The sequence below is a fragment of the Psittacula echo genome (genome assembly GCF_963264785.1).
Source record: "Psittacula echo genome assembly, chromosome: 1".
Taxonomy (NCBI): Eukaryota; Metazoa; Chordata; class Aves; order Psittaciformes; family Psittacidae; genus Psittacula; species Psittacula echo.
The window spans coordinates 66,991,869-67,560,699 of NC_137735.1; the positions used below are offsets into that span (position 1 = coordinate 66,991,869).

Consider the following 568,831-nt stretch of genomic DNA (forward strand, 5'->3'; position numbering starts at 1 on the left):
ATCAGTAGGAAACACCTTTTGCAGCCCTGGGATTTTCAAAGTGCAGCAGAGAACAAGCAGGTCCCACTGGAGCCATACAATTTTTTTTTTCTTTAAATTATTATTAGGTCCTTTATTATGTTAAAGCTTGATCTGTCCTCTACACCTTGGCCTTTATAGCAGGTTTGTTACTTAAAGCAAAGCAAAACTGAAACAGCTCAGGTCAAGAATATTTCTTCAGTTAGCCTGAATAGGTCTTGGATGAAGAGAAGGTTCCCACGATTTCATTCTCACAGGCAGTATCAAGTTTGATCCTGAGACCACATAAAGGCAGCTGTTCCTAATGCCAGAGGGAGGTTGTGGGCAGCCAACTAGAAAAGACTCAACTTCAAACTACACACTCTAAGGGCAACCCAAACCTTTCCCTTCCCTCTCACACAGTTCACCACCCAGGAGTAATTTATCCATTATTAACTGGCCTGTTAATTGTTTGAGTTTCCTAGGTATTCTTGTAGTCAGGAAAAAAAACCAATCAAACTAAAAAATCTCCTTTCAAACTTGTAGTCTGGAACCTTGAGGAAAAACACACAAGAACTGAAAACAGCCTTGAAGAAGCTTGTCTTTATTTACAGGAGGCCTGAACGTTTCTGTGCTGTAACTTCCATTTCACTGGTAACTGCTGCATTTTTACCAATGATGATGTTCTTTATTAATTCAACAAAGTGAAGGTCAAAAATGATGAAGATTTAAGTAACACCAATTGAGAAGACAACTCAAGTGAAACATTGCCTTATCACTGCAACTGGTATACACATGAAACTCAGCTGCTGCCCGACACTCGGTTCTCCATATCTAGTTGGCCCATTAGGAGCTCTCTGCTCCAATTTGTTTTCCATGTTTTTGTGCGAGATCCTTCAAGCTGATATTTACAATTTACAATCCCCATAACAACCCCACCACAGTTATATTTTACTAGAACATCTATCTTTCAACTCAAGCAAAAAAACCCCAAAACTTAGATACTTTCAGACATCTTCAGAGGCATTAAAAAATATATATATATTTTGACTTCTTTATGCAGCCCACCATGTGTATAGTGAACCACTCATTTATCCCATCCATTTTTAAAAACTAAGATGAAAGACTACTAAACATTTAAGCCATTTTACAACAAGATTTAAGAACAGGCACACTGCAAGAAAATATTTAAACTGTTCAGTTGAACACTAACTTAGTTTACTAACACTTCAGTTAGTAGAACACTAAGATACAACAAGAAAATGAAATGGCTTTCTTTTAAGGAGTTGACAACAAAATATTGTAATTCTTTAGAGAACACTTGGAAAAGGGCAAGTCATTTGAAAAATGGTACTAATCTCTAAAGACAAGTACTAACACATTCCTGCATTTGGTAATGGACATGCCCTCCCCTCAAAACTGGAATGGCTTTGCACCTCTGCAAACCAGTTAAGGCTGACACCTCTTGTCATCTAATGCATGCTGCAGGAAAACAAGTGGTGAAACAGTTCATAGCCCTTGTATCAAATTTTGTAAGAACTCAGAATAAATACAGATCCACAACACAGGCATGCAGCATTAAGTAATGACAACATTCTATATTCACCGAGTACAAGAAACCACTATTATAAACAGGTCAATTTTGACACCTGTTCCCATCATGGTAAAACTCTTTTCAAAACTATAACCAAGAGAAGTGGTCTCTAAAGTGAATTGCCTGCACCCCAGTGGATGTGCAAGTCAATCCATCTGCGTGCAAGAAGAAAGTGTATCTTACACCACTAATAAACAAATTTGTAAGTAATTTAAAAATAGTGGTTATTTCATCTTTATTTCATACTTTTTCTACTCTTGTGTATGGACATAACATATTAGGACAGTAATACAATGTATTATAAATGAATAAATATACATATATTGGCTGCACACTTCAAGATTTTACTGATGGGGTGTGCAATCAAGAAAAGTTTGGGGGCCACTGGCCTTGAGAATGCTGTATGATACTACAGCTGCTAAACCAATCACAATTGCTAACACCATCCTGTTGCTGAACTTAACTTTTTTACTGTCAATCTGAAACACTCAGCAGCACATTTCATGTTTTCAATATACCTATGAAGATTTTTTTCTATTCAAGTATGCTGATACAACAGAAATTTTAGAAAGATGAGGCCTGGACAACAAAGCCTTGTTGACAGAGTATCCTTTGGTCGAGTTCCACTGAAGTTACAACTTTTTATCAGATACATATGAAATTATCATTAAAACATACAAAACTTCTAGATAGATTAGAGCTACCCTTTCCTTTTTGCAGTTTGGTAGTCTTGCTTTAGTCCTGCACCAGCACTTCTTCTTCACTACCCCCCACCCCACACACCATCCCCATGTGAAATCATGCAACATCTCTTGCTGCTCGCCACCTGGTCTCTGCCAGTGCTGCAAGGGGTCCTTGAGCTACACACTCTGGGCCTCGGGATGTTGCTGGGGGTTTGGGGACAGTGCCTCACTTGAGCTAGCACCTCAACACTTCAGACTCCTCGTGGTCCTTGCTGCAGACGCAAACGCTGAGGAGACACCACAAGGTGGCTGCTGCCCCTGGCCACCCAGAGATGCAGATGAAGGTGAAGGTCTCAAATGGCCACCAGCAGTATCCCAGCATTGCAGTGCATGTGGTAGCATGCTGTTTACCAAGGCTGCAATGAAGGTTGTACATTTTCACATGCCTATTAAAGCACTTTTACGACTGATTCCTAAAAATATTGCCTGCACTGGAAAAAACAAGCAACAAGAAATGCATATCCTGAATCTACATACCTTCCTAGAATCCAGCAGACTTAGAAAAAAATACTTCTGTTTTAAATAAGCAAGCAGCATATCATATTGAAAACCATCCATCTCTGCTTCAGTTTGGCTAGTTGTGTTTACACTTGACCTGACACCTGTGTGATTTAAGAGCACGTTATTCATAGCTACGTATTCAGATTAAGGTAGACCTATGAAGACTGGTTGTAGGGAACATGAAAGTTTTTAATATTATGTAATCTGATCTCTTGTTTAGATCATAGATCATTTGCTCACACATTGAAAACGTCCAATAGTTTACATCTGATTACAGCCTAAGGATACCAAGTGCTACAACCCATTGTGTAGGCTGTTAACCAGGTAATTGCCTGTGTTAGGAATGGGACACATTTCCTTGGATCACAAGTCTTTCTAGCTTTCACTTTCTATCATTTCATATTTTTAAGCCTTGCTCCTCTAAATCAGAGACCAACACCACCCAAAACTTAGCAGTCAATCTTTGCTGTCATATTTAGCATTCCCTTCATTTACACTTTAATCTTGGAGCCTTAAAAAGAAAACCAGCAATGTGGCATGATGGGAGGCCCAAAAGAAAACTCTAGGAAAAGACCTCTGGTTTATCAAGTCTAGTTGCCTATTATTCAGACACCACTTTGCATTTAATTTCTTTCATAGATATACTTGGCTCTTCCTTCAAAGCAGGTCTCTGCCTGGAAGGCTGTTCCAGAATTAGTTCTAGTAATTAGGAATTTGGTTTCTAATCTAAATCTTATTTACAGAAAGTTATACCCACTTGCTTTTGTTCTAACACTCCTTTAGCCCGGAGTACTTCTGCCCTTCCCCTTGACATTCATATAGAAAAAAACGTAATATTCTCACTCCATAAACAACCATACTACAGATTATTCTTTAAAAAAAAAGAAAAGAAGCTTACCCATTAAAACTTCCAGAGCATACAGCGGATAAAATATTAAACTTTCCAGAGTAAGGAACAATGTGGAGGGGGAAAGAATGGAAAAGGGGCTAGCCAGGTGGTGTGAATTGTTCAGTCATCCAAAGAAGCCTTTTCTCTCCTCATCCTGGGTAACTGAGCTCGTAGATACTGTAATCACTTGTTACAGGGGAGAAATTAACAGCAGTCCACTGTAATGTTCCACGTGAAAAAAAACTGTGCAAAATGAACTGTATCAAAGAAAGTTAATACCACTCCACTGACCATTAAAACAAAAGCCAAAACGCAATCTGTCGTGTTAAAAGGAAATCAAATTTTAAAAAGACACATGCTGGGGAGGGACTATTCATCAGGGACTGTAGTGACAGGACAAGGGGTAACGGGTTCAAACTGAAACAGGGGAATTTAGATTGGATATAAGGAAGAAATTCTTTACTGAGAGGGTGGTGAAGCACTGGAAAGGGTTGCCCAGGGAGGTTGTGAATGCTCCATCCTTGGCGGTGTTCAAGGCCAGGTTGGATGAGGCCTTGGGTGGCATGGTTTAGTGTGAGGTGTCCCCGCCCATGGCAAGGGGGTTGGAACTAGATGATCTTAAGGTCCTTTCCAACCCTAACTATTCTATGATTCTATATCATCCTTGAATTCGGTACAACAGCACATCCTTCATGAAAGGAAACAAGAAAAAGGCCTAAGCTTCAGAAACAATATTATGTATTTTGTTATCTTTCTACCTATTCAACTTAGATAGAAAACAGAGAATGGAGCCCAAAAGGTCAATAAACAAATCATCCAGCATTCAATCGCAGGCAACAAAAATCAAAGTACCATATGTACACTGATCTCATATTACGTCCAGAAGATATGAGCATGCAACATCATTACTATAAACCATGGAAAAAGGTGTACATTTTAGAGCAGGAAACTTCTCCACTTGCATTAATTTTATTGAAACCTTCCAAGTTAGGTCTGAATCAGCCTACAATAGTTGTCAGGTCATCAAGCAGACTTGTCAATGGGTATTCTGAATTTTAAAGTCTATTTGTAAACCTCAAAGTAACGGCATCAACAGAAGTCAACAAAGAGAAAGGAAGAAGTTACTTTCAGTTTCAGACGTACAATCACTTTATACCTAAGGAGATCCAACTCTATTGGCATTACTCTCATAAAATTTCCATATTTAACACTTCATTTAGAACAGGCAAACAAGGGTGTAGAAAACCTTCTATGATCTCATGAATTAAATACAGTACAATAGGTATACAAAACTCATACTGCACATTATTTTTAGATAGGCTACATAATTTGTATTTTTTACTGTGAGAACATAAAACCAAAGCTGAACTTCACCAAATTATGATTTCATATAGAGTAAAAGCATTTGCCCCTGCTTCTCCTTACTAGTGTTTCAAAATGAACAGTAAATTAATAGACAAAATACTCCCATTGTAATGCAAACAGTAGACAGCTTTTTAGTGTGTCCTCATAACCTGGGAGAGAAAAGCCAAATTAACCTGTTATACAAAACATTCTGAAACCAGAGCTAACTGGCAGAGAAGCCTGAAAGGAAATAAAAAACCCTGCTAGATTGATAATTACAGAATTTCAAAGCAAAGTGAGTCTTCAAGAAAACCTCATCCAAGCACAACAAAATGAGAATGTTCCTCACACTAGTCTCATAACATTCAACATTTCCACAGCTGAATCCCCAGGTTCAGAGACCTACAACTGAGATAGCAATGAAAAGCGTAGGTCAAAGCCAAGGTACTGCAGTCAAAACAAAGCTTGGAAACTTGGAAAAATGAATTTGAGCTGCTCTAGCTTTCTTGAGCAGTAATATCTGAACCTATAGCAGAGCAAATAGCATAGTTTTAGTGTTAATATAAAAATAGCTTGCAAGCTAAGTTATCTTTCAGACTAACCCCATATATTTAATACGAGCAAGGTTAATTTTCTACTTATTTGATGCTTTTAAAAGGCATTTTCTAAGAAATTTATTTTGTACAGTTAAGCTAACATCTGCCAGGTTTGCATGCTTTTTAAGGATGCCCTTTGTCACCTAGTAGAATATAAAAACACAGTAAAATTGCAGGATTTTGTAAAAATAAAGAAATTTACACTTCACTGTAAGATTATTCAAGTTAAGAATTAATCACCAGATTCAACAGTGTAACTCCTTCTATTACTCTCATTGCACATCAAAACTTAGAGTTGCTATTTCTGCCAAGACTTCAGAAAGTAGATCCTCAACCTCTGCTGGCCCAACAAGCAAGCCAACACTGCTCCATGGACAACATCATTTTTGTCTTCTGTAGACAGTTAAAACCTGAACCCACCAGAAATTTCTCACTACAAGCAAAATCAGAAAGGAAAACTTCAGAGAACTCAGAGGCAGAGATCCTCAGCAAGGATCAATACAGGTAGCTTCTCTGTGATTTCACAAACATAGCTCAGAATTTATGACCACCTTTTTCTTGGCAAGGCAGGCCACTAAAGTTGTGGATCACTAGGTATGTATTTTTTGAAATAAAAAAAAATAAGAGACAACATACTCCATTTCCAACTACCAGATTTGTACTGCTAGAAACATAAGAGCTACTATAAGCGTACTGATTTCTAATACTGACAAAACCCCCCAAAAAAGCCAACTAACTCATTTTTCCCCTTTTCTGCAGCCTCAGAAAGTTTAAGTTACAGTACTGCAAGGCACATACAGAATCTCTTCCTTTCCAATACACAGCAGATATATCCCCTGAAATAATTTTAAAATCCTCAAAACAATTAGAAATGCTACAAAGTTAACAATTTCTATTTAAAAACATTGTTCCTACAGAACATGCACTTTTTTGGAAAACAACTTAGCAAATATTTATAAATTATTTTTTCTTCTTGACATTTACACTGGAAATATATTGAATAATTTTCGACCTGAAAAGTACTGCATTATGTCACATGTAAGTTATTGCCTTCATTATAAATTGCATCATCTCTGGAAATCCATAAAGATACTGGATTTGAAAATAAGGTGGAGGTGATAGACTATGTATGCAGTTTAGCCCATCTGAAAGGATTTCCGCATAAAGCAATCCCATCAGAGAAAAAGACGAACGTTCTTCATTCAGGGGATGAGGAAAACAGAAACTGATGGAAGTGCAAGCATTCAGTTCAATGCAGTATCATTAGCAACTACTTAAAAATCTCAATTTTCTGTCTTTAGGGCAAGTGTATCTTTCTATAAAAGGAACTGAATTTTAAAGAGGTAGTTTTTTCCATTATGCACTTATTTATTTCAGATAGAACATAACCAAAAAGCCCCCAACATTTGCTTTTGAAACACAGATCAAGTCTCAGTACAATATCCGCCAAAGTTCACTATTTCAGTTGTCCTCAGCAGTACAGAGCTGCTTCGGAACCAGTGTATTCCAGGGCGTCTTCATAGTCAAAAGACTAATCTACCAACAGTACTGAACCCACCCCCTCCTCCTCCACCTGTAGGTCCACAGCTTCCTGGGGGGTCATTGTCATCAAATCCATTGGGTCGGAAAGAGCATGAGGCTGAGGCAGCTTGAAGTGCCTGTGTTCTAGCACTAAGCTCTTGCTCCTGAAATGAAAGAATAAAAGGAGAATTTAAAAAAACCCAACAACCTCAAGTCCTGGAAGCAGCTTATTTCTAGTAAATTTCAAAACAGTTTTTTGAAACATCACTAACTTCTGGACTCCTAAGTCTGAATGGCTTTTTTGAACATCAGGTTGAACATCCTCAGCCAATCCAAGATGGGCAATTTTGTTGAAAACAGTATACGTGCATCATAATTAAAGCCATTTAAGTTTATGCTACAATTGTATTTTTTAGCAACATGGAATGTTACTAAAGAATTAAGACTGATGACCAAAAGCTAACAAAACAGCAGGTTCTGATACATGTTTTACATGAATTTTCATCCTATCAATTTTAAGATGCCCTCGTCCTTGGTTGCCAAATAGAAAGGTAAGACAGTTAAGTGTTAATTATCTAAAAGATTTCTTTTCATTCCATTCAATCAACTGCACAGACTAACAACATGCTCAGAAAAAGGCAAGAAGATGGAAAGCTATTTAGTTTCCATTCAATGCAGTCTTTTAACTTTCAAGTGTTATTGCTATGCTAACTCTTATTTAACATTAGTAATTCTAAGGAACTCTCATAAAAACCAGGGTCAGCTGCTGGAAAAAGAACCTGCACAAACAGCAGGACCAAGAAATCAATAGCAAAGTACCTGCACAAACAGCAGGACCAAGAAAAGGCTCCTGGCAGCTGTTTTTTCAGCTGAATGTGCCTGTGGCTTCTTAAACGTCTAAGATGGGGATGAGCACAGGCTTTTCCCTCATTAGAGAGATCATATACTACTTTGTCTTTGGCCAACCAGCTTCATAAACCTTGCAGCAATTTCTTAAGTATCCCTTTCTCAAATTGGTCAAGAGATTCAAAAACTGAAGGCAGGTGTTGGGCTCTGGAATACTGACAAGAAAAAACACAGCAGACCTATACAAGCTTTGTTTCTTTAGGAAACAAAATGGAAGCATTCATGTGCTAAGACTCAGTAGCAACAGCCTCCTTCACATGACACTTCATCACTACATACCTCCCTAAAGGCAAAGGGAGGAAATTTTAACAGGGTTTTAGTAATTACACGGGTCACCTTGAATTGTTCCTTTTCTTCTCCACCTCCTGGTGAAAGCAAGGAACAGAGCCAAGAACCTGGAAGACTGTTTGTATTATACTACCATGAAAGCACTAAACTTAGCCTTGTCCATGTACTTTCACAGGTGCTAAAAATAGTACCTGTGGGTTTAAATTACTCTGCTCTCTTAGAAAAACAGCCTAAGTTTGAAACTATTTTACACTACTAATGACTGAAAGGCATACTGGTTTCCAAAATTACGTAACAAGATATTTGGAGGACACTGTCTACACTGATATGCTGGCCATATTCCTGAAAGACTATCTTATGCTATCTCCAGCAGTATGTGGATTCTTACATATCTACTAACTGTAAGACATCAAAAACTTAAGTAAATTTACTAGGATTAACAAGGGAAGAACTCGCTTGTAATACCAGAGATCAACAGGAAGTGTTGATTAAAATGTCAGGCCTTGTATAAATAGCCTGTTCCATTAAAAATCTACAAGGCAAAACTGCTTAATATAGAACAGAATTTCTTCTCAAAACCAAATAGTGGGAGACTAGCTATGCTGTCCCTGGGCTGGTTCGGCTTTTTTGGTGTTTCTGAAAAGTGGTTAGATGCAGCACAGTACCAAACCAAAAATGGAGTTTTCCTTACTCTCTCCTCCTCCTTAATCCCTCCCCTCCACTTTCACCCCTCCAGATAATTATTTTTGGGCAACTTTATACCTTAAATCCCAGTAGCTGAGTTTTACCTAACAAACACTACTACAGATGTATATAAGCATCAATGACTGGTTTGCCATTATGCTATTAAATAAAGGTCTTAAATTTGTAAACAAAAAAGACCACTAGATTCTTACAGCTAAGGTTTGTTTGTTTGGGTTGGTTTTGTTGGGGTTTTTTTGCCAGATTTAGCTAGAAACATGACAGAATTTGCCTTACCACTGTTACTGAACAGCATGAGGTTCTGGTATAGCTATGCAGCCAAACTACTTTATGTATGTCTTTATTTCATACCTTTGAAAATACTGGTAACAACCATACGATTGTTTCACTGTCACTAGGCTTCCTTGCAGAGGGGACAAGGCAAGAAAGAAGCACTACTACAAACAGCAATAGCACAGTGCCTTGCACATGACTTACATGCAAGGGATGACTCATTTCTGGAGACATGCACCACATTCAGTATAGAGTGTAAATGAGCTGCAAGCTCAGCTTTTGTCAATCGCCTAGAAATACTGTTCAGAAGCAGACATAATGCACTGAGAAAATAAACCTCAGTCCTGATCTTAGCTTTGTTCTACCATGTGCAAAACATTTTCTCTACTGGATGGAGGGTATCTATATATGCACACCGACAAAAGAAATATGGAGCAGTGATCAAATTATCAATTACTAATATTAATACTCTGTCAAGAAACTTTAAAACCCATACACTATTCGCATCTTCAATGCTAAAGCTAAAATTATTTAGCTGTTTAAGAGGTTTCATGCTTTATTCCTGTTCAGGAGTTTGTGCTAAATGAGCACATTTCTTTCTTCTCTCAAGGCACATACTGAATTAATATCAACCTATATTAAATTTTTCTAGTATAGCATCCAGCACTAGCATTTTTTCCAAGAAATATCCTTATTTCTTAAAAACAATTATGAATGTCTTCAAAATGACTGTATTTTTCCCAACATACACTAAATTAGGCAAGTAAAACTCAATAGTCAATACAGTTCTCTGGACTGAGAATAACACAGAACATCAGAGCATCCCTCCCCACCTCCCCACTTTCCACTTGCTCCCAGAGTGGGATTTTTAATTTGTTTTAACTGGAGCGGGAGCTACCCATATTGCAGGTTTTGTCACTTAAAATAAAAATATTTTATTTTACCATGTGGCAAACTGGTATACAGTAGTAAAACAAAAGCAATAAGCTAGAGATTTTTGAAAGGTTTCTTTGAAAAAGTAAAGGGTTTCTCAGGACAGAAAAGTACACGCTTAACTGGTTTAGAACTCTTCAGGACAATGAAGTGCAACTTCTCAAAAATACAATCACAATACTAGTGTTAATTTGAGAAAAATAACTAAGCACTTCTAATCAGCCTCATTTAAAGTGAAAAAAATAACAGGGTCTCAACAACTCTGAGATTAGTAGAGCACTACAAAGAAAGCCAATACTGAAGTATTCAAAATGGAAAGATGGGTAAAAGATCATAAATTTTTTTTTAAAAATCCCCCAAATAAACCCCAAACAAGCACATACACTTGGGTTTGGTGGTTTTTTGGTTTGTTTGTTTGTTTTCCATTTTGAGACTTCTTTTTTTTTTTTTAATTGCAAAGTAAAGGTTTTCAAGAGACTACTAACTTTCATGCTTTATAAAACTTCAGCTATGTGTTGAGTAGAGAAAGCTTTGGTCTGGAAGATTATCAAAAAGCAGTTTTTATGTATATGTACCAAATGACTTGAACTTCTATAAAATCATATTAATTTTTCACTGATTCTGGACATACTGCAAAGTATGCCCAAAATCTTAATTAACTTCATATTCCAGAAACCTCATCAAAATGGTCTCGAAAATGTTAATTCAGAGAAATCTATTTATAAATAACTTCATTATTTAACAAATTAATTTCTCGATATCTTGACAGTGTTGCTTGTTCCTAAAGCATCATTCAAATCTGAAGAGATGGCTAAAGCATTTCTTCCTATTTGAAAATAGCCTCCGTTAGACATACTCAGGTATGTCTAACCTATCCTGCTGATATCAGTGAAATATGTCACTACAGACACTGGATTCAACTAGTAAATACACAAAAAAAGAATAGTTACTAGGATTTATATTCCATCTGGATGACACTGTTCCACCTTTAAATGCTTGGCTTTATATAAAAAAGGTTAAGTATCACTGTAGTAGTTGTACTACTTTTCTTGAGGCTGTGTTCTTAAAAAGTTTTTTTCTCCCCCCCGATTACTCAATTACCTAGATACTGTCACAACCATACTCAAAAAAATAATCTGGCTTTGAGATTAAAATTTCAATTAAAGCATATATGTATCAATGGAAGTCACAGCAATTCTGACTGAAAGCATGACATTATTTTGGAGGCAAGTGCATAGGCAAACACTCTTCTTGCTTTCCCAGGCACCTCTGTACAACAAGCATGAGGCTCTGGCTGTGGAAGGTCAGTCAATGGATGAGTCCATCTACACCAGAGATGGTCAGAAAAGCTTATGCCCCATATCACAAGCACCTCCATGAGGAAGAAAAATTAAAGTTGTAGGCAACTGCCTTCTGATGGGAACAGAGAGCTCAGTATGCTAGACAGACTCTCCTCCTAGGGAAGCCTGCTGCCGCCCTGGGTCCCATGTTAAGGACATCACTAGGAAACTTCCTACCCTGGTATAGCCCTCAGACCGTTAGCCATTACTGCTCTTCCATGTGGGTAGCAATGAAGCTGTAACATGTGGTCCAAAGAGACTTCAAGGCCTTCAGACAGTTGCTAAGGGAATCTGGAACACAGGTTATTTTTCACTCTCCTCTTCCATCTGTTGGCACCAATATTAAAAGGAACAGATGGACCCTGTCACAATAGGACACAGGGTAATGGTTTTGCACTTAAAGAGGTAAATCTAGACTAGATAGAAAGGAAGAAATTTTTACAGCAAGGGAGGTGAAACACTGGAACAGATTGCCCATATTGGTGATAGATGCCCCATCCCTGGAAACATTCAAAAGCAGGATGGATGGGCTCTGAGCAACCTGATCTAGGTGACACATGCCTTCTCACTACAGTGGAGTTAGACTAAATGATTTTTCAAGGTCCCCTCCAACCAAACTATTCTATGATTCTACGATCTACAACTGCTGCTTAAAGAAGCCATGTTTGTGGTACACCGTATTCAAGAAGGGGTGGCATATAAACAAAGATGGTTAGGACACAAACACTTTAACCACAGTCTGAGAACAGCAGCAGAGCTGCAATTTAAACTCTCAGTTCTCTTGTTTATGTTTCTAAATACCTGCAGCTATTAACAGATTTTCCATAGCAAGATATAGCTGTTTTCAATTTGAATTTACCTAGTTTTTCTAATTTGAGCAGGATTAGAACTCTTACAGGAACAGCTTTTCTCAGCAAAAAGCACACAGTAAAACACACTTTTACTGTTAAACCATCCAAACATACTAATGATGCTCCAAGCAAACCAAGTACAATAGATTACAAGAGCAGCTAAGGTAAAGCCAATGAAAATTAGAACCATTTGAAGTCTCTCCTGCATAGAATGACAAGTACTTGAACAACCCATGAGAGCACCTCCACTAAAAATTTAAACTGAAATGAGTTTAAGTCACGTTCCTTGATGCTTCCCATCTAATAATGGTGACCACTCTACTGTGAAACCTGGCTAGCTGTATCAAGACGGAAGCAAGGTTGGTGGTTCATGTTAATATACCAGAATATTTAAAAGCTGACCTTTTGTTTAGGCTGTGTCTTGTGAGTTTTAAGGAAACTACTCTTCATACACAATTTCCACCTTACCTGCAAGTACAGTTTGTTATCTTTCGTAATTGCATCCATGAGGTCCTTCTGTAGGGGCGGGTCTCCATTTACCCAGAGTCCATTTGCTGAACTGGCGTTGAAGCCACAGGTGCTGTTCTGTTTTTTGTAAAACAGAACATAAGCGGTGTCCTTTGGAAATCTGCTGGTAATTTTCTGGACTGACTGAAATGAGGTAAATGTCACTCTGCTATCATTAAACAGAAACCATTCTCTTGGCATCTCCATGTCCAGCTCGTTTTCTACAACAGTACAAGGACTCTCCTCTGTCAACAACTTATCCTGAGGAGAAACTAAAGAAAGAGCTGTAGACTGGTGGCAGAGTGCTGAAGGCCCTGACCCAGTAACATTTCTAGCATACGAATAATAATGTCCACTTTCAGAGGATACACCAGAATGTATCACCACAGAGCTTAACATGTAGGGCACCAATTGAGGGCAGGTCACCTCATCAGCACCTGAGGGCTTCAGTTTTTTCGCAAGATTTTCTCCAATATCAGAAATCTCAACACCAGCAGACCAACTTCCCGGATCTACAGCTAGACAGGATGTTGTTCTTTTGACTGGTAGTTCCAAAACAAGTGGCAGAGAAACATTGTCCAAGATTTTGCGCCTTATATGACACTTTGGATCATATGAAAATCTCAAGAGAGTGAGAATGAGGTATTCAGGTTCCTCGATGATTTGCATAGTTTTCTCAGCATTCTGCAGAGAGGCACACTTTTCACAATAATACTTATTGTCTCCACTGAGGATCTCAGGTGCCAGAAAATAATTCAGTAAGTCTGTAACTGACAGGGTGTTTTTACCTACTAGCCTCTGAGACATATCCCTATTACCTTGAACTTTGTCGAGCTCAGCATTTGTGGTATTCTCAGAGTTTGGCTCGGCAGAAAAATCTTTTACGGGTCCTTCATTCACTATTGCATCACATCCATCATTTACTTCCAAATTACTGAGAGGTGTTTCTCCAGCAGGACTATTTGCTAAAGTGTCAGTCTGCACCATGCAATCATCTTTCACTTCAGAACTTTCCATACATTTTGGGCCAACGTTCTCCAAGGAAGTTGGAGGACAGAAAGCCAGAGAGAGATCTGTGAAAGCTTCTTCCTTTTGAGACATACTTTTGCAGTTCAAACAGCATATAGTAGTCCTCAGCTTTCCTCCAAACATCTTCTCTATCAGAGTTCTTTCTTCACTTTCTGTACAAGGTGCAAATACTTGTGCTTTATGGTCAGCTTCTTGTGTCTGGGACTCTTCATTCATTATATTTTCAGAAGCCTTTAGTGAAGACAGTGCTTTCAAAGTTCTCTCTTCTTCATGCAGCCTGAAGACAAAGAAAAATAAATCCAAGTAGCTGTGCTGTTTTCCAAACAAATACTGCTGCACCATTTCAGACCTTTTTTCCAGTTATGGTAAAAAATATATACTGCGAAGTGGCTAGGAGTGTCTTACATTTAAGAAGTTGTTATAAGCAACCTGAACCATACAGGTCAGTACTACCCAAAACAGTACAAGATAAGCACAAATGCATTTAATTTGGGCTTCATTACATGTAACAGAACACAATGGATACACTGAGAACTAGCAAGTATTAAACAAAAACCCAAACACTTCACAAGCAACGTTTTTATTTACCATTACATTATCTTAATAAATCAGTTCTCCAGTTGACTGGTTCTGTATGTCAGACTTTATAAGAGAACAAGCAGCTATTTATCTAGTGCCAGACTATTTCCAAAGAAAAGGTCAGGATTTTCTAGCCAAGAAAGTTAAGAAACTACTGCAAGAAAAAACAAACCAAAAAAGAAACCCAAGATAGGGGAGCAAGGGGGGAGAGAAGCAAATATTTATTTTGTTTTTTAGCCACGTATCAGCCAAAACAAAAGAGGGCTACTAATAAAATTAGGTATTTTTATCCATGCCACAGTTAATTTGCTTGTTTATTAAACTGGTTATAAATGCATGTACATCTCTTCATTACGTATCTGACCTGTATGAAATACAGCTGTCTCTTCCAATATGAAATTCCAAATACACGATTACACTGCTTTCAGCAGCCACATTAACTTTACAACAGGACCATGATATTAACATAACATCCAAGTTTAGATTTCTAAGAATGGAACATTACTACCACTATAATCTGCTTTAAATGATGTGGGTACAAGATGTTATTCATACTTTACCCCAGATTAAACCCATGAAAAACATTTCAGACCACACAGAAAACCAGAGGGCCAAAATTCTCCATCCCCACTTAGGCAGTGGAACTGTTACATGACTGCTCCCCAGAGTTCAATATTATGTGGTAGGACTGTAGATTCTTTCCCATCAATGGCACAATAACTGTACCTGTCTAGCAGGAATCTGAGATATTCTGAGCAATCTTGCTGGGATCGAGGGGTAAACCATGGTGGTCTGGAAGCCTCAAAGAAAATTCTAGGAGCATATGCCTCCCTCTGTTGGCATAAGAGAGGAACAGACAAGGTTACACAAGAACTATTTAAAATATTGACAGTATTACTTTGATACCGATTAGTGAACTTCAGAGTACATTGCTCTAGAGGAATCATATGAAACATAGTACATGAACATTTAAACCACTAGGTTTAAATAGGAAGAGACACCCTTTAATTTTGTAGTAATCACTTCTAGTGATTACTACATTTGTGAGGGACTATAGTTTAATCACTATTACTACATTAGTGATTACTACAATCTAGTGATTACATTTGGAGGGACTCATTCCCCTACAAATATATCATATTTGTATTTCCAATATAGTCAAGAGGACTCCCATGGCATCATGTTTGTTCCTAAATTTTGGTATACAGATCTAGTCTTAAACCTACAAGCAGTGGATCCTGCAGGCAAATATTAAATGTGTAGCGAGTGTAAACCAGATGTTAAGTGTAATAGCAATTACTGTCCTTGCTCACAAGCTTAAAAAAAAAAAAAAGTCTTCTTTCTTCAAAACATCACCAGTAGTTCGTAAGTACCAATTCAAGGTGATCTAGCCTCATCTGCTTCACAACAAGTTTATTGTTTAGTCAGAGAGCACAAAGTGTCTTATGACTTCCTAGCACTAGCAAAATATTCTGAACTTTAGAATGAGCTTTAGTTCACTTTAGAATTTGAACTGCACTAAAATTTGTTCTAAAAATCACTGCAGAAAGTCACAATTTATCCTAGAAAGTTGCATGAAGTCAGCTTGTACATCAAGTCGGTTCTTACTTGGATTTTTTCATTTGGCTTCTCAAAGAAAGCCTGTTACTGCCCACTTATAAAAATGACACAATACCGAGATGTTTCACTTATGAAATACAGATTTCTCAAAAGCCCATCCACACCACCTGAACATTTGGAGGGACTCATTCCCCTACAAATATATTTGTCTTTTCAATATAGTCAAGAGGACTCCCATAGCATTCATGTTTGTTCCTAAATTTTGGTACACAGATCTGGGCTTAAAAAACAGCAGATGAAGTGAACTGACATACCTGGGTATGGGCCAAAAATGCAAAAAGATGCTGTAATTTTCTCATTAGTGAATTACACCCATTTAGATTCAGAGATAAAACATGTCTTCTGAAACTGAAAAAGAGAGACATGAGTTTCCTTGGTAGATTTCTAATAACAATGCAGTTACCATTACAGCTCAGATTATTATTTCATTTTGGGAAAAAAGCAAACATGTAACACTTTAATAACTGGATGCAAAACTACTGTACCATAGGAACTAACACTGCAAAAACCCCATTTCTTTAAACATTTAAATGTGTAAGAGTAGGCTGTAGACAGACGGGGTTTTTTTTCCCTCAACAGCTTCCAGTTTATAAGAAAAGCATCACCATAAACTTCAACAGTACTCAAGGGAGCAGAGACAGTGAGGAAAAAGGGACTTGACACTGGATAGAACGATCAGGATTTTTAATGGCTAAAATTGCAGTTTCACAGAGCTGGACTTTAGCAAAGCAATCAGTAACTGAGCGCAAAGAAACCCACTCAGTTATACCAAGCTGAGACACCCCAGGATATGTGTAAATCAAGACTGCCACAACTGTGGTAGTTAATCTGCAATTAAATGAGTTGCTGAAAGGAACTGTTAAAAAAGACTTACTCTGTAGCCATAAAAAGTGCCTGAATAACACTGTTCATGTAGCAAGTATTTCCTAGATTAATTAGGCCTGTCTTCCCAGTTTCGGATTTTCCAGAAAGTCTAGATAAACAAGATGGCAAAGAACTGGATTGTGAAGTCCAGGCACTCTGATTGAGAATCAACTTAATCTTTTCTTCAGTGGGTTTGGGCATATCCTACAAGAGAAACATTTAACACACTTAACACACAAAAAGCTGTTTGTTTTTACAATAGGTCCTGTGATTCAGCAGTCTATCTTAACTTGCTTCCATTGCTTCACATGCTCATTCAGGGTCTTGCTATCCCCAGTAGTGTAGTAGATGCATCCCCTCTCTTCCCCACCACCTCCACAGCCATCTTAATCAAAGCTGTCTTGCTTTACTCAACTCTCAAATTGCAGGAATAAGGGGCTAGTTGTTACCTGCTAGTTTGACCTGCATATTCACAGAACCCTTGAATTACACACTTTAATAGACCCCTAAAGTAGTCTCTGTTCTGCTTGAAGTATGTTCCTGCTGTCAAATCAAAACATAAGAATAAAAGAATAAAGTCCAGAACACTTGGAATTGACTTGATAGGGGCTTTTTAAGCATCAAAATATTTAACTGCAATCCTATTGCTATAAAAATCAGGCAGCAATACCAGAGTTGTTTTTTTGTTTGGTTGGGGTTTGGGTTTTTTTTTTTGTATTTTTCTCATTTTTATTTGTATGTTTTATTTTTTATCTTTAGTGCATTATGAACTTAAATATTTATCTAAAAAAGCACCAAATTTTGCTTTGAAACATCACAGACAATCTCCCTTTACCCAGAGGCATGCAATACCAACAGCAGTATTAAGACGTAGTACTTAGCAATGGTGTTTTAGGCTAGCCAAAAATTAACACTATGCCAAGTACTTCTCAGAACCTACTTCTCTTCAGTCCTATCAGTGCTCTGAATTTATATTTGAAGAGTTAGAGTTTCTAGCTTGGGGTGAAACAAATCCCTAGAGTAAGCCTCACAAAACCATATTAATAGCTACATGAGGCTTAAAAAATTAGGCTGTACTTTTAACAAACAATCTCATTTTAGGTTTTTTTAAAAGATGCCATAATTGTATGATGGACAGTCAGAACAACTTTTCTAACATATTCCCAATACAGGTAGAATTGACCTTAGATTAGGTGGTTGGCTCTTCTCTCCTAATGGAAGTTCTAAAGAATTTAGATCTAAGGAAGTAGAGCTTTCATATTTGGAAAAGCAGACAAAACACATTCCAGCCTCTTAATATACCTTAATAGCTTCCAGAATAGGTTCATAGAGCTCTGGAAATCCTGAATAATGATACATCATACAGTGTATCAACTCCGTCAACTGCATCAAAAAGGCTGTACTGGAAGGTAAGCCATCTCTTTTGAAGGAGTGAACCAAACTGACCACGTGTGGGACAATCTGAATGGGAAAAACCACCAAGAAATGGTGTTAATTATTTTTTTTTTTAACCCCTACAGATAGCTTTACTGTTTTATACATGCCAAACGACAGGAGACCTTTTGTTCTTAAAAAAAGAAATGGTTGAGAAACAATGACTTAAAAAACATACATTATTCTTTATTTATGACAATTTTCAAATATCAGCATTCATTATTCAATGCTCTCTCTAGTTCACATAAAGTTTTATAACCTTATAAATTTCAACAATGCATGTTAAAATCTGAAACGGTCAAGTATCCGAAGTACTCATCTTCAAAAGGATATTGACAGCAAATGTTTTGCTTTTGTGCCACCACTAACAGTGCAATATCCTGTTCTAATTTCACAGATAATGGTTTTTAAAAACAAACCTTTCAGTTTAACAGCATCTAACGCCTCGATCTGAAACCAATTAATACAGTCACGCTACTTGAGCTTACAAGACAGAAGCTGGGTCACAGCTCCACCTAGTGAGGGATCTAGGCTCAGTTTACTCTGAGGATTAATTCAGATTCATTAGTTATTTCAAATTGTGTATAAATCAGAAATATTTACTCCATCTCCTTCCCCTTCTTCTGTGCAGCTTTGTACTTTTAAATGCATGAGACACTTCTTTGTGTTATGCTTAAAATATCATATAGGAGAAGTTATTTCAATGCAGTCCCAAGGAATAGGGACTTTTTACCATGAACCAAAGTATTTTAGACAACTGTGGCAGTTTCAAGTGATCAAAATGGGTTAACTTTGAAAGAAGTAGACAGAATAATTTCCCATCACAAATTAGCTTACAAATTGTCTGGCAGTAAAGACATGAAATACAGAACATGAATTGTAAAAACATAATTTTAGGAAAGCATACCAACTACAAGACTCTAAAAGACCAAAGTAAAAGAGGCCACATGCAAAACAGTCATTTGACACTTTTTCAAATATCAGTTGTTCTCTAAGTATAAGGAATATTTCTACACCTCAGAGAAACAAATCCTACTCCTCTACTCCTTTGGTAAGCAAGATATCCACTATTTAAAAAAACGCACCAAAATTAAGTGTTTGCTGTATTACAGCATCAATAGTGAAAGCTGCAATTAAAAAAAATGTTGCTCTTTCACTTTATGAATGTGAGTACACAGCAATGAGAAAGTAACTTTTGAGCTCCAAGAATGAGATTTGTGTAAAGCAGGTCTGAGATACAATAATTTGGCACAAACAGGGAGAAGAATGGAGAAAGTACAGGTTCCCAGCTCTCTCAAATTGAAAGCCAAGATCTTACCTACAGCATGCTGCATAATACTGAACATGACACTTCAAATACATAAATATCACTTCTGGCTTGAAGCTGAATTAACATTCTATACATCAGTAGATTTTAGAATTCCATAGTACACATCATGATAAGTTCTACATCATAAATGCATGACAGAGTGTTTTTCCTCTATAAAAAAAACAAGTCATTTATGCTAACAACATTCAAGCATAGGGAAGAGGAATGTTAATTGTGATGCAATGCAAAGTAAATTAATTTATATTTATTAAATGTGTATTTAATAATTTTTTATAATAAATGGTCTGAATGTAAAAGTGAACAAGTAGTTTAAGTGCAGGAAAATATTATTGGATACTAAATGACAGGAGTAGCTCAAAAAATGACATTAAAGAAAACGGTCACAAAGATCGGAAAACAGATAGTTATGCAGTACTGCATGCAGCCTATGGTAGAAATTTTTGTTGTTAAAGCCAACACCTATTTCTAGAATAAGTCTTCCTCACATTTTACATTTTTCTCATGAATGTTTTTTCTCTAAGGAACAAAGAAAAGCAAAACAGTGGATGTGTAAAATATTTATGTTTTGAGCATATTCAAGGCTACTTGGCTCTTTCCTTTACAACTTAAATTCCTATGCTAGGCCAAGGTTACAGCAATGGAGGGGAGAAAAACTTCAGATTTCTATAATGAAAAGCAGCGTAACAGGTGTAAGGCAATTACTCTGACACTAATCATAAGGTTGTGATCCCTTCAGGCCTAAGAGCCTTGATGACAGCTTGGAGAAACAGTGTGCTAGGCTGTTACTACAGTTAAATCTGAAAGACTAACATTTTACTTAAACATTAAGTTAAACACCAAGTATGAGAATAGGGAATAAACAACACATCTTGCTGTACTAATACAGTCATCGTCATACCCTATTATCACTTCAACTGGTGAACTGTGTTTTGATGAGTGGTCATTAAAAACGGTATCTGTCAGTTTGCCCATACATACACTGAAACATAGCATAGCTTTCTTGAAGTAAAGTACTTCTTGGCGTCAGGCACCTGTCCAGGATGACCAGGTTATATACAGCAGATAATTGGTTATCTGTTTTCCCCAAAGAGTTGTGCTTGAAACTCTACTTGCTACCCAACTTTATCAGTAGACTTCACACCACGTAAATGGATTTCCAGAAGTATACGGTCAAAGATAAGAATGCTGCACCCAGATACTACTGCCAGAAGAACACACATACCAGGAAGAACAATGCTCATTTCCAGTTACAGATCAAGTGGCTGAACCTGGAAGTTAAAAAACCTAGTAGTGGTCTGTGAAACACAGAAATACTATTCTACAACCTTGAAACAGAGGAAATCCAAGCACACCAATTCTGTTACTGTGGACACCTGCTTTAGAAATTGTATGAGAATGACATTTCAAATAATTGAAAACCATTTATTTACTAACTTACCAAATGAAAAGCCTCTGGAGAATGCTGAAAACTAAGTAACATATGGGAAAGGACAGCAAGAGCACCAGGCCTCACTAGAGGAAACCAAAGTCGATTAAATACCTAATAAAAACCAAAACAAAAACAAAACATGTACTTATTTCAGCAAGTATAGAAAATTAAATTTCAGTAAAAATGTAAACAGATCTCCAAATTCACAATAATTTGGAACAGTCAGAATCACGGCATGCAACTGAAAGCTATAGATAAATTTACAGTCTCTTTGCAGTGTAAGACAGTATCTACTGCAATACAAAAGATGCTACTCAATTGCAAGGCTGTTACAAATTCCTTTCTCTCTCCTTTATTTTTGAATGTTCTTGTCCAACATACCAACTCAATCTTAAGCAGAGTGACATCAATGAGAATTGTAAATTTCTGGACTGCAGCGAGTCCTTTTAGCAGTGCAATCACCCATGTTTCCACATGTTGAGCCAGAGGCCAGGACAACCAGTCAATCATTCTGAAAGATTAAAGAAAAATAACAAAATAACACATAAAAGCCAATATGTTACTATTTTTAATCTCAACAAAGTTTTTATCTCTTACCCAGAAAGTTACACATTTAGAGACTCAGAAGTAATGGAAGAATGATTTTGATTATAATTTATTAATTTTGATTATATCTGAAGTAATCTATAACAAATACTGATCTATTTAATACATTAAAGGTAAATACACCCTCCCCCTAAAAATACAGAAGCATATAAAATTAAGTATGATGCCTATTATTGTTACTTGTTTTTTAACAATATGAACCCTGATTTTACAGACATTAAGCTACCATTTTTACTTCGAGGCAAAAACTTAGTAGTGAAGGTGAAAAAGTGAACCTCCCCTCCTATACCTTTTACCCCAAATTAGATCCAATCTATTAAGTTTAAATCTTAAAACGAAGTTTTTTCAGCTTTGAACTACATTCCTGGAAGCCAACTCAAATACTCTGTTAAAAAGATAAAATCTCTTAATTTTAACTACATTGCCGCAGGTGTTACAAGGATCTTATAATAACCCTCAGCAGCCTGTGGTCTATATGTGCCCTGAAAGAAAGAATTTCGCTACAGCAAAGGAAAAAGGACTTCCTTGCAGAAAGCTCTTATGTTAATCAGACAAGGCCCTGAGCAATGTCTGACTTTCAAACTGGCCCTGCAATGAGCAGGACTGAGCCAGATGACTTCCAAAAGCTTCACTCAATCTATAGAAACCGGAAGTTAGAAGTATATTTCTTAACATATTTTCTGAAAAAGCTCCTCAAAGATACATTATTTTAAGGGGCTAAATTCTAGCACATAACCAAGCAGTTACAGTCTAGTAAACAGCCACTATCACTAATAGGCATAGTTAGTGATTATTACTCTGAAGCGAAACTATCAGCCCTTATGTTCTTCCCAGAAATTAAAAGAGCTCCAAACAGACTGAAATGAGGGTTTCAATCCTCAGATTCCAAACTAAACAACAGTCTTTAGCAACACCAGACATGCATTCCAAGCATGCTGTATTACTATAAACAACTTAAATTCCCAGTTTACAATTTGGATCTCAAAAATATATAGCACACATTCTAAAATTTATGTATCTCAGAATTATGTACTATCTGCACATATAGCATTCAAAGCTCTCTCTAAAATAAGGAGTCTTTAGGACAGCCAGCACAGATCTTACCCAGTTTATCTCGTATTACTAGGAAAAAAAACCAAAACAAAACCTAGAACTTGGCAGAAAACATAGCAAGATCATAATCATTCTCCTGAATTTCCACAAGGCTCTCATTTCCTCAACATGTTAAATTCACACATGTTTATTCTGAGCACCCTTTCCATATACTTTCTGAAATGGGGACCAAAAAACCAGGCAAAAATTGCTTTTGCCTGCAAAGAATTAACCGAAAACCAGGCCCCAACCCTTATAGTCCTATTGTCTTCACCTCCCAACAATTTGCAGGCTTGATACTTTTTAACAGCGGCACTAACACCTGCACATAAATTTGGTTTTCTTAATTAACTTTCTATACAAATGAAGAGTACTCTGTAGAGCCCTACATCAGAACCACTGTTATAAACCATCTGATCACCACCTCTATACTCCAGCACTTTCAATCACGCTGTCTCACAAACACCAAATGAAAAAGGATGCTTTTTAGCAGAAGCTAGGGCTTCATTGAATGAAGCTAAGCTCCATTCCTTTGCTCTGGTTACATGACGGGCAATCCTGTGTCATCTCTAGTCAGTATAATTAACTACTAAACTATTCAACCTTGTTATTAATAGGACAATGGCTATACTTTCAGTATGATTAACCTTGTGAAGAGAAGTGTAACTTCTTGTGTAACTGATACAAACAGAATTCCCATCCTTAAAATCTGATTCTGCTCTTAAAAGCAAAATCAATGCTCTTTAGAGCAGAAACAAAAGGCAAAAGAAACAGAAGTGAATCTGCAAACATGCTTCACACTCTCCTAAAGAGCATCAAATCTGAAATCTAATAAGTGAAGATTAGATGCTTTGCTTACTAAATCCTCTCTGCATTGCATTTACTTGGCTCCTACCCTGTTGCAATCAATGACTGCATTTTTAATGCAAAGGCAGATCTTAATATGGAACATGATGATCATAAATAAAACCACAAGGGATCTTTTTTGTGTTTACCAGATTAAGAGAACCTTAAAGGCCTCAAGGGGACCTTTTGCTGCATATCATCCTAAATTGAGCAGGTCTGCTATCCACGTATGTGCCTAACAAGGATATTTCCAATATCTCTTGATATTAAAAGTAAGTATCTCTGCAACTTCAGACAGTAGCTTCTTTCACAATAATATCGTTTTAGCCACATCAAAGAATTTGGCAGCTCAGGTGCAAATTCCTCAGATTAGAAAAAGAACAAAACAATAACAGAAGATCCCCGGACTACCTGGCACACACCCACTCCCCACCTCTCCCCCCAGCATAGCATTTTTACAGTATTTTACATTTTTACCAAAAGGGCAAAGGGCCTGGTCACGTCAGGAGTTTTTCTTAGGAACATTTTCAGTTTCTCAAAGACACTTGGTTTAAAGTGAAAACAACATATTAACTATAAGCAGTCAACTTCCTCCAAAACCTTTGAAGTAGACTTCTGATGCAGTCATATATCCCAGAAAAGATTCAACAACTTTTTGCTTTTCCTCACTGATGCTTCAGATAAGGTTTCATGAGACAGCTGAGCCAATTAAGAGCAGCTCAGTGATGCCAAAAAGCAAGAACTTTTTCTTATACAAACCTGTGCCTAATGTAACCCTCAACTGAACAGATTCAATTTATTAGTCTTCTAATTACAGATTATTTACTAACCTATGTTTTACTTTAGACAGACTCTGCAGTGTCATGGAAGCAAGCAGTAAGAGCTCTAATTTACAGTCACCAAAGGTCTTTTTACTCTCATCAGGAGACCTTCTTGTGCCCAGAGTTCTGCATCTTCTGGGAACAATGCAAGCAAGCCTTACGACAACACTGTCATTTGGTGCTCCGGACTTTCCAACTGGATTATCTTCTTTACAATTACTCCTCTAAGACAAAGGAGAGTAATTTCTGCAGAGGGTTGCTAGAGGTACACAACATAAAGAGTACCTACAAAAATAACAAGAGGTACCAGAAAAGTTCCATGGAACAGAAGTAGAGGCTCTTAAAATCAAGTATTACTTCAAAGAATGAATAAGGCAAGTAAGATTTCACTGTTCTTTCAAAAACAAGAGAAAAAAACCACCACAGGACTAATATTCAGAAAGATCACTTATTTGATAATAACAGCTCCTATTATACCCAAAGCTCAGCACTGCATTACTTCCCTAAGCAGAGGCATACAGAGAAGCCATTCTAAAGCTACCATTATACAATCACATTATGTTGAAATGGATAATACCACATAAATGTTAAAATTGCACTAACATGAAAACTAATCACCAGCACACTACTGGCAGATTATTAGCATGTACAAATCCTTCTGAACTTCACAGCTTTGCATTTCAGGCTGGGTACACAGCTTTGTTAAAATCTGTTCAGTTGAGCAGCTTCTTTTCAAAGCCCTAAATGATATGTCTTATTACCACATATTACAGTATTAATGATGCTGCTTCTCATTGATGATGTTTTCAATTGTAAGTAAATTTTCAGTGTGAAAACTCCTCAGTATTTGACCAAGATACAAATACTTGGTATTTCACCAAGTCTTACATTACATAAATGTGTATTACACTAATTCAAATGGATGTAGTTAACAAATAATTTTAGTTGACTTGTTATTTTTAAACAATACAAATTTCTAATAGATTCCTGTTTAATTGCTTCACTCATTTTTGTACTCTTCAGTGTTCAATAACAGCTTCTTCCATAGGCTTTTAAATAAATAATTCAAAGACCTTCAAGGTCTTCATTTTCTCCCATTGTTATTCTTCTGCATCACTAGTATTCACATATCTGAAGATACTAACCAAGACTGCAACTTGAATCACAGCCTGTTAACAGTGCTACTAATCTCAGTGTTTAGTCATGTTTAGATTAGTAACAAGAAGCATAATATGCAATTGGTTTTACATTATTCCTATTCTTTTATTCATAGAACATCCACAAAAACTGTGGAGGCTTGAATGAAGATGGAAGTAAGACTGTTCCCTGTGAATCCTACTAAAAAGTAATGGAAATATGTAAACCAGAAAAAAAATCCTCAAAAATAAGAAGTAAAACTCCTTTCTGTCACCTCTCTTCAGAAGAGAGAGGATGGGTGAGAATCATGTGAGAGCATCACTGCTTCTAGAAAAAGCATAAAAGTTGATCTTCTGAAAACAAGGCTTTATTCCTCACATTGACTGTAAACCCTGTCAAGTTTCCTATTTATCCATCTCCCATAAGGTAGGGGATCTAAACATAAGGTGACATCTAAAAGGAACAGAGCTGGCTTCCTCTTTGTTTCTATATAGCCCACTTCTTTATCCGCCCTAGCATAACACAAGAAAGAAGCCACATTAGCAATGAAGCAACAAACTTAAACGGAAAACATACCAGTAACATTCATAACATCATAAATATACATTACCTTAAAATGCTAAACAGCATAACTTTGAATATAATTTTTATTTTTTAACTTTTTTTTTTCTGGAACCTAAGTGACAACTTCAACAAAGGCAAGAATAAGGAAAAAAGAGACTTTTCTTCCCTTTACAATGAAATACAGTACCTGCACAGAGCTTGAGTCATACTTGCATCTTTCACATTTGGATCTGTAGTAAGGCTCCTAATGAGTACAGTAATCATCTGTAATGGTATGTGCTGCACAAGACTTGCCAGTGCAACAGAAGGTTCAAATGAAGTATCTGTAATAGGTGAACAATGTAAGAAACTACAAAAAAAAAAAAAAAAACAAAAAAAAACTCACAGAAAAAATATGCTTTATCTTCCACCCTACAACTTCACTATAGTTGTAAAGCTTTGAGTGGATTCTATTATCACAAACTAAAACAAAATTTAAGAATTTCAACGGATTAAGGACAATGAACAGAGCAAACAAACTCCTTTTGTTTTTATGCATGCAAGAAAGTGAGTCTGCCAACTTCCTCGTTCACCTCAACAGAGCTGAGAAATAGGTTTGTTTTTTTTCTGTAAAAGGAAGTACCATACAATTGTTTATCATTCTTGATGTTAAGCCTAGGGATCCAATACACCTGATATTTCCCATATACTATCTCAGCAACTGCTTGCTAACCATACCAGTTATGGAGAAATACAGTATCAGGATGTGAAGTTTCCCAGATGCCTCAACAGCAAAGGTACTTGTCAGTGTGAGCTTACACAGCACTTCACAGATTTTTGAGGTTAGAAAGGACCTACTTACAACCACACCTACATTACGAAGGCAGTGAATCCTTCCCACACTACCCAATTTCTATATATTTCTTAACACACCCCAGTTCCATAGACTACACAGTCCCAAGACACAAGGTATCTTTCGGGACGGAGCAAGGAGAAAGAGTAGCTTCTGACACTGAGAGTTTCAGTTTTTCCTAACAGGACACCTCAAACACCGTTCCTGCGTATCACTTACAGTACTGCAACAAGAGATGGGCTTGGGTTTTTGTTTATATAGTAACAAAACCATGCTACTCTGCAGCTAAATAAATCACCATCTCCCCTCTAGCTTTTCTTGTGGGGGGCTTTACTTCTCTCACGGGAAAAAGTTGCACTTTACTACCTAGGCAAGGAAGCAATAGGTCCTAGGCGATGTCTGCAAAGCTACCCGATTCTAGCGGTTGAGCTCTTCCCTCTGGCAAACCTGCAGCTCTCCTCAAGCGCCCACGTTACTCTGCGCCCCTCCCGCCCCCTTTATCTCCCCCCGGGCCACATCAGGCGGCGCTCACCGGCGGCGGAAATGATGGCGAAGAGCTCCTGCAGGGAGGGCAGCAGCGTGTCGGGCTCGGCCTTCCAGACACTGCGCAGGAGACCGCTGACCTGTGTCACCTGCGAGACGTAGAGGCGCAGCTCGGCCTCCCGGGTGCCTTGGCTCTGGAAGTGGGCGATACTGCGCACCAGTTGCTGGCAGAAGGCGAGCGAAAGCTTCCTGCCGCGGGGCAGGCACTGCGGAAAGTCGCCCAGCAGCTGGCAGAGGCGGGCGCAGAGCGGAGGCGCCGGCCGCTCGCACACCAGGCGCAGCGCCTCCACTTGCAGCAGCTCGAAGAGCTCCAGCACCGAGGGGCAACTCATGATGAGGCGCAGCCCCGCCTGGATGTAGTCAAGGATGGCGGGGTCGCGGTTGCTCAGCTCGCCGTAGCCCCGCTGCAGGAGGCTGAGGACGAGCCCGCGGTTGAAGAACGCCTCAAACTCGTCGCGGTGGTAGCGGCCATAGGCCTCCAGCACCTGCCGCCCCACCTGCCGCTGGAAGTGGTCGGGGCCCTGCAGCACCAGCCGGGTGCTGAGGGCGAACATAGCGCGGCACTGCGCCTGGCTCAGCGGCGTCTCTGCCGACTCCACCACCCGCCGAACAATCACCCGCTTCAGCGGCAGCGGGTGAGACGAGCTCACCAGCCCCTCCAGGATCTTGTCCATGGCGGGTGCTCCGCGCACATCGGCCGAGCGGCGGCGGCGGCGGGCCGGCCCAGGCCTCAACGAAGGCCGCCGCCGCCGCCTCCCCGCGGCCCTTCCTCCGCCCCGCCGAGCTATGCCGCCCGGGCGGCGGCGGCCGCCACTCCCGCGACCTTTTCTTGCCCCGTCTCGCCGGCCCCTCACCCGGGCAGCGGTGGCGGCAGCCCCAGCCCCGCTCCCCCGCCCCCGGCTGAGGCAGCGCCGCGGCCCCGACGGCGACCGCTCGAAGCTCCCCCGCTGACCCGGAAGCGGAGCAGTACAAACAGGAAGCCGGCCTACCGGCCCGAGCGTGCACTGTGCACGCGTCAACCGGCCACGGCACGCCCGCCTCCTTGCTGGGGCGCCGGCCAATGGGGAGTGAGGATGGCGCTATGCGGGTATGGCGGGTGGTCAGCAGAGGTGAGGGGATGGTGAATCCTGCGGGCGTGGAGAGTTTCTACGAACAGTCTACCGCCAATGTATGCAGTTCGGCTTGTAGTTTTTCTCCCGTTTTGTCGCAGTTGTGGCGCTACCCCTCATATGCAGGCATGTCCTGCCTTCAGTTGGCACGCAGAGGTCCTTTTCTCCTGTGGCTGGCGTTGGTTGCTTTATCTATCACACATTCTTGCCTGTAAGTCTACTTGTAACCAGCAACACTTACTTAGAGAAGCCTTTGCTCTTTAACAGCTGTGAGAATGTTCCCGTCTTTATTTAAGGAACATTGCCTGCTTATCCCCTGTTTTGCTCTAGATAGCTTTAATTTCCAATAGTCAAATTGTATTAGTATACCATGCTTTTTCATACCAGAATTTATTTCTAGTGATAGGGAGTTATGCAGTTTCCAAGGACCGAGAACTAGGTAACAAGAAAGGTCACAAAATTGGCAGTATGCAAGCCAGAAACCAAACTCCACTTCCACAGACAAATAAAATCCTTCAGGCCAGGTCATCGGTCCCATAAGCTGGGTGTGCTGGCAAAGCTCTCCCTGTGGTGCTCTTGTTTCTCAATACAAACAACTTCATAGTATGTGGTTGACTAATACCTGTAATTCAGCATGAGGAATTTATGGGAAATGAACATAATTAATCCTTGGTAATATTTGATGTGTAACAGGTGCAGCAGAAGCAAATGTGAAAGAGCTGGAATGGTCACCTGAAAAGCTGGAGATGTACAGATGGCTTGCTGGCACGTGAAGAGGCAGGAAATGCAGAAAGCATGCGTAGCTCTAGATTAGCAACTTCACGGCTCCTGTGACCTGGGAGATCAAAGGTTTGAGCAGGTTTTCAGTGCTTTGTCCTTCCTTTACCTAGCATTACAGGTGGGAGGGGAGGCAGTGCCAGCTGCTTGGGATGAGAGAACAGTCTTCCTAGCAGTCAGTGGATATTCTGTCTAGCAGCTTGGTCACAGCTATCCTGCATAGATAAGGCAATTTCTCAAAAAAGGGAGCAAAAAGGCCTGAAAATCTACAGTCCTGGGAAAACCTAAAATTAATATTTGAAGCTCTATAGTTGGGGGGAGGGTTAGCGACCTCTAGCATAAGAATTTGGAAATAATATTCTTGTTTGCATCCACATGACCAAGTATGCAAACTCCGTATTTAATGAGCTTATGTCAAGTAATAGAACTAGCAATGAAAACCGACTGGTTAAGAGTTATGGTGATTGGCTGAGTCACTGTGTATGCTTGTGACCTCAGAGCTAAGAATAACCTGAACTGTGGGGATGATCCTAGTTACAGCCTTACTATTAGATATGCAATTATCAATATATACTTATGTGCTAAATTCTGGAACACAGACTGTTCCCATTTTCAGTGAAATCTAATTCCTATATACAGATATATTACTAAGCTGTGACAAAATGAAAAATAAGTGAATTCTTCAGAGAATAAAATATAAAATATTTTCTATGAAACAGTAAGGGAAAAACCCCAGTTGTGTTTCATCAAAAACAAAGATTATTGGCAAATCTGAACAATAATTACTCTTCCTGTGAAACAGCATAAATAGCAGCAGAAGGTTAACCATGGTGGCATCTCCTTAATGACTCAGAAATCTTGAAGACAGTAAGGCAGAAAGGAAACTTTTCACTAAGAATGCTGGATTAAAGAGATCCAGTCAGCCTACATACATTTTATACTTCGTGACTGAGATAACTGCTTTCTAGCAGAACATTTTTTAGGTAAGGGGACCATCCTGCAGGCCCATCCTAAGGGCTGGTGAGGCTCTAGATCAACATCTGCTCATTCCTTATGCCATCCACATGAGCAAGTCTAACATGCTGGACTTCCTGCTGATGTACAGAGATTGCATTGCATGTACAGTGCATGTACAGTGAACTCAGTCTCCCTGAGAGGTAGGATCCCCATGTATCGGTGGTAGGTTCAGGGCATCTGACATTGAGCGTCATGTGGCTTGGCTGTGTGGTTGGATGACTGCTAAATGTAGTGCAAGTCGGGCAACAGGAGCCCAGGGGACATGGCAAGCAGGCCTCTGTTTTCAGTCACAGTTTGCTGTTAGATCAGGTTCAGTGTACCATGAAACTGCTCTGTGAGTCAGGAGCTTCTGAGCGCTAATCATGGCTCTGGTATCCACTCCATCGGTGGCTGCAAGCAGCTTGCTTAACTACAGGGTCAGTATCTGTCACGTATAAATAGTAGTAGCTAGGTACTTGAGAGCACTTCAAAGTTTGATTAGATAATGTTTACCAAGTATTAATTTAATTTTCAAAGTGTTGTTTAAAAATGCTTGAATGTTGAGTCATCATGTTCTAGTTGTACGCTGCCACATGTCCCAAAGGTTTATTCATCCAATAAACAACAAGACACTGGTTTATTCATCAAAAGGCAAAATAGCACAGCATGTGGTCCCAGTGAAACCTGAGATACAATTATTTATATTCACGATGCAGTTATCACGATGCAACTATTTATTTTTGAAGAAAGAAGCCTTGATTTGAAAGAGCTGTTTCGTCTCCTGTGGATACAATCTTTCATCACAGTATCACAGTATCACAGTATGTTAGAGATTGGAAGGGACCTCAAAAGATCATCTAGTCCAATCCCCCTGCCAGAGCAGGAACACCTAGATAAGGTTACACAGGAATGTGTCCAGGCGGGTTTTGAATGTCTCCAGAGAAGGAGACTCCACAACCTCCCTGGGCAGCCTGTTCCAGTGTTCTGTCACCCTCACTGAGAAGAAGTTTCTTCTCAAGTTTAAGTGGAACCTCTTGTGTTCCAGTTTATACCCATTACCCCTTGTCTTATCATTGTTTGCCATTGAGAAGAGCCTGGCTCCATCCTCATGACACTCCCCCTTTATATATTTATATACACTAATAAGGTCCCCCCGCAGTCTCCTCTTCTCCAAACTATAGAGACCCAGCTTCCTCAGCCTTTCCTCATAAGGGAGATTCTCCACTCCCTTAATCATCTTAGTTGCCCTGCGCTGGACTCTCTCCAGCAGGTCCCTGTCCTTCTTGAACTGAGGGGCCCAGAACTGGACACAATATTCCAGATGCGGTCTCACCAGGGCAGAGTAGAGGGGAAGGAGGACCTCTCTCGACCTACTGACCACCCCCCTTCTAATACACCCCAGGATGCCATTGGCCTTCTTGGCCACAAGGGCACAGTGTTGGCTCATGGTCATCCTGCCATCCACTAGGACCCCCAGGTCCCTCTCCCCTACACTACTCTCTAACAGGTCGTTCCCCAACCTATATTGGAACCTGGGGTTGTTCCTGCCCAGATGCAGGACTCTACACTTTCCCTTGTTATATTTCATCAAGTTTCTCCCTGCCCAACTCTCCAGCCTGTCCAGGTCTCGCTGGATGGCAGCACAGCCTTCTGGTGTGTCAGCCACTCCTCCCAGCTTAGTGTCATCAGCAAACTTGCTGACAGTACACTCAATTCCCTCATCTAAATCATTGATGAATATATTAAATAATACTGGTCCCAATACTGACCCTTGAGGCACTCCACTAGATACAGGCCTCCAACTGGACTCCGCCCCATAGACTACAACTCTCTGGCTTCTGTCCTTCAGACAGTTCGCAGTCCACCTCACTACCTGATCATTCAGACCACACTTCCTCAATTTAGCTATGAGGATGCTGTGGGAGACTGTGTCAAATGCTTTGCTGAAGTCAAGGTAGACCACGTCCACCGCTCTGCCATCATCCATCCACAATGTTATTTCCTCATAAAAGGCTATGAGGTTGGTCAAGCATGACTTCCCCTTGGTAAAGCCATGTTGACTGCCCCTCATAACCCTCTTATCTTTGACATGCCTTAAGATGGCATCAAGGATAAGGTGTTCCATCACTTTCCCAGGGATGGAGGTGAGGCTGACCGGTCTATAGTTACCCGGGTCCTCCTTCTTGCCCTTTTTGAAGACTGGAGTGACATTTGCTTTCCTCCAGTCCTCAGGCACCTCTCCCGTTTCCCAAGACTTGGTAAAGATGATGGAGAGTGGTCTAGCAATGACTTCCGCCAGTTCCCTCAGCACCCGCGGGTGCATCCCATCTGGACCCATGGATTTATGGATGTCCAGATTGCTCAACTGGTCCCTAACCCATTCCTCATGGACTAAGGCAAACTGCTCCAGTGACCTGACTTCATCTGAGGTCTCAGGAGTACAGGGCTCTTCAGGACTGCCACCGGCAGAGTAGACTGAGACAATTTTGTTTTTGCATATGTAAGATATATATATTTGTGGTTTCAAGGAGCAACATCTGCCTGAATGTGACTTCATTTCTAATTCTGTATTGGTTTTCCTCTGTTGTAACAGGAAGATACTGCAGAGATTGCATTCAGTATTGAAAAGACCTGTGTAGTAATTGCTGTGAAAACGAGGAGCATCTGTAGCTTTAGCCAAACAGCTATTAACTGAGATTAGGGGCAGTGGTGGCGGGAGATCTATGTACTCGTTAGTATTTGTGTGGCAATAATACGTCAGGGTATTAGGTTGAGACACTAAAAAGTTTAAGGAGGTTTGGGCCTCTCTTGGTATTAAAGCACATACAGTGTGGACTGTGGGGCCAGAAAGTTCATATTTTAAAAGACAGACTTATCCATGTGAGATAAATTGATAGACCCACATCTGCCACTGGAAATTTCCAGGAATAAGAAGTGTCTTTGTAGTTCAGCATGGCTCAGATTTCTTTTGGCTGAAATACTGTCTTTAGACTCAAGCTAGGTACATCTGCCTTCTTTACTAAGTACTCAGTAATTCTTTACTAAGTCTCAGTAAGGGGCTCAGCTGGTCTACTATGGCTAGTGTATTTTGTGTTTCATCCTTTTACTCAAAAGGATAACTGGCCAATCTTTGTGCATTATCTTTCTCTCAGATCTCTATTACATGAATAAACAAAATTGCTTGTTACCCAATATACCATTTTCACTGCTGCCTATCTCATTACACGCCTTAATGGAAGTGAATGTACTAGCCATAGTGGAACAATGGTGGTTAGACTGGTATTTGGACAATTGGAAACTTAGCTGTGCATTACACTGTCCTTGATTGTTTTTCACTTACGTCTTTGTGAAATTTAGAACTACATCAGTGAAGTTCCTACAGAGATCAGGAAGGCTTAAGGTACCTTGACATTCACAGCAACTACCCAGAGGCTATGTATATGCCAACAACTTACATTTCACTGGCAAGCTGTGCATAACTTTTCAAAGCCCTGACAGTCTAAAAAGCAAATTTTCAGGGGCTCCATATCTCTTCCTTCTCTTGCACTGCACAAAATGTTCACAGTAAATGTCCCAGATTTCAAAGTCAACATAAACCACATTATGTTTAGGATGCATAAGGCTAGATATTTAAATATGGAGAATCAAACTAAGTTATGCCAAAACCCCTTGAATTTGTGCAATTCTTTATCTGTTTTGCTTGTGCAAGTGCGTATTTTGCATGCATACATTTGCAATACAAATGCAGCTTGAGTGTGTTCGTATGAAAATGTGGCATTATGTAGGAATTTATATGCAATGATACATACTATTTTCAGGAAAAAAATCTGTAATGGTGATTGTCTCTTTCAAGTATAGACTGCTTTTAAAACGAGAAAAGCTGTACCTATATGAAGAGCTTCCTTTGATAAATGATACATTTGATTAAATTTAGATACCTGCTGAGGAAATAGTCTGTTTATAGAAATAGAGTTATGCATCTGCCCAACTACCTGACAGAAAGTGATAAAAGTAGATTGCCTGCAAGGTCATCTGTAACTCAGAATTAGATAGAATATGGACTGTGGAAGTCAGCTGTAAGGCTGTCACAGAGAACAATGCGTACTTCACTGAATCTGCCCCAAAAGATGTGTCAAATATCACACCCTTCTCTAGAAAGAAAAGATTCAGTAGGTGAAGAAAATATTAAGCATTGTACTTCACTGTATATTAGGCACATCTGACTTAACAGGTTTTTCACTATGTGATGTTTCTGAAATTTTGGTGAAATGTTTGCAAGTTGAACATGCATCCAAATAGATACATATTCTAATTTGTAAAATTATGACAGTACATTTGGAAAAGTAGCAGGGTTAGCTTAAGTTAGACTGCTGTTTCTTTTATAAGTTTTTAATGAGATGCTAGGCAGAACCAGTACTGAAATCCTTACAGGCATTGACTGACACTTACAATGCCTGCTGCTTAATGAAGAAGTAAATTGTATCATAAATCTCCTATTTTTATTGCCATTTCTTCATATGAGGAGTGCAAATCATCTTGCAACCTTACAGGTTTCTGCTGCCTCCCTCTTCATATTATATCCATGTGTATTGTAAAGGATACTGTAGAATGTAATTTGTCCAAGGCCAAATATCAAAGAAGTTCATGCTATCAGATCTTTTGGATATATACTTTATGGATGACATTTGAAGGAATAACTGAGGACCAAATGAGCATTACCATTGAAAGAAAAATCAAAAAATACGTGGAGAATACGGAGGGGAAAAAAAAATGTGGCATGTTGAGTTTCACAGAACAAAAAGGTTGTCTCTCAAAGATATGACCATGACTTCATTGGTGTGTGTACCTTAAAAGAGGTGCTTCAGCTTATTAGAGCCTGGGGATTTGCCAGTATTGAAAGAATTATACATCCTGTAAGGTATTAAGCATGTCTCTATAGTTTTTCTAGTTGTTCTCTTACATTTACAAGTTTTTTCACTAACGCAGCGTTTTGGCTTGTATGAAATCCTTTGCTGTGAGCTAAAAAATAAAATGTTCCAGTATATGACTGATAATGTGGCACAAAAGAAGCCTTGGTTTTTTGAGTTAACTGCTGTAATGCTCAACTGGTCATCATTGCCTGAGACTTTGCGGCTCAACTGAAATACTCCTGCATACTCCTCCTAAGGGAAGTAATCCACTGTGCCTTGTATCTTGGTTTGTGTCTTGTTTTGCCTTGTGTTTGCTACAGCATGTAAAATCTATGAACCATTTTTAAACTCTGATGTCTTAGTGTTTTTCTTTTCTTAGGTTTTAGTTTTGTTTGTTTATTTTTTTCGGGGGGAGGGAGGTGTGTGTGCAGTGGTGTTTTATAGCATAGATAGAGTCTTAAATTTTCTCTTACTTCTGTAGCGCTCTCATTACCTGCTCAGACTTCATATATTTCATGAACTATATGACTGGCTTTGTTTTGATTATTTTGCCAAAGTTTAAGCATTGGTTTCCCAGGATCTGTGAATTTTGTCCTAGGTCATAACTGTAATTCTTCTTTCTCCACTTAAGCCATCAAAAATCCAAAGATGGGTTTGTCAATTATAAATCAGTCACAAACTTCGCTTAGCATTTCATTTTTGGACTCGGTATAAAAACGTACTGCTGGGACCCCAAGGCAAAGTTCAGATGTCTATGGTTTCACCATTATCTCCTTTCTTACTCTTGATTCTTTCCTGGCAGCTAGTTGCTTACAGTTGTGAAACAAGTCATTGCTTATTTATGTTACTTCTTAAAAGAGTGGCCATGCTCCTAAGTCCTAACTCAGTATTTCCTTGGTTATGCTTCTAGTACTCTGAATTATTCAGTAAACACTCTATGTCAAAAATGTCTGACAGAGGGCCCTTTCATCCTCAGTCATTATTCTGACTGCATGTAACCTACATTGCATTGTGAAGATACCCAGTTTAGGTTCAACTTTAGCAGGTGTGTCTGCACCCTGCCTCAAATAATAAGCAATGCAACCTTCCAATTCATAGGGGCACAGCTGCTGCTTCTGGCACTGGAGGTGACTGCCACTTGTTTAAGTATCTCTGTTATATGCTTTAATGCTTTGTGGGGTTGATTGGTTCTTCATTACCCAAAGAAAGTCGGCTTCATCACGTCAAATTGGCTTTCAAAGCATACCTGGAGTGTTAAAGCATTACATCTCTGAAATTTCTACCTCCTATCAAAACCAAGTGAAATCAGCCATTTTATTCTAATGCTTATGATGAGCAAGAGGAAGACAGACACATAAATGTGAGTCCATACACCTTTTTTCGTTGCAACACTAAGAAAAGGTATCTGACTTGACTTCAAGGAATCCTGAAACACCCAGGAATGAAGTACTGTGGAACAAGGAACGCAGTAGCTTTGGACAGTATCAAGGGACAGTAACTAAAATGTATTTTATGCAAGCATGTTTAATGAAACAGAAGTCAGATGCAGACCCACCAGGACAGATCCTCCAGAATCAGGGATAGCATAAGAAATAAGGGGAGACCTTATAGCAGCCTTCCATTACATAAAAGGGGCCTTTAAGAAATCTGGAGAGGGACTTTTTACAAGGGCATATAGTGATGGGACAATGGGGAATGGTTTTAAACTGACAGAGGGGAGATTTAGTTTAGATATTAGGAAGAAGTTCTTCCCTGTGAGGGTGGTGAGGTGCTGGCACAGGTTGCCTGGAGAAGGCAACCCAGCACAGGCTGCCCCATCCCTGGCAGTGTTCAAGGCCAGGTTGGATGGGGCTTTGGGCAACTTTGTCTAGAGGAAGCTGTCCCTGCCCATGCCAGGGGATTCGGAACTGGATGATCTTTAAGGTCCCTTACAACCCAAACCATTCCATGATATGATTCCATGAATGCATTATGTTAGTCTTTTACAGATCCTCAGAGATTTCACACTTAAGTGAGCAGATCGCAAGGAGTAATATAGCCCTAAGACAGTGTAGTCACATTGGTAATCAGAATCTGCAATTAGTTTCTATCTTCTGCCAGAAATGTCAGTGCAGTTTAATGATATTTTGGAAGAGTTTGCTCAGTTACTATTTCGTTGACCTATTAGATTGTGGAGTTTGGGGTTTTTTCTTTTTTGAATTCAGCTCCAATATTTGAATCCCTGGAAGAGTTCTTAGCGTCAAAGTAATATATCTAATTCAGATTATTTTGGTTTAGAATCTGTGATAATATTCCAAAATAAGCCTGTTTATCTATATTTTGACACTTTTTGTGGCGTTGCATATACTAATTCTAATGCATAACAACAAAAGGAATTGTAGCAATTTTTTTATTTGAATAGCTGAATTCTCTAGTGTAAATTTGGATCACTAAGGAAATTTTGGGTAGCTCAGGCTTACTTAAGGTCCATGAAGAAAAGAATTGTGTGGTATAGAAAAACAACTCAGGGTCAGATGTGTATTCTGAAATGTGAAATTTTATAAACACATTTTTATTTGGATTCCATTTTAAATTTCAGCACAGATGGAGCCTGTGATAATTCAATAGTGGTGGTATTTTGTCTTAAACCAGAATCTGACATGTTCTTCACTTTACAGTAGCTGCTGAGGAGAGCTTAGGTTAATGTGTAAAATAATTGGTTCTCTGAACAGTTGGGCAGTGTCTCAATCAGTTCCCGTTTCAGTATCAGATTTCTTGTAATCAGAGGGAAGCGTAGTCTTTTTCTGATGCTCTGTATGCACTGAAATCAGTTGGAAAGAAAGTGTTTGGAACAGTGCAGCATAGAAGCAAATGTTCGATTTTATAAATAACATATGATTAGACAAATACACTAAGCTTGTAGAGCTTATTTATGTTGAATCATGTGTCAGGGTGTACTGTGGACTTTTCTGCCCTTATTTCAGTGATCTCATTCTTCTGGGAAAGGACCTATTTAAAGTAAAACTTCATTTCACACAAGGCATAAATACTCGTAGAAAAAGAGTTATTTTTCTTTACTGAAGGCAAAATTATCTACTATTTATTATCTACAATATGAAAAAAAAAAGAAAATGCATTACTCATGGCCCAAAACATTTAAAAAACATGAGGCACATCCAGCCCCATCTTTTTGAAAATCATACAGTATATACTGACAGCTTGACACAGAACTTACCCAAATAAGAAGGTGGATACTTTTTTCCCTGTAGTTGTTACATGTTCTTCAGTATCTTAATTTTCCTAGAATGATTTAAAGGCAATGAATCACAGAAGGTATAGTGTCATAAACTACTGTAGGAAATTTTGGATAACAGAGAGGAAAATTATTTCTTTATTAAGTGGCTATAAATTGCTTTTGGCTTGTTAATGCTTTTTAGCTTAATATAAATCAGACACCTAAGATATACATGGAGTGTTCTTTCTGACAAAAAGAATTGCCATTTCAGTTTTTCAACAAAGATCTGGCTTAGGTCTGTCCCCTGGGGAGGGCTCGAAGGTACTTGGTACTCTTGTCATCCCCTTAGGCTGGTCACCTTCCAGTCTGGCCACTCACCAGTCAGAAGAACTTCAGTTTGACATAAGGATTTTTGTCTCATGTTGTTTCTTGCACTGCATCTTATAATTGTAAGAGTAACAGCTTCCTAGCTCCTGCTCACTTGCGGAGTTTGCTTCAAGTATTCACCTGCTGTGCATCTATTTTGCACGTGTGCATGTATTTATGCTAATGCTGGAGAAGCATCTTCCTCTCAGAGTAGGTCAAGGCTTGGAAAACCTCTGCCTCTGAGGACGATGTCTGATTGCACAGAGCACTCAAATTCTTGTTTCCTATCAGTATTAAGACAGGTCCCTTTCAAAACTGAACCATGACCAATGAACATCCTCATGCCCTGCAACCCATCATGGTAAGAGGATGGTTTAGGCAGCTGACATACTTGTGTTCAAGCAGTGCTGTCAAACCATCCATCCTGGCCTGAATGTGCTCTCTTGGGTACTTGTGAGTCCTGCTTTCTACCAATACTCCACAAATACCAATGCTTTTGAAGCTGAAGGTCTTTAATACTTGGTCATTTAAAGTTTGTCATTCCTACTGTCTCTAGAGCCCTTGCAAAAGATTGTGGTCTACACTTGCTTGTGAAATAGACATGTCTGATAGAAGGTCTAAATGTTTCACCAAAGGCCACAAAATTATTTTACAGTACCTGGAACTCTAAGGGAGTTATGCTTGACGTAAGCTGGTGAAGCAATTTGATTTTGTTTATATTATAATTTATCTATGTTTTAAAAGCGGATCAGGAGGACAAGAAATGACACCCTGTGCTTTCAAAGTGCTTTATGAATATCAGCCTTACTAAAAGCCAATAGGATGCATGTTCTAAAATGACTTAGGTGCTTTTGAAAATCGTCCTCTGTAAACACCTAACATTTTTCCTGATGAAGCTCCATCTCACATACCCTCATAAATACCTGCAGAACCACCTCATTCTCTTTTCATGACTCTGCCAAACTCTGTCGTGATGTGATACGTACAGAAGAGCTCCAGTTTGCTTTCTGTGATCATTCTTTTTTTTACTGGCCTTGATTGTCTTCTTATTACCTCCATGCTCCATCTATTTGTTATCTCTTCTCTCTTGGCTCATGTTTGCATTGGCAGTGTTCAAGAACTGTATGATTCTTTCCATTTTGTGCTTTTACAGCATGTGCTAGGGCATGGCTTGCTTCACAGTGAACGTTTCCAGCGATGACAAAATAACAATGCACTAACTTTGCACAGCGGGGAAAAAGTAAGTGATATTGCATGAACATAGGTTCGTCTGGCAATGTGTAAGTAGGGAACCCCACCCACAGAAGGACTTGCCACTGCAATGCTAAGAAGAGCTTCAGAATGGGGTGGAGATTACGAAAGTCTTATTCATAGTTTTGCTTTAGTGTGCAGGCTCATCTGACAGTAAGATTGCAGAGGACATGCCATGAGAAGATGTTTCATTACAGTGGAATTATGTAGCATTGGAAATAAGTATAAATAGGGGTGTCTAAATAAAAAGAGTTGGGATTCATCTGGAAAGAATGAAGTGGAACTGATTTTTGCTTCATTTGGATAGTTAAAATAGGAAAAAGATAACCATTATAGTGACAGTGACACACTTGCTAGCACAATAGAAATAATCAGGATTCCAGTTTAATGAGATGTTATAGAACGTGAGAATATTTTGAAGTGCTAATGAAAAAGAAGTGTTATGAGTGGTAGAAAATGGTAATTGGTAGATAGTAACGCATTTAAGGAATACTGACAGTTTCACATGAAAAAGCATTGTAAGAATGTTGATTAGCTTAACTGGGACAGGAAAGAATTACAGAAAGAAGGGATTCAGAAGAAGAGCAGCCTTACTCCTGTCCTTGGAAAGCATTGCTTAGTATTAATTAAACAGAAACAGGATTAAACTTAGGTCGTGTGTAATAGTACAGCTCCTTTTATGTGAGTATTAATTCATTTCATGTCCATGTAGTCAACAAAATATCTTCTGAATGGCATTGATCAACACAAGTGAGTGATAGATGAGCGTAATATCACAAAACATTTGGAATAATTACTAATTGTAGATCACTTTACATTGTACCTAAGAGATTGCATGGATAAAGTGTTCGTATCCCTGCTGTTGGTTTACATTGTCCTCTCTGCATGCTAGGTGATGTGGGGCAGGAGCTCAGGGAATGTACATTCAATTCTCATTTTGTGTAGCCACTAGCATAATATTTAAGCCTCTTTTTCACATGAAACTCAGAATTATGTAATATTATGTTTCTGGCATGGCTTTGTGCATCATATTTATCTCGATAATGAGACAGTCCTACCGGCATGAGCTTTCAGTAACTAACACAACTGGATCCTATTCTGGGCTGATTGAGTGTGACCTGGGTTTCAAAGTGCCAGTTACAACCTGCCCTCTGCTCTGAGTGGCTGCTGTGCCTTTCCCAGTGTCAGCAGGATTAAATTAATGTGTTTAGTAAGTGAGCTCTGCAATCCCAGTTCCGGATCTGGAGCAATAGCAATAACCTGCTTTCTCAATAGGCCCCCCGAAAAGCGTACCAATAACCATGAGATCATCTTTACCTTTTGGGGAAGACAGTAAGAATCCAGCCATCCTGGCTTTGGATGCAAAAAGGGGAAATGACAAGTGACATTTTGTTTGTTTTTTACTAGACCTTATTTATTATACCGAGGATACTTTTAAGGAATACATATAATATTAAATTTTATTTATTCAGAACCATCTAATGCCATTGTCCAAATAGCTTAGCTTGCTTGTCAGTAACATAATTAATCTCATAACACTGAAATAAATTAGCAGATTCATCCTAATCATTATTCTCTGATTTTTCAGCTGCAGTTAGACCACATTTAATGGTAACACAATGTAAAATTGGACATGCTGGGAATATATAACGTATTTCTGAAGGGTATGATGATAATCAGATTTGTCTAGACATGTAAAACACATTTTTGGTGCTGTGAATTGTTCCATTTAATTTCATGAGTCTTTGAGACTCATGATAATTTAACCGAGATGTAGTGTGGGAATTAGAAATTGTAATATTCACAAAGTTTTTAGTAGAAAAGCCACTGCCATCTTGAAATAATAAGGCCACATCACCGTGTGCTGTAAATAGTATTAGTGTGTTATTTCCAGTATTTAATGTATTCACTAAGCTTTTTACTTAATGCAGGCACTTGTCTGTCTGAGGAGGAATAAATTTAGACATGAACCAATATAGTGTATCAACTTGTTACTAAGTGGCATTCTTTTCTCTCCTGATAGCCATGCAGCTGTGAGCTTTTTCAGTTCATTACATTTCTCTTGTTCCGATGCAGCACATTCCGGCTGCAGCGGGTATTGGCACTTACACACAATCCCTCTTCCAATGTGGTTGGGGAGTAGCGGAGCAGGTCAGGATATCTGTGATTTTGCATCATAGGTCTGCTCAGTAGGAAAATAATGTTGGCAAGAACAGCACTGGTAAGCTGGTCACATGTTTCAAAGTTGCAAAATGAGAAGTACCACAATGCTAGTTTTTAAGCTGGTCAGTGGTGATGCAGGTCCTGTGGTCAGATGTCTGCCTGTTGCCGCCGCTTCAAAGACATGGAAAACCTGCTGGTTTTCATAGCTGACTCTTCAGTTCCCCTTGCTTTCCCCCAAAGTCTGCTGTACAAGCAGCTGGCAGAAACAGGCCTCTGCAGATGAATGTGTTCGTCTGAAGCACTGATGACATTTAATTTGTCAGTTTGAATTTGAAGTGAAGATTCTCCACACCTCATTTCTCCAAGTGGAAAGAGAAGTTTGCCTTTCTGTCTTTCTTCTCCCTACCCTTCCAGTCCCTTACGCCCCCTGCAGACTGTCCATAGACACTATAACAAAACGTGCGTGGGCACGGGAGACCTGGGTGTGCTCTGAGCACAGCCGCGTGAAGCTGAGGGCAGCCTGTTTCCACTGTCCTGTCTCCATCATCATTTTGCCTATTTCCACCGTCAGCCTCCACAGGAGCAGTGGCCAACTGGGAAAGATGGGCTGTTTCATGGAAAGGACAGCCGCTGTCACAGCAATGCACCTGGGCTGGTCTCTCTCACAGTTGCTCTGCTCTTGGCTGGGGTGGCGAGACAGGCCCCGGCTGCCAGATCCTGCCCTGATGGACCCTGTGTGGGTAGCCCTGACTGCCCGCAGCTGCCATTCGTAAAGGAGCAGCTAGCTCTTGCTGCACTCAAAAAAGAGCCACCACCTGGAGAATAAAGGCTTGGGAATCATGGTGACATTTAAAAAAAAAGTAAATCAATCACTGAAAGATACGCTCCTTTTTTTTTTTTTTTTTTTTCTTCTCCCAGCAGAAAATTACAACCACCTGCTTATTCACCTTGGCTGTATTAATGTAACTGCTTTTTGCTGCTAATAATAATTACAGGGAAAGATTACATAAAGAAAATAAAATTTGTCTTCCTTTTGAAAGTGTGGCTTGCAAAGTTTTGGGGTGTGTGAAATCCAGTTCTACCTGGGAGCTGTCTCACATCCCTGTGTAAAATAAGTCCATCATGGAAATGGAATTAAAAGTCAGGAGCAAAAGGAGTGACCTAGAATCCATAAGGGATACAACACAGGAATTGACTTAGGAAAGCTCCAAGTAGTCCAATCTGCTGGGAGTGACCATAGGAAAGGATTTCCAGTAGGCTCATCTGCTTGGCAGGGCTATCACCAGGAGACCTCTGCAGGGATCTAAATGCCAACCTGTCAAGCCAGAGTGCATGAGCAGGAAAGGCTGGAAGGCAGGAGGTGAAGAGGTTCCAGCTGTCTTTCCCCAGTTAAAAAGTAAACTGTACAAAGGGAGTGGTTAATTTATTCTAGAAAGGTAAAATATCTCCATAGGAAAAGAAGGAGAGAATCTTTTAGGCAAGACTGGAATGGTTGTTTCTCAAAGAAAGATGAAAATCCTAAAAGATGGTGGAAAACAATCTGAGCTTCTGACGGTCTGGGCTTGAGCACTTGCAGTGCATTGTGGGATAAATGAGTCTCAGACTCTATGGACAATCTCCAAGTACTGAAAGACAGTTTGTTCTCTGCAAGGATGGAGAAGAGAGGGAGTGTTCCCTCTGCATCTGGGGTTTCTCAGCGTAGGGTCTAGCTGTACCTCTGCTCGACAAAGATGGCAGAAGACCTGGCATAGCCAAAGCTAAGGCACACAACCTGTCTTCCCCTTCTGCCCCTGTGTGCATGCATAGGTGTCAAGGTCATTGTGTTGGGTGAAAAAAAGCCTAACTAGAAACTTGCACTTGTCAACTGTCTTCCTTTAGCAGTACCTTGGTTTGTTCACCTGCCTGACTGCTTGCTTGTGGGATGCTGCTAAAAATGGTAGTCCCGTCTCTTCTGATGAATATTTCAGCACAGAAGGTTTGAAGATCCAGGCGTTTTTATTGTGAAGTTAGCAGCTGCCAGCTTGAATGTACAGTGCCAAAATAGCAGTTCCCCATATCAGACACCATATGTGAGCCTTATTCTAAGAGTGAGGTTAGAGGAGAGTGCAAATAGTTTTCCCTCAGTTGACAGGAAAACTTAGGAGCTTGAGGTAGCTCTCCAGGGAACTGACCATTATTCCATGGGGAATACTGGTAGACCTCAGCATTATTGTCAAAATCACTTTAAGTTGTTGCTACTCTCATGAGATAAGTCTGAAATGTCAACTTAGCAGACCACTGAAAAAGTTTTCCTTGTTTCTGTAGGAGGTCCTGAGCTAAAGTATTCTTCATACTTGCTGGAAGCAGAATCACCTCTGCAGTATAAAAAGAAATTAGACTCCTTTTCTTTCAATTATATTGTTATAACACCTTACTCTGGTGTTCATATGGAAATATATTAGTAATGGAGAGTACAATTATAAAATCTCTTGAGTTGGTGCATGAATAAAGCTGTCAAACAAGACAAAGTGCTAATAAAATCTTAAACAACTTGGGGAATATTACCATAACACCATTGAATGAAGAGTAAGTCATACATAACAAAAATACAGTAATGCAATAAAAACAATATAACTAGAGTTAAGTGTGACTTAATTAAAGCCCTTTCCCGTGATGTCATTTGATTATGCTGTCATTCCACTAGGGGTCAAATTCATCCCTGGAGTGACTTCAAGAAAGCACTAACAGGTGGATTTTTGCCTTTGATTAGGGCTACTCAGAAGTTTACATCACACTGCTGAAGAAGAAGTTCTGAGCACCCTTTTTTGTCAGTTGTGTAAACTTGAGCTGGAATTTTTCAGTTTTCTTAACACTATGCTCCTGCCTATGCCTGCTCCTTCTGCTCCTGTCCTTGAGTGTCTTGTAGTGATACCAGCACTCCTACAGAAACAGTTCACTTAAATCCTGGCAGTAGAGGCCTCCTAGTACCTGGGGTATACCCACATCAGCATGTGGGGCTGTACCACACAACAGGAGCTCATTTAGATATGCTGAGTACATCCACATCAGCACAAGCATTATGTTAGTACAGATAATTTGAAGAAAATCTCCTGCCAGTTGTCCCTGCACAGTGTGCATGGGCCCATGGCACCAAAAGCAGTCCTGTGGGACCTTTGCAGGGTCAGGACCATTCCACTGGCAGAGCAGAGCATTACATTAACGAGCTACTAGTGCTAAAGACTGCTTGCTGAGATAAAACTGATAGGAGGTTGATCAGAAATGAATAAGCCGTTCTTTATTTAACTACAGCTTTTGTCTGCTACTAATCAGCTTGCCAACTATTTCATAACTATGAAACTGAGCATTTTCAGTGCTGCCCCAGGGTGTATAAGCTACAGTCAGGGGTCTGCACGTGCAGATTACTTTTTTAGTAGATGTGTTTTCTGCCTTCTCACCAAAATAAACAAAACATCACTTGCACTCATTGAATTCATTTTATGATTGTTTTAATTATTTGGTGATTTGTTTTGTATGACTGCAGGTGTTTGAATGCAATTGCTGTCTGAGTTCATTAGTCAAACAACGAGTAGGCTACCTGGAGCTATCTCCTCTAGCTTGTAAGTGGCTTTCTAGCATTAAAACTTTATTTCTATTAGTTTTATTAGTCCCTTTCACAATTTCCAGTTCTGTTAGGCCATGCTGAAGTCTTTTTTTTGTTTTAAATATGAGTGTATCTTCAGCTCCACAGAAATTGCCTTATGGTGTTAAGACTTGGTTTTATCACATTAATAGCTCTCTAAAGGCATAGTGCCCCATGCAGCAAGCAGTGGGACTTACGCAGTATATCCTGTAATCTCTCTTGGTTTTGTTCTGATCACACAGCACAACATGTAAAAACATACCATTTCATTTGTCTCCTTTATTGCATATATGTACTGAACAGATGGATGTTTCAGTGATTCTTCCACTATAACTGCAAAATCCTTTCCCTGTTCACTTTGCTGGATGATTGCTCCGTTTAGCACATTCTTGAACTCGATTCTTCACTTCCAGGCTAATTATTTTACAAGGTGCAATAGCTAATCTAAGCCATTATGTCAGACTGTCAATACCTAGAACCCATCTTTTTTTTCGCCCACAGAAACAGCAAACCAAACATTCTGTGGGGAAAAACAAAAAACAAACCAACAAACAAAAAAAAAGAAACAAAAACAAAGGAAAAAAAAAACCACACCAAAAACAAGCCGCCAACCCCCCAAAAAGCATGTAGAAGCCAACTCTGATGTTGACACAGATCAGAGATCAGTGGAGTAGCACACTGTGTGTTCCACGTCTTTCTGAGTTTTCCTCCTCTTTCACATAATTATCTAGGAGCTTCTTTGCCACGGTAATACCTGAGAAGGTCTATACTTACCCATTTTTAGCTATAATCTCAGTTAAATGAAATACTGCTTCAGCAATGTTTTCTTTTAAAAATAGCCATTCCCTTTTGCCTGCCATTCCATATTCTCCCTTGGGCTATATGAGCTTTATGCAGAAAATAATTTAGCATCTTTCAAACAGTGATTTTTATCCTCATTTTCTGATAGAGGCATTAACTTCTTTCCAGGGACTAAAGACCGATTAAGATATCCTTATCTTCTCTTTGCTAAAACATTCAGACTAGATGATGTAGATCTCAGTATTATCAATGAAAACATGTTTGTTTCCCTGCCAACCAGACAGTTGTCTAAAGTAACAAAAGTGGTTTTGTGTTGTACCCATTTTTTGCCTAAGTCACTGTTAAAGGGAACCGAAAGAGTATGTAGACTCAAGGAAGGCACAAATTGCCACAAGGGAAATTCCAGATAGACTCTAGGAAAAACAAAGGAGGTTAGACAATAATTGAATCAGGCTGCCTGGGAAGGTTTTGGAATCTCCATTCTTAGACCAGTTCCATCACTGGACTGGTAACTTGGTCTTGTTTTGAAGCTGGATCTGACTTTGAAGTTAGTGATGCTTAGTGCAGTGGACCAAATGACCTCCAGAGGTCCCTTCTAACCTACATCATTCTAATCCTGTGGTTATAGAACATCTGATGAGTTGAGATGAGAAAGCAAAAAATGGGAGGGTAAAGGGGAAAAGGCAGTGCTAGTTTTGCTGCCCTCTGTAATCATTTTGCTTATGTTTTTGTTCTGTCTTGGAGTATTACAGAAAGTTTAAGAAAATGATGCTATGTCCAGATGACTAAGATGATTACAGTAGTACAACGGCAGCATGTTAAAAAAAAAAAGTTTTTATTTAAGTATTTGCTCTTCTTAGCATGCATTTGCTTGAATCTTGTTGAATTTAGCACCATCTGTAGCAAAAAAAAAAAAAAAATCTTGAGATATAGCAGGAATATACATAAAGATAGACCATTCAGAGTCTATCTTCCACAGAGAGGTATCTTTAAAACTGCATCAAATGTCCTAATTACAATACCTGCTTTTGGCATGGTTGAATCTTTTCTGTGAAAGCAAAACTGGATGGGATTTTCAGTATCATTGGTAGCCGGCTTATCCCTGATGACTTATATCCATTCCTATTGATTTTTACATCTATCCATCAATCAGTTGTTTTATAACTGGATCTGCAAATACTTTCTGGCTTGATACTCTGCATTTGGGGATGGAATAGTAGTTTCACTGGAAAGTTGCAGCCCAGAGCAGAAGAGAAAGTCAGAAAGTACTGTGGTGATTATGTGGATTCCTCATGTTTGATTGTCTTGTGTGCTTGTAAGTCTTTAAAAACACTGCTTAAAATCCTCGGGCAAGGACGGTAGGATGGTGGTCAGTGATCTAAAAATAGCAATGAGAACATGCTTAGATTTAGCAGTGACACTGGTGATTCATGATTTATCTGATTCTTCCACTTCAAAAAATATTTTCTTGCATTTCTGCATGGCATCATCTTACATCTTCTCTCCAAGATCTGCTGCATTAAAAATCAGTAGAGCATAAAGTTGCTTCATTTTCCACATAATAGGAATCCAGGTTTTTCTGGATTTCATATTTTTTTGGGGGTCTCTGAGATCTCTGGCTTAGATTGCACATTTGTTATATTTCATTTTCTTTTCTATGATATGCTGAACTAATGGAGGCTATGTGAAAAGACCTGTAGTAGTAAAAAATTCTTTAAGCTCCAATCAGTATTTTTCCTCAGAAATGCTGTACAAATATAATAGCACATTAACAGCTTTTTGCATACACACAAAGAGTATAATCGTCATTTGGTGATCAGTGTAGGAAAACTTGCTGAAGTGACATTTCAGTCTAAATTTATGATTTATTAAAACATTTGAAATGCTTTGCTAAATCACTTTGCTCTTTCCTTTCCCTTGTGCTTTCGCTATCTTATTCATGTATAATTCCTTTCTTCCTTATATGAAAACTCTCTATGCCATACAAACTGTGAAAGCATTGCCGTTAATGCGGTTACTACTTCTCTGATCCTGAATGAGGGATAAAGGCATTGAAAGCAATGGGAAATGACTACTGAGAAATAATTTTAATGTACTTAATTGAACACAGCTAGAGAACAGTTACTAAAATGAAACTCCAGTGTATTATTTCCAGCAGATACTTATGTTTATGGTTTGGTGTCAATGTTTATGCCTCAGTGGTTAAACCAGGAAATACCATCGTCTCTGCAGAGACAGTGAAACTGTCTTTTCATTCTCCATGGTGATGCCCTGTTTCCATTACCAGCAGAAGAGCTTCTGAGAGGAATGCGTATGCTCATTGTGATCACTCTGCTGTTATCTTCCTGTGGGATGTAAAGAATGCTCCAGAGCAGTCCTTGCCAGCCAGTACTTCTGGCTGAACTGGGTTGGACTGGACACATGCTCAAGGAAAGACCCTGCGTGTCATGCAAGAACATTTATTTCCCTGATTTTAAGCAGGAATTGAGGCTCCATTTTTGTTTGAGTAAGGGTATTGATGGCCAACTCATGGCAACTCACAAAGAAGTCAAGAGCTGTTCTAATTATTATTATGAGTGCGCCCTCAGCAAGTTTGCCGATGACACCAAGCTGTGTGGTTCAGTTGATAACGCTGGAGGGAAGGGATGCCATCCGAAGGGACCTTGACACGCTTGTGAGGTGGGCTGATGCCAACCTTATGAAGTTTAACCATGACAAGTGCAAGGTCCTACACCTGGGTCAGAGCAATTCCAGGCACAGCTAGAGGTTGAGCAGAGAAGAGATTCAGAGCAGCCCTGCAGAGAAGGACTTTGGGGTGTTGGTCGATGAGAAAATGAACATGAGCCAGCTTCAGTGTGCGCTCGCAGCCCAGAAAGCCAACCGTATCCTGGGCTGCATCAAGAGGAGCGTGACCAGCAGGTCGAAGGAGGTGATCCTGCCCCTCTGCTCTGCTCTCGTGAGACCTCACTTGGAGTCTTGTGTGCAGTTCTGGTGTCCTCAACATGAAAAGGACATGGAACTGTTGGAACAAGTCCAGAGGAGGGCCACGAGGATGATGAGGGGACTGGAGCACCTCCCGTATGGAGACAGGCTGAGAAAGTTGGGGCTGTTCAGCCTGGAGAAGAGAAGGCTGCGTGGAGACCTCATAGCAGCCTTCCAGTATCTGAAGGGGGGCCTACAAGGACGCTGGGGATGGACTCTTCATCAGGGACTGTAGTGACAGGACAAGGGGTAACGGGTTCAAACTTAAACAGGAGAAGTTTAGATTGGATATAAGGAGGAAGTTCTTTACTGTTAGGGTGGTGAGGCACTGGAATGGGTTGCCCAAGGAAGTTGTAAATGTTCCATCCTTGGCGGTGTTCAAGGCCAGGTTGGATGAGGCCTTGGGTGGCATGGTTTAATGTGAGGTGTCCCTGCACATGGCAGGGGGGTTGGAAACAGATGATTTTGAGGTCCTTTCCAACCCTAACTATTCTATGATTCTATGTTTTCAAAGTTGCATGGTTGGCTTCTGATTGTCGTTAAGACCAGATATTGAGATTTGTGGTCAACACTTAACCCTGATTTTAGATGTAATGGCAAATATTTTCTCTCACCTGACTAGCCAAGTGACAGGCAAATAAAAGGATTAGAGCCTAGGGGTGGGAAGATTGACTGTAGCCCTGTAACTCCTGTAACTTCTTTCAGTTTTCTGCAGTATTTAGTTAAGAGAATTTTGGAGGCTAAGAAGCTGTTAAATGAGGAGCTGCAATGCTACTTCAGAGATCCCTATTGCTGAAGTGGCCTCCTTACTCCCTTGCTGCTGAGGATCAGTTTGGGAAGGCCCTGCAGTCCTCTACTGTAATTATTAGCTTATTCAGTGAATTTCTTACATAGTTTTTTTACAAACTACTAAAATGCAGACTCATATAGCCCTGGAGCCCTAGTTCCCATCTTTGCATTTACAGGAGCGCCTGTGTTTAATTAACAGCTGCGGCTGGTACACAAAACAATAATACAGTAAATAAGCAAACTTTTATCCTGCGTCTGTGCGGAGAAGTAGCTTTTATACCTCATTAGCAAAGTCTCAACTGCATATATCTCTGCTTGATAACAAATGACAGCCAGACATGTAAAGTTTCTAAGAAGTGACACCCGTGCACTACTGAGCAGCCTAGGCTGCCACGGGCAGGAACCAGGAGCACAGGGCTCCCAGCACCTTACAGGCGCTGGTCTTTAGGAATTATTTAGTTTAACAATGTATCAGATTTCTGTCCTTGAGTTAGAGAGTATGTGCTCTTACCTGTTACAGCTCCCGAGTCTGACATGAAGAAAACTTGCTTTTTATCACTAAAATTCAGCAGATGTGATTCTGATCACACTTCAGGAGTGAATTTGCTCCTGAAGTAGGAACTATTTTTGTGGTTTTCAAAGAACCAAGCTAGAAATTATGTAACATTGGCAAAGCAGACATATTTTTATGGTGGGAAAAAGCTCATGTTTCTATGCTTCTTGGTGATAACAACCCAAAGATACTGGTTTTGTATATTTGATATAAAAAATGAATTTGTGTAAGCATATCCCTGCAAGTCAGTGCTGAATAAAATCCAAAGGGAATGTGCACATTTTTATAAATAAATGGATCAGTTGGCATTTTATCTCCCTTTAAAAGGAAATCAGATCAAACACTGCTGTCATCTGTTTGTAAGAGTGCAAATGACCTATTATTTGAATCTCCATAGGAAAATGTACAGTGCACCTGTTTCTCCCAGTTCAGTCAGCTTTCCATGAAATGTAGCTTGGCCTTCAAAGCCCATATACCGGTCATAGTGCATAAGAAGAAGATAACCTAGCTAAAGTTACATAATCCTGTTCAAAGGGTATGTAATTTGTGTGGCAGGAGAGAAGGTGAGGTAGAGGAGGAGAAGTATTTTTAATTGATAAACTAACAAATCTGGTACAAATCTTTTTGAGACAATAAGCTAGATTCCTATGGAAATCAGCTGGAGATGGAGATGCACATGTTTCAGAAACTCTTGCAGATAACTGCCATGTTGAACCTGTCTTGAGGACCTCCTTTATGCTACAGAGGACCTGGGTGCTGATGTATTTAACTTTCAGTCTGATTTGTACTAACTTGGGCCCTGAGGTGTTGCTTCATGACAATGAGGTTCCCAAGAAACAGAACACAAGGTATGAATGGAAACTTATACAGAAAGAAAATTATTTTCTTTTTTTAACATAGCTTTCTGGGTTTGTCTGGTTTCCCTACATCAAAAGCCTCCAAAGCTATTACTACCTGGCCCATTGCAAGGTTGTGGACTGAGACAAGGAGTACTTTTAGTTTGTTTGGAGTAAACATGAGGCAATTTGATAAGTAATAATCCTGGAGCTTGATAATGAATAATCCTTGATAATTGATAATCCTGTGGCAGTTTGATATTACCACATGTTGATAGAGTGCTCAGTGGCGAATGACGTACAGATGGAACAAATCATCTGTGATGCATTTTTTTATCACCACATTCATTTTTGTGTGATGTGGTTAGGTTTCAGTATATGAAGGCTCATTTTTACAACCTTTTGGGTTTTTTTTAATTTTGTGCCAAGTTATTTTTTCCTTCTCTATCATGATTAGACATTGTGTTAGTATCATATAAACACTATAAGCGATAGTAATTTGGATGATTTTATTACAAATGTTACCGTGTAGTTTCCTTTGTTCCTTCTATTTGTATGTCTGATGAAAGTCTATAGTGGAAGAGTGATTTGCTAAATGTGTCTAAGGATTATATGATGCTTATTAATCAATGTCCCATGTTGCTATTTTACCAGCAAAATGTGAAGTACAGAAATTCAGTATAGGAAATATAATGAAATTTCCTTAAATCATATGGAACGTAGCTCTACTAATCATAATAGATGATAGAATAAATGGATGAAATAAACTGAGTTTATATGCCAGCAGGCACAAGTCAGTTAATCAAGAAAGTACATGTAACATATTTCTGTTTCTGCTATCCAAAAAGAAAACCCAGATAGAAAAAGAAAACCCAGATAGAAAAAAAAAACCCAAACCCAACCAAAACATATGTAGTAAGAAAATGCTTCTTTTTATAGACATTTTATTTCCCCTTTCACAAATCTCTGTAATCCTTTTCAATGGTGTGTGTAGGTGTTTACAAATACTCTGAAGGAGCACCTCCTGGAAGAGCTTCTGGCAGTTGGGAATTGGCTTCAGTGCACGCAGCAATGTTATCAGTGCTGTAGGTTTAACCACAGCACTTCATGCTTTCAGAGAGCAATATTCAAACAACTTGTCAGGATAAACTTTGTATTATGCATTAGCTGTTAGGAAAGCCGGTACTGGAGTGAGAATGCAGTCTCCATACAAATACCACTTTCTCCCTTTCCTAGCCTTCTCAGAAGGGTGGAAACAGAAATATTTGCAGTTTTCCCCAAAGATTTCAAGCGACTGCAGCAAATCCTCATTTTTCTTCTTATCCTTCTTACATTTTTTAGGGTAGTGAAGACGAGGACTCTAAAAATTAAAATTTTATGAGGTAGTGTAAACATTCAAAGTATTAAGGGATCAAATTTATTTTTGGACTCTAACAGTAGTTCTTTGTCCATGACCCATACAGTCCAGCTTATCTGCAGTTGCCTACAGTCACCTTTTCCTGCTTCCGGTTCAGACAACTAAAACCCTGCTGAGTACTGGCAACCCTCCCTCACATAACCAGCTGCTGCTGCGGTCACCACTTTTATGTGACAACTGTAGGATTACAGCACAGGAGATACAGATGTGTGCCTACGGCCCTATCTTTTTGAGTTGTACAATGAGATAAAGTTGTCAGTGTTCACTTAGGAAATGTTGATGGATACATATAATCCTTGTGAATATAAAGAATATCTCTGAAGACACAACTCAGGTGTGACTCATGAATATAGTGACCTCCTGAGGAGGTGGGAAGGTAGCTTCAGATGGTACTAGCTGTCCCTTTCGTTGTAACTGGCACCCTCTACTATGTTAAAGGAAAGGCTGGAATAGGTATGCGTAATGGCCGTAATGTGGGAGAGTGGAGAAAGAAACACTTTGCAGATTCCATACAGGACCCAGAATGACATCATTTTTTGTTCTGCAGACACTTTAAGTACAGCATGGAGATGTTGTGAGAGAGACTTTGCTTGCAGGCTGCTGAGGCAGAATTGCTGGATTGAGGGCTGGTAATGGGAGAAATAGCTGGAATAATATGAAACCCTAAAGTGTAGTAACAGGGTGTATTTCCTAATGTAAAAATTTTATGATGGCTGTTTCTCGGAGCAGGATGAAATCCCAGCTGAATTGCAATTGGCATTTTGTTATACCAGCTCATCCTGAACTTCTCATAAACTAAGACAGGGTTGTTTTGGTTGAGGGTGAACAGTCCCCCGAAGGAAAGAATGGCACTAACGCACTTCTAGCTCTAAATCAGAGACAATTGCCTGTTGTCCTTCTCTAAGTGGAATTTTATTCTAATAGCATTCAATCCTTCTGACTTCCAATTTTTTCCCTCCAGATAATTTTAAAGAAGCACATGTACTCAAAGCTAATAAAAAATTTTATTGAAACAGTTTTTATAAAGAAGCACATTTCTATCTTGTAGTTCTTCTCCCCTCCCCATTATATCTTTTACTTTGAAGAAACTTTCTTTTAAAGAGAGGAGAAATCTTTTGGAAAACATTTAAATGTCTTGTCAAACAGCTGCAGAATGAAGTGCCTTGGGTTTTACTCGTATTTAAAATGTCTTTGCATAAATTAATGTAATGGAAACATTTATAATTTATGTACATGTTTTGATTGTGAACTTGTGTTACAAAAATTATGATTAATTGAAAAAATTGCAATGACCTGCCTTTTTCTTCCAGCTTGGAATTTAAATATTTTGTTTTCCAGTCACCACTATGTACTCTTACTTTAGGAAGAGGAAATATGGAAATGGGAAGGCATGACTGCTGAACTGTCTGGGATACCTCTTTAAATTTATTTCTTTTCCCATAGTTTCCGTCACTTGTGATTACGTTTGAGTTTGTTGTGCTTTAGAGCAAAGGCCATACTTGATCATGGCAGCTCACTACATTACACCAACAGCAGCAAAATGTTGACTATCACAAAATCAGACCAAATCCCATAGTACTTACCCCTGTGTTTTTGTCTGTCTGCTGCTCTGTGCACTCCCACCAGCCTGGCCCTTGGAGATAATTATAGTTTTGCAGTCCTTCCACATTCAGACTGAGTCAGTTGCAGCCGCCCCAGTGGGTTTACCACTGGGAGTTTTCTGGGGGGCTCTGCGCTCTCTCATGCAAACAAGCACACAGCAAAAGTTTGTGCGTGACCTAGAAAAACTACCTCAAAGCTGCGCAGGCAAATACGTAAAGCAGAAGCTGGAGCTGAGACTAATGAATCTGGTGCGGTGACTCCAAACGTCAATTAGCTGGGAATAAATTTTAATCCCTGCTTGAGCCAGGCAGGATTTAATTTGGTATCAAGAGGTGACAGGCTGTATCGTTCATTTGGCACACTTTGTGTTCTGGGAAGAGGCTTATTATATTAAGTCCTAATCTTTTTTGGATTTTGCGCAGACCCAGTCAACCTTGTTTCTGGGAATACAAGTGAATCTGCCTAGGACAAAAGGTGCTCAGTGTTATTTCTTCTTTTTTGTTGGGTGCCACCCATGGCAGTAGCATCCATCTGCACCCTAGTTTGTGTACGGATTTGAAGTAGTCAGCCTTCCACCACTGGAGTGCATGCTGCAGTCTGAGAAGCACAGTCTCAGCAAAACATGGAGGCTGCCACAGCTTGTCCTTAAAGGACTGGATGCTGCCAGTTAAAGCAACAAATATACACCAATAAAAGGCATATTAACGCAAATTTTAACTTAAGTCATATGTTAATTCAATATCTATATAGAAGCAAATTATTCTAGAAGCATCTGATTTGACTTCTCCTCGGTCTGTGCAAGAGCCCTTACTGGCCTGTCAGTCCTGGTTTCAGTGCTGTCCAAATCACTTTTAGACTCTCTTTTTCTGCAGAACTGGGGAATAATAGTTACTGTGCAATTGAATGTAATGTCTTGGGTTGTGAAGGGCAGAAAAATATTAACCACAGTTGGCAGAACAGCTGGGACTTGCACAATTAGCCTCTGGTCACATAGATAAAACTCTTTCCCTCCAAGCTGTAAGACATTTTGAGGGGCATTAGTTCCTCATTCACATTTTGCTTTGCAAAAATTGTGTGAAAGTTGCAAGATTATATATAGTGACAAAACAGCCTATAGCAGTGATCAGAATTACGTTACCTGTGATTAATAAAAAATGACAACACTGCCTGAATGTGGCCTATTTCAGCATGAGGAATCCAGAAGTTGCAAACACAAAGTCTAATCTCCATTCCTCTGATATTTAGGGTGAAGGAGTCATCACTTTAGCTAATGTAAGAACAGGCTACTTGGAGAACTAGCGTACAAGCTACACATTAATCTTCTGCTGTACTTTAGCCACTAGATGTTTGAAATGCTGTAAAATCCAACAGTTCATGGCCTCACTGCATAGCTGTGTAAGACAGCGGTGGGGAAAATCCCTAGCACTTCAGACTGCAGAGGCAACAGGCGCACCATCTACAGTCCCCTCAGGGTACCTGTGCTAGGCTGCTCACACTTGACAAAATCTCTGTAAAATAACAAATAGGATTTGTTTCAAGACTTTGTGGGAGATGTTTTCTTTTCCTCTGATTATTGTCAAACCTATCAGGGCCAGAGGAGCCAGCTGTGAATACAATCTGTGGGGTATGGGCCCAAACTAAGTGACCTGGAGAAGCTTTCCCATTAGCACCTGCATGCAGAGAGAGTTATAGGAGATGGACCAGGGTAAAAGTAAAGTCCTGCGTGTGTGGCTCTGGACGGTTTCTGGGGTGTACTGTAGTCTGCAGATCATATGGGATGATCTGGATGATCTTCTGGAAGTTGGAGTAATTGATAATTTGCCCTCATTTATACGAGGTTTAATTTTTAACCTCCAAAATGGCCTATGCTCTGTAGGGCAAAAAATAAAAGCAAGTATTAGCCATGCAAATTCCTGTATTGTTTTGTTTTTCTGTTTTTATCCTCTCCAACAAGTACAGCATGGCATCATGTATCTTAGTTGGCTTCTTTTGAAATCAGGCACCTTCAGCAACTCGGTGCCCCTTTCTCACAGCACTGAGGAAGTGATTCATTACTGACTGGGAGAGAGGACACTGTGCAATGGGTATCTGTTGTGACTTGATTTTTCTGTGATGGTTTATTTGCCTTTTTTCTAAATAAGAAACATTCCTGTGGAGTGGGAGTGGTGTCAGTTTTGTGATCAGATGCAGCCTGCAGCAAAATAAACATGGAAATGGTAAGAAAGACCTTATGTTTACTCTCTGAAGCTGTTAGTTCAGTGTAAGATAAAGGTCATTCTGGAGAAACACGTCAAGATTTCTAGTGAGGGTGGCAGACATCTAACATAACCAGAGAACCAGGAGGTTTAAAAAGGAGTTAAAACTACAACAGGAAAAAAAATTCTGCAAGTATTTTTAGAAATCTGAGAGTTTGATATTTGAATGTAAGGACAATCAGACTGCCCATCTGAACTGGGCAGTACACACGCTGCAGAGAGCTTAGAGTGTAAAACGATCTCTCCTGTTACTGTTTAGAAATGGAGCAGTATGAACCCAGCCTTCTCCCCTCCCTTGTGTTTTGCAACCTCCTTGGTAAAGTGAGATGATACTTAGCAGACACTTATATACTAGATTACAAAAAAAAAAAAAAAAAAGCATATAGCTGAAAGAACAAGCCTTAACAGATACAAGTGATAATACCAATTTCTGAATCACTTCCTGAAACCTCATTTTGCTTTGAGGTGTCTCATTCCTACTGAAATTGGAAGAACTCGAATGAAAGTTATTATGGAGGTCACTGTAATCAGGAAGTGTAAATTTAAAAAGAGCCCTTTAAACATTGAAAGGAGAGTGTAAAAAGTGCTTTTCATCACATATCCTCCCAACCCTCTGCATTGCCCAATTCAGAATGACGTGCATTTTCTTCTTTGGTAGTCAAGGGTTTAGAGTTTGTGTACTAACTGGTACACACAGTATGAGGGCAAGCGAAGCTCTGATTCTGAAGCTGTTGGCTTCTTATCTGGTAGGCAGATATGCAGGATCAAAAATCCTCTGGGTTTGGAGCACTAAATAGATGAGAACTGGAGATATAGTATCATTTTCTTCTACTTGACAGAAGATTTGGTAAAAAGTTGCCCTTGGTCATCAGCCTAAATCAAATCAGTAGTTCAAGAGTCTCTTTTTTTGTTCTAATCATATCAAAAGAGCACCACCGTGACTATTGCTAGTTGCTACTCTTTCTCACTATGCAAAGGTAAAACGTAAAATGACAAAGCAAGGTGCCTTTCTGGGGGGCAGTGGCTTGGCTGGGAACATTGGCTGAACTGTGACTGATGTTTACTTCTTTTTTAAATGCAGAAGTAAGCATGATCTGCCTCACTAGCTGGTGTGGAGGCCTTCCACATGCAAAGTGGATAAAGAACATGTAAGAATTTGGCTTGGCACTTCCAGAGGATGCCTCTGATATTTGAAACTGGATAATGCAGTTCAGAAAGGGTGTTTACAAGCTGATCATGATACAGCTCTCATCAGCTTGGGTCAGGCTTGCATTGCCCACCTTGTAGCTGTTCATTTATTTATAATGTGACAACTTTGAAAAGCCTATAATGGTATGGTAGTATTTCTGAATGAGCAGATAATGGCAAATTTAACTATTGTCTTTATATTTGAGATGAGCTCCTAAAATCAAACTTGCTTTTAGGGTCTGCTAGAAAAACACAGGCTTGTGTCAGGCAGTCATTTCCCAATGCAATGGGCACTTTGCACCCTGGCTGCTGGAGTTTACCCTTCTTTCCCCAGCAGGAAACTAAACTATTTCAAATGTTGGTAAAAAATTTCTTCTGGAAGAGCCAAAGCAACTGAGCTTCCCCAGCAAGCTGCTAGGTCAACTTTGGAAGCTCTCTCCTCCATTGGTACCTCCTATTGCTCTCGGGTGCCAGGGCTTTTGCACCTATGCCTCTTCACAACTCACTGGTTCCAACTGATCCTGCCAATGTTTTGAGGGTGGTGCTACTTAACTTTTAAATTAGGAGGGGGGAGAGAGGTGAAAAGGGTGAAAAGGCAATCAGTTTAAGATTGCTTTCTTGAAATGAAGCTGTAAAAGTATTACATTTGCATGCCAGATCCCACATCTGGGCACAAGTGGTTCCAAGAGCTTTTTGTCTGTACAGGAGGTGACTTCTCCGTGGCTTAGGACAGGTAATGTGGCTTCACTACCACTTCTAGGACTCTAGGAGTGTGGCTGGGTGCAGGATGGAACAGCTAAGACTGTCAGGGCATGCCTGTCCTTGTCCTGGTGATGCTCTTACTTGCAACTTGATGCTGGGACAGTCTTAAGATAGCTCTAAAAGATGGCTGACAAATGTGTGACATTTCTGGCCTAAGAAGAAACAATAGAACATTAGAAAGCTACATATGCAGGCACTGAAAATGTGGACCATGGTGCCTGAATGTGTCATTAGGCAAATAGTATCAGCATGTATGATTTCCATGCTTTTTTTCCGTTTCAGATTGATAAGCATTGTATTCAGTTATTCACCAAGGTTAATAAAAGGTGCTGGTAGCAGGGTTCAAGACCCAATTCGTGTATTCACAGAAGATATTCAGCAGAGGTAGTGACAACGTTCACTTCTCCTTGATAGTTCTTTCATAAGTGCCTTAATGCTCAGTCACCATCTCTGAGATGTTAAAGGGCAGTTCAGTCATGATGTTTATTGAATCTTTCTACTTAAATTGCCTACAGGGAAGGCAACTAATTCTGGCTTCCTGGGATGCAAGCAGGAGGGACTGTTTTTTAAGCACCTTTTTTTCCCCTCCAAAAATTCTATGATTTATAGAAATGTTTTTCATTTTACTGAAAACTTTCTCTACTACACTGATTTCCTTTTTATGCTGAAGCATAGATTGTCATGACCAAATACTCTTTACTGTTTTACAGAGGTGTTTTTATTAGGAATAGCTCCTAAGTGGGCCATGAGACTATCTCCCTGGCACAGAGACAAGAAATGCTTGCTTCCAACCTTGCACCCAGCATCCTCAATCGCATAATGATGGAGAGTAGAGCTCCATCCCTCCAACATGCTGACTCGTGTACCTCTGCTCAGCACATAAGTCAGGGGCATTTACGTCCTCCGTGAAGCACAAAAATACCTTTTTTTATAGCTCAAAGGCAACAATATTTCTCCTCCTGCAACTGGTCATGCACCTAGAACATAATCACATTCTTAGCAGTTAATTTTAGGAAGGAGAATAAATACTGGGCTGTCAAGATTATCTGTATATTTAGCATCTTGATATACTTAGGTATGTTCTTAATTGTTCATTCTTTGACAATGGCAGATAAATGCCTTTTTTTTTTTCTTTGTGAAGTAACAAGACTTTCATTTGAACAGCTTATTGCTCTTAAGAAAGTGACTGTAGAGAAAAATCACTCAGAATTCACAGAATCATAGAATGGTTTAGGTTAGAAGGGACCTTAAAAATCATGCAGTGCCAAACCCCCTGCCATGGGCAGGGACACCTTCCACCAGACCAGGTTTGTCAAAGCCCCGTCCAACCTGCCTTGAACGCTGCCAGGGATGGGGCAGCCACAGCTTCTCTGGGCAACCTGTGCCAGATCACAGAAGGCTAGCCTGTTTCTGGCTGGATTCCACTTTCTGTGGTGGGCTTATATGTTTTGCACAGTTAATCTGGGGCCAAGCAACCATTAAGCACAAGGGATCTTCTTTATAGTAATTAATTACTGCAATAGCCTTGTGCAGAGCACAGTGTAGCAGGAGATATATACCAAGCAGCAGGTTCCTATCCCACAAACTGTAGGATTTTAGAGAACACAAAAAGAATAAAAATAGATAAGAACACAGAATATTGAGTGCTTGTATTAAATGAAATCTTATGTGGGATCAGCAATAGTTCAGCTGCAATAGTTCAATACAGATTTGACTCCCCCTCAGTGCTGAACCCTGAGCCAGCCTAACCAAAAGGAAGCGCGTTACCACGGTGAATATGAGGCGGCAACCACCTTTCCACTGAGGGAAATTTCAGGAAACCCAGCAAATCAAAGAGAGCACTGAGGCAGCAGTTCTGGGAGTGTGGTCACCTTCTCCACAAGGAACTCTGTGTTGTCTCATAGACCATCCATCTAGCCTGGACCTGCCATGTTAATGTGGATCTGTGGCTTCCAGGATGGAGCTGGGCTGCACTCCATCAGCTGGAAATAAGGGCAGTCGTCCTGGGATTGGCCTAAATATGTGTAGGAAAACTTATCCCAGATCCTCCTTATTCTGTTAGAGAGCTCCACTAGGGCTCTCAATAAGGAAATGGTCTCTCACCCCCACCCAAACACCACACAGAACACCTGAAACCATAGACTGTCCCATTTTATGGCTACCTGCTGCTCACAGTCTTTCCTTCATGTTTCTTGCTCTGATCATCAGGCAGGATCCCATCCAGCTTGTCTCCCTGAAGTCCCTCTAGCATTGCTGCAAGAATTGCCTGGAGGGCCAGGCTTACTCTCTGTAGGAAGAGGGATGTAAGGCAGACCACTAGACCACTCTTCACCTAGAGCTATCTTTAAACATCCAGTGCTCAGCCTGTTATTCCGAATGAACCTTTTCCTTCTTTTTATCTACATTGTAGTATAACATGGATTATAAAAAAAAAAAAAAAAAAAGCTTTCTTTTGCTGCTTTGTGGCAATTTAATCTCCTCTTACATATTTCTAACACCAGTAGTTCCTGATCAAGGAGTTGAAACCTTGTGTTTTGTTTTCAGTATTCTGTGAGCAAAGGAGTAAGTATGACTGGTATTGAAATAGAGAGGAATCTGCTCTCTAAGACCGAAATAGTTTATCATCCTCTGCCCTTCTCAGCATGTCCTCATCTTTTATCAGTTTCTCTATTAAGGGCTGCTGTGCATAACTGGTTTGATGTTTACAGGCAGAAATGTAACTGTAAGGATGGTTAAGGGGTTCTGGTCCTATATATGTTTTTGACCTATATTTACTACTGCCTCATATTTCTTTTCTTACCTATCTAATTGCCATTCCCAGTTTACATTGTCATTAGTTCCCCATGCCATTTAACTGATGCTGTTATGAACTCATCACAGCAGTGATTTAGAAGCTCTCCTACCTACCAGAAGTTTTGTGGATGAAGTCAGAGATTTGTCCCCATCTGCAAGGCTTGGGGATTGCGCTGTTCTCAGTTCCATGACAGAAGTAGGTTTTGACAAGCATGCAAAATGGAAGTGCTCCAGAAACTGCTGGAAAAAACAACAGTTAGCCTTTAAAAAACTAGGGGAATTATATTTTTGGTGCTCGTCAGAAGACCTTATAAGAGGAGAGCTGAGTGAGTTTCGACCTCTGACTTGTCAGGTTTTGTCCTTCAGTTAAGACCTCCACAGAAGGGCATTTTTCCAGAGCAAGCTCGCTGATAGGAAGAAAAAAAGAAATTGCAGCATAAAGGAAAAAGAAAGGCTTAAAAGGTAAACAACTAAATGGAGAAAAAAATCATCTTTTCCCTCTGAACCTTCCACCAAATCCTTTGATCTGTTCTTGGAGTTGTGATCTCTGCTGAGGAAGATGAAACAATATCCCTTACAAATGTTTGCAGAAGTGTCTGTGGTTTGGTTTGTTAATACCAGACAGCCAGATTCATTATCTGGTTTTGCTCCATCAAAATACTAGACCTGGAGAAAAGGGGAAAGACTAGCAGTCATTATGCTAATAAAGCTTGATTAGTGTGTGAAACCAAAGCTTAAAATCAAGTGCATCCTGTCATTTTGGCCCAGCTACCATAAAAAATCCTATTCTTGCTCTATGGAATGATGCTAAAAAATACTGTCAATTGCTTAGATTTCAGCTCAGGATTATGTTTTCATTCCTATTTGTGTGATAGCTGTTAAACAATGTTATGAGATTTTACAAGGACCAAATCCTCCACACGAGTAGCCCCACTGAGCTGGATTTCAGCTCAGTAACACACGGGTAAATGCAGATTAGCTCCTTCAAAGGCAATGGAATAAGTCCAGATTATGGTGGTGTAACCAGGTCACTAACATTATTATGACTATTTTCGGGGGTGGGAGAGGAAAGGGGGAAGGGTGGGAGACAAGTTTAGACATTTGCCTAAACTCTCCTGAGAAAGTCTGAAAGAAAATGTGTTCAGGTTATCAGATGTGACGGTTCAGGAGGAATTAAAAAGTGATTGTGAAGGTTTTGAACCAACAGTCAATGAATCAAAATTTCCAGACACCCCAACAGGGCGTTTGGTGAAGAGTGAAGCGTCTCAGTACCATACGTAGGTCTGTTGTCAGAACAGTAATAGCGTAATTGCACAGGAAAACAGGGTGACTGCTGTGAGCAAATGCACAAATTGTGTAAGAGAAACAGTATCCTTCATAGGTGGGAAATGCTGACTTTAAAGTACTGGTTTTTTACTCTGCATTTTAAGTTAGCTTGCAACCAGTCTAGCATTTAGATCACAATACACTTGCCTGAGAAACCACTGCCTGGGAAGATAGCCAAGAGCTAAGAAAATTAGTGAAGGGAGAAAACAGGTTCTGTAAATATTGAGCTTCAGAGAAGGTATGCTCTAGCCTGATATTTTTACAGTTTTCTTGGGACTGATATTCATATCCTTAAAGCAGTACACTTTTATGCCAACACCAGTTATTTCTTTTTGATGAGAAGTGAAAGGGTTTGCATCTCTGGTTCCTTTCACTTTTTTTTCCTCCTGTGCTCACTTCTCTCCTCATCCCAGTAACAGGTTATACCAACTTTTTTACAGCAGCCAGACTACTGAATTCAAGTTTAAAGTGACACTATTTACACAGTGTTGCATAAATAGTCCTTCTATTTTGTCACTGCCTGCAACTTGAAAAAGGAAATGTAGATTGGGTGGTCTGCAGTATTGTTTATTACTAAGCTGTTCTCTAATTGTGGAGAAAACTGTATGGTTAGCTGTGCAATAAACAGAACTGTAGTCCACTAAATACCATCGAATTAAAACATTCTTGAAGGTTTTAGTTCAGCACCCTATTAGACTGCCAAGATGAACAGTTGTACACATGTTTTAAATAACAACACATGCCGTTACAAGAGTAGAGCTTGGGCAGAGAAAATTCCCTTCAACTATATTGCGTAAAAATGACTCAGAAGGGTGTAGTGTCTTGTGAAGATGCAGCACTCTATTTCATGGAGCTTACATGGATGGCTGCAGAAGAATTCCATTTTGGATAGCAAGCATGTTTTTAGGAAGGAAGTTATAGGATAAAGTTTAGGGCTGCTAAGTAAAAATGTTTGCATTGTTTGGTGTCCTTTAATAAAATAGTGGAAATAAACTGGAATAACATGGCTGATCTAATTTGAACTTACTGCCCAGAGATATTCATAGACCTTTCCTGTAATGTAAATCAAATCAGGCTATAAATCAAGGAGTACAAAAGGTGCATAAAAGGAGTCTAGGTGTCACATTAGTGATTTGTGAAGTGTGTGAGCTCAAAGTTGCTTCTTAAAGAGAAATATCTGAAATAGTACCTCAACTGAATTAACTGAAAGTCTTTCTAAATCTGTGTAGCATTAAATTTGTTTTTACTTTCCCAAATTGTGGGGCTTATGCACTAAATTTGAGCACATCCCAAAAGCTGAGCCAGTGAAATATTCCTAGGGTATTAGGAAATGGAGATCATTTACAGCTAAAGGAAGGCGTGTACAAAATGCCTGAGACTTCGGAATGTAAAAGGAAGGGGATAACTCTTGCGAACTTACCAGAACTGGTAAGTTACTCTACCACTGGACCTGAAAGATTGTGCTAGCATGACCAGAGTAAAGGTTTTGGAAACTGAAAATAATTAAATCTACTTCTTCATGGGTCTCAAAAAGTTGAACACATTAGATGCCTAGACACAGCAGAGAGTTGTCTTTTCTTACATGATAAATTGCTTTGCAGCAGAAAACCTCACACAATGTTATTTCATACTCCTGTTTCTATAAAATATGTGACTGGTTTTATGACCATTTTACTTTAGTGCTTTCATACAGATTCTTGTAAGACATTTTCAGCATTATTTTTACCAGTAGGGCAATAAAAAAATAATAAGAGTTATATGGTTGCTGAAATGATTTATATGTTATTATATTATATATTTTACCACTCAAAATCATTATTTATTTATTACCTTAGATAGAAGGCAGATGAAACAATAAATAGAAACAAAAAATTGAATGGCTTTATCACTTTTCAAAAAGCCCTGTACATGAAAATGATCAATCAAGGACACTTATAGAAACACAGTATAATTATTGTAAAGAAATAATTACAAGAATTATTATAATTATTATATTTTTATATGATTACCAACAACAATGACATAAGAAAATGAATACAGACAACTCAGAAGCAAGTTTTTTTTCTCTAACTGGCAGTGTTCAAGGCCAGGTTGGACGGGATTTTGAGCACCCTGGTCTAGTGCAAGGTGTCCCTGCCTGTGGCAAAGGGATTGGAACTAGATGAGCTTTAAGATCCCTTCCAGTTCAAACCATTCTATGATTCTGTGGTCATTTTTAATGTCCACAGAATGTAGGACTAAGTATAAAGTATAAAACTGAAGCATAAAACTGAAGCAGTTCTGCTCATAGACAATGACAGTGAAGTTCTCCTGATGTGCAGCACAGCCCCATCCCACTTTTCCGTGCTTTCAGTACAGCTATAATGCTTTAGGTAAGCTACAGTACCTTTATGCCTACTGTAGGCTACCTGTGGTGAGGTTCTATACAAGTTGATGCATTTTTCAGTGTCTGGCCTTCGCAGGAGCCCAAAGGGGATGGAGCAGGCCGGAATCTGGATTGTAATTTCAGACACTTCAATAAGAAAGAGATGCATAAAATTCCTGCTACAATATATAGCGGGGATCCCAGATTTGATTGGCCAGATATTTTGATAGCTGTGACAGATTACAATTAAAACCTGGTTCTTTTACATAGGAACAACCTCAGGAGCCAGAGACAAGGAATGAGCTTTGCCTGTGTGTGAACCCTTGCTGTGTGGTTAGGCAGGCGCCTTTCCCAGGGCTTCTCTGCTGCTTGCAGTGGATTCTGACACCCTGCGCTGACTACACACTTCCAAGGAACCACCTGGTTTTGCAAGTACTGTTAGAAACAAAGCCCTGTACTGACCTCGCACTTAAGGTTTTCTTCTGATTGGTTTTCATATGCACCAAACTAATGGGGAGAAAACCCCAAGGCTGGAGGATGTAGGCTGGCTAGGTATGTCCAGTGGTGTTATTTTAGTGAACACGGTTGTGGAGATGAAGCCTCTGTACTCAGCCTCTCCCCTGACCTAAGCAATCTCTGTGGCCAGCAACGTTAGATCTGCCCATGATACAAATACGTTTAGGTTGTAGCACAGTGTCTGCAACTAAGAAGTGTCACTATGAAAGGTGTATTCCATTGCATTATAAAAACTATAATTTTCATCCTTCTTTCCTATACCGCACAGTAAAAGCCAACTACCATGAATTTGTAACAGAATTCAAAAACTTCTTGCTAACCAGAATCCTGGCTTACTGTGTAGGAATGAGAGCAGAGAGGAGTTGCAAACCACTGTTTTCACTTTTTTGTCCAACTCACCATGCATATTCAACATGTTATCAGTCACATTTGACATGACAATCTTCTTCAAATAAGTCTTTCTTTCCTACAAAGGAAGGGTTTGGATATCATCAGACATTTGTTTTTTTCTGTCCTTCACAGAAGACATTTAAGAGTTCACAGATTCAAGTAATGTCATAAGAGTCTACAGGAAGAGCCTAGCAGATATTAAGATGTGTGCCCTTTTGCCTTCAGCCACTTTTCTTACATTAAATTGAAAACTGGATTGTTATTGTGTGGTCTTGTAATTTAATATTTTACAATATGCTGTGCATTTTCCAGTCTCTGTAATATTCGTTGTACCTTGCAGAGCCCAGAAAATTATCTGTTTCATACTCAGGTAATCACTTTTGTGGTAGAGGTGGATCTAAATAAAGACTTCTATCTGAATCACACACAATTATACTTTCTTCTTCTTGCATACTGGTCAAATTTGATTGCATTTAAACTTAGTTGCTAATGACTGTTGTCAGAATGGGCAAAACAAACGCTATGGCTCCTGACTTGCTAGAAAACAGCATTCAGCCCAGTTGTGCTGCACTGGCTGGAGGAACTGTGCTCTCTTACAGTAGTTGAACTCCAGTGAGGGGAAAGCCACTTGCCATAGAGAAGTATAGAAACCCGCCTGCAAGGTGGTCATCATCACTTGTTGGTCCTTTGCACCTGAAAAGCTCAAGCCTGAAAGTATATTTATTTTCTTATAATCTGAGCCCAGTGCAAGAAAAGCATCCGATTGTTAGGCAAGTATGCCAGCTGTGCAGGTGTCTGGCACTAACATACGTGTCAGAACATGTTAAACAGTTTGCTTGCTTAACACATAAAGAAAATCCCCTAAGGAAAGCATCTTAGTTTTTCCCTGTCATTTAAATTACCATTGAGCTCAGTCCTATCATCTTTTCTTTCCTTGCTGAGGAGAAACTCATGTTTAATTCCCACATAACTTGATGGGCATTTGATCTGTTTAATCAATCTGAGTAACAAAGGCAGGATTTGGTCCAGTGACTTTAAAGTACTCCTATAATCTGTAACCAATTGTGGAAACCAATTCCATGTAGATCTCAGAATAGACCAACAAGTATGGTATTTTTTTTTTCTCAGCTTTTGAATACCAGTGGGTTTTCTTTCTTCACGAAAGTAAGGGTTAGAGCATCTGAAGTAAAGTTCTGCAAAGAAGCAGAGCTGTTCTTCATAGCTCCAGTACAACTATTGCATTAGCAAACTTTCCAATTAACCTATGATCTACAGCTTTATGATGCAGTGATCACTCAAAGATGTTGCAACTATCCCAGAGGAATCTAAAGTGTCTGAAGTGCTAGATACATTTATCACAGATCCTACTTTCTACCATGCCAGATACCATCGTAAGTTCATTCTCCATCTTCATTAATGGCTGGTTTAACTAAAATGCATACTCAGGCTGAGTGGTCTCTAGAAAATCTGACAATAAATGAAGACAGCCTCTAGGATGTGGGGTGCAAATGCACACTTCGTAGCCTTTAGTTTAGAAATAGCTCAGGCACAAATCAATATACAAGCAAGGCAGAGAGTTGGTGCCAGACAAGATGAATAATCTCCTGTTCACCTGCCTGCCCCTCAAACTCAAAATCACTTGGCTGCCAATCTTGCATCTGTTTTTAAAAGATTTTGATGCATCATTAGGCAATCCTCGTGTGTGAGCTACCAGCTTTAGTCAGCCTTTCTTTGAAGAAAAACAGGCTGCTGATCTCCACTTAAGCATTTTTGTACTCCAGAAACTGCAGCAAACATGGGTAACCCCCATATTTGTATCTCAAATCCTAGGTTGCTTTTAAAGGAAGCACATAATGAATGATGTACAGTACAAGAAAATGGGATGTTCCTGTTTGGCGCTGTTGGGCCAGGGAGGGAGCAGAAGCAGCCCACTGTAGCTGTTTTCTATCTGGCAGTGCTGTTGATGGCCAGCAGCGTGATGGCCGAGTACCCACCAGTGCCTCAGATGGAGCTGAAGCAGCATTGTGTGCTCAGGGATGAGCACATGCATCACTGCTGTGCATCTCAGCTCATTCTCCATCCACCAAATGATGGCAGGGACAGGTTTATTCTCAAAAGCAAACAATTCAGCTTCTCAGTTTTAGCTGAGAAGCAACCTAATGCCCTCGAGTGAAACAAATGAAACGCTTCTAGGTTGGGTAGTCTCTGACACTGGATAGCAGACAAGCAGTAATATACATCCTAAATAAAGAAACATGCTGGGGTTTGTTTTTGTGGGGTTTTGGTTGGTTGGTTGGTTGGTTTTTTCTAAAATTCTTACTATTTTAACAGTATATCAATCTGGAATGTTCTGCTCTTAAAGTTTTTTTTAATACTTACCTCTGTCTAAAACATCTGAATAAAACCAGAAACAGTCAAAAAATTCAGGATCAAATTACTATTTTTGGTTTTTTTGGTGGTCATGAAGCAGGCACTATCAGCCATCACTGTGTCAAAACCTCCTCTTTCTCTAATATTTGATAGTCAGTTCTTAAAACACCTCATTTGCTCAGAAAAATTCTTCCAGTATTTAAAATGTAACACTGTAAAGGTACCAGTTCACAAAGATAAAAGCCATCTTAACTGGAAATTGCCTTTTGTATTAATGTTTTCTTTTTATTAGGGATCGGATTATATCAGCTTCTTAATAAGAAATTTAATACTATTCTCAGACCAGTAAGTTACATACTGAGTAACATTTATAAAAAAAATAATTTTACTTGGTTCCATTTTTGAAATTAAATTCTACTGTTCTCAAGTACAAGGCACGTACTTTTTTATAAGTCTAGCCTTATGCAGTGTTTCTGGATTTAAGAACCAAGAAACTGCAGAATACTATGAGCCCAGTTATCCCTGATGCAATTCAACTGGAGTAATGAGAATTGCATTGGAGATGAATTTGAAGCTGGTTTTGATACCCCATATTTGTGCACCAAAAGGTAACCTATCTGGATATTTTTAAATTATTGAAGTTACTACAGAACATCTGCTAAAGATTATATATGTATTTTTTGTTATTATATAATTTTTACAAATATTACAAATACTGTTGCTTTCTTATTAAAACATACAGCATGCAAGGAAGTCATATCGTATCCTCTGGGAGTCTGCATTGGATGAATTTTGGACTTCAAAAAAACAGTTTAGTTGAGGGATTCCACAATGCTAAAGGCATGAGCTTTGATGACTTTAAGCTAAAATAGCAACATGGTGATGCATTCTTAATTCTCACCAAAAAGACCAGCAAAGTTAAATCACTTTTTGCCTTCTTGAAATTCAGCATCTTTTTGTCAAAGAAGTTACCAGGAGAAACTGAGCAAGTGCCTTGGAATAAACTGAATAGTTTAAAGTCCATCAGGTTTTCTCAAGACAAAATCACTTTCTTATTTCAGTGTAGAGTTTAAGAGCAGCTGAGAGGTAAAAATTTTGAGTTCAATGTCAAAGCTGATATTACAGAGAACAGAGGTACTTCTGTTAAAGAGCGAAAAGAAATTAGTTTGCCTTTTCTGTTTTAAATAGGATGACATAGCAGAAACTGCTATAAGGTAAAAGTGAGGTGAACATGGACATCTTAGGGCTATGGACAAGGTACTGAGACCATTGTAGTTCTGATTAGCATCTGTTCCATTAATTCTCATCTAAGAATTTGTCATTTAGTTTTAAAGCAACACCTCTTCTGGCTAAATGCCTAGATCTACAAACAGGACAAAGCTCACAAGGAAGCTAATAGATTACATAAATGCAGAGTATACTTGTAGAGTACAGCTGTCCTGTATTAATTTCACTGTTCTTGACTGATAAGCCCTGTGCTCCTCTTTGCAAGTCCCCGTGGGGCACGGAGGGAGGAGAGAAGGTAGGATCCAAGGTGAGACAACGACTTTTCTAAGAGCCGAAACTATTGGAGTCTGGTTTTCAATCATACTTGGTGGATTTTAGCATAGATTTTAGAAGGTGTAAATTTAATTGAATGTTTTCCTGCTTGTAGTGTTGCTCAAAAGTGTCTCTGCCTCTGTCCCCCAACATAGATTCTCCAGTGTCTAATGTGTGAGCACACGTTGGTGCCTTTCCCTCAGTCCAGGCTCTATGTGGAGTTTCCTCTCTATGTAATTGTCTATATTAACAGAACTTATAGAAACCAAATTATTTTGAGATTCCTCATTTGTATTAGATTAAGTGTGGCCAGGATATGAAAATGCTATTGAAGGAATGGAAATACACCCACAAGTACATACACACAGCTTGAACCTGAAAGGCCAGTTTCCACGTAAGCCAATCTAACATGCAAAAAATGTAAATAAATGATAAGTTTCAACTTATGGGTTGGGTACAAGGAAGCAAGAAAAAGTAATGTCCACAGTTCATGCACCATAGCATGTCTGCACAGACTAAAGCCAAAACCTGGTATGTGTTTGTGATACAAACTTCAGGTGCAAGACTCCGACACATTATGCACATTGAGAAATCGCAGTTGCAGAGGCCTAGTTAATGTATAAAAGTTAGAACAGTTCTTCCCTTTGGTTCAGGTGCTTAAATGTCATTCCCCAAAACCCTGAATGCAGCAAGGGATCTAGAGCTTAACGGAACCAGGGCACAACAAAGAGGAATCAGGATGTGACTGGGGCATGGGCAACCATGGGAGGCACATCCCAGTCCTCAAGTTAGACACAGTTTAGCAGCAGATTTTCCCTGTAAAAATGGAACAATCACTAAAGGAACAACATATATCACAGTAGGGTATGAAACCTGTTGCACGGGGTTTTTTTGTATAATGTAAAATGAAAGTTGCCTGCGTATTGTAAGTTGAACTTTAGCTACTGTTAGCTTATTGAAAATTCTCTTTGTCCTAGTTTTAAAAGAGCCCTTCAACTTCTTTTTATATATTTTAAAGCAATACTGTTTTTTGGAGCTGGTTATTTTATAGTCTGAGTTAATGATGATTCATTCAGTTTGCATGTCTAGAGCATTTTATGCTGAAATTATCACCAAGGTAATTAAATGTTTGTTATCAGGCAATAATAAAACATAATAACCTCTAGCAATTAGGTAGGCCTTAGAACATAAGGTTGTGATCAGCTACAAAAAGAAAAGGTTGGATTCAAAGAGTTACAGATTTTCTTGAAATACATTCCTGCCTCTGTGCCCTATTTTAATAATTACTTTTTGGCTAAAACTTATTTTTCATTACAGCAATATTGTCCATATGTTTAGGTTGAGTTCCTTTAGTATAAATTTAATATCTTATTTAATATTCCAGCTTTTACTATATTTTGATTGTTTTACTGTATATTGTATTGAATGTTTTAGAGAGATTTCTGTGACTGTTATGATAGATCTGCTTTGAAAGATTAATCATTCTTTTATGATTCTGAAGAAAGCATAATGCTACATGTTTATGCTTTGCTAAATAATTCTATTGATTTAAATAGTGAATTTTCTTAACAAACAGTATATGCAATATATACAAATAATTTCAAAGCATTATATTTATACAAAATTTAATTCTAAATATTTGTGTTAACTATATACATGATACAGAGTTATACATGCTATGTGTAATATATACTATATACAGTAAATAGTATTCTATAGCATACTATAACATACTGAGGGATCTATGTTTTATATATAATATGCTCTTAAACATATATGGCTTCTGTGTATATATATACACTATATATCTAAATATACAGTTAAAGTTTAGTATATATTTTTGTATGTTTATTGATTTGAATTGGAATAGAATTTTTCTTGTTAAAGAAGGCATAGGATCCAAGCATGTTTTGTTAGATGCTCCTAATTTTTAGTAAAAATGCGGTAAATTTAGTAAAATGGAAAAATTGAAAGCATGTTGGAAAACAGTAATATATTTCCTTCAGAGCAACCAGGTGGCGTGTAGTGATAGGACAAGGGGGGATGGCTTTAAACTGAAAAACCGTAAATTTAGATTAGATATTAGGAAAAATTCTTTACTCTGAGGGTGGCGAGACACTGGAACAGGTTACCCAGAGAAGTTATGGCTGCCCCATCCCTGGAAGTGTTCAAGGCCAGGTTGAGCAGGGCTTGGAGCAGCCTGGGAGAAGGGCAGCTCTGGAGGCTGGGAAGGTACTGAGTTCGCATGCCTTGCTTAGCTCCCTCAGGATGCCAGCAGCAAATGAAGAGGTACTTTAGACTAATCTAGACTACTGGGTTTTTTCCCCCTCAAAATGTGTGTTTTCTCCCAGTCAGCAGTGCTACCTGCACGAGGGCCCTAGCTGCAGGAGACCGCCTCTCACACTGCCCTGCCTGCAGCATACTCTGGCAGCAAGGCTCTGCTTCTGCCTTTGCCTCTGCCCCTGCCTGTGCAGATGGACTGCTCCATTCTAGCAGACACTGTTCCTGGGGCCTGTGGCACTGCAGTGCAATTGCTGGTGGATCTAGGAGAAACCCCCCTTGACAGCCCATCTCAAGCATAAACTGCAACAACTATTACTCTTCAAAGTCAGCATGACTCCTATAATTTATTCATCCCAAAATGTATTCATCCATCTATTATTTATTTGCATTTGTTTTACTACTATCATTACAATTTCATAAACAGCGGCATAGAGAGATGTTAAAGGCAGAGGTAGCTGCTGGACAAAGGCCCTGGGCTTGCTTCTCCTTTCTGCTGGCTGCCTCCAAGTTTCGTGTAAAGGCGTAGCACAGAACAAGCAAAAATCCTCTATTCCTCTAATCCTTCACTAGGTTGGTGGAAATCTTTTGTTTCACCTAAATTCCTCTCTGCAGTCATCTATATTCTGTTAATGTGATGAGGACACTGGAAGGTACTGAAGTGGTGAGGAATGCTGTCATGTGAAAAAGCTGAGAGGAAAGTAAGGGTGAATGGGAAAGGAGTGTCAATGCCATGGGTTCACTGTCTCCCCTCCTCGGTGTGTGCTGGGGTACAGGTTTCTGTGAGCAGGAGAAATGAACTGATTTAAGGTATACTTACACAATGAATAGATTTAGATTTAGTATTTCCAGAAGTAATCTGGTGTGGGGATTACAAGGGAAATGGGAGATTGTGTTGAAAGGAGTAGGAAGCAACTCCTGTACAGAGCATCACTTCTCCAGTATCCTTCCTTAACAGGCTCGACTAACTGGGCTGTGGAGAGACTTCAGAGTGATCCATTTCCCGTGGCTTGGCCGTGACAGCTGACTGTCCCTACGTGCTCCTCACTAATCAGCTGCAAGGTAATAAGTGTTGACTTAATCTGCCTTCTTGATTACAGTGTGGAAAGAGGAGTTCAAACATCAGGCATGTTAAGGCACAAGATTGAAGGCCACTGGGTTTCCCATTAGGGAACTCGAGCCATTCTGCAGCACAGGGCTTTTTGCAATGTGTTATTGACTTTATAAAAGCTGTAGCAGCTTTGTTCTGAGTACTGCCCTCTAGACCTCCTTCTTTCAAACAATATACAGCTCTATTGTAAATCAATGTCCAAAACCATTGCAGCAAAACTACTTTAATCAGGAGGGACCATTTTGTTGAAAAGGGACGTTTCTTTAAAAGGAAAAAAAGGTATAAAGAATATCCTAAGGAATCATTTTGAGCCTTTTCAATCAGTCAGATAATTCACTTCATAGTACAGAAACACAGATTTGTTATTCAATTTTTCAATAGAAAAAAATAAGGAGAAGAAAAAGATTGCTACTTTACTCCTATATGGAAGGAAAAATTAATTGCCATGGAATTAGATCGTGGCATATGAAGCTTTTATGTAAATCAGGAGGTTAAGAGGTTAAGAAGTAAAAAAGCCTGTAGCCCTGTGAAACATGAAAAGTGGACTGTTTCAGATTATGTGTGTTCTGGATTTTTAAAAGGACAGTTTATCTATAGCTTTGTTTTAAACAGTGGGGAATTGTGAAATACATGAATCCAGCAAAATGAAATCAAGGTCTTCAAGATTAAAATTTAATCAGGGAAAAAAAAGCTCTAAATAATATATGGAAATGTCATGGATATTTGAACATTTTGCTGCATGATATAAGGTACATAGGGTTGTTTCTTACAACACAAGAAGGTTAGGTTCTCTTTCATTTTTTTCCTGAGCATAAGCACAGGTGAGAAGAACAGATGTGTGATGGAGGAGCAGAAGTTAGCATCTCCTGTTCTCTCCAGTGACTGTAGAAAGTGTGTTCTGCTGATTGCTCTTGATAGGCATGAATGAACAGACAGGCTCTAGGTTCTGCAGACCTGGGGCATGGTCTGTGTATTTAAATGTGTAAACCACCAAGAAAGGAAGTTTTAAGACCCTATTCTCTTACTTTGACATCCTTACTATTAGGAAAGATATTTCTTAGAAGATTTTAAGTAGTCCCTGGCTAGGTCCGGCTACAATAATCAGCTTATTTTCTTGATATTTTCAAAAAAAATACTAATAGTCTCTTAAGCTGAAGTAAAAGTTATGGCCATGGATGTACCAAGATGTACTGTGACAAGACTAGTAAGTAGCAAGTTTCCTTGTTTGTGTACTTGGAGGATGCAGAGGAAATGTACACATTTTCCATTTGGTTTAGAAATGCTATCCCAAAATAATGTTGTCTCTTTTGTTATTATGCATTTATTGGAACTGTATGGTATTTCTTAAGCACCTGCATCACATAATTCTGCTTCAAAACAGAGTAAATTTGGGTCAGTTTCACTCCCATGTACATCATAACACCGAATGTAGAGTGACTTAAAATATTTATGGTATTGCGCTGTATGATATCTTAATGCAAGCCTTGCACTTACGTTTGATTTAGCTGTTATCTTTCCCTTAGGGAAATCTCTTTTGCCCAAGAATGCACATTCTCAGTAACAAATAGGATCACAAAATCTCAAAAAAATTGAACAGTAGTAATATTTTTAGAAGGAGGAAATATCTGTCAGGTTGCTATGATCAAGAATATCGACTTTTTTGCACCCAATTAAAACTGTTATTAAGCACATGGACTCAAAACTTTTAAGGGAAAAATGAACAGGATATTTATTACATAGTGTGATCCACTGTTCAAACCTTCTATAAATTGAAGGTGTATGATGTACATCTCATACAATAACTCAAGGCACCTGATCCCCTGTGGTTTAGATCCCTGTTTGAAGTTCTCTGATCAGATCCTGTGTGGAAAAACTCAAGCAGTTAAGGGAGCATGGGCCATTTAATAATTCTTCACTAACCTCAGAAGGTAAATGGCAGTTTCAGTGATCTAGGAAAAATAAACAAAAAATAAACTCTAGGGAAATAAGTGTTTCTAACAGACGTGCAGTTAAAAATGAGGGGAGCTTTGTCCAAAATTGAAGTTCAACAGAAACTCCAAGCCACGTGACTTGAAAGCAATTCAAAGGTGTAAGAATAATCCTTTGATCAAGGCACTGACTTGAGAGTAAGCACAGGTTCATGTCTTAGTTCCACTGCTGACTTCCTGCATGACATGTGCTGTCTCTGTGCTGTGCTTTGTTTTCTGTGTACTGACACTGACAGCATCTAAACTGCATGCCATTGGGGTAGGGCTATCTTTGTCTTCTGCAGAGAAGTGCCTAGTTCAGTGAAGGCTCAACCCTGTAGCATTGTGGCCCCATGGTAATGCTGCACAGGTTGGTAGAAGCACATCCCAAGAAGAACAGTTCTGAATTCAGCATGTCTTTGCAATGCTGAGCTATGGTTTCGCTGCACAAAGCTGCTTAGAAGTTTTTCAAAGATTTTTCCACTGGAAAGAGCTTACTGAAGTGAATTGAAACATTTTGGGAGAGTGTATCAACCTCAACATGTGCTTTAAGGTGCATTATGAAAACATTTTGCTGTACAAGGGACAAAAGGGTTTCCTTCAAATTTACCACTTCCTCTTTTACAAACTTAAAAAGAAGTTTGATCCTTATCAGCTCAAAGTATTTTATAATATGTTGGCTCATGAAAAATAGGGAGATTTTTGTCATCCTGCCTGGATTTGTAATTAAAACAAGTGTAAAAAATCTTTGCATTTCCTCTCCAACATATGTCCTACTTTTCAACCCATGTTACTGCATAGTGTCCACTGAGATCACCATTTTAATAAAAATGCCTTCAAAGCATTAATTCCACTGTTATTAATTCGAAAAACCTCTCAGAAGTTCAGTATTCATAAAAGAAAAATCTTATTTGGCTCACCAATATATAAATGTAATCCTTCTAATACGGCAGCACAGAATAGTAAGGAGCCAAAAGCTACACATCTAATTACTCGGCATCACTGGCTCAGGAGTCATAAAAACCTTGACTCTGAATAAACAACCCAGATTTCTATTATTAAAGTGTAACAATTCTTGTAGCAAACAAACCCTGTATCTTCTTATGATAAAGAAATGCATCCTTATGAAAAGATTAAACCATCTGATTATGTAACAGCATATTTGTGTCCTAAAAATGTCCAACCAGAACCAGTCCTGCTATCATTAATCTTTACACTGAATTCTAATCGGCGCATGGTAATGAGAAAAGGAGAAGAGAGCTGTCCCTCAATGAGACAGGGCTTGCTGATGTTCCTCCAGGGAAAGGAAATTTCAGAAATCTTATGCCCAGCTCCACTGTCTGTCTGAGAAAAACATGTGTAGAGCAGTGCTATCAAAAATGCCCATCAGCTGGCTCATTTCAGTAGACTCAGCAGACTTGGCTCTTTAGAGGGAATAGAGCTAGGCCCCTGACAAGAGCTCTCTGAAGTCCTTCCCTCCTCTGCTCTCTATGGACCAAATCACCCCTTCCTATGGCAGAATGAAAAAAAAAAGAAACTATTACAGGAAGAAAATCTGTAGATCACTCATTTGCACTGTTTTTTGTTGTTTTCCAAATTGTAGCATGCAGGAAAGGACCTGGACTTGTTAACACAATGGCTGAAGTTGTGTTTTCACTCAAAACCAGTGGTGGAGGCTGGGGAGCAGCATGACATCCCAGGCTAAAAGGGGAGCATGTTGAAGGCTTTGCATCACCTTGGGGATCCTTGTTCATAGCTAGCCTTGGAGCCCTGTAAGAGATGGGGTTTCTAGCCTCCAAGGGGCACCACAGGATAGGTAAATGGCATTTGATCTTACTAGCTTTTCTGGCCCTCTCTGTTTCTAGGCAGCTTCCTTTTTCCAAAAGCGTTACTGGACTTTTACAAAGCCTACCATTGATCAATGGGAAGACACTTGTGGGAATAGCTTGCCTTGAAGTGATGCATAGAGTAATAGCTTTCCATGCCCACACACTGTTATTCACATTCATTTGAGAGGCGAAAGCAGATTCTGTGTAAATCCTTACATTTCTCTCATGTGAATTCCAAAGAATACCATTTAACTATTTTTCAGGGAGAAAGCTGATTTCCTAATTATGGAGATATCTGTCACTGAGAAATTAAAAAGAAAGGAAATGAACCTACTAAAAAGCAGAACAGTCATTTCCAGGTTCTATTTAGATTGGGAATTTACAAGCATCGGGTCCATGCAGGCACAGAAGAAATACTGGTTGTAAGACAAACACAGTTGTGTTCCAGCACCCTGGAATAAGAAGACTGTAGACATCAGATCAGAGGCTTGCAGCATGTGCTGATTAAAGTAGATAAGAGAACAGTGAAATAGCTAGAGATGTGGCAGGGCTAGATTTCAAATGAATGAGGCTATGCATCAGGACTACAGGAGATAAAACATCAGGACTGAATAAGTTAATTCATCTTAAATTAAGGCTTGATTGAATGAATCCACTAATAGTTGCACAAAGCAATAAAAATATAATCTGGGAGGAAAACATATGAAGATCACTCAGCCTTTGTGATAATATTGTAAACTTTTACGATAACAATATGAGGCAAGAATTAATTTGGTCCTTGTCATATCAAATCAAGGGGCTAAGATCACCTTTACTTCAATGGTGCTGAATTCAGCCCAACGTGAACAACAGACAACTTCTATAACAGGATATTCAAAGAGCCCTAATCCTGTAGGCATGTCTGAATAACCTACCATTACAGCAGAGGAGACTTACAAAAAGAAATAGGCAATAAAATACTAATAATTCAAATACAGACATTATATTGTATTCATAATGGGAAAAATTAAATCCTTCCAGATTAAATTTGAGGAACTAGTGGCTAGTGAGGAACTTTAAGAGAAATAGTGGAGAAATATAGTACTCTGGTGAGGAGTTGAATCCTTTTAAGTAGAAGCCATGTCTCACAAGCTTCTTGGAGTTGTCTAAGTATTAAGTTTAGGGTGGTTGAGTTGATATAATCCACCTGGATTTCCAGTAGATGTTGAGTTAGGTATGAAATCTCTTAATGAAACCTCGCAACAGTGGCATAAGGGGAAAGATTGCATGGATAAAAATGTTGTTAAATGACCATTATCAGAGGATAATAGTAAGTGAGTATTTTGGCAGTGGAGAGACCTGGTGGAGAGTTCTGCAGCATCAATGCCAGCATCTAGGTTATGCAATATATTTATAAATAATCTGGGAAAGATGATGAGCAGTGAGATGAAAAACTGTGCTGATAACACTAACTGATGCAAGACAGTAAAAAAGTCCAGTTAAGAAATATTGGCAAAAGATTCCATGATCTTAATAATAACACAGTCGAAACTGAAATTTAATGTAACTCAACTGTGAAAGGGAAAAAAAACGTTAAGTTTACATGAACTCTGCATTTACTGGTGACAGTAGAGAATGAGAGACTGGATTTGTAAAAGACAGTTTTATGAAAATTTCTGGTTAATGCCCAACTGCAGTAAATAAAAAAGTTAATCTAGCATTAGAAACTGTGAGGAAAAGAACAGAGAACACAACAGAGAACCACTGCTCACCTTTGAATACCACACGCTGTTCTGGGCCCTGCATTCCAAAGGATGTAGGAGAACTGGAAAGGTTCAGAAAATGGCAACAGGCACATCAAAGCTATTGGAGCAATTCCAGTTGAAGGCAGGATTAAATAGATGTGAATCCTTCAGACTGGAAAAAGAGATGCCTGAGGGATGTAAACCAATGAGTGACATGACAGAGTGGATAGTGATTGACTGTTCAGTTGCTTCCGCTACGAGAACAAAAAGACATCAAATACAACCAACAGAAGACAAATTCAAAATAAAGGAGATGGTTTCCATGCAATTGATAGTAGACCTGAGGAACTTTTTGCCACAGGATGTTGTGGATGGTTTAGTGGCATTTGGGTGAAGACGGCATGAACTTATGTAAAGGAAATCTGTGGAGGGATGCTCAGTGCCCTGAAACCAAGTCTGGTTCAGGAATCCCCTGAGCTGCAAAAGGTTCAAGTGTGGGAAAGACGCAGGAGAGGACCACTTACGTTAATCCTGTTCCTCAGGCATCTGCATTCGACACTTGGTGGAAACAAAATAGTAGGTTAACTGGATCTTTTGTCCAAGCCCGCATGGTTTGCTTATGTTTTTCTATAACATTATATCAGTAACATGGCAAGGCAATTTCTAGTTGCAGGCCATGCTATGTTTGAAGGTTCAGAGCAAACCTACACTGAAAACAATATCAATCTCAAAGTCTTTGTGAAGCTCCTCTGTCTAAAATACATATCCAGAGCAGTTCACAGAGAAATCTTAGTCTAGCAAACAAAGCAAATAAACTCTGGCATCTCATCTTGTGCCCTGGAGAGTTATCTGACAGATGGATATTGAATTAAAATGCTTAGCTGAAATTTGCTGAACATACAAAGTTTCTGCATACTTTGACCCTATATGAGTGTAATAGATAATACTGTAGAGACCATGCTGGAATTTGTAAATCCTCCTATGTCTGTGGCAACAGGACTGAATATCCCAAGTTTAGATTTGTAGCAATACCAGGCATGCAATAAAATTGTAACACTTAACATTTAGGTCTGGATTGTTGGTTACTCTGAAGCTGCTTTATACAGCACTGGCAATGTAACGGGGTAGTTAAAGTGAGTGCAAGCTACCCTTTTACATCCATTAAACTCTCTTTTATGCTGCCAGAGCAACGAAAAATGGTCTTGGAATAGTGAGCAGCAGGCTGCTCCAGTTTAAATCTGCCATTGTTTGAGAGAGGTACTCCCTGCCTGTTTCATTTCAGGCAGGAAAAAAGTACAAGGGAATTGGCAGGAGAATAAACTTGTCACTGATGTGGCCCATAAAAACATGCTGCACAGCTATTTCCTTGATTTTAGGTGACAAAGAAGAGCAAGTTGAAACAATTGACACAGAAAAATGTTCTTTAGATTTGAGCTGTTTCAACAATAATTTATTGTCCATCAGACTCACAAAGCTTAACTAATGCTTTGTGAACTATATCAACTACCATACCCTTTTTCGTCAAATATCTTTTCCAGTTCATTAGTCTGTAACTAAAACATCTCTTGGGTAACCTACCAATTCTAGAAGCCCTAATAAACTGACTAACCAGTAATCTCTTCCCCCTGCCATGCCACTTTCACTTCTGTAATTCAAGAGGGTTATTCCTGACAGTATGATTTTTCTATAAAAAGAGTTAATCCCCACCAACTCTGTATTTGACCTCACCCTTCCTGATATAAATTTTAAAATTAATGTGTTACTATATGTATCAGCTGAATTCTTCATTTAAAGTCAGGGCTCCCCTTTTAATGACTCCACCAAGCCAGCATCATAGAGGTAACCACTAGAGTTCCTTTTTACAGGTTTTTGGCTGGTTTTAATTTTTAGATATATGTTGTTGAAAGATACCCGTTAGCTGAGAACTATACAACATCTTTTATGCAATGACATAGGTGTGCAGTACCATTTTTGTGGGCTTGTGGGAAAACAAATAACAAGTACTAACCTGTAACTGCAGTAGACCATCAACATAAAAATCAAGCCTTGTGTTAGCTCCTCTTCATCCTATCATGGTGTTCAACAATAGGCAAAGCTTTTAGCCTGCAGGGACTAAGGGGGAAGTAATTCTAATGTATAAGACATGGGCACTTTCATTATCATTAGGAAGCATGCTGGATTATTCATGAAAGTCCCACTCACAGAGATAAGCAGGCATTTGCCATTTATTCCTTAGTGTAATTTCACTCAACATATCACTTTTTATGTTAACCTCGTGGAAGGTATTTTGATCTTAATTGGGTTTTTTATTAACACATTACTAAAACTCTGTATCCATTTGTAACTTCCCATCTAGCATCGGGTTGCAGAGCCATCCATCAGGGACAATATATATACTTATGTTACGGGAAACTCTGCAAGATTACCTAAACAAGGAGTCTGGATTTAGCTGGAAGTGTGTTGGAAGGACAGGCTTTGTGGGGCCACTCCACTTCAGCAGAGGATAGGCAGACTGTGACACCCTGCTTGTGAGCATTACTCCAGACAAAAGAGTGTTTTATAGGAAAAGAAGGGTTACTGTCAGATGCAGTTCCTTTCCAGGCTCCTTTTTCCGCACCACTTCTCTCCTTTCTTCTTTGGGACTCCTTGGGAAATCAAAATGCAAAGCTGTGTCCTGCGTGTGGTCATTGCTTCTCTGTACTGTGCCACTGATTCCCTGCACATCCAGGGGAGGATGTGCAAGGTGAGGCACTACATCAGCATGGCAAAGGATGGCAAAGGATAGCCTGCTTCTGCTACAATTTCATCTCCAAAGGTTGAACAAACCGGTCTTTTATGGGATTTTGACTAGGCATGGTCAAGTTACAGAATCATAGAGCCATAGAATGTTTTGGGTTGGAAGGAACTTAAATCTCATCTAGTTCAAACTCCCCTGCCATGAGCAGGGACACTTTCCACTAGACCAGCCTCGTCCAACCTGGCCTTGAACAATTCCAGGGAAGGCGCAGCCACAATTTCTCTGGGAAATCTGTTCCAGCATCTCACCACCCTCACAGTAAAGAACTTCCTTGTATCTAGCATAACATACTGGTATGTTTTTAGCTGAAGAGCAAACAAATGGATTATTTCATAGCAAACTTACCTTGTTTATTTGGATGGGACCAGGAAGGAACAGAGATGTTAGAGAAAAATGATTTGCCTAGTTTTTATGTTAAAGAGACAAAAACATATTTGCATATGGCTACCTCTTCAAATGATGGTCAGCGAGGTAGTGGTAAAATGAATTGTTGCCTATACTTGAAATCTGTTTTTTTGTGGTAAGGCCCGCAGAACTGGGTAATTTACTCTAATTTCTAATTGCCAAATTACAGTAAGGTTCTCTCTGTTGACTTGCATTTTTCCTGAACTATACAACTCCATGCAGTTATATGTCTGGTTTTTTTCATATTCATAATATGTAACAGTAGCTCAAATCAAACAAAATGCACTAAAGTGTCCACTGTTTAAGTGATAATAATCAACCAAAAATGGTCTGTTTAGCGCTGATCTGCTTAGTGCCTTTAATTGGGTATATTCTTCAAGATTGTTAGCCGTATATTTATTTCAGTTTTATTTCTTAATTACATAAAAGTAACTTCATTTCTAAAGAAATTAAATAGAATTCCCTTAGAAATTGCTCTAACAAAACATTTATTCCTACTAAAAAGTTATCTCTATGTGATTTTTGACTTCTATTATACAACACAATTCTCTGTTAAACTGTACAGTATGCATAAAAGTAATACCCCAGGGAAGTTTTTAAAAGTTTATTATTCAGTGGACCTTTTCCATAAAATGCTTTGGTTTGTACACACTTCCTCTCACCTCTCCTCTTCTTGATTGTTCTGCCTACTCCAGTATCTCTTCACCATTCTAATAAATGACAGCCATGTCAAAAAGCCAGATAAATCAATGAAATCATCGATTTAGAGCAGAATGAAAAATGGTGCTGTAGAAATACGCCTAAACAAGAGGCAGTGAAGGTTTGACTCAGTTATTGTGAAGAGAAGAGCAGCTTTTTGGAGGTAGATCTTCATCTGTTAACCAGAATGATCTCTGTATAATGGCCTTATTTTCCTAAGTTCCTATTCCTCCTGGTGTTGGCTCCTATGCTGAAACTGTTATTGTGGCAATAACAGACATTTATGCTGTTTACGTTATCATCCTAATGTGTGACATGATTAGCTCGCTTACAACATGACAATATTACAATATTGTTTATGGCAACTACTGTCTGGGAAAGCGTAGAGAAGGGAGGGACACACCACACTGCATTACAGCTCACACTGGAGCTGAACAAGCTGCTGTGTTCCTCCTTCATGGGGAACAAAGATCAGTTCCTTCCTATCTCAGCTTGCATCTCTCTGAGCTTCTTTTTGGATTTTGTTTAAAGATCCAGCGAGAAGAAAATAAGAACAGGTCAAGTGGCCTACATAATCATTGCATTTAATCTTAACATGGTAAATTTTGCATGCTTGAATGTGAAGCAATAAGTATACCCAGGCTGAACATTTTGATAGAACCACATTACACAGTGATACAATGAAACCAGGGCAGGTTCCATGTTATTTCAGGTTTTTGAAAGGAGTTACAGACATTTCTTGCAGCCGTCATGCTATCATTTTATATGGGCCAAAATTGGGCCATAAGCAAAGGTAGCATTTCTGCTCAGTTATGGGTATTTTAAATCCCTGCCAGTATTTCGGAATATCCACAAATATAATTAAATACATATTTCAGTCCAGCCACCAGGTGCAGGAGATGACATTTGGGGTTTGGCTTTGGTTTTTTTTTTTTTCTAAATCCACCATCCTCATTTAAAAAAAAAAAAAAAAAGTAAAAGAAGAATTGTCTTTCTTTACAAACCGGTCTTGCTTTGACACTGCATATCAGAGATTTCAGACTATTACTTGGCCGCAGATGGTTTGTTTTTCTTTCATTTTTAGGCGTTTTGCTTGATCAGTAAATAAAGGAACTTCAGAAATGTTCTTTTTTTCTTGAAATGTACTCATACAGATTTGATTGCCTGCATGTAGCGCACCACAGAATGCAACAGATATTTTTCATCTGCATACTACCTGATCTCACAGACTGGAAAATTGCGCAAACAAAATGTCAGGTGAGAAAAATGCTAGATTCCATGTACCCAATCAGCCAATACAGGTTTATTTTAAAGAAACATTTTGGCATATTTCCTGACATTTTAACCGTTATATTATTACACTGTTCCCTTTGTTAAGAACGCTGTAGAGGCATGTGGATTTAGACTTGTTTACCACTCTTCTATACACAATTTCTTCTGGAAATCCTAAAGTAAGGGGAATAAATGCCTCACTGCTGATCAGAGTAGATTACATCTGTGCTGAAATGCATAAACTTGGTATCTAAATCAACACTACTCCATTTTGATAGTATTTAGTTTTATGATAGCTCTTTGTTTTCTCTTTTCTAACAAATATATTTACAGAAATAGTACTCGGAGATTTAAAGCATCCCATTACATTTTACATGAAGTACAGTAACTATCACAGCACAGTAACTATCAGCTTATAGTCTGAGGGAGAAATTCCTTGATAAAACCATGGTCATTGTTTTAATCTTCCATCTCCTTTATTTATAACAAGTTTTGTCACAAGAAAAACATCATGCACCAGAATACATCTGGCAAGAAAGTGAAGATGCTGTTGCCAGTAGCTGTTGAGGTAATAAATGTCATGCTAAATGAAGGACTGCAACACCTTGAAAAGCATCAGATTTTATTGTGCTTCTCAGTCCTTGCTCTGATTTTGGCTGGGTTATCTCTGCAGTCGTATCACTTTCCCATATTTTGAGATGATTGTCTTAATGTCAGTTATACAAAGAAAAGTTTCAATGTACAAGAAAAGTAAGCATCTGAACAGTGAATGGCAAGAAGCCTTGACATGCTTCTATCTTCCGTCACAAAATCTGTTGTCATACTTCAGCTCCTCTTGCTTTCCAAGATTTAATATGAAAATGAGTATGAAATCAATTTCTGCAGGTGTAATCAAGAGAGATGGCATTCAGCAGTTTCTTTAGAAAGTAAAGTGCTAGTGGAAGCACTCGATAAGACTCAAGCTCTTGCAGACTCATTACTAATAGCAATTTCACAGGCTTCCTAGTCTACACTGCCATCCTATTCTCCCCTCTAATTGTGAAATGCTTGTTCATTCTCCATGTTTTAACCCCTGCCCTCATTAAGGAGAGGAAGATGAATTGCTAACTTAGAAGTAGTGCTGTCATATTAACATTACCCAGTAGATATGTTTCCCCTCTAGCCAGTTTCACGTGTGGGCTAATTTTGTTCTTCAAGCCACAAGGGACATATGTTCACCCTGTCTTTTGGAGGCAAGTTGGAGCTCATTCTTCACGTCCTCTGAGCAGGGCACAGGTGAACCAGCTCTGACTTGAGGACTCTGTTTAATCTATAGCCATTATTTCTTACATCCAATAAATGCTTGGGAAAAACTCCTCTGTGGGGATTATTTCCACCTGAAGGAGAATTTGTCTTAAAAAATGTTATATACAAACCCAGAATTCCATAGTTCACACACAATTTTATTTACCATTGTTTCTTCCCCAATTTTTTTTTTCTTTTCTTCGTTTAAAGTAAATTGCAAACAACCTCCTCATGCAGACCACTATTTGCACACAAAAGACAGGAAAAATAAAACATATGTATTTTCTGGAATGAGATTTTCAAGAAGTCCTAAAGAAAATCAGTATTTGCCCCAGTATACATTGCAATAGGAATACAACATTTCTACAAGAACTTGAATTTCTTCCCACAGAAGAAGGCAAAGCTTGCTGGACAGTGACCCTGCGGAAGCCAGCATTTGCTTCTCCTCATCTCACTTTGTGTTCTCCACAAAATGTTTTGAGGTTGATTTGAAGGATTATTGTCTCTCCACAAAACAGCCCTTATGCCATGTACAGCACAGGCTTTTCTCCTCCCTTGTCCCCAACATCCTAGCAACATCAAACCCTCTAATGGCGGCTGCTCATACGAGCTCTGAGTAACACTAGAGAAAAGACAAGGTAGCCACAACACCTGTCATTACACAGTCTGAGGGTGGAGAAGCCATGCAGTGTGGCCGCAGCATTTGCCTCTGACTTGCTGTACACCTCCATCCTTCCCTTTCAGCTCATTTCTCACTCCCTCCCCAACCCACAGCACAGAATTAAGCTACTTGGGTCACGTTTCCTGAGGTTCTGCTGTTTGATTTCAACAAGAAACATTAAAGGTGCAAGATAAATACTACCTATGATTGGTTGGCAGGCAGTTACATGTTCATCTCTTACAGAGTAGCTGAATCCTGTTCTTGGATGCTGCAGCTTCAGAACAGTTCAGCTGGATCCAAAAGAATTTATTTGCATGTGTTGCAGGGGAAAAAAAGTGAACAGACTCTGACCCAATGTGTGAAATACAGATAACTTAATACTTCTGTAAGAAGCTGTATTTTCTATTTCTTTTCTTGCTTGACTTACAAGCAATGTATGTGTACACCAGTTTATCTCACTTTGTCCCTAAAAATAACAGAGGGGAAGTGGTTACGGGGTTTACATATTAGCACCATCTACACTTGTTAAAATATTTTTCCAGGAGCATGTATGTTTATAACTCTACAGTTAATTTCTACTTAGCAACTAACGTTAGTTAACTAATGAAAGAGACAAAAAATATAAAGGATGAATGGAAACATTATATTGGAATGGATTTATACTTTGAATGTGAAAGTAAGTTTCCTTTTAATAAGTAGTCTTTACAAAAATAGTGGTGGTCACATAGATTAATTAACCTTGAAATAGCTGAAATAGTATTTACTCTTGATACATTTATCTATAGGCAGTTAACCAAGCAAATTAACACTCTGGAGTTACTGTTACATACCTACCAAATATATATTTTTTTGAGGACAAACAAGAAAATGTGTTTCTCTCTTACAAGATGTGCTGTATCTCGATAGCTATCTGCTCTATGTGGTTCTGCTCCAGAACACAGAAACCTTTATTTTTTGTGATAGCAGCAAGATATTAGAACATTTGCAGACAAATACATAAAGCATAGAGCTAAATATTCTTACTGTTGAGCTGCAGAAAGAGGTCCTAAAGCTTCATGATCTTAAGGTCTCTTCCAACCCTAACCATTCTATGATTTTGTGATTCATGAGAGTAAATTCAGTGGAATATTTGCATGCATCAAGATGACCTAGATAAAAGTCAGGAAGGAGCAGGGGACAGTTCTTGAAACTAATCTACTGCTAAACACAGAAGCTGAGAGTTGTTAATTCTTGATAAAAACGGACTTGACTTCTCATATGACCTGACACATGACTTAAATTATTTTAAATATGTTCCTCTTAAAATGAATAATAATACTTTGCTCTCCTGTACAGTCTGTTGGTGGAGGATTTTAAATTGTGCTTAATGCCTCAATTAATTAAAGTTCTAGACATGGAGATTGAAGCAGGCAATAGTCTGAGAAAGACTCAAAGAAAATATGGTTCCTTCCTAAACTTTCCGAGCCTTTTTAGGCCAACGATTTCATATGATTTTACTTTGTTCCAAGCTCTTTGAGGTAATCTACTGCCCTTAGACACACAAAGGGTTTCCCATGATGTTTCCCAAAATTAATTCATTTTTCTTGGTCAAAACAAGGTTTTATACCCTGAATGGTACACAAGTGCTGAAAGGCCAGCTATAGCTAGGGTCCAAAGCTAACAGTACCTGGTGAAATCTCTGAGGAAGATTATAGCTATTTTACAAGTGGGTCAGATCCACACAAATTTAGCAAAACTCTCAAAACTATGTAACAGGTCAGTGACAAAGCTGGAACTAAATCTGACCGTCCTCACTATCAATCACCTTGTATTAATTATTTCCATTTATTTCATTTAATTTATAATGCAAGGCAGATACTTTTTCTGAACACAACGGAAGAAACAGACCTTGGCCAGCAGAATGTACAGCCAACTTGAAGCAGTGAACATCATTAGCTCTTAGCTAGTCAATTCATGTTACATGCAAGTTTCTACAGGACAGACAGGGTCAAAATCCAAAATATATCAAAGATCAGCAGATGAAAAGTGAGGGACATAATCAGCTAGAAATATATCAAGCTCTCCAAAATATTCTTTGTATTACTGTTTTAAATTGCAGTACAGGGAAAAGAATACACCATTAAGTGGTGATGATTTTAGATTAAGCATTTAGTTTAAGACAGGCTACAATATCATACACAGACAAGAGACTGCTATTTTTGAATGGCATCAAATTGTGAATTGAAGCACAGTGGGTAGGAAAATGCTGCAAAGGATTTTGAAAATGATTGCTCATCTGTGTAGTAAAATATATCCTTTTTAAAGTCCTGCTGTGACCAGTATAAAATGATCAGGGGTGAGAGCCTGCATGGGGTCTGCCGTTGTGTAGGAAACAGAAGGAAAATCATTGTCCAGCAAAGGCCTGGGTACATTACAGGTAAATGAATAAGCCCAGACTGATAGAAAGTTATCCTACAAGTAAAACTTCTCTGAAATCAAGGCAGCTGTGTTTTAAAGCATTAGCTGATTAGAACAGGACTAGCAAATTTCCAGGCAAGGGGTGTCAGAACTGTATTTTTCTGTCTTAAATTAGAGGAGAAGTGTGACAGCAGGAGCTCAGCAGAAGCTCAGCAAGAGCAAGAAGAGTTTTCCCCTTCAAGAGGTAACATGTTGCTAATTAGCTGACTGGTAACATCTTACTTCTGTGGCAGGTAGACGGCAGCTCCCTGCCTCTGGTATTCATATGGTGCTGGAAGCCAGCCACTCCTTCAGATGTCTCCCCTGAGATGCTATACCTGCAATGGCCCACTATGTGCTATTCAAACCTGCTCACTTGCTGCCTTGAGCACTGGCAGTATCTTGTGTGTCCTTGATTTTGCCAGTTGGTATTTAATATGGTTAATCTACTTTTGTCGTTTATGACATTCCCTTTGAAGCATGTATGGTCTTGCAGAAAGCACTCCCTCAGTTATCAGCTCCACCTGTCACACAGGCCTGGACTCCCATCCAGTGAAGAGGGAATGTCAAGTAAATGGAATGAAATGCAACTTCTCAAGATTATGTTTCTATTTGCATTCATACCTTACTCCTGAAGGTTCTTTCCAAGCTCTAGAAACCTACTTTTATATGGAAGAGAGTACTTTTTTCTTTACTTTCCAAGTGTTAAGTTTTCATGCAAGTGTGGTATCTTGTTGAGCTACTCTTGCTATGAATTTGCAGACTATGCATTAGAGGATATATGTATGCAGCTGTAAAAGGAAATAGATTTTAAATGAGAATGGAATCACATAATCATTTTATGAAGATACCAATGATAAGGTATCCTATCATCTTGCTACTTCAATCTGGCAGGCACTTGTGAATTTTCAGTTTTTTAGATGTTGCTCGTTTTCAACCAGCTGCACACAAATGGAGCTAAAATCTATTTCAAAGGATAGTGTGAACTACTGTGTGAAATGCTCCACCAGAAGCACTGAAAAGCTGTAAGGGCTTGGTTTTCTGTTGCATCAAACCTTTTAATTTTCACCATGCAAAGTAAAAAACAAATAAATGCTATCATAATTTGAGAGAAAGTTATCTTCAATAAAATACTACACAAGTAATTACACCAGTGGAGGGCAATGCAAATATGAATGCAGCTGCTCTCTGCCAATTTGCCCCTTTGGAAAATGAGAGAATTGGGAACAGCTGGCCATTGCCAGGCGTACTCTTTTTGTAGGCATTTTTGGCCCAGAGGACAGATTTCTCTCTGAATGGTGAGACAAAGGGAATATGGGATTAAATTTAGGACAAACACAGATTTTCCTGAGTTTTTGGCAGAGTTTTAAAGGGAGAAGATAATTAATATTCTTTTTGTAAAATGGGAATGGTTATAGTTCTAATTTCTGAGAATGAAACCAGAAGTCTGAACTCTAATTTGTAGGGGTGGTTTTGGTGGAATGAAAAGTGCCATGAAACTTCACTTAAAGCCATAGGAGTGGGGTTGGGGTTTGGCTTTGGGAGCTAAGGAGGAAGTTGAGAAATTTTCTTGATATTTTATTTTTTTTTCCTCTGGTGGACATCAGCACAATGCTTTGTACAAACCTTCCTTGAAATTCAGCCTGCGTTAGGAACATGAAGAAAGCAATGGCAAAATCTTGTCAGCACGTAGAGAATCATGTATTGCTTCAATTTCAGCTTGTCTGATGACTTTATTGTTTCAGACAGTAAACTAACTGCTGGCTTGGCCTTTCACCTTCTGTCCCACACAAGTATTGCTGAAAGATATTGAAGCATTTTTGCCTTCTGAGATGAAATAGAGCAGTGTGATTTTTTGGCAGAGGTTAAGCATCCAACATCCAGTAACAGGGCACTTGGCCTGAAAGATGGCATACAATACTAGTAGACCTAATAAAAACTATGGCTTCTGTCCCATAAGTAGGTAGTAAAAAGGCCCCTAAAGTCTACAGAGTTTGTACTAATGGAACTGGACTAATAATTTAATCCCTGATCTTGATTCTTTAAAGCCTTGCTTACTGCATAGTCATTTATGTTAGTGCAAAATGACGACAAAATGAAACTAAACCTCCTTTTTTTTTTTGTTTTTGTTTCATTTTTCTTTTGACTGCAGCCCCCACAGTCTTTAATACAAGATCTGCATGTGTCTGTCTTGCCTGGCAAATATGAATCAGCTTAGACCTGGGCAAACAACTGCATTATTGTCAAAGTGGCCAGAACACATGATGCAGTGGATAAGCTTTAAAAGAGGCTACCTGACACAGAGGCTGTTACAATAAAGTCATTCCGGTACCATGCTTTGAACAGTAGAGTAGAATTACGTTATTCAGCATTGTGTGTCATGTAAATATGATATTTCCAAGGTTATATTAGTGATAAAATCATGTTTGAGGCCTTTGGAACTCTGTTTGTTGTTCCTCGGTTTTGATACAAAATTTTGCACAGCAATAAATAACAAAAAAAGAGAACAGTAATAGTGTAATAGTGCTTTGTCTGAGATTTCTAAGACTGACTTCTTCCTGACAGTGGGGCAAGAAGTGAAATTACTGTTCAGGTTGGCTTTGATGATAAATATTTGCATGATATATCTAATATACAGAAAAACAATTGCATTGGGTCAGTTTGTTACCATCATTCCCTAGTCATACAACAAACATAATAAATATTGCTAAAGTGTAAAGGAAGCAAATCTGTCTCTCAGCAGGAGGTGTGATAGACTCAGCACAGGACTTAATTTTGGTTTGTTTTTTTTTTTATGATCTGCACTACCACTTCATCTCATTTAGTACACAGTATGACACTATCTCTGAAGTGATTTTCTCCAGTGGTTCTGTATTGTTTTCCTTCACTGTCTTTTGATGGAAGGTGTGTGATCATTTGAGATAACTGAGGAAGTGTTTTCCCTTGACATTGCTTTCTTTGGTATTTGATAGTATGATTTTTATCTCAATTTTAGTTTCACCTCCTCTATATTAGCTATACAACTCTTCTTCTGAAAGTTGTTTTATGTTACCAGCGGAGCTACTTGTACAATTGATTACCCACACAGAACAACCTGAAAAGACCTTATTTTTTTTCAGTAATGCATGGTTTTCATTCCCTTGCAGAACCAAGTTCACCATCTTCTTGCTTCTTTAGCAATAATTCTGTAGCTGCATTGTACTATGTATATTGGGTATAAATCATGATTAGATTAGCAGGGTAACTTTTTGCACACGTTCATCATCTGTGTAAGTAACAAAGCGTGAGGCACCAAAAGCCAAACTGTAGTTCACGGTCAGCGATTCTGTTTGTTAAGAGCCTGACATAGTTCACAGATTTCATTTTGTGTAGTAATCTACAGTGACACTGGTACGCAGCAAGCTGTACCACTCAAGTTCAGTCCTACTTTGCTTAGATGTATTTTTGCTGATTTTCATTTGGTGCTTTAGGTTTTGGTTCAGTGCCAGAAGCGTCCTTTGGTTTCAGGCAAGGTTGCTGGTTCCACGATGAGGAGGACAGTAGCTTTAAGAGATGGGAGCCATCAGACACTGATATGGGAATGGTTTATGCTTTCATTAGGATTTAATATTTGATTGCCTAGTACTTTGCAGTTAAAAAGTATGTAGAAAATCAGTATTCTTTGCTGTATTGTGGTTAACATGTAGAAGCAATGCAATTATGCTATGCAGTCATTCATACTAGCTGTCCAGAGAAAAGCAGCCTTGGATTTTTACTCTAGCTTTGCCTTCAAAGATGTTCAGTGCTCAGGAATATGGAATGCTTTAGATCCTCTTCAGTCCTCCTTGGATACTGAGACTAAATTTAACTCCTCTGGCTGATACAGCCCTGCTTCCTAACAAGGTTAGCATGACAGACCCATATTGCATTTGGTGTACATTAACTTCTCTCTCTTGGTAAACTGTTACACAGAACACTGATTGAAGATAACACAAAAACAGCTACTTGAAAACAAACTGTTTCTATCCATCAAAATATACTCTGAACAAAGGCCTATAGCAATAAAATTTGCATTTCCTCTGCTTAGACCTTTGCCTTTCCTTGAAGTTTAGTGAATTCTTGTCAATCCTGTTAGTTCCTCCTGTGCAATGGGAGACTTCAATAGCTTGCTAGAGCTTCTCCAGCAGATACGGTTTACTCCAGCTGCTGATAGGCCATTAAATCCTACCTTTTTTCTCATCCTGAAGTTCTTTAATGATTTGGTGATCTCTTTGATCCCAGGCCTTCGTCTGGAAACAGTAAACCTTGCTAGCCAGATCCAGTCTGGCTAGCAGAGCAAGGATATTCTCCAGTAGCTCCATGTACTGTTCCCTTGGAAAGTCTTAAGTCTGTCTCAGATCAATTTCTTGTTTGCTCTTTCCCTCACTTACTTTCTTTGTGAATAAGAGATTCTTGATTTGACTCAGTGAAACAGAATCATATCAGACCAGAAAGCTTAGTTATACCTAATATTTATAAGGTGGAATATAGGAGATCATACATATAGGAGTTGTGGAGATAGCTGAAAGGAAGATTTTGAAGAAAGAAGCACATTGATTTGGAAAATATCAAGAAATACCATTAAGTAAGTAACAGGAAAAAAAATCCCCAGTAGGTCCTTCATTTAAATTTTTCTCCTGCTGGTACAGTTATCTGCTAAAGACTGAGCTTCAGATGCTACTTTCTATATACCAGGATGATATGAATAATCCAGTCAAGTACTTTGTCAGGTTGGTGTCTCTTCTTCTAATGGCTCAAGTCTGCATTGCTTTTTTGAGAATGCTTTTATAGCTTGTCTTAAGCTTTCTGATACATTTATTATGAAGCACAGGTATATGTAGGCTAAAATTTTCAAGCTTGAGTGGATGTAGTTAGACACCCTAAATCCACATCTAGGCACTTACGGAAATGTGATTTTCAGAGGTAGGGAGCATTGAAACACATTTGAAATCATTTTGAGCTCAGTACTTTTGAACATCAGAAGACATTTTTCCTGCTTAAGTGTAATTTCAAGCTCTGAAAATTTTGACTGTATGATGAAAGAGAGGTTTAGGCTATATATCCATTTCAAAACATTTCAGAGGGGATAAAACTCTGATTATCTCCCCCCCTTCCCCCCCCGATATTGACACATGGCAGGTTTCTGAACAGGCACTGTCCACTAACATCTTGCATCTTAACATCAGAGTAATCTAAAAATCAGCCTTTTTCCTTCTTGGGCTCTGCAGTATGACTAGCTGTACAACAAGGCTTGCCCAAGAAATATTGTACTTCAAGCCTGTACTTTTGATAACTGCTCCTTGCATGTTCAGTGCTTTGTGTATTTAAGGTTTCATTACTGAAATAAATAAGCAGGCATTCTCATTGCAATTCCTTCCAAATCTAACAGGACAGCAATTTGGCAGACTTTGTCCTCAGTTCTGAACACATCTAAGAGATGTAGATTGCTTTCATTTGAAAAGTAACCACAGACTTACTCAGTACTCAGTTCTTAAGGGAGCACAGAGAAAGAAGCAGCCTATGCTACTGAATTATGTGTAGTTAAGTTTTCAAGTTCCCTGCTCACGAGCCAGATTTTCATCAGTGGTGCTCTGAGCCTGCTGGTACTGATTCCTGTGCTGGCAGGATCTTTTCTGCTGTGGTATACTGTGGAACATTAAAAACTGAAAAAGAAGGAAGATTATGAAGAAACTCCTGTTGTGAGAAGCAAAGTATTGTTTGTGGGAGATATTTAAAAGACTAATCTCTGAATTTAAAAGGCATTCACTTTGTTACAATGGTTTGTTCAGTATAAGTCTAAAACTGCAAACATTAATGCCTGAGTAGCTTTACATAATTTTTTTTTTTTTTTTTTTTATCATCAAGCTAGGTTTTTGTGTATTACTTCTTATGTTTCAGTGTTTGGACACAGCCAAATTTCTCTCTCTTGTGCATCCTCAGAGTTTTCCTCTAAATTTTTATGTAGCTTGTAATGCAAGTATTTGGTTAGCTCCCCTCTGCTCACAACTTTTTCTCTCTGTATAACTTCAAGCTCTTGAAACTAAGTCAGTCTTGCTTTGCACAGACCATTGTCAGCTTTTGTCCTGGTACTGTGTAGATGACTGCAGCTACTACAATGTAGAAAACCCTAAAATCCAGCTCTGTAACAAATGATATTTAGTAAGTTAAGGTAGCTATCTAATCTGCATTAACTTCAGTTGGTTTGTGTATGATGGCGTAGGAGTTATTTATGCAGCTCAAATCCCAGACTGTGTCCTGCTATAATGTACAAGTAGTCTCAATAGGATTAATTGAAGTTTGAAATACCAGAATTCATCCAACTACATGAAAAAAAAAAAAAAAAGAAAAAGAGAAAAAAGGATTATATAGAGATTATTATCAAGTGAGTAAGATGCTTTAGAAATTACTTTTCTTAATTCCTCTGCTGCCTTACACACCAAACCAGTTTTCAGATGACAGCCCATGTGACATGTACTAGCTGAGCTTTGTGCAAGCCAAAGAGGTCAGCTTGGCCATCACAGCCACCTGAGGGGGCTTTTCGTGAGGAATCACAGAATAGTTTGGGTTGGAAGGGACCTTCATTATCGGACTGACCACGCAAAGCCCAGCATCGCCTAGATGCAGTCATTTATTCTGGAGGAGCAACGCACAAAAAGTGCCCCCCTCACCTTGCCTCAAGGGCGGCCATTGGTGCCCCTACAAAGCTGGAACGAGGGGGCTGTGGCTCCCTGCGGACCAAGGGCCGGGTTTACGGAGCCATTAGAGGTTTGTGGATCGGCCGCGCCGGTCGGAGGCTGGGTAAAGCCCTCCCACCTCCAACGCTGGCAGGAAGGGGGTTTCCTCACCGCCCACTCCTAAACTTTTGAAGCTCACAGGAAGCCAGCCCGGCGGCTCTCAGAAGCCATTCGCTTGCCCCCTAGGAAGCCCATAGCTGCAGCTCTAAGCCGGGGAACAACCAACGTCTTCCCCTGGTTCCGTACTGTGTTCACCTCTGTGACCGTGCCTTCGGGAGCACCTCCAGCCCTGGGAGGAGGTACCGGTGAGGAGCTCGTTAGTTCGGTAGAGCGCTGGCCCCGGTTCACCGAAAGGGACCCCCGCCTAGTACAGCCGTCCCCTCGGGCCGGCGGGCTCCCGCTACAGCCTCTCGGCCCCTGGCGCACGATCAGGCGGCCGCGGCGGCCGGGCTCCCTCTGGGCGGCAGGAGGTGAATGGCAAGCGGCGGCTTCTCCCTCCCACACCCCAGTGTCGGTCTCGCCTCCTCCAGCAGCAGCAGTAGCGGGTCACCTCTGCGCAGCTGAGCCGAGCCGCGCCGCCTGCCTGCCGGCCGCAGGGCTTAGAGGGAGGCCGAGCCGGCTGCCGGCTCCTTTCTCCGCTGCGGGCTCAGGGGCGCTACCTGCGGGACCGCCGCCGGGCTGCAGGGACACTGGGAGGAGACTCGCCCGAGGGCGGCGCCGGGAGCAGGAGCGCCTGTGCCCGCGGCGAGCGGCAGCCGCCACTCGCCCTCCCTGAGGCGGCAGGGAGCGGGGTGAGCAGGCTCGGCGGTGGCTGCCGGGGCGCTCAGCCCTTCCTCTTCTTTCGCCGTTGCGCTGCTGGAGGCTCCGGACTATAAATAGCAGGCTCGGCAGACACCTGGAGGCAGACGCACGCACCGGAGGAAAGTCGGTGCCGGTCGCCCCGCCGGACGGGCGCACAGTCGCCAGCAGGTAACTGGCGCTCAGAGTAGGCGGGATGCGGGGCTCGTTCTACCAGCGAGGGGTTTGTTTCCTCGTTTCCCCGCTGGCTCCGGCGCGTCCGGAGAGATTAAAAGCCGGGGATCCGTTCCGCTGAAGTCCCTCCCTTGTACTCCCTTACCAAGTTTCTTAAGGTTGTAGCCTGCGAGGTGTGCTCAGCCCTTGGCAGAAGGCGAAGGCGCTGTCGTCCAGGGCTGCAGCCCTGCGAGCGTCGACCCGGCCGGGGGCGCACTGACAGCGGCTGCCGCTCTGCTGTCTCCTGGGGCGGGCCCCGCGCCCCCTCACGGCTGGGGTTGAGGGGAGGGAGGCGGCCCGGCCGCACCGAGGACCCCCGCACAGCCTGCCGTCGCTCTGCGGGTATCACCGCGGGCGCAAGGGAACGGCACTGACGGGGTAACTTCCAGTTCGGCCCCGCGGGGCACGTCTCCTACTTTCTCTTGTTGGCGGCGTCGTTGCCTGCTGGGGAGCCTCAGTGCCGCCTTGACCGCGGCGCCTGTCCGCCCCCTGCGGCCATGCCCCCTCTGAAGGGGCGTTGTGGGGGGCTTGAAGACCCTATTTGGCACAGCTTTCTGTCACGTTTGAAAGTTGGAGGTGCTTGGCTGATGACGAGGGTAGCAGGCTCTGTAGGTGCCGCTGAGGGGTTAATTTGATGGAGTAATAGAGCTATAGGATCCCCGTATTGCAAATAATAGCGTCTGCTGAAATGTGATAATAACCACAAGGAAGGTATTACATATAAATAAGTTGAGTAGAGTTGTAACTTGGAATTGTATCAGCCTGAGAAAGGGGGAAGGGGTGATACTTAATTTCTGAACTGTGATGAAGAGGAGCTCTATTTTCTTTTCCTCAAAACGACATACAGATTTTGGAAGCACAGATAGCAGAGCTGGTGCTATCTGCTTGCCTCGTCTCCGAAGCTAGCCCAGTGTCTTATTTGAAATAGAAATAATAGGATGAAGTCTCTGTGGAACAATGTTTTCATCAGATGTGGAATTATGTTTCCATTTCTCTTCCTTGCCAGAAATAAATTTACTTGTTTATTTAGCCATTAATGATGTGTTAAAATAGAGATACTAAAATCAGGCTATATATATGTCATTTAAAACTGGCTTTGAATCTCAACAACAAGACTAATTTTCAGTCTTCACTGGTTTACAGGCACTCTCTATTTATATTTAAAACATATCTACATAGCAAGAATGATGGGGATAAATGTCTGTTTCTCAGTCTGTATCAAAGCAAGAATTTATGTAGATAAGTAGCTACTAATGAAACTTCTTATATTTGCATAGGTATTTATTTACAAGTGTGATAGCAGTCTTTAAAAGGCAGTGTTCCAGTAATTTGATATTTTTTAATGTTGTTTTTATTTTGCTTGATTAAATTTGAATTGGCTTTAAAGCCCTGTGGTATCTTAGTTTTCTTGTCCTGTGAACCTGTATATTGGATGAGGTTTGTGCATGTAAGTCCTCATTACTGTAACTATCCATGCAGGACTGAGCAGTGTTTACTTCACACATTCTGATAATTCCACTAAAATTAAGGTGCAAGTCACAAGATTGATACGAGCAGAAATTAGTCCTGTGAGATCTTTACATCCCTGATGACATTAGTGGGAACATGTGGCAGTGTTACTTATCAGAGCCCTATTTTTGCTTTTTTCCCCTCTGCTTTTTGACAGTTTTTATAGTGCTTAAAATAAAATTAAATCTTTCTTTAAAACAAAGCTTTTCTTTTACTGGCTCTCTTGGACTACTAAAAGTTTCGAGTTCCAGTTCTCCGTGGGCTTCTCAAACCTCGCTAGTGCTGCTGATCTCTCATTTGCTCTGGTTTCTCTGGAGGGACTTAACTGTGGGACTGCCTTAGTTCTTTCTGATCAAAGAATTCTGTCTTCCTCAGGCTAGGGTATATCAGTTTGAGCAGGTATATCCACATGCCTCCTACAGATCCTCCTTTATGACTGTTTCCTTATCTTCTGATCTGACCTGAAGATTTTGCAACATTAGGTAAAGGTTTTGTGAATCAAAATGCATGATTTATGCTGTGCTTAGTACCTGGATGCTTACTGTACTGCAAGAAGACAAAAAATCAAAACCAACCCCCCAAAAAAGCAGGGATAGAAGGTCTGCCTGGAGCACCGAAGTTGGCTGTGGAGCATACTGCTGCTAGTTGACAGTCAAGAGTGGAGGTTGCGAGATAGTCTGCAGATGAAGTAATTGTTCAAATAGGCCTAGGCCTAAATTCACTATGAATTTTGAAGAAAAGTAGTTAGATCGATATGTCTGCTGAATTGTTTAGCTTGTTGCAGATATGACTTCGGCAGTGAAATATGAAAACAATACATTTTGGATTTATGAAACGGATTAGCAGGAGAAGGTAAGATAGTTTGCTAAGAGAGACAAACTAAAAGGTGGACAATTACTCTCAACACTAATGTTTCTTTAAAATTTCTGGTAACTTGAACTAGCATTCTTAACCACTTCAGCAGTTGGCTCTGTTTCTCTCCCCAGTTTATATTTTCATAACCTTTCCTGTATGTCAAATGCGCTGACTGACAGAAAGTTTTTAGAAAGGGCTAGTTTTGTTTAGCTTAGTAAGTTTTGTATTACATTAGTATTTTATTGTAACCATTGATGAACGGTGAATGGTATTTATCACACTTTTGAGTAAGATTTCCTTCTTCTAAAGTAATCTGGACTGATGTAAATAAAATTCTTTGAAATACTTTTCCTTGGTTTTTTAGAATAACTTGCAAATCTAACTTCACGTGTCAAAACTTGGCATGGATGGAAGGCTGAAATGTCATTTAGTGAGAGGTGACAGTCCTGGCCTCACCAACACTTTGGTCTCGCCTACTATTCACCCTGGGTTTAGGAGCCCTCCCCACGCTACCTGATTTCTCCTATGGATCAGTCAGTCTTGCTACAATTTTGTCCCAGATTCTCCATCTCCTTTAAGAGCAATAGTTGATTTTACTCTTGCAGTCCTTAAGGGGTTTTTTTTTGTTTGTTTGTTTGCTTGTTTGTTTGGTTTGTGTTTTTTTTTTTGGTTTTTTTTTTTTTTTTTTAGGAATGCCTAATTCTCCCTTAACTCTGCCAGATAAGGGTCTGGTCAGTTATCCACATAGCAGAGCTGGGTGAGATGGTTGAACTGTTACAGAAAACCTGAGACAAACCTTGAAAGGCCATCTGAATTGCACAAGGTTTGAGTAGCGTGCTGGACTTCAGCTCATAGATGTCTTCACAATGATAAAGAATTTTAATTAAAAAGACAGAATCTTGATACAAAATCCACACTGGCAATTTTAAAATGGAGTTGAGGTTTGTGAATTTCAGTTTCCTGCTGTTTGGAAGACTATGTTAGCTGCTTGCCAGCTGAATACTAAGAAGAGAGAAAACCTATAGGCTAGTGATGGAGGGATTCTTTAGTTTATTTTCCCCATGAACTGAAAAGATAAAGTTAATTTGTCCAGGTCAGTAACAGATCATTTCAGAGAAGAGGGTTTTTTTTCTCATTTTTTCTCATTTCTTCTGTCAGAATCTCAAACAGCAAATCCGATTTCTATAATGCTTTCTGCTATGAAAATTGCTGTTAGGAGACAGGATATGTTGTCTGTCTTCCAAGTCTTGTGTCCCTTTTTGGCAAGGTATACTGAAAAGTGGAGTGGGTATCTTGCACTATACATGGTACATATATTAATTTGTCTTTTAAGAGGGAGTGAACAGAATAAATTGCATGTGCTTACTCTGGCTTTTACAAGTTTACAATGATACAGTTTGCTTATATGTTTCAGAAATGGGTTTTAAATAGTTTGATGTGCCTTTAGTGGGACTATTTAAGAACGTAGGATTACTTCTGCTTCTAAGGTGCTTTAGGTCCAACTTCTATAGAACTTAACGCCCTCTGAATCCAGAAGAGATTGGGCAAGACAGTTCTTCTGTTTATAGTAGTTTCAACTCTGTAGCTGCACAGGAGGTTTAATATTGCTTTCCATAGGTTAGGATGCTAATAGGCTTTTTTGCCTCAGCCTGACAAGCTCAGCCTCTTCTAGTTTGACAGTGAATTTGCCCCATAGGTTCCTTGACATTGTTTTTAATGTTGAAGAAGGCTATATTTAATGAAAACACAGAAGACAACGCAAGCTAAAGGTGCTTACCTGACATAATACAGTGTCAAAGTTGTTCAATGTGATGCTGTTGATCAAGTTAATTTCTTTGGCAGACTGAGTTTGTGCTCTGTTACTCTGTGCAGAAAATCAAATCACAGAATCACAGAATCATTGAATATTAGGAATTGGAAGGGACCTCAAAAGATCATCTAGTCCAATCCCCCTGCCGCAGCAGGAACACCTAGATGAGGTTACACAGGAAGGCGACCAGGCGGGTTTTGAATGTCTCCAGAGAATCCATTTGTGTGGTTTTGCTGGATGCTTTTTATTTTGTTGTGTATTCTGTTTCTATGAAATTTCACCCTATGATGTGACCTCAGTGAGAATTTACCTGAAGTACAGTAGTATAGACAAGCTGGGCTAAGTCTGTCTGGGGATCGTTTTCCCTTAAATTTACCAGGTATGTATAGCTAAACCAGTTTCATTTGTATCGGTTTCTTTAATTCTGTTAGCTGTACACTTGTCAATAGGAGTTTCTTGCTTGCTGTGAAAACACTAATTTGGAAAATAGAGTGAAATTCCTTAATAGGCACTGAAAAGACTCAGTTTTTTATTGTAGTTGTAAGAGGTAGATGTGTAATAGACAATTAAGAGGGAGAGTGTCTTGTGGGAAATAAGCTTTTATTGTATTTTGACAGCTTTTCATGTACTATCAGGTTTTTTTGTATTGTTTACTTAGAAACTATGATCTTAGTATATTATAGCAATGCAATCTTACTAAGATGCAGTGAACCTAGGGTGCATATTTCTGTTACAAACGTGACTCAAACCCATGAAAATGGGTGGAAAAGTCTAGGCACTAAATGTGACTTGGTATTTTGTGTATTTACTGCTGTGAGAATGGAGCATTAGGCAGAACACATCAATGCTTTGGTATCGTACAGTTTCTGTTAACAGCACTAACATTGCTGCTCTGCTTGGATTTTGCTTACTTTGTGCATCTGTAAGTGGCTAAAAAACTCAGGTGTCAGTAGAAAGGACTTTTATATATTATTTTCTCTGCTATAATGACATAATTCTGGAATAGTTCCCTTTCATGGGTTATTGCAGTTTATATTGTAAATGAGAACAGTATTTGACGTTCAGAATAACGTCAGTCCACTATTTTTATAGTTTTAAAATGTACTTTCAATTGATGAGATCTTTATATTGTCAAATTAATAATTTAAAAGTTGGAGTGTGCATTAAAAGTGCCTTTTTGCTTTAGCCAAGTAAGTGTGTGGGTTGGGTAGTTAATTTATGATTTTTTTCCCCTTCAGGAGGCAGCTATAGAGCTACACTATATCTCAAGTTTCTGTTACTGTCTGTTATGACACACGATTCACGCAGCTTTTTGTAGAACAGCCACATGACATAGCCTCTCTGTTAGCTGGAAGTGGTAAAGATGGCAATGTTGCCTCTGTGGGGCAAGCTGATCAAAAAGCAAACTTTCCTGCTGTCCTGCACAACAGCTCTTTCCAGAGGAGCAGCATGATCAGGCGGTGATCCAGTGATTAAACTAGGAATAAAGATTGAGGATATAAGTGATGAAGAAACACCTGATTAAAAAAATTAACATATTGAAATAAGCATTCTCAGTTTAGACCTGCTGTTGAGAAATACTCTTTAAGTTGATCTGTAGTTTCTATACAAGCACAGATGATTAAGATGCATTAATTAAGTTTTCACTCAGTGAATGTACATTAAACAGTTTCCCAAATGAATCATATTTGCTCATTGTTTAGCCACCGAGTTAAAAATATAGATATTCTTAATTGTATCTCTAGGAATTTTTTTCAGCTTTTGGTTATCTGTCAATGTCAGATAGCTTTAGGTTTGAGTATTTTGTTTCAACTGGCTAATGTAGCCTTTTCCTTCTAGGAACTGACAGTTTCCAAGTAAAATAAATGAAAGCAGTGGCTGCTATTTTTGTAGAAGGTTTTATGGTTTTGAATACCTGAGGTGCTGATAGTTGGAAGCTTAGAATGTATGAGTACAGCCTACACTAGATGGCACTGCAAAATATGGAGAAGCCTTGAGACATTTGGAATTCTTAACAAACCCGGTAGAAGCTGCCACACTTAGAGCTTAGTTCATAGATGAGCATATATTTACGGCTTGTACTCCTGTTAAATATCAGGTCACTTATTTTTCATGGTGTAATTTCGTCTTGAATTTACCTTGTTTGGGCAGTTACTGCAAGATAGCTGGCATAGACTGTAAGTTCAGTCTACAGTTTATTCTTGGTTAGCTGGCTTGTGTTTGTAGTTAGTTATTGGTTAGGAAAACCACAGGTATTTTTGAAAATGTTATTTGAGATGGATGTTTTAAAACTGTAAGATAAAAGCTATCAACTGATAAAACAACGATGGATGAGACTTCGTTTTAATGTTTTACAGTTGTATTATGGCAAGTCATCATTTACCTAGGATGATCTGGTACGTATATGTCAGTATTTTTAAAACAAATTAAACTGTACAAAATCTCTGGGGCAAATTACTGACATCAAATTCCATGTACTGTTACAGTTTATTATCTTTCCTTTACAGAAAGTGCTTGTGTGTGTGAAGTGATATATATATAATAGCAATTGCTGTGATGTTAGTCTTTTAAAGAATGGTACCATGTATAAGCCTCAAAAAGACCAAATGCATCTTAATGTTATTCAAGCATTGCAATGGGGCTTCCTTCGCAATGGGAATTAAGAGAGTTGTTTGTGAGCAAAGTACATCCCTTGTTAGTAAACCTTGGAGTGCTTTGCAAGTTTTCTTTCAGCAGTGTCTGATTATACAAAATTCTTGATCAAGGTGGCAAAAATAACATTTACAAGAAACCTTTAAATCATTTTCTGTACCATGAATATGTGCTAGCCTAGAGGTAGACTACCCTACTAAAGCAGAAAAAGCAAGAGGGATTAGAGAACCCAGCCTATAAAGGTTGTGTGCATAGTTGTTGTACTGCTTTGTTATATATCTGCAAGTGAAATTAGAAAGCAGTTTGATGTAACACCGTGAAAACTTTATGTTTTTATAAATTGGATTTTCTTCCTCTGACAAAATAAAAAGCCTGGTCAGAATAGCTTCTTTGGAATGGAGTACTGGAAAAAGCAAAACTGTCCACATCCCGGAATTATTAAATATACTCAGGCTGTCAAAATATACATGTAAATATATGTAGTACTTTGCACTGAAATTGATGAGTAATCAATCTGGTGGTAAATTAGGAAGGTTGTGCATGCTTAAGATGTAAGTCATGACATGCTGAATATTTTTGAGGAAAGAATATTGTACAAAATCACAACCTCTGATAATGACTCCTTGTAAGTAGAAGATAGAATTGCTTTTCTGCTACTACTATAATGCTTTTCACAGAAGCAAATGTTAGGTACCATTAATACTTGTAATATCAGTATTTTTAAGATAATGTGAAAGATATACCAGCAGAAAGTGTAACTGTTCCAGTAAACCTGTGCTTGGAGAGATACTATATGTGTGCATATGGGTCTTTGAGGTGCACAGCAAGTTGTGTCCCTCTACATTTATATTGTCTTTTGAAAATACACCTTCAACTTGTATTGTTTATAGATTTCAGCAAAGAAAACCCTGTGTAAATTCTCCTTGGCAACTTAGAATCTTAGTCTCTGCTTGAACTCCAAGTGTAAATTGAGATAACCACATACTTGTTCAGATCTTTTTGGTTTGGTATTCACAGATAATTTTCTTATTTGTATGTTTTGTTTTGATTAGTGTTCTTAACTGAATGGCAAACTGTGGTAACCTTGCACAAAACCGCCCTCCAAACAGGTTAAACACCAGTTTATTAAAAAAATATTTGTGGATGCCTAAATTAATATGAATAGGAGTTGTCCTATAATTTGTAGCTGAAGACTGATCTAATGGTGTGTAGGAATCTGACAGAGCTGATCGCTGACAAAAGCGAACTGAGAAGTCGCTGGCTGACTCACAGGGTGAAAGGAATACAAGATTAACTGGCAGTCTATTTTGGACCTGTATGAAAAGTATTCCAGAAATAAACTGTCTGATCTGGTGTCCAATGCTCTCACCTCCAACCATGATCATGGGGAAACTGAAATGCTTTTGTCCAGTTTGGGATTGTGTTTTATCAAGGCTGAGGAGGCTTGATCTGTGCAGGTGGGATGGTATCAAGTCCTATTTTCTCCCCCTCCCTGGAGGTTGATCACCCAGTTTCCTGATATTTTTGTTCTGGTATTTGGCTATCATTTGAGGTCTATCAGCTTGTTCTCTAAAACTTTACTCTTGAGAATGGGTCTCATGGTTGTCTAAGTGTTCAGGATGCTACTGAGTATGTCATGCCTATGGCATGGTGTGTGATCAAAAATCCATCAGGCTACCAAAGTAACCCTCCAAACTTCCTGTTCTTGGTAGTATGACATTGCAAGAAGGGTTAGAAACTTTTGTTCATTTTACTTTTTCGGGCGTGTAGGAGAAAATTCTTCTATTTCTGTTACCATGAGCGGTCCAGTTGCAGGTACAGCTTTTTTGGCTATTATGTGGGCAGGGATGCAAGCTAGAGGAACTATTTGGGAATAAGGTGATGAGTCCCAGAAAAATCAAAGCAAACAGAGTCTCTGGAGCTCCTGGGAACAAGTCATTTCTGAGCAGAGCAGTGGGGACAATGGGAAGCTAACCTATTTGGAGTAGTCCATTTATTTTTCCAGTACAGGCAAACCTTGCAGTCTTCTTCCAGGTGGTAGCATTTGTTGGCTCTCCTATTTCAATAAATCTATATTCTACTTAAGAAAAATGCTACAACTGTTTCCATGTTGCTATGAGAAGATACATTTATAATAATTATTTAAAATACCTAATTCGGCACTTGCTCAACTTGTTGAACAGCTTGCTAATGACGTGTCCTAGAGTTATCTATGAATATTTATTAAGATTTATAGCAACACAAGAATAAAGAAGAACTGTACTCTTTTTTGAAAGAAAAATTATGTTTCTTGTTTTCAGTGCACTGAAACTACCTTAACAATCAATGTTGGCATGTTACAATGGAATGACATGCTTGGGCATTTAGCCTGAAGCAGTGATCTGAGGGTTGTGGCTACCTCTTTTGGTAAATACAAAAATAATGAATAGCTTTGTCCTCATGAACTGTTCCAGCTGGGAAAAACTAAACCAAAACAGAGCAGGGAACCTCAGGGGAGTTATATAAATGTCAGGGCTATTAGAAATTTTCTACTAGATGGGAAATGAAGGGATGTGCCATGAACAGTCCCAGTGTTGCAGCTTTCCTGAATCTTTAACAATGAAGTTAAATCTTTGTGTGCTTGGCCACTTTCCATCTTACTGCAAAGGTTGGTTTGTTCTTGTTTGTGTTTAGAGAACTGTGTGTTTGAGGAGATGATGTGCTGGCTGCCTCCTTAAATGTTTTTGCATGTGAGACTGACTCTCTTTGTGGGGCAGGAGTGCATCAGGGTGCATTTGGGTCATGGAGAGCACCAGAATTTTCAGTGTCTTTAATTTGGATTTGTGAGCATCTTGAAACATTCCTGGGTCTGTTTTACTGTTTGTATTGGCTGGGATAATGTGCCCTGTTCTTTGTCTTTTGTATTGTTCATACAACACAAAGAACAGAAATCAGACTTTCCAATCTATTTCCTGTTTTCCTCCTTCTTTTGCCCACCTGGCACGATGTCCTGGTTAGGCAAGGTCTCTAATCCTTTCTTTCTAGACCCCTTATGGTAAGCTTCACATCTGGACACCCTATGGTAAGTTTTTAACATCCAAAGGGACCTTCTTATACTTGAGATAAGTGATCCAAATGTAAACCTCATGGACTTCAAAAACACGAAGTTGAAGGTCCTGCACCTGAGTCAAGGCAGTCACCAATATCAGTACAGACTGTAGGGTCAGCTGAATGAGAGCAGTCCTGATGAGGAAACTTGGAGATACTGGTGGATGAAATATTAGAAATGAGCTGGGAATGTGCACGTGCAGCCCAGGAAGCAGATTGTACTCTGGTTCACATCAAAAGAAGCATGGCTAGTGGGTCAAGGGAGGTGATTCTTTCCCTCTACTAAGCTCCTGTGAGACCCCACCTGTGGTGCTGAATCCAGCTCTGGAGTCCTTAGTACAGGAAATACATGGATCTGTTAGAGTGCATTCAGAAGAGTACCACAAATATTATCAAAGGGCTGGAGCTTCTCCTTTAAAGAAAGAGTGAGAGAGCTGGGGTTGTTCAGCTTGGAGAAAGCTCCAGGGAGACCTTACTGAGGCCTTTTACTACTTATAAGGAGGCTTATTACAAAGGAGAGGAACTTTTTACCAAGATATGTAGTGACAGGGCATAGTGGCTTTAAACAGAAAGACAGTAGATTCAGATTGGACATAAGGAAGTAATTATTTAAAATGAGGGTGGTGAGGCAGGCGAACAGGTTGCCCAAAGAAGTCATGTGACTGCCCTATTCCTGGCAGCGTTCAAGACCAGGTTGGATGGGGCTTTGAGCAACCTGGTCTAGTGGGAGGTGTCCCTCTCCATGGCGGGGGGTTGAACTAGATGATCTTTAAGGTCCCTCCAAACCCATTTAGTAGGTTGGTGAGTAGGATTTGCCTTTTAAACTGTCCTGTAGTGTTAGTCTTGATGGTTATTTAGGAGATAAAAAGCTTTGTGTTTGTTTTAATTTGTTCATAATAATGAGTTTATTTGTTCCAATTCTTGATGAAGATGTAATTTAAGTTCTCTATGTAGAACTACTGTTGGTCAAGCAGACCTTGTACTGAAGTAAATTCTGTTCTTACATACTGTTCAGCGGTCAGGTGTGATTTGTTTTTTTTCTTTTTTTTTTGTTTGTTTTGTTTTTGTTTTTTTGTTTTTTAAGAGGTGCATATAGATATTTTTTGGAATTTAATGAGAAGTGTTTGGTACACCTGTGTTTGTTAGTGAAGAAAACTTGTAAAGTCTCTGTATGCAATTTCGGTGATTGCCCTTTCTTCATACATGGTTATCTTTCAGCTTGTTCTATTTCTGCCAAATATTGGTGTTTCCATTCTAGCCCAGTGAAGGGTATTCACAGACCTAGTTCTTATCATACCTAGACTCTTAACAGAAACAGACAGTGTAAACCAGGACCTTGTGTTGAGGTGGGAGATGCATGTAACTTGCCATGCTCTTCTCGGTTGAATTTCCTGCATCTGACAGATGATGCAACCAAGCAAGTAAATCAAATTCACATCTTGTAGTATATGTAGGTAGCAGGTGGCTGTGTAGGTAGGTCATGGACTACAGTGGCTCAGGTAACTGAAAATAACGAAAATAATTTATACGGTGTTTAAAATAAACACTGCCTTAGTCCATCAACTTACAAGTCATCGTATGTGAAGAAGGGAACACAAAGTGTAAGTAAATTCAAAGGATTGAACAGAGAAAGACAGATAGATAATTCTTTTTGTTTGCTATGCCACATACACACACAGAAAAAGCAATGCCTTTAAAGAATTACCAGGCAAGGAGGAGATAATTAAACCATCAAACAAAGGGAATTTCACGGCCATTGTGGGTAAACAACTCTGGCTGCTTCAGGCAAGGGACCAACTTAATTAAAAAAAGAAAAAAAATCAAATCTAATTTAGTTAACCCATTTATCAAAGACATATGTTGGAAAACCATTAGTCTTTCTATAGACATTAACACTTTGCCTGTAAGTGCAACACTTTAGAAAGGGAACTTTCTGAACTTTGGAATGTGCAAACAGCCTGGTGTCCTGTTTTGTTGTCTCTTATTTTATTTTTTTCTTATCCTAACTACCTGATATTTCATTCCTTTTTCTTTTTTTTTTTTTTTTTTTTTTTTTTTTTTTTTTTTTCCATTTTCATTAAAGAAGATCTGAAAGAGAGTAGGTTTAGATTGGACACTGAAAAGAAGCTATTCACTATGAGGATGGTGAGACATTCGAACAGGTTGCCCAGAGCAACTGTGGCTGTCCCATCCCTGCCAGTGTTCGAGGCTGGGTTGGACAGGGCTTTAAGGAACCTGGTCTAGTGGAAGGTGTCCCTGCCTGTGTATCTTGATGATGTATCCTTATGTATCTTGATGATACATACCTAACTAAATTTTTTTCACTTCTACCAATGAGTCTGCTTGGGCTTTTTCATAGGGAAGCATGTTTTTTATCTCATTCATGTATAATGGTAGTTTTAATGAGAGATTCACTGTTAGAAAATATGCTTAGGTATTTAAAAACTAAAGAAAAAAAAAACACCAAACAGCAAAACTTTTTTATTAATTTCTTTAGTAACAGCAGCCAGCGGAGATATTTTAATCTATTAACTGGTCTAGGAAAGAATGAATAGTAAGCAAGCCAACATACAGTCTGTAGATTAATTTAAAAACCAGAAGTGTTGGTCCATAGTAAAGATGTAAACAACATTACAGTTGACAGATGAAAGGCAGTTAGGCACTTGAGAATCACAAAGTTAACTTATATTAGCAAACCAGAGAGCAACTTCCAAATCATACAGAAATGCATTGTTGTTCAAGAAGCATTATGTAAGCTGCAGTGCTGTGTGGGAGTAGGGAATGGATTTGGGCAACTGTAAATTCACCAATTTTGAAGCTTGAAGAAGCTGTGTTTTGTTTTACGTGTGATTTGGAATGAGTGGCTTTTCAATATAGGACAATGTAAGAAGGAAAAGAGCAATTATTTTTTTGAAGGGAGAAAATGCAAAGAGTTTTTTTTAATCTGCAACAGAAAAATATGAGAATATCTTTCACCATATTTCCCCTTTGTTACTCTGTTGAGAGAGATTTGTGCTCCCAAAGAGGAAAGTGTTGCAAAATCAGCATGAATCCATTTTCTTTTCCCACTAACTCCTGTGGTATCTGGTCTCCTCAAAACTCCACCAGGAGTAGGAGCTTTGATTAGTAGATAAGTTAACCTGGACAGCATTGATAGGATTTTTATTCCACAATTTATCCATGGATTTAACATGGGGATTTGGAATGGCATGTTAAATACCTGTCATTCCTGTCCTTACCAGTCTGTATGTCATAACCAGATAAAATAATATTGTATATGGTTGGGGTAATAGTATCAAGCCAGACATCCTCCTCCTGTAATTTACTATGCAAAATAAGTAAGGTTGAGGGATAAGAAGTGAGTGGATGAGAGCATCAACTGGGAAATTACTACTCATGTTTTTTAAGGGCAGAGAAAATGATCAGGGAGAAGAAGCAGGTGAGATCTTAAAGCTCTGTATACAGAATATAGTATCACTAGGTATGATTCTAGGTCCAGGAGTTTAACATTTTCAAAATATTCAAAGAAATGAATATATAAATTATTAAAAGTAGTGTTTTGGTCTGGCCAATTTTCCCTTGTTTCTGAGATTGAGCAGTACATCATCTGTGCAATCAAGCAAGTGCTATTTGCACTAAGTTATACAGCAGATAGTGGTGTGGATGCTGTCTTGGCCTGCAAGCTGTGTCTTATCTGTTGTAGCACCACTGTAGCTGCAGCATTACAAGGTGATCATACTCATTAGCACATGGAAAGTATATGGAAATGGTAGTGACTGGATTGCCCAGGGAAGCACTCAATTGCTCAAGTAAAGACAAGTGTTTATGTGAAGCTTGAGACTGGACTGTAACTTGAGCTGCCATATCTAAAACTTTGAAATCACTATTAACCTAAACATTCAGAATGAATCAATGTAATACTTTCAGCCTTCAGTTTGAAATAACATTTTTACTTGTACTTGGTTTTCTAAATCTTTACAGAATATGTGATGTGGTATTTGCAAATAGCAGCATTACTTCATAAATTTCTGGCATTCTCACTGGTCTATGTAGATGCATTAGTCACCGACTGTTTTACTGTAGTTGAGGAAAAAGCAGGAAGCAAGTGCTTAAGTGTAGATTAACATATATAGAGCTCAGTGCCAGAAGGGCAGCAAGAAAGAAAACATAGGCATGCCAGAGGTAGCTGTGAAACGAAATGAAAGAAATCAGCGTTCTCTTAAGAAGCTTCTGCTGTGGTGCTTACACTAGATGTATGTAACAGTATGTATCAGGTTTTCCTGTTGTGTCTAGTTGTGCTGCTACCTTGTGCTTGTCTGATAGAATTTGGAGATGTTTTGAGTTGGAGCTTTCGCATGTGTATCTCTTCATGCAGTGATTCTTGATAACAGATGCTAGATTCAACTTCATATTATTGCAGGGCATAGTTATCTAACACATTTTTGCAAGTAGTTTTCCAATCTTACTTTTAATTGTGGATTTAATATTTAAAATGTGAGGATTCTTAATGTTAAGAGTAATATTAAGGAACATTAATATTTAATTCGATGTCATAAGACGTAGCTTAAAGTCCTTTTGGCAGACGAGATAGGTAAGATATCTCTTATAGTTCTGTTGGAATTTTGGTGCTTATTAATCATTCTTTGCTTAAGGGATGAGGCATAAAATCTTCCTTTGTATGTGTCTGCCGGAAGTTGGATTACTTTGGAACTAAATAAACATCAAGCTGGGCGGAATTTAGATTAAGATCCATATTTGTAGATTTTTAAATTATCATAATCCTGAAAAACAAAGCTGGAAGTTCTCGTCTGTGTCCGCACTACAGTTAACTCTGGGTTGGCACAGATGGCACATACTTCTGTGCTGCTCTGTCTTTGGCACTTGATATTTTTCAGCTCTATTTTTCATTTGCAGAAGTGTGTAAGTAAAAGTAAGATGCAGTGGAAAAGTTGTCTCCTTAGATGTATGACTGCAAGGATTTCACTCAGCAGGGCAGTTTGCTGGTCACAGTTGATGACTTAACTGGAACAGAAGATTCAGATCAGACCAAGAAATCAACCTCAGTTAAAGTCTTCAGTTTTAAAACTGCATCCTTATTAAAACCGGAACACATTAGTGGGTTTATTAAAAGTCTTGCTGTGAGTTTTGTTTTGAATATCTTTTCTGAATAATTTTTTGCAAGATTTTTTCTGGTTTCCTTGTGCCTCCACCATTTCCCCTCCCTGAGGTACAGGGGCACTTTTGTTTGTGTTTTTGGCTGCTCACTAGCCCAGTTTCCTGTTCTTTGGCTTAGTTGTAATGCAATATAAGTAAGAATTATTTAATAATCTGGTTAGAACTATGTATTGCCATATACTGAAACTACACGTTCAAGGTTTCTTCTCGTTTGTGTCTTTATAATTGATAGTTTTCTGCCTTAGTCTAAAATGTAATTTTATTCTTCACATTGAATGCAGGAGATATAATTATTTTCAACACAAAAGCATTGAGTTTCTGGCTGGAAAATATTTTTCTTTAGTGAAATACATGAAACTGTTTAAAGGTACATCCTTGTAGAGAATTTCTGCCTGTATATGGAAAAAAATAACCACATTTATGTGGGAAAGATTTGGGAATAGAGCGTTTTTTCTAGAGAAAGTTTATGTTGGAAGTGATGGAAATCTAGCTTTGTGGGAAGAAAGACTAGGTAGTTTGTGTAATGAGAGCAAAGGATAATTGAAGTGAGAGGTAGGTATGAAGGATCAGGATGAGAATATTTTAGTAAGAGTCAAAAGAATGAGCACGGATAGCCTGGAAAGCTGGAGGTGAAGTGATGGTCCTTTTGTTTGTTTTGCTGTCTTCATTGTTTTCTTCCTCAGTTTTTGAGGCTGTTTTCCTGACAAATTCTATTAATTCAGTGATGAGGAAAAGAAGCTGAAAGATTGTGTGTGTGGTTTTAGACTAAGGAAATCAAATGGAAAAGTAACTAAGTTGTCTCATTATATGTCTTGTCTCCTGGTTTTGGTGGTGATAGCAGTGCAGCTGCAAAGAAGTTGATTGCACAAACCTCTGGGCAGTTAGCAAAACTCTTAGACCAGAAAAATGAGAAATGACAGAAATCCTGGAAGAACAAGGGAAAAGATGACATTTTTGTATTTCTCCTAGTTTCTGCCTGTTTTTCATTATAAAACTTAAGTGCAGCTTACTTCAGGGCATGACAGATAGCTGTTGCCTTTTTCTTTTTCTTTGGAAAAGCCCAAACAAAACCCCTCTCATTTGCATGTTGAACACAGTCCTTTGTTTTCAAACGACATTCTTATGCCTGTTTTAGGTATAACATTCAAATATAAAATTAAAGGTTTTAAAAATTTAATATAGTTTACCAATAAAATGCAATTTATTTTGGATAGTGTAGAAATAAATTGCCTCGTGCCTATCAAAAACCTTGTGCAAGCCATAATCAAAATGCTAATTAAAAAAAAATAAATCTAGTCACCCTTTTCAATTTGAAGAGAATGGAGAGTGATTGTAATTTTCTGATCTGCCATAGGAATAAGTCATCTTAATTAAGCAATCTTAATCTGTAAAAATGAGACTGATTTCTTATCCTACTGGAGCAGAATGACTGGTTGCAAACTCCTTGGATAGTAGTAAAATTCAGTTAGATGGAGAAAAACCTTTATTCTATGGACAGATTAAAATTTGGTCACCAGAGAGTATCAGAAGACTTGGAAATGTATGTTATAGATAGACATTAAATGAGAGATAATCTAGTGGTAGTCACTAGTACTGTCTTAGCTAAAGTCAGTATCTTCTTAAATGAAGGTTGGTTGCTGTGTTTTCTCCCACTCCAGGTGGACTGTAGGGGAAGGTGGATTGTACTGGATCTACTTAGTCTGGGTCCAGTAGCCCAGTGCTGTGAGAAGGTCATAACAGGTTCTTCTTTGTAAGTTTCTCTTTTTTTGTCAGTTCTTGCAACTGACAGGAAAAGACAGACAGAAGAGCATGCAAATCCTTGCCAGGTAGTATTGAGTTCCCCTTTATGAAATGAAACAGTGATAGGAGTATTCTGTCATTGTTTGATACAGGACAGCAATATATTTATTGTACCGGATGACCTGAACCAGATGACCTGAATGCAGTAACTGAAATACCTAATATGGTAACACAAACAACAATAAAAAATAAATTAATACCAAGTGCAGTGCTGAGTTGGAATCTGTGTGTATCTGTCAGTAACTCCTGGTGAACTGATACTCTTCATTCCTTACAGCATAATTTAGCAGATCCAAGAAAGGAAGGGGGCAGAACTAGTACCGCACAGTTGAGTCCCCTGATGACATAAAAAGAGGCAAATTATACTTCCCTGGGCCAATACGCCAAGGCTCTAACCTTACTGTTGTATTTTTTTAACCACTTCTTACTGTGGTTTTCTTCCTTTAGTTTTAATATGCAAATTACCAGTCAAATCTATTGATTGTTTCATCTGCATCCATATAAATTAAATAAAATGGGAGAGAAAGCAGCTGTCAGTGAGAGCTGTGCTCATTTAATGACTGTAAAATTTGACCTCAAGCTAGGCCTCCTTTTATTTCCTTTGTTATGGATAAGGGATTTGATGGAAGCATTTTGGTACGATAGCATTTCAAAATTTTGACATGCATTTAAATAGACATCGACTATGTACTTGAATCTCTACTTAGCCTTTAACTTAACCTGAAGACCTATAAATTCAAACAAAATAGATGAACAAAGCATTCAGTAAAATGTCTTGAGTGATGCCTGCCAAGTAAGAAAACCAGCAAACTGCCAGACAATATCAGACCTAAAGGAGACACCCTTGGCTCTTGCTGTTATGGCAGAGTTGTAGTAAGATATGGTTACTGCAAAGTAGGTATTAGGAGCTAAACTACCCTTTCTCTACTTTTGTGTTTTAAATGCTCTGGTTTAGAGTAATAGATGTCGTAAATGCTGCTGATATATCTTAAGATGTATTAAACGTCCTAGAACAATGTCCTTCACCTGTGATACATGGCAGCCGGTGACACCGCTGTCTTCTGTGACAAGTCAGTGCAGTACTGCTGGAGGCAGAGCAGTGCTACTGAGAAACCTGAGATATGCTTTGTCTTCGGGGCTTCTTTTCTGTTAACTAGATAGATGCCCCCGCACTGACGATCATCTCCAGAGTGCAAGATCTGAAGTACAGTGCTGGATTTTGGGACAGCGGAAGATTAATCTGTTACTTTTCTCTCTTCAGGATCAGTTGGGATTGTTCTAATTTATGTCAGTTTTGAGCTGTTGCCTTACAGTATCTGTGCTGTTCAGATTAGTCCAAGCATAAGGTGCTCTGGGTAAATTGCTTTTCTCATGCTCAGATTGGCTTCCAGCACCTCTCTCCCTGGGGTGAAGGCGGATTTAAGACCACTTTGTGACTGAGGAGATGAGGGTTTAGTTTACTACCAGCCACATTATGGCTTCTTTTAAGGATTAGCCCAGAGTAGAGAAGTGAAATACTTAATTTAGATGCTACTCCCCTTCTTTCCTCTTCTTTTTGAAATGGTTTCAAACTCTGTGCAGCCAGATACTTGAAATATATATACATTGGTATGTCAGGCTTTCTTTTGCTGGATTTTTATTTGTTTATTTATCTTTACCATGTAGTGGTGAAATGCAGCAGGCATTTAACAGAATGAAATAGCCACTGTTAAGGACAAAGGGAAAAACAGTATCTCTTTGCAACTGCATAGGAAATCCTAGGTATGTTTCTTAGAGTTAGTCAGACTTTGACCAGGATGGCATAATTAATGGCCTTCATGAAAGGCAGGTCTTCATCGCTTAGATTCTTAATACCAGCTGTATGTGTATGTTCATCCCACTGTCAGAGAGTGCTGTGGCACTATGAAGGTATCACTTTTTTACCTTTTTATTTGAGGTGTAGGTACCCGGAAGTCTTTTATGCCTTGGTACCGTGATGAGTCCATGACCGATCTTGGACTACTTTCATTCTGTGTATGTATTTTTGATCTCCTTACTTACTGGGGAGTCAATACACTCCCCAGATGTTGCTGCAGTGGTGGAAGAATATTTAACTCACAATTTTAAATTATTTTTTCAAATATAAGTGAAATCATAGCTCACCTCAGCATAATATTCTGTTGAGAATGTGAATTTAACTAGACAATGTTCTCAAAGCTAAACTTCCACTTTTTCTTTAGATGGAAACTTTTAATAATATTTGACTGAGTCTCCACAGGTATGGGTTTTTTTTTTTTTGTGTTCTCTATCAATAAGACTTGGATATAAGCTTTTTTTTTTTTTTTTTTTTTTTTTTTTTTTTTTTTTTTTCCTGAAGAAAATTTCAGCAAGTTGATCAGTTGCTGCTTTCTGCTCCATTACCTATTCAGCTCAGCTTGATTTGTGTTGGTGGGAGTGGTAGAATGTAAGGAGCAGAAAAATAAATTGCTGGTTCTGCATGTCTCCTGACCAGAAGCGTTACTTACTTAGCTATTCCATTCTTCTTATCCTTCCAGTCAGGGCAGTCTGTACAGAAATGAATTTCTTCATCAAAGTGAGAGAACATACCACTTATAGTGCCACTTTCATCCTGGAAATAGAAAATTACTTTTCCTCTGGAAGGCACGAGTATTCAGACACATCTAATGTCTTTGCAACTCTTTAAGAAAATGAATAAATCAACCTGTCAGGCCTATAATCTCTGTCCAAGAACTCGGTGATTCCTCCAAGGCTCAATGTGCAGAACTAGAATCTTGTGCCTGTGGAATGACAGTCTTGTGAGTAAGCAGAGGTCACTGTTTCACAACTCGTGAAGCGTGTCATCAACTTTTTTAATATGTCTGAAACATTTGCTCCACAAATATACCATGCGTTGGCTGATTGAATGCCAAGACTGAGCGAGGATTGAGGTTTTTTTCTTTCTTTTCCTAGTTAACCAAAATGTGTATGGTAGAGAACTATGGTACAAGAGAAACAGAAGTGGATTGAAGTTGTACAGTCATTGATCAAGTGACCAGTCACTGAAAAGCCAAAGCATTTGCAGGATCACAGCACTAACATACATACATCTGTGATTTTCAGGACCTGCTTTGTCTACCAAGGTTTTGAGTAACATAGAGCCACCTTGTAAAGACCTCTGCTGAGGAATGATTTTATTGCAAACAGAATTACACCAGTCTATAGTTAGCCATGTCTAGTCTGTAATCAGACTCAGTGGGGCAGATTATGTGCTCTCATAAAGGGAACATGAGTGGAGAAGACTGGCAGGAGAAAACAACATAGATACTGTAGCAGCTGGCCTTAGATAATCAGTACTCCAGGTGGGCAGAGAGATATCTGAATTTTTGTTTGTTTGTTTCTGAATTCTTTTCTTAAATTTTAGGCCAAGAAATAAAACTGTGCCATCCTTTAGGTGCAGCGCTGAGTCCTTTCAGATATTACGAAATTGTTTATTTGCATTTATCTGCTTGTTTTTTTATTTTCTTAATGGTGGTTATCAGATATGCTATAACATCAGGAGTGGCCTTGCAAGTTTTGAAAACCGTAACCTTGAGGGGTTGTGATTCATCCATGTTTAAAAGGAACATTCAGGCATTAAAATGAAGTTTTATTACTGAACATCCTGAGATCCCTGGACCCTAGCTTAGTACAGGGGAATGGGATATAAGAGGAGAAAGCAGATGATGAGCTCTGTTGTTTCTTGGTGAAGAGGCTGGGGAAGTAGTGCTGGACAGCAGAAGCAAATGATGTTCTGGCTCTTCAACTGTCACTGGTCTCAGCCAGGTGAGTTAGTTTGTGTTGATACCAGCGCTCATTTGTTTTGAAGAGCAGATGCTGAGGATCAGCATATCTTTATTTTTGTTCCTTTTGCTGTGGGGGTGGTGTTTTCTGCAAGTAGGGAGGAGTGGCAAGGAGGAGTGCTACAATTTAATGCTGTTACCGCTAAAGTCAACAGAGTATGAGAGGGAGAGAGTAACTTTTGTAGAAGATAAAAAGTTGCAAGGAAGAGGGAAAAAAGCAAAAGCGAGCAATGCTAGTTTCTTGAAGCCAGTGTCTTGACACACTAAGTTCAGGTAAGGTAGTTGTGTGTAATAGTTTTTACTTTAAAAGTAATTCTTGATTATTATCTATTGAGTCACAACAGTGTTCTTTTTGTTTCTATGCTCAGTCTGGTCCTGGCTCATAAAGAGAGAGCTTTGAGAGTTACCTAGAAGCTACTTGGATTAATCAGCATTGGAATATAGGCTTTGTATTATATAGCAGCCCAAAGAGAGCTGTGGCAAATATGTGCTGTCTGCATCAGTGTGGTCTCCAATTGCATGAAAAAATCTGCTGACTAAATTGAAGCTAGCTCTAAAAAGATTGTTAATAGTGTTAATTCCTCATCAATACAAATCCTTTGAAAATAACTGTGGGTGTCCATTGCAGCATCATGTTAGATGCATTTCTGGTCACACAGTGTCTGCTGGCTTTGTGCTGCCCCCTTGCTTTCCCGTGCTTCTCCCATGCTTCCTCTGGTCCCCGTTATTCTACACAAAATAAAGCCCAGCAACAGTAAATCCCACAATATGCAGATTTTGGTCCTATCTGCAGAGATCTGCTGTGAACGAAATATAAAGCTGTCTATGCCTTACTTATTGATGAGTCCTGTAAGTTAGAAAGTATGGATTTGTACTTCATTTGTAAATAACCCCACACTATGCTTGTTTTTATTTTTCTAGGAGCTCTTTGGTTTGTGTCCCTGTGAGAACACCGAATTAATACCTTTCCTTATCCTTTTATTTTGGGGCTTGCTTGTGTTTTTCTTCTCTTCTTCAATAGCAGAACTTGATGCCTTAGTATTTTCTGTCCTCTGAGGACATACCATTCTCTTATTCTGTATAGGCCGTGGTAGAAGTTTAAAGGTTTTACCAGTAATCCTCATTAGTTTCCATTTAAAGATACACATCTAGACTCCAGACTTTCTTCATTGGACACAGGGGCCATTTGCAATTGAATAGGTTGTTCACTGTGTTTTAAACTTTATAAAATTCACAATAAGTGGTTGTACATTGGTACAAGTTGGTTCCTATTGTGTTTGGACAAAAAAAATACAGATGCAATCAGTCATACTGAGAGTTACCTGCTGTCTAATCCCAGGGTAAATCCAGAATGATTTTTGAGTCATTCATCTAATACTACCCAGAAGTCCTATCAGTGAGTTGGTCTCTTAATCCCAGATGGATTAATTTAGGTATAATGTGTGCTAATATATCCTGCTAATCCTTTATATGATCAATCCTACTTTAGGGTTTTCAGTAAATAATTTTTTTTTCTTTAACCCCATCAATTCATGCATGCAGTTTATTTACTGGCTATCGTTTAACTGTCTTGTATCTGCATCAATGAATTGCATCTGAGTACATAACAGTTCTGGATAAAGAACTGGTAGCAGTTTGAGCATAATGTTTGGGAGAAACTTTCATCATTTTATGTTTTTTGGGAAATACAGGTTGATAAATTTGCCTTCAAAGGAATCCTGAAATTGCAACTAGATTAGGAATTGATAATAAAGAAGAGATAGTCAGTAGTCAAAGACAGGCCATAAGTTTGTTCATCTGTGTATTATAAATATAGCCAGTTGCTGGAAAAATATTTTGGAAACCAAATGTAAATTAGTCACAGTAGAATTATTTTAGTTTTAAAAGTCTAGTATGCATCAAAGCAGCTTTTCTTGTTTTACTAGACTTGTCTAATTATATACTATAGGCAAGTTATTCAGACTTTGTCCAGGTGAAATACCTGTGACTTATATTGTTCCTGAAATTAAATACCTGCTTGTAAAGTGAGGCTGAGTAAACAAGAAATAGGGTTAGGTTAATGTTTGCAGTAGGGCCAGACTTGCTTGAAGGAGTGAGTTGATGGCTGTGAATGCCCTGAGAGAATTTGTGTGGTGCACTTTCAGCAGATGTGGTAGAAGCTTTGTTCCCTCTTGTGTTTGTGCAAGTGTGTTTACACAGTTACTGCATTTCTGTATTGCTGTGTGAAGTTGCATTTAAAATTTCTGAAAAGGACTGGCTTTTCTTTTTCTTTTTGTAAAATGGGTGAGATTCTGTTCTATGAATAGATGAATAGCTCTTAGATGACATGAACTGGAGATAATGGTCGTTGTCATCTTTAGTACTTCGAAAGATGCAATTGTAACTTTGGTTTTAGGGATTTAAGCTGCTGTGATATAGTCTGGAGCCCAAGAGCACGCTCTGTATTTTAAATAACCTGGCTCAAAGCTTTTTGGTAAAGGTATCTGCATATAATTAGCTTTTCTAAAGAAATATGGGGCTTAACTCAAATGTCCATAAACTTTGGATTGAGTACCAATATACTTTTGGTATTGAATCCATGTAGTGTTTTGCTAGTGTTAGTGTTTGCATCTCCTCTGTATAGGAAACCAGTGGTTGGTAAAAACAAACTTGTACTGTTACGATTATGTGCAACCTCTTGTTTACTTGCCCTCCTCCATAAATCAAACAGTAGTAGAAAGAAGAAAATGATACCAGCTACTGCTCTGTTCGTTCTTTCATGGTGATTCCAGGTGCAGTTTTTCTTTAAAAGCCGTAAGCTGTTATTACCAACCATGTTACTGAGATTGAGAGGGGCATGCAAAATGAGGAAAAATATTCATATTTACTTCAAGTATGTGTGAATAACATCTGTTCTTCCTAATAATGACACGAAGACCAAGTGTCTTCAGAAAATACATGCCAAAAATGTTTGCTGTGCTTTTCATAAGAGAAAGTACTATCATTTCATAAATAGGCCCAATAAAATTAGTGTTCCATCATAACTTTATGAACTTAAGCAAAGCATCTTGTAAATAATATAATCTCAAAGAATTTTAAGTGTTTTAAATGGACTAGTTAGAAACCCATCTTAAGGATCTACAACAGAATTGTTATATTAGCTCTTCCTGTTCTGTGCCATGAGAAACTGTAACTTGTTGTCTTTTCTGCTTATATTCTGCGCATTTTTAAATTTTGCATTCTCTTTTAGTAAGTGGAGCTTGTCTTTCTATCAGTATCTCCTAGTGACAGAGATAGTGTTTTCTATTGTTTTTTTACCTGAATTGCTTCCGACTTCATTTTACATGTGGGGAGTGTGGAGGGACAGATTTATGACTGCTGCTTTCATGCGCTGTTATGGTTTTCTTTATTGTTGCTTAAGAAAAGTGACAAGCCACTGTTTGAGATTTGGAGCTTTCTTATTATGTTAGTACCGTTGCAGTTCTAAGTTTTGTTGTGAATATAGAACTAAGGTATTTCATACATTTTTTGTGTATGGAAAGACATTCATAAGCCCATTTCAGTTTGAATGTTTTCTAACTTCAGTTTCTAGTAGGGTACTGGGATTTTTGATACTAGAGGAGTATGTTTAGCTTTTAGAAAGAGGGAATATTTGGAAATAAACCTACCCTGTATTTTCCTGTGAGATTGCCTTTCCCCCCACCTCCTTATTAATGGTTAGAAAACGAGTCACTAGAAGCTCCAGGCAACCCATGGCAGTGAAGGTAATAGCCTATTTTACTTGAGGGCAGGGTGGAAGGAAGACCTGGTCCTACAGAAAGGATTTGGAAATTTTAACCATTAAAAATGCACCTACTGAAAGAAGAGTCTTAAAAGATGAACTGAAACTATAATTCCCAGAGAAACAGCTTGCTGACACTGAGAATTTGTGCTGTTGCTGAAGAACTTCAAACTGAGAAATGTGATAATCTGCATGATGCCTATTATTTTTTTTTTTTTTCCTTTAAAGTATATATGAAAAGAGGTAGGAAACCTAGGGTAGCACAACAGAAAAAGTGATGTAACTGTACAAAGCAGTGGATAGTTAAAGTGTAATAAATATTTCTGAGAATAGCTAGTGGTTATGGCTGTGCCAGCTTTGAATGAAGCTAAGATTTTCTTAGGTGAAGTACAGACAAAGCTGAAACACTTCTGTGCAACTGCCAGGAACTTGGGGTATAAAAAAATTGGAACTGCAGCATGTTAAGTTGGATATCACAACTATCAGATAGTAGCATAGGAGTCATGACAGAGCATGCATATTGAAGGATGCAATGTTTTCAAGAAAGCTAGAAACAGAGGTTATTGAAAAGCATTATAATACATGATATTTTGCTGTAATAATTTAGAGACAATATAAGTGAAAGAGAACCTGATGTCAGTTTAGTGAAAGGTGATAAGAGACTGCTGTGGCATTGGTAGATTCCTGTATTAGATGCAGTGCTGGATCTGGAAACAGGTAATGGTGATGGAGTAAAAATTAAAATTACTAGACACACGGTGAAGAGAGTACCTTCATGCATATCAACTGGAGAACAAGTATCTATGATAATGGTAGGTAGGGCCAGGATATTGTGGTTGAGACTTCAACCAATTTTTAAATTTGAAAATAAATCATGGGGGCAAGAACAAGTGGGGCTGGTTTAGAATACTATAGTTTTAACTCAGACTTTTTGTATCTTGGGTATGTGTTTTCAGTCCTATATATTTTCTTCAGAAGTGGGTTCAGGGGAGGATTGCGAGGACTGGAAAGCATTCCCTACAGGGGAATGATTAAAAAAAAACAAACCCAAAGCTTGGTTTGCTTTGGCACTTCCAGTAAGGGAAAGAAGAGAATTTAAATGTAACTTAAAGGTCAGTGTTGGCATAATAATGTGGATAATTTGGACATTAAGACGTGTAGGCTGAAAATTACTGAAGGTTCTTGCCGTTAAACCAGTCAGGTGCTGGAACAACATTCCTTTGGGGATATTGAGACAATGCTATCTAGCTGCTTTTGGGTTTGAGCTCAATAATATATATTATGAAAAGGATTTTAATCTGATGCTGTATGTAATAGTAGATAACTCAGAGGTCTTTTTCTGTATGTTTTTTAATGGGATTGGACTAATCCTGTGTGTCCAGTGTGTGCTTTTTGGGTTCCACTGCCTGACTGGTGTCTTTAAGTAGGTAACCAGTAGGTGACTGGTTGTAATTGGTTTGTCTCTGTATCTTATCTATGTAAGCTTTACAAGGAGTAACTTTTTGTTACAGTTTCTTCTGAGGATTAAATCCAATTAAGTTGAAATGCCACTGTGACACTTACAAAAAGAGTTGTCCTAAGCCTTTCATTTCCATGTCAAGAGAAATGTTTTATAGGACCTCAGGCCTTTAAAACAGATGATGTTATAACTGACAAGTTTCTGACCCTTGGTAATTTTTTGTGCTTGAAAAGTAATCATAGGAACAGTCTTTCATTCTTGCACATTTCAAAAGCAGCAGCACCAAAAAAACCCAGGCAATAATAACAATACCCCTCCTTCACCTGCTACCCCTCTAGCCTTCACACCTCTTCCATTCACCTGCAGAAAGAGTCTGATGTGACTGGTCTTGACACTTGTGCTAATGGCAAGGGAGTTGCTTATGCATCTCCTTATGCAGAAATTTTAGGTTAATGTTATACTATTTTGCTGAAGCAGAATAAAAGTTGAATCTTTGTATTTTGGTAGAGCAGGAGAAGCTATTTGACATATCCATAGACTAATTAAATTTAGCAAAGTGTTTTTTTGGGGGGAAGAAAATAAACAGTAAATGGCTTAATAAAGGAGTCTTGTGGGTCAGTGTTACTGCTTGGAGTGGAGAGGAATAACATTTTAAAACCAAAGAGAAATGATGGGCAGAAGCTGAAACTTTGGTCATATTTACCTGGAATGTACAAAGAAAATGCCAATTTAGTGGCATTCCAAACAAAATGCAGAATTTCAGTCTTCCTTTCTTCTTTGTAAATTTTATTTTAAAAAACTGTTTGCTGGGAAGGGAAGGAGACAGTTAAGTCTGAGAAGCAACCACAGAATCTTGGCACTGTGCTTGTCCTCCAACTAACATACTCCTAATTGTCTGAATGCCTTGAGGAAATTAAGGAAGAAACCAGTTTTCAAGTCATTTATGGATATGGGTTTTTTTTTGCCTTCCTTGTAAGGTGAATTGGTGTGTGTGTGTTGGGACCACAACAGCCTATGCTGGGTAAATTGAGTGGAACGCTTTTGTAAAATACTGTTCGTGTGCGTGCACGTGTGTGTGTACTTGCAGTCTGCAGTTTTTAAGATGTTCTCAGGATAAGGCAAACAGCTATTTACCAGCAGAATTGAAGTTTCTTGAACCTCTTTGTCTAACTCCCGCACAAGTTGCTTTTCTGCCTTGAATCAAGGTGAACAAAATAGTTTAGACTAATGTCTGAAAATTCAAGAACAAGAGGAAAAAAATCCCAAAGCCATTGATACTCTACTTGAAATAACAGTTTTAAGGCTGTTATGCGTCAATTGCAGAACATATTCCTCCCCACCAGCTGCAAGAAGAGCTGTTGGTTCACAGAGCAGCCACCTTTCCTGGGTTTGTTCAAGAGCTGGAAGAAGCTGTGGTAGGGTCATAAAACTGACACCTTGCAGACATGGACCCTGAGATTGGAACATGTTCCCTTCTTTACCTCTCTGTTACCCTTCTAGATCACCCAGTAGCTTCTGCACAGGGTGCTCTTTTTGCAGTCCTTCACATATCCTTCTTCCTGTTCCTGCCAACTCTACTCTTCCCAGGCTAGACGTGCTTATTATTGCAGCTCTAAAAATCAATCCTGATACTTTTCTTATCACCTTTAAAATGCATTAGCATATATTTAGTCCTTTCTTTCTCTGTCCCCAAAAGTTCCTTCTTTTCGTGGTATCCTAGTCCAGTTGTTACTCTCCAGTGGCTCTTTCCACAAAGTCTGCAGTCTTGAAGTAGACTTTGAGAAGCATGTCCCTGAACTGCCTTTCTAAGAAAAATGCTTTTGCCTCACATTCTAGAGAAATGTGTTGTAAGTTATCTAATATTCCTGATTATTTCATGCAAAAGGGAGCATTCATTCCAAAATACGTAAATCTTAAGAGATTCATACCTCTTAATGTATGCAAATGGAATTAAGATCAAAATAACTGCAAATCTGCGGTGCTGAAATGGAACTGTAAAGCAGTGTTGCAGTAAGGAGGAGGAGAAAGGTAGCTCATTAGGGTGATATTAAAGTTTATTTTTGCACTGAAATAATTGAACCGTTATGTAGTCACTCTGTTTGTATGGGTGTATTTTTCTCCAGTACCTGTGATGTTCTGACTGTGTGTCACTAGTACACATTGGTAACTGCTCCAGTGCTGTCTGGGGTTTTCACGTGGAAGGCATCTTCCTCAGAGTGTGCTTACTGTGTGAAGCCCTTCTCCACAGACTGTGAGACTTTACTGCTGCATCACTGCCTGCTGCAAACACGTGTCAAAAGCTTACTAGTACCCAGATTGGTGAGAGAAGCTTACTCGGAGCTCTGGCCAGGCTCTAGGTATTCTGCTTTGCCTCTGTGACAAGATGACAGGGAAGCAAATAATGCAAGTGTGACCAAGGAACAGCCTGTTTATAACCACTGAAGCAGAGCTTTGCAAGCTGAACCCCAGAGGGATATTCTTTCTTTTTTTAGCCTTTTTAGAGTTGTTTTTTTTTTTTTTTTTTTTTTTTTTTTGTGCTTTGGGTTTGTTGGTCCCCTTCTAAGTTCTGTTTCGCTGCTTCAGGCTGTTTTCCCTGTTTATTCTTGCTCAGAGAATCTTTTAGAACCTGAGAACCTTTCAAAGTGTGTAAATCTGATTAAAATGTAAGTGAAAATCCTTCAGTTAGATGTTAGGCAGCTTTTCCAGGCTGGACAATCAGGTGTGATTTTACTAGGGATGGAAAAGAGGCTGTTAGCAACCATTCACTGAGGCAAGCTCAGTTTCTGTGCCAAGGAGCTTTCCTTGTACTGCTGTGCACCTTCAGTTTTTGTCACAGGAACACTCAAACCTCGACTGCCTCTGGTAAAAATCATAGTTATGTTTCATGTTTAATACAAACCCATGCACTTAATTCAGACATACCTGTTTTGTAATAATTGTATCTTAACACAGAAGTCGTAGGCTCTTTACCCAAATAATTCTTTACTGAAGGAGTGTGAGTATCTTATGAAACCAACTCCTGAATTTTGTATTTTGTGTGTAACTGTGACAGCCTTATTTTCTTTACTGCTGTCAACTTTTTATTGTTGCATGTGGTGTTTAATCTGAAAAACATGTAATTTTGGTGGATTTTATGTAGCTGGGCTATTTGTCAGTTCCAGCTTCTTCAGACTAAGGTTGTTAAAAAGAATATTTGCCCATGATCCCTTGTAGCTGAAAAGAGTAGGGTGTCATTTATTATAGAGTAGATAATTGTATGCAGAAATCCAGTTAAATATATGCCTCTATTGCCCAATTAATAACTTGTGAAATAAGATTTATTTTCTAGGAATTTTTTTTTTTTTAATTTACTCTGTCTTTCCATCTAGTGAAAAGTTGGATATTAGTGAAAATAGGTAGTGTAATGATGGATATTCAAGAATAGGAAATTTAACTTAAGTGTTAAACTTCCCGAATTGCCTGTCTGCATGGGAAGGCATTAGTAGATTTTGAATTTCCACACATGGTGACTGTGTCACTGGTTGTAATAGCAAGGAACTATGCAGCCAAAAAAACAGCAGTCACATGGTCACTGTGGAATAAGCCAAGGAAGAAGCCATTTGCAATTTGTACTTGCAAATACACAGGTTGAGTAGTCCTAATCTAAACTGAAATAGGTATGTGAAGAGAGCTTGATTGTCTTCTGTATAATCCTTTGGCCTTGGATTCAAGTTGCTGTTCTAAAGTATGACTTTGCAATTTCTTCTATTCTTTTTTCACTTTGGGTGAATTTAGGGAGATACCATCATCTACTTGGTTTAAAGAAACTGTGAAGCTTGTAAGTCTTTCTGGGGTGTCTTATTCTTTATTTAAAAATATATAAACTTTATTCCTATCTGCTAATTGAGGATATGTCATTGATCTTGACTTGTTACTGTTGTAGTTGCCAGGTCAGTATAAAGCAGTTATGTACTTTAGTGGTTTTCACATTCCATGAGTTTTGTTGCATTTCTTCCCCCTGTAATTTTGTTTTGCATCTCTCTCTGCATATTCCCTTCCCCAGATAACATAATAGCTTCTGCTGAACTGAGACTTCCACTGCATATAGAAATTGAATCATTATAAATGGGACACAGTTAAAGCAATTTATTGCTCTTTCTTAATAGAATAGCACTAAGTCACAATTTCCTAGATTTATTTGTTCACCAATTACATTTTTAACAGTGGTAGTGGCTTTTTAATTAAAATTGTAGGTAATCAGATATTTGTGAACATTCAGGAGCAGTATATTTAAGTAGAGAATGTACTTCTTATAAAGATTCTCCCCTCCTCTCCCTGGTATTTTGCTTGACTTCTAATTATCCAAATTAATTGACATCATAAAATATTAACTCCTTTGCTTTTCCACTCTTTCCTTTTGTCAGTTTGAGGGAAGCCTGCTAATCTCTTTCCCTTGAAAAGTGCAGGGGCAGGAGAACTCATGGTCTCTCCCGAAACTGTGAGATAGCAAAATTGAAGCCTCTGCTGTACCTTCACAGGTGCGTTAAAGAGTTTCTGTAAGGAAAAACACTTCTGTTATTTTCTTGAATACTGTGTGAGGAACAAACAGCCAAAGCAGAATTGATACTGTAAGGAAAAGTGGGAGGGGGTCCTTCCTGTTAATACCAAAATAAAAAGTGATGAATTCCAGAGCTGTCTGAAATTTAGTGGAAGAATTTTTTTCCAAGTACTTAAGATTAGAAATACAGGGTTGTATTTTACTATGTGGCTGGTTTGACTCAGTTTTCTAGGAAAGTCTTTTTAGAGCTCAAATGAACCCCAATTCTCTCAAATATGCTGTTAAAATCTCTTTAACATTTGTAGTTCAGATAAACCCCAGGTATCATACATTTGGGGAATGGGGAGTAGAAGAGAGAAAATCTCATCACTGTGTTTTCTCAGCAATGTGGTAACCTTTCTGTCAGCATAGATGCCAAGACTGTTGAAGTTGTTTGGTTCTAGGACATGATGCAAAGCAAAAAAGTTTAAGGAATGTAGTCCCCAAACAGTTTTGTAAGCTTTTTAAGATTAAAAAAATGAAGAAAATCTTGTATCTTAGGCTACAAGCTGCTGTCTCAGTGCAGTAATTTGTCTGTTACAGTAAAAATGACCAGTAAAATTTGTGTCATAGTTATGTTGTACTTTGTTTGCCTCTATCTTTTGCATCTTTTATAGATATTGGAAGAGAGAGGAAATAAGTCTTCTAGAGGCAAAAGTTCCAGTTATTGCCGCTCAGATACTGTATCTTGCAGAGTGGAGCATGCTACCATTTTTAATATTGTGCAGTATTTTTTTGAAATGGGTTACTGCGTCCTCCCCTCATCACTTACTTTATGGGATCAGTGGCTGCAGCACACTACCTCCTCCAGACTAGTTTGCCTGGTGTTGTGTGTATAGGAGCTCCAAGTGAATAGAGTTATACTGAGGTTTATTTTGAGGTTTTGTTTCGTTTAAAGGGCAGGTTACAAAAGGTTGGGGTGTTCACATTCTTGGAGCCTAGAGAAAGGAATCTACTGTGTAAATAAATTTGTAACTAGTCACTGAAATGCTATTATTTAGCTGGAGACCACCTGCTCTGAAACCACAGTGTCATAATAGTGTCTGAGCTCACTGACAGAGTAATTTGTGTGTAGCTGATGTCTTTGAAGCATTAATGATGCAGTTGCCTTTGAATAGGCTTTTGGAAGACTGACTTAATCTTCTGGTGTTTGTTTTCTGGTGTTGGTTTTGAAGTGGATAAGTTTGATAAATCCATGTTTCTAGCTGTCCCAAGGGAAAGTTGTAGCCAGTGTGGTTATGCTGTTCAGCAGTGGAAGGCAGGCAGTGTGGCAGGGCAGCAGTCACCTGGACACACGTGGGAGACAAGAATTTAAGACAATATTCCTTAAAAGTGTAGTAGGAGATTTGAGAAAACTCACAGATTAATTTGGATTTGCCAGGAAGCTTGATGAGCAAGGACTGTCTGAAGTCCTTCATACGTGAATTTTGTCTAAGGCTGCAGCTATACCATCATACTAAGCTGACACATCTGTGGTCATCTGCAGAAAGATTATCTGTGAATGCAAACTCTTATCCTCTGTTTTGGGCTTGCACTGGCATTTTTGAGGCCAGGTAGCCAGTTTGATCAGGGAACAGCTTGATGAGATTGGTATTGATCAAGGTAAGTTCCCTAAGGTGATGTGTGTGGCTGCATCAGCACAGGTGCTGCCATGAGGAAGAAGGGCTCCCTTTCCCCAGGAGCCTGTGTCAGGCCAGAGGCTGCTCAAGCAGAGCCTGAGGGAAGTTGCAGTTTGAACACTTTAAGTCATGGTAAGGTGGCCGTGCTGGTGACAGCAACAGCGTGATTCTTGTTCAGTTCTCTGCCTTGGGTGGTACAGGCTGTTTGGCCATGAACCACATGGGGCAACTCATGCAACTGAAAAATTATTTTCACAGAGCTGGTTTATGGTTGGATCAGTATCCATTGCTAGAAGTATATTGTTCAGTAGGTGTGCCAGGTTATACCTGTTTGCAGTAAGTGTTTGTATTATCCTTCTTGGGGGATGCAAAATGCAAGAATATCTATATCTATATATTTTTTTTTTTTTTCCTGAAAGGTCACATCTGAGCTCTGGGGAACTGCATGAATCATTTAGGAATGTGCTTGACTGTTAAGTCTGTCAGAGGAAGGGAAGACAAAGCTGTTCTGTGTAGTTGCTTTCTTTTTTTTTACCTGAAGGGAATACCTTCTGGCAAAGCCAGCGTTTAATTTTTCATCATTTGCCTCCAAATCAATAGTTCACCTCTCACAGCTTTATTTTGTTTTTCTTTTTTTCCTTTGAGTAGATACTTTACTTTTAAAGTCATGTTAGTTTTAAGACTTTAAAAGGGCCTTGCAGACAGTAGTAATACTGATACAAGGGTGCTGGTTGGTTTAGTTTATGTAGCGCTGTATGATGCCATTGCAAAGTCGTACCTCCCTTGGGAGAAAGCTGGCTGTGGTTTGGGAGAGTCTTCTTGGCTGGAGCTCCTATGTTTTTTTTTAGGGCACTGTGAGGTTAGGGTGATGGATCTGAGGATAAAGGCATAAAAGTTGTTAAAATATAGTATGTGTGTATTTCAGCATAAAATAGAACTGGTATGACCACTGGTACTATCGAGAAAAACAGGTAACTATTTAAGGTTTCTGCTACTTTCCCTCTACACACACAAAATTCAAAATAGTTTTTCTATGTTACTCTTCTTTTGTGCAAACTAGGAAAGCTCAAAAAAGTGTGTTCTAGGATGTGACATGTCTCAGTAACTTGCTGAATATTTCGGGCCTGTCATTCTTTTAATTCTAATTTTTCTTTTGGAAGGTCATAGTGGTTGATAAATGGTGGGAAGCAACATTTGAACTAGGTTAAAATTACAGTCTTTTCAAGTAGATTACAACAGTACTGTCAGCCTAACAAAGTATAAGGCAAAATGACAAACAATATATGATCAGCCTAGCTTCAGTCTAGCTATTGGGAAATAGATAGCCAGAAGATAAAATGAAGAGATCAGAAAGATAGAAATAAACTGTTGGTTTTTTTTTTTTCCATCAGCTCAGTTGACTACATGCCAGCTGATAGGCATCTTCCTACAGAAAGAAATAACTTTGTATTGCAAACAGATATGCAAATAGATAATTTAGCATTTAGTGATAGTTGATATATAGATCTTACCTATCTTCCCTCAGTGAGAGGAAAAAATTACTAAAAGGAAGGTTGTGTTTAAAGACAAATGTTTCCCTACTCTTTTATCCCTCTGTATGAAGGTTGATTCCTGCAGATCCCCTGAAATCTTCTTTGGAATACAGTCTTCAAATTTATGTAAGCTAGGACAGTTTTCTTACCTAATCAGCTGATCACCTGTTAATGATTTTAAAGGTAAAACTTAGATACTATTTAGATTTTCAAACTCCTCATTTGGATATATGGATATATCTGCGTATTTGGAACTCCTGTCATATATTCTTTTTGCTGACACTGCATTGTATTCTTCTGTCTTGGAATGAGGGAGTAAAACCTAGTGTTTTGTTTGAATGTGCAGGGATCAGTGGTAGAATGGAGAATTTTAGGTGTGTGTGTGGGGGACATAATGTGTCCTATTTATATTTTATGGCCTAATAATTATGGGTGAAATAAAAAGAATATATTAAGCAATACCTTTTTGCTTAAAAAGAATACCATTATTGAAGACAAAACTGTGGACTAATTTTGCAGCTTTTCTTTTGAATGCTGTTTCCTGCACTGTGAGTGTTCCAAAGATTAAAGAAGCTCTTAATGCAAAATGATGTGAACTAAAAATATTGTACCTTTTCAAAGGAAGAGAAGAGGAATTCAGAATGAATTTGGCAGGGTCTCTGAGGACTTGCAAACTGAGTTCTAGTGTTTTTCTTTTTGAAATTGCTGAAATCAAGCAGCTGATTTTATTGGCTTTGTTCAGGAGGCTTAGGAGATTGCATCATTAGAAAGCTTGTGTTTTAACACTTTACCAAAATATCTAGCCTCAAATGCAGCACTAATGAAAGCTGCAAGGTATTATATGCTAAGTTCTTTAATTTTGAACTGCATTTAAGAAAACTTGGAACCTAAAATATAGTGTTGAAGGTGCTTCAGGGTAGGGTGTGCAGCCATGAAAGTGTTTACTCTGTTTTGCATTGGCGCAGTGAAACTCTTGCATTTAGTACTTTGCGCAGCTGCTGCTTGGTGGTTATCAGAAACCAATAAAATGTATCTTAGTAGCTGTCCTGCAGGGTGCAGGAGCTGCAAATTGCTTCAATATGTAGCTTCTTTCCTGCTGGTCTCATGTGTTGAAGTCAATTTTGTACAGGTTTTGCATGGTAAAACTTCCCTGTAATTTAATATTACTTGAACATGCTGACAGTTTTGATTGACTTCTAGCACTTATGTATAGCATAAGAGGTGGTCTGACATATCTTCAAGTGATCAAAAATATCCATATTTCTCATTACGATAATCAAAAATAGGCAACTATATGGCAGGTACCCAATAGTTACAATATGTCTCAGCTCTTCTGTGTCATGTTAATCAAATAGTTATGATTGTTCCACGTCCAGAGAAAGTGATCATCAAAAGTATAATGGCAAATACGAGGGGACAGGGGACATCTAACAGACTTAATAAATTTTGTGGTCCATGAGCTGTCAGAACTTCATCTGTTCTAAAATTGCTTCCAAGGACATAGACTCCTCCACCTCTTTCTCTCCTGGCTGCTTGCAAAGTAATTGACTGGTCTGGTTTCCTCATGAATTATGATTGTGGTGATTGTGTGGGGAGAAATATTGAGAGAGACTTTAGATGCAGCATGACTCTCTGTAACCACAAGTATTAAATAATGCCAGTCTCTTGAACCACCAGTGTTAAATAACTGAAGATAATATCTTTCCTATCGAAGATCATGCTCGGAAAGAGATTAGCTAGCAGAAACATTCAAAGGCACTATGTAACTAAATAGTTTCCCCAACTGACAGCTTTATTCCAAAATAGAAGTAGATTATTGAGCTAAACGGTCTTGCTGCTCCTTCAAGGAGACCCAGTGCTACAGCTGAACACAGACACTTCTATCAGTTTTTTACCTTTTAATTTTATTGTTGTGTCAGCTCTGGCTGTGATCACCTTTGGATAGTCATTAAGCTTCTAAGTTAAATGCAAGTTTGAATCCCACAATCTCTTAGGCCTTTTAGGTTTGAATAATATTCAGACATTGTCAGCTTAGTTTAGCTTCTCTGGCAAATTTCCAGGGAACAGGCACCTTGATTATTAGCACTGTGGATCTGTGCTGGCCAAGCTGCCTTGCATTTAAAGTGTGAGACAGGCATGTATATGTACCAAAGCATGCTGTCTCAGGGGTTTTAATTGCTATGTACCACTCTTGCTGTCCCACATGATTTGCATGTTATGGTTCGTATGCAAAGCAAGTGATGCCCAGGTGTGATTAAAGGAATTTCTAGACCATTACCACTTTACAGATAGATATGTGCAATCAATAGAACATCTCTTGGGGCCGGGGGAGAGGGAAATAACAAAATCAATATGCACATCACTTCCTGGTGTTTCTTTATTCCTTTTCATGAGGTTTCCAGAAAACCACAATGTTCTGTTCACCTGGTTCTGTTTTTCCCTTTGCTGGAAAACAAAAGCTTCCTTAAATAGCAGTTTATAACTTGTCCTCTGGTCTTCTGTGTTTTGCAATTCTATGTAAATTACAGAAGTCCATGCATTACACTAATTACTGCATTTAAGCATAATTAGAGTTTAGCCAGTAACCTTCATTTCTTTGATAGCATAGGCTTTGTACACTTGCTGATATTTTTTAATGACTTTTCGACCTGGGACCAGACTCATAGTGTCTGACTTCTCCATGCTACTCAGAAAGTACCAATTTAAAGGATCTGTATGTAGCTGAAGATGCTGTTTAGTGTAGATTTATAAGTGGCTTGCACAATAGACTGGAACTGAGTAGTTCACAAACCAGTAACTAAGTAGGTTGCAGTTGGATTTCTAGAACTGCATTCTCTAAAACAAGAAGGCTACCAATAAGCTATGGGAAAGGTGTGCAAGATATCTGCCTGAGAGAGGACCAAAACCCCTGATGACAAAACAGTGCACACCTGGAGATCACAAAAATTATTTACCTTGCCAGATTTAGGTCTGGTGTTTTTAAAAACAAGTGGGTCTATTGCAAACAGTGTGCTTTGTTGTTAAAAATATAGTCTGTGGCTGTAAACCAAAACCAACAATTAATTCAACTGAGCCTGCAAAGGCTAGCAGGAACGTACTCATTGCCAGTCCCCAAGTCTCTGTATGCCCTTGTAAGCCTTCTGCAAGGGTCATGGTGGCTGGGTTTTATGTATCATGTGGCCAAGCTAGCAGCTTCCCCTGCCCCCAATGGATTTGATCTTCAATGCTGGATATGTTTGTAGTATTAGATTACAGTATATGATAAATATACTTTTTGTAAGTGCTATGTGACTCATCTTTTCATAGTTGTAGTCCATCAATTCACCAAACATAGCCATCTGTACCTGCATGGAATCTCTGTTGGAGTCAGTAGCTCATTTTTGGCACAGCAGCACCCTTGTATGTTGTAAATTCGTGGCCTGGTTCTGTGATGACCATGATGTTATAAGGTTGTAATTTCAACAAGATTATGAAATAGAGCCAAAGGCATGAAGATGGGCTTAAAAAAAGAAGTGTTAACTGCTGATGCTGAAGGGAAAACAAAAAAGAACGTGTATGTATGGGAGTGAATGAAAAAGGAAGCTGCAACCTTCTACTGCTTAGATATGTGCTAGGCATGCTTGCTCCTATTCTGTTTCTGGCTTGCAAAGGTATTTGATAATGAAAGGGAAAAGAGCTTTAGCTTTATGGCAGTTCTCCATAGAATTGTAGAACCTTTGTAGGAGGGAAAAAAAAGACTTAGAGACTTGTCTTCTGAATGTCACATTTATGGCTTGGCTGTATTAATAGTTGAGTTTTGGTCTGCTTTTGCCATTGTAATGCTGTTGGAATTGGCTGTGGTTTGGCTATTAGAAACTAAAGGAGACGGCAGCAGTCATTTATTGAGGCATAAACTTGAACAAAAGAAGTGAATGTAAAGGGGAAAAGTAGGAATGGCAGGGTCCACAGAAAGATACAGAGAGTTGGGCGGCGAGAAACTTGATGAAATTCAACAAGGGCAAATGTAGAGTCTTGCATCTGGGGAGGAACGAGGACAACCCCATGTACCAGTACAGGTTGGGGGTTGACCTGCTGGAAAGTAGTGAAGGGGAAAGGGACCTGGGGTTCCTGGTGGATAGGAGGATGGCCATGAGCCAGCAATGTGCCCTTGTGGCCAAGAAGGCCAATGGCATCCTAGGGTGCATTAGCAAGGGTGTGGTTAGTAGGTCAAGAGAGGTTCTCCTCCCCCTCTACTCTGCCTTGGTGAGGCCCCATCTGGAATATTGTGTCCAGTTCTGGGCCCCTCAGTTCAAGAAGGACAGGGAATTGCTTGAAAGAGTCCAGCGCAGGGCAACTAAGATGGTTAAGGGAGTGGAACATCTCCCTTATGAGGAGAGGCTGAGGGAGCTGGGTCTCTTTAGCTTGGAGAAGAGGAGACTGAGGGGTGACCTCATCAATGTTTACAAATATGTAACGGGTGAGTGTCAGGATGATGGAGCTAGGCTTTTCTCAGTGATGTCCAGTGATAGGACAAGGGGTAATGGGTGTAAACTGGAGCATAACAGGTTCCATGTGAACATCAGGAAAAACCTCTTTACTGTGAGAGTGACAGAGCACTGGAACAGGTTGCCCAGGGGGGTTGTGGAGTCTCCTACGTTGGAGATATTCAAGGCCCGGCTGGACAAGTTCCTGTGTGATGTACTCTAGGTTACCCTGCTCTTGCAGGGGGGTTGGACTAGATGAGCTTTTGAGGTCCCTTCCAACCCTTGGGATTCTGTGATTCTGTGAAAAGATGTAACTTGTCCTTTAGTTCAACAATTGAGGAACTTGATCAGGAATTAAGAGTTGTAGTTCTCCATCAGATGGTGTCAGTGCTGTCCTCTAAAGAGCAAAGGCTTCTGATTTAGAGACCGAAACTGGCTTGTGAAACCCATGGGCTGTGCATTGGGTGCATTTTTAAAGTGTGTAAGAGTATTAAGAACCCTCTGGAAAAAAAAAAAAGAAAATGAAGAGGATTGAATATTAAGAGCATAGAATATTTTGGGGGTTAAAAGGCAAATCTATTTAGAACTACTTTTCTGGCCTTATTTTGCCTTCTTTGCAGCATTGTAACATGGTGCTGTTAACTCTAATTTGGACATAAACATATGTTTCCTGCCTTCCACTGGTCAAAACTACAGCTACAGAACCTAATATTACATTAATTTCAGATAAACCAAGGAGGAGCTATGAAAGAAAAAAAAAAGATCTCTCATGTATATGTCCAGTATAATTTTTTCACTAGGTTCAGTAGATGTAGTTCTAATAACCGAAAACTGTTGGTTTTGTGTTTTGAGGGTTGTTTTTTTTTTTTTTTTCTTGTTTTGTTTTGGTTTTGATTGGGGGGTGAGGAACAAGAACTCATTTCCTGAAAATACAGACGAAAGTGTTCCAAAAGAATTGAAAACTGTTAGAATATACCATAAACCAGTGGGAAGCACTTGGTGTCCCAATCAGTGTCAGTATAACAAAGTATGAATACTAGAGTATATGGTGAACTTTTATAGGTAATACTTCATATTTTTTTACAGTTATTGTCCCTGTGAAGGAGATGGAAGTACAAGGCAATCTTGCCTTCTACCACTGCCCCTTGAATACCTGTTTGAGCTTTCTAGTTATTTATATGCCTATAGCCAAAATGTATTTTTAACGGTATTGATAAACTCTGGAAATGCAGGGTAAAATTATAGCTTCTGCATGAGGCTATAGAGACAGTGGAAAGCAAAACATACGTTTTTGTTTCTTAAAAAGTATGTGGGGAGATGTCGTCACCCATATAACCTCGCTGGTTTTCCCTGTTACTTGCACTACTCCCATACTATGAAAGAAAGTATGATGTTTGGAGTACACAGGAGTGGAAAGCACAACAAAAAACGCCATCTCTTGCTTTTTGTTTTTGATATTTCTGTTGACCTTCATATCTGCGGCTTAGGTTTTCCTCAGCTTCAACAAACTAAGTAGCATCATTGTCTTCCTCCATTCTTACTCATCTTCATCCTCTTCCCTGGCAGCCCCATGAGATTCAATGCTAAAGATCTGGCTTTGCTGGCCAGGCAACCATCAGGTTGTTTTGACAAGGAAGGAAAACTGAAGATTTGCAAAGTGGCCAGGGATGGAAAATTAATAGGTAAAAATGACTTGCACTGAAAACTACCTGTGGTAGATGCGCATGTTTTTTGCAGTTGTCAGCTTGCAGTTTCACTAATCACATGCACCTTGGAGTTTTCAGTTTTCTTTATTACTGATGCTTGAGTGGTGCTAAATACCTTCTAAATAAAGAAGTTTAAAGCCAGCTCTTTAGTTTGCTCAAGTTTTCAAGCTTCCTTTGTCATGTCCCTGAGAAACAGTACTTGGTCCTTACATTATTATTATTATTTTAATTATTTTTTCCTGTAAGAAAGATTGGTTTTTACTACTCGTGATTGCTTGTCACTAGTGATTAGTCACTGTATTTTCAGATACCCAGTTCCTCAGGAGCTGCCCCTCCCATACTCAAAACCTGTGTTCTTTTATCAGTATAGATTTTCCATGGCTCACTTCCTACCTCCTTTGCAGGTTTCTTCAGGCTTTTATGATAATGTTTTAAATGTCTTTCAATTTCCAGTAAGCTTGAATAAATGTCTGTTCCCTCAGTAGCTGTTAAGAAATAGCTCCTGTTTAGCTGTAAAATCAATTCTTATACAATAATTTCAGCAACAGCAAACGTTTTATTTTCACTTGTCCCAGTTGATCTTCATTGTATTACATTTATGCTTATTTTATGAGGGGGAAAAAAACCCCAAACAAACCCAAACCAGCACAGCCTCAATTATGATGAGTGGGTGAGAAAACTTTGTGCCACATTTTCAGAATATTTTATTTATTTTCTAATGGCAAATAGACAGTTTCTTGTGGAGGATACAGCAAACTTCTTGGAGAGTAGAATCATGGAATCATAGAATGGTTAGGGTTGGAAAGGACCTTAAGATCATCTAGTTCCAACTCCCCTGCCATGGTCAGGGACACCTCACACTAAACAATGCCACCCAAGGCCTCATCCAACCTGGCCTTGAACACCGCCAAGGACGGAGCATTCACAACCTCCCTGGGCAACCCATTCCAGTGCCTCACCACCCTTACAGTAAAGAATTTCTTCCTTATATCCAATCTAAACTTCCCCTGTTTAAGTTTTAACCCATTGCCCCTTGTCCTGTCACTACAGTCCCTGATGAACAGTCCCTCCCCAGCATCCTTGTAGGCCCCCTTCAGATACTGGAAGGCTGCTATGAGGTCTCCACACAGCCTTCTCTTCTCCAGGCTGAACAGTCCCAACTTTCTCTGCCTATCCTCATATGGGAGGTGCACCACTCCCCTGATCATCCTTGTGGCATACTAATGAGCTTTTCTTTTTTGGCTGCTTTGAGGTTCCTCAAGAGGATTCTCTCCCCATGTTCTTGTTGTAGGCAACATGTCCAGTGAACGTATGATGTTTATGAGGATGTTTTTAAATTTTCTTCCCTTATGAATACTGATATTGCCACAAAAAACCTTAGATTGACAAGAGACAGACCAAACATTCATCTAGCCCACTATCATGGGCTGTCTGTGCCATGGTCAGTGGTGGTAGAATCTAGGAAAGTGTTTAAAAAACTATGCATGTGTAGGATGTTCCTTTTGCCCTGTAAATCCTTCTGGCTTTCAGCAATCAGATTATGAGTCCTTGAGTCACTTCTCTTGAGGCGTTTTGGTCACTGTATGTACTATCCACTGATAGACTTATCATCGTTAGTCTGACTAATCTTTGGACTTGCTTATTTTTCACACTTACGAGGTAGTGACTTTCACAATCCTATATAAAAATAACTTTTATTAGAAAAAGCAGCAGTGTGAATATAACAAGATTCCTTCCTTTTGGTCCCCACAGGGTTCTGGAGGGTGGAATTTAGTCTTAGCAGGGTCCTGTACTTCTACTCTAAAGCAGCATCCTTGGCTCTGATAACTGTGTTTAGATTTTTGGTTGGTGGATATGCATCTATATTATTTTCTGTGTTGTTCTTGCACTCTAATAGGTCTGGAAATACCTAGGAAGTTCAATTCTTTTTCTAAAAACCCAACCCTGCTCATAACTGAAACTAGTTATTTTATGTCCCATGCCTGGGAGTATAAACCTTCCACTATCCTGTGGGGGAAAAACTATTCTGATTTTTTTAAATGTTGCCTATTGAAATTATCAAGAGGAAGGAAAAAGAATCTTATTTATTTATTGTAACAAGGCATCCCCCTGGTCCATGTTATGTCTCTAGATGTCTCTAGCAATGGCCAGCTTTGAGGGAAGTACAAGAGTTCCACAGAGGTAGCTGTGGAATAACATGACCTTAGGGTACAGCTGTTCTTCCTGCTCCCTAGCAGTTCAAGACTGGCTCCTGTCTGGACACATGGGGTTTCACATGCCATCTCAAAAAGAAAGAGGAATATATCTTATGTAAGACTGTTCCCTCGTATGTGAAGAAGTGACATAGGGTTTGTCTGAAGTACTCACATTTTGTGAGATCTATATAGCAGGTACATGTGTCTTATCTGTATCTACAGATGTATATACAAGTGCTTTTTTAAGAAGAAAAATTATGCAATTTTAAAAGTGGAAAGTTCAGGAAGAGTAACTTTTGAGCCCTTTTGGATCCACTCACCAACTCTAAAGTTCTGAAGCATTCCCTGTTTTTAAAAGCTTAAGTGCCTGCATGTGTATAAACACAAATATGTTGTTGTTCCCATTGGTTAAGCACTTTTTAAAAGTGTAGTAAGAGCAATAAGAAAATGACTAAGTATTTAGGTTTCATTTGCTTATTTCTAGCAATTATAAATTCAGATTAGTGTGGTGTAATCTAAGTGGGAGAGTAAATGTTTTTGTGTCTTAACAAGGATTATATTTCATCTCTTGAAATGATTGAAGAAAAAGCTGTTCCATGCCAAAGTGGCTGTTTCTGCTCTGATGTGAGGAAAAGGGAGGAAAACAGAGGAAACATTGTTGAGTGTATGCCGCAGTCACCAATTCTCTTGGCTGCAGAGCAGAAGAAACCTTCTGGGAAGTTGCTTGGCATTTAACAGCATGTTGTACATAGGCAGCTGCTGAGTGAAGCTGGCTTTTTTGGTTGTTAATGATTCTTTTTTTTCCTGACCTTTATAACTAATGCATCTTCTTTAAGAAGCATTTAATGTGTGAAGACAAAAGGTTGTTTTTCTTAATCTCTTACTTCTTTGCATGCAGAACCGAGAGAGAGATGGTGCCGACTGAAAGGAAATCTGCTTTTTCTAATGAAAAATAAGGTAATTCATTTTCCTATTGCTTTTTTTTGATGTGTTAGTCTAATTAGTGAAAACTTGAGTGATCTTTTTTCATGATAGCTCTTGGCATTGTGTTTTTAGGGATGAAAAAAAATCACTCTTAGAGTAGTGGAGATGAAGAAAACCCCACCCCATTGTTTTCCTTCCACAACACTCAGTATTTTTCATGATATCAACATGCCTAGCTGAATCTATGGCCAGGTTCTGCTTATAACAAATCCAGGTCTAAATCTAGAATTACTTCACCAAATCCACTGGAATAATGAAAGCAAAATCTCACAGCTGTATGAGGTAATGTGTTAATGTTCAAGATGCAATTTCTGACCCCTACTACAATTTTTTAGTGTGGTTTTGTAACTGCGTTTATCAAGAGTACTTTTATTTTTCCTTCCTTTATTGTAAAGAGTAATTATGTGCTTAAAATGAAGTGCCTATTAAAATAGGGTCTGACCGTGGCACACAGTGGGGTCTTGCAGGAGCTGCTGGGTGCCCTCATTTGCCATTGGCTTTACTAGGAGTCTAGGCCACTCATCCTCTGGAAGGAACAAGCACTGAGTGTAGAATTGTTTTTTTTCTTGCCCTTTCTGTCTGATATTATGAACACTGCTTCTGTAGTTGCCTGAAAATAGCACTGGATTGTAGTGAATTAGGGAATAGTATGAAGATTGAGATACTTACCTGTTAACTGTGTTTTATAATTGGCTTCTAGGGTATTTTTATATTCTGTGGTCTAGCAGTTGAATGGAAACGATAGTACTGCTTGACAGATTGCATATTCTGTTTGAAAGATTTTTGTCAATAGGATATAGTGGCTTATTTTAATATAGTTATGAATGTGCACATACAGTATATTTTTAAAGCAGTATTTGTTATTTGTTCAGGAGCATGGGGTAGATTTCTGTATGTATGCAAACAAATGAGATTGTGTGATGTAAATGTTTCTCTGGCCTGAGTTCCATACGGCTACGTTACCCTGGGTGGTAGAAGGACCAAGAAGCTTTACATAGGTGAAAGCAAGTTTATGGTCACCCCTTTGTCCCACCCTCAGAAGTTATCATTCTGCTGTATGACTTGCAAAGACTATTTTTAGTAAAAGGCTTTAAGTTTCAAACTACTTTCTTCTACTTTGTATTCCTCCAAGCCTCCTATTTTCATAGGAGCCTCTGGCATTTTGTAAAACAGTTTCAGGAAATATTTTGACCAACTTTGCGGCTGTGAAGAGTAGGAGAATTTTGCTGAAATCAAATATAGCTATCAGTTTGGCTGTGGAAATTCAGAGAATTAATGTTACTGTACTAGAGGGTTTAGTGTGGATTGGTACTTGGGTTCATATGGTGTGTGGTGTGTGTATATGTATATATTTTAATGTGTAGATGATGTGCAGATGGATGGAAGATGAGGCAGTCTCAGTTGGACCATCAAATCAACCAACCAACTGGTAAATAAATGGGAATTCCCCTTGAAATGCTGTGGTTTGACTGAACCAGTTAAGTAGGTGAGTGATTTTTATCTCTATGTGTAGGTCAGTTTTATAAAACTACATCTCATTCTTTTTTCCTTGTGTAAAGAAGTTTTCAAAATTTGCTGTAGTTACATAAGGATCCAGGATATGTGACAAATCTTAGTTTATCAATAAAACTAGTGGCCTGATTAATGTCAAAGTGCTTCCAAAGGGGATTTTTATCAGGTACTTTCCTTAATTAGGGAGATCAGAATAAGAGAAAAACTTGGAAATTCAAGTTGGACAAATTCAGATGATCACAGGATGATTAGTCACCGAAACCCAAGTGTGATGAGATACAGCGGGTTCTCAGTTTTAAAATGCCACAGCTTAGTAAGCTCAGTACAGAGATCACTGAGTGATTAAAGGGCAGCATCTTACAATATATCGAACTAGATGATGTAGTACTTCCTAGTCAGCTTATAGCCTAGGAATTTGTAAAATGGTCGTTTTCAGAGGCTTCATCTTGTTGGGTACTGTAAAGGGTAGCTGCTTTGACAGAGACCGATCTCCCCTGAATCTCAAATCCCTGTTTGAGAGGGTGCAATTTGTAGGCATACTAAGTAAATAAAACCAAAGCAACTTGTGTGCTGTGATGACAGAAGGGAGTGTACTGTGTATTTTCCTTTTTTGCTCCCTTTTTCCACCCCCATATCTCATTCTGGAAATGAACAGGGATCCCATTTGAAGCAGATCCCATTTGAAGCAGATAAGAAATCATAGTTTGAATTCTGGGAGTGTAGTTTGCAGGATAATAATAACCAAAAATGATCTTATCATAGAAGTTATTAAGCATCTTAATAAGCATAGTTGCCAATTTTCTGCTTTTAATATCCTACTGAAACCTTTGATAATTCACGTAATATAGATGTGAAAGATGTTCCCAGAGCAGCACTGATGAAGCCATGTTCCTATTTTTGTTGCTGGAACCTGACTTGGGTATGGCTTGATGCGGAAGAAAAGTAACTCTGTTGTTTTAGAAGCTCATCTGAATGCTGAGTAGTTAACTCCAGAAGTCACTGTTGTGAAATGAAGACTGATTTGCTGCTATTCCTTAATTGCTTTCGGAGGTACGTGCATGTCTGCGTATACAAATGCTTATAGTTTAATGACAGATTGTCATTCTAGTTCAAATGTACATAAATTATACTACTTGTATAGAAGAAAATTCTTCCCTATGAAGTTGCAAAGGATGTTTCCCGACTCATTTGTGCTGTAAATCTTTAGTGTGGTGATATGTTTTCAGTGTAAGAAAAAAGTGTGGTTTATTTCTCCACTTTATCATATTGGATGCAGCAGAATAACCTATTAGGCATCTTAAGGGCATTCATTTTCCTTGGTTTAGCAGTGGAATTGGTTATTTTGGACTTTGAGTGGGCTAGGTGGTAGACCTGCTAGTAGACCCGAGGCATAATCTGGCATCTGCTGGTGTTGGTGACACTTTTTCCTTTGGAGACTTCAGTGTGGTATGGGTAGGTGGGTTGGTGGTGTTTTGGTGTTTCTTTTTTTTTTGGTTTTTTTTTTTTTTTTTGTGTTTTTTTTTTTGTTTTTTGTTTTTTTGTGTTTTTTTTTTTTTTTTGTTTTTTTTTTTTTTGTTTTTTTTTTTTTTTTTTTGTTTTTTTTTCCTGTCCTCTCCCCTTTCTTTCCTCCCCCCCAGTTGGCTCCCTACCACATGGTAGGCACTGGTTGTAGGTGGCAAAGTTATGCGAGTGAGGGATCTGCAGGAGTGGTCTTTCTTTGTGAGGAAAAAGTCAGGGGTTCATCAGCAAAGCAAGTGGTGCTTCTGGGAAAATGTATTTAAGAAAGGGCAAAATGCTGCACAGCAGTGAGGAAGTGTGAGAAGCAGCCCTGCAAACACACAGAAGGTCAGAGAAGGAGCAGAGGAAGGATCTGCTCCAAGTATGGGAGGAGATATTCCCCTAAAGTCTATGGAGGAGACTATCCCAGAGTACGTGGATATATACTGAGTAATCTAGAGCCCATAGGTAGCCCATGCTGGAGAAGGTCCTTCTGGAAGGAACTGCAGAAACTATGCTGGAGCAAATGTTCAGTGTTTGCAGCCCATGGGAAGGACCCCATGCTGGAGTAGGGGAAAAGTGTGAGGAGGAAGGAGTGGCAGAGAGGAACCATTATTGACTGGCTGCAACTCCATTCTTCATCTCCACTCGAGGGGTGGGGAGGAGGTAGAGAATGGAGTGAAGTTGAGCCTTGGGAAGAAGGAGGTGGGGGAAGAAGCTGCTTTAGTCCTTGTCTTTGCTTCTCACCATGCAGGTCTATTTTATTTGGCAGTAAACTAGATCAGTTTTCCCTGGGTTAAGTCTGTTTAGTGTGTGATGGTAACTGGTAAGTGGTTTTTCCATCTTCATCTTCACACATGAGCTTTTAAATTTCATTTTCTCCACCAATCCTGTGGGGGGTGTGTGACAGACAGCAGCTGGGTGAGTGGCTGACAGCTTGCTGTCAGCCAACCACAGATACTATCCTTTATGGCAAGTGTATGTTAATTCCTTCCTGTGTGAAGTCCCAAACCCTTGAGTTTGTGTGTAGGCTTTCTGTTCGCTTCTGGGGAGGTGTCAGATGTGTGCACTTGTGTCTATTGAAACAGTCAATATATTATATGCTTTTGAAGGCAGTAGTTTTGCAGCTGTGCTCCCTAAAGCCATAGTTTGCAGTGTTGACTAGGCTTGGGAGCCTCATGTGTGACAGGGCTTCTAGAGAAAAGTTTAACATTGTGCTAATCTTGAAGCAATTTTTATGGATCCTAGTCCAAAATATTTAAAAATGATATTATTAATGTTTGCAAAACAGTTAGTATTTGGAATTAGGGAACTAGAAAGTGCCGTGTGCCTCACTGAAAGTATGTGGGTTATTTACTTACTTAGATTCTATCCAGTTCCAGCATGGAGGCTCTTTCTTCCGGAACTCATGTAGGGGGAAACTGGGACAAAGATTGTCAGGCAACAGTTGCTTATGCATATAATAAGTATTATAAACTTACGTGCCTTTTTTCATTGGCATGGAAGGGGACTTTTGATTAGAAGTGTCAGATCTCTTTGGGGATTGCAGTATTGTTTACTGGTTTTGTTTTTAATTACAGATGAGAATTTACAGCAATGGTTTTCTCTCTTTTTTTTTTTTTTTAATACTAAATATCATGCTGTGTCATTTCCTTGTTTTCTGGTTTAGGTCCTTCAGAATAATTTCCTGCCTTTTTTATTTTTAATCACCACCCCACCCGCACCCCCACCACACCCCCCAACCAGTAGGCAGATTACTTTAACTTTTTTCAGTCTCTCTTAATCTTCATGCCAATTCTGGGCTGGATTTCTCTCTCCACAGCCCCACCTGTGGCTAAAACCCCCTATTGTTTGCTATATATATGTGAAATTGGAGTGTTTTTACTGAAGTAAAGAAAGAAGCTACCTAACCCGTCTATGGTTAATTTTCCCATATACTAATATTCCCAAATGGTGATGCTGATACTTAGCCAGTTTTCTAAATTACTTTGTAATCTACAGTTAAAAAATACACTAAAAACTACAATTATGTTTTTGCATCTTGGTAATAGTTCCAGAGGGCCCATTATGTTTTATTCAATAAACATTTTGACATTCCTACTAATTTTTGAATATATATTTAGGAATTTATTTAAAAATAGATTTTTTTATCAATAGTCTGTAGTGGATTCTCTAGGAGAGTCATTAGTGTCTACTATATAAATCTTTCTTAATTTGTGGCTTAATGATCCTTGGGGGGGTAACAATTCCAATCTGTTAGGGCAATTTGTCCATGCACTGGCTCAATAAACCCACATTGCTTTTGTGTGCGAAAGGTTGCCTTTTAAGACTTCCATGATATATTGATTTTTTAAAATAATCATGTAGAAGAAAAGAAGTTTAGTTAAATGATGGCCATATTTAAAATAAAGGCTGTTATGGGTGCTGAAAGTACCTTAAATTAGCAGTCATATTTCAGACTTAAAATGATAAAGCTGTCCTTTTTTCTTTAATCACAGAACCATAGAATGGTTTGGGCTGGAAGGGACCTTAAAATCATCTAACTCCAATCCCTCTGCCTTGGGCAGGGACACCTTCCACTAGACCAGGTTGCTCAAAGCTCTGTCCATCCTGGCCTTGAACACTGCCAGAGATGGGGCAGCCACAGCTTCTCTGGGCAACCTGTGCCAGTGCCTCACCACCCTTACAGGGAAGAACTTCTTCCTAATATCTAATCTAAATCTCCCCCCTGTGAGTTTAAAGGCATTCCTCATTGTCTAAATCTCAGTAGTGTTGTGGTAGCAAACTTGTATGACGTGTTCATACTGTAATGGATCTATATGCTAGTTTCCTAACCCACTGAAACTAAGGGATTTATATTGAAGAAATGACAGACCTAGCTACACAGGTGTAAATTGAAGTGCTACAATACACCTGCTGACAGAGAGAATTAAGTGAAAGTTCGAGAATATTTTGAGACTTCTCTTGTAATGATTTATCTTTCCTTAAACCAAATGCATTATTGGGCTTAAGATTTTGTAGATGAGATTATGAGCAAATCTAAATGGTTGTGCTGTCAATAATTGGAAGCTTTCTTGCAGTATTTGTGGAAACTTAACATAAATTATGTTCTTGTAGCATTTATCACAAGTGTAATGTATTGGTAACAGTTGGGAAAAAAGCCTCAAAGTAAGATTTCAGATTGACTCATAAATCAATAATAAGAACCATGTGCAAGGTAGAAACAATAGAAAAATTACTTCTGATGTAAATTACACTGTAATGCAGCTGTGAAAATGTTACTCAGGTTTTCATGGTGTAGTTGTGTGTAAGTTATGCCATAAAAATGTGAGGCTATCAATGAATCTGCTCTGCAGTCAGGCAGGTATGCACAATGTATTTTCAGCATTTCAGCATAGCTGTATAGCTCTGATGTCTTTTAAATATTCTTACAGAATGAGAATACTTTATATTGGAGCTGTGAGGTCTTTTCTGGTCTGGATTATGGGGTTTTCTCTCTGTGTGCGGTTTAGCGGTCTGTAAGTCAGTGATCTCTCCAGGGCATCTTGAAATAAAAATGTCTCTTCTGGCTAAGGATGTACTTTTTATAAACCATTTTTCAGCAGTGATTTCAGTTTTCTAGAGCATGCTCTGTATCAGTGTGTTTAAGGTCTCAGCAGCCAGAGTAAGTGTTGCTGTGCTGTATAGCGTTGCTTTGGGATTGAATGTCACTGCTGATGTGGTGTTTTTTTTGCTAAATGCTACTTGTTTGATATTGGTTATGACCATGTTTTGCAGTGTCTGTAAGCTGGTAAGCAGGTAAGTGAATCTGTGTCTGTAATATAATATCTTTTCAGAAAGTTTCAGTGAAATATGTTGTTGCTGTGTTGGTAAGATTTTGATTTACACTAGGAAGTGTGCTAAATAGAGACAGAAGCAGAAAATGGCAGAACTGTGGCATAGACAGATCTGGAAGCCGTATCAACTCTTACATGGCTCAGAAGTCTTAGTGTGTTTCTGAAGATTCTCAGTCCAAACCTTGCATGTACTTTTTCCTCCACTTAACTGAGATGTGTACTGTTGGAATGATGATTTTATCTGTATAGAACAGTGTGCACATGTGCATATATATAAGTTTAAATATCAGGCAGTATTGAATTTAGTTAAGAACTCAAATGAATTTGTGTTGAGAGAAGGGATGTTGCCGTGTGGGCTTTTTAACCTTCCTCAGTAAAGTATTGCATCCTGTTGCTGTAGTAATGTGTTTTAAGTCAGTGAAATGTCTTCTATGTGTTTTAAGTCCCTTTCTTAGACTGGGCCTATCTTTAAATAACCAGTTGTGTTGCCCCTTATGTTATACTGTAAAGGTATTTTAGAATTTTTTTTTTTTAATGTCTCAATTTAAATAATAGATTTTCTTTTTTTTCCCAGGATTTCTTGATCTTTTTAGCCATATTGAATTGGAAAAATGCTATGCAGAGAGCTCTATGTTAGTTGGATGCTGTAAACTCTAGCCTTAAAACCCCACTAAGTATGATACATAATACCAATGTAGCGTTAGGGGGGAGGAAACAGCTGACTTCATGCTGCCAGTGAAGAGATCATGTGGGGACCATGAAGTTGTCTGCTATAGTTGGGGCAGAACAGTAAGTAGACAAGCATAACCCTCACTTTTCTTAGTAGCTCTTCCTCCAAAGCAACTGTAGTGCTGATCCAGACTCATATATTTTAGTTCTGCAGACCACTGCAAGCTCTGAGTGCCATGTTTCCTTGTGATAGCAAGGGCATGGTGAGCTTTGTTACTGAGAGTCTGTGTAAGTACCAGTAAGGTGTGTATGCTGACTGTTGCTGCAGTCTGCCTTCCAACAGTACTTGAAAATGGAATTTATAGCCATCAAGTAAGGAGAAACATTTTTTGCTCCTATTTTTACTATGAATTGAATGACTTTATATCTGTCTCTTTTCTTCCATCCTAACAGGATCCTGGCAAGCCATACTGCCTTTATGCCATCTTTGATTCTCTTACTTACCTTGCAGCTGCTACTTCCTGCCTCCAGATGTTACTGACTTATTCCAGATAGTGAAGCTCTCCCTTTCCTTCTTCTGCTGTCAGAGGCAGACCTTTCTTAAAACCAATGCTTGCTTTGATAATTCCCTTCTGTCTCCTGGTTTTCTTCTGCCTGCTTTAATCTCTTGCTTAACTTGTTCCATAATGTCTTCCTTTCCTTTAGCTTTTTAATGGCATAAATATGCTTTAATCCTTACTTTTTTTTTTGTGCTACCTGTCCTTTACCTACCTGCTTCCCCAGCTGTGCTCATTACTCTTTCATATCTGAAGTCTATGACTGCTTTGTTTACAGTGTTACCCATGACATTTCCATCCCACTCTCTTTCCCAGTCCTGTTGCTGTCCCTCACAGTCTTCAGAACAGTCTTATACTAATCTCCTTTGAATAACCTCTTCCAAATGAGAACTAAGAAGCGTCTCTCTCGTTCATGCAATTGTCTGCCACTTTGAATGATAGCTCACTGACTCCATTTTCTCCTGGTCATTTGCAGCTTCTTCGATTTTATGCTTTTTGGAGATTCATGATATGCTCTACCTAGAGTTGAAGCACATATGGGAAAAACTGACTTAAAACTGCGTATTCTTCTGTATTAAATTGCATCTGCATCTGCCTGAATACCTGTTTCTCCAAACTCCACTTTCATCTTGCCTTTCAGAGAGAGATCTCTTCCTGTGCATTTAGCCATGAATTCAATTTCAGCGGGAATCCAACAGCTGCTTAATCTTTCCTGTCAAGTTCTTCCCCCCCATTGCTTTGATGGCTGAAGCAAACATCACTTCTCTTCCTGCTACTCATACCATTTTTAGCCACTGCTTTCAAAAGGAACGTGTTTCTGAGTATTCGTGTTCTGGCTATGTCTGTGTTTTTGCAGATTCTTTTCTAGATGGTCCACTCTTTCTATCTCTGTATCACCTAAAACTCTAGACTGGGATAATCTTATTTTGTGTTTTCATTTACTGAAATACCTCTTTCATGATCTTGGTAAAGAGGAGGTTTAGTTATATCCATTAGAGCTGTTGAAAAATAAATTCCCTAGGTTGTTTTTTTTTATTTGTTTGTTTGTTTGTTTTTTTCCTGACCATTGCTCTTTCCTTTGCACCTGACTCTTGCGTTTTTTCTTTTGTAACCTCTTTATTTTCACTATGAAATTTTTCTCCAGCCTCCAGTATCCTACCTGATCTACATTTAAAGTCCTTCTGACTTTGAGTGGTGTCTAGCACACAGTGCCTGCTTTCATAGATCTGTGAAACCAACAAGAAAGTACTAAAACAAGATATTTAGTAAGAAATGTAATCTTTCTCTAAGCTTTGTCTTTATAAATCTTCTTTTCTATGATGCTTACAAGCTCATAATGATAATGCCATTTATTAATCACTGTTTCTCATATAGGCTGACATGGACTTGCATGTCTGTGGAATATAAACTCTCTGGCTTTTCTTGTGGTTTGACATATATGTTTTCTTTCTCTGTAGAGTGGATAATATCATTAGGTCCTGTGGCCCTTGATCTGTATTTGTAAAGGCTCCAGTGATATATATATATATATAAACATTTAATCTGAGCAAATCCCTAAATTTGTGTTATCTGATAGAATTAGCTATTTTTTTTATAGTTGTTTGTGCTCTCTGCTATTCCTGCAGCAATTAGTATGTTACAATTGAGTAATATATGGAATTGTATATGTTACAATTACTTATTGGCAGTAATCGAGTACCAATCTTATTTAGAATAGATAATTGCATAGATAACTCTTTAGCAAAAGATTATAGAGCATCCCTGTGTGGTTTCTGTCTTGGTTTACTGGCTTTCGCTGTATTTGGTGCTTCAGTGAACCCTGTGGTGGTTCTTTGAAAGTGCAGGGTCTGACAGATGTTTCTGTTGAGCAGCTTCACGCATGGCTGCAGAGAGAGTCCTGGGGCTGAGCAGACATTCGCTATTTGAGATGAGTTTCCAACATCCCAACTCCATTAGGTTCCATAGCTATTTTGGGAGACCTGGGTGACAATTTTTGCCATGTAAACTATGTTTTTTAGAGATAACTTTTATAGCCATGTGTTTTTAGTGAGAGAAGACTCAATAGCTATGTTGGAAACAAGAAAGGCTTTGAAACTCTGTGTGTACATGCTGGGCAGACAATGTGTGGCAGTCGTAGCTGGGTAGACTGCAACTGAAATACTTCAGTTTTCTCATAGAATATTAGCTCCTAACACATGAAAGAAACCTAGGAATGGAGGAAAGCTAATAATACCAGTGGAATAACATGCTATGGTAAGAGGCAACTCCTGCTGCAATCTGTGAATCTCTGCTAAAGGATTGTTTTGAAGTTGGTATCAACTGTAGCTGGAAGAGCTGCTTGGCCTGTGAAACTGTTTGACAATGCATTCCAGTGAAGAGCCCCTTAGGAAGATAAAACTGTATCAAACCAAGCACAGAACTGGCACTTTCAATTATGTTAATCTGAACTGGGATATTACTTCTAAGAGAAAATGCTGTGAAAGTTAAAGATTTATCTTTGAAGTAGTATTCCCACATTTCTTTATTGCTGAGTGACTAGTAGTCACAGGAATATGCCCCCTTCTTTATTTAAGAAACAAAACCTCACTCCCCAAACCAATGGTTTGCATCACTTTTTTCTGTGTAAGACAGTAAACCAGTTTGTCAGGATACTGTTGCTAAACTCTTCCTTCACAGTAAGGGGTCTGAGCCCACAATGAAGCGTTATTCATGCTTCGTTACCGTGTTAGATAATGTAGCCTGGCTGCCAGTTTGTGCATGCTGGGCTTTTCTATGGAATCGGTTTGTCTCAGTTTAGAATATAACCTCTGTTTGTTTTATGTTTTGTTTATAATGGAAGTTGTCAGTAGATGGCAGCAGCAATCTCTTCAGATAATAGTTTTAGGTTACCAGCCAAATGAACATCTTAGGCTAATGTTAACTAATCCTAAGAAAGAAACATGCTACTGAAGTAGTTCGCCAAGGGCAAAACTGGCTTTTATTTATAGCTGAAAGCAGGGTTTTGAAGCCAGAGGCTGCTGATTAACCTCGGTTTAGACTTTTATGAGCTAGATGAAGAGAGGAGAAAGGAAGCAGGAGTATATGCACAGCTAGAGTCGTCTTGCAGCTGCAAAATGATTGATGCCAGCCAGCCCAAGGAGTTTGTGGGTAGAGCCCTTGTACCATCAAAGATGATCTTCTGGCTAGTCTGTGCTTGCCCAACCATATAGTCATTAGTAAAGGTTGTACTTAGCAGATGGGAGTAGAGGAGCTGTGCGTATATATACACATACATCAGGGTGCTGCTTTTTAAATTGTGTCCCAGGTGATCCTGGCTCGCCTTTTTATTTTATTTGTTTTCTCTCATTAGTGCTTGCTACATCAGTGGCTCTCAAGTTTTGAGAGCAGCATGGTCTATGCTGCCCCTTTAGGAAGTGAAGTATAAAGTTTTGTTTTGTTCTGCTCATGTCCTTTCTTTTCTGCCTTTTTGAGAGGGGTTCACCTAGGAAGGATGTCCTATGGCTCCTGGAAAGTGATTTAGGGAAGGGCTGGTTTACTCCTCTTGAGAGCCTAACTGTAACCCAGCTGCCATGACTTGGTTGTGGTAGGGATGAGGGGTGACTGCTATGTGTCATCTTGGTATCAGCATGGAGATGAGTGCGGTGAGGACAAGGTCCTGATTGTACTGGGACCTGAAGATGTTTTAGGACAGTGGTGTGAAGGGGAGGGAATGAGGAGGCCAGCTAGGTAGTGTTGGAGGGTAGCCTTGCTTCCACAGGCTCCTGACTGGGCCAAGAAGAATAATGGTGGTTTCCATATCCGTCTTCACTCTGAGATTTAATGAGACTTTCTTTTTCCCTGAATAAGTTAAGTGCCCCCAATTTATAAGAGAGGCTCTAGCCTCTGGCCTTTGATTTGTCAGCAGCTACTGACTGTTAAGGTCAAAAGAGTACCTTCTCCTTCAGTATCTTCACTAAGCAATATTTACTGTTCCCTTTCTTTTTCTGAGCAGCTCTCAGAATTGAGCTGAATTCTCCCCAGTGCCACCAGAACATATTTGCTGAGTGGTGATAGCTAATTTTAAGTTCAGTGTTATAAAAGTAAATGTGTTTTGGCAAATGTATACAGTTTGCATGTATCAGCTTTGATTTTTTTTATTTTTATATATGTGGTTTTTGTGGGTTTTTTTTTTTTGGTCTTTTTTGTTTTGTTTTGTTTTGGTTTTTTTAATATTTTGACTTGCTTGGTGAGAATACTGAGAGCCTGTAGCTTTGCTCTCAGTTTTAGGTTTGAGTCTCTTTTGTTGGCATTAGAAAATGTTACCGCCTCATTGTACGCATCCTTGTTCCTGGGCATCTGTTAATGCCAGACATCTGCCTTTTATGACTTTGCAGTGTAATTTTTACAAGAAATTGGTGAAGGACCTTGAAAAACTTTCTTTTCAAAAGTTCATGTGTGCTGCACCAATGCTTCTAATAACTCTAATAGGCTTATGACATACACCTTTTATACAAAACCTGCTAACTCTTTATCTTTCTGTTTCTCTGGTTTTATTCAGTATTATAATTTCTACATGTTTGATCAGTACAGCATAGTTCTTCGATAGAAAAATTTGAAATATACTACTATGTACCTGGCAATACTAATCACAGGCAAGGACTGGGCAGGATTATTAATCTAACTTTTAGGGGTAAAGTTTTTAGGGGTAAGTAAACACTCTATCATTAACTGAAGATGTTAAATTAATCAAGAACTTGCACTTGATGATATGTAGGGCTTTATTGTAGCTACCTAATACAAGTTCAGAAGATGCAAATTGTGTGGAAAACAATCTGTAGCTGAAGTCGAACATTTTCTTTCATAGAAAGAAGGAAACAATGGCAGATCCAATACATTAAATAGTATTGCTGGGTTTGGGAGAGTTTGGTGGTGTGGTTTTTTGGGTCTGGGTTTTTTTTCCTCTTACTTCATTTATTTTATTTTTTTTTTTTTTTCTTGGGTGGAATTTTTATTGAGAATTAACTCCTCGGTGTGGTTTAGGTTGTTTGTGTGGTTTTGGTTTTGTTCGTTTTGGGTTTTTTTGAGTTCTTTTTTAGTGGTTTTTGTTTTTTTTTTTTTTGTGATATGTTTTTATTTTGTGTGGCTTTGGGTTTGTTTCTTTTAATCACATGCATCTGGCCTTTAGTTTTTTCTAGGTTTACTCAAGTTCTTACACTTCTGCTCCTCTTGACTATTTGAAAAGTCTGCCTGATATTGAATGTATCTGTAGACTTTTGCCATTGACCTTTCCTTTAGAGCAATATTTATAAAGAATAGAACAGATGTGGAAAGCAAAAGTTTGTGAAACCAAAATGGATATCTATGTGCTGTTTCAGAAGGGTATAAAGCTTTCCTAATATAAGAACACTCTAAAGTATTCCCATGAGAGGATAAGCCTCAGCATTACCAGTGATGTCTCCTTTTTCTCACAGCCTAACATGCTAATGCTAATGGATCAACTTTTTAAAGGATGACAATTAATTCTATTTCTGTTAAGTGCATTGCAGATACTACTGCAGCATGATACCCAAGTGACAAGCTGCTACCAGGTTCAGGTGGTTTGATTTCATTGGGCTAGGGATTTTGTGATGCAGCACTACTTTCCTGAGTAGATTTACGAGTGATTTTGAAGAATCTGCAGCTGTTCACTCAGTCTCTTTTTTTTCAAGAGTTACTTTGATGGTGGCTTGTTGATCTGCTACAAAGTTGAGACAGAAGGTAAAATAAGTAAATCATCTGTTCCTTTAAAAAAAGCCTGTACAAAAATCCCCCTTCTCCAAAAATAGTCAGGACACCACCACCATTTCAAAATTAGTAGGTGGAATTGCTTTTAGCTGACACAGTCTTTGATTTTATGGGTATCTCCTAGAGACATAGGAAGGTTAAATAAACAGACTTAAACTCTAATGGGACATTCTGAGGATTAATGTCAATGTAGTCCAAGCACATAATGAAATTCATTGAGGCCGATGTGTTTGCATTTTGGAACAGATTTTAGAGAAATAAATACACTGTACCGTCAGCTTTTACTGCAGAGATTTTCTGTGTTTGAGGAGCAAGGCTTCTTTTATCAGTGGTCTGATAAGTAATCAGTGTTACTTGGTCTGGGTTTTATCAAGGCTTTGGTACGTTACACTCTGCTTAACATTATTTTAATAGCCATGGTATGGACATACACAGAGGCAAAGTCTTCTAAGTGATCCTGCACATCTCACTGAACGCTTTAAAGACCCATCTTACTTTTTAAAAAATGGTTTTAAGGTATTGGTGCTTGCTGTGTTTTGTCTTGGAATCTTTCCTTTTGTGGTCTCCAGTGATCACAGTGTGATTGTGTTAAAAGGATCTGAGACTTTTTCTGGTGCTGGTTGGAACAAGCTGTGCTGCGCTTCTTTCTCACAGCTTCAGTTAACTTGCATGGGGGAAAAAAAATAAACCAACTCCATTCTGTCCATTATAATATTAATGTTTTGAAGTAATTTTAAGATTGTGCTGAGAAACTAGGGCACAAACAGAATTCCTGTGGCAAAAAAAATAATTAACATTTGAACAGTCACTATTAAAACTTAGGTTTTTATCTAGCCTATTCAAAAAGATGTGAAGGAAAAAGACTATGGTTTTTATGTGTGTTAACACTAGAAACTTTAAAGAGTTATTTGAAATGCTAATTAATATAGAGTGGAGAGAATTGCAGGTGGGAAGTGATAAATTGAGAGTTGTGCCAGGGATGGTTTAGATGAGAATGAGAATGAATTTCTTCATCAAAAGGGCTGCCCAGGGAAGTGGCTCAGTCCCCATCCCTGGAAGTATTTAAAAGATGGGTAGCTATGGTGCTTGGGGACATGGCTTAGTGTTGGACTTGGCAGTGCTGGGTTAACAGTTGAGCTTGAGGAACTTAAAGGTCTTTTCCAACCTAAGCAAATTTGTGTGTCAACAAAAGCCTGAAAAACTGTTGCTCTGTCCATGCTGCAATTGAAAGGGACGTGTTTAACTTTTACGAGTGTAAGTGTTGCTAACTGGCTTGTCATGGTGACAGCATAACTGTAGTAGGCTGGTCTTGGCTTACATGATGTTCACCCAGGATCCTGGGAAAGCTAGTGGACTCTTGTGGAAAGCCAGCTGGGCTCTCCACCTGGAGACTGCTGCATAGATGTGTCCTGTGTGGCACTGTGAGTTAATGCTGTTATATTACATGAGTAAAGAATGCTCAGGGGATCAGTTATCACCCTGCCCCAGTATTGGGAGGGTGGCTACAAAGAAGATGGAGGCTCTCTTTACAAGGAGTCACATAGAAAAGATGAGGGGTAATGGGCACAAGTTACCCCTGGAGTCATTCTGGTTGGACTCCTAGAGGAAAATTTTTCACAGTGAGAACAAACAGCCACTGGAATAACCTCCCCAGGGAAGTGGCGGGTTCCCTAGCATTGGACATTTTTAATATTCAGCTGGACAGGGTTCTGGGCCATCTTGTCTAGACTGTGCTTTTGCCAAGAGAGGCTGGACCAGATGATCCTTGGGGTCCCTTCCAACCTGGTATTCTGTAATTATAGAAAAGGCACTGTGGGCTCAGTCACAGGCTATTAATAGTAATCAGAGGGTTTAAATACTGCTGAAGTTTGACCTTTGTAAGGAAGCTTGATAGCCTCTGCTAGAAAACTTAAGCAGTCTGTAGCCTGGAGAGAAGCAATTTTTAAAATTTATTTTGCTTTTATTTGACGTGTTGCTTAGTTCTGAAGTAAAAATGGTTTTTGTTAAAGTGTTCTCTCCAGAGAAAGAAGGATTATTGTTAGGAAAGGCAATACAAATAAAAATATTAAGTTTTATCTGGCAGATTTTAAACCAGGAAGAAAATACAGTTTATCCCCTTATCTCATCTTCCTAATAAAGCTTTGCTAACTTTCCCTTCTCCCTCCCCCAAAAAAGAAGTGGATATAGGATTTTGATATATGTAATCCTAATGCTATTAAAATTGATGATCTTGACATGACAGGAAATAACCAAATAGTGTCACAGGTGCAGAAATGCAAGATGTGGAAGGAAATACAGAATTTCTCTTGCTTCCATGTTATGGACCATATGAAGACCTAGTCCTCTACCCTCTCTACACTAACATGAGTTAGGCCAGTACAGCTTTCTACCACTTCAGGAACCTCTGAAGCTGAGAGAGGTGAAAATAATGTGAGCAGGCTTCTGCCTCTGTCAATCTGCAGAGATGCAGGGCTTTGCTGGTGTGTGTGTGGGGTGTGGTGTTGGGGTTTGCTTTTGTATTTATTTATTTACTATTTTATTGTTCATGGGTACAAGCAGTAGAGCAAAAGTCTTCATGCATAGTTGTTCTCTAAGTTGTTAGCTGTCTGTCTTAGCAGATTCCCTTAAAGGCCTAGACTTCCATGGCTGCAGCCAGACCTCATGGATTTATGTGGCAGTCTTTGATCCAGTCTGGCAAATGCAATTCATATTGCTGTTTCCTGATGTAACAGACTTTCCTTTTGAGTTTCAGCCTGATGCTCATTCACACTTTGCACACTCATGAGCTGCTTCACTCTAACTACTTCAACCTACAATTAAAGTTGAGCTACTACTTTTCCTTTGTGTTTTCTTTTTTCCTTTTTTTTTTTTTTTAATTTTTATATTCTTCCAATTATTTTTTTGGCAAAATATTCAGATAAATATGCTACTGTTACCAGAGCTAATAGTCTATTTTCTAGAATAAAAGAATAAAGATTTTCAGTCCTAATAGAGAAAAATTGGAGGGGGGGAATCATTGAGACATTATTTGTGCATACTTATCAAAAAATGCATGACTGATTTGGGTATTCCAAAAACTTTAACAAAAACTGTTAATTAGCCAACAGTGCCAGACATGATCCAATGAAACATCAAAAATCTTAATCTGAATTTGGATTAAAATATGTGTTTCTTGAAGATAGACACAAAAGCTTTGTATTTCACCTGAAAAAAATTTCTTGACCTGATGATACAGATTGCTGCCAACCTGTTTGCTTGCTCTAGACTATTGCACACATCGATACAATGTTAAGCTTCAGAAAGATTGCGTATGCAATCTGAAAGATGCGTAGAGCTAGTTTTCCCACAACTGTTTTACACAGCCTGGCTGCATTTGATCCATGGAGTTGAGTAAAGCTTTCTGGATACAGCAGTGAGTACCCAAACTGTGTGTTTATCCTGTAGAGTTACATCTAAATTGTACCTGTTCCCATTTTGATCTGCTGGTGTATTGTATTTCTTTCCTTATTGATAGCTTTAGTCTTAACATTTTTGCATTACATGGGGTTTCATGCTTGTCTTTTAAGTAAAAATATTGCCTGAAATGTTCTGAATTTCTCTGTAGGGAAACTGTTGGGAAGAACAGTTGTCTCTGCCTTGTGGAAGAATAGGTCACATTCTCCTGTGCCTGCCCACCTCCTGCCCCTGATAAAATTGCTCGCAAAAATGCTAGCAATTGCTAGGGTGAATTTTCATACCTTATGAAATAAATGTGTCCTTGTTTATTCAGCGGTGTTTTATCTTGGTGTTCAGCCAGGTTGAATCAACATAGAAGGACATCTTAAGCTTAAAGTGGCATGAGACCAGGAACAGGAGTGTCATGGGTAGGAATGCGCTATTTGCCTTTTATTTTCTATTTTTTTTTATTCATAGAGACTGATTTTTCAGTGTCTCTGCACCCCACACCCCAATCCATAGCAGATGCAAATATCCTTTGTCTGATTCTGTGAACCATCTATGCTTTTAACCTCTACATCACTATTTTTGCGTTTGAAAGTTTAGTTCGGAGAGAAATACTTTCAGTTTCTTTCTGCTTGGAGCTGAAAATAAGTTGTGTATCGTCTGACCTGTTAACGCTAACAACTTTGTCACCTTCCAAAACTCAAAAAAATCTGGAAATATTCTTCAGAGTGGTTTCCTTCCTTAGCTGTCCCTTAAATAATAGGAAATCCAAATCTTCTTTGCATACATGCAGTCTGAGTGTTTTCAGCCCCATTCTGTGGTATTCTGCACATGCTTTTCTGTTGAATGGAGGAATATTCTTCTAATTGTTTTTCAAAAGAGATTTTAAGTACATGTTTAAAATTATACAAAGATAAATTGAGTATGAGGTAAAACTATAATTAATTTGCTATTTAATTTTTTAATTGCTTGCTCTTTTTTGATTGTATGCCTTATTCCCCACCTTCCTTTTAGGAGGTTTTTATTTTTGAGTGTGAAGCTCAAAGTTGAGAGAATCTTTATAGTAATCATTTCACTGCTTGCTTGTATTCCTAAACCATTCTTCTCTGCTGACTGTGTAGAAAAACAACCTGAAAGGAGGAAGGGCTTGCCTCCTATGAAGAAAGCAGTGTGATTTGTGTTAAACATCACAGGGTAAGATAAGTTATCAATGGAAATGAGCTTATGTTTCCCTAATCAGAATTTCTAGAATACATGAATTGTGCTTCCATGATGATTTCTGGTCTTCATCTCTTCCTGCTTATCATGAATCAGGATTGTGTTGGTGATCCTCCTGTAATGGAGACACATAAAACAATAAACCCATTGCTTCCCTGCCTCATGGAAAAGGTCACTCAAGACCAAGGTGGTTTGGCACTGAATTTTGCATTTTATCCTTTAAGGTTATTATTCCTACCTGTGCCCTTCCTGCTTCCTATCAGCAAGGAGTTCCCATCCTTGAAAGAACGTTATAGGGGTTTTTTCTGCTGGTGCTAGACACTGTGTAAATTGTGACTGCTGTCTTCTAGGACAGTCCTGAAGATGTACACTGAAACCTGCCAGCCACATCAAAATACTCTTTTGGTGGAATGACGGAATCTTACTGATGACAGCTTAAGATCTTAAAATTTGACTTTCTACACCTCTTCCCATTTTCATGGGAAAGCTAAAGTATTGCCATCCACTTCTAAAACATATTAAAACTTTGCCTATTTAAGGATAGGAGCCTATTCTGTTCGAGTTGGTGGAGATTTTGAGAGCTGTGTAGCTGAAAATAAAAAAAAAAAAACCACCAAGGAAGGCTGGCATTGAGTCTTGTGTGTGATCTTTGTTTATTCCTTAAAGTTTTCCCCAAGGGGACTCTCTAAATGTTTTTTGTTTTTCTGAGAAGCAGGTTATATTTCTTTCTCCATAGAATAACTGGTGAAATATGCAACACTGAAAAGCCTCCTCAATGAAGCATTGTTCTGAAACATTGCTGGCTGCTTCTCCTTTCTTTCCAGTCATGCAGGAGTTCCAAAACTGTAAATATTCAAGTGTTCTAATTGTACAAGACTATATATTTTCCAATCCAAAGTGAATAGAAGACTCTTGAAGGAGGCCAGCTCTTGCCTATTAATTAATATTGTTCTGGCTTGTAAAGTAGAGAAATGGAATTTCTGAAACTGCAGCTTTCTTTTTGATGTGTTGCTGGCTGTTATGGCTTTCAGAATTATGAAAGACACTTAAGTATGAATTGGAGGATAATGTCAAGGGAAAAAAATGATACTTTTTTGGCTGTGTTGTAAAACAAATTAAACTTCAGAAATGTTCAGAGACAGGTGTTCCCATTTTGATTCATTCCCTTGCATTAACATATGCTCAGCATTTTGTGGTGATGATCTTTACCATTTCAAATTAAAAAAAAAAGACTGAAATTAGAGAGGCAAAGATTTTTATTTTCTTTTCCTTCTCCCATACTGAAGTAGGAACATTTTCCAGTCCAATAAGTAAGGAAACATTTACAAATGGGGAAGAAGTAGAATTTTAGAGTGAGCTGCTCTGTAAAACTGGAGTAAACAGAATATTTTTAATTAACTGGTAACAGAAAGAAACAATTGGATAGTTTTTTGCTGGTGGTGTGGTTTTTTTTTTTTTTTTTTTTTTTTTTTAAACCTCCTTGAGATATTCAGGGGTGTGTATTTAGGTGGTGTTTATGTGGGGAGGGGAGGTGGTGATGTATGTATTTTGTTTTTTGCTGGGCAGCTCTGTCCACACTACTGCCTGTTTTTTGGATTGTGAGATCTGAAGGCCATAGATGTATTTCTAGCCTTAGGCCACATCACCTTTCAGTAGCCATGGAATCCAGGGACTCTAGCTAGAACTTGAAAGACTGTTTCCATGAGGTATTTTGTTTTTCCCAGATCAGCAGGTTGTAGCAAAGCCTTAATTCTGGTTACCTCTGCTGAAGTGTAGCTCAACACATGTGTAGTCCTAGAAAGAGACTAAAGTAAATTGTTCTCTAACAATTTCCAGCTGTAAAAAGTGAGCAGTGTGATGGCCATTTCACTGTGTATTTGTGTGCAAACATGCACTAGGAACTGGAAGGAAGGTTGAGACTGTTCTCTCATTTCCCCTCATTCACACTAGATATTATTCACACTATGCCAGTCTAAATGGAATATAGCTTGTCAAGTACTAGCTAGTCATGTGAATTAAATTCCTTATCTTAAATTAAACAATTATGGTAAAAAATGGTTTAGTGTGAGGTGTCCCTGCCCATGGCAGGGGAGTTGGAACTAGATGATCTTAAGGTCCTTTCCAAGCCTAACTCTTCTATGATTCTGTGATAATTATCTTGAGTCTCCTATGGTAGGACTTCAGTTTATGCTCCAAAACAGACACTTCAGTAAAATTACTTAAACTCCTTTGGGTTCTTAACAAAGGAAGACAATGATGTTCCTCAAATTCAATAATCAATTTGAGATTTTATTGCTCTATTGGGCAGGATGCCTCTAAAAGCTGGCTGAGAACAGTATTTGGAAACTTCCCCATAGCTAGTAAAATCCTTAGATACTGAGACTATGTGGAGTCTGATTCGGAAGTCTGTAGCTTTAAAGAAGAGAAATTTTTTTGCAGTAACTGAGCATTCTTTCAAAAAGTAGCCTTTGGTAAACTTCACAGGAGGTTTTATTTTTTTATTTTTTTTTTTACTGAAACAATGAGTGTATTTTTGGAAAGACACAATGCTGACTGTTTTGATAGGCTGTATTATGCAAAAGGGTATATTATATTCTAATTAAAAGTTAATATAGGTTAAGCAAACTTTGAATTTTCCAAGTTTAGTTCTGTTTAACTTTGGTTAAGAAAATATTTGCATTTAAGCAAAGCTCTCCAGAGGCATATTTTTGGCATCTTTATCTTTCTGTCAGTGTCAATATACTTTTTTACTTTGAAAATTTTAAAAGGAATAGTGTGTGTTAATGTCACTCTTTCAAATTACAGAGCTGAATGATAACCAGCTTCAGCAAATGTAGCCCCTGAACTTTATTATGTACTTTATTTGGAATAGTGCATGGTGCCAAAAATACCATTCCTTCATATTGTTACAGGTGACCGTATCACATGCTTCAGACTATCTTGTCTTTTTTGTCCTTTTTGGTGACATCAAATTTTGTGGTTGAGATGTATATTAATATGCATTTATGTTTGCTTGCAGTCTTACTTAAGATGAAAGTTTTGTAATACAGTTCACCTTACTTGATTAGTTAACATTCTATATCAAAGAAAATCTATCTACTTTTATTTAATAACTTGATGTCAGCAATAGGTCGGCTTACACCTTGAGTGTTATTTTATATTTGTATACTAGTAACAGAGGTTACAATAACTGAGAGGCAGACAAGGTATAGGGCTTTCCAAACTATTCCCATGTGGTTTGAGCAACCTGGTCTAGTGGAGGGTGTCCTTCCCCATGGCATGGGGGTTGGAATCAGACAAGCTGTAAGGTTCTATGCAACCCAAACTATTCTGAGTCTTTTTGACTGTGATTACTGTGGCCTTGAGGTTTCTAGGGTTATGCCCTGAAGAGAAAGATAAAATTCAATATGCATCACAGTGAGTGTATCCAGGATAAATGAGAAAGATAGCTAATCAAGCTAAGAAGAAGATGATTATTGAAATTATTAAAAATGCCTTTTTGTGTCTTTGGCTAGGAATTTGGTATCTCTGGATAGTTCAGGAACATCACAGGGGACTATTTATAAATTCTCAGGACAAGCTTTTAGGGGAAAACTTATAAGTAAGAACACTGGAAATCCTGCTTTACAATCTTATTAGCTTGAAAGAAATCTTCACTGCAATGTACGAATGGCAGGGTAGAGTATCTATCATCTTTGAGGAAAAGAAGCAAATGTAAAATAGAACAGAGCTACCTTAAGATTGCATAATTGTGATGTTGACAATACTAATGTAAGTAGTATTTCACATGCTTGTTTCTGCACAGACTTTGGGTGTGGGTTAACGAAGGATTACTGAAGGATTACTCCAATGCAGGAATGTAGTACTGTTCTGTAGTAGGTCCTGTTTTGTGCTTTGCAGACCTCAGGAAGGTATTAACTTGACTGAGCCTTTTCAGGTCTTTAAATCCTCTTGTTCTCTTTGTTCTTCCTTGTTACAAATAATACAGCCGAGTCTATTAGTATTTCTACTTTGCTGTTGCGACTTACTAAAAGCCAAACAACAGAGAAAGTTTGTTTTCCAGGAACTGAATGCTGATGTACATCCCGCTTCCATACGTTTCATAGAATGATATAGAGATGATATCTGTCATAGTAGAAGCAGTTCATGAAAAAGTGATCCTTCAGTGGCTGAGATAACCAAATGGGAGATGAATACCCTGTCAAATCATGCTCCAACAATCATGAATATTGGATACCTCAGAAAATATGTTGTGTTATAAGTAAAAACATGAATGGAATAGTGCTGATTAATGTAAAATGTAGGGTAAGAGGATCAGTAAGGTTCAGCGAAGAAAGACACATAGAGAAACAGCAACTTTTAAAAGTGATGAATACGGAAGAAAATATATCCTTTTTACAGATTCTTTTCTTGCTGAGTTAGAATTTGAATATATATGGAATTATTCTTAAAGGGTGTTTTTTTTCAGAATGTACTTTGTGGTGCTTTTCCCTCAGTGGTAGTTGGGCAGCCTGCTGTTTTTTGTAATAGCATTGCCCTCTGCATACTGACTTCTTAGTAAAAGTGAGAGTAGGAGTAGAAATTTTGCTCTTGAGGAACTGCAGAAATTGTACTTGAGGTGTGTCTGATTTGGTGAATAGGTTGTACTCTCTGTACCAGGTTTATCCTGCTGTCCAGTGTTTGATGATCAGACCTTTTAGAGCAATGATTACTGTAATTAGTTCATTTTAGCATTCATTTAGGTCTCTCTTAAAATAAACAAACCACCAAAACCACCAACCAACCAACCAAAACCCTCCCCCCCTCGAACTCCAACCAAACAAAAACCCCACATCACAACAAGCCTTCTCCCCCTAGAAACAAAAAAAAAATTCCCAACAACCCAAACCCTATACTTTGGAATTCAGTTTCTTCCTGATCCTTGTAAGAGCTGAAAATGCAGTTTGCTGTATGTGGGCTTGCGTTCATTAAATGGATTGAGAGGAAGAGATGCTCCTGCAGTGTCACAGTTCCAGATTTCTGTGTCGAAGACACTAAGCATGAAGAGCTTGTAAGGGAATGTGGTAATTCCCTTAAAGTTCAATGTGGTAAGCACCTGGCTGTATACTTGGTCTGAAAGGTTTTGTACCAAGGTGGGCATTGGTCTCTTTTCTTGAGTAACAAACAATAGGACAAGAGCAAATGGCCTTAGGTTGCAGCAGGGGAGGTTTAGGTTGGCTATTGGGAAAAAATTCTTCACTGAAAGAGTTATCAAACATCGGAAGAGGTTGCCCAGAGAAGAGGTGAGTCACTATCCCTAGAGTTGTTTAGAAGATGTGGCGCTTAGCGATATGGTGGACATGTTTCAGTGGTGGGCTTGGCAGTGCTAGGCTAATGGTTGGACTTGATCTTAAAGGTCTTCTCCAACCTAAACAGTTCTATAATTGTATACATAAAATGTTGGACTGATAGTCCTTTTTTTCAGATGTCAGGTCGCTTGTTTCCTGGGAGCTTCAAACTGGATTTCTCTGGTATATAGGATGTTTAGCGCCTTCTTTAAGCTTCATTCCGGTCAAATTGTTGCAGGGATATTATCTGTTTCAGCTGTTCTCTTAATCTAGTTGTCTTATGTGGGACTTGATGTGGTTTCTTTTAGTCTAGTCAGGTCTTTTCGTTTCTTCCATCTTCCTTCTTTTCATCTCTCTGTTAGCTTTGTCTCCTGTTTCTTGAGGGAGAGATGTTTTCTTTCTTCCAGTTTTGTGTGAAATCCACAGTTGATTTCCCCCTATAGCTCTCTTTGTTCTCCTATTTTGTCCATTTTCTCCATTTTCATCCCAAAATCCTTTTTCTGCATTAGCTATCTTCTTTTCTCATTTTGTACTGGCTTTTTTTTCTTATTTTCATGCAATCCATGTTTCAGAAACTACATAATTTCAGTGTTACTAGGCATATCAATATTACGTTGCAATTTTTAAGAAGCCATTAAACTTGACAAATTTTGTGACTCTTACTATTATATGTTATAATAATTATCCCTACCTATTAATCAAGACAGAAAGACTAGTAAGTGATAAAATGAACTAAGTCTTTGCCACATTATTGAAGTAAATTAGTATTTACTTTATGTAAGGAATATTTTAAGTATGTTAGAAAGGATGTTGTAAGGATGGAAAACATTAAAATGGTTCAGCTAACAAACTGTGACTGCTTTTTTGCTTCTACTCAAGAGTCTATGTATTCAAGAGGTTGAACGACTTTAACACCTTCTCATCATTCACCATGCAATAAGAAATACTGTGCCTCCTAAATCAAATTTTAACAATCTGCTCCCAGTTTAACACCCATTTAACCTTTTGAGCCTAATTATTTCTCAGTAAAGCAGCTAAATCTTAGCCTATCTTATAAAGTCATCCAATCGTCACCTGCAAGTACAGTATTTGTTAATATTTGGAATTGAAGACACATTGGGCTACAGCTGCAAGACTACTGCAGTTTTTCTTGCTGATAAAAGAAGGCAGATTTGTTGCCTGTAATTCTGTGTGCATTGACAGTGACCTTGCTGCTAGAACCTGCTGAGACATGTGTTGACTTAAATACAACAAGCTCTCAAGTTTCTGTTAGTTTAAATACTGGGTATGGAATTAAATATGTAGTTCTTAATAACTGAAAAGCTGATGGGCCTCAAATTTAGTGGACTTCTAATTTTCAATAAAGGAAACTTGTTCAAAAATTTAAAGCTGTTGCTGTTTGAAAACAAATTACAGCACTGTGTTAAAATTCTGCTTACATTATCCACAAAATCCAGGGTTTTCTGTAGTATAAATGTAAGTGCATTATGCTTGGCCTCTGTGCTGATTTGTTTTACTTCTATGAAGGCTGGGTGAAAGTCATGGAAGAGGGCTATAGTTATGCTTTGTTTATAACCAGAAGGCAAATACTGCAGAGAGAAATATTCTTCTCTCTCCCCTGGCTCCCTGAATGAAAAACTTGAGGATATATGTAGTATCAGGCTTGCTTATCTTACTCAGTCCTATAATGTAAAGTTTGGGAGGCATATTATCCAAAAGGTCTTTTGGACCAAGACTAAGCCAAGCAAGCAGTGCAGGAGGGGTATTGTCTGGTTTTTGCTGTCTGGGAGAAAGACAAATATTTGCTTTGAGGTCATCGCTGGAGTTGGATGGTGCTCTGGTTGCCTGAGTTTTCACTAGAGTTGGACAGGGCTGCATGTGTAGAGGGCAAATGGGAGGCCTCTGTTGCACCAGCCCTCCTTGAGCATCTTTGGAAGCCTATGGAATAGCAGTCTCTTGGTTACTGAATGCTCCGTGTTGACCTGCTTTTCAAAGATGACACTGAGGCTAACTTGTGCTTCTCTCCAAGGCTTATGCCTTGGCTGAAACATGAGGTTTTTTAGTCTTGATCGGTTCTCCTTCAGTACCCTTTAAAAGAAATGCAGTAAATAATCTTTTTCTTTTCAGCTGCGTATTAGGAATATCATGATACAAATCAGCTGTCACGTAAATACCTGTCAAAATAATAAATTGGTCACAAAGCCCCTCTAACTGGTCACAAAAACATTAATTGGAGTCAGAGATTGATGTGTTTTAGGAAGAGGCAGAGAGTATGTAGCCATGGATGGCTAGGAAGGTAACAGGCTGCAACTTCCTAGATGTCGCAGAGAGGCTGCCTGCTCTAGTGAGTCCCACGGACTATTACCCACTTCTAGTGATCCATGTGGGTGCTAGTGATGTTGATAGCAGTAGCCTGGAGAACATAAAGAAGGACTACAGAGCCCTGGGAGAGGTGGTTAGGGGCTCTGGAGCTCAGATTGTCTTTTCATCAATTCTCCAGGATACAGGGGGGGACCTTAAAAAAGCTAGGAGGATTGGCCAGGTTAATAAATGGTTAGAAGGGTGGTATCATAGTCAAGAGTTTGGGTGTCTTGAACATGGGTCCCAAGTTAGTAGGCCAGGTCTACTGGGGGCTGGTGGAGCTGGTCTGACAAAGAAGAGGAAGAGCGGTTTTGGTAGGAGGCTTGCCAGGCTGGTCAAGGTTTCTTTAAACTAGATGTGTTGGGGGAGGGGGGCATTGTTCCATCCCAACACACCCAGTCAGTTGCCAGCACCTATAATAAATGCTCGGAGCGATGCAGAGATATTCTGGCCGCTCCAGCCAATGAGCCAGCTTCATTTGGAGAAGAATACAAATGCCCGTAGCATGGAGAACAAACAAGAGGAATTACAGATGTGTGCATGACTACGGGAGTATGATACAGTAGGCATCACAGAAACATGGTGGGATGTCTCCTACGACTGGAGTGTTGGAATGGAAGGTTACAGGCTCTTTAGAAAAGACAGGCCTGGCAGGCGGGGAGGGGGAGTTGCTATTTATGTTAGGGATAGGCTGGAGAGTATGCAACTCTTTCTTGGGGGCAGGTGAGCAGTCAAAAGAGAGTTTGTGGATCAGGGTTAAAGGGAGAACAGCGATGGGGGACATTACTGTGGGGATCTGTTACAGACTGCCTGATCAGGAGGAATCTGTGGATGAAGTGCTCTATAGACAGATAGGAACAGCCTCACGCTCACAGGCCGCTGTTCTCATGGGGGACTTCAACCACCCTGACATCTGTTGGAGTGAAGGTACGGTCCGGCACAAGCAATCCAGGAGGTTCCTCGATTGTGTGGAAGACAACTTCCTTCTGCAAGTAATAGAGGAGCCGACAAAAAGAGGTGCCATGCTTGACCTCGTGCTCACCAACAGGGAAGGACTGGTTGGAAATGTGATGCTCCAGGGCAGCCTTGGATGCAGCGATCATGAGATGGTCGAAGTCGAGATCCTCAGGACAGTGAGAAGAGTGTGCAGCAAGCTCACTGCCCTGGACTTCAAGAGAGCAGACTTTGGCCTCTTCAGGAACCTGCTTAGTAAGGTTCCATGGGATACAGCCCTAGAGGGCAGGGGGGCCCAAGACTGTTGGTTGTTATTTAAGGATCACCTGCTACAAGCTCAGGAGTGTTGCATCCCAACTAGAAGGAAGTGCAGCAGGAGGGCCAGGAGACCTTGGATGGATAAGGAGCTGCTCAGGAAAATTCAAAGGAAAAAAGGGGCTTATAGAAGGTGGAAGCAAGGACAGGCAGCCCGGGAAGAATACAGGGATGCTGTCCGGGAAGCTAGGGACCAGGTTAGGAAAGCCAAGGCCCAGTTAGAATTGAACTTGGCTGGGGATGTTAAGGATAGCAGGAAGGGATTCTATAGGTACATAGCGAGTAAAAGACAGACTAGGGACAACGTAGGCCCCCTCCGGAAGCTATCGGGAGAACTGGCTACCCAGGATTTGGAGAAGGCTGAGGTTCTTGATGCCGCCTTTGCCTTGGTCTTCACTGGCAAAGGCTCTGACCACACCATCCAAGTCCTGGAAGGCGGACGCAGGGACTGTAAGAATGAAGACTTTGGGCCCACTGTAGGAGAGGATCTGGTTCGAGACCATCTTAAAACCTAAATGTACACAAGTCCATTGGACCTGACAACATCCATCCGCGAGTCCTGAAGGAGCTGGCGAATGAAGTTGCTAAGCCACTGTCCATCATATTTGAAAAATCATGGCAGTCAGGTGAAGTTCCCAACGACTGGAAAACGGGAAATATAAGCCCCATTTTCAAGAAGGGGAAAATGGATGACCTGGGGAATTACAGACCAGTCAGTCTCACCTCTGTGCCTGGCAAACTCTTGGAGCAGATTCTCCTGGAAGGCATGCTAAGGCACATGAAAAACAAGGAGGTGGTTGGTGAGAGCCAGCATGGCTTCACTAAGGGGAAATCCCGCCTGACCAATTTGGTGGCCTTCTATGATGGGGCTATGAAACTGATGGACAGGGGCAGAGCAGTTGACGTCATTTACCTGGACTTGTGCAAAGCGTTCGACACTGTCCCACACAACATCCTTGTCTCTAAATTGGAGAGACATCAATTTGATGGGTGGACCACTCGGTGGATAAAGAACTGGCTGGATGGCCACACACAAAGGGTTGTGGTCAATGGCTCGATGTCCAGCTGGAGACCAGTAACACTAGAGTGGTGTCCCTCAGGGATCAGTGTTGGGAGCGGTCTTGTTCAACATCTTTGTCGGTGACATGGACAGTGGGATTGGGTGCGCCCTCAGCAAGTTTGCCGATGACACCAAGCTGTGTGGTTCAGTTGATACGCTGGAGGGAAGGGATGCCATCCAGAGGGACCTCAACACGCTTGTGAGGTGGGCTGATACCAACCTTATGAAGTTTAACCATGACAAGTGCAAGGTCCTACACCTGGGTGGGAGCAATCTCAGGCACAGCTACAGGTTGGGCAGAGAAGAGATTCAGAGCAGCCCTGCAGAGAAGGACTTGGGGGTGTTGGTTGATGAGAAAATGAGCATGAGCCGGCTTCAGTGTGCGCTCGCAGCCCAGAAAGCCAACTGTATCCTGGGCTGCATCCAAAGGAGCGTGACCAGCAGGTGGAAGGAGGTGATCCTGCCCCTCTCCTCTGCTCTTGTGAGACCTCACTTGGAGTATTGTGTGCAGTTCTGGTGTCCTCAACATGAAAAGGACATGGAACTGTTGGAACAAGTCCAGAGGAGGGCCACGAGGATGATCAGGGGACTGGAGCACCTCCCATATGAAGACAGGCTGAGAAAGTTGGGGCTGTTCAGGCTGGAGAAGAGAAGGCTGCGTGGAGACCTGATAGCAGCCTTCCAGTATCTGAAGGGGGGCCTACAAGGATGCTGGGGATGGACTATTCATCAGGGACTGTAGTGACAGGACAAGGGATAACGGGTTAAAACTTGAACAGGGGAAGTTTAGACTGGATATAAGGAAGAAATTCTTTACTGTGGGGGTGGTGAGGCACTGGAATGGGTTGCCCAGGGAGGTTGTGAGTGCTCCATCCTTGGCGGTGTTCAAGGCCAGGTTGGATGAGGCCTTGGGTGGCATGGTTTAATGTGAGGTGTCCCTGCCCATGGCAGGAGGATTGGAACTAGATGATCTTAAGGTCCTTTCCAACCCTAACTATTCTATGATTCTATGATTCCACAATGAGCTATCTGTTGCAGGAGAAACTCCAGGAAAAACAATATCCCCCATCAATTCTGATACTAGGAATTATGTACAAAATTAATGAATGAAGAAATGCTGCTTTATGTCTGTTACGCAGCTTTCCCTTCTGTTTGTGAGTGGGGTTTTTGTTTTATTTTTATTTTGTAAAAGCCCCTTTGTGTGTTGTCTTTGATCCATCTAGGATGGAAGCATTACTTGTTTGCAGCATGGAAAATTTGGCAACTGCTTTCAGTAATTATTTTGTAGCTTTAGGTCTCTTCAGCTCTACTTATTTTTGATTTTTTTGTCTAATTTGATGTACAAAGTAATTTGGGAATCCTCCGTGGGAAGCCAAATTCATCCCCTGATCTCACCATGGATAATTAGATGCTTGCAATATGTAACTTCATTACTGATAGCTAGAACAAGCTTTAGTCATTATTATGCAGTTTATAAATATATAGATGTAAAGCAATAGAAAGATGGAAGGAAAACCCAATAAACAAAACATACTGTTGTTTGTGAACACAGGGAAAACTCCTTACTTGAAGAGTTGGAATGGAAAGTTCCGTCTACTTAGTGTATTCAAAATAATAGTGGAAGATTAAAGCAGAAGGTTGAGTCCTAGATTGCCAGCAGTGTTTTGTATAGTTGATGTTTTGAACAGCAGGTTTGGCACAAGTACCTTGATATGACAGGTGGGGTTTTTCTTGAAGGTCAGCTGCCATACCACGTAAAAAAGAGTTTCTCTGTCAGGGGTCACTTTTGCTAGTGATTTTTAATGAATGGATTTATTGATATTGCTATGGATTAAAAAAAAAATCTAATATGTTGAGCTTTACTGGGTTTGGATTTATTATTTTGTAGTAGTAAAATCATGCCCTCTGTCTTGTTTTAAGCATCAGTATCCAAAAGGCTTAAATGCACAAAAAGTGCCAGGGGACAAAAAGGCAGTTGACCCTTGACTGGTTTTAAATTAGTTCAGTTTGATTTCAGCCAGCCAGATAGGCATCTGTTGCCACATGAGGCTCTGGCATAATAGGCAAAGGCTACTGATGTTATAACTGTAATATGTAAAGTCTTCACAGACTGGCAGGAAAGTATATCAGCTTTCTCTCTCACTCACTTTGGTTCCTATTCTGTTGGCAAGTTCCCCAGCTCTCCTCTTTGAAATTTGTCATTTATACCTTTTTATTTTGGGCAGCTGTGCAAAATAGAAGAAAAAAAAAAAAAAAGAATTAATCTGGTGGTGATGGGGATAGGTGAGGTTGATAACATGTTTTCTTTGAGGACTTTTTGAGCTGATAGTCTCAAGCTTTGGTTTTGTGTAGGACAGAGATGGGAAGGAAGATAGCTTTTATGTTATCATTTGTAACATTCCTAGTATTGTGAGCAATTCAGAGTTAACATTACAGTTTCCACAGTCTCTATTCTGTGGCGTTGTACCGTTTAATATATAGTCCCAAAGAGTTATTCTACATATACCTTGTCTTTAGACAAGTTCCCCTCTGCTCTGTTTCACAGAGCTCTATGTCTGCAAGGTAGCAGAATGTAGAAACTGAAAATGTGGAAAATCTCTAGGTATCTAATTAAGCTATGTCTTACATCTTTATCTCATGCTTCTTAGTATAAATAAATGATTATAAGTTTAATCTTCATATTACCATGGTTTTAGAAGTGAAAAAAATGTGTTAAATGTCCTAAAAACCTAAAAAAAAAAAAAAAAAAAATAAAAAAAATTGGAAATTCTTCTCACATCTCAGTCATTTTATTCTGAGAAATCTTTGTTTTAAGTTGAAACAGTTGATGATTTGGGTATAAACTACCCTGGATGAGGTTTGTCTGTTCTGCTGCAAGTAGATTTGTGCTCTGAGCAGCATGCTGATTACATTAGAGACAGAATCATTCCCTTTGCTCCAAGTGATTTGAGATTATTTTCTCTAGATCAGCCAGTCCAGGAGGTTCTGTAAGCATGCAGCAGCTTGCTTTTCCTTTATGTGCTAAATGGTTGCCTGAAAAAATAAATGTGGGATCTCAAGATGTGCATTTTCAAGTTAGATATTTGAATTTATGTACGCATACATGCATATGCATGTATGTGTATACCAATAAGGCCATGATACAATGGAAGCAGTGATAAACACTTGCGAAGGCATCACAAACCATGATTTTGAACTTCTAGAGTTATTGTTACAGGTGAACAATATATGGTACACAATGTGTAGCACCAAGTTGTTTCTATTCTTCTCTTTATGTATGTGAGAAATGCCGCAGGGTTCCCCATTGACTGTTTTCTGCCTGAGTGACAGAACTGGGATCCAGCCATGTAAGCTTGAGGGGATGGTTGAAAAGCACGCTATCCCCACACGTATCTTATCCTACACCAGCCAGTATTTTACTGTTTTTCAGACCATGTTAAAAGAAGTAATTTACTGGATTTTCTTTACTGCAAGTTCATAAATGGCTTAAGATAATCAGATAAAGGTCAAGAGTGTTGACATGTGCTACAAGCTGTGAGCGTTTTTACACTCCAGTATGAATTTTTTAGTGTTTATTTTGTTTACACATCCCTCAAGGTGCTGTGCAGTTCAGTTAAGAGTCACTAGGTTTCAGAGTGCTGTGAAATCAGGGATTCTATGTTCTGCTGAGACTTTTGAAATGGTGATGGCAAGTGCTGCTTAGAGACAGGGTGGGTTTTTTTTGATATTATTTGTAACTGATGGAAGACAGAGTAGTGATAATTTTTGTTGTTGTTGTTTAACGCATTTTTACCTTGCCCTCATAATGCACCCTCATAATTTACTGGCAAAGTTAATGGCTTTAACCCTATTACTCACCCTGTTTCTTTTTCCTTCTTAGTACTGGCAGTTAACCACATTATCAAGTTTATGCTGCCAAGTGTACATTTTAGCATCAATATTTCCCCCTGTAAACTATCTGAAGCATTTAACCAAAATATCCAAGTGCTTTGGGTTGTGCTGAGTGCCAAAAGTGTATGCTGTTAATTGTTCATTTCTTGAAATAATGTGCAGTTCTTTTTGTGCTTTGCCTTCTGATAGCAGACACTTGGGTTCTAGCTGTATCATAACAGCAGTGTTGCCCTTGCACGAGAGAACATTCTTCTGGATATAAAGAAGTTCACTTGTCCTAAAAAAGCCTTTCCTCCTGCAGCTAGTTGAGGTGATACACTGGGGAGTGAGAGTGATTTGTGTGAAGGGTAGGGCTTTGCTTGACAATCTCTCCCACCAACCCTCTGTCCCATTTTATATTGCAGTATTTAATGTTCTGGGGAGCTGAGTAGCTCAAATATGATGCTACCAGCTCTCTGCTATACAGACCTGATCAGGCCTATACAATCCTGATACACAGGAAAGTATAGTTTGCCTGGCATTCCTCTGCACCTTTCTGCCCAAATACTTCTCATGCTATACTAGCATTATACCAAAGTACATTCTGTGACTTCAGTGAAGCTGATGAGTTTCACTTTAAAATGCACATGTGATGATGGGATGCTATATTTTTCGGATATATCCTCTGTCTTACAGCGGAATAGGTGGACGGAAGACAAGAGTGTGTGTTGAGTGAAGAATCAGCTTGTTGGGAGGGCTGTGAGGAGGATTGAGGAGAGGTGCTTAAGGGTATATGTACATGTATGTTTCCTGTAATATTCACTGGATTGTAAAATGGAAAAGTATTAGCCAAGAATTTTGTAGTAGCTAGGTTATTTTGAAACCTGGTGAATTTTACCTTCAGAGATATTTTTTTTTTCTCCTTTTTAAAAAAATGTACTCTTCTTTTTCTTCTTCTGGAGACAATCTGTTTTGGAATTAAAGGAGGATTCTAAAAGTGACCAGATGGCAATGGGAAAAATATCTGAGTAGCAATTTCCCAGGCACAGATTAGGTATCCCAGTCTGTCCCTGGGAGAAATATTCTCTAAACTTTCAGATAAGACTGTAATATTGAAAGACAGTCTACTTTCAAGGTCTCAATATGCAAGCAGGCTTGTTATCTTCAGGATACTTTAAAAGGTATTGAATAATAATATCTGTGGGTTTTGCATTTGAAGAATGGATGGATGCATTAAAAAAAGAAATTGAGAGCAGTTCCAGTAGTTACAGATTTGGCTAGGGTGCAATAAGATACTTTTTGTAATGATATAATAGAAATAATATAGCTAGTGTTAGGAATCAGTTTTCCATGTGATTTGGCTGTCTGAATTCATAAGGATATTGCTGTGCTAATAGACCTACACCATTGTGAAGAAAGATGGTTTCTAATGGCCTTGACAATAGCTGAGAAATCACCCCTGGAAATTTGCGTATACAAATCAAAGAATACACTGGCACATAGAAACAGATTGCTGATCGGAGGGCCATTTCTTTCAGATTTAATAATAAACTCACACAAGCTGGTGCAGTGACCAAATGGGTGCCTCAATGTAATAGCAGTCTTTCCTTCCTTCCCCCTGTGCTCTTCCTGTGGCACTTGGCTGAGCTGAACCTCTTGTCTTCCTTTTATGGGTAAATAAAACTAATAATTCTAAATATAATGAAAATGTGCAGTAGCCCTAGCTTTTGTGATAAGTTCCAACCAAGTCACCAGTATATGCAATAATTATGAATGCTTTTACTGTCTATTATGTACTTGATGTTTTTAATTAAGTCCTAACCCCCCCTTAATATCCCTTTCTTCTATTCCTATGATTAAGCCTTAGCTGAAGTAAGAGGATAAATAATTTGAGTAGAATGAAAGCTGTATTCTAGTAGAAAAAACTGCTGTGTTTTAGAAATGACTTGCCCCATGCTATAATGAAATGCACTTTGTTCCCAGTTCAAGCCATAGAAGAGTATAGGGATTTCTCCTTTGCTTTAAGATAGTAAAACCTATTGTTTTATCTTAAATCGCATCACAAGGTTTGCTTTCAAGGGCAGTCTGCTGATCTGCCTTGCATTTGACAATCCTGCATTCATTGACAGAGAACTTTCTAAAATCAAAAACTAACTATTATATATTATCCCCCACCACCACCCCATTTTAAGTGAAAACATAGTATATGAGGCTGTGGGCTTTGGCTAAGACTTTGTCCAAACTGAAAGAGTAGGGAAACAGCAGATCTGGAGCTAGATTCACATACCAATTTCATTACCCTGGTGGTTTTGTTCGTGCAACTGCAATTGTTGCTTGTTAGGTGAGGAACTTGGAGTTTCTTGTAATTTGTGTGAGTAATTCGCCCAAGACTGCAAACTGTTTAGGATATCTTTAAATAGCATATATTCATGGTGTTTTCTTGTAGAATCATTATCAAGATTCGTATGGTACTTATTTTATGGATACTTAACCATTTAGGATAAGGTTGGTCTTGGAACTAGCAAATGGAAACCTTAATTTAATCGAAGCAATTAATTCGGAATTCACGTTTATATCTAAGAGAAACATTTTGAAGAAAAGGGGTAATATTCTTATTTCAGCATATGCAGAATTGGTACCTCATGAGCAAATGCTGTCTTCAGAAGAGGCAGGGGTGGCATGGCTGGAAGACAACCAGTTTCAGGCAAGTAGATGGAAGTGGCTTTTTTATTTTTATTTTTTATTTTACTCCTGTGTAGGGAAGGGCAATTTAATAGGTGGTTTTATTGCTTTCAGCAGCACTGGGCCTTTAAGGGGAGTCCAAGAGAAATAAATGAGTTTTAGTTCATTTTATATAACTTTTGTGAATTTAAAAATACCTTTTCACTGCATGGAGTCCCACAGTAGTGTTTTCCCTTCTTGTCTTTGGTAGTCTTCCAAAATGGGTACCATTGCAATAAGTCTGTTGTAATTTTTATGACCTGGGTCAGAGAGAGAATTGTTCTCAACTGTCTTATGAATAATTGTGAATTGCATTGATTTTTCTTTCAGAAATGATGAATTTCTCACAGTTTACCTGTGTACTTCCATTTTAAAGAAAAGATTCCCTTGTGTATGAAATACTCTATTTCTTTCTACCTCTCTTAATGAAATAAAGTAACTCCAGAATAAAGAAGCTTTAATAGCTTCCTTATTTTTAAAGATTCTCATATATTTATCTATCATGGTGGTAAGTGGTGAGACTGTCCTCTTATCTTCGGTTAGATGTCACTTCATGTACATACCCTACTGATAGTCTTGGACTGAAAAGAACAGACTAGCTGCTGCTTTCATTATTGTTCTTCACAACCCGCTATTTAACATCAAGAGAAACAGAAGCAGAGGATTTCTAACTCGCATTGTATTTGAGCCCTGAAAAATAGTTTGATATACTGAAGTGTCTTGCAAGGCTTGATTGGAAGAAACTGTATTTAATTTAGGTTTTAACTTTTTGATGTGCATCTGAGTTAGAGACTCGAAACAGTTTTTAGTCTTGAACAGTATGATATGTATGCAGCTTGCTACTGAGACCAGAAACCATTGAGAATCTTCTGATCATGCTCAGGGAGTCTCTAGTATGATTTGAACACCAGAAGTGTATTAGATTGTTTTGATAGACTGTGAGGGGTTTATTATTTTGATTTATATTATTTAGATTTAAATCAGTGTAGCACACCATAATTTTAAAGTCTGTGTGTAGAGCTGCTTACTGAAAGTTAGCCTGTTTTCAGTCTCTTCTGGCTAAATAATTATCAAGTAGCGTGATGTATAAGTGTTGCTTTTGGGACTCTACATGTGACTGCCTGTGATCTAAGCAGTATGTACCTGATGACAGACACAGTTTTTTGCTATTTCAGCTTTTCTGTAATGTAGTTTTGTGCAGCACTTAAATTGTGGTGGAAATGAAATAACAGAAATTAGAATTGCAATGCAGAAGAGAGCAAAACAAAGTATTTATAATGTCAACTTTCCTGTTATTAAGAAACTATTAAACAAATAACCCTAAAATCTCTCCAAAACACATGCCAGATGACGAAGAGTGTTATTAAAGAATGTTTTTGTATTCTATGGAGTGGTATTATATTATGATTGTGTTATTCCCCAGATCTAAGTTGCAAAATAGAGGACTAGAAAGAAGAGGTTCAGCTGTCTGAGAGCTTTAAAGGACAGACAGGCAGTTACTGCTTTTGAGAAATTTCTTTCATTAAACAAAGAAGGAATATAATATTCCAAATGAGATTAGAAATTTAAATTATTTAATCATGGAATAATGCCAGACTGCTCATAGCTTTTTTTGTATCATTGAGTGGTTTTAAGGACTTTACTGGTTGAGTGCATTTCAGATTAACTACAGCAAAACTGCTATTTTGTTTTCCCCTGTGGCTCTAATTTTGAAGACCAACATCTTCAGTCAGGAGAGTCTTAAAAACCCTGAGAAAGGTTTCTGTTGGCAGAGGTAACTGTTGATTTAGCCCCTCTCTGTGTCTGTCTGCTCCATTTTGAGTAAATCACCTGGGTTCAGACTGCTGGGATTCACAAATATGATGAAGTACAGATTTCAAGGAATCTGCAGAACAAAATGTGGTGGAGGAAAAAAGCTCAACTGCTGCCACATAAATATGCAAAGTTTGAATTATGGGGCATACTAGAAATGTTCCTGAATCCATGCCCTGCCAACAGTATAGGCATAACTAGTACAATAATTTTCTTTGACTTTTCAGAGATGGTAAGTTAATGAGAAGCAGAAGCTTGTGGAGAAGTTGTGGCCCTTGATTTAGATAAGATCACCTTCCACTTTCGCACTTTCCTTTGTCACCAGGCAATTCTTAAGGTCAGACTTCACAGGAGCTAATCGAGTGTGAGATTAAATCATTAGAAGCAGTGGATGAGACTGTGAGAGAAATGAGTCTTTTCTGTTTCTGTGTAACCTCAAGTTCACTGTGAAATGGTACACAAAGACCTTGCTGATTCAAAGAGGCGATACTGGTCAATGACCTGTTCATTTGGCAGTAACTCTGGTGTTCTGCTTGTCTGCCCTCAACTTCCATGGAGGCAGAAGCTGAACAACGTGCAAGTGAGTTCCATGATGGCCTTTAAATGCAGTATATGTAGTATCAATGCACACCTTCGAAACTGTTTTTGTGAAACTGTTGATTCTGTTTTGATTGCAGATTCTTCTGCACTGTTGGCAACATCCCACATTCAAGAAGTATTTCGTTTCAACTGTATCTGTTTTAAAATCTTTAACTGGAAAAACTCACTTTTTGTAGTATTTATTTGCTTAGGTATTAAAATTGAAATTCTTAACCTACAAGAGTTTTTAATTTTGCTAGTAACCTTTCTTGATAGGTTGTGGTGTTTTTGTTGACCATGACATGAATGATTAGGGTAAAACAGCCATAGAATTTGCAGTTATGTGAATTAAGAGCTCCTGTAATGAGGTGATTAAAGTCGTCATTGCCTGCCTGTAATAGGGTTGGCCAGCTGTTTAGCAGCTAAATTAAACCATTGTTTAAAGTTTCTAAAATACTGTTCTATATGTGGATGAGAGAGATCCTTTAAAACAAAGAGAAATTATCCAGAAAGACAAAAAGAGTAGATCAGAGCTGTGTTAGTTTTGTTTCTTATTAAAAAAAAAAAGATATTTAGATAGTGATGGTATGTATGTAGGGTATTCTCTAGCAAAACTGAGCAAAGAGGTTCCCAACTTCAAATGAAAATACTGCCTATTAGAAAGCAGGATTATTTTCTTCCTCCCCACCCCCCTGTTTGTAAGGTGTGGCATGAATTTGTGTCAAAACCAGTGAAATCCTGTATGCTTCAATTTTTTCAACATGTTTGCCTATATTTTTGTAATTTGGAGAACTGGTTCAGTCTACTGTTATACCCTTTAGGTTAAGAGTATGGAAACACCACAAATTTGCATGCAGCTTGGGGAACTGCATGTCATCATTGTTTTTAAAATGGCAAATTTGCACTAGGTTCATCCCCGGCAGTGTTCAAGGCCAGGTTGAATGAGGCTTTGACCAACTTGGTCTAGTGGAAGGTGTCCGTGCCCATGGCAGGGGGTTGAAAGTGGATGTTCTTAAGGTCCTTTCTGATTCAAGCCATTTTATGATAGAGATACTTCTTGGTCACTCCTATTCTGGGGAAGGGTTTAAAGCTAAAATGGATTCTTGGAATTTACAGATGTTTTGAATCAGTTTACGTTAGCAATTACACTCCATGCTTAATCTGAGGCACTACGATTTTCATCTGTGAAGTGTGTGACCCGCTGTGGCTGGTCATACTGATGACATAATAGTGGTTTGCAAAGGTTTTGATGGTACTGCTTTTAGTGTTACGGAAGAAGGATGACAGGCTGGAATTCTTTGTGTGGACGCTTAAGTTCTTTACTACCTGCTGTTTGACTTCATTGAGGCCTACAAAGTATCTTCTCTTTATTGCTGCTGTTTGCTTGGAGGACATGGAAGTATTGCAAGGAATTAGTATCTCTATTTTCTACTTGCTTGCTGCTCTGTGTTACTGTATTTTTGTTGTTGGCTGTGGAAATTGAGAATAGACCCTTGTGTGCATCCAGAAGTGGACACAGTGGCAGTGTGGAGACTGAAAACTGCATGCTGAGGTAGGGTTGCTCAAATTCTTATTAGTATTTAAACTTAGACTTTTGAACTGCAAACTTTCTCTTAAGGCAGGTCAATAAGATAGCCTTTTAGATTTGGCTACATTTTTTTTAATGAGACTTGAGGGTTTCAGCTCCACTGTAAGACTTCCACTAAACCACCCCTACCGGAAAATCGTGTATTAGTGGAAATCTGGTCTTGAAACATGACGGTAGTGACTTAGTAAAAATTTCTTTACAAAAAACCAGCCAACCAGCACCTCCTATCCCCCCCAACAAAATATCTACCCTGAAGCCTGTTGGTTGCTTCGGATTTTTCTGTTCAACCAGTGGAAGCAGCTATCTTTGTTATCATATCAACTTGTACTGTGCTGTATTGCCACGTTTCTGAAATGTTCTATTTAGGTTTGTAGTCATAGCCAAAGGGAGCCTAAATTATGTAAATCTTGTCAGAACCACTGTTCAAATCTCTAGAGGCATTACTGCTTGGTTCCTGTCCATAAATGGAATTTAAAATGCAGGGCTTTCTGAAGAACAGAGAGACTGACTGCATAAGAGCAGTTTCTTTTTCTTTTTTTTTCAGTTTTTCTTCTAAATAGACTTAGCTAACAGAGACAGAAATCTTGTTATGCCATGTCTTAATTCATGTTTTTGATGCTTCTGTGAAAACTCTTCCTGTTTTAATGTTAGAGATTTATTTGACGGAGGAAAATGAAGGTGTTTTTTAATGGTGATTTTTAATGTCTTTGTGTGTAAATTGGTTTGGGTGAAGCTAGACATTGCAACCTGCTCCAGGAAAAGGCAGCAGAAGGTACTTGGGCCTGCTTTGCACAGGCTGCTCATAACTATAGAGGGACTGAAACGGGATACTGTACTTGGAAAATGCAAAACAACAAGATGGACTTCATTTGATTCTGATATTTTCAAGTTTTGTGGATTCAAATTCATTTCCTCAGCATTGCATATCTGGAAAGGTGGAAGCTGGTGTCTTGCTAGATGGGGTGACAGTCACCCTGTAATAAGGGATATGCATTATAGGCAACTTATTGGGGCAGTTTATTTTCATAGGTGGTGTACATAGCCTTCAAAAAGTTTGCTAGCTTATTTTCAGCATTAAGCGACTTTCACATCAGTCTAGTAGAAATCTTTGTTGGCGAAAAGGGGCTCTGTTAATAGCTATGCTTTTATATCCACTGAAGTTATTAAAGGAAGAAATTGTTTTATATGTTGTAAAGGGTAGAATAGCTAACAGTGTTATAAGATTATTTTGTCTTCCTGCCTCCATCCTAGAAGAACTTTTACAACAAAATAGCAGCCTGTGTTGTGACAGTGATTCTACTGAATGTACAGACTGCAACTTGATCCAAAATTTGAACTCTGAAATTGAATTAAGTCTTAGTGTAATTCCTGAGTCACTGTGGAATTGAAAGGGATATATGAGACACACAGGTGTTTGTATACTATATACCAGTCTCTTGTGTCAAAAGTGAATATGAATTCTCATCAGCTGAAAAATCTGGCTAGATTGAGGAACAAACCATAGTATTTCTCAGTATATCTTAAGGTTCTGTGCAACTTAATGCACCCTCTTTACATTTTATTTTTTTAAAGGTTTTCAAAGCTTGATGTCAGTGTAAAATTTAGCCTAGTAGGCAATGTTTACCATTTCATCATTGGGTTTATAAGCAGCATAACTGTATAAATACAGCTTTTAATGCGCAAGAGAAATCATTTATATTCTCAGGCAAATGTAAGCAAATGTAGTCTAAACCCATGTTTGGGAACAAGTCATTACAGAAGTGTTGAAACTGATTTTCTTCTTTTTATTTCTTTTTTTTCTTGTCTCTCTGAATGCAGTCTTCATGAAAGAGATGGAAAATTAAGGTTTGATTTCTTATTTTTGTTAGCAGCAGTAGAGTTGTATGGGAGTCCAGCTAATGCATATGAGTAGAGAAGCAGGCATGCAGATTTTCCAGAGTTGGAGGCATCTGGGAAGACTTGAAATAACCATTTTGAACTTTCTCTTTTTAAGCTTGTTTCTCAAAGTGGCTTTGAAGGTTCTTAATGAGTATCACTTCAATCTAGTAAAATCAAAACCTGGGGCCAGGGGAGAGATGATGCCATCCTAAGTAAAGATATCAAGATGGCTCATTTATCTGCAAGTCACACCTTTTTGCATTCATAGTTTTCAAAGTTTTTCTGCTCTAAGTGATTCCTTCTGTTGCAAGGTTGGCTCTTGTATTATAATGTGACAGCAGTGGCATGGCACCAGGAATTTGAAGCTTTTTGGAACCATACAGTGAACCGTACCTGCTTCTGGAACAACTCACCAGTCAGTACTTTGCATGCAGAAATCTTTTTTTTCAATGAGAGAGAATTACCAATCTTAGGTCTTCTGGTTAAAAATGTTCTTTTCCTTTTAGTTTCTTGTTCTTAATCTTTGGATTCTTTTGTACGTGTGCCAAGCATGTTTTGGCACAAATGCGTTACCTTTCATTGGATTTTCTTCTTTTCACAGTGTAATGCTGTATATTTCAATATATGAAAATGACTATTTTCCACTTTGAAGGGGAGAGGGGGGAGCCCCACTCACCCAGAAGTTAGGGTTGATTTTCCGATTACATCTTTGGAAAAGAGAAGGAAGTTTGCTTAGTGTGGCAATGAATATTTAATGATGCTGTAATCAAAGTGGAGGCTCAGGTAGTCCAATGTCCCTAAATTTTGCATACTTTTCTCCCTTAATTTTTTTTCAAGATAAAAAGAGTATCTTTAAAGAGTAATTTAAAATCTATGATATAAGATGGTGAATATATTCTTAATATAACCTAAAAGACTGAAAGAGGATGGAAAAAATTAGGTAAAAAAATAGCTCAAGGACATTTTAGATGTAACTCTCAGGTAGTTTCTGTACAGTTTCTATTATAATACAATGTAGAATACTTGAATATAACATTTTGTGTTCCTAAGGTAAATATCTGGTCATAAAGTTCAAACACTTCAGAAGGATTATAACTTCTCTTTGAAATTGTTTGAATTTGGCTTTTCTGCCTGATTATTCTCTTATGAGTCACTGGATAATCAGCTACAGTTCATTCATCGATGTTCTATTTTCTTCTCCTTTATTGTCTTATTGAAGGTCATGATGATTTTCAAAGTAATTCCCATCTCAGTGCTGAAGGGCTGATGATCTTTTAAGAGAAAGCATGTATCTCTTGAAGGAAAGAATGTTATATTTTGGACCAGGAGTAGAGGGAAATAAAGTGGAAAGATCCTGTTTCATAGGAGAAGGAGAGCAGTAAAATGAATAAAATGGAACATTTTATGAATGGTTGAAAATGATTTCTCCAGGGCAGAGAACCATTTTAAGGGGAATGAAAGGAAACTTGTACTGTTGTTACAGCCCCAAAGAGTGCTAAATGTCCCACTTACCTATTACACAAATCATTCAACTTCCATAATAGCACAGTGCATTTAATACTTTAATTTGAATTTCTGTCATTAGTCATAATCTTTAAGCAATAGTTCTTACCAAGTATATTCTTATTTTGGACTCTTTTCCCACAGGTGTGTTTCCCTACATGTGTTCAAGCTGGATTTAATTTTATTTCTGGCCCATGCACTTTTTGCTTTAATTTCCATTAAACCTTGGTTCTCAGTCTCTTGTTTCCATTGGCGGTAGTGCTCCCACTAGTATTCTCTATTAGCTTTCCTATGGGTATGAATGAAATAAATATTTCTGTAAGGTCTGTCAAAGTTTCTTTGCTTCAAAGCTGAAAACTTTGCAAGTCCCAAGGTAAACTAATCTGCAAAGGCGAGATTTTTTTAACCTGAAATGATAAAGAAATGTACAAGTCAGGTGTTGACAATGGAGGAAAGTAAAGGAAGGATGAGGAAGGACACAGTAAAATTGATGAAATGTAATGTCACTGTTAATATTGTCAACACTTAAGTTACAGTGTTTTGGTTTTTTTTTTTTAAGGGTATTATTTTGGGGAACCAGCATGGCAGAAGTGGCCATTTGTATGTGAACACACAATGTATCATCTTTACAGTATTTTGCATGTTATCTTTTCCAGGTTTTTCACTAAATGGTGCCAGCGCAATATTAACAGCTTCTAGGCTAAATTTTCATATATAAACAGTAGTCCTTTCCTTAGCAAATATTTATGACCCAGCACTGCATGCATAATAGAGAATTTAGGCAACGCTTCACAAAGCAGCTTTAACGCTAACATAGAATTGGATTGCCTGGTTTCCTGCCCTCCATAGAAGGGAATAATATTCCTGTCTCAGTGCAGTAGGAGCAATAGCAGCAGGGTCCCACTGAGGAGCAAGACTCAGCAGAGCCTCTTCTGTAACCTAGGTATCAGGTTGAAGTTGCTTCTCTTAGCAATAGGATTCATGATGGAAAATCCCCAAATAATGATGGTAATGAAATTCCCAAATTTCTCTGGGTTGCGGAACTAGAGAAGGTGTCATCTCCCTGGAGTATGTTCATGATAGCGGATAAACCTTAATTGCTTTAGTGGTGTGCAATGGTAACATTGCTAAACTGTGTGGGAAGCTTGGTAGCCAGTTTCACAGCAGGCTAAGTGGCAGAATTAGGTCAAGTTTTCAGTGTTTGACTCTTCAGGGACTTCATATATGTGGTGTCCAAAAGCTATTTGGTATGTTTTCACAGCCAGTTTGTTTTAGGATTAACTTCTTAATTTTGAATTGCACAACTTGACCATGTTCATTCTTTCTTCAGAATTTCATGTTCATCTGAAAACCTTATGCTTCCTGGAAGATAGGGGCCAGATTGGCTGGTTTTGCGTGTTTTCCACAGGATTATACGATATACTTTAGAGAAGCCTCTCAGTTGATACTGTACTGAGCACAAAAGTATCTGACTGAGTTGTTAAGCTGGGAAAGTGGGAAACATGGGATATTTATTGACAAAAGTAGGTCATACTTTCTTATTTTCAGCATTACCATCAGCTTCCATATGCTTCATGTTGGCTGACGTCACACTGAAACTGGGAATTCTCTCTCTTTTTATTGAACTCGTGGGCAATTTTTTTTTGCTAATTCACAAGGGTATCAATTTCAGTCATGTTAAAGACTGAGATCAATTACAAGAAAGAAAAGCCACAGTTTTTTGCTCTTATTTTCTCCTGTTTGCTTATCACAAGTAAGGTGAACCTTCATGCGCATGCTTCTCATTCAGAACTAAAGCGTCCTTAGTTTTGCAATTTCCTGCCTGAGAATGAGAATATCCACAGTGGAGCTGAAGTAAATTTATGAACTAATGAGACACCTGCAGTTCATTCAGATTTGCTTCCCTGAGAGCTTGTTGTGAGCTACTATTGGCTAGTAATGTTCAAATATTCCGTATTTTGGAGTACTCTCTTTACAGCTGGGCTCCACGATTTTTTTGAAGTGCACAATATTTGCAAAAATGAATCCAGTTCTCAGCCTAGACCTCAATAGGTTACATGGAACCCATAATGGCTGATTAAAGATATAAGAGACTTCCTCCTTTCATGTGAAAAGGACAGCCCAGTTTGGGGAAAGATTAGGTCTGGTTGCTTAGGGCTGAAGAGCAGTTGTAGCAGGAAACTAAACCCAGTTTGTTCTTCTTTTGAAAGCACCAGCTGGATTTTAAAAATAAATCTTGCTTTTTAAATTCTAGGAAGAGATCCTGGTTTTGCTAAATGTACCTTTTCGCTGTGAGCTTGAGTTGTACATGGAAATTTTCCCTCATTTGTGAAACTATCAAAATAATAATTAAAAAGAAAAAAAGAACCAGATCTATGTTTCCCTGGAGTTGTTGGGCTCTTTATTTGGTGGCCTTCTATGAAGGGGCTACGAAACTGATGGACAGGGGTAGAGCAGTTGACATTATCTACCTGGACTTGTGCAAAGTGTTTGACACTGTCCCACACAACATCCTTGTCTCTAAATTGGAGAGACACCAGTTTGATGGGTGGACCACTCGGTGGATAAAGAACTGGCTGGATGGCTGCACACAAAGAGTTGTGGTCAATGGCTCAATGTCCGGCTGGAGACCAGTAACGAGTGGTGTCCCTCAGGGATCGGTGTTGGGAGCGGTCTTGTTCAACATCTTTGTCGGTGGCATGGACAGTGGGATTGAGTGCGCCCTCAGCAAGTTTGCCGATGACACCAAGCTGTGTGGTTCGGTTGATAGGCTGGAGGGAAAGGATGCCATCCAGAGGGACCTTGACACGCTTGTGAGGTGGGCTGATACCAACCTTATGTAGTTTAACCATGCCAAGTGCAGGGTCCTACACCTGGGTGGGAGCAATCTCAGGCACAGCTACAGGTTGGGCAGAGAAGAGATTCAGAGCAGCCCTGCAGAGAAGGACTTGGGGGTGTTGGTCGATGAGAAAATGAACATGAGCCAGCTTCAGTGTGCGCTCACAGCCCAGAAAGCCAACTGTATCCTGGGCTGCATCAAGTGAAGTGTGACCAGCAGGTGGAAGGAGGTGATCCTGCCCCTCTACTCTGCTCTCGTGAGACCTCACTTGGAGTCTTGTGTGCAGTTCTGGTGTCCTCAACATCAAAAGGACATGGAACTGTTGGAACAAGTCCAGAGGAGGGCCACGAGGATGATGAGGGGACTGGAGCACCTCCCGTATGGAGACAGGCTGAGAAAGTTGGGGCTGTTCAGGCTGGAGAAGAGAAGGCTGCGTGGAGACCTCATAGCAGCCTTCCAGTATCTGAAGGGGGGCCTACAAGGATGCTGGGGATGGACTATACATTAGGGACTGTAGTGACAGGACAAGGGGTAATGGGTTCAAACTTAAACAGGGGAAGTTTAGATTGGATATAAGTGACGAGGCACTGGAATGGGTTGCCCAAGGAAGTTGTGAATGCTCCATCCCTGGTGGTGTTCAAGGCCAGGTTGGACGAAGCCTTGGGTGGCATGGTTTAATGGGAGCTGTCCCTGCCCATGGCAGGGAGGCTGGAACTATATGATCTGGGGTCCTTTCCAACCCAAACTATTCTATGATTCTATGATTATTTGTGTGTACAGTGTAGGCCTTTCTGAAGTGTATAACTTAGACTGAGTGACTTCATTGTGAATTGCTGTTTTTTCCTTTTTTCAGCACATTTAAAAAGGAAGTTGACAGCTGTAGGGTTTGTGTTGGCCTTTGTCTCCAAATCTGGAAATGTGTGATATGATTCAGTATCTTTGTGTTACACATCATCAAGTGAAGCGAGTATTATCTTTACTTCAAAAAGTTCACAATAGGTATGTGGCAACACATATATGTTACATATATGTATATATATGTATATATATGTGTATATATATATATATATACACACATATATGGTACCACTTAAAATAGCAACCAAATGTATGGCCAAGTAGCGGTGGAATAGGGGAAAGTAATTAGTCATCACTATTCATCACATGGTAGGACATATAGAGAAATCGATGGGAGGGCAAACCACTCCAGTGATAGGAGTGATAGGAGCTGATAGGAATGCAACAGCAGACAAAGCAGGTTTAACTGTTGTACCCTTTTTATTCAGAATAGTTATTTCATGTTATTTCTGTGGCTTTTTTTAATGACTAATCTGACAATTTAGTAAATAGGTTTGAACATAAAATTTTAAGTTCATACATAGAAAGTGTATCAAACAGATTGATACACTGTTTAACCTCAATTCATGAAGTACTGGGAAGCAGCTTGTCAGACTCTGTGGTGTTAGTTGTTGGATTTTTTGTTTGTTTGTTTGTTTTTATTTAGTTTATTTGGGGGTTGTTTTTCGAGGAAGTTACAGTTTATTCAATAAAACTGCCTGCGTAATGTTTGGTGGTTTGTACGTGGCTCCTTTTTTGGTCTGAGAAAATGTAGGGCAGTCTTCAAGAATAGAGTGAAAAAACCACAAATACCCAAAATAAACGAACACAAAACTCCCCAGAAAACCTCAAAGAAAAAGAGATGAAGTAAGTCAAAGCCATGAAAAAACCCCACAGACCAACCCTAAACAAAACAAACCACACTCTCCCACCCCAACCAAACACCCCAAGGGATTTGAACATAACTAGGCTTAAAGTATATGAATGACACCTCTAAAAGTCAGTATCAGTTGAGTGATCATAGAATGGAGATTTTGCTAATGGGAGTCTGCTGGCTTCAGCAAGAATGAGGCTTAATAGTAGTCAGTTATTCTTGAAGAGTCCTTTGCTGCCTGCTTGAATGGATTTGAATTTGTGAATTATAAACCTTGGTAAGGGAGGATGTTCCCAGATGGAGTGCCTGATCTCAGCTTCTCAAATAACAGATCCTGCCCCTGTGGTTTTCAAGTTCCTAAGTGTTTCAAAGGCATCCTCTAGATTTTAATCTATCTTTTCTTGGTCTAAGTCTCTCCAAAAGGAGAGCTGCTGACTTTGTCTTCAGGCCTGTAGTGGAATATCACCTGGATCTCTTCAGAGCAGTAGCAGCAATTCTGGTCTGTGATTTTGAACAAGCAAGAAGGACTTTTCTTTTGGCTCCTCTCATCCTTTGATAACAGTAAAAGTGCTTAATGCTGTAGATAAAGCTTTCTTAGGTAGAGGGGGAGGCAGGTATTAGTCTAGATGGAAAAATTGTTGAGTTTTTAGGGATACTAAAAGAATGTAGATCTGTAATCTCTCTGAGCTAATTGGGAGAAAAACTGGTAATATAGAAAGTCTGTACAACTGAAACCTTAGTAGTCTCCAAATTAATGACCTTATGCAAGCTGATTTATAAAGGACATAAGGTGCTTGATGAGCTTGAAACTCATTGGTATTATTTAATTACAGCATTATAGCAGTGAGCCCATTAGGTGAGAGATACCACATAAAAAAGAACTTTGCTTAAATTATTTGGAGAACTCTCTCTGTATTTTCAGATAGAGCTGGGTTCTGCTGTCCTCACAGCTGAATATGTGGCTGTCATTTTACATCCAGTGAAAAGCTGTTTGAATAAGGTCTGAAACATCATTATCGCAGTTGCTGTACTGAAACACTGCTGTCACTAGCTACTCTTCTAATTTAGGCTGTGATGATTATATTGCTTGTAGCGATTATTGCTGGCCCAAGCTGTCAAGTATTTAAGGAGAAAACCTTTAGGTATTGTGAAAATTTGCCAGCATCTCTAACTGATTTTCTAGTTAAGTGGGGCCTTGTTGCTATAGTTCACTCAAAGCATCTTCTTAACACCTTCTTAGACTCTGGAAAAGGTGTTCATAATCTCAGTAGCTGTTCTTATGAAATAATAGGATAATCTGAGTTATATTGATGTGGGCAAAGATTCTGGTTTCTGTTTGCTTTGATTCTGCTATGTTAAGCTACCTCTTTTTTGGACATCATCATTTGCAGGGGCACAGTTCCAGAAGGCAACCTGTAAACTGAAATGAGGTTATAGTTATCATTGTACTTTGGGACTGAGTTTGGATTTGAATGCTCTCTATTGATTACACCATTCAAAGTGTTGTGGGTCTTATCATTTGAAGACACTGGTTTTATTCTGCCATGTAAAGATTAAATGAAATAAAATGTGTTATGTTGTTTTTTCTATAAAAATTAAGGAACTTTGTTTCAAATCGTTTACCGCTGCAAGTGGCATTTAAATACTCCCTGGGATTTAGTCCTACTACTAAGAATGCCCTGTGATCTTTATCTTTAATCATAGATGTCTTTTTTCATGTCTCAATCAAAGTCTTACCACTGCAACGTAGTGGAACCATACAATTGTCACGTTTAGCATTGGCATGTGTGTTCTCTTAAAGTTAATTGTTGTTTTATGCAAATGTTTTGGCAATTTGTAATGTCAGTATGGTGATTATTTCCTGAAGAAAAACAGGTGAAGCCAAAAGCAGATTGTAAGCTCACATTGCTATGCACCGAAATGAAACCGTATATCTGTTCAGCTAGCAGTGAGGCAGATGTTCTTTGGATTTACAATGACATCTTGCAGCCATCAGGATTAAGAAGTATTTTTTTCTGCAGGGCTTCAAATGTCACTGGAGCAGCTGTGACTGCATTGTGTATTCAGCAACTGATGGCAGCTGTGGTGGAATAGAGGTAGTGGGTTTTCCAGCCAGGAGTACGAGGTGGTGGTCAAGTGTTTATGACTCTTACTGGGCTTCTGCTTTGTTTGTGTCTCTCATTTAATTGTTTTAAAAATTTTGTTTGCCCAGGAAAGTCCTCTCAAACTACTTCAAGAGTGTTAGTTAATGGATGATGGTCTTTTATTTTGATCTTTATTGAACTTGAAATGCACAGCTGTAGTACCTGTTGAAAAGACATTTTACTGGAATGCCAAATTGAAATTTTAATGGGAAAGCAGCCAGGAAATTAAGAAGTAAAGTTCTGGTATGGATTGAATTGAGAATCCTGTATGCTTTGTGCCTGTGTAGTGCTTTTCCTTAAGGAATCCACTTGTTTATTCTCTGCTAAAAAATCTCCCTTTTAAATAAAGAAATTTCTAAAAGGTGTGAGAAAATCATTAACATTTGAAGAGAGAATAAGGGTAATTTTAAAATTTTTTTGAACCTTATAGTAGGCTTGAAATAATACTGGTTTGAGTTATCATCATCACCTCATTTTAACTAGTGGTTTAAATCTGTGGCTGAAGCTCTGCAGTGTAGGTGAGCAGACCAATAAAGTGTTGCTGTTGAAGGCAAGTAATCACACTCCTTGGATTCTCCCTTGGTCCCAGTGGTACAGTTCTGTGTTTTTCCTGATGGTTCTTGTATTGTTTCAGTTCATTTAACTAGCAGAAGAATATTTTCATTTATATCTGGTTGGGTTAGTCCTGTTCAGGCTAAGATTGATGCTGCGTATGGAGAACCTCATGAAAGAAATTCCATAAAAATCACAAGGAGTGAGTGGCAGTGAATTTGACTTAAATTTCTCGGATTTTGTGGCAGGCTGCTCCAAATCCCTCATTCCAGATAAACCTCTGGCTTCCCTAGTTCAAGAGCCTCTAGGTTATGCCAGGGCCTTTTAGATGTCTAACAGTGAGAGCTTTGAAGAAATGAACTGTGAAAATAGGTCATGTAATAGCAAAAAAAAGATTTCACAGTGAACAAACTTGTTTATGGTGGTGTTAATCACAATTTGACTGTGTGTTTTCTGTATTTGGGGGGGAAGGAGGGGGGATTTGGATGAGTGTGGCATAGCATGGTAGATATCAGCCCACTTCCTCTGTACCCAGTTTTTTGTAGTTCAGAGGGCTCCTGTGACAACCAAACCCATTTCTTCATTTAATGGTCTGTGTTGCATGTTGGAAGAAATTACGACCTTTAGTTAAAAAAAAAAAAAAAAAAATTCCTTGTGAAATATTTTTCATGGAGAATAATGCAGTAGAAAGCAGCAAAATGAGCTGCTTAGCTGCAGCAAAATTGTGGACGAGTCCCAGAAAAGCTGTCACCCGTACCAACTTATCTTGTGCATATGGGAAGACTGAGTGCAGGGGTTGGGAGGCCCGTCTCTGTATGATGAGGCTACGTTCCTTATCTGCACAATTCAGGGATCAGGAGCTCAGATATGTACTTGCTGCTAAGTCTGAAGTCAGGCTGCTGGAGCGAACAGTCTAGCATGAGCTTTTATGGAAGAGCTGCCAAATTGGCAGTAGTTTAGGCTGGGCTGGGCAGTGCCCAAGTTGAACCTCCAAATCCCTGTGGACTGTTGCTCTTAGGTATGCATTCAACTGTTTCTGCACAACATCTCCTACAGGTTGAGTGTTATGTTGACGTTTACAGCCTTTCTTCCTATTGCAGCCCATTTGACCAACATAAAGGAGCAGAAGTAGGAACAAGAGACTTTACCCTAGAAATGTTTGTCTGTCACCATGCTGTACTGAAATGTAGCGTTGCTGAATTCTTACTCATACTTACTGAAGACCAGAGTGAGCTTATTTGCTGATCTTATATGTGAGAATATTTTTTTTCCATGAAAAAGAATGTTTAGGGATTTGTGTTTAATGAGCCCAGATCTGGGTCAAAATTAACACCTAGAATGGAGGGAGCCTAGAGGCTTAAACAGGAGTTTGTACCCAGTGATGCAGAAGCAGATTGATCTCAGTACTACAGAACTTTATTACAGTTGCCAAGTTATATCAGGTTGTTAAACTCAGACTGAAAATACCAAATGGGGCCTTTTACTTATCTTTTCACATTTTTGGCATGATAGGTCTTTGATAATTGCTTAACAGCAGCAAATCTATCATGCATCTTTGATTCAGATGCTTTTATTCCTGTTGGTATATGAAACTTACAGAAGGTGACAATATATAACTGACAGTCTGTTTTCTTGCCACCTCCTTGTGCTATAGTGTTAGCTATAATTAATAATTTTTCAGAATAACACTTTTTATGGCGTTTGCAAACTAGCAAATCTGTTTTGGTTATTATAGCCATGACAGTGATAATTTAAGTAATTTAAGATTAAGTCTTGTGTTTTGGGCACAGCTTGTTTTAGTTTATGTACTGAAGAAAAGTGATTTCACAATGCAGTTACTCTGTAAAACAGACCATCTTTTTCCTGGCAAAATGAAAACATTATAGTATATCCATGTATCAAGTAGTTTACAGCCAATTATGTCAAAGTGTGAGGCTTATGTAGGTCAGCATAGCCTTAGTTAAGGCTGAAGTCCTCGTATACCCAAAGACTTAGTGATGAATGACCTCTTGAAGTTTAAATAGCCTTGGCACCACTCTTGGGAGGGTTTATCAGCAGTGGCATTCATGCAGAGCTGAGGGAGCAGCTGGAAGGAGCCCAGCACAGCTGCCTGCAGTTGCTTGGGTGTGAGAGTCTGTCTTCAGTTGTGGTGCAAAGTTCTGACTCTGTACTGGCAACCTGGGAAGCTTAAAATAGGTAGGCTATTTCAATCAGGGAGAATTGCAGGTGTTTAGTGCTGGCTTGTAATTGTAATAGAAAACAGAAAGACATAGACCGCCTGTTACATTGAGCTCTCCGCAATGCTACTGTGCTGCTCTGGAGCTTTATAAGAAAGAAGACCCCAACTCAGGAAAGTACTAGAGCCCTCGTCTGCAATTAAGTGAGTGGCTCCATGTACGTTTTCCTCAGAAATGGTGCTGCTAGTACAAATTTCTGCCCTTTGCTGATGTTCACTCCCTCAATAGTTGTGCTGATGGTGCTGGTTGTAGGGCTACCCTGTACTTACTGTAAATCTGATTAGCTGCAAATTTACTGTGAGGTGCTGGAGGGAGTTTGTTACTTCTCACGTATCATAGAACCGTAGGATGGTTTGGGTTGGAAGGGACCTTAAAGATCATATGGTTCCAATCTCCCTGCCATGGGCAGGGACACCTTCCACTAGACCACATTGCTCAAAGCCCTGTCCAGCCTGACCTTGAGCACTGCCAGGAATGGGGCAGCTACGGTTTCTCTGGGACAACGTGTGCCAGAGCCTTACCATCCTCACAGTAAAGAACTACTTAATATCTAATCTATATCTCCCCTATTTCAGTTTAAAGCCATTCCCCTTTGTTCTATACCTACATGCCCTTGAAAAAAACTTTATTACCAACTCACCTCTGCCTGTGCTTTAGCACTGCTGCTCAGGCACTGCTGTTTGAGGTGGGGCTTTCTGCTGAGTGAAGGGTGTGCATCATGTGGTCAGTGGTGTTTAGCAGGATGGCTCTGCTGTTAGTTCTGCTGTACTCGCAGGAGTGGACACAGGGTTTTTCCCCATGGTGGTGTTAAGTGCTTATGATGCTTTTGCACTGTACTGTAAAGTTGCTGTGGCTTTGGCAGTTACTCCTGCAATTTATCTTCTTGTCACCTGTCATGAGAGATTCTTCAACTATGTCCAAGAAGTCTGTTGCCTGCGTTATTCATCAGTTTAAAACATAAGTCTCTCAAAGCAGCTCAGAGGTAAAACACCTGGCTCCAGCCTTCACTCTATTATACTTGCATAAGAGAGATTTTCATTTTAAATGTAAAATGAGGGTGGGTATGTTTTCATGATGAACTTGTTATAGAAATGGCATTTCACAACATCTACTGTATTTTGAGTTATGAAGCTAACTCTTCAAGTAATTCTGATGCCTTCACAAGTGGCAAGAGGCTAAGATTTACATTCTGTGTTAACCACTTTACATTGAGGCCATATGGGGTAGGCAGTTACAGAACAGTTACCTATGGATAATAAACAGATGCGAAATGAAATATTGTACAAATGGATGTGTGGGATTTGGGGGTGTTTTTCCAGCTTGATGCATTGGAAGTTTCTCAGGCTGAAATGAAAGTAGCTAGACTGAGTAGCAGCAGTTGCTGGGGAAGATGTGAAGTACTAGGCTTTCTGCTGCTTTCCTGTACTGCAAGTGAGCCTGCGTTTGGTAGTGGCCCAGAGAGAGGAGGATGCCACAATCTCTCTGCTTGTGAGAAGCGTTGTGAAAAACTGTCATACAGCAAACTCATTGTCTCTTGAAGACCTCTTCCTGTGACCTTTGTCATAAATCATAGAATGGTTTCAGTTGGAAGGGACCTCAAAGACTATCTAATTCCAACCCCCTGCCAAGGGCAGGGGCACCTTCCACTAGACCAGGTTGCTCAGAGCTTCATCCGGCCTGGCTAGATGGTCATCTACTTCAGCAGAGCATAGGAACTGATATTGTGACAGGAGTTGTTAAAGTCTGGGAGATTTCTTGGTCCGTCCCCTGTGCTTTATGTACCCCTGGATCATTATGCCTTTGTGTTACAATCCAGTCCCTAGTGTAAAGTGGGAAAGAAGAGGAAAAAAAGCAAACCAAACAAACCACAAACCCTTCCATATTTCTGTCTACTACAGTGTGCTTGCTGGGAAAACTAATTTAGTTATAATTACGGTATAATTTCAGTATATTCCCTCACTAATACAGTGTGCTTCTCAGAAGATGAAATGCAAACAGGAAATTAAATAGAACAAGACAGCTGAACCTTGAATATAGCCTTTATGTCTTCATAACCTACTATGCTCTTGCATAAACATCGCTTGATGTTAGTGATTTGTGTTTGCAGAAATACCTACCTGTAAATTTTTTTAGGCCTTTCTGGCAACCTTGACTTAAAGTGTGAGATAGATACTTGGTCAGTGTGAGTCTGTATGGATGGAGGATCCTGTCAGGCAAAGAGGCTTGTTAACTCATTGCCATTCTGGATTCAAGTTGGCCTTTATACCCTTGGCTCTTGACACAGTTTAACTGTTTAAGGTTTAAAGACATGATGGATGCTAGTGTGTGAAGATGAATAAACCACGTGAAACACTTTTGCGTGGTGCTACGTTGTGATAGCAAACCCAAAATTTCAAAAAATTGAGTATTCTGTTTTAGGCATTCCCTTTTAAAAACAAACAAGCCAAACCTAAAATACTTACACAATAATGATGTAGACTCCAACTATAGTATGGAGTTTATATTCCAGATAATAGATATTCAAAAATTGATGCAAGAAGCTTCAAATTGACAGAAGAAACATAATAATTGGGGATTAATTTATTTGGGATACTAATTATTATGGCATAGCCAGGAAGTACTATCAAAACAGGTTTTTAATGTTGTGTGTTCAAGAAAATTATTGGTTTTGAAAGCCCAATAAAGAAAAGCCAGTTCATTATGTTAATATGACTATTGAAAAGTTTATATGCGTTTTTTAGTTGTGGACTATGAAAAATGTCTTAATGGGAAAAGTCCTTCTGTAACGTTACTTTTATTCTTCTGCTGTGTTTTTTGTTGGGTGGCTGTGCTCTGAGGGAAGAGCTCAACCACTGTGATGATCACAAAGTAACTGCACTGACTTTGAGTATAAAAGCATTGCAATTTCTCCTAAAAGCAAATTTCCAGTTTTAGGCACTATGATTAAAACCATATGATTCTGGTGGTTTTCCCAGTTCTTTTTCAATGTTGGGATACCAGCACTGTTCTTATTCACAAAAGAGCGTGAAAGAGTCGGCCTTGAAAGTCTGGATTTATTTTTGTGTGTGTGTAAACTTATGGATATGGTACTGCTGCTTAATATTCCTAGCCACTTGCTTGGATTAAACTAGATGAGTTTAAGAAAGTGCTCAGTGTGTGTAAATTTAGAATCAGCAAAAGAGGTTAAATGCTCACTGTAGTTCTCCTCTTTAATACATTGCATTGGATAAGGCGTTCTTGAAAGCTGACTCATTTTTACTTGCGGACTTCTTGCTTGTGTGAGAAACTTATCTCAAGAGATATTCTGTGGTAAAGAATTAACAAAGACCAATAGTGCACATCCCTGGCAGTACTGAGGAAGATTAGGTGGAATGAGCCTAATTTAATTCTTTCTTTTTTTTTTTTTTTTCCCCTTGGAAATTACTGCAGTTATATTGGGTCCTTAGAACACAGTAATTATAGCTACAAGCTTAAAAATGCTTAAAGTCCTAAATTTGGTTTCTCTTCTTTACTGTATTGATATGAAACAAAAAAGCCCTTCAGAAGTGCTTCATTGTCTCTGGAAATAACATTTGGAGCCAGAACTTTTAAGTGATCTTTTGTATAATTTATTTCTGCATATGATATTCTTTTATTACTCTTAAGGTACATATTTAGTAGTGATTAGTTTGGATTGTAAAGAGCAGAACAGGTAAAACATCTTGTTCCTATGTTGCTTAATGTTTTTCCATCTTTATTATTTTTTCGAAAGTACACAGACTAATGTGGTTAATGGTGAACAGGCATGTGGAGACACCCCTTCCCTCTCTCCCCCCCTGACTACAAGTACTGTCAGCCACAGCACCAATGCTCAGTTTTGAAATACTTTACTAAGCTTTGTCCTTACTGCTTTTATGTCCATTCCTTCATCTCCTCCTTGTATCTTGATGAACATCTATACCCAGGATCATTGTCTATGGTTCTTCTATGCAGAGGTAGTTAAAACTTGGTTTGGTTGCATGGTTATATTGGCTCATCTTTCTGTAACACTGGTACATTTATTATACAACATTGATCAGCTTTATCCACCCTTTTGCTCCAAACTCTGGAAAGATGCAAGAGCAGAGGGGCCAGATCCATGGCCTGTGAAGACTTATGGAAACCAGACTCCAGAGCTAATGTGCGCATTGGGGAAAGAGAGAGCTGGTGGCTGCAGGCTTCCCCAAAATGAGATTTTGAAAGAGATCTGTTGGGGTTCCAGTTAAGGGAGAAAATATGCTTATTTTTTTCTTAAAAATTCCAGAAGACAAGGGAATAGTTTGTATTCCCACTCTTTGAAGAGTTCCAGGAAGGAATATCAAACCACAGTTGATAATCTATTCCTGTGATCCCTTGACAATACAGACATGAGAGCATTTCCTTCTTTATGATGTGATTCTATGATTCATCTCTGGGTCTTGGTTGGTGGGAATTTAGTGGTGTTTGCCAAAGAGAACTGCAAGTGCCTGTGAAGCAGTGTTGCTGTGCCCGCCATACTATTTTACCAGGCTGTTTGCCAGCTCATAATGTCCTGAAGTATATCTGGGATGGACACAAAATATTTTCATTAATTGTGTATATTACCTTTGAGATGTTCAGCTGGTAAATTTTCCTCATTCTTTATCAAATGTGATTACAGCATCGTAGCATGATAAACATACATCTTCTGTACTGCTTTGAAACTCACTGTTAGCTGCTTTGACATATAAATTAGTAGTAATATGATGAACAATACTGGGTACTGAAGTCAATGTTGTAAGTAGTTTCACAAGGTTTCTATGCAACCGAGTATAAACATTGTACTAATTCTTTAATGTGCTGTTATTTAATTATACCCTAGATTGTTGGTTGCCCTTTATGCTACGTCGTTTTGATCAGTTTCCTGGGGAATATCTAATACTTAATGTTTAGGGCAAAGCAGTTACAGTGAGATGGTACAGGAAGCAATAAATGGCTTTGAGGGTATTTAAATGATGAAGTAGTGATGAGGCTGCTAAATTAGAGAACTGTCTGTAAAAGTTCTTTTTGGGAAACATTTTTCTGTTTTGCTGTCAATGGAAAATTAAACTAGTAAGTGGAAACATGAGAAGTAGCATTAAACTTACTTCACGCTGAGAACATTTAACTTTGCTGTTCACTAAGTGTTTCTGCTTTGCATGTGAACTGCTCGTGAAAGTCTGTCTTGGAGGATTTGGCAGCATGGCAATTAAATCATTTTAAAACCACAAAGTGTCAAATGTGTAATGCTATGTGTTAGTGTTGTACAGGCATCTACTTGCAAGTGAATGGACATAGTTCCTTGTGTTTGCACACAAGTGAAAGCTACCCATAGATTGGAAACAGCTTTTTGAAATGGGATTATTACTTATTTTGGTGTCTGTAAGGAAAAGAGTGTTTTATATGGCATTTTGGGAGGGTCTGTGACTTTTTTTGTGAGGGCGTACTCTGGCTAAAATTGCATTTATAATGTAGATTGGAAAGTTGTTTTTTTATTTACTCTGTGAGATCAGTGCTGAAACTATGACATTAGAGATTGTTTTTTCTCCCTTTGTGAGACCCGTAATTACAGCTTCAAGTCAGAATGTGAAGCCCAGATGAAGGTTAAACTTGCCTCTGAAAAGTGTTTCTAGGCTGTTATGTTGCAATAAACATTGACATTTCGAGAACATTGTACAGCTTCATCATCTTTAATCCAGGGCTTTCAGCTGCACCTTTTTTTAATAACAGGCATGAATGTATTTTAATTTTTTTCTGAAAATACTTTGGGGAAAGTTAATTACTGTTATCTGCAATTGAGTATTTGAAATGATTGTTTCAGAAACTCAAAGCTGTCTTTTTATGACCAAAGGAGGATGAAAATGCAGAAGAATAAGATAAAGGCTGTTATATCCTATGCTTGCTCAGAGAGCATGCAGTGAAATCGTTGTTGGTTGCCGGTGAGTTTTTAGAATATCTTATGTAAAGACCTATAAACATCAACTTAAAAAGTGAATGCTGCAATGTCAAACTGTTTCTTCTTCCCACAAAACAAATGTGTTCATGATTAGTGTTAAACTCACTTGTGGTGAGATAAGTTTAACCTAAGTCTGCATAGTGAGTCGTAAAATTTACAATGGATGTTTGCTCATATATAGTTTTGTAAGCAACCTGTGGCTTCTTTCTTAGGCTGTTCAAATGTGCAGACTCTTTTGAGATTGTGTATCAGTGCATTGCATATAAAACTAAGTTTTCCTTGAGGAGTATCTGCTGTTAAGTCTGCCATAATTGGTCTCTCCAAATGAGGTTGAACAGCATTACTTAGCAAATGTGTCCCAGGTTTAAAACTTACCACAAATTTGGATAAGATTCTTGCAGTAGTTTCATGTGAGTCTTATAGCCAAGCTCAGATTTTCAGAGGTAGAAATTAAAGAAATTCCTCTAGTTTCTTTGTAGGAACTCTTTAGTTATCTATATTGCCCTTTTTTGTGCACTAAATGCATCTGTGCCGTATGCTTTCTGCATATTTACACGTGTTTTCAAACACCGTTTTACTGGGCATTTTATTTTTGTTTGCTGTAGTTGTCTTGGAGGTTCAGCAGAGCAGAAGAATGGCTTTTGCAGAAGGTTATTTAAAATAAAATTAAAGTAATGACAGAAAAAATTGCGGCAATTGTAACAAAATGTGGAAGTGGACATATTGGCAAATTTTATATGTCGGAGGAATCAATACAAATGCACTAAACACAATTACCCATTGGTTCAGAAAAGTCCATGACCAAGACTAGTAGACTCCTGGAGGTGTTTTGGAGAAGCATGATGATGTGTTAGCCCTGTTCTTAACAAATTCCCTCTTTATTTGCCTCTGTTCACTATCATAACTGCACACAACGCTGTGTGGGCTTTTGGGCAGATGCAACAATTATTGTGTCATTTATTTGGTTTAGCACTTTTCATTTTCTGAGTTCTGTTGTGAGGTAAATGGTTCTTTTACCATGAAAGTAATCAGGTTAGGAAATTGACGGTTTGAATTTTTGTAAGATGCTGGCATAACTGGGATGATAAGCAGTATGGTTCCCCTGGAAGATAGCTAAGATAGACAAGAATAGAAATATTTTTCTGTTTTCTTTACTTGGCAGTGTTTTTGGTTTGATGTTTACAAAATTAGAAGCAAATAGAGACAATTATCTTGGTGATGGTGAAAAGTGACGTTAATTTTCTAATTAGTAGCCAAAGATAGCCTTGGGAAATAGCCTTGCTTTTTTCTCAACTCCATATGGTGGAAGTTAAAGAAAACAGGTGTTTGGGTTTATTAAATGTGACTTTCTAAAAAAATCCATGTCTTTTGAGTCTATGTATTAACTTCTACCTCAGTGACTCCTTTCCATGTTTCTTCTCCTGCATACTGTTGCTGGGGAAGATTTTCCACCTCTATCAACTACTTTTAAGAACGTTCAGTAAAAGTGGCCTTTAAACGGGCTTTGTTTTCACCTGTGTGCAGGATGGACTATTCTAAGTTGTCTTAACATTTGAAGTACAAATAACCAGGTCCTTTGTCTGACATCCACAGTGTGTTTACAAATATCAACATGTATCTTTTTTGTTTTTCTTCTCTGTGAAGTGTTTTTAAGATTTTCACTAATAGCCTTTTGGGGAATCTTCTGGGCATATGAAATGATACTTCCATTTCAGAATACTAGCCTGGAAATAAATTGATATGCTTCCAGCTGAAGGTGTGGACAACTCTGAGTTGAACTAGTTGATCTATTAGATTTGCTGGAAAATCTCTTCTTTTACTGTTAATATATATTATATATTATGTATTAGATATTGTATATTATATATTATACATAGTATAATATATAATATAAATATATATAATATATACTATAATATATATACTATAATATGTAATATATTTTATATATATGTGTATATATGTATATATACACATATATATACTTTCACTTTCACAAGGTGTCCTGTGAGGTTTTTTATTTGTTGTTTTGGGCTTTGGTGGGCATGGGGTTTTATTCCCCCTTTTTTTCTTAAATCCTGTTTTTTGGGTTTTTTTTTGTAGGAGCCAAGATGTTGGTTTAGGAAATGCAGTAGGTCTTTGCAACTTGAAACTTAAAATTTGTTGTGTCACTATCAATGTACCACTAAATAACTTTGTGCGGGAACTGCTTCACAGCTTTGTAATGAAGTCTTTTTTATTTTTCATAACACCACAAATTCAAGTGGGTCTGTGGAAGTAAAAGCACAAATTGTTTTTAGCTGTCTTTTCCAGGTGAGTATAAACCCCTCAATTACTTGAATTAGTAAATAGTTTTGAACAAAGCCTCCATGTTTAAAGTGGAATGCTTTAAAGAAGGTGGAAGTTGTAGTCTAGTTTTTTAAGATTATGAATGCCTGTGTTTTGAATCAGTGGTTGAATATTTTTATTCTGATTCCACAGAGGATATTTGTTTTAAGGCATGCCAGAGCTTGTCACTTACCGTTAATTCTAACAATCAGTGTTATGCTTGTTCTTTATAGCCAGCACATGGTACCGTAGAAACTAGTTTCTGCACAATATTGAGGCACTTAAAACATACTGAAATAATATTTATGTATAAATAAATATTTAGGGCCTGTTGATGCTGTAATCAGCAGGCAATTTCTGGATAATGGCATTTGGGTAAACTAACCTTATAATGCCTTTATTTGGTTTTGTTTCTGATTTGGATATAGAACATGACACTTAAATATTGGAGAATCTGGAAGACTAGTAGTAGTTACTGCGGGTGGACTTTTTTGTTCTTCATGCTCTTGTCTTCAAATAGTGATTGCATAGCTGGAGTCCACAGTCCTGGGACAGGGCTGCATTTTGTGATTTTCTTCTTAAATATACCTTGATTTTTGTAAAGGGTAGAAAGAAAAGAAATTGAATTTTTTGCAGAGAGAATGTGGAAAGGTCAAAGTACTGGTAAAATTTTCCTGTAATGTATTTAATCATCATAATTTAAATAAGGTTAAAACTGCAGTGATCCTCTCTGACCAAGTATCTTTGAAAAGTTTATTTGCACTGCACATCAAGTCACTAAATTTTGTTTGAATTTAAAGGTACTATTGCATGCCCACTCAAACAAGTAGGCACCCTTTTTGCTCACACTTATTTATTGATCTTTCTTTCCTAACTGTTAAAAATACCTTTCCTAAAATTTCTTTCTGTGGGCTTATGACTCCCACTTCCTTTTTGGGCGTGTTGCTCTGAACAGCAGTGGTTGTGGTGTATCTATGGTGATGTGACAGCATAATCAAGATTGTTAGTTGGAGGCTATGGAATTTATTAGACCAAGTGACAGATGAGAAGTGGAAGCTTTTGACTACAAATGCCTTTGATGAGGTTTGAAATCAAAATACCAACATTCAAAGCTAAATAATGTTGCTCAGTGTTCAATTAAATATAGATCAATTTTGCCATCTCAGAAAGGAAAGGGAGTTCCTAGGAGGGGAGGCAGGAGAAGAGCAGATAGGGTGTTCTTGGTAGAGGGAGGAGATGAGAAAGCATTCGTCTCCTGAGTGGAAGAGACAGTCACTTTATAGCTGGTGGAATATGAGGAGTTGGCTCTGGAGGGAGAAATCTTATTGAGCCCATATTTTTATTTTATGACCAATTGGATACATTTGGTATCTAGCAGAGTTACACATTTTGGCTCTTATGTCGGTCTAGTTGCCTGTAAAATTTCCTTCTCCATGCCAAAGCTCATAGTTGAAAAGAGGTGTGTAGCTTCCCCTTGAGGATGGCCTGAGAGATTTAAGCAACTGTTTTATGAGAACTGCCCTGCTGATGTCTGGCTGGTTTGGTCCTGAATCAATTGTCTGCACGAACATATTTTTATTCTTTTAAAAAACGCTTCTTCATATTTACTTTTTGTTTTTATAAATATCCTAATATAGGAATGCACGATGTTCTAGTAAACAAGAAACACTTTTGAGAAGAGGCATTTGGTTTTTCAAAATCTGTATTCAGAATTTGCTTATTACATATAAAGTGTGATGGACTTAATATTTGTGACATTTCCTGTGGTATTTAACTGACTAAAAATTATTCTTGCTGCTTACAGTGTTTGTCTTCTAATTCCCAAGCATCTAACTGCTACAATTTATCACATGAATAGTTTACTAGGTCCTGCTTAGTGAGAGAGCTCCTGAGATGTAATGCTGAAGATCAGAAAGTCAGTACCATGTCTGAAATAATGGTGTTAATCAGTAGGTAAGGGAGCTGTTTTTCTTTTTAAAACTAAAATTTATGAAGTTTAATAAGTCTCTCCCATTCACAGAGTATGATAGAAGCTTTCTAAACTGTGAGCTTATAACCTAGATGGTTTTCCTTAGGGTGCCCACACATGAATTGCTTACTCTGCCTTTTATGTTCAGTGACTTACTGGTTATAAGGGAATATAAGAAGAAAAGTTTCTCTGGGAGGTAAAAAAACCCACCTCTCATCTTTCTTTCCATGGCTGTAACAAAACTAGGTTTCTGTACGGTCTTTTTTGTTGTTGTTTTGTTTGTCCTCAAACATAAAATATGACAGATATGCATGCAGAGTATCAAGGGCTTAATTCTGTTGCTCTTGCAAAGAACACAGACATGTCCGGTCTTGGCATGAATGCCAGGACAGGTTAAAGGCAGAGCTGTGCTCTGACGTACGTTGTTACTCACCTTTGAGCTTGGGAGTGATCTGGAGTGCTGGCATTCCTTTAGCTGCAAAAAAAGGGAGGAGAGGACAAACAAATTTTGGAGGAGTAAGGAAGTTAAAATGAACATGTTTACAAAAGAATTAAAAGGCTTATTTTGATTCGGTTCTCTCTTTAGAAGTTGGAACTTATTGACATTGGGAAAGGGCTACCTGGAGGCAATGTACAGGTCTGCTAGAAAATTTTTTGGTGCTCTTAGGGACTATAAATAATCACACAACACCCATCTCTTAGCACACTGAGTGTCGAGCATCTTGAAAAATATTTTGTTTGCTTCTTTCAAAAGCATTTTGCAGAAGATTAAAGCTTTGGGGTAGGGAGGAATCAAAGCTTGCTTTCAAATAAAAGTGAGCAGCATTATTGGAAGTCCAAGGAATCAGAAGAGCAGGAGTTATATTTACAATACACATATTGGATGTATTAGCACTTAGAGTGTATAATTGGAAATATTCACAATACTTAAAAATTGGAATGGAAACACTGCAAAAATGAAGTTTTGAGGAAAGTTGATAGCATATAGTGAATTTTGGATTTTTTTTTTTTTTTTTTTTATTTTGAGAAAACCTTCAGCTGAAAACACAAGATATACATTGAAAAGAGAGGTCCTGTGAAGAAAGGTGTTTTGTTAAGAAAGTCCATCCTCAGGCTGTCTCTTTGGGGTTGGGTCGATCACGAAACTAGGTCTTGAAGAAAGCATGGTTCTCTGCCAAGGTAATTTGCACAACATTACTTATTGGAGGCCAAGCAATGGAATGCAGTTTGGTCTTGTTTTTCTCTGCATTTGAAATATTTTTTTTTAAATACTGTGTTTGTCACTTATGATGACCCTGTTTTAAATGTGTTTGAATAACTGCATATGCAGTCTGTGCATCATTTAAATCAATGAATGGTCAATATGATCCCTGAGAACATCTTTTGCTGCCAAGAAAAGCAAAAATATTATATGAACAACTCTATTTGTTTTCTTAATAGGCACTTAGATCATTCATTTGCCTTTCCATCTGTTTGGTTGGTTTTTTTTTTCTTATACAAATAATGCAGATCACTACATTGTAATAGGGAGGAGAAGTCTAGTTTGGATATCTAGTTGAATAAAGTATAAGGTCTAGGAACTACAACTGCTTGGCCAGTTCTTACAGTGAAGTGCATCAGCAGGGATATGTGTTGAGTCACATGTGCATAAATGGTGAGAAGGAGGTAAGCAATGAGGTGAGGAAGTCTGATGCTAACTCACTGAGTAGTTAAGATCAGGGGTTCAAGTATCCTCTGGCTTTTCAGCATGCAGTGTCAGAAACACAAAGACCTGATGCTGCCCTAATTTAACTGGAACTGCTAGGGAGTCAAGAAAATTGTGGCTGCAAGCATACCAGCATGCACTTCTCTCCCTCCTCTCCTCTGACTGATGACCTCTTTGATGACTCTTCCACGCTTGTCATATTTTGGGAATGGCAAACAGCAACAGTTTCTGCTTGTTAGGAGTACTTTTTAAGACTAAAAAAAAAAGTAGCTAAACTAATTTCAGCATGGATTTACTAGCATGGGACTCAGTGCCACCCAGAAAATGTTTCTCACCACTTTTATTGCAGGGGCTGTGCAGCCTATGTTCAGACCCTGTGTCAGGGAACCATTGTGCCTAGTTTTCTACTGAGCTCCTGAGTTTTGTGTTTTGCTTTTTTTTTTTTTTACTTGCATAACTGAAATGTACTCATGATGCTGGTTCCACTGTTACAAGCAAAGACTTTGTACTGCCTATTGGTCCCATTCCAGTAGTTCACTGGTGCCCTTATTCTAGGAATCCTCCGTGACATTTGTTCTTCTCATTGCCAAGGGGAATATTATAGCAGCACAGTGCAATAATTGTCATCATACCCTGGCTCTTCAAACCTTTGGCAATCAGAGCTAATAAAATCTTGCTTGGCAAGTCCTGCTTCATTAACCTGATCTTCTATGACAAGGGGGTCCACTGAGTGGTTGCAGGAAAGACTGTGGATGCTGTCTACTTAGCCTTTGGTAAAGCCTTTGACACTATTTCCCACATTGCTGGAGAAATTGGCTGTTTGTGGCTTAGATGGGCATACATTTCACTGGATAAAAACCTGGATTTTTTGTATTTAAAAGCCATGTAGATGTGGCATTTAGAGACGTGGTTCAGTGGTGGACTTGGGAGTGCTGGGTTAACAGTTGGGCTTCATGATCTAAAAGGTCTTTTCCAATCTAAATGATTCTGTAAGCTGTCATATCTAATTTTAACATGCAGGTAACATTTAATTCTTATTTTCAGTTATTTTTAAAGTTAGAAGGTGCTATATTGGGAACTGTGCCAGATATTAACAGCATGGTTTTTATATCAGAGCCAAAAAGTGTAGAATACAGGGAGATTGTTTTTTCAAAAAAACCCCATATTATGGGAGGTATGTGGTGGAGTGATCCAGCACGGGAGTCTTGCACCAAAATATAACTTTAAAACACTTCACTAATTTGTATTTGAACTGAAGACAGTAAACTTTTTAGGTAGATAGGGAAATCTGAGATTGTTTCAACCTGTGTGTAGAATGTAGAAAGTATCTAATTTTCATTTTTCAATTATGCTCATGTATAATAAACTGAGTGTGGGGTGCATATTAAGAAAGTGTGTATTTGTAGATCATTATTATATACTCCTGATGCATTTTTTTAAACTGAAAAGAAAATTACTGTTGGTTAAATATTCATATTTGCTAAAGGTAGTAGTCTATTAAAAGTCCTTTTCTGTACTGTAGGGCTTGTTCAGCGATGTAAGTCAACATTTTCCAGAGTGAATACAGATTATTGGTATTATATTGTCAGCTTGAAGTTGGGATCTGGTAGCATTGCCTGATGGATTAATCACAGTGGGGAGAGCATTTTTTGAAAAAGATGATTTGACTATCTTTCAGAGAGCTGCCAGTTTGTAAAGATTGTTGCAATGAACTACCAGGTTACAGCATGTCTGGAGTAATCAAAGCACCTCATCAGATGCCCGGGAAGCATATTTTTCCTTATTGTGCAGTTTGGGTCTTAGGGTTTGCATTACTGAACAGATACGGGGTTGGAATATTAATATAGAAGAAGAATATATAATATTAAGGGAGACTTCACTATGAAGGTGATGAGACAGTGGCACAGGTTGCCCAGGGAAGCTGTGGCTGCCCATCGCTGGCAATGTTCAAGGCCAGGTTGGATGTGTCTTTGAGCAACCTGGTCTAGTGGAAGATGTCCCTGGCCATGGCAGGGAGGTTGGAACTGCATGAATACTGCTTGCCAACACTTAAAGGGGCGGTTTTAGTTCTGCAAATTATATGCTTGTATATGTCATGTAGTTATTTGTTAATACCTCAAAATTAGAACAGTGTATTTTGCTTTATTTGGCAATGGGCATAGTGCTGTAGATATACATTGAAATAAATTTAAGACTTGGCTTTTCTATTTGTGAATGAAATTACCCTGACAATTCATGTTTCTTTTTTCTTGTTCATATATATATAAAAGCTGTGCTTTAACTGCATGATGATGAATCTTATCTGTGCTAACACTGAAATAGCAAATGTAGGTGGTAATGTTTATAGCATAGTCAAAAGCAAGACCTGAGCACACGCATACATTATTGAGCTAGTATCAATCTGACTAGCTCATTTTTCAGTACCAGTGAGGTTGTAAAAACTCAGGATCACAGGCAAGTTGTACAGCTTGTGCTATTTTTAATGCCGTTAGGACTTTGTTTCTATTGGTGTCAGAGCAAGGTAGGTTAACACTAGACTATTGTTAATACCATTATTGCTATGTGTTGCAGACCTCTGGTCACACTGTAGGTGTGCCAAGAGACAGTGGTCATATCACATCTATTCCTAATCTTATAATCACAGAATGGTTTGGGCTGGAAGGAACATTGCAGTTCCAACCTCCTTACCATGGGCAAGGACATCCTCCAGTAGACCAGGTTGCTCAAAGCCCCATCCAACCTAGCCTTGAACACTGCAAGGGATGGGCAGCCACAACTTCCCTGAGCAACCTGTGCCAGTGTCTCACCACCCTCATAGTGAAGAACTTCTTAATATCTAATCTAAATCTCTCCTCTGACAGTTTAAAGCCATTCCCCCTTGTCCTACTCCTACCTGCCCTTGTAAAAAGCCTCTCTCTAGATTTCTTGTAGGCTCTTTTGGTACTGGAAGCTGCCCTATGTCTTCCCAGAGCCATCTCTTCTCTAAACTGAACAAGACCAACTTTCTCAGCCCCTCTCTGTAGGAGAGGTGCTCCAGCCCTCTGACCATCTTTGTGGCCACCTCTGGAGTTGCTCCAACAGATTTACCTCCCTCTTACATTGGAGGTCCCAGATATGAATACAGTTTTCTAGCTATCCTCCAGGAAAGACAGCCTTCAGCAGGAATATGAGGATGCTGAGATTTTCTGAGCCGGGTTTACACAATCAGGGTGTAGATACATGGTGGAAGTAGGGGAGAGTCCCTAATTAGGAGCAGGCACTTAACTTTACTTTCCACTCTTGCAAGTAGGCTCTTAGCATGTGTATCACTGAAAGCAGCCTTGTAGGTGCCCAGATACCTGGTCTTTCAGGTTTCCTCTGTCACGAACTTTTCCTCTGAGGCTTCCAGTGAAAGGCATTAGATACATCTTTTATTAAGTGGTGGACAGTGATGACTTTGCAGTTTGAGGGAGACATGATATGGGCTCAAAATAATTTGATAAACTTCACCTGCTGCTACCAGTCCCTTCAGGCAAACTCCTCTATTGCAAGTACTTTAATAGCATGCAGGAAATGAATTCTCATCACTGACATCTTGAAAATATTTTTTTTTTATTCCCTAGCATAGCCTTTTTTGTACTTCTGTGCGACTATAATTTTGTCCATTTTAGTTATGTTTTGTTACCTTTCCGTAACATTTGTCTTTAACTTGCTTTAATTATAGGAATATGCTTAGATGCACCAGAAAATAATTGATATGAATGATAAATGGGTAGGTATATGTAGCATCCCTACTCTGTCAGACTTTTGAATTTAATTGTTTCCAGTTTGCAAAAATAAGCTTTTAAAAAAATGAACTGTGAAATTCACGCACACACCCCCCTGCCCTGTTTAACTCTGGAGGCTTTTTGTAATGTCTTATTAGAAGAGGTTTTACTTTCTGTAGTGTTTGGTTTTTCTACAATGCTAAAGCTTCACTTTTCTACTTACTGTTTTAACACAGAGGAATTGCTTGGAATGTCTCTTCCAATTTTAGCTGTCAGTTCAGTTCCTGACTTGATATAGATAACAGTAGATTATTTTTTTTTCCTCCCTCCTTACAACAACCACCCTCCTATTGTAAAACCCTTTTATAATGACATACTTCCTCCCCTCCCAGTGATACATCAAGTCAGATCTACAGGAATGCAAAAATAGCTCAGATATGACACTGACAGTTTTAAGAGTTTCTCAGTGCTTTAATTTTTTCAAAAGCTTTTTTTTTTTCTTTCCCCCTGCCCAATCCAAGCAAAAATAGCAGGCTTGAGTCTGCAACAGCATAGTTGTTATTACGTAGTCCACTTACATTGTAGGTTGCAAATTTTGTGCAGTTAGAAACAGCTAAAAAAAAGTGCCAATATAATTTCAAATACTGTGTGCTTCCCTCTCTACTGTAGAATGTGTTTGCAGGTTTTACGGTTTCTAACTGCAAAAATGTTGCACTTTACTCTGTCAGAAAATGTCTCCATACAATGTATACTTTTTCTGACTCAGGAATCTGGAGCTAGGTACTTGAATGATGATTGCCAGTTTAATATCATTAAGCTTCCTTGATGTTCAAAGGAGCTGTGTACAGTTCTGTAGGTATGAATATACAGTTAGCAGACATCTGCTCATGTGATCTGGTATAACTGTCTCTGATTTCAGTTTTGTGCATGGACTCCACAGAAACAGGGATGTCTTCACTACTCTGATTTGAAACTCATGACAGTTACAACAGACAGTAGTGGCTTTAGTTGTAGAGCAGTACTTTGGATTTACAACAGCAAAACTTGGCCAGTGATTTGGCAAAGTGAATTGAAAGGGTTTTTGCTGATTCTAGGTGTTGGGCACTTTTCTACTTCAGCAGTTTGCTATGATGTTTAAGTTAAATTTAGGAATCATTTAATTTTCTCCTCAAATCAGTGTTTTAACACAGTTTCATGATCTGGGCAGTGGTGGTGTGCCTGTAGACTTTGTCAGTATTTTAAGAAAGATGTAATAGTTCAGGGCCTAGTTGCTTTTTGGCATTTGGGTTGATCCAGTAAGTTTTTTATGACAATTATCCAAAATTACCAGTGGTAGGAAGCAAACCCCAATATATTAGATAATAACACATTACTACAGAGCTGATTTTAATCCTATTTGCTCTGCATAAAGACCAGTTTGTTAGAAGTTACCCTTTTATTTAAAATTGGACCTGAGGGGGAGGGAAGCTAGTCCAAAGAAAGTCATATCATGCACTTAGAGAGAAATTTTGGATCTCCTTAGATACTGAAAAACAAAGCTGATCTCTCAGATATGCATAATGGTTCCCTTGATTACAATTTTGTCATTTCATTTGTAAATGCATTTTGTGTTATTTTTTTTTGTTTGACAGAGCACAGCTCATCTAAATGATTAGAAGTCTGCAGTAATAGTATTCAGAAGGTATTTTTCTTCTGTTTTGTGTCATGATGCAGGAGATGTTTTCCAGCAATATATACTTTCTTTTCTGGCAGCCTTATGCTCTTTCATCTTTTGTTTCCCTTCTTGTTCCCTACTGCCTACAGGAAGAGTAAATGCATCAGATGCTCTGATCACTGTACTTGATTGTGTACCTTGGAAAAGCAGTCAGATTAATTTGAAGATGTAGCATTGTTTCATTCCCACTTCCACTGATGTAGGGAGTTGAGTAATTTGTCTCTAAAGAGGTTCTTGGGCTGTAGCATCTGCTTTCTTAAAATGCAGAAAGCTCCAAATACCCCTGAACTGTCTCATTTATGTTTGTAGTTACTCTTGTATGTCAACTGCACTGAGACAAACCTTAGTCGTACAAATTCTTGTTAATGATTTGATAGTTATCTTTTGCTAACCACTTGCCAATTTGTTTGTATTGTACATATCCCTTTCATATACAAATCCAAACATAAAGCCTTTAAATTTTGGCAGCTCTAACAAGCTCCATGGAAGCTGTGATTCTTCATTCTGGCCTTTCTGAATACCTGACTTGTCTGAAAGACATGAAACAGATAGTTGCTTCTCTTTACATACTGACAGGCTTCCACTTATTTTAGATATGTATTTTGGAGGAAATCCAGGTCTATGGAGTTGTTACATTTGTCAGTTTCATCTCTGGGGCATGAATGTCAGCAGAGGAACCATTTCTGTAGTGAAAAAGGAAAAAGCTGTTAGGTTTGATTGTCTATTTTTTGGACAGAGTGTATAGGAGTCTCATGTACTCACAGCCGAGTGTTAAATCATCTCTGATCTTTGTTAATTTCTGAAATAAACCCCTGGGTTTGGACATATCTTTTCTGAAAGATTGCCAGCTTTTGAAGGAATCGTGCTGCATTACCCACTTTTCAAGTCTGGGAGACTATTGATGTCGATACTTTCCTTCAAAATCTGAAAAATTCAAAGTGTTTCAGTAGTATTGCAGTGAAAGAACTTTTCCAAATTAGTCTGATATTTGTTTTTGAACTATTATTGTCTATTTTCCCAAGGTGACTTGATCTGTTGCCCTTAAAGACTTTTTGTATTTTACTTTACCATATAGAACCTCAAAGAATGTCTCGCTCAACAGCACCCGAGAATTGCCTCTGAGTTACCACCTATGCTCGACTCGCTAGATTCTACAAATTAAGAATTCCCAACATAGCGCTTGTATTTCTCCCTTAACATACTGCACTGTTTCACTGCTTTCTCTCTTTTAAAATTTTATTAACCAATCAATTAGCTGGGTTTCAGTCTACAGGACAATGCATCCCTTTTAGACCAACCCAGCCTGAATAATATTTCAAACAAGTGGTTGCTGGATAAGTCTGATTGCTTTTTCTGCGTCTATTTCTCTTTCGACCTCTGGCATATTTCAGTATAACATCATGTGCTTTTTCCTTGGACCTCTGTTTTATTTTAACCTTTGTGACCTTCGGATGTTGATTTGTGCTTTGATAACTGGGTTTGGAGTGTTCATTTAATAAGTGGTAAAAGGTGGCAGGGAGGGATAGACTTTCTCAGGGAAATCATTACTCATCAGTCTTACTGTGGTCTTATTGTCTTACTGTATTAAATTTTCACTTTTTTCTTATGAAAGATGATAGTATTACTAAGTAAAGGGTCTTTTTGTGAGAAAATGCAGAATCAAGCCATCCATTTCAAAACGAATATGAACCTCTTGGCAGAATCTGATTCTGGCAGAACAAATAATGCAGTGTAAATGTGGAGAAAGAGGTAGACAAGAAAACCTGTGTATATTAAGCACATGTTATAAATATGAACTGTTTTATGAAGTCATTCGTTAAATGTCACATGTGGAACTAAAGTTCAGGCTTTTGGTAAAATTGGTCTACAGTATGAAAAAGTTTTCATCTTTAGGATCACTTGAATAAAAAAGTACCTGAGGAAGGAATGTTAAAATAAGAATTTACATTTTTCTCTGCAGAATCTCACTGAAGTAGAGAATGAGCTTTGCAGCATTTGTGTTGTGAACCTGCAATGAGGGAGTGTATGGGTACATGTTCTAAGGGTTATTTGTTACCAGATGTTAGGGATAAAAAATGGATAATAAAAGTTTTAAGGTAAAAAGGATTAATTCTGAGGGAGTGATTGATTGCTTCACTCTTGTGAAAAATGAGTCATACTAAACTAGAAGAGCCTGCATCTTCTCTGCAGAGCACTCAAAAAGTGATAGTGGTGATTTGTATCATATTGCACTCTGCAATAGGTCCCCATATCACTTAATGTCATTTGAATTGCATAGCTAGAGACAACATTCAAAGTTTCAAGTGATGATAAAGAAATCCCTTTTAAATAAAAATTGAAGAGAAATGCCTGCTGTAAGACTGTTATTTTGTTTCCTTGAAAGTATCCTACTCTTCTAATGGAACCTGACATTTGATTCAGTCTTACTGGTAAATATGGAAGTTGGAATGAGCTAGACTTGCCTAATTTGTTTAGGAATGAGGTGGCACCTAAACTTTTGAATACATGCAATAGGAGAAAAAAGCTAACTACTGAGTTCCTTTTTTCTTAGTTTCTGGCATGGTCTTTTCTAACAGTTTATTCCCATTATAGCTCATAGAGCTGAAGTAGAATGGCACAGATCAGTAATTAAAGAACGCCTGTATCCATCTGCCTGGTGACTTTTATGCTTTGTTGTCTTTATATATCTACATGTTGCATTGGCTGTAAACAGCTAAACAGAAGGACTTCCCAGTCAGGTTCCAAATCCTAACATTGTGTCATATTTTATGTCTCAGAGTTCTGAAGCCTCTGAAGTGGTAATCCTGGAGCGCTGCTGGATTGTGGAGTTCAGGAGTAAAACAGATGTTTCAATAGTTCTCAGTAAGTAAGACATAGCTCAATATGTTCAGTGTCAATTTTTACTGACAATAAAAATAACAAACTCAACTACTGAAACTTGCTAAAAATTTAGCTAAAATACATTCTCTTGTCTGTTAAATGCCCATGTCTAAACACTGCTTCTCTCTGAATTTATGCCTAAAAAGAAAATCTTAAAAGCTATTGTTTTACTTTTTCTAAGATCAGGAGAAAGACATGTATCATAATCTTCATCTGACAATAAATAGACATTTGAGGTTCAGTTTTGTTAGATATTATGTACAATATGGGTTTTATATTAATGCATAGCCAATTCATCTTATTCCTGAATGATTAATCTTTGCCAACCTCACCATTAAAGGGGGGGATTTCCTATTTTTGTCTCCTCCTATCAACTCTTCATTAATAAAAGTGTTAAAAACACTATAAAAATAGTTATTTTGTAGAATTTGGAATAATTATATAAGTGCAAGGATTGATTTTGTTTGGAGAAAGGCTGACATAATTTTCTCTGCAGGAATAAATCTCCAGTTGCCATTGTGGTAGAAATTTTTCATGATGTGGATTCTTTCTGATACCACTGCAGAGATTTGAAGTCCTTAGATCTATATGATATTTTCTATTAGCTGTAATGGCCTAAGAGCAGTTTTGGTAAAAGTAGCAGGCTCGTAGAGCAGGCTGGTAAAAGTAGCTACAGGGGAAAAGAGGTTATGTTGCATTCATAGGATGATGACCAGCTTTGCATTTAGTAGAAGTTCCTGCTTTCTTTATAGTCAGCAAAGCATCCAGTCCACTTCAATGGAAATGTTACATTAATTATGATAACTTTTGTCCTCACATGATGAAGTGATTCATATTCTCACAGAACAGTTTGGGTTGGAAGGGATCTTAAAGATCATCTAGCTCTGAGCCTCCTGCCATGGGCAGGGACACCTTCTACCAGACCAATTTGTTCAAAGGCCCGTCTAACCTGGCCTTAGGTTTTGGTCACGTTTGAGAAGGCAACATTGTGGGGTTTATCCTTTTCTGGGGAGTAGCTCAAATCCTGCATATTTAATAGTGGAATTAAGTCTCTTGTCTCTTCCTCATGTTGAGGCACTGCATCAAAAAAGACTTCTTTCTGGATTTGGAAGCATTGCTTTGCCTAATTATATCAGCTGAATGATTACCATTGACTCTCAAATTGAGACATTTTAAATTGTACCCTTATTGAGTCCAGTTCATTGATTGGAATGAAGATGGTGATACAGTTTGAGTATAAATACCGTCATGGCAGTTCTGTTCTGGCACTTCTTTTACAATGCTTGAACATAACGCTGCTAAACAACCAAGAATACAGTTGTGATTGCTGACAGGACTCTCAATTAGCTCTGAAGCCTGCAAACAGGGCAGTTTCTGTGGCAGTGAGACTGGCAGGGTTTAAGTCTAAAAGCTGGGAAAGTAGACAACAATGAATACTGAGTAAGCACTTCAAGCTGCCTGTGGAGAAAGACTGTGAATATGTGTGGAGGAAGAAATACGCTTGCATAGTTATGAAGAGAAATCGCTAGCTGAGAGGCAGACTTTTCAAAACAAAGTTTTTTAAGGTCAGTAGTGTAGTTAGAAGTAAGGGTGGCATTCTGACCAGCCCCTAAAAACATATTAAAGGATAAATGAAGAAGCAGTGCAGAGAACTCCAGGTATGCAGAGCCAGCAAATGAGGATGAATGCCTGGGGTGCAGCTGAAGAAATACAGCAGAAGATAGAGAAGAGACGGACAGGTATATGAGAAATGGATTTCAAACTTGGCAATTTTCCTGTGCCGGAGAACAAGGGCAACAGCCTGGCTGCTGCTGCTTTGTTGGATGGGAAAAGAAAAGGAAGCCAGACTATTATGAGGTATTAGAACAAAACTGAAGACAAATGAAAATGATATATTGTGTACTGAGTGATGATAAAATACCAAAAGAAGTGTAATAATCTGTGTACCGTAGGTGAGAACAAAATTCAGAAGACAAAATGGGGGAGAAAAGCAAAACTCAGGAACTAAGAAGAGATCTTTGTCAGTGGGGTCTTTGATAATGAAAAACTAGCTGTATTGTCACACAAATATAACCCTTAGCCATTGGGAGCCAGAAAAACTTTAAAATATCTGTCTGAGACTTTTAAAGGATTTGGGTGAAAGCAGGAATAGGACATACCTGCTCATAATGTCAAATTCATTGTGGAACAGATGGAAGAGAGCTGTGCAGGAAAACAGAAGCAGCTCCATGGAAGGAAGCAGAGTTGATCTTCGAGGTTTAATTTGGGGTATGGCTGGGAAGGGACTTGCAGGCTTAGAGATGAAGGTAATTAGCTGGTGGGTCAACTTGGTACCATGAGGGGATGGTTAGAGTGAGATTTTGGCCAATTGTCTCCATATTTCTCTGGGTGATGGGCTGAATCCCAGGGGACATGAGGAAGAGTGAGAAATTGAGAGTAATTTGGATATCTAGGAAGAGAATGTAATATAGGGCAGTGGAGTTAACATTAAAGGAAAAATAAGGACACTTTTATGCAGCATATAGTGATACTGTGGAGGTGATCATTGCCTCAAGGTGGTGTGGGCACTGAAACATAATGGGAGTACAGAAAAGTTTAGGCAGTTGCAGCAGATAATCCTCCCAGTGCTTCAAGTGTAGTGCTCCCAAAGAAGTCTAGCTCAAAAGGTTTCTAAGCAGAACATGAAAGAAAATAGGAGGACTTGTTAGGTGACTTGTTCTGTATGTGGCTGGTTTCTTGCATGCCCTTCCAGAAACTAGTTGCTATTAGCAGAACAGTGTGAGTAGGATCTGATTGATTGAATGTGACAGTTCATACGTATGTGATTCATTCCTGGAATCCTGGAAGGTGTGATAAGGAAAGCATTTCAACCCTTTTGTCCAAAAAGGTCTTAAAACTGGAAACTGCTGCTGTGCATTAAGATGTTTGAGCAGTGCACTGTTAACTGCCTTCCCTTGGATTCTTCTCAGGAATAACCACCATTTTCATGCCATCAAAAGGCAATGGGTGACAGTAAAGTGACTCTCTTCCAAGAGGTACAGAGTTTACCAACCTGACACCCTCTCTAGAGAAGTGTGCTGCTCACTGGGGTCACGTATCAGGGATGTCACTGAGAGACCACCAAGCCTCATACAGTCCACTTACTGTTATCCACTGCTTTTGTTATAATGTGGTCACCAGTGATACAGCCAGGAGCAGTCTGAGGGACCTTGACAGGCTTGAGAGATGGGCCATGAACCTTATGAAGTTCAAAAAGGCCAAGTGCAAGGTCATGCATCTGGGTCAGGGCAATCCCAGGCACAAATACAGGCTGGGCAGAGACTGGATTGAGAGCAGCCCTGAGGAGAAGGACTTGGGGGTGTTGGTTTACAAGAAACTCAACATCAGCCAGCAATGTATGTTTTCAGGTCAGAAAGCCAACTGTATGCTGGGCTGCATCAAAAGAAGCATGACCAGCAGGTTGAGCGGGGAGAATCACCTCCCCACTTCCACCTGGAGTGCTGCATTTGTTCTGAGTCTCCCAACATAAGGACATGGTCTTGTTGGAGTGAGACCAGAGGAGGGCCACAAAGATGCTCAGGGGGCTGGAGCACCTCTGTTATGAAGACAGGCTGAGAGACCTGGGCTTGTTCAGCCTGGAGAAGACAAGGCTCTGGGGAGACCTTAAAGCAGCTTCCAGTGCCTAAAGGAAGCCTAAAGAAATCTGGCGAGTGACTTCCTACATGTGCATGTAGGGATAGGACAAAGGGAGGATGGCTTTAAACTGGCAGAGGGGAGATTTAGGTTAGATATCAGGAAGTTCTTCACTGTGAGGGTGGTGAGACACTGTCACAGATTGCCCAGAGAAGCTGTGGCTGCCCCATCCGTGGCAGTGTTCAAGGCCAGGTTGGACAGGGCTTTGAGCAACCTGGTCTAGTGGAAGGTGCCCCTGCCTATGACAGGGGGTTGGAACTGCATGATCTTTATATGGTCCCTTCCAAACCACTCCGTGATTCTGTGATCTAAGCTTGCACAATGCAGGCAGGCATCATAGCCTCCCCAGGCACAGAAATACATAACTATTTAGAGCACAGCTGTGTCTCTGCTGGACCTTGGGAACCCTGTTATTGGCGGTGACACTGCTGAGTGTATGTGGCCAGGTGCTGGCAAGGAGGGGTTCTGGAAGGCAGTCTCCCTGAGGAGTGGCAGGGGCTACCCTGTGCCGGACTCAGCGGTTCCATCTGGCTTCAGGTACCCCCCCGCTCAGGGCTCTGCCCCTCAGCCTTGCGGGTGCCTCAGGAAAAACGTGTTTTGGAGGGTGAGATACTGCCCAGCTGTGAGGAGGGAGGGGAAAAAGTGTGAGAAACAGCCCTGTGAGCGCCAGAGTGAGAGCACATGGAGGGCAGGAGGCTCTCTAGGCCAAGCAGAGATTCCCCTGCAGCTCCCTGGGGGACCGAAGTGGAGGAGGTATTTCCCTGCAGCCATGGGTGAAGTGTGAGGGGGAAGGAACGGCAGAGGAGCACTTATGGGCTGATCATAACCACCCAAGCCCTCCAACTTCCACGTCAAAGGTAGAGGAGTGAAAAAGGGAGTGAAGTTGAGCCTGGGAAAATGGGGGAGAGTGGAGGAGGGGAAAGGTCTTTCTCCATAGTCAGCACTCTTAATTTGCAGTATATTACATTATTTTCCCGATGAGTCTGTTTTGCCTATGGTGATAATTAGTAAGTGGTCCCCCTGTCTTTAACCTGACCCATGACCTGATGGGTTTTTTTGTCCCCCAGTGCTGCTGAGGAGAGGGGGTGAGTGAGGGCCTGGGCAGGTGGCTGACAGCAGGCCTAGGTCAACACAACACTGTTAATCTGTGTCAGGGGGTTTTCTTCTAAGTGTTTCATCGACTTCCAGATGTGTCACTGTTTGAGCAGCAGATGCAAACAGATAAGCAATCAGGAACCAAAAACTTGTGTTAATGTTGGTAGTTCTTGGTTACTGTTGTGATTCTCTGGAACAGGACAATTAGAGCTGTGTGGCTAGGTGTTTGAACTGGTCCCAAGAGCAACCTGAATTTGACCACTCTGTTGTATATAGCTTCATGTGGGTGAGAGCAAAGAACTGTCTGCCTCCTTCCCTCCATGTCATGTACAACACAAAATTGGGAATGAATCAAAGGGACTTGGGCACAATGAAATTCAATCAGATGAGAGGCAGTGTTCAAGGACTGCCTTGTCCTGACCTGTGTGTCTCTTCTGCTTTTCAGGATAAGAGATTTCTTTAAAGTTATTTTAATTACATTACTGTGTGTGATCCCTTAGTGAGAACTATGGAGAGATAAGAGCTCTGATAGCCAGGTAGGGCTGGTGATGTGCGAGGAGGAAGAGAGGGAACAGGAAGAAGACAACTTTTGATGAAAGGTCATAGTCATCTAAAACGCATTGCACTGTGCATCAAGGTTGGGGGGGCGGAAGGCCTGCATATAGGAATACCCTTAAGATGGCAAGCATTCCCTTTTGCCATGTGTAGTATGCAAGCCACTTAACCCTGGAGCTTTTTGTTTCCTTCGGTAGTAGTGGCTTGGAAAGGCAGGTCAGTATCACTCCATTTTAGCTATAGAGTAAGTGAGGCATATGCTAAGGTTACTCTTGCAGACCCAGACACAGAATCAAGATCTGTGAATCCTGCTTTTTTTAAGGTAGACTGATGGTCCAGCCAGTGATGCGATCTGCTTCCTCTCAGCAAAAGCAGTCTACTGTTTTGCAAAGGCCTCAGTTAGTATGTAAAGTGAGCGCTGTGGTACTTCTGCTCAGTGATCTTGAGATACCATTGTGGTATTTAAATATTTGTGTGGTCTGCCTTGCTTCTAGCATAGGTGTGGTAGTTACTTAATGAAAGGGAAGAAGCAATGTGGCATGTGTGAAAGCCTGCAGGTATTAAAAGAAACAAAGTTTTGTACTGCAGTAGTCATCCTGGGATATCACACTATATTAATTTCAAATACCTCAGGCTTCTGTGAGGACTTATATAAGTTACCATTGCAATCTCTATTTAACTTTATTCCAGCGTTGCAAAATATAAAAAACAACACTGAAGATAAAATTTTTAATTAAATTTTTTATCTTTGATTGAAAATTTAACTTCCAAAGCAAGATTAACTTGGCACCATGAGTAAACCACAGGATGATTTCGTCACTACTAATTTGAACATGAAATAAATCAGCATATAGAATTCAGTCAACTTTGTGAATTAAAAGCCTCTGATGTCTGTATTAGAAATATCCTGCGGATATAATTTACGTATCAAAGCTTCCATTCTACTTTTGTTACAGCATATTGTGATTAGCTGTGATGGTGCTTTATATTTTTGAATGGCAGTGGCTCATTGATATTCTCAACCATTTTCCACTGCTGAGATAACACCTGAGAATTATTTTTTGCTCATGTGTGTCAAGAGAGGCAACCTTTAACCTTTTTGAACTCTCTTACTTTGCATGTTTGCATAGGAGGAAAAAATGGGGATCCTATAGAAAAAAGAGAAGCTGTCGTCGTGGATATTGACCGTGTGCTTTGTACTTGTTTTTATTTAAATCTTTCCAGTAATTTCTTTTAAAGCAAGATGCTGGAAGGGCCACTAAGCACCTGCAAAAGAGGCATCTCCAGTTCAAGAAAGTTAGCTTTCTGTAATGTCAATGTAAGTGATGTCTCCGTTTCTGCCCACGTTGTGTGTTGAGGGATGTTAAGGCGTAGAATCACAGAATGGTTTGGATTGGAAGGAATCTTAAAGCTCATCCAGTTCCAACCCCCCTGCCACAGGCAGAGACACCTGCCCACTAGACCAGGTTGCTCAGAGCCCTGTCCAACCTGGTCTTGAACACTGCCAAGGATGGTGCAGCCACACCTTTAGTTATTGGAAGGAGGGAGGGTTTTGGTATTGGAAGTTGAGGGTTGGAACACAGTTTTACACTGTGGAAGTTGGACAGTTTCTAGACTACAAAACTTTGCTTTAAAATGTGTGCATAGCAACACCAGTGGCCAAGTGGCTGTGAGCTGCATAGAATCATAGAATAGTTAAGGTTGGAAAGGAGCTTAAGATCATCTAGTTCCAACCCCCCTGCCATGGGCAGAGACACCTCACACTAAACCATGTCACCCAAGGCTCTGTCCAACCTGGCCTTGAACACCACCAGGGATGGGGCATTCTCAACTTCCTTGGGCAACCCATTCCAGTGCCTCACCACCCTTACAGTAAAGAACTTCTTCCTTATATCCAATCTAAACTTCCCCTGTTTAAGTTTGAACCCGTTACCTGTTGTCCTGTCGCTACAGTCCCTAATGAATAGTCCCTCCCCAGCATCCCTATAGCCTCCCTTCAGATACTGGAAGGCACCTGTTGTAGAGCAAACACAGAATGCTCTGCTACAGAATTTGTTCCCACAAATGTCATCAATGATCCCTCAGTGTTAGCTTGCTTTCGCAGCTTTATCCAAGTGTCAATTGTGTTATCCAAGTGTCAGTGCTAACATTTAGAGACCATTTCATGTATTAAAGTTAGTAATATTTGGCCTTTTCTCTCCCCTCCTCCTCTCTTGTGGCTAGTAGCTGTGACCATTAATTTATTTTCAGCCAGACAGATCAAAACTGAACTAACAGTTTAGAGAAATGAGAAGAAATATTTTATAGCTGGCAATTTGTTGTAATTGCAGAGTAGTGTTTAATGGCAAATATAAATGCATCTGACTTTACACATTTTTAGATTTGCTCTTATATTAATGTAAATAGTATAGTACAATACTCTTGCTTTTGAGCACTCTTCTAGCTTCCAGGAAACAAATGGGAGACCTTGGGAAAAGCTGAGGACAAAGCTTTGTAAAATGTTGATTTAGATAGATAATGAATTCAGTTAGATATATACAAATCTATTGTTGGGACAGACACTTTCAGGTAACTACTGGTTACATCAGTGTCCCAGTGTTTGGCCTCAGAATCTTTCCCTTTATTTCTGTTTTTCAAGTTTATGCAAGCTATTAAAAGGTCTTAAGTTGCTTCTTGTAGCTATGTAGACCACCTTCGGTTCAAGAAGAAAAAGAGGTGAAGATAGAATTACATACCATTTTCCATTGAATTTAGGGTTAGTAAGTTGAATGTTTGTTTTGCGATGAAAGCCATTCTGTTTAATAGCGTGTATGTCTTCCGTGGGTTTATGCCATCGAACTTGGATACCCACTAGCAATGTCCAGCAGTAAGATGAAAATTACTGTTCTACTATTGCAGATTCCCAAATAGATAGAAAATTTTCTTAGTGTTTTATATTCCTAAGATCTTACATGTCATCTTAATCAGAAATTATAACAATAAAACTACGAATGTATACCAGATAAAGAACTGGCCTTGTTGAAATCAGTAGTAAATATTCTGAAAAGGTCAGGTTTTTTTTCCAGAACTAACTCATGGTAATTCACGTTGCAATGATAGCATAACAAAGGATGCTCATGTATGGTAACTACTTAATTGTAAAGCATAAAGTGCTTTTGTCCATCCATGAAATACTCCTGCTTTTAGGATGCAATACAAATATAATTATGCTGATATGTCTACCACTGTTCAAGGCCTTCATTACATTTGTGGGTTGTTCATTTCAGACTCATTTCAGCTAGGTTTTTTTCTGAGCTTGTTAGGGTTTGTTTTATGCAGCTGATTTAAAATAACAGTCCCCATAGTCTGTGAGAGAAAAGAGCTGATGATCTTTATGATATAAATAAACCTGTTGCTTCTTTATTGCAACAGACATGTTTGCCAGTGTGCATTTGGACATTGCTTGTGTGTGTTCCAGTATGTGAACTTGTTGTCCGTAAATATTACATGCATTGAAACACTGTGGGAAATACGTAACTTGCCAACTACTGGATCTGCAGAATAAAACTTTCTACACTTGCAGTGATGAATATTTTCAGGTCCTTTAATCTGCTTTTCAGAATTTAACTTAGCTGTCAGAGTACTCCAAAGATCTAAATATAGCAGACTGTAGTGTTTTTAAGTGACAGTTTAGAATGAATTTCCAGATAGCAAAACTTGCACCTGTTAGATCAGAATACAGTGAATTATGCCCACTCTTACTGCATTTCTGTATCCATTTCTGGTTCCATGCATATTAAGGGTGATTCAGTATGCTTTTTGTGCTTGGCAGTCTGATTTCCACAGCTAAGAAGTAAATATAAATAGTGTGATTTCAATTGCAAAACACTGATTTCCTCCCAAAGCAGATGTTTTTTATCTAGCTAGTGGTAGGATATTTCAAGACAAGATCACTGTTCTTGTTTGCATTTAAAAATAAAGAGCAGAAAGAAAGGAACACCTTGGTATACTTGTATTTTGAATGCTAAATGTTGGCTTGTTTCTCTGCAGTTTTTCCTTAGCTAAGGTATCTTGGATTTTCAGACTGCTTTTATTAAAGTTGTTCTTTTAAAGGCTGAATGGTGTAAGCAGGTGCTTTGCATGACTAGGAGTTTTTGAATTTTTTGAGTAGAATCACTGCTGATTAATTTTGGTCTTGATGCTGGTTAACTACCTGCATCTTTTTTCCTGTCCTTTTTCCACTGGCAACTTCAAAATATTATGAAATAAAAACGAACTTCTGAATCACTGAGGTCAGTGACAGAAGAAAGTAGACCACTGTGCTGTTGCAGATCTTACCAGAGCGTCAGAAAAGTTATCACCTCTTCTAACTTCCAGTCTTTTTGAAGGTTGCTGCCCTTATGGTTCAATGCAGTAGCAGAGCTTACAGTTGAAACTTCCATGTCTCTAAATCCATTTTTGACAAACAGTAAAACGCAGCTTCAGTTTGATCATTCAAGTAGGTATTTTGTGTGTAAACAAGGATCTGATGAACATACGCAGCTCTCTCAGGTTTTGAATATTATTGTCTCAAGAACTGAATACCTTGTTTTATGACTGAGGGCTGAGGCAAGAGTTTGAATCGTTACTAGCACTTCTTAAATTGCCTGTGAATCCAGAAAGACGTTTCCCTGCTTCCTGCTCTTCTTTCCAGTCTTTCCTCATGGATTCTGTAGTCTGACTGGTATGTGAAATCTTACCCAGCATTTTCAGCAGCAGCTGCAGTCACACAGATTTCCTTAGATACACTTCCAGACAAAAAAACTTGTCTTACCTCTACAGGCATTTTTGCTGGTACAGTTTGAGAGGCTTCCAGACTTGAGGTTTTTGTCTTTTGTTCCCCCCACAACAATAAAAGCAGAGTTAATTATAAGTGGCAGATGCTCAGTTTATGAAGTGCAAATGGGTTTAGATTAGCATGTGGGTAAGTGCCCAAGGTGAGATACTCAAGCTAGTAAAAGGAGATTTAAGCTTACTTTGTGCTGAAAAAACTTTTCTGTATTGTTTGGATTTTCAGGCTAAGTATGAAAACATTTAAGTGTTCTGTTTCATCCAGTAATGTGACCTATGGCTTATTTGGGTCAAAATGATTCTGATGTCCAAACAAATACTTCATTCGTGATTAATAGAGTCGCACAGGTGTTTTATAGAGTTTTATGTTTCTAAATCACTTGATAACTTGTTTTAAAGAAGCACTGATTTTTTATTTTTTTGTTTCTCAGTTTATTCTTCTCAATGCTTGTTGCACTAAATGTCACATTGAATTTGTGCCTCTGTGAAGCCATCTACACTGCAGAATTTGAAATGCCTAAGAGGTGTTTTTTCTTCTTGTTCTAATCTTAATCAAATGACTGACCCTTGCTACTTACCTGGATTCCTTGGGAGCTTCTGCTTTTTCCTCCTCCTTTTTCATTTTCTTCTTAGAAAATTTAATCGTTAAACAATTAGATGTCAGGCAGAACAGCAAACAACATGTGGATATTAATGAGGTCAAAAGCTCCCACATACAACCTGTTGAGTCTTCACAGAGGAACTGCTAGGCTGTGGAATCTGTGCTAAGAAAGCATTTTGTATTTCAGTTTGACTCCGCCACCTAGTTTAGCAATATATTAATTGCTTTTGGAACCACTCTGGGGATAGACTCAGTACAGCACTAAGTACAAAAGAACCGGGAGTTTGATTCAAGAGGTGACTGGGGTGTGTGCTTCTGTGACCATGAAAAGAAATGTGTGTGTGATGCTTTTAATTGTGTGGCATCAATATTTTCATGATCCTAAAAACTGTGTTTATGTTTTCTGAGTGCAGAGTTTCAGAGCGGAGAACCAGATCTTTACCTTGAAGCTGCGTCAAAGCCAGATTGTGAATCCTGGGCTGTGGCACTGGGAGAGGCAAACTCAGAAGGTTTGCAGAATAAAATTCAACAGCTCCGGAGATTGATCATGGAAATCAAAGAGGAGAGATCATCAGATGAAGCACGACAGTTTGTCCCCCCATCCCAAGTAGACAGTCTAGGAGAGCCACAGTTTACAAGTAAGTGCATAATACTCATTTTATTGAGTATTATTGAGTGGTACAATAAAAATGGCTTGCTGTCTGTATCAGTACAAGTAGATTCACAAACAGGGTGCATAATACTGTCTTAACTTGTTGCTTGACAAAGTGCAGTTGTAGAGGCAGTAAACTGATGAAAATTATCTTTAAATGTCATTACCTGATGTATTTTTATGTATACAGATAAACTTCAGGGAACAAATGTGTGATCACTGTGTTTCTGACTTTCTCTCCCTAATCTGTTTTCTTCATAAGACTTAGACATTATTTAGTTAGAAATAATCTTTTCCTCTTTTGTGTCCTATATGAACATATGGGCTACTGTTTAAAATGTAGCCTGATAACTTTGATAAATGTGTATAAAGCTTTAGTGATACTTGAATTAGTATTACAGATTTGTTCTTTGTGATACAAAAGCATGCTGGGGATTTGAAAGCATGTAGCTATATATTGAGTCATCTTTGGTGCTCTGGATTTATGATATCATGTAGTGCTCTGGGCACTATATTTCAGTGGGCACTATATTGCCCAGCTATTTAATCAAGTCTGTATCCAGCATATTGATAAAGGTGTTCCAAACCAATATGCTGATGCTGCTAGTAGCAGAATTCAACTCAGAAATTTGGTATAATTTTATTAAAAAAATAAGATTAAATAAAGTGAAATCATGTTATCTCTTATTGATCAAGGCCTTTTTAAGCTCTGCAGCTGTAATTTTTCTTGCCCAGACCTGAATGATTAGCTATAGTAATAAGAAGAATGTGGGTTGGGTTTTTTTGTGGATTGTTTTTTAATTTTTAATTTTTTGGTTTTTTTAAGAAAAATCTTGCTTTCCAGTTCATATACTTGGTCCTTCCCATCTGACCAGTTTCTTCAGTAATGGCAAATACTCGATAATGCTCACTGGAGACAACATGTAAATGTCAACAAGAGAGTTCAATTTCTACAAAGTTCATTGATACCATAGTTGTGATGCAATTACTTCCTGCAGTGGGTGAACAACTGTGTTTTTTTAATTATCCTTCCTACATTTCTCTTGTTGCAGCTCTGTGGTTCACTCCTTTATTCCAGTGCAGTAAGAAAATATTGGCCTTTGCACTAAAATATGCACTAGAATGTAATTTTGCAGTGAAGGGAATTGAAATGTTCTTATTGCCCTCGGTATATGAGAAGAGGAATTAATGTGCTGTTTTCCAAAACCAAAAAGAAGTTGGTTTTGTTGCTTTACAACATATATGTAGCTGTTTTATTCTACTGTATTAACCTGATTTACATACTTCCACAGAATGTTTTTGGTCTGTTTTTAATGGGATGACATCACTACTTAAGAATGAGTAATCAGATTTAATATTTTTTCATCAGGTATATTGTTAGTTGTTATGATAGAAAATCTTACAAGTGCCCAACTAGTCAAGTACAACTATAAAAGTCAGATCTTTTTCCTTTTTTTTTTCTTCTTGGTTTTCTTTCCCAGCAACAGAAAGTTTCTATTGAAAAGAGAAATGTCTTCTTCAAAAACATAATTTTTTTTTTCAGCAAATATTTCATGCACAGGTCTCTTTCACTCTAAGTTGGGAACATGAAGTGTTATTCTTACGGCAATGGCAGATAGTTAGAGAATGAATTAGGCGTGTGAAAGTTTGACTATGTATTAAGAAGCTGAACATTGAAGTCTAATTATTTCTAATATATATATTATTTTTTTTTCCTGAAAGGTATTCAGAGAATTGCAAATGAGCCAAAGCTGGAGTTCAGTCTTGGTAAGGTAACAATTTGTCTTCTTGGAATTGCAATGGCCTGTGTGCATGAAGAGTTTATATTTAGCTGATACCCTAAAGCTGTCCCCTTTGGGGCAGATGTACTTCTGTCTGATACAATAATTTTTAGATTATCTTAACTCTATCTTGGTAGATTTACCTGTATGCCTTTTAAAAACTGACAGTTACAGCATTACAAAAGCTTCATTGAGTAGTGTTTTTTCCTGTAGGGACTGTTTCTGCTGAAATGGTTAAATGTTGGCGTGGAGAAAGGCCTAGCTCTGTGTTGGGGAATTACTGTGCTATAATAATTGTTAAAAGTTATTTTAACTTTTCACCACGCTGTAGGTGATGTGACTGTAGTATTTGACATAGCTAGTAATCGCTATACTCGAGGGAGAATAAACTCCCAGAATGATTGTGGTGTGGCATAGGAGAGCAGAAGAAGGTGCTACAAGCAGTGACTGCGAATTAGATGAGCTGTACATCAGGAGAACTTGCTTTCAGTGATAAATGTACCCCAGCAGGCACAAGTGTAAAACCAATGTAAAGCCATTTTCAGACTTGTTTGGACTCATGCTGCGCAGAGCTCTGTTCACTCATGGTGGCAGTATTTGTGTATTGCATTTGGTTGTTTCTATTAGGAATTTATGTTCTGTGGTTTGTTCTGCAGCATTATTGATTGAGTCATTGCAGCCCTGTGAGTGATCTTATACATTGACTTCTGCTGCTGCTTGGTAATAAATAAGAGTAACAGTGTAAATCTCTTGGTTTTGACTGATATTCCTGGCTAATGTCTTAAGTGAGGGATATTTGGCAGTGTAGGGAACTATGTAAAGCTGATTCTTGGTGTCTTGGTCCTAAAATAGTACTATATATTTAAGCGTAGCACATTTACATTGGAGGAATCCACTTTCAGTGGCTGCATGGTCCATGGAAGACTTCAATTTTATTCTAATAGTTATAACTCTTCCTGGAGTGTCAACATATCCATGCCAACTTTCCTAGCTCCAGCCACCCCACTTACCACCGCTGCACTACTTATATGTTTAAATGTACAGGTATGCAGCGAGCACCTCTTTCTGATAAGTGAGACAGGAACAGTTTAGCTGTGAAGTATGCATGTGCTGTTTGGCCCAACCAGCTAGTTAAAATACCTCTTGCAAGGGCAGCCAGTCAAGATGTCTTTTCTGCTGTTCACCTGGTTATTGACAGAGCTGGAAGGGACTCTCACTCTGACAGTCTGGTCTCTGCATCTGGGAAACATGACCTGCCTTGCTGTGCCAGCCTAGCTGCCCGTTGGCAGGATCTTGCCTTTTGAAGGCTTGGTTTTTGTCAAATTAAAGACTTAATATTAGCTTTAGCTAATCAAGCACTTGAAGATCTCTCTGTGAAGCAAACCAAAGCATGGTAAGCTGGGATGAGAGACACATTTGCTTCAAGCAAGCACATTGCTGCAATGTTTGCTTAACTTGGGTAACTAAATCTTGGGGCTCTGTAGAGATGTTTCAACTTGATTAGGCTGGTCTTTAGCATTTAGAATTTGGAAGGCAAATCTAACAGTTGCTAACCTATAATACTGGTTTCTAGTCCTGAAGGAGTGGCTTATATCTATAATTTTGTTCATATGCTTTTATATGAACAATGCTAAGTAGCATACGATATATGTATGTAAATAGACATTTGCTTGTACCAGTTAATATATACATTTTTTAGCTGTATTAAAAAATTGACAGTTATAATATAATTGTAGTTTGTAACTCTTCTGGAACACTCTGGAAAGTGTTCTCTTTATAAAATGCCCAAAATATTGTCTTCCTTTTATTTTAAAGGTTAGTAAAGTGTTTTGGGTGTTTTGGTGATTGTTTTTGTTTTGTGTGGTGGTGGTTTGGTTTGGTTTTAGTTTCTTGAGGTTAAAGCAAATGATAAAAATCTTCTGAATTACGACTTACCAATGCAATATACTCAGCACTTTTGGGATTGTACCTGATCTTGTAACGTTCCTTATTCTGTAGTCAGATCTTGCTTTAGACTAAGATTTTTGATTTTTACATTCCTGAGGACTCTGGAAATATGGCTGGGTTTTGAGCCTTAAAACTGTTGGGAAGTTTTCCTTTTCAAACTTCATCTTGTTTGGCTTTTGAAGTCATTCTGTTCTGCATGCTGTTTTATGAAGCACTAGGAGGTAGCATGTGTCAGTCTGTGCAGAGTTCTGCGTAGAGAGAAGGAATAGAACGAAAGGAATAAAGGCAGATCCTGGGCCTAAATAAAGACCTAATCTAACAAACAGTGAAGCTGGTAAGAATTTTTCCCATGACTTTGGAGTGCACAAAGTCACTTCTTTTATAGATGTTTATTTTGGAGTTACTGTTCTTAGTTGCTTCTTTAAAACATCCCAGCCCTTGAGTCCCAGATCTAACTATATACAGTTGTAGGTTCCTGATTTTGCATTGATTTCAGTGTAGCTACTTTATCAGAACTTAGCTGAAGCATTATGTAATAAGTTATGGGAAATAAATTGTATTCTGCATGTTGGTAAACACTATTGTGAAATCTTTAAGAGCTTCCACCTCTAAAGGTAGTTGCATTTACTTGATGGGGAACTGACAAAGCAGCACAAGAAAACTCAATAACAAAAAAAAAAAAAGAAGGAGCAGGGCAGAATGCACAGTTGATTGTCAAAGTGCTCAAACATGAAATCAATAATGAACATGATGTTAATATGGAGAAATACATTTGAAAAATGGTCTAAAAGAAAAGTTTGTTACTACCAATGACCAGACAAATTCATTTTGACCCATTACAGTGTGTTTGAATTTGTCTAATTGACTAGAATTGTGGAGAGCAAAGGATATTGCAGTTGTGGCTGTAAGTATAATAATCTAGAGAACTGTAGAGAAAGGAATGTCTCTGCATATGTTATAAGCATATTCAGGTACTAACTTTAATGAAAGCACCTGTCTACCATCTCCAAAAGCTGTCAGTTTCTTGGGGAGTATGTTAGGGCTGTGAAGTCTGATGGACTGACCTAATGTTGCACAGCCTGTAGGTACTTTTCAAGGTACAGAATAATGTAACCCATGGTTACATCATTTTACAAAATCTCATTAAACAGTGCACAACTCACAGAAAACTGCAACAAGTAGCTGAATGAATTAAAAATTATAGTTTTGGAGATATTTATTTTTTCATTTTACTGAATAGTGGATTTGACAAGAGCTGTCTAACTGTAAATGCAGAAGTATTTATTCTTTACGGTCTTATTTTCCGAGAATAATGTTGTGATGGCATCTTTTGAAAAAGGTCTTGAAGCAGATTTACCTCTGTACAGTGAACCTAAATGGTGTATGGATGTTGCTCAAATACCATGACTAAATGATTTTTCCAATTCTGAAACATAATCTGCAGCTTTTTCAGCAGCAGTTGTTCCTAGAAGAGTGATAAGCAGAAGTACTTTTTTTTTTTCTTTTCTTTTTTCCCTTTGTTCGTACCATAAGCCTGGAGTCAGAGTCCTGATCCTAGCAGAATTTTCCTTTCTAACTAGGTTGTCATATTATGAGTTGGTGAACAATAAATACTTCGTTCTGTTAGCCAATTAAAAAAAATTCATTACGTTTTTTGTTAGATTTAAAAAGTGATTGTTTCTCCATGAATTGAACTGAAAGTGATACTTTATGCTGAGGGTATATCCCTCAAAAAAAAAGTCAAATGTTGACCATGTTAGGAACAGTATTGGCAAAAATATGAACATGAAGGGTGGGTTTGTGCTTTACTAAAATGTTATTTTTCTGTTTACATTTCATAGTTTTTTGTTGACACAGTTTACCAAATTTCACATGAATTTGCTCTAGCCCTACACAAATTTCATCTTCCACCAAAACAGCTAGTCAGGTTTTCTTCCTAGTTTTACTAATGTTAAATTTTACTGATGGAACTACCCTTACTTGCCTGTATTTGAACTATCAGGAGAAAGTGGATGACAGCCTTGTAAATTCAAATGTGTATAGATCAGGGCTGTTACTAAGGGAGATTTTAAATCTCATAGAATAAAGATTCTCACAGCAACACTCACGTTTTGATATAAATGCTTATCTAGAGGTAAATTTTGAATAGCTATTGCTAATCTCTTTAGCAAGGGGTTTGTAGATACCTGAATTTGAAAAGCTATTTAACAGTTGAAAGGATTTTATTGGAATTTAACCATTCTGAGAGACAGGATTTTATCATCTTAGTTCTTGAGTGATGCAGCAGATAATAGGATTAAATTCTGTCAGAAATGTACAAATTCTGGAATCTTGTCAGAGTTAGCAAAGTGCTATATTTACAAGGCCAGGGAGGAAGGAACGTAAAACTAGGAAGGACCTTCCTTTTTAACATCATAAATAAAACTGGTAGGCTTCTTAGTAAATCAATTTCTTCTTGATATTGAAAATAGTACTTCTGTCTACTTCACATTTTTCTCATAGGCTGCATAAGTATTGTCTTGTGTGCAAAATTCCTTCTTTTCAGAATTTCAAAGGGATAAAGTTGTGTCTATGATAAAAATTATGATGTTTTCTGTGAGGTTGGCTGCTAGATGAGTGCCACATTGAGGCTGGGTACTGGGAGCAGATGAATTATAACAGCTCAGTTTTAGTGTAGTTCATCTACCTCATTCCTTACCAGTAAGGGTACTTGTGCTGCTTTGCCTGAACTAATTCTAGTTTCTGAGGTAGAATGCTCAAAGCAATCAGAAACCTCTAATATAACTTATAAGGTTTATTGAAAGTTACTTATGAAAAGGGTTCCTGAATTAGTTAAGAATTTGTAGATGTAGGAGGAGTTTTAATGTGATTCTGTGAAAATTGAGCTATCTTAATAACTTTTCTCACATAGATTAAAACAAACAAACAACTCAGTATGGACCATAATTTGTCCTTTAGTATTTTTCCAAGTGTAATGCTTGGCTTGTAAAGTATTGGGTGTTCTGGTGGATGTGACAAGACCTTTAAAGTCTTCTGATGAAACTGAAAATGTGTGTTTCCAGGGTATTTTTAAGGTCGTTCATAGGAATATAAGATTAAGATCATTAAGTTAGTGAGAAGTTATTTTGGACACATGCTGCTGCTCTTTCTTCTTCACCATTTTTCTCTTCCTACTTTTCTCCAAAATTACACCTCCTACCGTGCATACTTTCTCCTATTTGTCTTGACAACATACATACTCTTTCCAGTTCAGTTTTTGAAGCTCCTTCTCTCTAATGAGTCTCTTCAGATTCCCTGCATGCCTCCCACGTAGATCTCTTAGACTTCATACTATGAGACTTGATTTGGGGGTGTGTGTGTGTGTATGTGCACGCATGCGTGTAGCCTATTACACATTCAGTCTTTAGGATGCAGGAGTGAGAGAACAGAGCAAGTGGCAGAGCTGTGTGAGAGCCCAGTGGCTGAGCTGGGAAGGGAGAACAGTGCGTTACGTAGCAGTTCTCTGCTATGGAAAGAGTTTTTATGGGCTTCCTAGGTGGACTGGCATTGAGCCCACTCTCCTGTTGCATGACCAACACATCTACGCTTTTATGTGACCTGATGGCTTTGCGCTTACCTGATACATAATGAGTACATGAGTGATTCCCCTGCAGTTCCAGGAAACTGGTCTGAATGAAAAGGACTAGTTACTTAGAGTCGTTTCTGTTGCAGATGTTTATGCACAGAGAGCAACAAGCCAAATAAGGATGAGTTATTCCTTTGTTCATATAAAAAGCTCTGTAAGACTTCCTTACCTACAACAGAGAATTGGATGGCAGTCCTGGCACTGCTGCCTTCTTACAACCTTTCTCTACCTCTTACCTCCCAGGAAGCTGACATTTTAACTGTTCAGGATGTAATTGATTTTTTTTCCTTCTTTCTTTCTTTCTTTCTCTTTCTTTCTTTCTTTCTTTCTTTCTTTCTTTCTTTCTTTCTTTCTTTCTTTCTTTCTTTCTTTCTTTCTTTCTTTCTTTCTCTCTTTCTTTCTTTCTCTCCTTCTTTCTCTCTTTCTTTTCTTTTCTTTCTCTCTTTCTTTTCTTTTCTTTCTCTCTTTCTTTTCTTGTCTTTTCTTTTCTTTTCTTTTCTTTTCTTTTCTTTTCTTTTCTTTTCTTTTCTTTTCTTTTCTTTTCTTTTCTTTTCTTTTCTTTTTCTTTTTAAATTCCTTCACCATGGTGTTGTCAGGGTGGCTTAGAAGGCATGTAGTGGCTGCTGATGCTTTTCAGCAATAAATTTTAGTCTACTCCATAGCTGCAATACTAGAAATAAACTACTTTTTCATAAATCTTTTAAAACTACAATGCTTCTCCTAGTGGAAGGGCTTTTTCTTTTTTTCTATCAAACTGCAATGTCTGATAGCATTAACATTTTAAGCTTTATTTCTACTTAAAAAAGAAATTGTGTATGCCACTGAGACATTTTTAGTATTCCTTGTTTTATGCTTCAGTGGCTGAAATCGTAGTTTTTTATGCTGCTGTCTGATGTCCCTTAGAGTCCTGGGATTTCTTCCAGGAAGGTATGACAAATAGCTTGTATTTTGGAATTACTGGACAGTTAGTTGGGATGCCAAAAGTAACACTTATGATTCAGGGACTGGAGATTAGTAAGGAACTGGAGCATCCTTCTTATGGGGAGAGGCTTGCACTGCTCAGCCTGGAGAAGAGAAGGCTCATGAGGGATCTTATCCTTGTGTCTAAATACCTGGTATGAGAAGATTGAGTGCAAGGGAGCCAGGCTCTTCTCAGTTATGCCTGGTGAAAAAGCAGGAGACTGTGGACTGAAGCTAAACCCACATGAAATTCAATCAGAACACAATTCCCCCATACACAGACATTTTTACTTTGAGGGTGGTAAACACTGACACAGATGACGTAGGGAAGTTGGGAAGTCTCCATCCTTGCAGATGGTCAAAACTCAACTGGACGTAGTCCTGGCAACCTGCTGTAGCTGATGCTGATTTGGAAAGAGGGTTGGACTAATTGAAGCTCATTCTCAGTGAAGCTCTTTGAGCTTCAAGGTAAGACTGATCCTGCAATCTATGTGGCAGGGATTTGTCATGTAACTTGCCAATAGGATTTTCTTAGTGATGGGCTTGCAATGGGCTCTTGTCTCAGTCTGTACCGTATGTTGATAATAAGATGTCTGTTGCCTCGATCTAGAATTTTTTTAGGATCTCTAAATCACTCATAACAGTCTAATTTAAACGTAATTTAAAATTGTTGCTATCCTTGTTGACTCAAGCAGTTTTAGGGAACTTCCATTCTTGCACTGTTACTAAATCCTTTAGGGTGTGTTTAGTGTGCCTCACATAAGGGTATGACAGCAGCCTGAATTGCCTTGCTTTTGGGGCAGAGAATGTGTTAGGACTGGAAGGAGTAAAGTAAATGTGGAATTAAAATTTTGTGAATACTCTTGGCCTGGGATAATATGTTATTGGTGCTAATTTTTATGTTTTAGGGCCTTTTTTTGTACATCTGCATGCATAGTTTAGTTTATTTTTTCTGTATATTCTCACAGGGAAGACTTACTAGTGGGAATGCTTGCAAAGTGCAAGCTTGAAATAGAATGTTTACTGAATATGTATTTACAGCAGTAGAGTTGGCCAGGAATTAAATTGAAATGGACACTTGTACTCTGAGTTGAAACTCTTCCCCCTTTCTCTGTGAGTAAAGGAATTTGGGTCAAAGACAAAATAAGCTGAGGATGACTGTTGAGTGATCTGCCCTTTTTTCCAGTGGGGTGGACCTGAATTCTGGAGTGACCATGAACAGTGACCTGAATTCAGTGACAAGTGAATGTAAAATAATGTATGTAAAATGTAGAAATCACCTTTCAAATTACCTTTTGTCCCCTCTACATCTTCTTCCAGTACAATTTCCTTTTTTAAATCAAGGTGGGACAGATTCAAGAGGAAGACCTGAGTGTGTGTTCATATGCTGTCTGTTGTGTAGTAACTGGTAACTTTGTGGTGTGTGGCTGCTATGTTAGAGGTGAGCAGAATGAAGAACCTCTGTGGATCTGCCCTGTGTCTGACCTCTTTCTGGTCAGGTATTCTACTGAGTTAAAATGGGCACTGGCCCCATTTCTTCTTCAGCTGTCCCACTGGGTCTGTGTGAAGGAAATCAGCAGTGATGTTTTTGCAGAGTGTGGATTAGCAACTGTGCCCTGCCACTGCCTGCCAGCCTGATACTGTCAAGATAGGTGTGTGGTTTGCAAATCCTGACAGGGACAGAGATAGGCTCAGCATTGTTAAGGCAAAGGCAAGTGGGACATGCCCAGAAGCCAACCTGCAGGGATGTAGAGACCTCTTATAGTTGAAAGCTTAAATATCTGGAGACTTTAAACACCTTCAAAGCTACATAGCAGGTGTGCAGAGCCTTAGAGCAGTCTGTTTAAAACCCAGTTGTGGACATCTCTGTCTTTTTGTGTCTTTACGCTTGACTTTTTGCTGTCACTTTTTGCAGTTGGTCTTTTCTCACCTTTAGCCAAGTCTGTAAAATGCTTCATGAAGAATTGTTGGGAGAACTCTGCATCTCTTTCCTTATGTGTCGTTCTCCTTGAAGACAGTCACCTGACAATCACAAAAGAGTAGAGATCACTTGAGTGCCAAAAAGCAAATCGATTATTTACAGATTCTGTTAGGCCAATAATATTTTAACTGAAACATTTTTAAGTAATTCAAAGCATGATAGCGCTTGACTTTTTTGACTCTAATGGTGCAGCACAGCATTAACTGAACATTTGTCTTTGAAATGGCAGTTGTTAAATACATCTCTAACTATGCCTATAGAAATAATTGAAGTAAGACTTTCATGTTATAAAACATTTCCCAATGGACTTATTTTTTTTCACTCCTCATATGTAGAAACGAAAGTTCCAGAAGAAGCAAAACAACTAATTAACAGAAGTTTGAAGTCATCCCTCTCTTCTGAACACATTAGTAATAGATGCACTTATTTGGGGCAGTTTTGAAATGCATGTCCTGTGGGGAGATTTGACTTGAAACTGAGGTTCTTCTGCAGGTCCTGAAAAAAATGGAATTCTCTTAAATGCAGCACCACAAAATGCCACATGATGTTGGGTGCAGCATGACAAGCAGACTGACCTGAGATGCTTTGAAGGGCTTTGCTGAAAACAAACAAAATACCTAAAGAATGCTTTTCTTCATTGTTTTACCCCCATCTCATGTGGATAATAAAGTTTCTAGTACACTTACGGACACTTCAATTGTTGTGATAAACTGGATTTTTAGTCTGTTTTTTCGTGTTATGTGGAATATGAAACTGAAACGAAACAAATTGAATTAAAAAAATACCTGACTTATTCAGAACAAGTAAAAGGTGACACTTTAATCTGCAATCCTGTTGCATTTAAGATTGATTTCTGAGAGATTGAATGAGTACAGAATTTCATTATGAGTTAAGAAGAATTTAGTCCTGACATTCTTTGAAGACCAGAATTCTTTTAACCCAAAATGCTGAGGATTGTTGGCTGCAGGATTTTAAATGAACTGCTTTAGAAACTAAAATGGGCTAGCACCGTTTTCAACTTTGAGATCTGAACATGCTCTCATTGAGATGAAGAGCAGCAATACCTAGGTCATTCTGGATTTAAGTCTCAGATCTGCCACGGGGGGTCTCTGCAGAGACACAGGAAGGTCTTCCCCCCCCACCTTTTAATTGTTAAATAATATTCTTTGTACAAAGGAGTTGAAATAATTTACAATTATTTCTCTGCGAAGAAGAGAAAATTATATCTTTACATGTGTCAACTCATCAAAACCAAGGCAGTTTCACCCTAGTATTGTAACGTGTAAATAGCAGATTTTCACCTTTGAAGAAACTCCTGCTAGAAATGACAGTCTATTTATAGTATCAACATCCAAATTTCTGGTTTAGCATGCAGCACGTTGGGCCCTACTGCTCTATAGAAATAGTTAATATCTCCTCCTTTTAAATCTGTCTCAAAATAAAAGCTTGCAGACCTTTTGTAAATCTGTGAGTTAAAAATTTAGAGTAATAATTATGAGCCAGTATCTTTGAGGAGATGAACTCGGTGTTGATTTTGAAGAAACTGGCAATGCAAATGGATAGAGTGCTTTAAAAATGGTACTTTAAGATGACATCTGAGTGTGTCACAACAGCTACAGTCAGTATGGTCTTTGTCACCCTATACTTTTTTAAAGGCTGTTTGTGTCTATCAATAGAGTTCTCACGATTGAGATGTAAATTTGGAAGAGTTTAGGAATAAACATTTTGTTTTCAGAATATGTGAGTAAACAAATCCAAAATGCTCATGGGAGATGAATTCTTGCCCTTTGACACAACCCTTGATCTGTGAGCTTTTATTATTTCTGGACTCTTGTGAGACCTCACTTGGAGTATTGTGTACAGTTCTGGTGTCCTCAACATAAAAAGGACATGGAACTGTTGGAACAAGTCCAGAGGAGGGCCACGAGGATGATCGGGGACTGGAGCACCTCCCGTATGAAGATAGGCTGAGAAAGTTGGGGCTGTTCAGGCTGGAGAAGAGAAGGCTGCGTGGAGACCTCATAGCAGCCTTCCAGTATCTGAAGGGGGGCTATAGGGATGCTGGGGCTATTCATTAGGGACTTTAGTGACAGGACAAGGGGTAATGGGTTCAAATTTAAACAGGGGAAGTTTAGATTGGATATAAGGAAGGAGTTCTTTACTGTAAGGGTAGTGAGGCACTGGAATGGATTGCCCATGGAGGTTGTGAATGCTCCATCCCTCGTGGTGTTCAAGGCCAGGTTGGATGAGGCCTTGGGTGGCATGGTTTAGTGTGAGGTGTCCCTGCGCATGGCAGGGAGGTTGGAACTAAATGATCTTAAGGTCCTTTCTAACCCTAACTATTCTATGATTCTATGACTCTGTCATTAACGTGAAAAGACACAAGTATGTGTTTTCGGTTTGTTTTGGGTTTGATTTTGTTTTTTAATTCCTTAAAAAGGGGTTATACTTTGCTATTTCATGCCAGTTCCATGCTATTAAAATCATCTTAATTTATTTGTCAAAATGGCTATTTCAAAATTCCCTGAGGAGTAAAGCATTGTCTCTTACTTGGATCTCTAGTTTAGGTATTAATCCAGAGTTGCCACCTTTTCAGACAAGTCTTACTGATATTAGAACATCTTATCCTTTTAACTACAGCTTGCATGCAGATTACTTAGCATTTATCATGCATTTCCTGCCTAGGAAATTTAATCATTATGGGGCTTAAAGTGATTGTTCTGGGTTGCAGAAATCTATTTTCTCCTTTGATTAAAAGTGTCTCTTGCTTTTCTTTGCCTTGACTTTGAAGTACATTTTAGTCTGGTTTACTTTTAGACATGTCAAAGAGCGTGGGTTTTGTTTTGCTGAAAAATGACCTGTGGCATATTGGAGTGACTAATGCTTTACTTTCCATTTTCTGGGAGGACCCTCTTTTTTAGACAGAGACTCACTATTTCAACATTTGACTGGCACCTATGCAACGAGAACCAAGTGTGGATCAAGCTATCATTTAGCATCCCAGTGGGGGGTATAATAAAAAACCCCAGTAGAATCATACAGCTCAATAATACCCTGACTACTTTTTTTAAAGGTTATGTTCTGGCTCATTTGAGCACTACAGATGGAGGGTATTACAATGCTCAAACCTTTCTGCTGTGCTCCCATGGGGGTTGGATTTTTAGGAATCTTTGTGAAGTTGATCCAAACTACACTGCTTCCTCTCCCTTCACAGAGGCTCCATCCCTGGCATATGTAAAGGAAAGAACACAACTCTTCTCAGACAAATGTTCTGTTAGACAGTGGAGCAATAGTTTGGCTTCCAAGTCTTAACTATCGTCAGTCTTTTGTGAGTTGCAGTCCTTACTGCATCTTGTCCTGGCACCTTCATTGTGATTGCCTTTACTATGTAACATTTTCACTCAAAGAAGAAATTAATAGTTCTGTTCACTAGCGGTGTCTCATGGGCAACAGGGCTATGGCCACATAGTTGATTAGCTTATAATTAATTACAGCTGGCTTCAAAGAAGTTTATGTGAAAAGGACATCCTCATCACAGCCTCTAAAACCGCACTATTGTTTAGATGTGCTCGGGTCAGTGTTAACAGCAGCTAGCTTAGGTTGTAATAGCTGTGGGACCCTGAAGGCCTGTCCAGGCTGCATGACATGCTGAAGAAGCAGGGAGGAACACTGTCTGCTGAGGTCTCGATTCCTGTAGCTGGACTTCTACCCAGAAGCCAGAGTAGCTCACTCAAAGCAGCTGTACTGCAGTGAAGAAGCACCCTGAAAGATTTAAGGTTGTTTAGAGTTTTTTCCGAAGCTTGTTGTCTGCTGTAGTTCTTGGACTCTGTGTTGCTTGACTCCCTTCCTTTACTTTTCAAGGGAAGCTTCTTTCCTTGCCAAGCGTGAAAGTATGTTGTAAGGATTTATATGATGACTTGGATTTGGAGTAAGACTAAGCAACAGCTGAATTTTCTTTACATATTAGAGGAAAAGACTGTCTCAACAGTATTGTAAAGTCATACTGCACTCTGAGGGTCAAAACCCTGTAATGCGTCACTTGACAACTGGCATAGCACTATATAAATGCTTATGTCAAAGGAAGCAATGTATGCTGTTAGAAAAAAACGTGGCAGATGGAAAACTTTGAGAGAGACTTGGCACTTCTGTTTCTTTTCATCCTCTTGTTGTATTGCTGATATATTTTTGAACATTTATTATATTTCTGAAGAGAAGGACAAAGGAATCAGCAGAATGTATTGTATTTATAGAATATAGAGAAATTGATACAGGTTCTGGATGTTTGTTATGAGCTTACAATATAAAGAAACTTAAAGCTAAAAGAAAATAAGAAGTCTGTATACCATTTGCTGTTCTTCTGATTCCTTGGTTGGTACTTAAACTTGTAACCACTCAATTTTGGGGATCATGAGAAATCTCAGAAAAATTGCAGCAAGTTTTCTTCTTTATTTGATACTTGATATGATAATACTGGGAGAAGGCGAAGGGGGAGATAGTGTTTCACTCTGTTTCCAGGAGGTTTAAATGCTTGTGGTATTCTAAAATACCAACAATACCAAAGTAAATTATAGCCTTGGAATAGCAGTATCAAAAATAATTTTGATATGAATATATTTTGGAGTGTAGTAATATATAGCAAGTTTTTGTAAGACTAAGCAAATTTTTTCCTCTATTTTCCTTCTTATTTCTCTCAGCAGAGAACTGAAATCACCTTCAGGTTCAAGCATAACTACCATTTCTGCTTATGGCCCTGCCTGTTACAGTTTTGGACAGAAGGTAGCGATGACAATTGAGAATCTAAAGCAACAGCAAGAGCCTCTGCTTTGCAGTCGCTAGACTGCTGTAGCATCTCAGTGTTCCTTGTGCTGTTAGAGGCACAGTATGCTCAGTAAGGAAACACAGTCTTTTTCTGGAAGAATTACAAAGAATACACAGAGACACATTTTCAGATACAGTTTCAAAAATTAAAGGAGCTTAAAAATATTGATCAAGAGCAGTTTTTCCATAACTTAAGAAACCAGCTGTTCTAAGTAAAGCTATGAATTCACTTCTGTGACCTTGTTGCTATTGTATAGCTTAAGTCTGGAGCACAGGGGTGGCGGAAGTCAGTTATATGCAGTTGTAAATAAAGCTGGAGGAGCATGATGGTTCGAAGTGAATGTGCTCAGTCTGTCATTAGCAATGGATTAAGGCACTACCAAAATGCAAATAACACTGAATGGATGGTTAACACATGTAGCCATGCATTCAATTCTGCAGTGGAAATATGATGCCCATGAGCTGTTCGATGATCCAGTCAGCCTCTTTCCTGAGTCTCTTCATCTATCATACTTAAACTCTTAAGCAACTGGGACTGTCCAGGCTGAATAGCAAAACTGCAGTATGAAATAGGCCTGTTCTAACTTGTCAAAAGAATTGAGACCCACATGCAGGATATGGCTATTATTGCTGCTGGTAATGGCAATGAAAAGTTAGTCTAAGCCTTTGCGTTTATTTTACCTTCTTGGAGAAAGCAGAAGGATGCAGTTAGGAAGTGCATCTTAATGCACTTAATGCATACTTAATGCTCTAGTACAGTATGAAGCTTTCAGTAAAATAGAAAAGACACAAACCCTAAAATTTCTTTAGTACTGCAAAAGCCAGGGTGGGCAGAACTTACTCTGAAATAGATCACTTCTGATTTTCACAGTGGTAATTCCAACCAGATTTATAGCTTCATATGCAAATAGGAAGATGAGTGCAGCTGCTGTCTCAACTCCTGGCCATGATCGCTTATCCCACCCTCCATCAGCATATTGCATTTTCCTCCAGCAGCACTCGTGTATCTTATTTCAATGACTCCTAAATGATTGTGTACTTTTAGCTGCAAATTAAGTGGGTGACAGTTGATGTTTTTCTAGACAGCATATTGAGGTATCACTTACAGTGAGTATTGCTAATATTTGATGGTGTTTGTGGTTTTTTTCACCCCAGATCTGTATTTGTAGAGATTTCTTAGAGATACCTTTCTTTATGCTTTACCTGATGAGACTTCCTTGTCATCTCTTTCTCCTTGGACTGTTGATAGAAATCTTCTTGCTGCTGTTAATTACAGGCATGCCCCAAAGGATACTAATTGTGTTATGTATGTGCATTTCCTTGAGCTATTAACTAGGTTACTTTAGCAACCAGCTGTACATTCCAGAGAACAGATATGTATTTTATCTTTATACAAGTCTCATCTCCAGAGACAGAAACAGTCTTCTTGAACATTTTCTTAGGTAAAAGTCAGTGGTTCTCTGCTGATTTGTATGTGATCCAAATACAGTCTTCTGTTCCGTAGAGATTCCTTTTGTTGCATAGTTTACCGGAGTCTGAGCATCTGTTTTAGTCACTACTGTTAAAGAGTGTCCCTCCTAATACACAGCTTTTTCATGGCTATGTAACTGTGACTTCATTTTGCAATAACATGGATATTATAATTTCTGTGGCTGCATCCTTTGATATTTAGTATAGTACAGTAAATTTTACTGAGGGTCCACATTGCAAATTGTTGTTGGAGTAGCTTCTCTGTTATTTTGGTCCCTAGGTAGAAGTGCTCTTGAGCAACCAGCAAACTGAAGCATTCCTCGGAAATGTGAATGGGACAGCCAATTAGGAATATTTATAATAAACTAATTAATAATATTTATTGTGGAGCACTATCTGGAGGGGTGCTGATTAACATCTTTCTGTGTTAATACCAGTCCCCAGATGTTTCTCTCATTTGCTTTCAGGCATGTTTTGCCATGCAGAGAACACATCTTTGTCCTGTTCTTATCCCTCTTGCAGCTGTATTTACATTCCTACTTCAAAAGTATGTCCAAAGCTTTTCCTCTCTGTTCTGAAGTTGGATTATTCCTAAGCCTTTATATGTGGCTTACTGAAGGTATTCTTTTCAGCAAGCGTGGTTAGTGCTGTGTGTTCGCAGCAGAGGCAGAAGCAGTGGTGATGTGCCCTTCCTTCTCATATGCCTCCCCATCCTCTTCAACAACCCCCAGGGTGGAGGAAAGAAATCTGTGTACTGTTTAGCGTTCTGCATGTAGCACAGGTCTGAATGTAGTGTTCTCTTATTTAATGTGTCCTTTTGCTCACTAAGGAATAGCTGCACCTCAGTTAATTAGTCTACCAAGACAGACTGTACATTATTATTTATAAACTAAGTTGCTTTGGGATAATAACACTGCTGCAATACCAATGAAATGAAAAAAACCCCAACTTTTGAACATTATGTTCACATATATGTGTCTGTGAGACACACAGGCTTCTCCCATGACTCTTGTCCTCAGATGCTACTAATTTTCTGTTCTGTTTTGACAGCATACAAAATAGTGTGCCCTGGAGACAGCAGGGCTGTGGTGCTTAATTTGTGTCCCTTGCTAGCCCCTTGGAGTAAGTTTTGGTTTGGAAAATGGAGACAGATGAAGCTGTGGGAAATTGTGTTTTTGTCTCCAATTAGAGGAAAAGCTACCTTTCAAGTTGTCAAGTAGGCTAATACACACATTGTGTGAATAAGTAGTCTGGGAAGACGTTCTCCAGTGTGCTGTACTTTCCCCCACTAACAAAAATAAACACTGCCATTTCAATGTCATTTACCAGTTTTTTGGCTAGTCTTGGCTTCCTTCCCAAACAGCTTTGTGAACTCTGAGCTGAGGGTGTCTTTCAGTCCCTCTGCATATGTCTGTTTGCTCCATCTACTGGACCTTTTTAAGTTCTGGGAGATGCTGCATCTCCCCCTTTCTCTACCAGATTCATTTCTTTTGGCTCCAGTGGGCTTAGTGCTTGGAGTGGTGCTGAATGCCTGGTCAGAATTGTTATAGTTCCAGGGAAGGTGGATGATGAATTTTCAGACTATTTCTATTTTGTTTTGCTTTCCCCCTTTTCATTTTCATATGCTCACAGGGATTTTTCAGTCTTTTTCTCTGTGCTGTGTTCCTGTATGGAGGTAGTGTTTTCAGAAAATTCTTCCAGATCAATGAGTCAGTCACTGAAACTGTGAAGCAAGATTCTGCTCTGTTTACATTATAGCCCAGTTTTGAGGTAACAGTAACTAGTCTTTCTCCTCTGTTGTCTTTACATGAGCACACACGCTCACAGAAGGATGAAGAGCACAGCCAGCACGTCAGTGCAGCGTAGAAGCTAGTGAAATATTGAATGTGACAGGACTCGAGAGTCAAACAGCTACTTGTGCAGTTTGCATTTGCAGCACACATAGTTTGTGTGCTTCGTAATGGTACTGGAATGTAGAGGTCAGTGTATAGGCATGACTGTTAGAGAAGGAGCACTCGTTTACTGGGATTCATGTAAGAATAGTATTATAGATTTAATAGTAGAACAACAACAGTAATGGACATAATATTCTCTTAGCTTTTATTCTTTAGAAAAATAAGTGTTGAAGGATGATTGATAAAATGTTATCTGTTTTAAGGCATTTAAAATGTTTAGACAGTTTTATATATAGACCACAGAATTTTGCAAAATACATAAGTATTTGTAAATATATTCTAGAGCAATTCTTTTTCCTTGCAGCCTTTCATTTTGCTCTGCACATAGTGATTACTTTGCTGTCTTGTCTTCTTTTTCTTTGCTTAATATGTAGAGGAGTTTTCTTCCTGTCATCTTAGCTTCTTTCTTTGTTGATGTAAAAGCATAAAATATTCCTAATACAGTTCTTCCTTAGACATTCATTGTACGCTGATAGGTTTAAGAGAGATGGGATCAGCAGGAGAATGGATGACTCAAGCTTCTACACTGAGTCAACAGTCACAATGAGTAGATTCATATACTTTTGGCATGTAGGTACAAGCTGTCACTTCATTTCACTGAGTTTTGTTGAGGAATTTTTTCAGAATTAATTCAAGCATAGTAAAGTATTAGTGTGACCTATTATAAGGTCTGCTTGGCTGTAGGTTATGATGGAAAATGCATTGGTACTGTTACCTGCTTTTGCTGTGCTATATTTGCAGTTAAGAAAACAGCCTCAGCAAGCCTTTAATGTTTGTATTTTCAAGTTTCTTTTTGAATAGTATGTCAATAATGCCCAGTGGATGTGTTTAAATATATAACATGTAGCTGGTATTCCATTTCCACAGCCATGTAATGTTTCACTTTTTCCAAAGTGTGTTGGCTATTTTTTGAGAAGACCTAAGAGATTCAGAGATACTGCCAGTAAAATAGTTCAAAGGGCAGTAATGCCATGTGGGGCTGTGGAACTTGCCAGGCTATAAACAGGATATAAAAAACCTTCTTGTTTCTTTGCCATCAGCTTAAAAGTCGTCCTTATGTTGTGTTAAATAGTTCAGTTGGGCTGTTTTTAAGGGAAGTGATGCACTGTGCTCAAACTGGCAGGTTCTGTGTCACACTGAATCATTTCTCTGCCAGCAACAACCTTACCGAATATCCTCTCTAACTGAAGAAATAGTTGTGAACAGCAGTAGCACAATGTCACAATAGAGACAAAGTAGGTGGAGGTTTTGCTTAATTTCATTTATCTTTCTCCCCTGGGATTTTCTGAAGAGTTCTGGTACTTTGTGCTGATACTCCCCATTGGAGAGACACAAGTGAATTATCTTCAGGTCAGCTTTACTCAATGAAATGCTGGATTGTGTTACTAAACTGCCTTCTTGCAGGAAAATGATCTAATGACTGGATTGTCCTGCTATCATAGAAATTAGTTGTCTCCTATGCTTAAATATCACCAACGTGGTAACCACTTAGTGCAGGTCTTCTTCCTATTGTTAAAGGTTTGTCAATAGGATAAAAGCCTATGCTATTGGAGTTAGTCACACCTAGTTTATGTATTTAAGACATCCTACAAGTAAATCAAATTATTATTTATGGGGCACTTATCTCCAACATGCACCAGTACCTTTTACAAGAGTTCATCTGCAGAGTTCCTGCCAGAGTCACTGGTGGAGTTTTTGGGAGATTTATTTTCATTTTTCTTAAGTTTCCTGTCTCTGTTTTTCCCTTCTTTTCTCCCTTCTTTCCTTTTTGTCTTATCCCTCTTGTACCACCAAATTATGATAGGGTCAGTTTGAGACTGTGTATCAAGAGATTACATTGGAAGTTTGGGCTAAGGCAAAAACTTCAAAATGCTCAGTGAAGATTAGATTTAATTGCTTCCTTGTTCCCTTTTAACTGTTTTGAAAGGAGTGGTAAAACCTTCAGCCAGTTTTCCTTTTATTTCCTCAAGCAGCAGGTCCTAACCCCTCACCCCCCCCAAAAAAAAAAAAGTATAAACCAAGCTGAGTTGGCCTTTTGTATGTACCAGAGCTTGCCTTGCCTTGGCTTCTCATCAGGCCAGGTTTGCTTGCTGTGAGGATAATCACTCGCCTTTCAAAACATTAAAGGTCAGCTGCACTTGAGGAAGCCCCTGGTTGGCAGTGACTCCTAGAAAATTTCACAGCATTTTCTTGACAATTAGCCTCTCCAATCCCATAGGCTTTTCTTTTCTTCCCTCTGGATTCTAAGATCCCAGTGGAGTGTGATGCTCTGCAGAAAGCACTGGGTAGGTGCTATCACAGTATTCACTGTTGCGTGTCCTCTGCTGAAGAATGTAAGGTGAATGGGTTTTGCTTTTGAGCCAATGCATGCCTCATTAGTCTACATCCCTTCTGCAGAACAGCTAGTGGTGCACTTGTTTCTTTTCTCCTTTTCTATTTCTTTGGTGCTTGCATCCTTTTGGTTAGAAGGGATGAGATGTATTAGTCTAAAGAGTGAACTCAGTCACCTGCATGAGTGAGCCCAGGTAACAGCAAATTATAAAACAGGAGCTGAATTTCTCTATACTTGTTAGCTAGAATAAGTTTTAATAATGATGTGACATAGCCAGAATACGATTATTCTAATTTATATGCCAGACAAAAGAATTGGTTGTTTTGCTGTCTGCTTTCAGTTATGTAGATTTTTTTACTCAGTGATTAATTCTACTAAATATTCCTAATGTAGTATCAGACTGTATAAACTAACCTTATCATTGAGAGCATTTAACTGGTTTAGAATGTGTTTAAAATGGTCGTATACTGTGAAAATTGTCAGACAAGAGATGATCAAATTAGGCTGCTAAGGGAGATTTCATGGCAAATGGAATAAGTGCTTATGTAAAATTACCTGCTGTTGCAGTGTGTGTAAGTGTGTGCGTATGCGCACGCACATTCGTATACTGGAGCTGATGAGCCTCTGGCACAGAGCTTTGCAGAAGCTGCAAGTATTTTTAGTGGAAACGAAATCTCAGTTCAGTGCTGCAGCATGTGACTTCCTATTTCTGTAAGTTACTTCCAAGGGACTTCCTCTGTTAAATCGGCTTGTCTCTAGAGATCTGATCTGAAGCCGACGCTTAGTCTGCTTTGTCCTCTGCCTGTGACAGCTTTTTCCCAGAGTTTTCTTTTGAGAATTTCTTTTTTATTTTGTACTGTCTCCAGCATGCAAGGATCTAGTGGCTGCTACCCGTGATCGGAAGCTGAATACGTTCATACAAGTCTCAGTGGTACATCCAGCAGAGCACATTTTGACGAGGTATTCAAGCACTGAAATCGTGGAGGTGAGAGTCTTTCTTAATTCAATTAACATGTTGATTAATAAATCGCTCGTTTCTTCCTTAGAAAGAGAATGAGAAATAAAACAAGTTAGTGCATAGTCTTAGGTAAGACAAGCACACTCTGGCAGTTAGTTAAGCATACCTAAGAGTGTTCTGTATTTCTTGGCATTTAACCAGGATAAACAGTAAGAAATGAACTTGGCTTTTCATTAGAGCTCTGTTGTTCCAAGTAGAGATATAGAGAATACTCCGGTTCTCCAGACATAAGTCTAGAATGAAACAGGGAATAGTTGCTCTCATGAAAGAACAAGGCAGTGCAAAGTAAAACTATATTAAGAGTGCAGTGAGTTGGTAAAGTATTTTTAATTTACAGAAGAACATAGGTGTGTTGTATGGTCTGTTATCCTGTTTCTTGTTCTATTTTTTTCCATTGGAAAGTTGATGTTTTGCAATTTCTAGAAGTAGCCTAATATTTTTCAATTAGGGAAAAGAGTGTATGTATGTAATGTCTGTGACTTGATACAAAATAATTAGTGTCTTGCATCACATATTATATCTTCGCTTTGCCGTATAAGCGTAAGTGTCAAAACCAACAAAAATGGTTCACAGAGAAAATGAAGTGTGAGCAAGCAATGTAGGTGTAACTTGTTTAGCTTACTGGAGAGACTCATTAAGAAGAGGGAAGTCTTATTATAAACACACACAGGATTTTGCCAAAGGCTTCTTTTAACTATTAAATACAGTAGAAATATTTCATGAGCTCCTCGTGTGATCAGTTTCAACCAGCTACTAATTAAATTGTTATAGTTTCAGCCATCAACCATCCTGAAACTGCTTAATTCAGGTATCTTGTGTCTGATCAGGATGTTTCATTGCAGACTGTCTGCAATGATGTTCTTCAGAAGATAGAATGGATGTATATTTTCTTAATAGAAGTTGATGCATTTCCTAACACAATGTCCTAGATCTGAATAAATCCCTGAATTTGTTGTGTCAAGGCTCTTAGCTTCACAGTCAGGCTTTGGGGGAAGGGGAAGAAAGGGGCACAGAAAAGCTATTTTCTACAAAAATTTAAGGATACTAGCCTGGTAATCTTTGGAAATTAACTATTATTAAACATTAAGAAATGATACGCACCATTTTATATGTTTCATTTAATTGTCTGTATGCTTAAAGCTGTGATATAGTTACCTCTTTGTAGAGCTTTTTAGATATAATCATGTTACAAAACACAGAAATGTTACCTTGCTCCACTACTGCCTAAGAGGGATAGTGTAATCCCCTCCCCGCAAAGCAGTATGCTTAACGTAATACAGGGAGTCCCCGTAGCATTTCTGTAGACACTGTGATTTAATGAAGATCTCTTTTTTTGTTTGTGTGTAAGTTTTATTTTTAGGTTATTTAAATTAATATGAAACTGTGGTACTTTCAGAGAGTATTGTGAGAGAAAGAAAGGGATGGTTTATTGCATGTTGTATTCCAGATATTGATACCTGCTGGCTGAGTTGTTTAAAGGCATGTTGTTAGTCTCTGTTTCAGCAGCACTTAACATCTTTTCCAGTTAAAAAACTTTCCAGAAAGTTATTTGAAAGTTTCCTGACTAAGTTTTAAAGTTCTCCAGTTTTCTTACAGGTTGGATAATACTTAGCTGTTCAGATCTCTCTGCTATAGAAGCAAAGTTCTTTGAAAGAGCCCACAGTTTCTGTACATCTGCACTGATACACTACACATTGCACAGCTGTTACCTTACTGAATGTTTACTCATGTTACACAGGGTACAAAAGATCCACTGTTTTTAACTGGTGTGACATTCCCACCGGAATACCCTATCTATGAGGAGACTAAAATAAAATTAACAGTCTATGATGTCAAAGATAAATCTCAAGACACGGTAAGTGCTTTGCTTCATTTCTTGCATAAATCATACTGAGGATTCCATGTTGTTCTTTGGCTTTCTTTAGCAAGTTTGAAAATTGCAGAAATAGGTTTATCTGAATTGGTTTTGCTCTTCTTTTATACTTAAAATAGACTTTATTTTTTGTTGTTATGTTAGAGAGTAGAAAATGAGAGCCAGGCTTATGATGGACCCTTTGCTGCTGTTTAATTGGTTGCATAAATCGGCACAGGAATTCCTGGCAAATGAAAGATTACTCTTCTGTGCTTTTTGATGGCAGAGAACATATGCAATAGAGTGAGATAACACCACTGTGAATAATTTTTCAGAAAATGTTTCTGATAATATATATACCCACACCAGAATGATAGTATAGCCTGTAACCTGGTGTTTGAGAGAGATAATCATACTTTATTTTGATCTCTTGCATGATGGTACCTGCAGGTCTGCAGTGGCTGCTGCTATTACTGGTTTGTAAGAGTCCAAGGTCTTGTTAAAGGCAAATCATTCTGAGTTCCAATATTGCATATTTTTGGTTTCACTGTCAGCTTTTTATGCTGAGAAACAGTTACTCTCTTGAGATGATATATGGAGGTCAACAGGACTGTTTGAGTGATGTAACTGCTAAATATAGGCCTTGAGTGCCGTCTCATGTGCTCCAGGTGATCTAAGACAGCCTTATAGAGCTAGAAGATATCATAGGACCTATGGGAAATGTGTGGTTTTCTTCTGTGGCAGTTGGAGTCTAGCTGATAGTTTTCTCTTGGGCATCAAAAATGGCCCTTGATACCCGTATTTAATTAGCTGAACTGCCCTTTACATGTCTGTAATTGGCCCCCAATATGAGTAAAGACTGTGCAAACTCATGTCATGACTGTATACACGTTCATTATCCATAAGAAGGAAATTAAAGGCATAGCTTACAACTTGAGAATGTCTTTGCTTGCAAAAGTAAAGTTATATGTTTAGAGGACTTCTAATGTTTTTTATATAGAAAATAGTTGATATATTTGTTTAAATTTTGGACCCTTGTGAGCAAACAGGTTGGATCGGTCTCCTTACTGGGATTTTTTTTTTTTTGAATGGGAATATGTGAAATATTTTAGATGTAGAATCTTTATTTCTTTCAGTTTAGAGATTAAGTTATATTTTCTGTTTAAGAATAACCAGAGAAGAGGCATATATGCACATTTTCACAGTGTTTATGTTTTAATTTTCAGTTATGGTTTAAGACTACAGGGGCTTAAAATAGGATCTGCTGTTTATTCAGTAGAATTGTCACCCATGGACAGATAGGGGAATTGAGCGAAGGGAGTTTGACTTTGTCCCTTCCCTTGCAGTTTCTATTGTGACTGACAGATGGTAGAAAATAATATCCCATCTGTAAGCAAAAAAAGTGGACTTGATTCAGTTATCCTTGTACTACTACTCTTCTAGCGGCAGACCTCTGTATATTGCTTTTTACACAAGGCAAGATCTAGCCTAGAGAATTAATATAATTTGATAAGTTTTTGAAAACTTTTAAGAACTATTTATAACTGTTCCTTAAAATTATAATACAGGAGTGAAGTCTCTCCCAGAGAATGCTATTAACATAGCTTGTAAGTCACAGGAGAGAATATATTTTTCTTTTTTTCATACCATTTATGTAGTTGCTATGTAAAACATTCCAGATCTATAGCTTATAATACTTTTTTATAAGGAAAGATGTTAATACTTAGCCATCTTACAACTGGATGTAGGTAAGAAAAATTTAAATAAGCTATAGGATTTAAATCAAGGTAGACTGCAGCATGTGTGAATGATCCTGGGCCACCCAGACTGTGACTTCATTTGTGCCAATATTTGGATTTCTGTTTTCATCCTAGAATATTAGTAATGATCTAACTAATAACTTAACTTTCCTATAATTGGAAGCCATTGCATTTTTCTATTAATTCAAGTGACTTTTTTGAGTCTGGAGGTGTATATAGATTTGGAAAAGTCAGGTTTAAATCTGCTACAGCTTGATACCATTGCCAGCATAGCTGCAGCTGCGCAGACCTTAATGGTTGCTTCACGACCCAAGAAATGGGATGTGTCCCTTTGGCAGTAAGCCTGTTCCAAGTGCTGTGGCTTCAGAGTTCTGATGATCCATGCTACAGTAAAGCTGGCTTTCTTGTTTCTCAAAAATTGCTGCCACAGCTTATGGCCACAACGTGTAGCCCCACCATTTCTTAGCCAGGTAATCCACTTGGGGGTGGAGGGGAATCCAAGACTGCTAGGTCACTTTGCTCTTCTAGGCCATGCTTCCATACTGGTTACGAGCTCATACAAATGAGCATCTATGGCAGAATAAACCTGGAATCTGACAACTGCGAAATATTTTCAAAAATTGGGCAACAAGCTAGAGTAGTAGGAATTTCCACAAAGAGCTGTACTAAACCTGGTTAGTTCAGTTAACCAGTTCAAAGTAGTTAATATCCTTCATCACAAATATATGCTTATTCTTTTCTTGTTTCCTTGTGTAATTAAAATGAAACTAAAGGAATTGAATTGCATGCATTAAACTCAGCAGGATTTTACTACCACTAATAGAAGACTATAGAGAAGGCAGGGGAAAGGGTAGTGGGTGCATCACAGGGTAAAGTGATTTCTTGGTTTTTAGGTAACCTGCCTCTGTCCGTATGAAAGAATTAGGTCTTATTTTCAAACCCATTGGATTTTTACTGTAATACAGAAAGAATTAAATACTGCTCAGTTTGTGCACACATAACGCTAAAGGGAAAGTGGATACTCCCTAGTGAGAAACAACCAGATTTTTGTTTTGGCATTGCTGCCATGCAGTGTAAATAGAAACTTTTAATAAAGACTATGCTATTCCTACTTTACTTTTATGTATTTGGAATAAAGAAGCTAATAGAGTGTGTTAAGAAGTGTAATTCAAATACATCCAGTAGAGCCATACATACAAAGCAATGGGTAATGCCATGTTCTGAAAAATGTGCAGTGACATCTGTTTCTACATCACAACGATTTTCTTTCCATATTGCCTTGAGCAAGTTTATGTTATACCAGCTTGAGCTGCACTGTCTTGAAGACTTTGGATAGCTGAGTTTTGTTGTAGTGATGGGGCTACACCTGTTAAGTCATTGTTCAAGAAAATTGGAATTAGAGGCTCATACGCTGTTAAAATATTACCTCTGTACCGCTTTTGCACAGACATGCTGTTCTTGTCTTTCGTATAAGCATGCAAGTTTGGTCTAGCAAGTTTTAAAGCTGAAGCCAGATTCGTTCTCTTTGAAAATACCGCTTAGCACAAGTCAGGTGGCACTGCCACGTGACGGACTCACAGGAAATACAAAATAGATGAATTTGTGTTATATTAAGAGGAGGGAGTGCTTAGTGACTAATTTGGGAGGGGGCAGTCTTTCTGTTCTGTGTTTAGAACATGTATACTTGTGTCCTGCAGCAAGAATTCTGAACTTCATTTGTTGAGCAGTGTGGCTATATTTACTGTACTGTAACATTTAGCTCTGGTGAGACTTTTGTTTGTTTGTTTTCCAAGATTGGTTCTTCTGTTGCCTCATTTATATCTGAAATTCTCATTACACTGACTTTTCTATCTGTAAAGTGGGTTTGAAAAATGTTTGTGTCTTGTGTGGTGGGATTATGTGTATTTTAATGCAACAAGATCTTGTAAAAGCTGTCCTTGTTGGCAACTTTCTGTGTCTGGTCTCTGCATCACTCCTTCACAGTTTCCCCTTATTTTCAAGAGGAGAGGGAGACTTCATATCCTAACTAAGGTTACTGATTTAATGGATGTCTTTGCTGTTTACCTTAAAGACCAACAGGTAGATATAATCTCCTTTGGATGGATATAAGTACTGGAATTCACATTTACATATAAACAGCCACTCCAGTGCAATCTCCTGAGAGCAAGGAGAAATGGGATGTATAAAATTCAGTCGAAATATTTACACATTCTACAGTCTGGTCATGCATTTATTATTTCCCAAATTTTCTCTTAATCGCTGAGAATAAAATCAGATTAATTTGGTAATTTTAAGAGTAGGAGGGATAAAAGTGAAGTTTCGGATGTGGAAACATATGTTATAAAGTGAAAATTTAGATTATTTAGGCTTCAAATTGCATGTCTTTTAACTGAAGAGATTTGAATCTTCTATTGAACTTTCTTACTATGAATGAAAATTTGCAAAAGGTTTTTCTTTGTGTGCTTCTCTGTATTGCAAGTATCCTTGTTAAAATGGAATCACACTGGAGTGAGTGGAAAATGAAGACTGCCTGTCATTAAAAAATGTGTTGTGAGTCTGGTTGTGAAGACAAATCTGAAGTGACAGCATTCCACGTTCCCTCGTGGGCATCGATCTATATCACAAAACCACCACACACTTTTTAGTGTGGTTTGTCATCTCCGCTGAAGAGGCCTCATGGCTTGAATATTAGGAACGCTGCAGAGCAGATTGTGAAATGCATTAGCAGAGATAAATGTGAAAGCTTGTCCATCATCTACCTGCACTCTGCCTGTACTGGAGTGCTCTCAGTTCCTCCCTCTTGTGAATGCTAAAACTACTCCAGCTGTTTTTCTTTAAAACTTAAAGTGGTGTTGGAAGTGCTTGACTTTGTTTAAAGAAAAACCACTAAATTCTTCTTTTTCTCAGTTCTGGTCACTGTCATCTCTGCAGGATTTTTAGGAAAATATGGCCTTAAATTAGAAACTCTTAATATCTCATTCTTCTTAATAGAGCAGTACTGTATAGTACCATGGTCCTATCAACAGAAATACGTGCAGTAAAGCTTCAGATGTTCATATGTCTCTTCAACATCATGTAAATTTTTTATTTTATTTATTTTTTTTTTCACAAATACATACTTGCTGATAGATGTAGTTTTCCTTTTGCATCAAACTATAGATTCTTACTAAATGCTAATGTTAGAGATACTGGGAGGGAGAGAGATCTTTTTATTCTTCTGGGCACATGCATGTGGAATCCACCTGAAGTAGTATTTGTCAGTCTTTCTCAGAATTTTTTAAAAGTCTGGATACATAAAGGGAAATTCAAACTGCTAACTTTCCTTTGGGTTTATATTGAAATAAAATCTTTCTTTGAAGTAGCTGAGGGTACAAATCAGATTTTGTATATCTTAGTGTATCTGTAAGAGAACTGGGGATAAGCATCAAGACCAGGAAAGTTACAGGTATAGACTTAAAGTCCATTTGTAGCCTTACTGCTTTTTGTGCTTAGCCCTTGAAAATTCAATGGGAGGATTTGACTTTCCAAAATTCTTCTCTCTTTGAACGCATTCTACTTTTCATCCTACTCTTTCTCATACCCTCTTATTATTTTTTTCCTATTTAAGGCAAACTCCTCCCTATTGCTGTATCTTCAGGGAAAGTTGTAATCGACTATTTGTAACTTTTCCATTTTCTTTTCCTTTTCTACCTGCTCTATCAATCAAGTGTTACTGCGGCCTCACATGAGGCAAAGGCTTGCTCTGAGAACTAACATTTTGGAAAACTGTTGTAAAACTACATAGTGATGAGACTAATTAATTGTATTCTGTAACAATGTGAAGGGTTGCCTTGGAAATTGCTTAGAAATAAAAGAGCCAAATAGTAAAAGATAACGTTTTCCTGTAGGTTTTTGTTTAACCAGCTAAGGATTTCAGTAACATAGGTGTGATTGTTCTAATCTCTGTAGCACTGTCCAGAAAGCTTACAAATGTGTCATTTTTCCATGAGTACTTGTGTATGCATATTCATAGATATCCTTCATTGCTCCATCCCTCACTCAACTGGCATGGAGCACATAGGAATAGTCAAACAAATCCAAGGTGATTATTGCACCGCCCTATCATTTCTAATGATGATTTTTAGGCTTCAAGGGTCACGTGCCTGCTATAGAAGGCTGGAATATTTTCCTCTGAAATATGCGCAAAGCAGTGAATAGAGGAAGAAGAGCATGGTGTTCATTTAGTAAGTGTGGATCAAGCTGGCTGTGAAAACATGACCTCAGGTTGGAGAACATGCTTTTTTCCTTTCAAACGGTTGATATGCTTTCCTTCGTAGTGCCTTTGACCTGGCATTCCTTGGAGGAGACACTGGAGGAGCAGCTACTCGGGAGGGGTGGCTAGTGCTCTTGTCAAGCAGGGTGCTGCAGCCCTCATGGGCAGCCCGGGCACTGCAAGCATGAAGGATTTCCTTGTACGAAAGGCAGCAACATGAGAATGTTTGAATGACTCAAAGGATAATGTCTGTCCTCACTGGTGATTTCCCTTTCTTAGCAGGTGAATGATCAGCTTTCCCAGCTCAGGGGACTGGGTACCTGGAGAATGACTGGCCTTACTATGAAAGACTAAGGCAGAGAAGGCATTAAGTAGGCTCAGCCTTTTCGTCGTCCTTTGTGTAACTCTGTTTGCAGTAAAGGATGGGGATTCTCTTTGTCCCTCCTTTTTTTGCTACTGTATTTATAGAACCATTTATATTTGTTGTTTGCAGTGGTAGCCAGATTAATTTCTCGTTGGGTTTTGGCCCTTCTAATTTTTTCCCTTCACAACCTCACAACATCCTTGTAGTCCTCCTGAGTTGCCCACCCCTTTTGCTGAAGTTCGTAAGGTCTATTTATTCCGGAGTTCCAGCTGCAGCTGTCTGTTCAGCCATGCCAGTCCTCTTTCTGGTGGCTCATCTTTTGGCACATGGGGACAGCCTGCTCCTGCATGTTTAAGATTTCCTTCTCTAAGAATTTCCAGCTTTCCTAGACTCTCCTTCCAATGGATTCTGTCAACCAGTCTCCTAAAAAGGCTGACGTCTGCCCTCCAAAAGACTAAGGTAGCAGTTCTGCTGAGCCCCTTATATTTACTTCTTCAAGAATCAAAAACTCTATAATTTCATTATTATTGTGCTCAAGATGGCATCCAACTGTCACATCACCCACAAGTCCTTCTCTGTTCACAAACAGGTCCAGTGGGCACCTTCCCTAGTTGGCTCGCTCACCAGCTGAGTCAGGAAGGTCTCCAGGAACCTTTGAGACTGCTGGCTCTCTGCTATGTTGTGTTTCCAGCAGTCATCTGGTAAGTTGAAGTCCCCCACAACAATGCAGGCTAGCAACTATGAGACTTCTCTCAGCTGCTTACAGAACATTTCACCTGCCTCTTCTTCCTGGTTGAGTGGTCTGTAACAAACTCCCACCACTATAACCTGTTTTGTTGGTCTTTACCCTGATTCTTACCCATAGACACTCAAGCCTGTCATTGCCATCTACAGATTAATCTCTAGATAATCAAGACAGTCCCTAACATTCAGGGCTACCCCACCACCTTTCTTTCGTTGCCTCTCCCTTTGAAGAGTCTAGAGCCATCCATTGCAGCACTCCGGTTGTCACAGTCATCCCACTGTGTTTCTGTGATGGCAACTATGTCGTAGTTTTCCCACCGCAAAATGGCTTCCAGCTCTTCCTGTTTGTTGCCCATGCTGCATGCATTGGTGTCAATGCGCTTCAGCTGGGCTATTGAACCCCACCTTTTTTGGGGTAGAAGCCCTAATTCCTATGTGACCATTCTCTAGTGCTTCACTGGTTTCTAACACATCAATAGCCCTTGCGTCTTTGCTGCCACATAGATCTCCGTCCCCTACCTCCACTGAGATGGCAGACCTAAGGACATTGCTAGCACACCATCCTTCTAACACTGGGCCTCCAGGCTTATGTCAGGTAAGCCTGGTTTTACCCCCTTTCCCCTTCAAATCTAATTTAAAGCTTTTTCAATGAGCCCCACTAACTCCTGTGCAAAAGCAAATTTTGCTAGCTACCTCCTCCGTCTCTCCTCAGAGAAAGACACTTACCAATATTGATGTAAAAAAGTAAAAGGTTCAGCATATTTAAAATCTAGTCCTTCAATGGCAAAAATATGTCAAAAATGTGATACCTAATATATTTAGATGCAATAAGGATTGAAAGGATGAAAAGAAATATATATGGAGCAGAAGTAAATCTACTTTTGCTGTTGTGTTATGAAAGCAGGCACTTAAAACCAGTTTGGAAACAGATTTTTCTTTTCAAGTTTTTGTGTTATGTTCTGGGAAAACGGAACAAATTCAGTTTATTAAAACAGATTTTTCTCCATTACCATGTGTCTCACAAGAGTGTTCTTTACAGTTATGGATATATTTGCACCAGGAAATGTTTGCGTTTGAAATTTTGTACTTTCAAATTAAAGCTGAGGAAATAATTCTATTTAAAAAAGAATTGCATGTGTTGGGCTTAATGTGAGACTATCTTCTTGAGCAAGTTTTTGTTAGAAGAGCATAATAAATTGCTCTGAGTAAACTAGTTAAATGGTTTGAATTATGCTGTACTTTAAATATTTGATGAATAAACATGCAAGGTTTATGTAATCATTTAGGAATTCCAGTGTTGTTAGAAATGCATGTATCATTGAATTTTACAGTAATCAAAGCCTCTTTATGCAATCATTATGCAGTGTACTATAGAAGCAAATTCCCATGTGGCTGAAATTCTCCATGCTTGCCTTTTTTCATGCCAGAAATGGGGATTTTGTTTTGATCTGTTCTTTGTTTTGTCCTCTTCACCATGGATTGCATGATCATAAAAGGAAGGGAAAAAAGTCCAGCTTTCTAACATGCAGTTTTTTAATAAACCATTTGCAGTTTGTGCAATGTTGACTGGAATACTAGGAGAACAAAGGACAAATATAGTCAGTAGCATGGTCAAAGCGTAGTGCATTTGCTGTTCTGAAAATCTCTACAGCATAAATGTGAATGAACATTACAAACATCAACAGTTGAACTCAGGGTTTCAGTGCACACAGTATCAACTCCTTTGTAGTGTTACAGCACTTTGTGGTATATGAGATTTCCTTTCACTGAGAAGTAAGCTGCCTTCCCTCACCTTGAATTTATTACTCATTGATGAGGTCATGGATCTTTGTCAAGCAGTTGCTGGCACAGTAACATCAGGCAGGATTATGTTTAGTATGTTTGGTGTGTTTTCCCAGCATTCTGGGGTTTTGAGAATTTGGTGGATTTTTTCTTTCTTTTTCTTTTTTCCCCTCTGGAGTTCTTTTCATCACAGCTATGATATTTTTAAAGCAAGAATAGTTGAAGTTTTTTATAGTACCATGCAGCTGTTGATGCTTATTCTTGCAGTCTTATTATCCTTATATCCTTTGTTATATATGCAGTATCACTAATGTGAAATGAAAAAGCTGCAAGTCACAATTATCCAAACAATTTTAGAAAGGTTTCATTTTTCCCTTTTTTAATTTTTTTTTTAATTTTTTAAATTCTTTTTTAATTTTATTTCAATTTGGAGTACGGAACACTGTGTCTATTTTGCTTATACCTCCTTCCCCTATCTTTGTTGTTCTTACCCAGTTTTCTCTGCCAGCTTCAGCATGTATCAGTAAGGCACAGTATTTAAAACAACCATTGTAACGGTTTGTATGTAATGGTTCATAGAGCTTTTGAGGTAACTTTGTTCAGAACAAAGCCAGAGATACCAATTTGCAAAGACTGTTCTATCACTTTTGCCTGTAAATATTACACCTGAGTCATATTCAAGTGAAATTGAGGCTTTCACTAGAAATAAATTTAAAAAAATTATTTTGTCTACAAGTTGATAAGCAAGTTTGTTGTCGTGCACACCAAGGAGTAGTACATTTGTACCAATCCTAGAGTATGTATTCTTATGGGATTAGAAGAAAACTTTTTAACTATGTACAATTATTTCTGGTGGAGGCTGAAGTGTTCTTGCTTTGTGTGTCTCATGGTCAGTTATTGTTGCCTACATTGCTTAGGTTTTTGGTTCTATAGAAGACTATGGGCATTTGTCACTGTGTTATTGTTAGGCAAAACAAAGAAATCACTGGATCTCTATGGAGCAGAAGTAAGAGTGGAGGATACCACCTTCCCTCTTTTGCATCTGCTAGCACAAAATTAGGCAGGTGTGTTACTGCCTATCACATTTATGTCTGTACTACTTCCACCAAAATCTGGGAGCAGGACCAGAGGCAGCATTGGATTACAGTTTTATGTTCCCTTCTCTAGGAGTTTTACTGGGAGTGTCAGAAGCAGTCAAAAGCTCTAAACTTTTTTTTCTAGATGCATTGAGTGATAAAAGCTAATTCCTTTGATTGCAACAGCATGTGCAGCATGAGCTGCTGTATAGATCTGTTCTGTCATAAAATGCAGATTTGTAAGTTTGGTTTTGGAGAAGACTATTTCTCTGGTGAGATTACTTCAGACAGGATGTGTTCTTCCTGACAAAATCTGTGTTGTGGGGGACAAATGTGATTTATTTCCTGTAGAAAGCAGCAGGCAGTCCATCTTTGAGATACTTGCAAGGCTTGGATCTTGACACACAGCTGCCTTAGTAAAATCAAGCATGGAGATCCTTGATTTGTTATAGCTATAGATCCTCACTGCCTCTGTTCCTGGGGAATAACTTGGCAGCTCTTCAAAAAGAAGTAATTGCAAGGCTCATGCTCAAGAAATTATCTCTCAGTATGGAAGCTCTGGACAGTTACTGCCCAATTATTGCTACCCTGTTCTGAAATAACATCACCCCTGTAACAAGAAAGTTTCTCAATAATTAACTATGCCCAAATGGCTTTCAGGCTTGGGTATGACAGAAAAATGACTGTCCTTGCAGTATAAATTAAAATGTAGATACGTATACCCTGTTCCATTTAGAGGCTTCGTGAAAGACTGTTTCCATGTATGTACAACACTGTGCGAGACTTGTGTCCAGAGATTCATTGTCTGTTAAGACATCCTTGGCCTTATCAGTTACCAGTCCTCTCCTAGAAACCAGGAGGAGAGATGTGGTGAGTGTCCGGCCAACATTCCAATACAAAGTGCATACTGGGAGGCTAGGAAGAATCTCAGAGTCTCAGTTCTAGATGTGTTCTAGAGGACCAGTCTAACAGTGCATAGCAGGGTGGTCCCATCATTGCTATTGTAGATGACACACCATGCTGAAGTAGTTTGTTTGGCTGTTTTCTGTTTCATGACTGCTGAAATTTGATTTTGGCATGCGAGTGGGAGATGGGAAGTAGCTGGTCAAGCAAAAAGATTGCTAGAGATGTGACAGGCAGAAAGTGTCAGGGGGAAAGGAGACTCATGTGCAGGGGCAGAGAGATTGAATTATAAAGGTGGCCAAACTTTGATATGCTAAGAACTTAAATAGCCCACCCATTTCTATCTCAGGCTTGCATACTGTTAGAGCTGGATGTGTGTGTTTGTGTACAGGTAGAGCTGGATCTCTGGAGTGGGTTTCAAGTCCCAGTTCCTTTGGCATTACTGTTAGAAAGAGTAATGACATGTTAGGCTATGGAAGGAGTTGCTGGAGAAATAGCTATCAGTACTGTGAAGCCTCAAGATAGTAGGTCTTTGAGTTTGTATACAAACAAATTCTGAATACAGAATTCACTAAAATAAGAATAACACAAAGACTACAAAATTGTGTGATGAAAATAGAAAGCTTAGGTAAAATGAAGACTATGCTTCTCTACAATTGCTTTGCTAATCCGGAGTCCATGTGGTTACACTATACCTGCACATTCCTGTTTTCTGTACCTAAGGCTTTTAGGTTAGGTGGTGGTGTTAGTGTCAGTTGCTTCTGCAGTCACTAATATGCTAATATTGAATATAATAAGTTGTAGTGGTTTTTTGTGTGTGTGATATTGAGTATGAAAATTAGAGAAGGGGGAACAAATTCAGTTTCAGCCTCTATAAACATGGAACTTAGAGCATTAGTAGCTAAAACAACTGGAAGTAAAATGCATGTTTTATTTTCCTTGAAAAATGCAGCCAGTGTGTGCTGGTATTACTAGCAAGTGCAATATGGTGAGTTATGGAAGTCTATTTCTTACTATCTTAAAAAAAAATGTCCTATTCAGGGAATATGGAATTGTGTGTAGTTTGCTTACCTACACCAAAATAGTAATTTCAAGTAACTTCATTTTAATTGTGATTTCTCATTCATGTGATTTATTCATGGTTCATTCAGATTTAGTGCTACAAACTATGAGATAAAGCTTATCATACTTTAGTAAAGCCACTTAATTTTTCAATGAAACATTTAAGTTGCCTTTTTCAAAGAGGGAAATGTTTTAATTGTGATTGAATTAGTATAATAATTGTACATTATTATTAGCACTTATTTTAAGCAGATAAACACTTTCTCCCAAATTAGCCAATGCTGATGCTGTAAAAAGACCTGTAACAACACCTCACCAAAAAATACAGTGGGTTTGGGGGACATTTGGTTTTGCCTCCAATTTCTGAAGTTATTTTATTTTCTTGTCTTCCATGAAATGAATCCTGCTTTAAGTGGTGGTGTTGGTCAAAGGAGCCTTGAAATGTTGGGGGAAAGAGGGCCAAGAATGTTTCATCTTGTATGATTTATTTCTCTTGAAGTGGTTTTGGTTTGGTTAGGGGATGCTTTTGGGGGGAAAGGGTTTGTTTCTAGCAAGATCCTTGGCCTGATGGTACTTTAAACTTGTCAGCTCTAGCTGACTGGGTGAGTCAATATTTCCACATGGCATAATTTCTGGAGCCTGGACTGGCAGGAAGTCTGAGGGCGGGGTGCTGCTTGCAGCCCAGAATATAGGTTAGTATCTGAGCAATAATAACATTTCCAAGAGAGAAGGCTGAAATTCTGAAGGGTGCATTTATTTACATGAAGTTTTTTTAAATTCATTTTTAGAGGAGGGGTTCAGTTGTTCCTTTTTAATCTCTTCCTCCTTTCCCAGTTTTCAAATCACTGAGAAGATCGCATTTAAGTAGTTTATTTTATAAGCTGGGTGAAAAGATTGGAGTTTGTCCCACATGGTCTAAAAGAGCAGTGTGTGCTGTCTAGTGCTCTGACTTTTCTTCCATATGGTGTTTCTAGAGTCAATAATAACAAAATCCTAAGCAAGATGAAAATGGTCTGTATCAAAATGCAGAATACGTTGAAGGTCAGTGTCCTATGTAAACAGAACAGTTCCTATGTATACTGGAAGAACATGTGTATGTGTATTTACATTCACACAGTGTGTTAGAAAAGGTTCTACTTTTTGAGGTATGGTTTCTTCAGGATGTTAGAAGAAAAGAGCTGAAATAGCAGGTGTCTTTATTTATTTATTTATTTATTAGTGCTTTTTCCTATTTCTAAATCTATATGGCACTTGTAACCACTAATGAAGTTAACTGTGTCTCTCCTTAACCTTTCCTTTTTAGAGAGGAAAATTGAAGAAGCAGGGCTTTTATTGTTACATTGTTAGCTTCATATCCAGAATGGGATTTTTACCAGTTCTGTTAATCAGTCCTTTCCTCTAATGTCTGTATCTGAACGTGGAGGTAACGTGTGACCACAGTATTTCTCTGGTGGCATTAGTTCAAATACAGAGTTGTTTGCAGTGCGTACTGCATCTCCTCTCGGGTTTTATGAAAATGTTACTATATTCAGAATATTTTGGTACTGAATATTAACTTGCAGCAATTTATTCACTGAAAAATATTTGTGCAAGGAAGGACAGTGGTGGCCCTGTTAGTCTGAAGAAATCTGCATGTATATCATCCCATTTTTATAACAAAAGCCTCATGGCAGCAGATAATTATTTTTAATGTTGGTTATCTAATTGAATATGGCACCATTGCAAAGTTTTGCAAAGTGTGCGGTCTCTATGCATGCCTTTTGATGGCAAGTTTTCTGTCCTCACGTTTGCATAAATCTTTATATATAATGTGTAGGCTGAAGAGTGTGAAATGTCTTTGGAGTGAGCTGGAGGATGCTGAACCTGTGAGCTGCATGGCCCTTCAGCTCCTGCCCACATTGCTTCTAACAATCTAACAGCTCTACCTCAGGCTCAAAGTGTCTGTGCCACACAGAAATTACCCAGTGGGGAAGTATCTGGATAAAAGGCCACAGTGCTTTTCCTTTTGTGCTTGATCTGTTTGGACAGCTTCAGAGTTCAGGCAAGCCTGTCTATAGTATGGGGTTAGTGTGTTTACCCTGTGGAAAGCAGTTGAGTATGTCAGTTTCTGTCAATGAGACCTAGCTGCATGTTATTTGTAGGGAACTCTCAGGAATATTTTGCAAACTATGCTGCCAGACCTCCGACAGAAAGTGTGTCTGCACGGCAGTATTGCGACAAGGAATTGGACCCTCTTATCACGTGCAAATGTAGTTTCTGTAGAGGAAGAGAAAGAGATACTCTTAATTTAAAGTTAAATGTACTCACCTCTGGAGTTAACAACTGTTCAACTAAGAGATGGCAATGCTATGCACTGCTTGAAGATAAAAGCTGAAGTCATACCTTGCTAAAGTCATACCTTACTGAAAGTATTAGGAGGTGTTTGACAGGCAGCTGTAGCTATTTGAATCAAGAACATGGATGAACATAGGTAACCAGACTTCTGTTTCAGGAGTAAATCCTCATCATGAGCAAGGATGTATTAAAGTTAAGATACTTCCTGAATGAGCGAAGACATTATGTTTAACTGGATACTCCAGGCAGTCTTAAAGATAATATTAATTGTAGCAGGTTTTATGATGGAAAATGACGTTTGCAGTATGTCAGTGCAATCTGCATTTCCTCCCCCAGAGCTGTTAGTGTCGCAGAATGGACTCAGTCGGAGATCGATGTGATGAGACAAAAGCCATTTATTATAGAAAACTAACTCTTTATATACTATTTCTTAAAGTTGTTTGCACTAACTTGGCCCATTGTGATTGGATACATATCTTTAAGGCCCTTAACAACTAACATATAATTGGTTAAGCACAGGTGTGAGAACCTGACCTTCAAAGTTTTCCAACAGTCCTCAATTTAGCAACTCAGTGAATTCCAGCTCCTTCTTATCTTGCTGGGATGCTCACTCGCAGTGCCTCACTCCCATCCTCCTTCACCTTTTGTTGTCCCTTAGTGCATGTCGAACTCCACGTAGGCACTTGCTGATCTGGGTACATGGCCATTTTTTGCCAGAAAGTCATCCACATGTTAGTATTTTTAATGCATTTGAATTGAGCTCTGGATGTAATTTAGCTCTGAAAATTTCTTCTTAATGAAAACTTTCTGTACTGTAAATGTACAGAAAAGTCTCAAGAAATCATATATGAATCTAGTATTTTCAGAACAGTCTTACTTGGAATGGAAAAGGAATTTGTTGAAGAAAAGTAAAGAGAAAAAGCAAGGATAGATGCCTCACTGATCTTCATGGAACTTGTTGAATTTCCTGTGAACTTTTGATATGCTCATGTCACAACTTACTGTTGGAGTTCCTATCGTTCAGTTCAGAAACTTGAAGATGTGTTTCAGTAGTGAGTCAAATGTGATTTGCCATGGACTCCCCAGCACTTTTTGTTGTTGTAGGGTCCCATTTGACTAGAGCAGCTTCCACTGGGGCAGCCAGCATGGCAGTAACCTAGCGGTGCAGAGCTAGCAGCTCTAACTAGCAAAGGCTTGACAGAGATGCTAAAACCTTCACAAAAGGACTTTAGTCAGCTTTATTTGGTCTGCTGGCAAATGTCTAGACTTCTGAAAAGTGACAGTGAGGCTTGTGACAGCCTCAGTTTCATGGTCCTTCCTCATTAGGCTGTCTTTTAAAGCACAAGACACATCTCTCTTAAACAAAAGATTTGGCATGGATTTCATTGAATATTTTTTGTTCAGTTGGCAGCTACAAAAACGGAGTTGATTCTTATTATATAAGAATTTTTGTTCACCTTGGGGTTCATGTAATTTGTGGCAGGCTCTCTTTCATGTCACTTTTATCAGTTACTTTTTGTGTTTTAACATAGATGCTCCACTCCAGTGCAAACAAAAAGCAAGAAAAAAGCCAGTTTTCCAGATATTGTCTTAACAGATAAAGGATGCAACTAACTCATGCCACAGTAGTCATTGAGGAAATTATAGCTTATCCACTGGACTGGAAAAAACAACCTGGAAGGTCTGGAATGGTACTGGATTGTTTAAGGTGCTTTTTAGGAATCAAACGTGAGGTCTTGACTGTTTTCTCTTCTTTCCCACCTGCCTTCCCTCACATCAATTTTCACTGTAGCTGGAGATTATGCTAAGGCTTATGGGTTGAATTTAGAAAGATATTCAGACTGGAGATATTTACACACCTAAAGATGCCAGTGGGCTGCTGTATGGATGCATTCTAATGAAGTTAAACATCCAATTTTCCATTTTTTAGCTACTTGAGGTACTTTTAGTCAACCTATACCTACTTAGATGCCTTTAAAGCTGCCTAAAGAAGTTGGCCACCACCATTTTCAGACTCTACATACTTTTGAAAAATGTGACTCTAATTTTGCCAGATTGGTGTCCACTATATCATCTCTTTTACGGATGTCCATGTGCCAACACGAAAGCGATATGCTCCGTAAACTTTCAAGATGGAGGTCAAGTACCCTTTCAGGAGTTAATCGACCAGTAGTCTGGATGGAATACATTCCTGGCCATCAGATCATACCTCAGACTGGCTTCTAACAGTCTGTAATAGGAAAATTGATTACAGCTCTCCTGTAATCAGATGAGGGGTGGGAGGTATATTGGCCTACACAGTGATAGTAGAGACTTTGGGCAATCTGGAGGAGAATAGTGTGTCAGCTTCTAGTCCTTGCCTTGGTGGTTATTTTACAAAATCAAGATGAAGAAATTCACTTATATATGGCTGATAGGACCTGAAAGAAGGGGGAGAAACTCAGGTTTTAATGCAGTTTTACTAGGTAAAAGTAAGTGAGATGAAGACTGAGGATTAAAGCTTCGGTAGGAGTACCTTTGGAATAAAGAATCTGGAAACCCATGCCTGGGAGGTTTATAGACAATCAACATGTCATCACGATAAAGTATTTTCAGGAAAGAGTTGCCATAACCATAATGAAGTAGTAATTCAGCAGAACAGACTCTTTCCATTGAAACATTTTGGACTGAATTCCAAAATATTACTAATGTGATTTGCAGCTTCCCTCACATTTCTGTTGGGAAACTGTGTAGCTATCACTGTGTTTAGTCTGTCATTTTGTTTGCTGTTCTTTGAACTTGAACGTGCAGGTTGTTACTATAACATAATTTTGTCTTACATGCCTGGAGGGAAGTATATTGTGGAATTTGGTTAGAATTTCACAATTAGGAATTATGTAATGTCTTCTATATTTTGTAAATGGAATGTTCAGTTCAGAAACATGGTGGGTGTCGTGGTTTAAGCCCAGGCCGTAAATTAGAACCACGCAGTCTACTTCCCCCCCACCTTTCTTCCCTCCGCTTCTGGAGGGACGGGGAGGAGAATCAAAAGAATGCAGCTCCCACGGGTTGAGATAAGAACAGTTTAATAACTAAGGTATAACACAAACCACTACTGCTACCACTAATAGTAATAATGATAAAGGAAATAACAAGCAAGAGAATACAACCGCTCACCAACCGGTACCTCACCCCCACCCTGCCATGATCCAGCCCTTCCGGGGACTCTCAGTTCTACATCCTGGGCATGACGTGCTATGGTATGGAATACCTCTTTGGCTAGTTTGGGTCAGGTGTCCTGTCCCTGCTTCCTCCCGGCTTCTCCTCCTCCCTGGCAGAGCATGAGACTCACAAAGTCCTTGCTCAGGGTAAACATTCTGACCAGCAACTGAAAACATCAGCTTTATCAGTATTATTCCCAGGCCAAAAGTCAAAACACAGCACTGCACCAGTAGAAAAAATGACTGCTACTGCTAAACCAGGACAGTGGGTTTTTTTAATGTGTAAAATTTGTATTTTGTTTTGTTTTCTAGAGGGGATGAAGATTGATGTTGGTTAGTTCAGTGAGTTAAAGCCATCTAAAAATTGAATTGACCATTCAGAACAGTGAGAACAGGTGCACTGAATCTGAATGACTTGAATCTCAGAGAAAGAATGAAGATTTTTGTTTTGAAAGAGGTAAAGTAATAGTAAGTATGTGACAAAGGGGGATTCTAATAAATAAAAGGGTTAAGAGACAATTAGTAAATTTGGATTCAGCCTGTGCCCTTGTTTTTTAATTAACAGTTACTTTTTTGAACTGAGATATAAATAATATCTTCATTACTCTTGTTCTTAGAGTCACAGGGAAGCCTGTGAAGGCTGTTATCCTTTGCTTCTATATGTTTGTTACATAGAACTACTGGAAAGGAAATTAAGTGTTTAATATAGCAGTGAGAATACTCTGATAAAAGTTCAGCTCTGTCAGCATGTCCTTTATAAATTCATGGTCTCTGAGTTTTGGTGGGTATGAAAACTGGCTTCAGGCTAAATTTATGAAGATTTAAGGCTAAACTCTTTAAAGTATAAGGGGATTTTGATGCAGGAATATCTCTTATTGTGGCGGTGTGAATATATGTCATAAGGAATATTTCTTAAAATGAATTTTAAAATAGGTAGTAACTTTTGATTCTTGGGGGGGCTTGGTTTGAGTGTTTTGGGATTTTTGTTGTTGTGTGGTTTTTTGGGGGTGTGGTTTTTTGTTTGTTTTTCTTTCCATTTAAAGTAATTTGAATATATTATGAGTAATCTGATAAGAAGTGTGTGGAATAAAATACTGATCTGTGCTCATACTGATATATGTAATTAGCACAACAATAACTGTTATAAGCAGGAAAATGCTCATACTTATTCAAGCACCTCAGAACCAGACAGGAATTCAGATTTGTCTGAATTTGTCATGCTGCATATTGGATGTGCGTAGGCTAAGTGGTTAAAGATGATTCAGACTTCAGAGCAGGATATCTCTTCTCTGGTCTAGAATAACAGTCATAGCCTGCAGGGCAATACAGGCATAACTGCAGCCAAGCAGTGCCCAAAAGAATTCAAGAGGAGTAAAGCTCAAAAGCAATTTACAATGTTTCAATTACATTCAAAAATATGGTCTTTTGGAGGAGCGGTATAACTTTAATTTGTTTTATCAGCATATGCTAAGAATGTCTCTTGTGTCAAATGTCAGTGAGAACATGAAATTGGAAGGTCCATTGCCCTTCTCTGATTTCCAGCAGCCCCAGTTTTGAAGTCTGGAGAGTACTGCCTTAGTTTAAATAGATCTCTGTCCTTTGATGTCAATGGGCAGTTGCATTCATTTAAAATAATCGTATCTCCTTTCAGCTCTTGTTTTGTGATGATAAAAAAATTAATAAATTGACCTATTTTATTACCTAAAAGTGGTTCACCATTCTTACCAGCATTCTTAATCCTGTTTCTTGAATATGAATGTCAAGTGTATACAGTATTGCTGATAAATTGGAAATACCTTTCCTGACGTGTCTGAAAAGGAATTTGCTTTTTTCAAAGTTGTTGATTTCTCATACTCAGCCTGCCAATGAATGGTATGCTGAAGTCTTTTTGTGCTGTTTCCTGAACTGGCATGCCTCTAGCTTGTAGAGGAAGTGCTAGTTCTTACTAATTGAATGCATCACCTTGTACTTGATACAGTTACGTGTCTATTACTCAGGTCTCCCGTGTGTAATTCTTTCTGTATCCCTTTGTGGTTTTACTTGTTACAGATTCTGCCTTTTAAATTTTATTATAAAGCTTCTGCAATTTTTGCTGTAGTGTTCAGTGAAAATCCGAAATAAAATTAGCCCTGCCACTGAGTCTCAAGGAACTCTTATTACTGTTTCAACTCTGCCATTTCCTGATTAGTCAGTCTGTTATTCTCTCTAATTTCTTTCTAACCGACTAATAAATTTTGAAAAGCCACTGTATCAACTGCTTTATTGAAGTCCAGAAGATAAAAGCTACTGCATTTCCTTTGTCTAGACAATCAGTTATCTTACTGAAGGAAAATAAGAAATCAATCTGCTTGATTTAATTGGTTTAATGAACATGTGTATTTTCCTAATAAGAATATACATATGTATGCATAAATATTGTGGCAACCAGCAGTAATACAGTCACCAGTCAGGGGGGATGCAAAATCATGACTAAATCTTAAATTACTGGGAATCACAGTATCCCAAGGGTTGGAAGGGACCGATCCAGAATAACTTGAAGTTTTTAGTAACGTGCCAACTAGACTATGCACTATCCTTGTCAGCCTACTGATGATGTTAAAGTCTAACTATGAAGAGCATGAAACACTGTGAGCTAATGGAACCTGAGGAAACTGCATTAACAACGGTCTGAATCATAACTGATTCTGGGGTGGTGGGTGGTTTGGTTTTTTGCTTCTTTTCTCCTATAACATATTTGAGAGGCTTGACATCTGTGTGATCTTTCTGAGCTCTGTAAGTTATGTTTTTAATCTTAAGAGTCTAACATGGAGGGTTAGGATCTGGTTTCATTTTATTAATTGGTGGTTTATATTTCCAAATACTTTCCAGGTTAAACATGTCATTCATTCCTTTCACATTGGGCTACATAGTTACATTTCCCTTTAGTGCCTACCACAGTTTATTTGCAGTGTTTCTGACAGCAACTTCAAATTTGTTTGAATCTCAGTCTGTTGGTGTGTTCCAAATGGCAGCAGGAGGTTCTAGGTTGCTTACAGTGATCAAAAACCCTGAAGTGGTTTTACATGCTTCACATATCAGTGTTGTTCAGTCTTTAGATTTTTCCCCTTCTCAGTTTTATGATTCCTTAGGGAGCTTTAGTTTTAACACTGAGCTAGAGTAACATATCAGAAAGTAATGCAGATATCTTTAAGGCACACAGTTGCATTTGTTTTGCTGGAAGTCTATTCAAGTAGATAGAGAATCTCCTTTGGACAGTCCTAACTTTAAGTTTTCTTCATGAAATAATGAATAATTATAATGAATAATGAAACTATTGTGATAGAACAGTGTTTCAAATGTACATAAGCAAAATTCACTCATGAGCATTTTAAACTTGGTCAACAACAAACTTTTCAAAAAATTTTTAGATAAACTTAGGAAACACCTAAATTTCTGCAGAAGAAACCTGATTTCATGGGATCTTGGTTCGTTGATTAGTTTTCTCTTGTTTAACAAGTAATTGCTTTTCTATGGAGAAAATAACGGTTTCAAGCTTATGTAATGCATTTCTCCTTGGCAGTTTTGAGTTCTTAAAGATTATTCTCTTGTATTTAAAGGAAAGAATGGGTCAATCTTGCTCAGAGGTAAATCCATCCGTTAAGAAAACAGAGTCCTGAATTGTTGTCATGGGTCCTCAGAATATGTTCTCCCCTTTGCCTGCTTAGTGAAAGAACCTTTTTCATGTAAGAAACAGCACTGAAGTATCAAAACTCTTAAAATGAGGTTGAAAATATAATACTACAAAAATTACTATTTGGTTCCTTTTTCATACCAGATTCTCTTTTACAGGCCCAAAGCTTCTGCTTTTGCAGTGGTGTTACTTCAGTGGCCTGGATTTGCCTCTAATTCACATTAACAAAGCTAGGAGGGGCCCTTAATTGTTTTAAGCAGTATCTATTTTACAAAAAGCGTGACTGGAAAAGCATTTTGTATTTGGAAAATACCTGTGAAACTTTTCATTACACTTATTGACTCTTCCCCTGTGAAGAATAATTTTTGTTCAGACTGTACTTTCCTGACTAAATTGCTGCCATTTAGCATTAATCTGAATCCAATTTCCCATGAGATATCTTCGAGAAAGGGCTGTTCTGATTAAGTATATTATATTTAATTAAAGTGATACTATAATTTCATTCTTTTTGTTGTGGTCTAAAAATTCTGAAGTTTCAATGGTAGTTTCTTGTCTTCTTTTATGCTTTTTTTCTTGCTTTACTGGCTTTGAAGAAAATAGCCATTAGTGGCTTACATGTTGTTAGGGCAGAAATTATGCTGGTATATTGGCGTTCCTAGAATGGAAACCATTGCAGAAACCACATGTGCTACCTTAGCAGTGAAGTAACTGCAGCTGTACTGTTTGTTTCAATGACAGTGCATTGTTTGGTGTTTGGTATTGAGTTTAGGGAAGTGGGAGGTAGAAGTGAAATTGAGAGTTAAAATGCTCAATTTGGTGTGGATATGCCAAAAAAGAGGCATTTTCAAAAAAAGCCTCATGAAGTACAAGGAATTAAGACATTTTATTTTACTTATGAGTGTTGACATTGTATTTCCTGCTTGTTTTACTGGAGAACAGAAATGACATATGCAGCTAGTGCAGAAACTTTCATTGGCACCACTAGGCATGGGACACAGCATTCAAATCCCCAGATTTTGAACTGTGAGTGAAAAATAGTAGTTCTGTCTTCCTTGATAACATTTCCATTGTACAGCCTGAATGAAACAGGTATTAAAAAGTGATGTACAAATATAACAATTTCTTTTACTTAGTCTAACTTTAGTGGTTTTGTTTTCCAAAATAATTTTATATTTGTCATTAAAAAGACTAGATTACTGGTGTGGTAGTAATACGAGTCAAGTGTATTTACACACTGGCTTTAGTGTTAACTAGATCTGAGGTTATAAAAGAAGGGTGGTTAAGCAACCATGGCCCTTCAAATAGTTTCATATGTATTGTTTTCTGTCCTAAGGCAGCACCTGAATTCTTCTTCAGAACCTGAAGATGCTCATATCTGAGAGGCCCATTGTGTTTTGCTGGTTGTGTTTCTAAGTGCTCTGAGGAGATAAATCTCTTGGATAGCATGCTGGATAAGAGAAAGTATGGGAGTTACACATCACATGTCTCTGAATAGCCTGCCTTTTAATGTAGCTCTGCCCAGCTGAGTTGTGTGGCTGAGACTTGTGTTATTTTGGGATGGTTTCAATTAGGTCTTGGGCTTTGAAGAGGTATTAAAACAGCATAGTGGTTGGAATACAGAAATATATTCATTAGGGAGATACCCCTAACTGTGAACAGAGGAAGGAAGCAGAGTAATCCAGTGGTATGTGGAACAGGAGACAAGAACCTATGTTCCTAATTTTATCCCAGGCTTACTAGATTATCACAGGCAAGTCACAAATATTATATTTCTATGCTGAGGATTTGATTTTTATGGGATTACTCCCAGTGCATGAGATCAAATATGTGTACATTGGTAGGATCAGAGTGTTAGGTAACCAGTCTTAGTGTCTGAAGATGCAAAGCATGAAAATAGTGGATAGGTAAATAGGAGCTTCTGCCTCAGTAAAATGGGGGAAATGTGTAGGTGTTATACAGAGAAATGCATGGGATGTTCTAGAGTTAACTTTCTATTTTAACATAATGCACTGTAAAAAATCATAGAGTAATAAAATAGCTTAGGTTGGAAAGGACATTAAAGCTCATTTAGTTCTAACGCCCTTCCACTGGTAGGGACACCTTCCATTAGACCAGGTAGCTCAAAGCCTCATCCAACCTGGCCTTGAGTGTTGCCATGGATGGGGCAGCCACAACTGCTCTAGGCAACCTGTGCCAGTGTCTCACCACCCTCATGGTACAGAAGAGCCTTCTCTTCTCCAGGCTGAACCACCCCAGCTCTCTCAGCCTGTGTTCTTAGGGTAGGTGCTCCAGCTCTCTGATCATCTTGGTGGCCTCCTCTGGACATACTCCAACAGGCCCATGTCCTTTCATCCATTTGTGTGCCCTTTTTCATTTTCTAACAATACTTGGTTGCAAGTAAGCTCTCTTGCTAACAAAATTCTGTCATTTTTGTTGTCATTAATAATTTTAAACAAAGGAATGCTGAGAAGCTTCAAGCAGTTTGGAGTCTTTAATACGCTACTCCTTGCCTTGTTTAGATGTTGCTACATACAGTTGTTGCATGAAGTCTGGGATGTTTCAAAAGTTTCATCTTGATTCCTTTGCTCTTGGTTAAAGGATTTCCCTGCTTTTAGGTGATGCTGGAAGCTACTTTGACATTAAGATCCACATTTTATCTGAGGGGGGAATACTAAGCATTTCATCTTTCTTCCCCAGGATACAGTGGGCTACGAGTGGCTTTAGAATTGAGTTTTCATCCTGATGCAGGCTTTTTCACCTCTTCCTAGATGCAATATGTGTACTACTACTGAAAGGCCGCTTTCTGGCTGCATTGACCAGCAGGGAGTTTTGAAATGCTAGTGTTCCTTGTGAAAGTATCAGTCACAGAGATAAGTAGTTTTAGTTTCCTGTAGCTACATTCCCTGTAAGCAATTTGTTGTATTTCTGACAGTCTTCAGGTGTGTGGAAAATAGGAAGTTACTGCTTTTCCCCTACCCTTTCTCTATATGCACACTGCTGACCAGGATGGAGCAAGAGTGCTATAATTTAAAACAGTTTCTCAGCAGCTAAACCAAATAGCAGGACTGTAACATGCTTCTTTTTCTTCCTCAAAGGTAATAAAAGCAGTAGAAGCTGAATTTTTCTTTTAATGGTTTTGTGGCTAGAGTTCATCTGTCTACCTGAAATGAATGGGGATCTGTCGCAAAGAATTGGTACCTGAGGTGTAGCTGCTGGGTTTATTAACCCTTTGCTGCAGGAGGGGACATATTGGGGTGGGAGTTCTACAAAGTATTACTGTGGCTGATGAGAAGGTATGTGATTTGAAGTGATATTTCATTTAGTTACCTAATTGAGCCATCTTTTATTTCAATGTTACTCTGTATAACTTTCACTGAAATATTTTGTGTAGTCCTACTTTGTTTCCGATTAGCCATGGGGTTTCACTTAAATTATTTACTGCAGCTTGTTTTCACTCTTTTTTGACTGTGAAAAAAGGGTGAAAAATGTTGCTTATTTTAATATGCAAACATGTGGAGATTATTCCTCCCCCTCCTTTTTTAAGAAGTGTCAGACTCTCCTGATCCATTGTACAGGACTTCCTGTAATTTGCAGGAGCACAAAGCCGTTTGTGAGAATTTTTTTTTTTCACACATGGAGAGAACAGATTTTTATTCTGTGTAAGTAAAAAAGCAGGAAAGTCAGGGCTAGATTACAAAACAATCACAACTCAGACTGGTGTGTGTGTTTTCATGGCAAATGACATAGTGTAAGTACAGTAATTAAGTATTTGTACAACAAAGGATTTCTATGGAACCCATTATAAATGCTTGGCATATAAACACCCAGGAATATGTTTGGCCACAGGCTGTGGTGAGTATTAAAAGAAAGCTGAAAGACATATTTGTGAACTTCCATCATTTTGAATTTGAAACTCTACAGATCCAGTTTGCAAAGGCTTTAACAGAAAAAGGCTGTGAATGTGGACATTTAGGAAAGTGTAGAGGACTTTTCTTTGTGACATGAACTTCATGAGCACAAACTGGCTGCTGCAAGTCAAGCAGAGAGCCTATTTCAGTTTCTGATTACTGAAAAAAAAATTGCAGAAAATGAGTAGAGCTCTTTTCTGAGAAAGGGGTTCAGTGTAACCATGCTGACTCCTAGTGTCTTAAGAGCAAGTATATGTGTTATATTGGCCCTGTGCCATAGGACAACCTTTAGCTGTGCCCTGCATGCAAGAGCAATTATGTTGTCAGATGATTCATGGGTTGCTAGCGGAGTGGGATTTATAAAGAATGTGTTGGGACTGCTTGTTATCGGTGGAGGATGTGGGAAATTTAGGGGAGATAAAAGTGAGAGGAAAAAATACCGCTGTTGATACAATTGAACTGCGTAACTGGAAGAAGCTTTTGTTGTTGCTCTTTGGGAAGCAAAGTGAGCCTTTGCTCAGGAAGCATGGTTTTGTTAAATGATACTCATTAGGTACTGGCACTTATCTTTACAGAGAAATGTTTTCAAGGCAAAATGATGGTCAGTCTGCAGCTTTTCTTTCTTGGAAAGAATAGTTTACTGAGATGGACCTGTATTTAGGTGAAATGAAACAAGAATAGTAGCTCTGCTCTCGAGAGGTCTTTAGCACATCTGTAACACAAATGTAACGCATCTGTAACACAGAAGGTTAACTAGAGGTTAAAAACATGAATTATTTTTTGTCATTGTAAAGATCAGGTTTTAGCAGGAAAAAAATAATCTGCCAGACTTGACTTTTTGAACTGTTTTTTTCTGAAATTTATTGTATTTGGTCGTTGATGATAGCTCCAGTAGTGGCAGGAGATCTCTTAAATGTAGGCACTTGTCAAGTGAAGTGCACAATTACAGAGAAGGATTAGTAGGAGGCCTTTGGCCACAGAACTAATGATGCTAATGGTGATGCTGATGCTTCCAGCTCCTGCTTCTTAACATTTTCCTTGGAAGGACCAAGTTCTGAATATAAATTCTGGAGTATTAGTATTTTTAAGTAGGAACTGAAGTCAGAAGTGAAATAGGCAAACTGGTACACCGAAAAGTAGTCCTGATGCATGTCCTTCGGCAGCAGTGCATCTTTTCCAAAGGCTTCTACTTTTATGTTCATAAATAAAATTATGAAATGGTAAATGGTATTATTTTTTTTTATGAAAGGGTTTCTTTACATATGTTTCCTTTTTATGCCTATAATATAAAGTAGGGTAATACACTTTATGTTCGCTCTACACATCAGTTGTAAAACTTAATAATATATTATATGAAAAGAAAACTTCTGTAGCAAACTTCCTTCAGTGTTAAATTCTTGGTGGTGAAGAGTGGAAGTCTGGCATTCCAACTCAAAAACCTTTCTCTTTGGGGGAGTTCATAAATCCTGGAAAGTTATCTTCCTGGTATGTGATCCATACTAGTACTGTCAAGACTGAGATGTAAATATTAACTTTCCTCTGCAGGGGCTTGCAGCTTTCTGTGTTTATCTCATTGTTGAGGGAAGGAGAATCATTCATACTCTCTTATAAGAGAAAAAGACCCCAGGAAGCAGATACACTGCAGTTTGCATATGAGTTTTGAAGAAAAGCAGGGTCTGTTTTTTTTCCGAGTATCATGGAATCTGAATTGATACTCTCTGACAGAGGCTGAAAACACCATTGTTCTGTCTTCTCATGAGCAATGGTGAGAAGATATTACGTGAGATGCCATTTCAGGAACTGCATGTTTCACTGTGGCAGCCCTTCCTGCACACAGTTGTCATGGGAAGAAATTGGTATGTACTAAGACCAAAGATGCTTTGTAGGAGAAGAAATTAACAGCTGTATTAAGTTGTGATGGTATAAACAAAAATTAGCACGACAGAAATGAAAGGACATTGAGAGCATCTGGGACTTTCTCTATGAACTCCAATAGCCCTGGCCCTCACTTCTATAGGGCAAAGGAATTTAATTTTAAATAGATGTTAAATGGCTTTCTAGAGATGGATGTAGATCAGAAAAGAATTTCCATGAGGTCACAGATAAGAGGCTTCTAGATTTTAAGTACTTGTTATTTTGCATGGTGAGTGGGCTTCCCTCTCCCTGCAGAGGTCTGGAATTCTGTCACTTTTGTGTTTGTGAAACACCGTGTGAATTTCATTCAGGGGTTTTGGTTTGTTCTCTTGTATACAAGGAAGAAGGCAAGTACCGTTAACTCAGAGCAATCTTGAGGGTTTTTTTTTTATTTTTGGGGACCTTCATATGCCCTTAAACTGTTCCTCTCAAGGTACACGCAATTGCAAATTGCTCACAGATTTGTGGAGCAATGATGGTGTAGAGAGTGAAACATAATTCACTGCCTTTCTGTACCATGATCTTTGTGTAGGAGGATGAGCATTTTAAGCTGCAGTGTTTAAATCCGACCTGTCATACACATTTCATTAATGCAAATATTATCTTGAGCTGAAGCCTCATATGCAATTTGAATCAATGCTAGGCTTTCCTTGTAAAAGAATACTCAGCTATTATTTTTAAATGTGGCCTTTCAAATAAGTCCAAGTATGTTTTAGTTTTCACAAGGAATGAACTGAAGTTCATTAATGTTGAGTTTATTTCACTCTCATCTTTTTAAAAACAAGAGATGCAGAATTTAATAAAGTGATCACTGCTCTGTGATGATGCTTATGTTAGCAATTTTGGAGCTCAGGTTCTTGCAACAGTATTAGATTAGGTATTATTTCAAGATCTCTTAGTGCTTAAAACTGAGCAGAGTGACTTCATGAAGTTACAGAATGCGATAGAAAAAAATCAACTTCTTTTAGATTGTGTCTTGAAGGCGTATAAGTAGCCAATTTGTATACTTTTATAATTTTATGTAAAACATATATTTTATATATTTTTATTTTGCTGAGGGCTTATTTAGTTAAAGTATTAACCCGTTAGATTTTTAAAATATTTTCCATATAATAAAGTTTTGTTAGTCAAATACTGAAAAGCATTTTGACCCCTTTTATTCTTTCTTTTGAGATATTAAGTATGTATAAATGAGGGAATAAATCAAGGCATGCTTTATGGGACATTTTAAGATCAGGGAAAATTTCAGTCTTCATTTCGAGCAGTCTAATGATACTAGCACTGTGAAAAATAATCGCCAAGTTGGGAAATATATGTGAGAAAGTTTAATAACCTGTTGTGTTGACAGTTTCAAATCAGATTTATAAAATGTCTCCTCCCCCCCTTAAATAATACACTCTTTCCACTATATCATGTATATTCTCATGAGGTATCATCTATCATTAAGCAAGTTTTTTCTTTAAAATTAATCAATTGACTGTAAAACTGAAAATTTCCTTTTTAGTTACTTTTAACTTCTCCTTTGCTTTCATTTGGGATATCAATGGTATTAGGCAGCTGCTGAAATGCCTGAAAATAGAATGCTTTCCTGAATCAAGACCTTTATCTCTTCTTCTCCTTATCCCATTTCTCATGTTCCTCCATGTGAATTTGGAATACAAATAGCTTTTTGTAACCTGTTTCTCTGGTAATTTTACCTATCTCATATCCAGACTTCTTTGTGGTCTTCAGTTTAAAAATTATTTTGGAAATTGTTGGGAAAAAGCCACTGACCAATACAATATTTAATGCAGCCCATAATGCAATGCAATTAACTGTTTGTTCTTGCATCAAATTAGTAATTTAAAATGATCTGACATGAGAGCAATAAATAAAATGGAGTGTTATTAAAAAATACGATATCACTTGGTGAGACTGACTAAGTTTGTAATATCCAAATAAGTTTGTCCCATCCGTACATATACATTTCAAGTAGCTGATGCTAGAAAAGCAGGTATGACACACAAGTCTTATAACTACTCTAACATGACTGATACTGGATTTAGTTTTCTATGTATCCACTTGCTTGTAAGCTATGTTATCCTCTTCGTATTTGTTCCAGTCATAGGTGGAATAAATTACTGATGTTAAGCAAGAGTTCATCCCAATACCGTCAGTATTCATTGCCCTCGTTACATTCTCATGTTCTTTTTTTGTCATTTGTAACTGTGGCTGTTATTGCTCTGGATAAGCATCTTGGCTGCTCACCTGCAGAAAGGTGAAGAAATGAAAGTCATAAATGGGAAGAGGAGGGTGTTTGTTGGTGGTTTTGGCATCTGGGGTTTTATTTTTGGTGTTTGCTTCTAGATGAATTTCTACAATTCAGTTGCTGGATGTGGCTTTTTTAACGCTGAAAATTGCATGAGTTTTATTAGAAAACTAGGCAAGTGAGCCTTGATATTCATGCTAGATTAGTTCATGTCTTGAGGTGTGTAGTGGGTTGACCATGGCTGGACACCCGGTGCCCACCAAGCCACTCTGTCACTCCTCTCCTCAGCAGGGTGGGAGGCAGGGAGTGGGAAATAAGATGGAAAAAAAGCCTCTTGGGTCAAGATAAAGGCGGTTTAATAAAGCAAAAGCAAATGTCATTTGCAGAAGCAAAGGAAAACAAAGATTTTATTCTCTATTTCCCATCAGCAGGCAATGTCCAGCCACTTCCTGGGAAGCAAGACTTCAGTGCACGTAGTGGTTGCTCCAGAAGACAAACATCATAAATAATGAATGCACCCTCTTTCTCCTCCTTTCTTCTAGCTTTCATTGCTGAGCAGATGTCATGTGGTCTGAATATCCCTTTGGTCATTTTGGGTCAGCTGCCCTGGCTGTGTCCTTTCCCATGGTCTTGGCCACCTCCAGTCTGTGAGTGAGAGGGGATGCTGGAGAAGCAGCCATGATGCCAGGACACTAGTGTGTTATCAACACTTTTCTATTTAGCAGTACAAAGTACAGCACTACGAGTGCTTCTATCAGGAAAATTGACTCCATCTCGGACAGACCCAATCCAAAATGCATGCTAGAATTAGTTAGATAAAGATGTATGCATTTTATCCAGTGGTGTCTTGACTTTCTTCTGATTTCTGTTTAAAGGACCCATTTGCAAGATGAGTTCGGGCAGCTGCTATATTAATCACTTTGGAGGTAGAGAGTCTGCAACTTACAGAGAATTTATTGTATGAGTTGAAAGATTCTCTATGAGTACAGCATTATTTCACATATAAGCTGTTCTTTGTTGCATATATCTTTTTCAATTTTAGATATGATATGTGGAAGAGGGAAGCCTCTAAACATTAATTTTCTAGAACTACCACCATCCTGTCAGCATATAGGATGCTGTGCAATTATCAGAGCACTGTATCATAACCTATCCTCAAGCTGAAGAGATTACCATATTTTTACATGTATAACTACCATTCATATAATACATCTGGTATTAAAATGCTTTTCTTTTATAAATAATTGTTCCTTCTGTCAGGGGGAAGGAGTGAGGAGAAATTGTAGGCTATACAATTGTACTAGCTTAAAATGAAAACAACCACTTTGCTAAAGCCTGTATTTGCTAAGCTTTTCTGTATTATTTGTTGTATTACTTGTGCTTGAGTTAAATTGGTGCTGTTCCTGTGAAGCTGATGAATTAAAATAATTTTGATATGTAAGGCTACTAACACAGTTTTGGAAGCATAGCCTATGTGATGCTTATTAAGTAGATAGAGTCTCCTGCTTGTTTTCAAAAGTGCTTCTCAAGATGTTGCAGTGTCTGTAGTTAGCCATTAAAAATTATACAAAGTTACGTTATCTATGGCAAGATCTTTTGATTTATTTAGACAGAAATCAAATCTTTGTCATCTAATCTACATGGCATAAAATCATTCCTGCTAAAATGTGCATGTGCTTTTTTTATCCCCTACTTTTGTAGGGCAGACTTTTTAGTGAATTTCTAATACTAATTTTGATCTCTCTGAGAACTATTAATGATTTAAAATACAGGTATCTTACATGAGCTACTTTCTCTAAACCTGGACCAAAGTTAGATAGAATCTCATACACCTCCTCAAGCCAACTTAACTTTCAATGGTTTTTGGAAGACAACTAGCTCAAGGCGTTTACTGACAGAGTAATTTTTAAAATGAGTTGCTGTTTGGTGGCATTGAAATGCATGCCTGTGTAAAATTTCCACTTCCCGTTCATGATGCCAATTTGAGTATATCCTGAGATATGACACTGACTGTAAATCTCTGCACCCTATGGTATTTCATGTCATTTGGTGAGGAGGTAAAGGGTGAGGCAGCAAGTGCTGTCATCTTAGCAGAGCTCTCTTGGAAGCAACAAAGGATGCAATAGTGAAAAATTATACTGCATGTCAGAAGCGAAAGAGCAGCATGTAAAATATGAAAGGGAGGAGAGCCGTCATTAGCATTTGTGCTATAGCTTTCCTGTCTCCTGGTTGAGGCAGCTTCATTTAATAAGCTGTAGTGTTGTGGCTGACATCTGGATATCTCACAGAAAATGTCTGGTGGATGAGAATGGAGTGGGTGGCATTTTGTTAGACAAGCAGGTATGTTGGAGGAAACAAGTTTTGAGGAGCACAAGCTTTTTTGAGTTCCTGAAAGTGACTTCATATGCAAAAAACAAAGTTCTCCATTTCTTTCCATCTCATATCAGCTTGTCTAATAACAGCTATCTTCTTTCACAGAAACCATTATTTTGCTGAATTTCTGAATAAGAATTTTCAAGTTGAAAGCAAGAAAGAATGTATAAATGATTTCTAGAAATAGAAACATGATCAAATTTCAGACTTAAACATCTTTGCTAAGAATACTGTTCCTAATATCTTCTGTTTATTTGCTGACAAAGCATGTTTGAAACAATCCTGGAAAATTGCCACTTTTCAGTTTCAGAAAAAGTAAATCTTCTTTCTTTTCTTTTAGTAGTGAAAATATTCAAATCTATTTGGTGTTTACTCTGAGTGTTAGGATCTTTTTTGTGTCATCACTATGTAAATTGTGAAAGAAACAAACAATTAATTTAATGTATTTACCTAGTGTCTTTATTCACACTTTGTGGTTCATAAAAGTCAGAATTTAATTACTTACCATGGGCAGCCATGACTATCAGCTTTCCTGACCCTACTTAGCAGTCTGAAAATAGGCTGCTCATAGCTTACTTGCTTCTAACTGTGCAACGCCTTGATTGTGCTTATAGAAAAGGATTATGTCTTGCAGATTGCAGTTATGCTTAAAAGAAAAAAGATGATAATGCAGTGTGGGAAAAAAAGGATTTATCTGACTATGGCAGTCAAGCGCTGTGACGTGTACTCAGATGAGGAAAACAAGTCTTTCTGTAAAATGGTTTTGAGATCAAAATCATGTGCATTTTATGCAGAAGTGACTAATTTCACTGATAAAACAATTAAATGCTTTTAACATTAAGTTGTCTCTCTTACAGCTTTGCATTGAGAGGTAAAGGAACTGTGTGAAGTCTGCTTTTTGCCTTGCCTTGTAGATACAAAGTTATATTTAGGTTGCTGCAGAGTAAATAGGCCCACGGTGATAACTGTGTCCAGTGACACCTACTTCTTGCCTTTAAAGCAGAAACTAATTTAGATTGTGAGAGAGGTGAGATATCTATCTTGAAATCGCTTCTGAAGTCAGAAGTGAATTTCTTTAATAAATAAATATCCAACCCCCCTCTCAGTTCCAATCTCAGAAGAGAGAGAGAGGTTGTGCGGAGGTCAGAACACTATAAAGATTGTTTGTTTAAAGATGGCTGAGCAGTAGGTTATTTGTTGGAGTATTTATGCACTTAAGAACTTGATTCCAGTTATGCAGGTTTAATTGGTGTAGTTCAATAATGAAATTCTTTCTCAAACTGAAAAAAAAAAAAAATCAACCCCAAACCCAAACAAAATACAAAAAAATATTTTTTTCATTGTAGATATTTTGGAAATGTTTATATTTGGATAGTTGGGAATGTTTGGATTGTTGGGAATGTTTATTTTCCCAGGGACTTTCGGAGGTTCCTGTGAGAAAATTCCTTGCACCTCTCAAGTCTGGATTGCTAACAATGCGGATGAAGTATGTGGGAACTCTGGGCACAATAGTCATTCTCATGACAGTACTGCAGTTCTACGAGTTGAGAGGGCCATTGTCTACTGAAGTACAGCTATAAGTTTGCTAAACTGGCCTTTCGTTAGTAGATAGATCCTGTCTACTAAGGCAAAGAAAATAGAGCTCGTAACAAGTCCTCCAAAATTATAGGTACTCTCTCTCATTGCCTAACCTATATTTATGCCTTCTACCATAGTATATCTGATGAGCAGTTTTACCCAGATATCCCCAAAGCAGAAGCGAATTACTGTTAGGTAATATTGCCACCAGCCCTTAGCCTCCACTATTTTTTAAACATTATCACAAACTGTCGTAACAATAGAAAAATCCTTATTAATAACTCTTATTTTCCTTGCTTTTCTGGAAATATATGTGAGACTCCTTCAAGCTTCCGCTTAAAGAAAAATTTGGTGTGTGAAGAAATCTGATCTCCTAAGGAAAAAGGGGTTGCCAGCTGAGCGAATTCTTTACTCATGGAACTTCTTCAAGGAACTCAGTCTGGAATAATAGAAATGGGATGAAAAAACAGTAGTCTCCAAGTACATATATATATATGTATATACACACACAAGACAAGGCAAAAATATATCTTTTCTACTAACGTGAACTTTTTGGTTGAACTGAGGCTTCATGCCTTGGAAACAAATTATGTGAAGGACAACACAGGTAAGTGAGTTGATCAAAGTGGGACTGAGTGGTGGATGTAATGCAGCAGAGAGAGGCAAGCATGATTCCTGGATGAATCCAGGGAATTACGTTCAATACACCCGAGTTAGGCCTTTTCTAGAAAGCTGTCAGTAATGTGATCATTCACATTCAAGAAAGGTGAATTAGGGCTGGAACAGATCAGCTAGTCTGAGGAATTAAGAGCCTGTTGTATGACAGTGTATTGGAAAAGCTTGGCTAATTATCCTAACAAAATGAAGTATGAGAGAGCATATGATTCCTTTCTTATGAATACGTCAGGAGACCAGGATGAGGAACAGAAAATAATTACTTAGCTAAAAGACCATGTTGGCAGAAGAGCAAATGAGTATAAACTCTCCATGAATAATGCTGGGCTGCAAATTAGAAAATTACTGTGAACTATTATAGCAATCATTTTTTGGAATGGCCTTCCAGTCACAAGGGTGGGAGAAAAAATAATTTCAAGGTGTAGTTCAAAAATGTTTGAAGGGGGTTTTATTATGTGGTGTCTGAGACAGTAAAATATTGGAGCAAATGATGTAGAGGTTCTTAGAGCCCTGTGTTGCTAATATTTCTTTTTATTAAAATATCAGGCTGTTGATCACTTTTCCAACTTTTATGACTGTTTTTGAAGGGAGTAGGATTAGTCAGAAAATATGCACTCTACTTCTTCTACTTCTACTTCTACTGCTTCTCTCAACAACTTTTATGGGTGTCCGGAGTACTGGTGGATGGGTGCTTCATGTAAACATGGCACAGACTTTAGGGAAATGATGTTACTAATTTTAAGTCTTCACATGGATGGATGGATGGATCATCCCTGGCAGTGTTCAAGGCCAGGTTGGACAGGGCTTGGAGCAACCTGGTCTAGTGGAAGGTGTCCCTGCCCGTGGCAAGGGGGATGGAACTGGATGATCCTCAAGGTTCCTTCCAACCCAAACCATTCTATGGTTCTATGACAAAAGTTCTTTCTGGTGGTGCTACTGCTGCAGCTGCATGTAGCAGTAACTTCAGGAAAAATCCAGTGCTGGAATTCCCGAGAGACAGCCAGTAGGAAATGAAAAAGGTTGAGACTGGCTGAGCAGAATCGCTCTAAAATCTTCACTGTAAAATTTAAAATCTTGTGTTAAAAATTTGCATTACAATGGAAGAGGGAGAGGATAAAATCTTTAACTTTCTTCCTGGATAATCTCATGACAATTTGCTGCTTCTTTGGGGGCTGATAGTTTGTCAGTTCTGTACCTCATGTAAAAACAGCTCATTCAAATTACCTCAAGGTAATCTGGGACCTTAAGGGCCCCAACAGGCAATGCATTCAGGTATAGGCAGAGGGGTAATACCAACTTCTATGGCAAATTTAGGTGAAGGTGTGTACTGGAGACATTAGTGCCCCAGCTGCTGAGCAATTTAAATTTTGAGTTCTCATTTTGAGCTGCTCTCATGAGTCAGTAGACTGATGGAGATTTTGTATAGTGTTGAAAAGCCTGGATTTGGTTAAGGCAGCAAGATTCTTTTCTGTATTTGATATGTAAATAAGCTTCTGCCATTTGAGTAAATGCTGCAATCTGTTGAGGAACTGGGAGTGTTGGAAATACCTATACTAAATGCAAATATAAACTTTGCTTCTTTTAAGTAACTGGCTCATCAGTGTAAATGGTGTCATGTTTAATTTATAGTAAGAGTTCTGAAGAAGTTACTAAGATTTTTATGGCAATAGATACAAATTATGAAATGCAGATTCTAGCATACTCAAAAATAGCCTGTTTATTCAATAAAGAAGAAAATGGGATTTTCATTTGATTTTGTCAACATAGTCATACTCATAGAGCAATTTTTATTCAAGTTTTGGTGTGGAAGATTGTGTTCTGGTAATTTTGTAATGCCATTGAGCTCATCATCTGATCAGTCCAGCAATATTTGCCTTGATTTATGTTGTGTGTCATATACTGAAGTGAGACTGTGTTGACTGGCTGCTTATCAGACAACTGGATGTGCTTTTCACCACTCTTGGCTTGTAGCCTCTGAAATCTCTCCTCCAGTATGTGGTTAGAGTACAAGTTCTTTCCTTGGCTTCTCTAGCATGGGTTTTTGGCACAGGTTCTCTGATACTTATATGGAAATGAGATGTGTTTTTTAAATTTTCCCTCCCCCTATCCAGCTGCCTCAGGCCGTGTGAGCAGTGCTGAATACTTTCAGTCTCAGAAGGCATTTTTCCTTGAAATTCCAGCTTAAACACTTGGATTATAGTCTGCTGCTTCAGGGGAGCAAGATGCTCATATGGACAGACAGAGAAGTTGCCAGATCGGTCATGTTTTGCGCAAGCAATATGCATAGCTAGATGGGGTGGGGGAGTAAGATGGTGGTGGTGAGAAAAAGTGTGAGAGAAAAGCCTCTCTATATATTTCTACATCCTATTTTCTTGATCATTCCGGAATGAGTATTCTTTGGGATGTAGGTTGCCAGAACGTCTGGGGTTCCCTGGCTGCCGTTAACAGCTGCTTTTTTTGAATTGTGGAGTCTGTCTCAGTGATCTTTGGATAGTGGAATTTTAGTAACTGGCCTGAGGTATTCAGATTTGAGCAAGTAACAACTCCCCATTGGCTGGCCCATATAAATGAATAGCCAAAAAAGCTTAGGAGTGCTCCGTCATTAGCTTGCTGACAGAAGCTAGAATTTGTCTTCTGTAACTTTTATTTCACAGTGAAAGTGAGCAGGGAAGAGCAGGCATCGCAGGCACTTTGGAGGGGATTTTTACTCTTCAGGTTTTGTGGATTGTTCCCAGTATGCAACAGATTTTGAAGGGGTGATTCCCAGAAATTATGGTGGGGGCAAGGGGAAGAGCAACCAGCCTACTGGCTGTCTTTAATGACTACAGTTTTCAAACATGATGTAGTATTATATAAAAATGATATCTGAGAAAATGTCTAGAATATTCAGTATGTATAATAAGACTACAGAAGGCTTCTTCACATGGTTGGGCTTTGTTCAGAAAAACTGAGAGATGGAGGAAAGATCCTGTTTTTCATTATTCTGCTACCAGTAGTTGTTATAATGATTGCAAATGATGCGTGCTGTGTGCTGTGTCCTATTCTAAGTTGCATCTGAGAATGGATGGTGTTTTGGACCCCTGCAGTGCTTGAACCATCACTTGTAGGTGTTTCTTCCTGCATGCAAACTGTGTGTGCTGAAACCACAATGCAAAGGTCATCTTTTGCTAGCAGCAGTTCACGGTGGGGGTGACAATGATCTCATGGTACAGAACAAGACTGCTTTGCAGGAGAGGTCTACATTAAATCTTAGCTGAGAGTTAACTGGGTACAGCAATACACAGCAATTTCTTCTCCCTGTAAAGTGGTGTACTGCAGCAACTGATACTGGCAGAGTATCTGTACCCTAAGTTTCAATAAAGAGCAAATTACTAGCAGCAGAAGAGCATCTATTTTTAATGACACTACGACTGAAATGTTAATTATGTCTAATTTATAAAGACCATTTTTCTTTGCCACTTTTAATCTCTCACATAACCTTACAGTTGACAGATCTTTCTCAGTGGAAAAAAGAAAAGCTCTTTCTAATAGGTTATAAACATTGAATCTAGTGCTCATGCTGTGTACTACATTAACAAGGTAAATAAACAGTTTCTTCCTTCTCTTTTTTCATTGTATACACTGAAAATATAATAAAGATTTATATGGAAAGATTTATATGGATAGATTTGACAGCTTCTTCATGTTTACGTTGACTCTAAGAGATAAATTAAACTTAGGGGTTTACCTTCAAGGATTAGTTATTTCTCATATGAATAGCTGTGGAAGAGAATAGACCTACATACAGAGAGGTTGTTATAACTGTGTTTCAAATGTGTGATTTTCAGTTTTGTGTGTTTCAGTTTTGGAGCATACTGAGGAAAGAAGCTGTGTACGTGATCCTAGTGCTTTGCAGGGGAAGAACGTTAACAGGAGCTGCCTTTTTTCCTCCTAGCACATCTTCAGTACAGTCAGCTCATATTTGTGTTTGGTAATTTGCAGACCAGGTGTCAGCAGCATAAGTGGTCAGCCAGGCTGACTCAGGCCCTGTACCTGAACCATAACCTCCTCCTGGAGTATGAGATGCAGTGGGCCCTTGTACAGTTACCGTCAGTATCATTCTGCGTAAGAGGCATGGTGCAAGGTAGTACTGCTCTGCTGTGAGTGGCAACTATGCTGAGTTAATAAGCCTTGCTGCTTCTGATCTGACTCTGAGCATATGCAAAGCACTCACAATGTATGGATTTTTCTGTCCCTTGATCTCTTTCAGCATCCATTTGGATGTTGGAAAGTGGCATGTTCTCTGTGATGCACTCAATACAGTGAGTTCCTGAGGTTTTGGAGGCAACTCTGATCACATGCCCAAGCTGTAAAAATAAACAAAATTGTATTTGTAATCAAATACTCAAGGCTTTTGTGTTTTTCTGCTTCTTATTCAAACACCTATTTATGCACCTACGTAAGCTGTTAAATTCTGTTCACCTCAGCCTTTGCCCAGGGGGATCTTGTAATGCTTATCTTGTACCATGTGTTGGTACTCTTCTCTAGAAAGTCTGCAAAGGTGCAGCCTACACAGAGAAGATAAAGATACTCAGTTGCAGAGAATTTGGAAAGAAAAGCAATTTATGATGATTCTTAGAGACTGAGAAGTTCGTATTTTCTATCATGCTCATATTATGCCTATATTATTTCTTGAAAAGTGTGCCTGGAGGTAGTAAATAGTCTCAGTGCTGCACAAATGAATTATTCTGACTCCACACACTGCATGAGAGTCAAGATCTAACATTGCCTATAAAAAGTATCCAACCGTATGCAGATATGCCTGCCCTTCTATTTGACCCTTTCAGATAAATAAACAGTTGAAAATGTCAGTTGGTATACAGCAGATAATAAGGGCATGCATATAGTAGAGAAAGTCCCAGTTTCTTTACTATAGATAGTAGGGAAAATAGATACAATATTTTATCACTTTTTATTTTATATTTTTGAATATAAATATATAATGTTTATTATATTATATACTATATGATAAAACATATGTATTATACTACTGGAAAAGCATAGCAGTGAAGTTTATATAGCTTAGGTTCCTTTTACTTGTTTTCATTTTTAATGTAATTTCAACATTTGTTACTGTCTCTGCATAGCAACTTTCCATTGGAACTGTAAACCCTGCAATACCAGATGCATGTCTATTGTGAAAAAAAATTCTTTTTTGTTTTATATGGACTCTGATAAATAATTATGCACTAAAGGTTGGAAAATTACTGTATAGGCTTTGTCCTCCAGCCAATAAGCAGGTATCCAGCAAAGTATTGATTGAAGTGTTTTACTTTGCTGACTACGCTATGCTGATTGAACTATTTAGCAAATTGTTAATCTATGTAATGAAAATAAATAGCTGGTAAATGTGTACAGTGGCTCATCACTATCTTCTTTTAAAAATTAATTTGCTGCATGTACAGGAATGGGATCTATCCTATAAAAGCTGATCTGTATTGTTACAGAACCTAGTAACAATTTCAGCATTTTCAGCTCATCCAGCACATATATGTGGAGCTACAACTTCAGTGATGAAAAACTTACAAGACAAGTGGTTACTCCCTGACTCTGATGGTTGGTGCTGTATGGTTGGCAGGCAGTGTTGGTGAAGCTGGGGACTGACTGTCCATGGCAGCGGTCATGGTCAGTGGAGTTGTGGTGGCTGTGTTAGCAGAGTTCAGTGTTCACTTTCTGTGCAAAAGGACTTTTGGGGAAAGAAAGATGCAGATGGTCACTGTCCCAGATCATCTCCAGGTAACATAAAAGTAAAATTGTCTGCATGTGTTCTTTTACCACTGCCAGCTGTATACTGATGAGGTGATATTGTCAATGCCTTCATGGAAGGTGCTATATTGAAACAGTATAAGTCAATTTTTCAGTGACTATTTTCAGTGGTCTCTCATCCTACGCTTTGTCTGAAATGGTGTGTATATAGTTATAGTGAGATGCTGGTCTCATGTAACAGCAGTGACAGAATAGTGCATTTGAGCAGCCAACAGCAATAGGTACTGGGAAGTCACTGGAAACTGCTGGTGATTTGATGAGGTAAATCTAGAGTAACTGAGAAAAGGATCTAGCATTATTTGTTTGAAAACTTAAGTGCCCTGTGAACATGGCCTTTGATCACAAACTGAAATGCAAAGGCTTTAATTAAGGGCAGGCACAACAGTTTCGAAAATGGTAATGATTCAGTCTTCTGAACTCCGACAGTGTGTGTGGATGCGGCTCAAACTGCTATGAGTGACCGAAAGAAATGTTCTTTTTAATCATATTAAGCTGCCTTATACTAAAGGACAGTTAATTAAAGCTGAATTTAACATTTATGCCTGGAGAAATTTGACACTTGGATATCTCTGTGATAAATGCACTATAAAGGATAAGAATAGCTACTCAGTGCATATTGTTCTATATGAGATTTAAAAAAAATAAAATATATCATGAGTACCCACTCTAGTGTTCTTACTGGTTTGCAAGCTGTGGTGCATACAAGATGGCTGTATTATTTTACAAACTAAATCATTGGAATGAATATTTGTCATGAACATTTTGCATTTGACCTAGTTTACAAGCAGTTTTTCTTGCTTACTTCTTTTGTCTCTTCATACATCTCCTGTCTGGAAGATAAGGCTGCAATGTGTGTTATTCCAGGGATGTTCAGCCTTACACCAAACTAAAACTCACCCTTTGGAGGTTTGCTTTTTTGCACAGGAAAACCTAGAGCAAATAATGACAAAACTCGAATTCTAACGGAATAATGGATGCTTGAGATTAAAATCTGCGTTTGTATTTATTTTTTGTAGTTGTTTTAGAATACTGTTAGGTCCATTAGGGAAAAGTTGGTTTATGACAATGTTTTAAAAAGTACAGTAGTTTGTTTAATCAGGCAATGTACTGGGAGAATATTTGCTTTTATAAATCCTTTGTATTTCTTTTTTTTTTTTAATTTGTGCATTGGGGTTAGAGTCGAGTTCTGTCTTAGATTTTATATTTTGTTGCAAACTGTCTGACTGTGTTTGTAATGTTGCTGGCCTGGGTCTATGTGGACATCTCATAATAGGATTCTGATAACTGCAGTATTCTGAGAGTGTAAGTATGTTTGGGAACTCAGCCAATAGATAACATGAAAGGGACTAGACAATAGCTCCTACGTATATATTTGCATACACATATATGACTTTTTAATTCATATTGTTAAAGTGTTTCAAAAGAATAATAAATATTTGTGTACACTTGGATCAAAAAATCCAGTTTCCTTTCAAAACAAATATATTTCAGAGAGGAGGGAAAAACAGCCTAATGCCAGTCCCACCAAAAGTGGTGACTACATACATTTGGCTGTATAATTACTGATTGTAAAGTGGTTTAAACTAACTGAAAACAAACAAAAGAACCATGGAGCTGCACTGAAAAGTATTTTAGAACTCAAACTTGAAGTTTATGAATACTTCTTCTATTCCTTTTGTTGTGACACTAATGAAATTGAGTTTGGAACTGCAAACAAGCAACAAAAATTTTTTTCCTTATTTAACTCCATTTGGAATAATGAAAATTTTGTTATATGGAAGGCTTATGCTGTAGGTTTGTCAGGTGCTGACATCCTTTTCCTCTTCTCTGCTGGGCCATAAAAACGGAAGTAAGTTCTCCTGAACTGAGACTTCATCCAGCAAAAGAAAGGAATATTCTGTGATTCTAAGTGTATGTTTGGAGTCCATTAGTTTCTATAAGCATAAAAGATACTTAGTCTTCCTTGTGCTTTAAAGCACACCTTAGTTTCATGCAAAACCAATTACATGTTTGAAAATACTTGGTAGGCCGCTTCTTCTAAATATAAATATAAATAATATATAAATATAAAATATATAAATATAAATCAGTGGGGAAGAGAAAGTTTCATTCTTAAATTATTTGTTATGTTTCTCGAATAAATATCCATAGTAATTAGAAAATGGAAATGCGTCACTTCCATGTTGGGCCAGATGTTGTTTGTTTGAGGCTCAGCTTTTTACTGGTGTAGAATCTTATGGCTTGTCATTGACACCTGTCCTTCTTTTAGGAAACAGATCTATAAGTTATCTTCCCAGCCTCTGAAAGGGTGAAACAAGTACTGCCAACATGGAAATATCAGTAATTTTATTTTAGTCTGTGACTTGAAGTATTTGCAGGTAAATTTTTGATACAAATTTGGTGTTGAAAATTTTGTACTAGTATGCTATAGAAAGCCAAATGCCTGAGTGATACTAATGTTGGAATTAGATGATTGTAAGGTTCTTTCCAACCCTAACTATTCTATGATTCTATTAGTGGAAAAAATCTAAATTTAAAATTACATCAAAATGAGCAATCCCACAGATTTCTAAAATATGCTGGCCCTTATTACATTAATTATAGCATTTCTTTACTATCTTTATGCTTTTGTGGAAAAATAGTTCTCTCTGTACAGAATCAAGGCATAAAAGCTAAGTCAGAAAAGCTATGGTTCTACTTTGTTGTGTTTCTGTGGTAGATTTTTGTTGGCCTTTTCTAACATAGTGTATTTAGGATAACAAACAGGCAGGTAAAATTACCTTTGTTTTAAAGGAAGGTTTTCTCTTTCTACGGTAAGTTGCAGCTAGAATAAAAGAACTAAGAGATGCATTTGAGGGCATGGGACAAAAGTTAGTCTTCTGCTTACAGTTTTGCAAAATGAGCTTGAGTTTTACTTTGAAATTGAGCCAAAAATTGTTCCTTGGGGGGCCTTGCTGTAAATGGATATCTGTTATGTAGGCTAGGTAATCGAACAGATGTGAATGCTCAGTACATGCCTCCCTTGTGAGTTGCTGAAGCTGGCATCCTTTTACCAGCAGGCAAATTCAATGGGCTGTTTTGGCTCAGGCAGACCATGTCAGAAGGTGTGTTACAGAAGCTCTCTTACACTTATTCTGTCTGAGTTTTACTGTTTAATTGGTTCTCTGTTCTTAACCAACATTCAACAATAAAAAAATACAGACACTAAATTTGCCCCCCTATATTACTATATGTTGTCCCATACGTTTTCTTGTGGAATGAAAGTAGTTGTGTACAAAAGCAGCTCCACCCTGCAGCAAATGCAGGGACAGCTGGAGGTCCCTGTTGTCCCTGCATTCCTTCTATGGATATCTACAAATATCTGTCACTTCAAAGATGCTCAGAAATTGGAAGGAGACAGGGCCATACGTTGTGTGAGACTGGGGATCAGGATGTCTTTGGCTGATCAGCCTGCAAAGGCAAGTGCTTATTTGGAGAGAATACTTTTTAATATACTGTGTTCTTTCATTTGTGGTTGAAAATTTTGGTTCCAGGTAACAACTTTAGATGAAGAATTCTGGCATTCAGGTTAGAGGCAATGAGTCTAATTTTATGAAAGGAACAACTGAGCACAGTTTTTCTCCTTTAGAGAGTCAGGAAAGTTCAGATTGATAAATGTTTAGTGGTAAGAGACTTTCCTCGTAGGAACCAGAAGTTATTGTGTTTTTAAATTATGAATTATTTTTTATTAAATTATACATACATATATTCCTCCCTTTAAATTTATCTCCATAATGTAGAAAGTATGAGGAAAAAAAATGCATTGTTTGTTTTCTTCTTCCTTTCTCAGGTCCGCACTAGTGTCCTACCTGATCACAAGGAGCCGAGAGCAGATACTGGAGTAAGCAATTTTAATTTTTTTTTTTCAGTAATTGATTTTATTTTTCAGCTCATCAACAGGCAGAGACACCCAATGAAGAGAAATGGTGTTCTGTCTAACTGCTAAACAGGAGCTGACAAGCTTTTTTGCTAGCAGAAGTTGGGTTAAATGAATAAAAAAATCAAGGCACCAGCAATGGTGTCAGTGTCTGCTGAAATCCCATTCACATTGTTCTTGAAAATCCTTTTCAACTGAAATTATCTTGAGGCAAGTACAACAATCTAGACTTCCTGCTAGTGCCATACAAGCAATCTGGATGACATCAAGAGCCTTGGAATCATGTTGCCTAAATGAGCCTGACCTGTTGACTTTCTGTTTTTTATATGCAGAGTATAAAAAGTTCTGCTGTAGGAGTTGCCTTTGAGTCCGTCTTAAGAAATTACACTAGTGACATATGGAGGACTTATTTTGCTGTGTAGATCTGTGAAAATTTTGGCAAAGGTATTGGAATGTCATTTCTGGGTCTGAGAAACCTCCCAGATAATACAGATACCTCATGGGACGAGGAAATGTTGGTCCTGTAAGAGCTGAATAGAAGAACAAATGTCTGGTGCAGGTATCAGACTTACATCTGCAAACAGTTAAACCAACTGGATTTTGAAACTTTTAGCCTAAGGTGATTTTCCTGCATTACCATGGCCTCCTTGGCACAGTTTCCAGGACTTCAGCTAGTGTTTGAAAAACCTGTAGCTTGGCAGCAAGTTCAATCTGAGTGAAATAATCGATGTGTTTCAACTTTTCATATAGCTATTATGGAGACTTTTCTCTTTGGCTAGCTGAGATTATTCATCAAACTGTGCAAGGCACATATCTTAACATTTTTAATCATAAGTACTCAACTAGCAAAATTACAGAGGAACATTACTCTATAATTAACATTACAGCAGCAGTTCTGTCTAAAGCCTGCCTTTAAAGCCTCTCCAAGTCACGTGTGCAAAGTTAGACTGGTTTGTAGGCTGCCAGTTCAGACCCCAGGGTAGAATACTGGTATCTAAATCAGTGTGGAAAAGTATTCTCCAGCATTGTTTGAAATTAGACCCCTTGAACATTAGCATAACTCTCTTCATGGGATCATTCACAGTTTTATTTAATTTTGCAAATAGCTCCTAATTGTCAGGCAAAGAAAACCTAATTCTAAATAAGCATAAAAATAAAAACCAGACAAATGAGTAGAATTTTTTTAAGCCCATAAAATTATTCACCTTTAATTTCATGACCCTGGAGAACTAGATAATGATGCTGAGAGCTGGTTACTGGATACAATGACCAAAGCTCCTAGATTGTGTAAGAGAGCAATATAATTGTTTCTTAGCCCTGGTCATATGTGAGCTCTGACTTAGGGTTCTTAAATGGGTTTATAGTTCCATTGTGCTGCAGAAAGAACACCTAAGTGACCCAACTTTTATCAGTTTCATTCCAAATATTCTCCTCCCTCTTTTCAAATGGTAAGGTTGAAAATATAAACACTTATATGCCATAAAATACCAGACTAGAGGCTGCCATATAGATGTTCTGCTGCAGAACATGTTCTTATTATACTAAGGATATGTATCTTCCTACTCTTGTAAAGAGATAACTATTTGTGCTCTACCATGCCACCACAGAGTTTTAGTGAAGAAACACTTCATTGACTGATCTAAAAGAAGACATAACTATCTGTGTATTCACTCTAGGTGTGTCACACCTGGACATACTTCTTGTAAAAGTACATTTTATTTTGGGAGGGAAAACTAACCATCAACTTTGCTTGTATGGCTGTGTTATTTTTTTCTTCCTTACTTCCAGTTCAGCACTTCCCAAATCTGCTGTTTTCCTAGCCTTCCCTAAACTCTCAGCTTGCATCTTTTTTCCTTTGCTACTTAACTGCCAACCAAAGCACAGGAAATCTAAGCCTGTGTCATGGATAGGAATGGGGCTTAAGTGATGACTTAGTTACCCACTTGGAGACCAGTGTCAGTGCTTACCTAAACTGAGAATTTTGCTTTGAACTGGATGTTTTACATGCAAGAAAACCTATCTTAAGGAAGGGCTTTATTGTTAGCCTTCAAACACTCAATATCCAGCTGGTGTTCCTGAAAGAAATCAGGCTGCAGGTTTTTTTACCAGAGGAAGTTACACTTCTCTGTAGCAACAAATTCTCTATTTCCTTAAAGGGGAAAGTTACTATCTACATGCAGTGTATGTCAACTCAGAGCAACTTGATTTTCTTTAATTTGTATATCCAAGAGCATGTATAATTTAGCTTGGAATTTTACTTTGCATTCCAACAGTAAAGTAAAATTAGTGTAATGCAATGAAAAGAAACTGTGCTTCTTACTATATTCTTGCAAAAATTCAGCATAGTCTTAAAATCTCATTATAATTTATTCAGAGCAAGTGATGTTGAGTCGTATATTTGAAAGATAAATGGATAGAAGATGGCTGTAGACTGTTATTTTCTTTCCCATTGTTTCTGGGGCAAAGTTGGCCAAATGAGATTTTTGCAGTTCTTAGATCGTAGTGCCTCAGGTTTGAAGAAAAACTATAGCAAACCCAGCTTTGATAAAATACTGAAAACGTAAAATTTCTTGTAATCTAAAAATTACAATTATAGAAAGAAGATGATGCAAAATGCAAGTGTGCTTGTGCTGAAGGGAAGTTCTCCTATGGCTGTACATTTTACAACCTGTTGTTTTGTCAGGTTGTCAGACTGTACTTAATAAAAGAGAGAGAGGTTCTTGCCTGTAAAATCAAAGTTTAACAGTTTACTGATAATCATGCTACAGGTGCATAAAAGTATTTCTACTGGATAGTGTGTCAAATTGACTATATTGGAATATAATATTTTCTAGGGAGCAAAGAAAGATTTTGAAGTGTAACACCAAAAAAAAAAAGTAGTAATTAAAACTTCAAAAATTAATGGAGACATTACCTTTTCTTTCTGCTTTGTTTTCTTAGCGAAGCTTCCTGGGCTGTACAACTTTTAGAGTAGCAGACTTGGTAAAGTCAAAGGAGCAACAGTTGACCCTTACTCTCAGGTAAGTGTTTTCCTCTGTTATAAACTATATTGAATTAATAACCTATGGGATTTCGCATCCAAAGAGCCATGAATCTAGTGAAGGGTCTAGAGGGCAAGTTCTGTGAGGAGCAGCTGAGGGAACTGGGGTTGTTAAGCCTGGAGAAAAGGAAGCTGAGGAGAGAGCTTATCACTCTCTGCAACTACCTGAAAGGAGTTTGTACTGAGGTGAGAGTTGGTCTCTTTTTCCAGGTAACAAGTGGTAGGACAAGATGGCCTCAAGTTGTGCCAGGGGAGGTTTAGGTTGGCTATTAGGAAAAAATTATTCACCAAAATGGTATTAAGTATTGGAACAGGCTGCCCAGGGAAGTGGTGGTATCATAATTTCAGGTGGTATTTAAAAGACCTGATCTAGATGTGGCAGTTAGGGACATGGTTTAGTAGTGGATTTAGCAGTGTTAGGTTTATGGTTGGACTCTATGATTTCAAAAGTCTTTTCCAACCTAAATAATTCTGTAATTGCTGCTTGACTATGAAACGCTGTATTACTTCAGGTATATTAGATGTCAACTTGAAATGATTCTATTTCTACCATTCACAAAGTCAAAATGAAATGATTCTTTAAGCTGGGGCTTGCTTTGTGTCAGATTACAAAAGGTTAGCAATTTTTTATCTATGGAAGAATTGCAGGGAATTTGAAGTAGGGGATGTTCTTTCAAAGTTTCCTTTAGAAAGGAGCAGAAAATTCTAAATATCATTTGATGTGTGTGATTTAAAGATTTAACACTGTACAGTTTTCTGGTTTGGTTGCTAAACATATTTAAAGATGGTGGACCCAATGACTCAAGGCTTCTCTTATGTGAAATTGATTGTCATCTTTTTAACTATTGTTACATGCAGCCAAGCTCAAATGGCAGTATGGGGGTTATATGCAACTGCAATGAGTGGCACAGTGTACAATGCTGCAGGAGAGTCAGGGCCCATAATTAAAAATTAGGGCTGGACTGAACAGATGGTTCTGGTTGTAATCTCCTAAACCGTTGTTACATGCAGCCAAACTCAGATGGCAGTGTGAGAGGCACAGCATACAATCATACAATGCTGCAGGAGAGTCAGAGCCCATATTCAAAACTGGGCTGAACAGATCGTTCTGAAAGCTGTGCAGTGAGGAAAAAACGTTTTCACCCCTGATACTGACTTGCATGGCCTCAGGTGTATGAAGATATGAATCTTTTTGAAGGTTATAGGACACATTTTTGGCACTGATTTTCTGAATTAATTCTTTGGACTTTATATGGTGCTGGGATTCTGTTGAGTTGATTTTTGCAAGAACAGTGGAAACTTATTTGCGATTACTGGGTGTGTACAGGTACGCATCACAGAGTAAGTACCTAAACTCATGATGCTTCTACATAGCCACATTTTTGGGAGGAAGGAAGCTGTGACTAGGAAAACTGAGATACTGGTATATGTTCTGCCTAGGACACTGTACATAACCGCTGTAGAAAAGTTGTGTTACATTTTTTATCCCTTCACATGAAGTCAGGCTTGATTTGGATGGAGGCCCAAATTGCAAACCATTTCAGTGATGTTGTGGTATTGTCACTATGTTGAGGGCACTGTATGTTTTTTAAACAGAAACTTCCTGAAGTATTTTGGGTTTATTACCACACCTGCTTTCCTATTATAACTGACTACTCCCAATGAAATTGTATGGCTAGATAAACAAATACCAATTTACTGTTTGTAAGTCTTTTGTTACAGAATTTCGAGTTGTCTCAAGTTCTCTGGGACAAACTTTGCCTCTCCGATTGACATATTGAAAACTTGATCTGAAAGAATGCTTCTGACAGGTGCCATAATAATTGACAGAATGTAAAGTGTCAGGAAAGTTTCAGAGTATTTTGTATCTAGCCCATCTAATTTGTAAAGAAAAAGTTCAGATAGATATCTAATAATCTACAGGTGACAGATTGCCAGGTTAGTTTTAACTGGAGCTCTAAGCCTTTTCAGATTTGCTTTTATTTACTATTTTTAGTCTTGTATGTCTTCTTTATGCAGCTAACATTAAAAGACAAATATTATCATAGAATCCTGGAATGGTTTGGGTTGGAACTTGCTTTCCTTTGATTGCCCTATTATATTAGCTCCCCTCAGGAGGATAAGGGAGCCTTATCAGAGCATGCAGTTCTATTTAATTCTTGTTGATATACTTTGGATGGGAGTTTACCAGAGACTGCCTGGGACTGAGATACTATTTTGCTAGATGTGAAGTAAAGATTTAAGTATCCGGAAATAGCTCTTTGGTGTGCCCTGTAAATATTGGTGCAATTATAGTATCTGGTGACTTTTTCCAGGGTGTTGTGGGTTTTTTTTCCCCATTTATTATGTCATGCCGTTGTCTGTTATGAGATACACAACAATATAAAAGTGTTTTTAAAGAAATATTCTTGTATTTTTTCTCAGTTATTTTGTGGAGGGCTGGCTTACATCTACAATTCCTTACTTTTCCTCACCAGTGTACATTCATAGTGATTAAGGAATCAAGTTACAAAATCACCAGAAAAGAATTTATTGTGATTGTCCTTTCTTCCCTATGAAGGTGCTCTAAGCTAAGTCTGAGTGTTTATTGTAGATTTGTGCACCCATGTCTATCTAAACATCAGAACTAGAACAGGTAAATTTATAAAATTGCTTTAATGCTGATGATGTACGCAACTGATGTTGGCAGAAGAAATTTAGTTAGTAGAGACTTGGGATTGTGGTTTTCAATATAAAATTTATAAAAACAGATATGCTTTCTAGGGAACAAAAAGTTAATTTTGTATGGTAATGCAACGCCACTTGCTTCCAGCCTTCTCACAGGGCTGTGATGTACAGGATAAAATGGGCCATTGAATAAAACAGAAGCCAAAGCCCCAGTCAGTAACAGAATATTTCTTAATAGTGACTATATGTTGCAGTGTATTCAATTTAAAAAAAACCCAAACAAAACACACATCCTTTTTTTCTTTGTAAATGAGTTAGATAATGATTGCTATTTTAGTAACTAATAATAGTTTTTAAAATAAATTTTAATATTTTTTTTCATGTTCAGTTTAGAGGATCTTTTTGCCATGCCTGTCTTTTAAGAACAGCACAATGTGGTTTTTTGGTTGGTTGAGGTTTTCTATAAAGGGCTAGCAATTAGTATTTCCATTAGCTGCTTCCCCTGTGGTGGTAGTTTGCCTGTTTCCAAGAAGGTCATCTTTAACTGGGTGATTTTGGTATGATTTCCAGTAAGTTACATGTAAGAAGCAGCAGAAGAAAAAGATAAAAGTGCTCTTTTGCTCTCTCTGTAAAAATAAGGTCCATCTGTTTGAGATGCTCCTCTTAGTAGACAGTACAAAATTGTAAGTAGGGTACTTCAAGATGAAACTAGGGTAATATCAGTGCTGCTTGCATCCTTTGGCCCCTGTAAACAAGAACACTGTAGTTATGGAACTAACCATACAAAAACAAGAACTAGGATGCAGTACATGAATAATACAGATCACCTGAGAGAACATGCCTGTGAATGTCTGTCAGTCATGTAGTGAACAGACTTTCTTTAAACATGTGACTGTACTTGACCTCTTGGACCATATCTTTTCGTCTATCAATCTGATTTTTTTAGCTGCCTTATTTTCATTTATCTTGGGCAGGACTGAACCTCTTTAAATAAAGGAGATTAAAATTAACCATAGTTATTTTTGGAAAGTTCAAAAAAAAGAACTCCAAGACTCCGTTAAAGAAAGTCCCTCCAACTTCCCTCCCTCCTAGCACTGTCCTGCAAGCATCTTGTAGTTCAGTAGGCCAGAAGACATGTAACTGCGCTTTAGTAGTAGTTACATTCATAATGTTTAACTAACTAAAGACAATTTGAAAGCAGCACACTAATTCTTGTAGTCGTTTATGTACATACAAATTCATTAGCAAATGATGACTATAAAATACTATGTATTTAGCTGCTTTTCCCCATTAAAATTCAGTCCAAGTCTGCCTACAACTATTTTTACTTGATCTCCATCCTGAAATTGTATCTTGGCTGCTTCATGTCATGTCATCCACCACAGGAAGCAGGTGAACAATGGCTTGGCATTATAAGCCAGGCAAATCGTCCATTCAGTTGAGGTGAAACTTGTTTTGACATGAAGCTTAATCAAGAGTACATTAGATCATGAAAACTGAGACGGAATTGAACAGTGAAAAACTTTATTTACCTTAGAATGTGATGTTAGTCTATTCTAATGGCATTTATTGTGTATTATGCTTTGAAGAAAGGGACTGCCTGCTAGATGGCAAGTCGTGCAGTTTGCGTTTCAGGAGGCAGTCACTCACTTTGTCATATATAATTGACATAGCTGTGCAAATACACTGTCTGCTTCTTTTTCCTTGTATTCTTGAGCTTTTGTTTTGCTTTTGTTTTTTGTTTTATTTTTTGGAAGAAAAGTATGGCCATGGGAACCAATTAGCAGGCCTAAATTTGCATATTCACTGTGCAACAATGAGGCTTGATGTGCACAGCATTGGAGGCAAATGGCTGCTGTTCTCAGTCCTTCCGGCTCCTTTGCTTTTCTACCGCTAGCTTGTTACCTTCTTTTTTCTGGATGCTTGGGTCAACCTTTTGTTGCTAGAAGTATTCAGGTGAGCATGTATTCCTGCTGCTTGTGATGGTGCTGACTAGCTCCTTACCTTGCCTTTGAGGGAACTGATACTGACCTGGTGATTCTTGAGGACTTAGCGTGGTAGGGAAATCCATGTGTATAATAAACTACAAGTTCATATTAGAAGCATTAGTAAGTAATTGTAGTTTTAAGCCTGAGCAGATTTCATGATGGCTTCAAAAGTCTGTAGTTTGGCTCAGTGAGTAGAACATAGAACAGCAGCGTTGCTTTTAACGCTGATAGAAGTTTGTGGGGTTTTTTGGGTTTTGGGGTTTTTTTTAAGTTCAAAACAAACTGCTTCACTTGGAATCGCCTCCACAGGGTTCAGCAGAAGATAGGTCCTTAGTGACTTCAGCTTAGTGAGTGCGAACTATCACAGGCTTATGGCTGTGGTAGGTGCAGTGAGCACTGCAGTATGCACTCATGTTACGCTGCATGGTTAGGGATAGACTGAAACATTGCTAGCTTTGCTACCAAAGCCTCCATCCTGTGACACTGGATTCTAAGATCTGGTTTAGAAATCATGCTTCTACCACTTGATCTCCTTTTCATTGGTCATATTCCAAATGCAGATGCTCTGCAGGCCATTGGTGCTCCTTCTCCAAAGCTTCTAAAAATAATCAGCAATTTTCCAACTCCATAAACGAGAGTTTGAGCCATATATGGGCCTCTTTTTTTTTTTTTTTTTTTTTTTTATTGCTATATTCCTCATCCTCACTGTCCCTCTGTAGTTTTATGAAGATATAATCCTTTGTTTTCTAGGTCTACCGTATCTCTTGTTACATGACCATGAGCCATTTGATGCAGGGACAGTCTTCACTGCACTGCGAGAGTAGAGAGTGCACTTTTTGCTTTTATTAAACTGCACTAAATAAGCTGATTCTACCCTATGCATTATGAAGTAGTCTAAAACTAATTAATTATTCTCCTTATGCTCTGTTGAGCATCAGTGTGTATGCGTGAGATTGTCTTTTCCTGTCTGTCCAGGCAAATGGCATGAAGCGTATACATATATGTATATGTATGTGTGCAATACTGTTTCTGTTAGTGCAAAGAAAAGTAATGAAGATTTTTATCTGTATATAATCACTAGACTTCACTTGTTTTTCCCAGTGCATCACTTCTGTTTTTCGCTTTTAATTTTCTTTCAAGCTGAATTTTACTGTCCTGATGTTGCTTGAAAGTTTTAAATGTGTCAGTTGTTTGCAGACTCATGCACCAGTGGTATTTTACATTCACAGTGTCTGACACAGCTAATGACACTTTCTCTTTGGGCATTTATAGAGCTCTTTGTTGATTTGCATGCCTGTAGCATAGGGTGTTTGGGTTTTGGTTTGTTTTTTGTTTGTTTTTTTTTTTTGTTTGTTTGTTTGTTTTTTGTTGTTTCTTGTTTTTGTTTTGTTTTAATTGTGTTTTCTTAGTTCCATGTGGAAAGAGAAGAGAAATGGAGGAAGTAGTATAACTGCAATGCAGTGTCCCACCGTTTAGTTTTATTCTGTTGCATGACCACCTCTTGCAGATACTGCATGTTTCAAATTGTAATATTAGATATATATTAGACCAGAACAGGAGTGATTTTGAAAAGAAATCAAGCGTGTGTAGAGTAAGCTTTCAAATCTATACTGCTAGTTGTGCAGGCAGGCAGTGTGCTACCCGCTGCCGTACTGAGGCCAAACCTCTAATAACAGCAGTGAAGGGGAATATTTAGTGTTCTAAAGGAAGGGAGACAAGGACTGTGAAAACACAATTGGCTTTTTTTTTATTTTTTAATTTTGTTTTACTTGAGCAACATGCCTTTTTGGCTTGTAGCAGTTCATTTGCAAATTAAGCTCCATTTTTTCAGCATCTCTTTATACTCTTTATTTCCTCTGATGTAGTTTTAAGTCAGATCTGTTTTATGTAGGTCAGTCTCAGACTTGCAGTCACTTTAGCCTTAGAAAAATGTCTTTCCTAAAAAAGGATGGGCAAGATTGTACTTCTGAAAGTCAAATGAATGCAACATTTTCCTTTCAGACTAGAATAACAGCGAAGTGCTATTACATATTTATGTCAGCCTGGTAATGAGGTCGTCCACTTGTATGCTTTAGTTGGGACACATTAAGCTGTTGGAAAATTTTCAGTCTCACAGCCACACATTTTACTCTGATTTTTAAGGGCATAGGTGATTCGATAACATCTGTTGTATTCTCTTTCTCCTTGGAAATGCTGTAGTCCATTTGTTGAGTTAGCCTAGTTTGCATGCTGGTTTGACACGGGAAGGAGAAAACAAATGAAATCAAACTACTAAGCTGTAGCAACTCAGGGGAATGTTCTTCATTCAGAAGGCAGTTAAGTTCTTCTCATGCATTTCAAAATTATTGCACATTTTTGCTCATAAAACCCCTTTGGACATTGAACCCTTCTTATTTCTTTTGTGTGCTTTGTTAATTAACATAGGCTTCTTTGGTTGCGAGGCTATCTGGAATTGGTTCATTTTTTATTGTTACTTTATTGTCAGTAATGAATTTGGCTTAGAGAAAATGAAGTAGTGACACATGTAAAATATGAAGAATTATGTCTATTTTGCAAGGTTTTATATAAGAACAAATTTAATTTGTGTAGTTACAAGATGAATGTGTTTTAATGAGTCACATATTAAAGAATAATGGTTTGTAACTGAAATAATTATTTAAATTTGAAGCTTGAGGTTAGCTGTATTTTGAGACTTCACTGTAAAAAAATGAAAGTTTTGATTTAGCATGATAAATAAATATCCATGCCTGAAAAGTCTGACGTATGTGCTTGAGTCAGTGTGAAGATTTGGCATGCTCTGACTTAATTAAGGCTGCATGCAGAAATACAGGTGATGTCAAATTGTGCAAGGAAAATGCAGAGACAGGGTGCTTCTACCTGAGACATGAGCAGGCACTCTGGGACAGACTGTGCATGGCAAAGTCCAAGGCCCGCCCTGCCTGAGAGCGGGAGACAATGTGTGTCGGTGCAGTGCTGCTCAGGGGTTCTCAGCGCTTCCAAGGCAGTGAGAATTATCTCGTGGAGCTGTACAGCTGTGATGCCTCTGCATGGTGTTGTTCCATGCAGCAGGCCAGGCCTTGGATTGCAGTCTTTCTCCTGGTTGGTGAAATGAGGAGAAGGCTGTTTGGTTTGGTTTTTATTTTTTTCTTTCCTATACTAATACAATGTGAGGACCATTTTTTGAACTTCTCAAAGGGTGTCTGTGTTGAGAGTGTTTTGATGTTTTCCTGCAGCAAGGAAACACTTTTTTCTAATATTACTGTTTCTGAAAGTAATTTTTTCTTTTTTATTGCCAGCCCTCTAGTCACTTTTCTATATATTCCTTTGTCCTGCTCCATCACTTCTCAGGTTTGCTTCTGAGATTATACACAGTATTACCCCAAACCCATTTGTTTTCATTCTTTGCATTCCTCTCTGTGATTTTGCAATTCTGCTAAACTTAATCTCATCATTTCCTTTTGCTGATTTTTACTTGGTGGCTGTTGTTCTACCTTCTTCATTATTATTAAATGATCTGTTACCCTTCTTCCTTTCTTTCAAAAAATCCAGTTGTTCAGAATAAGCCAGGGGAGATAGACTGCACCATTAACCTTGGTGTTTAGCTACTAGTGAAAGCTGAAAAGCATTCAGTATTTCTTTGGAGTTTAAACCTTGGTTTCTCCTAAAAGGTAGTGAGCAGTGCTCTTGGGAGATGTAAATCTGAATTGCTACTTATTTTCGCTTAATTGGAAGTAAACTATTTGCAGAGATGATAATAAAGGAGTTCATCTGGGACTATATTATCCTCTCCCATGTAGCTGAAGAAACGGGACTGATTCTGAATAATTACAGAAGGACTTGGAAAGGAAAAGTGATATTCAGATTAGTTTCATTATTTTGGTTTAGCAGGAGGTTTATTAATATACTGAGCATGTCCTTTCTTCACAGATTATGTTAAGAAGCAAAGCAGTGTGTTGTGCAATGAGATTGAAGCTCATAAGCAAGGTATTGGTGCAGTGTTAACAGCCCTTTCACTGCTCAGACACAGAATAATGTCTAGAATAAAAGCTTGGCATATTAATGGATTCTTCCACCATTTATAGCACTTACCCATCCTCAGTTTTGTGGTGAAAACTTTTGATTGTTATTTTAAAGAATTTGGTGAAAATACGATATGCCTTATTGCTAGCATTTGGTTTATGATTAGAATCATAGAATGGTTAGGGTTGAAGGGACTTCAAGATCATCTAGTTCCAACCCCACCTGCCATGGGCAGGGACATAGTTGGCAGAATGGAGAGGGAACTAAATGTTTATCAACAATGTTTTTACTGAACGCATGCGATGCTGCAGATGACCCACTGTGTGGGTTTTTTTCCCTAGGACTTCTGATGGTGGGAAGACAGTTGGTACCATTGAAGTCAATCTTGTGAAGATGGGAGAGCTAGAGGATGGTGAAACAGACCGCATCACAACAGATGCCCAGGATCAAAAGGTAGAAACTCAGTTCATTGTGAGCCTTAATTAGAATGATCAGCTTTGCCAAATACCTAAATTGCTAATTTCAAATTGGGTTACAGACTTAATAAAAAATTTCCAGAATAAAGTACTATGTACACTTAATATGCCTAAACTAAAAATAGTTTTTAATGAAAACCTACAGAGTAATATTCTATCCTTAGTTTCCTAGTCCCTCCCCTTCTTTAGGAAAAAAAGAGCTAATTTTGGTCTCAACTGAACGTATTTGATCACTCCTAATCAAAAAATGTCCATAGAGACACCATAAATCTTATTTTTCCCTTGGACAGTTCCTCCATTTTCTGCCCTTGAAGTCCATAGATTTTTATGTGCAACCTGTGCCCACAATATTGAAAATCTCGAAAGAATGACAGACAAGTAAGCCAAAGAAGAGGTGAATCCCCTTGCAAAGGGGAAGGCTCAGCTGCATTCCATGGGAGCACACAGTGGTGGGGAAAATCAATGGGAGGGATGGCATAGCAGTGATGCTTTAAAGTGGTAGCATGGAGTGGTGTTGATCGGAAGGTTGTATGTAGGGATTTTAAGTTGGATGCTTATGGTGCGGGGCAAGAGGAAAGATAGAAGGGCTTGCAAAGAGCAAAAATGCTCTTAAGTAGGCAGGTTGTTGCAGGCAAAAGTGGTGGAGACTGGAGTTGAAGTTGATATGGGGAGAGTGGATTTGAGAGTAATAAAAAAGCAAAGGAAGAAGATGGAAAGGATGGGCTTTCTCTATGATGACAAGAGGTTTAGGATTGGAGGAGATTCAGAAATGACTGCTCAGAACAAGGAAATCGGAGTTTGAATGATTTGCAGTTAATAAAAAGGTCTCTCTAACTGGCTCCCTAACTGATGGTAACTGACATACCTGTACAGTATTGCCTCCTCCTCCTATCTCTGCGTCTGCAGCCTCATTCTTACTAACAGAATTTTTGCAGCCCTCATACTATGGTGTATTGCTATACACTATGGTGTATTCTGTTATTAGTGGGGAAAAGAAAAAAAAATTGCATTAGATAATGCTTCAGGGAATGTAAGTTTAAGGACTGCATTTTTTTGTCTGAAAGTAACATGTAAGAATGTAGCTTTGGGGGAATTGTTCTGAATACCTTTCCTGCTCAGCCAAAGCAGTCTGCTTGTGAGCCAAATTCTGAGGATAGATTTTACACTCCTTTTTTCACCATTCTTTTCAAAAAACTTCAATGCCCTTTTAAAGCAATGGACCAGTGGGACCAGTTCATAGAAGCCAACAAACACTGTGAAATCTTTGTGGTTTTGTACTGCAAAACTTCCACAAGATATACAAAATGAACTGTTTTTTCAGCCTTCTCTTTCATTTTGCTTTTCTTCTATTTCAAAATGTGGAATGAAGTTTCCCACAATTATTTGGGATATAATGAGTGAGCTCTGTCTAGCCTGGGGGAGCCAGAAATAGCATAGCCAGCAGGGCCAGGGAAGTGATCATCACCCTGTACTTTACATTGGTGAGGCTGCACCTGGAATCCTGTGTTCAGTTCTGGGCCTCTCACTGCAGGAAAGAAGTTGAGGTGCTGGAGTGGGTACAGAGAAGGGCAACAAAGCTGATGAAGGGTCTGGAGGATAAGTCTAATAAGGAATGGCTGAGGGAACTGGGGTTGTTTAGTCTAGAGAAGAGAAGGCTCAGAAGGGGACCTTATCACTCTCTAAAACTACCTGAAAGGAGGTTGTAGTGAGGTGGGGATTGGTGTCTTCTCCCAGGTGACAAGTGATAGGGCAAGAGGTAATATACTCAAGCTGTGCCAAGGGAGGTTTACATTGGATATTAGGAAAAATTTCTTTACAGAGAGGGTAATTGGGTATTTGAACAGCCTGCCCAGGGTAGTGGTGGAATCACTATCCCTGGAAGTGTTCAAAAACTCTGTAGATAAGGCCTGCAGTGATGTGATTTAGTGGTGGTCTTGGCAGTCCAAGTGGTAATGGTTGGACTTGATGATCTTAAAGGTCTTTTCCAACCTAGTTGATTCTGTGATTCTAGGGGGTTCTAATACTTGTCAAGAAAGACAAGCCTCATGACAGCTCCATTTTCTGTGGTCTTTAAAGGATTCCTTAGTTTTTATATATTGGTTGCACCATGAAGTTTTGGTTTCTATGTTCATAGTGAGGATGCAATTGTGAGACTGTAAAGTTATTGAATTATTTCAAAGAAATAAGTTCTGAATCATGGTTTAACAATTCATTAGGTTAACTATGTACAGGGAATTCCTCATGGAAGTGTAAGGTGATAGTTAAATTCAGTCTGAGATACCAACTGGTGGGACAGTACATCATGTCTTGCTCTTTGATTTAACCTCTGCAACAGAGTATCTAGGAACTGGGGAAGCCCTAGGAGCTCCATATCACCTTTAGAGGCTATCTGTTGTTTTTTTCTGACTGGGGGTAGGAGAAGCATTAAAAATGTGCATTTAACATAGGTTTACACTGTTGATTTTGCCATGAACTTTTAATACCTTTATACCCTGATCAAAGCAAGCTTCCAATTCACTTGTATAACAAATTACTTCAATCACACACTATGAGTACATTTTAAAGACTTTCTGTGGTTTCTACTTTTCCCTTGTTTAAAAATTAATGGAGTGCTTTCTGACACTGCATGTGAAAACTGCAGTGTGACCAGAAAGCTCTCTGAAAGCACAGAACTTGTCAAAAAATATTTTAACCTCTGCTGTAAGAAACCTTTCTGTTTTATTATGAAATATCTGATCATATTTTGCCATTTTCTCTGCTATAGCTCTGATTGTGTTACAGTATAATAGAACAGGAATATAAAGAGGAAAATGTAAATTATAATTAAGGGTTGAGAGGTTACATTATCAGTGATGTTTTTTCAATCTGCCTTTTATAAACTGCTATGAATTTCCTTGTAACACCTGAATGTGTTACATTTGTTGTTGCATTTCTTTTGTAGTGTGCGTTGGTTCGTGAATGTACAGCCACTGAAGGCATAAGTGGTAAAGACAATTTGCCTTCATTAAGTGCAGGTAAGTATTCTAACATCTGTAAAAAATGAGTGTTGCAATGCTGTGTCAGATCCTGAAGAAATCACAAAGACTTGGGGCAGAGCTCTTAAAAAGCTCTTCAAATTATGGACAAATTTTAAATATTTTAATGTTTTGTACCTATTTGACAGTATCATTTTACTGAAAAATGTAAGGAAAACTTCCAGAAATATGTGTCAATTATGCTTTCTGAAACAAGCACTTCTATGTCTTTGCCATTCAATGATTTTCAAGACTGTCAGTGACTTCAGTGGGCATGGAATTAACGATAGTTTTGTCTTTTAACATTCTGTTAATTATGCATTATTTGTAACTGCCTACTCTGGAGAATTAATCTCTCTCATAGTTGATGAAGTGGCAATTTCAGTTTGATCTGGAAGCTATACGTCCTAAAATGAAGGAAGCTGTTGGCAGGGTGTTCTCAATTCTGGGTGAACTCTGGGCTAAAGTGTCCAGTGTTCAACTAGATCTGTTTCTCTTTCATTATACTGAGAAATATTACATGCTGATATGCTGCACCATAAAAGTTTTATTAGCCCAAGTTTATGAATCTCCATTACTCTGCAGTAACAATGTCACAAATAAGTTATATGGGTCATCTGAAACCACAGTGCTGTCAAGAATTCTATGTGTTTGCTGCATACATTTGAGGACAAATGTTACTGAAGTTTTAAAGCCTTTACTGAAACTTGTTCATATGACTTCATTGATAGGACAGACTTATTAGACTAGCTTTGCAGTCTGAAAGAAGCACTAGAAGCCTTCAAAAAATAGTTTTTTTCCATGTATATGAATGCTGTGATTTTTTTCTGTGACTTGCTGAGACTAGATCAAAAGCAAGGAAAAACTTCTTCTTCAGAACTGACATTTCTTTTCAACAGTTCAACATGAGACTAGATATGTTTGTGGAAATGATACTCATTGAGAATTACTAAAACACAGGAACTACATCTGGCTCCAGAAATTCCTGAACTGAAAATCGCTGGAGGCAGGAAGAGTATCTTGCATATTTAGGTGCCTATTTATGGCTCTTGGAGACAAGATACAGAGCCAGTTGAACAATTTGGCCTAACTCAGTGCAGCCATTCCTTGATTCTGATTCTGTATGTCATCCAGATAAGTGGGTCTTAAAGACATGACATTTCTGTACAGAGAAAATGTTACTGATTCACAGCTGATTTCTTTCAATTTGCTGTCTCTGTTGAGTGAGTTTCATTGGTTTGTTTGTGGGTTTTTTTGTGGGTTTTTTTTTTTGGTTTTTTTTGCCTTTTTTTTTTTTTTGGGGGGGGGGGTGTTTGTTTGTTTGGATTGTTTTTTTTATTTTTATGGGGAAACGCAGTAGTTTGGAAATTGTATTTTGTTGGAACTTCCGAGGTAGATGCCAATTTTATGAATATTAAAGTCTAGATCACTTTGTCAAGAGTATTTACACATGACTTTTTTGTTTATCTAGACAGTGCTTAACATTTCTACATTTATTGTTCTCATATACACACAATAGAAAACCAAAACCCCCACCCAACATTACTAGGGTGGGTTTTTGTTTGGTTTGTCATTTTTTGTTATTTTGAAGAGTTGAGGGGAAAAATCAGAACTGCAGATGCGTATGCAAGAAATGACAGCACACAGGATATTGGAAAGAGTTTTCAGTCACAGGAAGTTTGTTCTAATAAATACATACTCTTCAGTCTGTTTCCTGTAGTTGTGACTTCCTCTTCTCACTCCAGCGCTGCCTCCACTTCCCTACTGACACCTGGCACTAGTTCCAGGTTTTGTCAGTCCCAATCTCTTTACTGAATTCCCAGTTTCTTCTCTTACAAAATTTTAGCTCTCCTGTTATATTCTCAGTCTTTTTGCCCACCCAGTCAGACTTCTTCCCCAGCACACTGCTCTGACTGTGCTTCATGTGGATCAAATTCCTGTGTTGTCTGGAGACTGGCTTTCTCACATGGGTGTCAGTGTTGCCCTTAAGCATATTGTACCATGCAGTAGCTCTTCCCAAAAACATATTCATCCACTCTGCATGAGTGTCATGTGCACAGTTTTGGTGGTGTTAGAAACTAGAAAGGATGCAAGAATTTTCAGTGAAGGTAGACCCTTGGTACGTGCAGGAGGTGTATAGTTCAAGTTTTAAGTTTTTACATACTGAAGTTTCTCTCCCAGTGCTTATGTTGTTGTCATATATGGTGAAATTGCACATGTCTGTAAAAGATTTACTGTCAGAATTCAAGTTTATAGAGCACAGAATTTTCTATTGCAGATTTCTGGCCTCATTCTGTGCAGCTGCAAATTTCAGAAAATAATCGGTTTAAGCCAGACAAATTTCTGTGGCAGAATTAGAGGCAATCAAAAACAGAGACCAAAGGGAAAGGAACAATATCAGTAATATAATAGAAGTACATTACAGACAACCTGATAACATCAGCGTTGCCTGCACTACTTTCCCTGCTGTGTACACACAGAACTATTACAGTGCAGTATATATTCCATATAGATATGTATTTAGTATACGTTTATACCGTTGTAAAAAAATTTTTTTCTAGCTCCTGTGGTTTATCAGGCCTTCGAAACTATGAAACTGGAAAAATACCCCTGTGTGAATCTTGAAGTCTGTAGGAATAGATGCACAGTGGCATTCTTCTGAAATTTAAATCTTAATATGAGGAACTCGCAGCCCTCAAGTGAGTTATGAGGCACTTATCGAGTGAGTGGGAATGAGTATCATATTTCAGAGGCTTATCACATTTACACCCCAAGAGATTAACTTTATGTGTCTTGAAATTAAGTTATTTGTTTATAACACTGGAGAGTTTGCCAATTGTTTGCATGTAAACAAATTGCGCTTTGCAATAAAAAAGAGAATAAAAGTAATTCAAATTAAGCAGAAACTAAGAAAATTTTAATTATTTTTCCTGAGGTTATATGCATAATACACCTATGTGACAAAGGAAGATGTAGTTAGAAACACTGTTAGTAAATTAATATATGGCAGCAGTATGTTTTGATCTACGTTCAATACGGAACAAAAATGAAAAAAGTATTCAATCTTTTATTATGTTTTCATTTTACTTGAAGGGGAAGCAGTGTGAAAGATACGGCATGGAATAAAACCACAGAGGTCTTTAAATTTAAAAATGAGAATTTCCAGAAATATGGCTACTTAAATATATGGCATTGGCTTTTAGGCTTCATTGCTGTAGAGAAAGGCTTTTAGAATAGGTTTTTCTCTTTTTAAACACAGCAGTTCATCTGTTGTGTTGGGGGGTTTTTCAGTGTTTTTCATGATCACTGTCTAAATATAGGAAGGATTACCTTTATGAAGCCTTGAGTCATTTTAATAACTACTTTTTGTAAAAACCAAATCTAGTCTTGCCATTCTTACTGTTTGGGTGGTTTTACATGCCTTCTGGAATTTGTTTTTAGATGACTTGTTGTAATTAGAAAGCAGTTATTGTTGTAATTGGAAAGGAAAACACATCTGAGATTTTTATGGAATCACATGACGTCAAGTATTCTGCAGCTCTTGTTGATGATCTCAAGCTTTAGTGATACTTCAAATAGGGTTTTTTTCTGAGTTTTTAAGTGAAGTTTTCTTCATAACCCATGGAGAGATGTTTTGGCTCTGTATTTTTCTTTTTTTTTTTTTTTTCTTAACCTCAAATGTATTGCAAGTTTATCCCCATCTGAAAATTGAGACTTGGAGGTAGTACCTGAATGGTAGTTTAATGGTTCTAACGATGATAAAAGTAACAACTTTTCAATCCACATTTTCAAAGTTATTCCTGATCTCCCTTGCTGTCATGCTGCAGTTCTGCTGGGTTTTTTTGTTTGGCTTTGTTTTTTTCCCATGGTGGTTGTGGTAATGGCAGGGAGATAGGAGGAAAGAGATTGTGGAGCTACATATGTGTTTTAGGTTCTCACAGACAAATGTGAATTTTTGAATGTAATAGATTGAGTGCAAATTTAAGGGCTACTCGTAGAAAAACATCCTTTGATAACTTCTTAGGAACTAGATATAATAAGGTGAAATAGAGAAAAGAGGCTTTTGTGCCTGTGGCATCATCATTTGAAATATCCTAATAAAAAATCTTAATAAAAAGTATCCTAATATTAGAAATATCATAATAAAAAATTATCAACCTGCTTCCAAGAGAACAGGTGGAATTAAAACCAAAAAAAACCACAACAAACCCCCCCACACACACACACAAAAAATGCCACCCACACAACAATGACAAAATCACCATTAAATCATCATCTGTGTTTTGGCAAATGTCTCTTTAAGGGCAGACCTGAATTAGCCCTTAGTTTCTTGAGCCATCCCTGACACCTGAAGATTGTTATTCCCTGTCTTGTTACTGGAAGATGATTGGTGCCATATGTCTACTTTGTGGATTTACAAAGGCTGTCAATAATATTGACAAAACTGATTTTGTTAATTAGAAGTATTTCAGCAAAAAAGGAGGAAAGTAGGAAAGCATTACAGCATATTTTAATCAAGTAATATAATAAAGCCCAGACACTAAGGTTTAAGTTGATCATAGGCAAAGGACTTGGATGGGATTTTTTTTTTTGTAGTAGACACTAGTTAAGTCTGCGTGATGAGGTTTCTGGAACTGTGTAATGTGTGTTAAGATGCTTGCACATCGAAGTATTTGGGGTATTAATAGTAAGGAAAAACTGCTGTTATTCAGCATATGTTATGCCATAGCTATCAAGCATCTATTAGGCCTATTTCATAACAGTAAGTCAGAATTTAGTTTTTGTAAGTAAAATCGCTGCTAAGTAAACGCAAAATGACTATAAAATGACTTCCAGTTTCTCTTCAAGTTTAGTCTTGTTTTAGACCTTTCCGAAAGGACTTCTGTTAAAAACAGTTTGATTAAATAAACAAGACAGTTTGTGTATAATCAAAAACTTGATCTGTGTTTTTCATTCCCCGTAAATAAACCTACATAAGCAATAATGGTGGAAGTGAGTTCTGAAGCTGAAATTTCTATTAGTAGATGTCATTTTGACAGCAACAGTTTCCTTGCAGCACAGATGGGAAATGCATTCCTATGAGTTATAGACCATTCAGTGGCAGATCAGTTGGAGCCTGCTCTGTGGCAGCTTTTTCCAGAAGGCTGATAGAAAGGTACTGTTGGAGGATTTGGATGGCTGTCCAAAGTCATTCTGAGTTGTATGATGTGTGTGTTAAATGACAGTCATTTGTCTCCGAGTAAGCTTGTCAGATCAAACTTCTCTTTCTCAGCTTTTTCCTCGTTTGCTCTCTCTGCAAAATTAGTTAAGAGTAGGGAGGAGAAAAAAAGAGAGAAAAAAAAAACTGAAGGAAGGAAAGGAGAGAATAGAATTTTCTCACCTTTATTATAGACCATCATTGTAAGATCTGAACGGAAACATAGCTAACACATGAGAGCTTTATGATAAAAAATATGGTGGGTTTTTAAGCAACACCTTCCAAGACATCAAGTAACATGATTTTCCTATGTCAGGATAGACACTGAGAACAGTGTGTGTAACATATTTATAGGTTTGTTATTTTTATGTAGTGCCAGTCTATTGATGAAGTCAGTGATCAGGTTGACTATAAAATGACATCCTTTTGACCGCATCAGTGGTCAAGTTTTCTTTAATGCAGATACACACCACCTGTTTGTATTAGTGCCTTCTGTGTGTACATATCATGGAGAAGATGTATTAGGTATAGCTAAACTGAGGCATGCTTCACTTGTCCCATGCAATTTATTAGCAACGTGAGTGATTCTAGCAGATGTTGAGCGATGGCATTGACTGTATGTGAGTTCATTGTCTGTTTCTGCATTTCATTTTTTCCAATTGTATCCAAAGTGTAAGAATAGAGACCATAATTTACATTCTCACTACACTGAAATGCTAAATTCACAGGATACCTACTGTGCAGGGAAAACATGATTTATCTACTCTACTAGTAATACTTTGTCCTCCACATGCTGCTATAATAAATTAAATAACAATCTAATGTTTTTAATAGAATTGTAATGGTTCTAAAATTAACTCTGGAAGCAAGGCAGGAAATAATGTATTATTTTTGAATATAATTTTTGTCATAAATTTTCAGAGAGTCATATAACCACAGTAAAGTAATGATATAATCTTTCCTCTCTGCAGTGTTAAAAAACCCAATCTGTAAGTTATATAGATTCCCTACTTCTGACAACAAGTGGATGCGGATCCGGGAGCAGATGGCTGAGACCAACCTCTCTTTCCATGTTCCGAAAGAGCTGATCAATCTGCACATAAAGGAGGATATGAGAAGGTAAGGAAGAAGAAGTAGCAACAGTAAATACTAGATTTAATTTTTCTGAGTTGCAATAATGTAAGTGATGAGCTAAAAATTTTAATTTTTAGTATGAAATAGGCAAAATATAGCAATCATTTTGGCTGCTAAGAATTTACAACAGTAACTGAACAATAGCATAGATTGCTCAGAACTTTTAGGACTCCAGTGACTTCATAAGTTCTGAGCAATGAACTGTGCTGAAGAGTAGTTATGACATTAAATGTGTAAGCATCAACATTGGTTAACAGTGTAAATGTTCTGAAAAGTTAACAATTTATACAGAAACTACACATTACAAGGGAGTGAAGTACATTGTAATGTGTTTAGCTTTGTGTCTGGGCAGTGCTAATGTCACAGGCAAACATTATGCAAGCAAGGGAAAATAGCATATTTAACAAAGGAACACTGAAAATATAAATCACATTCCTCTGACTAATGTAAATTAGTTGGCATAAGAAAAGGATACCGAAGTAACTGAAGTTTGAAGTCTTTGTTTTCATTTGGTCTTGTAACCCGGAAGGACATCTGAGGATCATTACGGTATGTACGGCCTGGGGATGAGAGAGGATAGGGAGCGCAAGTGTCCCAAAATCCTTTATATGTCCAATTTCCGACTGCAGCAACTGGAATGGTATCCTGTCCGTGAATACGTGTAAGTTGTGCTGATGCAACTATGGAAAAAAGCAGTGTTTTAAGCAGTTCAGGGCTTTCCTGAAAGCATACTTTCTTTTTCTAATGAGAATGGGGGATGTAGAGAATGTATTGCTTCTTTCCCCATGAAAGTTTCTTCACAAATAGGTAGGCATTTGATCTTGTGTGAGATTAACACTGTGAGCCGGTACTGCTTCCCAAAGTCACCCTGTGCACTTACATGCAACTCCCTTCATCAGAGGGGGTTGCTCATGGTTGTTTATAATGGCTGTTTGTCCTGCAATAGGAGGTTCTTTTCTCTTCTTTTATTCACCCCATCTGCTGCTTCTGTATGATCTTTTTATGCCAATATAGCAGCATGTGGGAGACCACAATCTTGCTTTTAATAAAGTCAGTGAACAGATACATACTTATGCATGGTGATGATGGCTTATAAAAATCATGTGAATTGTTATAATGCTTCTTTTTATTCATTTATTACTGTGTTTATGCGTTTATGGCCTGATCTTGTTTGAGAATACTAACATGTAAGGCTTTTTTAGTAAACAATAAAAATAGATTATGCTGACTTGCAGAGTTCATCCACTTCCTAGATTTTCATTTGCCCCATGGGTAAATGCCTTTTAAATGTTAGAGGATTACTTTAACCACTTTTACTACTACTGCGTTATTCTCTCCAAAGGCATAATGCAAGTAATGGCACTGGCTGTTATTTCGTATTATAGCACTCACCTCCTTGGATAAAGTCATAGTAAAGAATCACCGTAGTTTGGGTCTTTTTAAGTGATTATTCAATACTTACCAATATAAAGAAAGGCTTTGAGGAAGAAACAGAAGTAAAAGTTGCTCAAAGATTGAGTTGTTCTGATTTTCCTGACTGCCAAAATGTGGTTAGCTGTTTGAGCAGAGTAGAAAGTGTGGGTGTGAGAAAAAGAGAGGCATGTAGTGATTGTATCGATCTGAGGGAGGAGTTAAGACCAACCAAGACGAGCAACATCTTGCGGTAGAATACCAGCAGATGGTGGGAATAGGGGCATCTGTTTACCTATCATCATATAAGTGTGTAGGTTGGAGCTTCAGTTTTGTACAGGCTTTGCTTATTGAAATAAATGCAAAGATGGGCAATTATTGCAAGATCTTGTGGACTCCTTACATTGTTAAACTGATAAAAGGATGTTAGAAGGATATTGTTATGTTAGCTCTTGAACTTGTGCAAAACTTACATTGCAGCATCTTGAGGCTATTCTCTTCTGAAATTTTCTTCTCTGCATCTTTGTTCCCCAGTTGGTATAAAAGAATAAATATTTTTTGTCTCAGAGGTAATTTCTTATCATCCTCAGTCTATTTCATTGTATTGCTATTCTGGCTTCAATGAAGCAATTGTCTGTAAAAAAAACCATCCAACTGAAATGTTAATCCCATTCAGTGTTGTATTTTAAATTGTAATTTGAATTCTCTTTTCGCATAGCTCCTAAGATTGTTTATCTCTCATATTCACTGTTAACCAAACTTTTTCATTTACTGATGTGCTAGTCTGAAGTATGTAACTGCTAAGGATGTTTAGCTTTGCTTTTTGGTATGAGATACTACTTTTTAAAGATATGCATGCATTACAGATTATATCCTTTAAACCTCCCTGGAAGAAGTTTTAATAGGAGTTATATGGTCATTTTTATTGTTCTAACAATGGTCAAACATTTTGATTTGCTGGTTTTACTAAGAAATTATTTCCTCCGTAAGGTTTTTCAATGAGTCCTTTCCCTAGTCTTTAATATTTCTTTACACAAATCTCGTCCAGATACTTTGCACCTATCATGCATGATTTTGCGAATGTAGACCCTAGGCCTGAGAATGAAGACCCTAGGCCCACTGTAGGAGAGGATCTGGTTCGAGACCATCTTAATAATCTGGACGTACACAAGTCCGTGGGACCTGTCGAAATCCATCCGCGGGTCCTGAAGGAGCTGGTGAATAAAGTTGCTAAGCCACTGGCCATCATATTTGAAAGATCATGGCAGTCAGGTGAAGTTCCCAATGACTGGAAAACGGGAAATATAAGCCCCATTTTCAAGAAGGGGAAAATGGATGACCTGTGGAATTACAGACCAGTCAGTCTCACCTCTGTGCCTGGCAAAATCTTGGAGTAGATTCTCCTGGAAGGCATGCTAAGGCACATGAAAAACAAGGAGGTGGTTGGTGACAGCCAGCATGGCTTCACTAAGGGGAAATCCTGCCTGACCAATTTGGTGGCCTTCTATGATGGGGCTACGAAACTGATGGACAGGGGCAGAGCAGTTGACGTCATCTATGTGGACTTGTGAAAAGTGTTTGACACTGTCCCACACAACATCCTTGTCTCTAAATTGGAGAGACACCAGTTTGATGGGTGGACCACTCGGTGGATAAAGAACTGGCTGGATGGCCGCACGCAAAGTGTTGTGGTCAATGGCTCAGTGTCCAGCTGGAGACCGGTAACACTAGAGTGGTGTCCCTCAGGGATCAGTGTTGGGAGCGGTCTTGTTCAACATCTTTGTCGGTGACATGGACAGTGGGATTGAGTGCGCCCTCAGCAAGTTTGCTGATGACACCAAGCTGTGTGGTTCAGTTGATACGCCGGAGGGAAGGGATGCCATTCAGAGGGACATTGACACGCTTGTGAGGTGGGCTGATGCCAACCTTATGAAGTTTAACCATGACAAGTGCAAGGTCCTACACCTGGGTAGGAGCAATCCCAGGCACGGCTTCAGGTTGGGCAGAGAAGAGATTCAGAGCAGCCCTGCAGAGAAGGACTTGGGGGTGTTGGTCGATGAGAAAATGAGCATGAGCTGGCTTCAGTGTGTGCTCGCAGCCCAGAAAGCCAACCGTATCCTGGGCTGCATCAAGAGGAGCGTGACCTGCAGGTCGAAGGAGGTGATCCTGCCCCTCTACTCTGCTCTCGTGAGACCTCACTTGGAGTATTGTGTGCAGTTCTGGTGTCCTCAACATCATGGAACTGTTGGAACAAGTCCAGAGGAGGGCCACAAGGATGATCAGGGGACTGGAGCACCTCCCGTATGAAGATAGGCTGTGAAAGTTGGGTCTTTTCAGCCTGGAGAAGAGAAGGCTGCGTGGAGACCTCATAGCAGCCTTCCAGTATCTGAAGGGGGGCTATAGGGATGCTGGGGAGGGACTCTTCATCAGGGACTGTAGTGACAGGGCAAGGGGTAACGGGTTCAAACTTTAACAGGGGAAGTTTAGACTGGATATAAGGAAGAAATTCTTTACTGTTAGGGTGGTGAGGCACTGGAATGGGTTGTCCAGGGAAGTTGTGAATACTCCATCCTTGGCAGTGTTCAAGTGCAGGTTGGACAGAGCTTTGGGTGGCATGGTTTAGTGTGGGGTGTCCCTGCCCATGGCAGGGGGGTTGGAACTAGATGATCTTCATGTCCTTTCCAACCCTAACTATTGTATGATTCTATGATTAGCCAATTAGTTCTTTGAACCTAATTGTTAGACGAAAGACTTAGTAGTTCACAATCGTTGTTCAGATGGTTGGTTGACCCATATAATCTAAGCTTGCAGGTGTAGATGGAACTGGTGTTGCACTAGGATAGCCCAGCAACAGAATTAGGCTGTAGTGAAGGCTGCAGTGGAGGCTCTTTCAGATTTGCCGCCACTCTTTTGAGTCTCTTGGAACCAAACTCAGCTTTGACTGAAAGGAAATTCCACCTACTTACAGCTGAATTTGGCCCATGGCATTTGCGGTCACAACCAATAAACAGATTTCAAGGATAAATTACTGAACTTTGCTTGAACCCTCTCTCCAGAGTACAAAACATGCTGAAGCTTTCCTTCTGCATCAGGAATGGCTGTCCTGTCCCAACTCCAATAGTCTTTTCTTGTACAAATCTGTGCTGTTAGTCTGTTTTCTGATTTCTTTCTTGTAACATTACAGGATGAGGACAAAGTTCAGACTGTCTGAAAGATGTATGATTTTCTACTATCTTTTCATATATAACTTCCATAGAGCAATGGTGCCCCAGGCAAAAATCCTTGTATTGGGAGCAGGCATTGCTTTTTCTGGACCTTTGCATGTTATTTTTTACACAACTGATTTTTGAGCAATTGCACTGCAAAAACATTGTATTAATAAGAACTGATAGCATAAAAAAACCCCAAACAGTTATTCTAAGTAAACTTACCATGACTTTTGAAGCTGTTTGAACCAGCCACATTTAGACAGGCACTGTTAATATGCTATCTACTTAAGGACATTGAAAACCCTACTTCAAGTAACTACCTATCACAAATGTTCAAGGAAGTAATTTTTCCAACACTTAAAAAATGTAGCTCAACTACATGCACGTGCATGATGGTGCATGCATTTTATATCCTTTTTGAGGCACCTCATTGTGCATCAAAAAGAATGTAAAACCTTTCTCTTCTTATTCTCCGTCAGTTACTGCATAGAGGAATAGAAGTATATGAATATAAGTGTAACTTGAGTATTTGGCAGTAGTATTTAGACAATTGCCTTTCTCAAATATGATGAGTTTAAAACCCATTAATTTATAAACTAAAGGATAAAATATATAGTAATACATGAACACCACATAATTCTCTGTCCTCATGATTTTGCTGTTTATAACTAATGTTGTAAAAGTCTGAGACTTTATGGAGTAAAATTTGGTTTTTAAAACTAGGCTTTAGTTTGTTATTGGCTGTTTAAAGTTGTAGTGCAGTCTCAGAGAGGGGCTGCTAAAATTTCCAGGTATTATATCTGGGCACAGCATACCCTGGTCCATACTGAGCAAATGATATAACTTGTAGGCCTTAAGATACATATATATATGTATATATATATATATATATAAGGCCTTTGAAGGACAAAAAGCCAAAGCAAAAAAAATAATCTTTTTCTCAAGATTATAATTATTTAACACACTCAAATTCTGTCATAAGAAGCACTTGAATTTTTACATTGTTAACTAGAGATTTTGCACTTAGCAGTACTTATCTGTGGTCCTAATGGCACCAAGTTGGGTGCAATTTTGTCAGTTCATGTCAGTAGGGGTGCAGAGAATATTAATTAGAGGCATTAAGGCAATTAGAAAAGCTTTGTGCAGTTTTAATATGTTGCTCATGTCATAAAGATTCTCACTATTTTGGATGAGGCACTCTGAATAATATATTGGAGAAAAAAGAAAACAGAAAGCCACAAAACTGTTTAAATGCTTGAGTAATAATGCAATTAATAATGTGATTAATCTTGTCACATGTGATTCCAAGCTGAAAGAAATGAAGTTATAAATATAAGCTATGAGAATAAAATTTTTTGCTTATATCATACAGCTGAAGCAACATTGTCTTGAGCCAATTCTAGTGTTTCTTGATGAATCAGTAGAATTTAAAAAACAACTGAAGAACCCTGAAACAATTCTATACAGCATAGCTAAAATATACTATATGATTAAAGTGTAAATTCCACAGGTGCCATTTAGAGTATTAATGAATTTGAGATTCTTTGCAAAGTGTGATGCAGATTGTCCTCTGCTATTAAATGTGAATCACAGAATTAACCTCAAATGACCATGCTGTTTGAAGATGTCAAGTCTTTCAAAGATAAACCCAGGCAATAAAATATCCAAGGAAGGGCAAATTTTAAGGCAGGAAGGAAGAGATGAGTTTAATTTAGCTTGTATATTGTCTACACTTTTGAATAATAAAAAGGGGATAGTGATAGATAGAAATGCAAAAGGAACGTAAAACCTCCATCTTTCAGGAACAGTATAAAATATTCTCAAGGCTTTAAAAATCCCAGTCAATTTTCCATATATGTATATAAGAAACAGGTTTTAAAATATTTTTAATGTGTGTGGTGACTTGTGGTTTTGGGGTGGTTTGGATGTCATCTTTGCTTTTTTTGTTTCTTAAACAAATGTTAAATGCAGGATATAGGCAGAACCTACATTTTTTTTTTACTTACCTGTCAGGTCAGGTTTACCAGAACCTGAAAGTTTTGGGAAAATCTGTAAGGAAAAAAAAAAACCAACAAAAAAACCAAAAAAAACCCCAGACAATTATTTTCTAGAGGTTCTATGTAAAAATTATTAGGAAAGAAAAAAAGTATCCTTTTATTCACTTTTTTTGTGGTGGCTTCTCCATAAGAATTTAAATTCTTCGTAATTACTTGTCTGTTTGAGAAACATTATAGTAAGAAGGTTACAATTCTTTTATTTCTTGGGAGAATGTTATATCGTTTTGATGGGTAACTGCCTGTACGTCACAGAACAATGACTTGCGGTAAAATAAAATGAGAGCAATTTTGTCAGTTTCTGTTCTACAAAAAAAACAAAACAAAGCAAAAAAACCCAATGTTTATCCATAGACATGTACATTTTATTGAAAGATTCTTTAGAGAAAAATAGTTCCTGTGTTCCTTTCCTTAAAAGAAAGCTTCTAAGCTTCCTTTACTTACAAGTGATTGAGTCATGCCCTAAAGCTTATGGTGTATATTTACTCCAAAGCTTCTGTTTTCTAAATATGCAGAACTTTGTTGTATTTATAACATTATAAAACTTTTGCAGATATGGTATGCATATATGTCTCATCTTGGTTTGAATCCTGCTAAGCACTTTGCTTCTGATGTTTTCTGGAAGTGGATTTCAGAAGCTAATTTTTCTTAGTGGAGGCAAAAATCAATTTCTTTTTTTATATTTGAATGTGTCATGTTTGCTTCACTGGGGCGTGCAAGACTAGATTTTTGAAGCTGAATGAATCAAAACCTACTACTTTGTCTTCATACAGCATTTGTGGTTTATATGATTTTATCATGCATCCACTTAATTATCTCTTCTTTGTGTAATTACACTGATCTTTTCAACTTCATCTTTCAATTTGGGAATATTTGTGCTATGTCCTTAATTGATGCAAATGGCTATCCCTGCTGTTCCCTTTTCTGCAACAGAATAATTGAATCCAAAACAGTTCACTGATGGTATGTCCCCTTCTGAATCATCTTGCTGATCTTAATATCTTGCTGCTGGTTTTTTTGCTTTGTTTTGATTTTACTGTCAGTAACCACAGGTTTTCACTGTGCTTTTGTCGTGGTTTAAGCCCAGGCCGTAAATCAGAACCACGCAGTCTACTCCCCCCCCCCGCCCCAAGGGATGGGGAGGAGAATCGAAAGAATGTAACTCCCTCGGGTTGAGATAAAAACAGTCCGGTAACTAAGGTATAACACAAATCACTACTGCTGCCACCAATAATAATAATGATAAGAGAAATAACAAGGGAAGAGAATACGATACCACCCACCGGAAATGAGCCTGACAGAGAAAAGGGACGTGCCCTTCCGGGTAACTCCCAGTTACATCCCTGGGCATGATGTGCTGTGGTATGGAATACCTCTTTGGCTAGTTTGGGTCAGGTGTCCTGTCCCTGCTTCCTCCCGGCTTCTCCTCCTCCCTGGCAGAGCATGAGACTCACAAAGTCCTTGGTCAGGGTAAACATTCTGACCAGCAACTGAAAACATCGGCGTTATCAGTATTATGCCCAGGCCGAAAGTCAAAACCACAGCGCTGCAACAGCTGCTAAGAAGGAGAAAAAGTGACTGCTGCTGCTGAACCCAGGACAGCTTTTCACAGTGGTGTCTGGACTGTTGAACCTAGTTGTAGTTTTGCAGAACAAGTTCATTTGGAACATAATTTCAGTATTAAGACTTTCTTCTAATAATTGTGAGCATGATGCATATCGCTTGTTCAAAATACTCCTTACAGAATTCTGTATTTTAAATTTTCAGCGTTGAATATTTTTCCTTTAGGCTTCTAAGCTGTTTCTATGTCCTCATACCCAAAATGATGAGAAAGAGTCTTTTTCTGTTACTGTAGTCATTAGAGAGCATGCCACAAAGCGCAAACTGATTAAGTAGAAATTATTTGTTCCTCTTTCAGGTACTTTTAGTAGTTTACTATAATCATGTACCTAAGGTGTTCTCAAAAAAAAAAAAAAAAAAGAAGCATGAGTTGATAAATCAAAAGGCAGAATATTAGTCTGAGCCTTGAGTGCTCAACCATCATTCCATAATGGGCTTCATTGAACATTTTCTTGCAACAAGAAAATTGCATGTAGTTTTACTTTGAGTCTAATGGCAACAGTATTTAGCTGCTACTATTGTCAGAAATGTATCCAGTCATGCTGTATCAGATGCCCTGGTACAGTTGTTCATAAAGAAAAGCATAGCTGTTTCAGTCCATGCACAGATCCTCTTAAACCACCCTGCATATCCATGTAACAGCTTGTGCAGTGACTGTAATTGAATCAGCAGGGAGAGGCAGGGTAAAGCTCAAGTTTCTTAAAGGGCAAAGTGCCCATGAATTGTAGCTGAAAAAATTGGTAAGACGTTCAGAGTAAAAGAAGTTGTTGATTTTAAGGAAGAGTCTAGAGTGAAGGTTTATGACAGTTCTAATAGTGCTGTGGGATCCTGAGGAGTCTTATAACTTATTCTTAGACTTTTTCATCTCTTCAAAATTGTGTTGTGATAGCATCAATGATCATTAATCTTTATACTGACAATCAACGTGGTATATAGTGCTTTTAGCAGACCAGGATCCATTACAGAATTTTTCTGCCATAATGTCACAAAAGAGTTTTGAAGAAAGGGTAACAGGTAGGGTTTAGATATTTTTTAATGGAGAACTGCTTCTAACCATAACGGGGAGTGCTCAGTAAAAGCTGGGATGATTCATCTACTAAAGGAAAGAATGGATGTGAAAAACAGAAAGTACCTGAGAAAAGCTTAAAAATAAGCTGATTAGCTGATGTTTGAAGTGGACTAGGATGGATGGGACAGTCTGTTTACATCCCCATTCTGGTTAGGTACAAATGAGACAAGATTATGTCAAGGCCACCAAGGAAGATGCTGAAGTAATCAAGGGAAGAGACAAAGTTGAGGCACACTTCTCAGTGGGAGTTTTGTTGTGCATTGACAGAAAAGACTATCCAGGAGACAGTTTGAGGTTCTGGACAGCAAGATGTAGGCAAAACTTGTATTTCATTCTGTAAAAAGAGTTGAAGTTGATGCTAAGCACCAGATCTGTCATGATGATGTGTACAATTACCTGGAAAATACTTTGGGAGGGGATTTACAGTGGGAGAAGATGATGATAAATCACTCTATTTTAACAATATTGAGTTTGCGCTGAGCTTACTGCTTTGTTGACATGCTATTCAAAATTCCATGACTGCACTGAAAAGGTGAATCAGTAACTCATTTCCCCTCTGTAGAGCCAATATATATATTATAAATATTAATTTTCTTTTATAGCCCAGTTTTTGTTTGACGCAATTATTGGTTGAAGTGTGTTTTTTAAACTTATTCAATGAAATAAGTTCTGGTATAAATATTATTAAACCAAAGATTTTTAAGATTGTTTTTGTGGGTATTAGTGCAAACTATAAACTTCCACGTTTGAAAAATGTTATATTTTTTCAATCTGTTTGTTTACTTTTGGGGCGTGCCCTTCAAAACAATGATGATAAAGCTTGGTACTATGGAATGTTGTTGATGGAGCTTAGCTTTAGGAAAAATTATTCTTTTTTCAGCCATAACTCAGAGTTTTACTGAGCAACAAAAGAAGTGACAAATAGTAAGAAATCATAAGACAACAAATGCTATCTAAATCCTCTGTCTTACATGTTAGTATTTTGGAAAAAAAAAAAAAAAGACATAATTTGCAAAAAGGCTGATTTTGGAGGAATCGCATTTATGCCATATAATCCTGTTATCTTGTGTTGGCTTTACTGCATTTTTAAATGAAAATAAATTTAGGAAAGGTACTATTTAGAGTTTTCATGCTATAGATGGTCTAGATTTACTATAAAACTGCACATTCACTGTATTAAAACATTGTGGGTAAGATGGATCTTTTTATGACATACTAGTGGCTGCGTTTTGACCTCAGTGATGCATTTGTGTTTCTGAGATGAAGCAAATAGAAGTCTTGTAGACAATAAGAGCAGGATTTGACATTTCTTGAAAACATGTTAAAGATAATGTGGTGGGATTTGAACTTTCCCTTCCCATTGCTGTTGGTGTCAATGCAGGTAACGTATAATCAGCCAGTTAAACCAGTTTTGGTTTTAGGCTGGATATTTTAATCTGAGATAAGGGATTTCTATTCCTTCTGTTGCTTGACTTGAGCTTGGGACCAAAAGCTCCAGGAGTGGGCTTAGATAAAGGCAGGGAGCAAAGCCTCAGCAGTGAGTTTTCCTTGGCATAGAGGGCTGTGCATGTAGCGTATTGATGTGCTCACCCCTCACTGTGTAGTAAAATTCTTCACAATGAGGGCAGTGAGACAGGTTTCAGAGAGAAGCTGTGGCTACCCCGTCCCTGGCAGTGTTCAATGCCAGGCTGGATGAAGCTTTGAGCAACCTGATCTAGTGGAAGGTGTCCCTGCCCATGGCAGAAGGGGTAGAACTAAATGAGCTTTAAGGTCCTTTCCAACCCAAACCATTTTCTGATTCTATGAATACTATACTTCTGTATGGGAGGAGCAGTAAAGTTTTGGAACTCAACCAGATCCAAACACTGTTGCTAAAACTACTAAATAAGACAAAAATAAATATTAAGTGCTAAAATATTGCCACTGCAAATAAATAAAATTGTATACCCTGACAAATCTTAAGAGGTTTTTTAGGAGGAAGCCCTGAGATTTTCACTTAATGGGATGCCTCATTTTAAGCTGATAAAAACTTGCAAGGAGAACGGTGGTTGAAAATGGTGGGTTTGTCCTCTTACTGGTGATGATACTTCTGCTACAGCATTGCCAGCTTGTATTGATGATGGAGGAAAGTTGAAGTTTCATCTAATTCTGTTCTTCAGGTTGAATGAAATGGAAAAAAGTAACTATAAGTCATTAATAAACTCCCAAATGAGCTCATGTATTGTAATCTGTGTTTCCATTTTGATACATCCAAGAACATATATAAGCAAACAGTCTTAATACTGCTTCCAGTGTAATCTGCTTGATTTTGGTTGTCTTATTAACCAGGAACAGAATTATGCCTATATAGCTTATTCTAATAATGTTCACTTCCATTCAAAGCTAATGATGATGCAGGCAACATCAGTGTATCAGTGTGGGGCTTTTCTGTTTCAGAAATAATTTTAAGAGATAATTTATGGCTAGGGGCCAGAGCTGTTGCAGTTAAGTATAGCTCCGTGTTCCTTTGCTACGTTCTCACAGGTCTTTTTTTCAACTTTCTGCCCCTTTTCCCCTTGCTTTTAATTTTACTTCAGTAATTTTCCTACAAGTGAGAGGAAATCTGGAAATCTTTTTTTGAGACTTCCAAGAATTGCAGTGCAATGGTCTGCTCAATACTTTGTGGAAAAGTAGTTGGTTGTTGTTGCACAAGTTTTCTCCTGAACAATTCCAAGTGTTTGAAGAGTCAAGATCTTTCATTTTCAGTTTCTTTAACAGCAGATCCCCCAAAGTGGCTCTGGGTTATGTGTAGGATGAACTTCCTTTGCAAGTGGGGAAAACAAACAGAAAGCCCAGTGTACTGTGACTATGCTTGTTTGTGTAGGAAATTAAAGTGATCTCTATTTCACTCAGGTCAGCTCTCAAGAGTGTACAGGAAAACTGATAATTTGCTAAAGGATTTCCTTTCGGATTTTCAGTGACATGTTTGGTTACCATAACACTGCTGTTTGAGCTGATGAACACAGCTGTAAGGCTGAAGATTACGTTTAAGGGGACTGGTGGGTTTTTTTCAGTTTGTGTGCTTTAAGCACTAAAGAAATGTGGGCAGGGCTGGTGTGTTGGTTAAACTGACTTCTGAAGAAACACTGCTAAAACTGTGTTTATGATATATATGAAAGTATTAAAGAGTAGAGTGTATCAAAACACCTATGCTACAAGCATTGCCAAAGAAGCAAACTTCAAATTCTTTACAATGGTGTTCAATACTTCTTCATGAAGAATTGCTGTGAGCACAGCTCGATGGAGCCTGGAAGCCTTCTTACCTCCAAGGAAGAAACAATATTTCTCTTTGCAGGCTATTGCATTGGTACCAGTTGAGGTTTGAACAGAAATTACTGTAGTGTTGACTGATTTGACTTTCTTTATTGTGTAGCTGAAAAAACGAGCTGAAATCAGCAGATTTTACAAGTGTCATGAAAATAGATTTTATTTCAGTTAGAAAGTCCTTTTTTTTTTTTTTTTTTATAAACTGCTTTTAGATTAACTTGAATGAATGTTAACACATTAATGAGTTAATTAACCTTATCTTTTTGCCTTTTGATACAGGAATCAGGAACTTAAAGATTTGGGAGAACTTGCTCCTCACTGGGACAATATGCGAAAAAGTGTTATTGCTCATTGTGATCAGATGCTGACAATGTACCAGGATACTCTTGCAGAGCTTGGGAAGCACACAGGTATGAATCTATGACTCCATAATTCCATGAAAGTAGCCTCTCCTCTTCTGGAGCAGTTAAGCCAGGCTGGACAGGGCTTTCATCAGCCAGGTCTAGTGGAAGGAGACCCTGCCCATGGCAGGAGGTTGGAACTAGGTGATCTTCAACCTTCCAACCAAAACCATTCTGTGATTGGTGTGTTCAGCAGAAATAAAACACATAAAAATAAATATTTGTAATTCTGAGATCTCACAGGTGCTCTATTTTTTCATCTATTCTTGGTTACACAACAGGCAAAAAAAAAAAAAATGGGAGTGTGTGTGTGCATGTTTTAATTGCATGTTCTCTTGGACAGACTGCACTGATAGTATTGAATACCATCTGCTAATTGAAACCACCCTTAGAGGTGGTTTTGTCAGTTTTTTCTTGAAACCTAATAAGGTTTCATTAAGGAAGTCGCATTTAACAGTCCACAAGAGAACAGTAATGTCTAGCTATGCGTTGCATCTCTTTAGCGTAGTGGTTGTCATTGCCCACGCTGTGCCAGAAAAACACAGAATTAACGTGGGATGGGTGGTCTGATCTCAGTCCAGAAATAGCAGCATGTGCTGCCTCACCTTTCTTCATGTGGAAGCGGTGGTCTTATATTCTGATGTGCGCTGGTTGCTTTTTTAGTTCATATCTGCCAGGGTCCTGTGGTCAGAGCGTTTGCATGGCAATGGAAGAAGCATCAGTGACAAATGTGCAGAAAAGGCAGCTGGGCTTTTCCTCCTGTAGCAATTATTACTCATAACAAGACAAGACTGCAGGACAAATTATTTCTGATTATGAATTTCTTTTCTTCTGATCTCAAAATGATTCAAGGAACTTAGGATACTTCTTTTGTATTTTGTGAGACTACTGTTAATTATTTTCTGTATAACACTGTATTTACAGCAAACAAAGATTTCTGTCAGTATATAGCGTAACTTTTTGCCTCTTCCTGCTGGTGTGCCTCCTACACACACCCACACCCACACACACTATTTTTGACATGTTCTGAAAGGAAACAGGGACCTTTTTTCCAGCTTTCTACAAAGGCCTTGTTATTGTTGCTGCTTTCTTGCTGGTGTCAGATTTCTAACACCAGTCCTTACAATCACTATCCCAAATACATGTTTTTGATGACATTATTGCTTGCATATACTGTTCTGCTGTATAGTCTCACTGCTAGATGTTCCCACTATGGCCCTACTCCCACACTTACGTGTGTGTAGGCACAGCAGTATGTGTCAGAGGTCAAGGCTGCACTTTGTGTTACATATACAGAAGTTTGGAACCTAGAATATTCCTGAAAGAGGGATATATTATGGTTATCAAACTTTGTAAAAATAGAGGTACAAATTATATCATCATTTGAAATATTTGGTATACAGTTATGGAGAATTTGCAGTATTTTCTTAATTATTTATAGCTTTCTACATACTCCAAACAAAACTTTTTCTGTGTCTACTGAGAAATGGATTAACTGGGTTTTAGCTCAATGTACAACTAAACTGCATAGCAGAATAACTATTTCTTTTAAAGAATTCAGTGCTTAGAATGAATTTGCTGCACTGAGTAGGTGAGACACAAATCTTTCCCTTCCAAAATATTCATTCAAATTCAAATTCAAAAAAAGTGTACTTTTATCATTTGGCAATCATCTTCTAATACAGGACTGAGCATGGTATTTCTCATTGCAGATTGCTCTCTGGAGTTCAGTGGCTTTCTTGGTCACAGGAAAAGAGAAACCCTGTTTCAGTGTATGAGCAAAACACAGTCCCTAAATGAAACTAAACATTTTGGGAGCAGTTGATCACCTGCTTTAATGAGTGTGTGTGTTGGGGAAAAAAGCTCATCTGTTACACTAAATGTTGTATAATGTTTTGCATTTTGGTTGCAGAAGTATAATTTCTTGTATTTATGATTGTTTTCCATCATCAGATCTGGTTTTGGCAGACTGCTGTCTGATCCAGCATGACACTTTCTATGTTTCTGTGTTTTAACTGATAAAAATGTGTTTTTTAATGCTGAGCTAATAACATTTTGAAAGCAATCCATAAAATATCATATGCAAGGCAATAAATACAGATCATGAAAGTATCAATGTAATAATTATAACTTGCAGGAAAAGACTGAAATAAACTTTTGAGAATAAAATGAAAATAGACACTGTAATCTGTTAAGCATAAATCCTGCAAGTCCAAGTGAGATTAAAAAGGTTGGTGATGTTAAATGACCTGTCTTGACTGTGGTTCGAGATAACTGCAACGGAGCAGAGAACCTGGTCTGAGGAGAAAAGAACCACCCCATATGAAAAAGAGTAGGAACATCTCTCTGAAAACAAAACAAAGCAGGAAACAAAGCATGGTTTGTCTTGGGTGGCATGGTTTAGTGTGAGGTGTCCCTGCCCATATCAGGGGGGTTGGAACTAGATGATCTTAAGGTCCTTTCCAACCCTAACTATTCTATGATTCTATCTCCAATTTCCTTTTGTATCAGCACTAGGGAAGACTGTAACTCATAAGCAGTGTAGAAAGGGGAGATAGCATCTGCAAATAATTCTTTTTTTCCAAAATATTCCCTCATTTCTCCTATACAGTCGCATGCTGGGTTTTCTGAGAGATAGTTACTTCAGATTCAATTGAGCTATTTGTGGAATTTAATGGAGAAGGCTATTTCTTGTTAAATTTGAGGGATTGCACTGAAAGTATCAGGAGTGTTGGACAGCAGTTTTGATTTAACAGCGTATTTACTGAAAATGGAGGTTTAAGGAAGTTAAGACTATTTCAGATTTGAGTTGTTTTGGCAAACAGCTCCCCTCAAAAATGGGGGAGAATTTTGGGGAATGACAAGTATTTTTGTTTTAAGGAAACATAGCACATAACAAATCTAAAAGGGTTAGGGAACATTAGAACAAATAATTTTAGGTTAATTTAAAACACAGATTTGGTGGTTTGGGGAGGGAGTAGAACTTTGAAACTTATTTTTTTGTTCATTTTAGTTTGAACTGAGATGATTTCCAAACACACCTTTTTTTTTTTTTTTTTTTTTTTTTCCCGTATTTCAGTCATCAAACTGAAAATTTTATCCATCTAGTTTAAGGCAATCCCTGCCTGTATCACAAAAGTCCTCATGTGACACTAGGCAAGACAGCCTTCAGAAGTGGTTAGTGTGTGGTGTTCTTTTTTGGAAGCCTGGCAATAGACACCAGCTGTTTTGCAGACGTACTCAGTACTCATGGATGTAATTCAGCTCAGTAGGAGCTGTTCTTCCAAAATGGAATGTGATGTTGCATTATAATGCGTGCTCTGCAGAATGACATCCTCCATATCTCATATTGATGCATTGTTTTCTTAAATGATTTGACTTTTTATTGTCTGCCATTAGAATGGATAAAATTATAACCCTTTTTCTCAGCCAGTTAAAATTATTCCATAAATATTTGTAAAACCCTTAGAAACTGTTGGCATGCAGTAAACAGGTTTGAGGGAATGAATAATCCTGTCTTTGTGGGAGGCTTGAGCAGTATATTTGAATCCAGATACCTAAGTAAAATTTGGAAACAAAATACCGAATCACTATTTCTAAAGTGAGCGGCAGAGATACTAAACATTCAATGAGCTGGAAAAAAACTAGAATGTGATAAGTCATTGAAGTCTATTTTGGAGTTACTCTTCAGATGGTTGTCAGATGAAGGTTGCATCTATACTCCTGTATTTCCAAACTTTGAAGAGTTTAATCTTGCAACAATAACAACAACAACAGTTTTAATAGAGGGGTTGTAGTTTTCTCGATCATTTAATACAACTTCCCGAGCTATTTAAAAACTAACAAACTACACTAAAATTAGTTCAATCACATGGACGATACTGGCAAATGCAGACTGAGGTATTAATGCCACTGCATTAATATCGCATACCTGAGTAAACAGAATAACTGATAGCAGTGGGTGGTTATTATCTGATGTGTTTCTGGCACTGGACAGGAAGGGATTCTGCTTCACAGCTCTTCCCTGAAAAGAGGAGTAACAAGACTTCAGCAATGCTGCGTGTATGCAACTCCAGCCCAGAACAGAAGTGTACTCTAGGGAAAGCAGGCTCTTCTGTTCTCTCCTACTCTTCTTTTGCCTGTCCCTTTTAATCTGCTGACATCTTACTCATCTTAGTCTGCCAGTGTTTCCTTGTCTCAGATGCAGTTATCATTCCTTAAGCTTTGATCTTGGTTTCAGCTGAATTCTGATAAATAATCTGCACTTTTTTGGATTTCCTTCCTAATGATTTGCAGTCTCCTCACCTACACTATTCCTCATACAGTTGAAGTTCCCTTTACTGTTCCTATAATTTTGTCTATCTATGCTCTCTAGGTGCAGGTTTCCTGCTGATATTCTTCATCATCCATGGTTCCTCATTTCAGTCTGCATCTGCAAATTTTCTGTCAAAGCTGAATCTTTGACTTCTGTCAATTGCTTTTCTTTCTACTTTTACTCTTAATCTTTGTTATATTATTTAGTTACTAAGGAGCCTAAGCAAGCCTGGCTGGTCTGGAGCATCATTGGTGCCCTCTGGCAATGTGATTTGCATTGGGAAGCTCAATGCTTAGTCTTATTGGAATCTATTGCAGTTTCAACAAATAACCTCTAGCAGATCTTGATTGAATAAGTCAAAAAAAAGAATTTAAAATATTTCATATTTGCCCCTTAAGAAAATATTGAACAGATTGAACCTTTTCAAAGACCTTTGAAAATGATAGCGTGCTGAAAAAATTGGCTTGATAAATGTTGGGTGCCTGAGTGAGAAGTTAGGACTTTTTCCTAATTTACACCCTTTAATTTTATATATGCATATGCTGTTATCAAATATCTCCAGGTAAATTACATTTTCATACTGTCAGGCTTTAATTATATTCCTTTATGCCAACATAGAGTTAATCATAATCTCATATTTTGGAATTATGCGACCAGATTTATTTATTTTTTTCCCAGCACATTGCACTGCTTCTGGTTCTGGCTTTTTAGAAAGAAAACCTATTTATAACTTTTCTTAAGCTAGTTTATATTTCTTTATTTGAAATTTCTAGGAAGAATGCGTAGCCTTGTCAATGTAATCCTTTTGCTTGAGGAAAAAAAATTCACTTGGTGAAAATGTAGTACCTCTACAGCTCTGTATCCCTGTGTTTTTAGCACAGAATAAACATAATGCACATTAACTGTGACATTGTTTCCAGCAGACTGCAGAGCAATTTCAAACAGTGGGAAAAGATGTCTATCACCTAGACTGAAAAATTAGATTGTTCTCTGAATTAAAAGCTGTTTTGCTGCTTCCAATATGGACACATGCTGAGACTCAGCTAGTGAACTATTCTTCTCCTAATATACAGTTGCACATTGAAAGTAAATTAAAGACGATTCCTAACATACAAGTATTGTCCTCTCATTAGAAAGAAGACAAAACATCTGCTGGGTGCTTAAGATAATGATTCTTTAAACTTTTGTTTTTCAGGTTCTTCCTTCAAATCAAGCTGTAGCAAAGGAGAAAAAACATTAGAATTCATCCCAATAAATCTTCATCTGCAAAGAATGCATGTGCATAGTCCTCGACTGAAAGGTAAAGTATATTCTGCAGAGAAATTTTCCAAGTATGACGAAATATGTTTTGAAATATAATTAAACTTTCAACTAAGAGGTACGGTTTTCATTGTAGCCCATTTTAAGGTGTAAATATCTGAATTTATATATCCTGTTTTAAGGACGGACATTGGGTGGACTTGCTTTCAGATTTAAAACTGCAATGGAACTGAAAGGCATGCTGTTTAGAGAGTTGACTCTTGGTAATTTTGAATTTTTCACTTAATCACTCTTGTTAAATTTTGTAGGTGGGACAAAAAGATGATACAGATAAAAAGCATGGAAAAGAATAGTAGTACATTGAGTCATTTTTTAGTAAATTTATGTGCAATTGGACTTTTATGGATTTGGAGAACGCTGAGGAGAAAAGCGTATCACAAGAAAGAGTGACTTACAAAGAAAATTCTGAGATTCATTTCATGTTGCATGCATTTTGCCACTTAGTGAAGTTTGTGCAGTATTAGCTGGTTTGTAAAACTTGTGCAGTATTGTAAGATCTGATACAGGAGGTTTTTTGCATGACCAGATTGTTGCTTGGTTTGGTTTGGCTTGTTTGTTGGTTTTGTTTTTCTAATAAAATAAAAATAAATCTTCCAAATTTATTATTTAAAAATCTGTGCTTTACAGGCTTAAAGTGTTTATTTTTTTCACTTTAATGGGCTCTAGAAACTTTGTGTGTTTATTTCTTGCCTTTGTTTTGTGTACATATCTGGAACCTGTCCTCCCAAAGGTTTTGATTTCATTCTCTCATGCCTGTGCATCTGCTTCTAAAATCCAAGCTTTCCGGTTCGGGTGTTGTTTGGGATATTTCTAGAGCAACTGAGTATGTACTCTCCATAGAAGACCACACTTAAATCATGAGATCAAAGAAACGAAGAGCTTGCCCGTCCTCCAGATTTCAAATTCTCAAACTAGCATGCAGACACTGCCACTGAGATTGATTGCAAGACCTGGATCTGTGCTGGAAAGTAGGAATCAGGCCCAAATTTAAAGCTGTGCAAGGAATTTCTCTGCCTCATCTTCTGAAGGCACAAGTTTTGGATACTGGTAGCAGACGGAAAACTAAGAAGTGGTTAACAACATTTCTTTTAAGTTGTGGGGTTTTTTTGACAAATTCCAGGTGTGTTGTGCTCATGTTGTTTCTATAAAACTTTGAACAAATAAGTAAATGTTCAAATAAGTAAATATGTTCACTGAAATGTATTGGTAGCTTATGTGTGGTTCAAAATAATGTGTGGTTGCAGTGCAGAACTAATACTGTCATGATTCATACTGACACACTGCACAGTGTTCGGTAAGAGTCACATCCTTCTAGGGCATTGGCTTAATTTTCCATTGTGGTATATAATATCAGTGCAGTGTAAAAAAAGCAAGTCTTACCTGTCTTGTTTCTGAGGTGTTTCTGGTTGGTTGGTTTGTTGGGTTTTTTTTTTCTCCCTTCACTGTGCCACCAGAGATAGTGATAAGAGCATTGTCCCTATTCATCAGTTCTGTAGTCCAGTCGTGGAAGGCCACCAAATTCATCAGGCATGATTTCCTCTTAGTGAAGCCATGTTGGCTGTCACAAACTACCTTGTTGTTTTGATGTGCCCTAACATGGTTTCCAGGAGAATGTGCTCCATGATCCTGTCTGGCACAGAGATGAGACTGACTGATCTGTATTTCCCTGGGTCTTCCATTTTCCCATTCTTGAAAATGGGGGTTATATTTCCCTTCTTCCAGTTGTCAGGAATTTCACCTGGCTGCCATGATTTTTCAAATATGGTGGACAGTGGCTTAGCAACTTCATTCGCCAGCTCCTTCAGGACCCGTGGATGGATTTCATCAGGTCCCATGGACTTGTGCACATTCGGGTTCCTAAGATGGTCTCGAACCAGGCCTAAGGTCTCCATTCTCACAATCCCTACGTCTGCCTTCCAAGACTTGGGTGGTGTGGTCAGAACATTTGCCAGTGAAGACTGGGGCAAAGAAGTCATTGAGAACCTCAGCCTTCTCCAAATACATCCTATTTCTCAGGAAGCCTTAATGAGCCCAGTGCTGCCTGTGCCTAAATCAGCTTATTCAGTGCTAACCTGTGCCACATAAGCATTTGCTTAGCATTAAGCAAAAATATCTCTCTGATTATGCTGAAAATACCATGAACTTCTGATACCTTCTGGAAAGGGTGATAATTTTCTGTAATGTCTCTGTGATTCTGTTTAATACAGAATTCTGCTGCTGCTGCTTGTGTATAATTTTAGCAGCATCCTTTACAGATAAAAGATAACATTGATTCATACATCTAAGCAAATTGTAATACAGTGAATAATTTATTGATAAATTGAGATTTAGAATTAAAAGAAAGAATTAAATGTTAGAATCATTTTCTAAATTTAGAACTTGAAGTTATAAAACACTCCCTTTTTTCTTTAGCTAATGTTTGCTTTGCTGACATAAGAATTAGATAAAACTGGTCTTGTTACACTCAAGTTTAGAGATCGTAAAACATTAATAGAGAAGAGAACTTGTGTTAAAATCAGGGCATTTCTGCTTGCCTGTATTTTTGGGACTGACACCTTAGTTACGAGAAACTCTTTTTATTTTTCTGTTTACGAAATGGGTTCCTCAATATATTTAGGATATTTTGCTAGCACTATAGTATGGATACAACAAAAAGTAATTGATTTTTATTATATTTGCCTTTGGTTGGATAAATTATTTCTGTATCTATTACATAGCTACCATCCCACCTGTTTAGTTCTGTAAACATTCACAGAGGTGATGATTAAACAAGCTGATGAGCCATAAAACTGTCATTAACCCTTACCTTGTCAGATGTCTTAATTTTGGGAGTGCAAAATAGGGTTTAATCCCATTGACCATGTGCATGCCCACTGATACGTGCTTTTCTGTTCAACATGTTCAATTACTGGCTTACTTTTACTGAACTTTGATTTGGGTTGTTATTGGCGAGTGACAAGGAATAGAAAATACCTATGTGTTTAAACTTACAGTAGGAACAGCTTTGAGAAAAATACTATTTCATTATGGGATAACTGGATCGCTATCATATGATAAACACCACATTTTGCTTTGTTCATCATGCTACAAAGTTCAAATTTATACATTGCCATAGCTTTGCTTTTGTCCCTGTTCATACTTTAAGTGTGCTTGTTTCAAACAAATTTGGTGGACTGAAGAAATTTTTATTTTGCTTCTGGCCAGTGTGAGACACTGTCTCTTTATGAAGGCAAAGATGTTACTTCAGTTCAATATTGAGTTGTGCTTGACATAAAAATCCCTCAGCTCTTTAAACTGGTCTGATAAAGCCTCAGTTTATGGAACTTCTATCCTGTCACTGTGGATATCACCACGTTGCAAAAGCTGTGCTTTATTTGTGAAGGAGTGATGGGCAGGTAGTTTATATTTCTGCATGGTGAAGGGATTGTTGGTTTTGGGCAAGTGTGTAATCGGTGTTAGTGTTTCACTTGTACCAGTAGGAGATGAGTGATACTTTTGAGTCAGAATAACTGGTATGAAATGATAATTGGCTCAAAGCTCTGTTTCCTTGCACTCCAATCTTCTGCATTTTCTTCCTTCAATTTCTGAAGTTGGTATTTGAAGAAGGGTTGAGGGGTCTTTGTAACATCTATTCATTAATATTTTGGGAGACACATGCTGACAGTATGGTACAGCTCCTACAACTCTCTGCTGGATTTTAAGGTCTCTCTCCACTGCATTGTCAGCAGTCATCTGTTCCTGAAGTGGACAGTGGTTGTGAGTTAATGGAGCATTCCTGTACCAGTGCACTCATGCTGACACTGCATGTGCTTTACAAGAAGCTTCATTGATGTGAAAGTGGACCACATCAAAAAACATTCCTTGCAGCACTTTCCAGCATACTGTCCTCTGGAAAGCGGGAATGAGACTGCCCCGTGACTGTCACTAGAGTCGTAGACATTTTCTTCTTCTTAGCCACTATCACTCTCCCATGTTTGCTTGCATGGGGTAGATGCTCAGCTGTTCTGGGTGTGTTTGCGTCTCAAACATCCTTGACCATGATGAGAAGACGCCATAGGCTGAATTAAAGCTTCCTTGTGGAAAAATCCTCCATAAAGTTAGCTATAAGCAGGGTCACTATTTCTTTTTAAAACAGAGGCATCAAAAGCACCAGGGCTTACTCTTCTAAGTATTTTCTTGAGTTAATCTGTAAACATATTCAGAAGCCATTATTCAGTTACCCTGATGGGTTCATATCTTATTTTGGTTTCAAGCCACCTTTTTTTTTCTTTTTTTTTTTTTTTTTAAGAAATAGAACTACTTATTGTCAAGTGCTGATAGAGCTCTAATAGCCCAAAATTATGTAGTATGGACTGATCTCTATTAAGACCTGAAAGAATAGGCTATTTAAGAATCTTGATGCTCACCTTAGGCTAATGAAATTATGTCACTTCTCCTTTTAAGTGGAAATTGAAGAGTCACCAATTCATTAGAGTGCAAATCAATTTGAGTGAATATGCTTTGACATTCAGCTCTGGAAATAAAACATAGTTCATTAACTGTGAATCATTTGTACTGTGTTCTTGCTTCTAGGCATATTTATCATCAAAATGCAAGAAAAGTTCTATTTTAGGAAAGGATTAGATTTTAATTTAAATGGAAAGCTTCCTTAATGAATAAAATAGTTCGCAGAAAAAATTCCTCTAACGCTTCCTTTAGAAATACATCGTAAGAATGAGGCATTCTGACCTGTATTTTTATACCTCCAGTAAGCTTGGGCACAAAACAGGTACTGCTTACTGCAAACATAAGTTCTGCAAATGTAACTTTAAACCTTGAAGGAATAATTATTGTGGTTTGGAGTGTAATTAAATCTTCATCTCTGCATTGACAATCAATCACAGGCACAAAATGAAAGGCTGTTTTTAAGATGATGTTTCCACCTGCAGTTCTGTAACCATACAGAAAAAGTTCATCCCGTATGTCACAAGATATCAGGTACATACAGAGAGTAATAACAGTTTGTTGTCTCATCAAGAATTTCAATAGTATGGTATATTTTCCGTTCTGTTAACTTTTCAGCTGAAAACAACTGACTCTGTGTTTATAAGCATATATAAAATGAAGTACATGTCATAGAACAGGATTCTTCAATTTAGCATTAAACAGGTAATTATATCTGCAAGTGGAAGCTAAACAAATTCAAAGCAGAAAATAAGTGGAGATTTGATTGACTGATTAATCTTTGGAGCAACTTCTTTTGGAATGTAGCAAATTCATTGTCACTTGAAGTCTTTAAATCAGAATCAGACTGTGTTTGTTTGTTTTTAAAGATGCTTTTACTCAGCCAGAAAATATAAACTTGATGCTGGAATCGTTAGCTGTAATTCAAGCATCCACTCTCTTCAGTTCCATCATAATGGTCTCTTTTGACTCTAAAATGCATGAATCTGTGCATCTCAACATGATTGCAAGTTAAATAATGGAAGGGGTAATAAAGTGAAATACACAAAGGGCCAATTTACTTGGCAGCTTTGTACACTGCAGAGCTAGAATATTGTTGTATGCTGTGGCATATAATTTTGATGTAGCAATAAATCAGATAAACTTTCTAAGGTGTGCAGGTGGCTATGTGGAAAGATTGATCAGCCTTTGGGCCTCCTTAAGACACAGGTTCTCGATTATTCCTTGGAACTAATATAGACCTGTTGTCCTCACATCTTGTAGAGTAGATATCATAGTGTTACCATCCCATGAGGATAGGCCCATGCAAATCTCTGTGCTTGTCTGTTCCTGTTCCAGATGCTCTGTATGACGTCATCACGGTGGGAGCCCCGGCAGCGCATTTCCAAGGATTTAAAAATGGTGGTCTCCGAAAACTGCTGAGTAAATTTGAGGCAGAAAGACGAAAGTAAGTAATTTTATAAGTAGCTAGGAAAATATCATTAAAGTTGCATTAAAATGTTATGAGCTCACTTGAGTAACAAAATGGTTTACCCTGCTGAACGTATGGAAGATTAAAATCTAGTAGGACTGAACAAGGATGCATTTATAACCTATTTCCTTTATCTTCCCTGCTTTATTGGGCTGCAAAATTGAAGCACAGTTTGCTTTTAATGTCAAGACCCATTTTTGAACACGAACTCAAAATTGTGACAGTTTCTTCCTGTATTTCGGGAAGCTTGAGGAATATCAGTGCTTGAAAACATGCTGTTCAGAATGAGATAGTGTTTTGGTAATTCTTGTGCTAAATGGAAAGCGGCTAGAGACAATTTTTCAATAAACACTAACTTCATTTCTGACAGCCCTGGGTATATGTGAACAAAAAGTATTTTTAGCATGTCTGTGAAGTAAATAAGGAACTCCTTGTTTTTCAGAAAGATGAAATGAGACTAAGCAAAGATAAGACCCTAACTAAGGTTTCAGTTTATCGCAATACTCAAATGCTTTGTTAACCACTCAACATATACAATAATGTTAGTTGCATATTTTGCTAACCAAGAATTAGATGTATTTGTGTTTGTTGCAATGGCTGTTAAGAAGTTTCAAGCAGCCACAGCTGTCACTGGCAGCACACATAGTTGTGACTGCTCAATACTTCAACTAACTGTGCCAACCCTATGCAGTCAGTGGCATAACATTCAAAACATAATGCAGGAAGGTACTGCTTATATGCTAATCTAAGCATCAGGATGCTCTGTAGAAAATGAATTCCATAGGTTTCAATGCTAAGAAAAGTTTCATAGTTACAATATCATAAAGAATGAGCAGAAATTGTAAAAATCTACTGTTGACTTCTATGTTGACTAGAAATTGGCATCAATACTAAAACCAAACTAAAACCAGCAGATGTATTTGCTTTGAAAACTGCATTATTATTTTTTCTCTTTGCATTGCATGACATAAAAACCTTATTAAATCTTCCAAAGCCTTTCATTTCCCTTGCAACCTCTGGTGAGAAAGCTTGCTAGTGAAACATGAACATCAGTGTTCACACAAGACCTATGAATGGACTTCGTGTTAACAATAGGTACATATTCTACTATCAGTGACTGAATAAACAGCCTTATCCCCATGATATGGAGGCGTATGAAGTACATGATGAAGAAAATGTCTAAAAGCATTTCTTAAAATAGCTGCTTTTAACTATCTGATTAATATAGTTGCAGTTGTATTTAGTGGGGTTTTATTACATTTTGTAAGAAGAAAATAATGTTATAAGTGATATAAAGAACTTCACAGTGTTTTGCTTTCAGAAAATGAACTGTTTCTCACTTGCTCAGTCCCGCAGCGTATCCATATTGACAGAATGTGATTTCCCAAAATGGAAGATAGCTGTGAGGCACACTTGAAATCATTAACTGAGATTTCTGTTCCTTGAAGAAAAGGAAAATGCTTTATAGGGAAGAGACCTAGTCTTTCTTGAGTTCTTCCTGGAAGAACGTATTGCAGTATCTCATAGGAATGGATAGACAATGCTCTTGTTTCTTAGATGCCCATACCAGGAGAATAGAAGATGATGGGCTAGACTCATTTCTTTGGATCCTATTCAATGTTCTATGTCAAAAGGCTAGGATGGCAAAGGATACTCAGTGCTGCACAGCCTCTTCTCATTTTCATTCACTCTTCTTTTACTGACTCAATCATGTAGACCTCTAAGTTGATAGATTGTGATCAAGAGCATAAGGTAAAGCTTTGTGCAGATTTTATCAAAGCATTTCATGCCTATTTCAAAGTGCCTACACATCACCTTATATTTGTCTTACTGCTTAGACTTATTTGCATCCCTCAAAAGCACTTGTATTTTGGTGACTTTCAAGGACAGAGTATTGGACTTTTACTCTGACAGTGCAGTTTTTGTGTTTCCTTGTTCCCATGGAAGAGCAAAAATCTGTATTTAGGATGATATAACTAGGGTAACTGTTAGTATCCTTTCAGAATCTTCCTTAAGAAAAGAGCCTCTGTCAGGCTAACAAACTTAATTTTGAGCATTGAAAACAGGGGACTGCAATTTTAGCGAATCACCAGACCTGAAGAAATGGACACTTAGCATATGAATTCCCATGAAGTAGAAAGGAGGAAACCTCCAAAATTCATCTATCTTTGACAGCAGCACAGAGCAAACTCAACTAGAAGATCTTGTGTGAGTCAAAAGACAGGAGCAAGTAATCTCTGAATATGATCTCACTTATTTGAATATTGAAGAATTGGTCTACTTTAAATATATACAAGAAGTGACCATTCTCATTCTTACCACAGAGAATTTCTTTCGCTGTGGCAATGACAACTTTATTTTGTAGGCACCTGTTTGTTTAACTGCGTGAGGATAGTTTGAGGACAAAGAGCATTTCCAGGGGCAGCTTTTACAATTTAAATTTTCTGGCTTACAATGGGAGCAGTTTTTCTGAGGATCTGGTTGAAGGAAGAAGTGACACCTTGAGATATCAGTCAGAATATAAAATGAAGAGAAAAAAAATGGAGATTTAGCAGCCGTTTCCTCTGAGCGAACTGAGCTGAATACGTAGAGGAAGATGTGGGAAGAGATTATTTCTCAAGCCAATCCTGGTAGCTTTCAAGATACTGTTAGCACATGACAGAATGTCTTGCATGCCTTTGACCTTCAGGCTGATTATTAGAATAGGTTATTGAAATATTCAACAGTGTCATCATATCACAAAATATTCCTTGCTCAAATCTATGCTTGTGGAATTAACAAACAAGAGAAACTGTCAGCTGGTAGCAAGGTTATATCCCACTTTTCAAGAGCATAATTGCATTTGCAATTGCCAAACCAGAACAAGATTGAAACATACGTTTCATGAAAATTTATCAAACAGAGAAATGTGGAAAATGTGTATCTGAAGATAGGGTTGGCATATTTTCTATTACATATGGAAATTTTCTATTGCATACATATTTTGTGCAGACAAAAGAGAAGGGAAGATGTTATATTATTTATTTATTGCAGTATTTTTGCAGTTCTCTCGTTTGTTACCACTAAACAAGTCATATTAAAAAAAAAAATAAAATTCTAAAAATGTGATCTCAAATAATAGGGAGAAGGTGAAAAACAAGACTTAATGGTATGCAATCTGAAGGCAGGTCCATTATTTTGTTGCCCATTCACAATCTCTACTGGCTTTGATTTGCAACAAAAACGTAGATAAAAGGCTTTGCTACTGCAAATGTCAGGCCTGTCTATAAGTCATGGCTCTAATATGTCTGTCCCTTTAGTAGCTAGGGGTGAACTTGACAAGACCAGTAAGAGCAAAGTTTGGTTGGTTTTTTTTTTTTAATCTTGTTTAGGCATAATAGTATTTAAATCCAAATCACTGAAGTTTGATCACAGTATGTGAAATCATTGCACAATGTGAATTGTATGTGTATAAAACAATACAGATTCATTTTAGATCTTTTTTCATGATGTTGTATTGGGTTATTCTTTTTATTTTTTCCTTCCTTATTTCTAGCTAAAAGAGAAAGTCAGTCAGTTGTTCAGATTCAGTCTTCTGTTGGCCTGCTGGTATAGGTTACTTCTCCTTCCTGCAAATGGAAGGCCTTGTAGTCTTCATCATCATCATCACCCGTCTAGATGGTATAGCAAATTATTTTTAGAGCTCATTTGTGCAGGAACATAAGGCAGTATACATTATATGTATACAGTAACTTATACACATATAATGTCTTGCTGCTCAAAATGTGCATAAATCACTTTCAAGGTACTTTTGAGGACTTTTTTTCTAATTTAAAATCTAATTTGATAATCTCTGGTTTAGCCAAAGCACGTAGCCTGATGATTACAAGATTTTTAATGCCTTGGTACTTCACCATCAAGAAAAATGGGTGTCCCACAAGCTGCATTAGGTGCTGTAATTCACTACGGTTTTGTAGACCATTTCTAGCAAGTTCTTCAGAAATTACCCTGCTTTAAATTAGCAGAGGTGTAAAGCTGGAATAGCACTGAGAAAGATTTTCTGTTAATTTTTTTTTTTTTTTTAAAGCCATAATAATTTAATTTGGGTTTAAACTGCCCAAAAGGACCCTCTTTTGTTTGACTACTCCTAGCTTTTGGTCAAGGGGTGAGGTGTGTTTCTTTATGAACATACACATTACCAGAAATTTTATCAATGCTGAGATCCTCCTTCAACCCATTTCCATTCTCTGAGGAACCTGAAATGGCACTGTTCCACAGAAAATCCCAGAGCCATTGAAATAATAATGAATTGCATTTCATCTAGCTGTAGCCTTTATTCTCAAAGGGAAACCACAGCCTGTCATGCATTGCACTGTTCACGGAGATGTTATCCTTTGCTCACTTTCCCCTGTTTTTTATGTGTGTGTATTCCTAGGTGTGTGTGAGAAAAAGAGATTAGACTTCATGGAGATGAACATTTTTTTTCATTGGCCATAAATCACTGTTGTTGGAAGTTTTGCTGGGAAACTGCCAAAGATTATACTATTTGTTGAGATAGAAAAATCTCATCAGTATTTTCCAGGCACTAGACACTCAGGACAGAATTGCCTGAAGCATTTCCTTAAGCAGGTATAAAAGAAAAGGGACTGGGGCTGAAAAAACAAGGGAAGGAGGAGTTGAGGAGCTTTGTATGTAAAGGTTAGAAAGGATCATATGTTTTGGAGAGCAAGAAACTGTTCCTCCTCCATGGACCCATGGAGTCCCACCAATGTAAAGATACTCTTAAATTAATTTGAAGAACTGTGAAAGGCTTTCCCTCAACATTCAATCTGCCTGGACTTAGTCTTCCTAGGAAGACTTAGGTCTCCAGAGGGCTGATGCAGAGCACCTTGACCTTTCTTTTGACTGAAACTCGTGTCCAACATAACCAGCTGAAGGCATTGATGTAGAATTATTCCAAGGGTCAGTTAGGAATGAAGAGGAAATAGAAGAGCAGCAAGAGAAGCTGTGCATATAGCCTTAGCCATTGCTTCAAGATAAGGATTTATGGAGATTTGGACTTAGTAAGGATAGATTAGAACTAATAATATTTTCCTCAGTATTCAAAGTCAGAATTTTCAAGTTTGCAAGGGAAATTTTCAGCGCTGATAACATCAAGATCTCGGCACTGATAACATTGTTTAGTTTTGTTTCCTGAAGCAGTGAATTGTGAGGTGGAGGGGTTTTAATGTAGCAATTTATTTTTGAGCCTCACTTCACTCTTCAGACAGGATACACGTGATGCATAAATTAGCCACTGAATTGGTATCTTCGGTAATGTACGTAAGCTGGAGGTTATCTGGGTGTACATGTTCTTGCTGCATGTACTTTAACTGGATTCTTGCTGTTAATGTCTGTGGTTTTGACTGTTGAAAAAAGCAAGGTCAAATGTTCATTGTTGAAAGATTTTAACCCAGTCCCAGATGGTGATAATTTAACTCAGTCACACAAATTACTCAGTTAACAGCAGGAGTGGAGTTACTTGGAGTGTCATTAAAAATTAGACATTTAGCATATTGCAGTATTTATTCTCAGGCAAAAACTTTGTTAATTTAAATTGCAGATATAGTCAATGTAATCTTTATTCAAATTACATGACCGTGTCATTAAACCAATTTTCAAAATGAAATGACCACTGACAGTCATATGTACATAGTTAATGATGGTGCCAATATGTGGAAATGATTAAATGTGATTTTTATATGCTTAGTGAGAGCTTTGAAACTTAACCCAGAAGACATTATTATAGAGTTTTTCAAAAGGTACCTGACTAATAATACATTTTGCATATCAAAGGTAGATTTTCGTAGTGCTGCTGGCATCCCACACTGGACCTACTCATGCAGCCTTTGGCCCAGTGCAAAAGTTTCTTACTTGTAATTCCCTTCATCTAGTTTCTTCATTACAACACTTGTGAAAAGTTTCTGTACATGTTCTGTTGGTAGCTGCTTCTTTTAAGTAATGCTGCTTATACACCACAGCTGTATGTGGCAGCAAGCTCTCAAAGTAGTTATTTATAAAGAAACTAATTTCAGTGACTTGGAAGTAGTAATGTCTTTTCATGAATGGCAAGGCCACAGAAAATCTTATGGTAGTCTTAGATGGAACACTGTTGAGACACAACAATTAGAAATTTCAGATACTCCCAAACATGTTGTTTCTGAATAATAATTATACACTTTCTTGAGGGAGAGAAGTTGCCCTCAAATTCTGAAAGAAACTGAATATTTGGAATCGTATCATGCTTTCTGGGGGTCAGGAAATGTTAAAATTAGCCAAAAAATGAGGCCTGATTGAACACTTCGTTTTGAAGAAAAAGTCATTCTCTGTTTATTATTTCCTTGGCTGTATGATTGCCTTTATTAGAATAAGAACTCCCTACAAGTTTAGTATCTCTCTTTCCTCTTTCTTTTCTTATAGCATTGACTGTTGCTTTTCTGCTGCAATATTTGGTGAAGCTTAGAGCTGTGGGAGATCAGTGAAAACGATCTGGGAATTAAAGGCTGAGGGGAATCCCAGAAAGAAGTGTGTGCATGGTGAGCTTGATAACAGTGTTAGCCAGATTCAGACTGCAAAAAGGCTGTTTGATAATGAGAGGGGAAAGCCTGAAGGGGAATTAGAGAAGATTATTCAGTGCTGTGAAGCATCAAGACTTTTAAGACTATGTCTTCACTACAGTTAACATAGACTATATTACTCTTTGTCACTGCCCTGTCTACTGAGTCTGACAGCTGGAGAGCTGTGGTGAATTTAGAGAGCTCTAACTTTGGAAGTTCATTTCACTAAGTGTTTGCACCTTGAAGGCAATCCTGTGGCTGATTCCTCATTTCCCAGAGGGACAGGGATTTTTTTTTTCTTTTTTCTTTTTCCAAAATCAGTAGGAGAGATAGTTTGTACTATTCATTTTGTTGAAATATTTGGAATTCTGGCCTCTGCACTCAGCTGTACTCTAGGTTACCCTGCTCTTGCAGGGGGGTTGGACTAGATGATCTTTTTGAGGTCCCTTCCAACCCTTGGGATTCTGTGATTCTGTAATTCATGTAGTGGACTGCAAATTGGAGACGCATAGTGATTTTGATGTGGCTGGTAGCATGACTGATCATGACAAAGCTTCGCTGACTCAGATGCCCTTCATCTCGACTACCTCCACAAAGAACTGTATCTAAAAATAGGGACATCATTGAAAGATGGAGAAGTAAGTTGGGATATTTTGGAATTTGTGACTGCAACTTAACAAAGTATCTAAGCAAGAGGTTTAGTTTTAAGACTGCTTGCATCTATCCTTGTTTGGCAGAAGACTTCAGCCTTTTAAGTTGTAAGGAAGTGGCTTCATTTGGACTTCTGGATGTGCATTGCATATGTCCTTTATCAAATTAAATTTAATTTCGAATTAATTTCTGATGGGGGAATGAAGAGATCTGGGAAAAGACTGAAATGAAAAACAGTGCATATTGTTCAAAGGATTGCACAAATTTCAGGTCTTAATATGTGAAATTAAGAAGGAAATTAAAATGGTGGGGAGAGGGCAGAAGTGTCTGAAGGATGTATGGTAAAAGGACCCAAGAGAAAAGAAGGGATAGGCTTACAGAACCAACTGGGGACTAGCATGTATGTTGCTCTGGCATTAGTAATGTTCTAGGAGTTGCTTGGTTACAGTTTTTCCTTGTTAACATTATAGGTTAACCTGAAACTGCAGAAGGTTTTGGTTAGTTTCTCCAAAAGGCTGAAGCAGGGCTTTATGAATGGACAGATTAGATACAAGAGTTCTAGGTGGGGAGATGTATACTACATCGAAGAATACAGGTGTGTGCAAGCTGTCTAAAATGGTATTTTGGAATAATGTTATAAAAAGGATATTGCATAATTAGGAAGTGTTGGAGGAAAAAAAACAACCAAGGGATAGGAATGCAAAAGAATTGCAGTAGTTTGAGAACAGTTAAAAGTAGAAAGTTTGCAGTGTTCATTTGTGCGGTTTTGTAGTAATTAACTCCCATACCCTATTTCTGTGTCTTTTCTTGCAAATGAGACACTTCCTTTTATTTGAGATAACTCTGGTTATTACCAATTCCTGGACATCACTGATGCTAATCAAAACATAGTGTGGGCCACTGATCAGTTAAACATTAATGGCTTATTTTGAAAGATTCAATGTGGTAGGTAATAATGTGATGGGGAGTCAAGTTGGAAAAATAAGGAGTCTTGTGACCTTTGTGTCACTATTAAGTGACTTGGTCAAATGTTTCGTTTCTCCAGAATTACATTTTTTGAAATAAATAAATAAATAACTGTTTTTCTTGTGTTAAGATCCATCACTCACAGGGATGATCAAGTTGAACAGTACTGCTTGGAGAATTTGGTAGTGGGCAGTCTGTTGTCCTCTCCTGTTCAAGCAAGGATTTGTTTTTAGCCTTAAATAAGGAGCATTTCAATGATATCAGTGATGTTCAGGCATATATCATTGTTTGCAAAACCAGGTAAAATTTTTAGCACATTAAGCATTGCTATTAATAACAGAAATGACTTTGATGTTTTGTGACCCTTTCTCTGTTATTACAGTACTGGATACCAGTGTATTTACTATTCACCTGAAAACACAGCCAAGGCAAAAGAAGTTCTCAGCAACATCAATCATCTACAACCTCTCATATCAAGCCATGCAGACCTGCTGCTTAATTCTGCAAGCCAGCATTCTCCAGACAGCTTGAAGAATTCTTTAAAGATGCTTTCAGAAAAAGTAAGATTCAAATCTTCACTGCAATGGAAAATGGAATAACCAACTCTCTAACTACTGAGGTTTTTTTCCTGCATAAATTTACTTTCACAGCATCAGCAAATGTTAAATAGGCTCTGCTAAAATAAGCTTCAGAATGTTGCTATTAGAAAAAGAATATTATTTAGCATTTTCTGTGTAGAAAATTAATGAAATCTATAAAGGTTGTCTTTATTTAAAAGTATAATTAATTTCATATGTGTCTGTTATCCTCTAGTGGCCACACACTGGGGTTTATAAAAAAATAGATTATTGTAAATAATTTTGTAGCATGATAAATGGTTATTTTATTTCTCTTTCTTTCATACTTCAAATTTGAGCTTGTGGGAGGTAGCTCAAGCCAGGTTTGAGCTAATGTTTAGAATTATACCATGATCAGAAATGGTGATACGATCTGGAAGGAGAAGTTGGCACCAGGAGGTCTCAAATTTTAATTCTCTTTCTTGTATTATATTCCGCTGTAGCTGTAGGCTTTTCCTCATCTTAGCTTCTTTAGCTCTAAATTAAGGAAGATAATATTTTCCACCTGTCTCACAGAGTGATACTGGAGATTAGCTGAAGTCTGAAGTACTTTTAAGCATATGTTATCTTACAAAAATATTAAGCACTATTGCTCTGACCAGAGGGGTTGGAAAAAGTTTCCCATTGCTTCATGGGCCATACCTTCTGTAATGTGATCTCAATATGGCTTAATAACACTATCAATAATCATTTCAATATATCTTCAGCTATCGGGAAGTAGCAACCCCTGTGGTCTGTTGAGCACTATTATCCCAGCAGTACATCTTTCAATGGGAGATTTTCAAATCTGAATATTGAACTCAGTCACATACTGTGAAGGCATTGCATTGGAGCCACGGGGAAGATAAACTTTGCTCTCTGTTACAGATGTGTAAATCCACAGTAACTCTGAGAATATTGGAGTCACTGAATGTCAAGAACAATGTAGGAAAGTAGAATTCGGCCTATAGATTAAGGAAGAGTCGGGGGTGGGTGTTGTGGTAATTATAGCATACCTTTCTATGTCATACCAAAGGAGGCCATTCTTAGCTGCATGTAGAAAAAGTGGAGCCACTCTGTTAACGCTTAGTTCAAAGAAATATGCATGCAAAAGTAAAGCAAATCAAAGTGTTTGTTCTGAAGATCCAAGACCCAGTTGCTAAGGAATTTGTTTGTGGCTATAGCCACTGGCTTTGCCCTTCCCACCTTTGCCTGCCTGGGCTGGAGGACTGAATGACTTCAGAGTGGCTGCAGGCAGCTGTGACACTGACTGTTTGAGCCATGGCCTATTGGAGAGTTTGGCTACAGAAAAGGGCCAAAAAGGACAATCCATTGAGTTTGGAGAAGTCACAGATATTTTAAATTTATAGTTTGTCATTTAGTTATATATGTCCGTATCAACTCTTCAGGACCAGGATTAAATTGCTGGTTAGTACGTGAGCACAGGTTCCCAGATGTGGAAGCAGGAGTCTCACCTGATGTAGTCCACTTACAGCCCATAGTTTCTATCTATCCTCTGCCTTTTGCTTGGAAGAGATGAATCCATTTGTCTGAACAACTGCTGCATGAACGACTGAATACCTGCTTCCCCGGCTATTCCCAAATTTACTCTGAGGAGAAGACAGATAATTGAGAAAAAGAGTGGGACCGTTGCTGAGGAAACTAGTGTAGAGGCACAGCTGCCTGTAAAAAAGAAAGGAGGTCTTTCATGTGGGAAAGAAAGACCAAGAAACAGCTTCAGAGAAAGCCAATATGAAGTTTCAAAAACCCAGACTGAGTGGAACCCCACAGTGCTGCAGTTGAGTCCCTCATAGATAATACAAAGCATCATCTCAATATTCTAAAATAGCCTATCTGTATAATCTGGTCCAGTATGGGAGAATTAAGACTAACAAAGTGTCCCTGCTTATATTTAAGATAGGTTGGTATGCTTTTCTGAATAGAATTATGTGAAGCCTACCTATATTCTTATGCGTGAGGCGCTTCTGCTCTCCCACCTTTTGTATACTATTTTATATGTAAAATAGAAATGTTCACGTACATTTTGACTTGCTAGAAATTTAGGAATGGAACTGCTATTTGAGGAAATTGTAAAAATGATTGCTCTGGTGATTAAATTCCTCAAATATATTAAAAAGGATAACACTTTATTTTAAGATAACGTTAAGCTTGATATAAAGAATAATTCTTTCTAAAAACATTAGGTAGCAGGAAGTATATCTGAGCTATCAGTAAGGTGAGTTACATTTAAGTATTTATGTTAGAAATGGAAAGACTGGGTCCATGGCTTGGAAGTGGAAAATCAAGTAATTCCACTGCTGCTTCTTAAATTGAGCTTATTTTCTCATAGTAAGCATGGTTTTGCTTCTCCGCGTATGATTTGCAATTTGCTTTAGTGTTTTCCTGAGACTAACCTTTTATCAATGTTTTCTGTTAATTGATTAAGAAAGCCTTTAGCTGTCGACAAATGTATCAGCATTTGCAGCTTGCAGAAGGCTTGATAAGTTTGTTTTCCAGCTATGCCTATCTTTGTTTGCAGAAATATTTTTTGGTTGAGTATCTAAAAGAAATTGCAAAGTTTTCATTTCTTTGTATAGACTTGTTTTGTGATTGCAATACAATTTTATAAATAGTGATGTTCTGCAAATGCAGCAGTACTGAGCTGTAAGAAAATGCAGCTGAAATGTAGATTGTTGTTAAACCAATGGAGTCCCAGAATGGAATTTAATTACAGAAGCATTTTAGTCCCTATATGGAAAAATGGAGGTTTGCTTCCATGCCAGTTTGCTTCTTAAAATGAACTTTCCCTATGAAATATTTACATTAATTTAAATTGTTTAGACTTTTTAGGTAGTTACCTAATATATATTGCAGTCATAGTAGGCATTCCTTACTTCAAATTGTCCAATACAAAAAATTTCCGAAAGACTCTTTTGAGTCTACCATGCCTAATGCAGAGACGTGAAACGATCTCAAGCAGACTTCAAGCGGAAAGGAAGGCATAAAACCTCAGTAAAGCCATGATGTTATCATTTCTAAGGACAGACAAGCAAAGTAGTTTAGATTCTCCCAATACGATACTGTAGAAGAGTCTTGAAGATGAACTCTGCTGCTACCATGCAACTTCACAAGTCTTACTTTGCTTCTTCTTTATAGAGGACTGGTAGGGTTTGCTAGCAGTATTCCCCAGAGACTATGAGTTCTCTGAGCATGCACCATTTGGAGGCTGGAAATGTAGAAAGCTGAAATTGTCCTATAGTACTGGAAAAGAAAGAAAGAAATAAAAGAAGCAGAAACTTTTCAAGCAGGTACCTAAACCAGCAGCCAGAGATTTAAGAAAACCATCAATTATTTAGAGCATGTGGTCTAAATGTCAGTGAACTTTTGAGGGGGTATAGAGGCAGGAAAGTAAGAAAAGTTGAAGAGGATTAGAGGCATACAGAAGGGCAGCAAGTACTAGCAAAAAAGGCAATGCCTGGCAGAATGGTGGCAACAGCAAATGCTTTTACATGGAGATGGTCTAGAGATGCTAAAGGCCAAATGGAGAAAGCATTTTCCTTTTCTTGTTGGGCTGGAAAGGAGATAAATACTGCAAAGAGATTGAAGGTTTTTAAAAATACAGTGAACTTTCAGCTGTCACAGTCAACAAGAAGGATTTAGAAAAATGCAGTGATTGAATGGCGTCTTCAGAGAGCCTAGAAAAACTACTTCAAGGTTTCCTGTCTTTAAAAATAATTAAACTAAAGGTTTAAATTAAATTAATTAAACACTAATCAGGTGTTTTCACCTGCCCCAATATGTGGGTTGATACCAACAGGAACCAAAACTTCTCTCTGGAAACACTGCTTTTGCAGGTACTGCTGTCTCAGCAGTGTAGAGTGGTGTGTTTTTATTAAATTTGTTAATCACATTTTATGTGACACTTATTCAGAAATTATTGAGCCATGGCTGGTTACTCTTGGAACTGATCCTTGTAGAGGTTCATCCTTGCAGGCAAATTCTTGAACTCGAATAGAATAGGATTGTTGCGAAGATAATCATCTCTATGACAGATACTGTACTTTTACCTGAATCCTTACAACAGTGGGATTGTAGAATGTGATGATATCCCTATACCCCTTGAATCACTCCTCATTGTATCTCTACTTTGTTTTCTACCCCTCAGGCCTGCCTGAAACCAATATCCACTCTGCCTAAGGGTAATTCAGTCCTATAATAGTTATATTGCAGTATAGCCTTCCTTGGCCTAACCTCTTCATTCATACTTTTTTTTTTTTTTCCCCAGACAGAGTTATTTGTGCATGCATTTAAGGATCAGCTGGTCAGAAGTGCTCTTTTGGCACTATACACAGCTCGGCCTGGCTGTGTCCTCAAGAAACCAACTATGCCTAGAAACAGTACTGAAGAGGGAGGTGATTTACAGCATCAGGATCATCCTTCTCAGATTAAAAGACAGGACTCTATACCCCATCATTCTGAATATGATGAAGAGGAGTGGGTAAGTAGTCATAAACTCTTAGCTGCTATTCAATCCTAAAACCCTACAAATCAGCATAAACAGATACAAGCTCTAAATGTTCTTGTCACGTACTATTGGGAGGGGAAGGGGAAAGGGGTGCAAAACTGTGAAAAACTATTTTTCAGATACAGTACAGATTTAAAAATAACTTGAAAGAATTTTCCCAACTAGAGTGTGCTTCTGTGTTGCTCCTTGGTTGTGCATGTAACAGCCAGAATATCTTTTTGCGCAGACAGGGAAATAGTCTTTGGTCCTTCTGAAGTTCTTTTTGCTAGTTAGGCAGATTTAAGGAGAGTAGAGTAGCATACATTATTATGAGGGAAAATTATTTTCTTTTTTTTTCAAAGGCTGAATATAAATAGTTTAAATACATATGAATTAACTCTCAGCAAAAAAAGAGCTGTTTTCCCTTAGACCCGGTTCTTAGAGGATATCTGAGATTGCATTGAAAATTACACATGGCTTTTAGATTTTAATATTCTTACCATATCTTCCAAAAATTTTTATTATTTATATGGCTGAGATTTTGTAAATTAATTATTTTGGTGGATGTGTTCATAGTGGATCTGCTGATTTGTTACGTGTGCCCTGAACTCAAGCTATCTTCATTCAGTTCAGGCTCATACTTTCAGTTCATTACTGTATTCTCATGAATGTAAAGGATGCCAGCATATTAATTGCTATTGTAAATTATTAATAACTTGCATGAGCTACAGAACTTGCACCTGTACTGTGATTTTTATCCATACCACAAATAAGGGACGAAGAATAAATTTCTTCTAGAGAAAGACAATTATCTCCAACCCCATGCATTAAGTAGCCATGACATTTAAACAATAAATAACTTATTCTTTTATTTGTCTGCTGGTTTTAGAGCCTTGAATTAACTTTTTCATGTTTTCTCAACAACCCAATGGGCCGGAATGGTGGTTCTTTCCTTGAAATGAAACCCAAAATGTTTGTTTTCAGCTGTTGAAACATTCAGATAAATATAACAATAAATTTGAAAAAAGGGAGAAATTTTACATTGGAAAAGTAGCATTTTTGTGCAAGCTGTATTTTAGTTTAGTACTGTCATTTAGCTTCTCTGCAGAGACGCTAGCTTTACTGTATTTCATTATTGATTTTTGATTTTTTTTCTGCCAGATGCTTGGTTCTCATCTCTTAAAACATATAAGCACATTAGTTCACAGTTTATCTATTTTTTCTGCTGAATTAGTGAGATTGCCTGCTTGATTAAAGCGTATCCTGAAGTATTTTCTGAATTAAACTGAGTCAATTACTGTCAAACTTAAGACAGCATAAATATTAGAGAAATTTTGGTTTTTTCTAAATTTGATAGATTAGGCTTCCATTATTTTTCAGTTCTTTCTGTCAATCTAGGTAATGAATAATGGTAGTTGTAATGATCAAATTACTATTAGGATGATAAAAAGAGAAAGAATAAATGCATATGAAGTATGAAAAAATGCTTAATCTACTCTGAAAGTCAACTATAAAGGAAAAAACTTTGAGATACATTGCCTTGTATGCACAGTACTGTATCCTTCTTTCTTGTTTTGTTTTTCCCCACACAGTTATTAAGCTCTAGACCTGCATTTTACAGTTGGATTATCAATCTTAGTTTTGCCTGAAATCTAAACCAGTGACGTCAAGCAATACTTTAAGCCAACCCTGTTCCATCCACTTCCAATGACAGCATTACCTTACAAACCATCACAAAAGTGAATTCAAGGCAGTCTCTTCCCTCACATCCAAATTTATCTGTAAGGAATAACTCCCGATTTCTTAACTGTGCAGGATGCCATTTCACTGAGTGACTAGTGTTTTCCAAAAAGCCTTCGTCTGGATAGCAAGACTGTGTTGTACCTCTCTTCTTTGATGCCAAGTGCAGACATTCATCCCATAGTAACTGACAGTGGTATGGATTGTGCACTACACATAAGCAATAGTAAAGCATTACTGTTGAAGGAAAAATATTTAACTTGAGAGTTTCAGATTGCCTCTGGTTAGATATTCTCCTCTTGCCAGCTGCTTCTGCTGTCCTAGAACTTCCCTGCAGGAAAAAAACAAAGCATGTTATCATGTATAATACAAGAAAAGGTGGGCGCATTGCATTTGGAGCTTTTTCTGCTTTGCATTTATGACTGACTACTTAACATAGTTGAAGCTACAAAGAACAGATAAAATGATGTTTGCAGTAAGTTATGTTCAACTACTGACATGGTACTCAGACACAGGTCTGACATACTGACCTGTGTGTGATATATTCCATTCCAAAGCACTGCTGCATCACAGGAGGCGGTTAATCATGCACATTAGTTAAGATATTTGCTTTATACAGGTTCATTTTTAAATGTCTTAAGAAAAGTGCTCAGCTGTCTGTGATGACAAGGCCTAGCTTTTCATGGACATCATTATGAGTCTGCATGCGTGCCTGGCAGTACCACAGCAGAGGCAACAAGACAAGTGCATCTGTGGCCATTTCTAACTAGCAACACCCACCCACAGGTGCTGGGACTCAATAATGGCTTCTAAAATTTGAAAGAAATAAAAGATGTCAGTGTGTCGTTGCCTTGTCCCAGCAGGGTCAAGCCCTTTCCACCTTCCCTGTCATTGGCTTGACTTTGGATCTTGAAGCAGTAAGGAGAAGGAGCAAGAGACCTTTTTTCTCTTGTTCTTTCACATCACAGTAGTAAACTTACCATCCAATTAGATCCACAACAACTGGTGGGAAGACTGGTATGAGGGAAGAAGCATCCTTACTTGGGAATCTAGGGTCATAGTAGTTCAGTGTATTGAGAAATAAGACTTATTTTCTTATCACTCACGTCACACAGAGGGCTTACAAGAATGTTTATTTGAGAGGCTGTGGGTGTCATTTTGTGCTTTAATCTGGCACATGCTGCAGAATGGTGGCCTCAAAGGTAGTTCTTAGGCAGATTGAAAATACACCACTTACAAAGGTGAAAAATGGGTGTAAAATGTGCTTGGCTACAGGAAAACATTATAGGAATAGTACAGGATGACAAAGAATGTTAAATGGATGGATTTCTGATCGCAGAGACTAATAGGGTGTCACTTGATTTTCACTGGTTGGAAATTGCATTTTTAACTGAGAATTGTTCTTACCAAACAACAAAATTTCAGCAGTATTCTTGGCAAAATGTGGCTATCTTTGGTGCAAACCAGAACAGTGTCACAATGAACGGTAGACTCATCTACTTTTTCTGTTTGCCTATAATGATATCTTCTAATCCCAGGAACCTCCAATGTGGAGAAAAAGGACTGCGGGACAGGCTCTTGCTCCCTCTCACATGCCCATATGTAAAACAGCCAGATATTTAAGCTCCTTTCCAACCCTAACTATTCTATGATTCTATTTGATAATAACCGTGAGCTTTTCTGTCAACAGGTGTTTATGAATTTTGCTTCTAAACCCTCAGGGGGTGTTTATGTGAATATTGTATAGACATCCTCTCAAGAGTTGGGTTAATAGGTGGCTTGAAAAGAGAAAAGTGTTCTTTCCAAAATGAAGCAAGGGCTCATATTCATGTTACTTATGCAATAACTCCAGATGCTCATTAAGCATCACTCTTTGTGTTGGGATTAAACTCCCCTGGCAGACAGAAGAAAGGGAAATTACATCGCTACAGCGACACTGAGCAACTGTGTTTCTGTACAGGTTCAGCAAATACAGTTCAACAGTCTGCAGGCCCCTGACGTGTCCCTCAGGATAGGATGCCTGCTAGTCGTGGGGTGTGCCCTCAGTTGGAGGGAACAGGGAAAGATCAGATTCCTGTGGTCAGGATAATGGCCTAAGAAGTGTGGCGTGTAGTTAAAAAGAAATCTTAGTTTGAATTTTTGCCTTAGTTCTAACTTTGCCTTCACCAAACTTCCAGCCGTTGCCATTTCTATGGAACTACGGTATTTCTCAGGTTTAAGTTTTCTTTAACCTCTCTTGCCGTCTTTTCAACTCCCAAGTTTTTTGCCTCAAGGGCTACATATGCATAATGCTTGTGGCTGTTATAAAGTAGAAAGAAAAGCAGTGATATTATCTTCCCATTTTTCAACCTTCAAGCCAAACTCTGGTTGCTCTGCATTAGTTTCAGAATGACTCGGCGTTAAAGCATGTATATGGGGGTTTTTTTCTGTGGGTTTATGTTCTGGGTTTAGTCTGACTGCTAGCCTTGTGTACAGCCTCATTTCTGTACAGCTGGATTGTTTCCTTTTTGTTATTCAGCTTCGTATAAATAGGTGCAAGAGCTTCAATTTCTGCAGCATCCAGCACCTGAAGAACCCTTCCTGTATCTGTGTTCCATAACAGCTTTGTCTTTCACTCCGTATTATCCCTCTTGTTCTCTGTTGTACAGAACTCATTCTATCATTCTGTTACATCTGTAATTCTCATATTTATTATAAACTCAGTCAAGCATGATGGTTGCAGTTTGTGTGAGAGGTGAAGAACAAAATTGAAATTGTGTTACCTAATAAACATGTAATGAAAGCAAGTTTCTAATTCTAGGCTTTTAATTTTACATTTGCTTTAACGGAGTAACTGATGTGATAAAATAGAGGGTATGTTAAATTATCAAAAAGAGGTTGTCAAGTACTATGGCAAAAAACTGGCAGTTGCACAGGAGGTTTGATTTGGCAAGGCTTTGTATGTCTGCTCTCTTTATTATTTCAAATAAACAACCTGCTCAGTTTGTTGTAATTGGACATGAAACCTTGCATGCATTTTAGTGTAGACTTTGAAGTATGTGTCTAAAAATCCCAAACAGTTTCAGTTCAGTCATTTATACTACAAGAAAAAAAATACATGAAAAACGATTAAGTTGGTAGTAGGCTGAAGAATGAGAAAAATATTAATATGCTGACACCTACTACTTCCAATAATACTTACAGTAATTTGCACATCTCTGTCTCCACTTCAAGGTGTTAGTAGAGAAGTTAGTGTTGTCTCTTCTTTTAATTCTTCAGTAATGTGCAGTGATAATTATGCTTTTTCAGGACAGGGTATGGGCCAATGTGGGAAAGAGTTTAAACTGTGTTATTGCCATGGTGGACAGATTGCTTGAAAAAGACAACGTCAGCAACACTAAAGAGGGTGAAAATGATCCTTCAGCAGCAGATTGCAAGGTGTTTCATACAGGTGGTAAGCAAGCTTTTGTTTTTTTAATCACTAACTAGAGTAAATAAACATGGAAAAAGCCACAGAAAAGCAATATAGAGAAGGGTCAATAATATCTTTGATGAGAGTGCCAGTAGCAAGGTTTGCGCAGTTGCAGCCTTGAAGGATGGAAAGCTATTTATCAAATTATAGGTCCCTTCCAATCTCTAGCATACTGTGATACTGTGATAGCTCCATTTTGTGCTCAAACTTCTTGCTATGCTCTTTTTTTTGTTTGTTTGTTTGTTTTTGTGCTATGATGAAAACCTGTTGAAACGTTTTCCTTTGAAGGTTGATGTATTTTAATTTATTTCAGATTTTACTTGAATATACCATTTTAAGAAAAAAAATTGGAGTGTGTCTTACTTACAGGAAAGGTGAATGTTCTGTTTGTGTCATTCTCCTGTAAACCCTTCTACTTTTCTGATCTTTGTTTTCTGATTTGCTAAAATTCATTTTTCACTGAATACAGGTGTCAGTGTGTGTCAATACTGAGGGCTAAGTAAAGTGATTCCATGAGATGTGAAGAAATCTTTATGCACGACAGGCCCTTGTCACCAAATCTTCTGATCTTCTCCTATGGCTACATTCCGTATTGCTTTCCCTAAGCATAGAAGCATAGATTAGATCTGATTCTGAAGTCCAACAAGACTTTGTGATGTGCAAGTGTGCTGGAACAAATGAAACAGCTCCTTAGTGATACTGGTGGGAATCCAACTCTTCCGGTAAAAAAAAAAAAAAAAAAAAAAGACCAAAAAAGCTCCCTAGAACAACAAAAATGCCACAACTACTTTATTTTATGGAGCTTCAGATTTCCCTCTCCCTCTCCAGTCTGAAAGAAGCAATGACTTAGTGTAATTGTTTCTGGATGCTTTTTGACACGCTTAGCAAAGTGAATGTTTACAGATTTTCCTTCAGTCTCCTCAACCCTGAACATGCCCTCTGTTGTTCTGTATAATCCATAAAATGTACATAAGCAGTCCATTGGAGTTACAAAAAAGATGCTCTTAGCTTTGATTCAGGCTCACACCCTACAGAGGCAAATGAAATATTGGTTACAGCTTTTAGCTCACAAAGCCAAAACCCCTTAAAAGTTGCATCCTTTTAGGTACTATAATAAACAGTCATCAAATAGAATGAAAAGTACCTCTTGCTAAGGAATAATGGTTTGTAAATTATAGATATGTTTCATTCAGCTGGGTTGTCTTGTGGAGCTGACAGGCCAAGGACACAAAAAATATCGAGATGTTACAGCGCTGGAATAAATTACTGGGGTTTTTTTTTCCCCTTCATTTCGGGGCCTTCTCTTTTCTCTTGAATCAGTACAAGTTTTCTTCTGTGAGAACACAATCAGTGCTTCTGATGAGTTGTGCTGAGTGTTCTGCAACATGGAAACTGCAGATTTGTGGGGCAGATCACTTTGTTTTCATGTTCTCCTTTATGAGGAAGACATAATTTCCCAATGATATTTTCATGAGAGCATCTTGCAGTGCCTTTGACAATTTATAGGACTTTCAAGGTCATGGAGAAATGGAGATGTTTTAAAATTGCTTTCTTTTATAGGGCTAACTTAAAAGATGGAACTTTCTGAAGAACCAGCCAGGTTTTTGGCACATGCTATCCAAAGTTGGTTGCCTGATGATTTTCAAAACCATTGCCTTTGATGCCAGAATTTTTCATGCTTGACTTCTCTATGAGAGTGTGGGTTTATATGGGCTTTTTTAATCTGCATCCCCTCTCTGAATTTCGATGTGAAGCCTTAAAGATTCACCGTGAAGCACCTACATAGAGGTTGAGATTATAAGTTTAGGGTTATAAATTCTGCCTTAATTCTTCTCCATTTTGTATCTGAAGCCTGGTTTGTATGGGCTCATAACTTTTTCCTAGATATAAAGTCATACCATGTTTACATCCAGAGATATATTTCTAAAATTACAATCTTATGCTATGTACAATTCGCAAACATTACATGTACGTAAAGCTTGTTGTATCTTGCAATTATATTATACCATAATTTGAGCATAATGTTTCATCAGCACTGCAAATATATGGGCACAGATAGATCTTTGATTCTGAAACTGCTTCAGTGTTGGAGTTGAGCTGAAGAAACATTGTCCTGATGTTTGTAAGAAAAATGGGGAATACCCAGGGTTTGAGCAAAACAATAGGAAGTACACCATAAATATAGGATGAAATATTTGCTTATATTAGTGAACCTGACTATTTCAATACTTTATTTTTGTAGCATATAACAATGATAAAGATGAAAAAGACTGCATGCATGTTCATTTTAGATGACAGAAGACATGACAATAACTTGATGCAATAGCATATTCCTGTAACAGTAGATGTTGTCGTAACATATATTCAGAGCTTCCTAAGATAGGTTTATATTTGCAGTCTCAGTGTTGACATCATGTGATTTTATTCTCTTTTTTTTTTTTTCCCCAAACATTTATTGTGTGGAGTTTTTGTCATCAGAAATATCAGTGGCACTTTTTTCTCGTGCTTACCTTTCAACGTGAATTATACATTCCTTAGTCTACCTTTTCATGCAGTCTGACCTTTGAGTGTATTCTTAAGACTGAATTTGAGTTATCAGTTACCAAGGTAACATGCTGTGGTTTCATCAGTTGCAGGATTATGATTTATCTGCAGGATAAATCAAGAAGAGTAGATGGATTTGAAAGGAGAGGCAGGATTTTTATTGTTTGAACTCCAGAGCGGTTTGCCTTGGAGAAGTACTTGACAACATTAAATCCTTTTTATTTTTGCCTTTTCTTTTTCCATGAGAGTCAGAATGTGAAAGCCTGTCCTCCAGCATTAGAGGTGCCAGTGAAACATGGTAGTTTGCTCTTACACTTACACTGCCCCTAACAGGTCTCCATGTGTAGCTGTGCTGCTAAAAGAGCCTGTTGGTTCCATCTGCTCCTTGTACCACGCCATCAGAATTATCACCAAGCCATTCCTCCACTGGCTCTGTGCAAGTACTCCCTGTTTTTTCTACATGCAAAATTCACCACATGATCTCAGGCCAATTTAAGCTGGCAGTGTGATTGCACCTGGATTTTGCCTTAAGTGAATTACGGTATCATAAACTATGTTGCTGGGCAGATGAATGGGCCAATGGTAACCTTCAGCAAAGGTAGCAAATTGCACCTGGGGAATGGTGCCATATTTCCTAGCTAGAATGAAGGGAAACATCTGTTCATAGCCACATCGCTGCAGGCATGTGTGGGTTAATTTTTGTTGAATAATCTGATACCTGGTGGGGACTTTTTAAGCCTAGATTCAACCTTTCTGTCTTTCAGTTCATCCCTCCTAATGCAATGCTGGTAGAAAAGTGAAATAAAGCTGTGTTCTGGTTTTGTTTGCATCCTCAGAAGAAGAGCTATTAGTGTAAGTTACCATTTAGTCAGGAAAATGAAGAATTCTCCATTGGTCTGTGTTCGCTTGAGTAGCAGATATTTATTTTGTGGAAACAAGAGACTTGTGAAAAACTTTCTCTTCCCTTCCCTTTCCTCACATTTTTCTTTCCTGTTCTCTTAGGCTTGCCTTTACTTCAGCTCTATTTCTGCACATTTTTTTCTTTTCCCTCACACTTTTGTATCATCCTGCTCTTTTTGATAGGGTACTTACCTGGGCTATATGTAGCCCAGCATATAATTCCAGTGCTTTCTCAAAATAATTTGGCTAATAAAGGAAGCTTAAAAATGTGTAAGGGAAAGTAATGCTATTTAACTGAATCAACAAACTAATTTTTAAATAAGACATCAGAATATTTAGTTGCACAACACTTCTAGAGCAAGTTTTATCCATTACTCCTATGTTTTCAGTATTTTAGATTTCCTTAGCTTAATGTCATTGCTGCCTTTTTCTGTTTTCCTTGTGACTAAAGCTGCTGACACACTTGTATATGTAACATTAGATGGTTTCTGTTTTCACTATTAATCCATGTGATAGTATAGAAAATCTCAGATGATTGCAATGGAATAATAAATACCCAAGATGTCAACATTGTTCTTCTGGACACCCAAACTATGCAAACCAACTGCTATTACATTAACTGCAGAAATACCAGGAAGACTTATGCAGGGTTTTGCAAGTTTTTGGTATTCCTGTGAGAAATACCACAGAATTATGAGCATAAAACCTCATTCTTTCTTCAAAGAGCTTAGCTCTCATACTAGAGTTAAACTGAGCTCCAAGAGCAGAGTGGCAATATGGAGTAGGAAGCTGACCTTTCTATGCTGCCAAGTTTAATACTTGAACTCTAAGAAGTCAGTTTTTAAGCCTCTCGAAAAAGAAAATAAAAAAAAATGAGAAGGATATTCCTGTCCTAGGTGAGTAAATTCAGACTGTGGGTTAACAGTACCATGATGTTTACATTACCTGCTTTGAGGGGTTTACTGCTGTTTTGTGTTGGTTGTTTTGTTTTGTTTGGCTTTTTCCATAGGGCAGATTTTGCCTAATGTTTGATCTGTGATGTCAAGACAACTCAATTACATCCTTTGAGCCCTGTTATTTCAATCCTATCATGGATTATTTGTATGTCCAGGTTGTAAGGGGGTAAGTGGTTAGCTACAGTGAAAAGTTAAGTTGTGGGTAGCAGCTGTTGCATTCATTACCATATGTCTGTACGGCCCTCTGTTATGCTTCCTTTTGCTTTTAATTCCGTATTCAGTTTTTAACTTCATACCATTTATATTTTGAGGTGACTTGAATCCATCGAAGATTTCCACTGATTTTTAAGTGGCACAGACAGCAGTGGCAGAATTGGCTTTTTTTCTCTGTTGCCAGGGCAAAAGGAGATAGAAGTCCAGCTCCAAAGCCTCAGAGCTTTTCCTGTTTTATTACCAGCACATTTTAATAAGCACTTCAATGGGTCTGACTTTGAACAGAGCAGAAGCTTGCTTTTCTGCCAAACTTAATCAAATTTAACATGCAGTTTGACATATTGCAACTTGAATATTAGCACATAGAAATGACTAGCTGGGTGCTAAACAGGTCATTTGCCTGTACAAGCATGCTGATTAAGAGAACATGGGACTGATGGGCTTTTTCTGGTAACCAAGGGGCAAATCCTGTCATAAACTGACCTTCCACAGCTCTCTGTTAGCAATGGAACTGGAGTATTACTGGTGCTTTGCTGCACATATTCATATGTTTTAATCATACACTAACTGCATAGTGGTGATACCACTTCTTTTAATTTCATCCTTCCATTTTCCATTTTAATGTGTTTGGCTTTTATGCCCTTAGTTTCCTTTCCAGTGGCTGACTAGAGCAATTTTTGAATTGAGTTTCCTTGCTTCATCAATAGGCTTTGACTCATCTTTGGATATTCCAAACAGTACATAGAATCAGCAAGGTTGGAAAAGACCTTTAAGTTCAAGTCCAACTGTTACCTCAGGACTACCAAGTCCACCATTAACATGCTGCCTTTGTCATTTTAGCAACCTGACAGTTATCCTGTAGTCTCCTTATTGCTTCTGTTCTTGTTCCTAATGTCTTTTTTGAGATGCTTACTCTTCTGTCTTTTTCAAAAGATTTTCCATGGTATCAAGGATGCAAAACTTGTGATTTGTCACCTGAAGTATCAATATGTGAGTCCATGAATGTGTTGAACACAAAAGTGATTGTACAAAGCTATCATTAGTCTGTGCTGTAGCAGAGGTCTTGAGCCATGGTTGGCCTTCTGTACCTTCTTTACCGCAACAGTTGATTCTGAGCTGATTGCCAGTTTTCTCATGAAGTTGGAGTAGTAGGGCATCTTGCATCTCTCCCCAAATTCAGATGCGTAAGCAGTAGCTTTTAACCAAACAGTGTCCTCACATGTCAACAATGTTGTGGCAAGTTAGGTCTAAGCCTGATTTTAGACCAGGGATTTAAAGCTCCCTTTACAAATAATAGCTCTTTATTATTTTTATTCATTTTCCATATTTATGCCTTGTATGCAAGACAATTTTATTTTCTGAATTCTACTGAATTTTCTTGTAAGCTTCGAAACAAAGGGGTTTTTTTCCTTTCAGTTTCACAGCGTGTCTCAGTTTCAAGGAGCAACTTAAAAGCTGTTATACTTGGCTATTAAGCAAGTGCTTCTGGTGAATATTTGGAGCTCTGTGCATTATTAATGAATGACCCTGATTTATATTCTTGCTGAAGTATTTGCAACAGGATGTTCTGCATAACAAGTGACATATGGTGATTTTTAACAGACCAAAGATCAAGCAGCTATATAGATTTCTCTTTAGAGTTGTCCGTTCTAAGATCCTGGTCTCAGCGTAAGATATGTCTCTTATTTTGAACTTAACACACAAAATTTGCTTTAAAATAAATGATAGACATGGGAATATACTAGTCCATGCATAAATTTTCTGTTTTCAAGAAACAATGCAATCCCTCTCTTAGATTTATTAACTAGCTCCACCTTCTGGGGATTGGACATCCTTACTAATTTTGAGCAAGGATTTTCAGTGTGAGCAAGGAGTAGGATGATAGCTATGGATAACTTAATCACAAGAGGCTTTATTTTTATCTTCTTTCCTTTTGGCAAGTACAATTCTATTTATATTCTATAATAAAATAATTTCTCTTTCCTCAGTCAATAGGGTAATGTTTCCAACAAATTGTCAGTTTTTATTGTTTTCTACAAAACAAAATGTATATATAAGTAAAGCTCTGCATTCTTTGGGACTTTAAGTACTCAATAGGATTTATTTTTAATATATGTAGCAGTAATGCCCTTTAATGAAAAAATGGACTTGAGAATTTCAAATCTTTGGATTCCTTGTTAATGCAACTGTTACTGACAAAAATTACTTAGTAAGTTAGTATTCCAAACACATAACTTCCCACAAAACAGCCTTCTGAGAAAATGATCTTGAAGGTACTAAAAGGTATGTGCGAAATAATTTGGAAAATAATAATAGAAGGTGGTTATCAGTTGTTTATTGCCAACCTGGAGTGCTACATGAGGTAGAATCCACTTACATTTGTTCTGGGTCCGGTATTATTCAATATTTTCATTACTGACTTAGCTTATGAAATATGAATGATGCTTATAAAATTTGCAGATGCTTAAGGCTGGGAGAGGCTCTAAGCACCATGGGAGCAGGATTAGAATGGATCTTCATGAAATGGAGCACTGAAATATTAGGATGCAGCTCAGTAAGGGCAAATACAAAGTTATGTTCGTAAAGAAGCAGAAATACAGTGTGGATTCACTGGTTAAGTTTCACAGCTCAGTAGAGTCAGGTCTAAGTATTATGTGACCAGTATGTGACCCCCTCTTTTATGAAAAAGAGTGTCAGTAAAGCTTTTTAGCCCTACCCACATAATCTGAAATTGTAATAACAGGTTCACAAAGTGTGGCTAGTTCAAGAAATTCAGCTTTTTCTCTCTTGCCCTGGCTGTCAGCATATTTGCAAGATCCTTGGCTATGTCTGTATCCAGCTCTGCTTTCCCATGAAAATAGAACAGATGTCTATTTAGCAATACCTTGAGATCTGCTTTAAAGTGGCCAGGTATGATCTTTTTCATTATTTGCTCAAGTTGGAAGCAGAAAAGAAATTCCATTTTAATCACATACAGCCCTGTTGATGGGTTCAGTAGGTGTTGCATCTTTTGATCTTGTTCTGCTGCAGTTGCTTTCCTTGGAATTTATTTATTGATTAATTTAATAAATTGCTATAATTTAAGACCCAAAAGGAGAGTTTAAATTGTCTGGTCTGTCTAGTCTGACTTCTAGTATGTCACACCTTGTTGTTTACCTTATTTCTAAAATCGACTGTGTCTCACAGCAGCCTCTGGCCTTTGTTTGTTCTTTCACTTTTATTCCCTAGAATAAACATCCTTGTTAGTACTTGTTATTTTCTCCTCATGAAGAGGGGACATCAAGTTGCTGCTCAGCCTTTTTGATAGGCTTAAAGAGATTAAACTACTCTAAGTCTTGCAAGCTCTCAGGTTTTTTTCAGCAGTCTCCTTAAAATGTGCACACCAGATCTTGACACACAGCGTGTAAGTGCTGTCTTAGTCAATGGCTTGTATAAGATCACCTCTTTTTGCTGGAGCATGAAACGGGGGATGGCTTGTGTTCTGGCTTGTTCACGATGGCTCTAATTTCATAACTGCTGTTTTCCAGGGAATGATTCTTCAGTCTGTACTAATGACATTTAAATATGTATGACTGTGTTAGAATGCATGTTGCCTGATCACAAAGACATTATTTGCAAAGGAACTCAAGCTGTTCTCTGTGACTGCTCTGTCCTTGTTTCTATTTCCTCATTCCTGCACCTTCCCCCCCCCCCCGGCCCCAGTTTCTCCTGGTTTTCAAAGTTCTATCCAGTCTTCTTGGCTACAGTTGTATTAATTTAGCTGCTTTTCTGGAGCATAGCCAAATTGACTTTGCAACAGGCAGCTATGTCTTCCTGCCTAAAGAACTTCTCCAGAGCTAATGAGTATTTCATTGTCCTGACTCAGAATGTTACCTGAAACAACGTCCTGTTATCTTCCATTTAATTACAATTTAAATGGAACAGATTTTAATTATCATTGATTCTTAATTACACTAATCTACAGAAAATATGAGTAAGCGATGGACTGTGTTAAGTCAGTTACACTCCCCATTTTTGTATAGATTCTTCTGCAGTGTTGATTTCTCTTTTATTTTAAACTGCAACAATGAAACTGAGATGCAGATTCTGAAGGAGGGTGGTGTTTTATTATTATTTGATCAGCTTGGAGAGGTAGGCAAACCTATGTGCAACTACCATGCAGGTATGGTTTTATTAAGTCTTGGAAAATTCAGGAACAGCTTGGGAATTAAGCAAGTTGGAGTAAGCTGTTCTGATTTTCCTCCATTCCTAGATATCATTTCATTTCATTTGTAATATATTAAGGAGTCCTGTTTTTCAAGCATTTTCACTGGCTTGTGTTTTCTGATATTCCTAGCTTGTATTTTAATAGAGCAAAACGTATGATGAAAGTCCTAAATCTCTCCACTTGAAGTACCTAAAAAAAAGAGTTCAGTATATCTAAATATTTAAAGAGAACAATATAAAGAGAGGCTAAAAAGAAAAAGAACGTGACCTGAAGGTTAGTATTTTTTCCAGCCTATATATCAAACAGGTAATACCCTTCCAGATATCTATTTATTCTTCTTTTACTTTCTGGGACTCACTTTTTCTTAATTATAGGCTCTTACATCTGTTGGTACTTTGTTTGTTTAGATAACAAGTTGTTAGTGCTGGAAACAATAGGAAATCTTCATCTCCATTGTATTCATCTTGTGCTAAATGTGTTTTCATGTGTATCCCTGTATGCTCTGTTTATGACACTTTAATGCAAGTTTTACAGAGAGGTTAGGTCTGTTAAGAAGTCATTGTTTCAGGATGTAGCTGGATTCAGGCCAAGGATTTAGCCTCAATCTTGGTGGTATGCTGGATTTCTACCTCCAAGCATATTCTCTGGTGTCCTTTGCTGTACTGCAGCAGTTAGGATAGAGCTGCAGAGTTGTTTTAAAATGTAGAACAATCTATGCAGCCACTGCAGCCCTCTTTCCATTCTGAAAAGCATTTAATTGCAAGTTTTCTGTTTTGGAACGAATGTTTTATCTTGTTCTAGGTGACTGGTATGAGCAGCTATATCCCCTGGTGATTACACTGAAGGACTGCATGGGAGAAGTGGTGACCAGGGCAAAGCAATCGATGGCGTTTGTTCTGCTCCAAGAGCTTGCCTGTGGTTTGCCACAGTGTTTGATGCTGACTCTAAGAAGAGACATTGTCTTTAGTCAAGCAGTAGGTTGTCTTGTGTCACTTTTCTCCTACTGTTGCTATAATTAAGCATTTTATTCATGCCAGTGTTTGTGATTTTCTTTTTTTCATTTTTTTTTTCTTCTTCTTCTCAGTTTAACACAACTTTTTTTTCCTATATTTGCCATTACATCCACTTAAATATGTTATAATGTGATAGGGAAAATAATAGTAGATGGAAATCCATAGTAACTGTATCACTGGGTTAGAGAAGAAGGTCTGCAATGGACTGGAAAAGGTTACCTAGTCCCCAATTTTTCACAAAGAAGGATCCATAAAGTTATTTTTAGTTTTCCTAGATTATATGCCAGTATCCTCACCTGCAGGCGAAGTTCTCATGTCTGGCCTGGAATATTATATAGCCAGGAATATAATACCTAGCTTGCTGCTGTTCAAGTTAGGTATTTTTTTCCCTCGGTCACCTTGGAAATGAAGAACAGATTATCTGTTATCAGATTGTAGCAGTATTTTATGTGTTTGAAACTATTAGTGTGTTTCTTCTCAGACTTCTTTTAATAACTGAAGTGCTTTTGATCTTCTGTAGATCATATTTTCCAGACAGATTTTTCTCTGAATGATTCATCTAATTTCTCCCTTAAGTTATATGTTTTTCCTAACATAATTAAAGAGTTAGAGTGCAACTGCCAAGGAGATTCAGTTGCATTAGGTGTCTAACTGCTTTCAAATCCATCATAATTCACAGCCTTATGTGTTTGCAGCCTGCCAGCGGACATTCTTGTCTTGCTTCTGTTAGTGTAAATAGCACATAACCCCACAAATAAATGAAGCTTATCTAATGTAAAATAAGGGAGTATTTCACTGCTTTTTACACCAAAAAAATGTCTCAGTAATATATTAATATGAAATTATGTATGTAGTCACTGAACAGAAATATCTATGCTGTTTTCCTCAAATATTTAAATATTATTTCTGTTGCTCATAATGATAGAAAGCCTCATTTCAACTATGTTATAACAGTACATCTGTTAATTTCATGTGGTTTCACTGTCTTTATAGCTCGCTGGATTGGTCTGTGGGTTTATAATCAAACTGCACACAGGTTTGCATGATCAAGGATTTTTACAACAGCTTCATACTGTTGGATTGCTTGTGCAATATGAAGGACTCCTGAGCACGTATAGTAAGTATTGTTCTTGGACAAAGTTTCTTATGTATTCAGACCAGTTTACCCAGGAGGTTCTTATTTTAACCTCTGTTCTGCTTCCAATAATTTGGCTTATGAATCAACAAGTACTATCCTTAGGGCACAGTAGGCTTCCATATAATAGCACAGTTGAAGTCATTGATGCTGTGCTGTCAATTCTGCATCAAAAATTACTCATTCATTTTATTCTCAATTCCTCTGAGAACACTAGCTGCTAATTATTCCATGAGAGTGCTTAATGATATCGTCTTAAATACAGGAGACTCCTTCCTCAGTACAGCTAGTGGAACTTTTGGCTTTAATAAAAACTGCCTCCATTTGTTATATGCATTTGACCTTAAGCAGGTTTATAAAGCTAATCCAAACAGCAGATTTAAACAGTTACTGGCTCTATCAGCCTCTGCCCTGACCACACCAGTATTGGTGATGTGAAGGTAGTTTGAAAACTCTTTAATTCGTAGCTTGTTATAGATGTCATCATTTGATACTTATTAAAAAGAACATTTGGAGGGAGAAACTGCCTTATGTTTCAAGCTGCTTTGATCTGGATGTATTGGATCCTTCCCCAAATTAGAGATTTTGACCAAAGTAGGGATTTAGCGTTTGTGCAGCTCTTTGATGCACAAGCAATTCCAGATCCTCACTTGGAGATTGCTATCAGGCTGCCTTTTTCATGATGCTTGTTGTTATTCTCAAAACCTTTGTCCTCCATCAGCAGGATGGTCTTTAAAAACACTTTCAGAATAGACAAAAAAGGCTTTTCTGAGGTTATTGTATGCACATGCAGAGCAGCCTGATTTTCAGGGGTACTTAGTACTCATAGTTATCATTTAGGCCACAGAGAATTGTCAGCAGTTCCAAAAATCAGTCTGCTTTTATGTAGGTACTTTAATGTAGATTTAGGAATGTGATTTTTTAGAAGCACAGACTGGAAAATATAATCCCTGTATTGCTTTACTATAACCTATTCAGTGACTGATCTATCTAGTCTGTTAATAACCTCTGTAATCTTTCCATATAGGTGAAGAAGCAGGGATGCTGGAAGACATGGCTGTGGGAATTTCAGATTTGCAGAAAGTAATGTTTAAAGTCATCGAAGCCAAATCAGAAGATTTTTTGCCTATCATAACTGGAAGGCGGTAAGAACTTTGTTTCCTGGAGCCCATGGCATGTATTTTAATCTGTAGCACATGAAAAGCCCAGATAGTGGTTTTCTTGTTGCTGAATTCTATTACATGGAAAGTGCAGTAGTTTTACTTTTCATGAGGTGAGTGGAGATGTAATGAGAGTTTGAGGTTTCCAGAACTTGTATTTCATTGTGACAAATCAAATCACATTTCTAAGAGTTAGGCCTTCATTATCTTAAGACAAAAACTGAAAACCTCAAGCGCCAAAACCTAGTGGTCACTTCTGAAAAATGAAGCCTATCTTAGTTGCTGAAAGATCACACAGGACATACGCAACCTCAAAAATCCTTGTGCAAAGCCACTGATACATTATGCATCTCACATAAGCACTGCTGAATATTAGGACATAAACTTCATTAATTATGGGTATGAGAGGGTTAATAGATTGTTACACAGGAGGAATGAGGGTTTTGTCTTTGATATTATTCTAGTCTGAAGCTCCAAATGTTTTTACTTTTGCAGAAATCACTTCCTTAGTAGTATCATTATTCTTAAGATGACTGTAAATTAAATTCAGCTAAAAGCAGCAACTTTTAGAAAAGATGTGTTTCCTCTGAAGGGAGTTTTCACCACTGATTTACTTAATTATCTTGGATAGTTCACTCTTATTCTATGGGCTTTCTGAGAAAGGATTGAAATAAATAGCAGGAAGGCCAGAGTATGATAGGCAATGCATCGGGAATAATTAAGAATAATTATGGTGTGTGGATAAAACATAAGAAATACATCCTTTGCAAATTACAGCAGTCAAAAAGCTTGAAAAATCCAGCAGCTACATTTACTGGCTTGCTGCCATTACTGCGGTACACTGAACTGTCACGCTAGGAGGTCCTGGCTTGAAAAGAGATTTGAGCTTTGAGCTGCCTCGGGCATTCTGGATTGATGGAGTAGTCAGTCTTTAGGAAGAAGAGTTACTGCCTGTGATTGCTGTACTGTACTTACTGGCAGGTGTTCACTGGATGGAATCGGTATCAGGGAAAAAAAAAGTTAAAATCTTAAAAGCTTATGCGTTGGAGCCCCAGTCTTGTTAGAGCTGTGATGAGACAGCTCCTATCACACAGCATTGGAAGTCAAGCATAAAAAGAGAAGACAGTGGAAAACCTAGTTATTTCTAATTAATGTGTAATATCATTCACCTTGTTACATGGTGTAGCTCAATAAAATGAGGCTGAAAGACTCTAGAAATGCAAGACAGAAGATTAAGCTACAAATTCTTATCTTGCAGAGTCAGAATATTCACTTGTAATTGTTTTTCTGGGGAAGTGCTTAAGACTGAGATTCTATGTACACAAACAAATCAATCCAAAGAGCTGTGGCATTGACTAGCAGTGTGCTAACCTGCTGATGTGGGTGGCTGACTCTGGCCATCCAGGAAAAGTGAAGTTTAGTTCAAGTGCTCAGGTTCTTTTATTATAGGCATTATATTGTAGTATTTTATTATACTTGCATTCTATCGAAGAATTTTATAAAAGTATTTGTGCATATGAACTTTGAGGCACTGCAGGGTTTGATACCATGTTTTCAATGAAGCCCACTATCAGACTAGCACTTTTACAGCCACATTGGAGTGATCTAAAAAGTCATCACTTAGCTAAAAGAAGAGTGAGGTAAACACTTCCCAGCTGAGATGCAGCGACTGACCATGTGTGCATTGTTTTTTCTGTTGCAAAGCAAAGGCGCATATAAATGACTTGATATGGAATGATAGCAAGCATTAGAGAATAAGGCAAATAAAATCAAAGGAATATTCTTAAACAGTCCTGTTTTAGTGAAATTATATACATTTAAGTGTATAATGCCAAAATTTATATCATTTGTTCTGAAAGATACGATTTATTATTTACTCTCTTAAACATGCTGGATTTCTGCACCCTGTTGCCCTGAGAGATCATTGAATGTTAAAAATTACGTACTGATACTTCCTTCTTATTGGAAAATGTGGTAGCTACCTTACTCATCTCATGCCGAAAAGAACTGGTATCTCTGCACTGATTCTAGCCACAAAAAGACAGACATGACATGGCAATAAAATTTACTGCTGTAATAGTGTTTCATGCTTAAATAAAAGCACAGGACCTGTAAGATCTTCAGTAAATTAACATCAAGCAAGTCTTCCAGATTTCAGTACTTTGAATTATTTTTTCTTTTTTGCCCACCTGACTTCAGTACCATTTCTAGGCAGCTCTGTCAAAGCTTGGGAGCCTTTTACTTACATGATCAGAAATGAGTTGTTTTCGTTGTGCAATTAGAGTTGGTTTTGGTTTGGTTTGGTTTTTTAGAGTTACCACGGATTATCTGTGAGACTTCTAAAAATGTTTCAAAAAAGAAGAAAAAAAGAAGGAGGGGGAGAGGGGGCAAGGGAAGGCTCTCAAATGGTACCTATGTTAATTTATCATGCCTTAAAGGTCAGCATTTCCCAATGTTCTTTTACACACTGAAAGATTTGTAGTGATTTGGGCGTGTGAAATGTAGCAGTGCAGGGATTTGGTGGCATTTTGGTTCAGCAGCGTATGCTCTTTGAATTAGACTAAACCAACATTGTTTCTCAACCTCATGAAAGCACTCCATCACAGAAGAATGTCCTGGCAGTACCTGACAGCAACTAGGAGAGGTCACATGCAGCCTGTGAATGAATGCTTTTATACAAAGGTCATTTGAGTTCTTTACTGTCATCCTTGCTAACTCACTATTTCCTTCACACGGGTGAATTAATTAAACAAAACACAAGCCAAATAGACTTATCTGGGAATGAAACTATTTCTTCACACACACACTTATTTTTTTCCCCCTTCTGAGACATGTATCCTCCATTGAAAACTGATAACCCCCCTCAGTAGGGAGCATTTGGCATTTGCTCAGAGATTACACACTAGTTCTAGCCTGTACCAAGGCAGAACCAAGGCATATGCTGTTGCCCTAGCTGAATGTAATTACAATTCAGTCACAAGTCTGTACCAGATCTATTATATTTTGCTCTCAGATACGTAGACAGGATAGAGGTTCAAATGCAACCATGAGCTCTTCTAAGCTAAAATACTTAATTGAACACCTGCTCTGAGATACTGCCACTCGCCCCTCCAGTTTGCCAAGGCTAGTGCAGAAACTGCCTCTTTTCTTCAAGGTTTTCTGAGTTTTCTTTCCCAAATTCTACATATGGATAATGCAGATTGTATTTTAATTCCTTAGCAAGCATGCAATTGATTAAAATAAGCATTGGAGTGACTTCATGATAGATTTCTTTTAATAGCTGCAAAAAATTTTCCAACTGAAGTTTACATGCAGAAGTTGTGTGACTTCCTAGGCCTGGTTTCTGTAGGTAGGATATAGATCTTCCTTCCCTCTTGTTGCTATTATTAATACTCTTCCTTCTTGGAGGTATACCAGATGTGCTCTGCAGGAGAGAAAACCTCAGTCGTCGTTATCAGTTGGCCCTGTTTGAATGATTAAAATGCCAGATCGTGGAGACAAATGGATTTGCTTCTAGTCTCTTCCTCTTTTATTAGACTGATTGCTCTAATAATTGAAAGAAAGCTAATAACCCCCAAGTTAACAGCATGCTGTTGTTTCTGTTGTGGGGTCAGGCGTCAGTCCTCAAGTTCAACTTGGAGGGTTCCACATAGTAAGAATTTAGACCGGCAGCCAAAGTAACATGTTTTTCATAAAATCAGACCAAACACAAACATATAACTACAGCTGTTCTATATTATATCTCTTCTCCTAAAATAGGATTCATGTTTGTGTAATAAGCCTTCAATTATTATCTTCACAGAGTCAGTTTTGTTACTGGTGGTGCTTTCTATCCCCAGGGAGAAAATCCAGCTGCTGAAGAAAACACGAATTTTTCTTTGAGCTTTTCTGAAAGGTTTTTGCTCATATTGCATTTAGGGTGGATACAGGATCAAGTCATGATTTCTGAAAGCGAGTTGTTGTTGTAACTCAGCAAGATGCATTTTAAGATTTGAGGAGTTCTTACTTATGTTTCAGTAGCAGAAGACTTTTTACTGCTTTCATCCTTAGTCCTATTTTCACTTCAGTAAAGAAGTCACTATCAAGAATGTGTGATTATGTTTACCTACCTTTTTTCCATGTAGCTCGGTTATGCTCTTAAAGCAAGCAAACTGAATCATCACATTTTATGGATCGAAACAATTAAAGGGAAAAGGGAAGAACTCATAAGTCTCCATGTTCTCTATAATTTAGGAAGGTTATAATGTCAAGCAAACTAATTGATATGCCCATCCTTATTCATCTTTTTATTTTCCTAGTGAACATTATGTTATAGAGGTCCAGCTTCCAGCAAAGATGTTTGAGTTGCTCCCACAAGAGATTAAAGAAGGAAAGCTACTTCGCATGTATCCAGTACTCTTTAATGTTGGAATCAATGAACAGCAAACACTTGCAGAGAGGTAAGAAAAAATCATGTTTCATTTTCTGTCCAAGTATGCTGTGCTAGTATAGGGTATCTCCCAGGACTAAAAATAAATCTGTGCTGTTATTTGTTGGATTATTATTTTAATATGGATTATATATAATTATGAAATATATTTGGTTGGACCGTCTCGTGTTTGCTTGGTCTGTATTTTAAAAAAATATTAAAGGAAATAAGCACAAGCTATGAAGCCATGCAAAATAATGAAAAGTCCAAGTGAAGATATGACCATATGCGGGGGTGCATTTCACACAGCCAATGCCAGATTTCCTCTGGATACAGATATTAAATTAATTTCTATTTCACAGATGTAGAAATTTGTTTCAAATATGAGTTTGAAAATCGAAAATTCTTATTATCTTAGAAGCGGGGTTGGAAATGCTGGGCAAGTCATAAGCTAGAAAGAGATCACTTTTCACAAGTTTTTAGGGCTTTTTTCCAGGGTTGATGAGTGTTAGTTAATAATAGGGAATGCTTAGTATTATGTTTGTAGAAACATTAAGGCTAATGTTATAGTTCTGATGTGCTAATATTAATCCTCTGAAAAGATTGCTGGAAACTAATTAATTAGGACAATAAAAGTCAAAATTTCAGCAGCCTGTTAGTTTTCCAAGAGAAGGTTATCTCTCCATGATATTTAATTATCAAGTTTGTGCAGTGCTAAAACTGCAAGGTAGACATCAATAATGAACAGGTACTTTTTCTTTTCTTCCTTAACTGGTTTTATTAACAGGGCATCAGAGAGACATGTATCATTAGATTACATTCACTACAAACTCAAAAGCAAGTGTAGCTGGGGAAATAGAGTGAAATAGTGAAAAAAGAAGTTAACCTGGACAATAGGCAAGAAGTTAAGCACAGCAGGAGTTTCATGTCCTGTTCTGTGTAGACAGCAGTGTAAAAACAGTCTTTTGTCTTTTAAGGAAGTCTTCTAAGGAATACCATCAGGTATTTTTGTGGATGTCTGTGGGGGACTTCTCCAAATTGTGAGTGGTGATATATGAGAAAATTGAGATAGACAATTGAAATGAGAGACATAAGCTGAATCATAAAATGGTAAAACCTGGCTGTTTTTACTGTTGAAAAAGTCAAGTAGTGGGTTAGAGAACTTGAAACTTCTTGAAAATTAAAATAGCTTATACTTGATGCCATAAAGAAGGGAAAAGTGATGCTATGAGAGGACTGACATGGCCAAGGTGATAGGGTACAACATCAAAAAAATCAGTCATGACAATTGTGACTGGGACACATCAGGTTTCTCCAAAATCAGAGGAGTATGCAAGAACGAAGAAGCAAGTTCATGACAGCATACATGGGTGGGATAGGCAGGAAGGACTGTTACATTACAAATGCCCCGAAGAAAGATTTGACAAGATTTAGAAACAGCCTGGATGTATGGGGGCTTGTAGAGAGGAGTTGGTGTGAAAAGGTGTCTGGCTTGCAGGTGGAGTGGCAGGAAGACTGGTAGCCTTGTTCACAGTGGTGATTTTACATTATGGACAAAGAAAGCCATGAATGAAAAAATAATATATGTAGATCTATAAATAAATATAAGTGTATTAATATATATATATCAAAAAAGTCAAGTTGGATTACTGCATGCAGAAACAGTTTTTTCTGCATTCACTTACAGGTATAAACGTTAGACTTAATTCAAAATACTGCTTAACTCCTAAAGCTGCACCTTTGTCTTTGAGATTGGAAACACTGCACATGCTTTTAGGTAAAAAATATTTTTTGTGGGGGAAATTAACATGAGAATAGAAAGAAAATTTTGTGATAAATTTCTAGAAAATGTTGCTTTATTTAGATGAAAACATCTCTTCAGTATAGCACGGTTGAGAATGTATCTGATTTAAAAGAAATATTCTTATGTGACAGTGCAGCAGTGGCTATTGAGGAAGTAGTCTTTTCCCTCTTTAGCACGTTTGAATGTTTTATTTCCTTCTGCATGATGTAACAGTACATTTGGTATCTTCTGATTTGTGTTCCCTTTTCTCTACCTGGTAGAGAAAACTTACCGGTCCTGAACAGATTTACCTGTCCACATCTCTCTTTCTGTACTCCACCATTTCCTTCTCTGTCTTCCTTTTCTTTATTTCAAGGCTATTCTAGAGATGAGTCCTAACTGCCCAAGGGACATTCCTGTCTTTATATTCATATCTCTCACAGCAGAGCTACCAGGAGATTTATATTATATATTTCTCTTTTTTAGCCTGTATTTTCTACAACTTGGCTGTTGCAGGAATTTTGATCTTGCAGATAAAGAACTTGCCTATGTAGCTATGGTCAGTTCATGGATAAGCATAATGGCATCCTGATGTTGTCTGGATTTTCTGTGAAGTGCAGAATAACAAGGATTAGGGGATGTGTTCCCAGCAGACTCTGCTGCTGCAAGAAAGCCCAGAACATGTACCTGAGCCAGCTGCAGCACTGTCAAGTGCCTGCTGAGGTCTATGTGTGCCACAGTAAGCTTAAATGAAGGCAATTGAAGCCAGCTAGCCTGCAGGTCATAACTCTGTGAAGCTTAATGGTGAAATCACTGCTCAACAACAAGGAAATGGTTCTGTCATTGGCTTCAGATACAAGAAACCAAGATAACCAACAGCTCAGGAGCAGTGTAGGTCAGAAAGGGCCCAGAGAAGTAATCAGTTTGACTATTTATAGCAAATATTCTCAGATCATAGCAGAAAATACTTCTTCGGAAGGTTTTCCACCTGACACTTGAATATCTTCCATCTTGTGTGGCTTCAATATTGTCCAGCTCTGGTAGAAATTAATACGCTTAAGCAAAAGCAGCAGTAAGAGATGTTGTTCTCTGCCTGTGGTGCCATCTGAAATTCCCACAAAGAGCCCTTGCATTTATGCAGGATTTATGAAGGTAAAGAAAATAGTGCTTTATTTAATGTCTGTAAATGGATTACTTTGTTTATATGATTTTGGAAAAATTATCCATGTGTGATGACCTCATTCTGAAGTATTAAAATATTAGTTACAAAGCATATGAGATATTAGCAACTACATGTTTGACAAAATCTACTACATTCAGCGCTGGAAGGGAGTGGAATAAAAAAAAATACTCAAAGTCCAGTGGACTGGTGTCCTTGCCTGTATCAGGGGGTTGGAACTGGATGATTTTTAAGGTCTTTTCCAACCCCAACTGTTATATGGTTCTATGATTTCTACATGCAGAGAAATCATTCTCAAGGATAATTTAGCTTTGGTTTAGTTTTGGTCGTTTGTGGGGGATTTTCTTTTCCATCATTTCATTGTGCTTTTTTACAGGTTTGGAGATACCACTTTGCAGGAAAACATTAACCAGGAAAACTTGGAACTTCTAAAAGAATATTACAAGCTGTTTACAGAAAAAATGCCTCCTGATTGTAAGTACAAAATAATGCAATATGCAAATGGCTTTGAAAATGTTTGCTACATAGAAGATCCTAAGAAAGTAACGTTACCACAGTATTAGTGTGCAGCTTTTAGATTTAGGCCTCAGTCCCATAACTTGTTCCATAAAGTTTAACACTCTGAACATGGCCTGTACACAGCCCTGCTGAAGTCAGTAGTGACTGCAGGCCCAACGCCACAGCAGAAACTACAGAAAGAGTGAAACAGCATAATGATGACCCAAACAGCTCTCTTAAATCTTAGTATAATATGCCTTTTGATATTTCAAGTAAAGGACATTCTGTACCTAATATATTTGTACAGAAATACTTGGTGGGAATTTTCGTCAGTTTCAGTCATTCCCTCCATTCTTATTTTGCAAATGTATTAAGGTATGGCCAACCACTGAGAAACTGGCAGATGCAAATGCAAGCAGTGAGCCACGTCATAACGTCACTGATGTGAATAAGAGAGTTCCATTAGAATGAGCCCTATATTTCAATTTTACAGAAATTTGGTATCATAAATATTACGAGTCTGTTACTCTGATTCTTGAAAGCAAATGCTGAAAAGACCATTTGTGTCAAACTAATCGTATTAAAGTGGTCTAAATGCCTAAACTGTATTCCCAAATGTTGCAAATTTTACAGCCTGATTTTAAATAGCTTGGATTTAAGTCTCTGCTCCTTCCCTTTTTATAAAGGGGGGGATGAATCTTTTAAATCTAAAGGTCTGTCATCTTACAGGATTTGCATGTGCCTTCTCGTGGTGAATACTGCCTGTTAAAATCCCTTGCAAAGCTTCTGTTCTCATACAGCATACCTTGTGTTGGTTAGTTTTGCAAATTATCTACTACATGTATGTACTGGGAGTTATATGCAGTGTGTCACTGTATATGTGTACATATTTATCTTTTATCTCAGGATGATTTTCAGAGTTAATAACTGTGACAGAAATGAAAGTTCTGTTCTTAAACAGTGGGCAGTATGCCCATCATCCACCCCCAGCTCCAGGATTTCTACAGAGAAACTCATACAAGAAGTTAGTAATTAATTTAAGGGAATCCTGCCAAGAAAGCATCCTGAAAAGCTAACCTCATCTAGGGTTAGGTCTAAGGTAGATTTGCTACCTCATAAATGGTTCAGATTATATGAAAGCAAAAATTTGCATGCAGATAGGATTGGCCGCTTTTCAGTAACAGAAGCTAACCTTGTACTGTCTTCTTGCAGAAGGATTATTAGTGAGCCACACAGTCTTCCTGGACTTCTTCCAGACTGTGCAGGCTTTTAAGAACTGCGCTTATCTAATTCATCATGTCTTTTCTGGTTATTATTACCTTCTTGCTTTTTCTCTACCTCTAAGATCTGAGTCTGTTTTTCATCCAAATTTTTACAAAAGACAAAGCACCTTCTGGTTCCGTTGCCCTACCCAGTAGCTTCCTGCCATTACATGGAATCACTCTTTTGGCTTGGAGAAACATGCCTTTTAAACTAGCTCCCTGGAAAAACAAAGTCAAGCTCTCCAAATCATTCAGCTGGGGGAGGGCTTCAATTCCTCTCCTGTCCCCTTACCTCTGTGCTCATGTTCTTAAGAAGCTAACTGTCCATGCAAGCTGGCAGCAGCCCTGGTGTTGTGTCAAAGTGTGACTCATTCAGCATTCATGGCTCCTTGATGGTTTTGTCACACCTTTCTAGATAGTTTCCTGTAATGCCAAATCTGTGCTGCAAAATAAGTGCAGGACCCAGCTCACAAAGCTCTTAGTTACAAAAACAGTGCTCATAAAGCCAGACAGAATTTAGGAACTCACAGCCTGTTGGCCAGGCTGTTGCATCCACCACCCTTAGGCAGCCTCACTTGCCTGCTGTTTCATTCATGTATTCCATTTCAATGAATTCAATTTTCCACTCCCATAAAGGTATTGCAACCTTTACTGTTGGTTTTTCCTCTTGTCTCTATAATTCTGATTGCAAATAATATTCTAGCTTTCTCTGTCTTCTGAGTTACTAAAAGTCTTCAGCTGCATGTAACTATATGCTGAACACTGACTTTCTGTCTTCTTTTAGATGAATATGTACCGTGTCACTCACCTGTTTCTTAATCTCTTTAATTATGTAATAGGAAACTCTGAAAACTGTAAATAACAATGTGCTTCCAGAAAGATTCCTACTAAAAAAGCCAACCAAATGTAGCACTGATTTAGGCACCAAAATAGTACTGCTTTTATGGAGTATCTAATGATAGTAAGGGTAGAAAAAATGTGTGATTGTTGTTTAGTAGTACCTGATTAATTGAAAAGAACAGTTTAGAACTCAATTTAAACAGCTGAAAACATGAAGAAACCCATGTCATGAGTGATATTCAGTGTTGCTGGTTTGATACCCAACACCCAGAGCAACATCAGTTCATCATTGTCCTGTGTGAGGGGAGGGATACATGCAAGGTTTAGAAATCCAGCAAGCAAACAAAGATTTTATTCCATAGCATAATAATGCATGTAGCGGTACGTGCACTTTCAACGCAAAGTCTGTGAGCCTGTTATGTACTTCCAGGCTTTTCCCCCTTATAATCTATGAGAGTGATTTGATGGTTTAATGCTGCTTTATGACACAAAGGATTTAAGTGATCGATCACATCCAGTCAAGATGCAGCTCATTTGCTGATATTATAAATTAGTAGAATCTTGCTTTACCTGTGGTGAAGTCATCTCTCTGAGATGACTCATTTTATGCTGTGAACCAAAGGAAAACTGCTATGAAACAATAAAATACTTACCTAGAGATGCATTTGCATAATCTTGAAGCATCTTTTTAGAGTACTCATTGTATGCTATGTGTTTGAAAAAAGCAGATGCAGGATAAATATAATAGTCTAGCAGGTTGTAATGTATTTTTATATGCTCTGCATTATCTAATTGTCTGATCAGGAATTGTAATACAAAGATAAAACAATCCTCATTAAGATTATTGTAAAACTAGTTTGAATGTGCTTTTTCTGCATTTTTTTCTTTTTGGCAGCACAGGATGAGTAAGGCAGCTTAGACATTTTTAGAATAGTTCTTGAGTATATTTAAATTACTTCTTACTATGAATCATGCATAGGGGAAACTACAGAATTCATTACAGATAAAAGGTAAAAGCCTGTTGATAAGAGGGATCATTCCAGCTGTGTTCACATTAGGAGAATGGATTTTGACCTGCATTAGTACTTACCTCATTTTTACTCTTTGCATTGAGTGTAAATCTTAGGCTTGGGGCTTAAAGAAGTAAATTTGAAAAACAGATTTTGATTGTTTCTGCTGATTTTCAAAACTAATGAAGATAAAGGTAACATTAGAACAAGCCCCTTCTATATATACCCACAAAACAAAAGAGCAAATTAAATTGCTTAATCTGAATTACCAGTAGACATCTATGATAATAAAATGTCAGCTCAGCTGCCATACCTAGGGCAATTAGGTATAATTTTGCATTTTAAGTAAACCTGAAATTATTTTGTATTTCAAAATCAAAGTTCCTCAGACTGAGAAATATCCTTTGTTAAATTTGGGGGGACGTGTGTGGTGTGGTGGTGGTGTTTAGTGTTGTTTAACCCTTCTCTTATATTAGAAAGTAAAGCATCATTTTCTAAGAAAAATGAGATGTAACAAAAGCAAAATATTTTGACTTAAAAAATGCATCCCATCAAAGCAGATTTTTATACACTTGATTATTTCTCTACTAATCAACCTTTTTTTCCAGGTCTACCACATTTTCAAGAACAAAATGATTTAAAGGGATTGCTAGAAAATCTCCATCAAAATATCCAGGCCAAAAAGAGAAAGAATGTAGAAATCATGTGGCTGGCTGCGACAGTGAGTCCTCTTGTTTCACATGTGTTCATATGATTTTCATATGCCTGCTGATACTGTAAGCGCAATGCGTTTTAAGGATATAATTGGGAAACTCATTGATTAAAGTGGATAGGCTGAAATGGCCCTCTAACATTTCCATTCTGATGGGCTATCATCCCACTCATGCATATATCTCTTCTTCCTACAGTTAAATTACAGATATTATATTTTTCCTGCTTTCTTACCTGGTAGAACTGGCTAGAATTCAAAGAGAGAGATGGTCTTGGTCACTTTGTTGTCCCCTACTTCCTCCAGCCCCTTTACTGCAAAGCTTCTAGCCAGGCAGTCCATGGGCTGTGCTGCTGCTCAGGGTTGTTTTGCTCCAGATGCAGGATTTTTCATTTATATCAGTGAGTTGTATAACAAGATAAAAGAGGTTTGTGTATTGTTTGGGGCATGTTTTTTTGCTTAACTGAGTCCGGTTTTAGGCAGAGGAATCCCTTCATCCCCAGTATGGACAGAATTAATTGGATGATCATGCATAGCTATCGATGTATCATGTCATATGGGAGAGACAATACAGTATTCAGCTACAGTATCTAACTTTTTTTGCTTGTTTGTTTAAAATCATATCCATTCTTTGATAATATAAAATTTGATTATTCAAAATACCTTCCTTTTATTGTTTAGTGTCCATAACCCTTGAGGACATGATTATGTGCTCTACCTTTTGTTAAATATTGCTGTACTCAACTTTTTAGTACTTATATTTTGTAAACAAGTGTTTAATTGTATCAGCACAACTTCTTGTCATTCACATTTTATGGGGTTTTTTAGCCAGTGTCACTGTGACAGCCACTCCAAGGGCACTGATAAGCTCTATATGCAAAGGGCAGATGTTCAGACGCAGGGAGAGCACAAAAATGTTTATCAAACAATGAATGATACTTACTTTGCTTTATTTACATAATTCCTTTTTGTTTCCCAGTTCTGTGTTAAAAACAAACAAACAAAACCCCTAACCAAATAAATTACCTTAGATACTTATAAAGAGCTCAAGATTTTCAAGAATGTGGAATTCAACCAGGTAATAAGAACAGACACCTTTGGTGTCTCTGACCATTATATAAGTAGACACTCGATCTTTATCTACTGGAACTGAAGCAAGACCTTGCATTTGGGGAACTTTCAAATGCATATACCCTTCAAGGGAAATAAGTATTTGATAAAAAATATTAATTAAATTCTCATGTCTCTTCATTAACATGAGGAACAAGACAATATTAGCTATGTCTTTGTATTAATAACACTGCTGTAATTTTTTATATTGCTAATAACATTTTGCCTTGTGGTTCATAAATATTATCACATGCTATTACAGTATAAATCTGTTATGAGTAAAACCAGAAGCCTTTCTAACAGTACAAGTTCTGCAATTACTATGAAACACTGCTTTTTGAAGAAGTAAAAGATAAATCAGTACAGGGTAGTGTAAAAGGAGCTATATGAAAATTTCCTTAATCTTTGGCTATAGAAAGTTGTCCTCTACCATCTATTCAGGATTCTCTGGAAACAATTTCATGGGTAAAAAGCACTCATTGAACATTCAAACTGATTCAGATTTTTCCTTCACTGTATTCTGCTTCTTCTCGTGTTACCTTACTGTAACTTTCTGAAATGAGTATTTCTTGACTCATTGATTTACATATTGTTGCACTGTATTACATTTATTTAGTGGAAAGTATGTATGGATATCACTTTGTTATTGCAGTAGATTCTAGATGGATATGCATATGTATCTGCATCTGCATGTAATCCCTGTTGTAATGGGACCCTGAGAATACAGCTGTGTTTTAAAAGTCAGCTTTTGCAAATTGGTATCACAAGCATTTTCTATTCTAAATATAATGGGATTAAGACTTAAATGTTATATTCTGATCTCCAAAACTGCCCCTTCATCTTTGGTCTTAGATCACAAGAAATAAACAGAGTATATTCTCGAGCAATCAGATCACTGTTTGCCCATTTTAATTATTTCCTTTGTTTAACTGCTGCTGCTTAGTGAACTGAGTCATTGTGAGGATTTTTATGGGCCAGCCTATCAGGTTAGCCTATGTTTCTTCTTAAATCCGAACCTAAGGATTTTTTAATTTGTTTAAGTGAACAGATTGTTTTCTATTTAATCCAGTTTAAAATGATTGAGACTTTTGTACAGTGCTTCAATGCAAAACAAGTTTGTGGTTACAGTAATTTGCGTATTGTGCACAACTGAACTTCTCAGTTCAAAACTGACTCTCTCTAGCCAGCAGGTTTTGTGCTGCCAGCCCAGATTTGGGATTTAGTCTACCTTCCCTGCAATGAGAGGCTCATCTGGAATAATTACCTATTTTTTTCTAATGATTCATTCACTTCAAATAGTCACAATTAATCATGGACTTCAAAAGAAACAGTGTAAGGAGAATTAATCTCCTCAATTAAACAGTTAACTTCTTCCACCTAAAAAAATCAACTTTTGAGATTAATACAATTAACAGATAAATAAGTGCTTCCTGGCCAAAGCGAAATTGTGAAGTTTCACCCTGCAGGATCCCAAGTAAACCTTTGATAGCCAAGCTGGGAAGTTCCTTAGGATGAAGCCTAATTGCTGTAATTTATTACATGCCCTATTCTCGTAACTATTTCCTTTTTAGATAGAATCATAGAATCATAGAATAGTTAGGGTTGGAAAGGACCTTAAGATCATCTAGTTCCAACCCCCCTGCCATGGGCAGGGACACCTCACACTAAACCATGCCACCCAAGGCCTCATCCAACCTGGCCTTGAACACCGCCACAGAGGGAGCATTCACAACCTCCCTGGGCAACCCATTCCAGTGCCTCACCACCCTAACAGTAAAGAATTTCTTCCTTAGATCCAATCTAAACTTCCCCTGTTTAAGTTTGAACCCGTTACCCCTTGTCCTGTCACTACAGTCCCTGATGAAGAGTCCATCCCCAGCATCCTTGTAGGCGCCCTTCAGATACTGGAAGGCTGCTATGAGGTCTAATTGAATAGGCTGGTTCTCACAGAAAATGAGAAAAAAATTGAAGAAACTTTTCCTTTTATAGTCTAGGCTAACACAAATACTTTCAAGTTCAGGATTTTGGATGCAATGGTTTCGTAAGCTGTAGTCAATGCACACATTTTAGTGACTTGCTTAAAATTCTTAGGACTAAGAGTAGTAGATTTTGATTTTAATATTGTTGGATCCACTGCCAGTTTCTTGCTTTGCTGAGGGGATGATGTTGGAGTGGGCAGGAGAGAGACTTGACTGCAATTGCAGTACAAGACTGTGTGCAGCGTGCTTTTAAAATAAAAGTTTTTTTCTTCAGTGAGCACGTTATTTGTACGTTTGTCCTCCTAGTGAAAGGAAGATCTGCTTTTAAAATGTGTCACATGGACAAATTGGAAATGGGCTATAGAGCAGTAGCTATAATCTTTTGGTTCTATTTTAGTGGAGTGTTAATGCTGCAAATTTATAAACATTGTTGTGTCTGGTCCATCCCTAGCAGTGTTCAAGGCCAGGTTGGAAGGGACTTTGAGCAACCTGATCTAGTGGAAGGTCTCCCTGCTCATGGCAGGAGGTTGAAACTAGATGAGCTTTAAGGTCCCTGCCAACCCAAACCATTCTATGGTTCTATGAAAAGGTAAATTTGCAGTTCTTTTCAGCACATTTTCAACTTTTGTGGCACTGCGTCAGGCCAGCGTAATCCTTAGAATATTAAAATCCCCACAGTAGATTTAATTGCAAAGACACACATCAGTAGCCATTGGAATTACTATCTTTTATAGCTTTTTTTTTCTTGAGAAATACTTCAGTTCTCTGTATTCCTTGTCTGTGATTGCAAAACTGTGGGAGTTTCACCGTCTGTGTAGTGCGTAGAGAACACAACGTGTGAAAAGGGTAATCCTTTGATGTCTGTGTGTGTTTCAGATTTGCCGTAAGCTGAATGGAGTCCGTTTCACCTGTTGCAAAAGTGCCAAAGACCGGACATCCATGTCAGTGACGCTGGAGCAGTGCTCCATCTTGAGGGATGAACACCAGCTTCACAAAGACTTCTTTATTCGGGCGCTGGACTGTATGAGAAGGTATGTGGAGATTTTTGCATATCCCATGCATTTTGGGCTGGGCCAAGAACTAAGTGTGGTACTAAAGCCAGTTGCAAATGTGTGATAGCCCCAGTCCTGATTTAGCACAGCTTGACCAGCAGCATGCCAGCTGGTAAGTCTTCTTCTTCTGCATGCAAAGGCTTCACAACTGTGTGTTTTAGGAGTAATTAACAGCTTCTAAGATAGATAAGTGAAACCTTGGAAGTGTCACCACTAACTGTAGCATTTGACCAAGATAAATAGCAGTTATTTTAACAATTTCTTAGGCTTTCGCAAGACTTAACAACCTTTATGACAACATAAATTAAAAAATTGATGTTAATTTGTGTTTTAAGATATATTTTTAAAATGTTTATACACTCATTAAAAATTTGTGTAAAACTATACAAATATTGTGAAAGCAATATAAATATTTTTACAGATGGCAATTCTTCTTACCTCATGTTATTAAAAATAAAGTTAGTTTGGACTGATGATGTTGCCATTAATATCTGATAAAATCTTTCCTATGCTTTAAAAAAATAATTTTTTTAATTCTAAATTACAGCTATGCAGAAATTGAGGCTGATGCTGTCAGCAGTGTGTAATTAAAAGATGTAAAGATTTCTGATTAAATGACCCTGATGAATAAAAAAAAAGAAATTGAGCAAACAAGTTTTGATCATGAAATTAATCCAGATGCTATATTCTCTAAAGAAGCTTTCATCATTGGCTTTAATCAGTACTGCAGTGTGTTTTCTATAAGAGTTTAAAAAATGTATCTACAACATTCAAATTAGGTCTCTAGCAAATAAAAAAGGTCACTGCAAAACTAACAGAAAATATTCTGGTCAGCCAGCAAAGAGTCATTATCTTGCACTTCTGTGAAACACAACTTGTTTCTATGTTGGATTTGGATCATACTATGTAAACAATCATGTTTAAAGTCTGTAACTGGTAATTCCTGACCTTAATATTTAGTATAGTCAGATTAGGTGTTTAATGTCTACATTAGCACTGTAGGTTTACACAGGTAGGGTCCTTTTGTCTTTTGGCAAAGATAGATATTCTAAAGAAACAAAGTAATGTTTACAAAGAGTAATTGAGCACAGGACTGAGATGGCTTCCGCACAGGTTTGTTTTGCAAGGTGCTAATGCAGTGTCCTGTATTAAAATGAGGTGTATAATTTTGTACGTACCTTGCAAAAATCCCTTTGTATCTGCAGTATTTCAGTGAGTGAATGACTTGTGTGCAGTCTTTCATAACCACATATTTTACCATTAATGAACAATTTCTGAGTTTTCTGTGTTAAATTTCATTTATGTTGGCATTTCAAATGTTATTTTTTTTCCTTTTATGTCTCCAATAAATACAAAGTGTATAAGCTACAGTAAATTACCAGATACAGGCAAACTAATTACATAAAACCATTATTATGTTAGAATAGCATTGAGCAGTAGATTGGAAAAGTTTCACAGATACAAATATGATTTTAAAAAGAAAAAAACAAACCTGCTATTCACACAAACGTTAATATGAAAGTGTAGTAGGCTTATGTAGACTAAAATGTAAGTGACTTTGAGTGCTTTTGTATCGCGTAACTGATCTGAAAGCTGAGAAGATTAACACGTCACTTCTGTTTGAAGGTAACAGTAAATTGGAGTTGCAGAGGAATGGTGAAAAGCCCAGAAAATCTGGAGAAAACTTAAAAAATAAATGAGCAGATGGGTATATGAGGTTGAAGCACCATCACAAAAGTTACTTCTGTGATTTTGCTGTGGTTTTGAACAGAGAAAAGTTTTGTCCTGCTAATATCCAATAAATTAACTTGAAACAGCCTTGAACTGATGTTAGATGCTGTGTTGGATGGAAGGTAATAATTTTGACTTGGGAAATTGTAGGGTGGTAGGATTGTCTGGTAGGACTGTCTGGGTGGTAAGATTGTCTGGGATTTAAAGCAAGAGCATTGCAATTAGTGTGGCAGTGGCATACAAAATAACTTGCACCATGAAGATAAGAAATAAATAGATCTTTTACCTGGGCTAATTTTGATCTGTGTAACATTGTTCACATAAGTGGAGGTTTAAAAAAAAAAAAAAAAGGCAAACTATTTTTTTTTTTCTCATGTGCTGGCAAATGAAAGCCCAAAAATTCAGAACAGAAGAAAAACAATGTCAAATGGGGACACACAGTGCTGAACTCCATGGTGCCCTCACCAACAGCTGCCTTTGGGTGCCTTTTTTGGTATCTTTGGTGCTACATACATTCAGCAGGGACTGTTTCTCCCTCCCCACTGCCCATCTGTTGCTGGAGGTGCTTCTGGAACAGTGCTGGATGACACAGGCTTCCCTCCCTCACCACCACTGCCTAGGTAGTGTGGCATGGACCCTCCAGCTGGGCTCTCTACTTGTAGGCAGATGGAGGAAGGTCAGTTGCAAAGAAGGGCAATTTGAGAAAGCAAACTGGGAAGGAAAGAGCAGTCAGGCAAAAGAGATGAGGGGGAAAAAGCCATAATTTCCGCAGGAAGACAGACGGTGTTTCAGCTACATCTCATGTATTTTACCTGAGGGAAGTTTGGCAGCTGTGGTTTTGAGGTTTGTGTGAATGAGGTTAACAGACTTGTTTGATAATCATTGTGATGCTTGATCCTTTCTTTTTGTTTGATTACTATTGCAGAGTGTTATTTGAAAGATTATGCTGTGCATTTCTGTGCTTTTCATTGACTACCTGTAGAAGCTTTTAGAATGATTTTCACATCTAAAAGAACCTATTTTGTTTTAAGAGCAGACAAAAGCTCTGTTTGCCGTTTAGTTTATGATTTTAGCAATTTTCCCCTGATGAATCTTCTCCAGATCACTTAGTTAAACTCTGTCAGTCAAATCCCTTTATGCTGATTGCCACAAATCACTTCTAAGCCTTTCAAAAGAACTAGTAGAACAGAAAAACTCAATTTTAACATCCAGAATCGTAATGGCCTGGATTGATCTTTGAAAGGCTTCTTTCAAGAGTTAACAGTAGGAGAGACAGAGTACTGTGAAACAGAGTGGTAAAAGCAAATGGTGAATTAAAAGCAGCCTCTATTGGAAATGCCATGATTTTGACATACGAAAATTATAGAGGTGCCTGTGTAGCTGTAAAGCTTTTTCTTTGCCTGCCAGTGCTGACACAGCTTTGCTGGCTATTGTAAAATGGAAGCCTGTGCTTATGGGTTTGTGTTTTCTGGCCACCAGAAGTTTGGAGATACTGACTTCTGCATGCTGCTGTTTTTCAGCTTCTCTAATGTCCCTAGAATTTTGAGCAAACCAGTGGCAATTTCAGATGTTTTGGTGTGTTTGCTTTAATGTACATTGCACGATGCTGTTTTGGAAAATAACTGCCAGTAGCTGTTATTTAACGACTTAGTTTGTAAGTGGAGTCAGTGGCTTGTAGTGATAAACTATATGTTTTTTGCTTCCTAAAATGAGAAAAAGGAAGAAAGAAGAAAAACTGTACAAAAATGCTTCCATTCGTTGTCCCTTTAGCATATCAAAATTGTGGTGAAACGATGACAGGAGTTCTAGTTTATCATCACTTAGCATATGTAATATGTGGTTTTGTCTTCTGGGTGCAACTCTAGCCATTATGGTGTTGCAATTGATGTGTATGTGAAGCGGCTATTCCATAAATAATTCTCCATATTATAGTTTCCTTGGTATGTGTATGTGATGTCCATTGATTTTAGTGACAGGCATAGTGTAGAATGAGGAAAATCAATACATTATCCCCCTCTGTATCAAATGCTTGCAATTCGCATCATATTAAAATCATATTTATAATATTGCTGATGCTTTCAGATCATAATCTGTCACAGTCATCAACATTCTGTTCCTATTTTTCCCTTCCCTAATATGAGAATATTTCCTATCATTCAATGTTAACTGTATTCCAAGAGGCAGGGGAGAGACAAAACTGATTTACCCGAGTTCCTTTCAGTGTCTGTCAAAGGATTATACTTTTTGTCTTTAGAGCTGGCCACTTACCAGGAAGGTTGGACTCTGGTAAGCAGCACACTAGAAGCAGTTCTGTAAAACTCATTGGATTGTCTTTTTCCCTTTTTTTCTTTTCTGAACCGGTTTAAAGTTGCAGTGACAGGGCTCCTTTTGGAGGCCTTGGGTAGTGAGTAACCTCAGAATCTCCTGGGTTTTGAACATGTTTCCAATAAAGCCTCAAAAGTAAAAACAAGCAAATGAAATGACAAGTTCACTGTATATGGTGAAACCTTCAGGCTTTCAGCTTTATCATCATTCTTAGCAGGGCACAATACCTGTCAGGTATTTCAGACATTGAATACAAAATTTGTCTCAGTGTAGGATACACTGTTTTCACTTGAAACAGCAGTCAAGGATATTTCAGATTATTTTAGATAAATTGCCTATCAAAAATCTGATTGAAGCATAAATACAGAGAATGAATGGTCTGGGCAACAAGGTATGGGATCTTGATGGCCTGATTATGAAGCAAAGAGTTACTTTTTAAAGAGCTGTTTGAGGGCATCTTTCCTTGGAGATCATCTCAAAGATTTGTGGGTTGAGAAGGGATGGCTGTAACAGCTCTTTGTCAGATGTTCTGGGCAGAATCTATTAAGTCCAGGCTGAGATGACCTTGGCCATGGAAGGCCCTATACCAAACACCACAGTGCTGCAATTGCTGCATGGTCTGGGAAGCAGAAGCAAAGACACAGGACCAGAGACTGGGATCCATGTGCAGACAACCATTGTTGACAAAGTATCGAACAGTAGCTTGAAAAGGCTGTTTTAAATCTAAGCTTTTCTAATATAAGTACTCCTTTTCACAGAACAGATCTTTATAATGTGTCTTTAAGGCAATGCGCTGGTTTTTAAGATTTCCAAAAGATAAGGAAACAGGGAAACCCAAACACACTTTATTTGCACCTTGTCAGTCTCAGGAAGTTCATTGGTGAGGTTCAGGCTTCTACATGGGCAAATTAGGTAAGTAAAATTGGCAGTTGCTTTGTAATACATTCTCACACATTTTGTTTGCTCCACTGGGGTCAGATGTTCAAGTCCATGTTTTGAGGGACATGTTTTCTAGCTGATTGCAAAAGTTTCATTTCTCTTGTACCTCATTTCTCCATCTTCCCAGATACTGACTTCAGACTCCTTTCTGATCAACACCCCAGAGTCCTGAGAACAATCTCCTGAGAATGTCCTCATCTTCCTCTCTTTCACCAGACTATCGCTTGCATAGTGCCCTCTGGTTGCTCCTTCCTCCTTTGTGGTGCATGTGGCTGCTTTTATCTTCTCCAGAGCTCCTCTGGTAGCTTCAGTAACAATGTAGAGAGAACAGCGGAGAACATCAGTCCCCCTGCCTCATTGCCTTTGCTTCGTGTTGCAGCGGTCATCACCTGCCATGGAGAAGAACAGCAAGGAAGAGTCTTGTCTAACCCCTTGACCTGGCAGATGTTCAGCATAAATTAAATCCTCAAAGCGTGTACCTGCTGAATTTTAACAAGTCCTTGTTAGGAAGAGGTGATTTGAGATTCTAGCAGGAGCAGGCTCTTACAATAGTTATATCTCTCATACCTTTATTACCTTGCTGCAGAATATCAACTCCTGCTCGTCAGGGTAGAGGTTCTAGTAACCATTACAAAAAACAAAAGCTGTATTCTTTTTACTTCTTTACATGGCATTTGAAATTTGAATTTTATCCATTCAAAATGAATGAACAATTGAAAGTAGAATCTCAATGGAAAACATTGTCTAACCTTAATTATAGTTTTGCTTCCCCTGGAACCTATAATAATATTATTGGACTACTCACTGGGGAGGAAGGGAGTGTTCAAGGGCAACCATAAAAAAGACTTTGCCACTCTTTGCAAGGAATATTTAGAGCTGTGACCCAGGCTATGTCACCAAACCCCTTAGCTTTTCAGCAGGCAGTAAACCAGAATTTTTGACGTAAATGCTTAGTATTCCTGTCAGTCCAGGGGAGGAGTACCTGTAAGTAGTCTGTATCACCTCTACATTTTGACACCGGCCTTAGGTGGGTGAGTCCTTGAAATGCACCTTCTTCTCCTTCATTGATTATGTAGGAAAGGTGGGTACCTTCCTACCTGAAGACTCAGAACCTGCCAGTAAATTTTAACTGATGAACAGTAAAATATACTAACATAGCATTGCAATGTATTACAGGGGAAAAAAAAAAGTTCCTTTTTCATTAAAAAAGAAACTAGGCGTGTTTGTGTTTTAGCTTTGTGACAAGAAACAAACCTTGATTCCCTGTGACCTTTTTTGCTGAAGGGAGTCCTTGCCTTCTGACTTACACGTGTATATGACACAGTTCTCCAGAGGAGAATCAGATTTAATGGAATTACGATCATAAACTCGCCCTACTCTGAGTTCTTCTGCTCTGATTTGTACCTTCTATTTCTGAGATATCAACAGGGTAAATGATCTGTTATCTAGCCCATATTAGTATTTGCCTTATCTTGACCCAAATGAGAGTCTAGAGACTTGAACTATGCCTTCTGTCTCAGGGCATGTTTTAATTATTCAGTAGAGGCAATGAGAAGGGTGTGTAATTAATTACCAGGTGCACCCTAGGATCGCTTAGTTTTCAAAACCAGCCAAATAAAAAAGCCTTATCCAATAAATTTGCTTTCCCATTTAGTACCACAGTCTGTGTTTGGATCCTTAATAGTGCAGCAGTGATTTTAGACTCTGCATCTTGATTAATTAAAAAAGGAAAGTGCTTACACTATTTGCACCCCTAATGTAAAGTGTTCGTCACTTTTGTTGTACATAGGTAATAGGAATATAGTTTTCCTGGACTTCACCTGCTAGAGGTGGGCAAATCTAGCATGCAAGCAGTCAGGTTATCTGAAAATACGGTTTGGTGTTTACTTTTGAGATTCTTCTAGTCATCCATGGAAGACTTCATTAATTGCTTCATTCACTGGGTGCTTTAGTGCTTATGCCATTGCTTATTCAGATCTTCCTGTGACAGACTAGGTCTTACCTGAAATCAGAAACTAGATGCATTTTATTCACCAGAGTGAGGAATATCAGATTTCTTCGTATTATATTTCACTTCTATTAAGATTTTCTGGGGGAGTGTGTGAGAAAAGTCCATGCATATTTATCACCTGTTAAATCTCCATGTGCCACAGCTGAATTACTATGGCTTTGACCACATACAGCTAAATCTCTCAGGAAAAGCAACACTGCCAAGTCTAAAATTGAGATAAGAAGGGAGCAGGAAATAAGCAGGTAGTAACAGCATACAATAGCTGGCTAAATTTATCATGGATCCAATCTCTTCAAGAATTTATCTGCCTCTAAAACAATATTCCTCTCAGAATAATATAACATGGGCAGGGAGAGCATGGCACTTCCTTCCTGCAGTCCCAGACATGTAGAGACTGTGGAGAAGTTGGAGGGGACACAGGAAAGAGTGGCACCTAGCTGCTATTCCAGAAAGGTGGTTTTGTAATAGAAGTTTCTGCATTTCTTCAGGAGAAAGATGATGCAATGTCAGGCTATAGCTTCAGTTGGCTAATGTAGAAAGCAGGTAATAGACACTTTGAGGTCAATTTTTGCTCACAGTTTAGGCTCCCTTAATTCCTTCATCAAACTTAGTTTCTTTTGGAGTATTCCCTGTTCACATAGTCATCATCTGTTCTCATCCAGTATCCCTGTTCCAGTTTTCTTTCATAGGATCCCTGCCTTTTTTTATACGTGTGATTGTTGCTGTTGTTTTCCCCTTCTGTCTGCTGCTCTATTTCCCTTTTCCAGTGATCATTTCCATGTTTCTTTCTCTCCTGCAGTGTATGATATTGGTGTATAATGTATTCAACTTGGTGTATGATATTTTGAAGAACTCCTCTGAGAGTAGCCTTGCTTAGCTCAGTTCAGGAGCAAGTTTTAGTAGTGGTTTCTAGTTGTTACTCTCTGAGGCAGCTTTGATTTGGTGAATGTCGTTTCATAAATGTGTCCTCATCATTACAGCAACCTCTTTCACTGGCATAGCTAGAAGCAGCACATTGTTTATCAGTGTTTCCTTGCCAGTAGAAGTCATGGTAACTGTCAGGAGTGGAGTGACCAAAGTAGTTTCCATTTGGACTGTTTATTATGGATTTCCTATTTCCATGATGTTATCTGTAGTTGTCTGGAACTACACTCAATAACAGAGCCAGCAGCATTATATTGGTATCCTGTTCTCTCGATCATTCAGAGATAAATTTGGGAGATAATTTTGGGAACCTGTGTTCTTAATAGCCTAAGCCTCTGGTGTGATCTGTATAAATAGGAAGTATGTGTTTATAAGGAAGTTAATGCAAAGGAAAGGTTGGAGCCCTCCCAAAGTACACAGCCAGATTGCTCCACAGTTGACTCCTACTGTTCTAACAGTTAAAGTGGTTTCTGCAAACCTGGGGCTTAGTGGTGCTGTAGTTGTATTGTGACTCCAAACATAGCTAGTGCCAAAATCACTGGGCACTTGGCTGCATCTGCAGTGCTGGTTTTGTGCCCTGCTGTGCACTTACTTCCCTGCCAGCTTATCTTCTCTCCCCAGCCTGGTGGTGTTGCCACGTGCGTATTGTCTTCCAGCAGTGGCTTTTCTCCTCTGTTGGAGATGCTCCTACTGCCCCAGGTAGGTGCCAGAGCAGAGTTTCTACCTGTGCAAGGCCCTGGGATCCCAGGCAAGGCTTAGCCAAGTTAAAGTCCCATTGATAGGGGAGGTCAGAGAGTGAGAAGTAAATCACTGTTCCCTGTAACTTCTGTCATGGGATGAAATATTTGGGGTATATGACTTAGCCTCCTACTTAGATCAGCTGTTAATGAGGCAAGAGATGCCTCTGCCTGTGGTACTTGGAACCTTCACTTACCCTTGTGTGAAAGATTTCATAGTATTGTGGTATTAGGGGTATCATTCTTTATTTGAATCAGTTATTTTTTTATTCCTTAAAGGAGTAAATAGTGCTTTTGGGAGTAATTTGATAACTCTCAAAATATTCTGAACAGCTGTAATTTTAATATAAACACTGTTACTGGCAGGACTAAAGCCTACCATACCAGCGTAACTCCATGAAGGAATATGAGGTCAGGTGTGTGTCTCTTTTTAGAGTGAATAGAAGTTTTCTGTCACCCTTTCCTGGCTTATAGACTTTCTTGGGGAATGATTGTCTGAGGCCTAACTGAAGTTTTTCCACAGTTGGGCATTCATAAGAAATCTCTTTCTACTCCTCTCATTTGTCACGTGTGTTTCCTAATGTATAAGCAGCTTCAGTCTCACGCTACAGCCTCCCCCTTGGACCGTGTTTCTGCAACTTGACTGTATTTCCTTACACTGGTGAGAACATAATAATCTTTGAGGTTTCTTATCTCTCGCTTGAATTCAACTGAAATCAGTTAGCGTGCCCAAAGGCTGCAAGAATGCCCAGATGCATCTCACTTCCCCTCACAACAAGCACTAACATGTAACCTTTGCTTCTATAGGAAGACAGACTGAAAAGGCAGCAAATTATTATCAGCAGTAGATCAATGAGCTGCACCTTACTTTAGAAAAATAAGTATTTTCTCCTCAGCTACAGATCCAGCTCACTCAACAGCATTGATATGAAGAACTTGTTTAGAATACTTGAGAAAGGATTAAGGAGCAATCCGATTAGGCATATATTTATAAGAAAGGCCTTGCTCTAAGATCATCTCATTATTAGTTTGTGTCTTGGGTAAACTGATCAGTCTGATGAAAATATTATTCTTGCCAAAATAAAGTTCTTTATAAGCATTTTACAAAAAAATCACTCCTTATTGCTGCAAAGTTGTTGATTTTTTAAAAAACTTAAATCCATTTCTAGCTTATTCATAACTGCTAACAGTGGAGCATCTACAGATTATAAAATAATCAGCAACAGAAAGGTTTGCTGAGCATCATCCAGCAGACTGCCTTGAGGTGGTGTGGTAAACAGAAAAGGGGAGTGTCCACAGTAGATTGTTTTGGAATGTTTTTCCTAATACATTTCAGCCAGGAAACAAAAATCAGCACCTTTAATCTGGTTTGTTTTGAGGTTTTATTTCTTTTGGGTTTTAGCTCACTTAGTTTAACCAAGACTGGCATGATCTGTGTTCTAAGTTTGTAATAAAATGGCTGAGGGAAGCTAATAAAAATGACTGAAATGGCAGTCTGTCAAAGGCATTATCGGCTGGTTTTGAAATGATTAAAGTATCATCAGACAAAGGGAGACAGTTACAATATCATCTCATTCTCAAAGGTCTATGAATTGATTCTGGAATTCCAGAAGAGTCTGCTTTGATAATATTGGTTATAACTGGTTAGAATATTTATTCATGAGTTTTTAAAAAACCACTGACATGTTCAGCCTTTTCTGTTTCACCTTTTGTTGTCATCAGTGTGCAGTTAGAATATGCTCTGTCCTACTTATATGTTGCTAGTTAAAGTTGCTAGGTATTTCTAAGATGTCCTTTCTCATTTAAGATCTTATCGTAAAAAAGTTGCAATATGAGTTTGTTTCCCGAAGAAAATGTGAAACTTTCTAATACCTTATCATTTCTTATTTGTATTTATTCTTCTCTTTGTCACCTATATAGCAACTGCTAACGTGTTAAGCTGCATATGTACTAAATGCCTTTCTTTTAGTAATCACTAGGTAAATGTTTTAGAAGTAGGTCAAAAGCTGAGATTTGAGCAGACGTGCAAACAGTTCTTAATGTCAAATGTTCTTGACTCAAAAAGCTTATAATTGATAAGCAAAGGATGAGATAAAGAAAGGCACTTGTATCTTTTTCACATCCTGTTCAGGATAAAGATGAAAAGTCATGTCACTTGCTCATGACCTTTCCGTTGTTGGAAATTGAATTTGGAGCTACTTTTCATAAACAGAGACTTTTCTCATTGTCTGGCTTGCGTTAAACAGAAGTTGTGATGCTGTACTTGCATGTGCAATAGCAATACTTACTAAAGTTCATTGAACTAAGTTCTTACTTACTAATATATAATATATTATAATAATAAATAATATTATTAATAATTATATTATTTATATTAATATATAATTATATATAATATAGATTATATATTATTTATATATAATCTATATTATATATTAGTCTATATATTATATATTATATATTATTATATTAATTATATTAATAATAAATTATAATAATAAAAAAGATATATAAATTATATAATAATTACTAATAATACTTACTAAAGTTCATCATGAACTAAGGTTCATTGCCTTACTGACTCTCACTGTTCTGCACATTAATAATTTTCTTTTCCCATTCCCTCTTGCTACTTGGGTTCATGCTTACATGGCTGGGTTTACATTCACTGTCTGCACAGTTAAAGCTTCTTTCCCTTCTGGACTCTGGTAAACTGCCTGAGCGCTGGTGGACAGTCCTTCTCAACATCACACTGAATAAAGTCCTCTCTTGCTTTCTTGTTGTGTTGCTGCTTAGGGGAGAAGGTTGCTCCCTGTTTCCTCTTTCTCTGTAAAAACTTGCTGCTATAATGGTATTATCAGCAAATTTGTAGGCAATTACTTTAAATATAGTTTGACATTTGTTACACAGATTAACATCATTTCCCATGTGAAGATGCCACTTGAATTCATTCTTAAAGTGAGCTCATGCATGTAAGACCACTAATATGATCTTTATTTTCGCTTTTGTGAAGTGCAAGTGGCCCAAGAGGTGCTGCCAGGCAGAGGAGTATTCATCTTACTGCTGTAGGACTGTTTTTCCCCTGCTATCCTGCCTTGCTGAGCTCTGTAAGATACTGTCTAGTGTTCCTCTTGCAACCCACTTCCTCCTGCCCTTTCCTGAAGGGAAAATCACATTGTTTCATGAAGCCCTTAGAGTGGATATGACCTTATGCTTCATGCTTACTGTGCTCTACAGAAGTATTAAGAGGGTTGGTTTTGGTTTTTTTGTGACCAAGGTTATTGTCTACCTGGCTGTAATTTGTGTAATTTTAATCCAGTAGATTAAAAGTCAGTACAATATATTTCTGGCTAAAGAGGACTGAAATCACCTTTCATTGGTGCCATGGCAAGGCACCATTGCATACAGTAAAGCTTTGCCTGCTGAGTATGTTGGTCTGTGTGGTATAGCCCATAACATGCACACTCAGACATAGAGTCAAATAAAACTTAGAGATGTAGGAGTTGGTGCATTTCGTCACATGTTGCTGTTTTATTCTGTGACTTCATAAAAAGAATTTTTAAAAATGGCTTACAAACTTCACAAATATTCTTTCCAAGAAAAGAAAACAGTTTTTAGAGTACTTTTATTTCTGTATCGCTGTGGCTTCTGGTTGTTTCACATGCCTTCACTGGTAATTAAAATTCAGCTAAAAGACTCGAGACCTTTGTGTCCTGAGTTGCCCTGCAGGTTTACTGTCTTCAGATGAAGATATTTGTTTGTACATGAGGATTTTACTGAGCTAGAAGAGCTGGGAAAATTCAATCACTTGACACAGGGTGATAGAGCTGTTGTTCCTGGTGTTTCAGGGAGGATAATGAAACTTGAGTGTGCGAGCATTTTTCAAATCACACTTTTTCTCACTTTCAGACAATGGGTGTTTGCTGGTAGGAGGGTGCTGAGCAAACACATAGCACTCTAGTCTAGAAAGATATTTGTAGTCTTAGCTGATTTTTAAGTTATTCTGTGAAAGAGGTATCTCAAATTTGATGTTTTCAGTTCCAAAGGCAATCATTCTTCCTGCTGTCATGAAGAATCTTCCTCTATGCAGCACAACAGGGACAACAAAACTCATTTTAGTCTCAATTTAAGTTTAATTCCAAGGTAAGACTTGAAATGAGGTTGTAATGAACTTGCACTCACAGTTTTGAATATCTCCTGTGTGCTTATACAAGCACTCAGACACAGTACAGGTATTTTCCAGACATGGTTCTGTTCTGAGAGTGTTTGTCTCTTGAGCAGATTAAAAACTGAAATTTTCTGCTTTGCTTGCCCTTAGAGTTAATACAGTAAGAATATCTGGAGTTCAGCTGCTACCTTTGAATGAGACCCACCAAAATACATACCCAAAAGAAGAAAAGATAATCATGATATGATAACTGTAGGAAATAATGAGTTAGTAAGACAAAGAGACTAATGCTATGAAACAGAGAATGATCAAACCAATTAAAACCGTTTGGAAAGGAGAGCTCAAAAACGTGTTTCAGTTCCAGCTGTGCAGGTCAGTGGCTGCTGCAGTGATAACAGCCAGTGTCTCCCTCAAGTTCTTTGAATTTAGAAATTTATATCTTTTCTAAAATGTTGGTTTGTGCCTGCATCTTTAATATGCTCAGCTGGCAAACAGCCTTTATCTGAAATAAAACTGGAATAGCTATAGGAAAGTCCAAGGATCTAAACCAACAGACACTGGTTAGAAATATGCACACCTCACAGATGAGGTAACAAACATTCCAACACATGGCTTTCTGTAGCGTGAACTTTATTGATCTCTATGATCAGTGGTTATGTATTACCATATAGCCACACTGGGCTAGCAGAAGTCAAAGACCTTTTCCCAGACAGGACCAACACCTGCTATTGTGGTGTTTCTTTATTCAAATACTACCACTTTGTTATTACTGCATTGCAAAATGCATTAAGCATCCAGTTTCTGTTGTAAATGAAGCCATGTATTACCTCAATAGCTACTTTTGAAGCTATCTGCAACTTCAAACACAGATGTTAAAACTAATGGAACTAAATGAACCCCCTCTGAATTGTAATCCTTGAATAGAAAAGTGCTTTTTAGTAAGGTTTTCTTAATTATAGGGTTTATTAAATGAAATACATATTACAGTGGAGAGGAACAAGTCAAATGATCTTTTAGGGCAAAAATGAAAACTTTAAACTTGCTACCCATACTCCACTGGGCATGGAATACCAAAAGAGAAATGAAAACACATTTAATCATGTTGCAAAGCTTAATGTTGTGTACCACATTGTAACACAGCCCAAAGCAGACAATTGCTTCCTTATAAGTCTTCTTTTTTTTTTCCTTTTATTCACATTGCAGAGAAAAAAAGTCAAGACTGTCCCGTCAAAATAATCTGTAGTCAAATGAGCTTGAAACATTATGTTGTTAACCATCCTGTTTGACCATATTTATGGTACTGGAAAGAAAATCTGAGGCTTGTGTGGTTCATTTTGTAAGTGATGCAGTGGCAGTGCAAGTACGTGCTGGAGATCGTAAAGCACTATAACATGGGGGAAAAAACATTGCTATCTCCTCTTTAGGGAAACAAATGTCCATAGATAACTCTTTTCCTTGCCCCCAGGTTGCCTGTTACTTCTTCAGTGGTTAATTATTCTAAACTCAAGAAAACATCATTGAGCCAATGTAAAATTGTCATTGCTTTCCACTGAAAAATTCCAGTTTAGGATGGAGTATCATGTTTTCAATTTTCTACAGTATTTTTACATGTATTTCATTACTGTGTACCATACCTGGGAAAATGTCATGTATTATTTCATGCCCCAAAATATTCTGCATTGATGTACATAAACTGATAAGTGGAATTGCTGGCCTCTCACATGCTTTTAGCTTTGTTTGAATCTCATACCTGCCATCATTAAGTATTCATGCAAAAGAGCAAAACTGAATAAAAATAGGGCTAGTAATAGCACTAGTGAGAGTTAAATAAAAGAAACACTGCTTGCCTGTTTTAACCGTGTTGTAGGAGAGGAGGAAGGATGTTGTTAACTTAGTGATACGTAACCAGTGCACAGCAAACTCTGCCCCATGTATATATGACTGAGATAACAAGAGATGCCTGTAGCTTGACAGTGGTAATTTTTAAAACTTACTTTTGCTGTTAATTGCAGCTTTTGTGTTGTATTGATTTTATTGCAGCTGTCACTAGCAGCACATTAATAGCATGTTACAGAACTTATTTTTAACTAACGCAAAATTAAATGCTAATAAAATGGGACAAGCTTGATTCTGGCATCCTTTCCATGTGTAGGCTGGGCTGTGATGAGATGATGTGAAGCTGATTTAGTTTTTAGTAAAGGTTAATTGAGAGTTAAACTATGAAAATGGTTGAGATCTTTTAAAAAAAGAACATCGCATACTTGTCCGTATATAATTGTGCTTATGGCAGAGGATAATTTAAGCAGTTTAAAAGTCTTGGTCTCTGCTGTATTCTTGCCACTGCAGTAAATCTATGCCAAAAAGGGAAATTGTTTAGTTATTAGAAGCCTGTAAGTGCCCCAGAAACACAGCATTAACCAAAAGACAAGGAGAAAGCAGTACTTTTTCATAGTTCATTGGCTGTGAGCAAGTGCTGGGGAGGGCTGTGAATGCTGACACATCTCACTGGGCCTGGAGAGGCACTGTCATTCCCAGGGCGGTTAGTGTGGGATATGTTAACAAGATAATTGAAGGGCATTAGCATTTATTAGAAATTAAAAGGGAAGCAGAATTCCTTAAGGCCTGCCATTGTAATATGCATCTGGGGGGGATGAAGTGTTCCTAATTAACAACCTATGTGCTTTTTGGCTGCACTGTAGATTTTTCTATCTGACCACCTGGCCTCTGGCTCACAGTTACTCAAGCCAAACACTTTAAGCGTGTGAATAAGTGTTATTGTTTTTCTTAATGACAAAAAAAGCATGAGCAATACCAGGATTAAAATGTCTCAGAATTGACTGGGTTGAGAACTGCATTCTTTTATAGAGTGTGAAACAGGAGGTGCTGAAATTGCCCTCAGCACAATCTCATTCAGTGTTGTGTTCTAGAGGCGCTGAAGTTATTTCAAAAGACAGGGATTTTCTGGAAAATTGGTACAGCATTTATCTAAAGGGGGAGCACCATCAGATAGTGTCTTACTGAAATGTTTCTTAAACTGTTTACCTTCCAGCATGCAAAATTACTAGTAAGTGATGGCAATTAGTGGAAATTCACTTCTGAACTGCTTTACACTTACACATGCAGCTTGCTGTGGATGTGTTTGGGGATATTCATTCTTAAAACATCTCTATCCCAGAGACTTCAAAGTTGCAGGAATTGGCAGATTTCTGTAGCTTTTTGCGAGCTGCAGTTCCCAAGGCATCGTAGTGACAACTCTGGTGGGAATGTTTCCTCTGGACTGATCACGAGTTTGAGGTAACAGAGTCTGCCATACAGAAAAAAAATTAAAATATTTTAAAGGCGTAGTGTCTGATGGTTCAATCCAGGTCAAGAAGTAAATCTGTGGTTTTTTCATCTGTCAGTGACTTATCTCATCATTAAGTGATACTGCAGTGTAGTGAACTCTTCTTTTTCTGTTCAGGCAGTCCTGAATGTAGTTCATAGAGCATATCCTGAGAGCTGTATCTTTCATCTTTGGCAAACTCTGAATTACTGTGACTGCACTGACCCAAACCATGTTCTTCATTTCTTTGTAACAGTAAGGAAAATGTACCAGTAGGATAGAGAGGAGGGTATTTGCCCCTGTGTTATAATTTGTTTTCTTACTCCTTGCTGCTAGCAAAGGCTTTGGGATGCAGGAGGTAAATACACTGCTTATTGAACCTTCAGTCTGTAGTGATCTCAAGTTTTTAAAAGGTCATTTTTTTTTCTGGAAATTATAGGAGGAAAACTGTATGGGTTTGTCATGGTCAGACTAAAGCAAAAACCCAGCACTTTAGCACTGGCTACTAAAAAGAAAATTAACTCTATCCCAGCTTGAAACCAGGACAGGGTTTTCATCTCTTCAGTCTTCCCACCACTACAGTGCTATCTTTGCTTAAAATGTGATGGTCTATGCTAATATTCACTTTCTGAGATACGATGAAGGGAGCTGGGAGAGTCTATCTGAAACTTACTGAGGAACCTGCAGCATCATTTGGCGTAAAAATTGCCTTACAAACCTGAGTAGTGACAACAAAGAGAAAAAGCTTGTAAAATATTTCAGCTTCAGTCGTCCTCCTTGGTATCTGAGGAAGAAAAGCCTAAGAACAGGCTCCAAAACAATTTGGGCTGTCTTATAAATGCTTAAACAAAACAAGTAAAGAGAAAACAGTCATATCCACTGTCAATTTCCTATAGAAAGGATTTGTTCTTCAAAGTCTCTACATATAACCTGTTACCAGAAGGGATGACAGCCACCCTCAAGGCACTTCATGAGAATTTCAGCCCAGCCCTGTCATTTTCTCTGAAGGAAGTGGATGGAAAATGCAGCGCATCTGGGATTTGAACAGGATGTTGTTTGCATTTTATGAAACTCTCTTAGGTATGACTAAAATCAACCTCCTAAACAAAAGATAAAGTGTTTTATTGGTAGGACTGTTGAATGCAATCTCCAAATTGCTGCAGTCTGCATCCCAGCCTATGCGTTTTTGGGTAAGTTTTGTTTAGCTGTTGACCTAGCGTGAGTAGGAGTGCTGCATTAGTGCTGCTCCTGGTACCAGCACCACCAGCTAAAATCAGGTTTTGGTGCATTTTGTGATTGGGGAATCTACATGTGTGCTAAATCCCTTTGCATAAGTGCACCCGCATACTGTGAGGGACAGTAGCACTTGAAGAATGGCTGGGATCAGAACAGACCAGGTATCAAACTGCTAATGTGTTCTAAAAAAGCCTGTATCAGTATGTTGGTTGAAAGCAATTAATGAACTGGCATTGTTTATTTGAAATGGAAGAGTGGTTTTCAGATCTTTCCTGTGATTTTTTTTTATGACTCATACATTGGTTAATCTCATGAAGAGATGATGTGAATTTGTGTCATTAATCAGCAGTAGTCACATTCCTCCTGTTGTATATCTCAAACTGAATTTGCAGATATAAAACAGTAAATTACAAATTCAAATTTATACTTACTGCTGTTCAACACCCTCCTCACTTAAAATGACCCGAATTACAAATGCAGTACAGATTGTGATCCTCTGTTTGCACCAACAGTTCTCTCTGATTTTAATTCTGTCATTCTACCCATAGATTTGGACATGTAGAAATTAACATCAGATTTTAAGCATCATTCTTCATGCATGGCTGTTTTGGTTGTACAACAAGCCTTTTTTGCCTCTTAAATCAGCTTTGCCACTTGTCCTCACCATGGGGGGAAAAAGGCCAGAAGAAATCTTTGCCAAAAGAAGAGGGGTGATTCATGAAGATTTTTCGTGGTCAACTGGAAGCATTTAAAATCTAATTAGACATATAAAAGAGATAATTTATCATGGGTTTATGTTTCACTGTGCTATGTGAGCTGAATATATGATCATATTCTTCATAAAGCTCCCTTGCTATGACAGAAACAGACCGGAAATAAGTGTGAATCACCAGCCAACTATAGTAGTGCCATAACCTTATGGCAGGGAAATGTCTTGTGTATTCAGAACTTACTCAAATATTGTAGTCATCATCATTTCACACATGCTTAGATCTCTAAGAAACCCCAGATTCAGCTTATGGCTTGGTTGTGGTTTTTTGCTTGGTCCTTTTCCTGCACAAAGACATAGATCACATTTGCTTTAATATTGGTTGCACATTGGATTGAATTTCAAACCTTGCAAGAGAAGTTTGTCGGGAAAGATTTTGCAATTTTGTCCTGAGAATTTCCCATATATGTGATCCTAATACTTTATAGAAGAGTGTCTGGGAAGATTATTAAAACCGTATTTTTTGATAGAAAGAGAAACCTTTGTAGAATTTATGTGTAGTACTGCACAGCAGTATTGGTAAATAGTAGAATGAAACAGCAAATCCTCTGCTTGGAGAATAATAGAGGTGAAAATCATGTTTCAAAAACCACTCAGCTGGCTCGACAGGTAAAGAAGAATCTCTCCTGCAAACCCATCACTTTTCAGTTCTGAAGCTAATCTCTGGTAAGAAGACCAGAATGACTTTGCAGGACTTGAAGCCTCTGCCCATACTTGTAAATTAAAACCCCCTGGGGGATGTTTCTAGGACATGATCTCAGTCATGAAATTATTAAATGTTTCCACCTATGATTATGGTGGATTTTAGCACTCTCTTAGGTGAACTCAGGGCAGTTTGGGAGTTGGCATGACCAAGGGACTGTTACCACGTGGCGGCTTCTGGTTGGCAATCTTTTGGCCGAAAAGGGGACATAGAGACAGAATGTGAACTTGATCTTGCTGTTCAGGTGCAGCAGCAGGGAACTGCTCAGGGTGGATTTAAGCTGTTAATTTAGGTGTCTTAAAAGCAGCAGTGAGGAAAATGGGTTGTGATTCTAACAGGAATGTTTCATTTATTTTTATTATATTTTCACCGTATGAATTTTGTCAATGTTACTATTTTACCACATAGTTACTCTTTAATGTTGAAGGAAGAAACATTCCTGCAAGAATCTTGTATTGGTCACAAAGGAAGACACTAATTCTCCTGCAATCAGATGAGATTTCTGAAGTGCTGGACTAGCACTGGGGGAAATGTATATTATCAAATAGCACATCTTTTGTGCATATTAGATATAAACCTTGCAGTTGCCCTTTCATCTATTTTTCAGTGTTAATGGTATGTCAAAAGTAAACATGGGCAAACAGTAAGGGGTTTACTTTGTGGTGAGCCAACAATTTTGAGACAGAATGAACCAAACCGGGAATTTTTCTGTTTTTCAGATCTGTCTGAAATGCTGTCTAAACAAATTAAAAATGTTTAACTTAGCATATAATATTTCAGCATTTTCTCTGTGACTTTCCCTAATGTAGGACAATATTGAAACAAAAATGGCTTTCACAAACAGAAAGCTGAAATTCTTCTCTTAGACTTTTTCCCATTTTGGGCTGAAACTGTCAGGTGTGGTCTATTATGAATAGATCTGGGTTAACGTGTACTGTATTTTCAGAAAGTTTAATATAGGCCATACAATAATCAAGCTCTAACTATATTCTCTAGTTTTGGTAAACAACAAAATACCTAATTTGGGAACTATTTTTGTTGTTACTAAACTGTAGTCATGTGAAAAAACAAATGATGTTCTGATGTTTTATCATTGCATATTTAGCAAACAGTAGATGAGCGCATGCTTTTGTACCTTTTTTCCAAAGTATGGATATTTTCCTAAATTTTATCTCAGAATTAGCTTTTAATGTCTTCCTCTTAATCTAGACAGTACATACAATCAGCTAATAGATTGTGAATACCTAGTTCAATCTGTAAGAGTCCACATCTTTCAGGAAGGATGCTGCAGAGCAGGATTGCAGGGGAACGTTTCTGTAGGCCAAAGCCAGGAGTGAGTTGTGCTGGTCTATTGCCTGCATATGTGGGATATGCCTCTCTCTCACTTGCCCCTGGATATTCAAAAACAGTTCAGCTGACAAAATTGGTGGGAAATTCAGACATTAATAATTAGTTTTAATTAATTTGACTTCAATGAGAGCACATACACTGGAGATTGAAAGAGAGCAATTTGACTTTTTACTTCACCATTCCTTCCAAACTCCCCATGTCTATCAGTGTGGTCACGTAAGACAGTTGGGTTTTCCTGGATGTGTTTGTGTGGGTGCAAGACCAAATGTCTCCTTGCCTCTTATTAAGTGCTACTGCAAGAGCGTGTATTTATGAATCTGGTGCTCTGCGCTGAACCGTTATGGCCTGTTCATAATAGTGTTGAAAATCTCTAATGTGACTAGAGCTGAGCCTCCAGTACTGTGCTGTTTCTGGCAGCCTCCTCAAAATGGAATCTTTTTCTCTGGGCAGACTGAAGACCCTCAGTAACAGTGGTATGGTTTTGAGCACAAAAAACTGTGTTACTGTATATTGACTGTTTTTCAAGATCTAGGTGTCATGTCATCATGACTACATTGTGAACTTGCTGCTTGGCCAAACTCAGTGGACAGGCCTCATGTTATATCTTGTGCTCTCCTTTTTATGTTCAAAATAATGGTGTTAGAAAAGGAACATTTTGGTGTTATAACCAAACAAAGGAGAGACAAAAGGAGTAGGGAAATAAAGGATACTGACAAAACCAAAAAGAATAGGGAAAAAAGTTGCAGTACAAAAGGTAAAACAAAAAGAGGGGGGTTAAGGTGAAAATTTGATAAACACATTGGGTTGTTTGTATTTTGATGTATGTTTAAATACCAGCTGTCTCCAAATCACTGACTGGATTCAGTTCAGGATTCATATATGATGAACTGTTCATCAGTTTCAGTAATGCCAGTTGTTTGTTTTGAACCAGAGTGGAAATTACAGAATCACATAACCAGCAAAAATTGATTTCTAGCGTCTTTTACTGTATCTAATACCATTTAGATTTGAGAAAAAAGTTGTATGTTATTGACAATATGCATCAGAAAAAGAAATATTGTAAAGATTGTTGATACAGAAGATGTCTCTTATGGTTCCCTTCCATTTTGAAACAATGCAGGAACGTTTTCTATTTTTAACAATTTATTGGAGGTTTTATTGTATTGACTTTGTATCTTAACATAAAAGGTTGTTGCCCAGCATTCTGTTATATGTTTTGTCTGAGTTCTGCTCTGATTCAGCAGTCCTCCAGGACTAGGCTGAGATCTATTTATTTCCTTCTGAATCATGTTTTATTCTTCTAGATAATATAGTGCAGCATCTACATGATGGCCAAGAGATGTTCACAATGATCCCATCTTTCTCCTTTGAAGACTTAAAGGCTGCCTTCTAGAACTATAGTGCAGCAGGTTGAAACACTTGATTCTTGTCTGAAGTATTCAGAGTGAATCACAGTAACGTATAATGTAGAAGTTAAGCTGCTTTCACTCCAAAAAAAATTGTGGGGTTTTGTTTTGTTTTGTTTTTTAAGAAAAGCAAGCAAGCAGACAGTATTGTTTAGAGTCTCTGAGGGCTGAAAACACACTTTACAGGTTTTTTCTTGAAAGTTCTTGATTGTGATAGTCTTAAAAGGAATAAGTAAGTAAGCAAAATTGTGTAAGATTGAGAACTGTTAGCAATCCCTTCTAGTTGAAGAAATATTTGTGCTGCTGTTGTTGGATGGGATTAAAGAGAAGCATCTCACTTTTACCATTTGTCTGTGTTAGCACTGGAGTTTGACAAGAAAAACTCAACAGGCCCAGAAACTGCTTGCTTGAGTCTATCTACAATAAAGGAAAATTTCCCCAAAGTATGCATGCTGCAATACATGAATTCAGACTGAAGTCCTCCTAGCACATGGGGTCCTTGTGTTGGTAAAGAGCTCCTATCTATTCTACCTGAAGCACTGCTTTAGGACACTTTAGAATTTCTAGTATCATTAGTAGGTGGAGCTGGAAAAGTTCTAATAAGAGAAGCATATATCCCAAAGTGATAAAATGCAACTCCAAAAACCTTGCACAGGGATGTCAGTGTGACTGATAATCAAAAGCCAGACTATGCCCTCATATGTGTGCTTGACTTTATAAGGACTCTTGAGAGGCTTCTTTTTTCCTCACATCATTTTCGTTGTCTCTGCTCCACTGCTTAGAGGTTCAAACAATTTATCATCTGAATTTAAAAACAACAGAGAATACCTGCTGTTTTGCCTTTGCCTCATTTGATAGGTATGCAGCATTATCCCAATAGGAGTTTAAGATGATAAAATACCAAGTGAGAAAGAAAGCAGACTGAAATGGTTATATCATCATTAAGTTTACAGCACCCTTGGCTGTTATGATGTTATATTAGTGCTATGTTGTAAGCCTCAAATGAACAATTTGAAAGTAAATAAATAGAAATAGTACTGTAGGTTGGAGAGGTGTTCACGTCCCTAGATATTATGGATTTAGAAGCTTTCACTGTACCTCTTCAAATTGAGTATGTGTGTACAAAATAAAAACTTGCTGGGTATTTTGGGAGTCTTCTTCCTTCCCTTTGGTGTGAGTTGAGAGTATGGTTCGTGATGGAAAGAACATCCAAAACAATGGTTATACCATCCAAAATGATAGCTACACAGGGTCAGATGTCACTGTTCTGGTTGTGCTGTCAGTCAGAAGGCAAATCAATCCAGCTGACATGGCACCAGCTGAATTCAGGAAATTCAGTTTGCAGGAAAACTTCTACAGGTGTTGATGACCTAGGGGAAGCAGTGTTGTCATGCTGCTGACAGCTGGGTGTAGGGCCTTGCTTTAGCTAGATACGTTAGTCACTGCAGAGAACGCTTTAAGATGTGTTAGAAGACATTGTCAGTGCAGTGTATTGAAAAGTATTAGCAGAGCTTAGCAAGGCATCTGTCTGTGATCAAATATTCCTCTTAAATTAAATTAGGTATTCTGCTCAGCCTGTACTTAGGAAGGTGACAATGGAGTTGGATCCTCTTGCTCTATTTTGAAGATGTCTTATTGACTCATGCATAGAATGATATGACTAATTTGTGGAACAGAAGTCCCTGTGCATCAGGTGTTCACTGTGCTTTCTCTGAGGGAAAGATAGGACCTTTTATGTCAAAAGACACTGATCATTCTTTTCAGCATATCAAAGAACAAATGTACTGTAGGTTTTTCTGTTGGAAATAAAATAATAGAAGAAATGGCTTTTATCTGCATTTCCATCATTACATCTGTGTAAATGTCACTGATGCTAATGGGACTTGTAGAAACATAGATAAAAGACAGTCACACTGTCAATGAGACATGGAGCAAAACAGAACAAGACAAATGGCAGAAGTAGGAGGGTTCCTCCCTGAAGGGGCAACCTGTAAATGTATGTAACTCAGCCAGCTCAGAGTAAAGTGTTAGCATGCAAAGCTAAGGCTGTACCTCACAGTGGCTAATGCCATGGCTGTGCAAACTTACTGAATGTTGAACTTTGTTGCTGCCTAGATGGATCATTTCAGAGGAAAGAGTTTGGTCTGTGTATCTGCTGTGCCACGGGTGCACATACAAAGTCTGTGGTGGAAGACACCCAGAAGGACAGTACAAAAGCACCTGGGCTCTGTGACTGGGAAGGAATAGACAGGACTACAAGGGTTGAGCTAGAGCTGTCCATTGTGGGTGTGATAGGGGAAAAGTGAAACCAGCAGGCTCACCTCCAAGAGTGAGGGAACAGTGCAAAAGGGTCAAAGAAGCGGGCTTGTGGGACCCTGGAGAAATTAAGGAAGCAAAAGGAAAAACAGCAGGCAAAATGTTTTTAAAAGTATATAAAGATACATGATAAAGGAGAAAATTAACAAAGAGCAATGCAATTAGTCCTCAGCTGATCCCAAATGTTAATGTTATCACTGTGAGCAGAAGAGGAAGGAAGTTCTGTGGGGTGGACCATAGGAAAAAGGTGTTAACTGGGTTGATCTGATACAGAACACAGAGTTATTTCTTTTGGTCTAAGCCACAGTGTTGACAAAGTCAGCATATCGTACAGTTCCTTGTTCCTTGACAGTTTCTGGAAGAATTTTGTCTAAAATACTGTATATGCAGTTCTTGCACCTCTCTTGCTATCCAAGCTCAAGAAACTCAACATTGCCTTTTAACATGCAGGTCAGAAGGGCATGCTTTCTGTAAGATGAAGTGATTGCTGCTGTCTTTGATGCACCCTTCTCATTTTACCTGCTGTTGTGTGATACTACCTTTACTGTTCTGCAGCCTATTTATAGTCTGCCAGCATTTTCTTTCTTGAAAATTAGCATACCTGGGACATGTGCTGCTGAAAAAGCACTGTGTCGTAATTTGTATATTTGGTTATTCTTAGGTCCACAGGGAAAAATGGTGAGTTATCTTTTCATCCCAGAATATTCATAGTATATAGAAAAGTAAAAATCTTCTCAGTCCTTACTGGCCAAAGGACTAATAAGGAATCCTGAGTATATACCAATGAAGTTAAGTTTGGAGGGATTGAAGGGTATAGTTGAAGTATACATAATTCTACTTGCAGAGAAGCTACCAAGACTACAATAGAAGAGGTTGACAGTGATTTGAAAGTATTCCTGCTGCTCTGACAGGACAGTGACTGTGCAACTTCAAGTGATTTGGTAGAAGTTTGCTGTAACCAGATTAGTTCCTGGCTGAGTTGAGTTGACAAAGGTATAAGGTAATTACAGAAATGTAGGTGTGAGCCTTTAAATAGAAAGAGAAAGAACTGCTGTTGACTTCCACCAGCACTGGTGAATTTTTTAAGTCAATATACCATCATTTAAAACTGTGGAAGGATAGTTGTTAATTCTTTCAAAAAAGAGCACGTGCCCATTCTATTTCTGCCTATATATTTCCTAATAGATAGTGAAGCAGGACTGAAAAGCCTGCAACACCATGGAGACATCTTATGTCAGTGTTGCATCATGACATATTCATGATCTTTTTTTCTTTGCTTCCTTAACTTTTTTTTTTAACCTCTCTTATTTCATTTCTGTTCGATGTGTGTGTTCATTTTAGTGGTAGTATAGTTCATCTCGTAAGTTATTTAATGTTAACTTGTGAATACTACTCCAAGGCAACTAGCAGGCTTAATAGCCTCTTAGACACCTGGTCATCGCGCTGCTCATATCAACTGTAGACACAATAAATATATTGGAAGTAATTATCATAAATTTATTTTGTTGAAATGGTTATATAGTTTCACTTTGTCAAAATACTTACATGTTGGCTTTCTTTGCTGTTTAAATGCTGTTCTGTTTGTTCCTAACTTCCCCTGTTTAACAGCAGACAAACCCAGGGAGCACTGAATGAATCGGATGATCCCGAAACAGGCTGTCTAACTGATAACAAGCCAACTTCTCGACACTTCTATCCTGTCGCCTTGCTGCTTGTCAGCTCACACTTGCTGGTTGTGTGGCTTATCTTAAGTCTTGCTTTGCTATTAGCCAAATATCAATAAACTTCACTCGTGTTCCTTTCTTTTCTACAAACAGCAACAAACTAACTTTAGAAAAAGGAATTATGCTGTAATATTTCTACAATCTCAGACCCGTCTTTAAGATAGAAATGACTGAAATGTATTATGGTTTTGTTTTTTTTTTTTTTTTTTCCAAACTTTAAGAAATATACTATGCATTGAGTGAATTGATTTGCTCTTTCTGTTTATGGTAAAGCTTTCCCACTCTAATTAGCTCAAAGAAAGCCCGCTTACAATGCTGTCACTGTATACAAGATGTAGAATCCTGAATGCTTGAACCCCTCTTTCCAGAGTAATTAGTCTGACAAAAAAAAAAAAAAAAAAAAAAAAAAAGATTAAAAAAGAATTTGCACAACACAAACTAACCCCTAGACAAATATTTCAGGGCAGTGGTTTGTGAGACATAACTTTCTTTGTGTTATTTTCATTGCTACTAGCTGATGGGGTCTTTTTTGTTTAACAAACGATTATTTACTATAACTAACCGCTTTCTGTCAAGTAACTAAATGGAATGGAGTAGGTTCTGTTTTGTAATGAAATTCACTTGTTTGTAATTGTTGCTTTAGTTGCTTTTGCTTTCAAGACACTTTTATATTCTTTTTAACAAAGTCCTGTTTATGTCTTGATGCACCACTTTGGCACTTGTGACTTTTGTACTCTATGTGAAGAAACATCATTCTTTTCTAAAGCAGAGTGTTGCATTGGGCTGTTTGAAAAGCTTTTTTTTTTTTTCTTTTTCTTTTTCTTCATTGCAAAGCTGAACATATGGGAAACAAAGCAGAGATGAAACGTTCCTTTGCAAATCTCTAGGGCCAGACTTAATAAAATGCCTTATTCCTAGAATACGCATTTTTAGGGCAGTGTGTACTCTAACATATATAGCAAACAATTTGGAAAAAAAAACTATGAGAAGGTTTAAGAGGCAAATATATTTATGGAATTAGAACAAATGAATTAAAGTATTTCAGTTATTTTTACTAAACTTTAAAACCTCAAGGGCAAATATATTAGAGGGGGGGAAATCTTATCACCTATTTCTGAGGGCAATAACTGTACTGGGCCTGGCCTTGGATTTAATTTTGTAAGATGTATCATCACTTGTGGAAAACAAAAATGTAGAGTTGAATCTTTGTTATTTTTACTTCAACTGTTGCTGAAACTCTGCAATGAACAAATAAAGCATATTTATTTATTCTGTGTTTCATGAAGTTGTACTTTTTCCCCCTTTCACTAGAGAAGGATGCCGCATAGAGAATGTACTGAAGAATGTCAAATGCAGAAAGTATGCATTCAACATGATACAGCTGATGGCTTTCCCAAAGTACTACAGACCTCCAGAAGGGACATATGGAAAAGCTGACACCTAAGTTTAACAAAAGTGTGATCAGGAACATACATCACACTAATTAGTGAATATAAAAATCGCTGTTTATAACTTACTAATTGGGAATGTGTAACCAGTTGAGGTGTTATTCTTATCAGGTTTTATCATTATACATTAAAATAACTTCAGTTAGTCATTGTGAAATAAAATACCATGAAAAGCAATGGACTGAATATTCTCAAAACCAAATATATTCAACTCTTCTGTGAAGTTGAAGGTTAGTATGACTCATACGCCAGCTAGAATTAGTTATTTGGGTCACTTGATTGAAGATTACAAAGGCAAATGTCATTTGCTATAGGAACTGAGGTTAGCAATCTGCAAGGTGGCATACTGACTCCAAACCAAAACCTGAGATTTGATTTAAGGGGTCTCTTACTGCTGGAAATAGTGTTTTCTGGAACCAGCGTGGCACCAAGGTCTTGATCACTAATGATGAAATCCTTCACGGAAGTGTTTACAAAAGATTCTAATGTTAATGCCTGGGTTAAATATAATTTTAGTAATTACATTTATCTTCTTTACATAAGCATGGTAGCTTCTTAATATGTTTTTAGTAATTACAGCCTGTAATTTCAGTAATTCCATTCTGATTCCTTGCAGTTCATTTGGATGTGTCATTCTTGGCTTTCTGTACCAAATAACACTTATTTCACTTTCTTATAAATCACATTGAAATCAGGGGGATTAATTCTTCATTAAAGTGACCTGAATTTGACCTGTCCTGTTCACGTTTACTATAAACCCTTAAAACTATATTTTCTTTAGAGGTAAGGAAAATGAGTTATATATACAGGAGACAATGTACCTTCAGGCTATAAAGACATGTATGTTATTACAGAGCCTAAGAGATATGTTATAATTATGAGTAACCTGCTGTATTAGGACTAGTTAGCCACTGCAGCTGATTTATATCAACTTTTAATGCTGCATGTAGACACTGTAGGATGAAGAACTATCAGCTTTCAGAATGAATGTTAGTGCTTCTGCCAGCTTGTGTTAGTCCTGAAATTCGTCTTGCAAAGAACATTTGTGTTTTCTAATTGTGTCTATTTATTGCTGCCTTCTGCCTCCCAGAGAGAAATACAATTAACCACCCCAGTATTCACTGGTTACTGACCTTTATGTAATGCCTTCATTTTGAGAAAAAAAAAATATCTGGAGCAGAAGTGTGAGAATTTTATTTGAATGAAACTGCACTGGAAATGTGCACATCTGCAAGAAATTGTAATTACCATGGATAAAGAAGTTAATGTTTTCTTACTGCTATGGAAGTCAAAGAAATCTTGATGCACTGTGAGTTATAATTTGTTATTTTTAATACATCAATGCCCATTACCTGGGTATAAATCTGTAACTATACCAGTGAAAATTACATTTAAGAGCCTGATTCTGCAAATTCTAATTGGATAATTACATGCAGATGATCTAAAATTAAAGCCATCTTGTATATTTGCATGATCAGGCTTTGGGGCTCGTAGAACATCAGGAAGAGACCCTTGTTCCAATATTCATTGACTTCAGTAAAGCCAGGAATTCACCTATACAATATGTTTACCTAACTTATTGGAACTTTTTTCAAAGAAAAGTAGGTCATTTAAATGATGTGTTGGTGCATATGTTGATTATTTTATAATGCGCTGTCATGAATTACTTCTTTGTTCTTCTGGAATGTGTTACTTCGACAGATGTCAAAAGAGTTGGTGTTACATCATAGCTAAGTTCAGGCAGATGAGAATATAATGCCTTGATTTTTTCCTGTTGTGTACCAGTAGAAGTGGGTACTACTCAATGGGTGGGTGGACATGTTCATAAATTTGTGTTTGGGTCTTTAACTACAATAGCTGATCTGTGCAAAACTTTTTTTGTGGATTTATGGAACATAAGTCTTCCTAGGGCAGTAATGTTTTGTTCTGTTGCTGCACTAGCCCTCACTATCTGCTGTGTTTGGTATTAGCTTAAAAATGCCTACATGTGCAATTTAGAATTAGCAGTAAATTCCTTGTGCATCTCTGAAATAATCCTAGAGATATACAGGAGAGAATGCTGCCTTCCTACTGTAATTCTGAAACAAGCTGTAAAAGTCTCTGTGGGGATGGTATTCAGTGGTGAGTACTATGGTTTCCTATAATTCTTCATTTCATGTCCCATGGGCATCCTGTCAAGTTCAAAATATGAAATTCTATAGATTTTCCTCTTATCAGGAAAATAGCCTTTCAAGATCTTGTCTCAGCATTTTAATCCCTTTTGGGTTCTAAATTGCTGTTAACACTATCATGTTACTTTTATACTGAAGATTTTTTCCCCATATATTTTCTAGGGGGTGCTGGGATGGGGAAAAGAGAAAAAGGCATTGGATTCCTGTCATTTTTTGCTTTAACAGCCTTTCCCATCATGTCTTCTGAAACTAAATAACACAGAAAAGAAACCAAACCCCACATCAGTGTACTACAGTGAAACTTCATTGAGCTTGGGCTGTTACAGAAGAGTAGGCTGGGTTTTGAGCTGAATAGGCTGAACTTTTTCAAGCCAGTTATTTTATTGGAACATCTTTTTGTAGGTCATGAGACCCTTGTATAATCAACTGGTGTGCTTCGAAGTCTCCTAAAAGAGCCTTGTTGCTGCTTCAGTACTGAATCAGGCTCAAATGTTCCCTGGTTTGGTCATTGCCTGCTGTGGGTACTGGAGGCCATACAAGCAAAGGCTGGGTCATTAAAGTAGAACTGTCAGCTGAGCAAGGATTCCCAACAAGTGGGTTTTCTGGTTTGCTTTTTATGAAGAAACAAAGAGGGTTTGCTGCAGTCTGATAGTTAACATTACTTAGAGTACTCTTTGTGGAAGCTGCTTCAACCCCTGTGCATTGTTTGGATGCCTAACAGATGAGTTAAATCATCTTTGAGGTCTTGCACATGTCCCTGTAGTTCTCTGTGAGTAAAATTAAGCAGATGAATTTTTATGAGCAAGCTATACCATTTGTTTTGCAAAGGGTTAAGGGAAGTGTTCTGATTTTGGTGGCAGATTCGCAGAAGATGTTCCATATCTCCTCTTTTAAAACTTTTCTAAGTTATGAAATAATCTACTTTGAGGGGAGAGCAGTTCTCAAGGGCTAGGAGATGAACCTCCAAAGATATATCTGGTATCTAAAGCTAAATCCTGCTCACTTACTGAGGACATTATTTGTAGAAATAAAGTCATCAGGATCTGCCTTGGGCAATCCTGAAATAAGGGCCTCTAGCTTTGAATATCTGTATAAAGCATTACAGGTTTATATGGGGGTTTTGTACCACAGACTAGTGTCTAAATAGAGGTTAAAGTAGGGGTTTTTTTTCCCACAGAGTTGACTGTAATACTGTTATAATGCATAACATGCCTAGACCTGATGTTATTAAGTGGCCTTCTTTTAGGAAGTATAAAATACGTTCTTGTTAATGTTTATACTTTGGCTTTTATACAGCAACTAGGAGACAGAAGTTTTTCATTATGTTATCTGATTTTTGTCTATGTGAAGCTGTGTATTTTCATGGAATGCTAGCAATGTATGTGTTATAAAGATAAAACAATTTAGGAGGACAGCTGAAACAAAATATTAACTGAGGAAGAGCCTTAATGAAGCCGTTTGCAATGTTAATTTTTTGTGCTGTCTGAATTTTGGCATTAGGTAAATGAAATAAGGGAATTAACAAACACTTTCTGTGTCTAAATCAATCAGTCCTGATGAAAATTCACTTATTTGTCGTGAAATAAATTGTAATGGTATTCTAAACCATTGCTAGTAATGTAAGTGGAAAAAAGTGCAACATATCATTTCGAAGCCCACTGCATAATATGCCTATTAAGAGCTTCAGAAAATAAGCTTATTTTTATTTCTAGTTTAAACACAAGTTTCAGGAAATCCTGTGGGCCACTTATAAAAAGCAGAAAATGCACTGAACATCAACCGGTGTAGTAAAGAAAGAAATGGCATTAAAAACTATGTAGCAAATTACTTGTGGAATTAATGTATGTAATCAGTTAATAGCCTTAAATGTGTATCATGTCAGTTGGCTATGTTGTAAACTTGAAACCATTTATATCTGTATTTATGCTTTTTCTAATTGTAAAGAAATTGAGCTGTACAGGCAATGCCATGAGACATGAATTTGCATCTTTCCACTTATTTGTAGCTTAAAAGCAGATATCTACAATCAAAGTGCTTTAAAATAATTTAGTGTTCTTCACAACAAAACTTACCTTGTCAATTGCATGTTAAAAAAAAATAAAAAATACACAAATACCTTTTTAAAGTAGAAAAGAAAAAAATCCCAGACTTCAGTCTCTGGAACATTGCTTTTGTTTTTCCTTAGTCAAGCAGCACATTGACTGTTGTATTGCCAAAGCGTTCAGCTTACTCTCTGCAGCACTCAAGCATTTATTTAATCTCTCTTAAAAGATTAGCATCTGCTGAATAAGTAATATAACAACAATAAATTTCAGCATGATACTCATGATGCAGGATTAAAAACTTGCATTTGCTCAAATAAACATGAAACTTAATACTTCAGAATACATAAACCAGAGGACTCTTGTGAGCCAATATATTTGTATTCCAAAGAGCTGAAACACAAAGCATGAGGTTTGTGTGCTGACAGGGAGGAAGAGTTACGGTAGAAATCTGGCTGTGATAATAGAGCACCCTGGATCTGTGTACTTTGGAATGCTGAGATTTGGACCGTACTGCTCTTACCTAGATCTCTAACTGTTGGCAGTGGTGTTTTACACTCCTTCCATGCACGCAAAGTACTTCAAAAGTTCTCAGCACTTCTCTTTTGTTTATGAATGGTCTGACTTCAGAATTTCTAAAATCCCCAATTACTTTGGTACTTGTTTCATTTTGTACAGCTATTCCTTGTAATGTTCCTGTCCCACACTCTGGAGCACATGGGGCTGTGTATAAGTAACATCAATAGCACTTCAGTCCATAGCGTGTGTTTGTTCAGAGAAATAAAGCACAACTATAGCAATTCAACTCTTTATATTTCAGCATTTAGCATTTTTGTTTCATTGCTGTCTATAAGCCATGTCCATTGTACACTGTGTGTATACTTTTATTTAAATAAATGTGATGTTTATTTTTTATGTTTCTGACTTATTTTGTTTGTGACTCATTTTTCATTTTCATTATGGTGGTGTTGCTCAGAGGGCAGATCACGCATGATGTTGGGAGTGGGTTCCCTCCTAAAGGAGTCAGTGGAAGCCCTCCCACAGGTCTCATCACTTCTAGGAGCAACTATTTGAGAATACAACAGTAAAAAGTCTGCAATGTCCATAAATTAATTGTTCCTATTGTTCCTAGTCTTACTACAACTTTCATCTCAGAGCCAGGTGGGTCCTGCATTTTCTAATTTGAAACAACGTTCATGTAACCATAAGGAAACCTATTTCACATAACTATTGATCTGTGGAGAGTTATTCAATGTAACAGAGGTGGAATTAACATCTTCCATTATTAAGAGTTTTAAAAGGTGATGTGGCATGCTTTGGCTGTTATATTGTCTTCACTGTCAATGCTGGATGCTAGACCTTGGACAATAAGTAAGGGTTGCTTCTGTGCTTTTTTTTTGAGCTGCTGTTGGTAACTAGATGTATTGTATGATCTGTCATTGCAGTGAAAGGTAAGTTCTCCATGGTTGGCTGAAATATAACACATAGGCCTCTTTTAGGATGCATGATAAAATGTGGCTCACCTTCTGTGATTCTGTAGTTCTATGATTAGAAGCTTGTTGCCTACTTTACTTTCTCTGTTTATATGTTAGCATGTTTAGTTGTTTTATTGTGATACATAGAATGAAATTTTAATTCCCTGCAAGGTTCTTGGTAACTCCCATTAGAAAGCACCAGGAACAAATGTTGAAAAGCTGTTAGCATTTAGCCTAGGAATTTTTTCTCTTAGTAATAAAAGTGGCAGTCTTTAAAAACTGCTTTGTCTCACTTTGCATGCTTATGGATTTTATCTTCCATGTCAGCTGGGAACCACTTTTCTCATGACAGTGCAAGAGTGAAAAGGAGAAAGAGCCTACAGCTGTAATGAGATAATAGACTAGTATCATAGTAAAACCACATTTTCATCAATTCCCTTTCCAAAGTTACTTTGCATTGTGTTTGAGTAGAAGTATGACCTGATGTTTCTGAACCACAGTCTGCTGTGGTCTGCATTGGGCTGTGTGTTGTTGGCACTGAGAGTATATGTACACAAATGCTGCTTCTGGTAGGCAAGTCTGTGAGAGCTCTTCTCTGCACTTAGTGTTGAATCTTGTATGGATCACAACCTTTCATTGTTGTGACAGCTGTTGTTAATGGAATTAAGGGCAGTAGGATTCTAGATGCAAACTGGTCCGTGTGCTGCTTGCCTTGCCCGAATAAACAGACCCTATGCATTTTTGTGTAGGCTGTCCAAGCACAGCCCTAACCCCATACATAGATGAGAAGTACATTTGCTCTGCTGCAGAAAAGACTTTTGGCATTGTTAGTGGAGGTGATGTAAATGCTTCTAAATTAACCCGAGTAAGAAGTTGAATTCAAAGAGTAGCTGAGATTATTTTTTTTTTTCTTGTATGTATATATAGATATGCACATGCATATTATATATACACCTGTATATTCTTGATATACTGTGGGATGGGGAAAGGCAGTTAAATAAGATCAAGTAAAAGGCTGAAATTTATACTTCTAGCAGTTGAATACAGTTTTGCTATTGAAAGTGTTGCACAAAAGGGCCTGTAGTATGGCAGATGTTAACTCTGATGGTAAGTTACTCCTGTGGAAAAACAGAAAGAGAGGGGAAAGGGAAAGAGAACATGTTTCCCAGTGACTCACTAGGGGGTGTTTCCCAGACTGATTCTGCCATTCCTGTCAGGAGCCTTAAGATCCCAAGCCTTGGGCTGATCATTCCTGCTTGTAACACTGTCAGCACTGACCAAAGCAGGCCTCAATCAGGGCAGTTCTGTCTGCTGACCGGTTGTGAGGCTTTGCACGTGTGTGTCTTTGAGTCTCTAATGGAAACCAAAAGCTACAACTGAGAGGCAGGAAGGGGAGGGAAGGAAGGGGAGAAGTCTTTGCCAGTGGCAATCAGTTCCTTTAAGTGCCTGACCTAACAATATGGAGCTGCAGGTGCAAGCCTGTGAGAATAACTGCATAAGAACAAGGGAAAAACACCGCTGTTTTCATTTTCTTTCCTCACCAAATCGGATATCCATTTTTCATGCAAGAATAATTTGTGATTGCTGTAATTTACAGGGCAAAGCAGTTTAAACTGCCGACTTGAACAGAATTAGAACAACTGTCATACATAACCACTGATTGCCACAGCAGAATTTGCCCCTTGGGTGATACCACTCCTTAGAGGTTTTCTTTCAGTGTGAAACATGTACTTTGAAACACAGAGAAGTTTCATGTTTGAACGTGAAGTCATTAATCACAAGCGAAGGATCAAAAATTGGGCACTTCAGGTGCGGAACTCCAAGGACCAAGATTTCAAGAGCAGATTCAAAAGCATTCAGATTCCTGGACTTTGGTTCAGAACTGTGAATGACAAAAACTTTCTGTTTGTACAAGGGCACACACAAGAAGAACTTGCTCATGCTTGTGGTCTGTGACTACTCTTTTAGTACGTATAACAGCTGACAGCAGTTTCCTGTAAATGATTATAATGAATAGCGAACTCTAATAAACTTAGGGAAATAAATATATGTCTTTAACACGATCTGTTTAGAAAGGATATGTGCAGTAAAATGTTCAAAAGCATGTGAATGGGGGCTGGTTTTGTTAGCAAGATGTAGGTTTCTGACTTGTTTTGGAACTTACCAAAGGAAAATGTACATCTCATAAATAAAAGTTTAATTCTATTTTCCCTAGTGCTACTTCAGTCAAGGTAAGTTTTCTATGTGAATAGAATTCTATTTTAATTCAGTTTCTCTCTGGTATGGCAGATAGTAAGGAAAAGGCTAGAGAAGCCCAGGTTAATGAAGTATCATAATCTGTCTCTTAGTATTTTTCCAACAAGACCAGAATATCAGGAAATAGTAATAAAGATGGGTCAAAAGGATGTTCATAAATTGGGTCATCTGACTTGATTCTGTTTCCAAATGGAGACTTAAAAAGCTCTTTGTGGGAAAGAAGAGACTGATGTTAATGTGTGACATACAGACGCACAGGACTGGTTTCCAGCAGCCAAATTCTCCTGCCTGCTCCATAATATGGCAGCTCTCAATTAGGCTAAACTGGGGCACGGTAATCCCAAAAGAAACTTCACAATAAAGTCCAGCCTTCTTACTGCTTGGTTCCATGCACAATGTTTCAGTCTTAGGGAGCAATGGGCAAGAAAAACATCCCCAGCCACTCCACCCCCTGATACTGCACCATGTCACCTGGATTCTCATCAAATATAGCAGCTGTATGACTATAACTAACATACTCATGTTATGTGATGGAACTCCCAGTTAAGTTTATGGGATGTATATCAAAGACCCAGCAGATAAACAGCTGTAATAAAATAAGAGAGCAAGGAAATCTCTGACTAGGCAAGGACAGATAAGGAAGGTCACATCTTAACCTAATCTGTGCACCTTAACCTGCATTCAGCTTTTGTCATCTTCTCAGATATTCTTGGACTTGGAATGTTTTGCTGCTTTGTGACTCTAGTAGCAGCTACAATGGAAATAGACTACCAGTTTATCAACATAAATACGAAAAAAGTCCTTGAACAAACAACAGGATTGTTTAAGAGCTGCGGCTGCTCAGCCAAGCAGGTGTCATGCATGTACATCCTCATACAGGCAAAACGATTTTGTGGAAAAATGGTTATACCACTTTGTTTGTTCTCACAAAAGGAAGGGACCATGACAATGCTTACTGAGAAGGTAAGAAGTTAGTGTGAGAATGCATCAAGGCAGTCTTTTTATGATTGATAAGCATTGTGTCTCTTGATTTCACATCCAAAGACTAACAGACCTTTTAGAGGCTGATTACAAGACCTAATACAAACAGAAATTACTTGCTTGTCCAGACAGGTTCAATATTTATGCCATTCCACAGGATCTTTTGATCCAAGCCAAGCTAACTTTCACCCTGAAAAACAACCAAAATCCCAAAACTCACAAAATATCATTAGGTAATATAAACAGTGCTTTTAACAGCTACCTTTAACTTCCTGTGACACAGCACCTCCACACTTTGTTGAAACAGAGGGTTATTAAAAAAACAATAAATTAAACAAATCAGGACTTTTTAAATGTCAACATGGGGAAAAGAAGTATTTCACATGAGTGGAAAGTAGCAGCTGTTAGCAGGTTTTTTTTCTGTGAATTAGTTAAAAAAAAAAAAAGGTGAAGCACCCAGATTATGTATTCATGGGCTTAATCAATGGACATCAGCAGAGATGTGCTCCCATACTTTTAAAAAATCAACAGGAAAGCATTGCACGCAATGCAATTCCCTTTTGTGTTAAACTTATTAAATCAAATCAATTTTTACAAGCACATAGGCCAGAGCTCTGGCACTTAATTCCTTTTGATCTTCTGCCTGCTAAATTCCGTTTCACACTGTGCTACAACACAGTATATTTTTAACAGATAATTTGTTTGGACATTATGAAAAAGAAAATACACTTCTAGCAGTACTAAGGCACTAAAATGCCTGTCAAATTATTAACTGCATATACATACACACAAAAATAACCATTTGCACAAAGGGGAATTTTAGAGTTAAGAAGAATGCCTAATTGTTATGTTCAAGAGCGTGAAGCAGACTACTTACCTATACTGACTTATGCAAAGCCAGCATCAGAGATAACTTTTGCTAATTTCTATGCTCGAAGAGCAACTTCCAGTTACCATGGCTGTTAAGTGTCTGGAGAAAGAGACTGCTAGGAAGTGACAGGTTTTGGAGGGAAGCTCTTGTACCCAAATCAATGGATTTGTCTTTTAATTACAATTATGGTAACTCAAAACTCAACTATGATTAGTGCCCTGAAAGGCACATTTCCTAATTATGGATTCTTTTTCCAGCTGACTGCTACTTAAGAGTTGATGTATTGTCTTCTGTACAAATAATGTACATTTTTGGGATTAGGATTTTCATGCTGCTTACATTTTTCTGTGATGAGAATCATAAAATGTTTTAGATATTTCAATTACTGATCATGCTGTGATTATACTTTACTAGTTTTTTTGTTTGTTTTAGTTAGAAAACTAGTAGTTCAGTGCTATTTAGTGATGGGCCTACAAACAGATCATTGTTCTCATAGGCGTGCTCCACTTAGAGATCCACATGTGGATCCTTGAACCAGTTTGAGCACCAAGGGTTTAAATACCTGCAAAAGCTGGAATTGCATAAGACCCTTGAGCCACTCATGTCATGGAGCCTCAGCAATGGCAGTGAACAAGATCATGTGCTCAATGACAGATTAACTAATTGCTCCGCTTGCTTCATTTAGGGAGGTAGGTCTAGGAGAAGAGGATGGCATATTATCTGAGCCTGGGTCTATGTGGATCTACTAATCTTTGGATATTTTCACTGTTCGTGATTGCACCTCTATGGATTAGAAAAGCTGCCACAATCCTGTGGTCTGGTAAATATCTTGGCCTTTTTGTCTTGCTCTACCCCCTCTTGGCTACTTTTTCATTAATGATTAATCATCTAATCAAGTAGATATGAGTTCATGTTCTCAGAAAGGATGGTATTACAGAAGATAACCAGATACATGAGAGAAACCTTCTTTGGATACTCTGGTGAATCTGAATCATCCATCTTTGAACAAAACCCAAGCACGATCAGCAATATAGAGATGTGACTCCATTTGAATTTTCTTGTACTTAGTTTTCCTCTGCCAGGATTTTTTGCAGTTTAGCTTCTTCCTTTTGCTGCTTGTTTGTGTAATAACTTGGGAACCTGGATGGAGAACTGGGTTAGGAGAACTGCTGTATGAGCTTTGCCCTTTCAGCAGTTGCAGAACTCCTCAATAGAGTACTCTTTATTAAGTAAATGCAGGTTCAGTGAATACTATATACAAGTCATGCTACTAGATGATACCTCCAAAGCAGGGATCAGATTCACCAAGAGAAAATTCTGCATCTCTACTTTGCTTTTGATATGCCTAGCCAATTGCAAATATAAGGGACTTCAGTAGGCTCTGTGAATCACGTCAGATTTTATTACACAGTAAGGGTAATATGCACATTAGCCTTTTCAGATGAAGGCAATGATAAGTAGAACACCTGCTTCTCCTAGGCCTGAAAAATTTATATTTTAAAATGAGTTTTCATGAAACTTTGTTAAGAAGGCAGAGTTATGATGTGGATTCAAGCAAGAACACCAAAGCCTGGAATCCGTAACAAAATTATTCTAAACATGAGCCAAAGAGATCAGAAACTACCCACCTAATCTTCTGCAGGATAATCAAATGCAGTTCAGGGAATGTCAGGTATAATTGCCGCTTACCTTCTTCAAAATGCGCATTTGTTTTATCTATCAGCTATAGAGCACATTTTGATCTGACTTTTGTTCCACTTCTTTAACTTGGGCTTACATCTTGCAGCCACACTAGGATGAATGTAGATAAACTTCAAATTTGCAGATAAAAACTTCATTTACCCTTTAGTAGAAAGTTGTCTGGTCATCCAGTAAAGTTTTGAAGTAGCATGCGCTGTAAGAATGAAATGTGCACCCACAAATACAAAGTTACCCTAGCTTGTGGAACACAGACAGAACAATAAATATGACAACAGGAAAAAAACAAAAAAATGTGCTTTGTAAATGATATTCTTGCAATGTTATTTGTAACACAACACAACCCAGGATTTTGGTGAAGTCTGTATATGAATTTTTAAATCAATTAAGCAAATAATTGCTAAATTGGAACACAAAATATGTCAGTCTTCAGTATTCTATTTTTGTTCTAAATTTCATTTTGGAAGGTGTGGTTTATTTTGGGTGGATTGCAGGTGGGGGATGCCTCCTAAGGTTTTTCTGATAAGTTATGCTCAATTTGTGATAGGGCCATAGCCCAGTGGAGAATTTATTCCTAATGTGCATTATTTGGGGGAAAAAACCCCAAACAAACAAAACAAACCCATTTCTCATTCCATCTGAAATCAGATATTAAATAAATGAAAAAAAGTTAGGAAAATTAGCCAAATCTATCAGGAAAACTTCAAGTATCCTGGGTGTTGGCATTTTTGATCAGCATGTTTAAAACTTAAAAACTAGAATAGCAAGCTCAGCCCTCTCGCATGGTAGTAAAGACTATTTTTCCACTTCAGCAGTTTCCTCAATCATTTTCTCCTAGTGCACTGCTCAGTACATGACTATGTTTGACAAGGAAATGTGTCATAATATCTGCTATTAATGTAATGTATTACTGAAACACCAAAATGAAGATGAATAGCAATTAGTGTAACTTAAATTCTAGTTCAGCATACAAGGTAGACAGAAGTGTGTTATATCTATTCCTATTTTAAGCAGCTGCATTTTTGTACTTATATACCTTTGCTTTCCTAAAAAATTAATTACTAAAAAATCCATGTCACAGCAGCTTGACCTTGGAATGGCGGCAGTATGTTAAGCTTTGACTGGCATTTGCTACAGTTTTTTATTGCCTGATAATTTTCATCCTCTTTCACTGTCTAGAAAAGGACATAAAGCAAAAGGGCAAAAAGTATAAGGGGATCAGTGTAGTGCACAGTAATATGTATTTTTCTCCATAACTACGTATATATATATTGTGCACCAGTGGGAATACAGAGACATTGCACATTTTTCTCTGTGCCTTATTCTACAGCAAATTACGCTCATTGTGATGATATATTCTAGAGGCTGAGATGTAGACTTCAGGAGTGAAAACAGTACTGATCACACATTTCCAAGCTGCTAACTGTATTGAGATTTTTGCAGATAATTCAGGATATAATACATTGCCATTGCAGTGCTAAGACTGCAATCTAAATCCAATGCAACTTTATTTCTTTTGATCAGCTGAAGTAATTGTGATGAATTCCACACATTAATGTCTTTTCAAAAAAAAAAAAAAAAAGTTTGTGTTTCTTTCAGTGATAAATCAGGTATCAAGACTATCAAATTTTAAAATTACATGTTTTGTTTAAGATGGATCTTTTCTTTATTATACTTCCATATTTATTAGTTATATTTGTAGGTAGTCGATAATTCAGTCATTGTTTCTTTTCCCCGCAGAGAGTTTTATAAGAGGTTATTTGTATCTGAACATACCACAACAAAGACAACAAGACAAACAATAGCCCAAATAGATGGATATGGGGAAAAAAGTTGTGCACTTGTTTTATGTCATGTCAGATCTTATAATAACTGATAGAAGAACATAAATTAAAAGCAAAGGATTTAATTTCACATGTGTATCCAGGTATCTTAGGCAAAACCAGCATTTTCCTATTACATCCATAAGTGGAGAAGATCAAAGAAAATACTTATAATCCAACCATACGTGTCTGGAAGGACATGGTTGTTATAAAGCAATGATACAATTAAGAAAGCATATTTTTGAAGGTATTCTACTGTTATAAACAGAACTAAATTGTATTCTACTGTTACTGAACAGAAAACAATGCCCTGATCAAACCACTTTCACAATAACTTGTTGCTGGACTAAAGTTAAATCATAAAATCAATCGAATCATTAAATTAATCATAATGTCCCTAAGTGTTGAAGAATTTGGTTGTCCAATTACAAAATCCCATTGAAGAAAATCAGCTTTATTCTATAGAGTTTCCTAGGGCTTGCAAACAGAAGAAATGATCTGTTCCATGCTTTATATTATAAGAGGTACTTATACTTTAAACCCAAATATTAGAGTTACATTAAGGACTTAACTCTTCAGAAATATTAAATTAATTGCTTGCAAAACCCAGTGATTATCATAAGCACCTTTGGCCTTTATTTTAGTTTGCCATGAATCTGGTAAAATACGCCCAGATAATCACATATAGCTGAGAGCAAGAAAAATGCCAAGGCTGTTGCCAATTTGTCTTGGGAAAATTTCCGTTTGATCATGAATGAGAGCCATCCATGCATAAAGACTCATTAGTAGGATATGTAAGAACCACCTGTGAGCCTTCTCAGAGCATGGGTCTCATATACTGTTCTTCACCAGTCATGGTTACTGAATCCAAACCATCTAGTATGAGAAATGGAAGCTGAAGCTTGGCCATGTTTGGATAAAGGAAAGAGCACTGTGCATCTTAGCTCAGATTAGGTTCATGTGAGGTAATCCTTAGTTTTAGGATTAGTTTTTAAGGATTAGGTAATCCTTAGTTTTAGGCAATTCAAAACCAGCAAGTTGCAATACATAGTCAGGGGTTTTACGATAAAGTGGAAACTGAGGTACGGGGTTATGTCACCTAACTTTTGTTGGCCAATTTTAGTCTAGTTGTCATTTATATTCCAAGGAGAGAAATAGTCACAGCCAGAAACATCTTAAATCCAGCTCTTTGAGGAATGTGTGAACTGTCCTCTAAAGGTGCTGATCTGATTCTAGTTAAGAAGGGACTAGATGGGGAGTTTTGAAAAATATTTCAGATTAGTGTCTCAATCCTGGCCACAGCAGCTGCCAGCTGCCACTGCTGTTCAGCTGTGGGGGGGAAGCTGTTCAAAAAGAAGAAGGAGCCTAAGATTTATTAGAATAGGTATTTTCAAGAACCCTCAAGGTGTGAAAAGCAAGATAAAAGCTGTTTTAAGGAAGCCAGCGTAGGCTTGTCGTGATAAGTTTGTATTATGTTGACAGTCTGCAAAATTCAGTCCGAAAAATCCTTCTTAATAATCAGGAAGCACTTCTTGCATTTAACCAGCTACAGCTTTCACTCTGGAGTGACATTAAGAATAAGCAAGTTATTTATGGCTATAGCCCTTAATCCATTTGCAGACGAGACAGTAATATTAAAAGTTGGCTATTGGTCAAACTGGTTATCTACTTTCAATTTTTTACTAGGTGAAAGAAAGTTTCAAAATTAGTGGTAAATAAAATACACACTTTCACATTTCGGGTAGGGACTCTATTGGCTCCTTCTCCATGTGCTAATTCAATAGTGAAGCATATGCCGAGCTGTAATGCCAAGATTTTTAACCTATAAAGGTTATAAATCTTTGTTATTATAAGTTGCATGGACAGCACAGCAGGTAAAGCCATCAGCTGGACACCCACCAGCCCTGTGACTCGGAGCGACGGTGGAGGGAATGCAGGACCACCAGTTTAGAGGAAAGAACGAACAGCCACATTACTTTAAGCATCCTGATTGTGAGATTAAACTGTCAAATAAAGCAGCAGCATGAATACCATGTACTGGATTCCTCTCCTCAGGGACCTGCTTCTCTGAGTCTCCAGGAAGTGTAAAACATTGCCCAGATTTGCACTGAAATTACACTTTATTTACAGTGGTGCTGACAAGAAATTTGTTGGCATTTTTCAAAGCTGCAGTATCATAAAAGGCAATGACATCACAGGTTGGCTGCCCCAGGTGTCCTCTGGCCTGTGCCCTGCCAAAATGGCTTCCTTGCATGCTAAAGAAAAAGAGATGAATGAGGAGATTCACTCTTTGGAGGTTGCAGTCTGTCAGTGAAGTAACAAATACTCAGCACTTCTGAGAAACCTCTTTAAATGTCCTCTACTTCTCAGTCATTTAAATGCTAAGAACTGGAATGGCAGTGGAATAGCTATTTAAACAGAGGGGTTTGAGCAACCATCCCAAACGCAATCAATTATTTTTAATATATTTTTTTCCTCCCCATTTCTCAGCCCTTCCAGATATATTTGAAATGTAGTCACTAATGAAAGCAGCCTTGAGTTTAATCCCTCTGGTGGTAAGCAGAGCAGAGCATGTTGGGTCCAGTGCCAGAGGAAGTAGCACAGTGGAGAAAAAACATTGATCCATGTGCTTCCCCAGTGCCTTGCAGAGAACTGCTTCATCATAGACAGTGTATGCATGCAGCCAGGAATATTGTTATTATCTAGAGAACTGGGGTCTTTTGGATATACCTTGGTGAAATACTTTGTAATTTGAGAGGTAGTCAGGTACATGGAAAGACAAAGCTCCTAGCAAGAGCCAACATCTCACCTTCATCTACCCCACCTCAGCATACGGCTGCCATCACATAGCGAGCTCTCTGACCTGCCTTCCTCAAAGGCAGACTCTCCAAGTGTCAACAACCGACTGAGAGGGTTTTCCAAAGCTGGGTCTTTGCTGGGGGGCATCCCACAGGTGGGCATGGCTAGCTGTGACCCTCTTGTGGAACTCCTCTGGGTTGTTCTGCTGCATGGTTAGGAGAACCTTCTAAAAGGTGTGGGGAGGTGAGGAAACTCTGCAGTCTGCGTATATGTGAGGTAGCTCACCCGGAGGTCGGAGGCCCGGGAGCACACGGCCAGAGCCCCTGAGGCCATGATAGTAACAAGGCTGCCCCTCAGAGGCGGCGGGAGGGCTCTGTGGTATTCCCGCCCAGGAAGCGCCACCTGTCGGTGAGCTCAGAACAGCCCTGAGGTAAAGGCTTCGCCTTGACAGGACGGACTAGGCGGGAAGATACATTTTCAACGTTGTTTCCTCCTTTTGCCTTAAAAAATCAGAGCTCTGAGTACACTTTGTTTTAAAGACAAAAAACCAAACAACCCCCCCCAGCTTTTTCTAATGAAACTCGTGTCACAAGGTCTTTCTGCTGCTGCTGTGGTGTGTTTGTTTTGTGGGAAGGCGCAAGCAGCTCCCCTTCAGAGCTGTAGCAAAGTCAGGGGGGTGGTTGTGGTGTGAGGTGTGCAGAGGCTGCTGCTGTCCCCTGGCAGAGACCAGGCATGGCCTCAGGGGATAGGCCATGCTAACAGGGAGTTGTTAGCATTTCCAAGGGGGGGCTGCGTCAAAGGTGCGTTTGTGCAGCATTGCCATGAATGGCAACACTGCAAGAAAATCTTGCAAGCTTCACAACTTCAGAGTCCTTCATCTTGTTAGCTAACGGCATGTCAAAGTGAGTATCTTTAATTCTCTTTCCTTTTTAAAAATCCCCTTATAGAATATAAAAGAACAATCGAGACCGACCTGCCTGTGGCAGATTCAAGGATATATATAGGTGGATGGTTGTTCTGGCTACAAACGCAGCACCATTCAAGTCCCTTGAACTGCTAAAATACCACCCTTGCAGGGCGGCAGGCTTTGTTGATTTTTGCAGCAGAATCTGTCAGCATGTTCTTCCAGGTCCATGGTCTTTTCCTACAAATACTTTTCCTACAAATACAAATACTTCCATCAGGAAGTAAAAACTGAAAATGCTGTGTCCTTGGCATTGTCTGCACCCTGATTTTTTAAAATTTGCTTTATCCAGCAAATATTAGATCTTAAAGTAACAAAGAAAACTATTGTTAAGAATTCATAAGGGCTTAAAAATCTATAGATTTCTCACTCTTTCCTACCCTGATTTCATACTCTTGGAGTTTCTGGAGTTCATGGGAGTGTTTATTGCGGGTGTTATGCGGATTAATCAGTTTTCTTGTGAGTGGGGCAGTGGGGGTTCACTTAGCACTTCACAAAAAGTTAGCATTGGACAAGGACTTTTTTGGATCAGACTGTTGCATATTTTCTTTATGTCTGTAACCACTTGTTGATGTAGACATCATGTTTCACTAAGTGCTGTAAAAGACAGCGTTACCTTATTGCTACCTTCCTGGTATGTCATCTTCAGGAATCAAATCAGGGCCCTTTGGCATATGGGATTTCAGTGTGGGATTTCAATAGCCTCGTCGGTCTCTTGAGGCAACAGTGGTCCTGAGATTTCAGTTCCTTGTAAGCTTGCTTACAGAATTAATGATGCCTGACAAGGTATGTGGATTTTGAATGCTATTGTGTTGTTTTTTCACATTTCCTGAACACATGCCTCAGGTGAATACACATGTGACATACCAAACATAAAGCTTACATGAAATGTTTCTTCAAGCACTGCAATTTAGTAAATGCTTAGCTCTGTGTAGCAGTGCCTTTTCTTTCGTGTATGCAGTCTATTAAATTCACTGTATGACATACAAGCTGTTACAACCTGACATAGATGGGATCTAAAAGAAATACTTAAGGCTTAATTTTTTGTTTTCTTGAAATGAAATGAACTTTTGCCATGGTTGCAGGCTAGAGATTGTATTCTAGTGCAAAACATAGCAATGCACTGAGTTTCTTACATTTACTATTGATTCTTGTTATTCATAGGCCATGAGTCACACCTGCATAAAAGCAAATAGTTCACTGTGTTTAGACAGCAGTTAACATACAAGTTAGACACCATCAGAAGTTAAGATTCTCATCTTTCAAATCATTGTCCGGTTATGTGATACAAATGAATTTGCAGTGTGATGGTATATTCAACAGAAGGGTGTTATCTATCCTTTTTTTCTCCCTTGAAATGGCTGTAAACCCTGGCTTGTCTGGAAGCAATCTTGCCCTAATTTTGTTTTAGGAACTTTGATGTAACGAAGATTTTGGATACTCCTTTGTGATAACAGCTGAGGAATTTGAGACTGCAAGAAAAGAACTGAGGTGCTTGAAAAAGTCTGCTGTTCTGCAGTTAGGTACGATCAGTCAATGTGTGACACTACTTTTGGGCTTAGATTCTGAAATGGCTTTTAGTCATATGGGCTATCAGGGCTTTGGCAATGTTACCAGAGTTCACCAGAGAACAAGAGGATTCTTCAGGTGCCCTGGATCTGAGGACTCTGTAGAACACCACAACTTTTCATGGGAAAGAAATATCCCATAATGCCACCAGGCTTACAATATCAAAGTTAAAGCATTTTGGAGTTAGCATTTGTCTAGAATGTTCTCCTTTTGACACCACGGCGACATATTAACCCAACTGATCAGATAAAGCAATTTTATTGTGTACATGCAATGAACACAGTATGTTTCATAAGTTTGTGCCTCAATCTGCATGCCTGTACTTAGACAGTGAATGTGAGCTATAGGCAGGCAGATCTTTCAAGCATGTAAAAAAAACTCTTGATGCTGTGTCCAACGTTTAATAGACATATGCACAATTACTGTCAGCACTGGCACTGTAGCGTCAGGATTTTTGATTGAGGATAGAGCAGGTTGGAGATGCAAGCTGAACACAGAAATTTTAAATGGACAATAGTTTCAAGTGTAAATACAGACATGCTGGGAAAAGGGCAAGTGCATATTAATATTGTCTGTGCTTAAGGTTCCAGAAGTGGCCTCTGAAACATTGTTTCCACAAAATATTTTGTACATGTTGGTGCAGCCTTGTTTATCTGCACTCTCCATGCTGCATGCACAAAATAGCTTGAGAATACACAGCTAGAAATTCATGGAGTTTGTGCAGAGATCTTCTAAAACTTCCTATTGTGTCTAGCAGTGCAAGAGTATTTTCTGAAGCAGTGATGTGTCCTGAGGGGCCACTTTGACTGTTTTTCTCATAGCCTTTAAAAATCTACTCTGCTTTTCTCAGGAGAGTTCTTGGTTTTACTTGTCTCTACAAACAAAGAAAAATTGACACTCCTTAATTAAATTATTAAATTATGGATCAGTATGTGATGATGTACTTAACAGACAACAGTGTGGAGATGCTTGTTTCAATTATGAAGTATAAGCAATGAAGAATTTTTTCTTAGCCAAGAAAGAGAGAGAAATTAAGCAGCAGTCACTTGAGCTATGAAATTTTACTATTACATGTTATAAAAAGGCAGTGAAAACCAGGGGAAAATGTATTGTTAGCATAGACAGGCCTGTCTGCTGAGGAAAATAACTGGCAAAAATTTGCTTGCAAGCCTTTAAAAGGTGTATGCATTGTCATATGTGGAACAATTAAGCAGATAGCTGACACACAGTGTGGTTTGATTTTGACTGCTCCTCCTTACAGTGAGCTATTGTTATGACAGTGATTTACCTGCCTTCAGTTTCACATACAGAGGTGGACATGTCATTAGCAGTTATGAGCATTTTAGTTTTTGCTCCCACTACCTTGAAGTTTTCTGTCGCCTGGTGCTATGAAGCTTATATCCTTGATCAGTGTATATGAGGGACAATTAATTTTATCTAGAACTTATACTTTCTCATTTGTTCCATGGCTGCAGTCTAGCAGCTAATTTCACACTAAGGACCTAATTACCTTTCCTGGCATTTCTCCTCTGCTCAAAGCATTCAAAAAGGCTGTATAACTGTTTCTGAAGTCCTCATTAGAGTTGAGAAAAACTTGCCTGGCAAGCAAATACTTTAAGAAATAAATGTGAATGCATGTGTATTTTAAATGCTATTGAGTTCTTATGGCCTAGTGAAATAGCATAATACTATTTTAAAATGTAAAAACTATCGCCAGTGCTCTGTCACACACTTCTGTAGTCATGAAACAGAAGCAGACATAATTAATAGTGACAGACCAATAGTGAGCTCCACAGAGCTGTCTCACTCTTAGCTGAGATTTCTTTATACTGGAAAAAAAAAAATAAATAAAATAAAATTAGATGGATATGTAACTTTTTAAAGATATTTTTGTCTTTTGTATATTCCAGTATCTTTATGTTTCAATTAAGAATAAAGTCTGGAGTCATAGAATCATAGAATCGTTAGGGTTGGAAAGGACCTTAAGATCATCTAATTCCAACCCCCCTGCCATGGGCAGGGACACCTCACACTAAACCGTGCCACCCAAGGCCTTATCCAACCTGGCCTTGAACACCGCCAAGGATGGAGCATTCATAACCTCCATGGGCAACCCATTCCGGTGCCTCACCACCCTCACCGTAAAGAATTTCTTCCTTATCCAATCTAAACTTCCCCTGTTTAAGTTTGAACCTGTTATCCCTTGTCCTGTCACTACAGTCCCTGATGAACAGTCCATCCCCAGCATCCTTGTAGGCCCCCTTCAGATACTGGAAGGCTGCTATGAGGTCTCCACGCAGCCTTCTCTTCTCCAGGCTGAACAGCCCCAACGTTCTCAGCCTGTCTTCATACAGGAGGTGCTCCAGTCCCCTGATCATCCTCGTGGCCCTCCTCTGGACTTGTTCCAACAGTTCCATGTCCTTTTTATGTTGAGGACACCAGAACTGCACACAATACTCCAAGTGAGGTCTCACGAGAGCAGAGGAGAGGGGCAGGATCACCTCCTTCGACCTGCTGGTCACGCTCCTCTTGATGCAGCCCAGGATGCGGTTGGCTTTCTGGGCTGCGAGCGCACACTGAAGCCGACTCATGTTCATTTTCTCATCGACCAACACCCCCAAGTCCTTCTCCACAGAGCTGCTCTGAATCTCTTCTCTGCCCAACCTGTAGCTCCCACCCAGGTGTAGGGCCTTGCACTTGGCATGGTTAAACTTCATAAGGTTGGTATCAGCCCACCTCACAAGCCTGTCAAGGTCCCTCTGGATGGCATCCCTTCCCTCCGGTATATCAACTGAACCACACAGCTTGGTGTCATCGGCAAACTTGCTGAGGGCGCACCCAATCCCACTGTCCCTGTCACCGACAAAGATGTTGAACAAGACCGCTCCCAACACCGATCCCTGAGGGACACCACTCACTACCGGTCTCCAGCCAGACATCAAGCCATTGACCACAACTCTTTGCGTGCGGCCATCCAGCCAGTTCTTTATCCACTGAGTGGTCCACCCATCAAATTGATGTCTCTCCAATTTAGACAGAAGGATGTCATGTGGGACAGTGTCGAATGCTTTGCACAAGTCCAGGTAAATGACGTCAACTGCTCTTCCCCTGTCCATCAGTTTCGTAGCCCCATCATGTAAGGCACCAAATTGGTCAGGCAGGATTTCCCCTTAGTGAAGCCATGCTGGCTCTCACCAACCACCTCCTTGTTTTTCATGTGCCTTAGCATGCCTTCCAGGAGAATCTGCTCCAAGAGTTTGCCAGGCACAGAGGTGAGACTGACTGGTCTGTAATTCCCCAGGTCATCCATTTTTCCCTTCTTGAAAATGGGGGTTATATTTCCCTTTTCCAGTAGTCGGGAACTTCACCTGACTGCCATGATTTTTCAAATATGATGGCCAGTGGCTTAGCAACTTCATTTGCCAGCTCCTTCAGGACCCACGGATGGATGTTGTCAGGTCCCATGGACTTGTGTAAGTTCAGGTTTTTAAGATGGTCTCGAACCAGATCCTCTCCTACAGTGGGCCTAGGGTCTTCATTCTTACAGTCCCTGTGTCCACCTTCCAAGAATTGGGTACTGCAGTCAGAGCCTTTGCCAGTGAAGACCGAGGCAAAGAAGTCATTAAGGGTCTCTATAGTTTGGAGAAGAGGAGACTGAGGGGTGACCTTATTAGTGTATATAAATATATAAAGGGGGAGTGTCATGAGGATGGAGCCAGGCTCTTCTCAGTGGCAAACAATGATAGGACAAGGGGTAATGGGTACAAACACAAGAGGTTCCACTTAAACTTGAGAAGAAACTTCTTCTCAGTGAGGGTGACGGAACACTGGAACAGGCTGCCCAGGGAGGTTGTGGAGTCTCCTTCTCTGGACACATTCCTGTGTAACCTTATCTAGGTGTTCCTGCTCTGGCAGGGGGATTGGACTAGATGATCTTTTGAGGTCCCTTCCAATCTCTAACATACTGTGATACTGTGATACTGTAACCTCAGCCTTCTCCAAATCCAGGGTAGCCAGTTCTCCCAATAGCTTCCGGAGGGGGCCTACGTTGTCCCTAGTCTGTCTTTTATTCGCTACATACCTATAGAATCCCTTCCTGCTATCCTTAACATCCCCAGCCAAGTTCAATTCTAACTGGGCCTTGGCTTTCCTAACCTGGTCCCTAGCTTCCCAGACAACATCCCTGTATTCTTCCCAGGCTGCCTGTCCTTGCTTCTACCTTCTATAAGCTCCTTTTTTCCTTTGAATTTTCCTGAGCAGCTCCTTATCCATCCAAGGAGGTCTCCTGGCCCTCCTGCTGCACTTCCTTCTAGTTGGGATGCAACACTCCTGAGCTTGTAGCCGGTGATCCTTGAATAACAACCAACAGTCTTGGGCCCCCCTGCCCTCTAGGGCTATATCCCATGAAACCTTACTAAGCAGGTTCCTGAAGAGGCCAAAGTCTGCTCTCTTGAAATCCAGGGCAATGAGCTTGCTGCACACTCTTCTCACTGTCCTGAGGATCTCAAATTCAACCATCTCGTGGTCGCTGCATCCAAGGCTGCCCTGGAGCGTCACATTTCCAACCAGTCCTTCCCTGTTGGTGAGCACGAGGTCAGGCATGGCACCTCTTCTTGTCGGCTCCTCTATTACTTGCAGAAGGAAGTTGTCTTCCACACAATCGAGGAACCTCCTGGATTGCTTGTGCCGGGCCGTACCTTCACTCCAACAGATGTCAGGGTGGTTGAAGTCCCCCATGAGAACAGGGGCCTGCGAGCGTGAGGCTGTTCCTATCTGTCTATAGAGTGCTTCATCCACAGATTCCTCCTGATCAGGCAGTCTGTAACAGATCCCCACAGTAATGTCCCCCATAGCTGTTCTCCCTTTAACCCTGACCCACAAACTCTCTTTTGACTGCTCACCTGCCCCCAGACAGAGTTCCATACTCTCCAGCCTATCCCTAACTTAAATAGCAACTGCCCCTCCCCGCCTGCCAGGCATGTCTTTTCTAAAGAGCCTGTAACCTTCCATTCCAACACTCCAGTCGTAGGAGACATCTCGACATGTTTCTGTGATGCCTTCTATATCATACTTCTGCAGTCGTGCACGCATCTCTAATTCCTCTTGTTCGTTCCCCATGCTACAGGCGTTTGTATAGAGGCATCAAAGCCAAGCTCCAAATGAAGCCGGCTCATTGGCTGGAGCGGCAGGAATATCTCTGCATCGCTCCGAGCATTTATTGTAGCTGCTGGCAACTGACTGGGTGTGCTGGGATGAAACAATGCCCCCCTCCCCCAACACATCTAGTTTAAAGAAACCTTGACCAGTCTGGCAAGCCTCCTACCAAAACCACTCTTCCTCTTCTTTGCTAGATCAGCTCCACCAGCCCCCAGTAGACCTGGCCTACTAACTTGGGACCCATGTTCAACACACCCAAACCCTGACTATGGCACCACCCTTTTAACCGTTTATTAACCTGGCCAATCCTCCTAGCTTTTTTAGAGTCCTTCCCTGTATCCTGGAGAATTGATGAAAAGACAATCTGAGCTCCAGAGCCCCTAACCACCTCTCCCAGGGCTCTGTAGTCCTTCTTTATGTTCTCCAGGCTACTGCTATCAACATCACTAGCACCCACATGGATCACTAGAAGTGGGTAATAGTCCGTGGGACTCACTAGATCAGGCAGCCTCTCTGCAACATTCCTGATCCGTGCCTCAGGTGGGCAACACACCTCCCTCGAGATCGGGTCAGGCCGACAGATGAGTGCTTCTGTCCCTTTCAAAGTAGAGTCCCCTACCACTATGACCCACCTCTTTTTCCTGGCAGCACCTGTAGAGATCTTCTTTACCGGTGCACCAGCCGGTTGTTTCTGTTGCAAGTGCCCTTCCTTCTTAGCCCTCTGGAGGACAGCAAAGCAGTTCTAGGTGGGGACAACAGCTTTAGGAAGAAGCCCCTTGCTTTTAATTTTCCTCTTCCTCCTTTTTTTGTTGTTTTTTGTTGTTACTATTTCCCAGCTTCCTGGGTTGACAGCCTCCTCCTCTCCCCCATGAGCTGCAGGGGATGCTTGAGGCCCCTGCACAGTTTGGGCCTGGAGAAAGCAGTCCTGCTTCCTCTCAACTTCCCTGTTATCTTGCAGCCTATTAACAGCATCCTGCAGCTCAGCCACCTACTGCAGGAGGACCTCCATCAGGGAGCACCGAGTGCAGCCCTGCCCATTGTGCACCGTTCCCTCACGAGACCAGTGCAGGCACTCTATACACTCTGAGCATTGCACTGCAGCCTCCCCTCTCATCAACTTTGTCTGGGTGCCTAAGCTGGCCACTGTCGGGGCAGCCAAAGCAGAGCTCCCAGGGCTGGCCCTGGTCAAACGGCAAGTGCTCACTATCCCACTCGCCTGCCCGTGCAAACTGCCTCGACCCGCCCTGGTCGTTGCGCTCCTAGGAGCAGGTTTTTAACCAGTCAGAGCTGGCGCCGCTCCTCCTGGCTCCGCCCCCTGTGAGTCAGCTGCTCGCGTCAGCTGAGCTGCTGGCTCCAGAGCAAGTCCTGTCGAGGACCTGAGGCTCCCTTGGTGGCTTTGGCCACTCTGAGTTGAGGCTCCTGGATGCTGATCTCCTCTCCGCTCTGGTGGTGAAGGCGTACTCTCTCGAGCTACTCACCTCAGCAATTCAGTCCCCTGAAGTCTGAATTTACTGAATTAACTCCAGTAAAGTCAGGGTTCTTATGTCCATTTCTTGCGTCACATATCTCTTTCCCCCATGTTGATAAAGATTCCAATGTAGTATAAATTAAGCAAATTTCTTGTTTGAAATCAGTGAAGTGTGGCAGCGTTGATATTCTGCTACTAAACAGAGTACTGTAGCTCTAAATGTCTAAGCAACATGCAACAGCATTGCAGCCAGTGTTACTAGGATAACCATTTCTTGTCCCTGCTTTTCACTACCTGTCTCTTCTCTGCCTCTTCCTTGCCCGCTTCTTGGAGCAGGGTAATGCCACTTGTATGTCTTCTCACCTTCAACTTCAGAGGGGGCTTTTTGTGCTACATCTTTGCTCTTCTGCCATATGAAAGCACACTGCACTCTTTCCTCCAAGTGCTGAGCAGAACAGAGGTGTACAGTGAGTCTGTGTGTTGCAGAGAGGGAAGGAATGGGAGAAGGATGTCCTATGGCTGATTCCCATATGACCTTATACTGATGTCTCCAGCAGAAGATACTCTAGGGGTCAACTCCAGCCTTCTGGTAAGATCAAATCATCTGGGAAATAGACAGTAATGGAAGGATATAAAGATAACCTCCCTCTTGCTTTTCCTGACCAGCTGGCTGAACTGAATAACAGTAAAATACTTGGTGACACTCTTGATACTTTAAGAGATACCATAATTGTGAAAGATTCAACTAGAACTGCTCAACACAAAGCTTCAAATGAGCATTCAAGTATAATTCAAACACAGTAAAGTTTAATTTAAATGTTAAAATATGTGTTAAAACTTCCAAAGGATGAAAAAGGAGAATATATTCCCACATAATTCCCCCGCCCCCTTTCTTCTGCTCTCATAATCAGATCTCAGCCAGTGTGGCATACCCAAACTGAGTCAAGCTCTTCCATTTTTCATTTCCAGATGATTACATATCAGAAGCTAAATAAGAATCTGTTTTAAGTAAACCCATAATCTCAAGCATGTTAAAATAGCTCACTTCTTCACATATTTATAACTCTGCCACCTGAAAAAAATTGCAACACTTATTTCTTTATTGATTTTGCCAGTAGAGTGGTTAGACTATGTAGGTTCCTGAAGCTTCTCTGTCTTTTAGAAGTGCACATAATGTGAACAAAAATAAGGCTTTTCAATCAGATTTTAGGTGCATTCTCTCCCTTCAAAACAAAGTTGCAGTTACCAGTCTGACTGTCAGTGGCATATTTTATCTGACATAAAAGCAAGACAGGAGTGACAACAGAAATCAGAACGTCTTCAGCCAAGAGATGTCTATTAATGCCAAAATACACCAACAGTGAATTTTCAGAAGAGTTTCAGCCTCACTCACTTGCTGATAGTAGGAACCTGGCTGGGTGATTTTGTTTTGGCATTAAAGTGATGAGATTTTTACAACTCAAAATTCAGCACTGAATGCTGAATTGATGTAATCTGAGACAAAGTTGATTTGGAATGCCAGGTGCTTTCTGGTGAGGAATGATCACATCTGAAACTATGATCTGATCTGTCTCCCACAGATTAAAGTTCAAATCCAGAAAGTCTGACTCTTCCTCACAGCAGGTGCTGCAAAACCACATATGTAATTTATTTATCTTTAGGTTACTAATATATGGTTACCAACTTTAGGTTGCTAATGATAAATACATTGATAAGGTACTTGCAGTTAGGATACACTACCTTATATGTGCCTTTTTAATTATTTATTTAAACAAAAATCGTATCCACCTTGTGTATATGCAGAGTATTCTTGATCTATAGTTTTGTTTAAAAGTCTGTTCTTTCCCTTGCAGTCAAATAGGTTTTACATTTCATCATCCTAACATTAGCATTGACATATTTGGAACCTGCTGTCATGCTAACTGATTGCTAATCAATCTTTATTAAAAACTATAATGAGATTATCAAAGTTTATCCTTCTCTTGTGCTTAGTGATAGCTCTTAGAATTAGTTTTATACTCCTCAACAGTTTTCCTTTAAGTAAAGTGTGCAACTTTAAAGAAGTATATTTTGCACTGGTTTTCTGCATTCTGGGGTATGTCAAATTAATCACCTGGTTTTACAGGCAAAGTTGTGGCTGAAATACAAGAGGAATTATTGCTCAATTATCTCAGCTTTATGAATAAACCAGCATAGATTTTGAGCCTTGTCAGAGCCAAGACCTCATAATCTTTGACTGAATTTCATAGCCTACTGGAATAACTAAGCTGGGGATTGAGCTTACAGATGCCAACTTCTTTCCCTCACGCTGGGTTCACCTCATGCAGGTTTCCAGTTCTCATGTACTTTAGCACCATTTCAAATTGTAATGGCAGAAATCCAGCAAGAATTGACCTTTTCCAATTCTAGATGTGAATTTTGCCATTTTGGCTGTTGAAGTAAGTTTGTTGGACAGAAGGTAGTTGATGGCCACGAGGTAGTGGCACAGTTTATTCACCCATCTTCAGTCTCTTTGTTCAGATGTTCTGCTTTGCCTTGGAGCTCACCAGAGAGAGTGCACAGCATTGTATTTGTCAAAACTGTTATGGAGGAAGCATTTCAACATACAGATTGTGTTTTCTTCCATCTAAATTACTATTTTGTGCACTTAGGGAGGAAGGAAGCAGAAGCATTATAATAAAATAGGTGCATTTGTTGGATCAGGTTTCACTTGAAGAGCTCTTGTGAAGCCAGTTGAGACATCGCTGTACTTGAATTTTTGCTGAACAAGGTGATCTATGGGCTTCTCCACACAGAGGAAGTCTGCCTAACACGTTTCCTGACACACACGCAGTTCCATATGAAGTTGTTATGGAGCACATTAGGGAATGCATCAATTATAGCTTCTTAAAAGAATATTCCTAAAAAGTGAGAGAGAATGCTGTACTTCTGAAGGTGTATTTAAAGCATCTGCCAAAAAGATCATCTTAAAAATTATACACAGATTTACTTAGTCAGTTTGCATCCAGTGCTGCTGACTTTCCTGAGCAAGAAGCTGATAATAAACTAATTCAGGAATGGGTTTGTGCCTGCAGGCAAGTGCTTGTGATGCAGAAATAAGAACAAAGTGTAGCAAATCTGTTTCAGCTGTATACTGGAGTCTCTGCAAAAACAGGTTGCAGCATCCTGGCAAGAAAACTGCTTACAGCTAAAAGGCTGAGTGTTGGACATAGATTTTCCTCAAGTGGACTATAGTGACATGTCTCAGGAAGAGCCCATACATGTCAAGGGGCTGATAAGGGCACTGCATCAAGGTGTCTGCTCTGTCTGTGGCCTGAGGTCCTTATGACTAGGCTGTCTGAATTGTGTGTGGTGCAGTTCAACCTCTGCAGTTTGTAGCTCAGTGTATTAAAAGTAAAATTGCAGTGGTATTAGGTTACTTCAACATACTTAATTAAACTTGTTCATGCCACAGACAATGTAGTCTCCACAGACAAAAAAAGACAGTGCAGAAGACCGGGTGTAGCAGGTGCTTTAACACTCATTGTGTTAAACATTGTGTTTAACATTCGTGGCTTGGGAGTCAACATTTCTCATGTCAGCAGTGTTTTAGATTTTCTGGTGTAAAGAGCCTTTTAACTTCAACAGAGATCAGATGCTTATTTTCTTCTTCTTTTTCTTAATCCCAAGTTGCCTACAGCCCTTGCAGAAATAAAATATTCTGTCTGGTTCTGCAGATGCATGCCTGACTTTTAATTAACCCAGTGAATGCATATAGATCAAATTTGCTATATCTATTCATCTGTACTTGAATTAAGGGATGTGTTCAGTGCTGTCGTGTGGTAAAGTTTTTTTTAATTAACCTGATTTGCACTTGTAAGTTAAAGCTAATTAGTACAGCTCATTCATCGTTTATATCTAGGGCCAGTGGGAATGGTTTGATTTTCTACCTATTTGGTTCTAGGCCATACAAATATGTCCATTATCTCAACTTTCAAGTTTTTCATTGAGTTGATAGTAGTATTTGTAGGACTTAATATTATGTTACAACAACATTTCCTTAGGGCTGGGTCCCTGAATCCAGATTTCTGAATCTTTATCTCTTTAGCTCTTGCAGATCTGAGTTCTGCAGATTGGACCTATTTCTATTCCTCCTAAGCAGCTGTGTGTTGTCCTTGAACAACTCATTTTGATGGGAAAGCATATTGAATCGTAGAAAACTGGCGTTTACAAAGCCCATCTCCCTCCGTGTTTCACTCCTGAGTGATGTTTAACTTGCTGGCATATCACTGAGATTCCAGAGGAAAATAAAACAAGGAACCCTGCCTTCTCACTCTCCCCCAAAACAATCCAGGCACATTTATCCCAGTGACTTCCTATCTTTGATCTTGGAAAGATATTCCTAATGTCCACCTGAATATCTCTGGAATGCTGCAGTGAATCTTTCAGAAAACAAATGAGCTACAGCAGAAATGCCTGGGAAGGGGGTTTGGAGGGAAGAAGTAGCGCAGGAAGTTGTATTCCTTGTTGCTACTCAGCTGCCACGAGCTAAAACCAGTATGTTGCAAGAAAGTTCGCTTAGTTTCAGGGGTGTTAAAAAGAGAGAAGACTGGGACAGGACACATTCTGAGCTTACTTTTATTCCCTCAAAGGAATAAAAAAATGCAACAAAATTGTCCCTGATATTCTGTGGCTGCTGTCACCTGGAGTTGCTTGAAAGATGTTTGTTAATGGTGTATATAGTCAGGTATTTTTTTTTCCTGATAGCTTTTCCTGAATAAACAAGTTGGATCTCTTTACACTAATTGAACTGGTCTAAATGTAGTCCAACATTATTCTATATGCACTTTTTACTGCTCATCAGCGCATAAGCCCTAATAAATAGGCAATGGTAATGTTACCTTGTAAAATACAAATACAACTTTTTGTATCGGAGAACCTGATTATTTCTGCTACCCAATGCACAGGGAGACCGATGCACAAAATTCCTAGCATGGCACAAAGCAATCAAGTTATTTCTAGGACCTAAGCAGGTCAGAGATAAAAATCAGATTCCAGAATAAGACAAAATAGGAGACTACCAGATAGGAATGGGCGAGTTGGTGGTGGAACTAATCGTCCTTCCTGAGTTACATTGTTGTCAGTGTGGGTTTAAACAAGCTCACAGATGGAACCAGGCAGGTTCCTGATGCTGCTGAAATTGTGTAGCCAATATGTTCTTTTCCTCAGGTGCCACATTAATTTTCGAAAAGGTCTTTCCAACAGGCTACAGACCCTGCTGACCCTTTAGTCCTGCACAGATTATATTGACCAACATCAGCTGTTCTTTAACCAATACAGATAAGCCTTTGTAAAAGGCTGTGTGGACTCTCATTTTCAGCCATGCTTATTTTAGTTTCACATCAGTAAGAAAACACAGGTAGGGGCTAGGGCAGTTTTCAATGAAGTAGGAGTTTCTGCACATATATTCCTGTATTTTATTTGTTTCAGATTTTTTTCTTCTGCACGTGTGTATAGATGTCTTTCTTGAAAAAGTCTGAATAAAAACTTACTAAGGACATCAAAATTTCATCTTTTAAAGCTTAAATGTAAATTTATCATGGCTTTTAATGATTTATCTCGTGAGTAAGGATGCAAAGATTTGACTAGCAGAAATAGAACCACACAATAAGCTAAGCTGTTTAACACTATTTTTAGTTAAGAACAAAGACAATCGTTGAAGTTTTTCTGTGCTTTGACAATCAAGGGTTTTAATGGTCTGTATGAGATGAACAGCATTAGCAAGGACTTTGTGGAGAGCTATAAGCAGCAGCCGTTTAGAATGGGAATACATTATGCTGTTTGACAAAGTAGAACCACTGTGTACTTTTGCTGCAGTGCTGCCATTATTGGAACAAAGAGAAAATTTCTTTTATATAAGTATTCTCCAAGGGTAATAAAGTAAGGTAAGAACACCTACAACTAGTATATTCTCTTGACTGTTTATTCGCACCTCCCCACTCCCCTGATGAATTAGCAGAGTTCTAGTAAAGGGGAGGGGAAAACTGAAGCAAAGAAAGGAGGATGGAAGAGAAAGCTTTCCTTCTGAGATGATAACGTGTTCTTCAGGAAGTCACCTGTCAATACAGAAAGTTATTCACTTTAGCATCCACTGTCTGTGCAGTGAAGCTGATGAGTTTCGACAGTTTGTAATGTACTATCTTTGGGTCCTTTTACTCTACTTTGTTTCCCAGAGTCTCTAGTATTCTGTATCAACTGCTGCTTCCCTTCAGGGAGTGCTTCCCTTCTGACAATGTATTCTTAATTGTAAAACCTGGCTCTTCATTTCCCAAATAGCTTTTTCTCTTGAATTTATTTTTCTGGGATGTATTTTTATTTACAGTATGGTGTAGTTTCTTAGGAGTCAAGTATGTATATTCAGAATTCCCAGAATCTGTAGGCATAGAAGTTCTGTTAACATAAACCATATAAACCTCTATATGGATGCTAAACTGACTACATGATGGCCACTAGGTCTGATACAAGTACCTGTCAAATCCACATAAGGGGACTATAAAAAAAGCCTTCTATTTGTAGCTGTATCCAAACAGTATTCAGCTGAAAATTCTTTTATTCTGAGCTCAAATTGGCCAGCATTAAATAAAACAAAGCTAAATCATCAAGTGAACTCCAGAGGAATATGTCACCATTCTTCCCCCAAGGAAATTCAGCTGGTTTTATTTGTATTGTGGTAAGTCTTACTGACCCTGCTCAGAAATTAAGATCACATTTTGCCTACTGCTTGAAACTTATGTATAATGAAGAGAGAGCCCTTGTGCCAAAAAGCCTGCAGAAATGGTGCTAAAACAGACTGGATTGCAAGGTTGGCTTCTAAGTGACTTGACTGATCATAGTGCCCAACACTGGGATGAAGTTTTCCTCTTCTTCAGTCTGTGTTGGTGTTTTATGACAGAAGGAAATATTGCAATTCCTTCATAAATTAAACTGATACATAACAATTTTAACTTCAAAAAACTATTTTGCTAGCCCTAAGTTGTTGAAGGCATGGTTTTTTTATAACCATACACTTGATAATAAATAATTAAAAGACCCATCACCCTGCCTGTGTATGACTTTCTGTTTAGCCACAGACCAAACTAAGTGGCAGTGGTTTGATAGGACCTTTTTTTGATAATAAAATCCCCTCCACTTCTTTTTTAAGCATTTGTAGGATGGATTTTCATGGTGAAGAGGCTGACAATGTAATATAATATTCCCAGAAGGAGTGTAACAACCAAATAAATAAGATTGCTGAATTTGCCCCACCCAAGGAAAAAAAAAAAAAAAGGCAGAGAAAGCTGAGGAGTATCATACCTAGAAGTACATGTAGGTGTGACACAGATTCAGGACTCAAATGAAGTCCTGTGATGACTTTTCTGTTCCTCACAAGGAAGCATGCTTGGAGGATGGTTTGAGACTGTCCATCAAAGAGCATGAAGCTACCTAGAGTAGGTACGGTCTGTGGACAGTTGAGCATGATTCTGCTAATCTGACTTTCTATATTTAAGGTGGCTTTTTTTTTTTTTTTTTTTTTTTTTTTTTTTTTAAGACTAAGCATGATGAGTTCTTGCAATTTAGCACAAATTAGTTGTATTGTAGCCAGTGCTTTTCTATCGAGCTCTGGTTTGTTAATATCTCAACACTCATGAAAGTAGGTTTGTATTCACTTCCTCTCAGATTGTATTATGACAGTAGAAAGGAATCACTGTATGCCATAAAACACAGTGAATATGAAGTTTCAGTATAGAGCATTTGAAGATTACATAGAAGAATTAATATGGAAAATACGTTGTGCTAAAAATTATATGCTAATTTAAAAGTTAGGGAAATGAAGGGTGAGAAGTTCATATAGCACTAGGCTTTTACTTGTCTTGTAGCATTGTCCAGAAGCTTTTATGAGAATTTACGGTTTCCATATGGATTATTAATTAATAAATATGCATGGTGCTGAATTTGCAAACCTTGGAGTACCTTTTCAGTACTTGAATGTAAGAGGGGATGGGGTGGTATTTGAATTTTATGGAGAGGGAGGGTTGTTTTATTTCTTCACAAGTTCTGAATTTTAACAGGAAGAGAGTAAACTGTAAATCTCATTAAATGTATCAGTCAATGTCTTATGAATTTTGGTTTCATAAGACCATTTTCTAATCTCAAACTACTGGGGCCACGTTTCATAACCAGGTTTGTACTGTGCCCAGTGGTGGAAGGCAGGAAATGGGACTGAAAAAATTGTACTTATAAATTAACCCTGTATTTAATAGTTGCTCTGGTGCTAATGTGTGTTGGAGAGTCTAGAAAACAGTCCCAGAATTTAATTGTTAGTATCATGCTGGTTTATGTTCTGACATAAAGCAAATTTGTACTCCCAATAGTATATGAATTTATTATTATTGTGTTATTTGTTTATTGTGGTATTCCCTGGACCTTTGAGATGCAGACTTGATGAAAATAACTAAACAGTGTTGTCCATATCAGCAACACTAGTAATAAAGAATCTGATCAATCTACAAACAGCAACTTGGCATACTGAAAAGGAAGATTATCTAAGGAGTAATCACAACATTAATACTAATCCCAAGTTAATCCTCTTGAAATAATAAATTTACTCAAATCCCAGCCCAGGTCATGGAAACTCAGTGCCTGAATGCAACTTGAGACCTTTCATAAAATCTGAGGGGCATGTGCGTGGCTTAGAGAGTGTTAGAGAGCAAATTTCACAGGGCTGGATATTGCCCCATGTCTACCTGACAGTAAGCAGTGTCAGAGCTGGCCTGCAATTGAGCAGCACTGCCCTTCCCTGGAGGTTATGAAATAATGATTGCTTTTTCTCTGCATGAATGATGCCAGAGAAAAGGACTTGGTGGTTTATCAAAATGTCATGCTTAACTTTCAGTTCAGGATATTTCTGCATTTGAAATAAGTTCAAAGGTGAATGTGCATTTAAGAATCTTAAAGAGCTGAATGCTTGTATAGGACTTCTTAATTAACCCCTCTCAATTGCTCTGTGGAGCCAATTGTACTTTAAAATGCAGGAGGATTAAAAGACCTTTCTAAAGAATCACTTGCAAGCCATAATGCATGAGGGACAGAGCAGTGAATGAATATTTGGGCCCTTTATTATTAACTGGTGTAAACTGGCAAGTGATTCCAGTATTTGTCTGGTATTTGGAAATGCTGAGCATTTGAGTCTAGCTCTACCTTCAGAGACTGAACATTTTCTGAGAACAAAGATGTCACGCCTTTGATGTTGGGCAAGAAAATCTTGTGTTTTCAGAATGATCATGCCAGGACTGGATCTGTCCCAAATTTGCATTGAGCTATTTGGATTTTTTCCCTTATTTTGTGTGCTTTGTTCCCCCACTGGAAGCTGCTCCATAATGTGTACCTCTACAATTTCACCTCTTGCTGGTGTGAAATTTAAAAAATGTATTCCAAAGAACTACTCAAGTAAAGGAAGGTTCCTGGGATGATGTGTTCCATTTTCTTGAACAAAGTGACACTGGCAATAGCTTAATTGCTGTAAGCAGTGGCATTTTTTATCCAGTCATGGAGTTGTAAAAGCAGCAGTCTTGCCTTCTTTGCAGCACTGGAAAAAGCAACAGTCTATCGTCTTTACACAGTAGGAATTATTTTTCTAATGAGTTAAATGGGCAGAAGGCTTTCAAGGACTTGCTCTGCACCTCAGGAACTCTTCAGTACCATAAGGCTCTGTTTGACACACAAACATTCTGCCTCTTAACAAGAGCCAGCTGAGAAGCCATCTCCTTAAAAATCTGCATAACTCTCTTGAAAGGCCATCTGTGAAACTCCTCATGTAGTTTCTGCAAAAGACTATCTTTTCCAGCCTGTCTAAACTGAAAGGGAAACAGAGCTTCAAGGAGTAAGGGTAGGAAAGGTGGGCGTTTTTTTAACTCTTTAGACTTGGCTGACACCTCTGCATAAAATAATAAGCCAAGGCAAGTGTTTTCTCTAAATGAAATACCTGGAGAGATTCAGTGTTGATCAGGCTATATTTAAGTCTAGATTTTTATACTCCTTTTGACTTTCTGACATTGTCATTCCCTCAGGCAAACTAATTTTGTTGGCAGTGTCCACTCAGCTGGTAAGTGGTTAATAGGAAAGCTCTTGTTCCTTGTTAAACTCTTATGATGAGAAATGACATAATAGCTGATACAATTATTTCAGTTTTCCTTTACTTGGTTTGATAAAAAAATCTGTGGAGAAAGTGATAGGGAAGGAGGCTGGAACCTCTGATTAACAGATGTCCATTGAAGGTAATTAATGCATGGAACTGGCACACCCATGAGTTTTATAAGGGATTTGACACAGGTCAGGATACAGCTGACCGCTTTCCCTGAAGCTTTTTTTCTGCCAAGCGTACTTACATTTTAACATATCTGTAACTACCACTGGGTACAGAGGTCTCAAATTGGGAGTCAGATAAGTTTTTTCTTGATTTATGGTGAGAGGAATGAGAAAGGATTTCATGCTGTTCAGGTGAACAGTTTTCTTTTTCCTCCCATTTATGCTTGAGCATGGTTTGATCCAAAGGATATCCCCAGAATGAGCAGGAATTCAGTCACTGTTGAATTTCTTTAAGAATTCACAACAGATTAATCAGGACATCTGTCTGCAAGTGTCCCTAGAAATGTTGCTGAAGAAAGCAGCAATGTTTGTGCTTGTAGTAGACTTTCTGCACAGCAGGCCTTGAGCAAATTCTTATGCTATTTTCTGCCTGGAATAACTCTTCTGTGGTTTAAATGTAAAACAGGAAATCCTTTACCAATTCTGAAAATTGAAGTTTCTTCAAAGCAGCTAACAATTAAGTGCATTTTTTCAGTGCTCTGAGGTTCAAGATTAGTATTTTTCTGAGCTTTTTGGGATGCCAATCTTTCCCTTCTACAGTGTATATTCTAGAACTTTTCAGGAGCTGCCTATATCACTGACATGCTTATCTTAGTTGCTTAATGTTTGAAACTGTATTTTGAATTAAGGACTTCACAAATTCTACAGAGCATTTTCAGGGCTCACCTACCAATCAGCTGAACACTGAAGGAGAAAACAGCTTTTCTCAATGCAGGATGGAGAACTTGGGCGTGCACCCTCTTTTCTGATCCTACTGCTTTGTTCCTCAGTTTTTCAAGCAATCTGCTAACAGATAATTTAAGATCATTGGGGAGGGAGGAATCATTCCATCCCAACACTCCCAGTCAGTTGCCAGCAGCTATAATAAATGCTCAGAGCAATGTAGAGATATTACAGCCACTCCAGCCAATGAGCCGGCTTCATTTGGAGCTTGGCTTTGATGCCTCTATACAAACACCTGTAGCATGGGGAACAAATAAGAGGAATTAGAGATGTGTGCACATCTACCGGGGTATGATATAGTAGGCATTACAGAAACATGGTGGGATGTCTCCTATGACTGGAGTGTTGGAATGGAAAGTTACAGGCTCTTTAGAAAAGACAGGCCTGGCAGGCGGGGAGGGGCAGTTGCTATTTAAGTTAGGGATAGGCTGGAGAGTATGGAACTCTGTCTGGGGGCAGGTGAGCAGTCAAAAGAGAGTTTGTGGGTCAGGTTTAGAGGGAGAACAGCGATGAGAGACATTACTGTGGGGATCTGTTACAGACTGCCTGATCAGGAGGAATCTGTGGATGAAGCACTCTATAGACAGATAGGAACAGCCTCACGCTCGCAGGCCCTTGTTCTCATGGGGGACTTCAACCACCCTGACATCTGTTGGAGTGAAGGTACGGCCTGGCACAAGCAATCCAGGAGGTTCCTCGATTGTGTGGAAGACAACTTCCTTCTGCAAGTAATAGAGGAGCCGACAAGAAGAGGTGCCATGCCTGACCTCGTGCTCACCAACAGGGAAGGACTGGCTGGAAATGCGATGCTCCAGGGCAGCCTTGGATGCAGCGACCACAAGATGGTCGAATTTGAGATCCTCAGGACAGTGAGAAGAGCGTGCTGCAAGCTCATTGCCCTGGATTTCAAGAGAGCAGACTTTGGCCTCTTCAGGAACCTGCTTAGTAAGGTTTCATGGGATATAGCCCTAGAGGGCAGGGGGGCCCAAGACTGTTGGTTGTTATTCAAGGATCACCGGCTACAAGCTCAGGAGTGTTGCATCCCAACTAGAAGGAAGTGCAGCAGGAGGGCCAGGAGACCTCCTTGGATGGATAAGGAGCTGCTCAGGAAAATTCAAAGGAAAAAAGGAGCTTATAGAAGGTGGAAGCAAGGACAGGCAGCCCAGGAAGAATACAGGGATGTTGCCCGGGAAGCTAGGGACCAGGTTAGGAAAGCCAAGGCCCAGTTAGAATTGAACTTGGCTGGGGATGTTAAGGATAGCAGGAAGGGATTCTATAGGTATGTAGCGAGTAAAAGACAGACTAGGGACAACGTAGGCCCCCTCCGGAAGCTATTGGGAGAAGTGGCTACCCTGGATTTGGAGAAGGCTGAGGTTCTTAATGACTTCTTTGCCTCGGTCTTCACTGGCAAAGGCTCTGACTGCAGTACCAAATTCTTGGAAGGCGGACTCAGGGACTGTAAGAATGAAGACCCTAGGCCCACTGTAGGAGAGGATCTGGTTCGAGACCATCTTAAAAACCTGAATGAACACAAGTCCATGGAACCTGACCAAATCCATCCGTGGGTCCTGAAGGAGCTGGCAAATGAAGTTGCTAAGCCACTGGCCATCATATTTGAAAAATCATGGCAGTCAGGTGAAGTTCCCAACGACTGGAAAATGGGAAATATAACCCCAATTTTCAAGAAGGGGATGACCTGGGGAATTACAGACCAGTCAGTCTCACCTCTGTGCCTGGCAAACTCTTGGAGCAGATTCTCCTGGAAGGCATGCTAAGGCACATGAAAAACAAGGAGGTGGTTGGTGAGAGCCAGCATGGCTTCACTAAGGGGAAATCCTGCCTGACCAATTTGGTGGCCTTATATGATGGGGCTACGAAACTGATGGTGTAGAGCAGTTGACGTCATCTACCTGGACTTGTGCAAAGCATTCGACACTGTCCCACATGACATCCTTCTGTCTAAATTGGAGAGACATCAATTTGATGGGTGGACCACTCAGTGGATAAAGAACTGGCTGGATGGCCGCATGCAAAGAGTTGTGGTCAATGCCTCAATGTCCAGATGGAGACCAGTAACGAGTGGTGTCCCTCAGGGATCAGTGCTGGGACCGGTCTTGTTCAACATCTTTGTCAGTGACATGGACAGTGGGATTGAGTGCGCCCTCAGCAAGTTTGCCGATGGCACCAAGCTGTGTGGTTCGGTTGATATACCGGAGGGAAGGGATGCCATCCAGAGGGACCTTGACACGCTTGTGAGGTGGGCTGATGCCAACCTTATGTAGTTTAACCATGACAAGTGCAAGGTCCTACACCTGGGTGGGAGCAATCTCAGGCACAGCTACAGGTTGGGCAGAGAAGAGATTCAGAGCAGCCCTGCGGAGAAGGACTTGGGGGTGTTGGTCGATGAGAAAATGAACATGAGTCGGCTTCAGTGTGCGCTCGCAGCCCAGAAAGCCAACCGCATCCTGGGCTGCATCAAGAGGAGCGTGACCAGCAGGTCGAAGGAGGTGATCCTGCCCCTCTCCTCTGCTCTCGTGAGACCTCACTTGGAGTATTGTGTGCAGTTCTGGTGTCCTCAACATAAAAAGGACATGGAACTGTTGGAACAAGTCCAGAGGAGGGCCACAAGGATGATCAGGGGACTGGAGCACCTCCCATATGAAGACAGGCTGAGAACGTTGGGGCTGTTCAGCCTGGAGAAGAGAAAGCTGCGTGGAGACCTCATAGCAGCCTTACAGTATCTGAAGGGGAGCTATAAGGATGCTGGGGAGGGACTCTTTGTCAGGGACTGCAGTGACAGGGCAAGGGGTAACGGATACAAACTTAAACAGGGGAAGATTAGATTGGATATGAGGAAGAAGTTCTTTACTGTTAGGGTGGTGAGGCACTGGAATGGGTTGCACAGGGAAGTTGTGAATGCTCCATCTGTGGCGGTGTTCAAGGCCAGGCTGGACAGAGCTTTGGGCAGCATGGTTTAGTGGGAGGTTGGCAGGGGGGTTGGAACTACATGATCTTCAGGTCCTTTCCAACCCTAACTATTCTATGATTCTATGTTTTTCAGTGGCTCCCTGCCAGTTTACAACTGTATTTCATATAGGAGACTGCAGTTTTCCGTCTCAGAAATCTGCCCTAGAATATGCCCAGCCATCAAAATGACTTCTGGAGTTACTGGAATTCTCGAATTCCACAAGCTATCCAGTTAACAGCTAGCTCTGTTTTTCCAGATGACAGGATATATTTTCTATTTTCTGTTATGTATGCTACTTATGCTTACTAAGTCTTTGCTCACAAATGGTCAATTTTTGTCAAGTCTGTGGAGAACATTTGACTTCTTCACATCACAAAACAAACTTCTGGTTGATCTGATCTCATTTTCAGGGGTTTCTTTTCTCTGGGAAACAGGTGTTCAACGGATAACCTCCATCTTTAAAGACTAACTCTTCTCTATTTTTTTTAATATTGTAGTTTTTCATGGAATGAAGCAACTGTCTAGAAAATGCATTTCAATTTAAAAAATAGCAGGCTAATTACTTGTCCATTTTGCATTACTAAAAGACAAGACTTTGGCTGTGAAATGGAATTACAATTTCTAGCATAAACTATATTTGATGTTTTCATTTAGAAGTTATTTAGTGACAGCATGTATTCTGCAAGGGCCAAAAAGTCTGTAAGACCCTTCCTTTCCAGATTAACTTTCGAGATTTTTGACTTGTCTGGTGATGTGAGGCACTGAGAGTGCCCTGACTCCCCTCCCTCACCCTATCTTTCTCTGTTAGATGATACTATGCTGAGACCTATCTTTGCCTCCTTCCTGAGGACTTGCTAACATGCACTGATGTTGATAGGGAGTGTTGTAGTGGAAGATTCAGCAGACAAGGGTAATTGGCCTATGGTTGCTTCAACTGTACACAATTTAACAATGCCATTCTGTCTCCTTAGAGTAATCCAGTATAGCTGGAAAGCACATTGTGGCTTGTCTAAGCAAGCAGGCAGCTGGCAGCCAGAAGATTCCAAATTCTCATTCTGCTTTTGCTATCCATTCTGTGTAAGGTTTGTCTAGTCACCTTCCAGCCTTAGTTCAACACCTGAATTGCCTCCCTGCAGAATGAGGGTTATGCCATAAAACCGTCAGCTTGACGCAGCCATTTCGAGTACTAACTTGTTAAAGCCTCACTCATTGCCCTCAACATATGTATTGTTATAAAATCATGCAATTCAGCACAAAATGTAGTGGAGAAAGCAATTGGGGAAGAAAGCACACATACAATAAGCATTCCTGAAGAAGTGAAAATACCTTACATGTTGCATAAAGCCACAAAGAACTGAAAGAGTTTGGTCCACCAAAGCTGATGCTGGTAAGCTGATGCTGAGCAGACTAGAGGAGACTGGAAAGAAATCTTAAAATATTATGCAAAATGTTAGGCTGCCTAAAATCAGGTTTTAATCAGTGCTGCAAATGCTGAAGAAATACTTCCTATCATTACTAAAGGAATTGCTATTTTGACAAATGCCAAGATTTTTCTGTAAGGTGAAGGGGAATTACTACTTTGCAGCTAGATGAACAGAGCAGTCTGTGCACAGAACACCTGCCAATACTGCTCCATTCTCAGAAGAAAGAATAGAAAGATCAAGGGGAAAGTTAAAAACAGGGCAACAACACAAAAGCTGAATTGTCAAAAGCCACTTAGATAAACATTAGCAAAGCACTGGATCACACATACCTGCTCAATTATTTGGTTTTAATCCTTCTCCCCAACACCCACTGCCTCCTGTGATGAAACCAGAAGTCCAAATTATCTCTGCTTGACAGAGGCTGATGAATCTTTTAATGCAGGAATGGAACCTCACTACTAGATTACAGGAAACGTAACACCTTTGGAGAAAAGGTATAAAAGGTTAAAGCAGTAAAAAAGGTAAGGATCAAGAAGTAGTAGTGGGTGGGTAGATAAAAGCAACATTTACACTAACTGTGTGGAAAGTTGTTCTTCTGATGCAAATTATACAGATGTCTAAATAGTTCATTATTAATATTGCTAAAAAGTTCTGAAAGTTATCAAAGAGTTATGATTAATTTTATAGAGGAGGTAGGTGTAGAGACAATGCATAGTCATGATTTGAATGGTATTAAAAGTGAGAACGAAGATTAAGGTGTTTACTAGCTTCAGTGTTTCTTTGGAGGCACTTCAAGTTGAGAGATGTGTTATGGGAATAAAAAAGCTATAGGATGTTTTCTGTATAAGATCACTACTGCTGTCAAAAGTACTAGAAATAACTGCTGGGGCATTAGAACCACAAAGAAAAAAATCAACTAACAGCTGGAATGTTTGGTATGATATGATGTTATCAGATGTGATATTAGGATCTGGATTTTCACTCTGCTCTTCAAGTGCATAGAAAGGAACATGGTGCTGGATGAGCTGATAGAGCTTAATTTGGATTGCATAAATATCCTTTTCATTGGCAACAGCAGGAGCTGTTATTTGTTCTAGTTATCAGACATGTATGCCCTTTATTTTCTAAATCAAAACATATGGAGAGGTATAGGCACATTCTCACGCACACACACACACCTGCATGAAATCCCTCCACTAACTAGGAATTCAGTTTATACTCTCCTCCCTTTCTAGCCTTTCTATTCCAGTTGTCTAAGCTGGACAATCCTGAGTATAAGTGGAAGACACATTTAATTGATCGTGATAATTCTTAGAAAACTGGATTCACCTTGGACAGTAAATCCATGTAGCTGGATTACTATATTTAAGTAATATATATATATATAAGTGTCAAGAAGATCAGGTAGTTGCAACGAGGAAAAAATATAGAATATTGAAATGGCTCAGCAAAAAAAAAAAAAAAAAAACCACAACAGAATAAGAAAGACCCATTGAGGCACTCAGGGGGCTTGATAAGCTCTGACATTTCAGCCAACACTGAGATTAAAAAAAGATACCTCTTAGCTGCTAAGTGCTGCAGAGAAATTGACAAAATTACAGTATAATAAAACATTGCATTTAATATCAAAGTGAAGCTTTATTCAGACAGTGCATTCATAGTATCACTCTCTGGAGTGGAAGGTAGTGCATAAAATAAAACAGACATGAGAAGGTCATTAGACAGTGTAGGTGAGAATTCTTCGAAAAATGACAAGTGCCAAATGGAACATTTTAGAATCAAATGTGGGTGTTAGAAAAGATTAAGATCTGAAATCATGGGACAGAAATAGCTACAGATAGATTAAGAACAGGCCTGGAAAAAATAAAGAGCAGGCCAGCCCTTTGAATAATCGCTGACAGGGGGGCAGGACGCTATATAGGAAACATGCCCATGACTCTCTGAACAGTGCAGTAAGACCTGGCCAAGCATGAATGGGTACACTCTACTGACATACTGAGACAGAAAGTTTAGAGATTATCCCTGTACGCTTCTCTCATAGCAGCAGTCAGATGAGTGCAAGAAGGCATTCCTGTGCCCTTGTGTCCATTAATCTCTGCTTGACAAGTTGTGGCAGTGACTGACAACTTTACCTAGCTGAGACCTCTGTTTGCTAGGAGGAAGGTGAAAGAAGATGACTTTCATGTCCTTTAAAATGGAAGGCATCAGATATGATAAGTTTCTACAAAAGATACAAATACTTATTACAACTTTTCCTTTTACACCACAGCACTTGTAATTTAATAGTATGCTGTCAAACTGAGATGTCACAAAAAATATTCAATAAATACTTTGGTATGAAACTGAATTTGCATTAACTACATCTGACAAAGAATGGAATGAGCAATGTATTTTTGGCAGGCAAGTAATTAGTGAGAAGTGGTTTAGACAAAAGGACTGTTTTACAGCTCAGACAATTGAACTATTCAGTGTTGCTCGAACTGAACTGAAAGAAATGAGCTTTTCCCATGTCTTGCCTCCAAAGGTGTAAGAAATCTGCAGCAGAATGGTATTACCCTCTGTGCTCAACTCCTCAGCTCACACAACTGCAGTACTGCCGTGCAGACTGTCCCTTGATTTCCTTGTTTTCTTGCCTCTGTTACTATGTTCTGCCACTGTGTCCCCACCTTGTGCGTTAGGTTCAAATATTTCTTTCTTATTTGCAGTTTTATGACAGGTAAGCTTTTCTGTGCCAACATTCCCGTTGGCATGACTCTTCTGTTATTCTCAGAGGAGTTTTAAGATGAAAGCTTTTGGGGTGGGGCAAATGTCATATTATAATGAATGGTATAGAAGTAGTTGGGACAGATTCCAAACAAGAGGAATTCAAGGTAAGAAAATATTGCAAACTTTTTGGGTAAAAAGATTAAACATTTAACACATTTTCCCCTTTCACTACTAAATGCCATAACAAAGTACTTAACATCTTTTCCATTCATTTCATTTCAATATATTGTCTTCATGAAAGCACACAGCCTAGAAACAAACTGATTTCAGTATAACACATAGGAGGATAAAGTTCAGATTCTCCAAGGCACTGGGAATTTGGTAAGTGCTGTAGAGATGAAGGCATTCCATAACTGAAAATCAGGTAGGTTGGCTTGGAGAGGTATCTGGTGATAATGAATGGATTAATACTGGCAAGCATACTTTGCGCAGGTTTGAATCTTGCCTCAGTTTGTTATTTGCTCGCAGCAACTTGTCTTATTCTAAAGTTATGGGCTTGAGAAGGGCTTGTCTGAACAAGAATGTGCTACACAAATTCCTTGAATCAGCTTATAAACCTGCAGTGCTAAACTGTGCACTGTGTAGAGTGTAGGGAAACACTTGGTTTGGTTTGGGTTTTGCTTTGGGTTTCTTTTTCTTATTTTAATACATTGTAGGTAATCATCTCAACATTTGCTTTCAGTGCAAGGCTCAGAGAAAAGATGCCCTCCTGAAATGAACACATTTTTAGGTAGAAACAATAGAAGTGATTGCCTGTATGCACAGTGTACACTTGCTGCTGAACTAGTGTCTGTGAAAATTAATAGAGTTCAAATAGGCTACATAGATTAGGCAGAAGACAAGCTATGTGAATTTTAGAGAATTCAATGTGCTGTATTTCTTAATAGGTGTATCAATAAGGCTGGATAGGGTTTTATTATATATTAAAGTTTGAATATGGAGATACAATATGTTGCCAAGGAAGGAGGATGGGCTTTTTGATCTCAACAGGAGCCTTGCTTTTGGGTCTGTGGAGTGATACGATGATCTTGTCTATTGTAATCTCTTAGGCATGTTTATTCCACATATTGGAATCTATTGGAAGTTAGAGTAACAGCCATCTTGTGATCCTGAAGTATATGCATAAAAACCTATTTTCACAATTAAAAAGGAGGTCTGGATTTATCAGCATTAATTTTTTCAAACTGCAATTTCTCTATTGTGTTTTAAAGGTTGCTGCGCTTAAAAGAAGAATGTGATATATTCTAGAAAGGTTTGGATCTGTCAAGGCAAATTCCCTAATGGTAGCTAAAAACATCACTGAGTACCATGTCTACAACTGAGGAGACAAAGTAGCTGTGAAAGTCATACAAGGTGCTGCTTTTGATCATAAAATAAAAATTAATCAGCTGAGGAGCTATGATCTTAATGTGCAAAGCCAAAGTAAAAAGAAGTAGCTTCATATAAAATCTTTGCCCTATTGACTGACTGTGAGAGTTTCACTAGCATTTCAATCCAATTTTTCAAATATACTCATTGGCCCTATTTTATCTAAAATACATTAATTTTACTCATTCATCTGTTTTTCTGCAGCAAGCTCTATGATGACAATTTTGGCTATTTGAATGACTATTTTAAAAATACATATTATGTTAATTGCTCTATGAATGCTACTATTTATCTTTCTGGGTGAAATTAAACCATTTGGTTATTATAGCTTACTAGACTGATAACTTTGGAATCTCATTGTAAGACTGCCAGTTTTCAAAAACATGTTAAGCTAGTACAGAACATCTAATTTTCACAGGCTAGGAAAAGAATATAGGTGAGTCAATGTCAGTAAATATTCCAGAAGATCGTCACCTAATGCATCACATCAAATCTTCTCTGGATCCTAGTAAGACTAGTAAGTCATTCGACCTTGGTTCACGGACAAATCAAATCTTTGCCTTTCATTCGCAAAATTTCTTTCAAACTAGTGCAATGAAATGGTGTACCAAACCTACCATATATATATTCTCAGGAGAAAATCAATATAACACAGGGGCTACAAAAACTACTAATGTAAGAGAAAAAAGGAGCATGTGATCTTATCACTACAGAAATCTTGGTAACAATTTTTAATGACAAATGCTGTATTTTGCCTTCCGAATTAATAACGACTCAAAGTTGAGTAACATTCAGATAAAAGGTGTTTTCATTTTTTCTCTGCTTGCTACCTCTGGGACTCCATTTTGATATTAAATCTGTGCAACTGAATCTGTGTGTTGATCTGACACCCACAGATTTTAGAAAGGATTCCATGTACACTGTGTGAAAACCCATCTTCATTTATTGATGGTAATACATGAAAGATTTTTATGTTATAGGTAGTCTCTTCTCCCTGCATGATTCCACCAAAGATTTCCAAGAGTAGGTATGACTAACCAGTGGAAAAAAAGTAAAATGAGAGCTCTCTAAACTGGATTAATAGAGAAGATTGACAATCATTAAAAGAATAACAAAGAAAACATTTTCTTTCAATTTTTAATATGTATTTCAGGGCTTAGTGTATGTTTTTGGGGCTTGGGGGTTTTCAGGTTCGTGTAACAATGCCATATAGCGAACAGGAATATTTTAGTACAAACACCTTGTTGAAGGCACTGACAAATAGTTTTGGATTTTTCCCAAGTCTGATGAGTATTCTAAAAAGAAATACATGTTCTTGAAAAGCATTAAAGCAAAGAGGGTTGCCCATATCCCCCAGAAATGTACAGCCTGTGATTCCTTTATAAATGGTACTGCCTCTGACACAGGAGAAGCTGACAACTGGAAAAAGAGTGTCACACAAATAACTTCATCAGGAAAAAATAGCCTGCACTAGCGCCTGTCAAAAGTGAAAATAAAAGGTTCACTGAAGATTGATTTTAGTTTTTTGTAACTGTCAGCAGAGGTCATCTCTTCCCTATGAAGTTAAGTATGCCAGATTCTAAAAAGGGATGGCTGAATGAGGTCTTACCCTGCATTTTTTTTTATGCGTAGGTGCCATCAGGTCATCAAGCAATGATTTCCCGTTAAGGTAAGCAAAGGAGAATAATAATTCACCACCGAAATTGTTCCGAGCTCTGCATGATGTGTGCACCTTAGCTTCAGCAAAACACTAACTCTATGTGAAGTAGTAGCACCTAGATCTCCTTACAAGAACTGACATAGGCATCTCAAAGCATTCAGCTGTGACCTTGTGCTGGCTTCGCAGGTTTTCTATATAGGTCACCATGTTATGTTTTACTGGCTCCACAGACCACATCATGTCAGAAAGTGACAATGACTGCTCCAGTTAGGATTTTAAATGGGAAGGTAGGAAGTCAGAAGTTGAGACCATCCTAAAGAGAAGAGACTTGCCACAAATGATAAGAAAATTGTAACAGTAATAGGCTTTTAGCCATGTGTTGGAAGTAAAGTTTTCTTAGAATTGGCCAACAGCATGGGACAGGATCCGACAAGGTTGCATGTTGCAGTTCCATTAGTGTCTGCTTAATTTGTAAACAGAGATAGTGGAAAAAAGTCTCCAAAGCTTCGTCTTCTCTGGAAGCCTAACACTGCCAGCTGTAATATAAATTAATTAGCAGGTGATTCTTACTGAGGTGTTTTTTGTAATGAAAGTCACAGTGCCAATATCTCTTTTATATGATTGGGGCTTCTGATATATGACAGATTAATTACTTTATTATGCTTAGTTCCCTCCACCTAGTTAGCCACCTAGGTAGGAAAGAGATCCTATAGTACTTCCAGAAGGGTCTTCAGGAGACTTGAATTATAGCTCATAGCACTATAATTAAGACTTGGGAGTTCGCCTTTTACTTAAGCTAAGGAAGTGTGGGCTTGATGATCAGGTAGTGAGGTGGATCAAGAACTGGTTGAAAGGGAGAAGGCAGAGAGTTATGGTCAATGGGGCAGAATCTAGCTGGAGGTCTGTGACTAGTGGAGTCCCTCAGGGGTCGGTGCTGGGACCAGTGCTGTTTAATATTTTCATCGACGACCTGGATGAGGGAACTGAATGTACCGTCAGCAAGTTCGCTGATGACACTAAACTGGGAGGAGTGGCTGACACACCAGAAGGCTGTGCTGCCATCCAGAGAGACCTGGACAGGCTGGAGAGTTGAGCGGGGAGAAACTTGATGAAATTCAACAAGGGCAAGTGTAGAGTCTTGCATCTGGGGAGGAACGAGGACAACCCCATGTACCAGTACAGGTTGGGGGTTGACCTGCTGGAAAGTAGTGAAGGGGAAAGGGACCTGGGGGTCCTGGTGCATAGGAGGATGACCATGAGCCAGCAATGTGCCCTTGTGGCCAAGAAGGCCAATGGCCTCCTAGGGTGCATTAGAAAGGGTGTGGTTAGTAGGTCAAGAGAGGTTCTCCTCCCCCTCTACTCTGCCTTGGTGAGGCCCCATCTGGAATATTGTGTCCAGTTCTGGGCCCCTCAGTTCAAGAAGGACAGGGAATTGCTTGAAAGAGTCCAGTGCAGAGCCACAAAGATGATTAAGGGAGTGGAACATCTCCCTTATGAGGAGAGGCTGAGGGAGCTGGGTCTCTTTAGCTTGGAGAAGAGGAGACTGAGGGTGACCTCATCAATGGTTACAAATATGTAAAGGGTGAGTGTCAGGATGATGGAGCTAGGTTTTTCTCAGTGATGTCCAGTGATAGAACAAGGGGTAATGGGTGTAAACTGGAGCATAAGAGGCTCCATGTGAACATCAGGAAAAACTTCTTTACTGTGAGAGTGACAGAGCACTGGAACAGGTTGCCCAGGGGGGTTGTGGAGTCTCCTACGTTGGAGATATTCAAGGCCCGGCTAGACAAGTTCCTGTGTGATGTACTCTAGGTTACCCTGCTCTTGCAGGGGGGGTTGGACTAGATGATCTTTTGAGGTCCCTTCCAACCCTCGGGATTCTGTGATTCTGTGATTCTGTGATGAAGATGATGCTAAATTTATTTCCTAGGTTTTGGAGCTCAGAAGAATTTTCTTGAGGTGCAATGAAGGGATCTCTGGTGCAAGTTTAGACTTCTCCAGCTTTCCACTGTTGGCCAAACAACTCCTGAAACAGTAAGAAATTTTGGAAAAAAAATGCCAGTTGGGACAAGAGGGGAACAGATACCAAGGACCTTTTAAAAATGCTGCTCCTTGTCTTCTGAAATTTCAAGAACTACATGGAAATACTTTCAAGGAGAACTGGCAGAGGTATTCCCAGGTCAACCTCCTGCATCATATATGGGCAGCCATCTTTGCTCCAGTGGTCTTCAGGAACGTGGGTCCCCTTTTTAAAATCTTCCTCAAAGCTGGGCACTACCCCATAAAAGCAGCAGAATGCAGATTGTTTTAATATATTGTTGTAGGGTACCAACTCTATTTTATGTTAGCTCAATCAGGTTGGGGAACATACAGGTAAACAATCCCAACTGGGGGAGTGAAGCAGGGAGTAAGTACTTCTGCCATACTTTCCCTTTGCATTCCCAGCTTAGTGTTTTGGAGATGAGGTGACTGATATTATCTGGTTGTGTGTGTCACAGTACTGAGACAGGATCTAGCAGCTAAACATGACAAGGAGAAAAATCCTCCTTGTTTCCTGCATAGAATAGTCACAGCTCAGAATAAAAAAGAATACCTTAAAAAACAAAAACAAAAAAAAACAAAAAAAAAAACAAAAAAAAACAAACAAAAAAAAAAACAACACAAAAGAACAAGAAAAAAAAAAAAAAAAAAAAACCAAAAAAACCTCCACAACAGGATTCCTGTTAAGAGATGTAACATCAGTTTCTTCTAGTATGAGTGAAAAAAATCTCTCTCTAGAGATCAAAAAAAAATTGGTCAACATGATAATTATTCTGTCATGGCTTCACATTTGAGATCTGTGAATTGGGTGCTAGACTCCAAAAGAAAAACAACCCTGGATCACATTTATAATGCCTATATAGTTGATATATTAGGAAAGGATCTGACCAGTGTAGATTAAAACTGAAGTCCTTTAAAGAATGCCATGAAGCAGATCTTATGCCATTCTGCTTGAGGACTTCTGAGAGTTTCACCGCCAGAGTTTGCATGTCATGAGGGTATCATGGTTTTTACTTTTCTGAAAAGTAAAGATAATCTGGAAAGCATTAGATAGGTTTCTGAAGGGCAGTTCTAGTACAGTATCTGTCTTGCTGAGATCTGTATATCTTTTATTACAATCCTATTAATTAAGTTCTGAAAATGTTCTTATCTATTTGAAGCAAATGTAGTGACACAGGATTTTCTCACGCATCAGGGATATTGTGATGATAAAACACAGCAGGACTCTGGAACTCACAGGAAGGAGTAATTCTGAGAAGAGAGAATGGAGAGGGAAGGGTAAGAATCTCAAGACCTGCACTAAGATGGTAAAAATAAAGATTATTCCAGAGCATAACAGAATGACCTTTTAACCTTCCTTTTTAAAGACCCTCTTCACTTTCATGAAAATGGTCCTTTTTCTACAAGGCAACTTAAATTTCATCATTAAATGACTTTTCTGTAATGTACTACAGAAATACAGTTCAAAGCTAATAGTGTCAGAAAACATGATATCTATGTGTAAAACAGAAATGAAAAAAACTACCATTATTCAAGAAATATTCCTTATTTCCCTCAGCTGTCGTATTTGATATGTATTAATTTTTAGAAGACAACTCCAGGGGAACTGTTTTCTTAAAAATAAAATTGATACATAAACTTGTGACCCTAGTCTTTACTACTGTTTAAAATCCTCTGAGGTTCTCAGCACTTTGCTATTAGCAAGAACTCTGTAGAACAAAAGAAAAAAAAAATCTATGCCCAAACCCCCATCTCTTCATAGGAAAACATATTAAGCAGCAAAATAAAAAAGAAAAAAAATATAGCTAATTTAGAATAACAGTGTTTTCCAACTAGCAGAATGAAGTCAACTTTTTAGACAAGATGTTAGGCTGGATACTTAGAGGATGTAAATGCACATAACCATTTTCTTCTTTATTGAGATAAAGTCAATTTTATTTTTGAAGAGAGTTAAGAGACAGGATTTCAGATTCTCAGAAGCACAAAAGATCAATTTAAGCAGGATAGAGTCAGGCTGAATAGATCTCACCTTTGCTATCTTTATCTTGGAAAGTTGCAAAGGATGAAACTGGCCTGCAAGTAGTTCAGATCACCTTGATTGTTAGAAGGCCTCTTGTTTCTGTGAGGGTCCTTGTCATTCATTCAGAGACCATGAAAGTATATTATTTCTGTAATGTCATCACTCTTCTACTGGAAAGGTAACACAGAATCAGCACAGTCATCATTAGAAGCCAGGAATATGTTTAGAGTTATTTTATGACCTGTAACAGTCTGCCTTACAACATCAAACTTCTCTGTAATGTGATACTCTTTCCAACTTCTGGACAAGGAGGTGTCAAAAGCTTCACTGAGTTTGTGAAACTTAAACTAGAACACATTGTGATCTTCCAGACAAGGCATAAAACCCAACAGTTTCGGGGAACAAAACTGAGAGTCCATTCAAACCTGTTTTCTGCTTTCTCCTTACTCACAGAGGACAAGCATTTCAATGAATACTGTAGGAGTAAGATGAATGTAGGAGTAAGGATGAATATTAGCCATATGCCTGAAGACAGATTTCCTGCTTCAGGTATAAGAAAGTAAGAGACTGATTTGCTGGAAACCTTGATCCTCTCTGATACAGTTTATATAGCTGGCACGAGGCTTCAAAAGATTGCCTTTCTTCAAGTGATTTAATGTAGCCCATGTTAACTGCTTTCTCTGAATACAGACTTGACTGAACTGACTATACTTATTCAACAGTATATTCATGAAAACATGTCATCACTGAAAACATAGCTGAGGCAACACACATTTATGGAGAACAGGAACATGGAGCACTAATACTGTTCAGAGTATCATTTGCCAAGATATCTGAGCTTGTATCAGTACAGTATCGGGTGTGAACTTACATCTCTAGCATCAGTCTGTCAGTGCTTAGGTGCAAGATGATGTGCTTTTGATTTTGCCCTAAAGGAAGCTATGACATCATTGTCCATTATAGCAGAAGGGAGAGTTGTTACTCCTCTCAGATTTGATACCTGACTGAAAATAGCGCTGGATTTACCATTCACTCACCTCTCAGGTGTGAGCGCTAAACTTGGATTTTTAGCAGGCATCCAGTGGATGAACTTGATCAGGATCTCACTCAGAGAGACATATAGACCCAAAGTCTGTGGAAACTGCAGAGGTCAGATAGCCGGTCTGTTTCCATCAGTATTTGGCAATAGCTCAAAGAAGCAATTACTTTGTCATAAAAGAATGCAAGATAAATAAATAAATATCATTTTACTAATGTATAATATGCTCTTCGCTGATCGGAGCTAGCACAGCTAAAGCCGGAGTCGGCACGCTTCAGATACTACGAGGTTCAGCAGAGATTAGGAAAAGCAGAGGGGACAGCGCAGAGACATCGCGATTCCCGACATCTCCCGATCCCCGAAGCCCCAGCAGCCCTTGCGAGAGAGCGGCTGACGTGGCAGGGGGCGTTCCCGCGGTAACGGCGACCGCACCCCTGCCCCTTGCCTTGAAAGAGCCTTTGGGAGGGCAGCGGTCGCTGCCCACCAGGCGCAGGGAGGAACAAGCAGGTTGTGTTGTGGACCCTGTTGCTGGTGTCTCAGACTGCTGACCAATATGGTCGCCTCCAGAAGGAGAGCTTGCAGTAAGGAGGCTGTAGCAACTCAGACAGAGACCCCGTCCCTAACCGTGGCTGTTCAGATCTCTGGCTGCAGGGAGTGCCAGAGCCTGCTGCTGCCGAGGGAGGGAGGCCAGCATTCCACCTGCGTGAGGTGTGAGCAGGTAGAAGATCTGCTTAGATCGGTGGCAAACTTAAAGAGGAGGTCGAGACGCTGAGGACCATCAGGGAGTGTGAAAGGGAGATCGACTGGTGGAGTAACTCCCTGGCGTGCCAGCAGGAACGGTTCCAGGGAGATACCCCCCACAAGGGGATGGACCCCCTGTCCTCTCAGACAAAGGGGGGTGGCCCGAGACAGCCCCTGCCCTGTAGCTGTCGCGCAGAGGTAAGGGACCAAAAAGACGATGAGGGCTGGAAGCGAGTTCCAGTTCAGAGTCGTGGGCAACCTTCCTCCCTTCCTGCCCTGCTTCCCCAGGTGCCCCTCAGTAATAGGTTTGAGGCCCTGGATCTTGATGGAGAGGTAAGTGAGGATGTGGTGCAAGGCCACACTACAAGGTCACGTAGGAAAAGGCGGTCGACTTCGCACCTCAAGACTGCCTCTGACAAGAAAGAAAGAAAGGTCATTGTTGTAGGCAATTCCCTTCTGAGAGGAACAGAGGGCCCGATATGCAGAGTTGACCCTCATCATAGGGAAGTGTGTAGTCTGCCTGGAGCCCGGATCAGGGATATCACCAAGGCGCTCCCCAGCCTGGTGCACCCGACAGACTACTACCCGCTGCTGGTCTTCCAGACAGGTGGGGGGGAAGCTGCTTCCCGCAGTCTGAGGGGGATGAAGAAAGACTACAGGGCCTTGGGGCGGATGGTGAAAGAGTCTGGGGCTCAAGTGATCTTCTCCTCACTTCTTCCATCTTCCGGTGATGATGTGGGACTGAATGGGAAAATTCAGTCTGTAAATGATTGGCTACGAGACTGGTGCTTTAGGCAGGGCTTTGGGTTCTTTGATAACAGCTGGTTTTATAAGGCTCCAGTCCGAATGATGGCACGTGGGAAAGGTTTAACTCACAGAGGCAAAAGGATGCTGGGGCATGAATTAGCAGGGCTCATTTGGAGAGCTTTAAACTAGATTCGAAGGGGGATGGGGTTGTAACTGGGCTTGCCCCAGTGGGGCAGCACTCTAGGATTGATGAAGACTGGGAGGCCTCCTATAATCCTAGGGTGGAATCGGTGAGCTCAGCTCCCTCCTTGAAATGCCTGTACACCAATGCGTGCAGCATGGGAAATAAGCAGGAGGAGTTGGAGACCTGTGTTAAGTCAGGACATTATGATCTGGTGGCAATTACAGAGACGTGGTGGGACAGCTCACATGACTGGAATATAGTCATGGAGGGATATGTCCTTTTCAGGAAAGACAGGCCAGCCAGGCGGGGTGGTGGGGTTGCTCTTTATGTGCGAGAGCAGCTACAATGTACTGAGCTCTGTCCAGGGACAGGGGACGAGCGAGTTGAGAGTCTGTGGGTGAGAATTAAGAGGCAGGCTGGCAGGGGCGATACTGTTGTGGGTGTCTGTTACAGGCCACCAGATCAGGGTGAGGAAGTTGACGAGGCCTTCTACAGGCAGCTGAGAGCGGCCTCAGTCACAGGATGTGGTCGTCGTGGGGGATTTTAACTTCCCTGATGTTTGCTGGAAGGACTACACAGCAACCCAGCCACAGTCCAGGAGGTTCCTCCAGTGTATGGATGATAACTTCCTCATGCAAATGGTGGATGAGCCAACCAGGAGAGGAGCGCTGCTGGATCTCATCCTCACTAACAAGGAGGGTCTGGTCGAAGCAGTAAAGGTTGAGGGCTGCCTCGGTTGCAGCGACCACGAGATGGTGGAATTCAGGATCTTGTTTGGTAGGACCAGTGGAATAGCAAGTAGAATTGCAACCCTGGACTTTAGCAGGGCAAACTTTGGCCTTTTCAAGCAATTGCTAGGGGAAATCCCATGGGCAAGGCTGCTTGAAGGTAAAGGGGCCCAAGATAGTTGGTTGACATTCAAGAATTGCTTATTCCGAGCTCAAGAGCAGAGCATCCCGACACGTAGGAAGTCAAGGAAGAGGGCCAAGAGACCTGCGTGGCTAAATAAGGAACTGCTGGGTATGCTCAAGTGGAAGAGGAGAGTTTATAGGTCATGGAAGGAGGGGCTGGCCACTCGGGAGGAATATAAGGCTGCTGCTAGAGGATGTAGGAAGGCAGCTAGGATGGCTAAGGCCTCCTTAGAATTAAATCTGGCAAGAGGGGTCAAGGACAACAGAAAGAGCTTTTTCAAATACATAGCTGATAAAACTAACACCAGAGGCAAGGTTGGCCCACTGGTGAACGGGATGGGTGCCCTGGTGATAGAAGATACAGAGATGGCAGAGTTATTGAATGCCTTCTTTGTCTCAGTCTACTCTGCCGGAGGCAGTCCTGAAGAGCCCTGTACTCCTGAGACCTCAGATGAAGTCAGGTCACTGGAGCAGTTTGCCTTAGTCGATGAGGAATGGGTTAGAGACCAGTTGAGCAATCTGGACATCCATAAATCCATGGGTCCAGATGGGATGCACCAGCGGGTGCTGAGGGAACTGGCAGAAGTCATTGCTAGACCACTCTCCATCATCTTTACCAAGTCTTGGGCAACGGGAGAGGTGCCTGAGGACTGGAGGAAAGCAAATGTCACTCCAGTCTTCAAAAAAGGCAAGAAGGAGGACCCGGGTAACTATAGACCGGTCAGCCTCACCTCCATCCCTGGGAAAGTGATGGAACACCTTATCCTTGATGCCGTCTTAAGGCATGTCAAGGATAAGAAGGTTATGAGGGGCAGTCAACATGGCTTTACCAAGGGGAAGTCATGCTTGACCAACCTCATAGCCTTTTATGAGGAAATAACATTGTGGATGGATGATGGCAGAGCGGTGGACGTGGTCTACCTTGACTTCAGCAAAGCCTTTGACACAGTCTCCCACAGCATCCTCATAGCTAAATTGAGGAAGTGTGGCCTGGATGATCAGGTAGTGAGGTGGACTGTGAACTGGCTGAAGGACAGAAGCCAGAGAGTTGTAGTCTAGGGGGCAGAGTCCAGTTGGAGGCCTGTATCTAGTGGAGTGCCTCAAGGGTCAGTACTGGGACCAGTATTATTTAATATATTCATCAATGATTTAGATGAGGGAATTGAGTGTACTATCAGCAAGTTTGCTGATGACACTAAGCTGGGAGGAGTGGCTGACACGCCAGAAGGCTGTGCTGCCATCCAGCGAGACCTGGACAGGCTGGAGAGTTGGGCAGGGAGTAACTTGATGAAATATAACAAGGGAAAGTGTAGAGTCCTGCATCTGGGCAGGAACAACCCCAGATTCCAATATAGGTTGGGGAACGACCTGTTAGAGAGTAGTGTAGGGGAGAGGGACCTGGGGGTCCTAGTGGACGGCAGGATGACCATGAGCCAACACTGTGCCCTTGTGGCCAAGAAGGCCAATGGCATCCTGGGGTGTATTAGAAGGGGGGTGGTCAGTAGGTCGAGAGAGGTCCTCCTTCCCCTCTACTCTGCCCTGGTGAGACCGCATCTGGAATATTGTGTCCAGTTCTGGGCCCCTCAGTTCAAGAAGGACAGGGACCTGCTGGAGAGAGTCCAGCGCAGGGCAACTAAGATGATTAAGGGAGTGGAGCATCTCCCTTATGAGGAAAGGCTGAGGGAGCTGGGTCTCTATAGTTTGGAGAAGAGGAGACTGAGGGGTGACCTTATTAGTGTATATAAATATATAAAGGGGGAGTGTCATGAGGATGGAGCCAGGCTCTTCTCAATGGCAAACAATGATAAGACAAGGGGTAATGGGTATAAACTGGAACACAAGAGGTTCCACTTAAACTTGAGAAGAAACTTCTTCTCAGTGAGGGTGACGGAACACTGGAACAGGCTGCCCAGGGAGGTTGTGGAGTCTCCTTCTCTGGAGACATTCAAAACCCGCCTGGACACATTCCTGTGTAACCTTATCTAGGTGTTCCTGCTCTGGCAGGGGGATTGGACTAGATGACCTTTTGAGGTCCCTTCCAATCTCTAACATACTGTGATACTGTGATACTGTGATACTTCCTTAGGGATGGAAAGCTGCTTCTCACTACTTGTTTTATTTCAATAAAAATAAGAAGAAATAGAGAATTAATGTAGTTTACAGCTCACTTTTCCAGACTACAGATATCTTGATATGCAGTTGCAGCCAAGTAAGTACCATTATCACAAGAGAAGCTTCAGGGATAATGGGGGCTAATTCAGCACCCGGCTGCTCATGTATTGATGTGATGGCTTTGGTAGGGGATTTTATTTTTTTAAACAATGACAGTCAAATTTGCTCCAGAAGTGAGTGAAACTGAATAATTCTAAACTGTTAGGGAAAAATAAATAAATCAAATTTTTGTTATAAAAAATTCTGAGTTGTCTCCATAATGTTTAAATGCAATGCAAAAACTTCTGTTATGATTTTATAAATATCAAATGAATGACTCAGTGTGTAATTGTGCCTACAAGGGCTCTACTTGTAAAGTGTACCATGTGTCAGAATTCAGTCAAGGAACAACTGAAATTGGGCTATGCTTTGGGTTGCCCATGGCAGAAGATTGATTTAAATTAATTAAATTTAAATTCCAATTAAGAAAAAAAAACCCAAACCAACAAACCCATGTTTCTTATGTTTGAACAACTAAAATATCTTGTAATTCTACAGTACGTGAGATCTGGTGGAAACCTTGTTGAAATAGACTGGAATAGATCCATCACTTTCAGTGAGTCCTGAAGCAGGCTGTAACATTAAAGATTTGAACAACCAAAAAATTGTTTTTAATGGAGTTAGATTGCAAAATACTAAATACTAATCTTCATTTCATTTAATAAATTCTAGTGATGTGTGGTCCTGTCACATGTGTGTTTTCAGGTTTTCATTTAAAGCATTTGAAGTTCAGTTGCATAATGTAATTTCATACATTGAAAGACTGTAAACAAGTTGGAAAACTCAATCCACAAAAACTTTTTTTTCCAAATTTTTTTGGTCTTTTTTTTTTTTTTTTTTTTTTTTTGGTGAACAATATCATTGTTAAATGTATTTTTGACAAAATAAGTTTTGTTTGACAATTTGAGCCAGATCTAAAGTTTGAAATGTCAGCTTAAAATATTCTCAAACTGAGACTAGTCTGTGAACCTTCAGTTTGTTATTGGTCAGTTTATGAAAAAAAATGCTAAAAGAAACCAAGGGATACCAATGTGCCTTTACATGCACTTCTGTGTCTGTGGTCATGTTCTTATTAGAATCATAGAATCATAGAATAGTTAGGGTTGGAAAGGTCCTCAAGATCACTTAGTTCCAGACATGAGTTGTGTCTGACCTATCTGCTATTTCTGTTACAATAATTGCAGTAGCTTTTGCTCTGAATCATGTTCTGGGTACTGAAGAAAGAAGGAAACAACAGCTGTGCCAGAAGTAGAGCTTGGTCTGCTTTCATTGTCCTATTATTGCTTTTTTTCATTGTCCTATCAACTTGAGATCCAAAGCATTTGGAGAAGAGGCCAAAGCCAGCTTTTGAACATATGCCTTTGGCTGTAGCTGGGTTCTTTAGTTTCTCTTCTTAGGGAAGTCACAACGCTTCCTGTTCACTTGATCTCTGCATTTGCATTTGCTTACTTGATTGACCACTGATCTGATTTTTAGTTATAAATTTTATCACAGCAAAAAAAGATTAATGGTCAAATTCCTTAGTAGTTACTCTGCTGGTTCTTTGGCTTTATTCAAATGACTGCTTTTCCCCTTAAAATACTTTGCCTCTTTCTCCAACTGACAAAGAACGGGATAAAAATGCCTTTATATATATATTGCTGAGTAAAAAATATCCATTTATCTCCGATATGAGCTTTGTCTTACTGGAGGTATCTTTTTAGGGCCATCCCATATGGTTTTATTTTTTTTCTTTCTGTTTTCTACCTCTCCTTTAGGGGTAGGACTCCAAGAAAAACAAAGGTAAATTTATGGTCCAGGGGAAGCTGCCAGGCTAAATTCAGAGCTGACCTGACACACGCTGTCTAGCTAGGTGTGGATCCCAAAGGGGTTTTTGATAAGGTTAAGGATGCTTTTAGGATAGAGGTTAGTGTTGATGCCAGTAGCTACTGGTAAACATCAGCTGAACACAGAGAGAGGCTGCAAGATTCAACAGGTTCTGCCTAAACCTGATAGTGTTATGATCTACCCAAGACTGATAAAATCCCTGGACAGACAGGGTTTTGATTAAAGTTAGGCTTTGCAAGGATCAGTGAGCTAAATTTATGTTATTATTGGGTTAAGGTTTACTAAGAATACCTCTTTCACATTGGTTCAGTGACTTCAGCTTTCTGAAAATAATAGCGGACTGCTATGGTTTCTTTGGGCACATCATTAATTTTTGTCATTCCATTTTTTACTATTTTAGTATTATGTCCTTAGGACATCATGAGTTTTCTTCAGAACATTTGAAGAAATGTGAGTCATAATGGAATAAATATTTTAGGTTTTATGTGTTCTTGCTATGTGATCCATATGCAGGTCTTTTTGTATATTTTGCATATTTGCATATTTTAGAGTTTTGTCTGTGATTTTGTGTTTTTAGCAGAAACATTCAGACTTAATGCCTTATAGTTTGAAATATCTATATTTAAATATGTCATAAATATCATATATCTAAATATGATTAATATGTCTTGCTGTCTGTCTACCCACGCTATTATGTATGCATTAGAGACACACACTAGTATGTATTACATTGTGCATGTTTTTATGCACATTATAATATGTATGTGACATCACAGAGACACAATAATCAAGACACAATCAACTTCACTGAATGCTTTTAAAAACGGCATTCTTTACATTCTACTAAGAAAAACTCAAACTGTGACATGGCATAGGAATTAATTTCTCTGAAAACATATGTTTGATTATTCCTGGATTACAGAAGAGGGCTTATTAAACATAGTCTTTCAAACATGCAAGACAATGCACTTTCATTGACTTATGTTGTTACTGATAGAAGAGAATTAACACCTGTGCTAAAACAACCAACACACACACACAAAAATGCTATACACCATTTCATAGGACTTCCAGATGATAACAAATATTTTTTGCAAGATTGTTCTTCTAGAATTTTTTCTACAAGCTTTAATCAACACATCTGATGCGGAGAAGAGAGAAGTTGTGGGGTTTCCCTTATATTCTAATCAAAAACGTTTTGTTTTGTTTTCCTTCAAAATGTGACTGATTGAAAATCATGGTAGTCTTTTGTTTGGGATGAGAACATTCCATATCAGATGAATATAAAATATTTAGTTTTGGTAATTTGATCTTTTGCTTTGACTAGATAACTTTTTTCCACTTTTTCTTGCTCAGTAATTTTTAGTTAAACTTAAGTTAAACCATCTTCTAATTTTCTCACACATTGCTTTTTCAAAAGGAATAAAATAAAGATTTTGTGTTAGATTTGACCCAGCTGTGTTTGATGACATAAATGAGGGCAGAGGGGAAGCCTGACTGTGAAATTGGACCTTCTAAAGAATTCAGCTGTGGGCACATGAAAAGCAAAGCAATACAGCTTGTTCATCACCTCATCACTCTTTTGAATTTGATGTCTTTGATAGGATGAAGATTTTGTATCAGTAAAGTAGTCAAACATATTTTAAAATAAAAAAAGCAATTGAGGTTCAGAGAGAAAACAGTACACATTGCTAAGTTTTCATTTTTCATTTGTTTCACAAGGTACATAGTGCCACAGAATGAGATAGGGGTGTTTGTAACTTAAAAGGTGACCCTTAAAAGGTGACTATCTGTGTGTAGGTTAACAGAAGCAGATAAATCAGAGGAAGAGAACCTTATTCCTCAGTAAAGACTTCAACCAATGAGAGAAAATAGAAACTGTAGAAAATTGAAATTTATGCAATAGAGAACGATGAAAGTGGGAAGAAAAAAAAATTAAAGGTCTGGAGGTTTCTACTTTCTTTAAGTGTCTACAATAACTACTGAATGGATGTGGTCTCTAGTCAGTTCAAGAAGCATGAAGGGGAAGAACAGAGTGGGAGGATATCATCATCAACTGAATCTCCTCAGATAGTAAGCTTGCAATTAAGTCATTATGAATGGTGACTTAGGAACTGAGGGAAAACAGTGTTTCATGTTTGTACAGCATTTAAGGATATACCAGCAGATCCAGTGGTGAGGTGTAAAAAGCATTAGAAATCATGTGTGCACTGGATTTATTCCTGCTGGGCTGACTCATGTCAGTAGTAAAGTTCTCAGTGACAATCAAGTCACATGCTCAGGCCCAACTGCTTACATTATTGTTTGCATTTTGTTCATGAGGAAAACACTGGGACATGAAATGAGCAAAAGAAAGTTTCATTGGAGTAACTGTGACCTTCAAGAAGTCTAACAACATCGTAATCTAACTGCAGGTGCAGTATTGGCCATTTTCACTTACATGAGACATTGATTAAAATCTCTGAACAAAATATATCTGACCAACCTTTATTTGTACTTCAAACAAAACATGGCCTTTATTGTACATACTAGCAGTACTGTTTATAATATTGGGGTAGCTGTAAAGGGATAGAAAACTTCTTTTTAGAAATCTAAGTGGCTTGATGAGACTAGCAATGTTCCTTTGAGCTTGAATTTTGTCTCCCTTTAGGAAAGGGATGCATGAAATAGGCTATTAACTTTTTCATGTTGAGCCTTTTCTAGTCTGCTAAACATGGAAAGCATGAAACAAAGCTGGTGGTGTTATTTTTAAAACTTAGTAATTTTAAGCACAGCTCCCAGATACTCATCACTGAATAGAAGCTGGAAGATACAGCAACTGCTCCGTATCAGAAACAGCATTTTTCCTAATAGGTGTTGAGTGGGGCTTGAGGTTTAGGATTTGTTGGATTATCAGAAATTCCTTCCTTCATATTAGATATTTGAAGTATTTCACCATCAATTAAAATAGGTGAGATATATGTTCATCCTGTATCAATAGATCTAGAAGGAGAATCATAGTATTCAATATCTATTACTCTGTCATCTGTGTAAATTACTGAGACTGTAATCTCGTCAGGGCAGTCACTATCTACTATGTTGTGTTTGTACAAGGCACAGCATAATGTGCCTTTACTTTTGTTTGCCTTCCCAGGGCTATATCAATACAAAATAAGTAACATCGTTGTGATTCCATCATATTTACTTTTTTTAATCAGTTTTGTCATAGTTCACAAAAAAACGTCACCAAGACTCAAATTGTCACTGCTTTAGCCATAATATTAATACTGATGGCAACAAGAAGCACTCTTCTTTCTTCTGAAAGGGAGTCCCCAATAAAAGTAAAATTTAATATCTTTGCAAGGCCATTTGCTATTTATAATTGACATGGCTCTGTGGCAAATAGTGCAGTCTTTAGATGTTTAACATCTATATCACTTAGGTGAGTAAAATGAGTTGTGGGCATTAGCAGACGAGGTAATGAGCCATGAGATCTACTGATACTGAAGTTTAGAAGGTTGCCGTGGAAGCCTGGACACAAGTAAGTTTGAAATAAGCCTACTAGCTTAAGATACTTATATCACCGCTACAAATTGTGGGTTCTAAATTCACAAACATGCTTGCATTATTCTAGCATTAAGAGCAAAAATAATAACAATAAATAATATGTATTTATTCTTAAATAGGAGTACTTTTCTCTTTTCAGACAGTCCTAGTGCTACTGTGATAAGGAATTTCATAGGAGACTGAGATGAAACCAAAACTCAGATCATGATGTATAGATATTCAGAATCTGACTCCTGAGTTTAAAGATTAGTCTGCAAACCACATTCTCATTACTTGTTCTTGTGCTCATGATTTTTTTAATCCATCTCATAAATGCATAAAGCATGTAGCATTTTAAATATTCAAAGTACTGTAGAGGCATTACTGTAAATTATGCCTCTCTTATTCCCTCACAAAAAGAATAATTTCTTACTCCTCACTGTCTTTCTTTCCTCTTCAGTGAAGTGTTATATTCAGTGCTGGATATTGAGAATTTGCAGGGCCTCCCAAGTTAGATGCCTGATTAACTCCTGCTTCAGGTTTGAAGAGACCTTTCTCTGCCTGTCCTGAAACTGTGGTTGGACAGATTCAGAATGGCACATGGTGAAGCAGAGTTTTGAACACAGGAAGGCAAGACTCACATCTGAACAGATGGGAAACAGGGTCTGAGAGAATTAGGAGTAAAAGTATTAAAGCTACACGGCCTCTTGAAACCAGCTTCTCCAACTTCTCTGTTAATTGGTTTCTTATGTTGCAGTAATCTTTATCCTAATTAAATAGCAAATCTTTATCCTAATTAAATAGCAAATTCAAAAGAAATCTGTAATTGCCCTAATGGGAATCATGGTTTTTTCACATCTCAGGAGGTGTTTTAGTGGCCACTAGAGAGTATTTTCAAAATACTAAGAAAGAAGTTTGATATTCTTAAGTGTTTGGGAGTGAGAGGATAACATACAAATTTAGCTTTGGAAAGTCTAGTTGTGCAATACAGAAACATTCTTGCTGAAGTGAATGATGTAGTTCTATCTTTAAGTCACTAGAAAAAAAGTGCAGTGATACACTATGCAGGAAAGGAACTTGGTAGTGGTGTTGAGGCAATTCTTCTGTTGTCATTTATACTCATGTCTCAGGTCACAGTCTCTTTGCCATTTCAGCCATGTTAACCTCATCTGTCTCTCATTTGGGGTGAATCAGCTGATTGCCCTCTTAGGAAGACTTAGGAACATAGCAAAAACTGACTCAGAGTTTGATTCACCTGGAATTCTTTCCAACTCTGACTTCAGGCTCAGACAAACATCCGCAGCTATCAAAAGGAATAGCCGGGGAAATACAGGGCAGACATCCTCAGTGGCTGTCAAAGCAAAGTAACACAGATTGGACTTCAAGCTTTAAGAATCTGTGCTTGCCAAGGACATTTACCATGAGCATATGTTATTGTGCTTGTTAATGGCTTTTAATGTCCCTTATTTATTTCTGATGAAGAAAGTATGTCATGGTTTAGCCCTACCCAGCAACTAAGCACCACACAGCCACTTGTTCACTCTCTTTCAGTGGAATGAGGAAGAGAATCAGAAAAGTAAAAATACTCATGAGTTGAGATAGACCGTATAATAGGCAAAGTGAAAGCAGTGCACACAAGCAAAGCAAAACAAGAAATTCATTCACTACTTCTCATTGCCAGGCTGGTGTTCAGCCATTTCCAAGAAAGTAGGGTTCCATCACATGTAACAGTTAGGAAGACAAACTCCATCACTCTGAACGTCCCCTCTTTCTTCCCCCAGCTTTATATCATCATATATATGATATATTCCTCCCCAGGTTATGACATCATATGGAATGGAAAATCCATTGGGGTCAGCTGTCCTGGCTGTGTCCCCTCCTAACCTCTTATGCACCCTCAGCCTACTCGCTGGTGGGGTAGGGTGAGAAGCAGCAAAGGCTTTGAATCTGTGTAAGCACATAATGAAAACATCCCTATGTTACCAACACTACTTCCTGCACAAATCCAAAACTTGGACGCATACTAGCCTCTATGAAGAAAATTCTGTCCCAGAAAATACCAGCACAAAGTTTGACATCTGTCTGGATCTGTCATAGGTGAACTCTCCATAACAGCACACTCCTCTAATAATGACAGCGCTTGAATGCACACTTGCCTTCAAGGCCTGAAATGTGATACAGCTGCTATCAAATTTTCACGCACTACTGCTTTTCAACAGTCAACCTCTTCCTAGATAAAACCTCTCTCTTCCAGTTCTCCGTGACATCTCCTCCACCGCTGAAAAATACAATCCATTTTCTGCCTCAGGACAGCAGCATTCAAACTTTCTTTCATAGCTATGTAGCTCTGAGTACCCATGCTCTAAGGTAGTCCAATACTTTAAATGGGGAATTATAATGTTAATCTGTAGGATACTTTGAACACCCTCTCAACTTCATTTCTACTACAGGAAATATTCTGATATGAGAACATGAGTTACAGACTGACTTCAGGCTAGAAAATAGTTATAATCATAACAAAAATAGTTAACTAACTGACTTTTGTCTAATGCTGAAATTCTCTTCTTTAATGCTGTACAGAGCTGCCCATTCTTTTGACAATCTTTAAATGAGACTTCAGGGAAATAAGAGTGCTAGCAAAGGGCAAGGACTTTTCTTGTTTGCTTAGGGCATGTTTGCGAACAAGAAACATTTTTTTATTAGGGTGTGACTGAAACGTAATCTTATGATGATATGTGCTCACGTATTTTCAAGTACAGTTTGTTCAAACAAAAGTACTTGAAAAAAGGGAGTGGTCTTAAGTGAGATTTCAGAGGAAATTGTTTCTAGTGCCTAGCTAGAGGAATATATGCCAAGGTGAAATATTCCATTATCAGATATAAAGTGTCAACTGTTGGTAGGTTAAATTCTAGTAATGAACCATCTTTAAATTATAGATCAGTCTGTCTTTGATTCCTATACTGTGTTTTAATGCACAGTGAGCTATTTTCTCTGTGCTCTTCCATTTTGCTTAATTGTCCATATTGTCGTTAAGTACCTAAGAGAGTCAAGGGGGTTTGGTTGAATCTGGAAAGAGTACACTAAGCTATTAAATGGTGAATTTCTAATCTACCCTTACATTTAAAGTGTTGCAGTCTTTTACAAAATTATTAATCCAGGTGTGACCATTAAACTCTGAAAATCTTTATAGCAACTTTTATTGACCATCAAGCAGATGTGTAATCTAGTTAAAATGCATAGAATATGATGTGAAAAAAGCACTACTTCTCTTTAAAACAATTCCTTAAGATTGAGAACAATATATATGTACATACATACACACATGCGTGCACACATACTATCGTGTCTGCAGTCATAGCAATGTTGGCATATTGTTATTAGGCTTAGTTCAAAGACCACAATCAGTCAGAATGTTGTTTCCAGGGTGCTGTCGGAACTGGGACAAACTTTACATAAGGTAGAACTATTTGTTTTCTGCATGAAGACAATAATTTCTTGATGATCACCAGAGAACAAAACAAGGCCACCATCCACTAACAGATCTGATTATTTCTTAGCTATAGTTAAAGAAAGCTGATATTCAAAAGCCAACTGGACATGCTTATGGGCAGCCTCCTCTAGATGACTCTGCTTGAGCAATGGGGTTGGAACAGATGATCTCTAGAGGTCCCTTCAGTCTCAAACAATCTGTGATTCTTGAAATGGAGTTTATGAAGATCAAGCCTTTATCTGAATGGAATTCAAAGACAAATGTTTGTTATGCTTGAAGGCTACCAGACAAACATTTAATTGCATTTTCAAACTCTTTAATGGAGATTTAAATCTTCCCTGACCAATCCTATGATAATTATCTGCTTCTTTTGCATACTTCATTAGATAGACAGAAAAAAAAATGTCTCAACTCTGGAGCTTACAGCTGCAGATCTGTAAGGCTTGTCAGTTGCTAAAGAACTATTCTAACCATTTAAGTCTGCCCGGTACAACTGGAAAAAAAAAAAAAAAAAAAAAGAACACACCAAGAAACCAACCCCCAAACCCTGCATTTCTATAAAATTTAGTCAAAATTTGCTAGAAAAACATAGGATTGCAGTTTTTTTATTACCTTCTTTTCACTTCACCTTCCAGCAGAAATCCAGTCTAATAAAGTAACTTTTAAAGTGTATTTCTCCTCCTAAGTACAGCATTACATACACCTCTGGGAATTCATCACCCATCACAGGGTATCTGAAGCATATGCTAAAAATGGGATAGTAGGAAAGGATGAAGTGTGTGAGCACTGAAACATAAGGATTATTTTCAGTCTTTGATATACAGCTGTAAGTTAAAGGAGAAATTTGATGCCTTTGTGGAAATCCCAAACAAGTGCTAAGACAGTTTTCTCATCAGGCACAGATTCTGTGGGAAGATCAAGACAGAGCTCTACTTCAGAAAGTGACAATTCTTGTTTGTGATCCCTATCCTACGTCTACATGTTCTTGGAAGAAGTTTAGTCTGTTAAACTTTAAGGGACAGAGCAGATGGGTTTGAGATACTCGTATTAAAGAAAATGCATCTTTGTGCTGGAAAAATTCTGATTTTCATTTTTGAGCTATTTGAATTATTAGTGTATATATATAAAATGAGCTTTCAAGTGTATTTTGTATGGAACTGCCAATGCCATCTATAGGATAGGAGAGACCTGTTGGTGATGAATGTGCCTTTAAGTTTCCCACTTTTCAGAAATTTCTTCAGATACACATATCTTAAATGTGGTGTTGTCATTTGCAGAACATCTGCATCATTAGAAAGTGAAACTGTGCTCTGAAAAATACATCGTGAGGATCATTTCCTTATCAAAATCACTTTCTCCAGAATTATTCACAAACTGCTGTATGAAAGCTGTAGCCAAGTGCAAGAGCAAAGATAACACTGTAGTGTATTTCTGAATAGACAATTGGGCAATAAACAGGAGTATGGTTATAAATCATGTAAAGGTCATGCGGCAGCAAAGCAGAGAATTTAAAAGGAAAAAGGCTATTACTGCTGATTGATAATTTCTCTTTTAATCTAATTTTCTGTGCTCGAAGGTATAGCAACACTCCTGAAAATGGCTCGCCACACTATTTGGTGCTTACCCACCCTGGCACAAACTGTAAATTTTGCTTCAGCACTTAATTTCAGTCATAATATTGTACCACCTCTGCTTAATAATATGAGTTCTTCTGCAGTCTGCCCTGTAGATTTCCTATCTCAGGGAAGCTATAGCCCATAAAGATCCCACTACCATATCTTTTCCAAGAAAAACTTAGTACTGCTGAAGTTTTTCTTCGAAAACTTCAAGGAAAGTGAGCAACACTGAAGCAACAATGTCCTAACCCACAAAGTCAAAGTACAAAATCAGTTAGTCTGTGACAAAAGCACAAACATTCCTTAGTCCAAAACACAGTGTTTAGTTTAATTTTTAAAAATCAGAGTCTATTTAACCTGATGTAAATCATAGGTTTGAGGAACTGAAATGAAAAAGGAAGAAAAGCTCTTTTAGTAAGATAAAGTGGCAAATGCAAGCCATTTTCACAGGACATCTGTCACAGCCTTGTTGACACATGAAGCACAGAAAAGCATGAAACTGGTTATATGCCCCAAAATTTCTTTTAAAAGGTAAGAAGTGGAAGCTGCTTCTGTTTTACACACCTATTTTGTATATTTACAGCAACTGATGATTCCAGATTGAGAGAGTTGGGGGTGGGGGTAGTGGTTTTCCTTTTATGACTGCTGATTTCTCTTCTTGGTCTCCTTCCTGGAAGAGAATCCTAACAAATTCTTCTGGTTAGCTTGGGCTTAAAGTATAAAAGTATCCTAAACATTTACCTTCCAACTGTTTTTCATTAATGCTTTTCTCTCTGCTTCTATTTTTTGTTATGGCTACTTATTGTTATTATTTTTAAAAAATATAGATACTCTAATAATTGTATTATGGATGCCTCAGGTTTAAAGAGAGATACTGCCGTGATTTAGGCTAATAGTTATAATTTATCATGTGCTGCCTGTTCCCTAAAAGGCATTGCACAACTGCATGTGTTGCAAGAGGGTTTTATTAATAAAATTGGTATAACTTAAGCATTTACAAGAAGAGATTAATTAGTCCACTGAGCTAATCTGCGATTTTGTTCACTGCTACTGTTAATTTGGTCTATCCTCTCTGATATCCTAGAAGCTATTTGGGAAATCCTCCAGCATATGAAGGGCCAGGACGTGGCACGGTATTTCACTGCTGAGTTGTGGGGGTTTTTTAATTGTTCTAGTAAGATATTAAACTCTAACGTGCAACTTCCTAAGCCTCAAATACTGTTGAGGACTAGAATAGACTAATCTTTCAGAGTAGGTTTTCTTTTGATAGAGGACATTCACAATCATAAATTCTTTGTGTTTTCTTTTGCAGTAGTGTTATGGCTTTATAGGCAGGAAAGGTCTGGGCACATTTATTCATTAACCCTGGTTCTCAGGCTATGGTAAGAAACTCTCTTTGGGACTGCATGCGCATAGACATGGTAGCACAGGGAAATCCATATGCAGTTTGTTAATTTAGTCATACAGCCTGCAAATTACTTCTGGCCATGTAGTTTGAATAGCTATTTGAACACATGCTTTGCCTGTGTGGAACTGCAACATTGCTTAATTGGTATTTTCCCCTTGGTTACTTGGTTGAAAAGTTCAGTTTGTCACAGCTAATCTTTAATCCACAGCAACTCCCAAATGTATTTAGTGCACTGAATAGATTGAGTTGTTGAGGATGGAATAATAAATTCCAAGGTCATTTGTGTGCAGTGAAGTATGATTAGGGATCTCTGTAATTTTCATGCCTCTGATCTCAGATATCTTCGGGCAACAGTTCTATACTGAAAGTGAGTGGCACGGGTGTGGTGGGTTTACCTCAGCTAAGGGACAAACTTTCCCCATCTTCACACTCACTCACTCCCCTTCCTCAGCAGGGCAGAGATGGCAAATAAGATGGGAAAGCTTGTGGGTCAAGATAAAGATAGGCAGATTGCTTACCAATTACTGTAGCGGGCAAAACAGACTCCAGTTGGGGAAAGTTAATCTAATTTATTGCCAGTTAAAATAGACTAGGGTGTTAGAACTAAATGCAACCTTTTAAACACCTTTCCTCTCACTTTACCATGCTCAGCTTCATTCCATCACTCTGGACATCTCTACACTCACCTCTGAGTAGCAGGCGGGAAGGTATCGGGGCGTAGGATTGCCAGTAAATACTGGATTCTTTGCCATTCCTTCCCTTTCACACTGTTCCCCTGCTGTGGTATGAACTCTCCCCATGGGCTGCAGTCCTTCAGGAAAAATCTGCTCCTGCATGGGCTCTTCATGGGCCACCGTTCCTTTGGGAAATATCCAAATGCTCCAGTGTAGCGACTGGAGGGGATATCTGTTCCAGTGGCATAGAGCACCTCCTTCTCCTCTGATCTTGATATTCCCTCTGCTGTTTCCCTTTCTTTTCATTCCTACCTCCCTTCTCCCTTTCTGTCTAACTCTTGTTCAAATTGGGGCATGCTATACTTTGCTTATCAAAATGGGGATTTGTATTTTCTTTTTATTCTTTATGTAACCCTCTACCCTTACTAGGAATGTTGTAGGGTTTCTTTCCAGAAATGTATTTAATTGCTAACAGTTGAAATGCTTACAGTGAAGTTATAGAAATTCTGACCTAAGATTTATAGTAATGTTCCCTGTTAGAATATATTCTGGGAAAATTTTGAGTATGTTTAAAGGGGATAAAAATGGGATTAGAAACTCCCTCATTTTTAAAATAACTTGTGTATATTTAAGAGAACTCAACTCTCTGACTTTAACACATAAAAGACACTTTCAGGTCTACTCATCAAGAAAAAATACAATCAATCTCAAACATAAGGTGTGTTTTATCATTATATTTGCAAAACAAGAATGAGTTTGTACAACTCACGGCATTGTCAGAGGTACATAACATACAGTATTTGAACAATCTTGAAAAAAACTACACAGAAGCACTGCCGTATATTTAGAAGAGATTACAGTTTTACTTTTACACAAAGAATGTCTTTCAGAAAATTTATAGTCACCTCAGATATAGCCAAAATTTTTACTGTTGAGCTGGTTTTGCTGGATTGACTGTGAGCCATTTCAGACTAAGTTTAAGTTGGCATATTTTTTAGATACTAAAAGTTGAAAATTACAGTAATTCTGTTTGCAATACAGTTTAAAAACCACTGTAAATTTCTCTCAAGTCTTGAGAAATTTTGAGAATGTAATCTATAGACTCTATATGTGCTAGTAATCCACGCAGTATTATCCTAGGGCATAAGAAAAATGCCAGCTACTGCAGTACACATTTTTTGACATACATTTGTACTCCTCTTTCCACAAGGACATCAGTAGTCTTACAATAAAGCTGTAAGTTAGGAAGTTGCTTAAAAGACTGTTTCTGAAGATGTAATAAGTGTCTCTGATAGAAAATATTTTCAAGTAAAAAAATTTGCAACTCTGCTTACAGGCAGAAAACTGACAGTAACACTCTTAACCATTAATAGATTTCTGAGCTCTCTTGATATGCTTTTGTTGTAGCAACAGCTGTGAGTGAATATTGTTTCAAGTAAACAGCTTTTCCTTGCAGAAATGTTGTCCAGCTGCACTGTTTAACTTACAACCTATCTCCCAGTATCCTAACTATAGTGCAAAAACTCATCTGGGATACTTTCTGGCAGCATCTGAGGAGTTAAAACAGCTTTTGGAGTGAGAATTGTTTTGCCTTTTTGGACCATAAAAGACATTTGTGAAGTTTTTGTTTTGTTCTAAGTAATTCTAAGATCTATTTTCTATAACCATAGTTATAACTGATCTATTTGGTAGACTATAGCTGATGAACAGTAAACTTTAATACAGAGTTAGAGTTGATTGGAGATATAATCATACCCTTCTGGAATGCCTTGTTCAACAAAATTCACTTTGATGACAAAAAATGCACAGACAAGCTTAAGCAGTACAGATCTCATAGCTAAAGGAGATTTGCCTGCATTGAAGTGGTCTTCACCCTTAAGCATTGTTACTATGATATTGTAGGACTTAATTAAAGCATTTTGACAGTGAGAAGATGATGCAGTCTGGAAGGAATTTACTGTGATGGAACTGAGTGGAACTTTTTTCTTGCATGGGGAAGCACATGGCATTAAGAAAGGAGTGGATGTGCATCTCAGGAGTCCTAATTGTTCATTACTGCTTTAGCTGTAGAATCTAGAGTGATCTTGCTATTGATAGCAATTAGGTTGGAGATGAGTGTAGCCTGGGTGTTTAGAGGAAAAGAAAAGTCTAACAACCTTAAGGAGGAGAGGGGTGTAAAATGAAACACATGCATTATTTTTACCATGAAGAAAGGAAGTGTTTTATTGTGGAAAGGCTAAAGGCAGATTTTATTTATGTTGTTTATAAACAAAGATATTCATGGCAAGGGTTGCTGTTGAAAACAGTGACTGATGCATGTGTTACTGAATTCTTACTCCCTGCTTCTCAGAACCTTTAGATTTGCTGTCTCAGCATTCATGAACATGATATTCAGCCAAGGAAATAACTGTGTGTCATTCTTTTATCTCTCAGTTTCCCAGGGTTTTGTTGTTTGTGGTGGTTACAGAGAACCTATAGGTATTAGAGATCACCATTAGGTGTTAGAGATCACCAAGATGATTTGCACTTCAGATGCTACTTGTAGGCAGAAAGGAGGTTCTGGTTTAAACATACAGTACATCTTGAGTTGGTCATGGTTTGCGGCTTGGAAGACACAGCTAACAGCTTAGTAAGAAGAGTCACAGTGTCTAAATTCCAGATCTTGTCAGCTTTAGTCATTACAATAACTTAAAGGACCAGAGAAGAAAAACTACTTACTTCCTATGCCTTCACCCTTTCCCTGTGACTCCTCATAGCATGTTGACAGTGGTGCTATCATTTTTGCCCTGTTCCTCTACGTCACTGCAGTGCATTCCAGTGCTTTCTGGCACTAGATGCAGGTTCATTCCTTCATGTGGTCACCTCCAGATAAGCTGTGCTTTGCAAGTTGGTCTTGGGGCCAAGAAATAACTCCTCACCCTTTCTTTTTATTCATGTAGGCATAGAAGCCTTTGAGAAAGCCACGAGAACAGGAATTGTTTTGGAATTGTTTTTTTAAGGCAGCTTGCCTAGAAGAAAATTACCAGCATAAACCCCATGTTCTATGATAGCCTGATAGCTATCATTACCATTCTACTCAGCTGCTAATGGGACCTCTAGAAGCTCCTCTGCACAATGGAGATCATGTACAAGCACATATATGGAAAAGCCTATGTCCCACCTACTGACACAATTGATGCCTGCTTTGTGGAAGTTTATGTGCTTGAGATTCCTTCACCAATGCTGAAACAAAACATAGTCTATCCAGAGTTATCAGTGCTTTCAGAAGATCTCAGAAGATCATGAGGTCAAAAAAGGGGACATTAAACTGACAAAAATCCCTTCACGTCTTTAAGCCAATAGTTAACATCTGCACCTTATATGTCATAGCTGGAGAACTTAAAAACTATTTAAGAAATTCAATTACTTCTGTCTAAGTTGTCCCAGGTAGATCTTCATAATTTATTAGTGATACAAAATAGTAGAGGATGGGGTCCTAAAATGGAATTATGTCAAGTGATAAAAATGGAGTACAGCCAAGGGATTTTGGATGAGTTACCTTATCCAAATGACTGATACTAGCTGTAGGAAGATTGTCTGGGGTAAAATGAAGCCCGGTCACTGCAGTAGGTAGTGTAAGACAGAGAAGTGTTATCTGAAGACATCAGTAAAAAATTTAAAATGTCGAATGATTCATGAAAGCAGGAAACTTGTTATAGAAAAAAATTGCAGAAATTATTTATAATCTCATTGTCTTTGAACTAGTTGTAGCAAGCTTGCCAAAGGAGCAACTAAAGCAAATACAGATTAACCTCTCATTTTTTATCTTGTGAATAAAAGAAGAAAAAAAAGATTCTTATAAAATGTGCTCTAAAAGGTCACCATTAAGGTTAATGAGGAGAAGAAATTCGCAGCTGTCACAATTGGTGATGATGAGCACCTGCTATTCAGTATTGCTACCTTGTGCTGGTTTTGGTTGGGATAGAGCTAATTTTCTTCATAGTACCTAGTATGAGGTTATGTTTTAGATTTGTACTGGAAATAGTTTTGGTGACGGAAGGATGTTTTAGCTGCCTGCCAATGGGATGAATATGTGATGAACTGTCCACAATCCCTATTCTCTGCCTCACTCTGCTGCTTGGGGGGAGAGGTGGAGAATCTGGGGCTAAAGTTAAGCCTGGGAATAAGAGAGGGGCAAGGCGAAGGTGTTTTTAAGAATTGGCTTGATTTCTCATTATCCTACTCTAATTTGATTGGTAATAAATTAAGTTACTTTTCCTCAAGTAAAGTCTCATGCCTGTAAAGATAATTGGTGAGTGATCTCCCCCTGTGCTTGTTTCAGCCCACAGGACTTTTGTTATATTTTCTTTCACCTGTACAGCTGAGGACAGGAGTGATAAAGTAGCTTTGGTGGACACCTGGTACTCAGCCAGGGTCACAATATGTTAGAGATTGTCAACCCACCACAGTCCTCTATTACTGCAAGACTACAGATTTCAAGCTATCTACAGGAAACATATGAGTCTTTGAGAGCTGGGAAAGGCAGCTTTTAAATAGAATTGTTTCTCAGTTTTACCTATGGCACAGGTAGCACATTGCTATAATATAATGTTATCATTTTTTGCCGTCTTAAAACATTCTAATGACATATTTTGAATTTCTCTTAAATTCACCTTTGTCACTTTAACAAGATCTGTCATTTGTCGTAGAACAGCCACTAGGGTTGTGTAATAATATATGCAATATTTAATTTTGAAAAGTCCAGTACAGTTGCTTCCTGGAAGGCACTGAGTAAGAAAAAAGCTGCAAGCTGAAGGCTTCTGTTCCTCTCACAACAGAAGTACTGGTTTTGGGTCTAATGCAGGCTCCGTCAGCAATACTGTCACTGCATTTTAAAATTTTATTTCAAGAAAGCAACTTGACATATAAAAAGTTAGTTGCAGTTCTTTGTTTTCCTCGAATACAACTTGTGAAAAAAGTGTGCTGGAAACCATTCTGTATATATTGAAGTGGAAAGCTTGGAGTAGTACTGAATCTACCAGGAAAATTTAAAAGAGGGCAAAGTTTGTGGGGTTCAGGACTTCATGGAATTACATTCTGGGAGTGAAACGATGCTGCTGACTTTTTCTTGCCTAAGGAATTTGAATATGATAAAAGACTAGCTGTATTACAAGATAAATCTGAAGTAAAAACTTGGCTTTTAGAAATATGAAAGGACTGTGGAGAGATGCCTGGAATATAAACCCATTTGTGTTCTCCAGGGAAATTAGATTTTTAAGGAATAGAATGAAAGATTCAATTCTTTTCTTGGGTGACAGCATTAGAGTCACAGTTGATAGGAACTCTGTCTGATCCAGTTCTATTGGGCATATGTTTTTACAAATGGACTCTAATAAATTATTTGAAGATGAAGGTATTTACGTCAATTCATTTGTTTTGTCCACAAGGGCATGTTCTAAAGATTGACTCACACCTTAGATGACTCCTGATATTTCTTCAACTGCTTCCCTCCCCATTCACCATGTGGCTTAGACTTTAGAGATTTTACCCAATAGTTAGTCATCATCCATCTCTGAAAAATCTAATTCAGACTCAGAAGGAAGGGAACCAGAGTAAGATATCAGTTTGTCTGCTAAAGTTAAAATAAGCTCCTTTAGTCTTAGGCATTTCTCAAGATATTTCCCAGAAATCCACCTGATTTCTGTTCTAACATTATTCCTTTTTCCCCTGTATGTTTTTTGTTTTTAGAGGTAGTGAGCTGCCTATGCCATGGTATGAATAAGTCATTAGAACAGATGTTTCATTCTTCATTGTGTTTGCCCATCTTCTCTCTCATTTTTACAAATCCAAATGATTCCTGATCAGCTTGACTTGACCAAGAAATTACCACAGCTAATAAGCATTCAGAAGGGGCTGAGGTTTTGAAAGATTTTTGTTTCTTTATATCTTTATTTAAGGTGTTAATTATTGGCCTAATTAAGCCTTTTGATGTTGAAGATTCTTCAACATTGCCAGGTTTTGGAGGGAAACAGTTTAGAGATGATGATTTGATTTTATTATTGCAAAATAAATAACCTACTCATTTATGGCTTGCTTTCTGTCCTTAAGTGCATGCAAGTAACATTCCACAGAGAGCATAGTGGCAAAGTTGAAATGTTTCTCTTCTTCTAGTGAAGGTGTAGCTCTTAATACACTACAGAATAGTCCCATTTTAAGTATGGCTCAGTTTCCTGTCAGTCTCCTGACTGTACTGAAATTCTGGTATTCAACACTGTTTCTACTGCTAATAAGGTACACCTTCATATGGAAGAGCTGCAAGTGAAGGCCACTTTGGTTAAAGTTTAATGCTTTTCCTATTCTTAAGAGCAGCAATACTGACTTAAGGATACAATGAAATTTGTGTCTCTTGCTTTGGCTTCGTTCATTTGTTCTAAGCAGCTAGTTCATTATCACATTCTTATTCCTCCTGCCAAGACATCCCATCACGACCTTGGCTCAGGGACTCAGGATGGGAATTTCCAAAGTCTTCTGAAAGGCCCCTTTGGTGCTTGTTAGAGGGAAGACATGAATGATTTGACTGCAGTTGTGAAAAGGACTCTGAAATTTACTGTTTAACTTTGAAATTGCAGGCATATCCTTCTTTTCATCCAGCCCCTTGCCAAATTCTGCTACTCAGAAAGAACTGATGCAATAGATTCACAGTGAGTTGGGATAAATTTGTTTTCACTGTTATCATTTAAGGTGGCTCTCACTTCTTTTACTTTCTTCTGTTTGCTTTCAGTCCTGTAGTGAATGTTCCATTTTTCCTGTCTTTCTGATACTACAAGGAAGCAGTTTGCAGCTCAGTAACCTTTAAGTATAACTGTGAGAAAAGCAAATGTTACGGCACTGGAGTTATTGATAATTACAGCTAGGCTAATTTTAGATTACATTATTTTAATACTGTCCCTATATATTTGTTCCATATTTTTCCTATAAGAAATACAACAGAATATTAATAGCTCCATCCTTTTGTAATGTTGCCCACATTAAAGTAGGAAAGGATGGCAGGCAGACAAAGAGGTGTGCAAGGAAGACAGGGCACTTAGTTTGGGTTTAGTGGACAGTAGAAGCACAGCTTCTGTGATGCAGCTATCTATATATATATCAGATGGCCAATAACTGTACATATCATTTATGGTACCTGGCATGAAGTGATGTGATTATCTAGTGCTATGTGTCTTAGGAGGGCTAATTTGCAACACACCTTTGTTCCAATCAGTTTTCCTGGAGGCCATAAACTACTAAGCAGTAGCTTTTTTTGTAAATGCAAATGTCCTTTAACTCACTTTGCAAAATAGGTGATACTTGTGGAAACATTCACTGGTCCTTTGCTGTGAGAGGAGGTTAATATTGTTGCTCCAGTGTAGTCACTTGAATCCCTATTATCTGCTTCACCTGTATGTCTAGTATTTCTACTCAGAAGCAGAAGTACTGAAAAATTGAACAGTTCTATGCTACCCAAAAATATAACTGTCAAAACATTCTGGCAATGGTAACTCAGTGACATTTTCTGTTAAGGCATGTAACGATATCACTATTTCTGAGGTGCTGAACTAGACCTATAAAACCACTCCAAATGAATCTCTATTGAAATCTCTGTTGGGCCTGTTTAGAAAGTTGCAGCAGGAAAAACAATGAAGAAAGAGCAGGCTGTTGCTTTCAGGAGATTAAATCAACATATGTTGTACCGACTTCTAGAGCAGCTGCCACCCTTGGCTTCTATTAAAATTTGGATCTGGACGTTTGGTTGAAGAGTTGAAGCAGCTGAAACACTGCCTTAGCTACTGATATATATATATATGTTGATATATATAACAAACACTATGTTTGCCCCCCCTTTGTGTTACCATTGTACATGGGTACAGACTCAAACATCTGTGTCTCCGAGCTTTTGCCAAAATAGATCTTAACGTATGTTTCTATTATTTTCCTCACATAGCCATATGAACAAGACAGATAATCTGACATTTCTCCTGAGCCCACAGCTGCTTCTCTGCAGGCAAAGAATCCTCTTTTTTTTTTTTTAATATCTATTTTCCCCAAAACAGCAAAGCTCCCAACAACAGAGTTTACTGCTCTTCAGAATTTGCTTTTTTCCACTACCATTAATGATTCTGGCTTTCACAAAGTTCTCATTTCCAAATGACCACTAATATCAGTCCCTTAAAAAGGGATTTGAATGGAGAAAAGATGAAGGCACTCATACTATCAGCCAAGTCAAATGAAGAGTTACCTGTTTCCTCCTGGGTAAAACAGACCACCAGCTATAGATCTGCAGGCCTCTAGTCTGCCATTTCCTTGCTCTTAAGGTTCCCATAGCTGCTGGCTTCTCACTGGGGGCATCTCACACATTAAAATCTTGTTGGTTAAAGAAGGGACAAATGGAGCACTAAACGAGGCAGTGATTAATTTTTTACAGGCTTATGCATCCACATAGGTAAATCATTGTATAACCTTAGTCAGAAATTTAACTGACTTTGAAAAATTGAGGGTAAACTGGCAGATGATACCTTTAAGGTCCAAATGTCTACTAGGGAAAAGAAATTTATAATCCATACTGCATCCTATAATTGTAAAAGACCGTAAGATATTGTGGAAACTGGAATCTATTGATCATGAAGCATAGATGGACTGCTTAAAAGAAAATCTGGACTGCAGAAATTATTGGTTAAATTCTCTTATGTGTTTTAGGAGTGAGGTATTATAGCTAATAGTCCTAGTATAAACATACTGATGCTGATCCAGAACTGACTTTAAACTGTGAGGACTTTCAAACATCTCCTGTGAAATTACCTGCATGGTACCTGATCAGCAGGTGCTCAAATATTTGAGGACACCAGAGACATTCTATTGATGAGCTACAAGTATTGATCTTCAGGGTATGACAAAACAACAGGAAGGTAGAGGATGTCATATATCATCTGCACTAGTGCTATTACATTATCCAGTTTAAATATAGACAGAAATATGGATACTGAATACCAGGAAAGGAAAAGACAAATAGATTCTAAATTATTGTGAAGTCAGGAACACAGAATTATGTAGTTCAAAACTTGTGTGGAAGAGCATTATTCTCCTCTTCTGGTGTTAAAAGATAAAGCTATTTTTCTTTCTGAACATAGAAACACTGCTATGAGTCACCTTAGTCCCAAATTGAGTATTAATCTTTTCTTAACATTTACTAACAGCAGTTGGAAAAGAATAGATAGTAAATGCCACAAAAAAAATTGCAAAAATGACTAGACCTTGTGTGGAAGAAACACCTTCCTTTAACCTAGGGATGTTAGGATGTTAACCTCAAAAGTAGGCATCCTGAATTAGTTTTTATTGTTCTACCAAGTTTTAGTTTTCCTTGTTAGTTTTCCTTGTTAGTTTTACTTGTTCTACCAACAAGTCAGATCAGACTCATGCATGTCTTAGTCATATAGACTCTTTTCCTTTGGGATATGTTTTAATTCCCTCTCTGAAAAAAAAATATCAACCTGGCCTGAATTTAGTCTATGATTTATACTGATCAGATAATTTCTTATAGCCATAGGAGTCAGGATGTAGAAAAACTTTCAATTGTCAGCTTAACTATCAGTAAAAGGAAAGAGCCTGGAGAAATACTGGAAAACTGGATTAGTAAATGGCCTTTTTTGATTCTAGAATATGGAACAGGTAAAGATGAAATCAAATAAAAGAGATATAGCTGATGTCCACAAAAAAAGTGGCTAACAGGGTGGCAAGCTGAGTGGTCACAGACTTGGCAATATTGTTTTGGAAAGACAAATTCACAGTATTTAACATACTTGCACTGGTAAATGATTTAATGAAAAACAGAGTAAAATTAATCAGGTAAATGATTTTCACAATGGCCAAGATAAAGAAAACTATGTTAGCAAAGGAGATGCTTATGTCTCCCATCATGAATGCTGCTGGACTGTGTGTCAAGCTCCTTCACAGACAGAAATACCAAAAATCCCTGCTTATCATTGATTAAAGACCACAGCTTGTACCTTGTCTATGCATGTGACATCAGGTAGGAGGAAATTATATTCACTGCATTCCATTGTTTTAAGGAAAATATTAAAACGTAGAACCAGCTTACTTCACCCAAACTATGTAATAAACACTTTTTTCATCGATGTTTTGCAGTGGCAAATAATTTGTTTATTCCTTCTGTGATACTTCTGCTAGTGTTTAATCCCGATATCAATGTGCTTATGAATTTAGCAATCAGTCTATAAGTCACTTGGTAGGTGACACCAGCTATGGTCACATTTATATTCTTTCTCTTGTAGTTTACTGGAGATTCAGCTCCTCAGAGTGCTGAAGACTGGCTGTTGGGACTTAGCCAACCATAAGAGAGTACCAGACAGTATATTTGTTGCCATAATGAGATTGAGACTTCCTTCCTGGTAAGTGGACAGCTGAATGACTCAGCCATTTATCAAATGAAGATGGAGAACTGAAGGTGCCTGGAGGAAAGAATTACTTGTTATGGATAGCAGTTGGTATGACACGATTACGAATCATGTAGAAAGCAGTTACTTTAGGAAGAGTTTAAAGAAGACTGCAACATTTAAGACCTACCAGAGTCTTAGGTACACGGTTATCATGCTTTCCAATAGCTGGTCAAAAGTGATTCCTGACTGCTTACCACAAAAGGAGGCCACATTTATAAACTATTGCATAGGAAGGAGTTCTATTATGTAGAATTTTTTTTTTTTTTTGTTAAGTAAGAGTCTTGATCATCTCCTTTATTCATAGAAAAATCAAAAATAGCAAAGAAAGAAAACTGTCAGACATGACTAACAACAGAAGTCAGAAATGAGCTAGGATCTTCTAGGAGCACAGACGGTAAAGGCATAAGGTTCAGATAACAGAAATAGCTATAGACAAATCCTTCAACAGGGTATGATAATTTTATGTTAATAATAATAATAATAATAATAATAATAATAATAATAAAAAAAGAAGAGCTTTTCTCCGAAACCCCATTCAGTTAGCTCTGATGTTCATAAGGAGATTCCTATTGCAGGTACTCTGAGATCTTAGAGAATTTTGTTCAAAAGTGGATAAGTTAGACAGGATTTCTTTTCCGGTGGACTTACCAAAAATTAAGGAACATTTAAGTCAAGAAGAAGCTTTAAACCCTGTGAAATCCCTTTCATTTATAACACATAAGTAATATAATTTGCATGTAGTCAATATACAGGGATTTTATTATTCCTTGTTTACATGTTATGCTATGTAAGTAAGATTGTGAGTGATGCTTTTTCCAGTTTATTGCTGGTGATAATCTAACTTCTCTGAGGATGTTTGTGGAGGAATCCTCTTCCCAGTGTGTGTCTTTTGGTCAATGCTTGCATTCCTTCTGTATAACCTTTACAAAACTCTGTACAAATTCTGTAAAATCTTTTTCTTCATACTCTTCACATTCTTTGCATTTTGCTGATGTTGTGGAATTCAACTGAAAAACAAAATGTAATAGTAAAGCAGGGAACTGACCTATTTGCTGTGCTAGAGAACTAGCCCTTCTTTGTTCTGCTCTTGTGAATAACTCCAATGTAGTCAATGGCTACAGAAAGTGTTGCTGGAGGCTTCCATGGTACTTGTGTGTGCAGCTCCTGGCTTGCTTTCTGAGTAGGATCAACTTTCAAAAATACAGCATTTCAGTGAGAGATGCAAGTGGCTGTCCCTTTGAAAACTAAGGTATTTCCCTGTATGTCTGAGCATACCTGACTTTAGATGCTGAAGTTACAAATTGTGACGTATGCATACACATTCAAACACTCTGATATATGTATGCAAGCACAGTCAAAAGTATTTGCTTTGATGGGTGTCTTTCTAAAACACACTAAATTCTGCATTTCCATTGTTGTGTGTAGCTTTTTCATTGTTATATGTACAGGTTACTGGATCTTATTTGCTTTAATCTGTACATTCCCACTTTTTATATAACAAAAGCAGTATTTCTGCTACTGAAGAAACATTTTTTATTTGTTTGGATTTTTTTTTTCCATAGACTGCTGGTGTTACTTACCTTGTCAATTTCTAATCTAGCGTTTCCATTTTTCCATATATTCAATACATCCTGTGTCTTACTGCAGTTTTTGATAAGACATTCTTGAAGAATCACTTTTGTCTCTAAGAAAAAGCATCTTATTACAGGTTCTTGGCATTCTGTCTGAAAAAAAAAAATAAAAGAATTTGTAAGTTTTACAATTAAAAATAAATAAGTAAATGTAAGATATAACTTATCACAAAGTAGATGTTTTTTCTTTACTGGATATCTTTTCCTGCTGTTCAAATACTTATAAGTATCTCCAAAGATTGGCTATGAGAGTGTTAGTGTTAGTTAAGATAATCATATTTGTTAAACATAAAGGCCAGCCTATATGCTAAGATGAGGTGAGTTGTAGTGTCTTGGTGAAGAACATATGAAAATATTTAATTAGGCTAGGAATTTGGGATATAAATAAACATTGTTAATCTAAATTCATATCATTCTTTGTAGTTCTAACATTTTCATTCAGAGATCTGAATTCAGAATAGGTAGGTGAGAAGTGAAATTAAGAAGAAGCATCAGGGCTAGTAATTTCTCCACCAAGTCAACAATAAAGCCAAGAATAAGTCCCAGGTTGTCTGACCATAAGAAAAACTTTGTGACATTATCAGGTATTAAGTCAGCCATTACAATGGATGAACCTCTGGCTCAGTTCACTTAAGAGAATGTGTGTGTGGACACGAATGTTTTGTGACCTTTTTTTCTGTCATGTACAGGGCTAACCGTACTGACACATCAGACTATGCTTCCTCAGGCTTGCCAGATGCACTGAATACATCAGCGTTACTGTGTTCTGCATGCACACTGAGGCTATTCTTCACTGAGGTAGTCAGTCCATCATGTCCAGGAAATCTTTGATTAACTCTTTGGGTACAGTATTCATGTGTTGTCTGTTTGGCACTGTTCTTTTGTGAAAAGTTTGTGGTCGGGAAAGCAGTGTCTCAGAAGCAGGCTACTACCACGATAATCAATCCAGCCAATTCCACCAGGCCTATACCTAAAGTGACCTCTAGGAGTGGGATATTGGCTGGATTCATTTTCTTGGTGGGATGCATGTGTTCCATGGAGTGCAGACTGAGTTCCGCAGCTATAGATTATGAAGAAATCTCTTTAGGAATGAAACTGCTTTTAAGATCATCATATTTTACATAGGGTTCTATGATTGTATCAAGAATTATATTGGCAAATTAACATAATTCATCCCTTGTGGGATAATTTATAACCTACAACTACTAGAAGTCTAAATCCTTGAGAATACCTAGGTATTTGCTGTTGAGCTAAGGAATGACAAAAAATGAGAAATGCACAGGTAGATATATTCCATATTCCACTTCTCCAGTATTTTATTCCATAAAACAGTGCATGGTGTTAAATAATCATCTTTGGAAGTATTTTCTTTGTACCTTTTTTCCTCCCTCAAATTACAAATGAACACCAACATTATTTTAACAGGGTTTGTTTAGGATAATTTTGGATCATCCCTTTTAATAGACTAATTTTAATAGCTGGTGATTCAAGAAAAATAATACGTGCTTAAATAATTTATCATAAGTACTTAACAGAACTATTTCTTCCAAGGCAAATTATTTGATTCCTGAAACTTTTCTCAAATATAACCAAGGTTGCCTTAGGAGTAAGTTGTAGTGAGGAAACGAAGCTAATATATTAGACCAGTTGTGGTCAAATTTTGACTTTACTTACATCCTCATCTGTGTCTGCAGTATATAAACTGACATCAATGTCCTAAAAGAAAACAACAGTTAGAATTTTGAACATTAACTAAGCTTTACAGATAATAAAGTTAACTGTAAGACATGGATTAGCTGCAAGTAAAAATGCACAATCCATCCAGGTACTGGAAGTCAGCAAGTCAGGATATCTTAAAGTCACCTAGTAACCTGTGTGGAGGACTCATCAGAATAGAGTCCCACAGTACTTTCTCCTAACTGGCAAACTCCCAAGCCCACTACCCCTTTTCTTAGGAAAAGTGAGAAAGAAAATAATATTTAATTCTATTCAGTATTTGGTCAACCCCAGTTCCCTTTACCCTTCTAGTCCTTCGTTTCTACCCATGAAATAGCATTAGACAAACACCATTCCTTTTCCTGCTCCCTGTCACTGACACTTCTCAGGCAAGTACAGTGCTGAATATTTAATTACGTCTGTTCTTATGATTATGTGAAATGCTGTCTTCTTTATGCACTTACTTTGGATGTCTTGATCTGCTCCAAATCTTTCAGAACTTCTGCCCACTTGCAATGACCTGCTGCTGTCTTTGGTACATAAGCACTAGAACAAGAACACCAGTGACCATTAGCCTAAACAGTAGGTATACATGTTTATACTGAAAGAAAGAGTCAGAGTTTAAGATACTATAGATACATTGTTTGCATGTATACATATGTAAATGTGTGGGGCAAGTATATTTGACAAATCATATAGATTCATAAAAACTCTATCTCAGTCACATGCTGTATAAGCAGTCAATGTGTTTTTTGAAAAGAACAGTTTTATAGAACGTAATGCAAGAGAAAGGTTCAACTACTTAACGTAAAATTCCCGTAGTTCTTTTTAAACATACAAAGAAATCACAAATTTCAAAGTCTCTTATACTCAAAATTTTCCACACCCTGCTACTATGGAATTTCTACCTTACACCCGGTAGGAATTTTATAAATTTTATTTGCATTTTAGAAGTACTTTTTTGTGTACAGGAAAATTTCCTCCTGCTATGGATAACACTGTATTTACTGTATAATTAACATTGACTTTGTAGTTACCATAAGAAGAAGATGATTAGTCCCCTCTCATTCTTTAAAAGGCAAAAGAAATGGCTGTTCAGAAGAAGATACAGCTGATATTGCAGACAAATACTTTTCAGGTGTGTTTTCTGAAAGACACAACCAAGATGATAGCTTGTCACAATCTGATTTCACAGAATTTTGCTGTAGTACTGACTTAATTAACCAATTTGACAAGACACCCAATCAAGACAAGACTACCTGTGTGTAGATTGAAAGACCAACTGATTTGTAGCTTGCAGAAATATATAATCAGTTCACAAAACGGTGGAAAATCAGATGCTGAAGATGCATTGCAAAATTTGAACTCATCCTAGGCTCCCGATTTATTTACCTCTTCATACTGCAGACTGCAATTTAATGCAGGGACAATATTAAAGAACTTTTGCTTTTTTTTTCTCCCTAGAGAGTTGTCCCCTGGCTACCTTCTGCCAGCTAAATTCTATGAATTACCTACAATTATAACATTACCTACAATATTGTCATTGTGTATATGAGAAACTCTGCACTGAATACATCAAATGCTATAGTTATGTGTCTAGATCTTAAATGTAATATTTAGATACAGTATATATTTATACTTCTTTATGTAGTGTATGCATATCTAATACTGGGAAGTGATGCATTTACAAATTCTGTTAATGGAGACTGACAACTGAAAATAAGGAAGAGCTGTGATATGTGCACTGACAATTGGCAAACATTTCACTGTGCACAGCCCGTGAACCTTTGCTCCAAAGTCACAAGCCCTTTGATTTTAGCTACTACAGCTCCTTCACAGAGCTAAGTTAATTATCAGCAACTGTACTTTTGATCTAAAGTTTGACATCTTATTATACGTACAACACATTTTTATTTACATACTAACTTGCAAGTGAATATTTAAAAATGGACCAAAGAACATAATAAAACAAGAGCTAGTGTTGTGCAGTGGTAAATATATTGAGATGAGGGCTCATTCCATATTTTGCCTATAGAGTAGGGCAGTTGGAACTAGATGATCTTTTTTAAGGACCCTTCCAACTCAAGCCATTCTATGGTTCTGTGATTGTCAGTTTTGCAGCTAACTTACTGAAATCTGCCTTATCTACTGGCAAATTTGTAAAAAATATTTTTTGTTCTCTTAAATAGAAAATGTTTTAAATACATTGCAAATATTTTGTTTTCAAAACCCATAGATATAGTTGAAATAGCATAATAACCTAATCAGTACATAAATTTCCACACTCTATAAGGTAAAGCAGTGCCAGACCCTTTTATCACATTTGTCCAAAACCTGTTAAACAAGTTTATACATGAATGATAAACAGATAATCTAAATTACAATAAGACCACAGCAAGTAATTGTCTATTTTTTGAACCGTTTCAGTAGCGATAATGTTGTGCTGTTACCCAAAGTATAAGCTAAATCATTTTATTACAGTATGACAGAAAAGCTGTAAACTTCCAGTTAATATTGTTTGATCTAAAATCTTTCATGGTTAATTTTGTTTGTTTGTTTGCTTGTGTATAAATCTGCACACTGACTGTTTCGATTTGATTTGCCAGTCATTAAAAAAAAAAAAATTGTTTATGGCTTTTAAAAGATTTATTTACTTGAATTTCAGAAGTAGCCTTATGGGGAAACCTCAGGTACATTTAAAGAAATGGAAAATCTGATTTGTTGGATACAGCTGAAGAAAATATTTTTTAATCCCATATTTAAATTTCTTAAAATATTTTAACAAAATTATTTAAAATGTATTAGAAACATTTAAAAATTAGTAAACATAAAATAATTTTGCAAGCTAATTTTTGTCAAATGAGGTGGCTACAAATGAAAATATGAAAGACTTATGTTGGGCCCCAAAGCACTTACCAGCTTTGTGTTTCATAATTAATATTAATGGGGCCTTAAAAAGCTCATTTGAGAGGGAGTTCCAGTCTAAATGCGTTGTCAAATTTATGCTGTAGAAGGTGAGGAAAATGACACATTATAGTATCTATAGAATAATAGGCCACGGTTATCATTAATTTGTCATTTGTTGCCTTTTTTTAATACTTGTTCACTGTGATGACAATGGAACACTTCTTAATGATTCATGTAGTTTTCTTGATCTTTGGTTTTCTTAAATACGGTAGGTAACAATTTTATTGTAAGGAAATAAGCATTGCTAATTTAAAATAAAAGTTTTAGAAGTAACACAGAACTTGTACTGATTGTAAAATATATACTTTAAAGGGTATTCTGTTTGTTTATAGAGGAAGAGGTTCTTGACATCAAATAGATCGGCTGTTGCATTCCTTTCAACAAATTAGGGCCATTCTTTAAATAGCTGTCTTAATTAGTTCATCCAAACTGCTAGTCAACAATGTGAGAATTGTTAGCTCACTTACATGTTTAGACAAATTATTCTCCTGCCTTGAACACATATTGTTGTAACGTAAATATTTTCTTTGGCTAGTGTTAGTTTTTCTTTTCTTATTCTGTTTAATCATTAACCAGTTCTTCTCAGTCTTTACTATATCTCTGATACCCTTGCTTTATAGAAGCTTGAACTTTGGACAAGGGAGCAGCTCACAGTCAAACACATACACATTTTCATCTGTAGCTTTTGTTCTGATAACATACAGCTCTAGGTTAAGGATTAAAACCTTTGTCAGTGAACACATGCTATGCTGAAATACAGACAAGAGATATGATATACATTATAATATGTTTAGGAAAGGAATACTCTTGTTTTATGTAATGAAGTAAGCACTTTGAAAGCAGACACCACTGAGTAAAATCTAAGCCACAGTAGTACTTTTTTTTTTAATATTTACTTATTATAAGTAATTTTTATTTTTTTTTTAACAAGAAATTGGGGCACATGCTGGATTGCTTACCTTATGCACAGCCTAGAGCAGTTGCATGTCTCATAGGATAGTTCTACAGATGATCAAACATGGGGTAAAGGTTGGACTTGATGATCTTAAAGGTCTTTTCCAACCCAGTTGATTCTATGATTCTATGAATCCTCATCTGCTCCACTGTTCTTGGGAACAAGTGTTCTGAAGTATACAATGTACTGAGATCTCATGAAGAGTTTATAAACTGGTGCTAATATTTTCACCTTTCATGGGTAATAGGGAACTGGATGGTGGCAGTGTTTTCTTTGTGACTGCATCACGCTGGTGAGTCATACTTCACTGTGCTCCCCTGCCAGAACTTTATATTGAGTCCTTCCAGAGTCCTGGATTGTCTAAAGAATCTCTCACTATTTACAACACCACCACCACTTCGTCTCCCACCCCTCCCGCCCCAAAAACCCCAAAACCAACAAACAAGCAACAACAACAACAAATGCAAGGTCTAACCTGCTTAATTTTTGGTTACTCTCAATTTTGACTTGACTTCTTGACCTCTAGTACACAGCTTTTTCCTTGATCGGTCCTTGCTCCCTTTGCTCTAGGTTTTCCGACTAGTCTCAGTGGTGCTGAGAGGTGTCACCAGTCCTTCCATTTCACACTCTTGTAAGCGAATCTTTCTCAGACTGCTCTCTCTATAACAAACCATATTCCATTTTTGTTCTTTCTTGGTTTCCCTTTTCTGTATGTATGATGTGTTGCTATTCTTTAATTTGTTGCCACACAATGTTTTGTTTCTGCTGGGTACTCGCGTTCATTCTCTAGTGTTCTAAATCTTCTCTTTTCTCTGCTGCTGCTGCAAATTTCTCTCTAAATCATACCACCACCTCCAGCTCTCTAGTCCTTGGACATTTTCTTAACCAACATCTTAGATCTAAAGTATTTTTTTCAGATTCATTTTCGAGTACTGTCTACATTATGCAGAGCTAAGCTCTACACCCATTCATTTGCATTGTTTCTGCAATTCTTCTCCTTTAGTTTTTCCTTTGCCAGAATAATTACAGCCTCCTTTAGAGAACTCTGCCTCCTCCCCCAACACAATATCATCCTGTGGCTCTTCCTCTGCTGTTCTCTTGTTTGTTGCCTCCACTAAGTGATTTTTTTTTGTCCTCTTGTGCTAGCACAATCCCTTTAAAGGGGACAATGGCACCAAATAGCTGCACAACTAGTGTGCTGCCTCTATTTATGTTTTTACATTGCACATAGTATTGAAGCTCTTTCTCTATGCACAGAAGCAAAGAGAGCGTTTTTAATATCACAATCTGTAAGATTGGAAAGAGAAGATGGTTTTCCTATTTGTATCCCAGTTTTGTAAAAAAAAAAAAAAAAAAAAACCACACACAAAAAACAAACAAACAAACAAAAAACCACCTTTTTTTTAAGATTTTTTTTTTTTTTTTGGAAAGAAGTTGTGGTGAGTAAAGATTTCATAAACAATGGAAGTGACTAAAAGCAGGAATAGAGCTCATAAAGCAATACTTCTAAACTAGATAGCTGTTTCAGTATTGAGCCCTTAAATAAGTAATTTTGAAATAAAATTTTCATGGATCATGAGTGGGTTTTAGAGGAAAGACATGTTCTTAGTGCCTTGTTATGGGGTAAATGCTAGAAAACACTGCAAGTCAAGGGAGCAGATTCACTGAAGAATCTCTGTGCTCTTTCATTCCTAAGTTTGTCTAGGCAGTGTAAAGGGAGCCACCAAAGGGAAATAAAGACCCCTCTACATTAATTAGTGTCAGACTGTATTTATTCTGATGGGATAGAATTCAGAGATAAAAATAGAGAACCACAATAATATACTCTGAAACAATCAGAAACTCTGTAGCAGATGCGACCTATAGGTGCAGCCCTCTAAACAAACTTTGAGAGTAGTTTCATTTGTGTATCAGAGATGTCGCACATCGACAGAAAGTAATATTTTCCTATGAAGGAATCTAGTACCAGGGCTTTAATTGGGAATTACCTTTCCCAATTTTTACAGACTAGTCCCATCTATCAAAAAAATATGTTTTACAGCTCTGATAATTTCTGTTCTGTTTACCATTTCATGCAGCAGTCATTATAAAGTTGCTTCTTTGCTATCATGATGCCTGAAGCCGTATGGTTCCACAGCCCTTCTAGTTTCTCTTCTCCATTCCTACCCATGTTTGCATAGAAGCTTATGAAATCAACCCTCAACCTCCACCAGGTGTTACCAGCAGCTCTCCTCCTCAAGGTTTGAAGGCAAAAAGCAGGTTTTCCAAGTTTCTGTCCAGCTTGTGCTGATCCAGAAAGGAAGTCAGTGGAATTACTGAGTGTTAAACTGAATCACATGCTTGAATGCTTGTCTGGATGAGAGCCAAAGCATGCCTTAGATCGTTATGCCTCCAAGCCTTTATTTCACAAAGCTAAAGTGTTCTCTTAGAAGTTCTGTATTTAGCTAGAGTTAGGCAAGATAAAGCATTTTTGCAGCTGTCATTTTAAAATTGGGCATTCTTTAAATATTATTCCTATTTTATTACTTTCTTTTCATTCCCCTCCCCCAAGAACTGTAGTTTTCCTTCTTTTTATTGCATAGTGGTGACTCTCCTGTGGAGTACTATCCTACCTAGCTTACTCTGCTTGTATGTGCCTAGTGCTGACCTTCAAAAGAGTATTCTCAGTTATCAGCATAGCAGGAAACTTTCAGTTTAATCACTAATGCATTTATGTGTTCCTGGTTTGCTTAAATACTTGTTGATTTGGTTTTGACAGTCATCGAGTAGAACTTCCTTCTCCTATATGCTTTTGCTAATTGGCATTTATGCCAGAAAGTAAAGTTTGCCATACCTATTTGAAAATTGTGCCCAAAGGTCACAGAGTAGTTGCTATCCACTCAATACCTTAAACTTCAGAATTTGAAATATGAGAAGTTAAAGATTTCCTTTGACCTTTTTTTGCAAAACATGCTTGAGATCTGGGGCTTATACCATTGCATTATAAAAGTGTGTCCTATGCTTACTTGGCTATAGGCCTGAGAGGAAGTTTGTCCTTCATGCAGAGGATGTTCCTATGTCTTTCTAAAGGGCTTCACAGTCACAGTAGCAGTGAAGCCCAACAGAAGCTCTGTAGTATTTAGAGCTGCAGTATCTGTAGTGTAATATAAGTATAAACATTGTGAATTAAAAGCTTTCCTTTTAGTCTGTCTGCTTTTGCTAGTTTGTCTTTCACAATTTCAGAACAACACATACTCTGTGACCAAAGGCCTCTTCCACTAATAGCTCTGCTTGAAATGGGGGTGCCAGGTCCCTATTTACATGCTTGAGAGACCGGGACATCAAACATGCTGCATACTCCATAGGTTAGACTTACCCTTTGCATGTCAATTCAGGATCTCTCTTAAGCACTTTTTGCCAGCTGGCAAAATCCAGCCAGAAGAGAAAGATAATATATGTTGCCTTATTACATCCTTCCATGTAATGTCAGTCTTCTCAAGGTACTGATCACTTCTTAAATTATGAAAGATCAACTTAATGTGATTCTGATGCAAATATATATGATATTAATGATAGGTTTGCTTGACAAACACTGTGATTGATAAATAGAGAAGCCCGAAGCCTTGGTAATGGCAGAATTTATGAGTTAAAGGCATAGTCAGTAAAGACAAAATATACAACAAAAAAATCTCACTTGTAGGGTACAGATGGTTGGCTTTGACCATTTATCCCCAAATGACCCCCCTCAGGATGCAATATGCAATAATTAGTGAAAAGACTTTTCAGAGTATACTCTCCCAGATTAGTAAGCAGTTCAATCACAGGATATTTGAAATGTAAAGAACATTAATAAAACACATAAAGAAAGAGGGAGAACTAGTCAGCACTGAAGTTTGCTTAGCAGAAGGTGTCCTGATCTACATATATATAGTGTTAGGCACTCCCTGTAAATATTATTTGTGATATTTTTACATCACAGAAACAAATATCCAACAGGGACCAAAAATACAATTACGAATAAAATTTTTGTGCATTTAGGGGTAGCATGTTCACATATAAACCAGTCCCAAACATGGAAAATTAAACAGTAAAAAATATAAAGGTTGTCATACTGATACATGAGACTTAGAAAATAGTTTTCACAGAAGCAACTGCTGGACAAATAATATCTCAGTCCTAGCAAAATACTCGTCTCAGAGACTAAATAATATATGCTAATGCAAACAAACTTAGAAAGGAAATTATTTCTGCTTTATATTACTCTAAATCACTTAAAAATAACAATACAGTAAAACTTAAAACAACTGAACAGTCATACTTAGTCTCTTGCCCCAGGATATAGGAAGATGATTATTGGAAAAGCTCTAATGTGTGCTACGGAAGCCACCCACTTTCATGTGAATTTTGAATGTATTTTTGTGAAATGCAACAAATTCTGAGATTGCATGATGAACTACTTTTTCTGTATATATAGTGGTGGATGTGATACAGTCATCATCGTTATTTCAGGTTTCTTCCATTTGTACGGGTGATTGTTTTCCTTCACTTCTTGGCAGTCAAACCCAGAATATATAGAAGAATGGAAGAGGTTATGTGTGTGCAAAGTAATGAGAGCTCAAGCAATAGTAAATTATAATGAAGTGGTTTCTGTATTGTAGCTCTTAAAAAAGAATAAATGGCAGTCATAGTTCTTAGCAGTGCAGGACAGCACTCATTTGGAAAACCTCAAATTTTCTTTCAGACAGGGCAAGATGAGTCTGTACCAGTGAGTACACTCATTTAGACAAAAGTACTTTTAAAAAGACTGAAAAAAGAACTTCACACAGATGTTAAAAGTACTTGTATATAAAATAATTGGCAATACTGCAAAGCACAAATAAATCCCTGGTTGCCTTTATATTACAAAGCTGTGTGGAACAATATTATTGAAAAGCAGTAAACTCTTGGATAAAATTACAGGTCTGCATTCTGGGATTTCTTACTTCATTGATTTAACATACAAGATGCTAAGCCAAAAGCAACTCAATTTGTTGACAGTAATTGAGTGATAATAAATGTTTCTGATATGCTCCTACAAGACAAAAAATAAATTGTAAGAGATGAAATATACATTGTGAGTTGAACCCATGATCACATGGCAAAAAGTCAATCAATTCTATTAAATTAATATATATCTATATATGCATTATTTACAAAGTTATGATTCATCTTGTTAAATAAAAGGAACATTTTGGGAGATAATGTAGCCTGCCAGAAAAATTAATAGTACTTATAAATTGGAAAGTGCACATCTTCAGATCAACATCAGTCAATCAATCAGTCTCATTTTCAAAAGACTGCTTTCAGCAGGTCTCACTGAAATAAATGCCCAATTTAGCTGCAGGTAACTGGTTTAGTAAATGTGCCACATCCACCTTGTGGGAAGGCATTAGAGGAGGATAACTAAAGATAATACTTCCCCATAGCCTCTTTTCAAGCAAGTTTTTTCATCACTTTTGAATGGTAAAGCTAGGGGTTAGTTCAATGTCATTCTGAGTGAGGTCTGAGATAGTGTTTGATCTGACTCACAATCACGGTCTTTCTTTTTTGTGGAAAAAAAAGAATTAAATTAACAAAGATATTAAGAACTGTGTTATACTGTTTGCTTGAGTAATACTGGGTTTGCTGAAGGCAATATTAGGCCTGCTGTCTTGTACAGACTTCTCTTTGCTCTTCCACCATCTTACTGCTTGCTTGACACCAAACGAAGGCAACACTGTGAAATAATTTACTTTTTTTTCTTTCTAAGACAAGATAACAAAGTTTGATTTTGGCAGATATTCACCCAAATGCCATGTAAGTTCCACATGGTCTTCTTTCAAATTGGTTAGGCCGGATTTAATACTATTGTTTGTTTTACACTTGCATATTGAGCCTGCACGTTGCTGTGTCTGCACACGGGGTTTTCTACATTTTGCTTTCAGAGCCTGACTGACATTACTGGTCTTTGTCTTAGACCTGTATAGGCAGCCAATAACAGTTTTGCATCAGAGTGGCCATGCAGGCATCATCTTATTGAAAACCTGTTTTATATTAAATCTTCTTTGCACAGCTCCTGTACACTCAAAGGACTGCAGAAATTCATGTCACAAATAATGACTCTTCATTAGCCCCTGGTGGTCTCCAGGTAGTATGTACCTTGAGAGTAACTTGTAATAGGCAGATAAGAAAGGGTTGTAGTCCTTACAGGTTAAAAATTAGGTACATATCCCTGATATGAATTAAAGCAGCACACTGAACTTAGGAATAGCAGAGCTGACAGTAAATAAAAGTCCTCTAGGTCTGGTGTCTCCAACTACAGCCAGTTGTAAATGCCAAGAGAAGAGTGTACTGAAACATCCTCCAAAGCTTGTCAGATCTGGGGCTAGTGTTTTCAGTTTTATAACTTCTCTAGCCTTTTTTACTGCTGTTTATTGGCATAGATAAATATTTGCTTTTTAATGGATTCTTTACAATTTTATGTAGCAGTTTCTTCCACGTAAATATTTTTTCAGCTTACATTTCAGATTTTGACAGGCAATGTTAAGCTCTAAACTTAAAATCTAATGGTAAGTAATGTAAAAATGCAAAATGTTACATTAATGAGGCCTCTTCATAATATAATTTTCTAAAGAGTACTGTTTTTACAAGCATGCATAACCTAAGGGAGCATATCTTCAATTTTTTAGGTTAGCTTGAGTTTTCTAAAAGTCACAATGTCACTACCTTGAGTAAATTTATTTTCAGCCATTACAATGGAACAAATTCTGGTATTTACCCTTTTCCTGAAAACAAGTATTTCATTTCTTTGTGGTTTCGATCTATTTATTTTTGTTTCAGTCCAGCAGGCACTATGAGAACATTTTCATCATTTGCAATAGCTATTTCAAAACTGAGCAACCTAGCTCAAAAAGAGTAAACAAACTTTCTTCTCTCGTAGTTGCAAACTATGAATTAAAAAAATGCATGGAAGTGCTACCATTTACTAATTCTGAATACCTGGGACAATGTATCACACTTTTAAGACTACTTTTGACATCAAGGTGCATATAAAGTTCTTCAGAGTATATAGCAAGGTTGCATCCCATGACCCGAGCTTGTGGTCAGCTGAAGGGATGATAAATATAACCTTACTCTTTCAGCTTCAGTAAGAACGAGGCTTTTATACTACTCAAATGCTTAGCATCTTTTTTCCCAAAGATGTTTCCTTGTCCTCCAGAAAATCTGAGCAAAAAGAATGATCTGTTACTTTGAGAATGCATCTTTTTTCCTTCTGTATCAGAAATAGTTTAGCTAATCATATTAAATTCACACAAGACAAGATTCAAATATTCCTTGAACGTGTTACTTCCATTCCCATTTCTTCAGAATTAAAGACTGACCAAAGTTGTAAGCAAATTACAAAACAAACAAGCAAGTAAAGACATCACTCACTATATGATAGGATAAAACATTGCAATAGTTAAGAATCTGAATGTGTATGTTATAAAAGTCCTTAAGAAATGTGGCTCATTGTTGGGGTTTTTTTTTCTGTTAGAAATACTAAGTAGTATTTTTAAAGAAAAGGCTTCTTTCCTTTGCAAAAAATTTAGTGGTTATTTGAAATAGAGAAAATTACCTTTTCTTTATAACAGAACTGAAATATAAATATAAATCGAAATTAAGATCCATGATTTAAATGAAGGGCTTTTTGTTTGCTGATATTTCAGTCAGGACAAAACAGGTGTCTTAAATTGCTTTGAGATAAATCAGTCCAACTTCTTGGATGCTACTGTACTTTCACTATGGTATGAGCACTCAGCTGTTGGGAAAGGTACTTGCAAAAACCTTCAGAACCTAGAAAGCACAGAGGATCATTACTAGCCCTCCATCTTGTTAATAACCTTATTGTTGAAAAATCACTTCTATTAAGTATAATATGAAGCTTGAGTTGGCACTCTCAACTTTCATGCTTCAGTTCACTTTCAACACTTATCTAACTCAGAGTGGTAGTCAAATTATCCATTGGTTTGTTGTTAAAAGTTGTCACATATGCACAGCACATAAATCTGTGTTATTGTCAAGATATTCATCTTTAGCTGGATGAAAACTATCACAAAACTACTTTGTCCTCACTATGACCTATGTGTCTTGAAATTGCACACAATTTTAAATGAGACCTGAAATATTCATGTGCCATTTAAATTATACAGAATAATCTACAGACATCCATAGAATCATATGAATCTGAGAGATATTTTCAGTTACATAATGGCTAGAGATGACTGGAGATTTTGTCCTTCAAAAAATGGAAAAAAAAAGAAAAAAAAAGGAAGACAGAAAAAAAAATCATTTTAAAAGTAGAACATGAGAAAAGCTTCACAAAGATGCCCTTGGGAAAAAGTCTCCTAGATACTTGAAGAGTGAATATATCAATAATGTATCACCATACACTTATAAGATGTTCAGGTTCTATTAGATAACAAATGTTAGTGGTGTAGGGGGTTTTGTGTACAATATACAAGTCACGTGGTTTTCAGTATGGAATAATACAAAAGACAGAGTAGGAAAGCTAGTAAAGATGCCTGGATTATAGGTATCCAACTGCTGAAGATTATTTTCTCAAAGATCCAGATAAATTTGAATATTAGAAAGAAGAGCTACACTGTGTGCTGATTATCTAGAGAGAATGTAATTGGTAAGAGTAGATACCCATAACAGAATTTTTTATGCCTGTGTGGAATTCAGAGCTCTTCACTAGGGTTTCTCTATATTCTCTCTAGCTTCCAGCAACTGGCTTCTGTCTGGTAAGAAAATGAAAGCAAATGGCTTGATTTTAAACTACTGACTCCTATGGGGAGAAATGATGGCATCAGCCAAGGAATGCATATAAAATCAATGTCTGTAGTGATAACTCAACTGTTTTACATTCCCAAAATATTTTTGACTAATCAAGGTAGGCATCCATTCAGTTACAGAATAGATGTGGTAGAAATCACAATCATACCAAAACATGGGGTAGGTTCAGCCTATGAAGATCACCTTCTAGCTCCTGGTGTTATTTTCACATTTCCCAGCACCACTGAAGTTATGGTGCGGAACAAAACCTCTAGAAGGTCTCCTTCATCCTTAAGCTGATAATCAGAAGTATTCTAAACTAAATTACCTCCTAATAACTTACAAAGACAACATAAATGTCTCAAGAGTTCTCTGCTTGAAAATGGAACACAAAAAGAATCATGTAAGTACAGCAACTTGACACATTTTCCTTCAAAAAATTGTAAGCTGCTTTCCTGTCCCAAGATGCCTTCTGAAGCACTTCGTTATACAGAGCTTTCTAGTGAGAACAGTCTTCAGTTCTACTCTTTCTCCCTCTGGTCTTTGCCAGCTCCAGCTTGCACGTCACTCTCCCTCCCACACATATGCATACACTGTGTTACTGGCTAGAGGAATAAGTCAATCCCCCTCATAAATCAGGATTGCAAGGGCAGATTTATTTCACATCATTCAGCAGTACTACACCCCAAATGCTTCGTCACATCCTGAAAAACTTTACATTGAAAGTCCATCCTTTATGAAAGGGTGGGAGTGTTCCTGAGATGAAGTTGTCAGTGAAAATGTCTCCTTAAAATCAGGCCAAATTTAATATCTCCAATGTATTTCCTTCAAGTTTTACCATACGAATTAAATAAGTGTGTGTTCTGTAATAAGCATTTGCTTCAACATTTACAGAAAATGAGCGGTGGATTGACTTACTAAAGTCTTTATATTTTAATCTCAAAATTAACCTACACAGAGTCTTCATAAAGGTACGTGTCTCACGCTAAATAGACTCTTTCTATATGATATTTTTAGCTCTCATATATTTGAAATCTATTTTTAGAAAGAGTGAATGCAATAACATTTTAACTATGTAATTTAGCGGAAACAGAACCAAGTACATTGATTCATGCACCAATTAAATTAGAATAGTTTAATGCATCCCTTTAATATTCTAAAGCCTTGCAGGTTTTATAGAGCTGTGAGATCTTTTAAGATATTTTCTAGGAATAGGGTCTGGTATAAATTTTCTTCAGTAGTCATATTCAGACCTGATAGCAACACACTGTATATCAGAATCTCAGTAGTATATGAATGATTTTGAAGGTTTCTGGGAAAAAAAAAATTTGCCAATTGCTCCTAACCAGCTCGGATGTGATGGGCAGATTTACATTTTTCTAAATTTCCTACCTGCTTTTAATTGTCCTCCATGGGTCTCCGGGAGCTAAGCAGAAATGAGCAAAACCAAGCACAGATCAAAATCAGTTGAGCAAAATACCATAAAGCTCTAACTGTGTTTACTTTAATTGTAATGATTTCCTAAAGGCATGAATTTCTCAATCCATAGAATATTCATATTCCTTTTGTTACAATTGCAGAAGATACGGATTAGCATTCAGTCAGAGGATAAACTCAGTTCAGGGATATTTACTGAGTCATTTCCAAAGTGGTTAAAATTTTGCTAGCAAAATTTCACTAATACACAGCCAAACTCTATGTCTGATTTTTGTCTTTTATGAGGTACAGTGAATAACAGGAATTAATTTCGATAATTTATATGCTACTTAGTTACTTGAATATCAACATGGTGACTATCAGAAAAAGATAATAGCTTTGCTGAAACAAACTCATTGTTATTTGCCTCTGGATTTTTTTATTTTTCTTTTTAGAAAAACAAAGTGGCACTATCATCTACATATTGAAAAACTGAAAATTTTTGAGAACTTATACACTGTGCTAATCCTATACTACTTTTTTCTAATGGAAGCAAACTGAGAACATCCACTAAAATGGAACCAAGTGTGCTACTGGCAATTGACTACTAAACCAAGCATTTTGCAGTGACACCTAGGCCAGGTTTCAATAGTCTTGAGACACTGCTTTTTCCCCCTGCCTGCATATTAGGAAGACTGGCTTTGCACTAATCTATCCACAGTGCAGTATGCTGGCAAGGAGGGATGGGGGCTGTGAAGACATTGTGGAAGAGCCGTGGTGGCAGGGATGTGTGCTTGCCTTGAAGCCCTGCTTCAGCTCTTGCACAGATGAGGGCCCACAGCTGAGGCACTCAGTTTTTATCTCCACAGCAAGGTACCATGGAGGCAGCTCTCTGTTCTGCTTGTTGATATTGGACAACCAAATGGGAGAATCTCACCTCAGGTTGCCACATCCCTCAGCTTCAGTAGGGAACTCCTTCACTGCTCAGGAAAAGAGCCTACCTGGAAGAAGGGAAGGCCAGTGCAGAGCTGCGCATGAGCCTAGGGAGTACTGAGTGCCGTATGCTAATGGCTTCTGGGTTATAACAAGGTCACCTGGCCATGCTGCACAGTGGAAATGCAACCGGTACCTAATCATCTAGAAAGCATGTTGGGAGCTATGAATAGTACTACAGAGGCTGGACACTTGCAGGGATTTTCCTACTGTATCAAACACTTGAGGTTCAGGGTTTATGGTCTTGCATGTTACAAAAGGTCAGCTAGACATAGACATAAGTCCAAGCAAAAGAAAAACTCTGCTAGAACTTGCAGTGCCACAAATAAACTGAAAAATGTGAAAAAATCCAGACATATTTACTATGTAATTCGGCACAAATGAACAACAAGGAGTGAAAAAAAAACAGAACAGAAAATTACAGAGTGCTAGCGATCTCGTCTAAAATACTGAAAAGGTTTGCAAGCCTTAGATTTGTTATATTACCTAGCTTTCTCATTGGGCTGTAAAATAACATTTAAAACTGTCCTGAAATTTCCCGAAATGTCATGTTTAAGTGACACTTACCTGACTCTCCAGCCTGCTCGGTGCTCTGGCAGAGTTTCGTGTTGGCTGCGCCATCCCCAGCATACCACTTGCTGAATCATTACTCAGAAAAGAAGCACAGAATCTGTATCAGGAAAGTACACTATGGGACCTATATGAGGAAAAAGTATGTGTAATGTGGCAATAGAGTTCTGAGTGGCTCTCAGCCCGTTATTAAGAGCATCCAAAGTAGGAAGCTGCTGAAATTTTGCAAGTAATTATTGCAAATCCCTTCAAGTCTTCTAACTTAAAGGAAAACACAAGACAGACTTTGTGAAAGGCTTATTTTTGTCTAGATAATAGAGACTCATCTTTGAATGTTGCAATTTAAGGGGTGTTCTCCCTCAAGAATCTATATTGTCATCAAAAGATAATTTTTGTGACTTCTGATGATAATCAGAAGAAAGGTTGTAGCCCAGGTAGCTAATATTAAAGTCACTGATATCAGTATAATTCTGCTTTTTATAAAGGGCTGGTAGAGATCTCCTGTTACAGCACAGCATGACAATTGCTTTCAGTAGTTGCCTTTTACATAGACACAGTACAGTCCAGCTATGTGGTTTTACTTTTGGTCTCCCTTATCTTATAAAATAAATTAGAAGAGAATAAATGAGAAGAACTGAGGCTGGGTCAGCAGCAACCCACTATACTATTTAAGCAGCGTTTTCATAGTAAGGATCATGACAACTGTTTAACCCAGCTCATTCCCCATTTCATTTACCTTTTTACAGATGACACAATAAAAGGAGTCCCAATTCAATCAGCAAGAAATAAGTTTTTGAAGGAGTCTACTAATGGAAATTGTGGAAGCTCCATCCTCAAAGGTATTAAAAAATCAACCAAGACTGGGGCAAACTGCTCTAATTTTGAAGTTAGCCCTGCTTTAGATGGGAGGCTGGAAGGGGTGACCTGTAGATGCCTCTTCCAACATAAATTATTTAATGAATTAGGTCTTGAATTAAAAAATCTGATGGAGGATGGAGGAAGAAATATACAAAAATGCACAGATGTGTGATTGTGTGAGCATTATTTTCTTAGAAAATTAAACTAAACACTGATGATTTCAAAGATATAGGCTAGGAACACAATCCTATTTCTATATAGGTAAAGGGACTATTGCCTACAGTTTTCCTAGGGCCTTCTGCAGCTGGGTCTCAAACAGTAAAACTCTTTCAGTTGCTTTTGGTTTGGTCAAGCTGAAATTGTTAGAGCTGAAATTTCCAACACTGAATTACTTTCTCAGGCTAGTTATTTTCTTTTAAATTCCATCAAGAGTAGCTCAGTCATTTCCAAAAATCAATTAGCAGAAATATGCATTTCTTTCATCTAAAGAAAATGCTTATAACCGTCTAATTAAAGCTGTGCCTTTTAGTAATGTGTTCAAGTTTGGCAGCCTAGAAAACCTGCATAAACTTGGCCAAGTCATGAGTGCCTTAGTTTACATAATTGTGGAAGTGATTTGTTGGCACTGTGTAGCTGGTCTCCAGCAGTCTCTTCACAATGAACATAATCCATCTTGGAAGCTCAGAGGCAAGCAGAAGCCTTTGTATTCAAAAAAAGCCTTCCTACAGGAAAAACATGGTGAATGCTGACGAACAGAAATCCATGATGCTGCTGGTGCACGACAGTGGAATTTGAGTACTATGAATGGAAAGTACTGCAAAGAATTAACAAAGGGTAGAGGTGAAAGGAAGAAAGGAAGGTTGAGTGGAGCAGAAGGATTTACGAACACTAAGCATATTCTTGAGAACCTGAAACTCAATCCCATGCTCACTGCTTTCCCATGAGTTAGTTCATAACTTTTAAAGGTATAAAATATTTAATCACAGAAGCTGTGGCTGCCCCCTCCCTGGCAGTGTTCAAGGCCAGATTGGATGGGGCTTTGAGCAACCTGGTCTAGTGGAAGGTCTTCCTGCCCATGGCAGAGGGGTTGGAACTAGATGATGTTGATGGTCCCTTCCAATCTAAACCATTCTATGATTCTATGATGTAACAATTTCCTTTTTCTTTCAGAAGATTGATGAACAAAATGGATTCTGTTCACTAAATGGACCAAGCTTTTGAAAGAAACAGTATAAAATGTCGTTATTTAAACATGAAAGATGTATAGAAAAGGAGGCAGAAGGTCACAGAAAATCATGAGTTCAATGAAAAAGGCAGCTGAAAGCAGCCCTGAAGAAAAGTCCTATCCCTGCTTTCATCACCATCTTCGTATGATTCAGGCAAGTTCCCTAACCCATATTTTTCACAAGGGGTTATCATTTTCTAAGTAAGTTCCCTCCTACAATAAATCTAGACTTTCAGTTGCTTTGTGTATCTGCCTTTAGGATGAGGTGTTTCATGGTCCCCAAGTATGTATTTCTAGTCATAGTCAGCTCAGATGCATGTTTCTCCAATGTAGATGCTGCAGTTTGAAGAAATGAGTGCCCTCTACAGAGCTTAGTTCGAAAAAGCATTGAGTTCTCACAGCTGCACCAGAATATACTGGGTGAACACAAGACAATCCTTGAGAGTGCTAAACAATCTCCTAAAAAAAAAATAAAAAAATCTATCTCCATGTATCATATACTGGACCCAAAATCAGTCGGTTTTTCTAATATTCCAATCTTTTTTCTAAGTAAAATTCACATTTTCTTATCCTTCAGGACTTCAGAGAAAAATGAACTAATTCAAGTCCAAGAAGCAGTTGCATACTATACTGATAGATGCCAAAGAGGGAGGGCAAATAAAATTAATTATTCTGGATTTACAATGTGGTGGAAGTAATGTGTAGCAAATCAGACATGAGGCCATAAACAAGAATACATGAAATACAGAACATCTGCTTTTCCTGGTTTTCCCTGATTTTATATTTCTGTCTATATATTTATATATTCTAGCCAGTGTAAAATCACATTTCTTGTGCCCATATAACAAATTACTGCAAGATACAGTGCAACTAAGGCTGAAGACATTTTTTTATTAAATAAAAAAAATAAATTAAATAAAATGAGTGAAAGAAAGCTGTAAGCAGCAAGGCATCATGTAAACCCCAGTCTGATGATATCTGCCATCACCAGCATTCAGTGTTGGTCATCACAGGGCAGGATTACACTTGTAATCCCCAGGTTGATAACAGAGACCTGTGCAATCCCAGGTGGGCTCCCAGTACCACCTTCCTTCTCACTCTCTCTGCTTGCCCAGCAGTGATCTCCACTCCATATGGCAGCCCTGAGTAAAACTAATCACGTTAACTCAGAACTGATCTAAACTCAGGAATATGAAACACTATTTGATTTATTTACCCTGCCAAGAAACAGCGTAAAGAAAAACTCCACCTAGCAACTACAGCATTACCAAAGTACACTAGCAGGGAAACAAACCATACTTTTTTTTTAATTCCACAGGCTATAGCAGATGAGCCTGCAAGAATTACTGTGACTCCCATTCCTGTGTTCTTAAAAACACACTACATGCACTTGTTTTTAACAGATATGCAGATGCCTAGTATTTTAATGACATTCAAACTGAGGGTCCATGACCCAGGAGAAAGCCAGTATGGCTTATACAAACAGGTATAAGTAGTTATTTTTTAACAGATGTGCTTACATTGATACATTTTACTCTCACAAGCAGGTTGATGACAGTAACCAGCTGCAGCTTTCAGATGTCAGGCGCCTAGATTTCAATGTTCCTGCAACACCTCTCCTTAGTCCTAGAAGGGCGGGTAATGTTCTTACTTCCTTTTGCAGGCAGGCAGACAGTTACACTTTGTCACTTGCCGGGATAAATGCATACACCACTGGCACAAGTGCCATAACTCTTAATTAGCCAATGCAGCATAAAAAATTGCCAGAGTTCATGCCTGATTTTCCGTCATGTCGGTTACAGAATTGATAGTATGTTAATAATAGTTAGCAACATGTTAACTATTCATAAGAAGTTCATACACTTGTGATACGTGAAATTAAAATTTGTCAGTGTGGTTATTCCTTTACATAAAATGGGTTTTCTACTGCAACTGTTGTTCACAAGATCATAAGCTCAACAACCGCATCGTCATATTTTGTATCTGCAACAAACAGGATATGTGGCAGACGGTGACCTGACATCCCTGATGAGTTCAAGTCCTTTCTCCAGCTGACACAATAAATTTCTCTACACTGTCCTTATTTATAGCTTAAATAGGGAAGAAAATTCCTGGGCACTTGACATTCATAGCCTTCTGGCAGAGACTAAAGCCACGGAAAAGTGGAGTGTGAACCAATTTTGGCCAGTGGTTTAGAATATGGTGATTCCTCTACTCAAAAATAAATAACAGCCAGTAAATTATATTTACAAAAAGGCACCCTAAAAAATTGATAAATTCTAGTCATGGGTGGACTGGCTTAACAACTTTGCTAGAAGATTTTTTTAACAGTCACAGAGTGCAACCCTTCTAGTCTACAGGTATTTTTATAAAGCAGGATCTTAGAAACAGTTTCTCCATGGGTAAAAGAATCAGCCGTTTTTTGGTAAAGAATTTTTAAGCATTGGCACTCGAGTTAATTGATAAACTATTAAACTGTTAAGTTGCAATTTATAGCAGCTATAATGGCAAGAATATTGGAGTTATCACCCTGTTCTGCCACTAAAGACATACCTCATCTGTTATAGCACGAAATACTGTAAGATGGTTTGTAATGATGCATATATCTTGTTACCTGCTGATAAAAACCTATCAGTAGTGACAACAGTTTAATTATATTGCACATCTCCTGCTGGCTTCCAAAGATTTCTGCTGCTCTTCACTAATTTCTTGGCTAAAAAAAGTTATCAGTCTCCTTATTTTACACTACTACATTAATTTATGAATGGAAGACAGAAAGCTTTTATTATCTGCTGAGGTGCCTGAATTCTTTGTATTGTCATCATGATATAAAAATCTAGCCCTAGCTGCCCATAAATCCTGAAGGATGGTGGAGAAAAGGCCCCACGTCAGCTAAAGGATGTGGAGGAAATCCCAGACTAGACCTCTCACAGGGATGTACAGAATATTATCTCAAAGGTGGCACTCAGCCCTGGCAAAGTGAGATCTTTGCTTGTATTGATACAGTACAGGTAGTTTGAATGAAATGTCTTTCTCTTATCTCTTACTTCTTTCTTCTTTTCCTTCAGGTTCATTCTGAGCATGGGATCGTAGCACCCATCATGGGAACAGCCCTGGCCCAGCAACAGCAGAGGACCCTTCATTAGGCAGGAACCTCTGAGGTGGACACCAATGGCTAAGGCTCAGCGTTTGGCAAAGAAGCAGTGAGAAAGTAAATTGATCTGGGATTAACAGTATGAAATCAGAAGTCCTTTTTCCTGTGAAAGAATAATCCGTGTGTCCAGGTATTGGGGATCTCCAGCATGGTCCTATCTCTTTCAGCTCCAGCTCAAAAAGGAGCTCTAAGCATATATTCCCACGAGGACCTATTAATAGCACATTCTACCAGAGTTTGGTCTTTGCAAAGACAGCTATATCAGCATGTTCGTCAATATGTCAGCATTTATTCCTGGACTGAAATCCTGTCCTATCAAAGCCTGTAAAATGGGAATCAGAAAACTGGGTTGAGTAAGAAGAATGTCTTTAAATTCGGGAACTCCTGATAAAAATGAAGGTTTTGCTTTATACATATTTCTCTGAATAATGAATAGCTGATAATAAATAATTGATAGTAGGGATTTCTCCCCTCCATTTCTGAGCAATTACTTTTGGAATACTTTTGAAAATTAGAAATATTTTAGCATGCATGCACAGCAAATGGGCATATTTGAGACATTTTTGCTTTGCCTAACACACTATAATTTGGTGTAGAATATTGAAAATGTATTATAATAATGAGAATTGGCAGTGCATTACATTCCTGTAGTTAACATAACCTTTGAAGTCACTATTTTCCAGTCTGAGTTTTTAAGTCAATGGAAAGACATCATGAAAAACATGAATTCAATTCACTCTCCAGGGTTTTAGCTTCTACTGATGGTGCAGTCATGAAATAGAGGATATAGCAACAAGACCATGTCATGTAGGGAAAAAAAAAAAAAAAAAAGGAATAAAATATGTACTTCTGTGCAAACTGACAAGTTTATTCCAGCAGGTAAGGTTGGGCTTCTGTGCTTTCCTAACCCCTACAAGCAATAACACTGTACTGGCCTGCAGAACAGTGATCTGCTTTACACCACAAAACATGTTATTTCGATAAAACAACATGTCTCACAGAGGGGCTGTTCTGGATTGTCCTTCTCCTGTATCTACTGGCTGCAGCAAACTGAGCTCCCTCAGCACAGAAGAAGGAAATATTTGACAGAAACCTGGACCTGACATTGGGAGGTTTGTGTCAAATCTATTACTGGCCATGGCTTGGAAGAGACTGCAAGCAGAAGTAAGAAGGAACTTTTCAATCTTCAGAAAAATTCTAGCACTGTATTATCCATACCACTCAATTACTCCACATCAGCTTGTACCTCTGTTCCTTGTGATCTCTATTTTCACTGAAGATCTAGGAAGCCTCAGAATTGATCTGACCATAATATTTTTTTCCTAGACAATTCAAACATTCCTGAAGACAGCAGTGTATCACAGAATCATTTTGGAACAACTGTTAACCTAGTGCTGCCAAGTCCACCACTAAGCCATGTCCCCATGCACAGATCTAAATATTTTAAATACCTGCAGTGTGGTGACTCAACCGCTTCCCTGGACAGCTGTTCCAATGCTCAATAGCCTTTTTGGTGAAGATATTTTTCCTAATAGCCAGTCTAAACCTCCCCTGGCACAACTTGTGGCTGTTTCCTCTTGTCCTATCACTTGTTACTCAGGAGAAGAGATCGACGCTCACATTGCTACAACATCCTTTCAGGTCATTGTAGAGAGACATAAGGTCTCCCTTCAGCCTCTTTTTCTCCAGGCTAAATAACCCCAGTTCCTCAGCAGCTGCTCATACGACTTGTTCTCTAGATCCTTCACCAGCCAACACTCCCACCCAACTTGGTGTTGTCTGCAAGCTCTGCTGAGGGTGTACTCAGTCCCCTCATTCAGATCACTGATAAAGATACAAAACAGAACTGGCCCAAAACAGCCCTGGGGACTACCACTGTGACTGGCTACCAACTGGATGTAACTCCTTTCACCACTACTCTTTTGACTCAGCCATCCAGCCAGTTTTTTTACCCAGGGAACAGTATGGCTATCCAAGCCATAAGCAGCCAATTTCTCTAGGGCAATGCTGGGGGAAATGGTGTTAGAGGCTTTACTAAAGACTAGGTAAATAACATCCACAGCCTTTCCCTCATCCATTAAGCAGGTCACCTTGTCATGGAGATCAGGTTAATTAAGCAGGACCTACCTTTCATAAACCCACACTGACTGGGCCTGATCATCTGGTTGTTCTGTACATGCCATGTGATGATACTCAAGATGATCTGCTCCATAACCTTCCCTGGCATTAACATCAGGCTGACAGGCCTGATCAGTTCCCTGATCTTCCTTCAGCCCTTCTTGTAGATGGGTGTCACATTTGCCAAATTCCAGTCTACTGGGATGCCTCATTTTGCCCCTTTTCCCCTTCGTATCTAGTTTAAAGCTCTTTCAATGAGCCCTGCTCACTCCTGCATGAGGATCATTTTTCTCCTTTGAGACAGGTATACCTCATCTCTTGCCAGAAGTCCTGGTGTCATGTAGACTGATCTACGATCAAAACCCCCAAAATTCAGCTGGTGACACCAGGCTCAGAGCCAGGCACTGATCTGCTGACTCTTTCTGTTTCTTCTCTTATCATTCCCTGCAACTGGAAGGATAAAGGAGAGCACTACTTGTGCTCCTGATCTGTTAACCAGTTGCTCCAACTCCCAGAAGTCTGTCTTGCTTGCCCTCAGGCTTCTTGCTGCAACTTCATTGCTGCCTACCTGAAAAGTCAGTAATGAGTAATAATCTAAGGGCCATACCAGGATAGGAAGCTTTCTCTTCACATCTTTAACCTGGGCCTCAGAGGGGCAGCAGACTTCACTAAGCAGTGGGTCTGGTCTACATATTGTGCCTTCTGTTGCTGTCAGAAAGGAGTCTCCTATGACAATGACCTGATTTTTTTCTTTATGGAAACTTTTTTGATGCAGGGCAAAAGCTATCTTAACCTCAGCGACACCTCCATGGTAAATGAACTACTGTTTGGTTCCACTTGCACAGTCTCATGCCTATTATGTGAAGGCACCTGGGAAGGTGGAGTAGTCACAGAGGAGACATGCCTGCTGTGCCAGGCAGGAACTTGCTGCCATTGACCTCTGTCCTTTAAGTCTTTGTGTTCAGCCAGGCAGAGAGAGGATAGGGGATCCTCCATATTACATGCTGCAGCCTCTCAGTGGGCTGGCAGCTGTGTCAGTCATGGTGGGTGCAGAGCTTGGAGAGGCCATGACTTTCCACCAGTTGGATACCGTTACTCCTTGGTTGAACTGACAGGGCCCTTCCTGCAAGCCCTTTTGCCTGAGCTGCTGCGCAGGCTGCCGCACCACACCCTTCTTGCCTGCCCTGGTGGCTCACACTCCCTAAGGACTTCTCTTATACACAGAGCAGGGGGCTTGCTCACCATTGCTCCAGGTCCCTTCAGCCACTGTCACCTAAGCTGCAGGTTCCTGGTGGCTCTCTCAGCTCCTCTCAGGTTCCCCAGCTCAAGAACCTCCCTGTGCACCACATTAGAGCTCTTCACAGCCAATCATGCCGGCGCTGGAGCTGCTTGCCTCCTTATAATGTTGCACTCTAAAGAGCTTACGAAGCTGACCTTTACTGTTTGAGTTTGTAGAGCTGAATTGATTGTGACAGGCTATAAAGCTATGCTACTTGTTCTTAAAGAGTTTAGAACAGTCCAGTAGGCTTCCAAAGAATGAATTGAATACCTCTATTGATCTATAAAACTCATTTGTTTATACTAAGTTGATCTCTAATGAAGTATCTCCTTCCAAGATAAAATAACGAAGTGATACCTTTCCATTTATCTAGTACATCATATAAATTGATAACTGTAAAAAGAAATAAACACAATCGTAACAGGCAAATGAAGTGCTGTGCTAATGACTTTGGAAAGTATATAAAAACATGCTGTGATAATTATAATCACAAATCTGTTCTGCAAGATCAGACTCTTAAAAGAAAGCAGCACAAATATGTCTACTGTATACAGAAGGAATCACAAGGTAGTGGTTGTGCGCAGCAAGAATTTCCTAATACTGACTTTTACAGATGAAATTTTGTAGGTTCTGACAATAGAATCCTTCACAAGTTTCTGCCCCACTTCTTTTTCCTCCTGCCTTTAAGTTTTATTAGGTGGAAAGTAGTATTTTTAACAACAGACTCATAAATGCATTTGCTTACTCAGATTGACAACAGGCTAATACCTTCCTATTATACTGCTATCAGCTACAGTGTCTCCATATCACTGTTTTCAGTAGGTTTCCAGTTGACTAAAGATTTTCAGTTCTTTGCCTACATTTAATGTTCTTTCAAGTGTATACACTAAGACAGTAAATAACTTTTCTCCCAGCTTTTTGTTTCTGTCTTGCTATGTAAACCACGGTCACAGCAATATCTGGTTTTTTCTCATGTTTGCTGTGTGGGTTTGTTAGGAAACAACGACGAATTTTCACTGGCTAGTACCAATTCTCTGTACTTGCTTTATGTCTTTCACACAGCAGAAACAGAGAAACAGGTGCTAGGTATAAGGTTAAATGCAGTACTTAAGCTATGTCTTTTACATTTATAGCAAATCTTATGAGACAATTTTAGAAAACATTAACCAAAACCAATTGCAAGCTAAGCGATGTATTTTTTCAATACAAGAAAGAAAGAAAACCAAGAGGATGTTAAAAGCTGTAAAATACTCACAAGTCTCAGAAAAGCTGTGCAGCAAGCCGGCACAGAAGTTAGGATAAAATTTACACTAGTGACAGCAGCAATGCTCCACCCCCTCCTCCTCCGTTCTCTTTTACTTTCAGTTGTTACACAATAATATAGGACTATGTTTGTACTAAATATAACACAGAACTTATTCTCACCACAAATAGCAGATACAAAGGATTTCCTACTGCTGTTTCTGAAAAACGTTGAAACTTGGGGAAAAACAAAACAAAACAGGACAAAATCGTGGTGAAAGACGTATACCTGTGATTTAGAAGGCAAGCAAGTGACTGACAAACAAGAAAGGCAGCTTATTGCTGGTCCAAACAGCAACATTTATGCATGCTACCTCTTATCCTTCCATAAAGGGAAGAAAGCGTACAGCTGTCTCTGCACGGTCACTTCCCCCTTTGTAGCTTAAATGTATCCTTCCCAGCTTGAGCTCTGAAGAGTTGCTTAACTTAGAAGCAAACGCTGTAGCTTCATGCTGTAGCTCCTCCTCCTCCGTGTTTTACTGTGCAGCTACCACAAGGGGGGAAACACGAGTTGCCTCTTAGGGCAAGACCGAGAAAGAAGAGCACAACCGTGGAAGAGGGTTTCAAGCATACAAAAGAGCTTTTCCAAAAGGTGCAGCATGCTGTGGGAGGACAGGGCAGAGAGGTGTCATAAGTCCAGGTGACATCAGAAGAGGATCTCTGTAAAGGAACTGAAACAATTCTCTGCAAATTGCACTGAACTCAAAAGTTGTGGATTTTAGCTGTTAAGAAAAGGTGGTTAGTGCCTATGATAATCACAGGATATGGCAGCTGTAATTCTAAATCCTGCTTAGACACCTCACAATGAAAAACCTTTCTAACTTGAGTTGAACTTCATAAACTTTGTCCTGCAGATGAAATTTGGCAGCTGCCTGGTGTGCTCTCAGGTTTCCAAGAAGAAGAGTCATACACTCCAGAGGCAACAGTGAAAATGGTACTTCCTTTCTGTGTACTCTTCTTTTGTCCTCTTCTGTGGGTGCTGGTTGTTATTCTGTGCATGTCACACTCTGTGAGGTGGTAAAAATATTCTGCAGCTAAATGAGAATGGTTTAGAAACTACTGTCTCCTTACTGAAGAAGAGATATGTTTCTAGAGTTGGACACTTCCTTCCTGTTTCTCAGTGAATTAACTTTTTTTCTTTTTTTTTCCAGGAATGCTATTATAAAACTGGTGAACAATAGCAGTCAGTTTCCTGTGCTGTGATATTCTATTACCACCAGATTCAGAAAATCTACTTAAGGACATTAGTAAGACTGCTATATCTTGAACAACTGTTGTACAAAAGAGAGAAATAAGGACTGGAATTGAGTGTTCGCTAACAGTGTTGCATGACAGATTCACTACATGAGGCAGCTTACTGTCATTTCTCAGCATCCCTGCGCACAGTACCCTGTGGTCTGATGCTTGGATCTAGTATCCATTCTGGATGCAGAGGAGGCACCAAAGGGAAATGTCAGCACACTGAGTAGCTCCTGTACAGGATCTGGTTTGCTATCACTACCACTGCAAAGAACCTTCCAGCAATTGAACACAAGACAAAAAAGCAGAACTCACAATTGCATGCTTTCCTGGGACTCTCGTCTCTCTCAGATGACATTACATCTGTGTCTCCAGAAAAGCAGCTACTCATGCTCCTTGCAGTCTGTCTCAGTGTAGAGTGTTAATGTCACTTTTTAAGTGGTTGCGGAGATCTCAAAGGTGAAACCTGCCTCAGCTGGAGGCTGCTAGAAACCTGGGCAGGATCTGAAAGAGAAAATGAAAGTACAGACTTAGCTGGAATTGTACAAAAATAGAAGTGAAAAGAAGATACCAGCATTGCAGGAAAAAAACAGCAGCCTGAATAAATATTTAAACCAAAAGGAACATGCTCATTTACTAACTATCTTATGATAAGGGTACTTCTTCTACAAGAAAGTAGTCATAAACACCTCTGTTTACATAAACACCTTCAGTTAACTCCAGCTCAACGAATGAGAGTGAACGATTTCAAGTATACATGTGAATGTATTTGGACTTAAGATCCCAAAGTCTCTCATATTTGATGCTGTTTAAAACTGAAGGAAAATAGATTGTTTTCCACTTGTCTTCGCTTTTTGACATGGTGCCTTCTCTGTACTATAACTTGTCAGAATTTTCTCAACTAGGAAAAGTTTATAAGCAAACAGCCAAAACCAGGCACACAAAGCTTTAGGTATTCATGAGTTATTCTGTGGGAAAAGAGGAAGAATCACTCAATTTTTTTTTAATCACTTTCCAAACAGTTTCCTTTGAACACTGGGAAACGGAAATACTGCATGTAGGGTGGATTTTTATTTTGTTCTTAACTACCTCTCTGGGTTTGTTCCTTTTTTAAGAATTAGATTTTGCTGGCAATTCTGAAGTTAAAAAGTTTTAATTTCTAGATTAATATAAAAACTGCCCCTAACATTGAAGTAATTGTAGATAAAAGCAATGCAAGTATCAGTACGTATTATCTTACAAGAGTGTGGCAATACCACCTGCACTCTCTCAAAATTTAATTCTCATTAATTTTCTTAATTACACAAAAATATCCTTCCTAATTACACAAGGGACATTTTATGGTCACCTAAACACTACTAACCATATCAAGGTGTTTATTTGTAGCATAAATTATTCTCTTACGAGCATAATACCCCTTTCTAGTTTATGCAAGATTCATTTATAGTGGACACAGGCTATTTGGCAAGATATTGGCAATTGCTCTCACTAATGAGCTACTAAATTCTTATTTAGTATTGTAAATGAAGTGAGAAAGAATGTAACTTATATCATGCGAACAGTAAAGTGAAAACAGATGCATGAATGTCATCTTGAAAATACAACAGGATAACTGAAAAATCAAACATGACCATCCTGATTTGAAGGAACTGTACCCAAATGTTTTGTGCGACTGCACAATAGCCAACAAAAAGTTTGTGTTTGCTATACTCTTAAAAGTTTGCCGGTACTCTCATGAAATTCATTCCTTTGGAACTGGTATTAGTTCTGCTGCTGAACACCAGGAGAGGAAGTATTGCTGCAGGGGCAAGAGTGAAGAAGGGGGGAAGAAGGCTTTTTCAGAGCAATGTGATATGAGTGATTGCAGAAAAATGCCATATTTTCTGAAGGTAGTCTGGGAAAAAATGGCAGTTCTTGGAGAGCTGGACACCTTCAGGACGTCCCCCAACCGGCTCAGTCTCATAGCCAACTTTCTTTGCTAAATTTCTGAGTGCTTAAAGATGGGACTGCGCTGTGCTCTTCTCACCTTCTGTCTTGGTATCAGTTCTTTTTAAAAAAAGTCTTGAAATGGAGGCCTGCTTTGATAAGACATCAGCTTTGATAAGCCATTATGCTCTCATAACCATAATGAGTTTCTTTTTATTTATTTACACTGAACTGCAAGATTTTTAGAGAACCCGAACCCAAATGCACAGGCAGATGCAGAGGATGGTAATTGCAATTTGAATAATGTATCTTCCTGAGTATTTTTTTATTATACTGTTTCTGCTGTGTTTGAAGTTTTGTTGCAGGGCTGAACTACTACACTCTCAATTATTAACATCATGGATTTCTGCATAAGAAAATTAAAGAGCTGTTGTTTTCTTGCTCTAGGTGACAGAGTTGATATAAAGAGCAGATAAGCATGTACAACTTTGGCTCCTCCCAATCCCAGCGTGGCAGCTGGAGGACCTAAGTCAAGGGGAAGCAGCTTTCTGCCTCTAAGGAGTCACATCCCAGTCATCCCACCAGCATTCCTCATTACTGCATGTTGATTAAGATTAACGTGAGCCTTGATTCTAGTGGTAATGGCTAGCATTCAAGTGCCTTGCTCCTCAGCAGGAGAAGATAGAGGAGAACTCGTATGATGAGGGAAGGTGTATTTCTGGAAATCATAAAACTTCAGCAAATCATATACATAACTGAATTTGGGAATTCTCCTGCACCAGTGCTGTAACAGCATATAAACCTGTATTCAAGACTGAAAAAATTCTATGGTGGAGTAATTGCTGTGCCAGGATATGCATATAAGAAACATATTACTAGGTGGGAATGTGTGAAAATCTATGCAAAATCATGGGTGTTATAGGACTATGGATAATCTGTCTCTTTTTTCTTACTAAATTATAATGTGTCCTATATTACAAACTCTTCAGATTGGTTCTTAAAAACTTCTGACATCTCAAAAATGCTATTTAATTTCTACACACATCTGGAGATACATTAATATTCTGCATTTCAGAAGCATTCACAGTATTTCTGGCATGTTATAATTTATAAACTATTGCCACTAAGCATGAGACATTCCTATTTAAAGAGATAGTCTTTCCAAAATAAACCACATCAATTGCTAAATTAGCAAAAACAAAACAAAGGAGAGGACATTCAATGCTTAAAATTAGTAGGAATACGGTTTTGTATCTGAAAAAAGCTAACACAGAAAAATGAGAAGCTCTTAGTTGGAGTCATGAGAGGAACCTATAATCTTAAGTATTCTGTTTAGTGCCTTGTGAACAAACACTATCCTATTGAGACAAAATATTTGCAGTATTGCAGCCTAAAAGTTTTCCTTAAAGATTCATTCCTTAATGTGCATGACAGATACAGAAAAATCATATATAAAATAGAATAAATATGTGAATAAAAAAAGCTGGCCAATATCCCAAAAGGCATGTCTTAATTATAGCAGTTCTCTCAAGTTATTCTGTGTTATTTCTCTCTGTGTCAATCAACCTGGAACACAGTGGCCAGACCATAAAAGTCTTGCAGTCCACTCTGTCTCAGTGGTCTCTGATGGAGAGAGCTACATGCCAAATCCACAAAACTGTTAGAGAATCTAATCCTTATTTAAGTTCCCAGCTAGTTCCCATAGGAATAATTCTCTACTCAAATGCTTTTTTTGAATTTAGGTGCTATGCACATAATTTAGATAACTTGGCACTTTCTGAACTTGGTAGCTGAAGCCTAGTGCAGTGTGCCTTGGGAGTCAGGCAGATGTAGCTGTTAGGTTTCACATGCTGAACAGGACATAGACTGAATTAGCCAATTAACAGGGCTGGGAGAAGCCTTTTGAGGGTTTGAATGCCCTTGGCTGCACAGATCATACCTGGAATCGTAGCTCAGGATCCTCCCCTGAAAGCAGTACCTTTCTTCATTTTAAACCACAACATCCAAAACATGTCTGTCAATCTTAATCTTTTATTTTATTAGATAAGCATCTTATAAGTGTTACTCAACAGAAATTCAAGAACAGTGAATTGAAGAGTGTCGTGGTTTAAGCCAGTCGGCAAGTCAGCCACGCAGTTTCTACTCTCCCCGCTCCCCCGGAGGGATGGGGAGGAGAATCGAAAGAATGTAACTCCCACGGGTTGAGATAAAAACAGTCCAGTAACTAAGGTATAACACAAATCACTACTGCTGCCACCAATAATAATAATGATAAGAGAAATAACAAGGGAAGAGAATACAATACCACCCGCCGAAAAATGAGCCCAACAGAGCAGAGAACGTGCCCTCCCGGGAAACTCCCAGTTACATCTCCCGGGCATGACGTGCTGTGGTATGGAATACCTCTTTGGGTAGTTTGGGTCAGGTGTCCTGTTCCCTGCTTCCTCCTGGCTTCCCCTCCTTCCTGGCAGAGCATGAGACTCACAAAGTCCTTGGTCAGGGTAAACATTCTGACCAGCAACTGAAAACATCAGCTTTATCAGTATTATTCCCAGGCCGAAAGTCAAAACCACAGCGCTGCACCAGCTACTAAGAAGGAGAAAAACTGACTGCTGCTGCTGAACCCAGGACAAAGAGTTAAAATGAAACATCATAATAATGAAACAGAGTCACATGGGAGGGGGATTTGTCGAGATTTCTCAGTCTTAGTTGTATGGACACCCTCTCTGAGGTTAACAGCCTGCTTTGTGGCTCACTTTACCATTTGCAGTTGGAACTTTCAGGAATATAGGAGAATTAGATCCTAACTCATATGATGATACAGATAACTAAGTCTTACCAAAAAGAAATAACATACAAAACAGAGCTGAAAGAGGCAAGAATGCAACTGAGTAATGATGTGTATTCTATCAAGATTATTTCCCCTTTTTTTCCTTTTTAATACTAAATAAAATAACCATGACATACGTACCATATTTCTCATTTGATAATACTGTTCTGTAGTTTCATTATACTGTATTACCACTGGTTTCTTTAACACTCAGCTTTTGTGATAAAGGTATAAATCACTCAGTGGAAAGTAATTTCTGTATAGAGAAAACAAGAACTTTGGCTACCAAGTGGACAGAATGTATTGTAAACACTGGAAATTTAAGAGATTCTGCACAATATACTGTATTTAGCCAAAAGGAAGGAAAGGGATTTCTCCAAGTAGTTTAAATTAGGAGTCATACCAAATTCGAGGTTGTCTTTGGTTTTGTCGCATCACTTCCAGGTTACTAGGGTATATGAAGAGCGTTTTTATATATTATGATACACTTGTTCAATATTAAACTCCCACATCACCCCACAATATGTTGCTTGCTCCTTTACGTGAAAAAAATCAATGTGCTTTCTGTGGGAATTCTTAATATGTAGGACACTATGTACAGAAAGGATGAATGCACTGGGAGTTACCAAAAGTTTTGACTACATGATAAAAAAATAGTGTTTTGAAATTTACTATCAAAAACTGGTAATTTTGCATTTCAGTCCTGGAATTTTTTTGCCAGCTTACTGTCCTCAGGCCAGCAACTTGTCCCATCTGTTATTTCTTACCTTTCCCCAGAGCATCTGTTATTCAGAAGGACACAGAAATATTCAATATGCATAAGAATAGAGATTCCCCATTTTTAACCTCCACTTCTTGCCCTGAATTCTTCTATCCTCTCTCTTGCGACTGATTAGACTGTGTCACTAAAATTCATTATAGGAAATCATATGATGGGACATAGCAGCAAAAATGTACAGGGAGTTTCCAAAATTCTCCATTTCCCTGATTATTTATCTGTGCGTACTTTGATGTACCCTGAAACCAGCCAAAGATAAGATGTTCATGGGCAGGATTTCCTGCAGCAGGCCTCTGATCTAGTGAGCGGTTCTGGTGAATTGTCTATATCAAGGTCCAAAATGGAGTTGACTTGAAAGTACAAACAAGAACAAGTACAAAAAGGACAAGAACAGAAGCAGAGACTGTTTATGGTGGCTTTGCAGCTGCTCAGACTCATGGCCAGACCAGGCCTACCCACAGTGATACAAGAAGATCCCTGCTTTCCAGAGATACAAGGCCTATAATGTGACATTTATCTGTGTGAGAATTTCAGTGTTTCCTAATATCAGCATGTCTAGCTGCCCCTGATCTATGACTTGCATTTCTTGCTGTTCCAGGAGATCTGCAATCTGCTCGAGATTATGCAAAATAGGAAAAGACCAAAGACTGACTTCTGGGTTGTGTCCAAACATGGAGTGTAAAGTAGCAGCAGCCCTTTAAATTGCCACTGCAATGAAGTCCAATCTGAGGAAACTGATAGTAAACCAAAATCTTTTGTCATTACTGTTAGATCAAAGTTTCTGTGCATTGAAATAAAAGATGAAAGGTGCTCAGCAGATTATGATACTCTGCAGAGTTGAAAATGTGGGAGAAAAAACCCCAGCTTTTTGTAATATAACAATGCTGAAGAGATGAGATTCAAACCACCCACTGCTGCTAACTTTGCCTTCTTTTCTGTGTCTCCAGAAGCTACTTATACAGTACTTTGTCCAATATAACCAAAGAGTAGCCTCCAGATATAGCTGGAATATAAATAAAAGTCATGTATACTGAATTTTAATCAATATAGGCAGAGACATTTTTTCATTGGAACAAGCTATGAAATGGAGTTAAAAAGACTGTAGAGGACATCTCAATTAAGAATGCAAGTGGTGATATATATGGCTATTAGGCTTCATGTATGTATTTAATAAACAAATCAAGCTCCAACTCTGGAAAATACATCACCTCAAAAAGATTTCAGTTTGTGAGAGTGCAACTACATATAGCCCATAAACCCTATGTAATGAAGATACTAAGTAGTGAACTTGCAGGATATGGAAAGATAATCAGAGTAGGCACACCCCAGAACAGTCGACTTGATATCACCTGAGAAAAGCTGATAAAATCTCTCCAAAATCTTAGATGCAGAAAACTATAGCATTTCTTGTCACTTCCCAGTTACCTAAATCACTGACAAGATCTTGTCATTTAGGGCTTTTTTTACCACAGGATTCCTTCTGAATTGACTCCCACTGAATTTAGCAAAGCACATCTATTTTTGTGAAGGTCCCAATGTAAATAGTTTCCTGTCTTTAAAATGGATGTTGTGTGGCTTAGAGGAGGGATACAACGGAGTTCCTGCTGATATTACACTTTCTTGCAAACCTTTACATGTATTTATACTAGTGGAGACTCTGTAATTTCCTAGATTTGCATTACATGCAGCTGGTACATAAAATTGCATGCTTTACTTGTTTCATTCCTGGGTGACTGTATGAAATCAATTTCAATCTACGCTCATACACATATCAATAGAAACTGAAACCTAAATATCTGATAAACACAGTTGTCTTCTGGGACCCCAGAGGAGCAAGAGATCCACTTTGACTGGGAGAAAGGGCTAAGTCTTTACACTGAATGTAGGAAAAAGTGATTTGAAATTCTGGTGATGGTGTAAGTTCATAATATCCTGAACCACAAAGTCTCGGAGGCTTTTTTCATTGCCAGTCACCCCGATTAGCAAAAGCTATATTCAGCAATTTTTAATAAAACGCTGTATTTTGTACTTTGGCTGAAATAGAGTGTTTAGCTTAAAATGGTGGGTTTTGCTATTTTGTACATTCCTCAGAAGCAGGGTGAATATATGAAGCTGGGGACTTTCTCATGTGTGCCTGGGGAATGTAAATGGCCATTGTGTGATTGGTGAAGGACAATTGCTATGTAACTTGAGGGTTTAAAAGTATTAGAAATATTAATATATTCCATCTCATCATTTGAAAATAACTTCCTCACCTGAGAAGAGCAGAGATGGTTTCCTGTGGTCATTCACATCGTGATTTGTGTGGGGTTTCTCTTTCCTCCTCCCTGCTCCAGTGGTTGCTGAAGACCTACTCACAAGTTTTGTTCTTATAGCACTAGTCTCCACTGATCCTTTTTCCTTTCCAAAGCAAAATTTAGATTTCATGGTCATGTTGACCCATACTACTCTGCTGTGAAGGTGAGCACCGCTACCATAAAGAGACAACTTCACACTCCATAAACATTGGTCAACAATAGAAAGCTTCCTGTGCCATGCTAAAAGTTTTTCAAGAGGTAATGGTGAATATATATGTAATCTCTCGGTCTGAAAGGGTCTGTTAGGATCTGAGATTTTATCAAGGATTCCATTATTTACTTTCTCTCCTTTCCGTTTCTTTCCCAAATAAGGATGTTGGCCCTTCAGATTTAGATGAGTCTTTCATTTGTGATTACACCTTCTTTTAATATTTTGCTTAAAAATACATCACTGATTTTTCTGATGTATATGAAATGTTCTTCAGTTGCATGTAAAATACAGCTTTTACTTATCTTTGTTAAACCAAAAATTGAATTGTAAAGGTTTTGTGACACTTTTTATTCCATCCTTCTGCCTCAAGGAGTGAATGTGTGTGTATAAACCACAGCTAGTGGATATTTTATTGAAGTGCTCTTCGAAACCTCCAGTACACTGAAGAACTTCACAGGGCTGTGAAGAAAGGAGTACACCAAAGGTAGGATGCTGTGGCAAATGCAGGGGGACTGAGAGAATGAGAAAACACATAGCAGAGAGACAGGTCTTAGAGGTACTCAAAAAGAACTTACAGAGGACCAGAGTGAAGTGAGCATTATATGCTCTAAATTAGGATCAGAAATGCTGTTCCTTCATGCAAGGATCAGTGGGCAAGGAGGGTGATACGTTTAAAATATCCATGATCTATTGCTACTAGTTTATATATTATACACCTAGAAATATTATAAACACGCAAAGTAAAAACTGTTGTCTGACACTGGAATGCATGCTTCACTTATAAACCTATCCCAAACAGAGGATCAGAAAAATAGTAAGAAACAGGGATAGGACAGGTGGTTTTCAACCTTAATGGTTCTACAAGATCATTGAGTGAAAACATTAACCTAGCACTGCCAAGTCCACCACTAAACCATTTTAGAGATTAAGGCAGATTTGAAACACGTGTCAGGTGAGGAAACAGCAGCTGCTATAAATTGGTATAGCCTGCAGTTTTGCTGCTACATGATCAATGCCTACCAGTATAGAGGATTTTGTAGTTTTCACTTCCTGAGAAACTACATTTCTACCCAAAAAAAATATCATATCACATCCTTCTCTGTAATAATGGCTGCTGCTGTTATAACTAATAAACATTAGGATGCTAGTTAGCATATCTGAAATACGTGTTTATAAGAAAGAGTCAGTTTTCTAAGATTTTTCACTCTGAAAAAGTTCACTTGCATTATGGTCATGTAGAAAGATGAAGGTACTTATAAAGTGCGAATATCAAGATTAGAGATGATTATCCTGTGGGTGAAACTGTTAATATGGACTTCTTAAGGAAGATTTATGGAAGATTTTCACATCTAGGAGTCACAAGGATAGGAGAAAGTGCTGACTTTAAAAAACAGACAATTCCATACAGTAGATTAGCAAGGAGAGTTAGCAGATATGCAGATGATATCTCTGAAGCTGAAAAGATTTGTGTTCCAAAAGCCAGAACCATTTAATTAGTTTTCTAGAACCTTTGACTCTGTTGAGTGTATGAGATATGAAATAATAGACCATTCTAGTAACATATACGAACATTATTGCGAAAAAGAAGTCAAAAAAACATGTTGACAGGAAATGAAAACATATTATTTCTAAGTTGAATAAAGGATAAATGTTTAGAGGAGCTTAGTGGTCTAATGTTGCAGGATAGTTCACTAAAGTTTGTAAGTTTTTAAATGAGCTTCAGCTCAATAAAAGTATCTTCTCTTAACCAGATAGCCAAGTGACCAGGTAAAATAGATTTTCAGGTGGGATGTTAGGCTTTTAAGCAATTTAGACAGGTGTTTAATTCTTCTATCCTTTTTTTATTAATTTTTTTCCTCACTCACCTTAGAAGATAAGGAGATATGGAAACGGCAGTTTCTTAACCTTTTGAGTGAAAAATGAGTTTACGATTGCTACAGAAGAACTGTATCTTAAATCAAGTTTTTTGTGGTTTGTGAATAAATCTTGACTCTGTTAGGATTACTTTCAGTTATGTATTTGGAATTAGTACTGCAAATTGAAGTGCTAGCTTTTTTTCATGTGGAACTGAAAAGTGTTATAGGAAAGCTAGGAAATGCTATCTATTTACTGTATGCTATTCATAGTAAGTAGTATGGGAAAGCATGCAGTAATGTGTCCTCTTTCTTTAAATTAACTTTTATAAGCTTCTTCTTGAGTAAATGACTATTACAATTCAGTTTTCAATTGCATATCTGTAAATGAAACCATTGTTGAATGGGGGATATTAATGAATACTAAACCAAAAAGATGTGTAGTTGCAGAATTAGCTTGTTTGCTCACCTTACATCCATACACAATGGATTTTTTCCCCGCAGTCAACAGAGATTTATTCTGCAGAATTTAAGCTTTTATTTTTTCTAGGCTACATAACCTAAAGAGTTGTGAAAAGAGCTTTCCATAAATTCACTAGATGTAACTGATGGGATGTTATCCAGGAAGTGTTTTTAAACAATAAGGAGAAGAGTTGTGTGAACTATACTTTTCTAACACTGATAAAAAGCCAGTCAACAGTATGAGGAAAATGCATTAACTACTGTACTGGTGACTCCAGCAGACGCAACTAGCTATTATGTCTATCTGTTGACACGTACTAGGGAAAACTTTCTGTCTAGGTAACACAAACACAATCCCTTCTCCGTCTTCCCTTGGCCCTTTCCACCATGCTCAAAAACCTGGGACTACACACAACTGAAGCTGCAAAAGGCAGTGACCCTTTGAAAGTGCTCAATTTCTTGACATATTGTTGTATTCATTACCAAGGAAAGCATCGCAAACAGTACTGGTATATATTGTGATTTGAAAAGCAGGTCAACTCTGTGCTTATTCACTCTGTGAATATATGATATAATGCTTATAACTCCATGTAGGCACTTGCTGAAAAGTATCTTGTCTGCCAGAAAGTTGCTTGGTCTGAATGGCAGCAACTGCTATAGGCAAAACTGGTGTGTGCACGGGTTTCCTGGACTGTATAGAAGTCAAACTCTTATAGACAACTAAAGCAGCCTACAGCAGAACAGAAATAGGATTGCTTACTACAAATAAAACCGTATCTTGTTTCTATCAATAGCATGATTAAGCTGGTACTTTACTCTGAAGTAAATAAATATATTTTTTAGTATGTTGGAGCAAGTAGTGGTTTTTTTCCCCTGCTGTTTTAAGAAGCATCAAAACTCAATCCAAAAACATAGTTGTTTGAATTACAAGTTCTGCTTTTACTGACAATTTTAAGAAGATTCTTTTATGCCATACTTCACACTAGCATGCATGTCAATTTTTTGTTAATATTTCCATTAACAACCAAAAAAAGTGTTACATAAGTCTGAACATATTGTAACAACTTTGATGTTAATCCATGTAAGAGCTTCTCTACAGAGAGATTTAGAAAACTAAGGCAAAGCAATTAGAGTGATATGCATAAATGAAGAGAATTACCACCTGTGTTCTGTTGCCTCTATTTGGCAATAAAGTGACTCTAGCTCAGATCACTTCAATAGCAACCTCAAATAAAGGTATACCTTTCATTTCCAAAGGATTACAGGTAAGAAATGTATATGCCAACCAAAGATTTTCAGCTTTTGATAGGATATCATTTTGGGAACTGATAAATAATCTAATTCTTATCTTGCAAGACGCAGTCTCTTTCAGGGTTCACTATGATCTTTTTATTGATATTTGAAGAGTTTTATTCATATTTCCACATAACTGAGTATGGCTCTGAGCTTACTGGCTCCACCAAATACTGTGATTACATAAATAGATTTTTATTTAAACAATGTCAGCGTTTTGAATCTTGGCAGAAGAGTAATTGCTGAAAAATTTTCTTTGGGTCAAAATGATTACTGTGAAGAAAAGGATCTTGAATATGAAGCAATTACAATTTTTGAGTGAAAGGTTATTAGGAGATAAACCTTGGGTTTGTTTAAACTATCATTTCCTACATATTGCCATTGTCTTTGTTTCTCTTCCTGTCTCCTCCAGATGTCTTTGGTTTTCTTTCTTCTACTAAACAGATTTGGGTTAAAGATATGTTTTGATAATTTGTTCAATACACTTCAGTTTGTTTGGATAGACCAACTAGGGATGAAGTATATGTTTACCTAGAAATGCTTATTTGTAGAGGAAGAGGAAATTGTGAAATTTTTCATGTCTATATTCAATAGTTTGCCTGTTATTTTTGATGCTGCATTCTAGCTTAGAAGTCTGAATCTTCAGATCTGACCACTCATCAAGAAAAATTCTTTTTCTTGGTGGAAATTTAACCATTCTGACCTGTAAAAGTGCTTATAAACTGGAGTTACTTGCAAGGTTTTCTAAGAAAATCAGTCTGGTATAATTGCAAGAAAGTGGTTGTTACTAATATTTTCTTCCTTCCTCTTTGTAATCACACTTTTACTCTCGTAATGTATTTTCTTACCTACTATTTGCTAGTTAAGTAAAATCTTTCCTTAAAATTCTGGTGTTAAATTTTTAATCAGCACTTCACTATTCCCCTCTGAGATTTCTTACAAAATCCTGCAATTTTGACATATGTTGCCTTCATAATCCAATCCCAGCAATTTCGGTTGTTCTGTGGCATACTTTATATTCCTTTCAGCCGTGTATGTTTGTCCATTTGCAGCCTCTGGGAAACCAACGTTAACTTATTTGAATATGGTAAGCCATTTGAGATTATATTTGTCTTTTTGGAAGGACGAGTCTTTTTAGTTGGCCCTTCATGTTGACAAGTTTAACAGAAGATAAATCCATCTTGCTAAAAGTGTGTTGTAAAATGCATGTAAATATAACAATGTTGCAGAAACCAACCAGAAGCAAAGATCTGTAGCAAGTTTACTTATTTACTGTCCTATTAACAAATTGCCTTTGCATTATGGAAAAGCCTTTAAAATCCAAACACTGATTTCTAGAGCTTTTGTTCCTGAACTGAAAGTACTAATATCAGTTATTAATAATTAGACGCAGGACAAGTGGGACTTCTTGTTACATGCCTAAGCCCAAACTTGTAAATGGGATTTTCATGCTCAAATATGCTGAAGGATTCTGCAGCACCAGAATGAAACATAAACTATACCCAGTGAGAAGGGCATGATATAGCTAATACTTGTTCAATTGCAACATCTTCTATGAAACTATCTCAAGGCAGCAAGAATACTAGATTCCTTAAGTCACTGTGAACACATCCAAGCTCTTCTGGAGCAAGAAATCTGAAACCACCATCAGGCTCTTCTGTAATTCTTTAATTTTATCACCTTTTATGTTGTTCATTATGGTCTCTTCCTCATTGAGAACAGTCGTCCTTCGTGTCCTGTTCCTGAAGTTTCCCTTCAAGCACAGAAATGGTGACAAACTGCCATGCAAAGGACAGTCTTCTAGATCTGAGCCACCACTCTTCCAACTGCTATTTAGCAGGGGTTCATGGAAAAGTAGCCAGCTCAAACACTCCTATTAAAAGTGGAAATAATTTCATTTATGCATAAAACTACATTAACTCAAGGTAGCAGAACCCTTATTGTTCATCTGTGTGGAGTAGTGTAGATTACTTAGCAGTGAATCCCAAAGGTGGCTTATTTCTAGCTGCAGGGCATAAGCTGCCTGCAGTTGCTGGCCTTCCCCCAACTTTAATCATTGCCTTACCAAACAATGTTGCTTTGGTGAGCTCTACACAGAATTTTAGAATGGCAAAATTTCTTGAAGCACATATTTTATAGTTAATCTGTGATAATTACCACTTAACTTGATAGAAGAGAAGGGTGATAGGGCAAGAGGTTTAACTACTACTACATGGCTTGAGCATTGTATCATCATCAGATAAATTGCTGCATAATTTGTTTGTAGAGTTTTGTCTTGTAATATCTCTAATGGTGCGATATCCCTAACTAGTTTTCCATTTATGTTTGCAAATTTCATTGTTAATAACAACCCTAATATGGTATTCATTAGCCTGTTAATTACATTGTCATTTAGTAACCCTTGCTTCCAATTACCTTTAATGACATCAGAGTAATTTTTCTGTGCTGCCATTTTTGTGCAACACTTTCCCATTTAAATTGCATGCTGTTCTATCTCAATTAAATTTAGTAACAGTGGTGGTAGTTTGTAGGGGACTTTTTAACCTCATTTAATGTCAGACCATTTATACTTGTTTGAATTAGGCACAGAAAACGTTTGCATTAATCCAATTACTTTGAAAAGGAGCAAACTTCACTTGTTTCAGATTAATTTTAATTAAAGCAAAATCCCTATGAAAGGTCAAATATCCCTACCTGGGCAAATGTGTAGAAACATTAGGGTTTTCAGTAAATACACTGAAGACACAGTGAAAAGTCAATAACACAGAGAAGGAGGCCATAAAAATTATTTTTCTTTTCAATTTTTTCTTTTTTTAATAGCAAGAGATAGGGTGAAAGAGTTGTCAGTGTCATTAGTGACTCAATACTGCTGGTTAGACAGAACTTCAGGGAATGGTTGCAGTATTTTTTAACTTGGGAAAACTCTACAGGACCTGAATAATATGCTTAGCACTGTGCAGCACCCTGGAAGTTGCACAGTGAGATTAGAATCATGGCTCTCATTAAAAATAATTATCTTTTTAGCCCACACAGATTTAAAGCCTTTTGGAGAATCTCTCCAGGAGCTGATAAAAAAGTAAGATTCAAAGAGATGCTAGAGGTCACCTAGTCCATCCTCCTCCTCAAGCAGGCTGTCTAAACCAATACAATTTCTGAAGTTTGTTAGACCTTACAGTCCTACTTTAATAAGGATTTCACAGCTTCTTTGGTGGGCTGTGAATGACACAAATGCATCAAATTGATGCAATTGAAGATTGCTCCAATACTGACTGTCTCTCTGTGAATTTGAAGATGATTGCAGACACTTTTATCCTGGACTATTTTTTTTTGACTCTAGAGAAGCTGTGCTCTGAAAAAAATCCTATGGCTTCTTTGAGTGTTGTCTAGAGCTAAGACACAGTTTTGTATGCAGAGGCTGATGAAGGAAAAATTGGAGGTATTTCAGGGATCTGACAAAGAAGATAGCTGCCAGGAAGCATGCTGAATTTAGGAGATGCAGCAAGTAAAGGAGAGGGAAGGGAGAATGCATCTTCACAGCTGGAGGTGAGAGGGAACAGCCAGCTGTTAAGTACAAGACAAGCTGCAGGCAGCAATGTTGGGCTGTGCTGGGAAGAATCTGTGATTGTGAAGAAGTGGAAGCTGAAGGAGGAAAATCCTTGACAGCCTCATAGGGTCATTTTCCCATGACTGACAAGTAAGGTAACTACAAAGTGGTAAGGAGACTGAAGCAGAAAACTGTCTCTAGGTGCTGCTCTCTCTGTAGCAGATGCCAGTCAGAGTTTTCAGAAGAAGACAGGTCTTTTCTTCCAGAGCACTGCTTAGATCTTGCTTGCCTCTCTTTATTACACAGCACAAAGGTCTAATAGCTTTCTTCTCAGCTTGCTGAATTCTATAAATCTTGCTGTTATGCTCATAAGTCACCCTTAGATCTGGTCAGCCGTTTCATAGAATCATAAAGTTATTTAGGTTGGAAAAGACTTTTAAGATCATCAAGTTCGACTATAAACCTAGTGCTTCCAAGTCCACCGCTAAGCCATGTCCCTAACAGCCACATCTACACATCTTTTAAATACCTCCGGGGATGGTGACTTAACCACTTCCCTGGGCAGCTGTTCCAATGCTTGATAATACTTTGGTAAAGATTTTTTTCCTAATAGCCAGGCTAAACCTCCCCTGGTGCAAATTGAGGCCATTTCTTCTTGTTCTATTGCTTGTTACCTGAGAGAAGATAGACATGCATGTCACTACAACCTCCTTTCAGGTAGTTTTAGAGAGAGATAATGTCTCCCCTGAGCCTCCTTTTCTCCAGACTAAACAATCCCAGTTCCCTCAGCATCTCCTCCCAGAATTTGGTCAGAGGACTTGTTCTTTAGACCCTTCATTAGCTTTGTTGCTCTTCTTTGGACACACTCTAGCGCCTCTTGTAGTGAGAGCCAAAACTGAACGCAGTATTTGAGGTGCAGCCTTACCAGTGCCGAGTACAAGAGGATGATCACTTCCCTAGTCCTGCTGTCCACAGTAGTTCTGACACAAGCCAGGATGCTACTTTCAAGGATATTGAAATCCTGACTGGGTCTCCTTGGTACCAGATACAAATAACACACGTGTAGTATACATTTTAATATTTCTAAATTAGAATTTAATGTAACTTCAGTGAGTTACATACAAAAAAAGTACTTATTATGCTCTTTCTTACAAGCATTGCCACATGTCTGGCTTCTTCTCAGCTTCACACATTTTATTAATTTCCTGCTTGGTTGAAAATCAGTAGCTTACCCTTGTGTTTGCAGCTTGTGTATCTTAGCTGTGACAGGTTAAGTACCTTGCACCTGTGCTTCATTGTTTACAGCTGCTTCTGTTACAGAAACCACTTCGCTGTTTGTACTCAATGAATTAGAAAGAGTGCTTTGTCCTATTCTGGTTTCAGCCAACACTATGTATCTCTTCAACAACATGAAGCACTCCCACTAATAGTAGAAGCAATTTAGTGAGGGTAACAAGAATTTTTCACCATGCAGGTCTGAATGCAGGATGTATCCTTTCTCTTCAGTTGACATTCTCCTAATTTTTTGTGAGTAACTTGCTAAAAACTACAGGAAAACGGATTACTGTGTTTTGTTTTCTGTAGAATTGGAACTACAGGAATAATCTGTCTGTACAAACATCCTGGTTTGCAATATGCAGGGCCAGCTGGTGCTGGAGGAGATCTCCAGAAGGTCTTCCTTACTCTGAAGTAGCAAAGACTTCTTAGGGCCATCGTTCTTTCTGGCTCAAGCTACAGCATCATGCAGACAAGGGGCAGGATACAGGATAGGAGATGTTACAGTACCAGGTTATACCGGAGGGACCAGATGCAAAAAGGCCATCCTGCATCACCTGACAGAACATTCTGTGCACAGGCTCCACCACTAGTTTCAGTAGATATCTTGGTGCACACTGTTCCATCTGTTTGGTCACCACGTCTTCATCTAATGCTGGAAGACACCATTCCCATTATTAGATCACAACATTTTTAAAGTAGGAGCCACATCTCTGCTCCTTATGGAGTATATGTAACAGCTGAGATTGTTTGGACAACAACCACAAAACCAGAAACAAAACCAAAAAAACCTCGAGTGATTAATGTTTTATCTATTGAGGTAATATTTGGCAAGGTGAATCCACCACTTTCCTGGGCAGCCTGTTCCAATGCTTGACAACCCTTTTGGTAAAGAATTTTTCCCTGTTAGCCAATCTAAACCTCCCCTGATGCAAATTGAGACCATTTCCTCTTTTCTTGTTGCTTGTTACCTAGGAGAAGAGATGGATGCACACCTCACTACAACCTCCTTTCGGGTAGTTGTAGAGAGAGAGAAGGTCTCCCCTGAGCATCCTTTTCTCCAGACTAAACAGTCTAGCAAATTAATAGCCTAGCAAAGAAGCCCCACATCATCTCAGAGGGAAATGTAGAAAAAGTATCCTAAATGACTCTGTGCCTTGTTCCTATTTACCACACCAACTGGGATGTGTACATTGCCAAAGAAAGGTGGCAATTTTAAGACTTCGGAAAGAGTTAACTCCCGAGTTAACATAGCAAAGGCTCATGAGGAACAGCTTTGTGTCTGCAGCGGTTTCTCAGTGTACTTGTAGATGCTGCTGGTATCTTGCAAAGTTGAGTGCCTTCAAGAGTCAAATGGGATTGCAGAAGCCTCCTGGGATGAGGAGACAAGAATTTGGTATCAGGCACATTGAAATGAAGAGCAGCTATGAAATTTAAAGGCAGATAGGAGCTAAGATGAGATTTAAATAATAAAAACAATAACAATAATCCTCCGTGAAGCTCAAAAGCAAATAAAAAGGACATTTCAGGATCACAAATGACAGGAAGGAAGAAAGGTGGATTGGGGATTGGTAAACAAGCAGTCAGTGAAGAAAATCCTGCAATATGATGTCAGTTTGATATATACATATCCGTTAAGTTTGCCTCCATTCAATAGCAAGAAATAGAATAGTTTGAACCACACTAGTTTTACAAACAAGCTTGATGGCTCAAAACTTCAAAAACAAACTGTGAAGATGGATCACGTGTGTCTGGTGACACTAACTCTGTCTGATGTATATTGTAAGATACTTTTTTTTTGTCCAGCTTTAGGAATCATCTGGCATTTGTTACACAGCTTTCAGAATAACTTCTCAGATTTTTTTTTCTTTTAGTACCGAAAAGAAATGAGAATATGAATGAAGCATAGCCTGACAGTGAACAGAGTTAAAGAAGTTGTCACAGTTTGCAGCAAAAATTTGAATGATATCTGGTTGGGATTCAATTCGCAGAACACTGCAGCGTAGAAGGGCCACAGTCAGGAGAGGCAAGCAGACAGAGGACTAGAGGATAAAATTTTTCATGTGGGAAATCCTTCCTGGACATCATGTCTTTGTGAAATTTATTGTAGTGCCCCTTCTCTTCCTGTTCCTTAATGTGGAGTGTGCCCAGGAAGAAGCATTATTTAATAGATCATTTAACTGGGTATTTAGAGTTTAATTTGGAGGTGCCTTGGATTATATGCTTTCTTTCAGACTGACTCATTAAGGGAATTAACATTTTGAAAAACAGGTATTTCAAGATGTTGAGTTTCCTATATTCCAATTAATGATGTGATAGCCAAGGACAGTGAGGTCCATGCAAAACAGCATCTATTTTCCTCCTGTAATGAAGCAGTGCACTGTAGAGACATCCTAACTAACCAGGCACCTGAAAGTAGGATTCATTGTATCTCTGCCTCCCTCATGAAGAACTTCCTTGGTTACCAAGAGAAATACTGAGGACATGAAAATGGCTTAAATCTAGGGTTTAATAATGAGCACAGCTAAATACAGGCCTCCATCAGCCCTTCCCATAAGCACAGCTTGTATGTGGCCCTCACCTATTCTCTTTCCTGAATGAATATTGACATCAAGAAATGCCACTAACCATGAACATGTTTTCTTTTGAAAGTTCTCACTATTGTGACTACAAAGGCAGCTCTTCCAACACAAGCTAGAGGAGAAGTTTTTTCTGCTCCTTTTGACTTCTTCTAAGTATAAATAGCAGAATAAATGGTCAGAAAAGTTCCAATCCAGAATCTTTCTTAACAGGGATTTTACTAGGTGCTGTAAGACCTTTCTAACTTGCAGCATAATGGATCAAATAAATTAAGAAATTGCATGAAAGCATTTAGTTGCCTTATGACTAACACATCATTTCTTTTAAACTCTTCTTATGTTAGGATCATATAGCGAGGTTGTGCTCAAAGTTCCAGTGCTGGTTGTAGACAATGACTGTACTTAAATTCCTATTGGCATTCTTTGTGATATCCAGTATTGTTTAAATTCCAGCTAATAACACCTTTGATTCTTAAAATATATGAGTCTGTACTTGTTTGTATGATCTCCGAAACTGAGAGGGGGTCTTTTTGTGTCTACGTCATTTCCCTTTTTCTATCTCTTGGGCATGAATATATGTCGAGTTATGAACTTGGAATTTTAAGCTTCTGGACTTTTTGGCCATTTGGTTTCCTCTTCTTAGCTCCTCTCTGTTCAAATCCACAGCCCTGAGCCCTCCAGAGTTTGGTAGTTACATCCTTCTTTTCAATAAAAAACCCAGTGCAACTCTTTCCTTTTACAAGTTAGTTGTTTGGCATCCCTTTTAATAGTGTAGCTCCATATGTAGCCCTCAGCTGAATTTCTAGGCCTTTAATTTATTGTGCCTAATGCGTTGGCTTTGGGTTGCTTTGAGATCAAGGTGGCACTTTTCATTGCAAGGCAGTTCCTACCTGATTGTATCCTTTCTAGAAGGTGATGTGTATAACCAGAGACAGGCATAATAACCCTAATGAAATGTTTTAACTGGTAAACTGGATCTAATGTTGTTTATGACTCTTGCCTGAAGAGGGAAATAAATTCTACCTGAAATACAACAGGCTGCTCCTAGTTCTGTTTCTGTGCTGCCTATTGCTCTTGGCACGGCCTGCAGAAAGAGAGCATGCTTAAATAACCTGTCTGCTACTGGCCAGATGAAGAAGAGCAAAGAAAAGACGAGCTTCTTGGAGGCTTGGGTTTAAGCTCAAATATCCGATTTCAAAAGAATGATTTTAACATAGTGTCTTGCAGAGACTTTGTGTTTATGGTATGTGAACATGCTGTGAGAACATTTAGATGGAGGATTTCAGTCTTGTTTGTGAAATCCAGCTGGACTTGGGCAGATAGTGAATTAGGAACGGCAATTTGGTGAATGTCCAGAAACCTAATTGCAAATACCTGGAGAAATATAAAGTCAAGTCTAGTCAAGAAAAGAGGGATGTATGAAGTTTAGCATTTAAAATACCGGTTAACAGCAGCATGCTTGAAGGGGGAAAAAATGGGGGCATTTATTAATTGCAGGTTTGGGCATGAACTCTTAAATTGCTGTATCATTTTTGTTCATATTAGCCTTTTCTTGGATCTAGTTTCATAAATACAAGAGCAGTAGGGAGAAAATTGTCAGGTTGCTTGGGACAGTTTTGCATTGACAACAAAGCTCAAGAAGAGATGCTGACAGTTCAGAGTTCAGAGTTGAAACTTAGAGGCAAGAGTAGAAATACAATAAAAATGGTAAGGCTTTTAGGTTATTCTAAAATTTCAGTCATACTTTTCTGGGTGTTAATGGGAGCTTTTCTCAGAACGTCCATGGAAGTGAAATTTACTTCTTGATGTATGCAAACCACTGAATTAACCCTGATGTTTGCTTCTATAGTGCCTCAAGAAGGCTAAACCTAGGAGCTGCAACCTTCTTTAAAAACCAGAAGTGAATTTGATAATGAATAAAATTGTGGACACCATTGCTTGCCCATCTCTAGCAGTCTGCTTCCATTGACTTGCTGAGTTGGTTTGTTTAGTTTTGTTGGTTTGTTTTGTTTTGGTTTATTTCATTTTATTTCATTTTATTTTGCTGTGTTTTTTATCTCCTGTCTTTAAATTTCTTTCAGTTATGAAGCCATTTGCTGGAAATTCAGATTGGCCTGTTTAGACTCTAAAGGAAAAAAAATATGTTCAAATCAAACAATTCTGGAACTTTCCAGCACAGAAATAGTAACCTTAATTTTTGGATTTAGGAGGGAAGACTGTCCGGTGACGCTGACTGCAGGACTTTTATCACTGCACTCACTGCTGTTGTTCTTCGATGTGTTGTGAGAATTTTTTTAAATGAACTTGCCTTCCTGTTCCTTTAATTATCTGAGGTTGTTCACAACACCTATTTCTGCTACCTTTGAAAGTGCTGTAAAGCCATATGCTACAAAACCAAAGTGATAAGACATATGGAGACAACTTCGGGCAATGTGCAGCCAGCTGACTGAAAAGATTTTAGGAAATATATCTTCTTGCATGAAAAATTAAAAAAGACACGGAAAAAAGAAGAAGCTTAATGGCAGGTGTTTGAAAGCATTTAAAACATCTCTGTATATTAAAACCAAAATTATTGCTTAGAGCACTATCCGTGATTCACAGCTCAGAACTTAATTCCAAATATCCAGTTTTAATACTAACTAAATATAGGCATCTTATGAATGATGTAGGCATTAACAGGTCTTTTTTGTTTTGTTTTTTCTTCCTCACTGTCTTTAATGATCTTGATATGAAGTCTTATTTTCCACTTGCTTAATATTGCTTATTTTCTTGGACATCTAAGAGATGTACAATATTTCTTCTTGTACAATAATCTTCTTAATCTTCTTCTACAATATTTAGTGAATGCAGCCACAAAAGGTGTTTTTTGGTTTGGGGTTTCTTGTAAGATAATTTTTTTAGTGTTTCTCAATCTTTTTTTAGCTTTATAGCAATATCTTCATGTACTTTTTGATAACATGAAATTAGAAGAACTCTTGCTAAATGCAGGCAGAGAACTGCCACTGATAAGCTGCTTGTTATCTTCTAGCTATAACAAATGCTGTCTTGATTTATTTTCCATAGTCTTTCCAGCTGACTGGTTCTAAATCTCTTTGCAATGACACTCCATGATCACCTACCAGACTGCTGGTTTGTGACAGGATAATAGCAGCACAGATTTCTCAGCTAGTTTTGACTTCCTTTCCTGCTGTCATCTGTATCTAACTTCTGTGCTTTCTGGTATTTATATACTTTAGCAAGCATAGAACTGCTACTGTTGTAGATTAGTGCCCCAAGCAGTTCTTGGCAATGTGGCCTTCATCTAGGAATCTCTGGATGGGGTTTTAACAATGCAAATGAAATACATTGCTTCTTCTGCATAAGCTTCCTACAGGAAATGTTCCCTGGGCTTTCTTAAAGTGGACGCTAATCTAATGGTTTTGAACGACAGTTGTCAAGCACTCACCATAATCTTGGTAATCAATATTTTTTTCTGTCATGATTTCTGTGCAATTTCATCCTGCCTTATGTTGTCCTTTTATATAGGGTAGTTGTCCTACAGGTTTTTCAGAAAAGTATGAATACTGACCCACTTCGCTCTTCTCTAAAAAACTCTCTTGAAAACTTTTTTCTATTTGTGCTGTTTCACAGGAAATATTTAATAATTTGGAAACTTTTCTCCTGTATGTTCATCATTTAAAAAAAAAAAAAAAGGGCAAAAAAAAAAAAAAAGAAGCAAGCTATGGGTATAAAACGAAAACATGAAACTTCTATTCTTAAAATATTTGTCCAGACTTCAATACCACTTTCCTGGTATTTAGAAGGGGGGCAAGGTGTATTTATTTACTTTTATTAGATCAAAAACAGTTGTCCCTCTGTTTTTGCCATCATGGTCTGTTTAAATAGACTGTAATTAGAAGCCATAATCTGGGCTTGCTTGCTTAATTGCCTAATAGCACTCTGGTTTTATTTCATAAGTGATACAAAAATCTATATTTTAAAAGTATCTATTAGAGTTTTCACATATAAAGCAATAATGTTAAATAGTCAGTCTATAATAACTTGCTGGGGACACTGTAGAACACGCCTTATCTTAGGTTTTTTCCTCTCTGAAACTCTTCATGGAATAAGAGACAAGATTTGCATGGAGAAGCAGGATCTCCTCCTAGATTAGGCAAAAAGATGTGGGAAGCTTCCTGACACTCTTTTCTGAAGCAGAGGTGGCAAACTGCAATCTAGCAGAGATTAGGAACAACTGTCGGAAGTTGAACAGCTGTCCTGGGTTGCCAGAGGAAGCCATCTATGAGCAAACTGTACTTTGCACTTGCAGAGACAAGTGGGATAATAAGAAGGAAACAAGGAACAGAGTGTTAGGCCACCTTGGCTGAAACAATTCTGCTGTTGCCACCTTTCTTGGGTAGAGTCTTGGCCCTAAAGCGCTTCCATTACTTCTCAGAAACAATGAGAGCCAGCACTGGAACAGAAGAATTACTACACAAGAAATAACATCAAAACACTGCTCTTACCATCAGATTTCCTTTGTGCACCAAGAAGGCATTCTTTGTCTCATCTTTGTTATTTGTTGCCCTAAACATATTTCTACAAATCCCATGCTGGCCAGAAGCAACTTTCCAGGAAAACCGTGTCACCAAAGTACAAAGTATAGTAACAAAGCACAGCTGTGTAACGCATGGCAGCTCTGCAATGGTATATTAGAGTATTTGTCCTGCATTTGCTTTGTCCTGCTAATGGATTTTTATGATTGTATTAATTTGACCAAGATCTGACAAAGCTGAACAGTCTGTTACAATCAAGTGACAGTGTTTTGGGAAAAAGGCTTTGTAATGACTAACATGGTACTGTATAGTTCTGGCTATTTCCAGTCAGTCTCAACAAAGGAACTGGAATTCTTTCTGGAAGTTATTTCACTCTTTCAGTGGTTTACTGTTCATTCATATCTTAAAGAAAACTAAGAGGTATTTAGCCTTCGATAGCGTTCCCTTGTCAAGATTTGAGAGGGTATGTGTTACAAATGCTGAGCTGGTGCAGTCTGTTTAGTGCCACTGATCACTGAGTCTCAGAATTTAAGCTTTAGCAGTAATCCAAGTGTCAGAGCACAGATGGAAGTGTTTACTTAACTGTTTTTCAGCCAGTGTTGAGCATTTTCATGCTGCATGTGTTTTATTTCTTTCTTCAGCCCATCTTAAGCGTCTGGAGTGACAGTGATTCTGCAGTGTCCTTGGCAAGTGTTTTACGGTATAGGTGGCCTTGCCATTCTGTAACTGCTTATCCTGGAGAACTAAAAGAGATAAAATGCTTGACAGTATTCATTGCAGATCTAAGTGGGTCACGGAAAGATCTCTGGTTAAAAGTGCAAAGATTATGCTGCATTGGGGGAAAAAAAAAAAAAAAAAAAAAAAAAAAGCACTTTAAAACACATACTAGGAATGTGTTGGAATATAATAAGCACTTCGGTACCCAAATGCAAGTGCTGAGGAAATGCCCATGAGGAAAGGGTTAGCAGAGTAAATCAACGGAGATTAAATGTCTGTGCTTTCAATATAGGACTGAAATATTATATGTTGGCAGGGTTTTAAATAGAAAAGTTGATCCTCATTTTCAGGTACCAAAGTTGTTATGACAGCAGACATTACATCTTCAGCTGCCCTGAATTTACTTATTTTGCCAATTCTCAAAGCAGATACTAAGAATCTTTTTGTTCTTTTTGCTTTTCCACTATTGTGCCCTGATTCCAGAGTTCTCTGTTTCTACTCTTCCTGACAACCAGTACTAGCGAGTGCTGCTCTTGTTCTGGTAGCATTTGTGAGAACAACCCAGTAGTCCATAGCTACCTTTATAAAGTTTGATAGTTACAAAAATGGCACCAATAGTTTGGAAGCTTCAGCAGCTTCCTGGAGGAAATTTATAAATGAAGGTCAGAAATTTGACTGACCTGATCACAGCGGCAAAGTTCCTTTAGATCATTTGCTGCTAGTGATCAGGTCCACCAAGTTTCTGAGCTTTTATTTAAAGGCTAGGAGACAGGTTTATGGACAAAGTTCTTTCACAATATTATGCTTTTCTAGAACACATTTTAGTTCTTCAAGAATTTTTTTATTAAAGTTTCTGCTTAGGGTAGAATATAACAATCAGAGATTTGTATTTAGTGTCAGTTTATCCTTTAGCCTCATGGTAAGTTTCTGTATAATATGCAATGACTTGTTCAAAGGCTCAGCTGTCCTTCACAGCAGAGTTCTCATTGAGCTCTCTTTTGATGGATGAGGTGAGCTTTATTGAGTGTTCTTCTCAATGTGTATGACACAAATGGTGACATGAAGTGCCTGGTGTCACTTCAGAGATATTTTTGTTTGCTTTTGATGTAAAATGGTGCCATGGACCTAGATGGATTGTTCTGTAGATTTCCTCTTCAGGGGTGGTGTCTTTAATCTTCCTTTAGATTTCCAGTTGTCCTTATGCTCTGTGTTGTCACAGCCATTGCAGGATGACAATGGCACAGTTACTGCGTTGTTTTGTTTGCTTCAGTTGCCAGCACATTCTCCTGCATGTATTGGAATTCAGTTAGCATGTGTTTTCATTTCACTAAAGTCACTATAATTAGCAGCTATTTTCCTAATAGTGTGTGTACATCGTGTGCTGGTCAGTCAGATTATAACAATGTCTCAAGAGAGCAGGTAATGGACAAATCTAATGGATTAAATTAATGCCTGTTGTAGTCTGAACAGCTTCAGCTAGAATTACCTCAGAAATTAACTTGACCCAATATGTGAACAAAACTGTTATTACCAAGAGTGCTAGTGATATCGTCTTTTTTACTGGTATTTTACTGGTAACTATAATACAAACTTTAGTCCTTGTGAGAGTGATCAAGGAGAGATCTTCCCTCACTGAAGTCAGTCAGATGTATTCTTCACGCATACAACCAGATCCTTGGCTAGTGTTATCAGCCCAGCTGATTTCAACGCATTGGCAGAATCAAAGACAATTCTCTGATGTCCTCCAAGAATCCAGTACTGCTATAGGCTTGCACAATGCTCTTATCACCTAATTACACAATTTAATGAATAATCTGTTGGTCTACAGTGTACAGGTCACAATGGAACTGAGTGTCCAAGCTGCCTTGCAGATTAGATGAGGCCAACACTTGGCATGAAAATATGCTTCTGAAATCAGTAGAAGTAGCAAAACTGCTTGACAACTGGTTACTAGTTAGATGTAAGTCATTCTGCCCAATTGAATAAATGCCTGCCCTCCTCCCTTCCCTCCTTTCTTTTTTTACTTTCTTTTGATTTTAATGGATTTGGGTCAAATTCATTATAGTAATGAAAAACTTCCTATCACAATATGACAGCTTTGTCTCTCAAATCAAATGTATCATGTGGTCTACTGTCATCAGCCTGTTAAAAAAATGAAGAAAGAAGATAAAAAATAGGCTTTCTGGTGCTGTTAAGAAAATAAACTTATCTTTCTGATTTTTCCCAAACAATGAGTTGCTGTCTTGTAACTGTTACTGTAGTATAATGTTTTGCTGATAAACTCTGCCACAATATGAAGTTTGAGGAGTTACTAAGTAGCAACATACTCTTTTGGTTTGCATGTTTTTTCAGTATGCAAATATGGCATATTTGGATTTCTTTTTTGCCTGTTAGTGCAATGTAGCTTGCTTGTTTGCTGCTTGAAGATAAAACTAGAGAAGAAAAAATCTGATACTATGGAGAATATTTTGCTTTCTACAGGTAATCTGCTGCATTCTAAAGATCCTAGATTAGTACCAATATTTTAGTGGTTTTCAGAGACTAACAGAGTGACCACTAATGCGATCTTGGAGAGTAGAAACAGACTAAGATTTTCTTGCAAATTTTTATGCTTAGCAAAATAGCTCTTTCATTTTCATGGTCAGTCTACCATGACCTTAACCATCTTTACAATTTGGCAATAATGTAGGTATCAAAACTGGTTTGATGTCTCAGTGAGAAGTAACTTCTAAAAGGAAAAAAAATCAAATGAAAAACAATAGACAAAAAAACAATTATAACTATTCATTGACTCATAACAACAGAAGTCTTATCTTTTAAGCCCAATAAATCTTAATCTTCTTTCCAGGTAAAAAATGGCATGGGGCCTTGCTTTCAAAACCAGGGTGTTAAAAATATTCTGCATTAGCACAGTGTTTATCTTGTTGTTCAGTAGAAAAAGGCTAAAGAAGTACGTGCTGCATCATTTTCCTGAACTGGGTCATTCTACAGTCTATGTGTTGTGTATTCAACATTTTAATAAGCTCCTTTTTAATTGCATATCTACTTTCAGTCAGCACTGTCCATTCCAAGGAAGGCCCAGTAATCTGCTTAACGCTCTGAACTATTTGAATGTTTTTCCCCAAAACAGGTCTTCATTTTAAGACAACCTTCAAAACCCAACAGCAATCTAAGGTGTATAAAAGGAGCAAAGATACTGATGATAACTGGTGATAACAGATTGTGTCAGTCTGTAAGTCTCTTTAGTGCCCTTTGAAAACTAGGGCTACCAGAGAGGGAGTTTTTCCCCAAGGCATTTCTCTAATGTTTTCAGATGTTGCTTCGTCAGAGCCAAATGGTCAGAGCCACCTAAGAATGCTATTACAGATGCACAGATATTTTTTTCCCTGTTCATTTCCAACATATTTAGCTGCATTCCTGAAGCTGTAATTGAGATAAAGCATGTGTAAAAGTCCTTATAGACTTCTCCACAGCTGAAGCTCAATAAATTTTCCTTCAAAATGTATTAGAAACAAAATATTTCCTAGTGTTACTGATGCTGGTTGCTTTGTGGTATAAATGGTCTATCTGGTTCATGTGAAACATTCCTTAATCATTAAGGAAACACCCTTTTGGCATACCGTTGCACAAAACTTGGCAGGAGTTCAACATATTACAATTCAGCAGCTGAAGCACAGCCAGCTTGAACTGCTTTGGGTATCTATATCTCACTTATTCCACTCTCCATTTTATTATCCTCTACACACAACTAAAGCTGGAAAGAAAATAGGGAAAACAGAGGGAAGGGAGAAGTAAGCAGTTCTATGGTAAAAGTGATAACCTGACAGCCAGGAACAGGTATGATAAAAGTAAAAATTGTATATACTTCAACCAAGTTGAAGCCTCTGTGTGTTGTATGTTTATCAAGCTTTCCATCTGAGGCTGTCAATCATATATACAAATGAGCTGACTGAAGGTATGAATTCACGGGCAGTACTGCATATTTACACACAGTAGTGATGCAGCTCATTTACATAGCACTTCATGCCTATTTACAAAGGTGTTTCAGATTTAATTTTTAGGCATGAATAGTGTTTAATTTCTTGATGTCTGAACCTTTTCCTTTTCTTTCTCCAAATTCTGTTGCTTCTGTCTTTGAAACTTCTTTGTTGAGAAGTTTGCCTGGATTTTCACTTGAACTGTTTATGCCTGTCTCTGCTGGGATGGACATTTTATGGATGACTCTCTACAGGATCCTTACTTTTGTTGCCAGACCACTGAAGCCTACGTAAGATCACTGTTACGCTGGGAAACATATATCTATCCTTGCTTCCAACAGTACACTTAAGAAAAGCTGCTCTTCCATGACTAGACTGGAAGTAGCAGGGATCAGTGTCAAATTTAAATGCACCATTACTGAAACACAGGTTCAGAAATGCAGAAAATCAGTCTAAGGTTTCTGGTCCTAGTGAGCTGAAGTTCTTCTTTTGTAACAACAAATTAGTTGGTAATAGCAGGTGGTACCACATTAAAGAAATAAGAGAAAAATGAGCTGAAACCTCTCCACCATAAGCTTAGCAATATTAAACCCAGTTTTCTAGTGTGTTAATGTTTCTACCGTGCAAACAAGTCAGTTGACTTCAATGACATCTTGGTAAGCAAAAAGGAAGAACACCAACAAAGCAGACAGGGAGAGTAACACATAATGCTTAATTCATGATATATAGCTATTTGGGTGGGTTTTTTTCCATTTTGAGGAAACCAATAAAGGCAGCTATAGTATCCACATGCCAATCTCCAAGCCTGTTGTACATGTAGTTACTGATCCACATAATGGCTAATCCAGGTATACGTATGCCTTTATATATAATTGATCAATGTGCTAGCAACTTTCCTGGACTGTGACTTTCTGGGATCTGGAAAGAGTCGGCACCTCTGCTTGTGCAAAACACCAACCTTGGCTTCACAGCAGCTCCTATCGAGTTTGTCATTGCCAGGCTGAGCCAGATTCACCAGCTTCTGACAGCGACTGGCATAAATGTCAGTAGCTGAGCCCCACTTTCCAAGCACATCTATTTCTTTTTTGTTCCATACCCCCACTTCTCCTTTCTTCTGCTTTGTACTGCTGCTGAAGCAGCTCTTTTTTCAGGTTCTAGTGAGAAGGACTGATCTTCTTGAGCATTTGGGAGACTTCTAGATAGACTCTTGTCTCTTGCTTCTCAGAAGGCATCAAAAGCTTTTCACAGTAGACAGTTACAAAAGCCATTTTAACAGAATCTTACTTTCTCTTTCCTTTTTTTGGGGGGGGCTACCTTTGCACCCCCAGCCTGGAAATTACTGTTCTAAAAGTAAATGCCAAAAATGCTAAAAATGTAAATGCTGAAACTTCCATGTCAACTTTGGGCACAGACAATTTGCTCTGCTTAAACTGCAGGTCTGTCCAAACTATATAAGCAAAAAAAAAAGTGTCTCTCTTTAACATTTCCTTAGTCCTTTTCATTCATCTGTCCTCCCCATCACTGCAAAGCACTCTGGAGGGGGTTGGAGAGGCTCAGCTCCAGATATCTCAGGGGTAAAGAGCTTTCCTTTGCTTTTTGGCTTCAGACACTGATTTCAAATAAGGCTACTATTGCAAAACAGTGGCAGAGACTGATACCAAACAAAAGTTCCCAGAGAGACTATTAAAACAGTGTTGGCCTGATTTTAATAGTACACAATATTTCCTTGGATTGCAAGCAAGTAAACAAGCTTTGACAAATACCTTACATAAATGGATATTGAAACAGAAAAGATAGATAAAGGTTAGAAAGGATGAAGAGGCTATTTTCTGAAAGGGAAAAAAGAAATAAAAGATTGTTTTGTAAAACAGCATTTTACTGAGTTAGAAGCTCTTTGCATCACCAATGTGCCATATCTTGCGTTGGACAGCTATTATAAAATGTTATTGGGAAAGCTTTTTAAAAATCTTAGAGTCATACCTTGTCAGGATCAACCAGGGAAAAATAATTCAAAAATCATGTAAGTGACCTGAAAGAGCAGTTTGTCTTGGGTTTAAGCCTCTTTCAGATGAGATATGTGCCAAAAAGCTGCTAAAATTGAGGTACTCCGTATTACTCTTTTGTAGATTCTTCATTGTAAATACAGGAGGGAAATGGGAGTGCCTCTTCTAATAAATTATATTTGGGATAACAATGTGAACTTCAAAACAACAAAGTTCAAGAACTAGCAATAGGGCAGTTGTAGTGAATACCTTGATCCTTCAACAAGAATTAACTTGTTAGTCTTGAGTTCAGCATTGTTGACATGCCTAGAAATGGCTGATGTTCCAAGTGTGAAGAAACCAATCCATGATTTTCTGGATTATACTTTACGCCTTCTAAGTAAACTTTACCTTGCTTAGACAGCTGCTTACTCCTTACAGAGCAGTCTGTGTGGCACTTACTCATGATAGAATTGCCAACCCTGGAGTGTGTTTTGTGTCAGTGAAAGCCCAGTGGAGAAATATATGCTGAGAGAGTGCTTACAGTTCTACAGAGCCTTTAGCAATGCATCTGGGTGTAGTGCTTGCCCCTGGAAACAGTTCTTGCTGTACATGTCTGCTACAGTTAGTGAGCTGCCCAGTTGTTACTGTGCTATAAGCAGTGGTACAACATGAATAAAATCTGCTTGGTGCTGTTTTGTTATGAACAGACCATGTATCCACTCCATGTTGCAAAATAATTGCTCTGTGCCCAAGAGCTTATATTATATCTACTTTTCCACACATCCACATTTGTGTGTCTGTCTATACGTGTATGCTGTTAGCTTTACACCAGCACTGCTGTTTCTTGGACTCCTGTCTGCGCACAGAACAGTTGCTGTGCTTGTAAAAGATGTAATACTTCGAAATTGGTGTCTCACCCCTAGTAATGTTTTTTTTACTTTTACAACTTTCAGTTCCTGTGTCTTTTCTTATTCTTACTGTATTCATTGTAAAACAATCATTTTAAAAGCTTTACAAGCTGCAAAAGTTATGCAGTAGCTCAAGTCCTGCCATTATATACTTAATAGCTTTCAGTTCCTCAGAAGACATCTTATGTTTGGGGGATTTCATTTCTTCTCAGCTGCAGTCTGTGGTTATTCAGTGTAATACTGCGTTCCCAGCACATTAAATAGTTGTCACATCTTGGCACCTTCTTCTTTGACCTCTCCTCTTTTCAGGTGGGAATGTTGTGATTAAGACAATGAGTCTCTCTGGAGCTGGCTTAGTTGACATGGGATCCTTTGGCAGGCAGCTGAGGTCCTGTTGTCTATTAGTAATTGTACCTAGTGATATGGCCAAGGTTTGAACATCTGATTTCTATCTTCTGTCACAGTAGAAATTCTGCCTGGCAGAGCCTTACTACTTTATATACCTGCAAATGCTACTGCTATATAAAGTAGGAAGGCTTATTTGCTCAGGTCAGGTGACCTCCGCTATTTACAGTGCACTGCTCAGTGACTTTCGGTAACACCAGCTTTGTGGAAGAGGTTGTGATGCATTTGCTGCTAGTTTCAATGGCTCTTCTTTGCAGCTCTGCCTGGGCTTGACCAAGTTCCCTGTTGGGAATCCTGTGCTTTGGCAGGCTGGAATAGACTGTCCAACAGGGGTTTGCTTTTAAATTCAATCTGCTCTCCTGGAGACTCTCTCCTTATAATTATAGATGCTTTATAAAGAGAAGAGAGAGAGAAAGAAGATTGCTGTTCTCTTCCACCTTGTATTTCAAATGAAATCTGGCACTTAATTCAATATTCAAGCGTGTGGTTTGCCCTGCCCTGCTAGCCAGCTTCAAATGATATTCTGTACATCAGCCATAATATGTTTAAAATAGTGGCATGACTTGCTTTTCTGAGTTATCTTATTGGCAACCACATTTGCTGCTTAGCCTCAGAATGAGGCTAATTCTTCTATCTAGTTATCAAGTCTAATATTTCTGCTTTATCACTGCTCCTGAGATTATATGTCAGCTGCAATCAGCTGCCCATTGTGTATACATTCTGTCTGCAGGAACGGAAGGCAGCTTCTGTAGCCTGTGTGCATGTGAACTGAGTGTTTTTGCAAGCATTAGTCACACCATTACCATTGTTTCATTATCATTGCTTCATAACATGAATTACTGTTTTCTCTTCTTGAGGTAGCTGTGGTAACGGGTCCCAGAACTGCTGTTTCCCATAGCTCTTACATCATTGCCTCTTAGCTGCATATTTATCTCCCTATGAGGCACAATGTTTCTATAAAATATTTCCTGGCCCTTGACACATACATCCTCAGTTTGAGTCCCTTTTTTCCACTGGATCTCTTTTAGTTTTAGCCTGTGTACATGTTCCATCTCAGTGGTCCTTGCTGGGAAAAAGAGAAGGTGCACCACAAATTGCATTTAAACAAGCCCAGGGACAGAAGTTAAATGCTATAAGAATGTCAGTAATGGGTTTAGCCATATGCTCATCCTTTTCACCCTACTGGGATGCTGCCTACTGCTGAAGCAAGAGGGAGAGGGGCTGGGGAACTTCCAGCTGTCGCTGAAACATACTTCTCTGCTGACGTAGTTAGTAGCTGTGTACCAGGTGGTGTGCAGTGCATTGAGTAGATTCATTTTAAAGAGTTCAGCTGAGGCCATCTATTGATTATATAGTAAATCCAACTTTAGAATTTCTAAATTGGGATCGGGGAGGTTCTGGCCACATGGCACATCACACTGATCTAGTGTAAACTCACCCTGCCAATTTGTATTTGTTTAAAAGTGGTAGATTCAACAGCTTAATATTGTACTATCATGCTTTATGTCAGATTTAGTACTGCTTATTCTCATATAACCAGCATAAAAGGCACTCTTTATGGTGTGCACCTTGGCTATTCTGCCAGAAATATCAGGACCTGATCCAGATCAAATTAGTACTGCTGGGTCATCGTGCACAGCCCTGGCATTGTTTGCTCTGGACCTGCAGTAACAAATACATACTAGTATGCTGGAGTGAGCTCTTGAGCTCTTGGCAGAACTCGTGCTGCTATTCAGTCCACCTGAGACATGGTTAATGCCATTTGTCTTTGAGGCCACAGGAATTAACATCTTTCTTCTTCAGCCTTAGCCAGCAGACTGGTTTGGCTCTGGCATCTGCTGGAAATGGTTCTCACTTGTTCCTTATTGTCTCTTTATCTTTTACTGTTTCCAGCATTTGAAGAGCAGGAGTACACCCCAAGTCATGAGAATATTTTCTGTTGCCAAGCTTTTCGCCTGCAGCACTTATGAACGTGTGGATCAGATCAAAGTTAAGATGAGACTTTTATGCTGTCCATCAGTGCAGTGTAGGATGAACAGTATATCAAGAGAATATAGAGGAGGTGACATTGCTTTAAGCACCCCCATTTCTCATTGCCTCATTAGAGTTCCATTTTGACTTTTTGCTGAATCTGTTACCAAAAAAAAAAAAAGAAATATTTTCACATGGTGAACGTCCCCTCACTTATCCTTTGAGGAAAAGTTTGGGGTTTTTTCTCTAATAAATTGCCAGCTTGGCCAGGGCTAACTTCAGAGTAGTTCAATGTTCTGAGGCAATGGGGTTGGGGAGGTGTGTGTTTAAACTAAAAAAAAAAACCCAGAACCCTACAACGTGTTCTGTATTCAGAATTCCAGTTTGCCCAGGCTAGCCGTCATTATCAGGTGTTACCGACAGGAGTTATCATTTGAGTTCCCTTGCAGAATGAAAATTAAGGCACTGTACCTTCTCTGCCTGCTCCTCTGTTCATCAGGCACTGATGTGTTGGGAAGAGATATTTGAATTAACTGGATGTAGCCACCCTGTTCTTTTAATCATACAGAACCCATAGTTTAGGCTATGCATTATTAAGTATTATCTCTTTGCACACCTGCCTGTAATTTGTTGTTGGCATTCAAACTGATTTGGACTGTTTCCTAAGCTGAGATAGCTATCTGGTTTCTCTCATGCAATTCAAATGTAGTGGGGCAGTGTCAGAGCATGTCTTCTGGGCGAGTCCCATCATCTGCAGGAGAAAGGGAGTGACCAAAGGTCAGAATTGGGAAGCTGCCTTAGATCCCAGCTGCGTATTCAGTGGAGATCTGACTAACAAAGCCATGTCCTTCTTTTTCTCTAGGCACACCAAGGAACAGAAGTCTGTCCAGTGGCTGTCTGGATACGTGACTCAGAGGTTCAGAAAGGGTGGCCTTGGAGTTTGAAAGCCGCTCTTGCAGTAAGAGACCAATTGCATGAGCAGTGGATATGATTCATCTGATTTTCATAGAAGTTTTTTTAGGGTGAACCTGTTTCAAGCTCTTCCCAGCTTTTTCTGTGCTTTTGCTTTGAATCCATAATATCTCTGTCCACTGAGAAGCACAGGGACTTTCTGTGTTGGATCTACCAATGTGAATTGTTACGAAGGATCTGGGATACACGTGCCTTGCCTACCAGTAAAGTCCTGGATTCCCGTAAGACAGGTAAAATTTACATCCTAAGCAAAGTGAAGATACTATTTCATTCTCCCCTGAGCTGTTTGCTGGTGCTTCATCTGTGCTGCATTCAGTGTTGCAGTAAGCAGTACAGGGCTGGAATACCCAGGTTTCTTCTGGCAACATATAAGCCAAAGTCTGGGCTTTGTTTCAGCCACTGAATTCCCGCTTGCGTGTATAAATGAGTCACCTGGTTTGTATATCAGGCCTGGTCCACATCAAAGTGGTGAGTAAGAGGTATGGTGGAAGTGATTCACCTAAAGAGACCAAAATAATGAAGGTGCTTAGCTGAGATATTCTTTAGTTGTATTTCTCCACTCACCTGCTATTGTGTTTTTTGGGTCAAGGAGGACTCTCAGACAGCTCCCAGGTCTTGATATTCCCTAATGCTCTGTACTGTATGAGGCTGTCACTCTCTTTTAATGATCATATCACTTAACAACCTCCTGGATAGCTCCAGGAGACAATTTGGAGTACATGGATTGTACCATATTAAAGTGTGTCTGTACTATTAAGATGCCTGTCCCAGGTGACAAACAAAATCAGAAAGCATGAGAAAAATATTGGTCAGAAGGGCTCCACGTAAGCAATTTGTTTCACTACTGGGTTTGTGCAGCTGATCTTTACTGCTGTCTGCCCCTTGGCCATTCGGAGAATAAAACAATACACAGTGGTACAGTGCAGAGTTATATTACATCTTCCTGCACTGAAACACCACCTCTAATGGCAGCCACATTTTAAAATGGAGCCTTCTCTCCAGTTCAGCTGGTTTAAATAAAAACAAAATAAAAGAGCTCTAATTGTGACAAAGAAATGCCAAAAAAGGTCAGGGATGATGCAGCCTCGAAAGGTACAGATGACAAAAGGTGGTCTTGACCCCAGTGACTCACAAATTTTGCCCTATGTGTGATACTTTATTTTATGTAGAACACTGAAGCAGCACAGCTACAGACTCCGCTCTCTGTGGAACACAGAGCAGTGAATCTACCTGCTACGTAAAGCGCAGCAGGCGTGCACCCAAACACTGCCCCTCAACCTGCCCTGGCTATGGGTCTCGGACCATGCCTCAGGCAGCTCTGCGTGAGCCAGCAGGCTGCCATTAGTTGCCCCTTTGGCTGCAGTACGAAGCACACATGGATGCTTTCCATACCGGTTGCTAACCTTAGAGCATCATAATCATAACCTCTTCCTGAACATGTAAGTGATTGCACTGACTGGGTGCCAGGTTTTCAGCCACACCTTGCCAGGCTCCCAGCTTTTAAGCGCATGAAGAGAAGACTGCACTTTTCCCTAAAAAATTACCTGAAATATCCTTTGAAAAAATCTTCGGAAAATTTACATGCAGTATTTTGTTGTTTATGTTGACAGCAAGAAGAAGAGAGATCTTCACAAGTTCTAACTAAATATGAAAGGTAAAAGTGAATTAAAAAAGAGGATGTGGAAAAGGAGATTTTCTTAACAAAATCCTTTTCCAAATACTGGCTATTTGTGATTTTTGGGCCAATTTCATGAAGTACAGTTTTCATGAAGCAGTATTGTGTTTGTTTTAGTATTTATATCATTGAAAGTGATGTATTTGTGGGAAATAGTAACTACTGGGGAAAAGTTTTGGAAAGAAGGAAACTCCATATAATGGATTAATATAGATGTTACCAAATTTGCTAATCTAGAGGTATGCTTAGAATCCATATTTTCTGAGCATGACATACAAGGTCCTTGTTCTTCCTCAGTATTTACACATATAGCCTCACATTTTTTTTCCTTATCAGCTTTCTCAGGGTTACTTTCAGCAATCTCTGTGACTGTTCTCTATTCAACCTGTATTTGTATTATTTACAGATACCTCTGCACTATTCCCAAAAAGTTTTTCATGTTGACTTCTTTATTTGTTATAGTTTATATTTTATTTTCATGGGGGGCTATAGGTTTTCCTGAAATGACATTCCAATTTTAACATTGCAATATAATGTCAGTATTAAAATGTTATTAAGCAAGAAATGCACTACGATAATTTAAGCCTCAGAAAATGAAGAGAAGGCTATTATAAATGAAGTGGCTCCTTTGAGGTCAGGCAGGATTCAGCACTGCAAGAGCTTGCTGCTGCCACCTTCACTCACCTTGAGCAGCCCATGATTTCTGAGAAGCCTCTCTCCTTCAGATGACTCAGGTTTGCAATGTTTGCCCATTGCAAGACGGTTCAACAGGGACAAGAGGAGATGAATCTAAGAGTCTGCTGCCTAGAATCTTCCTGAAAAGATTACTCACTCTGTGAAAGAGTCCAGTAATGAGGAATGATGTTGCTTTTGTTGTAGGCCATTGGGTCCTGCATGGTTGTTCCCATTTTCCAGGGCTAATCTCTAAAGTAAATAGTTTTCTTTTTGTTGACTGTCAGCAGTGTCTCGCTGTGCAGTGACCTGGATGTGCAAGTGCTGTGGACTAGATAGAGATCTTGTGACCCCTGCCAAATCTATACAGTCCGTATCTCCCATTCCTCAATGCCCCCTAGCATCGGTTTCTTTCAGTCTGAGAGGAAGGAGATTGAGCAATTTGTCACTGCTTGTTGAGAAGCAGACTTCGCTGCTTGATGGCCAAGTCCTTTTTGCTGGCCTTTCTTCTCTAACTTCTGAACCTCTTTTTCATTTCGACAGTGCTGCTTTGCTCCATTCCTCCTCCTGCCTCTTTTTCTTTTTTCTTTTCTCTGCTTAACTCATTCTTTCTTTACAGGATATAGTTTTACATGTGTGTGCGTGTACATACACAGAATTGAAGTAAATTGAGAATTCCAGTAGATCTTCCTATTTACCCGATTTTTTCCTCTATGATTTCATAGTGGTGCAGCAGTGATTTCTGCTGTCAGTCCCTGATTAATTAGAGTGGTCATGACACTAAAGTATCATGCACACACTCTTTTTATTTTTGTCTTTAGCTGCATGTTTTTGTTATTTCCTTCCTAAGAGATTTGAGAGCAATTACTGATGTGAATGAATGATGTGTGAGTAGTGATTTGCATTGCAGCTGCATTTAGTCTTCCTTATATATAATGAATAATGAGAATGCTTAAATTAAAAATCTTGAATTTTATTAGAATCTTGCCTTGATCGTGCAAGAATTTTCACCTGGTTATAAGTTTGCCTATGTATCTACTGACAGACATTAATATGTGCCCCAAAAGACTGAAAAGACTGCAAAGGGAGGAGGCTCCGCAGATGTCTGGTCCTCCATATCCCACAAAAATCACCCTTTGTTCCTACTGTCATGCTCCACAGCATGGTCGTCTTCCTCAGTGACAAGATTGGTGACTGCAGTTTGGCTCTGGGAAGAAAACCACGTGCATAGACTCTATTTTGTGTACATCTATACAACTGTTTATTTTTCAAATGGTTGTCCCATGACAATTCTTCATTAATAAAAAGCTGCAATGAGGAGATTCTTGCTGTGATGAGCCCTGCAGTGCTTCAGTAGTGCTTCCGCAGCTCATGACTGAAGGCAGTTGGAGGGAACCAAACCTTAGGCTTAGCAGTATAATAAAGTAGATTGTAATGCAGCACTGCCACTTTTTGTCTCCTGGTCCTTTTAGGCACTCTATTTCTTTCTCAAAGAATGATCCAAAAGGATATCAGTGGGTGACTGCTCCTTCTAACCCAGGGTATCACAGTGATCCATTCCCACCTACCCTAGGCAGTTGGCCAGGAAGCATACTGCTTTATCCCAGCTGAAGGCAAAAGCCAGAGATGTTTTCAAAACTAAATACAGGATCAGCACTCCCTGAGGCGTATGATGAAGCTGGCTTTCAGCCATGTATATTCAGGCTTTAAATGATCTTGTGCACACACCTCTGAAAGTCTTAACCTCTCATCTTGTAATGAAATATTTCTAAAGCAGTCACATACTGTAAGAAACATAGCCCAACTTTCACCTCACAGACCTTGTAACCTAGTATGTGATATGAAAATGAGCAGATGTGAACCCAAATGTAGCATCCAGCTGAGCTTGAGAGTTGGGAGTAAGTGTACAGGGAGTAACCACAACATAACGACAAAGAATCACTGCCAGGTGTTATGTACATGGGAAGGCGTCAGTAAGTCTTAAGCAGAAATTTGAAATGACTTTGTAGATTTTCTTTAGAGGAAACTTTTCATTTGCAAAAGGAAAAGTGAAAAAAGAGGAAGGAGCTGTATTGGAGTACACCAGCAGCTAGAGAGCCATCTATCTTCTTGGTCAGCTGCAAGCAAGTATTGATCAGCATGTGTTTTGAGACAAGTGGGTAATAGCAAGATATAGAGCTTGTATGATGCATTAGGAGAAGAAAGATGTAGATGAGGGATAAAGGGTACTTGAAAATACAATGGAGGTAGTAAGTCAGAATGGTAATTTTTACTGCAATGTGTTAAATGGTTTTGCAGGGAGGGAAAGTGGGTTTGTTGAAACCAGGAAGAGGAAACTTCAGTTGTGGATATGTGAGAATGAAAACCTGAACCAGAGCTTTACCAAAGAAAAAGGGGCTGAATTTTTAAGGCGGTATGCAGGAAGAATGAATATGATTTACGTTAAACAGGTTGCCTCTTGCAAGCTGTGCACATTAAAGAGAACACTGTTGCCATTCACGGGTTAGTCCTCTAACAAAATTACTAAACGTTTCCATGTCTGTCGTTATTTGGAAATGGTTACAATTAAGTTAATCTAATTATTTCAGTTCCCTCTGTTTTGTTTCCTCTAATTGTTGAAACTAGTTCCTCTGCCTGAATCTGCAAGCTTTTGCAACTTTTATTTCACTCGTTATTCCTGATGTAACCATTATGTATAAATATACTCCCATAAAAGTAATCCCAGCCTACTCAGTGTTATTCTATAGTTCTGTCTTTGGCCATATAAACTGAAATCCTGTGAGAAGGTTTTTGTTCAGGAATCTAAAACTTTAACACTACCCAAATTGTATTCCTCAATTTTTATCCTCCTGTTTATTTCACTAGTAAAAGCAAAAGCTCACACAACTGTTGGGCTTTTAAAATAAACCTTGATCTAGCTCTCAGTAGTGTTTGTAGAAATACTTCCTTTCATATCAGTGAGCTTGACGTGAGTAAATTTAAAGCCTAATACCAAGCTTACTTCATGAATCCCAAAGACTGGCATAATATGAGCCAATGCTTATGATGAGCTGTAAGGAACACTCTTTTTAAAAATGAAATAAAAATAAAAGAATCTGTTCTCTTTCTACAGCTAATATTAAGGTCTGCTGCAGAAAAAAATAGTATCTGAATTCGTGAGAAGTTGCTTAAACTCTCAACTATAGAACCCCTGTTTCACCATATAGTACAGATGTTTTCCAGTACAACAGATGTTACTGAGGATTTTCCAAGTGCAATTTTTACAATCTCTATTTAGCTTAAATTGTAGTCATGTTGGATTGGTCCTTACGGTATGTAGCCTACAATGAAAGAAATAACCCCTCTGGCCTGAAAGCACAAGGAGGTGATAGGGCATGGCACACCAGAGGGAGATGAGTAGCCAGAAGAACTGCAAGCACATGGAGCCAGCTGCTTCTCCTGGACGATATCCGTGCTTAGAGGAGTCGACACTCAAGTTATGCTAGGGAAGAAAGGTATGCCTTTGGCTTTTGTTTGGTTTAGCACTTTGTTTCTCTAACAAGATGAAAACAGATGTAAACTTTGGGTCAGGAATGAACAAAAAGGAATATTTTGTATCGCTTTTCTTTCTCAGACAGGAAGGAAGTTCTTCAGGTTGTGCTGATGTTTTTGTCGATGAAAATCCAGTGACTACCAGAAAAAGTACCTTTCCTCAGAGGAATCTGAGGGGTTACAGGGTCTGAGACTGAGTATCCAAATTATGGTATTATGACACTATTCATAAAGCTATTCAATAGTACTGACACGAGGGGCTGTGAAAGTGAAGGTAACATATAAGGGCATGCCTTCAAGCTGTGGTCTAAAGTTTTTCTTTTGTCTTCACAAGACAATACAAGTCTGTGAAAGATAAATAAAGCTGAGGCTGTGATTCTGCAGTCACTCTGTACTGACATAAGCACAGGCTGCTGACAAAGACACAGCTACACATTTTGCCAATAGTCTGCCCTTATGCTTGCTCAGAGTAATCAGGGAGTTGAGCCCTCAGCCCATTCAGGCTTAGCTGCTGGTAGAAAATAGGGTGTTCCTCTGGTTTGCACGTAAATAGAAGCAAAAGCCACAAAGGTAATGTTTTATAATTCCCTAAGTACGTAGGTAAGATTTTTTCCTAGGTTTAATTTTTTAAGAGAGCCAAGGTGTGTGAGGAAATTTCACCTTACCTTCTCACCCAATTTTAACATAAATTTGATGGTGAACATCAACCATCATAACAGCAAAAGAAAGGGAATTAAAAATGATACCAGCAGGTTTAATTAGCCATGGGAGTCTCTCTCTTTTCCTACACTATGCTTGCTGTGCCCACCAAGAGAGCAGTTTGTCCCTTGAGAAGGTGTGTTGGAGCACACTGGGTGCCTGGATGTGATGGTGGCACTGCCTTCCTCCCTCCATCCCTGCTGTGCTCTGGCGGTAGGATCCAGCTGTGTGGTGAGCTCCAGCCCTTCTCACTTTTTCAATACTAATGCTCTGCCTGCAGGAAATAGGGATGAGTAACCTCAGCTCCATTCACTGCTGCTGATTCCCAAGATGCTGTCCTGTCAACTATGCTGATTCTAAAGGTCACATCTTCATGGGCACAGCATCACCAGCTCAGACAAATGCACAGACTTCAGGAGAGCTACAGAAATTAATTATTCTAGAATTAGCAGAAGAAAACAGCCAGAATCACTCCAGATTACTTGTATGTACTCCCCTGCACAAGTTTTTCATCCTTTTGTAGGGAATTCAGTAAATTTAAATCAAACTGAGGAAAGTATTTGTCCTCCTGAGCCCTGCATGCAGTTTCTTTTCTAAGATACAGCCTCTTTCTCCAGAACAACCATTTTCCTTCTAATCAGCTATACACCCCACTCCTGCCTTTTCTATTTTCTTGGTAGTGTCCAGTCCTATTTAACTGTACCACCTTGACCAGCTTTTTCAGGCAAATGCCTGAAGAAATGCCTCCAGCACATGTGCAGCTTTTGGGAACAGCCTCTCAACATGCAAACAGTGTAAAGGACAGATAAAGGTGTACTCCCTATTGCTAACTATCCAAAACATACACAGTCTGCGACCGGTCATTTGGTTTTTTTGTTACCCCTCCTCCTGCCATTCCATTTGATGCATGTCTGTATTTAGAGTCATAGAATAGTTACGGTTGGAAAGGACCTTGAGACCATCTAGTTCCAACCCCCCTGCCATGGGGGGACACCTCACACTAAACCATGCCACCCAAGGCCTCATCCAACCTGGCCTTGAACACCACCAGGGATGGAGCACTCACAACCTCCCTGGGCAACCCATTCCAGTGCCTCACCACCCTCTCAGTAAAGAATTTCTTCCTTATATCCAATCTAAACTTCCCCTGTTTAAGTTTGAACCTGTTATCCCTTGTCCTGTCACTACAGTCCCTAATGAATACTCCATTCCCAGCATTCCTATAGCCCCCCTTCAGATACTGGAAGGCTGCTATGAGGTCTCCAAGCAGCCTTCTCTTCTCCAGGCTGAACAGCAAAACAAAACTAAAACAAGCACAAGACTAGTTCTGAGTAAGAAGATGAAAAAGTAAGAGCCGGGGATGGGGGTGTTTATTTATCCAACACAAAACCTTCCTACTGCTTCTCTTTTCTTGACAGAAGGATAGAGCTTGATATAGTGGAACAGTATCATAAATGTAATGATACATTGCACCATAAATAGTTATCCATAATAATATCATAATATTATAATATAATAAATAAGAAAGAATACATTATGTTATTATATATTAATAATATAATATTATAATTAATAAATAATATCATAATAAATAGTCTCGTAAATGTAATGATACATTGCAATAAGTGGCACACCATAAATGTAAGCTAAATGGGTCACCACAAAGGAGTCACTGGCTTTGAAGTCTGCAAATACAGTACGTAGAAAAACCGTAGGCACTTAGGTGTTCCCCATTGTGGGGGCTGACTTTGTGAGTTTTTGAACAAAAGGAAAGGCATCAATGTTTTGTCTCTTCAGCTTTATTTCATTACCTGGCGTGATTGTGCTTTTTCCTCCTACAAAGGAGGATAAAAAGGTTTTGTCCCCTTTTAAAATTTTCTTTTGTGATGATGCCTGAAGAAGCACAGATAGCAGGCTGTGTACCACGATACTGCCTCCCTTCCTGATCTCTGCTGTCTCTTGTTCTCAGCATCTGTTGATTTGTGTTTTATGAAAGGTGTGAAGCAGAGATTATGTGTGTACAAAACCCAGCAGAGTATGGCTTTGATCTGGGACCAGTTCTTGTTATCAAGCTCATTAATAAGAACATGGAGTTACTTGAGCACAGGTTTTTTTGTGGAATACTGTCTCCAGGGGGGAGTTAGCATTTAATTTCTGCAGTGTCTAAAGAAGGCTGTCGCTCAACTGGTGCACAGACAGCATTCTTCTTTTCTTTCTGACTACATACTTTCATGAAATGTGCTGAAAGATAACATACAAGAAACCTTTTCATCTCTGTCAAGTTGAATTGCAGCTGTCCAAAAGTTCAGAATGATGAAGGTGGGAACTGAGAAATGCCAGAACAATGACTTATGTTCTACCTTCAGATCCACTAAGCTAAAAATTAGCTGCTTTTTTTCCTTGTTAAGGAAAAATTAAACTGGAATGGTACCATAGCAAGCAGTGTGCAGAGCTAGTGTAAAACAGGCCACAGGGCAAAAAAGTAAGGCTACCTTGCTAAGCTGTAGCTTTAATGCTGTCCTGGGGTTTGGGACTCCGGCATTTTTGTTTTGTTTGGGGGGAGATAGGGGTTGAGTTCTGTAATCATGAATGTTTGGAAATCTTTTAGTCCTATGATATAGGCACCACTTCAGCTCTCCTACACAGTGTAATGCATTGCCAGCAAAGCATCTTTCTGCAAAGACCAGGTAATATAGAAAAGCGAACACGCACATATGAAGCCTACTCTTCTGTGAGAGTGTATTCAAGCCATTTTTCCTTTGCTTCTTCATGTTAAGTCAGATCCATGTTTCTAGAATTCTTATGCTTCATGTAAGTTCTTAAAGTATTTAAAGCTAAATCTGTGATGAGGATACCCCAAGTCACTGTCTTCATGAAAACCTGCTTCTGTCCATAACAAGTAGCTGTCTTCATACTTAGCTTTCTTGGAAGAAAAATCTAGAGGAAGTAAAATGGGATCTCACTTTTTCCATTTTTTTCCCAGCTTCTCAGAAACAGTTCCATTAGGAGACAATCATTTTGCAATTTTAAACCTGGGGTTAGAGGATCTGAAGGATTTCCTTTGCTTCATGAGAATATGATTCAGGTTCCTCATGTAGAGATGGGAGAGAAAAGTCTTGCTGCCTCCTGGTCTGCAATGCTAATTGAGCAAATACTGGGAGACAGGCCAGCTTTTTGTGGTTTCTGGCTGGTTAACCAGCAATGGGATAAAAAATCAAGGAAATAATAATGGTTTTTTTTTTTTTATCTTTGTTAAATATATTTGGAATTGGAAGGGATTAAGTAGGAAACATCTGAGCATAATCTTTCCTTACGTGCGTAGCAGCCATTGATATTCACATTCTGTGCCCTGGGTGAGAGAAGATTTCCCCTTTATCATCACTACTGCAGTGCTTCTGTCGACAGAGTGGCTGCATCTCTTGTCCCTCTACAGCAGTTGCAGTGTACGCAACAACAGCAGTGAGCAGCACTGTAACATAAATATGTCCAAAATCATACTTTAATTTAATTACCCATAAAACTTATCCCATAAAAGAGGGGGAAAGAATTTACTATCACTTTCCTTAAATAGATCAAATTTCAGTAATAATTCTGAAAGTTTCTTTGCTTTAGAGAACTGCAGGAAAAGCCTGGATAGGTCATTAAATCATCTGTCCACTGGTAGAATGAGCTTGGTACTGCAGCAAAGATTCAATGCTCTAATTAGAACTCTCATGCAATTAGAATTCTCCACTATGAAAACAAAATTTTTGTTTGCCTCACAATTATGATATTTTGACTGGTCTCACACACCACAGACGTGTGGAAATTAATGGGGGGAAGGGGAGGAGGGAAAGGAATTTAGAATGTGTTCTTTTATGCCATTCGTTTTTGGGAAAGTGGGTGAAAAAAAGAGCAAAGACTTTTTAAAGGTCCTAAAATTTGTTTCCAGTGTTTTTATGTTGCATCCTGGTACCTGACTTGCCTCCCTCCCCCGTCAGAAAAAAAATGCATTTGTATTTCTTTTCTTCCTTAAGAGATTCAATCCTATAGGAGCTGTAAAGTGCCTGAAATCTCTACTTGCACTACAAATTCCTCCAATTTTCTGGGTGTAGGGCTTTATACTACTGCCTGTATTTTCTCTGAGCAACCTATTCCAGGTTGGATTCTATTTCAAAAGAACTGCTTCCATTTAGAAGCACTGTTTCTTTTGTTCCTTTCTAAATATTTCTTGGAGGTCATATTTCTAAATTACGTAGGCAAATCTCCATCAAAAAAAAAGGTAGATCCTATCAGGAACCAAAGCCATGGAAGCTGTATTCTCTGCTAAGTGGTATCTGGGCGTCTTACTTTTTAATATAAAGGCAAGGAGGTAATACAGTCCCAAGTCCTGTTGAGAAGAATGGCAGAACTGAAGAACAGAGAAGCCATTTGATGATCGTGTTTTCAGCTGCAATCTGCAGTCTGAAATTCATTGCTGCACATCTTCTTTTCAAGGTCTATTGCAGACACATAGAGAGACAGTGTGTGTGTGTGTGTGTAAGTATATATATATATACACATATATATGTATATGTATGTGTGTACATATATATAAAAATCAGTTTTTTAGGTATTGGGCTAGGGAGTAATTGGCACACGGTGACTTGGCAGTAATGAATGCTGAGCTTCAGTAAAGGAGCATGTAAGGAGTTATTTTCACTCCTGTGTGAGTAAAGCTCCCTTTCATAATTAACAGAGATGGCCTTTTGTAAAGAGGAAAGGAAATCGCCCAGGTTAGACTCCTCTTCTGAATTGCCTTTCAGCGGAATCCTTTACTCACTATTGAGAGTCCAGCCTCTTGGTTTTGACATCAATCTCCAAAACTGGAATACATCAGGATAAACATCTGTATAAACACACACTTACGTGTATGTCTGTGCATGTTGAAACTAATTCTGAAAATAAACTCTCCTGAAGCAGATATTACCTTTTCTAAAGCTTATTTCACACTTCACCGTTCACTTCACCTGAAGCCACCTTTTTCATGTCTCCAGTGTGGTTGTAGTTCACAGAAGACTGTTACAGAACTAGGCTATATGGACACAGCAGAAATGGACACGGTCTTGCTCTCACAGACTTAAGTGCACATCTAGTCACATCCCCACTTACATCAACCTAGTGAATGTGGATTTAGAGTTTAGTTTCTGATGAGGGATTTTTGGGCAAGTTTATGATTTGAGAATAAATTTGGTCATATTTTTAGTCTGAAATAATGTGATCTGTATTTGTAATTCTCAAATGAAATAGTAAATACCTTTGTAGTTAAATGTGGAAATGTTAGACTGTTAATTTTCCCCGCATTGATTCCCCCTCCCCCCCCCCCCCGTATATGTTATTTCTTTTTCATTCTATCTGAATTTTATGTTTGGAAGAAAATCTCCAGTTGCCACTAAATTGTCATGGAGCTTGTTACCTCTGAAGAGATGAGCAGTGGCATGGAATAATTAAACTTACTTTCTGCTGACAAGTGAGAAATCTTTCCACCCTACTCTTTTTGATTTGACCTTTGACTAAATACATTTCTTTTTGCAACAATGTTGGTATTTCATCCCCTTTCTGCAGTGTGTTGCTTTATCATGGATGAGACAGTGACTTCTACAGCATTGTTTTTCAAAACTATGTTTGCAAGAAAGAAAATGTGATTTTTATATTGTTGAATGTAGACAAAATTTTGCCTGTGCAAATATTTGTTAAATAGCAATAAAATCTGATTTTTCTGCCTGTGTGAATTAACTTCCATAAAGGAATTTCATATGTTTTAATGCAGTTCTGTTGCCTTGTTTATACAATGTAGTGTTTAATCACATAAGAATCTAAATCAGAGCTTTCTGGCATAACCCACCATGTAAAGATGGCTCTTGGGAGGCTTCACAGAGACTCTGCAGTTAATTCGTGGTGAAATAGAAGTGTTATTCCTCTTCATTAGGAGTTTTTCCTTAGTTACCAGTAAAAAACATCTGAAATCTTAAAAAAAAAGGTGGGGGGGAAGGGTGGACAAAAAACCAAAGTGCAAAATAAAAAAGTTGCCTGTCAAAGTGAAACGTAGCCTAGTAACAGTATGACATGAGATTGATTTAGTGGTATCCAGTCATTGCCTGTGGGTAACCAGCATTTTCCAACAGCATTTATTTCTTCTTTTATTTTTAGGTCATTTGAATGCTTAGGAATTTCGGCACCCTGTAGACCTAAACATGTGAGAAACACTGTATGGGAACAGAGAGCACATGCTTACTCACACAATCCGCATAACATTTTCCAGCTGGATTTGGTCAGAAAGTAAAATAAGGGGAATGTCATTCCTCAGCCTGCTGGAGATTGATCTCTGTGGACCTCTGGTTCTTTTTTCCTGCTCTGTTTTTACGATTAATTTTATATCCGTAAAAACAATCTTAAGATAGTATTTCTCCATCCATACTCAAGAAGCCTATGACTCTGACCCTATTTCCTTTGTCTTGTTTTTCAGTGGAGAAACTTGCCTGCCAGGGAAAACATGTGGGCTTGAGCCCTCTGTAACAGAGATAGGAGCATGAAACAACAGTCTCCCCAGTCCTGAGGGCATTAGCTCACCCAGCAGAGATGGGAACACTGAACTGCTTGTTATTCTTCACCCCCAGCTGGAAAAGACTTGTTTGCTGTGCAGTCTGTGAAAGGAAGATACTGGCACCTTTCACCTTTAGAGAATGAATGGAGGTATGTCCCTGAAAACCCCTGAGGAAAACCTTCTTGGTGCCAACTTTGCCTTCTGATGTCTGTAGGCATTTTCTTGGGGAGCATGGGGTACCATGCAGACCTTGCTTAGACCTATCAACTTCAGCTCGGGTTGCCTTCCCACATGCCCCAGAGACAGCTTGCACAAAACATGCATCCTGGGCTTTATTTACAGCATCACTGACAAGAATTCACTCGCCAGCGATGGGTCACCTCCCTGTCAGGTGGGACTGCAAAGGCTGTGGAACGAAGTGTTTCAAGTGGGGTCTCTGGTCCATTCAGAACTGCTTATGAAGCATGGTCCAAATGGAACTTTTGGGGGCCATCTCTGGCTTCAGGCAGTGGAAGCAGGTATCAGTGTGTTGTGTAGAGCAGATGAGCTGCTCTGCACTCCACCCCTGCTCATTCAAAGTGTGAACAGCAAAATCCATTGTCAGCAGTTGTACCAATTTTTCTTAGCCTTTCTGTCCTGTTGGCTTCACTGAGCACCATGCAGCTGAAAATTTACAAGGCTGACAGGGTCTAGCTTTCACCTGCTGTGAAATCTCTGTTAGACCACAATGATAAATGAGGAATTTTATTGGGGAAGTTAACTTCTGCAGCTAGACTTCATTACCAATTTCTTTCTTCATTACTGCATGCCAGGACAAATGCCCCCCTGCTTATGTCCTCAAACTTTTGGAAGCATCTAGAGAAAGCCTATGCACAGCTCTAGCTTCAGTGTATGACTGAGAATAGAAAGAAAAGAATCAAGGACAGAGCTATGAAAGTTCTACCCCAACAAAATATGGTGTCATATCCTTG

General features: G+C 38.4%; 3 protein-coding genes across 8 annotated transcripts; 1 reads left to right on the top strand and 2 right to left on the bottom strand.

The window, feature by feature from the left end:
- Positions 1–585: 585 nt before the first annotated feature.
- Positions 586–28,519, bottom strand: USP38 (ubiquitin specific peptidase 38). 2 transcript variants are annotated; one of them, XM_080615840.1, is made up of 10 exons: positions 27,701–28,519; positions 26,524–26,659; positions 21,652–21,781; positions 21,280–21,381; positions 18,380–18,538; positions 17,088–17,281; positions 16,468–16,561; positions 15,320–15,426; positions 12,947–14,291; positions 586–7,349 (listed from the first exon to the last, which is right to left on the bottom strand). In XM_080615840.1, the coding sequence occupies exons 1-10, from the start codon at positions 28,383–28,385 to the stop codon at positions 7,188–7,190; spliced, it is 3,114 nt and encodes a 1,037-aa protein (XP_080471966.1). In that variant the 5' UTR covers positions 28,386–28,519; the 3' UTR covers positions 586–7,187. The 2 variants fall into 2 exon arrangements, with proteins under 2 accessions (XP_080471966.1, XP_080471967.1); XM_080615841.1 differs by lacking the exons at positions 26,524–26,659; positions 27,701–28,519 and adding an exon at positions 24,645–24,856.
- A 107,994-nt stretch (positions 28,520–136,513) lies between these two features.
- Positions 136,514–411,832, top strand: INPP4B (inositol polyphosphate-4-phosphatase type II B; the record flags this gene model as incomplete). Of its 4 annotated transcripts, none has more annotated exons than XM_080620632.1 (26): positions 136,514–136,625; positions 139,743–139,801; positions 211,983–212,067; positions 223,252–223,476; positions 225,213–225,257; positions 245,226–245,344; positions 247,116–247,232; positions 290,707–290,757; positions 293,734–293,813; positions 302,850–302,961; positions 305,926–305,998; positions 312,167–312,314; positions 325,277–325,407; positions 330,909–331,013; positions 336,815–336,923; positions 345,522–345,699; positions 350,021–350,233; positions 355,268–355,412; positions 365,052–365,224; positions 366,257–366,380; positions 367,426–367,543; positions 371,857–371,997; positions 375,306–375,403; positions 379,148–379,260; positions 383,214–383,368; positions 410,362–411,832. In XM_080620632.1, 26 exons carry the CDS (start codon positions 136,514–136,516, stop codon positions 410,492–410,494), a joined length of 3,162 nt encoding a protein of 1,053 aa, XP_080476758.1. The 4 variants fall into 4 exon arrangements, with proteins under 4 accessions (XP_080476758.1, XP_080476757.1, XP_080476759.1 ...); XM_080620631.1 differs by lacking the exon at positions 410,362–411,832 and adding an exon at positions 408,935–409,109; XM_080620633.1 differs by lacking the exon at positions 290,707–290,757.
- Positions 411,833–489,961: 78,129 nt separating this feature from the next.
- On the bottom strand, positions 489,962–519,331 carry IL15 (interleukin 15). Of its 2 annotated transcripts, none has more exons than XM_080613754.1 (7): positions 519,194–519,331; positions 509,026–509,155; positions 494,351–494,460; positions 493,778–493,859; positions 493,272–493,313; positions 491,547–491,690; positions 489,962–490,973 (listed from the first exon to the last, which is right to left on the bottom strand). In XM_080613754.1, the coding sequence occupies exons 2-7, from the start codon at positions 509,086–509,088 to the stop codon at positions 490,860–490,862; spliced, it is 555 nt and encodes a 184-aa protein (XP_080469880.1). In that variant the 5' UTR covers positions 509,089–509,155; positions 519,194–519,331; the 3' UTR covers positions 489,962–490,859. The 2 variants fall into 2 exon arrangements, with proteins under 2 accessions (XP_080469880.1, XP_080469881.1); XM_080613755.1 differs by lacking the exon at positions 519,194–519,331 and adding an exon at positions 518,918–518,966.
- Positions 519,332–568,831: the final 49,500 nt, after the last annotated feature.

Excerpts from the sequence above, each read along its gene's own strand:
- IL15 (XM_080613754.1), bottom strand. The coding sequence starts at position 509,088 with ATGCTGGGGATGGCGCAGCCAACACGAAACTCTGCCAGAGCACCGAGC. Across the intron at positions 491,691-493,271 it reads CTGCAGACACAGATGAGGAT|ACAGAATGCCAAGAACCTGT; the intron begins GTAAGTAAAGTC and ends TTTTTTTTTCAG. Across the intron at positions 490,974-491,546 it reads CTAGATTAGAAATTGACAAG|TTGAATTCCACAACATCAGC; the intron begins GTAAGTAACACC and ends TTTGTTTTTCAG.
- USP38 (XM_080615840.1), bottom strand. The coding sequence starts at position 28,385 with ATGGACAAGATCCTGGAGGGGCTGGTGAGCTCGTCTCACCCGCTGCCG. Across the intron at positions 21,782-26,523 it reads ATGACTCAAGCTCTGTGCAG|AATGATTGACTGGTTGTCCT; the intron begins GTACTGTATTTC and ends TTAATCTTTCAG. Across the intron at positions 17,282-18,379 it reads CTATTCTGGAAGCTATTAAG|GATATGCCCAAACCCACTGA; the intron begins GTATATTAAGAG and ends TTTCTCTTGTAG.